Source organism: Gossypium arboreum, chromosome 12 (genome assembly GCF_025698485.1).
Source record: "Gossypium arboreum isolate Shixiya-1 chromosome 12, ASM2569848v2, whole genome shotgun sequence".
Classification (NCBI taxonomy): Eukaryota; Viridiplantae; Streptophyta; class Magnoliopsida; order Malvales; family Malvaceae; genus Gossypium; species Gossypium arboreum.
The window spans coordinates 58,967,268-59,543,983 of NC_069081.1; the positions used below are offsets into that span (position 1 = coordinate 58,967,268).

Genomic DNA, 576,716 nt, shown 5'->3' on the forward strand with positions numbered 1-576,716 from the left:
GTTTACTGGTTCCGAAATCACTATTCTGACTAGCCCCAAAATCGAGTTGTTACATGTTGAGTCTACTGGGTATGTGATTAAAGTCTCGAACCCCTTAGGCAAATATGTTCTAATTGATAAAGTTTGCAAGAATTGTCCTTTAATGGTTTGGGGTCACTGGTTTTCGGCTGACTTAATGCTTTTATCGTTTGATGAGTTCGATGTAATTCTTGGAATGGATTGGTTGACTCTACATGATGTCATAGTGAATTGTAGATGAAAGATTATTGAATTGAAATGTCAAAATAATGAAATTCTTTGGATTGAACCGGATGAGTCGGGTGAGTTGCCTATTGTGATTTCGTCAATGTTGGCTCAATGGTATGTAAGAAAAAGGTTGTGAAGCTTATCTTGTATATGTACTGAATATGAAAGTGTCTGAATTAAAGATCAAATCTGTGCTAGTAGTTTGTGAATACCTGGATGTGTTTCCAAAGGAGTTGCCTGGATTACCACTGATAAGAGAGGTTGAATTTACTATTGATTTGGTACCGAGAACTTCACTGATATCGATAGCTCCATATAGAATGGCTCCGACTAAATAGAAAGAATTAAAGTCTCAGTTGCAAGAGTTAACAGATAAGGGTTTTGCAAGTGTTATTCGTCAAGAAGAAAGACGAATCCATGAGACTTTGTATTGATTATCGACTACTTAACAAGGTTACAATAAAGAGCAAGTATCCCTTACCGAGGGTTGATGATTTGTTAGATCAGTTGAAAGGGGCAACAGTGTTCTCGAAGATAAACTTGAGATCAGGCTATTACTAGTTGAGAGTTAAAGATTCTGATGTGCTGAAGACCGTATTCAGAATGAGGTACAGGCATTATGAATTTCTTGTTATGCCTTTTGGATTAACAAATGCTCTTATAGTTTTTATGGACTTGATGAATCAAATCCTTAGACCGTATTTAGATAAATTATTGGTTTTTTTTATTGATAACATCCTGATTTATTCCTGAAATGATTCTGAGCATACCGAACATTTCAGAATCGTATTGTAGACTTTGAGAGATGAGAAATTATTTGCTAAATTCAGAAAAAGTGAGTTTTAGCACCGAAAAGTCAGATTTTTGGGACACATTGTTTTAGCGGAAGGTATACGGGTTGATCCGTGTAAGATTTCGGCAGTTGTTGATTGGAAACCACCAAGGAATGTATTCGAGGTTAGAAGCTTTTTGGGTTTGGCCGACTATTATCAACGTTTTGTTAAAGGATTTTCGATGATTACTGCACCTATGACCAAATTGTTACGAAAGGATGTGAAATTCGAGTGGTCTGAGAAATGTCAATAGAGTTTTGAACAGTTGAAAGCGTTGTTGACTGAAGCACCGGTGTTAGTGCAACCTGAGTTAGGGAAAGAGATTGTGATTTTCAGTGACGCTTCATTGAACAGTCTTGTAACACCCCTAACTCGTGACCGACGCCGGTGTCGGACACGAGGGGTTAACGGCCAAATCCTCTCTAGATACCAACCAATTTGACATTACCAGTCAGGCTGAAAAACTGCATCACCATCGCCTTAAAAATCATATCTCGAGTTTCAAAACTCGGAAACTGGTTTCATAAATTTCCCTGAATTTAGACTCATATACCCATCCATGGATTTATTTTTAGAATTTTTGGTTGGGCCAATTGGTACAGTTTATTAGTTAAAGTCACCCATTTTATAGGCATCGACTGCTCTGACCTTCGCGTGTTACAACTTGGATATCTCTCTGTACAGGGCTTTAATACTGGTTCCGTTTGTTTCATATGAAACTAGACTCAAAATGGAATCTGTACATATAAGGCATGACTCCTAATTCTTTCTGTATAATTTATGGTAAATTTTCAAAGTCGCGACAGGGGACCCAGAAACCGTTCTGGCCCTGTCTCACGAGAACTTTAATATTTCTCAGTATACTGCTCATATGGTCATTTCGTTTCATCCATATAACAATAGATTCATCAAGGTTCAGTTCCATAATTTACTCACTATTTAATTCTACTTCTACTATTTTTAGTGATTTTTCAATCTCATCTCACTGCTGCTGTCCGCAACAGTTACTGCGATGAGACTATGCCAATTTCATGAATTTTCCTTGGCCTTAATCATCCATCATACATGACACAAATTATGGCCACCTTATCAAAATTAGAGTTTCTAAGACTCGTGGCTATAGGCTCTAGCATCCCACTCGACGACCACATAGGCCATTTTCGCATGGCTTAAAGTTTACAACCCACAATTCGACAAAATATAATAGCCTATACATGCCAAATGTTCTACAACAACAAAAACAATACCACAAGATTTCAGCCGTTGTGATGACTTCACGACGGTCCCGATCACGCAAACAATACGAGTCCGAGAGACCTAAAATGGGTGACAAGAAAAACACCGAGTGAGTTTACAACTCAAGAAGTCATAAGCATTCATCAATCCACCGATAAAGTTACTACTACATGTACAACAAATGAGGCTAGGTACTCGTCCATATCGAATCTATACCATAATACCTCGGACCTTTCGGTCCAATCTCGCACCAATTCATACATCCACATTTCATATTCTACACAACAAGATAATCAAGCATTTTTACACATTAACTCATTTTCCAAAGACAACCATACACATTTCAATCATCACATAGATTTAAGGCTTACCAATTTCAATCCCCAAGCATGAACGAATTCTCTATTCGTCATGAGCTCGAGGTACTTACCCGATCCGCTGTCCATACTCAATTCAATGGAGACACACCTCCATATATATAGAGTACGCACACACAGTGCTTACTACTCGATTTCGCACACTTAGTGCCACGTAATTTAAGCTCGCACACACATTGCCATACCCTCCGAACTCGCACACCCAAGGTCAGTATTTTTCCAGCTTGCACACTTAGTGCCAAATATTTCCAACACGCACACTTAGTGCCATATATTTCCAGACGCACACTTAGTGCCAATCTCGTCACCATACACACGTATTGCTCTGCACACATAGTGCCGAAAGCAAACTTTCTACACATTCCACTATTTCTTTTACATTCAACAATTATCCTCATTCCATACACATACAATTTCATTTATACATATATATATAGCATTCCATTAAACACAATTGCATAGATTTTCCAATCATTTAAGCAATATCAAACATATGTGCTTAATGACTTACCTTGTCTTTGGGTAAATAATTCCAAGTCGGCTACTCGATGATCTTCGATTTCCCTTGTTGGGCGCCTCTCTTTTAGGATCTTGAGCTTAAACAAATAAATTAACTCATTCAACCGCTTTGGTACATATATTGGTATCCACATTTTAATAATCTTATGACATACGAACGACATGGTAAAATTTTTATCTTCCTACCTTACGTTCTTAGCTATTCGCTAATAGCCTTATGCAATTACCATACTATCAATAATCCAATCATACATACACATATACATATTCGTATATTAGGTAACCACCCTTACTAATTACCCATTTTAGTCAATTTTATACAATCAAGGCAATATCATAAATGGGTATACTTATATAGCCGAATGTGCTAAATTTGATCTAACATCACCTATACACTTGATTGAATGGCCGAATACCTATACTATCAATTATAGTGTCACTTTTATTCTTTCAAGCACATAGTTTCCTCCCATGAACACTTGGCCGAATTTTCTTTTCTCTTCTAGCATAGCTTCACATCTCAAAATTAAGAGTTGCAAATTACAATTAGGTTACAACAATGCCCATAATTGACCGAATGCTTAAGCTCAACTAAGCCAAAATTCATTCAACATCTTTTTAATTTGCCCTTCACTATTTTCTTCAATTCATCAAATACAAAGTGGTTTACATCTAATATTAAACCAAACTTGCTAGCACACAACATTCCTTAACCGAATGTTATAAACCCAAGCTACATATATTGTTCATTAAGACCCTTCGATGGCCACATTCGCACCCCCTTATGAACAAACCAATTTCAACCTTCAAAAGAAAAAAACATATGTACCAAGAGCTTCAACTACTTGGCGAATATCAAACCTCCAAACAACAAAATTTAATCCATGAAATGAGTAGAACTTGAACTAATCACCTCATTTATACCTAAATTTCCAAGGATTTCAAAGTGCTTACCTCTTCCTAAGCATCATCCAAGCCAAATCATGAACCAAAGAATTCCATTCTTCTTCCTCCTTCAAGTCACGGCAATGGAGAAAAGATGAGCATTCTTTTCTTTTCTTTTTTTCTTTTTTCTTCTTTTACTAACATTATTTTATCTCCAATGACCCATTCCTTATTATTAAAATCTAATTAAACATATATATTGCCCATCAATATCCCATCTTGGCCGGCCACCATTAATAAATTGGGCAATTTGACATGCAAGTCCACCTTTGTGTTAACATGCACTAATAAGCCATTCAAAACTAGCCTATCATATTTCACCATGTCTCACATTGATCCCTATTTAATAATTTCTCATACAATTGGTAAAATTAGAGAATGAAACTTCCACATGTGCATGTACACACACAATAAGCATAGAATATAACAATTAATTATTTTTATGACTCGGTTTTGTGGTCCCAAACCACTTTCCGACTAGGGTCAATTTTGGGCTGTCACAACTCTCCCCACTTAAGAAATTTTCGTCCCGAAAATCTTACCGTAAATAGGCTCGGTATCGCTCTTTCATAGAGTCCTCGAGTTCCCAAGTGGCTTCTTCAATTCGTGTTTATGCCACAACACCTTCACTAACGGGATTTTCTTATTGCGCAACTCTTTTACTTCACGCATCATAATGCGAACCGGTTCCTCTTCATAGCTCAAATTAGGTGAATCTCAATCTCGGATGGAGCAAATACGTGCGATGGATCGACCTATATCGTCAAGCATCGAGACATGAAAACATTGTGAATCTTTTCGAGCTCGGGGAAAAATCAAACGATCTGCTGATCGGACCGACTCGTTCGGATATCTCATATGGCCCGATGAACCTCGGGCTCAATTTACCTACGACCAAATCTAAGCACTTTCTTCCGGGTGAGACTTTGAGAAATACCTTGTCTCCAACCCGATATTCAATATCTTTTCTTTTCAAATCCAGATACGACTTTTGGCGATCCGGCGACTTTCAAACTTTCACGAATTACTCGAACTTTTGCTCGGCATCCTTAACCAAATCAACCTCAAGATTTTTCCTTCACTAAGTTCACCAGAATAATGGGTGCGGCATTTACGACCGTATAAAGCCTCGTAAGGCGCCATCTTGATACTTGATTGAAAGCTATTGTTGTGCGAATTCAACCAAAGGTAAATACCGTTCCCATGCACCACTAAACTCAAGGATGCAACATCTCAACATATCCTCGAGTATTTGAATTATCCGTTCGGATTGACCATCGGTTTGGGGGTGAAAAGCATGCTAAAATGCGCTTGGTACCCAAAGCCTCTTGCAATTTCTTCCAAAACCATGACGTAAATCTTGGGTCTCTATCCGACACGATAGAAATAGGTACCCCATGCAATCGAACAATTTGGGAGACGATAATTACGCCAACTTATCGAGCAAAAATCCGTGCGGACGAGGATAAAATGAGCAGACTTGGTCGATCTATCAACAATGACCCAAACCGAGTCTTTCTTATTCGAGTCAATGGTAACCTGGACACAAAGTCCATTGTTACTCGATCCCATTTCCATTCGGGTATCATGATCGGTGAAGTAATCCCGATGGCACTTGATGTTCCGCTTTCACTTGTTGACATATCGACACCTTGAAACAAATTGAAATGTCTCGTTTCATCACCGCCACCAAAACCGACGCGTTTGGTCATTGTACATTTTAGTACTACCCGGGTGGATTGACATTCGACTACAATGGGCTTCATTTAGAATTATCGAAATAAGTTCAATTCTTTGGAACACACGACGACTTCAACCTCAAACAATCGTCATTATCAATTTGAAACTCGATTCCTTGTTCGTAACACACTCACCCGTTTTGCAAGCAACTCCTCATCAACTTTCGAGCTTCCGAATTTGATGAGCCAACAATGGTTTGGCCTTTAATTCGCTACTAACACATTGTCGGGTAGAATAGACAAGTGTACATTCATCGCTAAGCAAACAAGCGGTGATTTCCGACTTAAGGCATCCGCAACCACATTAGCCTTTCCCGTGATAATCAATGACGAGTTCATAATCTTTCAACAACTCGAGCCATCGTCTTTGTCGCAGATTTAAGTCTCTCGAGTCATCAAATATTTGAGACTTTTGTGATCCGAATACACATAGCACTTCTCACCAAATAAGTAATGTCGCCATATCTTCAAGGCGAACACGATGGCGACCAATTCGAGATCATGGGTTGGATAATTTTTCTCATGTGGCTTTAATTGTCTCGACGATAGGCCACAACTCGACCTTCTTGCATCAATACGCAACCTAACCCAAGTAGGGAGGCATCACTATAGATGACAAACTCTTTGCCGATTCGGCCAGTACTAGAACCGGAGCTTTCGTCAAATGGGTTTTCAATTGGTCGAAACTTTTCGACACTTTTCCGTCCATTCAAATTTGACATCTTTCGAAGCGGTTTTGTCATGGGTGTGGCCATCATCGAGAATCCTTTACAAACCGTCGGTAGTAACCAAAGCCCCAAAAGCTCCTAACTTCGGTAACATTCCTTGGAGGTTTCAATTGACTATGGCGAAATTTTGTTCGGGTCCACCACGACACCGTCACGGACACCACGTGCCCCAAAAAGCTAACCTCTTTCAACCAAAATTCACATTTATGAACTTTATGATAATCTGCTTATCTCGTAGGATTTGCAACACTAGCCTTAGGTGTTCGGCATGTTCGGTTTCATCTCGAATAGACCAAAATGTCATCGATAAATACAATTACGAACCGATCCAAGTATGGCCTGAAAATTCTATTCATTAAATCCATAAACACCGAGGGCATTAGTGAGCCCAAACGGCATCACCAAGAATTACGTAGTGACCGTACCTCGTTCTAAAAGCGGTTTTGGGTATGTCCGATTCTCGGACCCTCAACCGATAGTACCCGACCTCAAATCTATCTTTGAAAACACCGAGGCTCCCTTTAATTGGTCAAACAAATCGTCAATTCGTGGCAATGGATATTTATTCTTTATCGTCACTTTATTGAGTTGACGATAGTCGATGCACAACCTCATGGTTCCGTCCTTCTTCTTCACAAACAATACAAAAGTCGCCCCATGGAGAAAAACTCGGTCGAGCGAAACCTCTATCCGTCAATTCTTGCAATTGAACCTTCAATTCCTTTAATTCCGTTAATGCCATACGATACGGGGCTATTGAAATCGGCGTAGTACCCGGTACAACCGATGTCGAATTCCACTTCTCGAACCGGTGGCAATCCGGTAACTCCTCGGAAAAACATCTCGAATACTCACAAACCACTGGTACCGATTCGAGTTTCCTTTCCGTCTCTTTACTTCCAAACACATACGCAAGGTATGTTTCACACCCTTTTCACATATCTCCGGCGGTCATAGAAGATATTATCGCCGCACTCCTTTTAAATCAAGAGACTCGACTCGGACTACCTCGTTATTTGCACTCCTCAAATCAATGGTTTTCCTTTTGCAATCCACCATTGCATCATGTACGGTCACCAATCCATACCAAGAATTACATCGAATTCATCAAATGGTAGAAGCATCAGATTAGTAGGAAAAGCGATTCTCGAATTATTAGGGGCATCTCTTGCACACTTTATCAACTAATGCGTATTGACCCAAAGGGTTTGACACTCGAATTCAAATTCGATGAGACTCAACGGTAGAGTCTTCTTTGGATGCTAAGGTTTCACATACATATGAATGAGTAGAGCCGGGTCAATCAATGCAATCACACTAGTATCAAAGAGAGTAAAAGTACCAAGGATGACGTCGGGGAGGATGCCTCCTCTCGTCGCGGATGGCATATGCTCTAGCAGAGCACGGTCTCTCGGATCGGACAGCCGTATTAGAGGCTCCTCTCGATTACCACTCCTACCTCCAGAGATTCTCGGGGCCTACCTCCACCGTCGTTCCACTAGGTCTTGCACCTTGCGTCTTATTCCTCTCATCTAGCTCCGTGCAATCTCTAATGAGGTGGTCCTTGAACCGCATCCATAACAGCCCTATTAATGACTTACCCCAACATTCACCTAGGTGTCGCCTTCCACATTGGGGGCATTCAGTCTCTCTTGACGATTATTACCCACACTAGCTACTGAAGTAGCTCGGGAGTCCGTCAATGGTCGGGCTCTAATGGAAATTCCCGCAATCGTCCTCGACTTACTGGTGTCCTCCTTGAACCTCTTTACAGCCGAGAACGGAGCTTTACTCATCGATCTTTTACGGTAATCTCTTGCTTCAATTTCAACCTTCTTCTTCTCCTTCCCAAGTTCTTCAGCCTTGCAGGCTCGTTCGACTAGTGTCACGAACTCCTTTATCTCCAAAATTCCCACTAGTAACTTTAACTCTTCATTCAATCCTTCTTCAAATCTTTTGCACATCGCAACCTCATCAGCCACACACTCCCGAGCATACCGACTAAGTCTTACGAACTCATGTTCGTATTCGAATCTGATCATCCGCCTTGCTTGAGTTCCAAGAATTCCTTACGCTTCGATCGATGAACCGTTGACTAATGTATTTCTTTCAAATTGGATTGGAAGAAATCCCAAGTAACTCGTTCATTTGGGACTATGGAAATTAAAGTCCTCCACCAATAGTAAGTCGAGTCTCGCGACAAGGATATAGCACACTTAAGACATTCATCGGTGTGCATGACAGTTCATCTAACACTCTAATGGTGTTATCGAGCGAACTCGGCCTTTTCGGCATCATCAAGAACTATGGCCTTGAACTCCTCGCCCCACGCTTCCTAATCAAGTCCACGGTGGTTTACTCAGCCTCACAGGATCGAGAATCGGAGGCATTACGGGCTCTTGGGGTGGAGTATTTAAATTCGGGAATGGTTGGACAGCCGGGTTGGTTCGGGCATATTGCGCGACCCACTCATTCATCATGGTGAAGAAGGCTTGTTTCGCCCTTCATTTTGATTATTCGCGGATGATCGAGGCTCAACGGCGGTGTCCCTTGCGCAGAGCAGCCGCTACACTTTCAACGTCATCCGCCAAGGGTCTCTCTACCGGGTTCCATTGCTAATCAAAACAAAAATTCCAACCGTCGAAGTCATCACATTATTAAGTGCTAACAATTTGGCATGTATAGCTAGACTCACACGCGCTATGGTAGTCCTAGAACCGACTAAACCATAGCTCGATACCAATAAAATTGTAACACCTAACTCGTGACCGGCGCGCCGTGTCGGACACGAGGGTTAACGGCCAAATCCTCTCTAGATACCAACCAATTTGACATTACCAGTCAGGCTGGAAAACTGCGTCACCGTCGTCTTAAAAATCATATCTCGAGTTTCAAAACTTGGAAACTGGTTTCATAAATTTTCCCTGAATTTAGACTCATATACCCATCCATGGATTTATTTTTAGAATTTTTGGTTGGGCCAATTGGTACAGTTTATTAGTTAAAATCACCCATGTTACAGGGATCGACTGCTCTGACCTTCGCGTGTTACAACTTGGATATCTCTCTGTACAGGGCTTTAATACTGGTTCCGTTTATTTCTAATGAAAGTAGACTCAAAATGGAATCTGTACATGTAAGGTATGATTCCTAATTCTTTCTGGATAATTTATGGTAAATTTTCAAAGTCGCGACAGGGGACCCAGAAACCGTTCTGGCCCTGTCTCACGAGAACTTTAATATTTCTCAGTATACTGCTCATATGGTCGTTTCGTTTCATCCATATAAAATAGATTCATCAAGGTTCAGTTCCATAATTTACTCACTATTTAATTCTACTTATACTATTTTTAGTGATTTTCAATCTCATCTCACTGCTGCTGTCCGCAACAGTTACTGCAGTGACTATGCCAATTTCATGAATTTTCCTTGGCCTTAATCATCCATCATACATGACACAAATTATGGCCACCTTATCAAAATTAGAGTTTCTAAGACTCGTGGCTATAGGCTCTAGCATCCCACTCGACGACCACATAGGCCATTTTCGCATGGCTTAAAGTTTACAACCCACAATTCGACAAAATATAATAGCCTATACATGCCAAATGTTCTACAACAACAAAAACAATACCACAAGATTTCAGCCGTTGTGATGACTTCAGACGGTCCCGATCACGCAAACAATACGAGTCCGAGACACCTAAAATGGGTGACAAGAAAAACACCGAGTGAGTTTACAACTCAGTAAGTCATAAGCATTCATCAATCCACCGATAAAGTTACTACTACATGTACAACAAATGAGGCTAGGTACTCGTCCATATCGAATCTATACCATAATACCTCGGACCTTTCGGTCCAATCTCGCACCAATTCATACATCCACATTTCATATTCTACACAACAAGATAATCAAGCATTTTTACACATTAACTCATTTTCCAGCACAACCATACACATTTCAATCATCACATAGATTTAAGGCTTACCAATTTCAATCCCCAAGCATGAACGAATTCTCTATTCGTCATGAGCTCGAGGTACTTACCGATCCGCTGTCCATACTCAATTCAATGGAGACACACCTCCATATATATAGAGTACGCACACACAGTGCTTACTACTCGATTTCGCACACTTAGTGCCACGTAATTTAAGCTCGCACACACGATGCCATACCCTCCGAACTCGCACACCCAAGGTCAGTATTTTTCCAGCTTGCACACTTAGTGCCAAATATTTCCAGACGCACACTTAGTGCCATATATTTCCAGCACGCACACTTAGTGCCAATCTCGTCACCATACACACGTATTGCCCGACACATAGTGCCGAAAGCAAACTTTCTACACATTCCACTATTTCTTTTACATTCAACAATTATCCTCATTCCATACACATACAATTTCATTTATACATATATATATAGCATTCCATTAAACACAATTGCATAGATTTTCCAATCATTTAAGCAATATCAAACATATGTGCTTAATGACTTACCTTGTCTGGGTAAATAATTCCAAGTTGGCTACTCGATGATCTTGATTTCCCTTGTTGGACGCCTCTCCTTTAGGATCTTGAGCTTAAACAAATAAATTAACTCATTCAACCGCTTTGGTACATATATTGGTATCCACATTTTAATAATCTTATGACATACGAACGACATGGTAAAATTTTTATCTTACTACCTTACGTTTTAGCTATTCGCTAATAGCCTTATGCAATTACCATACTATCAATAATCCAATCATACATACACATATACATATTCGTATATTAGGTAACCACCCTTACTAATTACCCATTTTAGTCAATTTTATACAATCGAAGGCAATATCATAAATGGGTATACTTATATAGCCGAATGTGCTAAATTTGATCTAACATCACCTATACACTTGATTGAATGGCGAATACCTATACTATCAATTATAGTGTCACTTTTATTCTTTCAAGCACATAGTTTCCTCCCATGAACACTTGGCCGAATTTTCTTTTCTCTTCTAGCATAGCTTCACATCTCAAAATTAAGAGTTGCAAATTACAATTAGGTTACAACAATGCCCATAATTGACCGAATGCTTAAGCTCAACTAAGACAAAAATTCATTCAACATCTTTTTAATTTGCCCTTCACTATTTTCTTCAATTCATCAAATACAAAGTGGTTTACATCTAATATTAAACCAAACTTGCTAGCACACAACATTCCTTAACCGAATGTTATAAACCCAAGCTACATATATTGTTCATTAAGACCCTTCGATGGCCACATTCGCACCCCCTTATGAACAAACCAATTTCAACCTTCAAAAGAAAAAAAACATATGTACCAAGAGCTTCAACTACTTGGCGAATATCAAACCTCCAAACAACAAAATTTAATCCATGAAATGAGTAGAACTTGAACTAATCACCTCATTTATACCTAAATTTCCAAGGATTTCAAAGTGCTTACCTCTTCCTAAGCATCATCCAAGCCAAATCATGAACCAAAGAATTCCATTCTTCTTCCTCCTTCAAGTCACGGCAATGGAGAAAAGATGAGCATTCTTTTCTTTTTTTTTTTTTTTCTTCTTTTACTAACATTATTTTATCTCCAATGACCCATTCCTTATTATTAAAATCTAATTAAACATATATATTGCCCATCAATATCCCATCTTGGCCGGCCACCATTAATAAATTGGGCAATTTGACATGCAAGTCCACCTTTGTGTTAACATGCACTAATAAGCCATTTAAAACTAGCCTATCATATTTCACCATGTCTCACATTGATCCCTATTTAATAATTTCTCATACAATTGGTAAAATTAGAGAATGAAACTTCCACATGTGCATGTACACACACAATAAGCATAGAATATAACAATTAATTATTTTTATGACTCGGTTTTGTGGTCTCGAAACCACTTTCCGACTAGGGTCAATTTTGGGCTGTCACAAGTCTTGGCTACGTGTTGATGCAATAGGATAAAGTGATATTGTAACACCCCTTACCCGTATCCAACGCCGGGACAGGATTCAAGGTGCTACCGGACTTAAAAGTACACAATTTCGTAAAATCGAGCCATAAAATTTCATTTAAATTAAAAACATTCATTCACATGCATAATGTCCCTTACGCGAGTTACCGAGGCTCTAAACATGCATTAAAGGTGGTTTGGGACTAAACCGAGAACTTCTGTAAATTTTACAACGCTTGGGAAATTCTCCATGTTTAGAGAGACACCCATGTGGGTTAGGCCATGTAGTCACACACGCCCGTGTAGCTTGGGACACGCCTGTGTCCTCTGCCTGTATAACTCTCTGTTTATGATGTCAGCAATGAAATAGGGTCACACAGCCAAGTCACACGCCCATGTGCTAAGGTTGTGTCCCCCACACGGCTGAGACACACAGCCATGTCTTTGCTTGTGTGGCCAACACTTAGGCTATTTTCCAAGCCTTGGTCAACTGTAAACCCTCACACATTTATACAACATTCATAACATATAACATGACATCCATTTAATGATTAAACATATTCAATTATGCCACAAGCATAGCATTTGCATGTCATGATACATATGTTTTACATACTCTTTTTATACTAAGTTAAACACACTCATTTCACACTCATTTCACACTCATTTAGCCTTGTCTATTATAATATCACTTATACTTTTATACCATGGTTACCATCATACCAAAATATTTCAACTTAATTATCAAACATTCATACTCAAGGCTAACTCATAACTTTATAAAATACCAACATATTTGACATGCATAGAATAACATGCTTGTTTATTACATTGCACACCATAGCAGGTCACATACTCACATCATATGAAATTTTTAAACTTGTGCATGCACATATAATAGGGTTACAACCCATTAATCAGTATAAGCCACATCTCATGGCTATATACAATTGAATCATTATAAGCTAATATATTTGGTCAAATCATGAAACACATATATCAAAAGACTAAGTCTCTATACATGCCACTCACTTGTGTACTCTTAACTTATACATGTTAACAATCCAAAGGGGATGGCTTGATAGTGTGATGCTACCTCCGACGATCTCCAACCCCGAGCTAACCTGTCAACACTAAAGAAATGGAAATGAGGGAGTAAGCTTAAAGCTTAGTAAGTTCATATGAAAATAATAAGCAAATTATCAACATGATTCCATGGAAATATACTCATAATTACACTTTTACTTACTTTCTAGTCATGTTGTTTTCTCAAGCCATAGTTACTAATTTATTTATATCTGAAGCTACAGAACTCCAAATTAAGATTTGTAAATTTTCCCTAAAACTAGACTCATATATCTTCTTACCATAAAATTTTTAGAATTTTTGGTCTAGCCAATAAGTAAAGTTTATTCTTTAAAGTTAAACCTGTTCTACTATTTAATAGCTTTGACCTTTCTTTACTAAAAATTAATTATCTCTTAACACAGGGTTCGGGTAATGTTTCTGTCTGATTCTCTTGAAAATATACTCATTAAGGGCTTATTCATATAAATTTTAACTCAATTTTTTTTTACAATTTCTAGTAATTTTCCAAAGTTGAGACAGGGGAGCCCGAAATCACCCTGACTCTGTCTCACAAAAGTTCAAATATCTCATAGTATAAAACTCTTTTGCTTACGTTGTTTCCTCTATGTGAAACTAGACTCAATAAGATTTAATCTCATATCTTATTCAATTTCTAATTCAGTTTCCACAATTTTAGGTGGATTTTCAAAGTCACATAAGTCCTATTGTCCAACACTGTTATAGTGCAATTTCATAATAACTAACATAAGTTCATTGTCACATTGATCATGGACTCATCATTTGATGGATCCCCTATTCAATTACACAATGTAAGTTAACATGATATTGAAACAAATTTCATAATCATAAGCATAAGGATGGTTCACGATTCAACCCTTTTCACTTGTTTATCATATATATACACGTACATATGCTTCCTCATCACAAGTCATCATTCACCAAAGTATTACTCATGAATTTAGTGTACATACTTGTGCTCATCGTAGTATATCATATAACCATACCTCGTAACATGCCGTTCTCGGGACTTTCATCACATTCATTACATATCAATACCCGTTGAATACTTGGAATACTATTGGATACACGAAACCTTGCACATATAGTAACTGATCTAGGTGTAACTACACGGGCTGCTCACAAAAGCTGATAGGTATCCGACCGCTCAAGGATTACCTAGCCACCGGTAGAACACTCAAGACCGTTGCCCAGAACTCAGTCATAGGTATCGCATCCACAATGAACTCAAACCACTCAACGAGCTCGGATGCGACATATCTCACGAACTTGGACCACTCGACAAGTTCAGAATCTCATACATATCACGAACTCAGACCGCTCAACGAGCTCGGATTGCTTAATTCCTAGTGACATGTCACTTGTATCCTAAACTATTCCTAAGGTTCAAAAAGGATTCTTTCTCACTTGCACATGGCATACTTGTTCGTGATGTCGTATTTAATGGTCATATGCCATTCAGGCTTACAATAGTACCAATTGCACTTTCATAGCATCAACTGCATATTCATGGGATAACTAAAACACATTCCATAATAAAATTTAAGCATTAAACACATGGTACAACATTACATTAATTATGTATACTCACCATAGTAAAAGCTTTCATTTCATTTCACTTTTTCATATTCTAATCAATTCATCACAACTAAATTAACATACCAATTTAGATTTCAGCCATAAATAACAATAACATTAACAACATGCTTATTTTATCATACAAACTTACCTCGAGTTCGAGTACAACTACTTATTCTGAATTAGTCCATAACCTTGTTCAACCTCATTCTAAGCCTGAATCTTAGTTTCCTTGATTATTGAGCTTGGAAGCTTGAAAACCTTAACCATGGCTTCCCCTTGCTACATTCAGCCATGAGGAAGATGGATGAGAAAATTTTTGTTTTGTTTTCCCTTTTTAATTCATTTAATTACTAAATGACTAAAATACCCTTAATGCCTTTCTTTGAAATTTTACCTAACCATGTCCATTTTTGTCCAAATTTTTAGAACTTGGTCAAATTACTCTTTAAGGACCTCTAAGTAATAACTCAATTGAATTTCATACTTGAAGCTTCTAGAACTCAAGTTTTATTTTATTCAATTTAGTCCTTAAAGCCAAATTAAGCACTTTAGACATAAAATTTCCTCATGAAATTTTTACACAAACATATAAACATATCATAGGCTTTATAATAATCATAAAATAATTATTTCCAATTCATATTTTTGGTCTCGAAACCACTATTCTCACTAGGCCCTAATTCGGGATGTTACAGATAATTTATGCCTCCAGATAGTTGAAACCGCACAAAAAGAATTATCTGACGTATGACTTGGAACTAGCTGCTATTGTGTTTGCTTTAAAATTTTGGATACACCACTTATTCGGTGAAAAATGTCATATCTTTACTTATCACAAGAGTTTAAAGTATTTGATGACTCAAAAAGATTTGAATTTGTGACAGCAAAGATGGCTCAAGCTATTGAAAGATTATGAACTAGTTATCGACTATCACTTGGGGAAAGCAAACATAGTCACAGATGCTTTAAGTAGAAAGACTTTATTTGCTTTGAGGGCGATGAATACGTAGTTAACTTTATCTGATAATGGATCGATTCTAGCCGAGTTGAAAGTTAGACCGGTATTTCTTCAGCAATTTTATGAAGCTCATAAAGATGATAATGAGTTGCAAGCTAAAAGAGTTCAATGCGAATCGAATAGTGATTCAAAATATTAGATTGGATCCGATGATTGTTTGAGGTTTCGAGGTAGAATTTTTTATCGAGAAATACTGAACTGATTTAGAAAATTCTTCAAGAGGCACATAATGGTTGTCTATCTGTTCATCCTAGGAGTACCAAGATGTATAATGATTTGAAGGAATTATATTGGTGGTCAAGCATGAAACGAGACATTTCAGAGTTTGTAACAAGATGTTAGATTTGTCAACAAGTGAAAGTCAAACATCAAGTGCCTTCGGGTTTACTTCAGCCTGTGACTATACCCGAGTTGAAATGGGATAGAGTTATGATAGATTTCATAACGGGGTTTCCTCTAACTCTGAAAAAGAAAAATGTTGTATGGGTCGTTGTTGCTAGAATGACGAAACTGGCTCATTTTATTCCAGTACATACCGATTATTCACTTGATAAACTAGTTGAATCGTACATTGCTGAGATTGTTAGATTGCACGGGGTGCCCACTTCTATTATTTCGGATAAAGATCCATGGTTCACGTCGTGATTTTAGAAGAAATTGCAAGAAGCATTAGATACAAAGTTGGATTTTAGCACCGTAATCCATCTGCAAATTGATGGTCAATCTAAGTGAGTGATCCTTGTGTTTTAGAATTCGAAGGTAGTTGGAAGAAATATCTACCATTGGTCGAATTTACTTATAACAATAGTTATCAATCGAGAATAAAGATGGCACCGTATGGAGCATTGTATGGCTGCAAGTGTCGAACTCCGTTGTACTGGACCAAGCTTAGTGAGAAATAGATTCATGGGGTTGATTTGGTCAAAGAAACCGAAGAGAAAGTGAAACTAAATCGTGATTAATTGAAAGCAGCTTCAGATCGACAGAAATCGTATACGGATTTGAAATAGAAGGATATTGAATTTGAAGTTGTTGATAAAGTGTTTCTAAAAGTGTATCTGTGGAAGAAAATTCTTAGATTTGGTTGCAAAGGCAAGTTGAGTCCGCGTTTTATTGGGCCGTATGAGATTATTGAAAGAATAGGGCTAGTGGCATATCGACTAGCTTTATCGTCAGAGTTAGAAAGATCCACAATGTATTTCATGTGTCGATGTGGCGACGATATCGATCAGATTCATCGCATGTAATCTCACCATTAGAAATTAAGATTTGACCCAATATGACATACGGTGAAGAACCGATAAAAGTGTTAGCTCGAGAGGTTAAACAGTTGAGAAATAAAAGTATAGCTCTAGTGAAAGATATGTGGCAACGACATGGGGTCGAAGAGGCTACGTGAGAACCTGAAGAAGCTATGAGAAAACAATACCCTAACCTCTTTTCTGGTAAGATTTTCGGGGACGAAAATCCCTAAAAGGTGGAGAGTTGTAACAGCCCGTTTTTGGGTCAGATCGGAACAGAGGTTTTGGAACCATGAATTTGAAGTAGAAATATTTATTTTATTATTTCTTTAAGGTCTACAACATGATAGAATAATTGTGTGAAAATTTTGTTAAGAAATTTTATCAATTGAGTACCCAATTTGACTAGAAGGACTAAATTGTAATAGGTGTAAAACTTAAATTCTATAAGTTAAAGGTGTCTAATTACTATGAAAATTTAAATTAGAGGTCCTTAAATGGTAATTAGACCATTATATTAGTATGGATAAAAATGGACATGGCTAGGTAAAATTTTAAGGTTATGCATTAAGGGCATTTTAGTAATTTGTCAAATAAAGACAAAATTAACTAAATAAAACATCTCCATCTTCTTCAATTTCATCCCTTATCTCGAAAATTTAAAGAGGAACCATAGCTAGGGTTTGGCCAAGCTTTCAAGCTCGATTGTAAGTTCATTCTTGACTCATTTTTAATGATTTTTATATTTTTGAGATCGTTATAGCTTGATTTAGCTATTTCAATGACTAATTTGAAAGAAAATTAAAGTCTAAAATTTGACCCATGATGAATATGTGTGTATTTTGATGTTTGATGGTAGAAAATGCGTGTTTGCTGTTTGTTAAACAACTTTTGTAAAGTAATTTTCGATAAAAACGTCAAATAGGGACTTATTTGTAAAAGTCTATAAAATGTGTAGAAAAGTGTTAATAAATGAAAAATGTAGGTTGTTATGAGTACAAAAAACAATCGGCTAGGCTTGGGTTGTGATTGAATTGAATGAAATTCATTTTACGACCTAGGGACTAAATTGTAAAATGTTGAAAAGTTAGGGGCAAAAATGGTAAATTTTTCCATAATGTGTTTTTGGGCTTAATTGAATAATGTAACGATTAAATAAGTTAAATGTGGCATTATAGATCAAGAAAAATGAAGTTCGGGTGATGATCGGGGGAAAAACAAAGTAATTGACGAATAGATCCTTTTGGCCTTTTTTGTAACCGAGGTAAGTTCGTATGTTAAATAAGCTTTACTATAATTGTATTTTTAAAGCTTTAATACTGTAAGAATTGTATAAACTCTATGGACCCTTCCGAAAAGGTTTGACAAGCGAGAAATCCCAATCGAACTTTAGGAATAGATTAGGATACAAGTGACATATCACTAGGGTTTTCATTATATGATCTGGGTACTGGTCCTGTATGTCCTATCGGTGACTGAGTATATCGGCATATGTTGCGTTTACTTGACAACTTGTGTGAGTAGCACCGAGTAGCTACGTCTTGACTGATAGCTTGTGTGAGCAGGCCCGTTAATGGCTTGAGAGTGAGCAGATATCTGTTATGAGATAGAGGTAGCAATGGCTACATATGTGGCACCTTGTGTTCAAGGTTTTCTAAAGTATCCGATATTTTTATTCAAAGTGGTTCATTAGGTATAACGACTATGAGATTAAGTATGAAATTATTACGAGATGGTACAAGTATGTACTTAAAGCTTATGATTATTAATTCGTGAAATGACGATTTCAAGGTAAGTTGCGATGGAAGTGAATTATGATCATGAGGTTTTGGTAAACTGCATTATCTTATGCTAAATTACTTGAATGTTAATGTATGGTAAGGTTAGCTTATTTATTTCATACGAGCTTACTAAGCTATATAGCTTACTCCATTTTATTTCCATGTTTTATAATGTCACCAAGCTAGCTCGAATTGGAGATTGTCAGAGATCGCATTACAATATCAACTGTTATTTTGGGTACCGATGATTTTAAACATTTTGAGAATATGGCATATATAGCGACTTGGTCATTTTGTTATATTGGCCAAATGTATTAGCTTGTAATTGTCAAAGGCTTAATGTGCTATTTGGCCAGGTAACTTGGCTCATTTTGGTTGAATTGGAAAGTAAGCTTATATAAATATATATATCTATATATACATGCATGTGCAATTACCTCTTGTGTGATGTGGTTTATAATTGCTTGGTAAATGGTTGAATGTGGCTTAATGGTTTTGGTTATTGAATGGTTAGGATTGGCTCATTAGTATGCTAAGAAATCTAAGTAAAATTATGTATGTTATTGGTAGCCATATTAAAACTTGTAGAATGTGAGTTGGTATGATTTGGTTTAACAAAATATGGTGTTGTAAATATGTTAAGTGTGGATAATGAAATGACATGATTTGGCCTTGTTTTGTGGATGTTTGGTTGCCTAAGTATATCATGATTAATGCTATTGAACTTGTGTGTGTGTAAGTAAATGAGGGTGACAAATGGCTTGGTAAATAGCCTTTATTTTGTCCACACGGGTAGACACACAGGTGTGTGTCTAGGCAGTGTGTGACACAGCTTGCCCCATGAGCATGTGATTCGGCCGTGTGTCCCCTGCTCCTTAATTTTGAGAAACAGAATGTAACAGTCCGGTTTAAACCTTAGTCAAAAAAGTAGTTTCAAGACTACAAATTCGAATCAGAAAAATATTTTAATATTATTTTTCATGTTTACAGTATGTGTTTAAGTATGTGTGAAAGTTTCATGTGTTAATTTTATCAATTGTGTGATTAATTTGATAAAAGGACCTAATCGCTAAAATGTAAAAGTTGATTGCCATATGTTAAGTGTGCCAATTTGTTATGTCTCTTTAAATGAGAGGTCCTTATGTTGTTAATATGCCATTTATATGGTAAGTGGACAATAATGACCATATATGTTAATGTTTTGAATGTTTATTAATGAACGGCAAAATGGTAAATGATGTAATAAACTTTATATGTGTTATAATAAAAGAAAATAAGTTAAGTGATGATTTATTCATCCTTATTAGCCAAAATTATCAAAAGAAAAAGAAGAAAATTCAAGCTTAGGGTTTGGCTAGGAGAATTGGTGATTAAGGTATGTTTTGAACTCAGTTTTTGGTGATTTTTACGTTTTTGATATCGTTGCCTAGTAATCTATAAAACCCATACCCTAATTTTTGAATTGGTTGATGATTTTGAAAGATGCCATTGATGAATTCATGTGTTTTATGATGTTTAATGATGAATTATGAAAGCTTTGTGCTTGATATACATGTTTTGTAATGTGATTTTGAGTAAAAATGCATATTAGGGATTTGATTTAGAAAAGTGTAAATTAAGGGGTTGAATTGTAAAATAAATGAAAGTTTTGGGCTCCTAAAAGTCCTTATGATATTCAACTATGCATGGGTTCATTGAAATTATGTGTATTTTGTGTTTTTGTGAAATAGGGACTAAAATGTTAAAATGTGAAAATGTGAGGGCTAATTTGTAAAATGCCCAAAATATGTATATATGGATTGAATTGAATGATTTGAATGATTTGATGAATAAAAGGGTTAATTTTGAATACATATAGATCAATAAAAGAGGAGTTCGGATTTAGATCAAGGGAAATCGAAGATTATCGAGTAAACGATCCGAATCATCAAATCCGAGTACGAGGTAAGTTCGTACGTGATAAATGATGTTATAGTTATATTTTAATGCTTTGATAATGCATAAATTGTATAAATATTTGATTACGGGTTGAGCATGATGATGATCGATTATGTTCGACACTAAGTGTACGATATCGAGATAGCTCCGGTTTATTGAAATGGCACTAAGTGTGCGAGATTGTTATGGCTTCAGCAAATCACTAATGCACTAAGTGTGCAAATTCTTAAAGCATGGAAAGACTTCCGAATGAATTAATGTAATTCAACAAGAGATGTGAATGAAATGAATAATTACGGGAAAGTTCAGGTATGTTCGATACCTATGTGGTAGATGATACTATGTGTATAAAGCTAGATGAATTCACATGAACATATTAAATGAAATAGAATAGAATTGATGGATGAATTGGGAATTACTAAGTGTTTATTAGTTGACGTTTCGTATATTATAAACTGTTGATTATTCATGGTACGAACTTACTAAGCTTTAAAGCTTACTGTGTCAAATGTTCTTTGTTTTACAATGTTGCAAAGCTAGCTCGGATCTAGGGATCGTCAGCTACATCAATCACACTATCTGACGTCTATTTTGGTACTATTTTGAGAGTTGTATTAATGGTATATGGCATGTATAGGCTAGTGTCATGTTGGTATGTTTTTTGTTGTGAATATTAGCCATGAGATTTGGCTAATTAATGTTAATATGTATGGCCTTTTAAGTTGGCCTGAATGATGTGTGAGATAAGTAAGTTATATGATATATATATATATTGCTTATATAATGGTTTAATTGTAAAATGTTAAGGTGGTAAAATTTTTGGTATGAAATAGGTGATAAGATGATGAGATTATACTTTTGAAACTTATGTAAGTTGTGATGATTTTGGTACATTGGCTAGGTATGTTTTGGTTGAGAAATTGAATGGTGAATTGGATGGTAATTGAATGGTATGAATATATACAAATTGGTTGATTTGGTTGCCTATGAATGTATGCAAATGATGCTAAAATGTTGTGGTTTTCGAGTGCTTGAGATAGGTGGAGATTGTGGCTTAAACCAAGCCTAATTTCACCCCACACTATTGAGCACACAGGCATCTGTCTCAACCATATGTTTGTTGTAATTTAGCTATTCAAGTTAGTCTTGAGCACGGCCTAGACACACGGGCGTGTCTAGTGGCTGTGCGAGGCACACAGCCTTGATACATAGGCGTGTGTGGCCATTTCGAAGGGTACATGGGCTAGACACGCGGACGTGTAGTTGGCCATGTGACCCAAGTCAATTTCGACCACAGCTAAGGCATACGGACATGTCTTGTGGCCATGTGGTGAAGTCAATATGTATGCCCTGTTTTGCCACGATTTAGACACACGGGCGTGTCTAATGTCGTGTGAGGCACACAGCCTGTTCACATGGGCGTGTAACCTTAAAACTTAGAAAAATGTTTAAGTTTTGGAAAAAATTGTAAGTGCTCGGTTTAGTCCCGACCCCTTTCTAATTGTTGACCTAATATAAGGAACTTGATCTTGATGTATAACCATAATGCTATGATGTTTATGAAATGAATGCAAAATGTTTGAATGTGTCCTATAATGCCTCTTTACCCTAGTCCGGCGATGAATACGGGTTAGGGGTGTTACATTTGATTGGTATCAAAGCCAGGTTTAGTCGATTCTAGGACTAACGTAGGATATGTGAGTCTAGTTATACATTCCATATATATGAATTGCGATAGAGTGATGAGTCCTGATAGTTAAAATGTGTTTTTCATATAGCAAATGGATCTTGAACGAGCGATAGCTGATGATGTTGAGAGCAATGCGTCCGCTCCCACTTAAGGGGGAGCGCTGGCCGATTCTAAGTCGACATCTAGTAGTCAGGGAGGAGAGACTAAGGAAGCCTTCTTCCAAATGATGATTGAGTGGTTCACAGAATTCGTACGAACGAATCTAGCTGCTCAATAACACCCCCACCTATTCCTCAACAAGTCCCGATTGTGCCACTAGTAGTAGATTCAATTCGACTGAGTAAGCCACCTGTTGATAAGATTCATAAACACAGGGCTGAAGATTTTCGGGCTGCGGTTGATGATGATACCAAGAGGGCTGAGTTCTGGTTTGAGAACACTATCCGAGTATTCGATGAGTTGTCCTGTACTCCAAACGAATGTATTAAATGCATAGTATCTTTGCTTCGAAATAATGCATATCACTGGTGGAAAACATTGACATCGGTGGTTCCTAGGGAACAAGTTACTTGAGAATTCTTTCAGATCGAGTTCCGAAAGAAGTAAATAAGCCAGAGATTCCTCGATCAGAAAAATAATGAGTTTTTGGAATTAAAACAAGGTCGAATGACTGTTACTGAGTATGAAAGATAATTTGTACATTTAAGCAATATGTCCGGGAATATGTGTCTACAGAAGAGATCATGTGTAAAAGATTTGTTGATGGATTAAATGAAGATATAAAGTTGTTAGTCAGAATACTTGAGCTGAAAGAATTCGTATTACTGGTTGTGAGGGCTTGTAAAGCCGAGGACCTCAGCAAAGAAAAGAGAAAAGTTGCTGCAGAGGCAAGAGATTTGAGGAAGAGATCGAAGAATAAATCTTATCATTCCTCATCGAAGAAATCAAGAGATTACTATAATCAACCGATAGCTTCAATGGGATATCAGAATAGAGATCGTGGGAAGTAATACACTAATCCTAAAGCTCGAGCCACATCGGTATCGAGCATTGGTAACATAAAAGATTTTAAGCCTGAGTGTCGACAATGGGGAAGACGGCATTTTGGAGATTGCTTGGGAAAAAGTAATAACCAAACTTGTTACAGCTGTGGTTCACCAGATCACTTTATAAAAGATTGCCCAGAGTTAGCTGAAAAAGATAATGCTCAGAACATAAGACTGAGTAACACTGCAACTAGAGGTAGACCACTAAGAAACACGGGAAATGTGAGTGGTGGTAGAGGTGTGATGTAAGACACTGCAGCTAGATCTGATGCTAGAGCACTTACACGAGCCCATGCTATTCGAACACGTGAAGAAGTATCATCTCCAGATGTTATTATCGGTACTTTTACTCTCTATGATACTAAAGTTATTGCATTGATAGATCCAAGGTCAACTCATTCATATATATGCATGAATTTAGTATACAGTAAGACTTTGCCTGTAGAGTCTACTGAATTTGTAATTAGAGTATCAAGCCCCTTATGCAAGTGTGTTTTGGTTGATAAAGTGTGCAAGAATTGGCCATTGATGATTCAGGGTAATTGTTTTTCGGCCGATTTGATGTTGTTACCATTTGACGAGTTTGACATAATCCTGAGTATGAACTGGTTAATGTTGCATGATGCTGTTTAAATTACAAACGAAAGATGATTGATTTGAGATGTTAGAGTAATGAGATTATTCGAATTGAATCAAATATTTTGAATGGATTGCCAAGTGTGATTTCAATGATGTTAGCTTAGAAATATGTGAGAAAAGATTGTGAAGCTTATTTAGCTTATGTGCTCCACATGAAATTGACTGAAAAGAAGATTGAATCAATGCCAGTTAATTGTGAATATTCAGATGTATTTCCTAAAGAGTTACCGAGTTTACCACCGATCCGAGAGGTTGAATTTGGTATTGAGTTAGTGCCTAGAACAACTCCGATATCGATAGCTCCATATAGAACGGCACCGACTGAATTAAAAGAGTTGAAAGCTCAGTTGCAAGAATTGACAGATAGAGGCTTTACACGACCGAGTTATTCTTCCTGGGGTGCATCGATTTTGTTTGTGAAAAAGAAAGACGGCGCGATGAGAATGTGCATTGATTATCGTCAGTTGAACAAAGTGACTATCAAGAACAAATATCTTTGCCCTAGATTGATGATTTGTTTGATCAGTTAAAAGGAGCTACTGTGTTTTCAAAGATAGATTTGAGATCGGGATACTATCAGTTGAGAGTAAAAGATTCAGATATTCTGAAAACTGCATTCAGAACGAGGTACAGACAGTATGAGTTTCTAGTTATGCCTTTCGGATTAACAAATGCACCTGCTGTGTTTATGGATTTGATGAACAAAATTTTTAGACCATATTTAGATCGATTTGTTGTCCTATTCATTGATGACATTTTGATTTATTCATATGATGAAATTGAACATGCCGAACATTTGAGAATAGTGTTACAGGCTTTGTGAGATAAGCAATTGTATGCGAAGTTTAGCAAATGTGAATTCTGGTTACGAAAAGTTGGTTTTCTAGGACATGTTGTGTTAGTATCTGGTATCCGAGTTGATCCGAGCAAGATTTCAGCTATTTTGGATTGGAAACCTCCAAGAAATATTTTTGAAGTTTGTAATTTTCTAGAACTTGCCGGCTATTACCACTAGTCCGTAAAAGGCTTTTCTATGATTGCGACTCTGTTGACAAAATTGCTTCAAAAATATGTGAAATTTGAATGGTCTGAAAAGTGTTAGAAAAGTTTTGATCAATTGAAAGCTCTATTAACTGAAGATCCAGTGTTAGTTCAGCCTAAATCGAGTAAAGAATTTGTGATCTATAGTGATGTATCTTTGAATGGTTTACGTTGTGTTTTGATGCAAGAAGGCAAAGTCATAGCTTATGCTTCAAGACAGTTAAAGCCTCACGAAAAGAACTATCCGACCCTTGACCTTAAGCTAGCTGCGATTGTATTCACATTGAAAAGTTGGCGCCACTATCTGTTTGGTGAAAAATGTCATGTATATTCTGATCTAAAGGCTTAAAATATCTTATGACTTAGAAAGATTTAAATCTACGACAGAGAAGATGGCTAGAACTACTAAAAGACTACGAGCTTGTTATCGATTATCATTTGGGAAAAGCAAATGTTGTTGCTGATGCTTTGAGTCGGAAATCATTATTTGCATTACATGCCATGAATTTTCATTTAGTTTTGTCTGATGATGGTTCGTTTTTAGCAGAATTGAAAGCGAGACCTTTGTTCTTACAGCGGATTGTTGATGCTCAAAAGGTTTATAATGAGATAACAGCAAAACGAGCTCAGTGTGATTTGGATTCTGATTCTGAATTCTGAGTTAATAATGATGATTATTTGAGATTCCGAGATCGGATTTGTGTTCCAAGAAATTTAGAGTTAATTCAGACGATTTTGAAAAAAGCTTATAGTAGCCGATTATCTGTACATCTGGGTAGTAGAAAATGTATAATGATCTGAAACAGCATTACTGGTGGTCTGGAATGAAAAGAGATATCTCCGACTTTGTTTTGAAATGTTTGATATGTCAGCAAGTTAAAGCTAAACATCAGGTGCCATCCAGTTTGTTACAACCGATTATGATTCTAAAGTGGAAATGGATAGAATTACGATGGATTTTGTATTGGGTTTACCTCTGCGACCGAGTAAGAAAGATGCAATCTGGGTTGTTGTTGATAGATTGTCTAAATCGTCTTATTTCATTCCGGTTCATATAGATTATTCACTTGATAAGCTTGTTGAGTTGTACATTTCTTAGATTGTGAGATTGCACGGAGTGCCTTTATCTATTGTATCAGATAGAGATCCGAAATTCACATCACGGTTTTAGAAGAAATTGCAATAGGCTTTAGGTACGAAATTGCATTTTAGTACTTCTTTTCACCCGCAGACGGATGGTCAATCCGAGCGAATTATTCAGACACTCCAGGATATGTTGAGATGTTGTATTCTTGAGTTTGAAGGTACATGGGAATGATACTTGCCATTGATTGAATTTGCATATAATAATAGCTTTCAATCGAGTATCAAAATGGCTCCTTATAAAGCTTTATACAGTCAGAAATGTCGAACACTATTGTATTGGACAGAGCTTAGTGAGAATAAGATCCACGGGGTTGATTTGGTTAGAGAAACAGAAGAAAAAGTGAAAGTAATATGAGATAGTCTGAAAGCAGCTGCGAATTGTCAAAAATCGTATGTGGATTTAAAAAGAAAAGATATTGAGTTTCAGATCGGTGACAAAGTATTTTTGAAAGTCTCTCCGTGGAAGAAAGTACTCCGATTCGATAGAAAAGGCAAATTGAGTCTGAGGTTCATCGGGCTGTATGAGATTATCGAGCGTATTGGGCCAGTTGCTTATATATTATTGTTGCCACTAGAATTGGAAAAGATTCACAATGTATTCAATGTATAGATGCTACGAAGATACAGTTCAGATCCTTTGCATGTTATTTCCCCGACTGAGGTTGAAATTCATTCTGATATGTCTTATGATAAAGAATCGATACAGATTTTAGCTCGTGCAATCAAAGAGTTGAGAAATAAGAAAATTGCATTAGTAAAAGTATTGTGGCATCGGCATAGGGTTAAAGAAGCCACTTGGAAACCCGAGGATGCTATGAGAAAACAATATCCAAACCTATTCACTGGTAAGATTTTCGGGGACGAAAATACCTAAGAAGGGGCAGTTGTAACAGCCCGGTTTAGATCCTAGTCGAAATAGTGGTTTCGGGACCATAAATTAGAATCAAAAAAATATTTAGTTATTATTTTTCGTGTTTACAGTATGTGTTTAAGTATGTGTGAAAGTTTCGTGTGTTAATTTTATCAATTGTGTGATTAATTTGATAAAAGGACTTAATCGCGTAAATTGTAAAAGTTGATTGCCATATGTTAAGTGTGCCTATTTGTTATGTCTCTTTAAATGAGAGGTCCTTATGTTGTTAATATGATTTATATGGTAAGTGGACAATAATGACCATATATGTTAATGTTTTGAATGTTTATTAAAGAAAGGCAAAATGGTAAATGATGTAATAACATTAATATGTGTTATAATAAAAGAAAATAGGTTAATGGATAATTTCATCCTTTCTAGCCAAAATTATCAAAAGAAAAAGAAGAAAATTCAAGCTTACGGTTCGGCTAGGAGAATTGGTGATTAAGGTATGTTTTAAACTTGATTTTTGATGATTTTTACGTTTTTTGAGATCATTATTTAGTAATCTATCAAGCCCATGCCCTAATTTTTGAATTGGTTGATGATTTTGAAAGATTTCATTGATGAATTCATGTGTTTTATGATGTTTAATGATGAATTCTGAAAGTTTAGTGCTTGATGTACATGTTTTGTAAAGTGATTTTGAGTAAAAATGCATATTAGGGGTTTAATTTAGAAAAGTGTAAATTGAGGGGTTGAATTATAAAATAAATGAAAGTTTTGGGCTCTTATAAGTCCTTATGATATTCGGCTATGCATGGGTTGTGACAACCCTAATTAGACCTTAGTCGGAATGTGGTTTCGGGACCACAAAACCAAGTCATAAAAATTTAATTTAAATTTAACTACATATATTCTATGTGTAATGGTGTATGTGTGCAGATTTGATGTTTTAATTTAGTCTAAGAAATGTGAATTTTCATGGTAGAACTTAGTTGAGAAACTTAGAAAATTATGATAGGTAAATTGTAAGGATTAAGTAATTACAAAGTGTGAAAGTTTGGGTTTGCATGTCAAATTGCCCAAAATTCAAGTAATGGTCGGCCAAGTAATGATGCTTCTTCTGTGACAGCCCAAAATTGACCCTAGTCGGAATGTGGTTTGGGACCGCAAAACCGAGGCATAAAAATAATTTAATGCTCATTTTGATGCTTATGATATGTGTTAATTGTGTGTGACATTTTTGATGTTTGATTTAGAGTTATAAATGTGAATTTCACTAGAAAGGACCTAGTAGAAAACTTTGAAAGTATGATGGGGAAATGTGTGATGACTAATTAAAGCATGCATGCAAAACAATGGCCTTGCATGTCAAATATCCCTCTTTTATAGGAGGTGGCGGCCATGACAAGGGGTATGGGCTAAACATGTCATGAAACATGTTTTGTTGGTGCATTAGGGAGAAACAATAAACAAATAAGTATGGGTAATAAAGAAAGAAAATAAAATGTGTGTGAGTGAACCCCCCCCCATTTCCATGCATTGAAGAAAAGAAAAGAAAAAATTTTGCTCATCCATTTCATTCTCTCTTGACCGAAAATACCAAAGAGGAAGGAAGGAATTTTTGCTTCATGTTTGGTTTGGAAGGGATTAGGAAGAGATTTGGCTATACTTGCATCAAGATTAAGGTATGTTTGAGGTTGTGCCATGAGATTCATGCATGTTTTAGTTGCTAGCTTGATGTTCTTATTAGCCCATGGTTCAAATCTTTGTTATATCATGGGGATGGTATTTGGCCAAGGTGGATTTTGTGTTAATGCCATTGCATGTTAAATATGAAGCTTGCTAATGGTATATGTGATGGTGGATTGATGGCTCTTGGACTTTCTTCTTAGTATTTTTGAGTAAGACATTAAGTTCTTTGCTTAATCATGACCAAAATTATGGTGTTGTGATGTATTCGGTCATGGTATATCCATAAGTATGATTCATGCAAGTTGCATGGTAGGTAAGATTTGAGCTTTGGATATGTGTTTATATTTGGATATAAACAACTTGAGATTCGGCCCTTGCACCTACATGAATATATGTTTGCACATGATGTATTGGTATGACATATATACTATTTTAAGGTGTATATTTGCTTATGATGTTGTTTGGTTATGAAGTAAATGAGAGATGTGTATTGAGCTACAATATGTAATCGTTAGTTAGTAAAATGTATGCTGTTTTTTTTGTGTAGTATTAAGTGTAAAATTGGCCTCAACATAGACATGCATATTCGGCCAAATGAAGTAGATTGGTGTGCATGTATTCGGTTAGAGGCAACCATATTGAAGCCTTATCTTGGCTTAGATTATTGACTAAATGGGTAATAAGTGAGGATGGTTGCGAATATACAAACATACATATGCATGTGTAATTGAATTATGAATGTTTAGCAAGATGGTTAAACTAGTTGATTTATTGATTAAGCTCAAGGAGTTAAAGAAGGAGAATCAAGCAAGGGAAAGACGAAGGTCATCGAGTAGCCGACTTGGACTATTTTACCCAACACAAGGTAAGTCACTAAGCATATATTTTGTATTGATTTGAATAGACATAATGTCTATGAAATTATGCGAAAGGAATGATGAATTTATATACATGTGTGTATGTGGTGATGGAAGTATTGAATGAAAGGAAAAGAGGTGAGATGTATTGAGTTGTTGATTTGGCACTAAGTGTGCGGGTATAAACATTTGTGATCATGAGAATGGCACTAAGTGTGCGGGTTTAAAACTTGTACAGCACTAAGTGTGCGAGTTTGATCATGTAGCACTAAGTGTGCGAGTTGATTATATAGCACTAAGTGTGCGGACTCACTATATGCTTTTGAATCACTATTGACACTGAGTGTGCGACACTATTGAGTTGATCACGGACAGCGGATCGGGTAAGTACCTTGAGTTCATGGCTAATAGGCACTATGTTTATATTTGGGGTTGAGCTTGGTAAGTTTGAACCTATGTGACAATGTAAATTGAAGTCACGTACATAAGAATTATCGTGGAATGAGTGAAAGGCCATGTAGATGTATGATTGTGACGAAAACAAAATGGTGTATAGAAATGCTTCAAATATCCTATTGATTAGTATATGGAATGTGAATGTGTAACTTGGTATGTGGTTGAATCAAATGGTCTAAGGAACTATGGTATAGTTCGGTTTGAATGGAGTAATTAGCCTCGTTCCATTTTGTTTCCTTTTGCAATAATGTTATTAATGGTTGGTAGTGCATTGCTTATGACTTACTAAGTTATATACTCATTCGGTGTTTGCTTGTCACCTATTTTAGGTTTCTTGGACTCAACTTTTTGCGTATTCGGGACCGTCATCGAAGTCATCACACCGACTAGCGACTTTTTGGTATCTTCTTCTTAGATGGTCTAAGAGAACATTTCGGCATGTATAGGCTATTATGTTTTGTTTGAACTTGGTATGTAAAATTTTGAATAGCCATGCGAAAATGGCTTATAAATGTTTTGAGCATAATGTTATAATCATTTGGTATGTATATGCTCATTAAGAGGCACGGAAATGTTTGGCAATGACCAGCCATTAGAATGGGTCATCATGATTATATTTTGGACTATATATGAAAAAGGGTGGTTGAGTCATAGAAACTATGTGTTAGAGAAAGTCTACCCTAGAAATAGATGCTGGCAGCAACAGTGATGTGGATGTGAAAAATCACTAAAAATAGTAGGAATGGAATTAAATAGTGAATAAATTATGTAAATGAACCTTGATGAATCTATATTCATATGGAAGAAACGAAACGGTCATATGAGTTGTATGTTAAGAGATATTTGGGTTTTCGTGAAACAGGGCCAGAACGGTTTCTGGATTCCCTGTTCCGACTTTGAAAATTCATTATAAATTAACCCGAGACATTTAGAAATCATTCCATATATGTATAGATTCCTTTTTGAGTCTAGTTTCTATAGAAACAAACGTTATCAGTATTGAAGCCCTGCACAAGGAGTTATTCTAGTTGTAACGCATAAAGGTCAGTGTAGTCGACCCCTGTAACATGGGGGACTTTAACTAATAAACTGTACTAATTGGCTCGACCAAAAATTCTAGAAAAAAATATGTAGATGGACATATGAGTCTAGTTTCAGAGAAAAATTACGAAACTTATTTTCGAGTTGTAGAACTCAAGTTATGATTTTGTAAGCGACTAGTACACAGATTGGCAGCTTGTCTGGGAAATTATCAATAAGTGGTTTGAAGTTTGTTAACACCTCGTGTTCGACTCCGGCGACGGTCTCGAGTTAGGGGTGTTACAATTTTATTGGTATCAGAGCTATGGTTTAGTCGGTTCTAGGACTACCATAGCACGTATGAGTCTAGCTATACATGCCTTAATGTTAATGTTTAAATGTGTGGTGACTTCTGACGGTTAAAATTTTTGTTTTGATTAGTAAATGGATCCCGATGTAGAGAGAACCTTGGCGGATGACGTTGAAAGTGTAGCGGCTGCTCCTACACAAGGGACGCCGCCTGTTGAACCTCAGTCATCTGCGAATAATCAAGGTGAGGGGGCTAAACAAGCCTTCTTTACCATGATGAATGAGTGGGTCGCGCAATATGCCCGAACCAATCCGGCTGTCCAACAATTCCGAATTTGAATAATCCACCCCAAGAGCCCGTAATGCCATCGCCATCGACCGTGAGGCTGAGTAAGCCACCTATAGACTTGATTAGGAAGCGGGGCTGAAGAGTTCAGGCCATAGTTACTTGATGATGCCGAAAGGGCCGAAGTTCGCTTGATAACACCATTCGGTGTTTGATGAACTGCATGCACACCGATGAATGTCTAAAGTGTGCTATATCCTTGTTGCGAGACTCACTTACTATTGGTGGAGGACTTTGATTTCCATAGTCCCAAACGAACGAGTTACTTAGGATTTCTTTCAAATAGAATTTCAAAGAAATATATTAGTCGATGGTTCATCGATCAAAAGCGTAAGGAATTCTTGGAGCTCAAGCAAGGCCGTATGACAAGATCTCGAATACTGAACATGAGTTCGTAAGACTCGATCGGTATGCCCGGAGTGTGTGGCTGATGAGGTTGCTATGTGCAAGAGGTTTGAAGAAGGATTGAATGAAGATTTAAAGCTACTAGTGGGTATTTTGGAGATAAAAGAATTCGTAACACTAGTTGAACGAGCCTGCAAGGTAGGGGAACTTGGAAAAGAGAAGAAGAAGGCTGAATTTGAAGCTAGAGACTATTGCAAATGATCGACGGTAAAGCTCCGCTCTCGGCTGTAAAGAAGTTCGTGGAGGACACCAATAAATCGAGGACGATCGGGAATTTCCATAAGAGCACGACCATTGACGGACTCCCGAGCTACTTCGGTAGCTAGTGTGGGCAATAACCGTCAAGAGAAACTGAATACCCCCAATGTGGGAGAAGACACATAGGTGAATGTTGGGGTAAGTCTACCAATAGGGCTTGTTACGGATGCGGTTCGAAGGACCACTTCATTAGAGATTGCACGAAGCTTGATGAGAAGAATAGGATGCAAGGTGCAAGACCTAGTGGAATGACACTAGAGGTAGACCACCAAGAATTTCAGGAGATAGGGTGGTAGTCGAGAGGGGCCATGACACGGCTGTTCGATCCGAGACCAGTACTCTACTAGGGCATATGCCATCCGTGCACGAGAGGAAGCATCCTCCCCTGATGTTATCACTGGTACTTTCACTCTCTTTGATACTAGTGTGATTGCGTTGATTGACCTTGGCTCTACTCATTCATATGTATGTGAAACCTTAGCATCTAGTAAGACTCTACCTGTTGAGTCTACTGAGTTCGTAATTCGAGTGTCAAACCCTTTGGGTCAATACGTGCTTGTCGACAAAGTGTGCAAGAAATGTCCCTAGTAATCCGAGGGTCCCTTTTTAATGGACCGATGCTTTTGCCGCTTGATGAATTTGATGTTATACTCGGTTTAGATTGGTTGACCGTGCATGATGCGGTTGTGAATTGCAAAAGCAAGACTATTGATTTGAGGTGCGCAAATAACGAGATGATTCAATTGAGTCTACGGACTTGAAGGGGTTGCCAACCGTAATATCATCAATGTTGGCCCGAAATATGTAAGAAAAGGGTGCGAAGCATACCTTGTGTATGTACTTGATGATAAGGAGTTAGAAATAAAACCGAATCATGCGGTGGTGGTTTGTGAATACCGGATGTTTTTCCGAAGAATTACGGGTTTACCACCGTTCGGAAGTAGAGTTTGGTATTGAGCTTGTACAGGACTACGCCAATTTCGATAGCTCCGTGTCGTATGGCACCAACCGAGTTGAAGGAGTTGAAAGCTCGGTTGCAAGAGTTGACGGATAGAGGTTTCGCCGACCAAGTTATTCACCTTGGGGTGCACCGTGTTGTTTGTGAAAAGAAGGACGGAACCATGAGGTTGTGCATCGACTATCGTCGACTTAATATAGTGACAATAAAGAACAAATATCATTACATCGTATCGATGATTTGTTCGATCAACTGAAGGAGCCTCGGTGTTCTCAAAAATAGATTTGAGATCGGGCTATTACCGATTCTGGATCCGAGTTTTGGACATACCCAAAACGCCTTGAACGAGATATGGTCACTACGAGTTCTTAGTGATGCCGCTTGGGCTCACTAATGCCCTCACGGTATTTATGGATTTGATGAATCGGATCTTGAGACCATATTTGGATTGGTTCGTAGTTGTGTTCATTGACGACATCCCGGTCTATTCAAGAGATGAGACCGAACATGCGAGCACCGAGATTAGTGTTGCAAATATTACGGATAAGCGGTTATATGCTAAGTTCAAGAAGTGTGAGTTCGGTTAAGAGAGGTTAGCTTCTTGGGTCATGTGGTATCTTCATCGGGTATTCGAGTTGACCCGAGCAAAATTTCAGCCATACTTAATCGGAAGCCTCAGAAACATTACCGAGGTTCGAGCTTTTTGGGACTTGCTTAGGTTACTACCGACGGTTTGTAAAAGGATTCTCGATGATAGCCACACCCATGACGTAAACCGCTTGTAAAGATGTCAAGTTTTAATGGACGGAAAAGTGTCGAAAAGTTTCGATCAATTGAAAACTCAATTGACGGAAGCTCCAAAGATTAGTACATGCGGCCGAATCGGCAAATAGTTTGTCATCTATAGTGATGCCTCCCTACTTGGGTTAGGTTGCGTATTGATGCAAGAAGGTCGAGTTGTGGCCTATGCGTCGAGACAATTACGACCACGTGAGAAAAATTATCCGACCCATGATCTCGAATTGGTCGCCATCGTATTCGCCTTAAAGATATGGCGACATTACTTATTTGGTGAGAAGTGCCATGTGTTCGGATCACAAAAGTCTCAAATATTTGATGACTCAAAGAGACTTAAATCTGCGACAAAGACGTTGGCTCGAGCTGTTAAAAGATTATGAGCTTGTCATTGATTATCACCCGGGAAAGGCTAATGTGGTTGCGGACGCCTTAAGCCGAAAATCACTATTTGCTTTACGAGCTATGAATGTACACTTGTCTATCCTACCCGACAATGTGTTAATAGCCGAATTAAAGGCCAAACCATTATTGACTCATCAAATTCGCGAAACTCAGAAAGTTGACGATGAGTTGGTTGCAAAACGGGCTGAGTGTGTTCCGAACAAGGAATCGGAGTTTCAAATTGATGATGACGATTGTTTGAGGTTTAGAAATCGTTTGTGTGTTCCAAGAAATTTAGAACTCATTTCGATGATTCTGAACGAAGCTCATTGTAGCCGAATGTCAATTCACCCGGGGAGTACGAAGATGTACAACGATTTGAAATGTCAATTTTGGTGGCATGGTATGAAACGAGACATCTCCGACTTTGTTTCGAGATGTTTAATATGTCAACAAGTGAAATCGGAACATTAAGTGCCTTCAGGGTTACTTCAACCGATCATGATACCCGAGTGGAAATGGGATCGAGTCACAATGGACTTTGTGTCTGGACTGCCATTGTCAGCGAGCAAGAAGGATGCGATTTGGGTTGTTGTTGATAGACTGACTAAGTTGGCTCACTTTATCCCCGTGCGTACAGATTTTTCATTGGATAAACTAGTTGAATTGTATGTTTCTCAGATTGTGAGATTACACGGGGTATCGATTTCTGTTGTGTCGGATAGAGATCCGAGATTCACCTCGCGATTTTGGAAGAAATTGCAAGAAGCTTTGGGTACCAAGCTGCATTTTAGCACCGCTTTTCATCCAAAACCCGATGGTCAATCCGAGCGGATAATTTAGATACTTGAGGATATGTTGCGATGTTACGTCCTCGAGTTCAGTGGTTCATGGGAACGGTATTTACCTTTGATTGAATTTGCTTACAACAATAGTTTTCAATCAAGTATTAAGATGGCGCCTTACGAGGCCTTGTACGGGCGTAAATGCCGTACACCATTGTTTTGGACCGAGCTCGGCGAAAGCAAAATTTTCGGAGTGGATTTGATTAATGATGCTGAACAGAAAGTAAAGGTAATCCGTGAAAGTCTGAAGGCGGCCACAGATCGTTAGAAATCGTACGCGGATTTGAAGCGAAAAGACATTGAGTATCAGGTGGGAGATAAAGTGTTTCTTAAAGTTTCGCCTTGGAAAAAGATACTCAGATTTGGCCGTAAAGGCAAATTGAGTCCGAGGTTTATCGGGCCATATGAGATATCTGAACGAGTCGGTCCGGTTGCGTATCGTTTGATTTTGCCCCCTGAACTTGAAAAGATTCACAACGTCTTTCATGTTTCGATGCTTCGACGCTATAGATCTGATCCATCGCACGTAATTAGTCCATCAGAGGTTGAAATTCAAGCCGATATGAGCTATGAAGAAGAATCGATTCGTATCCTAGCTCGTGAAGTGAAGGAGTTGCGAAACAAAAGGGTTCATTGGTGAAAGTGTTATGGCTCAAACACGGATAGAAGAAGCTACTTGGGAACCCGAGAACTCTATGAAAGAGCGATACCCAAATCTATTTACCGGTAAGATTTTCGGGGACAAAAATTTCTTAAGTGGGGGAGAGTTGTACAGCCCAAAATTGACCCTAGTCGGAATGTGGTTTCGGGACCGCAAAACCGAGGCATAAAAATAATTTAATGCTCATTTTGATGCTTATGATATGTGTTAATTCGTGTGTGACATTTTTGATGTTTGATTTAGAGTTATAAATGTGAATTTCACTAGAAAGGACCAAGTAGAAAACTTTGAAAGTATGATGGGGAAATGTGTGATGACTAATTAAAGCATGCATGCAAAACAATGGCCTTGCATGTCAAATATCCCTCTTTTTATAGGAGGTGGCCGGCCATGACAATTGGGTATGGGCTAAACATGTCATGAAACATGTTTTGTTGGTGCATTAGGGAGAAACAATAAACAAATAAGTATGGGTAATAAAGAAAGAAAATAAAAATGTGTGTGAGTGAACCCCCCCATTGCCGTGCATTGAAGAAAAGAAAAGAAAAAAATTTTGCTCATCCATTTCATTCTCTCTTGACCGAAAATACCAAAGAGGAAGGAAGGAATTTTTGCTTCATGTTTGGTTTGGAAGGGGATTAGGAAGAGATTTGGCTATACTTGCATCAAGATTAAGGTATGTTTGAGGTTGTGCCATGAGATTCATGCATGTTTTTAGTTGCTAGCTTGATGTTCTTATTAGCCCATGGTTCAAATCTTTGTTATATCATGGGGATGGTATTTGGCCAAGGTGGATTTTGTGTTAATGCCATTGCATGTTAAATATGAAGCTTGCTAATGGTATATGTGATGGTGGATTGATGGCTCTTGGACTTTCTTCTTAGTATTTTTGAGTAAGACATTAAGTTCTTTGCTTAATCATGACCAAAATTATGGTGTTGTGATGTATTCGGTCATGGTATATCCATAAGTATGATTCATGCAAGTTGCATGGTAGGTAAGATTTGAGCTTTGGATATGTGTTTACATTTGGATATAAACAACTTGAGATTCGGCCCTTGCACCTACATGAATATATGTTTGTACATGATGTATTGGTATGACATATATACTATTTTAAGGTGTATATTTGCTTGTGATGTTGTTTCGGTTATGAAGTAAATGAGAGATGTGTATTGAGCTACAATATGTAATGCGTTAGTTAGTAAAATGTATGCTGTTTTTTTTGTGTGTAGTATTAAGTGTAAAATTGGCCTCAACATAGACATGCATATTCGGCCAAATGAAGTAGATTGGTGTGCATGTATTCGGTTAGAGGCAACCATATTGAAGCCTTATCTTGGCTTAGATTATTGACTAAATGGGTAATAAGTGAGGATGGTTGCCGAATATACAAACATACATATGCATGTGTAATTGAATTATGAATGTTTAGCAAGATGGTTAAACTAGTTGATTTATTGATTAAGCTCAAGGAGTTAAAGAAGGAGAATCAAGCAAGGGAAAGACGAAGGTCATCGAGTAGCCGACTTGGACTATTTTACCCAACACAAGGTAAGTCACTAAGCATATATTTTGTATTGATTTGAATAGACATAATGTCTATGTAATTATGCCGAAAGGAATGATGAATTTATATACATGTGTGTATGTGGTGATGGAAGTATTGAATGAAAGGAAAAGAGGTGAGATGTATTGAGTTGTTGATTTCGGCACTAAGTGTGCGGGTATAAACATTTGTGATCATGAGAATGGCACTAAGTGTGCGGGTTTAAAACTTGTACAGCACTAAGTGTGCGAGTTTGATCATGTAGCACTAAGTGTGCGAGTTGATTATATAGCACTAAGTGTGCGGACTCACTATATGCTTTTGAATCACTATTGACACTGAGTGTGCGACACTATTGAGTTGATCACGGACAGCGGATCGGGTAAGTACCTTGAGTTCATGGCTAATAGGCGCTATGTTTATATTTGGGGTTGAGCTTGGTAAGTTTGAACCTATGTGACAATGTAAATTGAAGTCACGTACATAAGAATTATCATGGAATGAGTGAAAGGTCATGTAGATGTATGATTGTGACGAAAACAAAATGGTGTATAGAAATGCTTCAAATATCCTATTGATTAGTATATGGAATGTGAATGTGTAACTTGGTATGTGGTTGAATCGAATGGTCTAAGGAACTATGGTATAGTTCGGTTTGAATGGAGTAATTAGCCTCGTTCCATTTTGTTTCCTTTTGCAATAATGTTATTAATGGTCGGTAGTGCATTGCTTATGACTTACTAAGTTATATACTCATTCGGTGTTTGCTTGTCACCTATTTTAGGTTTCTTGGACTCGACTTTTTGCGTATTCGGGACCGTCATCGAAGTCATCACACCGACTAGCGACTTTTTGGTATCTTCTTCTTAGATGGTCTAAGAGAACATTTCGGCATGTATAGGCTATTATGTTTTGTTTGAACTTGGTATGTAAAATTTTGAATAGCCATGCGAAAATGGCATATAAATGTTTTGAGCATAATGTTATAATCATTTGGTATGTATATGCTCATTAAGAGGCACGGAAATGTTTGGCAATGACCAGCCATTAGAATGGGTCATCATGATTATATTTTGGACTATATATGAAAAAGGGGTGGTTGAATCATAGAAACTATGTGTTAGAGAAAGTCTACCCTAGAAATAGATGCTGGCAACAACAGTGATGTGGATGTGAAATATCACTAAAAATAGTAGGAATGGAATTAAATAGTGAATAAATTATGTAAATGAACCTTGATGAATCTATATTCATATGGAAGAAACGAAACGGTCATATGAGTTGTATGTTAAGAGATATTTGGGTTTTCGTGAAACAGGGCCAGAACGGTTTCTGGATTCCCTGTTCCGACTTTGAAAATTCATTATAAATTAACCCGAGATATTTAGAAATCATGCCATATATGTATAGATTCCTTTTTAAGTCTAGTTTCTATAGAAACAAACGGCATCAGTATTGAAGCCCTGCACAAGGATTTATTCGAGTTGTGATGCACAAAGGTCAGTGTAGTCGACCCCTGTAACATGGGAGACTTTAACTAATAAACTGTACTAATTGGCTTGACCAAAAATTCTAGAAAAAAGTCTGTAGATGGACATATGAGTCTAGTTTCAGGGAAAAATTACGAAACTGATTTTCGAGTTGTAGAACTCAAGTTGTGATTTTTGAAGCGACTAGTACACAGATTGGCAGCTTGTCTGGGAAATTATCAATAAGTGGTTTGAAGTTTGTTAACACCTCGTGTTCGACTCCGGCGACGGTCTCGGGTTAGGGGTGTTACATCTTCCACTAAGTTGAATTTGTTATAATTTTATATTAGCTAATGGTTAAAATAAATTAAATAAAAGAAATGAATTAATAGGAAAAGATGAATAAAAGAAGAAAGGAGAGAGAGAGTATTCATCTTCTTCCTCTTGCAAATGCCGTAACATAGGGGAAAGAAGGAGGAAATTTTCTAGGACATTCGGCCATCCTAAGGGTTGATTAAGGTAGGGTTCATGTTAATTCTATTAAACTTTATGAAAATCTAGTTAGTAGTCAATGTCTTATTATAACCCATATGTTGATATTCTACTTAAATAGGTGATTAAATGGGCATACGGTTAGATGGAGTAAATGCTAAGAGGATGGTGTTTTTAATGTTATGAATGGAAATAGTAGAAAGGTGAAAGAAAATTTAGCTAGACATATAGATATATGTGGATTTATATGATGATATAAATAGATGTGAGCTATGCTAGTTTAGGAGAATTCGGTCAAAGTGTTCATGAGATGAAGCTATGTGTTTAAATGAAATAAAAATGATATTATAATTGATATTGTATATTCAGCCATCTAATTAAGTACATAGGTGATGTTGAATTTGATCTTGCACATTCAGTTATATAGGTATGCATATTTGTGATATTATCTTTGATTGTATATAATCGATCAAATGAGTGAGGTTGGCTTATAAATTGAGTTTGATTCATGATTATGTATATTTGAATGTAAACATATTTGAGAAAAGGTTATTTTGGAAGGTGATAATGCATTCGGCCTTGAGGCATTAGATGAATATTTGTTGAAGTTTTAATGTCTTGATCAGTTACGGTTATAAAGTGTTGTGAAAATCATTAAACTATATATGTGAGAAATTAGCAAGGGTAGTTGCCGTATATACAAATATATATATATATATATGTGTGTTATATATGTATGTGTAATTGAAATATTGATTTGATTATTGATAGTAATGTGATATTATGTGGTTATTAGCCGAATAGCTCAAAAGAATAAAGTAGAAAAATCAAATTTTACCATGTGTTTCTCATGATATAAAAATCATTTTTTTATTTGGATACAAATAACTAGCAAGACGGTTAAACTAGTTAATTTATTTTGATTAAGCTCAAGAACTTAAAGGAGGGGAATCAAGCAAGGGCAAAGCGAAGAGCATCGTGTAGCCGATTGGAACCGTTTTATCCAACACGAGGTAAGTCTATAAGCAATTAAAGTTGGCTATTCTATACATAATTGGTATATACATATCATAAAGGAATTACTCTCGTTCATGTATTCTTGATTGAAAGATTTGTGGCCAGTTATATTTAGTTAATTAAATCAATCATTTATTTATAATGAACTGACTTTGGTACTAGATATGCGGATTTGAGTGGCACTATGTGTGCGTATTTGTGTGGCACTATGTGTGCGTATATGTATGGCACTATGTATGCGGAATTATTTGGCACTATGTGTGCAGAGTTGAATCGTAGATTCGCGTGTGGATTACTAAGGCACTATGTGTGCAGGTTAACATGGTACTATGGGTGCAAAATTTCTTACTTGAGCACTACGTGTGCGAAATCGGTTATGTAATACTTTGATTTAATAGTAATAGTTGACTAGTATTGAATTAATGGTTTAGGTAATATATGAACCTTTTTAGTTCTATTTTGACGCTCTGAGTCAATTATTGCATTTTATTGCTTACGACTACTGTAACACCCCGTACTCGAGACCGTTTCCGGAGTCGAACACGAGGTGTTAACGGACTTAATTCATTACTTAAATAGCTCATACAATTCATTTTAAAATTTCCAGACAAGCTGGCTAACTGCATTACAGTCGCTTTAAAAATCATATCTCGAGTTCCGAAACTCAAAATCCAATTACGTAAATTTTTCCTGAAACTAGACTCATATATCTATCTACTAATTTTTTTCTAGAATTTTTGGTCAGGCCAATTAGTACAGTTTATTAGTTAAAGTCTCCCCTGTTTCAGGGTTCGACTACTCTGACCTCTGTGTATTACGAATCAGATATCTCCCTGTACAGAGCTTCAATGACTATGACGTTTATCTCTAATAAAACTAGACTCAATAAGGAATCTGTACATATAAAGCATGACGTCTAATTATCTTTGTAAAATTTATGGTGAATTTCCAAAGTCAGAACAGGGGATCCAGAAATCGCTCTGGCCCTATTTCACAAAAATTTAAACATCTCATAAAATATAGCTCATATACCTGTTTTGCTTCTTCCATATGAAAATAGACTCATCAAGCTTCAATTCCATAACTTATTCATTATTTAATTCCATTTCTACTATTTTTAGTGATTTTTCAAATTCATGTTACTAATGCTGTCTGAATCTATTTTATGGTAAATTTTACCTATTTCATGGTTTCCATGGATTAGCTAGCAATTTGACATACATAACACCAAATATGATCATGATTAGCCATTCCAATGGCTAATCATTACCAAGAATTTCCATACCACTCAATAACCATATCATAAGACCATATATACAAAATGATTATAATGCTATACATGCCATACTCAAAATATACAAGCCATTATGCCAATATGGTATACGGATAGTGTGAGCGAGCCTCGACCGCTCCCGATTTCGAAATGGCTTGTCAAAACTACAAGGAATGAAAAGGAGGAGTAAGCATAAATGCTTAATAAGTTCACATGCAAATAGCAAGTAACATAACCATATAAGCAAACATAAAACATCATTTGCATAATCATCACCAAGACATTCATATCACATTTTCATTTATCATCTTACCATATTGTTGTTATATCGAGTTTTCAACCCGAGGGTTAAGTACATACCTGTTCAAAGTATCCATTTCACAACACTTACCAATACGTCCCTTTCATCTTGAGTATTCCTCCATTTGAGTTGAACTTTACCCGTTGAACACATCGAATATAATTGGATACATGGAAAGTTTGCACATAAGTGCCACATATGTAGCCAAGCTACTATGTAACCCGCCCATAAGCAAACTCGGACTCAACTCAACGAGCTCGAGCGTTCGCATCCATGAGTGAACTCGGACTCAACTCAACGAGTTCGGATGCCTAGTTACATCTCACGAACTCGGACTCAACTCAACGAGTTCGGACATTTGCATCCATAAGTGAACTCGGACTCAACTCAACGAGTTCGGATGCTCAACCATCCTAGTGACATGTCACTTGTATCCTAATCCATTCCTAAGGTTCAACGGGACCTTTTTCCCAATCATGTGTCTCAACCATCTTCTACAGAATGCCGATACCGATACTCAGTAGTATTTCACATTTTCCAAGTATATCACATAATTTGACATATTATCAAACAATTGTCACAAGTATGATATTTCATAATAATTATCATATCATTTAAATAACATTAAAACATTTAAAATAATAACTATGTTACCAACATTTACATATGAACTTACCTAGTATGCGAAAATGGCTACTTTTACCATTTCGTCCACAACTTGGTATTTTCCCCATTTTAGCCCAAATTTTAGTTTTCCTTGCTCTATCATTTAAAATATAGTCTAATTAGGACTCACATTATTAAAATTGACCCAAAATCATATTTTGGAAAAATTACAATTTTGCCCCTAAACTTTTGCATATTTATACTTTTGCCCCAAAGCTCGTAAATTAAACTTCAGCCTATTTTCTTATGTTTTATGACATGCTGATCATTTTTCCCTTCTATGGCAACATCAAATTCTCACTATAACATGTACTTATGACTATTAGGTATTTTTACCGATTAAGCCCTTTTGCTCGTTTTCACTTAAAACCGAGTAGCACAAGTTGTCTAACATAATTTAAAACGTCAATTCTATCATAAAACACCAAAATACACAAATTTCACCTATGGGTATTTTTCCAAATATAAACCCTAGGTTAAATTATTGCTAGCATAAGCTTAATGGAGCTACCGGGACTCCAAAAACGTAAAGAACTTGAAAAACGGGGCTAGAATGGACTTAAAATCGAGCTTGGAAGCTTGAAAAACCCTAGCCATGGTTTCTCCTTGCTATATTCGGCCATGGGGTTGAAGATGAGCAAAATTGGCTTTTAAATTTTGTATTTTAATTCATTTTACCCCTAAATGACCAAAATGCCCTTACTACTAAACTTTCCAAAAATTCCATCGATGTCCAATTTTTGTCCATAGACTTAGAAATTGGTAAAATTGCTATTTAAGACCTCCTAATTAATATTTCAAAACAATTTCATACTAGAAACTTCTAGAATACAAGTTTTGCAAATTATTCGATTTAGTCCCTAATTTCAATTTAAGCACTTTATGCATAAAATTTCTTCACGAAATTTTCACACAATCATGAAATCATATCATAGAACTTAAAATAATCATAAAATAATTATTTCTATCTCGGATTTTGTGGTCACTAAACCGCTATTCTGACTAGGCCCAAAATCAGGATATTACAACTACTGAGTTGAAAACTCATTTGGTGTTTTTACTTGTCTCTTATTTAGATTTTCCTTCGATCCATTTTGTGTACTTGGAACCATCGTCGAAGTCATCACACCTACCTGCAACGTTTTGGTACCCTTTTAGTTGATCTTAAGTTAACATTTTGGCATGTATAGGATAGATGAAGCTAAATAAGTGAGTTTTGTATTCTTGAGTAATGTAATTATCTTTTAATGAGCCATAAGAAAATGGCACACAAGCTAGTTTTGTGACCTTAAAATTTTAAACATTTTGATAACTAGCATGCGTAATATGAATGAATGATATCTACTTTTTGTATATAAACATTGTGTTTAAATTATTGGGTATTAGATTCGGTTTCATATGACTTCTTGACGAGATAAAATGAAATTTTAGGTATAATTATAATAGTCATGAAATGTTTACATATTGATGCTTGGAGATGGTTTAAGTTGATGCGGTTATATATGTATAACTTGATATGAGAGAAGATGTATACTTTTGGCCTTGTTTAATGCATGTTTAGGTGTATATAAATATAATATATCTCTATTATGCCATGTGGTTGTTTTAGTTAGAGTAATATGCATAATATGTAATGTACCTAATTATGAAATGGTATGTTTTGGCACATGCATAAGTTTTTGTTAATTGCTAATACCTGTTTGATTAGATCTAAGTTTTAAAAGATAAGTTTTGTCATGAGATTGAGTTACGAAGTACGAAATGTAAGGAATATTATTTTGAGTTGTGATATGTTAGGAAATGCCTCGTAACCCTATTTCGACGACGGATACGGGTTAGGGGTGTTACATGGGTTCATAGAAATTATGTGTATTTTGTGTTTTTGTGAAATAGGGACTAAAATGTTAAAATGTGAAAATGTGAGGGCTAATTTGTAAAATGCCCTAAATATGTATATATGGATTGAATTGAATGATTTGTTGAATAAAAGGGTTAATTTTGAATATATATATAGATCAAGAAAAGAGGAATTCGGATTTAAATCGAGGGAAATCGAATATTATCGAGTAAACGATCTGATTCATCAAATCTGAGTATGATGTAAGTTCGCACGTGATAAATGATGTTATATTTTAATGCTTTGATAATGCATAAATTGTATAAATATTTGATTACGGGTTGAGCATGATGATGATCGACTATGTTCGGCACTAAGTGTGCGAGTTGCAATAGCTTCGGCTATATGAGGCACTAAGTGTGCGATACCGAGATAGCTCCGGTTTATTGAAATGGAACTAAGTGTGCGAGATTGTTATGTCTTTGGAAAATCACTAATGCACTAAGTGTGTGAATTCTTAAAGCATGGAAAGACTTCTGAATGAATTAATGTAATTGAACGAGAGATGTGAATGAAATGAATAATTACGGGAAAGTTTAGGTATGTTCAGTACCTATGTGGTAGATGTGTATGAAGCTTGATGAATTCGCATGAACATATTAAATGAGATAGAATAGAATTGATGGATGAATTGTGAATTACTAAGTGTTTATTAGTTGATGTTTCGTATATTATAAATTGTTGATTATTCATGGTACGAACTTACTAAGCTTTAAAGCTTACTATGTGAAATGTTCTTTGTTTTATAGTGTTGTAAAGCTAGCTCGGATCTAGGGATCGTCAGCGACATCAATCACACTATCAGACATCTATTTTGGTACTATTTTGAGAGTTGTATTAATGTTATATGGCATGTATATACTAGTGTCATTTTGGTATGTTATGTGTTGTGAATATTAGCTATGATATTTGGCTTATAAATGTTAATATGTATAGCCATTTAAGTTGGCCTAATTGATTTGTAAGATAAGTAAGTTATATGATGTATATATATTGCTTATATAATGGTTTAATTGTGAAATGTTGAGGTGGTAAAATTTTTGGTATGAAATAGGTGATAAGATGATGAGATTATACTTTTGAAACTTATATAAGTTGTGATGATTTTGGTACATTGACTAGGTATGTTTTGGTTGAGAAATTAAGTAGTGAATTAGATTGTAATTGAATGGTATGAATATATACAAATTGGTTGATTTGGTTGCCTATTAATGTATACAAATGATGCTAAAATGTTATGGTTTTGGAGTGCTTGAGATAGGTGGAAACTGTGGCTTAAACCAAGCTTAATTTCACCCCACACGGTTGAGCACACGGTGTGTGTCTCTACCGTGTGTCTATTGTAAATTAGCTATTCAAGTTAGTCTTGAGCACGGCCTAGACACACGGGTGTGTCTAGTGGCTGTGCGAGGCACACAGCCTTGGTACATAGGCGTGTATGGCCATTTTGAAGGGTACATGGGCTAGACACACGGGCACGTGGTCGGCCGTGTGACCCAAGTCAGTTTCAACCACAGCCAAGGCACACGAGAGTGTCTTGTGGCCGTGTGGTTAAGTAAGTATGTATGCCCTATTTTGCCACGGTTTAGACACACGGGCATGTCTAATGCCGTGTGAGGCACACAGCCTGTTCACGCGGGCTTGTGACCTTTAAAACTTAGAAAAATGTTTAAGTTTTGGAAAATTTTGTATGTGGTCGGTTTAGTCCCGACTCCTTTCTAAAACATATTTAAGGTCTCGTTGACCTAATATAAGAGACTTGATCTTGATGTATAACCATGATGTTATGATGTTTATGAAATGAATGTGAAATGTTTCGAAGTGTCTGGTAATGCCTCTTTACCCTAGTCTGGCGACGGAGATGAGTTAGGGGTGTTACACAGAATGCTTAGAATTGAGCACACGGGTAGAGACACGGGTGTGTGTCTTCACTGTGTGAGGGACACAGCCTCAGGCACGGGCGTGTGTCCTGACCGTGTAAAGTCTGCACCTATTTTATGAAAATTAAATTAACCACACGACCTAGCACACAGGCGTGTGGCTTGGCCGTTTGACTTCAATTTGTTCATGCTTTACAGAATAGAGAGTTACACGGGTTAGGGACACGAACATGTGTGACCACATGGCCTGACCACAGGGCGTGTCCCAAACCATACGGGCGTGTGACCTTTGTTTATAGCAAAATTTTTCTAAGTTTTGTAAAAATTTTTGAAGTTATCGATTTAGTCCCGAACCACTGCCAAAGCATGTTTTGGGCCTCGTAGGCTCATATTAGGGACTTTATGATTAAATGCAAATGGTTTTAATTTGGTCAAAAATTTATGACTCGAAATTGCATGTTTGCTTGCAATGTAAGTCCGGTAATGCCTTGTATCCTGTTCTTGCATTGAATACGGGTAAGGGGTGTTATAGAATTTCATTTCATAAATAAATTTCTTAAACAGTCCCTATGGGTACAATAACTCGACATTTACTTGTCACTTTATTACTGTGTACACTTGCACATTTCCATCGTTCCAGAAACGTTTAAGCCATTTGACTCAATGACTATCTTGCAACCATTAGAATCCAAAATTTCCAATGAGATGAGATTTTTCTTTAAGTCGAGCACATGTTATTGTTGCATGATTACGTGCAAGTGTACACGGTCGTAAAAGTAATAAGTAGTAAGTAAAAGAGTATCGTCTTCACAGGGATTGTTGTACGGAGTATTTGCAAAGTCAATTTTAATCAATTTGGAAGAAAACAATGAAAAGAGAATAGTTGTTGATGACAGTCATAATTTAAAAGAAAAATGTAATAAGTTGTCAAATACCCACAAAAAAAAAACACCATATCTTGTAGAAATAATCACAACAGGAAATAAACACAATGAATAATATAACATAACATAAATATACAAAAATAGAATATTTCACTTTAACAAAAATTTATTGGTAGTCACAAAAAGAATATCACAAAAGAATCGTGGCAATATGAAAAATTATTAAACCCATTTTGATTAAGGTATAAGCTTCTCCCGAAGTCCTATTATGTTTCTAAGTTAATTAGCATATCCCTATATCAAAAACTAACCTAGAAATCACCCTTCCGAGCATTTGCACAGTTTATGCATACAACAATTATCTTTTGAAATCGACATAATATGCACCATTTAGGTCTTTCGTCAACTAACCATTACCTCTTCCCAAATTAAATGGTTAATTCAGTATGCTACAATTGTTATTCAGTATGCTACAATTGTTGGCCATACATTGACAAGCATAATCATAGATTAAACCTAAATGAATGAAATAATCATTTGCATAGAATACTTAGAAAACAAATATCAATTAATTCAAATCAAGATTCATATCCATTTTGAATAAACAAAATTAAGTCATGACATATTAAACTGAAAACATAAAGACGAAAGGCAATCTTATCTTCCGACATAGAAAAAAGTAATTAACAGTAAAGAAAAACGTAAGAAATAGTAGCTAAGGGCGGCCATCAACGACCATTTCACAATGAGAAGAGTAAACAGCTAAATGCATTAGGCTATCTGCGACTATTCTTTTTTGCTTCCAATGATGACTTTCCTCCTTGTCTTTATGCTAAAATCATCTAGACATCTTCAAGTCAACCTCTTAGCTACTCTCATTTCGGCAAGTGATTGTCTTATTTTGTGGAATTTAATGTTTAGCAAGAGATGAGTAAGTCACGAACACTTAATAATATTTTTCTCTAAAAACTTGATGTGTGAACTCATATGGTGTGTTTTGTGAAAGAGAATAAAGTCCCTATTTATCGTTAAAGATGTAACAGCTCATTTTTCAATGAAGTCAGAACAGTGGTTTCGAGACCACAAATTCGATCTAAAAATAAAGCTTATTTTTATTTTATTTTATGGTCCGTATTATGATAGATATGTCGTATGAAAATTTTGATATAAAAATTTTATCGATTAAGTGTTTAATTACAAGGACTAAATCACCTAAAATGTAAAAATTGAATTCTAGTAGCTATAAGGATTAAATAGCTATGGAATTCAAAACTAGAGGTCCTTATATGGTAATTAGACCATTAAAGAAAAGTATGTAGATTTTTGGGTGACTCATCCATGGAAAAATTAGAAAAGAGTAGGGACTAAATTGAAAATCACAAAAATTAAAAGATGATAATTAATTAAAAAGAAATTATCATCTTATTTTCATGTCTTCTTCCCCAAAATTTCTATGGTAACCCTAGGAGAGAGGAAGAAAACTTTTCAAGCTTAAAAAGGTATGAAATCAAAGTCTCGTTTTTAATAATTTTTATATTTTTGGAATCGAGATAGTCTAATCTATCTATTTGGGGGATTAGTTTGAAAAGTTATCAATGTATGACATTTGGGTCATGGATGAATATGCTGAAAATTTGAAATTTATGGTAGAAAATGAAAGGTTGTTGATAAATAAACAACTTTTACAAAGTGATTGTGATGAAAACATGATTTAGGAACTAAAATGTAAAGTTCTGAAATTTGATGAAAAATTCTGAATTTTTATGAATACATGTCTGTAAATTTTGTAATGGAATTTTGGTTAGGCTTGGAAAAGGGAGTAAATTGCACAAGTTTTATTTTCCGAGCCTAGGGACGAAATTGGAATTTATGGAAAAGTTAGGGGAAATATGGTAATTTTTCCTAGGACTTAAATTAAGTTCAAATGAGTATGAAATGTGAGAAATTGATGATTAAAGCTATTTATATAGATCTGAACAACTCACATTCGAAGTTAGATCGAGGAAAAGAAAATGTTTCAGATTAGTAGATTACTTACGCGAACAAGTGTCGAGGTAAGTTCGTGAAACTTAATCGAACATGTAATTATGTTAAATTAAATGTTGTGATTTTATGAAATGTGATTATCATTTATGTGATTTACTTGGATGTTATAATATGAGAAATTAATACATACTGGAAAATAGAGAAAAAGGGTTATGTCCCGATTGAATATTGAATTCCGATGAACATATGTGCTTTCCCGAAATGAATGAGGTCCTGCATTTGTTACTGACGAGATTTAGCTCAGACAAGTAATCCTATTGACCTCATTATAAAAAAGATTTAGCCCAGACGAGTAATCCTGATATAAACTCTCTCGAGTATATGTTACAATTAGGGTTTAGCCTAGACTGGTAATCCTAATTGAGCTCTTCAGAGATACGTTATATAAAGGATTAACCTGAACTGGTAATCTTGTTATACGTCATGTAGCTCGAAAATGTGTTCCTTGATTAAATGCCCTAATGGGTACTCCTAGAAAAGAAATGACAAGTTATTAAATCGTACACCTTGAGTGTACAATTTGAACATCCATCGGGATTTCAATGATTCAACGGACATAAAACTCTTGACATGGTATGGAATTATAGGGTGAAATGATAATGGTATGAAAGAATATTACATGATGAGCTCATCTATCCTTACTTGATGTATATGTAAATTTTGTGACTAACATGTTTGATTGAATGCATGTGTTTAGGCAATTTTGCCAAATGGATGGAAAACATGATATTGTATGCTTAGATTTAATAAACGGGATTGGTAAGTTCAGTTTCTGTTATACAAACTTAATAAGCATATAATGCTTACTCTGTTTTTTTCCCCCTGTTTTATAGTGCTCAGAAGCTCGTGAAGGTTAGAGATCATTAGAGCATCGTCACAATATCTACTAGCTATTTTGGGTATTTATAGTAGCATCATTTCGGTATAATGGTATGTATAGGACAACTTGGCCTTTAGTGGCTTGATAATGATGTTTGTAATCTAGCAATTGGAATGGCTAGTAATAGTTGTTTTGATATGCTTGTAATGTCATGGTATGGTAGCTATACATATATATATGTTAAGTAGTTGATCAAATCATGTTTAACACGTGAATTGAACCAATGTAAGATTATAAACAAGTACGCATGCAATGATATGCCATGTTGAATGATGAAAATTGCTTAATTTGAATGCTTGAATTGGTTGGAATGTGTTTGGTATGTTTTATTGCAAGAAAATAATAAATTTGGGTGACAAATGAGGCTAGAAAATGACTTTATTTTCTCCACACGAGTAGACACACGGGAATATGTGTTTAGACCGTGTGTGACACACAACCGGGTACATGGAGGTGTAGTTAGGCCATGTGTCCCCTGCACCTTAAATTTGAGAAACAAAATGCTCAAAATTGAGCACACGGGCAGAGACACGGGCGTGTGTCTCAGCCGTGTGTGATACATGGCCTAAAACATGAGCGTGTTTCTTAGCCATATGAAACCTGCACCTAATTTCGAAAAGAATTAATTAACCACACGTCTTAGCACACGAGCGTGTGGCATGGCCGTGTGCACAAGTTAGAGAGTTACACGGGGTCTAACACGGCCTGTAGAACAAGCGTGTTCTAGGGTCACACAGGCGTATCCCTTAGACCATAAAGACCTGTGAGCTTTGCACTTTGGAAAATTTTTGTAATTTCACGAAAATTTCTTAGAGCTTCTAATTAAGTCCCGACTTAATTCTAATGCTCGTATTGGGCTTCGAGGGTCGATTTAAGGGACGTTACGAATAATTTCAGAATGTGAATAGTAACTTGCATAATTTATCTGTAAATGTTTCTGAATGTTCTGGTAATGCTCCATAATCTAGTTTCGGCGACGGATACGGGTTAGGGGTGTTACAGAAGATACCTCAACCTCTTATGCCAAAAATAGTAAATGAATCCCCTTATTATCTTCTTGATTGTATCATCCCTTGTATGGTGGAGGAGTGATTGCTTCCTTGATAAATTTAGTAAGAAAGTTTCCTTGATCCCTCTCCCTTGTGATGTCATCCTTTGGTGCGAGGAAAACTGAGTCTTCCTTACTATTTTTAGCAAGGTTATTGGCTTTGTTCCCTCTATGTATGGCTAGTCAATAGGTAGTCAAAAGGCAATGGTTTTTAATTGCTATTTTTGTAGTAAGGTGGACAGTTAAGGCTTATCTCAAGAAGCAAAATGTGCTAATTTTTATTCAATAAATCTTGGGGGTCAAATCTATTAGATTCGGGAATTCAATCAGTGGTTAGGGACTACTAAGTTTAGTAGTGGATAATTGCCAATTTATTTTCTAATAAAAATTGGTAAGTGGAATTGATTTTGGGTCTCCAATTTAGGCAATTCTAGGCCTCCTTGGAATTCATTCTGGATCAACACCATTTTGAAGTCCATGTAACTGCACTATCAATCTTTCAACCTACACCTATCTAAGACCCAAATACAATCAAAATTCTATCATCCTTTCCCTTTGCCCAATTAATCCCAAAAAATAGTAAAATAACATGCATTTAACATAAAATTTGCTAAATTAACACATTCCCATAAAAGTAATGAAATATCATGAAATTGAGTATAAAACCACAAAAAAGTACTATATATTTATTCGAAATTAGCATAATTTGTAAATAAGATAGTGCTGAAATATTTATATATTTTAAAGTTTACACATACCTGACATTTGATAGTGCTCAAATCATTCTGTTGTGCATCCTAATTTAAATTGTTCCTATGTCAATTATTTTACATGGAGAATTATTCCCCATCAGGACTACTCCACCTTCAACTAAATTGTATGTGTAAAACCAGCCCATATTAGGACACATGTGATAGGAGCACCCTGAATCTAGGATCCATTTAGAAGTAAGCTTGGAGCTTTCACTCGTCGACACTAACAAGAAATCATCACCTCTATCTTCGACTACACTAGCATCAGCAACTTCAGTTTTCTACTTATCGTTCTCATCGTTTTCGGCATCCTTTGTAATCTTATATTGGGTTTTGTAGCATTCCAACATGATGTCGCCCTTCTTCTTGCAGTAGCCACATTCTTTGTCTTGGTTTCTAGATTTAGATCTCGCCCTAGACCTGCTTTGATTTGGCTTTCAGAGTTATTTTTTGCCCCTTGCAACTAGAACTGAGGGTTGCCTGTTTGACCTTTTGTTTGGATCTAACTTGTGGTCGAGTTTATCCTTGCTCAGTAGATTCCTCTTCACGCCCCCAAATGAGGGATGATCTTTCCCATAAATTAGAGTTTCCCTAAAAATTTTATAAGAAAAAGGCAAAGGAAATAACAATAACATAGCTTGATCCTCGTTGCTAATCTCTACTTCGAGATTCTTCAAGTCAATTAAAAGGGTAACAAACTCACTAATATGAGCTCCAATAGACTCACCTTTGGCCATTCTAAATGTGTAGAAACGTTTTAACACTAACCTGTTGGCTAAGGATTTCGTCATATACAATGCTTCCAATTTATTCCATAATGTATATGTTGTTTTCTCCTTCAAACCTTCCTTAACACATTATTTGTTAGATATAATTGAATTGTCGAACCTATCTCATTCTGACCACTCTATGTCCGCGACCTTTTTCTTTGTAACGATTCTCTTAAGATCACTCTGAATCAGTACTATTGACATACGAACTTGCCATAGACTGAAATTTATGTTACTGTCGATATTATCAATACGAAATCTTGATGTTGCCTTCTTGAACGGGTTAAATCTGAAAATTAAACTAGCTATGATACCAATTTCTAAGAAATTAACTCGTGTATACAACGAACAAGAAAAATAACTAGGAGATTGAAAAGATCAACACACAAATTTAACGTGGAAAAACTCCTCAAAAGAGGATAAAAAATCATAAGCAAAAGGAGATTTCACTATAATAATAGAATACTATAAGAAAAGGAGAGAATTAAAACAAAAACCCGAAATCCTAAAAGAAAAGCCCTTCAAAACAAAGAATAAAATTCTTTCAATCTAAATATTTCTATTATATAAAACCTAGAGTAACTAAGGCCTATTTATAAGCTGAAATTCATGCCATTATGACTAGAATATCACTAGGTTAATCAAAGTTTAGATGAGAAACTAAAAACAGAGTTTAACTAAGAGAAGAAATAGAGAAACATGAGGAGTAAGTCGCCACGTCATGATGTGGCGTTTGGTCGTCGTGACAAGGAATGGTCACGTCGTCGGGATGAGGAATGGTCACGTCGTCTGGACGAGGGCTTCATTCTCATCATGACATCATCTACTCATCAAGGCGAAGAGCTTCTTTATGTTGAGGCGTCACACATTGTTTGATCGAAATGCAAGGTATACTTCCACATAATCTTTAAGAGTTGTTAACACTGTTAAAATGATATATTAAATTCACGTCCATTGCAATTTTTTTTTCTCGTTATGGTTATTGTGTGAGTATTTTTTTTTTTAATTTCGAAATGTAACTCCAGTAAATTTAATAGAAGAATTTAATGATATCAACAATTTGACTTAATTTTTTAAAATTGAAAATTAAAGAAACTAAATTTTAAATATATAATAAATATAAAGGTTTGAAATATATTTTAATAGTCAAAATTTACTTTATAATTTAGTAAAAAATATTTAACCTAATGGGAAGCATGTTACCATGATTTCATGGAACCGATTCAAGAAACATATAAAGGGGGTTGGTTCTAAACTCCATTTCTAAGTTCACCACGTGTCTCAGATAGCCAGCCAAACACACTTGTCGTCCAAGCAAAGGAAATAACAGTCTTTTGAAACACCAGTACCTCATTTTTTTTATCAAATTCCTACACTGTCTTAAAGCACGATAACAAGACAAAGCACATTTTCGCACACAAATAAGAACATGTTAGTTGTTTTCCATTTGCAACGGTTATAATTATTTTATTTATTTATTTTTAATCTTTCTCTCCCAGCAATTTTCTCCATCAAAACTGCTGCTTCCCAGCTAATTTCATTCCAATTTTTTATTGTTTCGTACTATATAAAAGAATGATTTTCTCTACTAAATTATAAAAATTATTTATTTCCGACTGTAAAATCCGATAACTAACAATAGAATTATCTAAAATGCATAGAAACTAGAAAGTTATCCCCAATCATTGCCACGGTGATTTTGACATTGTATACTGAAAACATAGGATTAGACATGATGAGGTGGATAAAATAGATTAAATTATATCACATTTTCGAAAATCTTGAAATAATAAATATATTTATAAAAATTAATATAGAAACAAATCAAATTGTAGTTGAGATAATAAATTAAAACAAAAATATCATGATATTTTAAATTCAAATTTTATTAAATGATGGAAAAACCATCATATTAATGTTATTTTAAGTTACTATAATAGTAATGATTGTTATAAAAGAATAAGTTTTAATATTTTTAATTGAATTAAATTTTGATTAATAGGTGACACTAATTCAATAAAAATAGAATTATATAATAAGTATATTTATAAAAAAATTATATACAAATAAATAATGTTGTAGTTAAAAGCTAAAGTAAAGATGTTGAAAACATAATGTTTTAACAATGGCATCCTAAAGATAATATAATTTAATTTGTAAAATAATTATATTTTATTCATTATCTAACTATATTAAAGCTTAATTAACTAGTAATACTAAATTAATAAAATCTCACATAAAATGAAATTTAAACTTGAAACAAAGTAAAATTTAAAATTTTAATTTTATCCTTTTAACCAAAACTTTATTTAATTTTTAGCTATATTACTAATCAACATATTTATTACGTAATCGTAATCTAGTAAGTATAGATGAATTCGAGCCCAAGAAAAATGAATCGTTTCAAGAATTGTTCAAATTAAAAAGTTTGAAAGCGTATACGGTGTATTAAAAAAGTGTTTTAACTTGTAGAGGTAATATTAAAATATAAAAACCCACCCAGGTAGTGCCACGTGTACAAATGAAGTTCTTTGGATCTTGACTTTTTCGCATTAATAAGCAGACCGAAAAAATATTCAAAGGAGGGTATAAATGTAATAATCCGACCATTATTTTAGCGAAGTTGTTGAAAGTTTAACGCGGAGGACAGACCGTGAAGGAAAGAAACGACCAAAAATGGTTTTCTCAAAGTATTTGTCTAACCCCACAAACATTGGTAAGAAAGTGACATTTTACCGACCTTGAGCAACCAATCCATATACGATAATAGGGTAAAAATTCATATATTAATATTGTATTTTGTATTGCTATTTAAGTGATATTATTGTAAATCAATCGTTAACTTTGACATGGATTCCACTAATTATTACATACAAACACTGATTGAAAATTAACATAAATATGTTTTAATTTATTAATTAAGATTTTTATTACCCTAATCGTTGCGCTAAAAACAAATAAAATTGACTCAAATGCACTACAAAGACAAAATCGATGTCCAAATCATAGCCCTTATGGTTGGTAATAGTTTTTGTACACTATCGTTAAAGAAACTTCAAAGAAAAACGGAGGAAACAATGGGAACCCCACAACACATTGCTTAGCTGCTAGCTCATGTTGTGCTTGCATGTATGAATGTAAATTCCATATAAATGTGTTGCATTTTGCATAATTTGATATAATCAAATCCAAAAGAATATTTTTACATTAGTGATTTGATTTGACTAATTTCTTTCTTTTCTCTCCTGTCTGTCTGTCATCTTTCCACTTTCTGCTTCCCTTTTTTTTTTTTATATATATATATATAGTCCCTTCCTTTCTTTTAGTTCCCTCACTCCCAAAATCTCTCAATCTCGACAATTTCTTTCTCATTTCAAAGCTTTTGAGTTTCTTTCCCTTTTTTCATTTGGGAAGATGAGTTCTACAATGTTCAAGGTTTTAATGATCTTGGGTCTTTTGGCCACCTCTTGCATGGCTCAAGCTCCAAGTTCTCCCCCAGCAGCTTCACCTTCAGCTCCTCCAACCTCCTCACCACCGCCGGCGGCGACTCCTACACCTTCCCCAACACCGTCACAAACGCCATCCCCAGCTCCTTCAACTGTTCCTACCCCATCACCGACCACTTCCCCATCGCCTTCACCAACAACTTCTTCACCTTCTCCTTCAATCTCCTCCCCTCCTGCTCCCACCCCAAAAGGCGCATCTACTCCAGCCTCTGAGCCGACAGCTGACCAAGGCCCTCCTCCCTCCGCTGCCTCCACCAACGGTGTCTTCTTTGGTGCAACCGCTCTCGCTGCTACTTTCTTCGCCGCCCTCCTGGCTTAAGAAAGCGAGTTCTTGCTTTCCTGGGCTATTAACGGGCTTTTGGATAATGATTATCGAGGATCTTGTTCATTTGACTTAGGGATATTTTTTTCACTTGTTTTTGTTTTAATTTATTTGTTATGCATTGTCGTTTATTATAATTCTATTAATTTGGGTCTGAATGGGTTGATTATTTCATTGGGTTGATACGTGGTATCATTTGTGAGATCGACGGTTGTAGAGATTCGGCTGGTGTACATCTATAACAGTGGAATAAAACAGTTTGTTATTCTTTTTACATTTTTTTGTTCATTATTTTATCTGTAATTTTTACAATATAATATAAATTCTAAAATGTGTAATTTTCAACAATTAGTCTAAACGAGACAATGAAATGTGAAACAAAATAGAAAAAAAAAAGTTTTCTTTTTAATTAAAAAAACTATTAACGGTTACAAAGCTAAAAATGGAGTGATATCAAGCCATAGAAGGCCGAGAGAAACGGCAACAACCAACCTAAATGAAAAAGGCCACAAATGGTGCACCGGTAAAAAGTCAATAGACAATCAACCAAAAACGACTATAGACGATCTAAGAAAAGAGGCTAAAGTTGACTTGTGACAATTTTAAAGTTTTAACCCCCAAAATGAAGTTTGGTTTTTTCTCATAAATTGGTATGAAATTTTGGTAAATTATACCTAAATTATTAATTTAGTTAGGTAAATATAAACGAGATATATCCATTTATATCAGCATAAAATTAAAATTATTTTATATCTTTTAATATATTTTTGTAATATTTTAACATTTTAAACGTTATACATCAAACATGTTAAATTTGACGTAAATTAAAATTTTCTAACTATTTGTTTTATATAAAAAATTTAATCGTTTAATAGAGATATTGGATTGGTTTGAAAATTTATATGCATGATAAGTACAATTATATTGATAAATTTAATGGTTAGATCATTAAAACATTAATCATATAAAAATATGTGAAAGACTATAAAACAAACTATAAAACAACTTTAGTTTTACATTTGTAACACCCCTAACCCATATCCGTTGCCGGACTAGGGTTAAAAGGCATTACCAGACATATTGAAACATTTCGCATTCATTTCACAAACATCATAGCATCATAGTCAAACATCAACATAAAGTTCCTTTATTAGGTCAACGAGACCTTAAACATACATTAGGAATAGGTCGGGAATAAACTGAACACATATAAAATTTTTCAAAACTAAACAATTTTCTAAGTCACAGAGGTAACATGCCCGTGTGCCTCACACGGCATTAGACACACCCATGTGTCTAGGCCATGGCAAAACAGGGCATACATACTGACTTGTCCACAAGGCCACAAGACACTCCCGTGTGCCAGGCCGTGTGAAAATTAGGGAGGCTACTGACTTGGGTCACACGCCCGTGTGTCTAGCCCGTGCTCAAAACTGACTTGGCCACACGGCCAAGCAGATACCCGTGTGTGTGCAACCGTGTGGTCTGCTTAGGCTCATTTCGAAATGGCCCTCGAGCAACACGGATGAGACACATGCTCGTGTGGGTAAATATAGGTCATTTACAAGGCCAACATGCCATCCATTAAGGGTCCTCCCTACAAGCAACAAATAGATAGCAATAGCATCACAAATTCAACCAATTTCAATCACATAACATACATTCTTTATGTCATATAATCACTAACCAAATTCATGTTTATATCCAAACCAAAACATACCAAATCATAAGCTAAAGTCATACAAAAACATTTGATTCATAATCTCAATTTACTTCATTCATTCACATGCCAAAATCTTACCAAAGTCCAAAATAGGCACATACCACAACTTACCAAAATGACCAATTCCATTAGCCATTCATGAACACATTATATTGACCATATTGCATCACAAAGCTTATACTCAAAAGTCATTTATAAACACAACCAAAACCAAGCCATATCACATGTGTAACACTCCTAACCCGTAACCATTGCCGGAATAGGTTAAGAGGCATTACCAGACCTGTAACTCAATTCGAAAAATTCATTTAACAAATTTCATCTCATTTCAGTAACCATCATTCAGTCACATTCAAAATGTACTTAAATCAATCGTACAAAGTCTTAATCATGCATTTGGGACTAAATTGATAACATATAAAAATTTTAGAAGCTTAGGAAATTCTAAACTTTTCAAGTGACAACACCCGTGTGAACAAGCCTTGTGCCTTACACGGCATTAGACACGCTCGTGTGTCTAAGCCGTGGCAAAACATGACATACATACTGACTAGCCCACACGGCTACAAGACATGCCTGTGTGCCAGGACGTGTGAAAATTAGGGAGGCTACTGACTTGGGTCACATGGCCGACCACACGCCCGTGTGCCACACACGACCGATAGTGTAACACCCCTTACCCGTGTCTGACAATGGGTTAGGATACGAGGTATTACCGGACTTTAACATAAGCATTCAGCCAAAATTAGGCTATATAAAAAAATTTTATTCTATTTAAAACTTTTCGTTCTCATGTGCAACATCCCTCAAACGGGCTTATGAGGCCCAAATCATACGTTGTGGTGGTTCGGGACTAAACCAAAAAACTTTGGAAGCATTTGAGGACCTAGGAAATTTTCATCATGAAACAGGGCCACATGCCCGTGTGGAAGGGCAACATGCCCGTGTTGCCATTCTGACATGGCCGTGCTGAAACACAAGGGCAAAGCACAAGGGAACACGCTCATGCTCTAAAACTGTGTGAAATTAATTCCAAATTTGAACCTACAGAGGTTTTTACACGGTCGAACACATGCCCGTGTCTATAGTCCGTGTCCCTTACACGGCTATGACACACCCGTGTTATATCCTGTGTGTAAAAACCTTGACATTCTGTTTCTGGCGTCATCAACTCTTAAGGGTCACACGGCTGAGGCACAATCCCGTGTGCTAGGTTGTGCCCTTCACACGACTGAGACACATGGCCGTGTCTCCACCCATGTGTTTACTACCATGCATACTGACTTGCAAAACTGAAGTGCAGAGGACACACGGCCGGAATCCACGCCCGTGGGGCAGACTATGTGTCACACATGGTTTAAACACATGCCCGTGTGTCTAACCATGTTGACAAAAATAAGGTTATTTACCAAGCCTCCTTGCCACCCTTACTTACACTAACCTACACAAGATTAACCAAATCAATACAAATGTAACATATATAACAAAATTAGCCAAAATTATTGGAAATTGCATTAAATGCATCTAATAATAATTAATATTAGCCAATATTAATGGCCTATACAAAATGCTATCACATCCATCATAAAAGCTAACACTTGTGGCTAGTCTAACAAGACACTAAACCAAAGATTCGAGTCCCTATACATGCCAAAATTTCAACATTTAAATTAACTATACCGAAAGCTTCAACTGATAGTGTGATCAACGCCTCCGACGTTCTTGATCCCCGATACGAGCTTGACAGCACTATAAGAAAATGGAAAGGAAGAAAGTAAGCATAAAGCTTAGTAAGTACACATATGCAAATAATGTATAAATAGGAATTCATTCATTAATTAATAATTTATTAGACTTGAATGATGTATATCATTTAGACCTCTCTATCTTACTCTTCACTTCATTTGCACATACTTGCTACATCTTGTCACATAATAAGGCCTTATTCATAAGTTTAGTATACATACCTATAATCACCCGTAAAATAACTCAAGTTCATTTTCTCTAATGACATACCTCATTGGAATTATCACAAACTCACTTTTTGAGTTACCAGTTAAACATTCAGAATACAAATGGATACACAGGAAGTTCACACCTAAGTGCCATATAAGTAGTCAGAGCTACCTCATACTATGTAATGCTTGCATTTTGAGCAACTCACGGGCCTTTTTACCAAGTCAGTACTTGGACCCCATAGGACTATCATGTAACACCTGCTCAATAAGCTACTTACGGGTCTGTACACTAAGTTAGCACTCGGACCCATATATCATTATCATGATTTGCTTGCTCAGCGAGTTACTCACGGGTTTAGTCACGAAGCCATTACCTAGACCACATTACATATAACATTCATCTCACGAACTCAGACACAACTCATGAGTTCAGACCACATAGTTTCTCATGACATACTTTGTGTATCCTATACTATTCCTAAGGTTCAACGAGATTTCAATCTAACTCAATGTCATCGCACTAGCTCATAATGTAGGTTACTCTTATATCATATTATTTATATTTTCATGGTAACAAGATTATGATACATAATAACAACAAAACATTTAAATATATATTATCAACACATTTAAAAGTAAGCTACCATGACACATTATTTACATATGTACTTACCTCGGTACAAAATGATGGGAACGAGCTTAATCCTCGTAAACTTTATTTTTTCCCCGATCAAGACCCGAATCTCGTTTCTCTTGATCTAAAATGTCAAAATTTAGCTCATTTAATACTCAATTCATTCAATTCAATTTAAGACTCATACTTTGGTAAAATGACAGTTTTTCCCTTAAACTTCGTAAAAATTACGATTTTACCCTTAGTGTGACAACCCGAATTAGGGCCTAATCGGAATAGTGGTTTCGTGACCACAAATCCGAGATAGAAATAATTGTTTTATAATTATTTTGGGGTTTATGATATGATTGCATGATTGTGTGAAAATTTCGTGATGAAATTCTATGCCTAAAGTGCTTAAATTGAAAGTAGGGACTAAATCGAATAAGTTGCAAAATTTGCATCCCGGAAGTTTTTAGTATGAAATTGTTTTGGAATATTAATTAGGAGGTCTTAAATAGCAATTTGACCAATTTTAAGTTCATGGACAAAATTAGGAATGGAAGGAATTTTTGAAAGTTTAGTAAGGAGGGCATTTTGGTCATTTGGATATTAAATGAAATAAAATGGGAAAAATAACACAAAATTGATCATCCTCCTCCTTAGTTGCTGCCGAATTCTCCTCTCTCCATAGCTAGGGTTTCTTCAATTTTAAGCTCCATAATCAAGAAAGACGCGAATTGATCTCGAACGGGAAGGAAAAAGTTTTGGACTAAATTGCAAAATTTCCACATTTTGCACCAAGGTAAGTTTGTATGTAAATATTACAATACTTTCATGTACATTCTTATATTTCAGCCTATTATATAAATATACTAGCGATGTTAAAATATAAATCGACTATTGGAAGAATGGAAATAAATATAGAGAGAGATCCGGTTGAACATTCGGAGATCGAATGAAATAGAGGGCGTAGCTAGGTCACATGTATGATGCTAAGTGCACATCATGTGTACAAGAAAGCTACGAGACACCTTGTAGTAGCTAGGTCACATGTGTGATACGAGATGTATCCCATGTAGACAAGAGAGCTACGTGAAAGATAAATGTAGCTAGGTCGCATGCGTGATTCCAAGTGAAGGACACCATGTAGACAAGAGAGCTACGAGACAATCGGCTAGGTCGCATGAGTGGTACTAAGTGTTCACCATGTGTACAAGAGAGCCGAACTAAACGAAGTATGATGGTGGGGCTGTGTGCTGAAACCATTAAATATCGAGGATTGATCCGAATTGTTCAACGGGATGGTTTTGTGGTGATATTGTGGTTTGGACCTACACTTATGGTGAATGAAATGTGGTGAAAATGATTTGTGGTATATACATATATAAGATAAAATGAGGTTAGCATAAAGAATGTGTGAAAGAGTGAAATTAGCATTAAAACTGTTTTTAGATGGTAGCAGTGACGTGATTTTGAAAAATCACCAAAAATAGGAGGAATATAATTAGAGGTTGAATGAGATGTGAAATTAAATTTTAATGGGTCTACTTTCATATAAAAGAAACAGAGCAAGCAAAGGAATTCTATATTTTGAGATATTTACAATTGTATGTGACTTGCTCAGGATGAATACGTGATCCCCTGTTCCAACTTTTAAAAATCATTAAAAATTGTACAAAGTAAATTAAGAAATATAGTTTACATGCCTAAATTCCTTATTGAGACTAGTTTTAAATGAAACAGACTTCAGGGTTGTTTGAATTGTGTACTGAGAGAAATTCAATTCGTAGTGAACAGAGGTCAGATTAGTCGAGCTGTGTAACAGGGGAAACTTTAACTAATAAACTGTACTAATCGGCTGAACCAAAAATTATAGAAAAAAATTAGCAAGAAGATTTATGAGTCTAGATTTAGGGAAATTTTACGGATTTGAGTTTCGAGTTTTGTAACTCGAGTTATGATTTATTTAGTGAATATGACGCAGCAGAGACAGCTTAATCAAAGTGGAATGAATAGTGAAGTTAAAGTAGATATACTTGAATTGTTGTGTAAACATGTTAGATTCTTTAATTAGTATTTACATACTTACTTACTAAGCTATAAGCTTACTTTGTTTCTCTCTTTTGTCTTATAGTGTCCTCCGGCTTGCTCAGGAGTTAAGGATCGTGAAGATCTACCCGCACTATCATACTTTAGGGTATTTGAACTAAACGTTTTGAATTATGGCATGTATAGTAGGCTTAATTATTTTGTTACGTGTCATATTTGTCTAGGTTTAAAATATTAGTTACAATACTTGACCAGCTACTTTGTACAAGCCATTAAAGTTGGCTAATATTGTTCAAGACATATGTTATCGATGCACTATCAAATTGGATGACATGTTTATATCTCGGTTATGTTTAATGGTATGTGTTATGTTCGGTAATACCTTGTATCTGTTCCTACGACGATAACGGGTAAGGGTGTTACATTTAGTGGTATCGAGCTATGGTTTAGTCGGTTCTCGACTAATAAAGTGTGTGTAAAAGTCTAGCTATACATGCCATAAAAATATTGTGATAGTGTGGTGACTCTGATTATTCTAAACTGTGTTTTGTTTTAATATAGTAATGGATCCCGAAGGAACTGCTACGGTGATGATCTTTGTAATGTCGCCGGCTCCGCACAAGGGACCACGCTGTGGGAAAGTAGACACGAGACATTGAGACAAGGAGATGAGGCTCGGGATGCCTTTCTCCAAATGATGAACAATTGGTATCTTGAATTTATTCGAGCAAATCCAAATGCTCAACCTCCTCCACTCCCTCCTATACCTCGGGCGATTCTCAGAGTGCTCAAGGTATAAATTTGGTAAGAATGAACAAGCCTCCGGTTGACAAGATTCAAAACAAGGGTCAAGAGTTTAGAGCAAAGGTCGATGATGATCTGAGAAAGCGGAATTTTGGCTTGAAAATTCTACCCGTGTATTTGATGAGCTCTCATGTACACCCGAGGAATGCTTAAAGTGTCTTTGTATCACTTTTGAGAGATTGACTTACCACCGGTGGAAGACTTTGGTTGCAGTGGTGCCAAAAGAAAAAGTTACTTGGGATTTCTTCGGGAAGAATTTAGAAAGAAATACATAAGTCGTGATTTATTGATCAAAAACGGAAGGAGTTCCTTGAATTGAAGCGAGGGAAAATGTCTCATGGCGAGTATGAACGCGAATTTGTAAGACTTAGCAAGTATGCCCAGGAATGTGTGTCCACCGAGGTCATTATGTGTAGAAGATTTGAAGATGGGCTGAATGAGGACATTAAAGTGCTTGTAGGAATTTTGGAGTTGAAAGAATTTGTAGTATTGGTTGATCGAGCTCTTAAAGCCGAAGAATTGAACAAAGAAAGAAGAAAAGCTACTATTGAGGCTCGAGATGTCGAAAAAAGACCGATAAGCAAGCCATTTCAATCTCAACCAAAGAGGTCCAAAGAGACAAACCCTCGAATGACAGTTTCAATTGGGGATTCACAGAGAGATCGTGGTAGAGCATATTCGGGTCTAAAGCTCAAGCTACTTGGTGGCAAGTGTGGGTAATGTCGCGACCTAGAAAGCCCGAGTGTCGACAATGTGGCGAGCAACATTATGGTGAGTGTTGGGGGACGAGCGAGCTTGTTTCAGTCTTGGTCCTCATGAGCATTTTATTAGAGATTGTCCGGAGAAAGTTAAAGAAGAAAGATTTGAGTGCTAGATAGAATACCACCGCTAGTAGAGGTAGACCACCGAGAAATCTTGGAGGTGGGACTAGTAGTAAAGCGTGATGAAAGATTTAACGGCAAGATCGTGAAGCTAGAGCACTGCTAGAGCTTATGCTATACGTGCGAGAAGATGCATCATCTCCGATGCCATTCTTGGTACATTTTCTCTCTATGATACTATTGTTATTGCATTGATTGATCCCGGTCCACTCATTCCTATATTTGCATGAATTTAGTATCCAATAAAAAGTTGCTGTTGAATTTATCGAGTTTACGATTAAAGTGTCGAACCCTTAGGCCAATATGTGCTAGTTGACAAGGTTTGCAAGAATTGCCCATTAATGATTCAAGGTCACTGCTTTTCCGCCAACTTGATGTCTGTTACCATTTGGTGAGTTTGACGTTATCTTGGGAATGGACCGGTTAACATTGTATGATGCTAAGGTAGATTGTAAACAAAAGACACTAGAGTTGAAATGTGAAAATGGAGAAATTCGTGGGTTAAAACAGATGAATCAAATAAATTGCCTATGGTGATTTCGCACATGTCCGCATTGTAAATACATGAGAAAAGGGTGTGAAGCTTATCTAGCTTATGTAATGAATATTGAGTTGCCTCAACTGAAATTTGAATCGATCTGATAGTCTGTGAGTTTCGGATGTATTTCGGAGGAATTGCAGGTTGCCTCCGAACGAGAGAGATAGATTTTGCCATTGATTTGTTGTCGGTCTTGCACCGATCTCGATTGCTCCATATAGAATGGCTCATTGAATTAAAAGAATTGAAGGCTCGATTCAGGGAGTTAACGACAAGGGATTTGTGAGACCGAGTTTCTCTCCTGGGTGCTCCTATATTATTCGTAAAGAAGAAGGATGGTTCAATGAGACTTTGCATTGATTACCGTCGACTTAATAAGGTGACTATAAAGAACAAGTACCCATTGCCGAGGATTGATGATTTATTCGATCGGTTAAAGGGGCCACAGTGTTTTCAAAGATTGATTTGAGGTCCGGTTACTATCACCGAGAGTTAAGGAGTCGATGTGCTTAAACCGCCTTTAGGACAAGGTATGGACATTATGAGTTTCTTGTGATGCCTTCGCTTAACAAATGCTCCAACTATATTTATGGACTTAATGAATCGGATCTTCCTACCATATTTGGATAAGTTTGTAGTAGTGTTTATAGATGACATTTTAATTTATTCTCGAGATGAGTCCGAACATGCGAACACTTGAGAACTATATTGCAGATCTTGAGAGAAAAGAAACTGCTTGCCAAGTTTAGTAAAAGTGAGTTCGCTTCGTGAAGTCGATTTTTGAGGCATATAGTCTCGGTGATGGTATTCGGTGGATCCAAGCAAGATTTCTACGATCGTTGATTGAAACCGCCAAGAATGTAACCGAGGTTAGAAGCTTTTAGGCTTAGCCGGGTTGTTGAAGGATTTTCGATGATTGCCTCTCCTATGACTAAGTTGTTGCAAAAGAATGTTAAGTTTGAATGGACTGATAAATGTCAACAAAGTTTTGAAAAGTTGAAAGCACAATTGATCAAGCACCAATTTTAGTACAATTTCGAGTCGGAAAGGAGTTCAGTAATTTATAGTGATGCATCATTGATGTGCCTTGGATGTGTGTTGATGCAAGAGGGTAAAGTGGTAGCTTATGCTTGAGACAGTTAAAACCGCATGAGAAGAACTATCCTACACATGATTTGGGCGGCATTGTTGTTTTTGCCTTGAAGATTTGGCGACATTATTTGTACGGCGAAAAATGCCGAATTTTACTTGATCACAAAAGTTTGAAGTACTTGATGAATCAAAAGGATCTGAATCTGCGACAATGAAGATGGCTTGAATTATTAAAGGATTATGATCTAGTGATTGATTATCATCCGGAAAAGCAAATGTAGTTCTTGGCGCCTTGAGCGTAAAATTTCTTTTTACTTTGAGAGCCATGAACACGGGTTAGCATTGTCGATGATGGGTCAATCTTAGCGAGATGAGAGCTAAACCGTTATTTCTCCGATTGATTTGTGATGCTCAAAAGAATGATAGTGAGTTGCGGATCAAGAGAACTCAATGCGAATCGAAGTTACGACTCGATTTTCGAGTTGGACCGGATGACTGCTTGATGTTTGAGATAGGATATGTGTCTTGAAAAACGATAAATTGATTCGAAAATATTACATGAGGCGCACAATGGTCATTTATCGTTCATCCTAGTAGCACAAAAATGTATAATGATTTAAAGAAGCTATATTGGTGGCCATGTATGAAAAGGACATTTCAATTTGTAACCAAGTGTTTGATCTGTCAACAAGTAAAAGTTTGAACATCAAGTGCCTTCGAGATTACTTCAACCGTAATGGTGCACGAGTGGAAATGGGACAAGATTAACATGGATTTTGTAACGGTTTGCCTTTAACTCCTAAAAAGAAGGATGTTGTTTGGGTAGTGGTTGATAGATTAACAAAGTCACCCACTTTATACCAAGACGTCACGATTATTCACTTGATAAATTAGCGAATTATATATTCTTTGAAATTGTGAAGTTGCACGAGTACCTATGTCTATAATATCGATAGAGATCCAAGATTTACCTCGAGATTTTGGAAAAAGTTACAAGAAGCTTTGGGTACAAAATTGAACTTTAGTACCGCATTTCATCCACAAACAGATGGTCAAGCGGAAAGAGTAATCCGTACTTGAAGATATGCTTAGATCTTGTGTTTTAGAATTTGGAGGTAGTTGGGAGAAATATCTATCTTTGATTGAGTTTGCCTACAATAACAGATTACCAATCAAGTATACAAATGGCACCGTCTGAAGCCTTGTATGGTCGTAAGTGTCGGACTCCTTTATATTGGACCGAGCTTAGTGAGAAAGCAGATTCACGAGTTGATCTAGTTAAAGAAACCGAAGAGAAAATAAAAGTAATTCGGGATTGCTTGAAAGTCGCTTCAGATCGACAAAAGTCATATGCGATTTAAAAGAAAAGAGATTGAATTTCGTGGGTGATAAAGTGTTCTTGAAGGTGTCACCATGGAAAAAGATTACGAGATTTAGTCGAAAAGGCAAGTTGAGTCCGCGTTTTATTGGGCCGTATGAGATTATTGAGAGAATTGGACCAAGGCATATCGGTTGGCCTTACCGGCAGAGTTAGAAAGAATTCATAACGTGTTTCATGTATCAATGTTGCGACGTTATCGTTCGATCCTTCACATGTGATTTCCCAACGAAATTGAGATTCGATCGGATATGACCTATGAGGAGGAACCAATAAAGATTTTGGCTCGAGAAGTTAAGCAGTTAAGAAATAAAAGTATAGCCTTAGTGAAAGTATTGTGGCACGGACATGGGATAGAAGAGGCTACGTGGGAACTGAGGAAGCTATGAGGAAACAGTACCCAAACCTCTTTCTGGTAAGATTTTCGGGACGAAAATCTCAAAAGGGGGAGAATTGTGACAACCCGAATTAGGGCCTAATCGAATAGTGGTTTCGTGACCACAAATCCGAGATAGAAATAATTGTTTTATAATTATTTTGGGGTTTATGATATGATTGCATGATTGTGTGAAAATTTCGTGATGAAATTCTATGCCTAAAGTGCTTAAATTGAAAGTAGGGACTAAATCGAATAAGTTGCAAAATTTGCATCCCGGAAGTTTTTAGTATGAAATTGTTTTGGAATATTAATTAGGAGGTCTTAAATAGTAATTTGACCAATTTTAAGTTCATGGACAAAATTAGGACATGGAAGGAATTTTTGAAAGTTTAGTAAGGAGGGCATTTTGGTCATTTGGATATTAAATGAAATAAAATGGGAAAAATAACACAAAATTGATCATCATCCTCCTTAGTTGCTGCCGAATTCTCCCTCTCTCCATAGCTAGGGTTTCTTCAATTTTCAAGCTCCATAATCAAGAAAGACGCGAATTGATCTCGAGCGGGGAAGGAAAAGTTTTGGACTAAATTGCAAAATTTCCACATTTTGCACCAAGGTAAGTTGTATGTAAATATTACAATACTTTCATGTACATTCTTATATTTCAGCCTATTATATAAATATACTAGTGATGTTAAAATATAAATCGACTATTGGAAGAATGGAAATAAATATAGAGAGATCCGGTTGAACATTGGAGAGATCAAATGAAATAGAGGGCGTAGCTAGGTCACATGTATGATGCTGAGTGCACATCATGTGTACAAGAAAGCTACTGAGACACCTTGTAGTAGCTAGGTCACATGTGTGATACGAGATGTATCCCATGTAGACAAGAGAGCTACGTGAAAGATAAATGTAGCTAGGTCGCATGCGTGATTCCAAGTGAAGGACACCATGTAGACAAGAGAGCTACGAGACAAATCGGCTAGGTCGCATGAGTGGTACTAAGTGTTCACCATGTGTACAAGAGAGCCGAACTAAGCGAAGTATGATGGTGGGGCGTGTCTTTGAAACCATTAAATATCGAGGATTGATCCGAATTGTTCAACGGGATGGTTTTGTGGTGATATTGTGGTTTGGACCTACACTTATGGTGAATGAAATGTGGTGAAAATGATTTGTGGTATATACATATATAAGATAAAATGAGGTTAGCATAAAGAATGTGTGAAAGAGTGAAATTAGCATTAAAACTGTTTTTAGATGGTAGCAGTGACGTGATTTTGAAAAATCACCAAAAATAGGAGGAATATAATTAGAGGTTGAATGAGATGTGAAATTAAAGTTTAATGGGTCTACTTTCATATAAAAGAAACAGAGCAAGCAAAGGAATTCTATATTTTGAGATATTTACAATTGTATGTGACTTGCTCAGGATGAATACGTGATCCCCTGTTCCAACTTTTAAAAATCATTAAAAATTGTACAAAGCAAATTAAGAAATATAGTTTACATGCCTAAATTCCTTATTGAGACTAGTTTTAAATGAAACAGACTTCAGGGTTGTTTGAATTGTGTACTGAGAGAAATTCAATTCGTAGTGAACAGAGGTTAGATTAGTCGAGCTGTGTAACAGGGGAAACTTTAACTAATAAACTGTACTAATCGGCTGAACCAAAAATTATAGAAAAAAATTAGCAAGAAGATTTATGAGTCTAGATTCAGGTAAATTTTACGGATTTGAGTTTCAAGTTTTGTAACTCGAGTTATGATTTATTTAGTGAATATGACGCAGCAGAGACAGCTTAATCAAAGTGGAATGAATAGTGAAGTTAAAGTAGATATACTTGAATTGTTGTGTAAACATGTTAGATTCTTTAATTAGTATTTACATACTTACTTACTAAGCTATAAGCTTACTTTGTTTCTCTCTTTTGTCTTATAGTGTCCTCCGGCTTGCTCAGGAGTTAAGGATCGTGAAGATCTACCCGCACTATCATACTTTAGGGTATTTAAACTAAACGTTTTGAATTATGGCATGTATAGTAGGCTTAATTATTTTGTTACGTGTCATATTTGTCTAGGTTTAAAATATTAGTTACAGTACTTGACCAGCTACTTTGTACAAGCCATTAAAGTTGGCTAATATTGTTCAAGACATATGTTATACGATGCACTATCAAATTGGATGACATATTTATATCTCGGTTATGTTTAATGGTATGTGTTATGTTCTGGTAATACCTTGTATCCTGTTCCGGCGACGGTAACGGGTAAGGGGTGTTACACTTAGGCTCGTAAATCAATTTTTATTGGATTTCTTTAAGTCTTAAGCCTAGCTGAACCCTTCTTACTCTTATAAAAACCCAAAATTCCCATTATTTTGACAACATTACTATCTATTTTACAAACTTTGCAAACTGGTCCTTTTAGTTATTTTCCATGAAAATTACTTTGCAAAAATTGTTTATTTCACAACCACAACTCATATTCTTCCATAAAATTTCAGTTAACATCACATATGCTTTAATGGAAAAACCCTAGACTCCCAACCATTTTGCAAATAGTCCCCTCAATAGCTAGATTAAGCTTTAGGGGTTCCAAAAATACAAAAATTATCAAGTAAGGCTATCTAAATTACTTTACTTTTAAATATGGAGAGTGGCTGCAAATTTCAAGCTTCCAAAACCCTTAATTTGCTGGTATTTTTGGTGGAGAAGGAAATGAGAAGAAGATGATATCTCTTTTTCTTTCTTTTATTTTTATTTTATTCAATTAAGTCACCAAACACACCTAACATTTGACCTTTGACCTTTCTTGTCCCCTATGGCCGGTCACTCTCCTAAAAAGGGTCTATTTGCACTTTAAATACCCCCAATTAAGGTTCCTTAGCAATTTAACACCTTTGGCTAGTAAAACAAAACTTTTCCCTTTTATGCGATTTAATCCTTTTTCACAATTAATCTCATAAACGCCAAAATTAGTTCACCAAAATTTTCATGTACTCAATTAATCATGCTATGACACTAAAATAATAATAAAAATAATTTCTCAACCTCGAATTTGTGGTCCCAAAACTACTATTCTGACTAAACCCAAAATCAGGCTGTTACAGATAGACATGCCCATGTGTTTAAGTCGTGTCAAAACTGTAGAGTATACTGACTTTAATTCATAGGGTACCCCAGGGAACATACGGTCGTGTAACATGACCGTGTGTCGCACACGACTGAGACACACGCCAATGTCCCTACCCGTGTAGACAAAAATAGGCCATTTGAAAAGCCAAATTTGCCACCCTAAAACATAAGCATTTACATTCATAATTGACCACATTAAAGCAACTTAATTGGAAACTAAATTTACCAATTCAATACATATTATAAGCCACATCCAAACTTACCATTTACATATCCAATTACTTATATAACCACATATACAACTCATTCATCTAAAATCTATATATATCAGGTCTTCTTTGCATAATTTCATTCAAATATTAACATACCAAAACATACCATCAATAAGCACATATATGCAATCCAAAAATGATACCAAAATAAGCCAAATCACATGGCTTAACTTATATACAAATTCATTCTCAAGCTATAATACCAACACATAACTATTACCATCAAACTAGCCTATACACGCCATATTTACATAAGTTCAAAATACCAATCGAAAATTGGATAGTGTGACGTGCAACTCTGACTTGCCCGAAACAAGCGAGCTAACGAACCCTATAAGACATAGAAAACGAAAAAGAGTAAGCTTATAGCTTAGTAAGTCCGTATAATTCAGAATTAAACTTACCACTTAAATATAATCAAAGCAATAATAAAATGCCAACAATTCAATTTAACCATCATCTAATCACACATAATCATCACATCTTAGTCATTTAACTAATACATAAACTATTTTCTAAAATAATACTTCATATCTTTCTAAACTCATACATTATATATAACTTTAGTAACATTTATAAACCGTAATTTGTTTGTCTAACATTATTTAGGCCCGTTGAACCTATTAGAACTTCAAAGGATAATAGAGTGAACAATGTCAGTAATCTGTCAATTCATCATCATACATGCTCTTTGTAGTCATGGTTGGTAAGCTCTTACTTAGTTGATAAATAGTAAGCTCTATTGAGCTGAAAACGGTAAGCTCTATTGAGCTGAACAGTAAGCTTCCAGTAACATGTCACTCGTATCCAATGAATTCAAATAGTTCAAACGGGGCTCTGTAACACATACAATATAACAATAAGACATTTATACTTTAAATATCTCAATTATAAACATTCTATTCAATAATCACAAGTATAGAAAAGCTCAATTCTAATTATACGAACTTAGCTTGTATTTGCTCGTATTACCGTCGTCTACTCGTCTATCTTTCGTTTCCCTCGATCTAATTCCAGTATTTGCTTATCTTGATCTATATGATATCAAATTAACTCATTCAAACTTTCATTCAATTCAATTTAGCATAAAACATTCATTTTGGCTAAATTACAAATTTACCCCTAAACTTTTGACTACTTTGCAATTTAGTCCTTACCACATAAAAATGCAAAATTGCACAATTAAACCCTAACCCAAGGTATCCCAATTTCAATGGGATTCATATTAGCCCATATTTTTATTTTATTTTATTTACATTTTCAACCACAACATTTCTATATTTCACAATTTAATCCCTAATTCTCATTTTTTTCAAAAATCACTGTATAAAACTTGTATAACTATTAACAACCATTAATAATCTAACAAGAAACTTTAAAATACTCAAGTATTCAATAATGAAATATCTCAAAATCCATAACAGTTTCAAAAATGAAAGTACAGGCTAGCTAGATTAAGTTGGGACGAGCTCAAAAACGTAAAAATTATTAAAAATTGAGCTAAAATGAACTTACATGCTCAAGGTGAAGTGACCGAATGTTTGAAGCTTTAAAAATGGCTATTCCTTGCTCTTAATTTGGTGAAGAAGATGGATGAAGAAATAAAATCTATTTTGTTTTATTAACTGATAAGGGTTTCACAACATATTTCAAAAAAACATCCGCAAAAAACAATGTTTTAATAAGGTAACTACTATTTAATTTGATTAAAAATTTTGCTAAGCAACTTAGGTTTTAACACTGAACAAGACGACCTAAATACTAGCTAAGATTACAAAGAGGTTTATTACGGAATGGGGTTTTTCAACGAAATTTTATTCTACGAAAAACACTTTCATGTGATATTGCCAAATTCGGCCATAACGTTTAGGCCGAGTTTGGGGTGTTACATTAGTGGTATCAGAGCCAGGTTACAAAACTCGGCTGTGGATTTGGGTTTTCTCTAAGACCTTGAAATTTTCAAAAGAACTATTTCACATGACTGGAGGGTATTTTGAAATGATTTTACTGAATGTGTAGTCACAGAGTCTCCAGCGCCAATTCTGTAAGTCCTCTAAAACTACTGTCTATTTAAACTGAAATACTGAGACTACTGTAGGTAGTAAACTGTATTGAAATACGAAAACGAAAACTAAAATAGTAAAGCTGTTTTTCATAAAATATCTTGTAATAAACAATGAAACTATAAACTAATGCATAAAATTGTTAATACAGATAAAAGCATAAATCAATAATGAGCACTAGAGGTACTCGTGGAAGAGGCCGCAATAGAAGCCGTGGAGGTGCTCGGGCTGGGTCTTCGTCATCGGGCCACATGCCTAACGTTGAAGCTAGAGAGGCACCGCCTTCACCTGAGACTGAGACTGGGTCTCATAATCGAGCGGCTAGGGACGACACACTATCCTAAGCATGTTGAAAATTCTAGAGAGGGTCGCTAGGTCCAATATTGGTATTATAGGCTGTGGGTCAGTTACGGAACGACTTCGATCCAATGGGGCTGAGATTTTTAGGGGTATCGCTGGAGGTGCCCCTAATGTGGTTGAATATTGGATTGAGGCCATGGAGAGGATAATGGATGACCTTGACTGCACCCCTGAGCAGAAATTAAAAGGTGCGGTGTCACTACTACGAGATGAAACTTATCAGTGGTAGCTTACAGGTAAAGAGGGTACTCAGCACTACCGGTTGACTTGAGAATTTTCCAAGACTACTTTCCAGGGAAAATATGTGCGTGTTAGTTATGTGGATGCCCAGAGGAGAGAGTTTCTGAATTTGATTCAAGGGGATAAATTTGTGGCTGAATACGAGGTTTAATTTTTGCGACTTAGTCGTTATGGGTGTGGGATAGTGGCTATTGAATATGAGCATTGTGTTCGATTCGAGGACGGCCTCAGGGATGATTTAAGGGTTTTGATAGCTCCATAGAGGGAGCGAGATTTTGTTGTATTAGTGGAAAAGGCAAAGATTGCCGAGAATGTGAATCGTGTTGAGCACCAGAACCATGAGAAGGACAGAGATAGGAACAAGAGGGTTTGGGAGCCCTCAAGTTCAGTTATGAAGCCTAAGAAAAAGGCCAGAGTTGATGGGTCGGTCAAAGTTGGGGCCCTTGTTGTTGCTACTAGACCGCAGCCCTGTACTGGATGTGGGAGACGCCATCAAGGCGAGTGCTGGATAAGGATCAGGGCATGCTTTAGGTGCGGATCTTTGGAGCACCATGTCAAAGATTGTCCACAGAGCCTGAGCAGATGCAAGCTACTGGTTTGGGTAATGTACAGCTGCCTAGGGGTGTTTAGCAACCACCGAGAGGTCGTGGCTAGGCCAGAGGTGGTAATGGTATAGGTCATGGTTAGAGGGCACTGGGCAGAGGTGCCAATCGTACTGAGGCAAGGCAACCAACTCTGGTTTATGCTGCACGTTTTTGGGAGGACGAAGATGCCCCAGATGTTATTACGAGTACGTTCTTTATTCATAATGTACCTTATACTGCACTGGTTGATGTTGGGTCTACGCATTCCTATATAGCATGTACTATATTTGAGACTTTGGGTATAATGGTTGAAAGTATCGCGAGTGAGGTTACTGTGTTGAGTCCATTAGGGTAGTCTATGAGGGTAAATAAATTGTTTAAAGATGTGCCTTTGGAAGTTCAAGGAACTATCTTTTTAGCGGATTTAATGGAACTCCCTTTCGAGAATTTGATTTAATATTGGGAATGGACTGGTTAGTTAAACATCAGGTGAACTTGGACTGTGCTACCAAATGGATGGTACTGAAAACTGTAGAAGGTGACGAGGTAGTGGTAATTGGGGAGCTTTGGAATTATCAGTCGAATGTGATTTCTGCACTAAAGGCCGAGAAGTTGGTTCGTAAGGGTTGTGAGGCGTATCTAGCCTACATCGGTATTTCTAATTCTGAGGTTTCTTCTGTTAAATATATCAGAACAATTAAGGACTTTCTGGACGTGTTTCTTAATGAGCTACCGAGGTTACCTCCAAATCGAGAAGTTTAGTTTAGGATTGAGCTTCTGCCGGGTACAGCTCTGGTGTCCATCGCCCCTTGTAGAATGGCACCAAGGAACTAGTGGAGCTTAAGGCTCAGATTCAAGAATTACTAGATCGAGGGTTCATCTGCCCTAGTGTGTCTCAATGGGTAGCACCGGTCTTATTTGTGAAAAAGAAGAATGGATCCATGCGTACGTGCATCGATTACCGGCAACTAAATAAACTAACTGTTAAGAATAAGTATCCTCTATCGAAGATTGATGATCTATTCTACCAGTTCCATAGTGCTTCGATTTTCTCTAAGATAAATCTTCGATCTGGGTACCATCAACTTAGAGTCAAAGAGGCTGATGTTTATAAGACAACATTTAAGACTCGTTATGGTCATTATGAGTTCCTAGTGATGCCGTTTGGACTGACGAATGCACCAGCAGCTTTTATGGATTTGATGAACCGAGTATTCTAGCCCTATTTAGATCGGTTCGTAGTGGTGCTTATAGATGATATTCTGGTGTATTCGAAAACTGAAGATGAACACGATGCACATCTCTGAATTGTTCTGCAGATTCTGAGGGAGAAATAATTATATGCCAAGTTCAGTAAGTGCGAGTTTTAGTTACGAGAGGTAACATTTTTGGTCCATGTGGTATCTGATGAAGGGATTAGGGTTGACCTTTGAAAAATTTAAGCTATTTTGGATTGGAAGCCGCCTAAGACGGTACTTGAGATTCAAATTTTTCTAGGTCTGGCAGGGTATTATAGACGGTTTTGTTAAGGGGTTTTCATTGATTGCTGCACCTCTGACTAAGTTGTTGCGTAAGGGTATGTCATTTAACTGGACTGATGCTCAATAAGAAAGTTTTGAGAAACTTAGGAAAGTTCTGACTAAGGCCCCTATCTTAATACAACCTGAGTCTGGGAAAGAATTTACAGTCTACAGCGATGCATCACACGTTGGTTTGGGTTGCGTGTTGATGTAAGAGGGTAAGGTGGTGGCATATGCGTTCTGCTAGCTTAAGAATCATGAGGCGAATTATCCGACACATGACTTGGAGTTGGATGCAGTGGTATTCGCTCTAAAAATTTGGAGGCATTACCTGTATGGTGAGAAATGTATCATCTACACGGATCACAAAAGCCTCAAGTATCTCCTCACTCAGAAGGAGCTAAATCTTATGCAGCGTAGATGGATTGAGCTGCTTAAGGATTATGACTGTTTGATTGAATACCATCTTGGTAAGGCCAATATGGTGGCTGACGCATTGAGCCGTAGGGCTATGATGGATCTGAGGGCAATGTTTGCTCGTCTCAGCTTATTTGATGATGGTAGTCTATTGGCTGAACTTTAGGTTAAATCGACATGGATTGAGTAGATTAAGGGTAAACAGTTGGAGGATAAGTCACTGGGTCCTCGATTCTGACAAATTGAGAGTGGGGAAACCTCAGATTTTGGACTGACTAGCGAAAGGGTATTATGTTTCCGTGGGAGAGTTTGTGTACCGAGGGATATTGATTTTAGGCAGTCTATACTGTGAGAAGCGCATAGTAGTCCTGATGCTATGCATCCCGGTGGGAATAAGATGTACCGAGACCTTCAAGAGTTATATTGGTAGCCTGGTCTTAAGCGTGAAGTTACCAACTTTGTGAGTAAATGTTTGACTTGCCAATAGGTTAAGGCTGAACATCAGTTACCTTCAGGATTGCTTCAGCCAGTTAAGATTCCACTTTGGAGGTGGGAGAGAGTAACTATGGATTTCGTAAGTGGGCTACCCTTAACGCCTACTAAGAAGGATTCAGTATGGGTTATCGTGGATCGATTGACCAAATTTTCCCATTTCATACTTGTTCGTACTGATTACTCTTTGCAGAAGCTGGCTAATTTGTATGTGTCTGAGATAGTATGATTGCTTGGGGTATCAATTTCTATAATATTTGATAGAGATCCTCACTTTACGTCTCGGTTCTAGAAGAAGCTGCATGAAGCATTGGGTACAAGGTTGGACTTTAGTACTGCATTCCATCTTCAGACAGATGGTCAGTGATAAAACCGTAATTTATACATATTTCTATCCCATACTTAGCACATTTTATGGATGATTTTTCCTTAAAATTGGTGAATTCGATGCTCCTAATGCCTTAATTTCATGTTTTATACTTAGGTGAGCATAGGAGAATAAAAAGAGTGAAAGCCTGATTTACACGAGTAGATCACACACCTGTGCCCATTTAATAGTCTTGACCACGGCCTTAAGCAATCGCACACGGGCGTGTCCCTGTCGAGCCCAAGTTTAGTCCAATTCAAAAAAGGCCAATTTTGAGGGCTCTTAGGCATTCCAAAGCCTATTTAAACACCAGAGGAGGCACTTAGACGAGGACGCACAGGAGGAAGCAAGGAATTGCTCAAGGAAAGCCGATCGATCCATCTCAGAAGCTAGATTCACCATCAAGACTGAAGATCTCCCTTCAAATTCCCTCAAGAGTTTTAGGTTTTCTTATGTTTTGTTATTTTTATTCTTTTGAGATGTGTTCTTTCATTAGTATGAACTAAAACCTCTAAATACCTAAGGGGAATGAAACCTAAGACGGATCTTGTTATTATTATCTGAATTTTATGATAAATATTTGACTTGTTCTTAATTATGTGTTCTCAATTCTTGTTTTGATATTCCAGGATATTGATTCAAGTTAAGCTCTTATTCAGAGGAGGAATAGACCCTGTCTAAGAGTAAATTTGTCATAATTAAGCGGAGTTGGTTACGCGCCTAGAGATAGGGTGACAAGATTTTGCCAGATTAGGGTGAAACCTAATAAAGGGATCCATAGATAGAGTTAATGCAACCTTAGGGTGTTAATTAGAAAGATATTTCAATTATTCAATCTAAGGTTAGACGTTCATAGTCTCGAGAGAGAAAATAATATAACTTAAGGATCTCTACGGAACAAGTTGAATGAATAAATCATCTAATTCAGAGTCAAATAACAAGTGAAGTCTAGGTGGATTTTTTCTTAAGTATTGTCTTAATCAATCGAGTTTTCCAAAAAGTATTTTCCCCAAATTTCTTTTCTGTGATTTCTTAGTTTAGTTAATAAGCTAGATTGCTGTTAAAGTTGAGAAAATAGCACGAGCATTCGCCACGCCCGTGTCTACAACCCGTGGTCGAACCTGTCAAATTAATACGGGTGTGGGAGAAGTGAACGAAGACAGACACGGGCGTGGGTCAAATGTCAGACGCGCCCAAATTAAAAATTCGCGAATTACATGGGCAAAAATTGGGGAACACGGGCGTGTCCCCTAGCCATGTGTCTCAAAATCTATAAATAAACTTCACTATTCATCATCTCCCTCACCCAAAATCCCTAACTCTAGCCGCTGGAAATTCACACGGTCTCCTGCCACACCTGTGCGCCGCCTTCAACCACATTTTTGATGCCTAATCTCCTCCCTCTTGTGTTTGTTTACTCTTTTATCTCAATCTTCTTCAATTATTTTGCTTCTTTCATGATTTCTATGCTCCATTTGACTATTTTACGTGCACATTCATATTTAGAATAGTAGATAAATTTATGTTTTTAAGTTTTGTTTTGGTAATTTCTTATTTTTTATTTTTTTCTTTTCTTTTTTTCTTAGTCAGTATATTAGGCTACATTCATTCATTTTTTCTATGAGTTTTATGCTATTAACCCCACACAAATACATTTTTTAGATATCTTCATTACTTATTCTCATAGGGTTATTTGGCACATTTATTTTGGTTGTTATAGTATAGGTTAATATGTAAGTCCCATGGAAAGTATTCACATTCCACTCCAATTTCTATTACAGGTACATTATGTCTACCTCACGTGGCAAGAAGATTACCGTCCCCGTTCTGAAAAAACGGAAAGGGGCGTCATCCTCGGGACCTACTGCAGAAATTTACCATCCCTTCCTCCAATTTCCATCAGGCAATCAGGAGGAACTATTTCAGATTCCATGGGCCCGACCCTTGGAACTGGGCCACTGTATAGACTGGACCTCGCTAGAACAAGTCCAACTTGCTGATGCAATTAGGGCTGTCCTCACCATCGATCCTTAGGGACTTTTCTTTGAGATTGTCGAGCCGACGTATCTCGAGCTCACAATGAAATTTTGCTCAATATCTTATCTTCAGACCGTGATGACTCGTTTTGATGATCCGGGAATGGTCCAATTTTGCCTCGGTAGTTTAGTCCACTAGTTGAGTGTCCCAGAGTTTGGTACCACACTGGGCCTTTACACGAAAGAGTTCATGGAGGAGAATGAGCTCCACACTCTCAATCACCACATCCATCATTCTCCTTCACAGTGCTGGAATGCCTTCGCCCCTGGCTCTGCCTCCTACAATCCTATCCACTCCAAGGAATTGGCTCTCCCTCCATCTCTAAGGTACCTATACGCCATTTTAGCTCACATGTTAACAGGAAGACGAAAAGCAATGGCGTCGTCAACACTCACGACGCCTACTTTCTATGGTGTATGTTGCACGGGTACGTCTTTGACCTTGCCTATTTCATGGCCCTCGCCATTCAACATCAGACGGAGCGGCATAGGAAGGGGGTCATCTCTATTGGGCCTTATGTGACGCAGTTAGCTCGGCACTTCGGGCTCCTCAACGCATCAGCCCAATCATCCTCCCTCACTCTCATGGGCCAGATGTCCCCACAGGGCATCTCGAGCATGCTTAGTATGAGGATGATCGAGAAGCACCGAGGAACCCACCCTTCTCAGTATCGCCTAGCCCAATCCACCGAGGAGGAGGATCTTGAGGACATTACTGATGATGTCCCTCTACGTAATGAGGACCTACCGTCTCAGCTACCACCACCCTCTCGTCTAGTTCATGCGATAGCTTCATACGCTAACATCTCTGAGCGCCTTACCCGATTCGAGCAACAGTGTTTTCAGCACTTCGATAACATTGATGCTACTCTACAGCAGATTTTTCAGCACTTCCACATCTCATCGCTACCCCCACCTCGCGAACCATCTAGTGATGAAGATGTTTAAAATTTTATTTATTCATTATTTTATGTTTTTACTTTTATTTTATTTTAAGACTACTTTTTATTTTTCTTTCACCTTATTTTTATTAGGTTTTATAAGTATTATTTTACAATTTTTAATTTCAGCTAATTCATTATAAGTACTTAGTCTCCGTTATATGTTTCCTAAAAGAGTTCCTAATTCTATCACAGTTACAAAGAGCTCCAAAGCTCCATTGGGAAAGGTTCTCCACGACTAGCATGTCCTGCTCGACCACGACCATAGCCAACTTGAGATGTAATATTCTTTTGGTGCAGCATTTGTGGAACCCAACCTCTACCACCACCGAAGTATCCTCCTCCACTCTCACGCCGATTATTCTCCAAAACACCAATTCAAGGAGTACATTCATCATTCAGGAAGTTTCACTTCTCTCCCTATCTTATGATTCTAAATCTATCTTTTTCAATATATCTACCTTTGTACATTGAGGGCAATGTACATCTTAAGTGTGAGGGGTCTTTTATATCATTATTAGGAATCCCTGAATTTTGTCTTATTCTCATGTGATCTTCTCATGCCATGATTAGAATGGATTTTGATTAATTTATGATTTTTATTGATATGTATTGAATTAAAACATAGGCATTTATGCATTGATTGTTTAAACTTTAAAACATTAGGGAATCAAGCATGATAAGTATATTTTTGAAGAATTAAAAACTTTTAGGTTGTTTCCCTAAGTTTAGGTATTAGTTTGAGTTGGAATTCACAAGTTTAAACATCAAAAAGCCATAATTTTTGTGAGATCTTGAGCCTTTAGAGCATCTATTATTTCTTTCATGCTCACTTTCATTATGAGTGCATCAGTATTGAATTGTTATTTTAGAACTTGCTTGATTATGCATGTCAAGACCACACCATTTGATTTGATATGTCAAAATGATAAAGGCACTTAGGTTTAACCTACTCACTCCATAAAAGCCTACCTTCACAATTAACCCTTAGTGAATCGCCCTTGAGCCTAGCAACTCATTCATTAATTTACCCTCAATATTAGCCCATAACTCATTATTGTCGAAATCCCCAAAATTAATTTAATCCCTATTTTTGTCGAGATTTGAGTTGGAATAGTTGCTTAGCTATGTTTTATTCTATTTTGTAATTTGACTTGTTCTTAAAAAAAATAAAAATAAAAAATAAAAAAATAAAAAAATAAAAAAATAATACCTGTATACATACTAGTAGTAGTGATCTTCTGTGTCAAATAAGTTAAATTCCATATTCTGAGAAAAAGCTCTGTTGTACGAATTGATGTTTAATTACTTTTTCTAGTTAGGCAGTTTTTCAATTCAATCTCGATTCTAACCTTTTCTTTCAGCTTGTGACCACACCCCCTAACCAAAGCTACGTTACAACCCTTTAAAGACCTTTTGATTGATGTTCATTTCAATATATAGTGGTGGAGATTTGATTTTCATGCAAGCCTATGGTAATGACTTTTCATTATTGACTATTGAGTGCTTCATGTATTATCCTTAAACACCTTGAGTGATTTGAGTGAATCTTTAGTGAGGATGTGAAACTCTGTGATACTTTGAGTCGAAGGTAATTACTTAGATGAGGGGAGGCACCTATGCTTTCGTGATAAAATAATCAACTTGGAATGTTTTGGAACTTTGATGTTCTTTCAGTCAAATTCTCAATGTATGATTACCTATGGATTATTTTGAGATATTATCGATAGAAATTATAAGTTGAGAAGAATTTATTTTGATTATGAGTTAAGGATTTTGCTTGAGGACAAGCAAATGCTTAAGTGTGGGGGTATTTGATAAACTGTAATTTATACATACTTCTATCCCATACTTAGCACATTTTATGGATGATTTTTCCTTAAAATTGGTGAATTTGATGCTCTTAATGCCTTAATTTCATGTTTTATACTTAGGTGAGCATAGGAGAATAAAAAGAGCGAGAAACGGGCCGAAAATGGAGAAAATGGACCCACATGTGAAAACAACACGGCCTGGACTTCCTCACACGGGCGTGTCACACGGCTGTGTCCCTTTGGCAAGGTCAAAGCATGATTTACATGGGTAGATCACACGCCCGTGCCTATTTAACAGCCTTGACCACGGCCTTAAGCAATCGCACACGGGCATGTCACTGCCGAGCCCAAGTTTAGTCCAATTCGAAAAAAGCCAATTTTGAGGGCTTTTAGGCATTCCAAAGCCTATTTAAACACTGAATGAGGCACTTAGATGGGGACGCACAGGAGGAAGCAAGGAATTGCTCAAGGAAATCCAATCGATCCATCTCAGAAGCCGGATTCACTATCAAGACTGAAGATCTCCCTTCAAATTCCCCCAGGAGTTTTGGGTTTTCTTATGTTTTGTTATTTTTATTCTTTTGAGATGTGTTCTTTCATTAGTATGAACCAAAACCCCTAAATACCTAAGGGGAATGAAACCTAAGACGGATCTTGTTATTATTATCTGAATTGTATGATAAATATTTGACTTGTTCTTAACTATGTGTTCTTAATTCTTATTTTGATATTCCAGGATAATGATTCAAGTTAAGCTCTTATTTAGAGGAGGAATAGACCCTGTCTAAGAGTAAATTTGTCATAATTAAGCGGAGTTGGTTGCGTGCCTAGAGATAGGGTGATAAGATTTTGCCGGATTAAGGTGAAACCTAATAAGGGGATCCATAGATCGAGTTAATAAGGGGATCCTAGGGCGTTAATTAGAAAGAGATTTCAATTATTCAATCTAGGGTTAGATGTTGTTAGTCTAGAGAGAGATAATAATATGACTTAGGGATTTCTACGGAAGAAGTTGAATGAATAAATCGTCTGATTCAAAGTCAAATAATAAGTGAAGTCTAGGTGGATTTTTCCTTAGGTATTGTCTTAATCAATCGAGTTTTCCAAAAAGTATTTTCCCCAAATTTCTTTTCTGTGATTTCTTAGTTTAGTTAATAAGTTAGATAAATAAAACCTTTTTTTTAGGCTAGATAATAAAAAAAAAGTTGATACTAGTACTTTTAGTTCCTTTGGGTTCGATAATCCGATCTTGCTAAATCTATACTACTGTTCGATAGGTACACTTGCCTTCATCATGATAATAGTTAGTTTCAAGAACGATTCATTATAAATATTTAAAACCTGTCATGAATATCACGTATCAGTCAATCAGAGAGGGTGATTCAGGTACTGGAGGACATGTTAAGAAGTTGTGTGATAGAGTTCCGAGGCAGTTGGGAGGATTATTTGCTATTAGCAAAGTTTGCGTATAACAATAGCTACCAGTCTAGCATAAAGATGGCACCTTACGGGGCATTATATGGTCGCAGGTGTCGTACTCCTTCGTGTAGGAGAGAGTTGGGCGAGCGGCGTGTTTTGGGCCCTGAGTTGGTTTCTGATACTGAGGATAAAGTTAGACTAATTCGGGATCGACTGAAGGCGGCATCAGATAGACAGAAGTTGTATACGGATCTGAAACATAAGGAGATTGAGTACTATATAGGGGACTTAGTATTTCTGAAGGTCTCGCCATGGAAGAAGGTATTGAGTTTGGACGGAAGGGCAAGCTGAACCCTAGGTTCATTGGGCCTTACCTCATACTGAAACGTGTGGGACCGGTTGCCTACTAGCTTGAGTTACCTCCAAAGTTAGACCTGATTCATGATGTGTTCCACGTCTCTATGTTGAGGCACCACCGCTCTGATCCCACGTATGTTATCTCAATTCAGGAGATTGAGGTTAGACCAGATCTGACCTTTGAAGAAGAGCCGGTTTAGATCCTAGACCGTGAGGCTAAGGTCTTGATGAAAAAGTCTATTCCACTGGTTAAGGTACTTTGGCGTAATCAGAGTTTTGAGGAGGCCACGTGGGAACCTGAGGAGGCAATGCGACAATAATACCCTTATCTGTTTTAACCAGGTAAATTTCGAGGTCGAAATTTTCTTTTAGGGGGTAAAGTTGTAATGCCCCAAAATTTAGATATTTATTTACGTATGTTGTGTTGCATAAATATATGCTTGCTTCAGTGGTTAAGTGTCTTGGGAAGTAGAGAAATCTTGGGTTCAAGCCTAGGCATTTGGAAAATTTTTTGCTTTTAAGAAATAAACCTTTGCCTTTAGCTAGTAGGCTTTTAAATTAATGTGAGTAAAACATGACAAAAAATCTCCTGGTAGCCTAGTGGTAAAGGGAGTGTGGAGTGTGCCTTAGGGTCTAAGGTTCGAGGCTCGGCGATGTAGAAAGAGTATTTTATTTTGCTACAAGTGCTGTGGAAGTGTCTTAGGTTGACCGAAATTGAGGTGTTTGAATAGTGTTTGAATGGGTGGTTGAGGAGATAATGTTAGAGTGATTTTAGGAGGATTTTGTGGGATCTGAAAGTGGAGGAGTTGTAGCCGAATAGGTACTCTAACCACTAAAGGATTTCAGCTGGGGGGTAAGTTTTCTTTGCTCTTCTCTTTTTTGGCTTCTAACAAGTGGTTTCGGGTTCTTGTCACTCTTTTTCTGGGTAGCTGAATTCTGCTAAGGGCTTTTTATGGGTACTTTTCATTTTGTTTATTTTCGGTTTTGCTCCTCAAGTCCAGTGCCCTACTGACCATTTGTGCTTTTCTTTCCTACCTCTTAGCAATCACATTTTCTTTTTCTTTTTGCCTAGTTGTTAGCTGAACACATCCCTTCCCTTTCTCAACTCTTTCGTCTTTGCTAGCCGATTCTCTTCTTCTTTTTCTCTTATAGATTGATTGTTCTCCTTCTTTGTCTCTTTCAATCCCTTCCCTTTTCACTAGTGTGGTGGCTGAATATTGATTGATAACTACCTGTTTTGTCTCTGCTCTTTCGGCTTTCCTCTTTTTTTTTTTTTTTCTGAATGCTGATTCTCATCTTTTTCTGTTGGTTATAGTGTTCGTTCTGGTTTTAGTACTTCTCGTGGAGTGAAGGAGTTGTCTAGTGCTACAGAAAAGATCGGAACCTTTCTCTCATCTCTCGATCGAAGGTAACGCTATTCGTTGATATTGTATTGAACCGAGGTATTTTGGCTTAGATTATTTGGTAGTGGTCGAATACTTCTTTCCCTTATTTTTTTTGGGTTTGCATTTTCTATAGGTTGGTATACGTTGATTCAACCCATATGTTTAAGCAAACATGAGTAATAGATCCGCTTATTATGTAGATAAGCATCAAGGAGTTTATTATCAACCTTCATCAGCGGTTTAAGCGGGCTAAAACCACACTCGTTCAATCAAGGCAAGTATCAATATGATTTTGAGATGAGTACTAGAAAGAAGGTGTTTAACCTTGTTTGTAACGCCCCAATTTTCGAGAATTCTGTGAGAGTTGGAAAATTTTAAATTTTGGTGTTCTGTCTGCTTGGCGTAGATTTAATAAGGTTAGTGGGTCTCTAGAAGGCCCAAGTTTAAGTTAAAATCCGGTAATTATAGTTAATTTTAATTCTATAGAAAAAGGGGTTCTGGTTAGCTGGGCTTTAAGGTATTAATTGGGTAAAATAAAACACAAGGAAGCCCGTGGTAAGTTGGCTTGTGGCGTCACTTGGTGGTTTGAGAGGTGGCGTGTGGATGACCAAGGAGAGCTAAGGTTCGAGTCGCAAGGTAAGCAAACTAGTGATATTAATTTTTATGTGCAGAAATGGTAAGTAATGGAACCTAAGTGAAAGACTGTTAGGAGGAGTTTAAATTGCTCAAGGGATTGAGTAAGGAGGGGATAAGGAAGAGGATTTAGGAGTTGATTGGGGATAGTAGTGATGGCCGAATAGTGGACTCTTGAGGAGCAAGAGTTGGCCGGCCAAGGGTTTCTTTTCGGTGGGCAAAATTCGGCTAGGATAAGTGCCATTATAAATTCGACATTAGGGGGAAAGTTGTGCCGTTTGCTGACCATTCTCCTCTTCTCTTCAACTTTTTCTTTTTCTTCTTTTCCTCCATAGCCGAATCTCTCTAACCACCTGTGCATCTCCATCTTTTGCTTCAAACGTTTCTAAAACCTTCATAGCCATTGCCATAAAAAGCCGAAATCCCGAAACCCATACTTTCTTCTGTGCCGATTTCTCCTAGCCAATTTTTTTATCTTTTCCATCATTCTTGATCGACTCTCTAGTTCTCTAAACCTCAAGGTTCTGTCGACAAGACCATAGCAAAACCCTCCTATTTCATGTTTCTTTACACAGCTTCAACAAAAATCGAAAACCCTACTCTCTTAGGGACTTGGCCGAATAGTGAGATCACTGAAGGCTCGACTTTTGTTATCATTTGAAGGCTTAGATCGGCATCAGAATTGAGTAGAAATTAATTGGGATCATTGACCGAAGGAACCGTTGGTAAGTCTTTTCAATCTAGTCTTTATTTCGTATTTTAGAAAAACCGAAACCCCTAAAGGTTAGGAAGGCTGTCGACTTGGACTTGTAGCCCTCAGGGGTTGTGATAACTATTTTGTCTTGATAATAATATGATCTAGAGGCTGCTGATCAAGGGCTTGGACAAGTGGAGCAACGGGATATAAGTCTAGTTGCAAACTTCGGCAAAGGTAGGATTGCTAGTGCCTAAGGTGTTATGGCCAAATAAGGTAAGAAGTTATTATGTAGTTCGTTTCGGTAGTAGATTAACGAGGTAGTAATATAATTGTAGGTAGTTCGAGCATGGATCTTGTCAACGAATCGTCATAAAACAGGTGTGTAACTGACACCCTTTCTTAGTCTAGATCGGCAAAAGCCGAAAAGCTAAAATGTCAAAAACCGGTATTTTGTAGATTTACGAGTGTGCGAATGCTCGTGAGGTAAATCGATTAATGTTTTTGGTAAGCTGCAATGTTTGGACTGCAAAGTGCATGATTTCTGTGCCCTCGATATTTTTGGGCTTATTGGGCCAAAATTGGAATAAAGGGCCAACAGGCCCAATTCGGTAACAACCCTCGGTAAGTGATTCTGTTACTACGTGAAAGGTAGGAGTATGCATGAAAAACCCTAGAATAGATAAATTACTGAAATACCTTTAAAAGTGGAAAATTTACAGTTTTACCCCTAGGAGATAAATTACCGAAATACCCCTAGGGTTAAATTGACCTAAATGCATGTTTGACTCTTGTTATTTACTGCATACCATGTTGTTATTATCTGATGCATGGGACTGGGATATTGATGGAGGAGGTACTGAAAGTGGCCTGTCCACGTACTGGAGGCTTTGCCTCAATTTACTGTTAACTGCAAAGCTGCAACTATGGAGTGTAGGGCTAGGTGGGTTGAGCTACTCCCCACATAGAGTGTAGGGCTGGTACGGATGGAGTGTAGCGGTTGGTGGGTTGAGTAGACTCCCCAAATAGGCTTGCATATGTTTATTGATGTTGCATGTATTTTGAAATGGGCCTATGGGCCATACTGTTATCTGAATAAGTGGCTAAGGCGCAGTTTAATGTAATCTAAAAAGGGCTTTGGCCCAGTATCACTGTTATCTGAATGGGCTTAGGCCCAATGGGCTTGAGCTGACTTGGGCTTTGGATGGGCTTCCTTACACACTAGGTTTCCAAACTCACCCCTTCTTTAACCTTGCAGGTGGGCCTTGATGTGGGTGTCTTGGAGCCGGAGGGGATTCAGAGTGGCCATGGTGAACGCTTTTGGGTTTGAAAAAGAGACTGGTTTTCTTAAGCTATTTTTAATTACTATTTAATTTTTGGGTTGTAATAAGGCCATTGTAACTTTATTTTCTTCTTTGATTTTCTGGGATTATATTATTTTAAGTAACTTTAAATTGATGGATAATAATTCAAATGGGCTAGACTTAGGCTGCGATTTCAAAATGATGCTTGTTTTAAAATAACACGACGTCACGAATATTCGATTTACTAAAGATAACCACTCAAAGAAATTTCAATTTGTTATAACCAAGTGTGGCAATAGATGTGGGCATGTCTAGGATTGGATCCAATCAAAGAGCTTGGTACTTAAGCAGCCTTTATGGCTTACCTCCTCTGTTACGGATACCTACCTAGTGCCCAGTTTCCATTCACTTGGTTAGCTTAACAAAAGTCGACTTTTAAAACATTAAAAAGGGAACATGGGTTTTTAACTTCAATGTGGCATGTCGGATTCGGCCATAAGGTCTGGGCTGGGTTTGGGGTGCTACATTTAGTGGTATTAGAGCACAGTTGCAACAAATTTCGGTGTGGATCGGGTCCAAAAGGGTTTTCAAAACTTTATGCCAAAAAGGGTATTTTTGGAAAAACCTGACTTTTGAAAATAAATTTTACATTTAGAGGAGATAATCTCCTAACTTGTTTTTAAATCAAATGTTTGAAAATGGATTTCAAAAAGCCTAAATCTTTTGAGTTTATCTGAAAGATGAGGTGGCATACTGAGTCCCCAGCACCAAAGGCTGTAAGTACCTTTCTATTTTACATACTGAACTGTACTGTAGTTAGTACTAGAACTTAGAGATAGTACTATGGATAATGGAGCGTAAAGGTTACGAAACTGAGACTGTAGGGTAAACTAAGCCCTAGGAAACCGAGATAGTAGCTAAACTGTGGTTACGCGAGAACAACTCTGAAACCTTATCTGTTCATAAGATATGCTGTAATAAGCAGTGGAAATAGTAAACTAACTGCATAAAATTTGTAATCAGATAAATCGATATGAGTACGAGAGCTACTCGGGGAAAAAGTCGTGGTCGAGGCCGAGGTAGTACTTAAGCTGGATCTTCGTCTTTTGAACACATACCCGCTAGGGTAGCATGATCACCACTGGTGGATGAGAACGGGTCGTATGATCGGGCCGCGGGGGATTACGCTCTGTCCTAGGCCATGTTAAGAGATTTGGAAAGCGTGGCCGGAGCTAATATCGGGCCCATCAATAGGGGGTCCATTTCTGAGCGACTCCGGGCCAACGGAGTGGAGGTCTTTAGGGGTATATCTAGAGTAGCCCCAAATGTGGCTGAGTACTGGCTGAAAGCCACGGAGCGGATTATGGATGACCTGGACTGCACAGTGGACTAAAAGATGCAAGGGTCGGTGTCCTTGCTGCGCGACAAGGCAAATCAGTGGTGGATCACTGTGAGAGAGGGTACCCCAGCTGAGAGGGTAACTTGGGAGTTGTTTAAGCAGTCCTTCAAGGCGAAGTATGTCAGAGCTAGCTATGTGGATGCACTGGTGGATGAGAACGGGTCGTATGATCGGGCCGCGGGGGATTATACTCTGTCCTAGGCCATGTTAAGAGATTTGGAAAGGGTGGCCGGAGCTAATATCGGGCCCATCAATAGGGGGTCCATTTCTGAGCGACTCCGGGCCAACGGAGCGGAGGTCTTTAGGGGTATATCTAGAGTAGCCCCAAATGTGGCTGAGTACTGGCTGGAAGCCACGGAGCGGATTATGGATGACCTGGACTGCATAGTGGAGTAAAAGATGCAAGGGTCGGTGTCCTTGTTGCGCGACAAGGCAAATCAGTGGTGGATCACTGTGAGAGAGGGTACCCCAGCTGAGAGGTTAACTTGGGAGTTGTTTAAGCAGTCCTTCAAGGCGAAGTATGTCAGAGCTAGCTATGTGGGTGCACGGAGAAAGGAATTCCTGAACCTGACTCAGGGTGGTAAGACCGTTGCTGAATATGAGGCAGAGTTTCTGCGATTAAGACGGTATGCTAGTGGTATTGTCTCTACCGAATACGAGCGCAATGTTCGCTTTGAGGATGGCCTCAGGGATGAGTTAAGGGTGCTCATTGCTCCATAGAGAGAGCGCGATTCTGCTGCACTGGTAGAAAAGGCTAAGATAGCTGAAGAGGTGAAGTAAGCTGAACGAAGGAACCGCGATAGGGATCGAAACCGGTTAAGGAGAGATCTTTGGACCAACTGTCTTTAAACCGAAATGTTAAGAGAGTTAGGATGGAGGAACGATTCGGCGGTTCCGGTGAACATCATTAGACCACAAGCTTGTGGAGATTGTGGTAGAATGCATCTGGGGGAATGTTGGAAATGTTCTGAGGCTTGTCTTCGTTGTGGATCAAAGGAACATAAGATCAGGGATTGCCCTAGGAGGCCAGCTCAGGCTCATGTGGTTGAAGAAAGGGCTGTGCAACCCGTCCAACCAGCGCGAGGTGGACTGCCACCATTGAGGGGTCGTGGCCAAGGTCGCGGTGGCAATGGCCATGGACGTGGGCCACCTGGCAGAGGTATTGTTAACATTGAAGCTCGTCGACCGACTTTGGTATATCTTTGCTCATCGCCATGAGGAGGGTGGCCTTTTGATGTTATAAGCTGCACGTTTTTATCTCGGCGTACCTATCTTGCTCTAATAGATGTGGGGTCAACTCATTCATATGTAGCATGTGATATTTCTGGGGCATTGGGTGTTCACTTTGAGGAGATTGTGTGCGGGGTAACTGTGATAAGTCCGTTAGGTTACTCAGTTAAAGTAGAGAAACTCTTTAGGGAGGTGCCTTTAGAGATTCAAGGTAGGATTTTCTGTGGAGACTTAATGGAGTTACCGTTTGGAGAATTCGATTTGATTTTAGGGATGGATTGGCTGACTAGGCATAGGGCAACACCGTATTGTGCAGCTAAGAGGATGGTGTTAAGGACAATTGAGGATACGGAGGTAATGATTATTGGGGAACGAAGAGATACTTGTCCAATGTGGTATCGACTTTAAGAAATTTGAAAACCGATGCGTAAGGGATGCGAGGCGTACTTGGCTTTTGTAAATCAAGCTGAAGCTGGGGATCTGACTGTGGATACCGTCAGGACTGTTAGGGAATTCCGAGATGTTTTCCCAGAGGAGCTTCCTGGATTGTCTCCGAATCGGGAAGTGGAGTTTGGAATCGATTTGTTGCTTGGAATAGCTCCAGTATCCATTGCACCCTATAGAATGGCACCGAAGGAGTTAGTGGAACTGAAAGCTTAAATCCAAGAGTTGTTAGATAGAGGCTTCATTAGACCTAGTGTGTCTCCATAGGGAGCACCGGTCCTGTTTGTGAAGAAAAAGGATGGGACAATGTGCATGTGCATCGATTACTGCCAGTTGAACAAACTGATGATAAAGAAAAGATACCCACTACCAAGGATTGATGATTTATTCGACCAACTTAGAGGAGATTTGGTATTTTCCAAGATTGACCTTCGATCTGAATACCATCAGTTAAGGGTAAAGGAAGTGGATATTCATAAGACAGCATTCAGGACTTGATATGGTCATTACGAGTTCCTAGTTATGCCGTTTGGGTTGACGAACGCACCTACCGCTTTCAGGTACACTCGTAGCAGTTTTCATCGATGATATTCTGGTACACTCGAAAACAGAAGAGAAACATGAGGAGCATCTACGTATTGTGGTGCAAGTGCTGAGAGAGAAGCAACTGTATGCAAAGTTTAGTAAGTGTGAATTTTGGTTGTGAGAAGTGGCTTTTTTAGGTCATGTGGTTTCTGCTGAAGGAGTTAGAGTGGATCCTCGAAAAGTTGAGGCAATTCTAGGATGGAAGCCACCAAAATCAGTATCGAAAATCCGGAGTTTTCTGGGTTTGGCAGGCTACTACTGAAGGTTCGTAGAAGGATTTTCTCTTATTGCTGCACCATTGACGAAACTGTTAAGGAAATGGGTAACATTTGTCTGGACTGAGAATTAGCAAAAAGCTTTTGACCATTTAAAAAAGGTATTGATTGAAACACCAGTGTTGTTTCAACTGGAGTCTGGGAAGGACTTCACTGTGTACAGCGATGCGACGCATGTGGGGTTAGGATGTGTACTGATGCAAGAGGGTAAGGTGGTTGCTTATGCTTCGTGACAGCTTAAGCCTCATGAAGCAAACTACCCTACGCATGATTTAGGGCTAGTAGCAGTGATCTTCGCGTTGAAAATTTGGAGACATTACTTATATGGAGAAAAGTGTATCATATACACAGACGATAAGAGCCTAAAGTATCTGTTAACTCAGAAGGAGTTAAACCTTGAAACGAAGATGGGTAGAGTTGCTTAAGGATTACGATGATCGATTGAGTACCACCCAGGTAAGGCTAACGTGGTGGCTGATGCGTTGAGTCGAAGGGTTGTTTCTGATTTGAGAGCCTTGTTTGCACGTTTGAATCTGTTTGACGATGGAAGTTTGTTAGCAGAACTGCAAGTGAGGCCTACTTGGACTGAGCAGATTAAAGAAAAATAGTTGAAGGATGATTCGTTGGTTGTTCAGTTTCAGCAAGTTGAGAAGGGTGAGAATGAGGATTTTGGACTTAATACTGAAGGAGTTTTATGCTTCCGAGGAAGAATTTGTGTTCGAAGGACTCTAACTTGAGATAGTCAATATTGAAGGAAGCTCATGGGGGACTTTGTGCCATGCATCCTGGAGAGAATAAGTTGTATGACGACTTGAGAGAACTGTACTGGTGGCCTGAGTTTAAACGAGATGTAACGGAATACGTGGGGAAATGTCTGACATGCCAGCAAGTGAAAGCTGAGCATCAATTTCCTTCTGGATTACTACAACCGGTGAAAATTCCTTTGTGGAAGTTGGAGAGAATCATTATGGACTTTGTGAGTGGGCTACCTTTGACACCCACCAAGAAAGATTCTGTGTGGGTAGTGGTGGATAGGTTAACAAAATCTGCCCATTTCATACCAGTTCGTACTGATTACTCCTTGGAAAAGTTGGCTAGGTTGTATGTGGCAGAGATAACATGGAGTGCCAGTGTCGATTATTTCCGACCGAGACCCTAGGTTTACATCTTGGTTCTGGAAGAAGTTGCAGGAGGCATTGGGTACCCGCTTGGATTTGATCTTGCCTTTCACCCACGCATGGATGGGCAGGTTGGAGAGGGTTTATCAGATTTTGGAGGATATGTTAAGGGGTTGTATCATCGATTTTCGTGGGAGTTTGGAAGACTATTTGCCATTGGCGGAGTTTGCATACAATAACAACTACCAAGCAAGTATTCAGATGGCTCCATATGAGGCACTTTATGGACAGAGATTTCATACGCCTACGTGTTGGACAGAGTTGGGTGAACAACAAGTGCTTGGACCGACGTTGGTGGCAGATACCGAGAGTAAGGTTAAGTTGATAAGAGATCGATTAAAAAAGGCATCTGATAGACATAAATCGTATGCGAATCTAAAGCACAAAGAGATAGAGTTCGCTGTTAGGGATATTGTTTTCTTAAAGGTTTCACCTTGGAAGAAGATTTAAATTGAATCCGTGGTTTATAGGGCCTTATCGGGTTCTTAAGTGGGTAGGGCCAGTAGCGTATCAGTTAGAGTTACCACCAGAGTTGGACAGAATCCATGACATCTTTCATGTGTCTATGTTAAGACGATATCGATCGGATCCCTCGCATGTTGTGCCAGTAGAGGAGATTGAAGTAAGGACTGATTTGACATCTGAGGAAGAGCCCATACAAATTTTAGATCGAGAAGTTAAAGTTCTTAGAAGGAAGTCGATTCCGTTGGTAAAAGTACTGTGGCGTAATCATGGAAGGGAAGAAGCTACTTGGGAATCATAAGAGACTATGCGTCAACAATACCCTTAACTATTTGGATCAGGTAAATTTCGAGGCTGAAATTTTTTTAAGGGGGTTAGAGTTGTAACGCCTCAATTTTTGGGAATTCTGTGAGAGTTGGTAAATTTTAAATTTTGGTGTTCTGTCTGCTTGGCGTAGATTTAATCAGGTTAGTGGGTCTCTAGAAGGCCCAAGTTTAAGTTAAAATCCCGTAATTATAGTTAAATTTAATTCTATAGAAAAAGAGGTTCTGGTTAGCTGGTCTTTAAGGTATTAATTGGGTAAAATAAAGCACAAGAAAGCCCGTGGTAAGTTGGCTTGTGGCGTCACTTGGGGGTTTGAGAGGTGGCGTGTGGATGACCAAGGAGAGCTAAGGTTCGAGTCGCAAGGTAAGCAAACTAGTGATATTAATTTTTATGTACAGAAAAGGTAAGTAATGGAACCTAAGTGAAAGACTGTCAGGAGGAGTTTAAATTGCTCAAGGGATTGAGTAAGGTGAGGATAAGAGAGAGGATTTAGGTGCTGATTTGAGAGAGTAGTGATGGCCGAATAGTGGACTCTTGAGGAGCAAGAGTTGGCCGGCCAAGGGTTTCTTTTCGGGGGCAAAATTCGGCTAGGATAAGTGCCAGTATAAACTCGGCATTAGGGGGAAAGTTGTGCCGTTTGCTGACCATTCTCCTCTTCTTTCTTTTCTCCTCTTCTCTTCAACATTTTCTTTTTCTTCTTTTAATCCATAGTCTAATCTCTCTAACCACCTGTGCATCTCCATCTTTTGCTTCAAACGTTTCTAAAACCTTCATAGCCATTGCAATAAAAAGCCGAAATCCCGAAACCCATACTTTCTTCTGTACCGATTTCTCCTAGCCAAATTTATTATCTTTTCCATCATTCTTGACCGATTCTCTAGTTCTCTAAACCTCAAGGTTCTGTTGACAAGACCATAGCAAAACCCTCCTATTTCATCTTTCTTTACACAGCTTTAACAAAATCCGAAAACCCCACTCTCTTAGGGACTTGGCCGAATAGTGAAATCACTGAAGGCTCGACTTTTTTAATCATTTGAGGGCTTAGATCGCCATCAGAATTGAGTAGAAATTAATTGGGATCATTGACCGAAAGAACCGTTGGTAAGTCTTTTCAATCTAGTCTTTATTTCGTATTTTAGAAAAACCGAAACCCCTAAAGGTTAGGAAGGCTGTCGACTTGGACTTGTAGCCCTCAGGGGTTGTGATAACTATTTTGTCTTGATAATAATATGATCTAGAGGCTGCTGATCAAGGGCTTGGACAAGTGGAGCAACGGGATATAAGTCTAGTTGCAAACTTCGGCAAAGGTAGGATTGCTAGTGCCTAAGGTGTTATGGCCAAATAAGGTAAGAAGTTATTATGTAGTTCGTTTCGGTAGTAGATTAACGAGGTAGTAATATAATTGTAGGTAGTTCGAGCATGGATCTTGTCAACGAATCGTCATAAAACAGGTGTGTAACTGACACCCTTTCTTAGTCTAGATCGGCAAAAGCCGAAAAGCTAAAATGCCAAAAACCGGTATTTTGTAGATTTACGAGTGTGCGAATGCTCGTGAGGTAAATCGATTAATGTTTTTGGTAAGCTGCAATATTTGGACTGCAAAGTGCATGATTTCTGTGCCCTCCATATTTTTGGGCTTATTGGGCCAAAATTGGAATAAAGGGCCAGCGGACCCAATTCGGTAAGAACCCTCGGTAAGTGATTCTGTTAGTACGTGAAAGGTAGGAATATGCATGAAAAACCCTAGAATAGATAAATTACTGAAATACCTTTAAAAGTGGAAAATTTATAGTTTTACCCTTAGGAGATAAATTACCGAAATACCCCTAGGGTTAAATTGACCTAAATGAATGTTTGACTGTTGATATTTACTGCATACCATGTTGTTATTATCGATGCATGGGGCGGGATATTGATGGAGGAAGTCTGAAAGTGGCTCGTCCACGTCTTTGGAGGCTTTGCCTCAATTCTTTGATAATGAGCGACAAGGTTGCAAGCTGTGGAGTGTAGGGTGGGTGGGTTGAGCTATTCCCACATGGAGTGTAGAAATGATGCGGGTGGAGTGTAGCGGTTGGTGGGTTGAGTAGACTCCCAAATAGGCTTGCATATGTTTATTGATGTTGTATGTATTTTGAAATGGGCCTATGGGCCATACTGTTATCTGAATAAGGGGCTATGGCCGAGTTTAATGTAATCTGAAAAGGGCTCTGGCCCAGTATCACTGTTATCTGAATGGGCTTAGGCCCAATGGGCTTGAGCTGACTTGGGCTTTGGATGGGTTTCCTTACACACTGAGTTCCCAAACTCACCCCTTCTTTAACCTTGCAGGTGGGCCTTGATGTGGGTGTCTTGGAGCCGGAGGGGATTCAAAGTGGGCATGGTAAACGCTTTTGGGTTTGAAAAAGAGACTGGTTTTCTTAAGCTATTTTTAATTACTATTTAATTTTTAGGTTGTAATAAGGCCATTTTAACTTTATTTTCTTCTTTGATTTTCTGGGATTATATTATTTTAAATAACTTTAAATTGATGGATAATAATTCAAATGGGCTAGACTTATGGCGCGATTTCAAAATGATGCTTGTTTTAAAATAACACGACGTCACGAATATTCGATTTACCAAAGTAACCACTCAAAGAAATTTCAATTTGTTATAACCAAGTGTGGCAATAGATGTGGGCATGTCTAGGATTGGATCTAATCGAAGAGCTTCGTACTTAAGCAGCCTTCATGGCTCACCTCCTTGGTTACGGATACCTACCTGGTGCCCAGCTTCCATTCACTTGGTTAGCTTAACAAAAGTCGACTTTTAAAACACTAAAAAGGGAACATAGGTTTTTAACGTCAATGTGGCATGTCGGATTCGGCCATAACATCTGGGCCAAGTTTGGGGTGCTACATTTAGTGGTTTCAGAGCTTGGTTGCAACAACTCGGCTGTGGATCGGGTCCAAAAAGTGGTTTTCAAAACTTTATGCCAAAAAGGGTATTTTTGGAAAAACCTGACTTTTGAAAATAAATTTTCTGTTTAGAGGAGATAATCTCCGAACTTGTTTTTTTAAATCAAATGTTTGAAAAATGGATTTCAAAAAGCCTAAATCTTTTGAGTTTATCTGAAATTCGATGCGGTGGCATACGGAATCCCCGGCACCAAAGTTTGTAAGTACCTTTACATTTTACATCTTGAATCGTATCAGTAGTTAGTACTAGACCGTAGAGATAGTACTATGGATAATGTAGCGTAAAGGCTATGAAACTGAGACTGTAGGGTAAACTAAGCCCTAGGAAACCGAGACAGTAGCTAAACTGTGGTTATGCGAGAACAACTCTGAAACCTTATCTGTTCATAAGATATCTTGTAATAAGCACCGGAAACGATAAACTAAGCGCATAAAATTAAGTGTCGAGATAAATCGATATGAGTACGAGAGATACTCGGGGAAGAGGCCGTGGTCGAGGCCTTGGTAGTACTCAAGCTGGATCTTCGTCTTCTAAACACATACCCGCTGGGGTAGCACGATCACCACCGGTGGATGAGAACGGGCCGTATGATCGGGCCGCGGGGGATGACGCTCTGTCCTAGGCCATGTTAAGAGTTTTGAAAAGGGTGGCCGGAGCTAATATCGGGCCCATGAATAGGGGGTCCATTTCTGAGCGATTCTGGGCCAATGGAGCGGAGGTCTTTAGGCGTATATCTGGAGTAGCCCCAAATGTGGCTGAGTACTGGCTGGAAGCCATGGAGCGGATTATGGATGACCTGGACTAGACAGTGGAGCAAAAGTTAAAAGGGGCGGTGTCCTTGCTACGGGACGAAGCATATCAGTGGTGGATCACTGTGAGAGAGGGTACCCCAGCTGAGAGGGTAACTTGGGAGGTGTTTAAGCAGTCCTTCAAGGCGAAGTATGTCAGAGCTAGCTATATGGATGCACGAAGAAAGGAATTCCTGAACCTGACTCAGGGTGGTAAGACTGTTACTGAATATGAGGCAGAGTTTCTACGATTGAGCCGGTATGCTAGTGGTATTGTCTCTACCGAATACGAGTGCAGTGTTCGCTTTGAGGATGGCCTCAGGGATGAGCTAAGGGCGCTCATAGCTCCAAAGAGAGAGCGCGATTTTGCTGCACTGGTAGAAAAGGCTAAAATAGCCGAAGAGGTGAAGCAAGCTGAACGAAGGAACCGTGACAGGGATCAAAACCGGTTCAGGAGAGATGCTGGACCAATTGGTACTGCAAACCGGAATGATAAGAGAGCTAGGATGGAGGAACTAGTTCGAGCGGTTCCGGTGAACACTGTTAGACCACAAGCTTGTGGAGATTGTGGTAGAATGCATCTGGGGGAATGTTGGAAACATTCTGGGGCTTGTCTTCATTGTGGATCAAAGGAACATAAGATCAGGGATTGCCCTAGGAGGCCAACTCAGGCTCATGTGGTTGAACAAAGGCTGTGGAACCCGTCCAACCAGCGCGAGGTGGACCGCTGCCGTCGAGGGGTCGTGGCCAAGGTCGCGATGGCAATGGCCATGGACGTGGGGCACCTGGCAGGGGTATTGTTAACACTAAGGCTTGTCAGCTAGCTTTGGTATATGTTGCTCGTCATGCCATGAGGAGGGTGGCCTTTTGATGTCATAAGCTGATGCGTTTTGATCTCGGCGTACCCTATTCTGCTCTGATAGATGTGGGGCCAGCTCATTCATATGTAGCATGTGATATTTCTGGGGCATTGGGTGTTCACTTTGAGGAGATTGTGTGTGGGGTAACTGTGATAAGTCCGTTAGGTCACTCAGTTAAAGTAGAGAAACTCTTTAGGGAGGTGCCTTTAGAGACTTAAGGTAGGATTTTCTGTGGAGACTTAATGGAGTTACCGTTTAGAGAATTCAATTTGATTTTAGGGATGGATTGGCTAGCCAGGCATAGGGCAACACTGGATTGTGCAGCTAAGAGGATGGTGTTAAGGTCTATTGAGGATAAGGAGGTAATGATTATTGGCGAACGAAGAGATTACTTGTCTAATGTGGTATCAGCTTTAAGGGCTGAGAAACTAATGTGTAAAGGATGCGAGGCATACTTGGCTTTTGTAAATCAAGTTGAAACTGGGGATCTGACTGTGGATACCGTCAGGACTGTTAGGGAATTCTAAGATGTTTTCCCAGAGGAGCTTTCTGGATTGCCTCTAAATCGGGAAGTGGAGTTTGGAATCGATTTGTTGCCTTGAATAGCTCCAGTATCCATTGCACCCTATAGAATGGCACCGAAGGAGTTAGTGGAACTGAAAGCTCAAATCCAAGAGTTGTTAGATAGAGGCTTCATTAGACCTAGTGTCTTTCCATGGGGAGCACTGGTCCTGTTTGTGAAGAAAAAGGATGGGACAATGCGCATGTGCATCAATTACTGCCAGTTGAACAAACTGACGATAAAGAACAAATACCCACTGCAAAGGATTGATGATTTATTCAAGCAACTTAGAGGAGCTTCAGTATTTTCCAAGATTGACCTTTGATCTGGATACCATCAGTTAAGGGTAAAGGAAGTGGATATTCATAAGATAGCATTCAAGACTCGATATGGTTAGTACGAGTTCCTGGTTATGCCGTTTACGTTGACGAACGCACCTACCGCTTTCATGGATCTGATGAATCGAGTGTTCCAACCTTACTTGGACCGATTCGGTGTAGTTTTCATTGATGATATTCTGGTATACTCAAAAACCAAAGAGAAACATGAGGAGCATCTATGTATTGTGCTGCAAGTGCTGAGAGAGAAGCAACTGTATGCAAAGTTTAGTAAGTGTGAATTTTGGTTGCGAGAAGTGGTTTTTCTAGGTCATGTGGTTTCTGCTGAAGGAATTAGAGTGGATTCTTGAAAAGTTGAGGCAGTTCTGGGATGGAAGCCACCAAAATCAGTATCGGAAATCTGGAGTTTTTTGGGTTTGGCAGGCTACTACCGATGGTTCGTAGAAGGATTTTCTCCGATTGCTGCACCATTGACGAAACTGTTAAGGAAAGGGGTAACATTTGTTTGGACTAAGAATCAGCAAAAAGCTTTTGACCATTTGAAAAAGGTTTTGACTGAAACACCAGTGTTGATTCAACCGAAGTCTAGGAAGGACTTCACTATGTACAGTGATGCGTCGCATGTGGGGTTAGGATGTGTACTGATGCAAGAGGGTAAGGTGGTCGCTTATGCTTCGCGACAGCTTAAGCCTCATGAAGCAAACTACCCTACGCACGATTTAGAGTTAGCAGCAGTGATCTTCGCGTTGAAAATCTGGAGACATTACTTATATGGAGAAAAGTGTATCATATACACAGATGATAAGAGCCTAAAGTATCTGTTAACTCAAAAGGAGTTAAACCTTAGGCAACAAAGATGGGTAGAGTTGCTTAAGGATTATGACTGTTCGATTGAGTACCACCCAGGTAAGGCTAACGTGGTGGCTGATGCGTTGATTCGAAAGGTTGTTTCCGATTTGAGAGCCTTGTTTGCACGTTTGAATCTATTTGACGATGGAAGTCTGTTAGCAGAATTGCAAGTGAGGCCTACTTGGACTGAGCAGATTAAAGAAAAATAGTTGAAGGATGATTCGTTGGTTGTTCAGTTTCAGCAAGTTGAGAAGGGTGAGAATGAGGATTTTGGACTTAATACTGAAGGAGTTTTATGCTTCTGAGGAAAAATTTGTGTTCCGAATGACTCTGACTTGAGATAGTCAATATTGAAGGAAGCTCATAGGGGACTTTGTGCCATGCATCCTGAATGGAATAAGTTGTATCACGACTTGCGAGAACTATACTGGTGGCCTGGGCTTAAACGAGAAGTAACGAATTCGTGGAGAAATGTCTGACATGCCGCAAGTGAAAGCTGAGCAACAATTTCCTTATGGATTACTACAACCAGTGAAAATTCCATTGTGGAAGTGGGAGAGAGTCACTATGGACTTTGTGAGTAGGCTACCTTTGACACCCACCAAGAAAGAATCTGTGTGGGTAATGGTGGATAGGTTAACAAAATCTGCCCATTTCATACCAGTTCGTACTGATTACTCCCTGCAAAAGTTGGCTAGGTTGTATGTGGCAGAGAAAGTGCGACTACATGGAGTGCCAGTATCGATTATTTCCGACCGAGACCCTAGGTTTACATCTCGGTTCGGAAGAAGTTGCAGGAGGCATTGGGTACCGCTTGGATTTGATCTTGCCTTTCACCCAGCGATGATGGACGATCGGAGAGGTTATTGATTTTAGAGGATATGTTAAGGGGTTTTATCATCGATTTTCGTGGGAGTTGGGAGGACTATTTGCCATTGGCGGAGTTTGCATACAATAACAACTACCAAGCAAGTATTCAGATGGCTCTATATGAGGCACTTTATGGGCAGAGATTCCATACGCCTACGTGTTGGACAGAGTTGGGTGAACGACAAGTGCTTGGACCGGAGTTGGTGGCAGATACCGAGAGTAAGGTTAAGTTGATAAGAGATCAATTAAATGAGGCATCTGATAGACAGAAATCATATGCGGATCTAAAGCACAAAGAGATAGAGTTCACTGTTGGAGATATGGTTTTCTTAAAGGTTTCACCTTGGAAAAAGATTTTGAGATTCGGCAAGAAAGGCAAATTGAGTCCGCGTTTATAGGGCCTTATCGGGTTCTTAAGCGGGTAGGGCCAGTAGCGTATCAGTTAGAGTTACCACCGGAGTTAGACAGAATCCATGACATCTTTCATGTGTCTATGTTAAGACGATATCGATCGGATCCCTCACATGTTGTGCAAATGGAGGAGATTGAATAAGGATTGATTTGACCTCTGAGGAAGATCCCATAAAAATTTTAGATCGAGAAGTTAAAGTTCTCAGAAGGAAGTCGGTTCCGTTGGTAAAAGTACTGTGGCGTAAGCATGGAAGGGAAGAATCTACTTGGGAATCAGAAGAGACTATCGTCAACAATACCCTCAACTATTTGGATCGAGTAAATTCGAGGCGAAATTTTTTAAGGGGTAGAGTTATAACGGCCCAATTTTCGAGAATTCGTGAGAGTTGGCAAATTTTAAATTTTGGTGTTACATGCATGGCGTGAGATTTAATCAAGTTAGTGGGTCTCTAGAAGGCCCAAGTTTAAGTTAAAATCCAGTAATTATAGTTAATTTTAATTCTATAGAAAAAGGGGTTCTGGTTAGCTGGGCTTTAAGGTATTAATTGGGTAAAATAAAACACAAGGAAGCCCGTGGTAAGTTGGCTTGTAGCGTCACTTGGGGGTTTGAGAGGTGGCGTGTGGATGACCAAGGAGAGCTAAGGTTCGAGTCGCAAGATAAGCGAACTAGTGATATTAATTTTTATGTGCAGAAAAGGTAAGTAATGGAACCCAAGTGAAAGACTGTCAGGAGGAGTTTAAATTGCTCAAGGGATTGAGTAAGGAGGGGATAAGCGAGAGGATTTAGGAGCTGATTGGGAAGAGTAGTGATGGCCGAATAGTGGACTCTTGAGGAGCAAGAGTTGGCCGGCCAAGGGTTTCTTTTGGGTGGGCAAAATTCGGCTAGGATAAGTGCCAGTATAAACTCGACATTAGGGGGAAAGTTGTGCCGTTTGCTGACCATTCTCCTCTTCTTTCTTTTCTCCTATTCTCTTCAACGATTTCTTTTTATTCTTTTCCTCCGTAGCTGAATCTCTCTAACCACCTGTGCATCTCCATCTTTTGCTTCAAACGTTTCTAAAACCTTTATAGCCATTGCAATAAAAAGCCGAAATCCCGAAACCCATACTTTCTTCTGTGCCGATTTCTCCTAGCCAAATTTATTATCTTTTCCATCATTCTTAACCAATTCTCTAGTTCTCTAAACCTCAAGGTTCTGTCGAAAAGGCCATAGAAAAACCCTCCTATTTAATCTTTCTTTACACAGCTTCAACAAAAGTCGAAAACCCCACTCTCTTAGGGACTTGGCCGAATAGTGAGATCACTGAAGGCTCGACTTTTATTATCATTTGAGGGCTTAGATCGGCATCAGAATTGAGTAGAAATTAATTGGGATCATTGACCGAAGGAGTCAGTGGTAAGTCTTTTCAATCTAGTCTTTATTTCGTATTTTAGAAAAACTGAAACCCCTAAAGGTTAGGGAGGCTGTCGACTTGGACTTGTAGCCCTAAGGGGTTGTGATAATTGTTTTGTCTTGATAATAATATGATCTAGAGGCTACTGATCAAGGTCTTGGACAAGTGGAGCAACGGGATCTAACTCTAGTTCAAACTTCGGCAAAGGTAGGATTGCTAGTGCCTAAGGTGTTATGACCGAATAAGGTAAGGAGTTATTATGTAGTTCGTTTCGGTAGTAGATTAACATGGTAGTAATATAATTGTAGGTAGTTCGAGCGTGGATCTCGTCAACAAATCGTCATAAAATAGGTGTGTAACTGACACCCTTTCTTAGTCTAGATCGGCAAAAGCCGAAAAGTCGAAATGCCGAAAACTGGTATTTTGTAGATTTGCGAGTGTGCGAATGCTCGTGAGGTAAATCGATTAATGTTTTTGGTAAGCTGCAATGTTTGGACTGCAAAGTGCATGATTTACGTGCCCTCGATATTTTTGGGCTTATTGGGCCAAAATTGGGAAAAGACCAGCAGGCCCAATTCGTAAGAATCCTCGATGGCGATTACATTAGTGCGTGAAAGGTAGGAGTATGCATGAAAAACCCTAGAATAGATAAATTCTTGAAATACCTTTAAAAGTGGAAAATTTACAATTTTACCCTAAGAGATAAATTACCAAATACCCCAGGGTTAAATTGACCTAAATGCATGTTTGATTGTTGTTATTTCTTGCATACCATGTTGTTATTATCGATGCATGGAATGGGATATTGATGGAGGAAATCTTGAAAGTGGCTCATCCACGTCTTGGAGGCTTTGCCTCAATTCTTTGATAACGAGCAAAGAAGGCGCAAGCTGTGGAGTGTAGAAATTTGGGTGGGTTGAGCTATTCCCCACATGGAGTGTAGAAATTTGATGCGGGTGGAGTGTAGCGGTTGGTGGGTTGAGTAGACTCCCAAATAGGCTTGCATATGTTTATTGATGTTGCATGTATTTTGAAATGGGCCTATGGGCCATACTGTTATCTGAATAAGTGGCTAAGGCCCAGTTTAATGTAATCTAAAAAGGGCTCTGGCCCAGTATCACTGTTATCTGAATGGGCTTAGGCCCAATGGGCTTGAGCTGACTTGGGCTTTGGATGGGTTTCCTTACACACTGAGTTTCCAAACTCACCCCTTCTTTAACCTTGCAAGTGGGCCTTGATGTGGGTGTCTTGGAGCCGGAGGGGATTCAGAGTGGCCATGGTGAACGCTTTTGGGTTGAAAAAGAGACTGGTTTTCTTAAGCTATTTTTAATTACTATTTAATTTTTGAGTTGTAATAAGGCCATTTTAACTTTATTTTCTTCTTTGATTTTTTGGGATTATATTATTTTAAATAACTTTAAATTGATGGATAATAATTCAAATGGGCTAGACTTAGGGCGCGATTTCAAAACGATGCTTGTTTTAAAATAACACAACGTCACGAATATTCGATTTACCAAAGATAACCACTCAAAGAAATTTCAATTTGTTATAACCAAGTGTGGCAATGGATGTGGGCATGTCTAGGATTGGATCCAATAGAAGAGCTTGGTACTTAAGGAGCCTTCATGGCTCACTTCCTCTGTTACGGATAACTACCTAGTGCCCAACTTCCATTCACTTGGTTAGCTTAACAAAAGTCGAATTTTAAAACACTAAAAAGGGAACATGGGTTTGTAACTTCAATGTGGCATGTCGGATTCAGCCATAACATCTGAACCGGGTTTGGGGTGCTACATTGTTGATTAAGGACTTAAAGAGTGTCTTGATTGAATGTAGGGTTGGTGCTCGTGGGTTTCTACGTCGTTTTGCAACAAGGTGTGTAATCACATTGCTATAATCGTAACTCGACAAAAGCCAGAATAGGTGATCGTCGACCCTACACGAGCGTGCAGTCGCTCGTGTGGTAATCCGAACGTATAAACATGGGTGTTTGATCGTAGAGGCCACCATGAGCGATTTCATAGTTTTAGGCTACTTTGGGCCACGTTGGGCTGAACTGGCTTGTATAGGCCCTACGAGCTCATGGGCCCCACATGGGTAAACCACATGAACGTGTGGAGATTATTGGGCCAGGCTATGAAACTCACACAGCCAAGGCCATTTTTGGGCTTAATGGGCCCTACGGGCATGTAGGCCCATGTGGGTTGCATTATGGGCCTTGGGCCCATTTTCACTATTTTTCTGATAAGGTTGTACAAGTTGCCTGAGATGACTGTAGACCTACTATTGGGTCGATAAGTATACCTCGACCCTAAAATTTATAAATGTTTGTTATGCCCCTATGAGGTAAAATGACTATTATGCCCTTTTGAGATGTACGATTGTATTGAGCATGCCATTTTATACATGTTGCATACATGCATGATATTATGATATGTTGCATGGGGATGGGTTATTATGATTGGAGGAAGTGTACTGTACTAGTAGCTCTGCTGCAATTTCTGTTTAGTGCCGCCACTGGTGCTATTTTTGGTGTGTAGGGATGAGTGTCTTGATTTTATCCCCACATGGTGTGTAAGGTTGGATGGAGTGGTGTGAGAGGCTGGTGGGGTAGGATTTTTGATTTCATATCTGTATTATGACCGCTACTGAATTTGGCTAAAGCCCACACTGATTCTGATACTGTAATGGGCTAAGGCCCTAACTGAAATTAAACTGTTACTGAATCGGGCTTAGGCCCAGACTATAAATGCCTACTGTATGACTGACTGTTTTTAAGGGATTAAAACTGAGTTTTCGTAAACTCACCCTACTATTTAACTGGGTAGATAATCCCCAGTTTTAGGCAGGTTGATGCTGCGAGGGACTCAAAGGTGGCCACATAGTTGCATCGACTTTTTATTAAATTTTATTTTATAATTTAATTTGGGTATTTGGTTATGTAATAAGGCCTCTTTAATTTGTAAATTTTAATTTGGGATTTGTTTATTATGTTTCATATCTGTGAGTAGTAGGACACAGGTTTTCAAAAAGATAAATGCTTTTCAAAACATTACAAGTACGCAACATATTTCAAAAAACTTCCGCAACAAACAATGTTTTAATAAGGTAACTACGATTTAATTTGATTAAACATTTTGCTAAGAAAATTGGGCTTTAACACTGAACAAGACGGCCTAAATACTAGCTAAGATTACAAAAAGGTTTAATATAGAATGGGGTTTTTCAACTAAATTTTATTCTACGAAAAACACTTTCATGTGACACCGCCAGATTCGACCATAACGTCTAGGCTGGGTTTGGGGTGTGACAATATGTGATATAAGTATGAGAAATTATGCTACATGTGCAATGATTTGGGAATATATGAAAGGTATATGAACTATGTGGTTTGTGATAGTATTTGGTTATGGAGTATGTGTATTTTATGATGCTTATATGTTTAACATGATAAGTTTATTTGTATATGGTTTACTAAGCTTTAGAAAAATTACTTTGTGTGTTTTTCATCTATTTTATAGATATCGAAGCTATCGAGAGCTCAGTGATCGTCAAGGATCATCACCACACTATCAAACTTATCTTTGGTACCTTTTGAAAGTGTAAAAATTAAAGTATGGCATGTATAGTCTAGATAAATTGAGATATGTTTTTGAGTTATGAATATTTAGCCATGTGATATGGCTTGGTTTTGGTTGTGATTATGAATGACTTTTGAGTATAAATCATGAAATGCAATATTGCTAATATAATGTGTTCATGATTGGCTAAGAGAAAATGGTCAATTTGGTAGGATTTTGATATGACATTGATTGAAGTAAATTGAACTTATGAAACATATGTTTTGGTATGACTTTGGCTTATGATTTGGTATGATTTGGTATGGATTATAAGCATGAAATACGTTGATAATAATATAACATGAATGGTGTATGTTTTGGAAATGAAATTGGAAAAAATCATGGTGCTTTTGATGTTTATTTGGTGCTTGTAGGGAGGACCCAAAGTGGGTGGCATATTGGCCTTATAAATGCCTATTTTTGCCCACACGAGCTGGTGTAACACCCCTTACCCGTATCCACCGTCGGGACGGGTACAGGGCATTACTAGTGTAACAGCCCGATTTTGGGTCTAGTCGGAACAGTGGTTCTAGGACCACTAATCCAAAGTTAGAGAAATTATTTTATTATTAATTTTAAGTTATAACATGTTTATATTAGTGCATGAAAGTTTTGGTGAAGTAATTTTAGTGATTGCATGCTTAATTGTTAAAAAAGGACTAAATCGAATAAAGTGCAAAAGTCCTATTTTGATAGCTAAGAGTGTCAAATAGCTAGAGAACCTAAATTGGAGGTCTTTAAAGGGCAATTAGACCCTTTAGAATAGCATGGCTGGCCATAGGAGACAAAGGTGGTCAAAAGTAAAAAATTTGGTGAAATTAGGTGTTGAAATTGAATAAAATAAAACAAATAGTGAAAGTTGTCATTTTTTTTTCATCCCTCTCTTTCTTCTCCACCGATTTTCTCCAAGAAAATGACCATGGAAGCTTGAAAAATTTTCAGCAACTTAAATCCTTTGCAAGTAAGTGATTTGAGGGTTTTTCTTGAATATTTTTGTATTTTTGAGGTCCTTGTAGCATGAGCTTTCTAACAAGGGGACTATTTTGCAAAATGATTGAAAGTCTAAGGTTTTTCCATGATAGTAGAAATGTTGATTTCTGAAATTTTATGGAAGAATATGAGTTATAATTGTGAAATAAACAACTTTTGTGAAGTAGTTTTCATGGAAACCCTAACTAAGGACCAGTTTGTATAAGTTGTAAAATAGGTGATAAATGTGTGAAATAATGAGAATTGTAGGTTGCTCCTAGCTTGAAAAGTATTCGGCCAGGCTTGGTTGATGAGAAAATAGGATAAAAATCGATTTTCAGGTTTAGGGATAAAATGGTCATTTTGTGAAAGTCTAGGAGTAAAATGGTCATTTTGCCCAATTATGAATTATTGAGTACCTAGATCGGTAAAATGATTAAACTTGTGAATTTTTATCATTTCAGATCAAGAATTACACAATCCGGGCTTAGATCGGGGAAAAACAAAGCTAGCGGACAAAAATCGACTAGTCACCTATATTTTGATTACCGAGGTAAGTTGTATGTTAATAATGCAACTATTAAAGATGTGCAATTGTAATGATATGGCATAAAATGCTTTGGATTTGAGTATGAGAATACATGTTGAAAAATTAACATAGTAAGGACTTTAGTTGAACATTTTGAATAAACTTGGATATTGATACCTTGATATTGGAAGATATGTGAGCTAGTGTAAGACATGTGTGGGACATGCATCAGCCATGATATGAGAGCCAGTGTAAGAAATGTCTGGGACATGCATTGGCCTCGATTAAGCCAGTGTAAGACATGTTTGGGACATGCATCGACCTCAAGATAGACAAGCTAGTGTAAGACCTGTCTAGGACATGGCGTCAGCTTGTTGTGTGTCTGTATAAGACCTATCCGGGACATGACATCGACACCGATAGATGCGAGCCAGTGTAAGACCATGTCTGTGACATGGAGTCGGCATCTTAAATGTAACACCCCGTACCCGAGTCCGCTGCCGGAATCGGACACGAGGGGTTAACGGCTTAAACCATTCACTTTCACAGTCCATTTTAAAAATTTCCCAGGCAGTTAGCTAACTGCGTCACTATCACTTTAAAAATCATATCTTGAGTTCCAAAACTCGAAAACCAGTTTTGTAATTTTTCCCTGAAACTAGACTCATATATACATCTACAAATATTTTTATAGAATTATTGGTCAGGCCAATTAGTACAGTTTATTAGTTAAAGTCTCCCCTGTTGCAGGGATCGACTACACTGACCTTCGAGCGTTACGATTTGGATATCTCCCTGTACAGGGCTTCAATACTGATGTCATTTGTTTCTATAGAAACTAGACTCAAAGAGGAATCTATAAATATATTGAATGACTCCTAATTATCTCTGGTTAATTTACAATGAATTTCCAAAGTCGGAACAGGGAATCCAGAAACCATTCTGGCCCTGTCTCACGAAAACTTAAATATCTCTTAACATACTGTTCATATGATCGTTTCGTTACTTTCCTACGAAAATAGATTCATCAAGGTTCGACTACATAATTTATTCACTATTTAATTCCCTTTCTACTATTTTTAGTGATTTTTTACATTCACATCACTGCTGCTACCAGCATCTATTTTTAAGGTAAACTTTACCTATTTCATGATCCTCCATGGATCAACTAGAGTTTGTCATACATATACCAAAAGTGATCATGAATGACCATTCCCATGGCTAACCGTTACCAAAATTTCCATACCTCTTGACAACCAACATACAACGATTATAATGCTGTGATCAAAGTATATCTAAGCCATTTTCGCATGGCTATCCGAATTTACACAAAACCGAAGGGTACATGACCTACACCAAAAGGGTAGTCCTATACATTAACCAAGATATCCTCTCACTACTAGTCTATTCTATACATGCCATAAGATATTCCAAAATATAGCAGTACCAAGCAGTGGATAGTGATAGTGTGACTAGTTCTTGACGATCCCCGAGCACAGTAGCTTCCAAATGAGATCTATAAAACAGAGGAAACAAAGTACACGGAGTAAGCATTACAATGCTTAGTAAGTTTCAAGCAGTGTCAGCAGATAACAATCAAGTTATAACATAGTTGTTCGTATTTTATTTCACTCTTCCTTCAGACATACCACCCTTTATCCAAATATGCACATCTCATCATAATCATAGGAATAGTCTCATAGATTGGTCTCGTATACATCACATAACTACCTTATGGTTTAGTTTAAATCAAGCTCACATATAAGCTTGGAGTACATACCTGTTTAACCTTTCGCATTGCGTAATTTTATAAGCAATTCTTATAAAAGAAGTCTTACCCGGACATAATCTCCACACGTAGTCATCGGGTCTTACCCGGTCATAATCTCCACACGTAGTCATCGGGTCTCACCCGTAACATATTCCAAATTTCATGTACATTTAATTACATGTTACAACATTCACATTAGCCATTCGGCTTTACCACATATGCATGTCACACATATATTTTACATTAGCCATTAGGCCTTATCACATATACATACACTTTCACATTCACCACATCGGCCATTAGGCCTTATCACATATACATACACTTTCACATTCACCACATCGGCCATTAGGCCTCATCACATATACATACACTTTCACATTCACCACATCGGCCATTAGGCCTTATCACATATACATACACTTTCACATTCACCACATCGGCCATTAGGCCTCATCACATATACATACACTTTCACATTCATCACATCGGCCATTAGGCCTCATCACATATACATCCACTTTCACATTCATCGCATTGGCCATTCGGCCTTATCACACATATATGTATATCATACATATTTCATATTTTTCTTGTACATCAATTTCAGCAATAGCTTATAAGCAACTCAAATAGTTTCATCAAAGTTTACAACAAAATCACATATTCGCTACAAGCAGTTTTTCTGACCAACAGTCACTAAGTTGTTTATAACTGGAGCTACAAAACTCAAAATCAATTGCCGTTAATTTTCCCCAAATGTAGACTCATGTATCTTCCACCCATAAAATTTTAAGAATTTTAGGTTTGGCCAATCAATACCAGATTTTTCTTAAAGTTTCCCCTGTTTCACTGTTTGACTAATCTGACCACTCTTCACTACGAATCAAATTTTTCATTGTACAGAATTCATAATGTGTTATATTTGACTCCATTTGAAACTAGACTCATTAAGGAGTCTAAGCATATAAATCTTATCTCATAACCATTTTTGTATGAATTATAATGATTTTCCAAAAACAGAACAGGGGATTTCGGAGTCATTCTGACACTGTCCCGCACAACATTAAATATCTCTTTATAGGAAATTTCTTTGCTTCCACGGTCTCTTTTATAAGAAACTAGACCAACTAAGCTTTGATTACATATTTTATTCAGCCTATAATTCCACACCAACAATTTATAGTGATTTTCTAAAATCACCTTACTGCTGCTGTCCAAGCAATTTATTACAATTTGCTCTTAAATTTCCAAGTCCAAACACTTATGAACTTACCATTTGGGTTTAAGACATATCATGGCCACATCATATCTTATCAAATCAACTCATTATGCCCTATTATGATTGAATTTACTCAACGATTTATCGATTAAAACTTACCTCGAAAGTGGTCGACGACTAGATATCCACGGGTATTCGTTTACTTCCTCTTTTCCCTTATCCGACTTTGATCCTCTAGGCTCTTGAGCTAAATCAAACAATTTACTTCCCAATCAAACACCATCACACGGCATCCATATACATTTTAGAACCATTCTTAACATATTTACTACTCAAGCATGTAACTTAACAACTTAACCATTAGTTGCGAACCACAAACAAAACATATTCATACGTCGATATCTCAAACCTTACCATAACAACCAATATGCAAGATATCACATATACATAACTTAGCCTATGAGAACATATGTATTACATCATAAACACATCTTTTACCAATTACCTCACTTAAGCCAAATTTTTATAATCAATCACAAAGAAAATATACCACAATCACACTTCCAAAATGAGCTACTTCCATGGCGATTATACTTCATCATTGACATATCTCATTTTGAATCATATAATCAACATTTGTTCAAGACATCAAACCTCTTTAATTTAGGCTATTACTAATATAAACATTCACAAATATTTTCTTAGGAAGACCGATTTCTTTCCATAACACATTCATCATCAATACACCATCACATGCACCATTACAAAGCTTCACTTTTAGCATGCAAATGATATCAACACAATCTTACCTTAGCGAATATCATCTCCATGACATAGTAAGGATTGGAACCATGGCTAGTTAGAACTCAAGCTAACTACTAAAATATACATGAATCTCATGGCAAAACATCAAACTTACCTTAATAGTGACCTAGGATAGCCGAATGCTTCACTCCCTTTTTCCTTTTTCCTTCAAATTTTCGGCCAAAAGATGAATCAAAGGATGAACATTTTTTTTCTTTGTTTTCTTTCTTCCATTCACGGCAAGGGAGGGGGAGCATGGATGAGACCATTTTTTTTCTTTCTTTGCCCATGCTCTTTAATTTATTTTTCCACCCATGATGCACCAACAAAACATGTCTATGACATGTTTTGCCCATCATCCTTGTCATGGCCAGCCACTAGCAATTAAAAGGGGAATTTGACATGCAAGTCCTCCTTTTTGTTTACATGCACTATTAGATCCTTGTAGATTAGCCTATCACATTTCAAAAGTGTCACACAAGTCCTTTTGACTAAATTCACATGCAATTTACTAAATCGAAGCTTAAGATTTTCGCACATTCATATTCACATATTTTAGACCATAAATATCACATCCAAATAATTTGGTGACTCGGTTTAGCGGTCCCGAAACCGCTTTCCGACTAGGGTCACTTTAGGGCTGTCACATTAAACCATGTTAGGGTTATCGAGTGTCTGGTAGTATTCCAAATGGTTCAACAAAAGAGTCATGATTTATATTGAAATGAGAAAAGTTATGATTATGTGATGAGTGGTATAGGTACCTAATTGAAATGTATGAGATATGGGCTCAGTGTATGCTATATGAGCTGTGTCGGATGGTGATGAGTAAGTTGTACTTACGTTTATTTATGGTATTCATGAATTCACTATGAAAGATTGTGAGCATATTGCTTTATGATAAGTAGTTGTTGTTTATATTCATGCAACTTACTAAGCTTTGTGCTTACCCTATTTCCTTTCCATTTTCTTATAGTGCTACCAAAGTAGCTCGAGGATCATCGCTTACATCAGAGAAGCCAGTCACACTATCATTCAAAGCACTTAGTATAGTTAGATCTTTTATTTTGATTATGGCATGTATAGGACCTTGACTTTTGAGTTTTGTGTCATTGTTATTTGGCCAAATGTGTTGGCTTACTTTATCATTTGATTCACTATGTATAAGGCCATGGAAAATGGCTAATATGGAAAGTTTATATATGAATGCAAGGTAGTCTTTCATGAATATGAAATTGTTGGCATGGTTGAATATAAGAAATGTATGTAGGCCTTACCGATAGTTGTTTGGTTGAGAAATCATATTTAGTTAGACCTTGATATGTTGGTTGGCATTAAATTGTGTTTTGGGGTGGCAAAAAGGCTTGGTAAATAGCCTTATATAGTCCACACGGGTAGACACATGGGCATGTGTCTAGGCCGTGTGTGACACATGGTCATCCCCATGGGCGTGTTGTCCGATCGTGTGTCCCTTGCACGTAAAATTTGTAAGTCAGAATGCATGGTAGTAAACACACGAGCAGAGACACGGCCGTGTGGCTCAGCCGTGTGAAGGACATGGCCTCTGGCCATGGGCGTGTGCCTCAATTTGGATGTTGACATCAGAAATAGAATGTCAAGGTTTTTAGACACGGGCTAGGACACGGGCGTGTCATGGCCATGTGAGGGACACGGACCATAGACATGGACGTGTGTCAAGCCGTGTGAAAATGCTGTAGGTTTGAATTTGGAATTTAATTCAAACGGGTACTGGACACGGGCGTGTCCCTAGATGCTTAGCCCGTGTGTGTTATACGGACCATCAGCACAACCATGTGATAAAGACCATACGGGCGTGTTGTCCTTCACACGAGCATGTGCCCTATTTCAAGAGTCAAATTTTTATTATTTTATTAAATGGTTTAAGGACCTGAGTTGGTCCAAAATGGTTTTCAATGAAAGTTTGAGGCCTCGTAGGTCCACATTAAGAAGTTCAAACAAATTTCGGAAAAGCTTTAAATTTGATCAAGTCTTGGTGATTCGGAAATGTTTGATTGTAGATGTTTAAGTTGAGTAACACCTCGTATTCTGTCCCGGCGTAGGGCACGGGTGTGGGGTGTTAATTTAGTGGTATCAGAGCATGGTTTAGTCAGTTCTAGGACTAACCTAGCATGAGTACGAGTCTAGCTATACATGCCATAACTGTATATTGATAGTGTGACGACTCGTGACAATTGCAAATTATATTTTTTTTCATATAGTAAATGGATCCTGACGTAGCTACGGCGGATGATGTGGAGAGTAATGCGCCAGCTCCCGCTGAAGGGACCGTGCCTGTGTAACACTCCTAACCCACATCTATTGCCGGATTAGGGATACGAGGCATTACCGATCAAAAACACAATTTCAAAACATTCATTAATATATATGTAATTAATCAAGTCTGACTCATTTATAAATATAATATAAATCAATTCACATTTCATTACAAGCAACGAATTACACTTGGCATATACAGGTCACAACAAATCTCAACTTATTATTAACAATATATAATGCATTTAATATTACAACATTATCTATTACCAACATGGTTTAACATGCTTCCATTACCACCTATGTTATTATACATACAACCACCAAAATCATACACACATTCTTATAATTTAATAAATCATAATGCACATCTTAAACCACCACATATACGGCTTAAGTAATAATAAATTTTAAATTTGCATGCTTTACACCTTACTACAAATTGAAACAACCACGTGATATATTGTTCATACATTTGTATATAAATAATTTAGAATATTAATTATTAAAGTCTGTACACAACTACTTCAGTAATTAAGTTACGCGCAATTGGCCTTAGTAAATTTTAACCATTTCATGTACAAACCAACAAGAAGTACACTTATTATATATGCAAATTAGTGTGCCTAAAATTTCATATTCAATAATAAAGTAAAAGACAACATTCAGACATCTCAAATTATTGTTCCCTTAATGTCATACATGACTTAACTTTAATAGCAAATTCTTAGTAACCATGTTTAAGTGTACAATCCTGTTACATAATTTAATAAGTAATCACATATGTATATTTAGTACATTATACCATGGCCGAACATGCTAATAATGCACATGTACGTAATACTTAAGAATCATAATATGACATTTTACACATATATTTCTTATGTAGCTGAATACACAATCACACATGTATATACACATAGTTAAAAATCTCTTTAATAAAACTTAAGTTACTCATCTTCAAAGCCGAAATCACATATCATATTCATACATATTCATTATTAAGTTCATACACAACTGGTAACATACATAAATTAGCTTACTTACTTTACTTCCATAGATAACATATTATTACATACCAGATCTTTCAGCTCATATTTCTTATTTATTCACAATTTATCCATGCCCGATGAACTATTCAGAATTGGATAGGACACTCGGATGATCACACATATATGTACAATGCCAACGTCCCAAACGTGGTCATACATGTAATCTCTTATCGATGCCACTATCCCAAATAAGGTCTTACTCGTAAAAACATATCAGAATCACATATCAATGCCATGGTCTTACTTGCACACATATATCGAAATTCTATGTCATGACATATGTATCCTAACTATTCCTAAGGTTCATACAGGGCTTTTGAACGTCATAACTCGGTCGAAAAGAATGCTTGAACAAGTTACCAAGCTTATACACATTTGGAAATTGCATTTATAATATCATATAATTCAATTCAGCATCTATACTTTACATTTAATTAAAATTAAGTACATCTATTTACTTATAAACTTACCTCGGACAACAAAAAATCGGTACGGATCAACTAGTCGACAACTTTCGTTTTCCCCCGATCCAAATCCGATTTCTTTGGTTCTTGCTCTAAACATATTCAAATTAAGCTTATTCAAACATATTTTCATTCAATTTAGTCCAAAAACACATTAATGGAAAAATTACCATTTTACCCTTAACATTTACAATTTTTACAATTTAGTCCCATTGCACAAAACACAAAATACAAAAACTTTCAAAGTACCCATGTTGGGCCGAATGGTACCCATATCTATACAAGCCCGTATATTTTATTTATTTCACATTTTAGTCCTTCAAATTATTATTTTTGCAATTTAGTCCTAATTACTCAAAATTATTAAAAACTCTAATATAAAACATGTTAATCTAAAACATATCTTTCATATTTCATCATAAAAAAAATCACAAGTTATCAATAATGGCACAACTCAAAATATTCATCAAAATAAAAAATTAAAGCTTGGGTCTTGAAGATTACTAAGCAACGATCTCAAAAGTGTAGAAATTATCAAAAACCGAACAAAAACGAACCTTGATTAATCTTGAATATATGTCGAAGCCTAGCTTGGTTTTCTTTCTTTTTCTTTTGTTTATATTCGGCAAGAACAATGAAGAAATAACATATATGTTAACTTTATTTTATGTTTTATTATGTATAATATAACATATTATAAATTAAAACTTAATTTACTAATATAACCTTAATGAATTTATAATAAAACTTTATATTGTAAGCCTAATACCGTCCAACTAACATGAAAGTGGGTTATTTACAACATAGAGGTTCCCACTTAAAAAAGCCAATAACAAATAGGTCCCTTTTAGAAATAACCACCAAATTTTCATTTTACACGATTAAGTCCTTTTATTAAATCGGATACCTAATCGACAAAATTAAATCACAAAAATTTCACAGATATAAATTCACACAAAATAAACACAGAAAATAATTTTTAAATATTTTTTAGACTCAGATTAGTGGTCCCAAAACCACCGTTTCAATTAGGGTCTAAATCAGGCTGTACAGCCTATGGATAGTGGGCCTGTGACACTGAGTCAGGGAGGAGAAGTTAGAGAAGCTTACCATCACGTGATGGATGTTTGGTACACAGAGTTTGTTAGTGCGAATCTGAACACTCCACTTGTAACACCCCTAACCCGTATCCAACACCGGGACAGGGATCGAGGCATTATCGGAACTTTACACTTTTAGTATACTAACTCGAGTCACAAAATTTCATTTGAATTTAAAACTTTTCAATCATGAACACCTCGTCCCTTGTATAGGCCTTCGAGACCTATAACGTATCGAAAGGCAATGCGGGACGAATACGGGCACCTTCGATTAACCTTGGGCTCCTCAGAAAATTTTCCTTAACATAAAGGGACACACGCCCGTGTATCTTGGGGCACGCCCATACCCTTCAACCGTGGGCAATACTGACTTATCAAGACGGCCATGGAACACGCTCGTTCTGCCTGCCCATGGACGAAACTGTCATTTTAACACGGCCATGGTGCACGCCCGTGTGGCCTACCCATGTACAACTTTGAGCTAAAATTTTAAGTGCAGGGGACATACGCCCATGAGAGGGAACCGTATGTCACACACGGCCTTGACACACGGCCGTGTGTCCAACCATGTGGACTTTATTAGGCTATTTTCCAAGCCTTTAGTCACCCCTTTCTACTACTAGTGCCTAGTGGTTACCAAGTTTTAAAGAAAAACATAATTTTACGCTTGTAAATAATCTTAATGAAAATAGATGTATGGAAACCTCATATCATTGGTTTCATACATAAATGGTTATTCCCTATTTAGTTTCATGGGTTCCCATATTACATTAATCTATCTGAAATTGGCTCATTCATGTGATTCATTGCCAATTGATAGCAACCCATCATTTGTAATTAAAACCATGCATAAAATCGTAGGTCATAGCCTACTTAAATTAAGCTAATTTTCATGGCCATATACAAAGTGATAAACATATTTTTACATGCCTTTACCAGGCAAATCAAATGACACATATAAAAAAATACTCAAAAATACTATACATGCAATTGAGCAAAATAATCAGAGTCTTTATACCAAAGCTTGTTTAGTTGATAGTGTGTTGACTCTCTAATTGTCCTCCAATCCTTGTGAGTCCTTGAGCTCTGTAAAACAGGGAAAAGAGAGGGGTAAGCATTTTCATGCTTAGAAAGCTCGAATAACCGAAGAGTAAACTTACCGAGTAATTAGCATACATCCATGCTTAAATCATGAAATCATCCAATATGAAATGATTTCCTATCACATGCACTCAATCAATGAGTTAGTCACATAATCATGTATCATGTAATTTAACTAGATGAGCTCATCATTCAACATTTCATTCATACATGTATCCTATGTTAATCTCGTTGAATTTCGAGGAAATCTCGATGGAATACCAATTATCCGTCAATTCATTCAAATGATCTTTCCATATATGTAGTCCCGCGAACCTCACATCATATGCGGGATTACCAGTCCAGGCTAAATCCCCTATTATATGAACTCATAAGGTGTTGTCGGGATTGCCAGTCCAGGCTAAATCCCTTATAACGACAAGCTCCCTTAATGAGCTCGGATCTGAGTTACCAGTCCAGGCTAAATTCAGATCCTAATTAGATTACCCATCCGGGCTAAATCCACAATGCACTCATATTCTTCAGGAGGCTTGATCATTCAAGGAACACCCGTCCGGGTTAGATTCCTTTCCATACTCGAGATCATGGATTACCCGTCTGGGCTAAATCCTTACTGCAATACATGTATGATCTCCTTTCACATGTAAAACATGGTTTATCCATCGAATTCCCTTTTAACCTCAACCGAGATGGTTATCAACAAGTCATTATCAAAGATGCATTTCATGCATTTTCATGCCATTAATAATGCAATCATTATGCATTCATAAATCATACAATCATGCATATTATGGGTTTACTTTAAGTTATCCGAATTTACCTGGTAACAGTTTCAGAGTTATGTTTCGGTTATTCTGAAACCTTGCGTTTACCTTGATCGGCCTCCGGAATTTGTTCCTTGGGGTCTATAACAAAAAAATTAGCTCATTCATACCCCATATTATACATTTCAAGTTTAATATCTACCCCCGGTCCAAATGACCGTTTTGCCCCTAACATTTGACATTTTTACGATTTAGTCCCTAGGCTCATATAATGAAACACATGCAATTTCTATCTTACCCAAGCTTAACCGAACATTTTTCTCTCTTATGGAAACCAACATTTTTCATTATTTTTGTCATTTCTACCGTACATTTACATCTTTTGCAAAATAGTCCCTATAAGGGTTTCTCATGAAAACCAACTTGGAAAAGATGTTTAACACACATTTATCTTTCATATTCCTCCATAATCCATCAAAATACCAATAACTCATGCATGTTTAATTTTTGAACATGAACCTTAGCATGAAATATGGGTAGAAATGGAGAGAGTAAGCCACCAGGATTTCAAAAATGCAAAGAACATGAAAAACGAGGCTTGGGAGCACTTACTATTGAGCTTGAAAATTGAAGAAACCCTAGCTATGGTGTCCTCAAAATTTCGGTAGCTATGGGAAGAAGATGAGCATATTTTTGCTCCATTTTCCCTTTTTATTTCATTAAAATGACAAATGACCAAAATGCCCTTATGCCCTTTCTTTAAAATTTTATCCATACAAGCCTATTTTTGTCCAAAAATTTACAATTTGGGCAAATTAATCTCCAAGACCTTCTAATTCATAATCTATAGAAATTTCATACAAATTGCTTCTAGAATCCAAGTTTTGCAATTTATTCAATTTAGTCCCTAATTTCCAATTAGACACCCTATACTTAGAATTTCTTCATAAAACTTTAACACATGCATATACTCATATTCTAGGCCACATAATAATCATAAAATAAATATTATTGATGTCAAATTTATGGCCCCGAAACCACTATTCTGACTAGGCCCTATTTCGGGATGTTACACCACTTCTCCCACCTCCTCCGATTCCTCAGTATGCCCCTGTGGCTCTGCAAGGAGTGGACTTAGTTAGGAGAGGAGAAACCTCCAATAGATAAGATAAGAAAGCAAGAGGCCGAGGAATTTCAAGCTAAGCTTGATGATGACCCAGAGAGAGCAGAGTTTTGGCTGGAAAATACCATTAGGGTATTTGACGAACTATCGTGCAAACCAGAGGAGTGTGTGAAGTGCGTAGTGTCGCTCTTACGTGACTCGGCCCACTAGTGGTGGAACACCCTTATGTCGGTTGTACCAAGGGAAAGGATTACATGGGAATTCTTCCTGAAAGAATTTTGAAAGAAGTACATTAGCCAGAGGTTTATAGACTAGAAAAGGAAAGAATTTCTAGAATTAAAGCAAGGTCGTAGGATGGTGACGGAGTACGAGCGTGAGTTTTTGAGACTCAACAAATATGCATGGAAGTGCGTATCTACAGAAGCCATCATGTGCAAAAGGTTTGAAGATGGTCTAAATGAAGATATCTGTCTATTAGTTAGCATTTTAGAATTGGGGGAATTTGTGGTGCTCGTAGAGAGAGCATGTAAGGTCGAGGAATTGGCCAAGGAGAAGAGAAAAGCTGACATCGAGTCTCGAGACTCGAGGAAAAGACAGATAGGAAAACCACAGCAGACCTCATCTAAGAGATCGAGAGAGTTTCCTACCTGATCAAACGCATCAGTGGGGTTCTCAAATAAGAGCAAGAACAAGCAGAATACGGCTTCTAAAGCTCAAGCCACTTCTATTGCGAGTGTTGTTAGCGCTCGGCCAAATATGCCGTAATGTTCGTAGTGTGGTAGGCAACATTTCAGTGAGTGCCGAAGAAATGAGAGAGGGTGTTTCAAATGTGGGTCACTAGACCACTTCATCCGAGACTGCCTTGAATTAGATGGGAAAGAGGATGAGTAAGAAGTGAGGGTGAGTAGTGCTCCTACGAGAGGTAGGCCACAGAAGAACCCGGGCAGTGGGGCTAGTAGTAGAGGTGCCTCTAGAGATTCAACTGTGAGGTCCGAGGGCCGTGCGCTTGTAAGGACATATGCCATTCGCGCTTGCGAAGAGACATCTTCACCAGATGTAATTGCGGGTACTTTTTCTCTTCACGATATTTCTATTATTACTTTGATTGATCCAGAGTCTACTCATTCCTATGTATGCATGAAATTAGTACCCACTATGAATATGTCTGTTGAGTCTACTGAATTTGTGATAAAAGTGTCAAACCCGTTAGACAGGCATATGATAGTGGATAAGGTGTGTAGAGGTTGTCCTTTGATGATTAGAGGTCATTGTTTTCCAGCTAACCTCATGCTACTACCATTTGATGAATTTGATCTAATTCTTAGCATGGATTGGTTGACTGGTCATAATGTGATAGTTAATTGTGGTAGCAAGTTCATTGAAATGAAAAGTGAGAATTGGGATATTATTCGAGTTGAGTCAAGTGAACCGGATAACTCACCAGTGTTGATCTCATCTTTGACTGCCGAGAAATATTTGAGAAAAGGGTGTGCGTCCTACCTAGCATTTGCGTTGAACACCAAAGAGTCTGAAGTGAAAATTGAGGTAGTGCCTGTAGTATGTGAATATCTGGAGGTGTTTCCGAAAGAGTTGCCCAGATTGCCTCCAACCAAAGAAGTTGAGTTTGGTATCGAGTTGGTTTCCAGTACAACACCCATCTCGATTGCTTCGTATAGGATGGCACCAATAGAGTTAAAAGATATGAAGATACAGTTGTAAGAATTAACTGACAAGGGTTTTGCAAGACCGAGCTATTCATCGTGAGGTGCTCTGATACTTTTTATGAAAAAGAAAGACGGGTCGATGAGGTTTTGCATGGACTACCGACATCTCAATAAGGTGACCGTGAAGAACAAGTATCCCTTGCCAAGGATCGATGATTTATTTGATCAGTTCAAGGGAGATACCGTGTTTTCTAAGATAGCCTTAAGGTCAGGCTACTATCAGTTAATGGTTAAGGAGCAAGATGTACCGAAAATTGCGTTTAGGATGAGGTATGGGCACTATGAGTTTCTTGTTATGCCCATCGATTTAACAAATGCTCCTGTGGCGTTTATGGACTTGATGAATCACATTTTTCAGTCATATTTGGATCAGTTCGTAGTGATCTTTATTAACGACATACTGATTTATTCACGTGATGAGAGTGATCATGTGGAGCATCTGAGAACTGTTTTACAAACCCTAAGAGATAAGCAATTATATGCCAAGTTCAGTAAGAGTGGATTTTGGCTTAAAAAGGTTGGATTCCTAGGACACATCGTGTTAGGAGATGGGATCAAAGTTGACCCAAGCAATATCTCGGCTATTGTTGAGTGAAAACTGCTAAGGAATGTCACAGAGGTACGAAGATTTTTTGGGTTTAGCTAGGTACTATAGAAGATTCGTAAATGGATTCTTTATGATAGCTACTCCAATGACTAGGTTGTTGCAAAAGGATGTCAAGTTCAAATGGACAGAGAGGTGTCAATAGAGTTTTGAGAAACTAAAAGCTTTGCTGACCAAAGTCCCAGTTTTAGTGCAACCAAAACCGGGAAAGAAGTTTGTGGTGTATAGTGATGCATCCTTGAAAGGGTTAGGAGGTGTGCTCATGCAAGACGACAAGGTTATAGCCTCTGCCTCGAGACAACTAAAGCCACATGAGAGAAATTACCTGACACATGATTTAGAGTTGGCTGCCATTGTGTTCACGCTGAAAATTTGGAGGCATCATTTGTATGGCGAGAAATGTCAAGTATTCATTGACCATAAGAGTCTAAAGTATTTGATGACTCAAAAGGAATTGAATTTACGGCAACGAAGATGGTTAGAGTTGATAAAAGACTACGAGTTGGTGATTGACTACCTCCCCAGAAAGGCTAATGTAGTAGCCGATGCATTGAGTAGGAAATCATTGTTTGCCTTGAGGGCTATGAATGCTCAATTGTTAGTGACTAATGATGGTTCAGTTCTGGCAGAGTTGAAAGCTAGACCGATGTTTCTCCAAGAAATTTGTGAAGCTTAGAATAACTATGATGAATTAAAAGCCAAAAGAACTCAGTGTGAGTCGGGTGTTGAATCAAACTTTCAGATTAGTACCAACGGATGCTTGATGTACCAACACAAAGTTTGTGTACCAAGGAAAATGAACTCATTCAGAAGATTTTACGAGAAGCACATAGTGGTTGTTTATCTATCCACTCGGGTAGTGTGAAAATGTACAATGACTTGAAGAAAATGTACTGGTGGTCGGGGATGAAAAGAGACATTTTTGAGTTTTTCTAAGTGTCTAGTTTGTCAACAAGTAAAGGAAAAACACCAAGTACCATCGGGTTTACTTCAGCCTGTGATAGTTCCCAAGTGGAAATGGGACCAAGTAATCATGGATTTTGTGTCAGGGTTGCCTTTGACACCTCGAAAAAAGGATTCTGTTTGGGTCATTGTTTATAGGCTTACAAAGTCGACACATTTTATACCAGTGCGTACCGACTACTCCCTTGAGAAATTGGCCGAATTGTATGTTTTAGAGATTGTAAGACTTCACAGAGTGCCCATGTCGATTATTTCAGATAGAGATCCGAGGTTTACCTCGCGGTTTTGGAGAAAGTTGCAGGGGACATTGGGAACGAAATTGAATTTTAGCATGGCTTTTCACCCGCAAACCGACACTCAGTCAGAAAGAGTGATTCAGATATTAGAAGACATGTTATAGTGTTGTGTTCTCGAGTTCCAAGGAAGTTGGGAAAAATATTTACCGCTAGTCAAATTCACCTACAACAATAATTATCAGTCAAGTCTAAGAATGGCGCCTTATGAGGCTTTGTATGGGCGTAAGTGTCGAACACCCTTGTGTTGGACTGAGCTGAGAGAAAATCAGATACACGGGGTCGACTGAGTCAGAGAAACTGAAGAAAAGGTTAAAATGATTCGAGTTTGTATAAAGGTTGCATCGGATAGATAGAAATTCTACGTAGATTTGAAATGGAGAGAGATCAAGTTTCAAGTCAGGGATAAAGTGTTTTTGAAAGTATCCCTGTGGAAGAAAGTCCTTAGATTCAGTAGAAAAGGCAAGTTGAGTCCATGGTTTATTGGACCTTATGAGGTGACCGAGAGAATTGGCCCGGTAGCATACCGTTTAGCCTTGCCTAGTGAGCTAGAGAAAATTCATGATGTATTCCATGTATTGATGTTGCGCCGCTACCGATCTGACCCTTCACACGTGATTTCACTAGAAGAAATTGAAATAAGCCTGGGTATGACCTATGGTGAACAACCGATTAAGATTTTAGATCGAGAGGTCAAATAGTTGAGGAATAAAAATGTAGCACCTGTAAAGGTTTTATGGCGGAGACATGGAGTCGAGGAAGCCATGTTGGAACCTGAAGAGACTATCAGAGATCAATACTTGAACTTATTCACTGGTAAGATTTTTGGAGACGAAAATCCCTAAGTGGGAGAATTGTAACAGCCAGATTTTGGGCCTTGTCAGAACAGTTGTTTCAGGACCACTAATCCAAAGTCAGAGAAAGTATTTTATTATTAATTTTAAGTTATAACATGTTTGTATTAGTGCATGAAAAATTTGGTGAAGTAATTTTAGTGATTGCATGCTTAATTGTGAAAAAGGACTAAATGGCATAAAGTGCAAAAGTCCTATTTTGATAGCTAAGGGTGTCAAATAGCTAGAGAACCTAAATTTGAGGTCTTTAAAGGGCAATTAGACCCTTTAGAATAGCATGGTCGACCATAGGAGACAAAGGTGGTCAAAAGTAAAAAAAAATTGGTGAAATTAGGTGTTGAAATTGAATAAAATAAAATAAATAGTAAAAGTTGTCATTTTTTTCATCTTTCTCTTTCTTCTCCACTGATTTTTCTCCAAGAAAATAGGCATGGAAGCTTGAAAAATTTTCAGCAACTTAAAGCCTTTGCAAGTAAGTGATTTGAGGGTTTTTCTTGAATATTTTTGTACTTTTGAGGTCCTTGTAGCATGAGCTTTCTAACATGGGGACTATTTTGCAAAATGGTTGAAAGTCTAGGGTTTTTCCATGATAGTAGACATGTTGATTTCTGAAATTTTATGGAAGAATATGAGTTATAGCTGTGAAATAAACAACTTTTCTAAAGTAGCTTTCAGGAAACCTTAACTAATGACCATTTTGCATAAGTTGTAAAATAAGTGATAAATGTGTGAAATAATGAGAATTGTAGGCTGCTCCTAGCATGAAAAGTATTCAGCTAGGCTTGGTTGATGAGAAAATGGGATAAAAATTGATTTTTTGGTTTAGGGATAAAATGGTCATTTTGTGAAAGTATAGGGACAAAATGGTCATTTTGCCCAATTATGAATTGTTAAGTACCTAGATCGATAAAATGATTAAAATTGTGAATTTTTATCATTTTAGATCAAGAATTACACAATCCAGGCCTCGACCAGTGAAAAGCAAAACTAGCGAACTAAAACCGACTAGTCACCTACATTTTAATTACCGAGGTAAGTTGTATGTTAATAATGCAACTATATCTTTATGATCTGCAATTTTACTGATATGACATAAATTGCTTTGGATTTGATTATCAGAATACATGTTTTCATTGAACATTTGGAATAAACTTGGATATTGGTACCTTGATATTGGGAGATATGTATGCTAGTGTAAGACATGTCTGGGACATGCATCGGCCACAATATGAGAGCCAGTGTAAGATATGTCTGGGACATACATCGGCCTCGAGATATTTAAGCCAGTGTAAGACATGTCTGGGACATGGATTTGCCTCGAGATAGACAAGCTAGTGTAAGACCTATCTAGGACATAGCGTCAGCTTGTTGTGTGTCCGTGTAAGACCTGTCTGGGACATGGCATCGACACCGATAGAGGACAGCTAGTGTAAGACCATGTCTAGGACATGGCGTTGGCATCTTAAACCATGTTAGGGTTATCGAGTGTCTAGTAGTATTCCAAATGGTTCAACAAAAGAGTCATGATTTATATCGAAATGAAAAAAGTTATGATTATGTGATGAGTGGTACAAGTACCTAACTAAAATGTATGAGTTATGGGCTTAGTGTATGCTATATGAGTTGTATGGGATGGTGATGAGTAAGTTGTACTTACATTTATTTTTGGTATTTATGAATTCACTATGAAAGATTGTGAGCATATTGCTTTATGATAAGTAGTTGTTGTTTATATTCATGCAACTTACTAAGCTTTGTGCTTACCCTATTTCATTTCCATTTTCTTATAGTGCCGCCAAAGTAGCTCGAGGATCATCGCTTACGTCGGAGAAGCCAGTCATACTATCATCCGAAGCACTTGGTATAGTTAGATCTTTTATTTTGATAATGGCATGTATAGGACCTTGACTTTTGAGTTTTGTGTCATTGTTATTTGGCCAAATGTGTTGGCTTACTTTAGCATTTGATTCACTATGTATAAGGCCATGAAAAATGGCTACTATTGAAAGTTTATATATGAATGCAAGGTAGTCTTTCATGAATGTGAAATTGTTGGCATGGTTGAATATAGGAAATGTATGTAGGCCTTACCGATGGTTGTTTGGTTGAGAAATCATATTTAGTTAGACCTTGATATGTTGGTTGGCATTAAATTGTGTTTCATGGTGGCAAAAAGGCTTGGTAAATAGCCTTATATAGTCCACATGGGTAGACACACAAAATTTGGGCATGTATGTAGGAAATGTATGTAGGCCTTACCCATGGGCATGTTGTCAAGCCGTGTGTCCCCCACACGCAAAATTTGGAAGTTAGAACGCATAGTAGTAAACACACGGGCAGAGACACGGCCGTGTGTCTCAGCCGTGTGGTGGACACTGTAATATCCTGATTTTGGGCCTAGTCGGAATAGTGGTTTCGTGACCACAAAATTCGAGATAGAAATAATTATTTTATGATTATTTTAAGGTCTATGATATGATTGCATGATTGTGTGAAAATTTCGTGAAGAAATTTTATGCATAAAGTGCTTAAATTGAAATTAGGGACTAAATCGAATAATTTGCAAAACTTGCATTCTAGAAGTTTCTAGTATGAAACTGTTTTGAAATATTAATTAGGAGGTCTTAAATATAAATTTTACCAATTTCTAAGTCTATGGACAAAAATTGGACATGGATGGAATTTTTGGAAAGTTTAGTAGTAAGGGCATTTTGGTCATTTAGGGGTAAAATGAATTAAAATACAAAATTAAAAGCCAATTTTGCTCATCTTCAACCCCATGGCTGAATATAGCAAGGAGAAACCATGGCTAGGGTTTTTCAAGCTTCCAAGCTCGATTGTAAGTCCGTTCTAGCCTCGTTTTTAATGATTTTTACGTTTTTGGAGTCCCGGTAGCTTGATTTAGCTTATGCTAGCAATAATTTAACCTAAGGTTTATATTTGGACAAATACCCATAGGTGAAATTTGTGTATTTTGGTGTTTTATGATAGAATATGAGGTTTTAAATTATGTTAGACAACTTGTGCTACTCGGTTTTAAGTGAAAACGAGCGAAAGGGCTTAATCGGTAAAAATACCTAATAGTCATAAGTACATGTTAGAGTGAGAATTTGATGTTGCCATAGAAGGGAAAAATGATCAGCATGTCATAAAACATAAGAAAATAGGCTGAAGTTTAATTTACGAGCTTTGGGGCAAAAGTGTAAATATGCAAAAGTTTAGGGGCAAAATTGTAATTTTTCCAAAATAGGATTTTGGGTCAATTTGAATAATGTGAGTCCTAATTAGACTATATTTTAAATGATAGAGCAAGGAAAACTAAAATTCGGGCTACAATAGGGAAAATACCAAGTTGTGGACGAAATGGTAAAAGTAGCCATTTTCGCATACGAGGTAAGTTCATGTGTAAATATAGTAACATAATTGTCATTTTAAGCAATTTAATGTTGTTTATATGATATGATGCTGATTATTATCATGAAATATTATGCTTTGTGGTTATTGTTGAATAATATGTAATTATGTGAATTACTTGATGAGTATGAACTATCACCGAAGTATCAATTTCGATATTCCGTGGAAGATGGCAAAGATGTGTGATCGAGGAAAACGCCCGTTTTAACCTTAGGAATAGATTAGGATACAAGTGACATGTTACTAGGATGTTTAGGCATCCGAACTCGTTGAGTTGAGTCCGAGTTCACTTATGGATGCGAATGTCCGAACTCGTTGAGTTGAGTCAGAGTTCGTGAGATGTAACTAGGCATCCGAACTCGTTGAGTTGAGTTCGAGTTCACTCATAGATGCGAACGCCCGAGCTCGTTGAATTGAGTCCGAGTTCGCTTATGGGCGGGTTACATAGTAGCTTGGCTACATATGTGGCACTTATGTGCAAACTTTTCATGTATCCGAATTATATTCCGATGTGTTCAACGGGTAAAGTTCTACTCAAATGGAGGAATACTCAATATGAAAGGGACGTATTGGTAAGTGTTGTGAAATGAATACTTTGAACAGGTATGTACTTAACCCTCGGGTTGAAAACTTGATATAACAACAATATGGTAAGATGATAAATGAAAATGTGATATGAATGTCTTGGTGATGATTATGCAAATGATGTTTTATGTTTGCTTATATGGTTATGTTACTTGTTATTTGCATGTGAACTTACTAAGCATTTATGCTTACTCCTTCCTTTTCATTCCTTGTAGTGTTGACAAGCCAGCTCGGAAATCGGGAACGGTCGGAGGCATGCTCACACTATATCCGTATACCATCTTGGCATAATGGCTTGCATATTTTGAGTATGGCATGTATAGCATTATAATAATTTTGTATATATGGTCTTATGATATTGTTATTGAGTGGTATGGAAATGCTTGGTAATGATTAGCCATTGGAATGGCTAATCATGATCATATTGGTGTTATGTATGCTAAATTACTAGCTAATCCATGGAAAACATGAAATAGGTAAAATTTACCATAAAATAGATTCAAACAGCAGCAGTGATGTGAGTTTGAAAAATCATTAAAAATAGTAGAGATACAATTAGATAGTGAATAAAATATGGAAGTGAAGAATTATGAGTCTATTTTCATATGGATGGAACAAAACATGTATATGAGTTATATTTTATGAGATGTTTAAATTTTTGTGAAACAGGGCCAGAGCGATTTCTGGATCCCCTGTTATGACTTTGGAAATTTACCATATATTTTTCAAAGATAATTAGATGTCATGATTTATATGTACTGTAACACCCCGTACCCGAGTCCATTACCGGAATCGAACACAAGGTGCACACAAACTTAGTTTAACTATCTCCACAGTCCATTTAGAAATTTCCAGACAAGCTGGTTACTGCATCAGTGTCACCTTAAAAATCATATCTTGAGTTTCAAAGCTCAAAAATTTGTTTCGTAATTTTTCCCTGAAACAAGACTCATATTTCCATCTACATATTTTTTTCTAGAATTTTTCGTTGATCCAATTAGTACAGTTTATTAGTTAAAGTCTCCCCTGTTGCAGGGATCGACTACACTGACCTTTGTGCGTTACGAATTGGATATCTCCCTGTACAGGGCTTCAATACTGATTCTGTTTATTTCTATAGAAAATAGACTCAGAGAGGAATCTATAAATATATGGCATGACTCCTAATTATCTCTGGTTAATTTACAATGAATTTCTAAAGTCGGAATAGGGGATCCAGAAACCGTTCTAGCCCTATTTCACGAGAACTTTAATATCTCTTAACATATAATCTATATGACCATTTCGTTTCTTCCATATGAAAGTAGATTAATCAAGGTTCATTAAAATAATTTATTCACTATTTAATTCCATTCCTACAATTTTTAGTGATTTTTCAAATCTACACCACTGCTGCTGTCAGCATCTGTTTTTCAGGTAAACCTTACCTCTTTCGTGGTTTCTATGGACCAACTAAAGTTTTATCATACATAGGTCCACATATAATCATTTTTAGCCATTCCAATGGCTGATCATTTGCTCACACTTCCATTCAGTCCGTAGTCACATCATAAAACCATACATATATACATAAGCACAAATGGTCTAATGCCATACTCCACTTTTACGAGCCATTTTCGCATGGTCGTACACACATACATCACAAAAGTACTTAAAACGCAACAAAAGGGTAGTCCTATACATGCCATTTCAAAATCCAACCAAAATATATACCGAAAGGGACTTTGATAGTGTGGGAGACTTTGACTTCCAGAAATCCCGAGTTCGATAGCTGACGAGCCAAAATCTATAGACAGAGAAACAGAGAAACGGAGTAAGCAATTTATGCTTAGTATGTTAGAGCAAGGGATTCCAGCACAACAAAAGCATAACATTCATATAGCTAACGGATAATTTCATATGCACAAATTCTCAATATCATACTTATTTCACATTCCAACCCCTATATTCATACATAAGGGGTTCATCTTAGCCAAATGCCGAAAGCCCATTTCTCGATTGAGCGAATATTATTCGATGGGAATCAACTATTCCAAAGCACATACGAACATACCTCGTTGCTGAAATTTTCAAGCGTATTAGCTGAAATTTTACAGCGAGTTCATTCATTCTTGAATCACGTATCTTGAGTTTAACCAGATATGGCTACACATTCAAATGCCTTGGGACATAGCCGATTCTGATAACTTCGCACGAATGCCTTCGGACTTAACCCGGATTTAGTAGCTCGCTCGAAAGCCTTCAGATCTTAGTCCGATTTAGTAACTTCGCACGTATGCCGTCGGATCTTATTCAATTTAGTCACTTAGCACAAAGCCTTCGGGACTTAGCCTGGATATCATTCAATAACCATGTAAATTTATCAATAAATCATAACACATTCATATTTCGTTTTCATTAGCAAAATTCAAACACAAGTCACTTATCACATTTGCAATTTCGCTCAATAGCCACACACAAAGAGCATGATTTTAATTTGCTTTAAACATGATCTAATCAATTCGAATTTAAGCTCTATTACTCAAGAACTTACATAGGATGTCGTCGAACGATTTCAATGGCTAATCGACCACTTTTTCCTTCCCTTTGTCGAATCTAGTTCCCCTTTGCTCTTGAGCTTAATTTAACAAATAAATCGGTTTAATCATTTGAGCATCGATAGAGGAATACAAGGTACTTAGCCAATATATATACTCGTTAGGCATCAATATGCTTGCCTCTAACCGAATGCATGCACACCAATTTCCCCTCATGTGGCCGAATATGCATGTCCATGTTGAGGCCAATCATACACTTAATACCACACAAAAACAGCATACATTTTACTAACTAACGTATTACATATCGTAGCTTAATACACATCTCTCATTTATTTCATAACCGAAACATCATCATATGCAAAATATATACCTTGAGATAGTATATATGTCATACCAATACATCATGTGCAACATATATGCATGTAGGTGCAAGGGCCGAATCTCAAATTGATTATAACTATCCCATATATTTTCATCATGGCCGAATGTTCCTTCCACACCATTTATCATCACAAAGCATGGATTTCATCATCCAACTTACAAGCTTACAATGTCATGAAGTTTAATCTCATAGTATCTATCAAACTCTCACTCAAAAGTGTTAAAAAGAATATTCAAAATCATCAATCCACCATCACATGCACCATTACAAAGTTTCACTTTTAGCATGCAAATGTCATCAACACAATCTCACCTTAGCCAAATATCATCTCCATGACATAGTGAGGATTTGAACCATGGCTAGTTAGAACTCAAGCTAACTACTAAAATATACATGAATCTCATGGCAAAACATCAAACTTACCTTAATCTCAACACAAGTATGGCCAAACCTCCTCCTAATCCCCCCTCCAAACCAAGCATGAAGCAAGACCCCTTCCTTCTTCCTTAGAATTTCAGCTCAAAGAAAGTGAAAAAAAAGATGAACAACAATTTTTTTTCTTCTCTTTCCTCTACTCACGGCAATGGGGGAGAAGCCTTCACACACATTTTTTTTCTTTCTTTATCACCCATACTTATTTGTTTATTGTTTCTCCCTAATGCACCAACAAAACATGTTTCATGACATGTTTAGCCCATACACCCTTGTCATGGCCGGCCATTAGCTAATAAATGGGGAAGTTGACATGCAAACCCCTCATTTTTGCATGCATGATCAACTAGTCATTACACATTTCCCCCCTCATACTTTTCGAGTTTACTACTAGGTCCTTTCTAGTGAAATTCACATTTAGAACTCTAAATTAAAGCATCAAAAATGTCACACATCAGTTAACACATATTATAGGCATCAAAATAAATATCAAATTATTTTTATGCCTCGGTTTTGTGGTCCTGAAACCACATTTCGACTAGGGTTGTTTTAAGGCTGTCACAACTCTCCCCCACTTAAGAAATTTTCGTCCCCGAAAATCTTACCGGTAAATAGGTTTGGGTAACGCTCTTTCATAGAGCTCTCGGGTTCCCAAGTAGCTTCTTCCATCCCGTGTTTGAGCCATAACACTTTTACTAATGGAACCCTTTTGTTTCGCAACTCCTTCACTTCACGAGCTAGGATACGAATCGGTTCTTCTTCATAACTCATATCGGATTGAATTTCAACCTCTGATGGACTAATTACGTGCGACGGATCAGATCTATAGCGCCGAAGCATCGAAACATGAAAGACGTCGTGAATCTTTTCAAGTTCAGGGGGCAAAATCAAACGATACGCAACTGGACCGACTCGTTCGGATATCTCATATGGCCCGATGAACCTCGGGCTCAATTTGCCTTTACGGCCAAATCTGAGTATCTTTTTCCAAGGCGAAACTTTAAGAAACACTTTATCTCCCACTTGATACTCAATGTCTTTTCGTTTCAGATCCGCGTACGACTTCTGATGATCGGAGGCTATCTTCAGATTTTCACGGATTACTTTTACTTTTTGTTCAGCATCTTTAATCAAATCCACTCCAAAAATTTTGTTCCCATCGAGCTCGGTCCAAAACAATGGTGTACGGCATCTACGCCCGTACAAGGCCTCGTAAGGCGCCATCTTAATACTTGATTGAAAACTATTGTTGTAAGCGAATTCAATCAAAGGTAAGTACCGTTCCCATGAACCACTGAACTCGAGGATGCAACATCTCAACATATCCTCAAGTATCTGAATTATCCGCTCGGATTGACCATCGGTTTGGGGGTGAAAGGAGGTGCTGAAATGCAACTTGGTACCCAAAGCTTCTTGCAATTTCTTCCAAAATCGCGAGGTGAATCTCGGATCTCTATCCGACCAACAGAAATCGGTACCCCGTGTAATCTCACAATCTGAGAAACGTATAATTCAGCTAGTTTATCCCATGAAAAATCCGTACGCACAGGGATAAAGTGAGCCGACTTAATCAGTCTATCAACAACAACCCAAATCACGTCCTTCTTACTTGCTGACAATGGCAGTCCGGACACAAAGTCCATTGTGACTCTATCCCATTTCCACTCGGGTATCGTAATCGGCTGAAGTAATCCTGAAGGCACTTGATGTTCCGCTTTCACTTGTTGACATATTAAACATCTCGAAACAAAGTCGGAGATGTCTCGTTTCATACCATGCCTCCAAAATCGACGTTTCAAATCGTTGTACATCTTCGTACTCCCCGGGTGGATTGCCATTCGGCTACAATAGGCTTTGTTTAGAATTATCGAAATAAGTTCCGAATTCTTTGGAACACACAGACGACTTCTGAACCTCAAACAATCGTCATCATCAATTTGAAACTCCGATTCCTTGTTCGGATCACACTCAGCCCGTTTTGCAAGCAACTCATCATCATCTTTCTGAGCTTCACGAATTTGATGAGTCAACAATGGTTTGGCCTTTAATTCGCTACTAACACATTGTCGGGTAGGATAGACAAGTGTACATTCATCGTCAGAAGCTTAACGAGCAGTGATTTCCGACTTAAGGCGTCCGCAACCACATTAGCCTTTCCCGGGTGATAATCAATGACGAGCTCATAATCTTTTAACAACTCGAGCCAACGTCTTTGTCGCAGATTTAAGTCTCTTTGAGTCATCAAATATTTGAGACTTTTATGATCCGAATACACATGGCACTTCTCACCAAATAAGTAATGTCGCCATATCTTTAAGGCGAATACGATGGCAGCCAATTCGAGATCATGGGTCGGATAATTTTTCTCATGTGGCTTTAATTGTCTCGACGCGTAGGCCACAACTCGACCTTCTTGCATCAATACGCAACCTAACCCAAGTAGGGAGGCGTCACTATAAATGACAAACTCTTTGCCAGATTCGGGCTGCACTAAAACTGGAGCTTCTGTCAAATGAGTTTTCAATTGATCGAAACTTTTCTGACACTTTTCCGTCCATTCAAACTTGACATCCTTCTGAAGCAGTTTCGTCATGGGTGTGGCTATCATCGAGAATCCTTTTACAAACCGTCGGTAGTAACCGGCAAGTCCCAAAAAGCTCCGAACCTCAGTAATATTTCTTGGAGGTTTCCAGTTAAGTATGGCTGTAATTTTGCTCGGGTCGACTCGAATACCCGATGCAGATACCACATGACCCAAGAAGCTAACCTCTCTTAACCAAAACTCACACTTGCTAAACTCAACAGATAACCGCTTATCCCGTAAAATTTGCAACACTAATCTCGGTGTTCAAGATGTTCGGTCTCATCTCTTGAATAGACCAAGATGTCATCGATGAACACAACTACGAACCGGTCCAAATACTGTCTAAAGATCTGATTCATCAAATCCATAAATACCGCAGGGGCATTAGTGAGCCCGAACGGCATCACCAAGAACTCATAGTGACCATACCTCGTTCTGAAAGCAGTTTTGGGTACGTCCGAATCTCGAATCCGCAAATGGTAATACCCCGATCTCAAACCTATCTTTGAAAACACTGAGGCTCCCTTTAGCTGATCGAACAAGTCATCAATATGCGGTAACGGATATTTATTCTTTATCGTCACTTTATTCAACTGACGATAGTCAATGCACAACCTCATGGTTCCGTCCTTCTTTTTCACGAACAATACTGGTGCACCCCAAGGTGAGAAACTGGGTCGAGTGAAACCTCTATCCGTCAATTCTTGCAACTGAGCTTTCAACTCTTTTAACTCGGTTGGTGCCATACGATACGGAGCTATCGAAATCGGCGTAGTCCCAGGTACAAGCTCAATACCAAACTCTACTTCCCGAACAGGTGGTAGACCCGGTAATTCTTCGGGAAAAACATCCGGGTATTTACAAACCACCGGCACAGATTCGGGTTTCTTTTCCAATTCCTTGTCATCAAGTACATATGCAAGGTATGCTTCGCACCCCTTTCTCACATATTTCTGGGCCAACATTGCTGATATTATAGCTGGCAACCCCTTTAAGTCCGTAGACTCAACTCGGATTATCTCATTATTTGCGCATCTCAAATCAATAGTCTTGCCTTTGCAATTCACAACCGTATCATGCACGGTCAACCAATCTAAACCGAGGATAACATCAAATTCGTCGAACGGCAAAAGCATCAAGTCCGCCGGAAAACAAGATCCTCGAATTACTAGGGGGCATTTCTTACACACTTTGTCAACAAGCACGTACGACCCAAGGGATTTGACACCCGAATTACGAACTCAGTAGACTCAATAGGTAAAGTCTTCTTTGGATGCTAAGGTTTCGCATATATAAGAATGAGTGGAACCGGGGTCAATCACAAGAATCACATTAGTATCAAAGAGAGTGAAAGTACCGTAATAACATCCGGCGATGAAGCATCCTCGCGACGCACGATAGCATAAGCTCTAGCAGAGCGCGAGCCTCGATCTGGTCGTAGCATCTCTAGATCCTGTCTAACCACCACTAGCATTGCCCATATTTCTAGATGGTCTACCTCAAGGCGTTGGTAGCGCCGGTTTCCCAATCGATCTACATTCTGCTCGCATAACCTCGGGCAATCTTTAATGAAGTGGTCAACCGATCCGCACTTGTAACAGAGGCGGTCACGGAATCTACAACTTCCGAATGCCATTTGCCACAATGTCGACACTCTGTTCTATCTCGACGTTCATTCCCAACACTGGCAACCGAAGTGCCTCGTGTACCCATAGGGGGTCGATCACGATCTCGCCTAAAAGGCCCGGTGCCTCTAGACTGGCCCACATCATCTCGAAATTTCTTCGATGCCTGTTGAAGAGACTTTCCCGAGGATCTTTTACGAAACTCTCCAGTTCCCACGTCAACTTTTTGTTTTTCTTTTCTAAGCTCCTCGGCTTTACAAGCTCGCTCGACAAGTACTACGAACTCTCGTATTTCAAGAATGCCAACGAACATTTTTATATCTTCATTCAGCCCATCCTCAAAGCGTTTACACATGATAGCCTCGGACGAAACACATTCCCGAGCGTATCTACTAAGTCTAACAAATTTTCGTCAGAGTCGAATCGACATAGAACCTTGCTTAAGCTCAAGAAATTTCTTCCATTTTTGATCAACAAATCTCTGACTGATATACTTCTTCCGAAACTCAGTTTGGAAAAACTCCCAAGTTACTTGCTCTCGGGACACAACAGAAGTCAGAGTGCTCCACTAATGGTAGGCAGAATCGCGTAGCAAGGAGATAGTACACTTTAGGCATTCATCAGGTGTACAAGATAGCTCATCGAGTACCCGGATAGTGTTGTCCAACCAAAATTCAGCTTGCTCGGCGTCGTCGCTATCCGTAGCCTTAAATTCAGTAGCCCGTGTTTCGGATTCTATCAATGGGGCTTACTTGACCTTATTTGGTCGATTCACGAGGCATTGTAGGTGCGGGGTTGTATTTGTTGGGAATGGAGGTTGTGGAACAGCCGTATTTGTTCGAATGTATTGGTTAAACCAATCATTCATCACGCTATAGAAAGCTTGTCTAGCTTCATCATTTGGATTACTAGCATTAGGTTGAGAGTCCGCGGGCTGTCCCTTGTCTTGAGCAGGCGCTACACTCTCAAGATCATCAGCTACCGCTCGGTCGGGATCGGGATCCATTACTATAAATAAACACATTTCAATTGTCAGAAATCACCACACTATCAAATAATCACATAAAATGGCATGTATAGCTAGACCCAACACATTACGGTAGTCCTAGAATCGACTAAACCGTAGCTCTGATACCAATAAAATTGTAACACCCACTGAGTCCGTTACCGGAATCGAACACAAGGTGCACACAAACTTAGTTTAACTATCTTCACAGTCCATTTAGAAATTTCCAGACAAGCTGGTTACTGTGTCAGTGTCGCCTTAAAAATCATATCTTGAGTTTCAAAGCTCGAAAATTTGTTTCGTAATTTTTCCCTGAAACAAGACTCATATTTCCATCTACAGATTTTTTTCTAGAATTTTTGGTCAAGCCAATTAGTACAGTTTATTAGTTAAAGTCTCCCCTGTTGCAATGATCGACTACACTGACCTTTGTACATTACGAATTGGATATCTCCCTGTACAGGGATTAAATACTGATTCCGTTTATTTATATAGAAACTAGACTCAGAGAGGAATCTATACATATATGGAATGACTCCTAATTATCTCTAGTTAATTTACAATGAATTTCTAAAGTCGGAACAGGGGATCCAGAAACCGTTCTGGCCCTATTTCACGAGAACTTTAATATCCCTTAACATATAATCCATATGACCGTTTCGTTTCTTCCATATGAAAGTATATTCATCAAGGTTCATTCACATAATTTATTCACTATTTAATTCCATTCCTACAATTTTTAGTGATTTTTCAAATCCACACCACTGCTGCTGTCAGCATCTGTTTTTCAGGTAAACCTTACCTATTTCGTGGTTTCTATGGACCAACTAAAGTTTTGTCATACATAGGTCCACATATAATCATTTTTAGCCATTCCAATGGCTGATCATTTGCTCACACTTCCATTCAGTCCGTAGTCACATCATAAAACCATACATATATACATAAGCACAAATGGTCTAATGCCATACTCCACTTTTACGAGCCATTTTCTCATGGTCGTACACACATACATCACAAAAGTACTTAAAACGCAACAAAAGGGTAGTCCTATACATGTCATTTCAAAATCCAACCAAAATATATACCGAAAGGGAATTTGATAGTGTGGGAGACTTTGACTTCCAGAAATCCCGAGTCCGATAGCTGACGAGCCAAAATCTATAGACAGAGAAACAGAGAAACGGAGTAAGCAATTTATGCTTAGTAAGTTAGAGCAAGGGATTCCAGCACAACAAAAGCATAACATTCATATAGCTAACGGATAATTTCATATGCACAAATTCTCAATATCATACTTATTTCACATTCCAACCCCTATATTCATACATAAGGGGTTCATCTTAGCCAAATGCTGAAAGCTCATTTCTCGATTGAGCGAATATTATTCGATGGGAATCAACTATTCCAAAGCACATACGAACATACCTCGTTGCTGGAATTTTCAAGCGTATTAGCTGAAATTTTACAGCAGGTTCATTCATTCTTGAATCACGTATCTTCGGAGTTTAACCGGATATGGCTACACATTCAAATGCCTTCGGGACATAGCCCGGTTACAGTAACTCGCACGAATGCCTTCGGGACTTAACCCGGATTTAGTAGCTCGCTCGAAAGCCTTCAGATCTTAGTCCGGATTTAGTAACTCGCACGTATGCCGTCGGATCTTATTCCGGATTTAGTCACTTAGCACAAAGCCTTCGGGACTTAGCCCGGATATCATTCGAATAACCATGTAAATTTATCAATAAATCATAACACATTCATATTTCGTTTTCATTAGCAAAATTCAAACACAAGTCACTTATCACATTTGCAATTTCGGCTCAATAGCCACACACAAAGAGCATGATTTTAATTTGCTTTAAACATGATTTAATCAATTCAGAATTTAAGCTCTATTACTCAAGAACTTACATAGGATGTCGTCGAACGATTTCAATGGCTAATCGACCACTTTTTCCTTCCCTTTGTCGGATCTAGTTCCCCTTTGCTCTTGAGCTTAATTTAACAAATAAATCGGTTTAATCATTTGAGCATCGAAAGAGGAATACAAGGTACTTAGCCAATATATATACTCGTTAGGCATCAATATGCTTGCCTCTAACCGAATGCATGCACACCAATTTCCCCTCATGTGGCGAATATGCATGTCCATGTTGAGGCCAATCATACACTTAATACCACACAAAACAGCATACATTTTACTAACTAACGATACATATCTAGCTCAATACACATCTCTCATTTATTTCATAACCAAACATCATCATGTGCAAAATATATACCTTGAGATAGTATATATGTCATACCAATACATCATGTGCAACATATATGCATGTAGGTGCAAGGGCGAATCTCAAATTGATTATAACTATCCCATATATTTTCATCATGGCGAATGTTCCTTCCACACCATTTACCATCACAAAGCATGGATTTCATCATCCAACTTACAAGCTTACAATGTCATGAAGCTTAATCTCATAGTATCTATCAAACTCTCACTCAAAAGTGTTAAAAGAATATTCAAAATCATCAATCCACCATCACATGCACCATTACAAAGTTTCACTTTTAGCATGCAAATGATGTCAACACAATCTCACCTTAGCCAAATATCATCTCCATGACATAGTGAGGATTTGAACCATGGCTAGTTAGAACTCAAGCTAACTACTAAAATATACATGAATCTCATGGCAAAACATCAAAATTACCTTAATCTCAACACAAGTATGGCCAAACCTCCTCCTAATCCCCCCTCCAAACCAAGCATGAAGCAAGACCCCTTCCTTCTTCCTTAGAATTTCAGCTCAAAGAAAGTGAAAAAAGATGAACAACAATTTTTTTTTCTCTCTTTCCTCTACTCACGGCAATGGGGGAGAAGCCTTCACACACATTTTTTTTCTTTCTTTATCACCCATACTTATTTGTTTCTTGTTTCTCCCTAATGCACCAACAAAACATGTTTCATGACATGTTTAGCCCATACACCCTTGTCATGGCCGACCATTAGCTAATAAATGGGGAAGTTGACATGCAAACCCCTCATTTTGCATGCATGATCAACTAGTCATTACACATTTCCCCTCATACTTTTAGAGTTTACTACTAGGTCCTTTCTAGTGAAATTCACATTTATAACTCTAAATTAAAGCATCAAAATGTCACACATGAGTTAACACATATTATAGGCATCAAAATAAATATCAAATTATTTTTATGCCTCGGTTTTGTGGTCCCGAAACCACATTCCGACTAGGGTCGTTTTAAGGCTGTCACATGTACAGATTCCTTATTGAGTCTAGTTTTATTAGAAATAAACGGCATAGTCATTGAATCTCATGCGAGGGAGATATCGATTAAGTAATACAAATAGGTCGAGCGGTCAAACCACAAAGCAGGGAGACTTTAACTAATAAACTGTACTAATTGGCTTGACCAAAAGTTATAGAAAAAAATTTGTAAATAGATATATGAGTCTAGTTTCAGGGAAAATTTACGGAATTGGATTTCAAGTTTTGTAACTCTAGATATGAATTTTTAATCGACTATGATGCAGATTGTTAGCTTGACTGAAAATTTTAAAAATAAATTGTTTGAGCTGTTTAAGTAATGAATTAAGTCTGTTAACACCTCGTGTTCGACTCCGGCGACGGTCTCAGGTACGGGGCATTACATTTGGTGATATCAGAGCAGGTTTAGTCAGTTCTCGGACTAACCTAGCATGTGTAAAAGTTTAGCTATACATGCCAGCGATGCGTGATAGTGTGATGTCTTCCGACGCGTATGAGTCTTGTCTTATTTAGGCAGGTACTCTCCAACCGAAATGTGCCGACCATGTTCAATGTTATGTGAAGGTATTTGAGTAAAATTATGATTATGATAAATCTCGGTTCAGAAAAGTATGAATAAAAGTTTATGATACATATGTGATAAATATCCATATTTGCTTAATGCTCATACAATGTAGTGTATGTGGCTTACTTGATAAGATGAACGGAATAAATAGAAAGTAGTAGAGGTATGAATAAAGGTCATAATATCATGATACGAATGAAAATGTCCTTTTCTTGATTGGACGTTGAATGTTGATGAATGTTAATGATATACAATTTTATGAGATAAAGGATTATAATGAAATGAACTTATCTATGTTAAATTGTTGGGTGAATTATATGATTGTAATGATATGTACATGATGATGCACGAAATGAAAGTTGTGATTGTGATGCAAATATCTATGTTTGTTTGGCCTTATATGATGTCATGAGCATGAATTAAATTAATTAAATGAATGGATAAGTAAAACTATCTAGAAAACATAGAATGTATGCATAAGTATATTGTCTAAATAGGACAATAGGAAAATTGGTGTAAGCCAACATGAATGAATGACATGATTTTGATGATGTTGCTATGATGATGGGAGTTGTGTCATATGTGTATGTATAAGAAAGTCGAGTCGAGGTCCTACAACCCTCCCCTTACCAAAGTGGTACTTATAATGGAATTTCATGAGATTTGTATTGAATAAGTTTTGGTTGAGAACCCAAAGAGTTCGGTGATAGAATAATCATAAGTATGATCGAGAGATTGAAAATGAGCTGATAAGTAAAGTCGAGCCGATAAAGTATCGGATTGACGTAAAGATTATTGGAGTTATGCACTGTCTCAGTTAGAAAAGAAATTCTCCTCGGTAAACCGAATTACTCAGGTGCAAGGTCGAGAAAGGTGTAAATCGAAATTTATTCAGAACCGACCTTCTTTAGTGAATGGTTTAATATGAAATTTGTGACAGCGAAACTAGTTGGGGAAATGTTAATTGAAATGTGAACTATCTGAGTGTGATGATTATGATCGACAGATTTAGCGATCTCTTTTGAGGCGTTCTATGTGTTTACCCGCTCGAAATATTTCTATGGCTATTGATCTTCTGAAGAAATTCTTGTTATATGGGAATGTCTTTTAATCCTGGTGTTGGATGAAAGCATTGGTAGTCTGACTGGTTTATAATTTATATTGCTCTATTTCATCGGGTATTCTATTTCATTTCGTCTGATAAGAATTGATGAGAGAATACGTAAGATATTATGTTTCTGTTTCTTCTACTTGATGCTTCATCTGATATATATGTATGGGAAGATATATTGTTCTTGTTATATTTGATTCTAGTGGGATTAAATGATGTTTTCTTTTGGACTTTCTTTCTTTGAAGAATTATCGGGGTATTCTGTATTTTCTCTATGAGTTTGGTTTTCGATTCTCCGGCATAGTATCATATCTTGGGTTTCTTTATCCTGAATCTCTTTATTCTGGAATTCTTTATTCTGGATTTCTCTATCTTGGATTTCTTTATTCGGTTTCCTTGTTATCTTTATTCCATAATTTGTCAATTATGACTCGTGTTCGAAGTGCGTTCTGCAGCTCGTGATAATCATGTCAAATATGACCATACTTCTAATTTGATCTTGGTAATGTGGTGATTTTAGTATTGGGGTTTTTTCTAATTTACGTGTAAGGATTTGACATCGATAAAGGCATAAGTGATAAAAGCGCAAGTTTCATCGGTATGGTGAATTATCTATTTGAAAGATTTCATGTGACAATTATTTCGGATTATTTTCCCAAGTCGATAATAGAATTTCATTTTGTACGAATAAAAGAGTAAATAGTCCGAGCGAGAAGTGTATATTTATTAGAAAGAGTTTGATATTAGTTAAAGTCACTACGAATGATAAGGTTTTCGTCTTGTGAAAGCTAAAAGTTTATTACATGTTGACGAGTTCGGATAGATGAGAATATTGGTAATCAAGCGTCCCGAACTAGACTAGTCTACATTGAGTAAAGACTTCGACTTTCGAGAATGTCTTGTTGTATGAATTGTGATGTGTTTCAAGACGGTGAGGTAATGTGATAGTTTAGAGCATTCGATGTTACATAAAATCGGAGTTGTTAAAGGGGTTAAAGCGAGCATTGGGATCTATCAAAATTATCCTTGTCGGTGTTGATATTGGGGTGGAAATAAGAAGGATTATTCTTGAGGCCATATCGAATTATTTCCATGGCGAAAAGAGGAAAATGTGATGTATCCTATTGTTAAATGTTTGGCGAGATCTATAAATCATATATGTATTGAATGAATTCCTACTCATCAGATTCATGGAATTTCAGGTCTCTTTGATTGTTAGATTTCTTGAAATTCTGGTCTCCATTAATCAAGTTAAGATCTGGGTTTTATGTCATGATATCATGGGAAACTGAGAAGGGTTGAAAATTTAAGAACAGTTGAGAGTTGAAGCGTAAGCTTTCAAATCATATGAGAAATTAAAGAGATGTATTGGAGGTGCAGTCTAAGTGAAAGTTCTTGACACCGAATATGAGATTAAAAGTGAAGACCACTTTTACGGTAAGATTTTCGGGACGAAAATCCCTAAAGGGGAGAGTTGTAATATCCGATTTTGGGCCTAGTCGGAATAGTGGTTTCGTGACCACAAAATCCGAGATAGAAATAATTATTTTATGATTATTTTAAGGTCTATGATATGATTGCATGATTGTATGAAAATTTTGTGAAGAAATTTTATGCATAAAGTGCTTAAATTGAAATTAGAGACTAAATCGAATAATTTGCAAAACTTGCATTCTAGAAGTTTCTAGTATGAAATTGTTTTGAAATATTAATTAGGAGGTCTTAAATAGAAATTTTACCAATTTCTAAGTCTATGGACAAAATTTGGATATGGATGGAATTTTTGGAAAGTTTAGTAGTAAGGGCATTTTGGTCATTTAGGGGTAAAATGAATTAAAATACAAAATTAAAAGCCAATTTTGCTCATCTTCAACCCCATGGCCGAATATAGCAAGGAGAAACCATGGCTAGGGTTTTTCAAGCTTCCAAGCTCGATTGTAAGTCCGTTCTAGCCTCGTTTTTAATGATTTTTACGTTTTTGGAGTCCCGGTAGCTCGATTTAGCTTATGCTAGCAATAATTTAACCTAGGGTTTATATTTGGAAAAATACCCATAGGTGAAATTTGTGTATTTTGGTGTTTTATGATAGAATATGAGGTTTTAAATTATGTTAGAGAACTTGTGCTACTCGGCTTTAAGTGAAAACGAGCAAAAGGGCTTAATCGATAAAAATACCTAATAGTCATAAGTACATGTTAGAGTGAGAATTTGATGTTTCCATAGAAGGGAAAAATGATCAGCATGTCATAAAACATAAGAAAATAGGCTGAAGTTTAATTTACGAGCTTTGGGGCAAAAGTGTAAATATGCAAAAGTTTAAGGGAAAAATTGTAATTTTTCCAAAATAGGATTTTGGGTCAATTTGAATAATGTGAGTCCTAATTAGACTATATTTTAAATGATAGAGCAAGGAAAACTAAAATTCGGGCTAAAATAGGAAAATACCAAGTTGTGGACGAAATGGTAAAAGTAGCCATTTTACATGCGAGGTAAGTTCATGTGTAAATGTAGTAACATAATTGTCATTTTAAGCAATTTAATGTTGTTTATATGATATGATGCTGATTATTATCATGAAATATTATGCTTTGTGGTTATTGTTGAATAATATGTAATTATGTGAATTACTTGATGAGTATGAACTATCACCAAAGTATCAATTTCGATATTCCGTGGAAGATGGCAAAGATGTGTGATCGAGGAAAACGCCCGTTTGAACCTTAGGAATAGATTAGGATACAAGTGACATGTTACTAGGATGTTTGGGCATCCGAACTCGTTGAGTTGTGTAACACCCCATACCCGATACCGTTGCCAGAGTCGAACACGAGGTGTTAACGGACTTAATTCATTAATTAAACAGCTCATACAATTCATTTTAAAATTTCCAGACAAGCTGGCTAACTGCATCACAGTCGCTTTAAAAATCATATCTCGAGTTACAAAACTCGAAATCCAATTCCGTAAATTTTTCCTGAAACTAGACTCATATATATATCTACTAATTTTTTTCTAGAATTTTTGGTTGGGCCAATTAGTACAGTTTATTAGTTAAAGTCTCCCCTGTTTCAGGGTTCAACTACTCTGACCTCTGTGTATTACGTATCAGATATCTCCCTGTACAGAGCTTCAATGACTATGGCGTTTGTCTCTAATAAAACTAGACTCAATAAGGAATCTGTACATATAAAGCGTGATTTCTAATTATCTTTGTAAAATTTATGGTGAATTTCCAAAATCAGAACAGGGGATCCAGAAATCGCTCTGGCCCTGTTTCACAAAAATTTAAACATCTCATAAAATACAGCTCATATACCTGTTTCGCTTATTCCATATGAAAATAGACTCATCAAGCTTCGATTCCATAACTTATTCATTATTTAATTCCATTTCTACTATTTTTAGTGATTTTTCAAACTCACGTCACTGCTGTTGTCTGAATCTATTTTATGGTAAATTTTACCTATTTCATGGTTTCCATGGATTAGCTAGCAATTTGACAGACATAATACCAAATATGATCATGATTAGCCATTCCAATGGCTAATCATTACCAAGCATTTCTATTTCCATACCACTCAATAACCATATCATAAGACCATATATACAAAATGATTATAATGCTATACATGCCATACTCAAAATATACAAGCCATTATGCCAAGATGGTATACGGATAGTGTGGCGTGCCTCCGACCGTTTCCAATTTCCGAGCTGGCTTGTCAACACTACAAGGAATGAAAAGGAGGGAGTAAGCATAAATTCTTAGTAAGCTCACATACAAATAGCAAGTAACATAACCATATAAGCAAACATAAAACATCATTTGCATAATCATCACCAAGACATTCATATCACCTTTTCATTTATCATCTTACCATATTGTTGTTATATCGAGTTTTCAACCCGAGGATTAAGTACATACCTGTTCAAAGTATCCATTTCACAACACTTACCAATCGTCCCTTTCATCTTGAGTATTCCTCCATTTGAGTAGAACTTTACCCGTTGAACACATCGAATATAATTTGGATACATGGATAACTTGCACATAAGTGCCACATATGTAGCCAAGCTACCATGTAACCCGCCCATAAGTGAACTCGGACTCAACTCAACGAGCTCGGGCGTTCGCATCCATAAGTGAACTCGGACTCAACTCAACGAGTTCGGATGCCTAGTTACATCTCACGAACTCGGACTCAACTCAACGAGTTCGACGTCGCATCCATAAGTGAACTCGGACTCAACTCAACGAGTTCGGATGCCCAAATATCCCAGTGACATGTCACTTGTATCCTAATCCATTCCTAAGGTTCAACGGGACCTTTTCCCAATCATGTGTCTCAACCATCTTCTACGGAATGCCGATACTGATACTCGGTAGTATTTCACATTTTCCAAGTATATCACATAATTTGACATATTATCAAACAATTATCACAAGTATAATATTTCATAATAATTATCATATCATTTAAAAACATTAAAAATTTAAAATAATAACTATGTTACCAACATTTACATATGAACTTACCTCGTATGCTAAAATGGCTATTTTACCATTTCGTCCACAACTTGGTATTTTCCCCATTTTAGCCCGAATTTCAGTTTTCCTTGCTCTATCATTTAAAATATAGTCTAATTAGGACTCACATTATTCAAATTGACCCAAAATCATATTTTGGAAAAATTACAATTTTGCCCCTAAACTTTTGCATATTTACACTTTTGCCCCAAAGCTCGTAAATTAAAATTCAGCCTATTTTCTTATGTTTTATGACATGCTGATCATTTTTCCCTTCTATGGCAACATCAAATTCTCACTCTAACATGTACTTATGACTATTAGGTATTTTTACCGATTAAGCCCTTTTGCTCGTTTTCACTTAAAACCGAGTAGCACAAGTTGTCTAACATAATTTAAAACCTCATATTCTATCATAAAACACCAAAATACACAAATTTCACCTATGGGTATTTTTCCAAATATAAACCCTAGGTTAAATTATTGCTAGCATAAGCTAAATCGAGCTACCAGGACTCCAAAAACGTAAAAATCATTAAAAACGAGGCTAGAACGGACTTACAATCGAGCTTGGAAGCTTGAAAAACCCTAGCCATGGTTTCTCCTTGCTATATTCGGCCATGGGGTTGAAGATGAGCAAAATTGGCTTTTAATTTTGTATTTTAATTCATTTTACCCCTAAATGACCAAAATGCCCTTACTACTAAACTTTCCAAAATTCCATCCATGTCCAATTTTTGTCCATAGACTTAGAAATTGGTAAAATTACTCTTTAAGGACCTCTAATTAATAATCTAATTCAATTTTATGCAAAATACTTCTAGAACACAAGTTTTGCAATTTATTCAATTTAGTCCCAAATTTCAAATTAAGCACTTTATGCATAAAATTTCTTCACGAAATTTTCACACAATCATGCAATCATATCATAGACCTTAAAATAATCATAAAATAATTATTTCTATCTCGGATTTTGTGGTCACGAAACCACTATTCCGACTAGGCCCAAAATCAAGATATTACAACTCTCCCCCCCTTCAGGGATTTTCGTCCCCGAAAATCTTACCAGAAAAGTGGTCTTCACTTTTAATCTCATATTTGGTGCGAAGAACTTGCACTTAGACTGTACCTCCAATACATCTCTTCAATTTCTCATATGATCTAAAAGCTACGGTCTCAACTCTCAACTGTTCTTAAATTTTCAACCCTTCTCAATTTCCCATGATATCATGACATAAAACCCGGATCTCAACTTGATTTAATGGAGACCGGAATTCCAAGAAATCCAACAATCAAAGACACCTGAAATTCCATGAATCTGATGAGTAGGAATTCATTCAATACAAATGTGATTTATAGATCTTGCCAAACATTTAACAATAGGATACATCACATTTTCCTCTTTCCGCCATAAAAATAATTCTGATATGGCCTCAAGAATAATCCTTCTCATTTCCATCCCAATATCAACATTGACAAGGATAATTTTGATAGATCCCAATGCTCGGCTTTAACCCCTTTAACAACTCCGATTTTATGTAACATCGGATGCTCTAAACTATCACATTACCTCACTGTCTTGAACACATCACAATTCATACAACAATACATTCTTGAAAGTCGAAGTCATTGCTCAATGTAGACTAGTCTAGTTCGACGCCTTGGTTACCAATATTCTCATCTATCCGAACTCGTCAACATGTAATAAACTTTTCAACTTTCACAAGATGGAAACCTTATCATTCGTAGTGACTTAAACTAATATTCAACTCTTTCTATTAAATATACACTTCTCGTTCAAACTATTTACTCTTTTATCCGTACAAAATGAAATTCTATTATCGACTTGGGAAAATAATCCTGACATAATTGTCACATGAAATCTTTCAAATAAATAATTTACCATACCGACTAAAACTCGCGCTTTTATCACCTATGCTGATGTCAAATCCTTACACAGAAATTAGAAAAAATCCCAATACTAAAATCACCACATTACCAAGATCAAATTAGAAGTATAGTCATATTTGACATGATTATCACGAGCTGAAGAACGTACTTCGAACATGAGTCATAATTGACAAATTATGGAACAAAGATAACAAGAAAACCGAATAAAGAAATCCAAGATAGAGAAACCCAGAATAAAGAAACCCAGAATAAAGAAATCCAGAATAAAGAGATCCAGGATAAAGAAACCCAAGATACGATACTATGCCGGAGAATCGAAAACCAAATTCATAGAGAAAATACGAATACCACGATAATTCTTCAAAGAAAGAAAGTCCAAAAGAAAACATCATTTAATCCCAATGAAATCAAATATAACAAGATCAATATATCTTCCCATACATATATATCAGATGAAGCATCAAGTAGAAGAAATAGAATCATAATATCATATGAATTCTCTCATCAATTCTTATCGATTTAAATGAAATAAAATACCCGATGAAATAGAGCAATATAAATTATAAACCAGTCAAACTACCAATGCTTTCATCCAACACCAAATTAGAAGACATTCCCATATAACAAGAATTTCTTCAAGATCAATAGCCATAGAAATATTTACGAGAACGGGTGAACACATAGAACATCTCAAAAGAGATCGCTAAATCTGTCCGGTCATAAGCATCACACTCGGATAATTCACATTTGAAATATCATTTCCCCAACTAGTTCTGCCGTCACAAATTTCATATTAAATCATTCACTAAAGAATGTCAGTTCTGAATAAATTTCGATTTACACTTTTCTCGACCTTGCACTTGAGTAATTCGATTTACCAAAGAGAATTCCTTCTCTAACTGGGACAGTGCATAATTCCAATAATCTTTATATCAATCCGATACTTTCTGGCTCTGACTTTACTTATCAGCTCATTTTCAATCTCGGATCATACTTATAATTATTCTATCACTGAACTCTTTGGGTTCTCAACCGAAAACTTATTCAATACAAATCTCATGAAATTCCATTATAAGTACCACTTTGGTAAGGGGGAGGGGTTGTAGGACCTCTGACTCGACTTTCTTATACATACACATATGACACAACTTCCATCATCATCGTAACGTCATCAAAATCATGTCATTCATTCATGTTGGCTTACACCAATTTTCCTATTGTCCCATTTAGACAATATACTTATGCATACATTCTATGTTTTCTAGACAGCTTTACTTATCCATTCATTTAATTAAATTAATTCATGCTCATGGCATTATATAAGGCCAAACAAACATAGATATTTGCATCACAATCACAACTTTCATTTCGTGCATCATCATGTACATATCATCACAATCATACAATTCAGTCCAACAATTTAACATAGATAAGTTCATTTCATTATAATCCTTTATCTCATAAAAATTTGTATATCATTAACATTCATCAACATTCAACGTCCAATCAAGACAAGGACATTTTCATTCAGATTATGATATTATGACCTTTATTCATACCTCTACTACTTTTATTTATTCCGTTCATCTTATCAAGTAAGCTACATACACTACATCGTATGAGCATTAAGCAAATATAGATATTTATCACAACATGAACTTTCATCTCACATATTATCACATATGTATCATAAACTTTTATTCATACTTTTTGAACCGAGACTTATCATAATCATAATTTTACTCAAATATCTTCACATAACATTGAACATGGTCGGCACAAATTTCGGTTGGAGAGTACCTGTCTAAATAAGACGGTACTTATACGCGTCGGAAGACATCACACTATCACGCATCGCTGGCATGTATAGCTAAACTTTTACACATGCTAGGTTAGTCCGAGAACCGACTAAACCTGCTCGATACCACTAAATGTAACACCCCATACCCGATACCGTTGCGAGTCGAACACGAGGTGTTAACGGACTTAATTCATTAATTAAACAGCTCATACAATTCATTTTAAAATTTCCAGACAAGCTGGCTAACTGCATCACAGTCGCTTTAAAATCATATCTCGAGTTACAAAACTCGAAATCCAATTCCGTAAATTTTTCCTGAAACTAGACTCATATATATATCTAATAATTTTTTCTAGAATTTTGGTTGGGCCAATTAGTACAGTTTATTAGTTAAAGTCTCCCTGTTTCAGGGTTCAACTACTCTGACCTCTGTGTATTACGAATCAGATATCTCCTGTACAGAGCTTCAATGACTATGGCGTTTGTCTCTAATAAAACTAGACTCAATAAGGAATCTGTACATATAAAGCGTGATTTCTAATTATCTTTGTAAAATTTATGGTGAATTTCCAAAATCAGAACAGGGATCCAGAAATCGCTCTGGCCCTGTTTCACAAAAATTTAAACATCTCATAAAATATAGCTCATATACCTGTTTCGCTTATTCCATATGAAAATAGACTCATCAAGCTTCGATTCCATAACTTATTCATTATTTAATTCCATTTCTACTATTTTTAGTGATTTTCAAACTCACATCACTGCTGTTGTCTGAATCTATTTTATGGTAAATTTTACCTATTTCATGGTTTCCATGGATTAGCTAGCAATTTGACATACATAATACCAAATATGATCATGATTAGCCATTCCAATGGCTAATCATTACCAAGCATTTCTATTTCCATACCACTCAATAACCATATCATAAGACCATATATACAAAATGATTATAATGCTATACATGCCATACTCAAAATATACAAGCCATTATGCCAAGATGGTATACGGATAGTGTGGCGTGCCTCAACCGTTTCCAATTTCCGAGCTGGCTTGTCAACACTACAAGGAATGAAAAGGAGGGAGTAAGCATAAATGCGTAGTAAGCTCACATACAAATAGCAAGTAACATAACCATATAAGCAAACATAAAACATCATTTGCATAATCATCACCAAGACATTCATATCACCTTTTCATTTATCATCTTACCATATTGTTGTTATATCGAGTTTTCAACCCGAGGGTTAAGTACATACCTGTTCAAAGTATCCATTTCACAACACTTACCAATACGTCCCTTTCATCTTGAGTATTCCTCCATTTGAGTAGAACTTTACCCGTTGAACACATCGGAATATAATTGGATACATGGATAACTTGCACATAAGTGCCACATATGTAGCCAAGCTACCATGTAACCCGCCCATAAGTGAACTCGGACTCAACTCAACGAGCTCGAGGCGTTCGCATCCATAAGTGAACTCGGACTCAACTCAACGAGTTCGGATGCCTAGTTACATCTCACGAACTCGGACTCAACTCAACGAGTTCGGACGCTCGCATCCATAAGTGAACTCGGACTCAACTCAACGAGTTCGGATGCCCAAATATCCCAGTGACATGTCACTTGTATCCTAATCCATTCCTAAGGTTCAACGGACCTTTTTCCCAATCATGTGTCTCAACCATCTTCTACGGATGCCGATATCGATACTCGGTAGTATTTCACATTTTCCAAGTATATCACATAATTTGACATATTATCAAACAATTATCACAAGTATAATATATCATAATAATTATCATATCATTTAAAAACATTAAAAATTTAAAATAATAACTATGTTACCAACATTTACATATGAACTTACCTCGTATGCTAAAATGGCTATTTTACCATTTCGTCCACAACTTGGTATTTTCCCCATTTTAGCCCGAATTTCAGTTTTCCTTGCTCTATCATTTAAAATATAGTCTAATTAGGACTCACATTATTCAAATTGACCCAAAATCATATTTTGGAAAAATTACAATTTTGCCCCTAAACTTTTGCATATTTACACTTTTGCCCCAAAGCTCGTAAATTAAAATTCAGCCTATTTTCTTATGTTTTATGACATGCTGATCATTTTTCCTTCTATGGCAACATCAAATTCTCACTCTAACATGTACTTATGACTATTAGGTATTTTTACCGATTAAGCCCTTTTGCTCGTTTTCACTTAAAACCGAGTAGCACAAGTTGTCTAACATAATTTAAAACCTCATATTCTATCATAAAACACCAAAATACACAAATTTCACCTATGGGTATTTTTCCAAATATAAACCCTAGGTTAAATTATTGCTAGCATAAGCTAAATCGAGCTAAGGGACTCCAAAAACGTAAAAATCATTAAAAGCGAGGCTAGAACGGACTTACAATCGAGCTTGGAAGCTTGAAAACCCTAGCCATGGTTTCTCCTTGCTATATTCGGCCATGGGGTTGAAGATGAGCAAAATTGGCTTTAATTTTGTATTTTAATTCATTTTACCCTTAAATGACCAAAATGCCCTTACTACTAAACTTTCCAAAATTCCATCCATGTCCAATTTTGTCCATAGACTTAGAAATTGGTAAAATTACTCTTTAAGGACCTCTAATTAATAATCTAATTCAATTTTATGCAAAATACTTCTAGAACACAAGTTTTGCAATTTATTCAATTTAGTCCCAAATTTCAAATTAAGCACTTTATGCATAAAATTTCTTCACGAAATTTTCACACAATCATGCAATCATATCATAGACCTTAAAATAATCATAAAATAATTATTTCTATCTCGGATTTTGTGGTCACGAAACCACTATTCCGACTAGGCCCAAAATCAGGATATTACAAGTTGAGTCCGAGTTCACTTATGGATGCGAATGTCCGAACTCGTTGAGTTGAGTCCGAGTTCGTGAGATGTAACTAGGCATCCGAACTCGTTGAGTTGAGTCTGAGTTCACTCATGGATGCGAACGCCCGAGCTCGTTGAGTTGAGTCCGAGTTCGCTTATGGGAGGGTTACATAGTAGCTTGGCTACATATGTGGCACTTATGTGCAAACTTTCCATGTATCTGAATTATATTCCGATGTGTTCAACGGGTAAAGTTCTACTCAAATGGAGGAATACTCAATATGAAAGGGACGTATTGGTAAGTGTTGTGAAATGAATACTTTGAACAGGTATGTACTTAACCCTCGGGTTGAAAACTTGATATAACAACAATATGGTAAGATGATAAATGAAAATGTGATATGAATGTCTTGGTGATGATTATGCAAATGATGTTTTATGTTTGCTTATATGGTTATGTTACTTGCTTTTTTCATGTGAACTTACTAAGCATTTATGCTTACTCCTCCTTTTCATTCCTTGTAGTGTTGACAAGCCAGCTTCGAAATCGGGAGCGATTCGGAGGCATGCTTACACTATATCCAGTATACCATCTTGGCATAATGGCTTGCATATTTTGAGTATGGCATGTATAGCATTATAATCATTTTGTATATATGGTCTTATGATATTGTTATTGAGTGGTATGGAAATGCTTGGTAATGATTAGCCATTGGAATGGCTAATCATGATCATATTTGGTGTTATGTATGCTAAATTACTAGCCAATCCATGGAAAACATGAAATAGGTAAAATTTACCATAAAATAGATTCAGACAGCAGCAGTGACGTGAGTTTGAAAAATCATTAAAAATAATAGAGATACAATTAGATGGTGAATAAAATATGGAATTGAAGAATTATGAGTCTATTTTCATATGGATGGAACAAAACAGGTATATGAGTTATATTTTATAAGATGTTTAAATTTTTGTGAAACAGGGCCAGAGCGATTTCTGGATCAACTGTTCTGACTTTGGAAATTCACCATAAATTTGTCAAAGATAATTAGAAGTCATGATTTATATTTACAGATTCCTTATTGAGTCTAGTTTTATTAGAAACAAACGACATAGTCATTGAATCTCTGTACAGGGAGATATCTGATTCATAATACACAGAGGTCAGAGCAGTCGAACCCTGAAACAGGGGAGACTTTAACTAATAAACTGTACTAATTGGCTTGAAAAAAAATTATAGAAAAAAATTTGTAACTAGATATATGAGTCTAGTTTCAGGGAAAATTTACGGAATTGGATTTCAAGTTTTGTAACTCTAGATATGAATTTTTAATCGACTATGACGCAGATTGTTAGCTTGACTGAAAATTTTAAAAATAAATTGTTTGAGCTGTTTAAGTAATGAATTAAGTCTGTTAACCCCTCGTGTTCGACTCCGGCGACGGTCTCGGGTACGGGGCGTTACAGACATGGCCTTTGGCCATGGGCGTGTGCCTTGGCCGTGTACCTCAATTTGGATGTTGATGTCAGAAACATAATGTCAAGATTTTTAGACAAGGGCTAGGAAACGGGCTTGTCATGGCCGTGTGAGGGACACGAGCCATAGACACAGGCGTGTGTCAGGCTGTGTGAGAACCCTTGTAGGTTCGGATTTGGAATTTAATTCACACGGGTATGGGACATGGGCATGTCCCTAGATTCTTAGGCTGTGTGTGCCACACGGACCATCAGGATGACCATGTTATAAGGACCACAAGGGCGTGTTGCCCTTCCAAACGGGCGTGTGCCCTGTTTCAAGAGTCATTTTTTTATTATTTTATTAAATCGGTTTAAGACACTGACTTAGTTCCAAATGGTTTTCAATGAAATTTTGAGGCCTCATAGGTCCACATTAAGGAATTTAAACAAAGTTTAGAAAAGCTTTAAAGTTGATCAAGTCTTGGTGATTTGGAAATGTTTTATTGCTGATGTTTTAAGTTGAGTAACGCCTTGTATTTCGTCCCGGCGTAGGGCACGAGTTGGGGTGTTACAACTGGGCTAAAATGTAAACATACATATAGAACCAAGTCATAAAATTTCTTTTGAATACAAAACTGTACATACACATGCACATCATCCCTAGTACGGGCCTACAAGGCCCAAAGCATACATCGGGGGTGATTTGGGATTAAACTATGAAATTTAGGAAATTTTTCGTAAAACAGGGTCACACGCCCGTGTGGACACAAGGACACACCTGTGTGCCCTTGACACGCCCGTGTCCTCAGGCTGTGTAACTCTCTGTTTATGACGTTAGCATAAATTTAAGATCACACGGCCAAGTCACATGCCCGTGTGCTAGGCCGTGTGGCGAATTTAATTTTTGCATTTAAGGTGCAGACTTTATACGGCCTGGGTACACGCCCATGTTCTAAGGCTGGGTCCTCCACACGGCTAAGACACACGGCCGTGTCTCTGCCCGTGTGTTTACTACCATGCATACTAACTTGTAAAATTAGGGTGCAGGGGACACACGGCCAGACTACACGCCCATGGGGCTGACTGTGTGTCACACACGGCCTAGACACATGCCCGTGTGTCTACCCGGGTGGACAACTTTGAGGCTATTTTCCAAGCCCTCTTGTCAACCTTAACAACGCCAACACACACTCACATGCCAATGGTGGTTGTCATGGCATAAAAGGGTTATTTAGACATCCATAACTTTAACACATGCATGATAAATTCATATCAAATATACCTAATTGGGACACCTTGACTTGTTAAGTTCATTCAATACATTTCTTTACCTTTATTAATATAGTGACCATGCCAATTGACATCATTTATCCATCAAGCATAAATTCCACATTTTATCAACCATTTGGCACACACCAAAAAAGTAATAACACATCTCATGTGTAACAGTCCGGTTTAGACCCTAGTAAGAACAGTGGTTTCGGGACCATGAATCTGAGTCAGCAAAATATTTTAATATTATTTTCTATGTTTAAAGAATGTGAATTGATATGTGTGAAATTTTCGTATGAAAATTTTATCGTTGTATGCTTAATTTAATAAAAAGGACTAAATCGCGTAAAACGTAAAAGTTGCATGCTATTAGTTAAAGGTGTCAATTGGCCTTGGATTCTTAATATGATGGCCTTAAATGGTAAATAGCCCATTTATAAGATAGTGGATGATATTTGGTTTGGCATTTGTGTAAATATGAATTTATTTTAATGGTAAAATGGTAATATGTTAAAAAAAAGTTTAATTAAATAAATCAAAAGCCATGTTTTTTGTCTTTTTATGCTATCATCTTTCTCCATAGCCGAATGTGAAAAGAAAAAGATGAGTTTGGAAGCTTTGAATATTTGGCACCTTTGGAAGCTTAATTCGGGTATGTGTTTTACTCGGTTTTTGATAATTTTTATGTTTTTAAGATCGTTGCTTCGAGTACTAGTAAACCCATGCCTTAATTTTTGGATTTAATGAAGAATTTGAGATTTTCCATTGTTTATTATGTGATGAAATTGTTGTTTGATGATGAATAATAAATCTTTGATGTTTGATTTTCATGTTTAATTAAGTGATTTTTGATGAAAATGTGTATTAAGGACTAAATTTAGAAATTTGTAAATTGAGGGGTCAAAACGTGAAATAAATAAAAGAAATGGGTTGCTAGAGACCTAAGATAAATTCGGCCTAACATTGGTTTGATGAAATTCTGAGTAATTTGTGTTATTTTGAAATAGGGACTAAATTGTGAAAATGTGAAATGTTAGGGGATAAAATGCAGAATGCCCAGATTATGTGTCCTTAGATAAAATTTAATGAAATGTTGAATAAGTGAGTTAATTTTGATATTAATTAGATTGGCAAAAGTGGAATTCGGATTTGGATCGGGGGGAAAATCAAAATGGTCGATTAGTCTTCTCGTTTCGATTACCGTTGTCCGAGGTAAGTCTATAAGCAATAAACGTTTTAAAATTTGAATGTATATGATCTTTATATGTTGAATTTAATTGTGTGAATTTTTATTAGTTATAGCGGAATGTATAAATGTTTATGAGATTTGGGAACAAGTTCAATTCAATTGAGATATGATGTTTGAAAAGCTTAATATGAACATTAATAAATAATTAGGATTTCCGAAATATCAATTATGTGTAAGACCGACTTTGTATCAGTGATATTCGGGCTTTATTGCCTTGCAGGCTTTGTGCCGGTGTATTATATCAGGCTTATTGCCTAGCAGGCTTTGTGCCGGTGTATTATATCAGGCTTATTGCCTAGCAGGCTTTATATGCCGGTGTATTATATCAGGCTTATTGCCTAGCAGGCTCTGTGCCGGTGTATTATACTAGGCTTTATGCCTAGCAAATTTTATGTGAACAATGGTAAAAGTAATCAAATGTGTTAAATGAGCTAAAGTGATCAGGTATGTGAATGTGGTTTACTTATTTGAAATGAAGGTAAATTGGCTGAAAGATATGTGATAAAAATGTTATGTAATGCAATTTTTTGACGCATGAAAAATCGATTTAAAAGGCTCAGGTATGTTTTCATACTAAATTATGAAATTATGGAAAGTGGAATGTTCGAATAAATGATATAAATGTTACATGTTAATGTGAATTATATGTATGCATATGTGAAAGTATACATTCGGTTTACTTATGTATTCATGACATAAATGAGAGTATATATGTATAGGAAAATCTATAATTGGCCAAATGAAAAGTATAGATGATTTTGTAAATGAAATGTATGTGTTTTCATATTTGGGCAATTGTAAAATATATATTCGACCACATATTATGTATATATATGTGTTATTATGGTTTGATTTATGAAGATATGTATATAAGAGTTTAAATATTCTGGTTATATATACATTGATAATATGGCTTTGAAAGGGTATGTTATTTTGATAATAGATACATGTATATTCGGTCAAGGTAAAATTTGTACATAGAAGTATATGTTATATATGAAATTGTGAGCTTGAAAATAAATGTGATCATGATAGTATAAATTAGTTTGATTAAACTAAGTTGATATTAATATTGAGTTATTTATTTGCTTATGACTTACTAAGCTCTCGAAGCTTACTCTGTGTGTTTTTCCTATGTCTTTAGAGTTTCAGTGAATTGCTCGGGTTGGAAGTTGTTGGAGACATCATCACACTATCCGGTTATCATTTCGGTAACTAATGCTTTGAGATTTGGTTATGTGGCATGTATAGGCTTGTTTTGATATATTTGGTTTTGAAGTTTGTATATTTATATATATAGCCATACGAAAATGGCTTGATTATAATGTTAAAGTTAGTGTGTATGTGGCTATGACTTAAACTTATTTTTGAAGTATCAAATGTGGTATAATGTGTGCTGGATGATTGTATAATATGGCTTGGTGATGAGGTAAAATGAAGGATATGTATTTGGTTGTAAATTGGCTTTATAGGTTCGGATCCAAATGGCTAGAAATAATGTTTATGATTATATAGATTTGATCATGATATATGTTCATGTGGGGAATTAGGTTTCATGGTACTTATATGAGGTGTGTTTGATATATGAATCAATTTGGAAACTGTTTATAAACTGTTGTGTATTCGGTTATGTGATGAAATTATATATGATGATTATAATCAACTTTGTGATTTGGCAATGATAGTTTAAATCATTTAGTCAAGTGTTTAGTAAAATGTTAATGTTAAATTTGTTGTATTGGTCTTATTATAAAGATTATTTATGTGTAAAATATATGTGTTTACTATGCCGTGGAAATAGTTTAATTTAGATTATTTTGTTAACCGAATAATTCATGAGGTGAATAAAATATATATATATGAATTGGCTTGATTATTAAATTTGTAAATTGATTATACTTTGATTAGTAGTATGTGTTTTAAAATGGTTTATATTAATTAGGTAAAATGAGTACATGACGTTGATGTTTAAAAATTTATACTTGATCATTTGGTGAGGTTGATTATACCGAATGTGTTTTGGTTTATTTGCCATGTGATATTGCATATTAAGTATAATATGCGCATGTATTGGAATAAAATACAATGCATGATTATATTTGGTTAAACATAGTTAAAAAAAAAATTTATTGTAAAGGAGTTAATATTACTATGTGCATGATTGAATTGTATGACTGTATTGAGTGGTAATTTGATCGGTAATGCCTCGTAACCCTAATCTGGCGACGGATACGGGTTAGGGGTGTTACATCATGCATGTAACAATATTTAGGGATTTCAACCCAATAATCAATATGAGCCATATTTCATGGTCATATACAAAATGGAATAATATACCAAAAGGACCCATCACTTTGGCTAACAAATATGACACATATAACAAAATGCTAGGCCCCTATACATGCCATACTTAAATGTAGTAAACTAATTATACCCCAAAAGATTTGTTGATAGTGTGACTCGAGCTTTGACATACACGATCCCCGAGCTAGCTTGACGATGCTATAAGAAAGAGGAAAAGAGAGAGAGGTAAGCATATAGCTTAGTAAGTCGAGTGCAAATAAAACATAAGTCATGAAATTCATGGATTAAACATGCTATCAATTTCCAACACGTCATCATATTACACATATTGAACACATTGAGAATTGAAAATAAATGCCTTTGAACATCATGCTTATCTTACTCTTTCATAACCATACTAGATTTCCCAACATGAATCGAGTCCAATATTCATGAAGTATACGTACATACCTGTACCATACATTCTTACTCATTCTACCCCACTTCTTAACCATAATCTTAAACGGTCCGTTTAATCACCCAGAATACTAAAGGACGTTTGGAATCATCATGCACCATATAGAATTCCAAAGCCATGTCCCAGACATGGCCTTACATGGGTCTACATATCGATGCTATATCCCAAATATGGTCTTATACGAAATCTCACGTCAGTGCCAATGCCATGTCCTGTAATGCCCCAAAAATCCTGAAATCCAAAACTTTCTTTGTTTTTGGTTTTGATGAAAATTATGTTTTATGTTCCTAGCCATGTGATAATTATAGTAGGTCTTAATTAAGGTTTGAGTTCGAACCTAGGAATAAATGAAATTATAGTTTAATTATTAAAAGAATCAGGGTTGGCAAGTAGTTGAGCTTTTAAATAAAAATAGGGGAAAAATAGCATTAGAAAGCATTGTGGAGGAGTGGCTAAGTGACGCCACTTAGGGAGTAGGGAGGTGGCGTTAATAGCTATCAAGGAGATCCAAGGTTTGAATCCTAGCTTAGTATTTTTATAAGTTTAATTTTGGCCTTCTAGAAGGATGGAAGTGGCGTGAAGATGGACTCAAAGGGGAGTGTTCAGAAGAGAAAATTAAGGAAAAGATCAAGGGGTTATCAGGGAGAAAAACAAGGAGATGAGAAGGGAGAAGTGATGGAGCTGAATTGGGAATTAGGCATGGAAAATTCAGCTATAAGGGCTATAAATAGGGGCCGAATACAGGGTTGTCAGGCTACTGTCGAAATTCTTCTTCACCTTGTTGCCATATACCCCTTTCTCCAAAAGCCGAAAACCCTTTTCTTTTCAAGATCCAAAAAGCTGAAAACCCTTTTGTTTTTCACTCTTTTCTTCCTGCCGATTTCTATTCTTCTCTACACAATTTTCTTTGTTTCACTTAGCCGATTTCTTCTTCTACTCTTCTTCTTTAATTTGTACCAAATAAACCTTATTCACCATACTAAGTTTGAAAAGCCGAAAAGCCAAAAAGCCGAATCTCCCAAGGGCTGAATACTTTTTGACCGAATCTAGTGTAAGTGTTGCTCTTCCAATCGGTTTTCTTTTCTAGGTATCAATTATTGTCCCTCACTCTTTCGATTAACTTTGGTAGGGAATTAATATCGGATCTCGGATCTTAGCTCTCTGCCGAATTACTTTTTAGGTGTTTCCAGTTTTGGTAAGTATTCCTCATCCATTGGCTAAGGTTGGCCGAATAGCCATAGTAAGGTAAGGGGACTTGTGTTGGATACGAGTCACCTATTATTCTGGTTTTAATAGTTACGATTGGTGCAGATCTAGGAGTTGATCGTGGTTAGTGAAGGGGTTGTTATACTTATCGCACAAGGTAAGGTTAAGGTGTGATTCTGGCTTTTGGTAAAGTATTCGATAAGTATGTAAGATTAATCTTTGAGTGATATCGATTGTAGGTTTGGGCTAAGGAGATCGCATCACGCTTGCTTACCAAGTGTGTACATAAACTGCACACACATTATGTATCGGCAAAAGCCGAAATGCTGAAAAGCCGAAAAGCTGAAATGTCGAAAAGCCAAAAGTTTGGCTACAGTAGTCTTGCGAGTGCGTGAACACTTGTGAGGGGGAGACCGATAGGCTGCCTAAGGCCCATGAGCGATTCCGTGGACTTGGGTTGTGATTTAGCCATATGGGCCGGAATGGGCTAAATGGGCCCAATAGGCTGTTGGGCCCATAATAGGTAAAAACTGAATGTTGATGCTATGTGATAGGAACTGGTATGTGAGCATGAATATGAATGTGACTGGGCCTAACGGGTCATATAAATGTGATTTGGGCCTAATGGGCCATATGAATATGATTGGGCTTAATGGGCCAGATACAGGTATGTGAAATTGTTTGGGCTTTGTAAGGGGTTTTGGGCCTAGTATATGATATCCACATAAGACTTAATTAATATATTACGACTGTCGACAAGTCAAAAGGTTAAGGTGTGGCAACGGGTATATGCATGTCTAGGATTGGATCTAGGGAGAGTTTGGTAGTTAAGCGGTCTTAATGGCTCACCTCTTCTTCTCGGAATCTTACCTGGTGCATAGTGTTCGTTCATCTTAGCTCACTGGACTCGTTAACGGGCCAAGGTAAGGGAAAATTATCGAAATGCCCCTAAGGTCGAAAATAACCAAAATACCCCTAGGTGTTGAATGTAAGTTTTATGGATGTGACATGCATACATATGATGCTCTGCTTAGGTTGCATATGGTGTGGAAACTATGGAACGAAGGAAGTATATGAGGATCGCATGGTTGCCTGACAATCGTGGATCCACCGACGGCTTTTAAAGCCTAATATAAAGTCCGCAACTGGGCTACCATTGGTGTGTGGGCTGGGTGGGTCGATATTTATATCCCTACATGGTGTGACGGGGGACGGAGCTGGTGTGTAGCAGATGGATAATTTGGATGGGATTGCATTGTATGTTTGATAATTTCTCTTTGAATGCTTGTTTTTCATTGAGGGTTGTACACACTGAGTTTTCGAAAACTCACCCCTCTTTTATTTTATTTTTAGGTGATGCTCAGTAGAAGGTTCGATGTTTGAAGGGACTCTGGGTGGCTGGCTAGCAAGATAATTTGGACTTGGTTTTTTTTTCTAAGCATTTAAGTTTTTATTTCTTTTTAAGTGTGTTTAGATCAGATTGTAATAATTTTTCATTATGTTATTATTACTTGAATTATTATTATTATTTTCATTGTAATTATAAGAAGTTGAACATGGTTTCTTAAGCTATACTATGTCTTTTCTACGTTTCCGCAACTAAATTTTTAAGTGACATGTTTTCATCAAATCTTATGTTTCAAACAAGTGATAGAAAGGAGTTTAGTTTTAAGATGTTCTTTTATTTTAAGAAAGGTTTTCAATGAAAACACGATTTTTGCTAAAACACTTCAATGTGACACACCGGATACAGCCATAACGTCTGGGCCAGGTTTGGGGTGTTACATGTCCCAGGCATGCTCTTACATGGGACCTCACATCAACGCCGTGTCCCAGACATGGTCTTATATGAAATCTCATATCAATGGAATTTCCCAGATATGGTCTTATACGAAATCACATAACGAGATTAACACCATATCCCGATATGGTCTTACAATGACACACATATCCATGCCGATGCCATGTCCCAGACATGGTCTTACACTGGCTATCATATCAACGCTAATGTCATGTCCCAGGCATGGTCTTACACTGGCTCTAATTAATCGTGGTGTCATGATATCCAAATCCTAAGCACTCCTCAGGGTCACCGAGACTTCCGAGATATAAGGCTATCACCAAACTTTCAGTAAATTGTCACAAGCAAATTTCATTAGATCATTCAAATATGTATTATAGAACATCAATTATTAAACTCATGATAATGGAATTGTTAAATTACTTACACCCAGCTTACCTCGGTTCAAAATATGACAATTTGCGATTTAGTCCACAACCTTGCCTTTTCCTCGGTCAAGGTCTATCCCTCGTCCCTCTTGATCTATAATAGCACATTTAGTTTATTTAATACACGCACTATTCAATTCAGTCCAAAAATCACAATATGGCAAAATTACAATTTTGCCCCTAAAATTTCACAAAGTTACGAAATTGCCCCTAGGCTCGTTAAATGAAAAGTATCCATTTTTCCCATTATTCAAGCTTAGCCGAATCATTTTCTCTTCTATACCAACTCACATTTTTCATTTATTCATACATTTACACATAGTTTCTACAACTTTTACTATTAGGTCCTTTTTATCAATTTCACCAAAAACCACCTAGTAAAAGTTGTTCATCACACCTCAAGCTTTCATATTCTTCCATTAGACATCAAAGCACAAGCATATCATTCATGGGTATATTTTTTTACATGAACCCTAGCTCAAATTAAGGGTAGAAATAACTAAATCGAGCTTCGAGGACTTCAAAAATATAAAGAACATTAAAAACGAGGCTAGGATGCACTTAATTTGAGCTTGAAAGATGAAAGAAACCCTAGTTATGGCTTCTTGTGAAATAAGAAGAATGAAGATGGACATAAATTTTGACTATTTTCCCTTTTAATTACCAATGGACCAAAATGCCCTTCCATTAAAACTTTGATATTTTATCCCTCCTATGTCCACTTTTGTCCATAATAACATATAATGGTCTAATTGCCAAATAAGGACTTCAAATTTCAAATCTCATCACAATTAATCCCTTAAATAAACTAGAACACATGTTTTTCACTTATTGCAATTTATTCCTAATAACTCAATTCGACACCTTATCGATAAAATTTCTCATCGATATTTCACACAGGAATGCATATATATAATGAACCTTGTAAAATTCATAAAATAATTAGTTCTATCTCAGATTTGTGGTTTCAAGACCACTGTTCCGACTAGGCCCTAATTTGGGATGTTGCAGCAAGGACACAGGCGTGTGTCTCTGCCATGTTACTCGAGGGCCATTTCAAAATGAGCCTACGTAGACCACACGATCGCATACATGGACATGTGCCAAGCCATGTGGCCAAGTCAGTTTCAAGCACAGGCTAGACACACAGGTGTGTGACTGGCCGTGTGACCCAAGTCAGTAGCCTCCTTAGTTTTCACATGGCCTGGCACATGGGCGTGTCATATGGCCGTGTGGATAAGTCAATATGTATGCTCTGTTTCACCACAGCCTAGTTACACGGGCTTGTCTAATGCCGTGTGAGGCATACAGCTTGTTCACACGGGCATGTGACTTTTGTAATTTAGAAAATTGTTAAGTTTCAGAAAAATTTTGTATGTGTTCAGTTTAGTCCCGACCTCTTCCTAATGCATATTTAGGGTCTCATTGACCTAATAAAGAGACTTTATAATGATATTTGAATTTGATATGATAATGTATAACTTTTGATTTTGAAATATTCCGATATGTCCGGTAATGCCTCTTAACCCTAATCCGGCGATGGATACAGGTTAGGGGTGTTACATTTGGTTGGTATCAGAGTTACGATTTTGTCGATTCTAGGACTAACATAGTGTTTGTGAGTCTAGCTATACATGACATATATACGAACTACGATAGTGCGATGATTCTTGACAATGAAAATGTATTTTTATATAGTAAATGGATCCCAAAAGAGTTGTAGTTGACGATGTTGAAAGTAATGCGCCTGCTCCCGCTCAAGGGACAGCGCCATCTGATTCTAGACCTGCTACTAGTAGCCACGAGGAAGAGGCTAAGCAAGCCTTTTACCAAATGATGAATGATTGGTTCACTCAGTATATTAGAACCAATCCAATTATGCCACAACCTTCACCCCCACTAAATCCTCCACAAGTTCCTGTCATACCACAAGGTAATCCGATTTAATTGAATAAGACTCCTGTTGATAAAATTAGTTCCGTGCTACTACTAATGATAATGCTGAGAGAGCTAAATTTTGGTTAGAGAATACGATACGAGTGCTCGATGAATTGTCATGTACTCCCGATGAATGCCTTAAATGTGTTGTTTCACTTCTGAGAAATACAACATATCATTGGTGGAAGACGTTGATATCAGTGGTTTCGAGAGAACAAGTCACCTGAGATTTCTTTCAAGCTAAATTCTGAATGAAATGCATCAGTTAGAGATTCATTGATCACAAACATAAAGAGTTTCTTGAATTGAAATAGGGCCGTATGTCTGTTACGAAATACGAGCGAGAATTTGTGAGATTGAGCCAGTATGCACGAGAATATGTCTCGAATGAAGTAATTATGTACAAAAGATTCAAGGATGGTTTGAATGAAGATATCAGCTTATTTTTCAGAATTTTGGAGATAAAAGAGTTTGTTGTGCTTGTTGAACGAGCATGTAAAGCTGAAAAAGTTGGGAAAGCGAAAAGAAAAGACAATTTAAAAGCTAGAGAAGTGCGAAAAAGATCATCAAGCAAGTTATTTCATTCAGCATCAAAGAAGTTTCGAGATGATTTTAGTCATTTAAAGGCTAATGTGGGACATTCGAGTAGAGATTGTATTAGATCGTATTCGAGTTGCAGAGCTCCAGTTACTTCTATTACAAGTGTTGGAAATGTCAGATCCGATCCACCCGAGTGTAGATATTGTGTTAAAAGACATCCTGGAAGTTGTAGATTAAATGACTGAGCTTTCTTTAGATGTGGATCCTTAGATCATTTTATCTGTGAATGTCCTGAGTCTGTAGAGCAAGAGATTGTGCAAAATTCGAGGCCTAGTGGCAATACAGCTCGAGTTAGACTACCTAGAAATACAAGTAATATGAGTGGCAACCAGAGGGGAACTAAAGATACGACTGTTAGATCTGAGGCTCGTGCACCTGCTAGAGCCTATGCTAGAGCCAGATGTTATTATTGGTACTTTCACTTTTTATGATACTTCTGTGATTGCATTAATAGATTCGAGATCAACACATTCTTATATATGCATGAACTTATTAAGTAGTAAGACTTTGCCTGTAAAGTCTGCTGAATTTATAATTAGAGTATTGAACCCCTTAGGTCGGTGTGTTTTGGTTGACAAAGTGTGTAAGAATTTTCCGTTGATGATTCGAGATTCATGTTTTTCACCGGATTTGATGTTATTACCATTCGACAAATTTGATATAATTCTGGGTATGGATTGGTTAACTTTGCACGATGCTATTGTAAACTACAAATGGAAGACTACTGATTTGAGATGTTAGAATGATGAGATTATTCGGATTGAGTCTAATGATCTTAATGGTTTATTGGTAGTGATTTCTTCAATGTTAGCTCAGAAATATGTGAGAAAGGGTTGTGAAGCTTACTTTGCTTATGTGATTGATTCGAAAATGACAGAAAAGCAAATTGAATTAGTGCCTGTTGTCTATGAATTCCCTGATGTGTTTCCTGAAGAACTTCTAGGATTATCTCTGATTCGAGAAGTTGAGTTTGGCATTGAATTTGTGTCAGAGACTACTCCGATTTCAATAACTCCATATAGAATGACTCCGACCAAATTAAAAGAATTAAAGTCTTATTTGCAAGAATTGACTGATAGAGGATTTGCACGGCCAAGTTTTTCTCCCTGGGGTGCTCCTATTCTGTTTGTAAAAAAGAAAGATGGTACGGATGAGAATGTGCATTGATTATCGTCAGTTGAATAATGTGACTATCAAGAATAAATATCCTCTGCCACGTATTGATGATCTGTTTGATAAGTTGAAAGGGGTTACAGTGTTTTCAAACATAGATCTGAGATCGGGTTATTATCAGTTGTGGGTAAAGGATTTAGGCATTCTGAAAACTGCTTTTCGAACGAGGTATGGACACTATGAATTTTTAGTTAATGCACCTGCTGTTTTTATGGATTTGATGAACAAAATTTTTAGATCTTATTTAGATCGATTTGTTACCGTATTCATTGATGACATTTTGATATATTCTTGCAATGAATCTGAGCATGTCGAACATCTGAGAATATAGTGTTACAGACTTTGCGTGATAAGCAGTTGTATGCGAAGTTTAGCAAATGTGAATTCTGGTCACGAGATGTAACAGCCCGATTTAGGGCCTAATTGGAATAGTGGTCTCGAGACCAAAAATCTGGAGCCGAATAAATTATTTTATAATTATTTTGATGTTCTAGCATGATTATATGAATGCACGGAAAATTTGGTCAGTTAATTTTGATGTTCGTGAGCTCAATTGAGAAAAAGGACTAAATCACATAAAATGCAAAAGTCCTATTTTGATAGCTAAAAGTGCCAAATAGCTAGAGAACCTAAACTGGGGGTCTTTAAAGGGAAATTAGACCCTAAGATTGTTCATGGCCGACCAAAGTAGGTAATTTGGTAAAAAAGTCCAAGTTTGGTGGGTTTGGTGGCTAATTTGACTAAAATAGAAATAAAATAAAAGAAAGATGATATCATCCTATTTCCCATTTCTTCTCCACCAACTTTTCAGCCATTTTTTTGGGTTTTGAAAGCTTAAAAATTTCAGCAAACTTTAAGCCTTCACAAGTAAGTGATTTTCTAACCCTTTGTTGAATATTTTTGTAGTTTTGAAACCCTTGAAGCATGAGCTTTCAAATGAGGGTACTATTTTGCAAAATGATTAGGAGTGTAGGGTTTTGACATGAAAGGGTTTGAAATTTTTTCTGGGTTTTTATGGAAGAAAATAAGTCTTGGGTGTATTATGAGCAATTTTTGTGAAAGGTGTCAACATGGAAACACCTAAGATGACTATATTGCATAAGTTGTAAACTAGATGTTAAGTATGTGAAATAGTGGGAATTCGAAGTTGCTATATGAGTAAAAAGGGTTCGGCTAGGCTTAAGATATGAAGAAATTTGATAAAAATTAATTTTCGGGCCTAGGAGTAAAATGGTCAATTTGTCAAAGTCTAGGGATAAAATGGTCATTTTACCAAAAATATGAATTTTTGATTGCGTAATTTTATTTAGTGACTAAATAAGTGCATTTTACTATTATAGATCAAGAAATATCGAATCCGAACCTAGACCAGGGGAAAGCCAAGCAAATCGACTAAATCGACTAGTCGCCACATTTTATAATCCGAGGTAAGTTGTATGTAAATAGTACAGCTACAATATTAATGTATGACTTGAATTGTACTTGAACTTAATATAGCATGAATTGCTTGATTGTGGAATTGAGAAAGCAAGATGATAATAGAGGTAGTAGAGTTCCCGTTTGAACCTAGGAAATAAATCGGATATTCATGCCATAGCATATGGGCTATTGTGAGCTAGTGTAAGACATGTCTGGGACTTGCATCGGCTACATTTTGAGAGCCAGTGTAAGACCATGTCTAGGACATGGCATTGGCATTGAGACGAGTGCTAGTGTAAGACATGTCTAGGACATGCATCGGTCTCGAGACGTAAGTCAGTGTAAGACATGTCTGGGACATGCATCGGCTATTTGATGTGTCAGTGTAAGACCATGTATGGGACATGGCATTGGGACAAATATGCTAGATCTTGTGTAAGACCATGTCTGGGACATTGCATCGGCTCTTTACCCCATGTTTGAGGCTTAATGAATATCCGATAATGTTTCAAATGGTTCAACAGTGAAGGTTACGATTTCAAGTTAATGAAGAAAGTATAACTGAGTTGTGAGTGGTATAGGTATCCTGTTTGGTATATATATAAAATATGAGCCCAATTTTTATGATATACAATGTGTACTGAATATTGATGAGTAAGTTTTGCTTGTGCCCAATCGTATGTTATGAGCTTGTTGATAAATGGAAAAGTTATGTTGTATAATTATTTATGTGCAAATTACTAAGCTTTACGCTTACTCCCTCTCATTTTGAATTTTCTTATAGTGCCGCCTATCTAGCTTAATGATTAATTGAAGTCAGAGATATCGATCACACTATCAGTCAAAGGATTCAGTATAGTTTGATTTATATTTTTGAATATGGCATGTATAGGGCTTATACTTTACTATTTTTGTGTCATTGAGAACTGACCAAATGTGTTGGCTTGGGTTGAGAACCCTTCATTTTGTATTAAGCCTTGAATGGTGGAAAATATTCATTTTGATTTATATGCAAAGATGTATTTTCATAGACGAATAAAATGCATTATTTGAATGTTATCTATTATGGCTGATTGGTTTAAATAAGTTATCCTTGTATTGGTTCGATTGTCTTTGTGTAGGTTGTATAAGTAAGGGTGGCAAATAGACTTGGTAAATAGCCTTATATTGTCCACACGGATAGACAAACAGGCGTGTGTCTAGGCCGTGTGTGGCACACGGTCTGCCCTACAGGCGTATGGTCTAGCCGTGTGTCCCCTGCACGTAAAAATTTCAAGTCAGTATGCATGATAGTAAACACATGGGCAGAGACACGGCCGTGTGATGGACACGACCTAGCACACGTGTAACAGCCCAAAATAGGGCCTAAACAAAATAGTGGTTGCGAAACCATGAATTCGAGATAGAAAAGTTTATTCCACTTAATTTTTATAATTTATTGAGTGATTAGATGCATGTGTTAGAGTATCGATGAAACATTTTATAGATAGCATGCTTAATTTTCCTACTAGTGTCACGGACTTAAGATTCTTGCCTCAGAATCCGTGCGGCCTTAGGCAGTTTCTTACTCCAAAAACGCCTAAGTCAGCCTAACTTCCACAAAAGAAGGATTCAACAGAATTCCTCCCAAAACACAACTCAAGCGAAAGCAACTCAAAGCCAACAAGATGAAAGAAGAATGAGATAAGAACAAGCCAGGGAAAATAAGAACACAAGAGAGAAAAGTTTGAGTGAATGCTCTCAAGGATTCTTCTTACTCAAAACTCAAGTGATTTACAATGAGGAAGAGGTCTCTTATTTATAGTTGAGCCTCTCCAAATCCAACGGTACAAAATTAAGCACATCAATGGCTAAGATTAAAAGGCACCTACCACCAAATATAAAATCATATCTTCTAAGATTACATATCTTATCTAAGATATGTAATCTTATAAAATAATATCTTGTAAAATCATGTTTCCATATTTGTCTAACTTGTAGATGGGCCTTCAATCTCTTCAAGCAACGGGCCAGTCCGATTGGTCCAAATGACCTCCTTCCTTCTTGATAGTTCACACAGATGTGTCATGGTTATGGGCTCCCATGCAACCCATGACATTCTCCCCACCAAATCTAGCGGCGCCTCGTCGCGTCCTCTGCATGGTATCGATCTATCTTGTCTTGGAATTGCCACAGGGCTTTAGCAGGTTCCCAACTCGTCTCACTATCCAGGAATCCTTTCCATCGGACTAAGTATTCGCGCCGCGGTCGGTAGTACTTACGTCTGACCACACGATCCGCTTCAATGTTCTCGACCTCTCGATCATAGGCGACTTTTACCCCCATTGGTGCTCGTTCAGACTTGCTTCGATTTGGGTCTTCTCCATCTTCATGGAATGGCTTAAGCATACTCACATGGAATACTGGATGGACTTTAAACTTTTCAGGCAACTCAAGCTTGTAGGCCACCTTGCCTACCTTCTTCACAATTCGAAATGGCCCCTCATACCGCCGAACGAGTCCTTTGTGTAACCCATCATGTCGCAAAATCAGGTGTAGTTTGGCAAGAACTGGGTCACCAACTTGAAATTGGAAGTTCCTTCGATTTCGATCCGGCCATTTCTTGTTGCGCTTACTTGCCTTATGTAGACAAGCTCTAGCTAGATCGTTTTGCTCTTGCCAATCCCTCGCAAATCGATAAGCTGCTGGATTCGGTCCCGCATAACGAGTTGCAACTGCATTGGGTGTAAGCAGCTGTTGCCCCGTCACTATCTCAAACGGACTCTAGTTCGTTGCCCCACTTCGTTGTAAGTTATACGAAAACTGGACCACATCCAACAACTTTGGCCAATCCTTTTGTGTTGCACTTACATAGTGCCGAAGATACGTCTCCAACAATGCATTCACTCGTTCGGTTTGCCCATCAGTTTGGGGATGCATGCTAGTGGAAAAGTTTAAGTCTGAGCCCATTAATTTGAACAACTCTGTCCAAAATCGACCCGTGAATCGCCCATCTCGATCACTGATGACAGACTGGGGTACCCCCCAATACTTCACCACATGCTTAAGGAATAAGCGAGCTGCCTCCTCAGCGGGGCACTCCTTGGTTGCGGGGATGAAAGTTGCATACTTTGAAAACCTATCCACCACAACAAAAATACTCGCGAATCCATCGGATTTAGGCAAACCTGTGATAAAGTCCATGGACAAACTCTCCCATGGGCGCTCCGAAATGGGCAACGGTTGTAACAAACCAGCAGGGGCTTTCAACTCAACCTTATCTTGTTGGCATATTAAATAAGTTTTCACATAGGTCTCCACATCATCACCCATGTGAGGCCAATAAAATCGATCCTCCAACAGAGCCAAGGTGCGGTGTACTCCGGGATGGCCAGCCCATTTTGAATCATGACATTCCTTCATGACTTCTCTTCGTAAATTCCCATGTTGAGGCACATATAGACGTCGCCCATGAGTGTATAGCAATTCTCCCTCGAGCCAAAATCGCCTTGTCTTTCGATCTCTAGCAAGCTCCATCAGATTTTTGGCCGTGGGATCATGGGACAGTCCTTTTTGAATGCGCTCTAATAAGGGACTCTTGGGTTGGTTTATCGTTGCAAATTCCATTTTTCGGCTAAGTGCATCGGCCACAATGTTGGCACTCCCCGGCTTGTATTCCATGCTAAAATCAAACTCTGCTAGGAAAACCTGCCAACGAGCGTGCTTGGGGGACAACTTTTTCTGGGTTAAGAAATAGCTATTTGCAACATTATCAGTGAATACCACAAACCTGGAACCCAGCAAATAGTGTCTCCATGTGCGTAAACAATGCACCACTGCCGTCATCTCTTTTTCTTGGACCATGTATCTCCGTTCTGTCTGGTTAAGCTTTCGACTCTCGAAAGTAATCGGATGCCCATCTTGCATCAACACCCCTCCAATCGCATACTCTGAAGCATCTGTGCGCACCTCATACGCCTTTGAAAAATTTGGCAATGCGAGTACAGGCTCACTCGTCATCGCTTGCTTCACTTGGTTGAAGGCTTTCTTACACTGAGGGTCCCAATCCCACACTTTGCCCTTTTTCAACAGGTCCGTCAAGGGTGCAGTGATCTTGGAATAGCCTTCAATGAAGCGACGGTAGTAATTTGCTAATCCAAGGAAAGACCGCAACTCCGTCACCTTGGTTGGTGGCTCCTAATCGGCAATTGCTCGAACTTTATTTTCATCCATTCGAATCGTGCCACCTCCCACAATATGGCCTAGAAATGGCACTTCTCGTTGGGCAAAGGAGCATTTCTCCTTTTTGACATATAGCTCATTTTCTCGTAGAGTTTGGAACACCTCCCCCAAGTGTCCCACATGCTCTTCGAGCGTTTTACTATACACCACAATATCGTCAAGATAAACAACCACAAAACGATCCAAGAAAGGTTGTAATACCTTATTCATTAGGGACAGAATATGGCCGGAGCATTTGTCAACCCGAACGGCATCACCAAGAACTCAAAGGACCCATACCTAGTTACACAAGCTGTCTTGGGCTCATCCCCTTCGGCTATTCTCACTTGGTGGTACCCCGATCGCAAATCCAACTTAGTAAACCATCTCGCGCTACCAAGTTGATCGAACAAATCTGCAATAAGAGGAATGGGATACCTATTTTTTATAGTGATTTTGTTTAAGGCCCTGTAGTCGATGCACATTCTCAAAGATCCATCATGCTTCTTTTGAAATAACACAGGTGCACCGAATGGGGCTTTAGATGGTCTAATGAACCCGGCATCTAAAAGCTCTATCAACTGCTTCTGCAATTCCTCTAGTTCCGATGAAGCCATCCGATATGGCGCCCTTGCTGGCGGTTCAGTATTGGGCAATAGCTCAATCTTGTGGTCCACCTCCCTCTTTGGTGGCAATCTTTTGGGCAACTCCATGGGCATTACATCTTGAAATGACTTTAGCAACCGTTCCACTTCCTTTGGAATTTCCCCCTCAAATTTATCATCCATATTGTCTCTCAAGGTAGCTAGGTACGAGACTTCATTTCGACGGACTCCTTTGGCAAATTGAATTGCCGACAAGATTTTTCCCTCCATGCTTCCCTTCCTTTTCATTCTCACCATATATCGTTGGTTTGCATCGGAGATTGTCATGTAATTCTCGGAAGGGTGAATATCCGCATTAAGCTTGTCAAGTAAACTTAATCCAACTACAAAATCGTAATTATCAAGTGGGATTACCTTAATGGTCGCTTTGCCCGCCCATTTGCCAAGTTTGAGTTCTACCCCTTTTGCCACTCCTGTTATGGGAATGCTTTCTGAATTCACCGTTTTGATTCGTCCCGAATCTTCCTCAATTCTAAGGCCAAGTTCCTTTGCCATTTCTTTGGACATGAATAAATCAGATGCACCAGTATCAACAAGTGCATTCAATCTTCTGCCAGCTACGATGATGTCCACAAACATCAACCCATGGCTTAACTTCTCTTCGACACCTCCTAATATCGAATTAAGGCTTTTGGTGTCATCTTCGGCTTCCTCGCGTGCCTCTATGGCATTAAAAGCGACTCTCTTTGGACAGACACTTATTCTATGTAGGCCTTGGCAAAGAAAGCACTTCATTGGTCCTTTTCTATCCCAAGGTTTACCTTGACTAGACTTTGGGCCTTCGTCATTCTTTTCCCCTTGATCCTTGTCTCCCCCACCATTGCCTTCGGGTCTCGACTTGGGTTTGAAAGAATCATTATTATCAAACTTTCTACCCCCAACATCATAGAAATTTTCTGCCTTCGCCATAGCTTCGGTCAATTCGGTGATATCTAGGCGATGCAACTCTTGCTTGGCCCACATTTTTAAACCATCCTCAAACCAATAGAATGCTTCTTTCTCATTCAAGTCTCGAGATCCAAGCATCAACTCTGAATTCGAACATAATCTCGAGCGATTGCCTTGTTGCGTAGTTTACGCAACTTAGCACGAGCCTCCTTTTCGGCATGTTGTGGATAAACCGCTTCTTCAACTCTCTTTGGAACTCCTCCCAAGTTCCAATGGTCGTTCCTCCACGTTTCTCATCCGTGGACCTCGTCTCCACCACAAGAGAGCAACATCAGAAAAGTAAATTGAAGCGGTGTTTACCTTGGTGGCATCATCCTCAATGCCAATTGCTTGAAAATATTGCTCCAATTCCCACAGGAAGTTGTCCACTTCTCTTGCGGACCTAATCCCCTTGAACTTCTCGGGTTTTGGAACATCCACATGACGTTGCTTCGGTCCCGAAGCCAACATCCCACTTCCCAGGGCAGCCTTACAGATTCTCGAGCTCCCCTTAAGCTCAAGAATCTCTTCCTTCATGGCGCCGCCAGGCCTCAAGAGCTTCGTCCCTCCCTGTCAATTTGTCCGAAGTGGATCTGAGGGAGTCCAACACAAACTCCTTGCTATCTTCCCTCAGTTCCTCCATACGGGTTAGGACCACTTCGAGTGTCTCCTTCATGTCACCAACGGACTCCTCGAGATTAACCACTCGAATTTCCAAGCTCGACAACATATCCCTCGATCGACTAGCCTTTCTAGCCCTCCCACGGGTCTCCATTGGCTCATTCTGATCAACAACTTCTTTCGACATATCTCAAAAGTGCTTTCGAACTGGCTCTGATACCAACTGTCACGGACTTAAGATTCTTGCCTCAAAATCCGTGCGGCCTTAGGCGCTTTACTCCAAAACGCCTAAGTCAGCCTAACTTCCACAAAAGAAGGATTCAACAGAATTCCTCCCAAAACACAACTCAAGCGAAAGCAACTCAAAGCCAACAAGATGAAAGAAGAATGAGATAAGAACAAGCCAGGGAAAATAAGAACACAAGAGAGTAAAGTTTGAGTGAATGCTCTCAAGGATTCTTCTTACTCAAAACTCAAGTGATTTACAATGAGGGAAGAGGTCTCTTATTTATAGTTGAGCCTCTCCAAATCCAACGGTACAAAATTAAGCACATCAATGGCTAAGATTAAAAGGCACCTACCACCAAATATAAAATCATATCTTCTAAGATTACATATCTTATCTAAGATATGTAATCTTATAAAATAATATCTTGTAAGATCATGTTTCCATATTTGTCTAACTTGTAGATGGGCCTTCAATCTCTTCAAGCAACGGGCCAGTCCGATTGGGCCAAATGACCTCCTTCCTTCTTGATAGTTCACACAGATGTGTCATGGTTGCGGGCTCCCATGCGCAACCCATGACACTATGGCTTAATTGCAAAGTTTATAAACATGAGTTTTAGATGCTAAAGGATTAAATTAAAGAGTATAATTGAAGTAGAGGTCCTTAAATGGTAATTAGACCATTAGGATTTGATGGAAAAAAATGAACATACATAGATAAAAATAACTAATGTTTTAATGAAGGGTATTTTAGTCATTTGGTAATTAAAAGATTAAAAAAGGGAAAAAGATGGCAAAATATGCCCATCTTCTTCATTAGGCAGAAATTCAAGGGTTTTTCATAGCTAGGGTTTTGTTAATATTTCAAGCTTCATAGTAAGTGATTCCAAGCTTCGTTTTTAATGCTCTTTACGTTTTTGATGTCCTAGTAACTTGATTTAGCTTATTCTAGCAATAATTTAACCTAGGGTTCATATGTGGAAAAATACCCATAGGTGAAATGTGTTTATTTTGATGTTTTATGGTAGAATATGAAGCTTGAAATTATGTTAAACAACTTGAGCTAAGCGATTTTAATCGAACACTAGTAAAACGACATAATCGGTAAAAATACCTAATGGTAATAAGTACATGTTAGAGTGGGAATTTGATGTTTCTATAGGTAAATAAATGATTAGCATGTCATAGAACATAAGAATTAGGGATAAAGTTTCATTTCCGAGCATTGGGGAAAAGTGTAAATATGCAAAAGTTTAGGGGCAAAATTGTAATTTTTCCAAAGTTAGAGTTAAGGACTGTTTTGATAAATGTGAATATTAAATAAGTTAAATTTGGTATTATAGATCAAGAAGAACGAAATTTGGGGTTAGACCGAGGAAAGAAAAAGGTTGAGGACTAAATTAAAATATTTGATCATATTTTGTATCGAGGTAAGTTTGCGGTAAATAAATGCAATGTTGTATTATTTATAATTAATGATGTTATTTTTCAGCATCTATATATTTATTTTGTAAATTTATTCCTTGATGATTCAAGTAAGAATTGACAGAGAAATGATACTTAAAAGTCCCGGTTGAACCTTAGGAATGTGTAGGATATGTAACACCCCGAACCCGAGACCATCGCCGGTGTCAGACACGAGGGGTTAACAAGCCAAATCCACATATTGCACCCACCAATTTGACATTTCCAGACAGGCTGGAAATCTGCGTCACTATCGCCTTAAAAATCATATCTCGAGTTTCGAAACTCGGAAACTGATTCCGTAAATTTTCCCTGAATTTAGACTCATATATCCATCCATGGATTTATTTTTAGAATTTTTGGTTGGGCCAATTGGTACAGTTTATTAGTAAAAGTCACCCATGTTACAGGGATCGACTGCTCTGACCTTCGCGCGTTACAACTTGAATATCTCCCTGTATAGGGCTTTAATACTGCTGCCGTTTGTTTCTAATGAAACTAGACTAAAAATGGAATCTCCAAATATAAGGCATGACTTCTAATTCTTTCTGGATAATTTATAGTAAATTTTTAAAGTCGCGACAGGGGACCCAGAAACCGTTCTGGTCCTGTCTCACAATAGCTTTAATATCTCTTAACATGTAACTCCTATGACCGTTTCGTTTCTTCCATATGAAAGTAGACTCATAAAGGTTCATTTACATAACTTATTCACTATTTAATACCATTCCTAAAAATTTTGGTGATTTTTCAAAACCACACAACTGCTGCTGCCAGCATCTGTTTTCAAGGTAACCATTACCTATTTCATGATTTCCACGATTCAATTGGCCCTTTTTGCATACATAGCACAAAGTGTGATCACGATTAACCATTCCAATGGCTAATCTTTTCAAACAATTCCATACCCCATAATGATCATCATACAAACGATTATAGAATCATACTAAAACGATATAAGCCATTTTCGCATGGCTATCCAAGCTTACACAAAACCGAAAGGTACATGACCTTCAACAATAGGGTAGTCCTATACATGCCATTTCAGAGTTCAACCAAAATTATACCAAAATGGAGGCTTTGATAGTGTAGATGACTTCGGCTTTAATGATCCCGAATCCGATCGCTAACGAGCAAAATCTATAAAACAGAGATCCAAAGCAACGGGGTAAGCATTTTTTTATGCTTAGTAAGTCTCAAGCAATAAATCCAGCTTTAACTAAAGCATTACATTCACATAGCCAAATGAATCATTTCATTAATACACATTCACATAATCATATTTACTTCACACTTCATCATTATACACTTTCACAAGATATCAACCAATTCAATAGCTGAAAACTCGTTAGTCGATTGAGCGAATGTTACTCAAACATATCGACTTTTCCAATGCACATATAAACATACCTTATTCTTTGGGCTTTTCGAGCGTACTAATTAAATTTATTACAGCAACCAACGCTCACCTCCAGCCCAAGCTTCTTCGGAATACAACCGGATATAACCACATGCACGAATGCCTTCGGGTCTTAGCCCGGATAGAACGACTTGCACAAATGCCTTCGGGTATTAGCCCGGATTTAACAACTTGCACGAATGCCTTGGTCTTAGCCGGATGTAGTCACTAGCACAATTGCCTTGGTCTTAACCGGATATAATTACTAGCATAAATGTCTTGGGACTTAGCCCGATATCATTCAATTGCTCATGCACACATATACATCAATAATCATTACACATCCATATTTCATTTTCGTTACTAAGGCTCAAACACAAACATATCACTAGCATAATCGCCTTGGGACTTAGCCCGGTATCATTCAAATACTCATACACACATAAATCAATAATCATTACACATCCATATTTCATTTCACATAATTCGAGTAGGGTCATTTCTTGAGGACTTACCTCGGATGTCGTCAGACGGCTTCAACGGCTATTCGACCACTTTTTCCTTCCCTTTATCGGATTTAGCTCCCTTTGCTCTTGAGCTTAACGAATACAAGTAGAAGTATTCAATATTTTTATCAATAATGTTTACTTGTCAATCACATTCGCATCTCATATCATCTCGCTTTATTATAATTTATCATTCAACCTTTAAACCAAAACGCCATTATATGACCACATATACATACATCCATATATTTAAGCTCAAGAATTTTAATATAACATCAAGTGCTCAAATTACTCATGTGGCCGATTATACATGGTCATAATACACAAAATCAAAAATAAATTCCAAGACTTTCACATCATATATGTACTAAGCTGAATACGTTGGCCAAGTTCACATACATTCTTCAACAATTCCTTCTTTAAACAAACACATCTAAGCCTTCCTTTCATATTATCAACTCCAACCATATACATTATTCAAGTATAACATTTTCATATTCGCAATAGTGTTACACATAATAGCCGATTCTTCTTACTTTGTATTTATGCATCTACTTGATCATTCGCTTAGTTCAAGCACCCATACACCAAGATTCATCAAGTTTAGCATGAAACATAACCTTAATCCTCAATAACCATTATGGCCGAAAGTTCTAGTCACCCCAAAATCACAATTTCTAACATGGGTCACCTAAAAAAACTTGGTAACTAGCTCAATTTCATCTAAAATTTCAAGGATTCATATGAATTTCTCACCTTATTTATGGCTTAGAAACCAAATGGTTGCTCTCTTTTCTCCCTTAGAATCGCCAAGAAGAATCAAGAACAAAGACTTGTTTCTTTCACCCATTTCTAATTATTCCTTAAATCATAAAGGCAACAACCATTTCCCTAAACATCTTCCATGGCGAACACTTGTATTACTATCACCTTCAAAATTTTTGACATGGGCAAGTAAAGGACTTAGTAACTAGCTTCATATATGCAAAGATTTCAAAGACTAACATGGATTCCATACCTTAGTTCAAGCTCAAGTGACCGAATGCTAACTCTTCCCTTTTCTTCTTGAAGGATCGGCTAAGCTAGGAGGAAGATGAACCAAACTTTTTTTTTCTTTGCTCAATACACGGCAATGGGGAGGGGGCAACCACACATACCCATTTTTTTTTTCTTTTCTTCCTACTAACACCAATATAATAACCATTCTAACATCAACCATTAGCAAAACATGTTGGAAACATGTTCCTTTGCCCATAATTTGTCATGGCCGCCACTAACCTTAGGAAATGGGATAATTGACATGCAACTCCATTTATTTCACTTCATGCATTATTAGGCCACTTAAAATTCACCTATCACATTTTCAAGTCCTAACACATGGGTCCTTTCTTATAAATTAGCACCTAATTAATAAAAATCAAGACACGAAATATTTACGCATACAAATTCCACATACAATAAGCACGAAATATAACACCTAATTATTCTTGTGACTCGGTTTTGTGGTCCCGAAACCACTCTCCGACTAGGGTCACATTAGGGTGTCACAACTCTCCCCACTTAAGAGATTTTCGTCCCGAAAATCTTACCGTAAATAGGTTTGGGTATCGTTCTTTCATAGAGTTCTCGGGTTCCCAAGTAGATTCTTCTATCCGTGTTTGAGCCATAACACTTTTACTAACGGAACCCTTTTGTTTCTCAACTCCTTCACTTCACGAGCTAGGATACGAATCGGTTCTTCTTCATAACTCATATCGGCTTGAATTTCAACCTCGATGGACTAATCACGTGCGATGGATCGATCTATAGAGTCGAAGCATCGAAACATGAAAGACATCGTGAATCTTTTCGAGTTCGGGGGCAAAATCGACGATATGCCACCGGACCGACTCGCCGGATATCTCATATGGCCCAATGAACCTCGGGCTCAACTTGCCTTTACTACCGAATCGAGTATCTTTTTCCAAGGTGAAACCTTGAGAAACACTTTATCTCCCACGATGCTCGATGTCTTTACGCTTGAGATCCGCGTGCACGACTTTTGACGATCGGAGGCTATCTTCGACTTTCACGAATTACTTTCACTTTCTGCTCAAATCTCTAATCAAATCCACCCGAAAATTTTGCTTTCACCGAGCTCGGTCAAAACAATGGTGTACGGCATTTACGACCGTACAAAGCCTCGTAGGTGCCATCTTAATACTTGATTGAAAGTCTGTTGTTGTAAGCGAATTCAATCAACGGCAAATACCGCTCCCATGAACCATCGAACTCGAGGATGCAACATCTCAACATATCCTCAAGTATCTGAATTATCCGCTCGGATTGACCATCGGTTTGGGGTGAAAGGCGGTGCTGAAATGCAACTTGGTACCCAAAGCTTCTTGCAACTTTTTCCAAAATCGCGAGGTAAATCTCGGATCTCTATCCGACACGATGGAAATAGGCACCCGTGCAATCTCACAATCGAGAAAGCGTACATTCGGCTAGTTTGTCCATTGAAAAGTCCGTGCGTCGGGGACAAAGTGAGCCGACTTAGTCAATCTATCTACAACGACCCAAATCGTATCCTTCTTACTCACCGACAATGGCGGTCCGGATCTGAAGTCCATTGTGACTCGATCCCATTTCCACTCGGGTATCGTGATCGGTGAAGTAATCTCAAGGCACTTGATGTTCCGCTTTCACTTGTTGACATATTAAACACCTCGAAACAAAGTCGGAGATGTCTCGTTTCATACCATGCCACCAAAACCGACGTTTCAAATCGTTGTACATCTTCAGACTCCTCGGTGGATCGCCATTCGGCTACAATGGGCTTCGCTCAAGATATCGAAATAAGTTCAATTCTTTGGAACACACAGACGACTCTGAACCTCAAACAATCGTCATCATTGATCCGAAACTCCGATTCCTTGTTCGAACACACTCGCCCGCTTTGCAACCAACTCATCGTCGACCTTCTGAGCTTCACAAATTTGATGCATCAATAATGGTTTGGCTTTCAATTCAGCTACTAACACGTTGTCGGATCGAACGGACATGTGCACATTCATCGCTCGTAAAGCGAATAATGATTTACGACTCAAGGCATCCGCAACCACATTCGCCTTTCCCGGGTGATAGTCAATAACCAGCTCAAAATCCTTTAACAACTCGAGCCAACGTCTTTGTCGCAGATTTAAGTCTCTTTGGGTCATCAAATATTTGAGACTTTTGTGATCCGAATACACATGGCACTTCTCACCAAATAAGTAATGTCGCCATATCTTTAAGGCGAATACGATGGCAGCCAATTCGAGATCATGGGTCGGATAATTTTTCTCATGTGGCTTTAATTGTCTCGACGCATAGGCCACAACTCGCCTCTTCTTGCATCAATACGCAACCCAACCCAAGTAGGGATGCGCCATCAAATGACAAACTCTTTGCCCGATTCGGGTTGCACTAGAATTGGGGCTTCACCAAATAAGTTTTCAGTTGATCGAAACCTTTCGACATTTCTCCGTCCATTCGAACTTAACATCCTTTTGGAGTAAGCCGTCATTGGCGTGGCTATCGTTGAGAAACCTTTACAAATCGTCGGTAATAACCTAAAGCCCCAAAAGCTCGAACCTCGAAATATTTCTGAGGCTTCCAATTAAGTATGGCTGAAATTTTGTTCGGTCGACTTGAATACCCGATCAGATACCACATACCCCAAGAAGCTAACCTCTCTTATCCGAACTCACACTTGTTTGAACTTAGCATATAACCGCTTATCCCGTAAAATTTGCAGCACTAACCTCGGTGTTCAAAGATGTTCGGTCTTATTTCTTGAATAGACCAAGATGTCATCAATGAATACGACTACGAACCGATCCAAATATGGTCTGAAGATCCGATTCATCAAATCCATAAATACCGCAGGGGCATTAGTAAGCCCAAACGGCATCACTAGGAACTCGTAGTGACCATATCTCGTTCTGAAGGCAGTCTTGGGTACGTCTCAATCTCGAATTCGCAATTGATAATAGCCCGATCTCAAATCTATTTTCGAGAACACCGAGGCTCCTTCAGTTGATCGAACAAATCGTCGATCTGTGTAACGGATATTTGTTCTTTATCGCGCTTTATTAAGTCGACGATAGTAGATGCACACCTCATGGTTCCATCCTTCTTTTCACAAACAACACCGGCGCACCCAAAGGCGAAAAACTCGGGCGAGCAAAACCTCATCCACCAATTCTTGCAACCGAGCTTTCAACTCCTTTAATTACATTGGTGCCATACGATACGGAGCTATCGAAATTGGAGTGGTACCGGTACCAATTCGATGCCAAACTCTATTTCCGAACAGTGGTAAACCCGCAATTCTTGAGGAAAACATCCGGTATTCACAAACCATCGGCATCGATTCGGGTTTCTTTTCGACTCCTTGTCATCGAGCACATACGCAAGGTACGCTTTGCACCCTTTTCTTACATATTTCCGCCAACATGGCTGATATTACACCGGCAACCCTTTAAGTCCGTAGACTCAACCCGAATTATCTCGTTATTCGCACCCTCAAATCGATAGTCTTGCTTTTGCAATTTACAATCGCATCGTGCATGGTCAACCAATCCAAACCAAGAATAACGTCGAATTCATCGAACGGCAAAAGCATCAAGTCCATTGAAAAACAAGAACCTCGGAATACTAGGGACTTTTCTTGCACACTTTGTTGACAAGCACGTAATGACCCAAGGGTTTGACACCAATTACAAACTCAAGAGACTCAATAGGCAAAGTCTTTACGGATGCTAAGGTTTCACATATATAAGAATGAGTAGAACCAGGTCAATCAAAGCAATCACATTAGTATGGAAAAGAGTGAAAGTACCGTAATAACATCGGTGAGGCAAAGATCCTCGCGTCTGGCGTATGGCATAAGTCCTAGCAGAGCACGAGCCTCGAGATCTAATGGTAGTATCTCTAGATCCTCTCTGACCGCCACTAACATTTCCCATATTTCTAGGTGGCCTACTTCGAGCAGTGGTAGCACCCGGGTTTCCACTTTGACTTATATTTTGTTCGAGCAACCTCGGGCAATCCTTGATAAAGTGGTCGGCCGATCCACACTTATAACAGGAGCGATCACGGAACCTACAGCTCCCCGAATGTCATTTGCCACAATGCAGACACTCCGCTCTCTCTCGGCGATCATTTCCACCACTGGCGATCGAAGTGACTCGTGTGGTCACAGGGGGTCGATCGCGATCTCGTCTAGAAAAGCCCGAAGCGCCTCTAGACCGGCTCACATCATCTCGAAATCTCTTCGATGCCTGTTGAAGAGACTTTCCCGAGGACCTTTTTCGGAATTCTCCAGTTCCCACATCAACTTTTTCTTTCTCCTTTCTAAGCTCTTCGGCTTTACAAGCTTGCTCAACAAGTACTATGAACTCTCGTATTTCGAGAATGCCAACGAACATCCTTATATCATCATTCAGCCCATCCTCGGCGTTTACACATAATAGCTTGGACGAAATGTATTCTCGCTGCATGGCTAAGCCTCACAAATTTTCGTTCGTGATCGATGGCGACATAGAGCCTTGCTTAAGATCAAGAAATTCCTTCGCTTTTGGTCGATGAATCTCGATGATATACTTTTTTCTAACTCGGTTTGAAAGAATTCCCAAGTCACTTGCTCTCTAGGCACCACAAGTCGAGTACTCCACTAATAGTAGGCGGAATCGCGTAGCAAGGAGATGGTACACTTTAAGCACTCATCGGGTGTACAAGATAGCTCATCGAGCACCCGGATAGTGTTGTCCAACCAAAATTCAGCTTGCTCGGCATCGTCGCTATCCGTGGCCTTGAATTCAGTGGCCCCATGTTTACGAATTCTGTCGACTGGGGGCTTACTTGACCTTATTTGGTTAGTTACCGGAGGTATTGTAGGTGCGGGGGTTACATTAGTCGGGAATGGAGGTTGTGGAACAGCCGTGTTAGTTCGAATGTATTGGTTGAACCAATCATTCATCACACTATAAAAGGCTTGCCTAGCCTCATCATTCGGATTGCTGGCCATAGGTTGAGAGTCCGCCGGCGCTGTCCCTTGCGCGGGAGTAGGCGCCACACTCTCCACATCATCAGCTATTGCTCGGTTGGGATCGGGATCCATTGCTATAAACAAACACAAATTCAGATTGTCAGAAATCACCACACTATCAATTTATCACTATATGGCATGTATAGCTAGACCCCAAACATATCACGATAGTCCTAGAATCGACTAAACCGTAGCTCTGATACCAATAAAATTGTAACACCCCGAACCCGAGACCATCGCCGGTGTCGGACACGAGGGGTTAACAAGCCAAATCCACATATTGCACCCACCAATTTGACATTTCCAGACAGGCTGGAAATCTGCGTCACTGTCGCCTTAAAAATCATATCTCGAGTTTAAAAACTCGGAAACTGATTCCGTAAATTTTCCCTGAATTTAGACTCATATATCCATCCATGGATTTATTTTTAGAATTTTTGGTTGGGCCAATTGGTACAGTTTATTAGTAAAAGTCACCCATGTTACAGGGATCGACTGCTCTGACCTTCGCGCGTTACAACTTGAATATCTCCCTGTATAGGGCTTTAATACTGCTGCCGTTTGTTTCTAATGAAACTAGACTAAAAATGGAATCTCCAAATATAAGGCATGACTTCTAATTCTTTCTGGATAATTTATAGTAAATTTTTAAAGTCGCGACAGGGGACCCAGAAACCGTTCTGGTCCTGTCTCACAATAGCTTTAATATCTCTTAACATGTAACTCCTATGACCGTTTCGTTTCTTCCATATGAAAGTAGACTCATAAAGGTTCATTTACATAACTTATTCAATATTTAATACCATTCCTAAAAATTTTGGTGATTTTTCAAAACTACACAACTGCTGCTGCCAGCATCTGTTTTCAAGGTAACCATTACCTATTTCATGATTTCCACGATTCAATTGGCCCTTTTTGCATACATAGCACAAAGTGTGATCACGATTAACCATTCCAATGGCTAATCTTTTCAAACAATTCCATACCCCATAATGATCATCATACAAACGATTATAGAATCATACTAAAACGATATAAGCCATTTTGCATGGCTATCCAAGCTTACACAAAATCGAAAGGTACATGACCTTCAACAATAGGGTAGTCCTATACATGCCATTTCAAAGTTCAACCGAAATTATACCAAAATGGAGGCTTTGATAGTGAAGATGACTTCGACTTTAATGATCCTGAATCCGATCGCTAACGAGCAAAATCTATAAAACAGAGAGCCAAAGCAACGGGGTAAGCATTTTTTTATGCTTAGTAAGTCTCAAGCAATAAAATCAGCTTTAACTAAAGCATTACATTCACATAGCCAAATGAATCATTTCATTAATACACATTCACATAATCATACTTACTTCACACTTCATCATTATACACTTTCACAAGATATCAACCAATTCAATAGCTGAAAACTCGTTAGTCGATTGAGCGAATGTTACTCAAACATATCGACTTTTCCAATGCACATATAAACATACCTTATTCTTTGGGCTTTTCGAGAGTACTAATTAAATTTATTACAGCAACCAACGCTCACCTCCAGCCCAAGCTTCTTCGGAATACAACCGGATATAACCACATGCACGAATGCCTTCGGGTCTTAGCCCGGATAGAACGACTTGCACAAATGCCTTGAGTATTAGCCAGATTTAACAACTTGCACGAATGCCTTGGTCTTAGCCCGGATGTAGTCACTAGCACAATTGCCTTGGTCTTAACCGGATATAATTACTAGCATAAATGTCTTGAGACTTAGCCGGATATCATTCAATTGCTCATGCACACATATACATCAATAATCATTACACATCCATATTTCATTTTCACATACTAAGGCTCAAACACAAACATATCACTAGCATAATCGCCTTCGGGACTTAGCCCGGTATCATTCAAATACTCATACACACATAAATCAATAATCATTACACATCCATATTTCATTTCACATAATTCGAGTAGGGTCATTTCTTGAGGACTTACCTCGGATGTCGCCGGACGGCTTCAATGGCTATTCGACCACTTTTTCCTTCCCTTTATCGGATTTAGCTCCCTTTGCTCTTGAGCTTAACGAATACAAGTAGAAGTATTCAATATTTTTATCAATAATGTTTACTTGTCAATCACATTCGGCATCTCATATCATCTCGCTTTATTATAATTTATCATTCAACCTTTAAACCAAAACGCCATTATATGACCACATATACATACATCCATATATTTAAGCTCAAGAATTTTAATATAACATCAAGTGCTCAAATTACTCATGTGGCCGATTATACATGGTCATAATACACAAAATCAAAAATAAATTCCAAGACTTTCACATCATATATGTACTAAGTCGAATCGTTGGCCAAGTTCACATACATTCTTCAACAATTCCTTCTTTAAACAAACACATCTAAGCCTTCCTTTCATATTATCAACTCCAACCATATACATTATTCAAGTATAACATTTTCATATTCGCAATAGTGTTACACATAATAGCCGGTTCTTCTTACTTTGTATTTATGCATCTACTTGATCATTCGCTTAGTTCAAGCACCCATACACCAAGATTCATCAAGTTTAGCATGAAACATAACCTTAATCCTCAATAACCATTATGGCCGAAAGTTCTAGTCACCCCAAAATCACAATTTCTAACATGGGTCACCTAAAAAAAATACTTGGTAACTAGCTCAATTTCATCTAAAATTTCAAGGATTCATATGAATTTCTCACCTTATTTATGGCTTAGAAACCAAATGGTTGCTCTCTTTTCTCCCTTAGAATCGGCCAAGAAGAATCAAGAACAAAGACTTGTTTCTTTCACCCATTTCTAATTATTCCTTAAATCATAAAGGCAACAACCATTTCCCCTAAACATCTTCCATGGCCGAACACTTGTATTACTATCACCTTCAAAATTTTTGACATGGGCAAGTAAAGGACTTAGTAACTAGCTTCATATATGCAAAGATTTCAAAGACTAACATGGATTCCATACCTTAGTTCAAGCTCAAGTGACCGAATGCTAACTCTTCCCTTTTCTTCTTGAAGGATCGGCTAAGCTAGGAGGAAGATGAACCAAACTTTTTTTTTTCTTTGCTCAATACACGGCAATGGGGAGGGGGCAACCACACATACCCATTTTTTTTCTTTTCTTCCTACTAACACCAATATAATAACCATTCTAACATCAACCATTAGCAAAACATGTTGGAAACATGTTCCCTTTGCCCATAATTTGTCATGGCCGGCCACTAACCTTAGGAAATGGGATAATTGACATGCAACTCCAGTTATTTCACTTCATGCATTATTAGGCCTCTTAAAAATTCACCTATCACATTTTCAAGTCCTAACACATGGGTCCTTTCTTATAAATTAGCACCTAATTAATAAAAATCAAGACACGAAATATTTACGCATACAAATTCCACATACAATAAGCACAGAATATAACACCTAATTATTCTTGTGACTCGGTTTTGTGGTCCCGAAACCACTCTCCGACTAGGGTCACATTAGGGGTGTCACAGGATACAAATGTCATGACATTAGGGTTTAAGGATACCAAGTAAGACCATGCCAAGGCATGGCATTGGTAAGTTTTACAAGGCAAGGAAATCATGTAAAACCATGTCAAGACATGGCATTGATAAACTACTATAAGGCAAAGATCCCATGTAAGACCATGCCAAGGCATGGCAATGGTGAGTTCATAAGGCAAGGATACCACGTAAGACCATTCTAAGACATGGAAATGGTAAGTTTAAAAAGGAAAGGTACTCGTGTATCCTTAGTATTCAAAATGGTTCAACGGAAAATTCAATGAGTGTACAAAAGGAAGGTAAGATAAGCCCATGTCCGAGAGGTTCAGATTATCTTGATAATTCATTTAGAATGTTGTTATTTATTTACATGCAAACTTACTAAGTTTTATGCTTAGTCCCTTTCTTTTCTCTATTTTTTATAGTATCGCAAAGCCAACTTGGAAAATCGTAAGGACGTCGAAGATCGCCTCACACTATCAACGAGTTATCTCGGTATTTTGTGACTAGAAATACTTTAAGTTATGGCATGTATAGGGACTTGGCTATTTTGTGTGTATGTCCTTATGATACGTTTAAAGAATGGCATGTGAATACTTGGTAATGATTAGGTTATGATATAGCTAATTAAGAACGTGTTTCGGTACTATGTATGCCTAAATGAGGTTTGATGCAAAGAAACTATGAAAGAGGAAGAGTTGGCCATGGAACAGTTAGGAAACAACAGTAGTAACGTGGTTTTGAAAAATAACTAAAAATTTTAGAAATGGAATTAAATGGTGAATGAGATATAGAATTAAAGCTTTTTGAGTCTATTTTATAGGAAGGACACAGAGCATGCAAAGAAAGTCTATATTCTGAGATATGTAAATTTCTGTAAGACTGGTTCAGAGTGACTTCGTGATCCCCTTTTCCAAATTCAAAAAATAACTAAAAATTGTAAAAAAAATAATTATAAGTGAAATTTCATATTTTTAGATTCTTTAGTGAGTCTATTTTCATTAGAAACAAACAAAAATGTTATCCAATTTCTATATAATGAGATAATAGATCTTAAGTGAAGAGAGGTCAGGTTTGTGAACTGCAAAATAGGGGAACATTTAATGAATAAACTATTCTAATTTGCCAAACCAAAAATTCTGGAAACATTATGGTAAGAAGATATATGAGTCTAGTTTCAGTAAATATTTACAGATTTAAATTTTGAGTTTCGTAACTCAAGTTATAATTAATTTAGTGACTGTTACGCAGATGGATAGTTTTATTATGAATAGTGAAATAAATTGTTTTGATTTGTGTAAGTAGTCGGAAAATTTTTAATGTTCCCGATTTGGTCCCGAACCGTTCCAATTACACATTTTAGGGCCTCGAGGGCCATTTTTAGGGATTTATTGGATGAATTTGAGCGAATTAATTGTTTTTCAAAGTAAATTTTTTTATTCCCCGAACAAGTAAGATAAGTCCGATAACACCTCGTGCTCGACTTCAACGACGGTCTCGGGTAAGGGGTGTTACATTTATTGCTATCAGAGCAAGAATTTTGTTGGTTCTTAGAATATTCAGTATGAGTAAGAGTCTAGCTATACATGCCATACTTATATTTTAATAGTGTGTCGACTCTTGACGATTTTAAAATGTTTTTCTTTTATAGTTACGGATCCCGAACGAGTCGGTGCAGATGATGTAGAAAGTAACGCGCCCGCTCCTGTAGAAGGAACGGTGCCACCAGATAGTAGTGAAAGGCCCCTTACAGTTTGTCAAGGAGGAGGGGCTCGAGAAGCCTTCTTTCAAGCTATGAATGAATGGTTTGCCGAGTTCGTTTGGACGAATTCAGCCGTTAGACCTCCACCCCCTCATGATCCTCAGACTATCCATGTAGCTTCTCTAGTCACAGGTACAGTTAGAAGAGAGAAGCCACCAGTTGATAAAATTAGAAAACAAGGGGCCGAAGAGTTTCGGGCTACAAAAGATAACGATGCAGAAAAAGCTAAATTTGGCCTCGAGAATATTATCAGGGTCTTTGATGAGTTATCCTGCACACCTGAAGAGTGCATGAAGTGTGTTGTATCACTTTTACGAGACTCAGCCTACCATTGGTGGAAGACACTTGTGTCAGTAGTACCGAAAGAGAAGGTTACTTGGGATTTCTTTTAGGAGGAGTTCCGTAAGAAATACATTAGTCAGAGGTTCATTGACCAGAAAAGAAAAGAATTCCTTGAACTAAAGCAGGGTAAGATGACAGTGACAGAATATAAACGTGAATTTGTCAGACTCAGTAATTATGCTCGAGAGTGTGTGTCTACTGAAGCTATTATGTGCAAGAGATTTCAAGATAGGCTCAATGATGATATTTGACTGTCAGTCAGTGCTTTAGAAATAAAAGAGTTCGTCATTTTAGTTGGAAGAGCTTGTAAGGCAGAGGAGTTACTGAAAGGAAAGGGTAAAACTGAAATTGAGATGCAAGAGACAAAGAAAAGACATATGAGCAAGTCGTTTCAGTCTACATCCAAGAGGCCTATAGAGTTCTCTATGAGATCTAATTTTTTAGAAGGGTATTCTAGCCTAAACAGAGATAGAAGATTTATGGCTCAGAAAGCTCAAACCACTTCAATTGCGAGTGTTGGCAGTATTTAGCCTGATAGACCTGAGTTTCCTCAATGTGGTCGACGTCATCCAGGTCAATATCGGGCAACTGAGACTGGTTGTTTCTGATGTGGTGCATTGGATCATTTCATTCGGGAGTGTCTTGAGATGGCTAAAAGAGAAGTAATACCGAGTGTATGATCAGGTAATGCCCCTGTTAGAAGCAGACCTCAGAGAAGTCCAGGAATAGGGGCAGATAGAGGTGCATCTAGAGATTCAGCAGTGAGACCAGATGTTAGAGCACCTGCAAGAACCTGTGCTATCTGTGCTCGTGAAGAGGCATCCTCCCCTGATGTAATTACGGGTACATTTTCTCTTCATGATGTTAATGTTATTTCTTTGATTGATCTGGGTTCGACCCGTTCCTATGTTTGCATGAAATTGATGCCTAGTATGAACATGTCCATAGAGTCTACGGGGTTTGTGATTAAAGTATCGAATCCATTGGGTCATTATGTATTAGTAGACAAAGTATGCAAAAATTGCCCTTTGATGATTAAAGGTTACTATTTTCCAGTCGATCTCATGCAATTGCCATTTGATGAGTTTGATGTGATTTTTGGTATGGATTGGTTGATTGCACATGACGTGATAGTGAATTGTGGAAAGAAATTCATTGAGTTGAAATACGAAAATGGTGAAATTCTTTGGGTTAATTCAGATGAGTCAGATAGTTCAATTGCCATGATTTTGTTATGTCTGCTCAGAAATGCTTGAAAAAATGATGTGAAGCTTATCTTGCTTTTGTGTTGAATACTAAAGAACCAGAGTTGAAAATTGAATTAGTACTTGTGGTATGTGAGTTTCCTGATGTGTTTCTGGAAGAATTACCAGGTTTGCCTCCTATCAGAGTTGAGTTTGGTATTGAATTAGTTCCGGGTACAACACCCATTTCTATTGCTCCTTATAGAATGGCTCTAATGGAATTGAGAGAATTGAAAGTTCAGTTGCAGGAACTAACAGAGAAAGGCTTTGCAAGACCTAGTTGTTCACCATGGGGTGCACCAGTGCTCTTTGTGAAAAAGAAAGATGGTTTGATGAGATTGTGCATAGATTATCGATAGCTTAACAAGGTGACTATTAAGAATAAGTATCCACTGCCTAGAATTGACGTTTTGTTTGATCAATTGAGGGGAGCTACTGTGTTCTCCAAGATAGATTTGAGATCTTGATATTATCAGTTACGAGTTAAAGATCAGATGTTCCGAAGACTGCTTTCCGGACTAGGTATGGCCATTATGAGTTCCTTGTGATGCCATTTAGCTTGACTAATGCTCCTGCCATTTTCATGGACTTAATGAATCAAATTTTCAGACCTTAATTGGATAAATTTGTAGTTGTGATCATTGATGATATCTTGATTTATTCTCATGATAAGACTGAGCTTTCAGAGCATTTGAGAATAGTTTTACATACCTTGAGAGATAATCAGCTTTATGCCAAGTTTATCAAAAGTGAGTTCTGGTTACGGGAAGTTAGTTTTCTTGGACATATAGTCTTAGGTGAAGGTATTAGAGTTGATCCGAGCAAGATTTCAGCCATTGTTGATTGGAAGCCTCCAAGGAATGTATCAGAGGTCAGAAGTTTTCTTGGTCTCGCTGGTACAGAAAGATGTCAAGTTTGAATGGACTGAAAAATGTCAGCAGCGTTTTGACAAGTTAAAGGCATTATTGACTGAAGCTCCTGTCTTACTACAACTAGAACTGGGTAAAGCGTTTGTGATTTACAGTGATGCGTCCTTGAATGGACTAGGCTGTGTACTTATGCAGGAAGGAAAGGTAATTGCTTATGCCTCTAGACAGCTAAAGCCACATGAGAAAAATTATCCGATATATGATTTAAAACTAGCTGCCATTGTATTTGCATTGAAAATCTAGAGACATCACTTGTATGGTGAGAAGTGTCGAATATTTACTGATCATAAAAGTTTGAAATACTTGATGACTCAAAAAGATTTGAACTTGAGGCAAAGAAGATGGCTAAAGTTGATTAAAGATTATGAACTAGTGATTGATTATTACCTCGGTAAGGCAAGCATAGTTGCTGATGCTTTGAGTAGAAAATCTTTATTTGCATTAAGAGCTTTGAACACTAGTTTAACCTTATCGGATGATGGTTCTATCTTAGCCGAATTAAGAGCTAAGCCAATGTTTCTTGAAAAAATTTGTGAAGTTTAGATAGATGATAGTGAGTTGCAAGCCAAAAGAGCTCAGTATGAGTCGGGTATAGAGTCAGATTTTCAGATCAGTTCTGACGGTTGTTTAATGTTCAAAAATTGGATATGTGTACCAAAGAATGTTGAGCTTATTCGAAAGATTTTAGAGGAAGCACATAGCAGTACTTTATCTATTCATCCAGGTAGTACAAAGATGTATAATGATTTGAAGAAAATGTATTAGTGGGTAGGAATGAAGAGAGATATCTCAGAGTTTGTTTCTAAATACTTGATCTGTCAGCAGGTAAAAACTGAACATCAGGTACCTTCAGGTTTATTGTAGCCTATGTTAGTTCCTGAGTGGAAATGGGACCAAGTTTCCATGGATTTTGTGAAAGGATTGCCATTGACACCGAGAAAGAAAGATGCAGTATGGGTTGTAATTGATGGGCTAACAAAGTCGGCTCATTTTATTCCAGTTCGTATGGATTATTCACTTGACAAGTTGGCCGAGTTATGTATTTCATAGTCAGACTACATAGAGTACTGTTGTTGATTATTTCAGATAGAGACCCGAGGTTCAGTTCGTGGTTTTGGAAGAAGTTATAGGAAGCTTTGGGTACAAAGTTGAGTTTTAGTACAACTATCCATCCTCAGACCGACGGTCAGTCAGAGAGAGTTATTTAGATTCTGGAGGATATGCTCAGATGTTGTGTCTTAGAATTTCAAGGTAGTTGGGAGAAATATTTGTCGTTGGTAGAGTTTTCTTACAATAATAGTTACCAGTCAAGTTTGAAAATGGCACCTTATGAAGTTTATATGGACGTAAATGTCGCACACCTTTTTATTAGACGGAGGTTAAAGAAAATCAGATTTATAGGGTTGATTTAGTTAAAGAAACTGAAGAGAAAGTGAAAGTTATCAGAGATTGCTTGAAAGTAGCTTCAGATAGATAGAAGTCTTATGCAAACTTGAAAAGAAAAGAGATTGAGTATCAAGTTGGTGACAAAGTGTTCTTGAAAGTATCCCCGTGGAAGAAAGTCTTTAGATTTGGCAAGAAAGGCAAACTAAGTCCACGTTTTATTGGACCGTTTGAGGTGACTGAAAGAGTTGGACCATTAGCATATTGGTTAGCTTTGCCGTCAGAGTTAGAGAAGATTCATGATGTGTTCCATGTGCCCATGTTACGTCGTTGCCATTCTGATCCTTGACATGTGATTTCACAGACAAAGGTTGAGATTTAGCAAGTTATGACTTATGGTGAAGAACCAATAAAGATTTTAGCTCAAGAGGTCAAGCAACTAAGGAACAAAAGTATTGCACTTGTGAAAGTATTATGGAATAGGTATGGGGTAGGCGAGGCTACATGGGAGCTTGAAGAGGTTATACGAAAATAGTATCCAAATCTTTTCACAGGTAAGATTTTCGAGGACGAAAATCCTTGAAGGGGGAGAAATGTAACATCCAAAATAGGGCCTGAACGGAACAGTGGTTGTGAAACCATGAATTCGAGATAGAAAAGTTTATTCCGATTAATTTTTATAATTTACCGAGTGATTAGATGCATGTTTTAGAGTATCGATGAAAAATTTTATAGATAGCATGCTTAATTTGCCTACTAGGGCTTAATTGCAAAAGTTGATAAACATGAGTTTTAGATGCTAAAGGATTAAATTGAAGAGTATAATTGAAGTAGAGGTTCTTAAATGGTAATTAGACCATTAGGTTTTCATAGACAAAAATGGACATAGATAGATAAAAATAACTAAAGTTTTAATGAAGGGTATTTTAGTCATTTGGTAATTAAAAGATTAAAAAAGGGAAAAAGGTGGAAAAATGTGCCCATCTTCTTCATTAGGCTGAAATTTCAAGGGTTCTTCATAGCGAGGGTTTTGTCAAGCTTTCAAGCTTCATAGTAAGTGATTCCAAGCCCCGTTTTTAATGTTCTTTACGTTTTTGAAGTCTCTGTAACTTGATTTAGCTTAATCTAGAAATAATTTAAACTAGGGTTCATATTTGGAAAAATACCCATAGGTGAAATGTGTTTGTTTTGATGTTTTATGATAGAATATGAAGCTTGAAATTATGTTAAACGACTTGAGCTAAACGATTTTAAGCAAAAACGAGTAAAACGACATAATCGGTAAAAATACCTAATGGTCATAAGTACATGTTAGAGTGGGAATTTGATGTTGCCATAGGTAAAAGAAATGATTAGCATGTCATAAAACATAAGAATTAGGGATAAATATTAATTTTCGAGCAATGGAGAAAAAGTGTAAATATGCAAAAGTTTAAGGGCAAAATCATAATTTTGCCAATGTTAGAGTTAAGGATTGATTTGATAAATGTGAATATTAAATAAGTTAAATTTGCTATTATAGATCAAGAAGAATGAAATTTGGGGTTAGACCGAGGAAAGAAAAAGGTTGAGGACTAAATCACAATATTTGATCGTATTTTGTATCGAGGTAAGTTTGCGGTAAATAAATGCAATGTTTTATTATTTATAATTAATGATGTTATTTTTCAGCATCTATATATTTATTTTGTAAATTTATTCTGTAAATTTATTCCTTGATGATTCAGTAGGAATTGACAGAGAAATGATACTTAAAAGTCCCGGTTGAACCTTAGGATTGTGTAGGATACAAATGTCATGACATTAGGGTTTAAGGATACCAAGTAAGACCATGCCAAGGCATGAAATTTGTAAGTTTTACAAGGCAAGGAAATCATGTAAGACCATGTCAAGACATGGCATTGATAAACTACTATAAGGCAAAGATCCCATGTAAGACCATGCCAAGGCGTGGGAATGGTGAGTTCATAAGGCAAGGATACCACGTAAGATCATGTCAAGACATGGCAATGGTAAGTTTAAAAAGGAAAGGTACCCGTGTATCCTTAGTATTCCAAATGGTTCAACGGAAAATTTAAAGATTGTACCAAAGGGAAGGTAAGATAAGTCCATGTTCGAAAGGTTCGAGTTATCTTGATAATTCATTTAGAATGTTGTTATTTATTTACATGCAAACTTACTAAGCTTTATGCTTACTCCCTTTCTATTCTCTCTATTTTATAGTATCACAAAGCCAACTCAAAAAATCGTATGGATGTCGGAGATCGCCTCACACTATCAACGAGTTATCTCGGTATTTTGCGACTAGAAATACTTTAAGTTATGGCATGTATAAGGACTTGGCTATTTTGTGTGTATGTGCTTATGATATGATTAAAGAATGGCATGTGAATACTTGGTAATGATTAGGTTATGATATAGCTAATTAAGAACATGTTTCGGTATTATGTATGCCTAAATGAGGTTTGATGCAAAGAAACTATGAAAGAGTAAGAGTTGGCCATGGAACAGTTAGGAAATAGCAGCAATGATGTGGTTCTGAAAAATCACTAAAAATTTTAGAAATGGAATTAAATGGTGAATGAGATATAGAATTAAATCTGATTGAGTCTATTTTTATAAGAAAGAAACAGAGCAAGCAAAGGGAGTCTATATTCTGAGATATTTAAATTTCTGTAAGATCTGTTTAGAGTGACTTCGTGATCCCCTGTTCCAACTTTGGAAAATCACTAGAAATTTTTAAAATGGAATTACAAGTCAAAATTTATATTTTTAGATTCCTTAGTTAGTCTATTTTCATTAGAAACAAACAAAAACATTATCCAACTTCTATATAATGAGATAATAGATTTGTAGTGAAGAGAGGTCAGGTCTGCTAAACTGCAAAAAAAGGGAACATTTAATGAATAAACTGTACTAATTGACCAAACCAAAAATTCTGGAAACATTATGGTAAGAAGATATATGAGTCTAGTTTCAGGAAATATTTACGGATTTAAATTTCGAGTTTTGTAACTTGAGTTATAATTAATTTAGTGACTGTTACGCAGATGGACAGTTTTATTATGAATAGTGAAATAAATTGTTTTGATTTGTGTAAGTAATCAAAAGTTTTTTAATGTTTCCGGTTTAGTCCCGAACCGTTCCAATTGCAAGTTTTAGGGCCTCGAGGGCCCTTTTTAGGGATTTATTGGATGAATGTGAGCGAATTATTTTTTTTTAAAAATAAATCTTTTTATACCCCGAACAAGTAAGATAAGTTTGGTAATGCCTCGTGCTGGACTCCGGCGACAGTCTCGGGTAAGGGGTGTTAAAATATGGGTGTGTGCATTGGCTGTATGATATTTTAGGGATGCTGAGCTCAGAAATAGAGTGTCCTTGTATTTGCACACGGGCTAGGACACGGGCGTGTCATGGCCGTGTGAAGGACACGGGCCAGGGACACTGGCGTGTGCTAGGCCGTGTAAAAACCCCTGTAGGTGTTCATTTAGAATTATTTTCTCACAGATGGAGGACACAGGCGTGTCCCTATATTACCTAGGCTATGTGAGCCACACGAGCCATTAACACGACCATGTTGAAATGGCCACACGGGCGTGTTGTCCTTCTACACTTGCGTGTGCCTTGTTTCAAAGTCAAATTTTCTATAGATGGTTGAAGGCTCAGGTTGATCCCAAATAGTTCCCAATGATTGATTAGGGGCTCACAGGCCCATAAAAAGAGGTTTAAAGTAGAAATTGAAAAAGTTTTAAATTGGATTGAGTCTGGGTGACTTGTGAACATTTGTGTTCATGAGATCGAGTTAGGTAATGCCTCGTATTCCGTTCTGGTGTGGGTTATGGATATGCGGTGTTACATTTAGTGGTATCGGAGCTATTATTTAGTTGGTTCTAGGACTAACCTAGTGAGAGTATGGGTCAGCTATACATGCCATTATTGTATATTGATAGTGTGAATACTTCTGACGATTATAAATTGTATTTTTATATAGTAAATGGATCTTGATAGAGCCACGGTGGATGACGTAGAGAGTAACGTGCCGACTCCCGCCGAGAGGACAGCGCCGTTGAGAGTGAGCCCGTGACTATGGGCCAAGACGAAGGGGCTAGTGAAGCCTATCTCTGAATAATGGATGCTTGGTACACGGAGTTTGTTCGTGTGAATCCGAACACTCCACCTCCCCCACCTCCTTCGATTCCTCAGTATGCCCCGGTAGCTCCGCAAGGTACAGACATGATTAGGAGAGAGAAACCTCCAGTGGATAAGATTCGAAAGCAAGGGGCCGAGGAATTTCGGGCTAGTATAGATGATGACCCAGAGAGGGTAGAGTTTTGGTTGGAGAATACCATTAGAGTATTCAACGAACTATCGTGCACACCTGAAGAGTGTATGAAGTGTGCAGTGTCACTCCTACGAGATTCGACTTATTAGTGGTGGAATACTCTCATGTCTATTGTACTGAGAGAGAGGATAACTTGGGAATTCTTTTAAGAAGAATTCCGAAAAAATTATATTAGCTAAAGGTTCATAGATCAAAAAGGGTAGGAATTTCTAGAACTAAAGCAAGGTCGAATGTCGATGACAGAATATGAACATAAATTTGTGAGGCTTTGTATGTATGCACGGGAGTGTGTGTCTACAGAAGCCACCATGTGTAAAAGGTTTGAGGATGGTCTAAATGACGATATTTGAGTATTTGTTGGCATTTTAGAGCTAAGGGAATTTATGGTGCTCGTTGAGAGAGCATACAAGGTAGAGGAGCTGGTAAAAGAGAGGAGGAAAGTGGCTTTTGAGTCACGACATTTAAAGAAGAGACAGATGGGGAAATCACATCACTCCTCATCTAAGAGATCGAAGGAATTCAGTACCTGATTGAATGCTTCGGTGGGGTTTTCGAATAGAAGCAAGAACCGGTAGAGCACAACTTCTAGAGCCCAGACCACTTCTGTCGCGAACATCAGTAGTGCTCAGTCAAATAGGCCAGAATGTTCACAATGTGGTAGGTGTCACTTCGATGAGTGCCGAGGAAATGAAAGAGGATGCTTCAAATGTGGATTTCTGGACCATTTCATCTGAGACTGTCCCGAGCTAGATGACAAGGAGAAAAAGCACGATGTGAGAGCAAGTAGTTCTCCTTCGAGGGGTAGACCACAAAAGTGCCCTGGAAGTGGGGCTACCAGTAGAGGTGTGTCAAACGATACTACAGTGAGGTCCGAGGGTAGAGCACCTGCAAGGACTTGCGCTATTCATGCTTGTGAAGAGGTAGAGTCTCCCGACGTGATCACGGGTACCTTTTCTATCCATGAAATATCTGTTGTTGCTTTAATTGACTCGGGGTCTACCCACTCTTATATTTTTATGGAATTAGTACCTCGTATGAGCATGATAGTAGAGTCCACTGAGTTTGTGGTAAAAGTATCCAACCCTTTTGCCAGACATGTGCTAGTAGACCAAGTGTGTAGAAATTGTCCTTTGGCAATTAGGGGTCATTGTTTTCTGGCTAACTTGATGTTATTGCCATTTAATGAATTTGATGTAATCCTTGGGATGGATTGGTTGACTTCTCATAGTGTTGTAATGGACTGTGGGAGAAAAGTTATTGAGATGAAATGAGAAGACGAGAATATTCTTCAGGTTGGACTAGATGAGTCGGATAATTTACCCTTGATAATATCGTCTTTGACTACTGAGAAATGTTTAAGGAATGGATATGAGTCATATTTCAATTTTGTGCTTAATACTCAAGTGTCTGAATTGAAGATAGAATTAGTACCAGTGGTTTATGAGTTTGTGGATGTATTTCCGGAGGAATTACCCGGATTACCTCCAGTGAGGGAAGTTGAGTTTGGAATCAAGTTGGTCCCCAGTACGACACCCATCTCTATTGCTCCGTATAGGATGACTCCTACTGAGTTAAAGGAGTTGAAAGTTTAACTACAAGAGTTAACTGACAAGGGCTTTGTGAGACCGAGCTTTTCCCCGTAGGGTGCTCGGGTGCTCCAGTGCTCTTTGTGAAAAAGAAAGATAGGTTGATGAGGTTATGTATCGACTATAGATAGCTCAATAAAGTAACAGTGAAGAACAAGTATCCTTTTTTAAGAATCAATGACTTGTTTGATTAGTTAAAGGGAGCCACTGTATTTTCTAAGATTGACTTGAGGTCAGGATACTACCAGCTAAGGGTAAAAGAGCAAGATGTATCGAAGACCGCATTTTAAACAAAATATAAGCATTATGAGTTCCTTGTCATGCCCTTTGGTTTGACTAATGCTCCGGCAGTATTTATAGATTTGATGAACCGCATTTTTAGCCCATAGTTGTGGGGGCCTTTATCGACGACATATTGATTTATTCGTGTGATGAAAGTGAGCACGCGAGGCATTTCAGATATGTATTACAAACCCTGAGAGACAAACAATTGTACGCCAAGTTCAGTAAGAACAAGTTTTGGTTTTAGGAGGTTGGATTTATAGGACACATTGTGTCGGGTGATGAGATTAGAGTTAACCCAAATAAAATCTCGGCTATTGTTGAATGGAACCGCCAAAGAATGTGACAGAGGTCCGAAGCTTTTTGGGTTTGGCCAGATATTATAGGCGGTTTGTAAATGGATTTTCTATGATAGCTACCCTGATGACACGATTGCTGCAAAAAGATGTCAAGTTCGAATCGACAAAAAAGTGCCAATAAAGTTTCAAGAAATTAAAGACTTTAATGACTGAGACCCCAGTGTTAGTGGAACTAGAGTCGGGCAAGGAGTTTTTTATATATAGCGATGCCTCCTTGAATGGTTTGGGGTGCATGCTTATGCAAGAAGGTAAGGTCATAGCTTATGCTTAGACACAACTAAAGCCTCATGAGAAAAACTACCCGAAGCATGATTTAGAGTTGGCCACCATCGTGTTCGCGCTGAAGATTTGGAGACATCATTTGTATGGAGAGAAATACCGAGTATTCACTGATCACAAAAGTCTTAAGTACTTGATGACTCAAAAGGAGTTAAATTTATGTAAACCATGATGGTTAGAACTAATAAAGGATTATGAGATGATTACCGACTACCATCTGGGAAAGGTGAATGTAGTCGCTGACGCTCTGAGTCGAAAGTCATTATTTGCCTTGAGAGCCATGAATACTAAGTTGCCTATGTCTAGCGATGGTTCGGTCCTAGCAGAGTTGAGAGCTAGACCGACATTTCTACAAGAGATCCATGAAGCTCAGAAAGGTGATAAAGAGTTGCTAGCTAAGATAGCTCAATGTGAGACGGAGAGTAAATTTGAGTTTCGTGTTGGTGTCGATGGGTGTTTGATGTTCAAAGATAGAGTTTGTGTACCCAAGAACAAAGAATTGACCTAGAAGATTTTAGATAAGGCACTAGAGTTTGTGTACCCAAGAACAAAGAATTGACCTGGAAGATTTTAGATGAGGCACATATTGGGTGTTTGTCTGTCCACCCGGGTAGTGTGAAAATGTATAATAACTTGAAGAAAATGTATTGGTGGTTGGGGATGAAAAGAGATATTTCAAAGTTCGTTTCTAAGGGCCTTGTGTGTCAGCAAGTGAAGGCTGAACACCAAGTACCTTCGGGTCTACTTTAGCCTATCATGGTCCCCAAATGGAAGTAGGATCGGATCACTATGGATTTTGTGACGGGTTTCCTAGTAACCTCGAAGAAAAAAGATGTTGTTTGGGTTGTTGTGGATAGGCTAACAAAGTCGACACATTTTATACCAGTGCGTATCGACTACTTCCTTGAGAGATTAGCTAAATTGTACGTTTTCGAAATTGTGAGACTACACGGGGTGCCTTTGTAGATTGTTTAATATAGGGACCTGAGATTTACCTCGAGGTTTTGGGAAAAAGTTACAAGAGGCATTGGGAATAAAGTTGAGTTTTAGCATGGCATTTCACTCGCAAATAGACAGCCAGTCGGAAAGAGTAATTCAAATTTTAGAAGACATGTTTCGATGTTGTGTTCTCAAGTTTAAAGGCAGTTGGGAAAGGTACTTGCCATTGGTTGAATTCACCTCCAATAATAGTTATGAGACAAGTCTGAAAATGGTGCCTTATGAGGCTTTGTATGGGCAAAGGTGTTGAACGCCCTTATATTGGACTGAGCTCAAAGAGAGCTAGATTCACGGGGTTGATTTAATCAAAGAGACTGAAGAGAAAGTTAAAGTGATTCATGACTGCTTGAAGGCTGCCTTGGATAGACTGTAATCCTACGTGGATCTGAAGTGAAAGGGAATTGAGTTTCAAGTCAACAATAAGGTATTTTTAAAAGTATCCCTGTGGAGTAAAGTCCTTAGATTTGGTAGGAAAGGGAAGTTGAGTCCACATTTCATAGAACCTTATGAGGTTATCGACAAAGCAGGACCAGTTTCCTATCGATTGGCTTTGCCACTAGAATTGGAAAAGATTCACGACGTATTTCATGTGTCCATGCTATGCCGATATAGATCAGACCCTTCGCACGTGATTGTGCCGACAGAGGTTGAGATTCATCCAGACATGACTTATAGCGAAAAGCCAGTCAAGATATTGGCTTAGGAAGTCAAACAGTTAAGAAATAAGAGTATTGCACTTGTGAAAGTTTTGTGGCATAGACATGGAGTCGAGGAAGCCACATGGAACCCAAGGAGACTATGAGAGATCAGTACCCGAACTTATTCGCTGGTAAGATTTTCAAGGACGAAAATCCCTAAGAGGGGAAGAAATGTAACAATCCGATTTAGGGCCTAGTAAAAATAGTGGTATTGAACCAAAAATCCAGAGTCAAATAAATTATTTTATAATTATTTTGATGTTATAGCATGATTATATGAATGCATGGAAAATTTGGTAAGTTAATTTTAACATTCGTGAGCTTAATTGAGAAAAAGGACTAAATCGCATAAAATGCAAAAGTCCTATTTTGATAGCTAAAAGTGCCAAATAGCTAGAGAACCTAAATTGGGGGTTTTTAAAGGGCAATTAGACCTTAAGATTGGGCATGGCCGGCCATAGGAAGTAATTTGGTCAAAAAGTCCAAGTTTGGTGGGTTTGGTGGCTAATTTGACTAAAATAGAAATAAAATAAAAGAAAGATGATATCATCCTATTTCCTATTTCTTCTCCACTGATTTTTAAACCATTTTTTGGGGTTTTGAAAGCTTAAAAATCTCAGCAAACTTTAAGCCTTCACAAGTAAGTGATTTTCCAACCCTTTGTTGAATATTTTTGTACTTTTGAAACCCTTGAAACATGAGCTTTCAAATGAGGATACTATTTTGCAAAATGAATAGGAGTGTAAGGTTTTTCCATGAAAGGGTTTGAAATGTTTACTGATTTTGTATGGAAGAAAATAAGTCTTGGGTGTATTATGAACAATTTTTGTGAAAGGTGTTAACATGAAAACACCTAAACGGACTATATTGCATAAGTTGTAAAATAGATGTTAAGCATGTGAAATAGTGGGAATTTGGAGTTTCCATATGAGTAAAAAGGGTTCGTCTAGGCTTAATATGTGAGGAAATTCGATAAAAATCATTTTTCGAGCCTAGGGGTAAAAGGGTCATTTTGTCAAAGTCTAGGGCAAAATGGTCATTTTACCAAAAATATGAATTTTCTATTGCTTAATTTTATTTAGTGACTAAATAAGTGTATTTTTCTATTATAGATCAAGAAATATCGAATCTGAACCTAGATCGGAGGAAAGCCAAACAAATCGATCAAATCGACTAGTCGCCACATTTTGTAATCCGAGGTAAGTTGTATGTAAATAGTACAACTACAATATTAATGTAAGAGTTGAATTGTACTTGAACTTAATATAGCATGAATTGCTTAATTGTGGAATTGAGAAAGCAAGATGATAATAGAGGTAGTAGAGCTCCCGTTTGAACCTAGGAAATCAATCGGATATTCATGCCATAGCATATGGGCTATTGTGAGCTAGTGTAAGATAGGTCTAGGACATGCATCGGCCACATTATGAGAGCCAATGTAAGACCATGCCTGGGACATGGCATTGGAATTGAGACAAGTGCTAGTGTAAGACATGTCTGAGACATGCATCGGTCTCGAGACATGAGTCAATGTAAGACATGTCTAGGACATGCATCGACTACGAGATGTGTCAGTGTAAGACCATGTCTAGGACATGGAATCGGTACTGACATGCTAGATCCTGTGTAAGACCATGTCTGGGACATGACATCGGTACCTTACCCCATGTTTTAGGCTTAATGAATATCCGATAGTGTTCCAAATGGTTCAATGGTAAAGGTTACGATTTCAAGTTAACGAAGAAAGTATAACTGAGTTGTGAGTGGTACAGGTATCCTCTTTGGTATATATATAGAATATGAGCCCAAATTTTATGATATACGATGTATACTGAATATTGATGAGTAAGTTTTGCTTATGCCCAATCGTATGTTATGAGCCTGTTGATAAATGGTAAAGTTATGTTGTATAATTATTTATGTGCAACTTACTAAGCTTTATGCTTACTCCCTTTCATTTTCCAGTTTCTTATAGTGCCGCCTATCTAGCTCAAGGATTAACTGAATTCAGAGATATCGATCACACTATCAATTGAAGCATTCGATATAGTTTGATTTATATTTTTGAATATGGCATGTATAGGGCTTATACTTTACTATTTTTGTGTCATTGAGAACTGGCCAAATGTGTTGGCTTGGGTTGGGAACCCTTCATTTTGTATTAAGCCTTAAATGGTGGAAAATATTCATTTTGATTTATATGCAAAGATGTATTTTCCTAGATGAATAAAATGCATTATTGGAATATTATCTATTATGGCTGATTAGTTTAAATAAGTTATCCTTGTATTGGTTTGGTTGTCTTTGTGTAGGTTGTGTAAGTAAGGGTGGCAAATAGGCTTGGTAAATAGCCTTATATTGTCCACACGAGTAGACAAATGGGCGTATGTCTAGGTCGTGTTTGGCACAAGGTCTGCCCTACGGGCGTGTGGTCAGGCCGTGTGTCCCCTGCACGTAAAAATTTCAAGTCAATATGCATGATACTAAACACACGGGTAGAGACACGACCATGTGTCTTAGCCGTGTGATGGATACGGCCTAGCACATAGGTGTGTGCATTGGCCGTGTGATATTTTAGGGATGCTGATGTCAGAAACAGAATGTCCATGTATTTGCACATGGGCTAGGACCCCAGTGTGTCATGGCCGTGTGAAGGACACGGGCTTATGCCAGGCCATTTGAAAACCCCTGTAAGTGTGCATTTAGAATTATTTCCACAGGGGTGGAGGACACAGGCGTGTCCCTATATTACCTAGGCCTTGTGAGCCATACAGGCCATTAACACGACCATGTTGAAATTGCCACATTGGCGTGTTGTCCTTCTTCAAGGGCGTGTTCCTTGTTTCAAAGTCAAATTTTCTATAGATGGTTTAAAGGCCCGGTTGATCCCGAATAGTTCCCAATGATCGATTAGGGGCTTTAGGCCCATAACAAGATGTTTAAAGTAGAAATTGAAAAAGTTTTAAATTAGACCGAGTCTGGGTGACTTGTGATCGTTTGTATGCATGAGATCGAGTTAGGTAATGCCTCATATACTGCTTTGGCATGGGTTACGGATATGGGGTGTTTCACGGTAAGTTAGTTTTTTGGGACATACTGTGTCAGTATCTGGTATCCGAGTTGATCTGAGCAAAATTTCAACTATATTGGCTTGGAAGCCTCCGACAAATGTTTCTGAAGTCTGCAGTTTTCTGGGACTTGCTGGTTATTATAGATGATTTGTGAAAGGCTTTTCTATGATTGCTACTCTGTTGAAGAAATTACTTCAGAAAGATGTGAAATTTGAATGGTCTGAAAAGTGTCAGAAAAACTTTGATCAGTTGAAAGCGTTATTGATAGAAGCTCCGGTGTTAGTACAACCACAATCTGGTAAAGAATTTTTAATATATAGTGATGCATCGTTGAATGGTCTGGGTCGCGTTTTGATGCAGGAAGGCAAAGTTATAGCTTATGCCTCGAGACAGTTAAAGTCGGACAAAAAGAATTATCTGACACACGATCTGGAATTGGAGGCTATTGTGTTTGCTTTAAAGGTTTGGCACCACTATCTGTTTGGTGAGAAATGTCATGCTTATTCTTATCATAAAAGTTTAAAATATCTGATGACTCAGAAAGAGTTGAACCTACGACAAAGATGATGGTTAGAACTGCTAAAAGATTATGATCTTATTATCGATTATCATTTAGGAAAAGCAAATGTTGTTGCTGATGCTTTGAGTCAAAAATCAATGTTTGCACTGTGTGCGATGAATACTCATTTAGTTTTGTCCAATGATGGTTCAATTTTAGCCGAATTGAAAGCAAGACCTTTGTTTTTACAATAGATATTGATGCTTAGAATATTGATAATGAGATTATAGTAAAACGAGTTCAGTGTGACTTGGATTCTGATTCTGAATATCAAATTGATAGTGACGATTGTTTGAAATTTCGAAGTCAAATTTGTGTTCCGAGAAATTTACAGTTGATTCAGATGATTTTGAACGAAGCTCACAATAGTTGTTTATCTGTACATCCGGGTAGTACAAAAATGTATAATGATTTGAACCATCATTACTTGTGGTTTGGAATGAAAAGAAATATCTCCGACTTTGTTTCAAAATGTTTGATCTGTCAAGAAGTTAAAGGTGAACATCAGGTGCCATCTGGTTTGTTACAACCGATTATGATTCCAGAGTAGAAATGGGATAGAATAACGATTGATTTAGTTTTGGGTTTGCCCTTGTCTTCAAGAAAGAAAGATGTAATTTGGGTTGTGGTTGACCGATTGACGAAATCAGCTCATTTTATTCTGGTACAATCTAATTACTCGCTTGATAAATTAGCTGAGTTATACATTTTAGATATTGTAAGATTGCATGGGGTGCCATTGTCTATTGTGTTAGATAGAGATCTGAGATTCACCTCGCAATTTTGGAAGAAACTACAAGAGGCTTTAGGTATGAAATTACACTTCAGTACTACTTTTCACCTATAGACGGATGCTCAATCTAAGTGAATTATTCAGATTCTTGAGGATATTTTAAGATGCTACATTCTTGAATTTGAAAGTACATGGGAATAGTATTTGCATTGAATGAATTTGCTTATAATAATAGTTTTCAATCGAACTTTAAAATGGCATTGTACAAAGCCTTATATGGTAGAAAATGTCTTACACCATTGTATTAGTCAGAGCTTAGTGAGAATAAGATTCACGGGGTTGATTTGATAAAAAAGACTGAACAGAAAGTAAAAATAATCTGCGATAGTCTGAAAGCAGCTTCTGATCGTTAGAAATCATATGCGGATTTGAAATGAAAAGATACTGAATTTGAGATCGGCGACAAAGTATTTCTGAAAGTGTCTCTGTGGAATAAAGTACTTCGATTTGGCTTTAAAGAAAAATTGAGTCTGAGGTTCATCAGGCCGTACGAGATTATAGAACGTACTGGACTAGTTGCATATAGATTGTTATTGCTACCTGAGTTAGAAAGGATTCATAATGTATTTCATGTATCGATGCTTCGACGATACAGATCAGATCATTCGCATGTGATTTCTCCATCTAAGATAGAAATTTAGTTCGATATGACCCATGAAGAAGAACCGATCTGTATCTTGGCTCGCAAGGTTAATTAATTAAGAAATAAGAAAATTCCATTAGTAAAAGTAATGTGGCATCGACACGGTGTTGAAGAGGCTACGTGGGAGCCCGAATATGCTATGAGACAGCAATATCCGAATCTGTTCAATGGTAAGATTTTCGGGGACGAAAATCCCTAAGGGGGGAGAGTTGTAACAACTTGGTTTAGGCCCTAGTCAGAATAGTGATTTTGGGACCACTAATCTGAGTCAAAAATTATTTTAATATTATTTTTTGTGGTTATAATATGTGAATTGATATCTGTGAAAATTTCGTGTGAAAATTTTATCGTTTGTGCGCCCAATTTGATAAAAAAGACTTAATCGTGTAAAATGTAAAAGTGGCTAGCTATTTGTTAAAAGTACTTAAGTGATATGTCTTATTAATTGAGAGGTCCTTATGTTGTTAATAAACCATTTGAATAATGGATTGACAAAAATGCCTATAGTTAATGGAATTTTAATTTATTTCATTAAGGGCATAATATTAAATTTTGTATAATGATATAATAAATAAAAGAAAACATGAAATTAGTGCTTCATTCATCCTTGTTTAGCCGAAATTGAAGAAGAAAAGATAGGGTTTATGTGTTTGAAGCATTCAGCCAACATCTAGCTTTATTAAAGGTCCACTTCGATTCGGTTTTTAGTAATTTCTATGTTTTTGTGATTGTTGCTTAGTAATCTTTCAAGCCCATGTCTCAATTTCTGAATTTGATTATGATTTTGAGTTGTGCCATTGTTGATAATTTGAGTTTTATGAAGTTAGATGATAGAAAAGGAAAGATATGTGTTAGATTACTATGTTTTGTATTGGAATTTTTGATGAATTTGAGTATTTTGGACTAAATTGTGAAAATGAGAAATTGAGGGGATAAAATGTGAAATAAATGAAATATATGGACTTATTTGGGCTAGAGGAAAATTCGGCTAGGCATGTATGAAAGGAAATTATGCATATTCTGTGATTTTATGAAATAGGGACTAAAATGTTAAAATGTGAAAATGTGAGGGCTAAGTTGTATAATGCCCTAAATATGTGTTTATGGATTGAATTGAATGATTTTTTGAATAAAAGAGTTAAATTTGAATTTATATAGATCAAGAACCAAAGAAAATGGAATTAGATTGAGAAAAATCGAAAGTCGTTGATTAGCCGTTCATTTCCGTTCATTTCTGTACGAGGTAAGTCGATATACAAATAAATGTGTTTGAATTGAATTGTTATTGCTTATATGTTAATGAAATATGGTGAATGACTATTTGAGTTGAATATGAGAAATTTGAGAAAGTTTCGATAATGTGACGACATCAGAAAGCCCCATACGAACCATAGGAATAGTTAGGATACATATGTCATGACATAGGATTTCAGATATTCGATTTTGTGTAAGACCATGTCTGGAAAATTGGCATCATATTTGATTTCATGTAAGACCCTATCTGGGACAGTGGTATTGATATTTGATTACATGTAAGACCATGTGTGGGACGTTGGCATTGTACGAGCTTTCCGAGCTATCCGCGTATACTATTAAATTCCATACGATTTGACGGGCATTCTGAAAATATGTGATTGAATAAATAAATAACTGATTCAGGTACGTAGAGAAGTGTTTAACATTTTTTAATGAGAAGTAAGTATATGTGTAAGTGATGATATGTGATATAAGTATGAGAAATTATGTTATACGTGCAATGATTTGGGAATATATGAAAGGTATATGAACTATGTGGTTTGTGATAGTATTTGGTTATGGAGTATGTGTATTTTGTGAAGATTATATGTTTAAAATGATAAGTTTATTTGTATACGGCTTACTAAGCTTTTGAAAGCTTACTTTATGTGTTCTTCATTTGTTTTATAGATATCGAAGCTACCGAGAGCTCAGGGATCGTCAAGGATCATCACCACACTATCAAATTTATCTTTGGTACCTTTTGAAAGTGTAAATATTAAAGTATGGCATATATAGTCTAGATAAATTGAGATATGTTTTTTGAGTTATGAATATTTAGCCATGTGATATGGCTTGGTTTTGGTTTTGATTATGAATGACTTTTGAGTATAAATCATGTGATGCAATATTACTAATATAATGTGTTAATGGTTGGCCAAGAGAAAATAGTCAATTTGGTAGGATTTTGATATGAGATTGATTGAAGTAAATTGAAGTTATGAAACAAATGTTTTGGTATGGCTTTGGGTTATGATTTGGTATGATTTGGTATGGATTATAAGCATGAAATAGGTTGATAATTATATGACATGAATGGTGTATGTTTTGGAAATGAAATTGGTTGAAATCATGGTGCTTTTAATGTTTATTTGTTGCCTGTAGGGAGGACCCAAAGTGGGTGGCATATTGGCCTTGTAAATGGCCTATTTTTGCCCACATGGCCAAGGACACGGGCGTGTGTCTCTCCTGTGTTTCTCGAGGGCTATTTCGAAATGAGCCTAGGTAGATACACAGTTGTACACTCGGGCATGTGCCAAGCCATATAGCCAAGTCAGTTTCGAGCACGGGCTAGACACACGGGTGTGTCACTGGCCGTGCGACCCAAGTCAGTAGCCTCCCTAATTTTCACATGGTCTAGCACAGGAGTGTGCCATGTGGCTGTGTGGGCAAGTCAATATGTATGCTCTATTTTGGCATGGCCTAGACATACGGGTGTGTCTAATGCCGTGTGAGGCACACGGCCTGTTCACACGGGCGTGTGACCTTTGTAACTTAGAAAATTGTTAAGTTTCGAAAAAATTTTGTATGTGTTCAGTTTAGTCTCGACCTCTTCCTAATGCATATTTAGGGTCTCGTTGACCTAGAAAAGGGACCTTATGATGATATTTAACTTTGATATGATAATGTATAACTTTTGATTGTGAAATGTTCCGATATGTCTGGTAATGCCTCTTAACCTTAGTTCGGCGACGGATACGAGTTAGGGGTGTTACATTCCCCGGATGGTAATCAATAACGAGATCATAATCTTTCAATAATTACAACCACTTATGTTGTTTCAAATTTAGTTCTTTTTGTGTCATTAAATACTTCAGACTTTTGTGATATTTAAAGATGTGACATTTTTCACTAAAAAGATAATGCCGCCATATTTTCAATGCAAACACAATAGCTGCTAATTCAATATCAAGTACTGGGTAATTTCTTTCATGTTAGCTACCTAGATGCATAAGCCACTACCTTACCATCTTGCATCAATACACATCCCAAACCATTCAATAAGGCATCGCCGTAGACTATAAATTCTCACCCAATTCAGGTTGGACTAATACGAGTGCTTCCGTCAATAAAACTTTCAATCTATTAAAACTCTGCTAGCACTTATCTGTCCACTCGAATATCACTTCTTTTTGCAACAATTGAGTCATCGAAGAAGCTATCATTGAAAACCCTTTAACAAATATTTGATAATATCCTGCTAGTCCCAGAAAACTTTTGACTTCTGAAACAATCTTCGGTGACTTCCAACTTACAATAGCTAAAATTTTATTCAGATCCACCCAAATACCCTCTACAGATGCAACATGTCCAAGGAAACTAACTTCCCGTAGCCAGAATTCACATTTACTAAATTTAGCATACAGCTGTTTCTCACGCAGACTTTGTAATACAATTCTCAAATGCTCAGCATGTCCATTCACATCCTGAGTAAACTAAAATATCATCAATAAAAACAACCACGAACCTGTCTAGGTATGGTCTAAAAATTCTATTCATTAAATCCATAAATACCGTTGGGGCATTTGTTAATCCAAATGGCATCACCAAAAACTCATAATACCCATATCTAGTTCTAAAAGCTATCTTTAGCACATCTGAATCTTTTACTCGTAGCTGATAATAACCAGATCGTAGGTCAATTTTCGAAAATACAATGGCACCTTTTAATTGATCAAACAAGTCATCTATACGAGGCAATATGTACTTATTCTTTACTATGACTTTACTAAGCTGGGTCTGGCAAATCGTCGTCCCTGGCAGAAGGTCTATGGAAATTTTCACCTCTCTAGCTAGAGGTAAACCAGGTAGTTCTTCTGGAAATAACTCAAGAAACTCACAAACAATCGGCACCGACTGGATTTTCAACTCTAATACTTTGGTATCTAGTACAATAGCAAGATAATCCTCATACCCCTTTTTAATATATCTCTGTGCTGATATTGCTAAAATCACATTAGATAACCCATACAGTTTCTCAGATTTAACTCGGAGTAACTCACCATTCTGACACTTCAATACAATGTATTTATGCTTACAATTTACCATTGCATCATGTTGGGTTAACCAATCCATTCCCAATATTACATCAAATTCATCAAAGGCTAACAACATCAAATTAGCAGGAAAATAGTAACCCTCTATCATCAATGGGAAATTTTTACAAAATTTTTCCATCATAACATGCTGACCCAAGGGGTTTGAAACTTTATCCACAAATTCGGTGAATCCAATAATCATATTTTTAACAGACACAAATTTTGTGCATATATATGAATGCGTGGAACCAGGATCAATCAAAGTAATAATGTCAGTATCAAGTAGAGAGAATGTACTAGTGATAACATCTGGTGTTGAAGCATCTTCCCTTGCACGTATTGCATATGTTCTTGCCGGAGCCTGAGCCTTGGATTTAGCTGTTGAATATTTTGCAGCACTACGACTACTACTGACATTTTCGAAATACCGTGGTGTTCTACCCCTCGAGACAGGATTACTCGGCTTCGAGGTCTGTTCAATGTCTTTCTCAACTCTATCTGGGCAATCTTTAAAAATTGGTTGAGAGAACCACACTTAATGCAGGCCCTACTTTTCGTCCAGGATTCTCCAAAATGCAATTTATTATAGACATTGCATTGCGGTTTGGGGTTTACAACACTCCTAACACTGGTTTTTAAGGGAGACGAAGACATCGTGTTGGTGCATTTAGAACTTCGTTACTTTCCTGAATACTCCTTTGATGTAGCAAAACACTCATGATAATTCTTTGATTTCTTTGAAGCAGATGATTGCGTCTTGTTCATAAATCTTTTGCTTGTAACTCGAGCTTTCCTTTCCACTTGCCTCTTTTCTTTGCTTAATTTCTTGGCCTTGTGTGCTCGTGCAGCCAACACCACGAATTCTCTTAATTCAAGAATTCCAATCAACAGCTTGATATCTTCATTTAGCCATTCTTCAAATCGTTTGCACATTTTGACTTCAGTCTGAACCCATTCACTAGCATACTTGCTCAATCTAACAAATTCTCATTCATACTCAGACACTACCATATTTCCCTGTTTGAGCTCTAGAAATTCCTTCTTTTTCTAGTCCAGGAATCTTTGACTAATATACTTATGTTTGAACTCTATTTAAAAAAAATCCCACGTAATATTTTCCCTTGGCACCAATGGTAGGCTGTGTCTTTCAACAAAGATACCGCACATTTCAAACATTCGGTTAGTGTACATGATAACTCATCTAAAACCTAAATAGTATTTTCCAGCCAAAATTCATCCCTCTCTGAATCATCATTAGCCATACATGTTTTTTGATTTTATCTACTGGAGCCTTACCAATTCAAACAAGTCTAACATCCTGTGGCATTTCACCATGTTGTGAAGCAGGTGGGGGAGGTCATTGAACAGCAGGATTTGTTCTCATATATTTACTAAGCCATTCATCCATCAATTCAAAAAAGGCTACTTTTGCCGCCTCACTTCAGTCCTCAGATATAGGCCTTCTACTACCAGTAGATGCAGCTTGTTGCATGGAAGCTTGAGTAGCACTCTCAGCTTTCTCAGTCTCGACTCTAGCTTGTTTGAAAGACATTACTATATGAAAATACATTTAAAAGTGGTCAAGAGTTATCACACTATCATAATTTATATAATGGCATATATAACTAAACTCGTACTTGCTACATTGGTCTGAGAATCGGCTAAATCGTAGCTCTCATACCACTAAATGTAACTCCCCTAACCCGTATCCGTCACTGGGACAAGGTTACGGAGTATTATTGGAGTTTACAGAATCATCCTAGATAAATCAAGTAAAAGTACTATTCATATCTGAAAACAATCAATCATCCCTTAAATGGACCCACGAGGCCCAATACGAACATTAGAAACAAATAGGAACTCAATTGGGATCTCATAAATTTTTTCTCAAAATTTTAAAAGTTTGCTTATGAACAGTACCCACACGCCCGTGTGGTCGGGCTGTGTGACTACACACGCCCGTGTCCCTAACCCATCTAACTCTCTGACTTATAAGGCATGAAGAAATTTAAGTCACAAGCCCAAGTCACACGCCCGTGTGCTACGCCGTGTGGAAAATTTTATTTTTGAAATTTAGGTGCAGTTTTCACACAGTCGTGTAACACGCCTGTGTTCAAGGCCGTGTCTTCCACATGACCAAGACCACACCCATGTGCCTAGTTCTGAGCATTCTATTTCTCATTTTTAAGATGCAAGGGACACACGACCGGACCACATGCCTATGGGACGAGCTGTGGGTCACACACAGCTAAGACACATGCCCGTGTGTCTATCCGTGTGGACAAAATGAAGCCATTTCCTAGCCTCATTTGTCACCCATAACCTACCATTTTTCTGCACCAAAACTCACAAGCATATATCCATCAATCCAACATCATATTCACATAAAATTAGTCATCAATCATGTGGTATTATCTCATGCATCTATGGATGTAAACTTATATGCTAACATAATTCCATCAAACCAACACATAATAAGCATTTGTGTAATTACCAAAACAAAACTTTTAAGATAACCAAGTTAGATCATCACTAGCCATTCCAATGGCTAGTTTACAAAACAACAACTACAAGCTATCATTGGCCAAATAAGCTTATACATGTCATTATACCAAAATGAGATATCTATTTATACCAAAATGAGATAGTGGATAGTATGATGATTGCTCTAATTCACTTCCAAACTTCAAGAGCTTTTGAGCACTATAAAACAGGGAAAATTAAACGGACTAAGCATTTTATGCTTAGTAAGTTTGTTTAACAAAAAATAAACTTGTAACACCTCATATCCGTATCCTACGCCGGGATAGAATATGCGGAGTTACCTAACTTAAACTCGTGCTTTACGACCAATTCTGAGTCTCCAAGACTTGGAAAAATTTATAATTTCTCAAGCTTATCAACATGCCCTTAATATGGGCCTACGATGCCCAAAACACACATCAAAAACCATTTAGAACCAACTCAGGTTCTTTAGTCAAATTTAGAAAGGTGGCACTTGACGCAGGGGCACACGCCTGCGTGGGAAGGGCAACACGCCCATGTGACCAAATTGACATGGTCGTGCAGTTGGATCGTGTGACTCATACAACCTAAGTAATACTGGGACATGCCCATGTCCCTCACGCATGTGGAATTAATTCTAAATTCACACCTACAGAGGTTTTCACACAGCCTGGCACACGCCCGTGTCCTAGCCTGTGTGCAAAAACCTGGACATTCTGTTTCTGAAGTCAGCAATTCTTAAGGGTCACACGGCTATGGTACACGCCCGTGTGCTAGGCTATGCCCTTCACACGGCTGAGACACACGACCGTGTCTCTGCCCATGTGTTTACTATCATGTATACTGACTTGCAAAATTTACGTGTAGGGAACACACGGCCAGACAACATGGCCATGGGGCTGGCCCTTGTGCCTTCCCGTGTGGACAAAATAAGGCTATTTACCAAGCCTCTTTGCCACCCTTACTTACATAACCTGCATATGATCACTCTATACCAATACAAGGGCACATCATATGGTCAAATCAACCATAATAGACAACATTTCAGTTGTGCAAATTTACTCATCCATAAAAAGTAACATCTACTACACAATATCAAAATGAATATTGACAATTACCTATGACCTAATACAAAATGAAAGGATTTAACCCAAGCCACACATTTGGCTAATTTCTCAAGGACACAAAACAATAAAGTCTAAGCCATATACATGCCATACTCAAAAACAAGAAGTCTAATTATACTGAGTGGTTCGGATGATAGTGTGATCGTAGCCTCCGGCGTCTGTTGAATCCTCGAGCTATTTCAGTGTTACTTTAAGAAAATGGGAAAAGAGAGGGAGTAGCATAAACCTTAGTAAGTTGCACATAAATAAATATACGATAAAAATTTTACCATTCATCAACATGCTCATCACACAAAAGTGGGCATAAGCATAACTTACTCATCACTATCCATATATATCTCATAGCATATATCGAGCTCATATCTCAAGCATGTCAAATAAGTACTTGTGCCACTCACAACACGATTATACCTTACTCGTTGCTTAAAATGCATCTCTCACTATTGATCCATTCAGAAATTTACTGGATATTTGATAAGCCTCAAACATGGGGTAGGGTGCCGATGCCATATCCCAGACATGGTCTTACACTGACTATCATTTCGTAGCCGATGCATGTCCCAGACATGTCTTACACTGGCTAATGTCTCGAGGCCGTGCATGTCCCAGACATGTCATACACTAGCACTCGTCTCGATGCCGATGCCATATCCCAGACATTGTCTTATATAGGCTCTCATAATGTGGCCGATGCATGTCCTAAACATGTCTTACACTAGCCCACAATAACCCATATGTCATGGCATGGATATCCGATTTATTTCCTAGGTTTTAACGGGAACTCTACTATCTCTATTATCATCATACTTTCTCAACTCCACAATCAAGCAATTCATGCTATATTAATTCAAATACAAATCAACACATATATTAGCAATGTAGTTGCATTATTTACATACAACTTTACCTCGGATTACAAAATGTGGCGACTAGTCAATTTGCTTGGCTTTCCCTTGATCTAGGTTCAGATTCGGTATTTCTTGATTTATAATAGAAAAATGTATTTATTTAGTCACTAAATAAAATTTGGCAATCGAAAATTCACATCTTCGGTAAAATAACCATTTTGCCCCTAGACGCAAAAATCGATTTTTATCGAATTTCTTCATATCTTAAGCCTAGTAAAACTCCTTTTTCTCTTATAGTAACCCCAAATTCTCACTATTTCACACATATATCATCTATTTTACAACTTATACAAAATAGTCCTTTTAAGTGTTTTCATGCTAACACCTTTTTCAAAAGTTGTTTATAACACACCCAAGACTCATTTTCTTTCATAAAAACTCAACAAATATTACAAATCATTTCATGGAAAAACCCTAAACTCTTAATCATTTTGCAAAATAGTACCCTCATTTGAAAGCTCATGCTTCAAGGGTCTCAAAAGTAAAATAATATTCAAGAAAAGCCATTAAAATCACTTACTTGCAAGAGGAATGAGTTGCTAAAATTTTTGAAGCTCAAAACTCCTAACAATGGCTGAAAAATCGGTGGAAATGAAGAAAGAATGAAAGAAAAAGATGATAGCTAGGCTTAGGGCATTATTATATCATACATTATGTCATCAAATTACCTAATGTTGACTTTTCAACATTTTTATCTCCTATGGCCGGCCAGCTAAGATTTAAGGGTCCTTTTTCCCTTTAGAGACTGCCAAATTAAGGTTCATAACAATTTAATACCCTTAGCTATCAATTTAAGACTTTTGCACTTTATGCAATTTAGTCCTTTTTCAAAATTAAGCAAGCAAACGCTAAAGTTATTTCACCAAATTCTTGATGCACTAATATAAACTTATTATAAGTCTAAAAAATTAATAAAATATTTTCTCTGACTTCGGATTGGTGGTCCCGAAACCACAGTTCCGACTAGGCCTAAAATCGGGCTGTTACAATTCTCCCCCTTAGGGATTTTCGTCTCTAAAAATCTTACCGGTGAATATGTTTGGGTATTGATCTCTCATGGTTTCCTCAGGTTCCCATTTGGCTTCCTCGACTCCATGTCTATACCACAAAACTTTCACAAGTGCTATACTCTTACTTCTCAATTGTTTGACTTCTCGAGCCAAAATCTTGACCGGCTCTTCGCCATAAGTCATGTCCGGACGAATCTCAACCTCTGTCGGTGCAATCACATGTGAAGGGTCTGATCTATATCGACACAATGTGGACACATGAAGCACGTCGTGAATCTTTTCCAATTTTGATGGTAAAGCTAATCGACAGGCCACAGGCCCTACTTCTTGATAACCTCATTAGGTCCTGTGAAACGAGGACTCAACTTACTTCTTCTACCAAATCTGAGAACTTTTCTCCATGGGGATACTTTAAAAAACACTCGATAACCAACTTGAAATTCGATCTCTTTCTGTTTCAAATCCGTGTAGGATTTTTGCCTATCCGAGGTGGCCTTCAAACAATCATGAATCACTTTAACTTTCTCTTCAGTCTCCTTGATTGAATCGACCCCGTGAATTTGACTCTCCTTGAGCTCACTCCAATATAAGGGCGTTCGTCAATTTTGCCCATATAAAGCCTCATAAGGCGCTATCTTCATGCTTAACTGATAAATATTGTTGTAGGTGAATCCAACCAATGGTAAGTACCTTTTCCAACTACCTTGAAACTCAAGAACACAAGACCGCAACATGTCTTCTAAAATCTGAATCACTCTTTCTGACTGACCATAGGTTTGCGAGTGAAATGCCGTGCTAAAGCTCAACTTTGTCCCCAATGCTTCTTGTAACTTTTTCCAAAACCTTAAGGTAAATATTGGGTCCTTATCCGAAATAATCGAGACACAAGGCACTTGTAAACGAAGTCTGAAATGTCTCTTTTCATTCTCGACCACCAGTACATTTTCTTTAGGTCGTTGTACATTTTTACATTACCCGGGTGGATAGACAAGCAACCACTATATGCCTCTCGTAGAATTTTTTGAATAAGCTTATTGTCCTTGGGTACACAAACTCTATCTCTGAACATAATACACCCCTCGGTACTAATACGAAAGTCAGATTCTTTTCCCATCTCGCACTGAGCCATATTAGCTTGCAACTCTTTATCACCTTTCTAAGCTTCACGGATCTCTTGTAGAAATGTCGGTCTAGCTCTCAACTCTGCTAGAGTCGAACCATCATTAAACACATTCAACTGAGTATTCATGGCTCTCAAGGCAAATAATGACTTTCTACTCAAAGCGTCGGCAACTACATTCGCCTTTCCCGGGTGATAGTCAATTATCAACTTATAGTCCTTTATTAGCTCTAACCATTGTCGTTGTCGTAGGTTCAACTCCTTCTGAGTCATCAAATATTTGAGACTTTTATCATCGATAAATACTCGGCATTTCTCGCCATACAAATGATGTCTCCAAATTTTCAACGTGAACACAATGGCAGGCAACTCTAAATCGTACGTCGGGTAGTTTTTCTTGTAACGCCCCTTACCCGTGTTCCACATTGAAACAGGGTACGAGGTATTATCAAATCATAATATATATCATTAAACGAAACCGAAATAGAAATATGTCATCCAAATAGATAATGTATCATTATAACATATGTCTTGAACAATATTAGCCAACTTCAATGGCTTATATAAAATAATTTGGTTAAATAATGTAACCAATATTTTTAAACCTAGGCAATTATGACACGTAACAAAATAACGAAGCCTACTATACATGCCATAATTCAAAAGAAATGTTTAGTTCAAATACCCAAAAGTATTGATAGTGTGGCAGATCTTCAACGATTCTTAACTCCCGAGCAATGCCGGACGACACTATAAGACAAAAGAGAGAAAAGAAAGTAAGCTTATATAGCTTAGTAAGTTAGTATATAAATAATAATTAAAGAATCTAATATGTTTACACATTAACTCAAGTGTATTTACTTTTAATTTCAATATTTACTCCACTTTGATTGAGCTGTCTCTCCTGCATCATGTTCACTAAATAAATCATAACTCGAGTTACAAAACTCGAAATAAATCATCATGTTCACTAATTTTTTTCTAGAATTTTTGGTCTAGCCAATTAGTACAGTTTATTAGTTAAAGTTTCCCCTGTTATACAGCTCGACTGATATGACCTCTGTTCACTACAAGTTGAATTTATCCCAGTACACAATTCAAATAGCCATGAAACATGTTTCATTTAAAACTAGACTCAATAAGGAATTTATAAATATAAACTATATTTCTTAATTATTTTTGTACAATTTTTAATGATTTATCAAAGTTGGAACAGGGGATCACATAGTCAATCTGAACAAGTCACACACAAATATAAATATCTCAAAATATGGAGTTCATTTGCTTCCTCTGTTTCTTTTATATGACAATAGACTCATTGAGCTTTAATTTCATATCTCATTCAGCCTCTAATTAAATTTATACTATGTTTGGTGATTTTTCAAAGTCACGTCACTGCTACTGTCCAAAACAGTATTATTGCAAATTCAGTCTTTCACACTTTCCTTGTATTAACCTCACTTAGCATACATATCACAATTCATTTTCACCACATTTTATACATCACAAGTATAAGTCCATGATTACAATGCCACCGTAAAATTATCCCGTTGAACAATTCGGATCAATCCTCGATACTTGATGGTTTCAACACACTACCCCACTATCATATTTCATATAATTCGGCTCTCTTGTACACATGGTGAACACTTAGTACCACCCATGTGACCTAGCCAATTTATCTCCTAGCTCTCTTGTCTACATGGTGTCCTTCACTTGGAATCACACATGCGACCTAGCTACATTTATCTCTCCCGTAGCTCTCTTGTCTACATGGGATACATCCCGTATCACACATGTGACCTAGCTACTACATAGTATCTCGTAGCTTTCTTGTACACATGATGTGCACTCAACACCATACATGTGACCTAGCTACACTCCATCTATATTATTCAATCTTTCCGAATGTTCAACCGGGATTTCTCTCTCTATTACTTATTTCCATTCCTCCAATAGTCGATTTATGCTTCAAAATTAGCTAAAATACATATAATAGGCTGAAATATAAAAATGTAAATGAAGTTAATGTATTATTTACATACAAACTTACCTCGGTGCAAAATATATAAATTTTGCAATTTAGTCCAAAACATTTTCCTTCCCCTGTTTGAGATCGATTCCACGCCTTTCTTGATCTATAACAACACATTTAGCTCATTTAACACTCATACTATTCATTTCAATCCAAAAATCACATTATGGAAAAATTACATTTTTGCCCCCTAACTTTTACAAAGTTACGATTTTTCCCCTAGGCTCGGAAATTTAATTTCAGCCCTTATTATTATGTTTTATGACATGCTGATCATTTTTCCCTTCTATGACAACATCAAATTCTCACTCTAACACATAGTTATGAACAATAGGTATTTTTACTGATTATGTCGTTTTGCTCGTTTTCGCTAAAAATCGTTTAGAAAAGATCATTCTCCTAACTTCAAACATTCATATTCTACCATCAAACATCAAAATACATGCATATCATTCATGGGTAAAATTTAAAACATAAACCCTAACTCGAAATAATGGTAGAAATAGGTAGACCGAGCTACAAGGATTTCAAAAATGTAAAGAACATTAAAAACGGGGCTTGAATGCACTTACTATTGAGCTTGAAAGCTTGGGAAAAACCCTAGCTATGGAGAACATGTAAGTTTCGGCCAAGATTGAATGAAGATGAACACATATTTGTGTTATTTTTCCCATTTTATTTCATTTAATATACAAATGACCAAAATGCCCTTACTACTAAACTTTCTTAAGATTCCATCCATGTCCTAATTTTTGTCCATATAAACTATAATGGTCTAATTACCATTTAAGGACCTCTACTTAAAACCCCCATTTCAATCAAGTACTTTATGAACTAGAACACACATTTTTTTACCTATTTCAATTTAGTCCTAAATATCAAATTAAACACCCAATCGATAAAATTTCGCAACGAAATTTTCACACAATTATGAAATCATAATATAAACACTAAAACTTAATCAAAATAATTTCTTTCAACCTCGGATTCGTAGTTTTGAAACCACTATTCCATTTTGGCCCTAAATCGAGCTGTTACATTTCTCATGAGGCTTCAGCTGTCTCTAAGCGTAAGCTATAACCTAACCTTCTTGCGTAAGCACGCACCCCAAACCATTCAATGAGGGTCTCCATATATCACAAATTCCTTGCCCGACTCCGGTTGCACTAACACTAGGGCTTCAGTCAACAAGGCCTTTAATTTCTCGAAACTCCTCTGGCACTTTTTTGTCCATTTGAACTTGACATCTTTTTGCAGCAGCCTTGTCATCAGAGGAGCTATCGTAGAGAATCTGTTTACAAACTGTTTATAGTATCCTGCCAAGCCCAAAAAGCTTCAAACCTCTGTCACATTCCTCTACGGTTTCCACTCAACAATAGCCGAGATCTTGCTTGGCTCAAGTCTAATCCCATCTCCTAACACGATTTGTCTTAAGAACCCAAACTCTCTATGCCAAAATTCACTCCTACTGAATTTGGTGTATATCTGCTTATCTCTCAAAGTTTGTAAAACCATCCTCAGATGCTCTGCATGTTCACCCTTATTACGCGAGTAAATCAGTATGTTGTCGATAAAGACCACTACAAACTTATCCAAATATGACTGAAAAATGCGGTTCATCAAATCTATAAACACCACCAGGGCATTAGTCAATCCAAAGGGCATGATGAGGAACTTATAATGCCCGTACCTCATCTGAAATGCAGTCTTCGATACATCTTGCTCCTTAACTCTTAACTGCTAGTAGCCAGACCTCAAATCAATCTTAGAAAACATGGTGGCTCCCTTCAACTAATCGAACAAATCATTGATCCTTGGCAAAGGATACTTGTTCTTCACAGTCACCTTGTTGAGCTGTCTATAGTCGATACATAACCTCATCGATCCATCTTTCTTTTTCACAAAAAGTACCGGAGCACCCCACGGTGAATAGCTCGGTCTCGCAAAGCCTTTATCTGTTAACTCTTGCAATTGTACCTTCAACTCTTTCAATTCTATTGGAGCCATCCTATACAGAGCGATCAAGATAGGTGCCGCACCAGGGACCAACTCGATACCAAACTCAACTTCCCTAGTTGGAGGTAATCCGGGTAACTCCTCCCGAAACACAGCTATAACCTCACAAACCACTGGAACCGATTTAATTTTCAACTCAGACACTTGAGTATTTAACACAAAAGCGGGATATGCCTCATATCCTTTTCTCAAATATTTTTCAGTAGTCAAAGATGACATCATTATAGACAATTAATCCGATTCATCTGGTCCAACCCGAAGAACATTCCCATCTTCACATTTCAACTTAATAACTTTCCTTCCATAGTCCACTACAACACTATGAGAGGTCAACCAATCCATCCCAAGGATTACATCAAATTCATTAAAAGGCAATAACATCAAGTTAGTCGGAAAACAATGACATCTACTTGTCAAAGGACAATTTCTACACACTTGGTCAACAAGCACATGTCTGCCTAAAGGGTTGGACACTTTTATCACAATTTCAGTGGACTCTAATAGCATGTTCATACGGGATATCAATTCCATACAAATATAAGAGTGGGTAGACCCCGGTTCAATTAAAGCAAGACATATCATGGATAGAGAAGGTACCCGTGATCACGTCGAGAGACTCTACCTCTTTACGGACACGAATAGAGTAAGTCATTGCAAGCGCTCTGCCCTCGGACCTTACTACAACATTTATTGATGCACCTCTACTGGTAGCCCCGCTTCCAAGGTTCTTTTGTGGTCTACCCTTCAAAGGAACACTAGTTGCTCTCACTTCTTGCTTTTCTCTTTGTCATCTAGCTCGAGACAGTCTCGGATGAAGTGATCCAGTGACCCACATTTGAAGCACCCTCTTTCTTTACCTGAGCACTCTCCGAAATGGTGCCTACCACATTGCGAACATTCTAGCCTATTTGGCCGAGCACTGACGACACTCGCGACAGAAGCATTTGATCGGGTAGTGAATTCCTTAGATTTCTTAGATGAATATTGATGTGATTTCCTCATTTGTCTTTTCCTTGAATCACGCGACTCAATAACCGCCTTCCTCCTCTCTTTAATCAACTCTTCTGCTTTGTATGCTCTCTCATCGAGTACCACGAATTCCCTTAACTCTAAAATTCCAACAAATAATCAGATATTATCATTAAGACCAACCTCAAACCTCTTACACATGGTGGCTTCTGAGGACACGTACTCCCCCACATACTTGCTGAGTCTCACAAACTCACATTCATATTCCGTCACTGTCTTACTGCCTTTCTTGAACTCTAAAAATTTCTTCCTTTTTTGGTCTCTAAATCTCTAGCTAATGTACTTCTTTCGAAACTCTTCCTGGAAGAATTCCCAAGTTACTCTCTCTTGGTACAACAGACACGAGAGTATTCCACCATTGGTAGTCTGAGTCTCGTAAGAGTGGCACTGTACACTTCACGCACTCTTCAGGCGTACACAACAGTTCATCAAATACTCTGACAATATTCTCTAGCCAAAACTCTACTCTCTCCGGGTTGTCATCTATTTTGGCCCGAAATTCCTCAGCCCCTTACTTTCGAATCTTATCTACCGGAGGCTTATCCCTCCTAAACAAGTTCGCTCTTTGTGGAGCTGTAGGGGCATACTGAGGAATCGGAGGAGGTGGGGGAGATGGAGTGTTCAGATTCGCACGAACAATCTCCGTATACCAAGTATCCATCATTCAGAGATAGGCTTCCCTAGCCCCTTCGCCTTGGCCCATAGTCACGGGCTCACTCTCAACTGGTGCGGTCCCTTCAGCGGGAGCCGGTGTGTTACTCTCCACGTCGCCCGCGGTAGCTCTATCAGGATCCATTTACTATATGAAGATATAATTTATAATAGTTAGGAGTCATCACACTATCAACATACAGTTATAGCATGTACAACCAGATCCGTACAAATGCTAGTTTAGTACTAGAACCGACAAAACTATAGCTCTGATACAATTAACTGTAACACCCCATACTCGTATCCTATGCTAAAACGGAATATGAGGTGTCACCTAACTTTAACTTGTGCTTACAACCAATTCTAAGTCTCAAAGACTTGGACAAATTTAAAACTTTCTCAAGCTTATCAACACGTCTTTAATATGGGCCTATGAGGCCCAAAACATTCATCGAAAATCATTCGGAACCAACTCGGGTTCTTTAGTCAACTCTAGAAAGATGACACTTAACACAGGGGCACACACCCGTGTGACCAAATCAACATGGTCGTGCTGTTGGCTCATGTGACTCACACGGCCTAAGCAATATAGGGCCAATGTCCCTCACCCGTGTGGAATTAATTCTAAATTCACACCTACAGTGGTTTTCACATAGCCTGGTACATGCCCGTGTCCCTGGCCTGTGTCTTTCACACAGCCATGACATGCCCGTGTCCTAGCCCGTGTGCAAAAACCTGGACATTCTGTTTCTGACGTCAGCAATTCTTAAGAGTCAAACGGCCAAGGCACACGCTCGTGTGCTAGGCCGTGCCCTTCATACGGCTGAGACACACGACTGTGTCTCTGCCCGTGTGTTTACTATCATGCATACTGACTTGCAAACTTTACATGCAGGGAAAACACACGGCCGGACAACACGCCCATGGGGTTGGCCGTTTGTCACCCACGACCTAGTCACAAGCTTGTGTGTTTACCCGTGTGGACAAAATAAGGCTATTTGCCAAGCCTCTTTGCCACCCTTACTTACATAATCTGCATATGATCACTTTATACCAATACAAGGGCACATCATATGGTCAAATCAACCACAATAGACAATATTTCAATTGTGCAAATTTACTCATCCATAAAAAGTAACATCTACTACATAATATCAAAATGAATATTGACCATTACCCATGGGCTTATACAAAATGAAAGTATTTAACCCAAGCTACACATTCGGCTAATTTCTCGAGGACAAAAAACAATAAAGTCTAAGCCATATACATGCCATACTCAAAAACAAGAATTCTAACTACACCGAGTGCTTCGGATGATAGTGTGATCATGCCTCCGACATCCGTTGAATCCTTGAGCTATTTCAGTGTCACTATAAGAAAATGGGAAAAGAGAGGGAGTAGTATAAAGCTTGTAAGTTACACATAAATAAATATACGACAATAATTTTACCATTTATCAACATGCTCATCACACAAAAATGGTCATAAGCACAACTTACTCAACACTATCCATATAAATCTCATAGAATATATCGAGCTCATATCTCATGCATGTCAAAAAATTACCTGTACCACTCACAACACGGTTATACCTTACTTGTTAGCGTAAACTGCGTCTCTCACAGTTGAATTGTTCAGAACTTTATCGGATATTCGATAAGCCTCTGTGACAGCCCAAAATAGACCCTAGCCGGAATGTGGTTTCGGGACCACAAAACCGAGGCATAACAATAATTTAAAATTTATTTCGATGCCTATAATATGTGAGTATTCATGTATGACATTTTTTGATGATTGATTTAGTGTTATAAAGGTGAATTTCACTAGAAAGGACTTGTGTGAGAAAATTTAGAATTGAGATAGGCAAATGTGGAAGTGGCCTATTGATGCACACTAGGAAATGTTGTCCTTGCATGTCAAATTCCCCAAATTTGACTATAGTGGCCGACCATGGTGATGAATATGGGCAAAAGAAAACATGTCTTAAACATGTTTTGCTAGTGGTGCATGTTAGAAATAATAAAATAAGAGTATGGAAAAAAAAGGAAAAAAAGTGTTCATCTTTCACCACTTCTTGGCGAATGTCCTAAGGAAAGAAAAGAAAATTTTGCTCATCCATTTTCACTTCTTGGCGAATGTCCTAAGGAAAGAAAAGAAAAATTTTGCTCATCCATTTTCACTTCTTGGCGAAAATACTAAGGAAAAGGGGAGGATTTTTGCTTCATGCTTGGTTTGGAAGAGATCTAGAAGGAGATTTGGCTAAGTTTGCATCAAGATTAAGGTATGTATGAGGTTGTGTTAGGAGTTTCATGCATGTCTTGGTTGCTAACTTGATGTGCATGTTAGCCATGGCTCAAATCTTTGTTATGCCATGGAAATGGTATTTGGCCAAAGTTGTTATGGTGATAAAGCCATTGCATGCTAAGTGTGAAGCTTGATGATGATGCATGCAATGATGGATTTTCTACTCATGAGTAAGATTTTGAGTTTTCTCTTTGTTTTATCATGATTGAAGTTGAAAAGGAGCATGATTGTCATATTCGCCATGATGCATTCTTGAGCATGATTCATGCTTCTTGCATGTTAGTTAAAATTTGTGTTTTGGATGGCTATGGACACCTTGAAAATTCGCCATGCTCATATATGCATATATATGATTGCACATTATGTTTTGGTTATGAACTAAGTGATGAATATATTGGTTTAAAGAAGAAGATGTGGAAGAATGCTTGTGAAATTGCAAGCACAATTCGCCTAGCACACATGTAGGTGCTTGATGCTATATTATAAGTTTTAATACAATGTGCAAAGCATTAATTAGTAAATTGCATGCTGTTTTTGTGAGGTATTAAGTGCAAAATTGACCTCAACATGTACATGAATATTCGGCCTTGGGTAGCCTATTGAAGGCCTTAGCATTTCCTTGATGCTCGAATAAATTGTATTGAATTGCTTGATGTAGTATAAAATGTGCATGACCATTGTGTATTCAAGCTAAAGGGTGGCCATATGACCATTTAAACTCCTTGTCATATTCGCCAAAAGCTAGCACAATGAGGTTTTAATAAATTGAATTTGTTTGAATTAGCTCAAGAGCTTAGAGGGCCACAATTGGACAAGGGAAGGAGAAAGTGATCGAATAGCCGAAAAAGCCGTTCGACAACATCCGAGGTAAGTCCTCAAGAAGTGACCCTACTTGAATTGTGTGAAATAAAGTATGGATGTGTATTGATTATTGATTATGTATGCATGAGTATTTGAATTCTACCCGGCTAAGTCCCAAGGCGAATATGCTTGCGACTATAATTGCGTTTGAGCCTTAGTAACGAAAATGAATTATGTATGTCCAATGATAATTGATGTATGTGTTCATGGAAATTGAATGATATCCGGGCTAAATCAAGACAATTATGCTGGAAATTATATCCGGTTAAGACCAAGGCAATTGTGCTAGTGGCTACATCCGGCTAAGACCGAAGGCATTCGTGCGAGACATTCTATCCGGCTAAGACCAAGGCATTTGTGCTCGTGATTATATCCGGTTATATTCGAAGAATCTTGGGCTGGAGGTGAGTGTTGGTTGCTGTAATGAATTCAATTAGTACACTCGAAAAGCCCAAAGGATAAGGTACGTTATATGTGCATTGGAAAGTCGACATGTATGAGCAACATTCGCTCAATCGACTAATGAATTTCAGTTATTGAATTGATTGATATTTTGTGAAATCATATAATGATGAAGTGTGAATTAAGAATGTGTATTAATGAAATGATGTATTTGGCTATGTGAATGTATTGCTGTAATTAGAGTTGATTATATTCCTTGAGACTTACTAAGCATAAAAATGCTTACCCCGTTGCTTTGGCTCTCAGTTTTTTTTTTAGATTTCGCTCGAAGCAATTGGATTTGGGATCGTTGAAGTCGAAGTCATTCACACTATCAAGCCTCCATTTTGGTATAAATTTTTTATTGAACTTGAGATGGCATGTATAGGACTACCTCTTGTTTATTAAATATGTTGTAATGTAAGTATGTACGGCCATGCGAAAATGGCTCGAAAAGGGAAGCATGAACTTAGACTAATTGTGGGTTGTATGTATATATTTGGTGTCATGATGTGGCTATGGCTTGGAAATGGGAATGTTGGTCATATGATCAGCCATTTGCATGGTTAAAATGATCATATATGAACCTATGTATGGCAAGACTAGTTGATTCGTGGAGACTACCAAATAGGTAAGTCCTACCTTAAAAACAGATGCTGCCAGCTGCAGTGGCATGAATGTGAAAAATCACCAAAATTCATAGGAATGGAATTAAATAGTGAATAAGCTATGTAAATGAACCTTGATGAGTCTATTTTCATATGGAAGAAACGAAATGGTCATAGGAGTTACAGGTTAAGAGATATTAAAGCTATTGTGAGACAGGGCCAGGACGGTTTCTGGGTCCCCTGTCGCGACTTTGAAAATTTACTATAAATTATCCAGAAGTAATTAGAAGTCATGGCTTATATGTACAGATTCCATTTTGAGTCTAGTTTCATTAGAAACAAACGGGACCAGTATTAAAGCCCTGTACAGAGAGATATTCAAGTTATACCACGCGAAGGTCAGAGCAGTCGATCCCTGTAACATGGGTAACTTTAACTAATAAACTGTACCAATTGGGCCGACCAAAAATCCTAGAAATAAATCCATGGATGGATATATGAGTCTAAATTCAGGGAAAATTTACGAAACCAGTTTCCGAGTTTTGATACTCGAGATATGATTTTTAAGGCGACAGTGACGCAGTATTCCAGCCTGACTAGAAATGTCAAATTGGTGGGCAAAACATGTGAACTTGGTTTGTTAACCCCTCGGGTCCGACACCGGCGATGGTCTCGGGTTTGGGGTGTTACAGCCTCAAACATGGGGTAGGGTGCCGATGCCATATCCCAGACATGGTCTTACACTGACTATCATCTCGTAGCCGATGCATGTCCCAGACATGTCTTACATTGGCTTACGTTTTGAGGCCGATGCATGTCCCGGACATGTCTTACACTAGCACTCGTCCCGATGCCGATGCCATATCCCGGACATGGTCTTACACAAGCTTTCATAATGTGGCCGATGCATGTCCCACACATGTCTTTCACTAGCCCATAATAACCCATATGTCATGGCATGGATATCCGATTTATTTCCTAGGTTCAAATGGGAACTCTACTATCTCTATTATCATCATACTTTATCAATTCCACAATCAAGCAATTCATGCTATATTAATTCAAATACAAATCAACACACATATTAGCAATGTAGTTGTATTATTTACATACAACTTAACTCGGATTACAAAATATGGCGACTAGTCGATTTAGTTGATTTGCTTGGCTTTCCCCCGATCTAGGTTCAAATTCAGTATTTCTTGATCTATAATAGCAAAATGTATTTATTTAGTCACTAAATAAAATTTGGCAATCGAAAATTCACATTTTCAGTAAAATGACCATTTTGCCTCTAGACCCAAAAATTAATTTTTATCGAATTTCTTCATATCTTAAGCCTAGCCGAACTCCTTTTTCTCTTATACTAACCCCAAATTCTCACTATTTCACACATATATCATCTATTTTACAACTTATACAAAATAGTCCTTTCAGGTATTTTCATAACAAAATAGTCATTTTAGGTATTTTCATGCTAACACCTTTTTCAAAGTTGTTTATAACACACCCAAGACTCATTTTCTTTCATAAAAACTCAGCAAAAATTACAAATCCTTTCATGGAAAAACCCTAAACTCTTAATCATTTTGCAAAATAGTACCCTCATTTGAAAGCTCATGCTTCAAGGGTCTCAAAAGTACAATAATATTCAAGAAAAGCCATTAAAATCACTTACTTGCAAGATGAATGAGTTGCTGAAATTTTTGAAGCTCAAAAACCTTAACAATGGCTGAAAAATTGGTGGAAATGAAGAAAGAATGAAAGAAAAAGATGATAGCTAGGCTTAGGGCATTATTATATCATACATTATGTCATCAAATTACCTAATGTTGACTTTTCAACATTTTATCTCCCATGGCCAGCCAGCTAAGATTTAAGGGTCTTTTTTCCCTTTAGAGACCCCCAAATTAAGGTTCATAACAATTTAACACCCTTAGCTATCAATTTAAGACTTTTGTACTTTATAAAATTTAGTCCTTTTTCGAAATTAAGCAAGCAAATGCTAAAATTTTTTCACCAAATTTTCCATGCACTAATATAAACTTATTATAACTCTAAAATATTAATAAAATATTTTCTCTGACCTCAGATTGGTGGTTCCAAAACCACTGTTCCGACTAGTCCCAAAATTGGGCTGTTACAAAACTTACCAATCATATTTATCAATACAAGCATACATAGTCATACTTCCCATAAACTTTGGTGAGTTTACCTAAACACAAACACTTAATCAAACAAGTTAATCACATAACCTCATATAAGAATCAAGTAAACATAGATGAGTTCATCACATTACCAGCATCCATTAATTTTACCTTTCCACACTTCAATAGTCTTTTCCGTCGAACTATTGAAATTTCGATGGATGTTCGGGTAATATACTCATGTACAAAAGTACCCATTAGGGTACATTGTAAAAAGGCACACTCTTAAGCCACACATTTTATAGTAGGATTACCAGTCCAGGCTAAATCCAATCCGTAGCGTATGCTCTAGAGAGATTAATTTGGATTACCCGTCCTAGATAAATCCAATTTATAACCTAAGCTCAAGAGGTCTTCCATTAGAATTACCCGTCCAGGCTAAATTCTATCTGTAACATGTGCAATATTATTCTTATTTAAGAAATCACCTTAATCCATCGAAATTCAACATTCAACCGAAACATGATAATTTGTCTATATTTCACAACTTATGACTATTTCATTATGTATATCATCTCATACATATCAACACAATCATACAATTCAATTCAAGCATATTAACACACATATATAAGTTACACGAACTTACCTTGATAATGGTTCGTATTTGAATTTCAACTAATCCGAAACCTTTTGCTTTCCTTGTTCTAGTTCCGTAGTTGGTCTTTCCAGATCTATATGGGTAAATTTAACTATTAATCTATCACATTTCATATGCATTTGCATCCCATTACATCCTAGGAAAAATTATCATTTTGACCCTATCTTTTTCAAAAATTTTGATTTCGTCCCTAGGCATGGAAAATGAAACTCATGAAATTTAACCTTCTTTCCAAGCCTAGTCGAAATTTATATACTACATTTATAGCACATACATTGTAACACCCCTCACTCGTATGAGGCAATTTTGTGCAGAGTTTTATTACTATTAATGGGTGGCTACACGATTTCTTATGGGCACAAGCATCCTAGGTAATTCAGTCTTATGGTTCTTCATTATCTGCATATGGCCTTCTTTTCTTTGGTTCTCATTTTGTATGGGCTTTTAGTTTAATGTTTCTATTCAGCGGACGTGGTTATTGGCAAGAGCTTATTGAATCCATCATTTGGTCTCATAATAAAAGTTGCTCCTGCTTCTCATCTTAGAGCCTTGAGCATTGTACAAGGGCGTGCTTTAGAGGTAGCCCATTACCTTCTGGGTGGAATTGCCACAACATGCGAATTCTTCTTAGCAAGAATTATTGCAATATACTAATTCCATGTAACCCTCCATAACATTTAGTCTAAATCACCAATAATTGGTTCACATACTCGATCATTAAGGGGTATCATAAATGCAAAATAGGGACACATACATGCAGTCAGGGGCACTGAAGTGCAAACAGGGGCACAGATATGCAAACAGGGGCACCATAGTGCAAACAGGACTATCAAAGTACAAGCAGGGGAACTAATGTGCATTCATGAGCACTTTTTTCATTTCTGTATACATACTTAAATTCCTTTCATTCCCATATAAATTTAGTACAATTCCAAGAAAAGCACTACTAATAATCTCTTATCAATTTCATAAATACATAAAAATACTTGTAACGCTTATTGTTATATAAATAACCAAAATAATTTCACATATATATATAAATCCATTAACTAGAAAACAACGATATAAATCACAGAAAATTACATTTACATATTGAAATACTATGAACTTACCTACTAACACTTTCGAGTAAAACATAAGGACCTATTCCGCAATTTTTCCCTTTCCTAGGTTAATGTCTTTTTAGCCTAGTTCTTGATCTATATAATAATTAAATTCAATCGATTAAAATTCACATTCAATTTAATACATATGACTTTTAAGTTTTCATTAATAACACTTTTCCTTAAACTTTTTCATTTTTCACAATTTAGTCCCTAAATCTCAAAATTCCAATTTATCGAAATATTAAACTACCATAACTAGCCAAATTTTCACCTTAACATATTCAGCCCACATATATTAAAATTTCACATAATTCTTTATTATTTCTATCATTTAATCAATATAGTCCTTTAACCAAAACTAACAAAAGATACTTTATAATTTCATTATAACCAATAACCAACACCTTAAATCAAAGTTTTAACATCACAACAAGAAGGGTTTATTAATGGAAACATTAAAAAGCTTTGGTAGTTTCAAAAGAAAAGGTACAAGTTAGATGAACCTAGTTGCAACGACCTCAAAAACATAAAAATTACAAAAATTAAGCTCAATTTGAACATTCATGAAAAGAGTACCTTGATCGAACCTTGCTAGCACAACAATAGAGAATTTTATTTTCTATTTTCGATGGGGGAAATTCCTTAAGATGATACTCATTTTGTTTTAATTTTACTTAAGTCATAATACTTTATTTATTAAAATACCCTTTTAATATATCACTCAATTAAGCCAAATGTAACAGTCTATTTTTAGTGAAATCGGAACAGTGGTTTTGGGACCACAAATCTGAAGTGAAAATAATTATTTTAATATTATTTTAAGGTCTACAGCGTGATAGTATGATTGTATAAATATTTCATTAAGAAATTTTAACGTTTGCATGCTTAATTTGATAAAAATGACTAAATCGCATAAAGTGTAAAAGTTGTGTTCTAATAGCTAAAGGTGTCTAATAGCTATAGAACTTTAAAGTAAAGGTCCTTATATGGTAATTAGCCCATTTATGTTGATAGTGAAAGATGTTGGCTTGGTATAAATGAAATTTATAATGTTTTAAAATGTTAGAAAGATAAATTAGTAAATAATGCAAAAAATTAATTAAAACAAAGGTATCATCTTCTTCATTTTCGTCTAGTTCAACCGAAAATCAACATTGGAGGAGAGTTAAGGTTCGGTCAAGCTATTCACTTGCATGTAAGTGCAATTTTGCCCTATTTTTAATGATTTCTATGTTTTTGGAGTCGTTGTAGCTTAATCTAGCTAGCTCAAGAACTAATTTGTGAAATTGTTAAAGTATTAGAGTTTTACCTATAACACCCCCTTACCCGAGACCGTCGCCGGAGTCGAGCACTGTAACACCCCAAACCTGACCCAAATGCTATGGCCGAATCTAGTGTGTCACGTTGAAGTGTTTTAGTGAAAACTGTGTTTTCATCGAAAACCTTTCTTAAAATAAAAGAAACCATAATTAACTAAAAAAACCCTTTCAATTATGAAAGCCTTGTTTAAAACATTTTATTTTTTTTAAAAAACTTAGTTGCGGAAACGTAGAAAACATACTATAATTTAAGAAATCCAGGTTCAACTTCTCATAATTACAATGACAATAATAATAATTCAAATAATACTAACATAATGAAAACCTTATTACAATCTGATCTGAACACACTTAAAAAGAAATAAAAACCTAGAAGCCTAGAAGAAAACCAAGTCCGAATTATCTTACTAGCCGGCCACCCAGAGTCCCTCCAAACATCGAACCTTCTACTAAGCATCACTTGAAAATAAAATAAAAGAGGGGCTGAGTTTTCGCAAACTCAGTGTGTACAACCCTCGATGAAAAACAAGAATTCAAAGAGAAATCATCAAACATGCAATGCAATCCCATTCAAATTATCCATCCGCTACACACCAGCTCCGTCCCCCGTCACACCATGTGGGGATATAAATATCGACCCACCCGACCCACATACCAATGGTAGCCCGGTTGCGGAACTACCTTCATTTACATATTGGGCTTTAAAAGCCGTCGGTGGATCCACGATTGTCAGGCAACCATGCGATCCTCATAGACTTCCTCCGTTCCATAGTTCCCACCCCATATTCAACCTAAGCAGAACATCATATGTAAGCATGTCACATCCATAAAACTTACATTCAACTCCTAGGGGTATTTTGGTCATTTTCGCCCTTAAGGGTGTTTTGATAATTTTCCCTTAATTATGGTTTCCACTTAACTTGACCCATTAACAAGTCCCACGAGCTAAGGTGAACGAATACTATGCACCAGGTAGGATTCTAGAGAAGAGGAGGTGGGTCATTAAGACCGCTTAAGTACCAAGCTCTCCCTAGATCCAATCCTAGACATGCATATACCCGATGCCACACCTTAACCCTTTGACTTGTCCACGATCATAATATATTAATTAAGTCTTATGTAGTTATCATATACTAGGCCCAAAACCCCTTGGGCGTCCCAAACAAATTCACATACCTGTATCTGGCCCCGTTAAGCCCAATTATATTCATTTGGCCGATTAGGCCCAAATCACTTGAATATGGCCCATTAGGCCTAAATCACATTTATATGGCCCGTTAGGCCCAGTCACATTCATATTCATGCCCACATACAAATTCCTATCACATAGCATCAATATTCAGTTTTTGCCTATTATGGGCTTAACAGCCCATCGGGCCCATTTAGCCCATTCTGACCCGTATGGCCAAATCACAACCCAAGTCCACGGAATCGCCCCTGGGTCTCAGGAAACCTATTGGTCTCCCCCTTACGAGTGCTCACAAGACTAAGACTACCGTAGCCAAACTTTTAGCTTTTTGGCATTTCGGCTTTTGCCGATCCGTAGTGTGTGTGCAGTGTATGTACACACCTGGTAAGCAAGGTGATGCAATCTCCTTAGCCCTAAACCTACAATCGATATCACCCTTCAATTAATTGCATGTTTAATACATAACTTTTCTAAAAACCAAAACCTCACCTTAAGTGTGATAAGTATAATAGCCCCTTCTTAAATCCCTAACCACGATCAACTCCTAGATCAAAATCGGAAACACCTAAAGAGAAATTTCGACAAAGAGCTAAGATCTGAGATCTGGTACTAATTCCACTAGATTCGGTCAAAGAGTATTCAGCCCTTGGAAGATTCGGCTTTTCAGCTTTCAAACTTAGTATGGTGAATAAGGTTTATTTGGTACAAATTAAAGAAGAAAACTAGAAGAAGAAATTGGCTACGTGAAATAAAGAAAATTATGTAGAAAAAGAATAGAAATCGGTACAAATAAAAGAGTGTAAAAAAAAGGGTTTTTGACTTTTAGGGAAAAGGGTTTCCAGTAACAGGGTGAAGGAAATTTGACACTAGCCTAGCAATCCTGTATTCGGCAGTTATTTATAGCCACCATAGCCGAATTGCCTGGCCCTCAGTTCCCCATTCGGCTCCATCACTTTCCCCTTCTCATCTCCTCGTTTTTCTCCCTGATAACTCCTTGATTCTTTCCTTAATTTTCCCTTCTAAACATTCCCCTTAGAGTCCATCTTCACGCCACTTCCAACCTTCTAGAAGGCCAAAATTAAACTTCCAAAAATACTAAGCTAAGATTCAAACCTTGGATCTCCTTGCTAGCTACTTAACGCCACCTCCCCACACCCTAAGTGGCGTCACTTATCCACTCCACCACAAGGCTTTTTGATGCCATTTTCCCTTATCTTTATTTATAAGCCCAACTACTTGCCAACAAGGTCCTTTTAATTATTAAACTATAATTTCTTCGACCCCTAGATTCAAACTCAAACCTTGACCAAGACCTACCAATACGTAATTAACACTTAACCGAAATTGCTAAGCACAAAAAGAAAAAAATTCAAGATTTCAGGATTTTTGGGGCGTTACAAGCACAAGGCGTTAACAGACTTAAATTATCACTTAAACAATTTCAAACAATTTATTTCACCTTTCATAATAAACTACCCATCTGCATCCCAGTCGCTAAAAAAATCATATCTCGAGTTACGAAACTCAAAATTAAAATCTGTAAATTTTCCTTGAAACTAGACTCATATATCTATTTAATAATTTTTTTCTAGAATTTTTGGTCAGGATAATTAGTATAATTTTTTAGTTAAAGTTTCCCCTATTTCAGTGTTTGACTGCTCTGACCTCAGTTCACTACGAATCACTTTTCTCTCTGTACAGAATTTAGATGACTATACCGTTTGTTTCTATTAAAGTAGACTCAATAAGGAATATATACATTAAATTATGACTCCTAATTATTTTTTTAAAATTTTTAGTGAATTTCTAAAGTCAAAACAGGGGATTCAGAAATCGATCTGACCCTGTTCCACCAAAACTCAAATTTCTCATAAAATACAACTCATTTACCAATTTTGTTTCTCCATATGAAAATAGTCTCAATAAGCTTCAATTTCATATTTAATCATCATCTAATTCCGTCTCTACTATTTTAGTGATTTTTCAAACTCACATCATTGTTGTTGTATGATACTGTTTTATAGCAAATTTCACCTTTTTATGAATTTCCATGGATTAGATAGCACATTAAGTATACATAACACCAAATATGATCTTGATTAGCCATTCCAATGGCTAATCATTACCAAACATTTCCTTACTACCCAATAGCCATATCATAAGATCATATACACAAAATGATTATAATACTATACATGCCATACTCAAAATATACAAGCCACTATACCAAAATGGTCTACGAATAGTGTGAGCGAGCCTCCGACGGTTCCCAATTTTTGAGCTGGCTTGTCAAAACTACAAAGAATGGAAAGGAGGGAGTAAGCTTAAATTCTTAGTAAGTTCACATGTATATAGCAAGTAACATAATCATGCAATCCAACATAAAACATCATTTGTATAAATATCACCAAGACATTCATGTTACATTTGCATTTACTATCTTACCACGATTACATCATACCACGATTAACATCACACTTGCCATCACAGGGAATCAAACCCAGGCTTTCCTCCTACCACTTACACGCCACCTTTTTAGCTCCTTAGTGGCGTCACTTAGCCACTTTACCAGAGGCTCTCTTGTGATACATTTTACCCACAATTTTTAATAAGACCACCTATCCAAAGCCCCTAACTTCTTAAATCCAAAATTCAAAAATTCTACCGGGTTTTGGCCATCACATGGGCCTTCCATAAGCCCATTTACACACTCCAATTATGAATTTCACAACCATATACCAAATTTTAAAAATTTACCAAAATCTCGCGAATCAAAGAAAAACCCGAAAATCAGGATGTTACAATGATTTTTGACTCAAAGCATCAACAACCACAATTGCTTTTCCCGGGTGATAATCAATCACAAGTTCGTAGTCTTTTAGTAGTTCTAACCATCTTCTATGTCGTAAATTCAAATCTTTTTGCGTCATCAAATACTTCAGAATTTTATGATTAGAAAACACGTGACATTTCTCACCAAACAAATAGTGACACCAGATCTTCAAAGCAAATACAATGGCAGCTAATTCAAGGTCGTGTGTTGGATAGTTCTTCTCATTCGGCTTTAATTGTCTCGAAGCATAAGCAAAACTTTTCCTTCTTGCATTAAAACACAACCAAGTCCATTCAACGAAGCATCGCTGTAAACAATAAATTCTTTACCTAACTCAGGTTGTACCAATACCGGAGCTTCAGTTAACAGAGCTTTTAACCGATCAAAACTTTTATGACATTTCACAGACCATTCAAATTTCATATCTTTCTGAAGTAATTTTGTCAACAGAGTTGCTAACATAGAGAAATCTTTTACAAATCATCTGCAGTAACCAGCAAGTCCCAGAAAATTGCGGACTTCAGAAACATTCCTTGGAGGTTTCCAATCCAGAATAGCTGAAATTTTGCTAGGATCAACTCGGATTTCGGAGGCTGATACAATATGGCCCAGAAAGCCAACTTCTCGCAACTAGAATTCACATTTACTGAATTTTGCATACAATTGTTTATCTTGCAGAGTTTGTAGCACTATTCTCAAATGCTTGGCATGTTTAAATTCTTCACGTGAATAAATCAATATGTCATCAATGAATACTACAACAAATTGATCTAAATACGGTCTGAATATTCAATTCATCAAATCCATAAAGATAACAGGTGCATTCGTTAATCCAAAAGGCATAACTAAAAATTCATAATGCCTGTACCTCGTTCAAAAAGTAGTTTTTGGAATATCAGAATCCTTTACTCGCAACTGGTAGTAACCCGATCTCAGATCTATCTTAGAAAATACAGTACCACATTTCAACTGATCGAATAAGTCATCAATTCTAGCAAAGGGTGTTTGTTCTTTACATTCACTTTATTAAGTTGATGGTAATCAATACACATTCTTATTGTGCCATCTTTCTTTTTCACAAACAGAACAGGAGCACCCCATGGTGAATAGCTCAGTCTAGAAAATCCTCGATCGATCAATTCTTACAACTGAGATTTCAATCCCTTTAATTCTGTTGGAGCCATTTTATACGGAGCTATCGATATCAGAGTAGTACCAGGTACTAATTCAATGCCAAACTCAACTTCTCGAATCAGAGGCAAACCAGGTAGTTCTTCAGGAAACACATCATAGAATTCACAGACAACAGGCACTAATTCAACTTTCTTATCATTCACTTTTGAATCTAAAACTTAAGCTAAGTAGGCTTCACAACCTTTCTTCACATATTTCATATTTTCATTACAGATATCACAGCTGGTAGTCCACTCAAATCACTAGACTCAATCAGATTATCTCATCATTCATACACCTTAAATTAATGACTTTTCGTTTGCAATTCATAATAGCATCGTGCAAAGTCAACCAGTCCATTCCCAGAATTATGTCAAATTCATCGAAAGGTAAAAGCATCAGATCAGCAGGAAAACAGATATTTCGTATCATTAATGGGCAATTCTTGCAAGCTTTATCAACCAAGACACTTTTTCCTAAGGGGTTCGATACTCTAATTATGAATTCATTAGACTCTACAGGTAAAGTTTTACTATGTACTGAATTCATACAGATATAAGAATACGTTGATCCAGGATCTATCAATGCAATCACAGAAGTATCATAGAGAGTAAAAGCACCAGTAATCACATCTAGAGACGAGGCTTCCTCACGAGCTCGGATAGCATAGGCTCTGGCAGGTGCTTTGGCCTCAGATCTAAAAACAGTATCTCCAGTAGCTCTTTGACCATTGTATTTCTTATATTTCTGGAAGGTCTACCTCTAGCTGAGGTGTTAATCGGTCTCAGGTTCTGTACATTCTCTTGCTCAGTAGGTTCGGAATAATCTTTTACAAAATGATCCAGAGATCCACATCGAAAACAGGTTCGATCATTCAATCTACAATTTCCCGGATGTATTTTACCACAGTGTTTACATTCAGGTTTCTCAGATCGAACATTTCCAACACTTGCAACAGAAGTAACAGAAGCTCTGGAATTCGAGTGCAACCTAGCTCGATCTCAGTTCGAGTATCTTACATCAGTCTTTGAATAGTTTCGATCATCTCGAAATTTCTTTGACTCAGATTGAAATGCTCTACCCAAAGATCTCTTTCTAACATCTCTAGCTTCAAAATCAGCTTTTCTTTTTTCTTTACTTAATTCTTCGGCTTTACAAGCTCGCTCAATGAGTACTACCATTTCTTTAATCTCCAAAATCCCCAATAACAGACGGATATCTTCATTTAGTCCATCTTCAAACCTTTTTGCACATTATTGCTTCATTCGATACACATTCTCGAGCATACTGGCTCAATCTCACAAACTCCCGTTCGTATTCAGTAACAGACATACGACCTTGTTTAAGCTCGAGAAACTCTTTACGTTTCTGATCAATGAATCTCTGACTAATGTATTTCTTCTGAAATTCAGCTTGGAAGAAATCCCAAGTGACTCGTTCACTCGAAACCACAGACAGTAAAGTTTTCCACCAATGGTAAGCTGTATCTCTCAGGAGGGAAACAACACATTTTACACACTCCTCAGGATTCAGAGACATTTCATCAAACACTCGTGTTGTATTCTCTAACTAGAATTCGGCTTTTTCAGCATCATCGTTCGTTGTAGCTCGGAACTCTTCAGCCCCATACTTTCTAATCTTATCAACCGATGGTCTACTCAACTGTACCAGATTCACTCGTGGCATAACACTATCACAGATTCAGATAAATGGCATGTATAGCTAGACTCACATACGCTATGGTAGTCCTAGAACCGACTAAACCATAGCTCTAATACCAATAAAATGTAACACCCCTAACTCGTAACTGACATCAGATTAGGGTTATGAGGCATTACCAAACAGACAAAACATTTCAGACCAATTTAGAATCACAGATATTATTTAATATCATTCCATAAGCAATCATCTCATAAGATGGTCTACGAGACTTAAAACATATGTTTAAGAACGGTTAGAGCTAAACCAAACACATTCATAAAATTCAGAACACAGAAAATTTTACAATTTTGTTGAGGTCACATGTCAGTGTAACCAGGCCGTGTGCCTCACACGGGCATCAGACAAACCTATGTGAACCAGCCCTGCCAAAACAAGGTAACCATACTGACTTTCACCCACGGCCAATAGGCACGCCCGTGTGCTATGGCCGTGTGATAGTTGGCTAGCTACTGTCTTTAGCCCACGGCCACATGACACGTCCGTGTCCCTTGACCGTGTGGCACCATGCAGGCTTGATTTAAACCAATTTGCCTCCCCTTTTTGGGTCCAATCCTACAAGAAATAATATAAAACATTCATACCAAAATTTCCTACCAGATCCATGCTTAAGAATGACCAAAACATATTAGAACTGTAAAACATGAACACTTTCAAATATGTACACTTTCAAAAGTACCAAAATGAGATCGATAGTGTGGTGACGATCCTCGACTATTCCCGAGCCTTCAGTAGCTACGATAACTGTAAAACAGGCAGTAAACACACAAAGTAAGCTATAAAGAGCTTAGAAAGCCAAATACAATTAGTCTAACTACTAAAGCATATAAGTACAATTCAACCATAAAAATTTATAGCCATTTCATAGATTAATTCATAAGCTTAACCGTGCTCCTTTGTTTGCATTTATGCCATGCTTCATTTCCAAATTCCATACATATTTCCCAGAGAGAGAGCCTTTCATATTCAGAATTTTAGTACAATTCATTCGTACCTGTACAAGTTATACATTTCATACTCTATCATTAGACGGTTCAAAAATGAAACAGATACTCGTAAACAAGTACAAGGCCGACGTCCTGGACGTGGTCTTACATGTAATTCAATATCTATGCCTCTGTCTCTGACAAGGTCTTACACGAAATCAAATACGATGTTGATGTCCCAGACATGGTCTTATACATAAATCTCAATCGAGGCCTGTGTCCCAGACACGGTCTTACACGATATCTCAAATAGATGTCAATATTCCTTTAGAAGTATACAGAGGTTTTAGGATACTAACAAATTATCAGACTTTAGTCGAAAGATATTCATCAGGCTCTAAAGGCCATCCAATACAGGTTACAATTTATATATGTGGAAATTAGTAAATTTAACACGTAATTGTAATTTGACTTACCTCATACGGATTTCAAACGGACACGAGTCGACTATTCAACTACTTTGGACTTCCCTCGATCTAAGTTCAATTTTCTTTGTTCTTGATCTAATACAATGCAAATTACACCATTCAATTATTCATTTCATTCAATTTAATCCATATACACATTTAAGGCACTATGCATTTTAGCGCTTACATTTTCACACTTTGACAATTTAGTCCATTTTCCACAAAATCATAAATATGCAAAATTCACCAAGACTTTAGCTTAGCCGAATATACATGGCTTCCATACAAGTCCAAATAACACATTTAATTTACAAATTAGTCCCTCAGAACTCATTTTTACAATTTAGCCCAAATAGCTCATTTCATCAAAAATTCATGAACAAAACACGATAATCTCACATATATCTTTCATAATCCATATAAGAACACTACAAAGCTCATATAATCATCAACGACACATTTTATAATCTTCAACAAAAATAGAAATTTAGACATGGGTTTTGAAGAACACAAAGCAATGATCATCGAAACGTAGAAATTATCAAAAACTAAGCAAAATAAGCTCACATATTAAGGCATGCACTAGCTGAACATCAAAATGCTTCAATGGCTTCTTCTTTCTCTAATTTTTGAAAGGTGAAAATGCATGGCCATTTTATGTTTATTTTATTTTATTACACATTAAAAGCCATATACCAACTTTACCCTTATTATTTACATGTAAAAATTCACCTACTAATGTCCATATTTGTCCACAATTAAAAAAAAATGGTAAATTTGACATGCAAAGGCCTTTATTTTAAAAGCCAAGCCAATTAGGTGCTTTAACATTTAGCGCTCAACTTTTACACTTTACGCGATTTAATCCTTTTTCATAATTAAGCACAGAAACAGACAAATTTAATCACAGAAATTTCACAGACATAAATTCACATATCACAGACACAAAAAATAATATTAAAATATTTTTTGAACTCAGATTTGTGGTCCCGAAACCACTGTTCTGACTAGGGTCAAAACTAGACTATTACACAAATAGCTAGAGAATAAAAATTGGGGGTCTTTAAAGGGCAATTAGACCAATTGTGATAGATTGGCCGGCCATGAGAGATGAAAGTGTGGTAAAGTCAACATCAGGTAATGTTGATGACATAAGGTGTGTTATAATAATACCAAAAAGCCTAGCTATCATGTTCTTTTCTCTATCCTTTCTTTTGACCAAAATTTTCAGCAAAGAAATTGGGTTTTAAGAGCTTGGAACTTTAGCAACTTTAAGCCTTCACAAGTGATTTTAATGGCTTTTCTTGATATTTTTGTACTTTTGAGACCTTTGAAGCATGAGCTTTCAAATGAGGGTACTATTTTGCAAAATGATCAAGAGTGTAGGATTTTGCCATGAAAGGATTTGTAATGTTTGTTGAGTTTTTATGGAAGAAAATGAGTCTTGGGTGTCTTATAAACAACTTTTGTGAAATGTGTTAGCATGAAAAGACCTAAAAGGACTATCTTGCATAAGTTGTAAAATAGATGATAAATGTGTGATATAGTGGGAATTTGGAGTTACTATATGAGTAGAAAGGATTCGACTAGGCTTAAGATGTGATGAAATTCGATAAAAATTGATTTTCGGGCTTAAGGGTAAAATGGTCATTTTGCAAAAGTCTAGAGGTAAATTGGTTATTTTGCCCAACTATGAATTGTTGAGTGTCTATGTTGATAAAGTGATTAAATAAGTGCATTTTGTTATTATAGATCAAGAAATACAAAATTCGAGGAAAGTTGTATGTAAATAGTACAACTACATAAATAATATATGTATTTGAATTGTATTGAAATTATTATAGCAAAAATTGCTTGATTGTGGAAATGAGAAAATGTAATGAGAATAGAGATAGTAAAATTCCCGATTGAACCTTAGGAAATAAATCGGATATTCATGGCATGACGTTTGGGTTACTTGTGTGAGCCAGTGTGTGACATGTCTGGGACATACATCAGCACATTTTGAGAGCCAATGTAAGACCATGTTTAGGACATGCATTAGCCACATTTTGAGAGCCAGTGTAAGACCATGTCTGGGACATGGCATCGGCATTGAGACGAGTGCTAGTGTAAGACATGTTTGGGACATGCTTCGGCCTCGAGACATAAGCCAGTGTAAGACATGTTTGGGACATGCATCAGCTACGAGATGTGTCAGTGTAAGACCATTTCTAGGACATAGAAAACGGAACAAATATGCTAGAACTTGTGCAAGATCATGTCTAGGACTGGCATCGGCACTTGACCCCATGTTTGAGGATAAATGATTGTCCGATAATGTTCCAAATGGTTCAACGGTGAAAGTATGATTTCATGTTAACAAGCAAAGTATAACCGTGTTGTGAGTGGTATAGGTACCTATATGGTATGTATGAAATGTGAGCTCGATATATGTTATATGAGGTGTATTGAATATTGATGAGTAAGTTTTGCTTATGCCACTTCTGTATTATCATACTTGTTGACGAATGGTAAAGTTATGTTTGTATTTATTTATTTGCAACTTACTAAGCTTTATGCTTACTCCCCACCTTTTTCATTTTTTTTATAGTGCCGCCTATCTAGCTTAAGGACCAAAGGAAGTCAGAGATATTGGTTACACTATCAATCGAAGCATTCAGTATAATTTGGTTTATATTTTTGAATATGGCATGTATAAGGCTTAGAATTTACTATTTTTGTGTCATTGAGAACTGAACAAATGTGTTGGCTTGTAACACCCCGAACCCGAGACCATCGCCGGTGTCGGACACGAGGGGTTAACAAGCCAAGTTCACATGTTTTGCCACCAATTTGACATTTCGAGTTAGGCTGGAAAACTGCGTCACCGTCGCCTTAAAAATCATATCTCGAGTTTCAAAACTCGGAAACTGGTTTTGTAAATTTTCCCTGAATTTAGACTCATATATCCATCCATGGATTTATTTCTAGAATTTTTGGTTGGGCCAATTGGTACAGTTTATTAGTTAAAGTCGCCCATGTTACAGGGATCGACTGCTCTGACCTTCGCGCGCTATAACTTGAATATCTCTCTGTACAGGGCTTTAATACTGGTGTAGTTTGTTTCTAATGAAACTAGACTCAAAATGGAATCTTTAAATATAAGGCATGACTCCTAATTCTTTCTGGATAATTTATAGTAAATTTTTAAAGTTGCGACAGGGCACCCAGAAACCGTTCTGGCCCTGTCTCACAATAGCTTTCATATCTCTTAACCTGTAACTCCTATGACCATTTCGTTTCTTCCATATGAAAATAGACTCATCAAGGTTAATTTACATAGCTTATTCACTATTTAATACCATTCCTACAAATTTTGGTGATTTTTCACATTCACGTCACTGCAGCTGGCAGCTTCTGTTTTAAGGTAGGTCTTACCTATTTTGTAGTCTCCATGAACCAACTAGTCTTGCCATACATAGGTTCATATATGATCATTTTAACCATACCAATGGCTGATCATGTGACCAACATTCCCATTTCCAATCCATAATCACATCATGACACCATATATATACATACAAACCAAAAATAGTCTAAGTTCATGCTTCCTTTTACGAGCCATTTTAGCATGGCCGTATACATATACATCACCACATTTTTAAACCAACAAGGGTAGTCCTATACATGCCATTTCAAAGTTCAAACAAAATTTATACCAAAATAGAGGCGTTGATAGTGTGGATGACTTGACTTTATTGATCCCGAATCCGATTGCTATCGAGCGAAATCTATAAAGCAGAGAGCCAAAGCAACGGGTAAGCATTTTATGCTTAGTAAGCCTCAAGGAATATAATCAGCTTTAATTAAAGCAATACATTCACATAGCCAAATGCATCATTCCATTAATACACATTCACATAGTCATTCTTACTTCACACTTCATCATTATATACTTTCACAAAGTATCGATCAATTCAATAGCTGAAATTGTTAGACGATTGAGCGAATGTTGCTCAAACATGTCGACTTTCCAATGCACATATAAACGTACCTTATTCTTTGGGCTTTTCGAGCGTACTAATTGAATTCATTACAGCAACCAACACTCACCTCCAGCCCAAGATTCTTCGAATATAACCGGATATAACCACGTGCACAAATGCCTTGGTCTTAGCCGGATAGAATGACTTCATACGAATGCCTTGGTCTTAGCCGGATGTAGCCACTAGCACAATTGCCTTCGGTCTTAACCGGATATAATTTCCAGCATTAACGTCTTCGGGCTTAGCCGGATATCATTCAATTTCTCATGCGCATACATCAATAATCATTGGACATACATATTTCATTTTCGTTACTAAGGCTCAAACACAATTATGATCACTAGCATAATCGCCTTGGGACTTAGCCCGGTATCATTCAAATACTCATGCACACATAATCAATAATCAATACACATCCATACATCATTTCACATAATTCAAGTAGGGTCACTTCTTGAGGACTTACCTCGGATGTTGTCGAACGGCTTTTACGGCTATTCGATCACTTTCTCCTTCCCTTGTCCAATTGTGGCCCTCTAAGCTCTTGAGCTAATTCAAACAAATTCAATTTATTAAAACCTCATTGTGCTAGCTTATGGCGAATATGACAAGGAGTTTAAATGGTCATATGGCCACCCTTTAGCTTGAATACACAATGGTCATGCACATTTTATACTACATCAAGCAATTCAATACAATTTATTCGAGCATCAAGGAAAAGCTAAGGCCTTCAATAGGCTACCCAAGGCCGAATATTCATGTACATGTTGAGGCCAATTATGCACTTAATACCTCACAAAAACAGCATGCATTTTACTAGTTAATGCTTTGCATATTGTAGCTCAAAACTTATAATATAGCATCAAGCACTCATATGTGTGCTAGGCCGAATGTGCTTGCAATTTCACAATTATTCTTCAACATCTTCTTCTTTAAACAAACATATTCATCACTTCCTTCATAACCAAAACATCATGTGCAAACATATATATACATATATGAGCATGGCCGAATTTCAAGGTGTCCATAGCCATCCAAAACACAAATTTTAACTAACATGCAAGAAGCATGAATCATGCTCATGAATGCATCATGGCCGAATATGACAATCATGCCCCTTTTTTAACTTCAATCATGGTTGAACAAAAAGAAAACTCAAAATCTTACTCAAGAGTAGACAATCCATCATTGCATCATCATCATCAAGCTTCACACTTAGCATGCAATGGCTTTATCACCATAACAACTTTGGCCAAATACCATTTCCATGGCATAACAAATATTTGAGCCATGGCTAACATGCACATCAAGTTAGCAACCAAAACATGCATGAAACTCCCAACACAACCTCATACATACCTTAATCTTGATACAATTTAGCCAAATCTCCTTCTAGATCTCTTCTAAACCAAGCATGAAGCAAAAATCCTCCCCTTTTCCTTAGTATTTTCGGCCAAGAAGTGAAAATGGATGGACAAAATTTCTCCTCTCTTTTCCTCTACTCACGGCAACAAGGGCATCCAAGCTCATCTTTCTCTTTTTTTTCATTTTTTATGCTTATTTTTATTATAATACTTCCTACATAACTCACTAGCCAAACATGCTGGAAACATGTTTTCCCTTGCCCATAATTTGTCATGGCCGGCCATCCACCTTAGGAAATGGGATAATTGACATGCAACTCCATTTATTTCACTTCATGCATTATTAGGCCACTTAAAAATACACCTATCACATTTTCAAGTCCTAGCACATGGGTCCTTTCTTATAAATTTGCACCTAATTAATAAAAATCAAGACACGAAATATTTACGCATACAAATTCCACATACAATAAGCACAGAATATAACACCTAATTATTCTTGTGACTCGGTTTCGTGGTCTCGAAACCACTCTCCGACTAGGGTCACATTAGGGGTGTCACATGGCTTGGGTTGGAAACCCTTCATTTTGTATTAAGCCTCGAATGATGGCTATTATTCATTTTGATTTATATGAAAAGATGTTATTTTCATAGATGAATAAAATGCACAAATGGAATGTTGTCTATTGTGGCTAATTTGGTTGCATGAGATAGTCTTATCTTGATTGTGGTTGCTATTATGTAGGTTGTGTAAGTAAGGGTGGCAAATAGGCTTGGTAAATAGCCTTATATTGTCCACACGGGTAGACACACAGGCTTGTGTCTAGGCTGTGTGTGATGCACGGTCTGCCCTATAGGCATGTGGCCCTATCGTGTGTCCCCTACACGTAAAAATTTCAAGTCAATATGCATGATAGTAAACACACAGACAGAGACATGGCCGTGCGTCTCAGCCATGTGATGGACATGGCCTAGCACATGGGCATGTGCCTTGGCTATGTGACATTTTGGGGATGCTGACATCAGAAACAGAATGTCCATGTTTTTGTACACGAGCTAGGACACGGGCATTTCATGGCCCTGTGAAGGACACAGGCCAAGGACACAGACGTGTGCTAGGCCATGTGAAAACTCCTGCAAGTGTGCATTTAGAATTAATTCCACATGGGTGGAGGACACGGGCGTGTCCCTGTATTGCTTAGGCCGTGTGAGTCACACGGGCCAATAGCTTGACCATGTCGAATTGGTCACATGGGTGTGTTGCCCTTCCACACCGGTGTGTACCTTGTTTCAAAGTCAAATTTTCCATAGATGGTTTAAAGACCCGGGTTGATCCCAAATAGTATCCAATGGTCGATTTAGGACTCGTAGGTCTATGATAAGGAGTTTAAAATAGAAATTGAAAAATTTTTAAATTGAGTCGAGTTTGGTGACTCGGAAATGTATGGAAGTTCGACTTTAGAGTTAAGTAATGCCTCGTATCTCATCCCGGAAAAGGGTACAGGTGTGGGGTGTTACAAGTGAAATTAACAAAAATGGATTAAAAAAAACTCGATTAGTTGGATGACCAATTTAAAAAAGTTCATAGTTGGGAAACCATAAAAGAAACAAATCCATAATTGGGCGACCAATTTTAAAAAAAAATCATAATTTTTAAAATATTTATATTTAGTTTAAAGATTTTTTTAATTTTTTAGAATTATTGTTAAGAATTTTTAAAAAAATAAAAATTATATTTTAGCTACATTTCAGGGACGAAATTAGTAATTAACCATTTAAATTAACACTCCACGTCATTTAACAGATAAAGTTTAACGGATGGGTTAAGTTGCACATTTCAAAATATATAAGAGTTAATTTACCTACTTTTCAGGAAAAGAAACTAAATGCAATTTTCCCATGTTACAGCTAAAAAAAAAAAAGCTTATATAAGAATGAAATGGAATGGTAGCACTTTTGTGGTTGGTTATGTTAGAGGTGGATAAAATCTCGAAATAACAGTCTTCCAACTTTTTTTCAAAGTACTTTTTGCAAAAAATCTTGTGGGCTAAAACCTTCTCCACCCTTGGATTAACATCATGTAAGAAAACATCATTCACAATATAAGGAAATCAACTTTCAAGTTTATGTATGCTAAAATATTGGATTACAATTAAGAGGTTAAAATATGCTTTGAAATTCTTATGTTTCTTCTTCTTCTTCTTTTTCATTTGGAATTAGTTATTTTGTTTTTGGCATAATAATAAATTTAGCATTTAACGTTTACATCTTTAATCAATTTGGACCTTATTCTTTTTTTTAGCTAAATTTGATCATCAACTTTTTAAAAGGAGTTTTATTTCACCCTCAACCTTTCAAAAAGAGTTGAATTGTGATTTATTTAACGAAAATGATGACTCAAACATTAAATTCTCAAACATGATAGCCCACATGACAATCTACGTGTACTTCATGTAATTATTTTAATTTTTATGAATTTTATAATATCTTTTGAATTTTGAACATTTTGAATTTTGATTTTTATTGAATCTTTTATAAATTTTAATTTATTTGTCGACGTGGCAAATAAGACAAAATGACATATCAAGATGAAATATATATGGATTGCCACATGAGTTGCCACACTAAAATTGTTAAAAATAAATGTTTTAGCCAATATTTTTGTTAAAATGATTTGACTTTTTTTAAAGTTGGTTAAATTTAGCTAAATGAAAGAATAATGGTAAAATTGACAAAATATGTAATTGTAGATAGCTAAATTTATCATTATGTTTTTTTTAAGTAAACTCTCTTATTTATATTTTTGTTTTTTTTTTGGTCAAACAAAATAAAATTACAACCAATTAAACAAAACCAACAAAAGGGCTTTCTGCAAATAACTCTAAACCTTCCTCTCTATCAAACCCCATTTTAGCTATTTGATCTGTTTCTTTATTTTCTTCTCTAGGAAAATGCTTTAATCACCTATTCCTTACACTATCCAAAAGCTATCGAATATGCCTGATTAAGGCTGAATAAGAAGACTATGAATTTGGGTCCTGAATAGCTTTAACAACCTCCAAGCTATCTATTTGTATCAACACTATTTCACATTGTTTTCATTGAAATAGAGGCAACCTGTCTAAACTACCCCATAGCTTAGCATTAAAAATAAAGCATATCCCCAAATGCCTGTTGAAACCAAAAAGCCATTCCCCTCAATCATCTCTCAAGACTCCCCTTGCAGCAGCCTATCCAAATTCTATCTTAACTAGCTTGTAGTCTTACTAATTATAACCACAAACAAACTCATCTCTCCTTAAATTCTTCACGTCAACAATGCCCTTATGCCTAGATGTATATTACTTAGCCCAACTATGAGCAGTTTTAAGGATTTCTTGTGAATTCTATATCACTCCTTGAAAGACTAGGAGGTTCTTGTTTTAAAATATTCTCCAAATAAAATGTCCAAAAATATCATCCAATCAATCCTCCCAATTGTGAGCTTTTGACTATTTTTAAAATTAGAGAGTAGCCACTCTTGGAAATTTCCAGAGAAGAAATGAATGTGTCTCTCAACTGGGATAATTTGAGCCCAAACATCTTTAGCTACACTACAATCTCGTAAGACATGAATGATGTCCTCTGGTTCAAGCCCACACACTGGGCAATGATCATTATGCTTAACATATATCCTTTGCCTTTCCACTTGCGTTAACAGATGTTTCTTGAGAACCAAACAGATAAAAAATCGTACCCTTTGAGGCCACTGGTATTTCCATACAGATTTTCACATTTCATCCATCTAACACCACGAATCCTCCTTAAGCATCCTATAAGCACTCTTGATAGAGAAGCAGCCTAAAGAGGTACCTGCCTAAGCAACCATGTCAGAACCTGAAGAAGAGTGGGGGAAAGGAATACTTACAACGCACTCAATGATCTCCTCAAGTAGCCAAATCTAAAAGAGGTCAAGGTTCCATAATCCTTCCTCCATAATCATTTCTTTGAGAAAGTAGTAAACATCAATATTATTTTGAGTTATAATAAAGTTTATAAGGGGTCTAATACCGGGAATCTAAATGTCCTTCCAACATCTTATGCTGGATCCATCTCTAAATAACCAGAGTACGTTCTCACAAAGAAGGGACCAAAGCTTAGAAATGGCTCTCCACAGAAAGGAGCAGTTACCTTGGTTGATATTATCAGGAATGCCTTCCTCTAGTTGGTATTTTGAGTGAAGTGCATGAACCCATAGTGCCTCAGTGTTAGACAAGACATTGTACCCTGACTTTAGCATGAAAGATGTATTTTAATCCTTGAATTGTCTTAGTCCTAGTTTTGGGTTGACAATTTGACAAAAGCTATCTTCTTGTTTCCTCTAAAACTTCCCCAAATAAATTGTCTAGCTATTCGTTCTATCTCCTCACAAACTCCTTGAGGGATCTTCATGGACTGTATAAAATAGTTAGGAATTGTGAGGAGAAGTGACTGTGCTAACATAAATCTGCTAGTTGTAGAAAGTTGTCTCGCATTCCCACCACTACAGTTTAGCCTTGACTTTATCCATCGCAAATCTCAATGAACTGACAGTGATCCTTTAATGAAAAAGTGGAACACTCAGATATGTACCAAGATTGTGGACCTTACGAAACCTTAGAATCCCACATAATCACATCCCAAAATCTTCGTCAACCCATTCATCTTATGAGCATTAATCTAATGGCCAGAGAAAGCACATAATTTATCTAAAATAAATTTGATATGTTTGGCCTATTCCAAATCAGATTTACCAAAAATCACCATATCATCTACAAAAAAACAAATGGGTAAGAGGTAATCCTATTCTGGACAAGAAATTATGAGCCCATTGACTAGAGATAATAGAAGAATGAATGATATGCTCCAGCCATTCCATGCATAGGACTAAGGGATAAGGGGGCAAAGGGCACCCTTGTCTTGTACCCTTTACCAGATTAAACGTCTAAATCGGAACCTTATTCCATAGTACTTGCATAATTACATGTAACACCCCAAACCCGGCCCAGACGCTATGGCCGAATCTGGTGTGTCACATTGAAGTGTTTTAGCGAAAATTGTGTTTTCATTGAAAACCCTTTCTTAAAATAAAAGAACATCTTAAAAAAGAAACACCTTTCAATCACTTGTTTGAAACAAGAGATTTGATGAAAACATGTCACTTAAAAATTTAGTTGCGGAAACGTAGAAAACATACTATAATTTAAGATATCCATGTTCAACTTCTTGTAATTACAATGAAAATAATAATAATAATAATTCGAGTAATAATAACATAATGAAAACCTTATTACAATCTGATCTGAACACACTTAAAAAGAAATAAAAACTTAAATGCTTAAAAAAAACCAAGTCTGAATTATCTTTCTAGTCGGCCACCCAGAGTCCCTCCAAACATCGAACCTTCTACTGAGCATCACTTGAAAATAAAATAAAATAGGGGGTGAGTTTTCGCAAACTCAGTGTGTACAGCCCTCGAAGAAAAACAAGCATTCAAAGAGAAATCATCAAACACGCAATGCAGTCCCATCCAAATTATCCATCCGCTATACACCAGCTCCGTCCCCCATCACACCATGTGGGGATATAAATATCGACCCACCCAACCTACACACCAATGGTAGCCCGGTTGGGTAACTACCTTCATTTACATATTGGGCTTTAAAAGCCGTCGGTGGATCCAAGATTGTCAAGCAACCATACAATCCTCATATACTTCCTTCGTTCCATAGCTCCCACCCCATATGCAACCTAAGCAGAACATCGTATGTATGCATGTCACATCCATAAAACTTACATTCAACACCTAGGGGTATTTTGGTCATTTTCGCCCTTAAGGGCATTTCGATAATTTTCCCTTAATTATGGTTTTCACTTACCTTGACCCGTTAACAAGTCCTGCGAGCTAAGATGAACGAATACTATGCACCAGGTAGGATTACAGAGAAGAGGAGCTAGGTCATTAAGACCGCTTAAGTACCAAGCTCTCCATAGATCCAGTCCTAGACATGCATATACCCGTTGCCACACCTTAACCCTTTGACTCGTCCATGGTCGCAATATATTAATTAAGTCTTATGTAGTTATCATATACTAGGCCCAAAACCCCTTACAACACCCAAACAAATTCACATACATGTATCTGGCCCATTAAGCCCAATTATATTCATATGGCCCATTAGGCCCAAATCACCTAAATATGGCCTATTAGGCCCAAATCACATTTATATGGCCCGTTAGGCCCAGTCACATGCATATTCATGCTCACATACAAATTTCTATCACATAGCATCAATATTCAATTTTTTCCTCTTATGGGCCCAACAGCCCATTGGGCCCATTTAGCCCATTCTAGCCCGTATGGCCAAATCAGAACCCAAGTCCACGGAATCGCCTGTAGGTCTCAGAAAACCTATTGGTCTCCCCCTTATGAATGTTTGCGCACTCGCAAGACTACCGTAGCCAAACTTTCAGATTTTCGGCATTTCGACTTTTGCCGATTCATATGTGTGTGCAGTGTATGTACACACCCGGTAAGCAAGCGTGCCGCAATTCCTTTAGTTACCAACCTTGAACACCAATCCCTAATAGCTTTTCCTTGATCATGTACTCCCTAGATCAAAACTGCAAAATACTTATGTGACACCCCTAATGTGACCCTAGTCGGAGAGTGGTTTCGGGACCACGAAACCGAGTCACAAGAATAATTAGGTGTTATATTCCGTGCTTATTGTATGTGGAATTTGTATGCGTAAATATTTCGTGTCTCGATTTTTATTAATTAGGTGCAAATTTATAAGAAAGGACCCATGTGCTAGGACTTGAAAATGTGATAGGTGTATTTTTAAGTGGCCTAATAATGCATGAAGTGAAATAAATGGAGTTGCATGTCAATTATCCCATTTCCTAAGGTGGATGGCTGGCCATGACAAATTATGGGCAAGGGGAAACATGTTCCCAACATGTTTTACTAATGGATAATGTTAGAAATAATAAAATAGGAGTATGGAAAAAAAATTAGTGTTAGTAGGATGAGAAACAAAAAAAAAAAAGTGTTCATCTTTCTCCATAGGCTTGGCCAAATATCCTAAAGAAAGAAAAGAAAAAATTTGTTCATCCTTTCTCATCTTCTTGGCGAAAATACTAAGGGAAAAGGGGAGGATTTTTGCTTCATGCTTGGGTTGGAAGAGATCTAGAAGGAGATTTGGCTAAGTTTGCATCAAGATTAAGGTATGTATGAGGTTGTGTTGGGAGTTTCATGCATGTTTTGGTTGCTAACTTGATGTGCATGTTAGCCATGGCTCAAATCTTTGTTATGTCATGGAAATGGTATTTGGCCAAAGTTGTTATGGTGATAAAGCCATTGCATGCTAAGTGTGAAGCTTGATGATGATGCATGCAATGATGGATTGTCTACTCTTGAGTAAGATTTTGAGTTTTCTTTTGTTTAATCATGATTGAAGTTGAAAAGGGCATGATTGTCATATTCGCCATGATGCATTCATGAGCATGGTTCATGCTTCTTGCATGTTAGTTAAAATTTGTATTTTGGATGGCTATGGACACCTTGAAATTGCCATGCTCATATATGTATATATATGATTGCACATTATGTTTTGGCTATGAAGTAAGTGATGAATATGTTTGTTTAAAGAAGAAGATGTTGAAGAATGCTTGTGAAATTGCAAGCACATTCGGCCTAGCACACATATGAGTGCTTGATGTTATATTATAAGTTTTGAGCTACAATATGCAAAGCATTAACTAGTAAATGCATGCTGTTTTTGTGAGGTATTAAGTGCCTAATTGGCCTCAACATGTACATGAATATTCGGCCTTGGGAAGCCTATTGAAGGCCTTAGCATTTCCTTGATGCTCGAATAAATTGTATTGAATTGCTTGATGTAGAATAAAATGTGCATGACCATTGTGTATTCAAGCTAAAGGGTGGCCATATGACCATTTAAACTCCTTGTCATATTCGCCATAAGCTAGCACAATGAGGTTTTAATAAATTGAATTTGTTTGAATTAGCTCAAGAGCTTAGAGGGCCACAATTGGACAAGGGAAGGAGAAAGTGATCGAATAGCCGAAAAAGCCGTTCGACAACATCCGAGGTAAGTCCTCAAGAAGTGACCCTACTTGAATTATGTGAAATGAAGTATGGATGTGCATTGATTATTGATTATGTGTGTATGAGTATTTGAATTCTACCCGGCTAAGTCCCAAGGCGAATATGCTTGTGAATATATTTGCGTTTGAGCCTTAATAACTAAAATGAAATATGTATGTCCAATGATAATTGATGTATGTGTTCATGGGAAATTGAATGATACCGGGCTAAATCCAAGACAATTATGCTGGAAATTATATCCGGTTAAGACCAAGGCAATTGTGCTAGTGGCTACATCCGGCTAAGACCAAGGCATTCGTGCGAGACATTCTATCCGGCTAAGACCAAAGGCATTTGTGCACATGGTTATATCCGGTTATATTCAAGAATCTTGGGCTGGAGGTGAGTGTTGGTTGCTGTAATAAATTCAATGAGTACACTCGAAAAGCCCAAAGAATGAGGTACGTTTATATGTGCATTGGAAAGTCGACATGTTTGAGCAACATTCGCTCAATCGACTAATGAATTTCAGTTATTGAATTGATTGATACTTTGTGAAAGTATATAATGATGAAGTGTGAAGTAAGAATGTGTATTAATGAAATGATGCATTTGGCTATATGAATGTATTGCTGTAATTAGAGTTGATTATATTCCTTGAGACTTACTAAGCATAAAAATGCTTACCCCGTTGCTTTGGCTCTCAGTTTTCTAGATTTCGCTCGATAGCAATCGGATTTGGGATCGTTGAAGTCGAAGTCATCCACACTATCAAGCCTCCATTTTGGTATAAATTTTTGGTTGAACTTGAAATGGCATGTATAGGACTACCCCTTGTTGGTTAAATATGTTGTGATGTATATATGTACGGCCATGCGAAAATGGCTCGTAAAAGGAAGCATGAACTTAGACTATTTGTGGTTTGTATGTATATATTTGGTGTCATGATGTGGCTATGGATTGGAAATGGGAATGTTGGTCACATGATCAGCCATTGGCATGGTTAAAATGATCATATATGAACCTATGTATGGCAAGACTAGTTGGTTCATGGAGACTACCAAATAGGTAAGACCTACCTTAAAAACAGATGCTGCCAGCTGCAGTGACGTGAATGTGAAAAATCACCAAAATTTGTAGGAATGGTATTAAATAGTGAATAAGCCATGTAAATGAACCTTGATGAGTCTATTTTCATATGGAAGAAACGAAATGGTCATAGGAGTTACATGTTAAGAGATATTAAGGCTATTGTGAGACAGGGCCAGAACGGTTTCTGGGTGCCCTGTCGCAACTTTAAAAATTTTCTATAAATTATACAGAAATAATTAGGAGTCATGCCTTATATGTACAGATTCCATTTTGAGTCTAGTTTCATTAGAAACAAACGTCACCAGAATTAAAGTCCTGTACAGTGAGATATTCAAGTTGTAACGCGCGAAGGTCAGAGCAGTCGATCCCTGTAACATGGGTAACTTTAACTAATAAACTGTACCAATTGGCCCGACCAAAAATTCTAGAAATAAATCCATGGATGGATATATGAGTCTAAATTCAGGGAAAATTTACGAAACCAGTTTCCGAGTTTTGAAACTCGAGATATGATTTTTAAGGCGACGGTGACGCAGTTTTCCAGCCTGACTGGAAATGTCAAATTGGTGGGCAAAACATGTGAACTTGGCTTGTTAACCCCTCGTGTCCGACACCAACGATGGTCTCGGGTTCGGGGTGTTACAACTTAAGGAGCAATTCGGCAGAGAGCTAAAATCTGAGATCTGATACTAATTCCACTAGATTCGGTCGAAGAGTATTTGGCCCTTGGAAGATTTGAATGTCAACAATTGCTTATTTGGCACCAAAAGAGAGAGGAAGAAGAATTGGCTAAACCCAAAAGTGAAACAAAGAAATCAGCACAAGGAAAATAAAAAGAAGAACAAGGGTTTTTGGCTTTTGGAGAAATCAACAGAAAGAAAAGGAAGAAAACAAAATGGTTTTTGGCTTTTAGGGAAAAGGGTTTCTGGCAACAAGGTGAGAAAAAGATTTCCGCATTAGCCTCATACCCTTACATTCGGCACCTATTTATAACCCTTATGGCCGAACTCCTCAAGCCCAAGTTCCCATTTCGGCTCTACTTGCTCCTCGCTTCTTATCTCGTTTTTCTCCCTGATAACCCCTTGATCTTTTCCTCAGATTTCTCTCCTGAACACTTCCCTTGGAGTCCATTTCCATGCCACTTCCAACCTTCTAGAAGGCCAAAATTAAACTTCTAAAAACACTAAGCTAGGATTCAAACCTTGGACCTCCTTGCTAGCTTTTAACTCCACCTCCCTACACACTAAGTAGCATCACTTAGCTACTCCCCCACAAGGATTTTCGATGCTATTTTCCCCTATTTTTATTTAAAAGCCAAACTATTCCCAACCCTAGTTCTTTTAATAATGAAATTAAAATTCCTCCACCTCAAAACTCGAACCCAGAACTTCTCCAATATACCTAGACACTCCAAATTCCGTAAACCCTTATAGCCAACATGGCATTTGTCATTTTCTTGCTCACTTAAAAATTTTATAAGACCCAAAGCCCAAGGACCAATTCATCTAAGCCGAAAATTCGGGGCATTACAACTCTACCCCTGTAACACCCCAAACCCAGCCTGGAAGTTTGGCTCGAATCTGGCGTGTCACATTGAAATGTTTTTCGAAAACCATGTTTCCATTAAAAACCCTTCTTAATAATTAAAAACTTATACCCTTTTTAAACCTTGTTAGAAAACCTCAGCTGAATAACATTCTTAACAACTTTGTAAAAATCTAGGTAGTTGCGGAAGCTTAATTTAAAAACAATTGCGGATACGTGATGTTTTGAACAACAGTAGTTGCTTTGGAAAACCGTGTTCTAATACTAGCAATTATAACAACAATAAATAAAATTCCCAATTTGAAATCCATAAAATTACAACGGCTTTACTACAACTCACATAAAAACATTTAAAAGTAATAATCAAAACTGTAACATAAACAGTGTGTGCGACTTCCTCCGAGCCCCTCACAGCTCCGATCCGTCTAAGGCTGGAAATTACCTGAAAGGTTAATAAACGAGGTGAGTTTACGAAAACTCAGTGCAAAATCCCCTACTATATAAAAGGAATAGTCAGTCATATAAAAGAATTAAAAGTCTAGCCCCAGCCTGTAATAGCCCAAAATTGGGTCTAGTTGGAACAAAGGTTTCGAGACCACAAAATCCAAGATATAAATAATTATTTTATGATTATTTTGAGGTCTATGATATGATTACATGATTGTGTGAAAATTTCGTGAAGAAATTCTATGCATAAAGTGCTCAATTTGAAGTTAGGGACTAAATTGAATAAGTTGCAAAACTTGCATTCTAGAAGTTTCTAGTATGAAATTGCTTTGAAATATTAATTAGGAGGTCTTAAATAGAAATTTGACCAATTTCTAAGTGATAGACAAAAATTGGACATAGATGGAATTTTTGAAAGTTTAGTAAGGAAGGGTATTTTGGTCATTTGGTAATTAAAAGAAATAAAAAGGGAAAATAAAGCCAAAATTGACTCATCTTTCTCATGGAGGCCGAAATTAGCATGGGGGAAGCCATGGCTAGGGTTTTTTCAAGCTTTCCAAGCTCAATAGTAAGTCCGTTATAACCCGCTTTTCAAGTTTTTTACGTTTTGGAATCCTTAATTTGATTAAGCTTATTCTAGCAATAATTTAAGCTAGGGTTCATATTTGGAAAAATACCCATAGGTGAAATGTGTTTATTTTGCTGTTTTATAATAGAATATGAGGTTTTAAATATTTAGCCAACTTGTGCTACTCGGTTTTGAGTGAAAACGAGTAAAAGGGCTTAATCGGTAAAAATACCTAAGAGTCATAAGTATATGTTAGAGTGAGAATTTGATGTTTCCATAGAAGGGAAAAGTGATCAGCATGTCATAAAACATAAGAATAAGGGATGAAGTTTAATTCCTGAGCCTAGGGGCAAAAGTGTAATTATGCAAAAGTTTAGGGGCAAAATTATAATTTTTCAAAAGTTTGAGTTAAGGACTGTTTTGAATGGTACATTAATTAAATAACTAAAATATGATGTTTTAGATCCCGAAAAACTAGATTTGAACCTAGAATGAAAGAAAAATCAAAAATTGGGAAAGTTGGTAAAATGGCCGTTTTAGTATCGAGGTAAGTTCATATGTATAATAAGCATTAATTTATGCATGTTTCAATGTAAAATTGATATATTCATTATGATTTCGAGGTGTTGAAAGTATGTAAGTTGGTATGATAATAATACAACAATAATCTCAGTAATTTATATTTGAAAGTTAAATTTAGTGAATTAATTGAATTATATTAAATTAAATGATTATGGTGCCAAGTTTATGAATTGATTTAAAAATATGTCTATGTTACACAAAGTGCATTGAATTATCATACATAAATGTGATTTCTATGATTATGGATATTATGGGAAATTGTAAGTTCATATGATTTTTAATAAGGCAAAGTGTAATTTAATGTTATTGCCTTGATATTAAATGAGATGTAAGTTTATATGTAAGTAATACATCAATATTACTTGTATTATGATATTTTATAATAATATTGGAAATATGTTTGTGGATAATTACTTGATTGGTGAAATTGTTGGAAAAGAGAGAAATCCGGTTGAACCTTGGAAAGATTGGATGATCTGATAGTATGTAGCTAGGTCACATGTATGGTACTGAGTGCACATCATGTGTACAAGAGAGCTACAAGACATTATGATGTAGCTAGGTCACATGGGTGATACTATGTGTACACCATGTAGACAAGAGAGCTACGGGATATATGTAGCTAGGTCGCATGCATGGTTCCAGGTGAAGGACACCATGTAGACAAGAGAGCTACGAGATAAATTGGCTAGGTCACATGGGTGGTACTGAGTGTTCACCATGTATACAAGAGAGCCGAACTATATGATGGGTGGAGCTATGTGCTGAAACCACCAAGTATCGAGGATTGATCTGAAGTGTTCAACGGGAGACTCTCTATGTATTGCTTTGTGAGTTTTGTGATGAATAAGTGCAGGAACTTGATTATGTGAATGATGTGTTCATTAAGTGACCAGGATGTGGTGAGGTTATAATACATGAGGATGATTTTATGGTGACCTTGTGATCATGGGCCTATACTTGTGATGTATGAAATGTGGTGAAAATGATTTGTGATATGTATGTTAAAATGAGGTTAATAAAAAGAGAGTGTGAAAGAGTGAATTAGCAATAAAACTGTTTTGGACAGTATCAGTGACGTGATTTTGAAAAATCACCAAAAATATTAGAAATTGAATTAGAGATTGAAGGAGATATCAAATTAAAGCTTAATAAGTATATTTTCATATAAAAGAAACTGAACAAGAAAATGAGTTCTATATTTTGTGAAATTTATGTTTTTGTGAGACTGGTTCAGAATGATTATGTGATCCCCTATTCTGACTTTGGAAAATCACAAAATTTTGGATAAAAATAATTAGAGGCTTAAACTTATATTTTTAAAATCCCTAATGAGTCTATTTTCAAGATAAATCAACAAGAACATTATCTCGAGTTCATCTTGTGAGATAACTAATTTTTAGTGAAGAGAGGTCGAACTGTCGGAAAAAGTGAAACAGGGAAAATTTAATGAATAAACTGTACTAATTGGCTAAACAAAAAATTATGAAAATTTTATGGTGGAAATATATTTGAGTCTAGTTTTAGGGGAAATTTACGGATCTTAATTTCGAGCTCTTTAGCTCGAATTATAAATAAGTAAGTGACTATGACTCGTGTGGACAGTTTGATGTGAGCATTTATTAGTAAATTGTGAAATCATACTTACAAGAATGCTATATACATTAAGGATATGGAATGGAGAGGAGGAGGAGGAAAATAAATATATGTGGAATACATGGAAACTATGGTATGTGAAATATTGATATAATGAAATAAATGATATGTGTTTATAAGAAAACAGAAAGAGAATGATATGTATCATGACATGTATATATATATATATATATTACTAGTCTCAATGTAATGCTTGTTGGGTATGGAGTTGAATTGAAATGTTTTAGGAAAACATGTTATTTTATGATCTGAATTGTGGTATTTTATAAAGATATGATCTAGTTTTAAATATGAATGCTTGATGATTAAGTGAAGATATTTTGTAAGATGATAATCTTGGTATAAATGTATAAGTGGTACTATAATAAACAAGGTAAAATGAGTATGAGAGACACATGTATGATGACATACAAATGCTATGTTTGTGGTTTAATTGAGAATATTTAATCATTAAATGAATACCATGTTATATGCTTTTGATTTTGTATAAGTGTGTAAGAGATTAAGGTTGACCAAAGCTTGGAAAAGAGCTTAGGTATATTCCACACAGGCAGAGACACGACCATGTGTCTCAGCTGTGTATGGAACACGACTTTGGGACTCAGGCGTGTGGAGCCTTAAAGCATAAAATTTCCAAGATTTTTGTAAGTTCTCGGTTTAGTCCCGAACCTTTTCTAAAGTATGTTTTGGGCTTCGTAGACTCAAATAAGGGACTATGTGTAAGTGAATGAACTTTTTGAAATATGAATGAAATTTTATGGCCCGTATTTTAGTTTAATGTTTGTATGTTTGTTCGATAACACCTCGTACCTTATCCCAGCCTCAGGTACGGGTAAGGGGTGTTACACAACCCTACTTACAGTTTCAGTATCAATTGGGCCTTAGCCCATTATAACAGACAGCACCAGATGGGCCTTAGCCCATTACAGAATAAGAAGCATTATCAGAACTAGAATCAAAATGAGAATCGAAATCAAAATCGGTGATGAATCGAAATCGAATCGAATCGAATCGAATCGTAATTAGTCGATGTAATCGTAATCGATGTCGAAATGTAATTAGAATAAGAATCGAATCGAATTAGGTGACGAATCATAATCGAGATCGGTGGCCAATCGAATCGAATGTGAATGCAATCCCAACCCAATCCAACCGTATACACCACCCGACCAGCCCATTACACCATGTGGGGAATAACTCAACCCACCCATCCGCTACGCACCGCAGAATTTGCAGCATGGCTGCCAGAACAGATATTGTGGCAAAGCCACCAGAACAGATATTTGTGGCATAGCCACCAGAAACAGATAATGTGGCAAAGCCACTTAACAGAAAACGTGGCACAAAGCCATCGATAACTGCATTATGTTAGGCACATAGCCATCAACTAGATTAACATAACCAGCACACAGCCCTAGGTAAATGTGATCGACACAGAGTCGTCAATAACCATATATTGGCACATAGCCTTAGGCAAATACGTTTGGTACACAGCTATAATCAAGTTGGCACAGAGCCATATGTAGGTTGGCACAAAGCCATAATCAGAATAATTGGCTTTAAGCCATTGGTAGTTGTATCACGTTAAGCACATAGCCATCAGCGACGGTAATATAGTCAACACACAACCTTGAGTAAATATGATCGAAACAGAGTCGTCAATAATCATATATTCGCACATAGCCTTAGGCAAATACGTTTGGCACACAGCCTTCGGTATCATGATCGGCACTCAGTCATCGACCGGTCCACAGTCGTCTTGGGTGACCCGTGAGACCTTATCAAATCAATACGAATAAACGGCTCTTAAGCCTCCAGTGGATCCACAGTCATCAAGCAACCATGCGATCCTAATAGATCAGATCTTCCTCCGTACAAAATCCCAACCCATGCAACATGTCATGTATGCAGAATGTCATGCCCATATTTGAATCAAACAATCACAGTCAAGTCATTCATATCACCAACATATATTCACAATCAAATCCGTCAACTACACAATCCAAGTCAGTCACTTGGCCACAAGGGCAAAACAGTCATTTAACACCTTAGAGGCAAAATGGTAATTTTACCCCACAAGGGTATCTCGGTAATTCTACCCTACAGGGGTATTTCGATATTTCTACCCTACAAGGGTATTTCAGTAATTCTACCCTAAAGGGGTATTTCAATAATTTTGTAAATCGAGGGTAAAACGGTAGTTCTGTAAATCGGGGTACTTTGGTAATTTTACAAGTCGAGGATATTTTAGTAATTTCACAAATCAAGGGTATTTTGGTAATCTTACAAACTAGGGGTATTTTGGTAATTTTACAAACCAGGGGTATTTTTGTAATTTTACAAACCAGGGGTATTTTTGTAATTTTACAATCCAGGGGTATTTTGGTAATTTTACAAACCAGGGATATTTTCGTAATTTTGCTAATCGAGGGTATTTTGGTAATTTTGCTAATCGAGGGTATTCAATAATTTTTTAAACCAAGGGTATTTCAATAATTTGGTAAACTAAAGTATTCTAAACAGGGATAACCATACGAATGGGCCTAAAGCCCTTCTTAGCCCAAATGGGCCCACACGCTCATGTGGCCCTTTTAGCCCAAATCTAGCCACAGATATGAGATTCACCTAGCCTAGTCCAATATTTACTACACTATCAAACAACTTATCCAATTGGGCCCGTAGGCCCATTGGGCCCACATGGCCCCTTTCTGCCCATCACAGCCCGAAGTAGCCATCCTACAGCTAGAGTAGTGAGAAATACACACCCGATAGGAGACTGGAGTTAATCCGCGGTCCGAGCACTCTCAGCCGAAGCCCAACCCAAACAAGCACGCCATAAAGCGAAAGGGATCAGCCAAGAAAGGTACCTTTACTCTCCTCATGGTTCTCTCTATTTAAAGCCAGCTTCGTATCCACTCTTATGTTAGCTTCCCGATGGGGGATCCCTCCATCATCAGAGTTTAAATTCAATACCAACTCTTGCCGCCCCCTGTTAGCAAAATAAATGCTTTTTGATTGCCATGAGTTTCGAACCTTGGACCTCCTTGCCAACTCTATGACGCCATCTTCCTGCCTCTTATGTGGCACTACTTTGCCACTAGACCACAAGGCTTTTTGTGGCACAATTTCTCCAACAATATTCTTAAGGCCTACCTACTACACCCAGGGTTTGATTCACCTTAAACCAATTTTTTTACTAGAGTCCAGGTTGGAACCCAGGACTTCTCCAACATTTCTCAGCACACTTAACCACTAAAACAAGCCTTCATTAACGAAATTTACATGCACAACAAAATATTATAAGCTGCCTTCAACCGCTCCCATGCTCAAGGCCCAAAACTTCTAGGCCCAAATTCAGGGTGTTACAACCCCCTAAAAGAAATTTCATCCTCGAAATTTCCAATTATTAGTACAACTGCATAACATAGACTACCACACCACGCTCCCGCTGCGCACTCTAATTCCAAACTAAGTAAATAGCACATTATGTATAAAGTACGTACCAATATCCACCTCTGGAGCTTCTCTGTCCTCTCGATGACGTGCTGCATAGACCAACACTGGCTGTCTCACTTCAGCATGACCAGCAACTTTTCCCGGTGCTCCACGGCCCAAATTGTTTCCACCCCTGGCCTGACCATGGCCTCTGGGCGGCTACTGACCACCCCTCGGTGGCTGAGCACCACCTTAACCCACTACTGGCACTCAACCCAGTATTCTAGGGCAATCTCTGATCCTATGCTCCAGATACCCACAAGCTAAACAAGCTCCCATCCTCTTCCAACACTTGCCTCCATGGCTTCTCCCACAATCAGCACAATGTGGCACCCCTGAATTAATAGCAGGGGGCCCTGCTCTAACTGGCCCATTATCTCTGGCCCTGGCCCTAGGCTTTTGTCCAACACCAAAAGTCTCAGCCTCCCTTTTATTCTTACCCCTTTCTTTTTCCTGATGCAGGCGCTCCGTGCGCTTTACCTCCTCCGCTACCTTTGCCTTCTCCACCAACTTCGAGAAAACTCGCTCCCTTTGTGAACCTATCAGTACCCTGAGGCTATCTCTAAGTCCATCCTCAAACCTAACGCAATGCTCACAGTCTGTTGCCACCATTACACTTGCATACCTACTAAGGTGTAGAAACTCTACTTCATACTCTGCCACCGATTTGTTTCCTTGGGTCAAGTTCAAGAACTCCTTCCTTCTTGCATCCACATAGCTTGCACCCACATACTTTCCTTTGAATGTAGCCTTGAAAAACTCCCAAGTGACCTGCTCAGGTTGAGTGCCCTCTTTCACTGTCAGCCACCACTGGTAAGCTTCTTCCTTTAGCAGTGACACTGCCCCTTTTAGCTTTTGTTCAGGTGAACAGTCCAGATCCTCCATTATCCTTTTTGTGGCCTTCAACCAATATTCAACCACGTTAGGAGCCACACTCCACGTCCTTAAAGACTTAGCCCCATTCGATCGAAGTCACTTCGGAATGGACCCACGATTTTCAGTGCCATTATTCGGCCCAGCGACCCTCTCCAAAATTCTCAGCATTACCTGCGACTATGCATCTTCTCTTGCAGCCCGATCATACGGTCCATTCCCAGCCACAGGTGAGGCCGGAGCCTTTTCTACTCCAACAGCAGGCATATGGCTCGATGCCGACGATTCAGCCCTAACACTTCCGCAGCCTCGGCAACGGTCCCTTGCACCTCTTCTGGCACTCATCGTCGATTCGCGTATTATCTGTATTAGAAATTTTATGAAGTTTTAGTTAGTTTAATAATTAAACCGATGTTTTATGAAAATATTTAAAGAGGAGATTGTTTTCGAAAATCCTCTACAGTTTCAAGATCTTACGGGCTTCAGTTCCACTCTACAGCATTATCTAAAGTAGCCCTCTAACTATCTACTGTATAACAATTTAAACAAGCTTAGGAACAGAAGTACTTACTTGGCTCGACGTCGAAGATTCGGTGTGTCGCTAAGCAAGATTTTTTCCAAAATAATTTGATCAAAGATTTTTTTTTAAAACACAAAAACAAAGTAATAAGGCCCACTTCACAGCCTGAGTTTTACAACTTGGCTCTGATACCACTAAATGTAACGCCCCAAACCTGGCCCAAACGCTATGGCCAAATCTGGTGTGTCACATTGAAGTGTTTTATCAAAAATCGTTTTTCATTAAAAACCCTTCATAAAATAAAAGAACGTCTTAAAAAATAAACACCTTTCAATCACTTGTTTGAAACATAAGATTTGATGAACACATGTCACTTAAAAATTTAGTTGCGGAAACGTAGAAAACATACTATAATTTAAGAAATTCAAGTTCAACTTCTCGTAATTACAATGAAAATAATAATAATAATTCGAGTAATAATAACATAATGAAAACCTTATTACAATTTGATCTGAACACACTTAAAAAGAAATAAAAACTTAAATGCTTAAAAAAACCAAGTTCGAATTATCTTGCTAGTCGGTCACCCAGAGTCCCTCTAAACATCGAAGCTTCTACTAAGCATCACCTAAAAATAAAATAAAAGAGGAGGTGATTTTTTGCAAACTCAGTGTGTACAACTCTCGAAGAAAAATAAGCATTCAAAGAGAAATCATCAAACATGCAATGCAATCCCATCCAAATTATCCATCCGCTACACACCAGCTCCGTCCCCCGTCACACCATGTGGAGATATAAATATCGACCCACCCAGCCCACACACCAATGGTAGCCCTATTTCGGAACTACCTTCATTTATATATTAGGCTTTAAAAGCCGTCGATGGATCCACGATTGTCAGGCAACCATGCAATCCTTATATACTTCCTCCGTTCCTCCGTTCCATAGTTCCCACCCCATATGCAACCTAAGCAGAACATTATATGTATGCATGTCACATCCATAAAACTTACATTCAACACCTACGGGAATTTTGGTCATTTTCGCCCTTAGGGGCATTTCGGTAATTTTCCCTTAATTATAGTTTTCACTTAACTTGACCTGTTAACAAGTCCCGCGAGCTAAGATGAACGAATACTATGCACCAGGTAGGATTACAGAGAAGAGGAGCTAGGTTATTATAACCGCCTTAAGTACCAAGCTCTCCCTAGATCCAGTCCTAGACATGCATATACCCGTTGCCACACCTTAACCCTTTGACTCGTCCACGGTCGCAATATATTAATTAAGTCTTATGTAGTTATCATATTCTAGGCCCAAAACCCCTTACAACACCTAAACAAATTCACATACCTGTATCCGGCCCATTAAGCCCAATCATATTCATATGGCCCATTAGGCCCAAATCATCTGTATATGGTCCATTAAGCCCAAATCACATTTATATGGCCCGTTAGGCCCAATCACATTCATATTCATGCTTACATACAAATTTCTATCATATAGCATCAATATTCAGTTTTTGCCTATTATGGGCCCAACAGCCCATCGGGCCCATTTAGCCTATTTTGGCCCGTATGGCCAAATCACAACCTAAGTCCACGAAATCGCCTGTGGGTCTCAAGGAACCTATTTGTTTCCCCCTTACGAGTGTTCGCGCACTCGCAAGACTACCATAGCCTAACTTTCGACTTTTCGACATTTCGATTTTTCGGCATTTCGGCATTTTGGCTTTTGCCAATTCATAGTGTTTGTGCAGTGTATGTACACACCTGGTAAGCGAGCGTGCCATGATTCCCTTAGTCACCAACCTTGAACATCAATCCCTAATAGCTTTTCCTTGATCACGTACTCCATAGATCAAAAATGCAAAACACCTAAGGAGTAATTCTGCAGAGAGCTAAAATCCGAGATTCGATACTAATTTCACTTTATTCGGTCAAAGAGTGTTTAGCCCTTGAAATATTTGAATGGAAACAATTGCTTATTCGACACCAAAGGAGAGAGGAAGAAGAATTAGATAAACCCAAAAGTGAAACAAAGAAATCGGCACAAGGGAAATAAAAAGGAGAACAAGGGTTTTCGGCTTTTGGAGAAATCAACAGAAAGAAAAGGAAGAAAACAAAAGGGTTTTCGACTTTTAGGAAAGAGGGTTTCTAGAAACAAGGTGAGAAAAGGATTTTCGCGTTAGGCTCATACCCTTGCATTCGGCACCTATTTATAACCCTTATGGCCGAACTCTTCAAGCCCAAGTTCCTGTAACACCCTGAATTTGGGCCTAGAAGTTTTGGGCCTTGAGCATGGGAGCGGTTGAAGGCAGCTTATAATATTTCTTTGTGTATGTAAATTTCGTTAATGAAGGCTTGTTTTAGTGGTTAAGTGTGTTGAGAAGTGTTGGAGAAGTCCTAGGTTCAAATCTGGACTCTAGCAAAAATTTTGGTTTAAGGTGAATCAAACCCTGGGTGTAGTAGGTAGGCCTTAAGAATATTGTTGGGGAAATTGTGCCACAAAAAAGGAGTGTGGTGTAGTGGCAAGGTGGCGCCACTTAGGGGACAAGGAAGTGAAGCCATAGAGGAAGCAAGGGGTCCAAGGTTCAAGTCTTGGCTCTAGCAATATATTTTGGTTTTTCTTTTCAATAAATCTGGAAGCAAGTAGGTGCGCTTTAAAGTTTAATGTGTTGGACTTATGACACAAATGAGTTGATGGCCTAGTGGTGGTGGCGTGAGTTGGCATGTGAGAGGACTTTGGTTGAATCCTTGCACGCAAAGGTTGATTATTTTGCTATGTTGGGACGGCAAGAGTTGGTATTGGTTTTAAACTCGGTGGCGGAGGATCCCACATCGGGAAGCTAACATAAGAGTAGATAGAGAGCTGGCTTTAAATAGAGCAAACCATGAGGAGAGTAGGCATACCCTTTTTGGCTGATCCCTTTCGCTTTGTGACGTGCTCGTTTGGGTTGGACGTTGGCTAAGAGTGCTCGGAGCGCAGATTAACTCCAGTCTCCTATCGTGTGTATTTCTCACTACTCGGGTCAGGGATGGCTACTTCGGTCGCGATGGGCCGAAAGGGGCCATGTGGGCCTAATGGGCCTACGAGCCCAATTGGATAAGTTGTTTGATTGTGTAGTAAATATTGGACTAGGCTAGGTGAATCTCATATCTGTGGCTAGATTTGGGCTAAAAGGGCCACACGAGCGTGTGGGCCCATTTGGGCCGAGAATGGGCTTTAGGTCCATTCGTATTGTTATCCCTGTTTAGAATACTTTAGTTTTACCAAATTACTGAAATACCCTCGACTTGTAAAATTACCAAAGTACCCTCGGTTTACAAAATTACCGTTTTACCATCGATTTACAGAATTACTATTTTACCCTCGATTTATAGAATTACTGTTTTACCCTCGATTTATAGAATTATTGTTTTACCCTCGATTTACAAAATTATCGTTTTACCCTCGATTTATAGAATTACTGTTTTACTCTCGATTTACAGAATTACCGTTTTACCCTCGATTTACAGAATTATTATTTTACCCTCGATTTATAAAATTATCGTTTTACCCTCGATTTACAAAATTACTATTTTACCCTTGATTTCCAGATTTACCATTTTACCCTCGATTTACAGAATTACTGTTTTACCCTCTATTTATAGAATTATTGTTTTACAGAATTACTATTTTACCCTCAATTTACAAAATTACCATTTTACCCTCGATTTACAAAATTACTGTTTTACCCTCGATTTACAGAATTACCAGTTTACCCTCGATTTACAAAATTACTGTTTTACCCTTGATTTACAGAATTACCGTTTTACCCTCGATTTATAAAATTACCATTTTACCCCTAGGGTGTTAAATGATTGTTTTGCCCTTGTGGGCAAGTGACCGACTTGGACCGTGTGGTTGTTGATTTGATTGTGAATATATGTTGGTGATATGAATGACTTGATGTGGACTGCTTGATTCAAATATGGGCGGATATTACGATTACGTATGTTGTATGCCATGACATGTATATTTGTTGCATGGGATACGGGTTATATTGATGGGGGAAGCGTTCTGGCAGCCTCGCTGCAATCTGGTGGCTTCTCCACACATACACACACACACACACACACACATATATATATATATATATATATATGTTCTGGTGGCCTAGCCATAATATCTGTATCTAGTGACTTCATCACAATATCTGGCAGCCTCACTGCAATTTCTGTGGTGTGTAGCGGTTGGGTGGGTCGAGTAGTCTCCCCACATGGTGTAAGGTTGGTACGGGGGTGTATACGGCTGGATTGGGTTGGGATTGCATTCACATTCCAATTTTGATTCTGTTACCTGATACTTATTCTGATTCTAATTTTGTCACCTAATTCTGATTCTGATTCTATCACCTGATTTTGATTCTGATTCTCATTTTGGTTCTAGTTTTGATAATGTCTCTTATTCTGTAATGGGCTAAGGTCCATCTGGTACTGTCTGTTGTAATGGGCTAAGGCCCGATTGGTACTGAAATTGTAAGTAAGGTCAAATGCGGACTTTTAATTCTTTTAGATGACCGATTGTTCCTTTTATAGTAGGGATTTCACATCGAGTTTTCGTAAACTCACCCCGCTTATTAACCTTTCGTAATTTCTAGCCTTAGACGGATCGGAGCTGCGAGGGGCTCGGAGGAAGCCACACACACTGTTTATGTTACAGTTTCGATTATTACTTTTAAATGTTTTTATGTGGGTTGTAGTAAAGCCGTTGTAATTTTCTGGATTTCAAAATTGGAATTTTATTTATTGTTCTTATAATTGCTAGTATTAGAACACGGTTTTCCAAAGCAACTACTGTTGTTCAAAACATCACGTATCCGCAATTGTTTTTAAATTAAGCTTCCGCAACTACTAAGATTTTTATAAAGTTGTTAAGAATGTTATTCAGCTGAGGTTTTCTAACAAGGTTTAAAAAGGGTATAAGTTTTTAATTATTAAGAAGGGTTTTTAATGGAAACATGGTTTTCGAAAAACACTTCAATGTGACACGCCAGATTCGAGCCAAACTTCTAGGCCGGATTTGGGGTGTTACAGTTCCCATTTCAGCTCCACTTGCTCCTCACTTCTTATCTCCTCGTTTTTCTCCCTGATAACCCCTTGATCTTTTCCTCAGATTTCTCTCCTGAACACTTCCATTGGAGTCCATTTCCACGCCACTTCCAACCTTCTAGAAGGCCAAAATTAAACTTCTAAAAACACTAAGCTAGGATTCGAACCTTGGACCTCCTTGCTAGCTTTTAACACCACCTCCCTACACTCTAAGTGGTGTCACTTAGCCACACAAGGCTTTTTGATGCTGTTTTCCCCTATTTTTAATTAAAAGCCCAACTACTCCCGACCTTGGTTCTTTTAATAATTAAATTAAAATTCCTCCACCTCAAAACTCGAACCCAGAACTTCTCCAACATACCTAGACACTCCAAATTCCTCAAACCCTTATAGCCAACATGTCATTTGTCATTTTCTTGCTCACTTAAAAATTTTATGAGACCCAAAGCCCAAAGCCCAATTCATCTAGGCCCAAAATTTGGGGCGTTACATTACTTCTGTGATTACCGACATAACAACCCTTCGAAGAAACTTTGACATACCTGCCACTTGGAGAGATGTTTCAATAAAGTACCACCGCACCTTGTCGTACAGTTTTTCCAAATCTATTACAATAGCCATCTATTTCTTATTCTTGCTTTTACTCCTCATAGAATAGATCACCTCCTGTGCTAAGATAGTGTTGCTTGTAATACTTCTCCAAGCAATGAAACCTGTCTATTTTGGGCCAATAATCCTAGGAAAGACCACCTTGAAACGATTAGAGATATCCTTCATGATCAGCTTATAAAGAATAAAACATAGGCTAATTGGACAGAACTAGGAGAAACCTTGGGATTGGAGACCTTCGAGGTAAGAACAATCAGTGTATTATTTAGTTTATTTTCTATAGTTTTTCTAGTAAAGACCTTTTGAACCCATGCACATATGGCCCCACCAATCTTATCCCACTAATTCTGAAAGAAAAGAGCATGAAAGCCATCACTCCCTAGAGATTTCAATAGAACCATGTTAAAAAGTGCAGTTTTGATCTCTTCCTTAGGCACCTCTTTATTTAAGAAAAGAACACCACTACGATCGAGATTAGAGAAAGAGCTAGGAGGTAATTCCATCATTTGATTTAGTTGTTCACCATACATATTTTGGAAAAAATTAACCGCCTCTGATTTAAGTTCCCTTTTATCAAAGATCTAATCACCTTCTTCGTTTTTCAAACTAGTAATGTGATTGTGTTTTCTTCTCAGAATAGTGTGAAAATGGAAATTTTTAGTATTCTGATCTCCAAAATATAACCAATCTAATGAGCTTTTTTTTTTCCATAATAACTCCTTGTGATGAAGACCAGTTTCTAATTCCTCCCTTACCTACAACTCTAACTAAAGAGAAGTGATAAAGTTCATTTTTTCCAAGTCTATTTAAACTTTAAACAGTTTCTATAACAAACTTCTTTTACACAAGCCTATATGACCATAGATAAACTTATTCCAATATCTAATGTTCAAGGTCAAATGTTGGAGAGTCTTTTCCATATTATCATTGAAGCACCAATTTTCATCAGCAAATTTAGAAAAATTCAAGTGTTCCACCCAAACTGCCAGAAATATGAACGGACGCCTCCTAAATACATTTTCCACTGTGTTAAGAGAAAAAAGTAATAGCCTATGATCTGACTTGAGCCAGGCAGATGAGAAATGAAATCTCTAGGGAAGGCTTTAATCTAATTATCATTCGCAATCGCACTATCAAGTCTCTCAAATGTTCTGCCCCAATGCCAGGTGAAAGCGGGACCCTAAAAACCCAAACCATGAAGCTTAGGCCTATCAAGAAACTCCTCGAATAAAGTGTAGTTAATACCAATTCGACTGCCTCTTTTCTTGTCATAGGACGAAAGTAACACATTAAAATCCCTGATGGCTGCCCAAGGGGTATCTCTAGAGGATAAAACCAAATAAAGATCACTCCAAAGATTTCTCATTTTCTATTTATCAAGGATTCCATAGAAAACAAAAATATGGATAAGGGAAGAGTGAATCCCCTTAAGAACCCAAACGTAAATGAATTATGGATAGCTACAAATTACCTTAACTGTGACTGAGTTATTCCAACCAACCTAGATATCCCTGGAAAATTTAATAGCCTCCACTATGTGAGAAAATTGGAAACCCAGATTGGCAATGACTTTATCAGCTTTGTCTCCACTAACCCTTGTCTCTTGTAAACTAACAGTATCAGGCTGGTGTTCTTTATATATTCGTAAAAACTTGATGTTGGCACATCCCTGATAACTCCAAGAAAATATAGACAAACTAATAAAATCAAATATATAGAGAGAAGAAAACCAACCTTATTGCTTTTAAGGCTCAGGCTATTTTATTTACATTCCATTTGAAAGCGCCACTCCACTCCCTTCCACATTCCTAAGTTAGGCATTAATTAACTCCACCATGGATTTCATAAAGTCAAAATAGGGATATGCTAGTATTTCTAGCTAATATAAATCGATCCCTACGATCTCTAATAGTTTTGTTGAGCTTTTTTCCAATCTTATTTTTAGAGAAAAAATATTTGACTTCTTTTGTAGAAAAATCAGCCTCACCTGAAACACCATTTTTGTTTAAATCAGTATTTTCCTTGAAAGTCACTACTGAGTGTTTACCCGGGTTCAAATTCGCAACATCCAGATTAACGTTCACACCACTAGTGTCCTCAAAAGTAGGATTGAATGAGTGGTTGTACCAAACCCCAAATCACCAATATGTGATATATTTGAATTATTGGAAAGCGTTAACTCCAAGCTATTGCTAGAAGAGCATGCATGTGGATTCCCTACTGCAACAGATTTAAAGAGAGAGAGGAATTAGAATTAAAATTAAATTTAACATTTGCAATTGAATCTAAATTATTAAAGGTTGAAATAAAGTCTCGCGCAGGCCTCTTCCCTAAGTTTTTAGACGCTAGCGCAACATCATCATGGCTCACTCCCTCCTTGACACCAGTCTTCACCCCCTATCGACATAATACACCCCACTTAGCCATCAATCACCTTTTCAGTGCCTTAGCTTGCCCCAGACTTGTTCTCTAGAAATTTCTTAGAATTTCTTTTAACCTTAGTGCCTGTGATAGTAGCTACCAAAGTTTCCTTTTCTTCAGTCCCTTTGCCCGAAATTAACTCCCCCACTCCACCATAAACGCCTTGTAACAGTCCGGTTTAGACCCTAGTTGGAATAGTGGTTTTGGGACCACAAAACTAAGTCAGAAAAATGTTTAAATATTATTTCCTATGTTTATGATGTGTGAATTAGCATGTGTGAAGATCTCATTTGAAAATTTGAATGTTTGTGTACTTAATTTAATAAAAAGGACCTAATTGCGTAAAATGTAAAAGTTGTGTGCTAGATGTTAAAAGTGCCTATTTTACTTGGCTTTATAATTGAGAGGTCCTTATGTGGTTATTATTCCATTTACATGTATAATGGCCATTTTATAGCCTTAATCAATGTGAATTTATAAAGGTTTAATGAAAGGGAAAAATTGTCATTTAGATTATATGTTAATTAAAATAAAACAAAAGCTTAAAATAAGCTCATTTCATGCTTATGTTGTCGAAATCATCAAAAGAAAAAGAAAAGAAATACAAGCTAGGGTTCGAACTTGATTTTCATTGATTAAGGTATGTGTTTTGATCGGTTTTTGATCATTTCTACATTTTTCCAATCGTTGCTTCGTATACTATCAAACCCATGCCTCAATTTATAATTTTGATGATGATTTTGAACTGTTTCATTGATGAAATTATGAGCTTTGTAAAGATAGTTGTTGATAAATGAAAGTTTGATATTGGGTTTACATGTTTTGTCTTTGGATATTTGATGATTTTGAGTAAAATGGACTAAATTGTGAAAATGAGAAATTGAGAGACTAAAATGTAAAATAAATGAAATGTGTGGACTAGTATGAGTATTGGGAGAATTTGGCTAAGCTTGTGTACAAGCAAATTATGTGTATTTTGTGATTCTGTGATTTACGGACTAAAGTGTCAAAATGTGAAAATGTGATGGTTAGTTTGCAAAATGCCCTAATTGTGTATATGGATTGGTTTGAATGATTTAGTGAATAAAAGGATTAATTTTAAATACATATAGATCAAGGAAAGAGGAATTCAGACTTAGACCGAGGGAAGTCAAAGATTATAGAGTAAATAGTCCGAGTCCACAATTTCGAGTACGAGGTAAGTTCGTACGTAAAACATGATGTTACAAATATATTTTTGATGCTTGGATTATACCTAGATTGTATATATAATTGATTATGGTTGAATACGATGATAAATTAATGGTATTTGGCACTAAATGTGCGATTCAAAATAGCTTCGGCTATCTGAGGCACTAAGTGTGTGATATCGAGATAGCTTCGGTTAATTGAAATAGTACTAAGTGTGTGGAATCATTCTTGTAATATCCTAATTTTGGGCCTAGTCGGAATAGTGGTTTCGTGACCACAAAATCCGAGATAGAAATAATTATTTTATGATTATTTTGAGGTCTATGATATGATTGCGTGATTGTGTGAAAATTTCGTGAAGAAATTTTATGCATAAAGTGCTTAAATTGAAATTAGGGACTAAATCGAATAATTTGTAAAACTTGCATTCTAAAAGTTTCTAGTATGAAATTGTTTTGAAATATTAATTAGGTCTTAAATAGCAATTTTACCAATTTCTAAGTCTATGGACAAAAATTGGACATGGATGTAATTTTTGGAAAGTTTAGTAGTAAGGGCATTTTGGTCATTTAGGGGTAAAATGAATTAAAATCCAAAATTAAAAGCCAATTTTGCTCATCTTCAACCCCATGGCCGAATATAGCAAGGAGAAACCATTGATAGGGCTTTTCAAGCTTCCAAGCTCGATTGTAAGTCCGTTCTAGCCTCGTTTTTAATGATTTTTACATTTTTGGAGTCCCGGTAGCTCGATTTAGCTTATGCTAGCAATAATTTAACCTAGGGTTTATATCTGGAAAAATACCCATAGGTGAAATTTGTGTATTTTGGTGTTTTATGATAGAATATGAGGTTTTAAATTATGTTAGACAACTTGTGCTACTCGATTTTAAGCGAAAACTAGAAAAAGGGCTTAATCGGTAAAAATACCTAATAGTCATAAGTACATGTTAGAGTGAGAATTTGATGTTGCCATAGAAGGGAAAAATGATCAGAATGTCATAAAACATAAGAAAATAGGCTGAAGTTTAATTTACGAGCTTTGGGGCAAAAGTGTAAATATGCAAAAGTTTAGGGGCAAAACTTTAATTTTGCCAAAATATGATTTTGGGTCAATTTGAATAATGTGAGTCCTAATTAGACTATATTTTAAATGATAGAGCAAGGAAAACTAAAATTTGGGCTAAAATGGGGAAAATACCTAGTTGTGGACGAAATGGTAAAAGTAGCCATTTTCGCATACGAGGTAAGTTCATGTGTAAATGTAGTAACATAATTGTCATTTTAAGCAATTTACTGTTGTTTATATGATATGATGCTGATTATTATCATGAAATATTATGCTTTGTGGTTATTGTTGAATAATATGTAATTATGTGAATTACTTGATGAGTATGAACTATCACCGAAGTATCAATTTCGATATTCCGTGGAAGATGGCAAAGATGTGTGATCGAGGAAAATGCCCGTTTGAACCTTAGGAATAGATTAGGATACAAGTGACATGTCACTAGGATGTTTGGGCATCCGAACTCGTTGAGTTGAGTCCGAGTTCACTTATGGATGCGAATGTCCGAACTCGTTGAGTTGAGTCCGAGTTCGAGAGATGTAACTAGGCATCCGAGCTCGTTGAGTTGAGTCCGAGTTCACTTATGGATGCGAACGCCCGAGCTCGTTGAGTTGAGTCCGAGTTCACTTATGGGCGGGTTACATGGTAGCTTGGCTACATATGTGGCACTTATGTGCAAACTTTCCATGTATCCGAATTATATTCCGATGTGTTCAACGGGTAAAATTCTACTCAAATGGAGGAATACTCGAGATGAAAGGGACGTATTGGTAAGCATTGTGAAATGAATACTTTGAACAGGTATGTACTTAACCCTCGGGTTGAAAACTCGATATAACAACAATATGGTAAGATGATAAATGAAAATGTGATATGAATGTCTCGGTGATGATTATGCAAATGATGTTTTATGTTTGCTTATATAGTTGTGTTACTTGCTATTTGCATGTGAGCTTACTAAGCATTTATGCTTACTTCCTCCTTTTCATTCCTTGTAGTGTTGACAAGCTAGCTTGGAAATCGGGAACGGTCGGAGGCATGCTCACACTATATCCGTATACCATCTTGGCATAATGGCTTGCATATTTTGAGTATGGCATGTATAGCATTATAATCATTTTGTATATATGGTCTTATGATATTGTTATTGAGTGGTATGGAAATGCTTGGAAATGATTAGCCATTGGAATGGCTAATCATGATCATATTTGGTGTTATGTATGCTAAATTACTAGCTAATCCATGGAAAACATGAAATAGGTAAAATTTATCATAAAATAGATTCAGACAGCAACAGTGACGTGAGTTTGAAAAATCATTAAAAATAGTATAGTTACAATTAGATGTTGAATAAAATATGGAATTGAAGAATTATGAGTCTATTTTCATATGGATGGAACAAAATAGGTATATGAGTTACATTTTATGAGATGTTTAAATTTTTGTGAAACAGGGCCAGAGCGATTTCTGGATCCCCTGTTCTGACTTTGGAAATTCACCATAAATTTTTCAAAGATAATTAGAAGTCATGATTTATATGTACAGATTCCTTATTGAGTCTAGTTTTATTAGAAACAAACGGCATAGTCATTGAAACTCTGTATAGGGAGATATCTGATTCGAAATACACAGAGGTTAGAGCAGTCAAACCCTGAAAAAGGGGAGACTTTAACTAATAAACTGTACTAATTGGATTGACCAAAAATTCTAGAAAAAAATTAGTAAATAGATATATGAGTATAGTTTCATGGAAAATTTACAGAATTGGATTTCGAGTTTCGTAACACAAGATATGAATTTGTAAGCGACTATGATGCAGATTGTTAGCTTGACTGAAAATTTTAAAAATAAATTGTTTGAGCTGTTTAAGTAATGAATTAAGTCTGTTAACACCTCGTGTTCAACTCCGGCGACAGTCTCAGGTACGGGGCGTTACAATTCTAGCTTCGGCTAACCCTTAAAGCATTAAGTGTGCGGATGTTAAAGCATGAATAATCTCCTGAAAGTGTTAAAATATCTGAATGAGAGATGAGAATGAAAATGAATAAATACGGGAAGGTTCAGGTATGTATGATACCTATGTGATAGATGATGTTATACATATGAATTTCATTGAATTCGTATAAATATATGAATGGTGTTGGTATGGAATTGATAGATTAATTGAGAATTAATAAGTATCCCGGTGTTAATGTTTTACATTTTATAAACTGTTGATGATTTTTGGTACGAGCTTACTAAGCTTTTGAAAGCTTACTCTGTGTATGTTTGCATTGTTCTTATAGATATCGAAGCTACTGTGAGCTCGGGGATCGTCGAGGAACGTCACCACACTATCAAATCTCATTTTGGTACCTTTTGAAAATGTATCTAGAAAAGTATGGCATGTATAGGCTAGAAGTAGTTTGGATAGGTTTTGTAATGTTTATATTTAGCCATGTGATATGGTTTGATATGGTTGTGTTTATGTTTTGGTTTTGGTATATGAAATATGATGCAAAACGATCTATTTGATGTGTTCATGAATGGCTAAGAGAAATGGTAAGTTTGGTAAGTTTTTGTATGAGATTTGGTCATGAGTTTAGAGATTATGAGACCATATGTTTTGATATGATTTGGCCTTATGTTTTGGCACAATTGAGTTGAGTTTATAAGCATGTAAATGGTTGATAATGTTATGTCATGAATGTTGTAAAGTTTGGTATAGAAATTGGCTGAAATTGTTGTATAAATATGCTTGGTTTGGTACTTATAGGTTTGACCCATTTGGGGTGGCAAGTTGACTAGTCAAATGGCTTATTTTTGTCCACACGGGCAGGGACACAGGCGTGTGTCTCAGCTGTGTGCGAAACACGGCTATGTTGCACGGTCGTGTGTCCCCTAGGGTACCCTACAATTATAAGTCAGGCTTGAGCACAGCCAAGGCACATGGGCGTGCGGCTAGCCGTGTGGTCCGAGTCAGATTCTACCATGGCCAAAGCACACGGGCGTGTCTTGTGGCCATGTGAACAAGTCAGTATGTATGCCCTATTTTGATAAGGTCTAGACACACGGGCGTGTCTAAACCCGTGTGAGGCACATGGCCTGTTCACATGGGCGTGTGACCTATACTTGTTTGAAAAATGTTTAAATTTTGGAGAAATTTTGCATGTGTTTGATTTAGTTCCGACCCCTTTTTAATACATGTTTAAGGTTTCAATGACCTATATAAGGGACTCTATATTAGTGATTGATCTTTAATGCTTTGATGCTTATGAAATGAATGTTAATGTTCTGATTTTGTTTGGTAATGCCTTTAACCCATGTTCAAAAACGGGTACAGGTTAGGGGTGTTACAAATTATTGGTATCAGAGCTATGGTTTAGTCAGTTCTAGGGCTACCATAGCGTATGTGAGTCTAGCTATACATGCCATATTTATGAACTGCGATAGTGTGATGAATCTTGACATTGAAATGTGCTTTTATTTAGCAAATGGATCCCAAACGAGCCGTAGCGGACGATGTCAAAAGTAATACGCCTGCTCCACGCAATGGACGATGCCATTCAATTCTAGACCGGCTATGAGTAGCCGTGATGGTGAGGCTAGACAAGTCTTCTATCATATGATGAACGATTGGTTTAGCCAATATATTAGAACCAATCCGGCTGTACAATAACCTCCACCCCAGGTCAATCCTCCACAAGCTCCTGTTATGCCATCCGTGAATTTGGTTCAATTAAGTAAGCCTCCGGTAGATAAGATTAGAAAATATGGGGCCGAAGAGTTCCGAACTACAACGAATGATGATGCTGAAAGAGCCAAGTTCTGGTTAGAGAACACGATAAGAGTATTTGATGAATTATCTTTGAATCCTGAAGAATGCATAAAATGTGTCATTTCACTTTTGAGAGATAAGGCGTACTATTGGTGGAAGACTTTGACATCAGTAGTTCCAAATGAGCGAGTTCCCTAGGATTTCTTCCAAACGAAATCCTGAAAGAAATACATTAGTCAGAGATTTATCGACCAAAAACGTAAAGAGTTTCTTGAACTTAAATAAGGTCGTATGTCTATTACTGAATACAAGCGAGAATTTGTGAGGTTGAGTCAGTATGCTCGTGAATGTGTATCTACTGAGGCAATAATGTGAAAAATATTTGAGGATGGCTTGAACGAAGATATCCATTTGTTAGTCAGGATTCTGGAGATCAAAGAATTTGTTGTGCATGTTGGACGAGCCTGTAAAGTTGAAGATCTCAAGAAAGAGAAAAGAAATGTCGATTTTGAAGCTAGAGATGTACGAAAGAGATCATCGGGCAAGCCATTTCAGTCTGCAGCAAAGAAATATTGAGATGATAATAGCCGTTCAGAGACTAGTGTGGGACATTTGAATAGAGATCGTGCTAGATCGCAATCAAGCTTTAAAGCTCCAGCTATGTCTGTTGCCAGTGTTGGTAATGCAAACAATGAAAAACCTGAGTGTGATCAATGTGGAAGATGAAATTTTGGAGAGTGCTGGGAAAAGAGTAACAACCGAGCTTGTTATAGTTGTGGTTCACGAAATCATTTTATAAAAGATTGCCTAGATTTTGTTGAAAAATATAATGTTCATAATTAGAGGTCAAGTGGCAATGTTTCTCGTGGTAGACCTCCTAGAATTACGAGAAATGTAAGTAGTAGTCAGAGAAGGACAAAAGATACAACTGTTAGATTAGAAGCTTATGTTACTGCCAAAGCCTATGCTATCCGAGCTTGCTAAGAAGCTTCGTCGCCAGATGTGATTAGGGGTACATTCACTCTTTATGATACTTTTGTGATTGCTTTGATAGATCTTGGATCAACACATTCGTATATATGCATGAACTTAGTGAACAGTAAGACTTTGCCTGTAGAGTCTACTAAATTTGTAATTAGAGTTTTGAACCCCTTAGGCAGATATGTTTTGGTTGATAAAGTCTACAAGAATTACTGGTTAATGTTTCAAAAAACTTATTTTCCAGCTGATCTGATGTTGTTACCTTTTGATAAATTTGATATAATTCTGGGTATGGATTGGTTAACTTTGCATGATGCTGTTGTGAACTACAAACCAAAAACTATTGATTTGAGATGCAAAAATGATGAAATAGTCTGAATTGAATATAGTGATTTGAATGGATTGTCTACTGTGATATCTTCAATAAAACCTTTGAGTATTGTGAGACAGGGTTGTGAAACCTACTTTGCTTATGTGATTGATTTGAAAGTGTCAAAAAAGAAAGTTGAATCAGTTCCTATTATATGTGAGTTCCTTGATGTATTTCCTGAAGAACTTCTGGGATTACCTCCGGTTAGAGAAGTTGAATTTGGCATTGAATTGGTACCTGGTACTACTCCGATTTCGATAGCTCCGTATAGAATGGATTTGACTAAACTGAAAGAATTAAAGTTACAGTTGCAAGAATTAACCGATAGAGGATTTGTTAGACGTAATTTTTCACCTTGGGGTGCTCCAGTTCTATTTGTGAAAAGAAAGACGGAACAATGAGAATATGTATAGATTATCGTCAGTTGAACAAAGTAACTATCAAGAATAAGTATCATCTGCCTCGAATTGATGATTTGTTTGATCAGTTGAAAGGAGCTGCTATGTTTTCGAAAATAGATTTGAAATCAGGCTATTATCAGTTTCGAGTGAAAGACTCAGACATTCTGAAAATTACTTTCAGAACGAGGTACGGCCACTATGAATTTTTAGTTATGCCTTTCGAATTGACTAATGCACCTACTATTTTTATGGATTTGATGAATAGAATTTTTAAACCGTATCTAGATCAATTTGTTGTTGTATTCATTGATGACATATTGATTTATTCACGTGATGAATCCAAACATGCCGAGCATTCGAGATTAGTGCTACAGATTTTGCGAGATAAATAGTTGTATGCGAAGTTCAATAAATGTGAATTCTAGTTGCGAGAAGTTGGTTTTCTGGGTCATATTGTAACAGCCTCTGGTATCCGAGTTGGTCCGAGCAAAATTTTAGCTATTTTGGATTAGAAACCTCTGAGAAATGTCTCTAAAGTCCGTAGTTTTCTGGGACTTGTTGGTTATTATAGAATATTCGTAAAAGGTTTTTAAATGATTATGACTTTGTCGACAAAACTGCTTCAAAAAGATGTGAAATTTGTGTGGTCTGAAAAGTGTCAGAACAGCTTCTATCAGTTGAAAATTTTGTTGACTAAAGCTCCGGTATTGGTAAAACCCAAATCGGGTAAAGATTTTGTGATATATAGTGATGCTTCGTGGATCGGTCTGGGATGTGTTTTAATGCAAGAGGGAAAAGTCATTGCTTATGCTTCGAGAGAGTTGAAGCCGTACGAAAAGAACTATCCAACACACGATCTTGAGTTAGCCGTGATTTTGTTTGCTCTAAAAATTTGGCATTACTACCTATTCGGTGAGAAATGTCATGTATATTCTGATCATAAGAGTTTGAAGTATTTGATGACTCAGAAAGATCTGAATCTGTGACAAAAAAGATGGTTAGAATTGCTAAAAGACTACGAACTTGTGATTGATTATCATCCAGGAAAAGCAAATGTTGTTGTTGATGCCTTGAGTCAAAAATCGTTGTTTGCTTTGCGTGTGAGAAATGCTCATTTGGTTCTGCCTGATGATGTTTCAGTTTTAGCTGAATTGAAAGCAAGACCTTTGTTCTTATAGCAGATTATCGAAGCTCAGAAGATTGATAATGAGATTTTAGCAAAAAGAGCTTAGTGTGATTCAGAGTCTGATTTGAATTAAGAGTTGATAAAGATAATTTTCTGAGATTCCGAGATCAAATTTGTGTTCCGAGAAATCTAGAGTTAATTCAGATGATTTTGAGTGAAGCTCATAACAGTTAGTTATCTATGCATCCGGGAAGTACGAAAATGTATAACTATTTGAAACAACATTACTGGTGGTCTGGAATGAAAAAAGATATTTCTGACTTTGTTTCGAAATGTTTGATTTGTCAGCAAGTTAAAGTTGAACATTAGGTTCCATCTAGTTTGTTACAACCGATTATGGTTCTGGAGTGGAAATGGGATCAAGTGACAATGGACTTTGTTTCGTGTTTGCCCCTGTCTCCGAGAAAGAAAGATGCAATCTGGGTTGTAGTTGATCTATTGACGAAATCTGCACATTTTATTCCGGTTCGATCTGATTACTCGCCTGATAAATTAGTTGTGTTATACATTTCTGATATCATGAGATTGCATGGTGTGCCATTGTCTATAGTGTCAAACAGAGATACGAGATTTACATCATAATTCTGGAAGAAATTGCAATATGCTCTAGGTATTAAATTACACTTTAGTACTGCTTTTCATCTGTAAACGGACGGTCAATCCAAGCGAATTATTCAGATACTTGAAGATATGTTGAGATGTTGTATTCTTGAGTTTGAAGGTACATGGCAACAATGTCTACCTTTGATCGAATTCGCTTATAATAATAGTTTTCAGTAGAGCATTAAAATGGCACCCTACGAAGCTTTATATGGTCGCAAATGCCGTACACCGTTGTATTGGACGGAGCTCAGTGAAAATAAAATTCACGGGGTTGATTTGATCAAAGAAACTGAACAGAAAGTGAAAGTGATCCAAGATAGTCTGAAAACAGCTTCTGATCGTCAGAAATCATATGCAGATTTGAAAAGAAATGACATTGAGTTTGAGATCAGCAATAAAATGTTTTTGAAAGTGTCTCCGTGGAAGAAAGTGCTTTGGTTCGGTAGAAAAGGCAAATTGAGTCTGAGGTTCATTGGGCCGTATAAGATTGTTGAGCGCATTGGGCCGATAGCATATAGATTGTTGTTGCCACCAGAGTTAGAAAAGATTCATGATGTGTTTCACGCATTGATGTTTCGACGATACAGATCTGACCCGTCGCATATAATTTCCCCGTCTGAGATTGAAATTCAGTCTGATATGACTTACAAAGAAAATCCGATCTGTATTTTAGCTCGCGAGGTTAAAGAACTGCGAAATAAAAAAAATTTATTAGTAAAAGTGATGTGGCATCGAAACGGTATTGAAGAGGCCACTTGGGAGCCTGAAGATGCTATAAGACGGCAATATCCGAATCTTTTTAACGGTAAGATTTTCTGGGACGAAAATCCTTGAGGGGGAGAATTGTAATAGTTCAGTTAGGACCTAGTCAGAATAGTGGTTTTGAGACCACAAATCCACGTCAGAGAAATGTTTAAATATTATTTCTTGTGTTTATGATGTGTGACTTAGCATGTCTGAAAGTCTCGTATGAAAATTTGAATGTTTGTGTGCTTAATTTAATAAAAAAGACCTAATCGCGTAAAATGTAAAAGCAGTGTGCTAGATGTTAAAAATGCCTATTTGACTTGGCTTTACAATTGAGAGGTCCTTATGTGGTTATTATGCCATTTACATGTATAATGGACATTTATAGCCTTAATATATGTGAATTTATAATGGTTTAATAAAAGGGAAAATTGTCATTTAGATTATATGTTAATTAAAATAAAACAAAAGCTTAAAATAAGCTCATTTCATGCTTATGTTGCTGAAATCATCAAAAGAAAAAGAAAAGAAATTTGATTTTCATTGATTACGGTATGTGTTTTGATCGGTTTTTGATAACTTCTACGTTTTTGTAATCGTTGTTTCATATACTATGAATCCTGTGCCTTAATTTCTAATTTTGATGATGATTTTGAAATGTGTCATTGATGAAATTATGAGCTTTGTAAAGTTAGTTGTTGATAAATGAAAGTTTGATGTTGGGTTTACATGTTTTGTCTTTAGATTTTTTATGATTTTGAGTAAAATGGACAAAATAGTGAAAATGAGAAATTGTGGAACAAAAAGGTGAAATAAATGAAATGTGTGGAATAGTATGAGTACTAGGAGAATTCGACTAAGCTTGTGTACAAGCAAATTATGTGTATTTTGTGATTTTGTGATTTAGGGACTAAAGTGTTGAAATGTGAAAATGTGATGGTTAGTTTGCAAAATGCCCTAATTGTGTGTGTACGGATTGGTTTGAATGATTTAGTGAATAAAAGGATTAATTTTGAATAGATATAGATCAAGAAAAGAGGAATTCAGACTTATACCGAGGGAAGTCGAAGATTATAGAGTAAACAGTCCGAATCGACAATTTTGGGTACGAGGTAAGTTCGTACGTAAAACATGATGTTACAAATATATTTTTGATGCTTGGATTATACCTAGATTGTATATATAATTGATTATGGTTGAATACGATGGTAAATCAATGGTATTTGGCACTAAGTGTGCGATTCAAAATAGCTTCGGCTATCTAAGGCACTAAGTGTGCGATACCGAGACAGCTTCGGTTAATTGAAATGGCATTAACTGTGCGGAATCATTCTAGCTTCGGGTAACCCTTAAAGCACTAATTGTACGGATGTTAAATCATGAATAATCTCTTGAAAGTCTTAAAATATTTGAATGAAAAATGAGAATGTAAATGAATAAATACGGGAAGATTAAGGTATGTATGATACCTATGTGATAAATGATGTTATACATATAAAGTTCATTGAAGTGGTATAAATATATGAATAGTGTTGGTATAGAATTGATAGATTAATTGAGAATTAATAAGTACCCCGGTGTTAATGTTTTACATTTTATAAACTGTTGATGATTTTTGGTACGAGCTTACTAAGCTTTTGAAAGCTTACTCTGTGTATGTTTGCATTGTTCATATAGATATCGAAGCTACTGTGAGCTTGAGGATCGTCAAGGATCGTCACCACACTATCGAATCTCATTTTGGTACCTTTTGAAAATGTATCTAGTAAAGTATGGCATGTATAGGCTAGAAGTAGTTTGGATAGGTTTTGTAATGTTTATATTTAGCCATGTGATATGGTTTGATATGGTTATGTTTATGTTTTGATTTTGGTATATGAAATGTAATGCAAAACGATCTATTTGATGTGTTCATGAATGGCTAAGAGAAATGGTAAGTTTGGTATGTTTTGGTATGAGATTTGGTCATGAGTTTAGAGATTATGAGACCATATGTTTTGATATGATTTAGTCTTATGTTTTGGCACAATTGAGTTGAGTTTATAAGCATGTAAATGGTTGATAATGTTATGTCATGAATGTAGTAAGGTTTGGTATAGAAATTGGCTTAAATTGTTGTGTAAATATGTTTGCTTTGGTACTTATAGGTTTGACCCATTTGGGGTGGCAAGTTGGCTAGTCAAATGGCTTATTTTTGTCCACACGGGCAGGGACGCAGGCGTGTGTCTTAGCCGTGTGCGACACATGGCTATGTTGCATGGTCGTGTGTCCCCTGGGGTACCCTACAATTTTAAGTCAGGCTTGAGCACGGCCAAGGCACACGGGTGTGTGGCTAGCCGTGTGGTCCAAGTCATATTCGACCACGGCCAAAGCACACGGGCGTGTCTTGTAGCTGTGTGAACAAGTCAGTATGTTTGCCCTATTTTGACGCAGTCTAGACACACGGGAGTGTCTAAAGTTGTGTGAGGCACATGGCCTGTTCACACAGGCGTCTGACCTGTACTTGTTTGAAAAATGTTTAAATTTTGGTAGAAATTTTGTATGTGTTTGGTTTAGTCTCGACCCCTTTCTAATACATGTTTAAGGTCTCAATGACCTATATAAGGGACTCTATATTGATGATTGATCTTTAATGCTTCGATGCTTATGAAATGATTGTTAATGTTTTGATTTTTTCTGGTAATGCCTTTAACCCTTGTTCGGCAAGGATACGGGTTAGGGGTGTTACACGCCTGATGTTTCTCCCAAACCATTAAGGGCTGAGAATCTTGAGCCTGTGGATGTCATTCCAATCATCTTATCCTTAGAACATCGTAAATCACTCCTTTCACACTGAAATTTTTTCTCCACTATCATTCATGGCCCGTACACTATTCTAACCTCTCCCACTTCTTTGATTCTGGTCTCTCTTAGCTCACAAGAACTTCCTCTTTTCCCCTTTCACAGATCAAATCAATAGGATGCAAAGGGCAATGCTCTTTAACATGCTCATTCTTACCATAAGAGAAGCATATCATCGAGGTTTATGAATACCGCCATTCTTGCAAAGCGACCTTGAGTTCTACTATCAGTTTTGAAATCAAATTTTGCAACTATGCCTATCAAGGCCCTAAGCGCCTCAAGGATCCCCTTCTTGTACATGAATCCTGGAAGTTCTGATAGCCAAATTGAAGCCATAACCACACTTGGGTATGGTTGCAATGAGGAGAAATATTTGGTCAATGGCTGAATCGTAAGGTACTAGCTATATATAATCCATGGCCCCTGTGTTAAAACTTTCTCATAGTTATAAAAACACTACAACTTAGCCAAGCAGTAGCCATTCAAGTAGTAGTCATTTTCAATATCCATTAGTTGAAATGGTTTTGACAGCTTCCAAAAGTTACTAAGCCTATTGTGAAGAGCACTATATCCAATACTTCGACCCAAGAGTTTTAGAACTACTGTCATCTCCATTTCCTTGTAAAGGATCAGCTTGATTCTATCCGAAAAATCTATTGTCGAAATCCCATTAATGCTAGATCTTATCACATCTCCCTCTCATGAGACTAGATCTACATCATTATTCTCGCTAGTAGCCATATGGTCCTTAGCAGAACCGGCTAATCCAACCCTTAACTCCTTCCAAGACATCACCGAAGATGATTCAAGAACCATACTCATATCAACCTACGCCTCATCTTAGCCTTCCTTAACCTAACTTTCTTAATGTTCCAGTCCTTGGAAAAATGAGAATCACCACCATCGTAATTGCTCAAAGTGTTCGTCATTTTTTTTTGTTTTGCTTTCTCCTCTCTTGTTTTTATTTTAAGGAATTTAGTTTTTTATTTTTTATTTAAAAATGTAAGTCCGATTGTAACGTCATTAATTTTTTTTGTCAAATTTAGGTTCATTGCAACATCATTTTATTTATTACAAGTTTATTAAATAATTTTTATTTTAATATGTCACACCAATGAATATAATAGAAAATTTTAATAATTTAACCTAAAACTTAAAATCTAAAACAACTCAAAGATTAAACTTCTAAATACAAAAGTAAATCATCCAAATTTTACATATAAAAAATATAGAAACTTGTAGTACATTTTATTTTAATTGGATTGAGAAGAGGGATTTGTGTTTCACATTAGGGATTCTTGTAATAGCCCGATTTTGGGTCTAGTCAAAACAGTAGTTTCGAGACCACAAATTCGACATAGAAAAATTTATTTTTCTTATATTTTTATGATCTACAGTTTTATGGAATGATTCTGTGAAATTTTCGTGTAACACCCCTAACTCATATACATTGTCGGAGTAGGGTTACGAGATATTACTGATCAATACACATCATTTAACATATATAACTTGTACATTTATGCATTCATTTTCAAATACCATTCCACACAATCATATTGTCCCTTATTATGGCCTACAAGGCCTTAAACATACTTTAGAAGTGGTTCGAGACTAAACCGATAACATACGAGAATTTTGGAAAACTTAGAAATTTTTCAAACATACAGGGACACACACCCGTCTGAACAGGCTGTATGCCTCACACGGCTAGTAGACACGCCCGTGTCTTAGGTCGTGTGGAAACAGGGCATACATACTGACTTGCATCACACAGTTGAAGACATGCTCGTATGCCAGGCCGTGTGAAAACTGGAGAGTATACTGACTTATGCAACACGGCCAAGTCACATGCCCGTGTGCTAGGCCTGTGCCAATTAGGGGGCATACTGACTTGTACCACACGACCAGTCACATGCCAATGTGTGAGACTATGTGAAGCATACTGACTTCAATTAAATTTCAACAGCAGGGGACACACAGCTGTGTAACATGACCATGTGTCACACACGGTTGAAACACACGCCCGTGTCTCTGCCGATGTGGACAAAAATAGGCTATTTGCAAAGCCATTATGCCACCCTATTTCCACATATAAACACAAGCATTAACATTTTTACAACACAATAAGCAGTCATTTCATAACATTTCATACACATATAATGCCAATTCCACATAATATTCAATTGCTTAACTAATATCATACATTTTCCTTTCATAAGTTTACCTTATAACAAACACATTTGCACATCTTCATTCCATCAACTATTTGTCAAAACATACAAAAATATAACATTAAGTTTAGCCAAATCACATGGCTTAACTTACACAAAATGTACCAAACCATTATCTCAAGTAACCATATTTATCATCTTTAAAACCAGCCCATACATGCTATATTTACAAATATCCACAAGTTCAAAAGTAAAAATCAACAATTGGATAGTGTGACGTATAACTCTGACTTGTCCGGAACGAGCGAGCTATCAAACCTCTATAAAACAAGGAAATGAAACAAAGTAAGCTTTATAGCTTAGTTGTAATAGCCTGATATAGGGCCTAATCAGAATAATGGTTTTGGGACCACGAATTCAAAGTTAGAGAAATTATTTTATTATTATTTTGATGTTATAGCATGTTTTTAGGAGTGCATGAAAAATTTGGTGAAGAAATTTTAGCGTTTGTGAGCTTAATTGTGAAAAAGGACTAAATCGCATAAAATGCAAAAGTCCTAAATGGATAGCTAAAAGTGTCAAATATCTAGAGAACCTAAATTGAGGGTCTTTAAAAGACAATTAGACCCTAATTTCAATCTTGGCCGGCCATGGGAGACAATTTGGTTAAAAAGTCCAAATTTGGTTGGGTTTAGTGGCTAATTTGAGTAAAATAGAAATAAAATAAGAAAAAGATGATATCACATTCTCATCTTCTTCTCTACCATCAATTTTTAGCCATTTTTAGGGGTTTTAAACCCCTAAAAATTTCAGCAACTCATTTCTCTTGCAAGTAAGTGATTTACATACTCTTTCTTGATGATTTTTACATTTTTTAGACCCCTTGAAACATGAGCTTTCAAATGCGGGGACTATCTTGCAAGATGGTTGAGAGTGTAGGGTTTTGCCATGAAACCACATTTGTAGGTTTCTGAAATTTCATGGAAGAAAATGAGTCTTGGGTGTCTTATAAACAACTTTTGTGAAAGGTGTTAGCATGAAAACACCTAAAAGGGTCATTTTGCACAAGTTGCAAAATAGATGATAAATGTGTGAAATAATGGGAATTTTGGATTGCTATAAGAGTAAAAAGTGTTCGGCTAGGCATAAGGCATGAAGAAATTCGATAATAATTGATTTTCAGACCTAGGAGTAAAATGGTAATTTTGTCAAAATCTAGGGGCAAAATGGTCATTTTACCAAAGATGTGAATTGCCGATTGCTAAATTCTATTAAGTGACTAAATAAGTACATTCTGCTATTATAGATCAAGAATTACCAAGTCCGAACCTAGACCAGGGGGAAGCCAAGCAAATCGACTAAACTGTCTAGTCACTACATTCTGAAATCCAAGGTAAGTTGTATGTAAATAATACAACTACATTGATAATATATGTGTTTTAATTGTATCAAATTTATTATAGCATAAATTGCTTGATTTGTGGAAATGAGAAAATGTGATGAGAATAGAGAAAGTAAAATTCTCATTGGAACCCTGGGAAATAAATCGGATATTCATGCCATAACGATTGGGTCATTTGTGTGAGCTAGTGTAAAACATGCCTGGTACATGCATCAACCACATTACGAGAACCAATGTAAGACCATGTCTAGGACATGGCATCGGAATTGAGACGAGTGCTAGTGTAAGACATGTCTGGGACATGCATCGGCCTGGAGACGTAAGCCAGTGTAAGACATGTCTGGGACATGCGTCGACTACAAGATGATAGTTAGTGTAAGACCATGTCTGGGACATGGTTTAAACTTGAGATATGAGCCAATGTAAGACCATGTCTGGGACATGGCATCGGCACCTTACCCATGTTTGAGGCCTAATGGATGTCCGATAGTGTTCCAAATGGTTCAACTGTGAAAGTTATGATTTCTAGTCATTGAGAAAAGTATAACAATGTTGTGGAGCTCAATATATGCTATATGATGGGTATTGAATATTGATGAGTAAGTCTGACTTATGCCCACTTGTGTACTATGAGCTTGTTGATGAACGGTAAAGTTGTGTTGCATATTTATTTATGTGCAACTTACAAAGCTTTATGCTTACTTCCTTTCCTTTTTCATTTTCCTATAGTGCCGCCTATCTAGCTTAAGGATCAACGAAAGTTAGAGATATCGATCACACTATCAATCGAAGCATCCGGTATAGTTTGATTTATATTTTTGAATATGGCATGTATAAGGAACTATACTTGTGTTTTGTGTTGTTATTAATTTGGCCAAATGTGTTGGCTTGGGATAAATTCCTCATTTTGAATTAAGCCTTGAATGATGGCTAATATTCATTTTGATATATGTAAATGGTGTTATGTTCATGGATGAGTAAAATGCACAAATGAAATGTTGTCTATTGTGGTTGATTTTATTGCATTAAATAGTCTTGTACTGGTTTTGGTTGCTTTTGTATAGGTTGTGTAAGTAAGGGTGGCAAAGAGGCTTGGTAAATAGCCTGATTTTGTCCACACGGGTAGACATACAGGCGTGTGTCTAGGCCGTGTATGACATACGACCAGCCCCATGGGCATTTGGTTCAGCCGTGTGTCCCTTGCACATAACAATTTTAAGTTAGTATGCATGATAATAAACACACGGACAGAGACACGACCATGTGTCTTAGCCGTGTGAAGGACACGGCCTAACACACGGGCGTGTGCCTTGGCCATGTGACATTCTGGGGTTGCTAACGTCAGAAATAGAATGTCCAGGTTTTTGCACACGGACGTGTCATGACCGTGTGAAGGACAAGGGCCATAGACACGGGTGTGTGCTAGGCCATGTGAAAACCCCTGTAGGTGTGCATTTAGATTAATTCCACACGGGTAGAGAACACAGGCGTGTCCCTCTATTGCTTAGGCCGTGTGAAACATACGGGCCATCAGCACAACCATGTCAAAATGGTCACACAGGCTGTGCCCCTATGTCAAGTGACATTTTTCTATAGTTGGCAAAAGAACCCGAATTCATTCCGAGTGATTTACGATGTGTGTTTCGGGCCTAGAAGGCCCATATTAAGGATATGTTGATAAGTTTGACAAAGTCTTAAATTTGTTCAGGTCTTGGAGATTCGAAAATGGTTGTAAGCATAAGTTTAAGTGAGGTAACGCCTCGTATTCCATCACGGTGTAGGATACGAGTATGGGGCATTACATTTAGTGGTATCAAAGCTATGGTTTAGTGGGTTCTAGGACTAGCCTCACTTGAGTACGAGTCTAGCTATACATGCCGTAACTGTATATTGATAGTGTGACAACTCTTGACAATTATAAATTATGTTTTCATATAGCAAATGGATCCTAATAGAGATACAGCGGATGACGTGGAGAGTAATGAGCCGGCTCCGGCTGAAGGGACCACGCCAATTGAGAGTGAGCCTGTGACTATGGGCCAAGGCGGAGTGGCTAGAGAAGCCTATCTCTGAATGATGGACGCTTGGTATACGGAGTTCATTCGTATGAATCCAAACACTCCACCTCTTTCACCTCCACCGATTCCTCAGTATACCCCAGTAGATCTGTAAGGTGCGGGCATAATTAGGAGAGAGAAGCCTCTGGTAGACAAGATTCAGAAATAAGGGGCTGAGGAATTTCGGGCTAACATAGATGACGACCCGAAGAAAGCAGAGTTTTGGTTAGAGAATACCATCAGGGTATTTGATGAACTGCCGTGCACGCCTGAGGAATGCATGAAGTGTGTCATATCACTCTTGCGAGATTCAGGCTACCAGTGGTGGAACACACTCATGTCTGTGGTACCGAGAGAGAGAATAACGTGGGAATTTTTCCAAGAAGAGTTCCAAAAGAAGTACATTAGCCAAAGGTTCATAAACCAGAAAATGAAGGAATTTCTAGAGTTGAAACAAGGTAATAGGACTGTGACGGAATATGAACGAGAGTTTGTGAAACTCAACAAATACGCACAAGAGTGCGTGTCCTCAGAAGCTACTATGTGCAAAAGGTTTGAGGATGGTCTAAATGAGGATATCCGACTATTTGTTGCCATTTTAGAGCTAAGAGAATTTGTACTGCTCGTTGGGAAAACATGCAAGGCAGAAGAGTTGGTTAAAGAAAGAAGCAAAGCGGCTATTGAGTCGAGTGACTCAAAGAAGAGACAGATGGGGAAATTACATCAGACCTCATCCAAGATATCGAAGGAATTCACTACCCGATCGAATGCTTCTGTAGGGTTTTCTAATAGGAACAAGAACGGGCAGAATGCAACTTCTAGAGCCCAGACCACTTCTGTCGCGAGCATCGATAGTGCTTCGCCAAATAGGGCAAAATGTTCGTAGTGTTGTAGACGCCATTTCGGTGAGTGTCGAGGAAAAGAAAGAGGGTGTTTTAAATGTGGGTTACTGGACCATTTCATTTGAGACTGTCCCGAATTAGAAGAGGGAGAAAAAAGCAAAAAGTAAAGGCAAGTAGTGCTCCACTGAGGGGTAGACCACAAAAGAACTCAGAAAGTGAGGCTACTAGCAGAAGTACGCCAAGAGATGCTTCAGTGAGGTCCGAGGGCAGAGCGCTTGCAAGGACTTACGCTATTCGTGCTCGTGAAGAGGCAGAGTCTCCCGACGTGATCACGGGTACCTTTTCTATTCATGATATATTTGTTGTTGCTTTAATTGAACCGGGGTCTACCCATTCCTATATTTGTATGGAATTGATACCTCATATGAGCATGATAGTAGAGTCAACTAAATTTGTTATAAAAGTGTCCAACCCCTTAGGGAAACATGTGCTTGTAGACCAAATGTGTAGAAACTGTCCTTTTACAATTAGAGGTCATTGTTTTCTAGCTAACTTGATGTTATTTTTGTTTAATGAATTTGGTAATCCTTGGGATGGATTGGTTGACTTCTCATAGTGTTGTAGTGGACTGTGGGCAGAAAATTATTGAGTTGAAATGTGCAGATAGGAATGTCCTTCGGGTTGGACCAGATGAACCGAACAAATTGCCTAAAGTAATCATCTTTCGTTGGTGAAAAAATTTTTGAGGAAAAGATATGAGGCTTGTCTCGCTTTTATGTTGAATACTCAAGTGTCAGAGTCAAAGATTGAATCGATACCAGTGGATTGTGAGTTTATAGATGTGTTCCCGGAAGAGTTACCTGGATTACCTCCAGCTAGGGAAGTTGAATTTGGTATCGAGTTGGTCCCTGGTACGGTACCTATCTCGATCGTTCCGTATAGAATGGCCCCAACAGAGTTGAAAGTGTTGAAAGTATAGCTACAAGAGTTAACGGATAAAGGTTTTATGAGACCTAGTTATTCACTGTGCGGCGCACCAGTGTTGTTTGTGAAAAAGAAAGACGGGTCGATGAGGTTATGTATCAAATATAGAAAGCTTAACAAGGTAACTGTGAAGAACAAGTATCATTTGCCAAGGATTGATGATTTATTCAATCAGTTGAAGGGAGCCACGGTGTTCTCCAAGATAGACTTGAGGTTTGGTTATTATCAGTTGAAAGTTAAAGAGCAAGATGTACCGAAGACTGCATTTCAGACAATATACGGGTATTATGAGTTCCTCATCATGCCCTTTGGTTTGACTAATGCCTCGGTGGTGTTTATGGATTTGATGAACCATATTTTTTAGCCGTATTTGGATAGGTTCGTAGTGGTCTTTATTGACGACATACTGATTTACTAGCGTGATGAGGGTGAGCACGCGGAGCATTTGAGAACAGTTCTACAGACTTTGAGAGATAAGCAACTTTATGCCAAGTTTAGTAAGAGTAAATTTTGGCTTAAAGAGGTCAGATTTCTAGGACACATTATGTCGGGTGATGGGATTTGAGTTGACCCAAGCAAGATCTCGGCTATTGTTGAGTGGAAACCACCGAGGAATGTGGCTGAGGTTCGAAGCTTTTTGGGTTTGGCTAGATATTATAGACGGTTTGTAAATGGATTCTCTATGATAGCTACGCTGATGAGAAGGTTGTTGCAAAAGGATGTCAAGTTCGAATGGACAAAAAAGTGCCAACAGAGTTTCGAGAAATTAAAGGCTTTGTTGACCGAAGCCCCAATTTTAGTGCAACCGGAGTCAGGCAAGGAGTTTGTGATATATAGCGATGCCTCCTTGAATGGTTTGGGGTGTGTGCTTATGCAAAAAGGCCAGGTTATAGCCTATGCCACAAGAAAACTTAAGTCACACAAGAGAAATTACCCGACCTATAACTTGGAACATGCAAGTCCTCCCTTTTGATTACATGCACTATTAGGTCCTTATAAATTAACCTATCACATTTCAAAAGTGTCACACAAGTCCTATTGACTAAATTCACATGAAATTTACTAAATCGAAACCTGAAATTTTCACACATTCACATATACATATTCTAGACAATAAATATTACGTCCAAACATTTCGGTGACTCGGTTTAGCGGTCCCGAAACCACTTCCCGACTAGGGTCAATTTTGGGCTGTCACAACTCTCCCCCACTTAAGAAATTTTCGTCCCCGAAAATCTTACCGGTAAATAGGTTTGGGTAACGCTCTTTCATAGAGTTCTCAGGTTCCCAAGTAGCTTCTTCCATCCCGTGTTTGAGCCATAACACTTTTACTAACGGAACCCTTTTGTTTCGCAACTCCTTCACTTCACGAGCTAGGATACGAATCAGTTCTTCTTCATAACTCATATCGGCTTGAATTTCAACCTTTGATGGACTAATTACGTGCGACGGATCAGATCTATAGCGTCGAAGCATCGAAACATGAAAGACGTCGTGAATCTTTTCAAGTTCAGGGGGCAAAATCAAACAATACGCAACTGGACCGACTCGTTCGGATATCTCATATGGCCCGATGAACCTCGGGCTCAATTTGCCTTTATGGCCAAATCTGAGTATCTTTTTCCAAGGCGAAACTTTAAGAAACACCTTATCTCCCACCTGATACTCAATGTCTTTTCGTTTCAGATCCGCGTACGACTTCTGACGATCGGAGGTGTGACAGCCTTAAAACGACCCTAGTCGGAATGTGGTTTCGGGACCACAAAACCGAGGCATAAAAATAATTTGATATTTATTTTGATGCCTATAATATGTGTTAAATCATGTGTGACATTTTGATGCTTTAATTTAGAGTTATAAATGTGAATTTCACTAGAAAGGACCTAGTAGTAAACTTTAAAAGTATGAGGGGAAATGTGTAATGACTAGTTGATCATGCATGCAAAATGAGGGGTTTGCATGTCAACTTCCCCATTTATTAGCTAATGTCCGCCATGACAAGGGTGTATGGGCTAAACATGTCATGAAACATGTTTTGTTGGTGCATGAGGGAGAAACAATAAACAAATAAGTATGGGTGATAAAGAAAAAAATGTGTGAAGGCTTCCCCCATTGCTGTGAGTAGAGGAAAAGAGAAGAAAAAAATTGTTGTTCATCTTTTTTTTTTCACTTTCTTTGAGCTGAAATTCTAAGGAAGAAGGAAGGGGTCTTGCTTCATGCTTGGTTTGGAGGGGGGATTAAGAGGAGGTTTGGCCATACTTGTGTTGAGATTAAGGTAAGTTTGATGTTTTGCCATGAGATTCATGTATATTTTAGTAGTTAGCTTAAGTTCTAACTAGCCATGGTTCAAATCCTCATTATGTCATGGAGATGATATTCGGCTAAGGTGAGATTGTGTTGACATCATTTGCATGCTAAAAGTGAAACTTTGTAAGGGTGCATGTGATGGTGGATTGATGATTTTGAATATTCTTTTAACACTTTTGAGTGAGAGTTTGATAGATACTATGAGATTAAACTTCATGACATTGTAAGCTTGTAAGTTGGATGATGAAATCCATGTTTTGTGATGGTAAATGGTGTGGAAGGAACATTCGCCATGATGAAAATATATGGGATAGTTATAATCAATTTGAGATTCGCCCTTGCACCTACATGCATATATGTTGCACATGATGTATTGGTATGACATATATACTATCTCAAGGTATATATTTTGCATATGATGATGTTTCTAGTTATGAAATAAATGAGAGATGTGTATTGAGCTACGATATGTAATACGTTAGTTAGTAAAATGTATGCTGTTTTTGTGTGGTATTAAGTGTATGGTTGGCCTCAACATAGACATGCATATTCGCCACATGAGGGAAATTGGTGTGCATGCATTCGGTTAGAGGCAAGCATATTGATGCCTAACGAGTATATATATTGGCTAAGTACCTTGTATTCCTCTTTCGATGCTCAAATGATTAAACCGATTTATTTGTTAAATTAAGCTCAAGAGCAAAGGGAACTAGATCCGACAAAGGGAAGGAAAAAGTGGTCGATTAGCCATTGAAATCGCTCGACGACATCCTATGTAAGTTCTTGAGTAATAGAGCTTAAATTCTGAATTGATTAGATCATGTTTAAAGCAAATTAAAATCATGCTCTTTGTGTGTGGCTATTGAGCCGAAATTGCAAATGTGATAAGTGACTTGTGTTTGAATTTTGCTAATGAAAACGAAATATGAATGTGTTATGATTTATTGATAAATGTACATGGTTATTCGAATGATATCCGGCTAAGTCCCAAGGCTTTGTGCTAAGTGACTAAATCCGAATAAGATCCGACGGCATACGTCGAAGTTACTAAATCCGACTAAGATCCGAAGGCTTTTGAGCGAGCTACTAAATCCGGGTTAAGTCCCGAAGGTATTCGTATGAAGTTATCAGAATCGGCTATGTCCCAAGGCATTTGAATGTGTAGCCATATCCGGTTAAACTCAAGATACGTGATTCAAGAATGAATGAACCAGCTGTAAAATTTCAGCTAATACGCTTGAAAATTCCAGCAACGAGGTATGTTCGTATGTGCTTTGGAATAGTTGATTCCCTTCGAATAATATTCGCTCAATCGAGAAATGAGTTTTCGGCATTTGGCTAAGTTGAACCCCTTATGTATGAATATAGGGGTTGGAATGTGAGATAAGTATGATATTGAGAATTTGTGCATATGAAATTATCCGTTAGCTATATGAATGTTATGCTTTTGTTGTGCTGGAATCCCTTGCTCTAACTTACTAAGCATAAATTGCTTACTCCGCTTTCTCTGCTTTCTCGTCTATAGATTTTGGCTCGTCACCATCGACTCGGGATTTCGGAAGTCAAGTCTCCCACACTATCAAAGTCCCTTTCGGTATATATTTTGGTTGGATTTTGAAATGGCATGTATAGGACTACCCTTTTGTTGCGTTTTAAGTACTTTTGTGATGTATGTGTACGACCATGCGAAAATGGCTCGTAAAAGTGGAGTATGGCATTAGACCATTTGTGCTTATGTATATATGTATGGTTTTATGATGTGACTACGGACTGAATGGAAGTGTGAGCAAATGATCAGCCACTGGAATGGCTAAAAAAAATGATTATATGTGGACCTATGTATGACAAAACTTTAGTTGGTCCATAGAAACCACGAAATAGGTAAGGTTTACCTGAAAAACAGATGCTGACAGCAGCAGTGGTGTGGATTTGAAAAATCACTAAAAATTGTAGGAATGGAATTAAATAGTGAATAAATTATGTAAATGAACCTTGATGAATCTAATTTCATATGAAAGAAACAAAACGGTCATATGAATTATATGTTAAGAGATATTAAAGTTCTCGTGAAACAGGGCCAGAATGGTTTCTGGATCCCCTGTTCCGACTTTAGAAATTCATTTTAAATTAACCAGAGATAATTATGAGTCATGCCATATATTTATAGATTCCTCCCTGAGTCTAGTTTCTACAGAAATAGACGGTATCAGTATTGAAGCCCTGTACAGGGAGATATCCAATTCGTAACGCACGAAGGTCAGTGTAGTCGATCCCTGCAACAGGGGAGACTTTAACTAATAAACTGTACTAATTGACTTGACCAAAAATTCTAGAAAAAAATATGTAGAAGGAAATATGAGTCTTGTTTCAGGGAAAAATTACGAAACAAATTTTCGAGCTTTGAAACTCAAGATATGATTTTTAAGGCGACACTGATGCAGTAACCAGCTTGTCTGGAAATTTCTAAATGGACTGTGAAGATAGTTAAACTAAGTTTGTGTGCACCTTGTATTCGATTCCGGTAACGGACTCGGGTACGGGGTGTTACAATTTTATTGGTATCAGAGCTACGGTTTAGTCGATTCTAGGACTACCGTAATGTGTTGGGTCTAGCTATACATGCCATTTTATGTGATTATTTGATAGTGTGGTGATTTCTGACAATTGAAATGTGTTTATTTATAGTAATGGATCCCGATCCCGACCGAGCGGTAGCTGATGATCTTGAGAGTGTAGCGCCTGCTCCCGCACAAGGGACAGCTCCGGCGGACTCTCAACCTAATGCTACTAATCCAAATGATTAAGCTAGACAAGCTTTCTATAGCGTGATGAATGATTGGTTTAACCAATACATTCGAACAAATACGGCTGTTCCACAACCTCCATTCCCAACAAATACAACCCCAACCTACAATGCCTCCGGTAACTGACCAAATAAGGTCAAGTAAGCCCCAGCTTGATAGAATCCGAAACACGGGCTACTAAATTTAAGGCTACGGATAGCGACGACGCCAAGCAAGCTGAATTTTGGTTGGACAACACTATCCGCACTCGATGAGCTATCTTGTACACCGATGAATGCCTAAAGTGTACTATCTCCTTGCTACGTGATTCTCGCCTACTATTGGTGGAGTACTCGACTTCACAGTGTCGAGAGCAAGTAACTTGGGAGTTTTTCCAAACCGAGTTTCAAAGAAGTATATCATCGAGATTTGTTGATCAAAACGGAAGGAATTTCTTGAGCTTAAGCAAGGTTCTATGTCGCCATCGACTACGACCAAAAATTTGTTAGACTTAGTAGATACGCCGGGAATGTGTTTCGTCCGAGGCTATCATGTAAACGCTTCGAGGATGGGCTGAATGAAGATATAAAATGTTCATTGGCATTCTTGAAATACGAGAGTTCGTAGTACTTGTCGAGCGAGCTTGTAAAGCCGAGGAGCTTAGAAAAGAAAAACAAAAGTTGATGTGGGAACCGGAGAGTTTCGTAAAAGATCCTCGGAAAGTCTCTTCAACAGCATCAAGAAATTTCGAGATGATGTGGGCGGTCTAGAGGCACTTCGGCCTTTTAGACGAGATCGTGATCGACCCCTGTGGGTACACGAGGCACTTCGGTTGCCGTGTTGGGAATGAACGTCGAGATAGAACGGAGTGTCAGCATTGTGGCAAATGGCATTCTGAAAGTTGCTCCTGTTACAAGTGTGGATCAGTTGACCACTTCATTAAAGATTGCCCGAGGTTGTCTGAACAGAATGTAGATCAGAGTGGCAAACCGGGCGCTACCACTGCCCGAGGTAGACCATCTAGAAATATGGGCAATGCTAGTGGTGGTCAGAGAGGATCTAGAGATGCTACGACCAGATCCGAGGCTCGCGCTCCTGCTAGAGCTTATGCTATACGTGCCCGTGAGGATGCTTTATCGCCAGATGTTATTACGGGTACTTTCACTCTCTTTGATACTAATGTGATTGCTTTGATTGACCCTGGTTCCACTCATTCTTATATATGCGAAACCGTAGCATCCAGTAAGACTTTACCTATTGAGTCTACTGAGTTCGTAATTCGGGTGTCAAATCCCTTGGGTCGTTACGTGCTTGTTGACAAAGTGTGTAAGAAATGCCCCCTAGTAATTCGAGGATCCTGTTTTCTGGCAGACTTGATGCTTTTTCCGTTCGACGAATTTGATGTTATCCTCGATTTAGATTGGTTGACCGTGCATGATGCGGTTGTGAATTGCAAAGGCAAGACTATTGATTTGAGATGCGCAAATAATGAGATAATCCGAGTTGAGTCTACAGACTTAAAGGGGTTGCCACCGTAATATCGCAATGTTGGCCCGTAAATATGTGAGAAAGGGTGCGAAGCATACCTTGCATATGTACTTGATGACAAGGAATTGGAAAAGAAACCGAATCGCTTTGGTTTGTGAATACCGGATGTTTTTCCCAAGAATTACCGGGTCTACCACCTGCTCGGAAGTAGAGTTTGGTATTGAGCTTGTACCGGACTACGCCGATTTCGATAGCTCCGATCGTATGGCACCAACCGAGTTAAAAGAGTTGAAAGCTCGGTTGCAAGAATTGATGATAGAGGTTTCGCCGACCCGCTTTCTCACCTTGGGGTGCACCAAGATTGTTCGTGAAAAGAAGGACGGAACCATGAGGTTGTGCATTGACTATCGCCGCTTGAATAAAGTGACGATAAAGAATAAATATCCGCTTACCGCGTATTGATGAGTTGTTCGATCAGCTAAAGGGAGCCTCGGTGTTTTCAAAGATAGATTTGAGATCGTGGTATTACCAGCCAGGATTCGAGATTCGGACATACCCAAAACCGCTTTAACGAGGTATGGTCACTACGAGTTCTTGGTGATGCCGTTCGGGCTCACTAATGCCCTACGGTATTTATGGATTTGATGAATCGGATCTTTAGAAGATTTGGACCGGTTCGTAGTTGTGTTCATCGATGACATCTTGGTCTATTCAAGAGATGAGACCGAACATGCTAAACACCGAGATTAGTGTTGCAAATTTTACGGATAAGCGCTTATACGCTAAGTTCAGCAAGTGTGAGTTTTGGTTAAGAGAGGTTAGCTTGGGTCATGTGGTATCTCGTGACGGTATTCGAGTCGACCGAGCAAAATTACAGCCATACTTAATCGGAAACCTCCAAGAAATATTACCGAGGTTCGAGCTTTTTGGGACTTGCTTTACTACCGACGGTTTGTAAAAGGATTCTCGATGATAGCCACACCCATGACGAAACCGCTTGTAAGGATGTCAAGTTTGAATGGGTGGAAAAGTGTCGAAAAGTTTCGATCAATTGAAAACTCATTTGATGAAGCTCCAGCTTTAGTGCAGCCGAATCGCAAAGAGTTTGTCATTTATAGTGACGCCTCCCTACTTGGGTTAGGTTGCGTATTGATGCAAGAAGGTCGAGTTGTGGCCTACGCGTCGAGACAATTAAAGCCACATGAGAAAAATTATCCGACCCATGATCTCGAATTGGTCGCCATCGTATTCGCCTTTAAAGATATGGCGACATTACTTATATGGTGAGAAGTGCCATGTGTATTCGGATCACAAAGTCTCAAATATTTGATGACTCAAAGAGACTTAAATCTGCGACAAAGACGTTGGCTCGAGTTGTTAAAAGATTATGAGCTCGTCATTGATTATCACCCGGGAAAGGCTAATGTGGTTGCGGACGCCTTAAGCCGGAAATCACTGTTCGCTTTACGAGCGATGAATGTACACTTGTCTATCCTACCCGACAATGTGTTAGTAGCCGAATTAAAGGCCAAACCACTGTTGACTCATCAAATTCGTGAAGCTCAGAAAGATGATGATGAGTTGCTTGCAAAACGGGCTGAGTGTGATCCGAACAAGGAATCGAAGTTTCAAATTGATGATGACGATTGTTTGAGGTTCAGAAGTCGTCTGTGTGTTCCAAAGAATTCGGAACTTATTTCGATAATTCTGAACGAAGCCCATTGTAGCCGAATGGCAATCCACCCGGGGAGTACGAAGATGTACAACGATTTGAAACGTCGATTTTGGTGGCATGGTATGAAACGAGACATCTCCGACTTTGTTTCGAGATGTTTAATATGTCAACAAGTGAAAGCGGAACATCAAGTGCCTTCAGGGTTACTTCAGCCAATTACGATACCCGAGTGGAAATGGGATCGAGTCACAATGGACTTTGTGTCCGGAATGCCATTGTCAGCAAGTAAGAAGGACACGATTTGGGTTGTTGTTGATAGACTGACTAAGTCGGCTCACTTTATCCCTATGCGTACGGATTTTTCATTGGATAAACTAGCTGAATTATACGCTTTCTCGATTGTGAGATTACACGGGTACCGATTTACAGTGTGTGGATAAAGATCCGAGATTCACCTCGCTATTTTGGAAGAAATTGCAAGAAGCTTTGGGTACCAAGTTGCATTTCAGCACCGCCTTTCACCCCCAAACCGATGGTCAATCCGAGCGGATAATTCAGATACTTGAGGATATGTTGAGATGTTGCATCCTCGAGTTCAGTGGTTCATGGGAACGGTACTTACCTTTGATTGAATTCGCTTACAACAATAGTTTTCAATCAAGTATTAAGATGGTGCCTTACGAGGCCTTGTACGGGCGTAGATGCCGTACACCATTGTTTTGGACCGAGCTCGGTGAGAACAAAATTTTTGGAGTGGATTTGATTAAAGATGCTGAACAGAAAGTAAAAGTAATCCATGAAAATCTGAAGATAGCCTCCGATCGTCGTAAGTCGTGACGCGGATCTCAAACGAAAAGACATTGAGTATCAAGTGGGAGATAAAGTGTTTCTTAAAGTTTCGCCTTGGAAAAAGATACTCGATTTGGTCAGAAGGCAAATTGAGCCCGAGGTTCATCGGGCCATATGAGATATCCGAACGAGTCGGTCCAGTTGCGTATCGTTTGATTTTGCCCCCTGAACTTGAAAAGATTCATGACGTCTTTCATGTTTCGATGCTTCGGCACTATAGATCTGATCCGTCGCACGTAATTAGTCCATCAAAGGTTGAAATTCAATCCGATATGAGTTATGAAGAAGAACCGATTCGTATCCTAGTTCGTGAAGTGAAGGAGTTGCGAAACAAAAGGGTTCCGTTAGTAAAAGTGTTATGGCTCAAACACGGGATGGAAGAAGCTACTTGGGAACTCGAGAGCTCTATGAAAGAGCGTTACCCAAACCTATTTACCGGTAAGATTTTCGGGGACGAAAATTTCTTAAGTGGGGGAGAGTTGTGACAGCCTTAAAACGACCCTAGTCGGAATGTGGTTTCGGGACTACAAAACCGAGGCATAAAAATAATTTGATATTTATTTTGATGCCTATAATATGTGTTAACTCATGTGTGACATTTTGATGCTTTAATTTAGAGTTATAAATGTGAATTTCACTAGAAAGGACCTAGTAGTAAACTTTAAAAGTATGAGGGGAAATGTGTAATGACTAGTTGATCATGCATGCAAAATGAGGGTTTGCATGTCAACTTCCTATTTATTAGCTAATGGCCGCCATGACAAGGGTGTATGGGCTAAACATGTCATGAAACATGTTTTGTTGGTGCATGAGGGAGAAACAATAAACAAATAAGTATGGGTGATAAAGAAAGAAAAAAAAAATGTGTGTGAAGGCTTCCCCCATTGTCAGTGAGTAGAGGAAAAGAGAAGAAAAAATTGTTGTTCATCTTTTTTTTTCACTTTCTTTGAGCTGAAATTCTAAGGAAGAAGGAAGGGGTCTTACTTCATGCTTGGTTTGGAGGGGGGATTAGGAGGAGGTTTGGCCATACTTGTGTTGAGATTAAGGTAAGTTTGATGTTTTGCCATGAGATTCATGTATATTTTAGTAGTTAGCTTGAGTTCTAACTTGCCATGGTTCAAATCCTCACTATGTCATGGAGATGATATTCGCTAAGGTGAGATTGTGTTGACATCATTTGCATGCTAAAAGTGAAACTTTGTAAGGGTGCATGTGATGGTGGATTGATGATTTTGAATATTCTTTTAACACTTTTGAGTGAGAGTTTGATAGATACTATGAGATTAAACTTCATGACATTGTAAGCTTGTAAGTTGGATGATGAAATCCATGTTTTGTGATGGTAAATGGTGTGGAAGGAACATTCGGCCATGATGAAAATATATGGGATAGTTATAATCAATTTGAGATTCGGCCCTTGCACCTACATGCATATATGTTGCACATGATGTATTGGTATGACATATATACTATCTCAAGGTATATATTTTGCATATGATGATGTTTCGGTTATGAAATAAATGAGAGATGTGTATTGAGCTACGATATGTAATACGTTAGTTAGTAAAATGTATGTTGTTTTTGTGTGGTATTAAGTGTATGATTGGCCTCAACATGGACATGCATATTCGGCCACATGAGGGGAAATTGGTGTGCATGCATTCAGTTAGAGGCAAGCATATTGATGCCTAACGAGTATATATATTGGCTAAGTACCTTGTATTCCTCTTTCGATGCTCAAATGATTAAACCGATTTATTTGTTAAATTAAGCTCAAGAGCAAAGGGGAACTAGATCCAACAAAGGGAAGGAAAAAGTGGTCGATTAGCCATTGAAATCGTTCGACGACATCCTATGTAAGTTCTTGAGTAATAGAGCTTAAATTCGAATTGATTAGATCATGTTTAAAGAAAATTAAAATCATGCTCTTTGTGTGTGGCTATTGAGCCGAAATTGCAAATGTGATAAGTGACTTGTGTTTGAATTTTGCTAATGAAAACGAAATATGAATGTGTTATGATTTATTGATAAATGTACATGGTTATTCGAATGATATCCGGCTAAGTCCCAAGGCTTTGTGCTAAGTGACTAAATCCGAATAAGATCCGACGGCATACGTATGAAGTTACTAAATCCGACTAAGATCCGAAGGCTTTCGAGTGAGCTACTAAATCCGGGTTAAGTCCCAAGGCATTCGTGCGAAGTTATCAGAATCGGGCTATGTCCCAAGGCATTTGAATGTGTAGCCATATCCGGTTAAACTCAAGATACGTGATTCAAGAATGAATGAACCAGCTGTAAAATTTCAGCTAATACGCTTGAAAATTCCAGCAACAAGGTATGTTCGTATGTGCTTTGGAATAGTTGATTCCTTCAATAATATTCGCTCAATCGAGAAATGAGTTTTCGCATTTGGCTAAGATGAACCCTTATGTATGAATATAGGGGTTGGAATGTGAGATAAGTATGATATTGAGAATTTGTGCATATGAAATTATCCGTTAGCTATATGAATGTTATGCTTTTGCTGTGGCTGGAATCCTTGCTCTAACTTACTAAGCATAAATTGCTTACTCCGCTTTCTCTGCTTCTCTGTCTATAGATTTTGGCTCGTCACCATCGACTCAGATTTCGGAAGTCAAGTCTCCCACACTATCAAAGTCCCTTTCGTATATATTTTGGTTGGATTTTGAAATGGCATGTATAGGACTACCCTTTTGTTGCGTTTTAAGTACTTTTGTGATGTATGTGTGTACGACCATGCGAAAATGGCTCGTAAAAGTGGAGTATGGCATTAGACCATTTGTGCTTATGTATATATGTATGGTTTTATGATGTGACTACGGACTGAATGGAAGTGTGAGCAAATGATCAGCCATTGGAATGGCTAAAAAAAATGATTATATGTGGACCTATGTATGACAAAACTTTAGTTGGTCCATAGAAACCACGAAATAGGTAAGGTTTACCTGAAAAACAGATGCTGACAGCAGCAGTGGTGTGGATTTGAAAAATCACTAAAAATTATAGGAATGGAATTAAATAGTGAATAAATTATGTAAATGAACCTTGATGAATCTAATTTCATATGGAAGAAACAAAACGGTCATATGAATTATATGTTAAGAGATATTAAAGTTCTCGTGAAACAGGGCCAGAACGGTTTCTGGATCCCCTGTTCCGACTTTAGAAATTCATTGTAAATTAACCAGAGATAATTAGGAGTCATGCCATATATTTATAGATTCCTCTCTGAGTCTAGTTTCTATAGAAACAGACGGCATCAGTATTGAAGCCCTGTACAGGGAGATATCCAATTCGTAACGCAGGAAGGTTAGTGTAGTTGATCCCTGCAACAGGGGAGACTTTAACTAATAAACTGTACTAATTGGCTCGACCAAAAATTCTAGAAAAAAATCTGTAGAAGGAAATATAAGTCTTGTTTCAGGGAAAAATTACAAAACAAATTTTCGAGCTTTGAAACTCAAGATATGATTGTTAAGGCGACACTGACGCAGTAACCAGCGTGTCTGGAAATTTCTAAATGGACTGTGAAGATAGTTAAACTAAGTTTGTGTGCACCTTGTATTCGATTCCGGTAATGGACTCGGGTACGGGGTGTTACAGGAGGCTATCTTCAGATTTTCACGGATTACTTTTACTTTCTGTTCAGCATCTTTGATCAAATCCACTCCAAAAATTTTGCTCTCACCGATCTCGGTCCAAAACAATGGTGTACGGCATTTACGCCCGTACAAGGCCTCGTAAGGCGCCATCTTAATACTTGATTGAAAACTATTGTTGTAAGCAAATTCAATCAAAGGTAAATACCGTTCCCATGAACCACTGAACTCGAGGATGCAACATCTCACCATATCCTCAAGTATCTGAATTATCCGCTCGGATTGACCATCGGTTTGGGGGTGAAAAGCGGTGCTGAAATGCAACTTGGTGCCCAAAGCTTCTTGCAATTTCTTCCAAAATCGCGAGGTGAATCTCGGATCTCTATCCGACACAATGTAAATCGGTACCCGTGTAATCTCACAACTGAGAAACGCACAATTCAGCTAGTTTATCCAATGAAAAATCCGACGCGACGGGATAAAGTGAGCCGACTTAGTCGGCCTATCAACAACAACCCAAATCGCATCCTTCTTACTTCATCGACAACGGCAATCCGGACACAAAGTCCATTGTGACTCGATCCCATTTCCACTCGGGTATCGTAATTGGTCGGAGTAATCCTCAAGGCACTTGATGTTCCGCTTTCACTTGTTGACATATTAAACATCTCAAACAAAGTTGGAGATGTCTCGCTTCATACCATGCCACCAAAACCGACGCTTCAAATCGTTGTACATCTTCGTACTCCCGGTGGATTGCCATTCGGCTACAATGGGCTTCGCTCGAATTATCGAAATAAGTTCAATTCTTTGGAACACACAGACGACTTCTGAACCTCAAACAATCGTCATCATCAATTTGAAACTCCGAGTGGAAATGGGATCGAGTCACAATGGACTTTGTGTCCGGACTGCCGTTGTCAGCAAGTAAGAAGGATGCGATTTTGTTGGTATCAGAGCTACGGTTTAGTCGATTCTAGGACTACCGTAATACGTTTGGGTCTAGCTATACATGCCATTTTGTGATAAACTGATAGTGTGGTGATTTCTGACATTTGAATTTGTGTTTATTTATAGTAATGGATCCCGATCCCAACCGAAGCGATAGTGATGATGTGGAGAGTGTGACGCCTTTGCTCAAGACAAGGGACAAATACGCATGACTCTCAACCTTTGCTAGCAATCCGAATGATGAGGCTAGGCAAGCCTTTTATAGCGTGATGAATGATTGGTTCAACCAATACATTCGAACTAATACGGCTGTTCCACAACCTCCATTCCCAACAAACACAAACCCGCACCTACAATGCCTCCAAAGAATCGACCAAATAAGGTCAAATAAGCCCCAGCTGATGTAATCCGAAAATATGGGGCTATCAATTTAAAGCTACGGATAGCGACGATGCCGAGCAAGCTGAATTTTGGTTGGACAACACTATCCGCACTCGATGAGCTATCTTGTACACCCGATGAATGCCTAAAGTGTGCTATCTCCTTGCTACGTGATTACGCTTACTATTGGTGGAGCACTCGACTTCACAGTGCCGAGAGCAAGCAACTTGGGAGTTTTTCCAAACGGAGTTTTGGAAAAGTATATCTGTCGAGATTTGTTGATCAAAACGGAAGGAATTTCTTGAGCTTAAGTAAGGTTCTATGTCGCCATCGATTACGAGCGAAAATTTGTTAGACTTAGTAGATACGCCGGAATGTGTTTCGTCCGAGGCTATTATGTGCAAACGCTTCGAGGATGGGCTGAATGAAGACATAAAATGTTCGCTGGCATTCTCGACATACGAGAGTTCAGAGTACTTGTCAAGCGAGCTTGTAAAGTCAAGAGCTTAGAAAAGAAAAACAAAAAGTTGATGTGGGAACCGGAGAGTTTCGTAAAAGATCCTCGGAAAGTCTCTTCAACATGCATCAAGAAATTTAGAGATGATGTGGGCGGTCTAGAGGCACTTCGGCCTTTTTAGACGAGATCGTGATCGACCCCACAATGGTACACGAGGCACTTGGCCGCCAAAGTTGGGAATGAACGTTGAGACGAACGAGAGTGTCGACATTGTGGCAAATGGCATTCTAGAAGTCTGAGGTTCCGTGACCGCCTCTGTTACAAGTGCGGATCGGTCGACCACTTTATTAAAGATTGCCCGAGGTTGCCCGAATGTAATACAAATCGAGTGGAAAACCGGTGCTACCACCGCCGAGGTAAACCATCCGGAAATACGGGCAATGCTAGTGGTGGTCGAGAGGATCTAGAGATGCTACAACTAGATCCGAGGCTCGCGCTCCGCTAGGGCTTATGCTATACGCAAGACGCGAGGATGCTTCCTCGCCGATGTTATTACCGGTACTTTCACTCTCTTTGATACTAATGTGATTGCTTTAATTGACCTGGTTCTACTCACTCTTATATATGCGAAACCTTAGCATCCAAAGAAGACTTTACCTATTGAGTCTCGAGTTCGTAATTCGGTGTCAAATCCCTTGGGTCGTTACGTGCTTTGGTCGACAAAGTGTGTAAGAAATGTCCCCTAGTAATTCGAGGTTCCTGCTTTTCCGCGGACTTGATGCTTTTGCCGTTCGATGAATTTAATGTTATTCTTGGGTTGGATTGGTTGACCGTGCATGATGCGGTTGTGAATTGCAAAAGCAAGACTATTGATTTGAGGTGCGCAAATAACGAGATGATCCGAGTTGAGTCTACGGACTTAAAGGGGTTGCCAGCTGTAATATCATCAATGTTGGCCCCAAAATATGTAAGAAAGGGGTACGAAGCATACCTTGCGTATGTACTTGATGATAAGGAGTTAGAAATAAAACCCGAATCTGTGCCGGTGGTTTGTGAGTACCCGGATGTTTTTCCCGAAGAATTACCGGGTTTGCCACCTGTTCGGGAGATAGAGTTTGGTATTGAGCTTGTACCTGGGACCACACCGATTTTGATAGCTCCGTATCGTATGGCACCAACGGAATTAAAGGAGTTGAAAGCTCGCTTGTAAGAGTTGGTGGATAGAGGTTTTGCTCGCCTGAGTTTTTCACCTTAGGGTGCACCAAAGTTGTTTGTGAAAAGAAGGACGGAACCATGAGGTTGTGCATCGACTATTGTCGACTTAATAAAGTGACAATAAAGAACAAATATCCGCTATCACAGATCGATGATTTGTTCGATCAACTCAAGGGAGCCTCGGTGTTCTCAAAAATAGATTTGAGATCGGGCTATTATCGCCATAATCCGAGATTCGGATATACCCAAACCGCCTTCGAACGAGATATGGTCACTACGAGTTCTTAGTAATGCCGTTTGGGCTCACTAATGCCCCTGCGGTATTTATGGATTTGATGAATCGGATCTTCAGACCGTATTTGGATCGGTTCGTAGTTATGTTCATTGACGACATCTTGGTCTATTCAAGAGATGAGACCGAACATGCGGAGCACTTGAGATTAGTGTTGCAAATCTTACGGGATAAGCAGTTATACGCTAAGTTCAGCAAGTGTGAGTTCTAGTTAAGAGAGGTTAGCTTCTTGGGTCATGTGATATCTGCATCGGGTATTCGAGTCGACCCGAGTAAAATTTCAGCCATACTTAACTGGAAGCCTCCGAGAAATATTACTGAGGTTCGGAGCTTTTTGGGACTTGCCGGTTACTACCCACGGTTTGTAAAAGGATTCTCGATGATAGCCACACCCATGACGAAACTGCTTCAGAAAGATGTCAAGTTTGAATGGACGAAAAAGTGTCAGAAAAGTTTTGATCAATTGAAAACTCATTTGACGGAAGCTCTAGTATTAGTGCAGCCCGAATCTGGCAAAGAGTTTGTCATCTATAGTGACACTTCCCTAATTGGGTTAGGTTGCGTATTGATGCAAGAAGGTCGAGTTGTGGCCTATGTGTCGAGACAATTAAAGCCACACGAGAAAAATTATCCGACCCATGATCTCGAATTGGCTGCCATCGTATTCGCCTTAAAGATATGACGACATTACTTATTTGGTAAGAAGTGCCATGTGTATTCGGATCACAAAAGTCTCAAATATTTGATGACTCAAAGAGACTTAAATCTGCGACAAAGACGTTGGCTCGAGCTGTTAAAAGATTATGAGCTTGTCATTGATTATCACCCGGGAAAGGCTAATGTGGTTGCGACGCCTTAAGCGAAAATCACTGCTTGCTTTTACGAGCTATGAATGTACACTTGTCTATTCTACTCGACAATGTGTTAATAGCCGAATTAAAGGCCAAACCATTATTGACTCATCAAATTCGTGAAGCTTAGAAACTTGACGATGAGCTGGTTGCAAAACGGGCTGAGTGTGTTCCGAGCAAGGAATCGGAGTTTCAAATTGATGATGACGATTGTTTGAGGTTCAGAAGTCGTCTGTGTGTTCCAAAGAATTCGGAACTTATTTCGATAATTCTGAACGAAGCCCATTGTAGCCGAATGGCAATCCACCCGGGGAGTACGAAGATGTACAACGATTTGAAACGTCGGTTTTGGTGGCATGGTATGAAACGAGACATCTCGACTTTGTTTCAGATGTTTAATATGTCAACAAGTGAAAACGGAACATCAAGTGCCTTCAGGATTACTCCAGCCGATTACGATACCCGAGTGGAAATGGGATCGAGTCACAATGGACTTTGTGTTCGGACTGCCGTTGTCAGCAAGTAAGAAGGATGCGATTTGGGTTGTTGTTGATAGACTGACTAAGTCGGCTCACTTTATCCCCGTGCGTACGGATTTTTCATTGGATAAACTAGCTGAATTGTACGTTTCTCAGATTGTGAGATTACACGGGGTACCGATTTCTGTTGTGTCGGATAGAGATTCGAGATTCACCTCGCGATTTTGGAAGAAATTGCAAGAAGCTTTGGGCACCAAGTTGCATTTCAGCACCGCTTTTCACCCCCAAACCGATGGTCAATCCGAGCGGATAATTCGGATACTTGAGGATATGTTGAGATGCTGCATCCTCGAGTTCGATGGTTCATGGGAACGGTATTTACCTTTGATTGAATTCGCACAACAATAGTTTTCAATCAAGTATTAAGATGGCGCCTTACGAGGCCTTGTACGGCGTAAATGCCGTACACCATTGTTTTGGACCAAGCTCGGTGAGAGCAAAATTTTTGGAGTGGATTTGATTAAAGATGCTGAAATGTAAAGTAAAAGTAATCCGTGAAAATCAAGATAGCCTCCGATCGTCGAAGTCGACGCGGATCTCAAACGAAAAGACATTGAGTATCGTGGGAGATAAGGTGTTTCTTAAAGTTTCGCTTTGGAAAATATACTCGATTTGGCCGTAAGGCAAATTGAGCCCGAGGTTCATCGGGCCATATGAGATATCCGAACGAGTCGGTCCAGCTTATGTATCGCTTGATTTTGCCCCGAACTTGAAAAGATTCACGACGCCTTTCATGTTTCGATGCTTCGACGCTATAGATCCGATCCGTCGCACGTAATTAGTCCATCGAGGTTTAAATTCAAGCCGATATGAGTTATGAAGAAGAACCGATTCGTATCCTAGCTCGTGAAGTGAAGGAGTTGCGAAACAAAAGGGTTCCGTTAGTAAAAGTGTTATGGCTCAAACACGGGATGGAAGAAGCTACTTGGGAACCCGAGAACTTTATGAAAGAGCGTTACCCAAACCTATTTACCGGTAAGATTTTCGGGGATGAAAATTTCTTAAGTGGGGGAGAGTTGTGACAGCCCAAAATTGACCCTAGTCGGAAGTGGTTTCGGGACCGCTAAACCGAGTCACCAAATGTTTGGACGTAATATTTATTGTCTAGAATATGTATATGTGAATGTGTGAAAATTTCAAGTTTCGATTTAGTAAATTTCATGTGAATTTAGTCAATAGGACTTGTGTGACACTTTTGAAATGTGATAGGCTAATTTATAAGGACCTAATAGTGCATGTAATCAAAAGGGAGGACTTGCATGTCAAATTTCCCCCCCTAATTGCTAGTGGCCGGCCATGACAAGGGAGTATGGGCAAAACATGTCATGAAACATGTTTTGTTGGTGGATTATGGAGAAACATTATACTAAGGTGCATGGGTAATAAAAAAATGAAAAAAAAAAAATTGTGTGTGAAGGCTTCTCTCCCTCCCCTTTGCCGTGAGTGGAAGAAAAGAGAAGAAAAAAAAAATTTGCTCATCCTTTTTTTCATTCTTTTTGCTGAAACTTAGAGGAAGAAAGGGAGATAGCATTCGGTTGTCTTAAGCTCAAAAAAAAGGTTAGTAATTCATGTTAGATTTTGGAATTTTAGCTTAATTTAAGTTGATTACTAAGTTCTTTAATAGCCTATGTTAAAATTTTGGACTTGGGTGGTGAATGAAGCATTCGGCCATGGTTGTTAAGGAAGAAATTTGATTACCTTCTTCATGTTTTAATGAGTAAATGTGATATGGGTGTTAAGCCGGAATGATGTTTAAGTACGAATGTGTTTGGAGGGATGTGCTTATGAGTATGACTTGAGATAAAATGGTGGTAATGTTGTATATACTTGATAAGTGTGTTAGATGGTTTGAGATTTGAACTAGTTATCTAGTTCTTTAGGTAGCCCATGCTAGGAATTTTGATTTTGGCATGACTAGGACTTTTGGCCATGGTAGCTATTGAGGGTCTAGGTTTGTGATTCATGTTAAATGGGATGAATCTTGGTGTAAGGGTGTTTGAACTAAGCTAATGATCAAATAGGTGCATAGATACAAAATGGAAGGAATCGGCCTAAGTGTTTTAGTCATTGACATATATATATATGTGTGCCGAAAGTGTTCAAATGCAACTTACCAAGTGCATAAATATGATAATGCTATGATGGTAGACTCAATTGAAATTCGGCATTTTAAGGGATGCCTTGGGCTCTTATGATGGTTAGGGACAAAATGTGTGTTGTGAGGAATGAAATGATGTCTATGAATTCTAAAATGCAAGGTATTAAACTAGTCCTATTATCCGTGGCGCATGAGTAGAGCACATGTATAATGCTTGAGTAACTAGTCAATAAAGCTATTCGCTACCTAATTGTATAATATAAATGTATGTAATCGGATTGTTCAATTGATAAATTATTAATAAGCTCTATTTGTTTGAAAAAGCTCAAGAGCTTAGAGGACCAAAGTTGGATAAGGGAAGGAAAAGTGACCGAATAGCCGTCGAAATCGCTCGACAACATCCGAGGTAAGTCTTGAGTAATGACCCTACTTGAATTATATTGAGATCATGCTCCTTGTGTGTGGCTATTGAGCCGAAATTGTAAAGGTTTGATAAATATTTTGTGTTTGAGCCTTAGTAACGAAAATGAAATATGAATGTGTCGTGATTATTGATATATGTGTACATGAGCATTTGAATGATACCCGGCTAAGTCCCAAGGCATTTATGCTAGTGATTATATCCGGCTAAGACCAAGGCATTCGTATGAAGTTGTTATATCCTGCTAAGACCAAGGCAATTGTGCAAGTTACCAAATCCGAGTTAAGACCAAGGCAATTGTGCTTGTGGTTATATCCGGTTAAACTCAAGGTACGTGATTCGAAATGAGCAATCTTGCTGTAAAATTTCAGTTAATACGCTTGAAAAATTCCAGCAATGAGGTATGTTCGTGTGTGCTTGAAATTAGTTGATTCCTTCAATGATATTCGCCAATCGAGTAATGAGCTTCCGTATTTGGCTAAGATGATCCCTTATGTATGAATATAGGGGTTGGAATGTGAAATAAGTATGACATTGAGAATTTGTGCATACGAAATTATCCGTTAGCTATATGAATGCTATGCTTTTGTTGTGCTGAATCCCTTGCTCAAACTTACTAAGCATAAATTGCTTACTCCGCTTTCTGTTTCTCTGCTTTATAGATTTTGCTCGTTAGCTATCGGATTCGGGATCATCGAATTCAAGTCATCCACACTATCAAAGCCCCCATTTTGGTACAATTTTGGTTGAACTTTGAAATGGCATGTATAGGACTACCCTTTTGTTGTAGGTCATGTACCTTTCGGTTTTGTGTAAACTTGGATAGCCATGCGAAAATGGCTTATATACGCTTTTAGCATAGTACTATAATCGTTTGTATGTTGATCATTATGAGGTATGGAATTGTTTTGAAACGATTAGCCATTAGAATGGTTAATCATGATCACACTTTGTGCTATGTATGCAAAAAGGGCCAATTGAATCATGGAAATCATGAAATAGGTAAGGTTTACCTTGAAAATGATGTCGACAAAGAAGTGTGGTGTGGATTTGAAAAATCACTAAAAATTGTAGGAATGGAATTAAATAGTGAATAAATTATGTAAATTAACCTTGATGAATCTACTTTCATATGGAAGAAATGAAACGGTCATATGGAAGAAACGAAACGGTCATATGAGTTATATGTTAAGAAATATTAAAGTTCTCGTGAAACAGGGCCAGAACGGTTTCTGGATTCCCTGTTCCGACTTTGAAAATTCATTGTAAATTAACCAGAGATAATTAGGAGTCATGCTATATATGTATAGATTCCTCTCTGAGTCTAGTTTCTATAGAAACAAACAGCATCAGTATTGAAGCCCTGTGCAGGGAGATATCCAATTCGTAATGCGTGAAGGTCAGTGTAGTCGAACCCTGGATTAGGGGAGACTTTAACTAATAAACTGTATTAATTGGCCTGACCAAAAATTCTAGAAAAAAAAATGTTGATGGACTTATGAGTCTAGTTTCAGGGAAAAATTACGAAACTGATTTTCGAGCTTTAAAACTCAAGATATGATTTTTAAGGCGACAGTGATGCAGTAACCAGTTAGTCTGGAAAAATTTTTTTTGGACTGTGAAAACAATTAAGTCAAGTCTGTGTGCACCTTGTGTTCGACTCCTGTAACGGACTCGGGTACGGGGTGTTACAATAATAACAAATTCACATACATCATGTACGTCATTTGTAACATTTTACTTTCAATCGTATAAATAGTAATTCATTCGTATCAATAGTACTTTACCATATCACAAAATTTATGCCTGTTGAACCTATTAGAATCTCGAAGGATACTCAGGTGATATACAATACATATAAATTAGTAATCCATCAATTCCTTATCATTTTCCGTTCTTTCGAGCTATGAACGATAAGCTCTTCCTGAGCTGATGAACAGTAAGCTCTATTGAGCAGAAACGGTAAGCTCTAACGAGCTGAACAGTAAGTTCATACGAGCTAAGAACAGTAAGCTCTTACGAGCTGACATATCAATAAGCTCATACGAGCTGCGGTGAGTTCGCAACACATGCAAGATCTCAACCGAAACAGTAACCCTAGTGACATGTCACTTGTATCCTAAGAATTCATACGGTTCAAATGGGGCTCTGTAACAAATAAACTATATCGATAAGGCATTCACATTCCAAATAAATAAACTACTCAATTATACATATTCATTATAATTATTTCAAGTATTTAAAAGTTTAATTCTAATTATACGAACTTACCTCGTATCGCTCGGATAACAACTATCGGCTATTCGTCAATCTTTCCTTTTCCCCAATCTAAACTCGATCTTGGCTTATCTTGATCTATATATTATCAAAATTAGCTTATTTAATCAACTATTTATGCAATTTATTCCAAAACACATATTAAGGCTATCTTACACATTTTCCCCTAAACTTTCACCTTTTTGCAATTTAGTCCTTTTCACATAAAATTGCAAATTCATGCACTTTAGTACAATTACATGCTAGCCAAATTTCATAGGAACTCCTAGCAGTCCATATCTTTCATTATTTCACACTTTTAACCACCACATTTTACTTTTTTACAACTTAACCCTATTTTGCATTTTTGTCAAAAACCACTTTACAAAACTAGTTTAACTATTAACAAATATTCAAAGTCCATCATCAAACATCCAATTACTCAAACATTCAACAATTTCAACATGTTAAATCTTCAACAATTACAAAATCTAGGGTACGGGCTAGCTAGAATACGAAGCAATGATCTCAAAAATGTAAAAACATTAAAAATCGAGCTATAAAATAGACTTACATGATCAGGACACCATAGTCGAATGTTCAAGCTCTCAAATGGTGTTTTTCAAGCCCTAATTTTCAGTGGTAATGTTTTAGGAAGATGAAGACTAATTGTTTTTATCATTTTAACTTAATTTATTATATAATTACCATAATAACCTTTAATAAAACCTTAATAAAACACATAAGTCATGGACATAAATGGCCACTAACCTTAATCATCGTATAATTTCAACATAAGGACTCCCACAATTTAATTTCATAGCTATCTAATACTTTTAACTACTAGAACTCAAGTTTTACGCTTTATGCGATGTAGTCCTTTTTATCGAATTAAGCATTCAAACAATAAAATTTCTTTACGAAACTTTCACACAAAAATCCTAGCAAACTTAAATAAAATAATAATATAAATATTTTGACTTCAAATTTGTGGTCCCAAAATCACTGTTCCAATTTGACTTAAAAATGGGCTGTTACATTTCACTCGAAAATTTTATCAATTGGGCACTTGATTTAGTAAAAAAGAGTAAATTGCAATATGTGCAAAATGTGTGTTCTAGAAGCTAGAGGTGTCTAATTTCCATGAAATTTAAAATCCAAGGTCCTTAGATGGTAATTAGACCATTTGTTAAGTTAGTTGACAAAAATGAACATGAAGTAAGAACATTTTTATGCTTTAAGTTAGGGCATTTTGGTTATTTGGTTAATAAACGAATTAATAAGAAAAATAAAGCCAAAATCTTGTCCAACTTATTCTCCCATGGTCGAATATCTCTAAGGAAGAAATAGCTAGGGTTTGTTCATCTTTCAAGCTCAATTGCAAGTACGTTATTGCCATGTTTTCAATGTTATTTACATTTTTGAAGTAGTTGTTACCCAATCTAGCTATTTCTACCACTAATTTAAGAAATAATCAAAGCCTAAATTTTTACCCATGATAGATAATTATGTATTTTGATGCCTAATGATAGAAAATGTATGTTAGATGCAAGATAAACAACTTTTGCGAGGTGATTTTTTGTGGAAATGTTAAAAAGGGCCTATTTGTAAAAGTTACAAAAATGAGTAGTAAAAGTGTGATTAAATGAAAAATGTGGGCAGGTATGAGTATGAAAACGGTTCAGCTAGGCTTGGGTTTTGAAGAAATTGAATACATTTCTTTTTACGAGCCTAGGGACTAAATTGTAAAAATGTAAAACATTAGGCCAAAAATGTAATTTTGTCATAAAATGATTTTGGACTGAATTTAATAATGTCAATACTAAATGAGTTAAATTTTTCATTATAGATCAAGAAAAACGAGGTTCGGACCTAGTCCGGGGAAATAATAAAATGTTTGACGATTAGGTCAAATTCTACTATTTTTGTACCGAGGTAAGTTCGTATGTAAATAATACATTGTTATATTTATGTTTTAAATGATTTAATATTGTATGAATTGTGATTAACTTTTTGGACGTATTCAACAAAGTTTCGACAAGCGAGAATTCCCGGTTGAGCCTTAGGAATAGAATAGGATATGAGTGACATGTCACTAGGAACCCATGCGTATATGTATTTATGTAATCCGGGTGCTGGTCTCATACGTCCTACCAGGGGCTGGGCAGTCTGGCATGTGTTGCGGATACTTGATAGCTTGTGTGAACAGCACTGTGTAGCTACATCCCGACTGACAGCTTGTGTGAGTAGGCCCGTGAATAGTTTGAAAACGAGCATATATGTATTATGAGATGTAAGGTAGCTTTGGCTACATATATAGTGTGACAGCCCTAAATTGACCCTAGTCGGAAAGTGTTTTCGGGACCACAAAACCAAGTCATAAAAATAATTAACCGTTATATTTGATGCTTATTATATGTATATAGGCATGTGTGAAAATTTCATGTTTGAATTTTGTTAATTGTAAGTGAATTTTGCTAAATAGGACTTGTGTGAGAAAATTTAGAAATGTGCTAGGCAAATGTTAAAGTGGCCTATTGATGCATGTTAGAAAATGTTTGTCCTTGCATGTCAAATTACCCAAAACTTAGGATGGTGGCCGGCCATGCTATGGGTTAAAATCTATTATAAACATTTTATGTTAGTGTTTTATGTTAGGAATAATAAAATAAAGAACATGGGTAATAAAATAATAGTGGTTAGTAGGAGGAGAAACAAAAAAAATTAGCTAGGTTGCTCCTCCATTGCCGTAAATTGAAGGAAGAAAACAAAGAAAAAAAAATGTTCATCTTTTAACATTCTTGGCCGAAAATGCTAAGAAGAAGGAGGAAGGGGAAGTAAAATATTCGGCCACTCCTTCTAGTCTTGAATAAGGTATGTAATTCATGGTAGCTTTTGGAATTGTTGAATGTATTAAGCTAGTTACTAAGTCCCTTAGTTAGCCCATGTTCAAATTTTGAATCTTGTTGGTAACATGAGCAATCGGTCATGAGAAAATGTTCAAGAAATGGTTGTTGTTCATGTTATTTGGATGAGAAATGGTGAGTTTTGTTGTTTCATGTTAAAGTTAGGTGAATGATGATAGATGAGTATTTGAACTATAAAAAGAATCATAGGTGAGCATTAGATACTAAGGGAAAAGAATCGGCTACCTTGTTATGAGCTAGGGCCGAATGTGAGTTTGGTTGTGTTTGAATATTACATGCTCGGTAGAATGGTGGATGAAAGTGCCGAATGTGGTCTTTGGTTTGGGCATAAGGAATAATAGTATGCATAGGTTTCGGCTTTGGTAGTATCTATGTAATTATAATTAGTTTATTTGATGGTTTGGCATGAGGTGATAAGTAAAAGTTTAAAGGTAGCTTAAGTTAATTGATTATATGTGTGTATGCTATTAGAAATTCAAGGAATTCTCGGCAAAAAAAAAAATGTGGTTAGGGGTTAAGTCATGGGAACTTGGAGGTATTCATATGTGGACCTTAAGATTTTGTACACTATGACTATGTGAGTTAGGTGTTAAATAACTTAATCATGTGTATGCATGACCAAGTATAATCGGCCACATGAGTAAAGAAATGGGTTAATTGATATGTGGTAAATGTTAAGTGTTAAACGAAATGGAAATGATATCATATTGGAATATGTATACTCGACCACATGAATGCATACATAGATTGGTGTTGCATGTATTCGCTATAGGTAAGCATATTGATGATTCTATCTTGACTTAGATAATCGGCTAAAGGAGAATATTAGCTAATATGTTGAATTTGATTCATGATTTCATGCATATGACTCTAATGTCCAATATATATATGGACTAAGTACCTTGAATTTCTCTCGATGTTCAAGATGATTAAATCAATTTATTTGTTAAATTAAGCTCAAGAACAAAGGGAACTAAATCCGATAAAGGGAAGGAAAAGTAATTGAATAGCCATTGAAGTCGCTCGACAAAGATCCGAGGTAAGTTTTCGAGTAATGGAACTTAGTTTATGATTTGATTAAGTCATGACATATAGCATAACAAATAAACGGAGATATAATGATTCAACTTGAATTATATATTGAGGTGACTAGTTTATACTTGTGACGGGTAGCCGAATGTGCATGGAGATCATGTTATAAGCAAATCAAAATCATGCTCGTTGTATTTGGCTATTGAGCCGAAAATGGTAATGCTTGATAAGTGACTTGTGTTTGAATTCTAGTTATGAAAATGAAATATAGATGCGTCATGATTTATTGATATGTGCATGAATATTCGGATGATAACCGGGCTAAGTCCCGAAGGTATTTGTGCTAGTGACTAATTCCGGGCTAAGTCCCGAAGGCATTTGTGCGAGTTACTATATCTGGGCTAGGTCCTGAAGGCATTTGTTCGAGTTACTATATCTGGGCTAGGTCCCGAAGGCATTTGTGCGAGTTACTATAACCGGGCTAAGTCCCGAAGGCATTTGAGCGAGTAGCTATATCCGGCTAAATCCCGAAGGTACTTGGTTTGGGAATGAGCGATCTTGCTGTAAAAATTTCAATTAATACGCTCGTAAAATCCCAACGATGAGGTATGTTTTGTATATGCATTGGAATAATTGATTCCTTTTAAATAGTATTCACTCAATCGATTAACAAGCTTCCGGCCTTTAGTCAAGTTAATACCTTATGTATGAATATAAGGGTTGGAAATGTGAAGTAGGTATGATTTTGAGAATATGTGTATATGAAACTATTCGTTTAGTCATATGAATGATGTACTTCAGTTGTGCATGATTTCATTACTCAAAACTTACTAAGCATTAAATGCTTATTCCGTTTCTTTGATTCTCTGTTTTATAGATTTTGGTTCGTCAGCTATCGGCCTCGGGAGTGTCAAAGTCGAAGTCATCCACACTATCAAAGCCCTTTTGGTACTCTTTTAGTTGAACTCTGAAAATGGCATGTGTAGGACTGCCCTTTTGTTGTTAGTCAAGTACCTTCGGTAATGTATATATTTGGATAGCCATGCGAAAATGGCTTATATATATTTTAAGCAGAGCGTTATAATCATTTTGTATGTTGTTCATTGAGTGGTATGGAAATGTTGGTAACGATTAGCCATTGGAATGGTTAATCACGATCATTTTGGTGCTATGTATGACAAAACTCTAGTTGATCCATGGAAAATCATGAAATAGGTATAGTCTACCTTAAAAACAGATGCTGACAGCAGCAGTAATGTGAATTTGAAAAATCACTAAAAATAGTAGGAATGGAATTAAATAGTGAATAAATTATGTAATCGAACCTTGATGAGTTTATTTTCATATGGAAGAAACGATACGATCATATGAGCCGTATTTTAAGGGATGTTTAAGTTTTCGTGAAACAGGGCCAGAGCGATTTCTGGATCCCCTATTCTGACTTTGGAAATTCACTATAAATTAACCAGAGATAATTAGAAGTCATGCCCTATATGTAAAGATTCCTTTTCAAGTCTAGTTTCTTTAGAAACAAACTGTAACACCCCGAACCCGAGACCGTCGCCGGAGTCGAACGCGAGGTGTTAACAGACTTCAACCCACTTATTGACAATTTTCAGACAAGCTGCCAATCTGAGTACTAGTCGCTCCAAAATTCATAACTTGAGTTTTACAACTCGAAAATCAGTTCCGTAAATTTTTCCTGAAACTAGACTCATATGTCCATCTACATATTGTTTTCTAGAATTTTTGGTCGAGCCAATTAGTACAGTTTATTAGTTAAAGTCTCGCCTGTTGTAGGGATCGACTACACTGACCTTTGTGCGTTACGAATTGGATATCTCCCTGTACAGGGCTTCAATACTAATACCGTTTGTTTCTATAGAAACTAGACTCAGAGAGGAATCTACACATATATGGAATGACTCCTAATTATCTCTGGTTAATTTACAATGATTTTCCAAAGTTGGAACAGGGGATCCAGAAACCGTTCTGGCCCTATTTCACAAGAACTTTAAAATCTGTTAACTTATAACTCATATGACCATTTCGTTTCTTCCATATGAAAGTAGATTCATCAAGGTACACTTACATAATTTATTTGCTATTTAATACCATTCCTACTATTTTTAGTGATTTTTCACATCCACGTCACTGCTGCTGTCAGCATCTGCCTTTAGTAGGCTTTACCTATTTCATACTTTCCATGATTCAATTGGCCCTTTTACATACATAGCACAAAGCGTGATCATGATTAACCATTCCAATGGCTAACCGTTTCAAAATAATTCCATACCTCATAAGGGTCAACATACAAACGATTATAGTTCTATGCTAAAACGATATAAGCCATTTTCGCATGGCTATCCAAGTTTACACAAACCGGAAGGTACATGACCTTCAACAAAGGATGGTCCTATACATGCCATTTCAAAGTTCAACCAAAATTTGTACCAAAATGGGGCTTCGATAGTGTGGATGACTACGACTTCTTTGATCCCGAATCCGATAGCTAACGAGCGAAACCTATAAAACAGAGAGCCAAAGCAACGGGTAAGCATTTTAATGCTTAGTAAGTCTCAAGCAATGAAATCAGCTTTGACTAAGGTATTTTATTCACATGGCTAATTAAACCACTTTACTAATTCACATTCCCATACTCATACTTATTTCACATCACCGACCCTTATGTTCATACACAAAAGAACAACTTAGCCCAAGGCCGGTAGCTCGTTTATCAACTTAGCGCATACTTACTTGTAAGAATTCAATTAGTACAAGCACATACAAACATACCTCATTGCTGGAATTTTCACAAGTGTATAAGCTGAAATTTTCACAGCAAGATTGCTCACTTCCGAATCACATACTTTCGGGATTTAACCGGATATAGCGACTAAGACGATTGCCTTGGTCATAACCCGGATTTGGTGACTTGCACAAAGGCCTTGGGTCTTAGCCCGGATATATCAACTCGCACGAATGCCTTCGGGTCTTAGCCCGGATATATCAACTCGCACGAATGCCTTCGGGTCTTAGCCCGGATATATCAACTCGCACGAATGCCTTCGGGTCTTAGCCCGGATATATTTCCAATGTTCACTTACATATATATCAATATTCAAGACACGTCCATAGTTCATTTTCGTTACTAAAGCTCTAACACAAAATATCTATCAACCTTTACTATTTCGGCTCAATGGCCACACAAACAAGGAGCATAATTTTGATATAATTCAAGTAGGGTCATCACTCGAAGACTTACCTTGGATGTTGTCGAGCGATTTCGACGGCTATTCAACTACTTTTTCCTTCCCTTTATCGGATTTAGCTCCCCTTTGCTCTTGAGCTAATTTACACAAATTTAACTTATTAAAATCTCATCATGATAGCTTATGGCCGAATATGACAAGGAGTGTAAATGGTCATATGGCCATCCTTTAGCTCAAATACACAATGGTCATGCACATTTTTACATCACAACAAGCAATTCAATACATTCAAACATCAACGTGAAGTTCAAAGTACTTGGCCCTTATATACATTAGGCATCAAAGTTGTATATGTACGAAATCATAAATCGAACTCAACACATTAGTTAATATTCCTCTTAGCCGAATTTTCTAAGCCAAGAATAGGCATCAATATGCTTGCCTCAAACCGAATGCATGCACACTAATTACCCCTCATGTGGCCGAATATACACTTAATACCACACACAAAAAAAAACAGCATACATTTTACTACTAACACATTACATATCGTAATTCATTGCACATCTCTTATTTACTTCATAATCAACACATCATCACAAGCAAATATACACTTTGAATTAGTATATATGTCATACCAATCCATCATGTGCAAACATATATTCATGTAGGTGCAAGGGCGAATTCTCAAGTGGCTTATATCCAAATATATACACATTTCCAAAGCTTAAATCTTACTTACCATGCAACATGCATGAATTATACTTATGGATATATCATGGCGAATACCACAACACCACACCATTTCAATTTGGTCATGGTGAAACAAAGAACTTAGTATCTCATTCAAAAAAATGCTAAAAGAAAATCTAAGAATCTTCAATCCTCCATCACATGTATCACTTTCAAGCTTGTTATTTAACATGCAATGGCATTAACACCACATTCACTTTGGCGAATTTCATTCCCATGACATAACAAGGATTTGAACCATGGGCTAACAAGAACATTAAGCTAGCAACTAAAACATGCATGAACCTCAAACATACCTTAATCTTGATGCAAGTTTAGCCAACCTCTTCCTAATCCTCTTCCAAACCAAGTATGAAGCAAAACTCCTTCCTTAACCTTAGTATTTTCGCCAACAAGAGAGTGAAAAGAGATGAACGAAATTTTTCTTTCTTCCTTTAGGACATTCGCCAAGCTATGGAGGAAGATGGACACTTTTTTTTTGTTTCTCATCTACTAACATTAATTGTTTATTCCATACCCTTATTTTATTCTTTCCATCATAACCCATTTACCAAACATGTTTCATGACATGATTTTTGCCCATAAATCCTTGTCATGGCCGGCCACTAGCTATGGGGAAATTTGACATGCAAGTCCATTGTTTTGCATGCATCCTTTAATTAGTCATCACACATTTCCCTCATACTTTCAAAGTTTATTACTAGGTCCTTTCTAGTGAAATTCACATCTATAATTCTAAATCAAAGCATAAAAATATCACACATGAGTTAACACACATTATAGGCAATAAAATAAATATTAAATTATTTTTATGCCTTGGTTTTGTGGTCCCGAAACCACATTTCGACTAGGGTCGTTTTAAGGTGTCACAACTCTCCCCACTTTAGAAATTTTCGTCCCGAAAATTTTACCGATAAATAGGTTTGGATATTGCTCTTTCATAGAGTTCTCGTGTTCCCAAGTAGCTTCTTCTATCCCGTGTTTGAGCCATAACACTTTCACTAGCGGAACCCTTTTGTTTCGCAACTCTTTCATTTCACGAGCTAGGATACGAATCGGTTCTTCTTCATAACTCATATCGGCTTGAATTTCAACCTCGATGGACTAATTACGTGCGACGGATCGATCTATAGCGTCAAGCATTGAAACATGGAAGACGTTGTGAATCTTTTCAAGTTCGGGGGCAAGATCAAACGATACGCAATCGGGCCAACTCGTTCGGAGATTTCGATGCGGCCCAATGAATCTCGGCTCAACTTGCCCTTACGGTACCGAATCTGAGTATCTTTTCCACGGCGAAACTTTAAGAAACACTTTATCTCCCACCGATACTCAATGTCCTTTCGTTTCAAATCCGCATACGATTTACGACGATCGGAGGCTATCTTGATTTTCACGGATTACTTTTACTTTCTCAAAGATCTTTAATCAAATCCACTCCAAAAATTTTGTTCTCACCGAGCTCGGTCCAAAACAATGGTGTACGGCATTTACGCCCGTACAAAGCCTCGTAAGGCGCCATCTTAATACTTGATTGAAAACTATTGTTGTAAGCGAATTCAATCAAAGGTAGGTACCGTTCCCACGAACCAATCGAACTCGAGGATGCAACATCTCAACATATCCTCAAGTATCCGAATTATACGCCAGATTGACCATCGGTTTGGGGTGAAAGGCGGTCTTTGAAATGCAACTTGGTGCCCAATGCTTCTTGTAATTTCTTCCAAAATCGCGAGGTGAACCTCGGATCTCTATCCGACACAATGTAAATCGGTACCCGTGTAATCTCACAATCTGAGAAACGTACAATTCAGCTAGTTTATCCAATGAAAATCCATACGCATGTGGATAAAGTGAGCCGACTTAGTCGATCTATCAATAATAACCCAAATTGCATCCTTCTTACTTGTCGACAACGGCGGTCCGGACACAAAGTCCATTGTGACTCGATCCCATTTCCACTCGGGTATCGTGATCGGTCAAGTAACCTCAAGGCACTTGATTTTCCGCTTTCACTTGTTGACATATTAAACATCTTGCAACAAAGTCGGAGATGTCTCGTTTCATACCATGCCACCAAAACCGACGTTTCAACTCATTGTACATCTTCGTACTCCGGGTGGATTGCCATTCGGCTACAATGAGCTTCGCTCGAATTATCGAAATAAGTTCAATTCTTTGGAACACACAAACGACTTCGAACCTCAAACAATCGTCATCATCAATTTGAAACTCCGATTCCTTGTTCGTAACACACTCGGCCCGTTTTGCACGCAACTCCTCATCAACTTTACGAGCTTCACGAATGTGATGAGTCAACAATGGTTTGGTGTTAATTCGGCTACTAACACATTGTCGGGTAGGATAGACAAGTGTACATTCATCGTCAGAAAGCAAACGGTGATTTCCGGCTTAAGGCATCCGCAACCACATTAGCCTTTCCCGGTGATAGTCAATGACCAGCTCATAATCCTTTAACACTCGAGCCAACGTCTTTGTCGCAGATTTAAGTCTCTTTGAGTCATCAAATATTTGAGACTTTTGTGATCCGAATACACATGGCACTTCTCACCAAATAAGTAATGTCGCCATATCTTTAAAAGCGAATACGATGGCGACCAATTCGAGATCATGGGTCGGATAATTTTTCTCATGTGGCTTTAATTGTCTCGACGCATAGGCCACAACTCGACCTTCTTGCATCAATACGCAACCTAACCCAAGTAGGAGGCGTCACTATAGATGACAAACTCTTTGCCGATTCGGGCAGCATTACTAATCTTGGAGCTTCCGTCAAATGAGTTTTCAATTGGTCAAAACTTTTCGACACTTTTCCGTCCATTCAAACTTGACATCTTTACAAGCGGTTTAGTCATGGGTGTGGCTATCATCGAGAATCCTTTTACAAACCGTCGGTAATAACCGCAAGTCCCAAAAGCTCGAACCTCGGTAATATTTCTTGGAGGTTTCAGCTAAGTATGGCTGAAATTTTGCTTGGGTCGACTCGAATACCCGATCGCATACCACGTGACCCAAGAAGCTAACCTCTCTTAACCGAACTCACACTTGCTAAACTTAGCATATAACCGCTTATCCCGTAAAATTTGCAACACTAATCTCGGGTGCTCGCATGTTCGGTCTCATCTCTTGAATAGACCAAGATGTCGTCGATGAACACAACTACGAACCGATCCAAATATGATCTCAAGATCCGATTCATCAAATCCATAAATACCGTAGGGCATTAGTGAGCCCAAACGGCATCACTAAGAACTCGTAGTGACCATATCTCGCTCAAGGCGGTTTTGGGTATGTCCGAATCTCGGATTCATGGCGATAATAGCCCGATCTCAAATCTATTTTGAGAACACCGAGGCTCCCTCAGTTGATCGAACAAATCATCGATCGTGGTAACGGATACTTGTTCTTTATTGTCACTTTATTAAGTCGACGATAGTCGATGCACAACCTCATGGTTCCGTCCTTCTTTTCACAAACAACACCGTGCACCCCAAGGTGAAAAACTCGGCGAGCAAAACCTCTATCCATCAACTCTTGCAACCGAGCTTTCAACTCCTTTAATTCCGTTGGTGCCATACGATATGGAGCTATCGAAATCGGTGTGGTCCTGGTACAAGCTCAATGCCAAACTCTATCTCCGAACAGTGGCAAACCCGCAATTCTTCTGAAAAAGCGTCTGGTATTCACAAACCACCGCACAGATTTGGGTTCTATTCCTAACTCCTTATCATCAAGTACATACATAAGGTATGCTTCACACCTTTTCTTACATATTTACGGGCCAACATTGATGATATTACAACCGGGCAACCCTTCAAGTTCGTAGACTCAACTCGGATCATCTCGTTGTTTGCGCATCTCAAATCAATAGTCTTGCTTTTGCAATTCACAACCGCATCATGCACGGTCAACCAATCCAACCCAAGAATAACATCAAATTCATCGAACGGCAAAAGCATCAAGTCCGCCGGAAAACAGTACCTCGAATTACTAGGGGCATTTCTTACACACTTTGTCGACCAAACATAACGACCCAAAGGATTTGACACCGAATTACGAACTCGAGAGACTCAATAGGCAAAGTCTTCTTTGGATGCTAAGGTTTCGCATATATAAGAATGAGTAGAACCGGGGTCAATCAAAGCAATCACATTAGTATCAAAGAGAGTGAAAGTACCAGTAATAACATCTGGCGAGGAGGCATCCTCGCGTCTTGCCAGATAGCATAAGTCCTAGCTGGAGCGCTTGAGCCTCGGATCTGGTCGCAAAGATCTCTAGATCCTCTCGACCACCACTAGCCTTGCCCGTATTTCCGGATGGTCTACCTCGGCGGTGGTAGTACCGGTTTCCCACTCGATCTACATTCTGCTCGCACAACCTCGGGCAATCTTTAATGAAGTGGTCAACTGATCCACACTTGTAACAGAGCGGTCACGGAACCTCACACTTCAAAATGCCATTTGCCACAATCTGGCACTCCGTCCTCTCTCGTCGATCATTCCCACTCTCGGCGATCGAAGTGATTCGTGTGTCACAGGGGTCGATCGCGATCTCGTCTAGAAAAGCCCGAAGTGTCTCTAGATCGGCCTAAGCCATCTCTAAGTTTCTTTGATGACTGTTGGAAGGGCTTCCCCGAATACCTCTTACGAAACTCCCTTGCTCCCGCTTCAGCTTTCCTTTTCTCCATACTAAACTCCTCGGCTTTGCACGCTCGCTCGACGAGAGTCACAAACTCTCGGATTTCCAAAATGCCAACATACAGCTTTATCTCATCATTCAGTCCATCTTCGAAGCGTTTACACATCACAGCTTCTGAAGAAATGCATTCTCGCGCGTACCGGCTAAGCCTCACGAATTTTCGTTCATAGTCGGTAACCGACATGGAACCTTGTTTAAGTTCGAGAAATTCCTTTCGTTTTGGTCCATAAATCTCGATCGATATACTTTTTCCAAACTCGGTTTGGAAGAACTCCCAAGTTACTTGTTCGCGGGGCACAACAAGTCGAGTACTCCACCAATAGTAGGCGTAATCACGTAGCAAGGAGATGGTACACTTTAGGCATTCATCGGTGTACAAGATAGCTCATCGAGTACGGATCGTGTTGTCCAACCAAAATTGACTTGCTCGGCATCATCACTATCCGTAGCTTTAAATTCAGTAGCCCCATGTTTTCGGATTCTATCAACTGGGGCTTATTCGACCTTATTTGGTCAATTACCGGAGGCATTGTAGGTGCGAAATGTGTGTTTGTTGGGAATGGAGGTTGTGGAACAGTAGTATTAGTTCGAATGTATTGGTTGAACCAATCATTCATCACGCTATAAAAGGCTTGTCTAGCCTCGTCATTCGGATTGCTAGCAACAGGTTGAGAGTCCGCCGGCGCTGTCCCTTGTCGGGAGCAGCGCCACACTCTCCACATCATCGCTATCGCTCGGTTGGGATCGGGATCCATTACTATAAATAAACACAAGTTCAAACGTCGAAATCACCACACTATCATATAATCACATAAAATGGCATGTATAGCTAGACCCCAAACGCATTACGGTAGTCCTAGAATCGACTAAACCTGGCTCGATACCAATAAAATTGTAACACCCGAACCCGAGACCGTCACGAGTCGAACGCGAGGTGTTAACAGACTTCAACCCACTTATTGACAATTTTCAGACAAGCTGCCAATCTGAGTACTAGTCGCTCCAAAATTCATAACTTGAGTTTTACAACTCGAAAATCAGTTCCGTAAATTTTCCTGAAACTAGACTCATATGTCCATCTACATATTTTTTCTAGAATTTTTGGTCGAGCCAATTAGTACAGTTTATTAGTTAAAGTCTCGCCTGTTGTAGGGATCGACTACACTGACCTTTGTGCGTTACGAATTGGATATCTCCCTGTACAGGGCTTCAATACTAATGCCGTTTGTTTCTATAGAAACTAGACTCAGAGAGGAATCTACACATATATGGAATGACTCCTAATTATCTCTGGTTAATTTACAATGATTTTCCAAAGTTGGAACAGGGGATCCAGAAACCGTTCTGGCCCTATTTCACAAGAACTTTAAAATCTGTTAACTTATAACTCATATGACCATTTCGTTTCTTCCATATGAAAGTAGATTCATCAAGGTACACTTACATAATTTATTTGCTATTTAATACCATTCCTACTATTTTTAGTGATTTTCACATCCACGTCACTGCTGCTGTCAGCATCTGCCTTTAGTAGGCTTTACCTATTTCATACTTTCCATGATTCAATTGGCCCTTTTTACATACATAGCACAAAGCGTGATCATGATTAACCATTCCAATGGCTAACCGTTTCAAAATAATTCCATACCTCATAAGGGTCAACATACAAACGATTATAGTTCTATGCTAAAACGATATATAAGCCATTTTCGCATGGCTATCCAAGTTTACACAAACCGGAAGGTACATGACCTTCAACAAAGGATGGTCCTATACATGCCATTTCAAAGTTCAACCAAAATTTGTACCAAAATGGGGCTTCGATAGTGTGGATGACTACGACTTCTTTGATCCCGAATCCGATAGCTAACGAGCGAAACCTATAAAACAGAGAGCCAAAGCAACGGGTAAGCATTTTAATGCTTAGTAAGTCTCAAGCAATGAAATCAGCTTTGACTAAGGTATTTTATTCACATGGCTAATTAAACCACTTTACTAATTCACATTCCCATACTCATACTTATTTCACATCACCGACCCTTATGTTCATACACAAAAGAACAACTTAGCCCAAGGCCGGTAGCTCGTTTATCAACTTAGCGCATACTTACTTGTAAGAATTCAATTAGTACAAGCACATACAAACATACCTCATTGCTGGAATTTTCACAAGTGTATAAGCTGAAATTTTCACAGCAAGATTGCTCACTTCGAATCACATACTTTCGGATTTAACCGGATATAGCGACTCATACGATTGCCTTCTTCGGTCATAACCCGGATTTGGTGACTTGCACAAAGGCCTTGGTCTTAGCCCGGATATATCAACTCGCACGAATGCCTTCGGTCTTAGCCCGGATATATCAACTCGCATACGAATGCCTTCGGTCTTAGCCGGATATATCAACTCATACGAATGCCTTCGGTCTTAGCCCGGATATATTTCCAATGTTCACTTACATATATATCAATATTCAAGACACGTCCATAGTTCATTTTCGTTACTAAAGCTCTAACACAAAATATCTATCAACCTTTACTATTTCGGCTCAATGGCCACACAAACAAGGAGCATAATTTTGATATAATTCAAGTAGGGTCATCACTCGAAGACTTACCTTGGATGTTGTCGAAGCGATTTCGACGGCTATTCAACTACTTTTTCCTTCCCTTTATCGGATTTAGCTCCCTTTGCTCTTGAGCTAATTTACACAAATTTAACTTATTAAAATCTCATCATGATAGCTTATGGCGAATATGACAAGGAGTGTAAATGGTCATATGGCCATCCTTTAGCTCAAATACACAATGGTCATGCACATTTTACATCACAACAAGCAATTCAATACATTCAAACATCAACGTGAAGTTCAAAGTACTTGGCCCTTATATACATTAGGCATCAAAGTTGTATATGTACGAAATCATAAATCGAACTCAACACATTAGTTAATATTCCTCTTAGCCAATTTTCTAAGCCAAGAATAGGCATCAATATGCTTGCCTCAAACCGAATGCATGCACACTAATTACCCCTCATGTGGCGAATATACACTTAATACCACACACAAAAAAAAAAGCATACATTTTACTACTAACACATTACATATCGTAATTCATTGCACATCTCTTATTTACTTCATAATCAACACATCATCACAAGCAAATATACACTTTGAATTAGTATATATGTCATACCAATCCATCATGTGCAAACATATATTCATGTAGGTGCAAGGGCGAATTCTCAAGTGGCTTATATCCAAATATATACACATTTCCAAAGCTTAAATCTTACTTACCATGCAACATGCATGAATTATACTTATGGATATATCATGGCGAATACCACAACACCACACCATTTCAATTTGGTCATGGTGAAACAAAGAACTTAGTATCTCATTCAAAAAAATGCTAAAAGAAAATCTAAGAATCTTCAATCCTCCATCACATGTATCACTTTCAAGCTTGTTATTTAACATGCAATGGCATTAACACCACATTCACTTTGGCGAATTTCATTCCCATGACATAACAAGGATTTGAACCATGGGCTAACAAGAACATTAAGCTAGCAACTAAAAACATGCATGAACCTCAAACATACCTTAATCTTGATGCAAGTTTAGCCAACCTCTTCCTAATCCTCTTCCAAACCAAGTATGAAGCAAAACTCCTTCCTTAACCTTAGTATTTTCGCCAACAAGAGAGTGAAAAGAGATGAACGAAATTTTTCTTTCTTCCTTTAGGACATTCGCCAAGCTATGGAGGAAGATGGACACTTTTTTTTTGTTTCTCATCTACTAACATTAATTGTTTATTCCATACCCTTATTTTATTCTTTCCATCATAACCCATTTACCAAACATGTTTCATGACATGATTTTTGCCCATAAATCCTTGTCATGGCCGGCCACTAGCTATGGGGGAAATTTGACATGCAAGTCCATTGTTTTGCATGCATCCTTTAATTAGTCATCACACATTTCCCCTCATACTTTCAAAGTTTATTACTAGGTCCTTTCTAGTGAAATTCACATCTATAATTCTAAATCAAAGCATAAAAAATATCACACATGAGTTAACACACATTATAGGCAATAAAATAAATATTAAATTATTTTTATGCCTTGGTTTTGTGGTCCCGAAACCACATTTCGACTAGGGTCGTTTTAAGGCTGTCACACAAACGGCATAAGTATTGAAGCCCTATACAAGAAGATATCTAAGTCGTAATACATGAAGGTCAGAGTAGTCGAACCCTATAACAGGGGAGACTTTAACTAATAAACTGTACTAATTGGCTTTACCAAAAATTCTAGAAAAAAATTTGTAGATGGACATATGAGTCTAGTTTCAAGAAATATTTACAGAACCAGTTTTCGAGTTTTGGAACTTGAGATATGATTTTTAAGGTGACAATGAAGCAGTTAGCCAGCTTGTCTGGAAATTTTAAAATGGACTGTGCAAATAAGTGAATTAAATCCGTTAACACCTTGTGTCCGACTCCGGCAACGGTCTCGGGTACGGGGTGTTACAATTTTATTGGTATCTGAGCTACGGTTTAGTCGATTCTAGGACTACCGTAATACGTTTTGGTGTGACATCCCTAATTTGACTCTAGTCAGGAAGTGGTTTCGAGACCACAAAACCGAGTCACACCAGTAATTGATTGTTATATTTCATGTCTATATTATGTTACAATTTGTGTGTGAAATTTTGATGCTTTGATTTTGTCAATTGAATGCGAATTTAATCAAAAGGGCTTATGTGAGAAACATTGAAAATGTGTTGGTTAATTTTTAAAATGGCCAAATTATTGCATGGATTAAATATGGGGACTTGCATGTCAAAGTCCCCATTTTTCATGATAGTGACCGCCATGTTATGGATCAAAATATATTATATGTTAATATTTTATATAAAACAAAAGAAATAATGAATAAGGTTGATAAAATACTAGTTAGTGGAAAAAAAAGGGTTAGCCTATGTATTCTCCTCCATTGCCGTAACTAGGAAAGGAGAGGAAGAAAAGTCTTTGGGGAAGAAGGTTCGCTAAGGTGGATAGCTAAAGTAAGGTAAGTTCAATGTCATTCTTGGAAAAACTTATGCACCATTTGGATGATTTGTTTCAATTCTACCTATTTTATGGTTTGAAGATAGGTTTTGTATGAGTTAAGTTTCGGTTATGGTGGATTGATCAATTGGGTTTTACAAGGAAAGTATGCCATGGCCGAATGTGTCTTGAAGAAGATGTCATATGCGCTTATTATAAGTATATGTGTATTCGGCATAAGAGTATAAATGTTAATTAGTTTATATTTGAAGCCTTGAAGAGTAGGTTGTGGAAAATTAAAGTGTTGAAGGTTAAGTCTAAGTAGTTGGGAGTTAAAATGTTGGTGATTTAGGTACGGTCTTGGCATGAAAATATACTTATGGGAATGGTTATTCTACTTTTCTAAAATGTCACTAAGTGCCTTTATGTTAAGGAAATATTCGGCTATGTTACATATATGTAAGTTTAATTTATTCATGGTAACTTGGCATGTGGATTGGATATATGTTAGTTAATACATGCATTTGGAGGTGATGTGTTTAATAATTAGGTATATGGTTTGGTTTCATTATTGAGTATAAGGGTTAAGTGTTCTAAATTGCCTTTGATGTATACGTGGTTATATTGAAATATTAAAGCTATGTTAGCCAATTGAGGATTTCGATCAAAATGTTAAATAAATCCGATTATGCATGGTATTAAGCTAGTATTATGTTCGTCGGTACATAAGTAGAGCATATGTATGATGTTTAACGTCGAGTTAATAACATCAATTGTACTTAATTGTATGGTATGCATGTGTTAAATCGAATAGCTGAATTGATAAGTTATTTAATAAAATCTATTGTTGAATCAAGCTTAAGAGCAAAGAGGATCAAGTCGGATAGGAGAAAAGAGAAAATAAACGAATAGCCGTGGATATCTAGTCGTCGACCACTTCCGAGGTAAGTTTTAAGCGATTAAACGTTGAGTAAATTCAACCATAATAGGACATAATGAGTTGATTTAATAAGATATGATGTGGTCATGATATGTCTTAAACCCAAATGGTAAGTTCATATGTGTTTGGACTTGGAAATTTAAGAGCAAATTGTAATAATTTGCTTGGACAGCAGCAGTAATGTGATTTTAGAAAATCACTATAAATTGTTGGTGTGGAATTATAGGCTGAATAAAATATGTAATCAAAGCTTAGTTGGTCTAGTTTCCTATAAAAGAGACTGTGGAAGCAAAGAAATTTCCTATAAAGAGATATTTAAAGTTGTGTGGGACAGGGTCAGAATGACTCAAATCCCTGTTCTGTTTTAAGAAAACCACTATAATTTGTACAAAAATGGTTACAAGATAAAATTTATATGCTTAGACTCCTTAATGAGTCTAGTTTCAAATGAAATCAAATGGAACATACTTTGAATTCTGTACAATGAGAATTTTGATTCATAGTGAAGACTGGTCAGGTTAGTCAAACAGTGAAACAGGGGAAACTTTAAGAAAAATCTGGTATTGATTGGCCAAACCTAAAATTCTGAAAAATTTATCAATGGAAGATGTACGAGTCTATATTCAGGGAAAATTAACGGCAAGTGATTCAGAGCCTTGTAGCTCTGGTTATAAATAATTTAGTGACAATTGCTCAGGAAAAACAGCTCGTAGTGTATATATGTGATAAGGCCTAATGGCCGATGTGATGAATGTGAAAGTGTATATATGTGGTAAAGCCGAATGGCTAATGTGAAATACATGTGTGATATGTATATGTGGTAAAGCCGAATGGCTAATGTGAAATACATGTGTGATATGTATATGTGGTAAAGCCGAATGGCTAATGTGAAATACATGTGTGATATGTATATGTGGTAAAGCCGAATGGCTAATGTGAAATACATGTGTGATGTGTATATGTGGTAAAGCCGAATGGCTAATGTGAAATATATATGAGATGTGTATATGTCGTAAAGCCGAATGGCGAATGTGAAATGCGTATGAGATATGAATATGTGGTAAAGCCGAATGGCTAATGAGAATGTTGTAACCTGCGATTAAATGTACATGAAACTTGGAAATATATTCCGGGTGAGACCCGATGACTACGTGTGGAGATTATGTCCGGGTAAGACCCGATGACTACGTGTGGAGATTATGTCCGGGTAAGACTTCGTAATAAGAATTGCTTATAAATATATTCAATGCAAAAGGTTAAACAGGTATGTACTCTGAGTTTATATATGATGCATACGAGAGCAATCTATGGGACTATTCCTATGATTATGTGACATCGGATTAGTGTGAGAGGTTATGTGAAATCATACGATATATCTATGTCACATGAGCTCACTTTTATGTGAGAGTTTATCTGCCTATTGTATATGATGAGATGTGCATATTCGGTAAAGGGATGGTATGCCCGAAGGAAGAGTGAAATGAAATTACGAACAACTACGTTATAATTTGATTGTTATCTGTTGACACTGCTTAAAACTTACTAAGCATTGTAATGCTTACTCCGTTTATTCTGTTTCCTTTGTCTTATAGGTCTCATTCTTGAAGCTACGGGCTCGGGGATCGCCAAGACAACTAGTCACACTATCACCATCCACCGTTTGGTACTGCTACGTTTTGGAATATCTTATGGCATGTATAGAATAGACTAGTAGTGAGAGGATATTTTGGTCAATGTATAGGACTACCTTTTGTTGTAGGTCATGTACCTTTCGGTTTTGTGTAAATTTGGATAGCCATGCGAAAATGGCTTAAGTATACCTTGATCGTAGCATTATAATCATTTGGTAAGTTGCCCGTCGAGAGGCATGGAAATGTTAGTAACGGTTAGCCATGGGAATGGTTATGCATGATCACTTTTGGTATATGTATGATAAACCTTAGTTGATCCATGGAGGATCATGGAATAGGTAAAGTTTACCCTTAAAATAGATGCTGGCAGCAGCAGTGATGTGGATGTGAAAATCACTAAAAATAGTAGGAATGGAATAAAATAGTGAATAAATTATGTAATTGAACATTGATGAACCTACTTTCATATGGAAGAAACGAAACAGCCATATGAATCGGATTTTGTTGAGATATTCAAGTTCTCGAAACAGGGCCAGAACGGTTTCTGGATCCCCTGTTCCGACTTTGAAAATTCACTATAAATTAACCAGAGAGAATTAGAATTTATGCTCTATATTTACAGATTCCCTTGTGAGTCTAGTTTCTTTAGAAACAAACGGCATAAGTGTTGGAGCCCTGTACAGGAAGATATCCAAGTCGTAATTCGCAAAGGTCAGTGTAGTCGAACCCTGAAACAGGGGTGACTTTAACTAATAAACTGTACTAATTGGCTTGACCAAAAATTCTAGAAAAAAATCTGTAGATGGAATTATGAGTCTAGTTTCATGAAAAATTTACGGAACTGGTTTCTGAGTTCTGGAACTCAAGATATGATTTTTAAGGTGACAGTGACGCAGTTAGGCAGCTTGTCTGGGAATGTTAAAATGGACTGTGAAAGTTAATCGGTAAATGCTCAATCAGTGAATTTAGTCTGTGAACCCTTCGTGTCCGACTCCGGCAACGGTCTCGGGTACGGGGTGTTACATTTGGTCTAGCTATACATGCCATTATGTGTTTATTTGATAGTGTGGTGATTTCTGACAGTTAAAATGTGTTTCCTTATAGAAATGGATCCCGATCCCAACCGAACGGTAGCTGATGATCTTGAGAGTGTAGCGCCTGCTCCCGCACAAGGGAGAGCGCCGGCGGACTCTCCACCTATTGCTAGTAATCAGAATGATGAAGCTAGACAAGCTTTTTATAGTGTGATGAATGATTGGTTCAACCAATACATTCGAACTAATACGGCTGTTCCACAACCTCCATTCCCGACTAATACAACCCCCGCACCTACAATACCTCCGGTAACTGACCAAATAAGGTCAAATAAGCCCCCAGTTGACAGAATCCGAAAACACGAGGCTACTGAATTTAAAGCTACGGACAGCGATGATGCCGAGCAAGCTGAATTTTGGTTGGACAACACTATTCGGGTACTCGATGAGCTATCTTGCACACCCGATGAGTGCCTAAAGTGTACTATCTCCTTGCTACGTGATTCTGCCTACTATTGGTGGAATACGTTGATTTCTGTTGTGCCCAGAGAGCAAGTAACTTGGGAGTTTTTCCAAACGAGTTTGGAAAAAGTATATCGATCGAGATTCATTGATAAAAAACGGAAGGAATTTCTTGAACTTAAACAAGGTTCCATGTCAGTTACTGATTATGAACGAAAGTTTGTAAGACTTAGCCGGTACGCTCGAGCATGCATTTCTTTAGAAGCTGTGATGTGTAAACGTTTCGAGGATGGACTGAACGATGATATAAAGCTGTATGTTGGCATTTTAGAAATCCGAGAATTTGTGGTACTTGTCGAGCGAGCTTGCAAAGCCGAGGAGCTCAGTAAGGAGAAAAGAAAAGCTGATATAGGAGCAAAGGAGTTTCATAAGAGATCTTCGGGAAAGCCCTTTCAACAGTCATCGAAGAAATTTAGAGATGATTTAGGCCGATCTAGAGACACTTCGGGCCTTTCTAGACGAGATCGTGATCGACCCCCTGTGGGTACACGAGTCACTTCGGTCGCCAAGTGTTGGAAATGAACGTCGAGATGAGCAGTGCCGATATTGTGGTAAATGGCATTCGGGAGTTTTAGATTCCATGACCGCTCCTGTTACAAGTGCGGATCAGCTGACCACTTTATTAAAGATTGCCCGAGATTGTCTGAACAGAATGTAAATCAAAGTGGGAAACCGGGTGCTACCACTGCTCGAGGTAGACCATCTAGAAACACGGGAAATCCTAGTGTTGGTCAGAGAAGATCTAGAGACGCTACAACCAGATCTGAGGCTCGTGCTCCTGCTAGGGCTTATGCTATACGCGCACGCGAGGATGCTTCCTCGCTAGATGTTATTACCGGTACTTTTACTCTCTTTGATACTAATGTGATTGCTTTGATTGACCCTGGTTCTACTCATTCTTATATATGTGAAACCTTAGCATCCAGTAAGACTTTACTTGTTGAGTCTACTGAGTTCGAAATTCGAGTGTCGAATCCCTTGGGTCATTATGTACTTGTTGACAAAGTGGTAAGAAATGTCCCCTAGTAATCCGAGGTTCCTGTTTTCCGGCTGATTTGATGCTTTTACTGTTTGATGAATTTGATGTTATCCTCGGTATGGATTGGTTGATCGTACATGATGCAATTGTAAATTGCAAAAGAAAACCATTGATTTGAGGTGTGTAAATAACGAGATAATCCGAGTTGAGTCTACGGACTTGAATGGGTTGCCGCTATAATATCCTCAATGTTGGCTCGAAAATATGTAAGAAAGGGTGTGAAGCATACCTTGCGTATGTACTTGATGACAAAGAGTTAGAAAAGAAACTCGAATCTGTGCGGTGGTTTGTGAATACCGGATGTTTTCCCGAACAATTACTGGGTTTACCACTGCTCGGAAGGTAGAGTTTGGTATTGAGCTTGTACAGGACTACACCGATTTCGATAGCTCCGTATCGTATGGCACCAACCGAGTTAAAAGAGTTGAAAGCTCGGTTGCAAGAGTTGACGGATAGAGGTTTCGCTCGACCAAGTTTCTCACCTTGGGGTGCACCAAGATTGTTTGTGAAAAGAAGGACGAAACCATGAGGTTGTGCATCGACTATCGTCACCGAATAAAGTGACAATAAAGAATAAATATCCGTTACAGCGTATTGATGATTTTTGATCAACTAAAAGGAGCCTCGGTGTTTTCAAAGATAGATTTGAGATCGGGTTATTATCGATTCATGAATTCGAGATTCGGACATACCCAAAACCGCTTTCGAGCGAGATACGGTCACTATGAATTCTTAGTGATGCCGTTTGGGCTCACTAATGCCCCCGTGGTATTTATGGATCTGATGAATCGGATCTTCAGACCGTATTTAGATCAGTCTGTAGTTGTGTTTATCGATGATATTTTGGTCTATTCGAGAAACGAAACCGATCTTCTTGAACACACAGGATTAGTGTTGCAAATTTTACGGGATAAGCGGTTGTATGCTAAGTTCATGAAGTGTGAGTTCGGTTAAGAGGTTAGCTTCTTGGGACATGTGGTATCTGCACGGTATTCGAGTTGATCCGAGCAAAATTTCAGTCATACTTAACTGGAAGCCTCCTAGAAATATTACTGAAGTTCGAAGCTTTTTGGGGCTTGCCGGTTACTACAGACGCTTTGTAAAGGGTTTCTTGATGATAGCCACACCAATAACGAAACTACTTCAAAAAGATGTTAAGTTTGAATGGACAGAAAAGTGTTAGAAAAGTTTCGATCAACTAAAAACTTATTTGACTGAAGCTCCAGTACTAGTGCAGCCCGAATCAGGCAAAGAGTTTGTCATTTATAGTGATGCATCCCTACTTGGGTTGGGTTGCGTATTGATGCAAGAGGGTCGAGTTGTAGCTTATGCGTCGAGACAACTGAAGCCACATGAGAAAAATTATCCGACCCATGATCTCGAACTAGCTGCCATCGTGTTCACTTTGAAAATATGGCGACATTACTTCTTTGGTGAAAAGTGCCATGTATATTCGGATCACAAAAGTCTCAAATATTTGATGACTCAAAGAGACTTGAATCTGAGACAAAGACGTTGGCTCGAGTTGTTAAAAGATTATGAGCTTGTCATTGACTATCACCCGGGAAAGGCTAATGTGGTTGCGGATGCTTTAAGTCATAAATCACTATTTGCTTTATGAGCGATGAATGTACACTTGTCTATTCTATCCGACAATATGTTAGTAGCAGAATTAAAGGCCAAACCATTGTTGATTCATTAAATTCGTGAAGCTCAGAAAGTCGGTGATGAATTGGTCGCAAGACGGGCTGAATGTGTTTCGAATATGGAATCAGAGTTTCAAATTGATGATGACGATTGTTTGAGGTTCAGAAGTCGTTTGTGTGTTCCAAGAAATTCAGAACTTATTTCGATGATTCTCGAGCGAAGCTCATTGTAGCCGAATGTCAATTCACAGGGAGTACGAAAATGTACAACGATCCGAGACGTCGCTTTTGGTGGCATGGTATGAAGCGAGACATTTCGATTTTGTTTGAAGTGTTTAATATGTCGCAAGTGAAGGCGGAACATCAAGTGCCTACGGGTTTACTTGACCGATCATGATACACGAATGGAAATGGGATCGAGTCACGATGGATTTTGTATCCGGGTTGCCGATATCGGCAAGTAAGAAAGATGCGATTTGGGTTGTTATTGATAGATCGACTAAGTCGGCTCACTTTATCCCCGTCGTCACGGATTTTCATTGGATAAACTAGCTGAATTGTATGTTTCTCGATTGTGAGATTACATGGGGTACCTATTTCTATTGTGTCGACGAGATCCGAGATTCACCTCGCGATTTTGGAACAAATTGCAAGAAGCTTTGGGTACCAAGTGCATTTTAGCACGCTTTTATCCCCAAACCGATGGTCAATCCGAGCGGATAATTCGGATACTCGAGGATATGTTGAGATGTTGCATCCTTGAGTTTAGTGGTTCATGGGAACGGTATTTAACTTTGATTGAATTTGCTTACAACAATAGTTTTCAATCAAGTATTAAGATGGCACCTTACGAGGCTTTGTACGGTCGTAAATGCCGTACACCATTGTTTTGGACCGAGCTCTGTGAAAGTAAAATTTTCGGAGTTGATTTGATTAAAGATGCTGAGTAGAAGGTAAAAATAATTCGTGAAAGTCTGAAGGCAGCATCCGATCGTCAGAAGTCGTACGCGGATTTAAAACGAAGAGATATTGAGTATCAGGTGGGAGACAAAGTGTTTCTTAAGGTTTCACCTTGGAAAAAGATACTCAAATTTGGCCGTAAGGGCAAACTGAGTCCGAGATTCATTGGGCCGTATGAAATCTCTGAACTAGTTGGTCCAGTTGCATATAGGTTGCTTTTACCCCCGAACTTGAAAGGATTCTAACGTTTTCATGTTTCGATGCTTGACGTTCTGATCGATCCTTCGCACATAATTAGTCCATCAGAGGTTGAAATTCAATCTGACTTGAGTTATGAAGAAGAACCGATTCATATCCTAGCTCGTGAAGTGTAAGAGTTGCGAAACAAAAGGGTTCCGTTAGTAAAGGTGTTATGGCTCAAACACGGAATCGAAGAAGCTACTTGGGAAACCGAGAACTCTATGAAAGAACGATACCCAAACCTATTTACCGGTAAGATTTTCGGGGACGAAAATTTCTTAAGTGGGAGAGAGTTGTGACAGCCCTAAATTGACCCTAGTCGGAAAGTGGTTTCGGGACCATAAAACCGAGTCCTAAAAATAATTAACCGTTATATTTGATGCTTATTATATGTATATAGGCATGTGTGAAAATTTCATGTTTGAATTTTGTTAATTGTAAGTGAATTTTGCTAAATAGGACTTGTGTGAGAAAATTTAGAAATGTGCTAGGCAAATGTTAAAGTGGCCTATTGATGCATGTTAGAAAAAGTTTGTCCTTGCATGTCAAATTACCCAAAACTTAGGATGGTGGTCGGCCATGCTATGGGTTAAAATGTATTATAAACATTTTATGTTAGTGTTTTATGTTAGGAATAATAAAATAGAGAACATGGGTAATAAAATAATAGTGGTTAGTAGGAGGAGAAACAAAAAAAATTAGCTAGGTTGCTCCTCCATTGCCGTGAATTGAAGGAAGAAAACAAAGAAAAAAAAATGTTCATCTTTTAACATCCTTGGCCGAAAATGCTAAGAAGAAGGAGGAAGGGGAAGTAAAATATTCGGCCACTCCTTCTAGTCTTTAATAAGGTATGTAATTCATGGTAGCTTTTGGAATTGTTGAATGTATTAAGCTAGTTACTAAGTCCCTTAGTTAGCCCATGTTCAAATTTTGAATCTTGTTGGTAACATGAGCAATCGGTCATGAGAAAATGTTCAAGAAATGGTTGTTGTTCATGTTATTTGGATGAGAAATGGTGAGTTTTGTTGTTTCATGTTAAAGTTAGATGAATGATGATAGATGAGTATTTGAACTATAAAAAGAATCATAGGTGAGCATTAGATACTAAGGGAAAAGAATCGGCTACCTTGTTATGAGCTAAGGCCGAATGTGAGTTTGGTTGTGTTTGAATATTACATGCTCGATAGAATGGTGGATGAAAGTGCCGAATGTGGTCTTTGGTTTGGGCATAAGGAATAATAGTATGCATAGGTTTCGGCTTTGGTAGTATCTATGTAATTATAATTAGTTCATTTGATGGTTTGGCATGAGGTGATAAGTAAAAGTTTAAAGGTAGCTTAAGTTAATTGATTATATGTGTGTATGCTATTAGAAATTCAAGGAATTCTCGGCAAAAAAAAATGTGGTTAGGGGTTAAGTCATGGGAACTTGGGGGTATTCATATGTGGACCTTAAGATTTTGTACACTATGACTATGTGAGTTAGGTGTTAAATAACTTAATCATGTGTATGCATGACCAAGTATAATCGGCCACATGAGTAAAGAAATGGGTTAATTGATATGTGGTAAATGTTAAGTGTTAAACGAAATGGAAATGATATCATATTGGAATGTGTATACTCGACCACATGAATGCATACATAGATTGGTGTTGCATGTATTCGGCTATAGGTAAGCATATTGATGATTCTATCTTGACTTAGATAATCGGCTAAAGGAGAATATTAGCTAATATGTTGAATTTGATTCATGATTTCATGCATATGACTCTAATGTCCAATATATATATGGACTAAGTACTTTGAATTTCTCTCGATGTTCAAGATGATTAAATCAATTTATTTGTTAAATTAAGCTCAAAAGCAAAGGGGAACTAAATCCGATAAAGGGAAGGAAAAAGTAATTGAATAGCCGTTGAAGTCGTTCGACAGCATCCGAGGTAAGTTTTCGAGTAATGGAACTTAGTTTATGATTTGATTAAGTCATGACATATAGCATAACAATTAAATGGAGATATAATGATTCAACTTGAATTATATATTGAGGTGACTAGTTCATACTTGTGACGGGTAGCCGAATGTGCATGGAGATCATGTTATAAGCAAATCAAAATCATTCTCGTTGTATGTGGCTATTGAACCGAAAATGGTAATGCTTGATAAGTGACTTGTGTTTGAATTCTAGTTATGAAAATGAAATATAGATGCGTCATGATTTATTGATATGTGCATGAATATTCGGATGATAACCGGGCTAAGTCCCGAAGGCATTTGTGCTAGTGACTAATTCCGGGCTAAGTCCCGAAGGCATTTGTGCGAGTTACTATATCCGGGCTAGGTCCCGAAGGCATTTGTGCGAGTTACTATATCCGGGATAGGTCCCGAAGGCATTTGTGAAAGTTACTATAACCGGGCTAAGTCCCGATGGCATTTGAGCTAGTAGCTATATCCGGCTAAATCCCGAAGGTACTTGGTTTAGGAATGAGCGATCTTGCTGTAAAAATTTCAATTAATACGCTCGTAAAATCCCAACGATGAGGTATGTTTTGTATATGCATTGGAATAATTGATTCCTTTTAAATAATATTCGCTCAATCGATTAACAAGCTTCCGACCTTTAGTCAAGTTAATACCTTATGTATGAATATAAGGGTTGGAAATGTGAAGTAGGTATGATTTTGAGAATATGTGTATATGAAACAATTCGTTTAGTCATATGAATGCTATACTTCAGTTGTGCATGATTTCATTACTCAAAACTTACTAAGCATTAAATGCTTATTCCGTTTCTTTGATTCTCTGTTTTATAGATTTTGGTTTGTCAGCTATCGGACTCGGGAGTGTTAAAGTCGAAGTCATCCACACTATCAAAGCCCTTTTGGTACTCTTTTAGTTGAACTCTGAAAATGGCATGTATAGGACTGCCCTTTTGTTGTTAGTCAAGTACCTTCGGTAATGTATATATTTGGATAGCAATGCGAAAATGGCTTATATATATTTTGAGCATAGCGTTATAATCATTTTGTATGTTGTTCATTGAGTGGTATGGAAATGCTGGTAACTATTAGCCATTGGAATGGTTAATCACGATCATTTTGGTGCTATGTATGACAAAACTCTAGTTGATCCATGGAAAATCATGAAATAGGTGTAGTCTACCTTAAAAACAGATGCTGACAGCAGCAGTAATGTTAATTTGAAAAATCACTAAAAATAGTAGGAAAGGAATTAAATAGCGAATAAAGTATGTAATTGAACCTTGATGAGTTTATTTTCATATGGAAGAAACGAAATGATCATATGAGCCGTATTTTAAGGGATGTTTAAGTTTTTGTGAAACAGGGCCAGAGCGATTTCTGGATCCCCTGTTTTGACTTTGGAAATTCACTATAAATTAACCAGAGATAATTAGAAGTCATTCCCTATATGTACAGATTCCTTTTCGAGTCTAGTTTCTTTAGAAACAAACAGAATAAGTATTGAAGCCCTGTACAGGAATATATCTAAGTCGTAATACATGAAGGTCAGAGTAGTCGAACCCTGTAACAGGGGAGACTTTAACTAATAAACTGTACTAATTGGCTTTACCAAAAATTCTAGAAAAAAATTTGTAGATGGACATATGAGTCTAGTTTCAGGAAAAATTTACGAAACCGGTTTTCGAGTTTTGGAACTTGAGATATGACTTATAAGGTGACAGTGACGCAGTTAGCCAGCTTGTCTGGAAATTTTAAAATGGACTGTGCAAATAAGTGAATTAAGTCCGTTAACACCTCGTGTCCGACTCCGGCAACGGTCTCGGGTACGGGGTGTTACATATAGCACTTATGTGCAAAATTTCTGAGTATCCATTAATACTCTGAGTGTTCAATAGGAATGTCAAAGTTGTGAAAGGATATGGTTATGTTGCGAGTTGGCATAGATATGTACGTAAAACTCATAAGTAATGCGCTCGTTATGTGATGAACTCTTGGTAGGACTATGATTGCGTAATTTATGATTTTAGGATTTTAATAACATCCATGCCAATTTTCATCATGTTAATTGCATGTTAAATGTGTAGTTATGATGCTTATTATTTGCATACGAACTTACTAAGCTATATAGCTTATCCCCTTCCTTTACCTTGTCTTATAGTGTCACCAAGCTAGAACGGGGTTTGGAGATTGTCAGAGATCCACTCACACTATCAACAATTATTTTGGTATCAATGAATTCAACGTTTTGAGTTATGGCATGTATAGGGGACTTGGTGTGACATCCCGAATTAGGGCCTAGTCAGAATAGTGGTTTTGAGACCACAAATCTGAGATAGAAATAATTATTTTATGATCCTTATAAGGTCTATGATATGAATGCATACTTGTGTGACAGTTTCGTGAAGAAATTCTATGCATAAAATGTCTAATTTAATTTTAGGGACCAAATTGAATAAAATGAAAAACTTTCATTAAGCATGAAATTGCTTTAGATAATGAATAGAGGGTCCTAATTAACAATTTGACGAATTTCTATAATTTTGGACAAAAATAGACGTCCATAGGAAAAATTTGAAAGAAAAACCTTAAGGGTATTTTTGTCATTTGGTAATTAAATGAAATAAAAAAGGAAAAATCAAGTGAAAATGTTGTCCATCTTCCTCCTTAGCTGCCAAAATTGTTGGAGAACCATAGCTAGGGTTTTCAAACTTTTCAAGCTTGGGGGTAAGTACGTTCTAGCCCCGTTTTTAATGTTCTTTGCATTTTTGAAATCCTCATAACATGATGTACCTGTTTCTAACCATATTTTAAGCTAGGTTTCATGTTGGAATTTTTACCCATGCATGAGAAGTTTATATTTTGATGTTTAATGGAAAAATATGATAGTTTGATATGTGCTCGACATCTTTTACTAGGTGATTTTCCATGAAAACACCTTAAAGGGACCATTTTGTAAATTATGTAAAATAAATGATAAAAATCTGATTTTGATGAAAATATGGGTTGTTATGAGTACAAGGAAAATTCAGCTAGGCTTGGGTAACAAAGAAAATGCATGCATTTCATTTTACGAGCCTAGGGACTAAATAGTAAATAAGTGAAAAGTTAGGGGTAAAAAGGTAATTTTACCAAAGCATGGATTATGGATTGATTTCAATAATGCGATTAATAAGCAAGTTAAATTTGGCATTATAGATCAAGAAAAATGTGAACCGAGTCTTGATCGAGGAAAGAATAAAGTATACGACGATTAGACTCGATTACCATCAATTTGTACCGAGGTAAGTGCATATGCAAATAATATGGTGTGTAGCATGTTTTTAATGTTTTGATATTATGTGATAAAGGTTTTCTTGTTATTATGAGTTATATACTTATTAGTTGTTATGAAAGCATAGATGATAATTGGTCGTTACATATGACATCACGAGCAAGTACGACAAAGTATGCCTTGTGCAAGTGAGGAAAATCTCGTTTGAACCTTGGGAATAGTCTAGGATACAAATGACATGTCACTAGGAATTTAGAAATTCGAACTCATTAAATTGGTCCGGGTTCATGATATGTATGAGGCATCGGAGCTCGTTGAGTTGGTCCGAGTTCATTATGGATGCGAGCATCCGAGCTCGTTGAGTTGGTCCGAGTTCATTATGGATATGATACATGTACTTGGGTTCCGAGTAATGGTCCTGTGTATTCTACCGGTGGCTAAGTAATCCTTGAGTTGGTTAGATACTTGACAGCTTGTGTGAGCAAGCTCGTGAGTAGCTCCTTTGCGAGCGTTACATGTTATGAGGTAGCTTTGGCTACTTATGTATATGTGGCATTTATGTGCAAATTTTTTGTGTATCCAATAGTATTTCGAGTGTTCAACGGGAAATGCAATGGATGTGATGAAAGTTCCGAGGAGGGCACGTTAAAGAGGTATGATTATATGATATGCTACGATGAGTACAGGTATGTACGTTAAACCTATGAATAATGCCTTGGTAAAGAATGATTTGTGATGAGAGAGTATATGTGTACGTTGATAAGTAAGTCAAAAGGTTTAAGTGATGAATAATCTTTATATATATGTTACTATGTCCTTGCATGTTGACTGCTTACTTCCATTGCATATTATTTACATGTGGACTTACTAAGCTTTAATGCTTACCCCATTTCCTTTCCATCCTTTGTAGTTCCACCAAGCTAGCTCAGGGATCGGAAGCTGTCGGAGTGTTTGATCACACTATCAAAAGATTATTGGGTAAAATTGTTATTTTGAGTATGGTATGTATAGGGGACTTGGTTATTTTGTAATATGTGTCATGCTATTTGACCAAATTGTAAAGGCCTATGATGTTGATGATTCATTGTGTAGACACATGGGTATGTGTTTAGACCTTGTGTGATACACAGTCTGCCTCACAGGCATTTTGAATGGCTGTGTGTCCCTTGCACCCTAATTTTGCAAGTCAGTATGCTCAATAGTAAACACACGGGCTAAGACACAAGCATGTGTCTTGGCCATGTGAGGGACATGGCCTACCCACATGGGCGTGTACTTTGGCTGTGTGAAGTCTGCACCTTTTTATGAAAAATTCATTTAATTTTTAATTAACCATACGATCTAGCCACGGGGCCGTGTGATATGGCCATGTGACCCTAAATTGATGCTGACGTCGTAGTTAGAGAGTTATACGGCTGGCGGACACAGACGTGTCTAGAGCACACGGCCGTGTCCCCTGTCTTACACGAGTGTGTCACTTGTCTTACACAGGCGTGTGGCTCTGTATTAGGGAAAATTTCCCAAACTTTTCTAAAGTCTTTGATTTAGTCCCGAATCCCTTCCGATAGTTGTTTTGGGGCTCGTAGGCCCATATCAGGGACAAATTGTGTATGTATGAATGAAGTTGTTTTAAAGAAAAATTTTATAGCCCGATTTTTGCATGAATTGTAACACCCCGTACCCGAGACCGTTGCCGGAGTCGGACACGAGGTGTTAATGGACTTAATTCACTTATTTGCACAGTCCATTTTAAAATTTCCAGACAAGCTGGCTAACTGCATCACTGTCACCTTAAAAATCATATCTCAAGTTCCAAAACTCGAAAACCGGTTCTGTAAATTTTTCCTGAAACTAGACTCATATTTCCATCTACAAAAGTTTTTCTAGAATTTTTGGTCAAGAAAATTAGTACATTTTATTAGTTAAAGTATCCCCTGTTACAGGGTTTGACTACTCTGACCTTAATTTATTACAACTTAGATATCTTCCTGTACAGGGCTTCAATACTTATGCCGTTTGTTTCTAAAGAAACTAGACACGAAAAGGAATCTGTACATATAGGGAATGACTTCTAATTATCTCTGGTTAATTTATAGTGAATTTCCAAATTCAGAATAGGGGATCCAGAAATCTCTCTAGTCCTATTTCACGAAAACTTAAACATCCCTTAAAATACGGCTCATATGATCGTTTCGTTTCTTCCATATGAAAATAGACTCATCAAGGTTCGATTAAATAATTTATTCGCTATTTAATTCCATTCCTACTATTTTTAGTGATTTTTCAAATTCACATTACTGCTGCTGTCAGCATCTGTTTTTAAGGTAGACTATACCTATTTCATGATTTTCCATGGATCAACTAGAGTTTTGTCATACATAGTGTGACAACCCGAATTAGGGCCTAATCGGAATAGTGGTTTCGTGACCACAAATTCGAGATAGAAATAATTGTTTTATAATTATTTTGGGGTTTATGATATGATTGCATGATTGTGTGAAAATTTCGTGATGAAATTCTATGCCTAAAGTGCTTAAATTGAAAGTAGGGACTAAATCGAATAAGTTGCAAAATTTGCATCCCGGAAGTTTTTAGTATGAAATTGCTTTGGAATATTAATTAGGAGGTCTTAAATAGCAATTTGACCAATTTTAAGTTCATGGACAAAATTAGGACATGGAAGGAATTTTTGAAAGTTTAGTAAGGAGGGCATTTTGGTCATTTGGATATTAAATGAAATAAAATGGGAAAAATAACACAAAATTGATCATCATCCTCCTTAGTTGCTGCGAATTCTCCTCTCTCCATAGCTAGGGTTTCTTCAATTTTCAAGCTCCATAGTAAGTGATTCCAAGCCCGTTTTAATGTTCTTTACGTTTTTGGAATCCGGAAGCTCGATTAAGCTTATGCTAGTAATAATTTAACCTAGGGTTCATATTTGGAAAAAAACCCATAGGTGAAATTTGTGTATTTTGATGTTTTATGATAGAATATGAGGTTTTAAATTATGTTAAATAACTTGTGCTACTCGGTTTTAAGTGAAAACGAGTAAAAGCAGCATAATCGGTAAAATACCTATTGTTCATAACTATATGATAGAGTGAGAATTTGATGTTGTTGTAGAAGAGAAAATGTTCAGCATATCATAAAACATAAGAATAAGGGCTGAAATTAAATTCCGAGCCTAGGGAAAAATTGTAATTTTGTAAAGTTAGGGGCAAAATGTAATTTTTCCATGATGTGATTTTGGATTGAAATAAATAGTATAAGTATTAAATGAGCTAAATGTGTTATTATAGATCAAGAAAGACGCGAATTGATCTCGAGCAGGGGAAGGAAAAAGTTTTGGACTAAATTGCAAAATTTCCACATTTTGCACCAAGGTAAGTTTGTATGTAAATATTACAATAATTTCATGTATATTCTTATATTTCAGCCTATTATATAAATATACTAGCTGATGTTAAAATATAAATCGACTATTGGAAGAATGGAAATAAATATAAAGAGAGATCCTGGTTGAACATTCTGAGAGATCGAATGAAATAGAGGGCGTAGCTAGGTCACATGTATGATGCCGAGTGCACATCATGTGTACAAGAAAGCTACGAGACACCCTATAGTAGCTAGGTCACATGTGTGATACGAGATGTATCCCATGTAGACAAGAGAGCTACGTGAAAGATAAATGTAGCTAGGTCGCATGCGTGATTCCAAGTGAAGGACACCATGTAGACAAGAGAGCTACGAGACAAATCGGCTAGGTCGCATGAGTGGTACTAAGTGTTCACCATGTGTACAAGAGAGCCGAACTAAACGAAGTATGATGGTGGGGCTGTGTGCTGAAACCATTAAATATCGAGGATTGATCCGAATTGTTCAACGGGATGGTTTTGTGGTGATATTTTGGTTTGGACCTACACTTATGGTGAATGAAATATGGTGAAAATGATTTGTGGTATATATATATATATAAAATAAAATGAGGTTAGCATAAAGAATGTGTGAAAGAGTGAAATTAGCATTAAAACTGTTTTTAGATGGTAGCAGTGACGTGATTTTGAAAAATCACCAAAAATAGGAGAAATATAATTAGAGGTTGAATGAGATGTGAAATTAAAGTTTAATGAGTCTACTTTCATATAAAAGAAACAGAGCAAGCAAAGGAATTCTATATTTTGAGATATTTACAATTGTATGTGACTTGCTCAGGATGAATACGTGATCCCCTGTTCCAACTTTTAAAAATCATTAAAAATTGTACAAAGCAAATTAAGAAATATAGTTTACATGCATAAATTCCTTATTGAGACTATTTTTAAATGAAACAGACTTCAGGGTTGTTTGAATTTTGTACTGAGAGAAATTCAATTTGTAGTGAACAGAGGTCAGATCAGTCGAGCTGTGTAACAGGGGAAAATTTAACTAATAAACTGTACTAATCGACTGAACCAAAAATTATAGAAAAAAATTAGCAAAAATATTTATGAGTCTAGATTCAGGGAAATTTTACGGATTTGAATTTCAAGTTTTGTAACTCGAGTTATGATTTATTTAGTGAATATGACGCAGCAGAGACAGCTTAATCAAAGTGGAATGAATAGTGAAGTTAAAGTAGATATACTTGAATTGTTGTGTAAATATGTTAAATTCTTTAATTAGTATTTACATACTTACTTAATAAGCTATAAGCTTACTTTGTTTCTCTCTTTTGTCTTATAGTGTCCTCCGGCTTGCTCAGGAGTTAAGGATCGTGAAGATCTACCCGCACTATCATACTTTAGGGTATTTGAACTAAACGTTTTGAATTATGGCATGTATAGTAGGCTTAATTATTTTGTTACGTGTCATATTTGTCTAGGTTTAAAATATTAGTTACAGTACTCGACCAGCTACTTTGTACAAGCCATTAAAGTTGGCTAATATTGTTCAAGACATATGTTATACGATGCACTATCAAATTGGATGACATATTTATATCTCGGTTATGTTTAATGGTATGTGTTATGTTCTGGTAATACCTTGTATCCTGTTCCGGCGACGGTAACGGGTAAGGGGTGTTACACATAGCACCAAAATGATCGTGATTAACCATTCCAATGGCTAATCATTACCAACATTTCCATACCACTCAATGAACAACATACAAAATGATTATAACGCTATGCTCAAAATATATATAAGCCATTTTCGCATGGCTATCCAAATATATACATTATCGAAGGTACTTGACTAACAACAAAAGGGCAGTCCTATACATGCCATTTTCGAGTTCAACTAAAAGAGTACCAAAAGGGCTTTGATAGTGTGGATGACTTGACTTTGACACTCCAGTCCGATGGTGATGAACCAAAATCTATAAAGCAGAGAATCAAAGAAATGAATAAGCATTTAATGCTTAGTAAGTTTTGAGTAATGAAATCATGCACAACTCAAGTACAACATTCATATGACTAAACGAATAGTTTCATATACACATATTCTCAAAATCATACCTACTTCACATTTCCAACCCTTATATTCATACATAAGGTATTAACTTGACTAAAGGCCTAAGCTTGTTAATCGATTGAGCGAATACTATTTAAAAGGAATCAATTATTCCAATGCATATACAAAACATACCTCATCTTTGGGATTTTACGAGCGTATTAATTGAAATTTTTACAGCAAGATCGCTCATTCCCAAACCAAGTACCTTCGGGATTTAGCCGGATATAGCTACTCGCTCAAATGCCTTCGGGACTTAGCCCAGTTATAGTAACTCGCACAAATGCCTTCGGGACCTAGCCCGGCTATAGTAACTCGCACAAATGCCTCCGGGACCTAGCCCGGATATAGTAACTCGCACAAATGCCTTCGGGACTTAGCCCTGAATTAGTCACTAGCACAAATGCCTTGGGACTTAGCCCGGTTATCATCCGAATATTCATGCACATATCAATAAATCATGACACATCTATATTTCATTTTCATAACTAGAATTCAAACACAAGTCACTTATCAAGCATTACCATTTTCGGCTCAATAGCCACATACAACGAGCATGATTTTGATTTGCTTATAACATGATCTCCATGCACATTCGGCTACCCGTCACAAGTATAAACTAGTCACCTCAATATATAATTCAAGTTGAATCATTATATCTCTGTTTATTTGTTATGCTATATGTCATGACTTAATCAAATCATAAACTAAGTTCCATTACTCGAAAACTTACCTCGGATGCTGTCGAACGACTTCAACGGCTATTCAATTACTTTTTCCTTCCCTTTATCGGATTTAGTTCCCCTTTGCTCTTGAGATTAATTTAACAAATAAATTGATTTAATCATCTTGAACATCGAGAGAAATTCAAGGTACTTAGTCCATATATATATTGGACATTAGAGTCATATGCATGAAATCATGAATCAAATTCAACATATTAGCTAATATTCTCCTTCAGCCGATTATCTAAGTCAAGATAGAATCATCAATATGCTTACCTATAGCTGAATACATGCAACACCAATCTATGTATGCATTCATGTGGTCGAGTATACATATTCCAATATGATATCATTTCCATTTCGTTTAACACTTAACATTTACCACATATCAATTAACCCATTTCTTTACTCATGTAGCTGATTATACTTGGTCATGCATACACATGATTAAGTTATTTAACACCTAACTCACATAGTCATAGTGTACAAAATCTTAAGGTCCACATATGAATACCCCCAAGTTCCTATGACTTAACCCCTAACCACATTTTTTTTTGCCGAGAATTCCTTGAATTTCTAATAGCATACACACATATAATCAATTAACTTAAGCTACCTTTAAACTTTTACTTATCACCTCATGCCAAACCATCAAATGAACTAATTATAATTACATAGGTACTACCAAAGCCGAAACCTATGCATACTATTATTCCTTATGCCCAAACCAAAGACCACATTCGGCACTTTCATCCACCATTCTACCGAGCATGTAATATTCAAACACAACCAAACTCACATTCGGCCCTAGCTCATAACAAGGTAGCCGATTCTTTTCCCTTAGTATCTAATGCTCACCTATGATTCTTTTTATAGTTCAAATACTCATCTATCATCATTCACCTAACTTTAACATGAAACAACAAAACTCACCATTTCTCATCCAAATAACATGAACAACAACCATTTCTTGAACATTTTCTCATGACCGATTGCTCATGTTACCAACAAGATTCAAAATTTGAACATGGGCTAACTAAGGGACTTAGTAACTAGCTTAATACATTCAACAATTCCAAAAGCTACCATGAATTACATACCTTATTCAAGACTAGAAGGAGTGGTCAATATTTTACTTCCCTTCCCCTTCTTCTTAGCATTTTCGCTAAGGATGTTAAAAGATGAACATTTTTTTCTTTGTTTTCTTCCTTCAATTCACGGCAATGGAGGAGCAACCTAGCTAATTTTTTTGTTTCTCCTCCTACTAACCACTATTATTTTATTACCCATGTTCTTTATTTTATTATTCCTAACATAAAACACTAACATAAAATGTTTATAATACATTTTAACCCATAGCGTGGCCGGCCACCATCCTAAGTTTTGGGTAATTTGACATGCAAGGACAAACATTTTCTAACATGCATCAATAGGCCACTTTAACATTTGCCTAGCACATTTCTAAATTTTCTCACACAAGTCTTATTTAGCAAAATTCACTTACAATTAACAAAATTCAAACATGAAATTTTTACACATGCCTAAATACATATAATAAGCATCAAATATAACGGTTAATTATTTTTATAACTCGGTTTTGTGGTCCCGAAACCACTTTCCGACTAGGGTCAATTTAGGGCTGTCACAACTCTCCCCACTTAAGAAATTTTCGTCCCCGAAAATCTTACCGGTAAATAGGTTTGGGTATCGTTCTTTCATAGAGTTCTCGGTTTCCCAAGTAGCTTCTTCGATTCCGTGTTTGAGCCATAACACCTTTACTAACGGAACCCTTTTGTTTTGCAACTCTTTCACTTCACGAGCTAAGATACGAATCAGTTCTTCTTCATAACTCAAGTCAGATTGAATTTCAACCTCTGATGGACTAATTATGTGCGAAGGATCGGATCAGAACGTCAAGCATCGAAACATGAAAACGTTGTGAATCCTTTCAAGTTCGGGGTAAAAGCAACCTATATGCAATGGACCAACTCGTTCGGAGATTTCATACGGCCCATGAATCTCGGACTCGGTTTGCCCTTACGGCCAAATCGAGTATCTTTTCCAAGGTGAAACCTTAAGAAACACTTTGTCTCCCACCTGATACTCAATATCTCTTCGTTTTAAATCCGCGTACGACTTCTGACAATCGGATGCTGCCTTCAGACTTTCACGAATTATTTTTACCTTCTACTCAGCATCTTTAATCAAATCAACTCCGAAAATTTTACTTTCACAGAGCTCGGTCCAAAACAATGGTGTACGACATTTACGACCGTACAAAGCCTCGTAAGGTGCCATCTTAATACTTGATTGAAAACTATTGTTGTAAGCGAATTCAATCAAAGGTAAATACCGTTCCCATGAACCACTAAACTCAAGGATGCAACATCTCAACATATCATCGAGTATCCGAATTATCCGCTCGGATTGACCATCGGTTTGGGGATGAAAGAGGCTAAAATGCGACTTGGTACCCAAAGCTTCTTGCAATTTCTTCCAAAATCGCGAGGTGAATCTCGGATCTCTGTCGACACAATAGAAATAGGTACCCGTGTAATCTCACAACTCGAGAAACATACAATTCAGCTAGTTTATCCAATAAAACATCCGTACGTACGGGGATAAAGTGAGCCGACTTAGTCAGTCTATCAACAACAACCCAAATCGCATCTTTCTTACTTTCCGATACTGGCAACCCAGATACAAAATCCATCGTGACTCGATCCCATTTCCATTCAGGTATCATGATCGGCTGAAGTAAACCCGTAGGCACTTGATGTTCCGCCTTTACTTGCTGACATATTAAACACTTCGAAACAAAATCGGAAATGTCTCGTTTCATACCATGCCACCAAAACTGACGTCTCAGATCGTTGTACATTTTCGTACTCCCCTAGTGAATTGACATTCGGCTACAATGAGCTTCATTCAGAATCATCGAAATAAGTTCTGAATTTCTTGGAACACACAAACGACTTCTGAACCTCAAACAATCGTCATCATCAATTTGAAACTCTGATTCCATATTCGAAACACATTCAGCCCGTCTTGTGACCAATTCATCATCGACTTTTTGAGCTTCACTAATTTGATGAATCAACAATGGTTTGGCCTTTAATTCTGCTACTAACACATTGTCGGATAGAATGCATAACAAGCTGTACATTCATCGTCAGTAAAGCAAATAGTGATTTACGACTTAAAGCATCCGCAACCACATTAGCCTTTCCCGGGTGATAGTCAATGACAAGCTCATAATCTTTTAACAACTCGAGCCAACGTCTTTGTCGCAGATTCAAGTCTCTTTGAGTCATCAAATATTTGAGACTTTTGTGATCCGAGTATACATGGCACTTCTCACCAAATAAGTAATGTCACCATATTTTCAAAGCGAACACGATGGCGGCTAGTTCGAGATCATGGGTCGGATAATTTTTCTCATGTGGCTTCAGCTTGTCTCGACGCGCATAAGCTACAACTCGACCCTCTTGCATCAATATGCAACCCAACCCAAGTAGGGATGCATCACTATAAATGACAAACTCTTTGCACGATTCGAAATTTGCACTAATCTTTGAGCTTCATCAAATAAGTTTTCGATTGATCGAAACTTTTCGACACTTTTCATCCATTCAAACTTAACATCTTTACAAGTAGTTTCGTTATTGGTGTGGCTATCATCGAGAAACCCTTTACAAAGCGTCTGTAGTAACCGGTAAGCCCCAAAAAGCTCCGAACTTCAGTAATATTTCTCGGAGGCTTCCAGTTAAGTATGGCTCTAATTTTGCTCGGATCAACCCGAATACCCGATGCAGATACCACATGTCCCAAGAAGCTAACCTCTCTTAACCAAAACTCACACTTACTGAACTTAGCATACAACTGCTTATCCCGTAAAATTTGCAATACTAATCCCAGGTGTTCAGCATGATCGGTTTCGTTTCTCGAATAGACCAAAATATCATCGATAAACACAACTACAAACCGATCTAAATACGGTCTGAAGATTCGATTCATCAGATCCATAAATATCGCGGGGGCATTAGTGAGCCCAAACAGCATCACTAAGAATTCGTAGTGACCGTATCTCGTTCTGAAAGCAGTTTTGGGTATGTCCGAATCTCGAATTCGCAACTGACAATAACCCGATCTCAAATCTATCTTTGAAAACACCGAGGCTCCCTTTAGTTGATCAAACAAATCATCAATACGTGGTAACGGATATTTATTCTTTATTGTCACTTTATTCAGCTGAAGATAGTCGATGCACAACCTCATGGTTCGGTCCTTCTTTTTCACAAACAATACTGGTGCACCCCAAGGTGAGAAACTTAGTCGAGCGAAACCTCTATCCGTCAACTCTTGCAACTGAGCTTTCAACTCTTTTAACTCGGTTGGTGCCATACGATACGAAGCTATTGAAATCGGTGTAGTCCCAGGTACAAGCTAAATACCAAACTCTACCTCCCGAACAGGTGGTAAACCCGGTAATTCTTCGAGAAAAACATCCGGGTTTTCACAAACCACCGGCACAGATTCAGGTTTCTTTTCTACCTCTTTGTCATCAAGTACATACGCAAGGTATGCTTCACACCCCTTTCTTACATATTTTTGAGCCAACATTGAGGATATTACAGCTGGCAACCCATTCAAGTCCGTAGACTCAACTCGGATTATCTCGTTATTTATACACCTCAAACCAATGGTTTTTCTTTTGCAATTTACAATTGCATCATGTACGGTCAACTAATCCATACCGAGGATAACATCAAATTCATCAAACGGTAAAAGCATCAAATCGGCTGGAAAACAGGAACCTCGGATTACTAGGGGACATTTCTTACACACTTTGTCAACAAGTACATAACGACCCAAGGGATTCGACACTTGAATTACGAACTCAGTAGACTCAACAAGTATAGTCTTACTGAATGCTAAGGTTTCACATATATAAGAATGAGTAGAACCAGGGTCAATCAAAGCAATCACATTAGTATCAAAGAGAGTAAAAGTACCGGTAATAACATCTAGCGAGGAAGCATCCTCGTGTGCGCGTATAGCATAAGCCTTAGCAGGAGCACGAGCCTCAGATCTGGTTGTAGCGTCTCTAGATCCTCTCTGACCACCACTAGGATTTCCCGTGTTTCTAGATGGTCTACCTCGAGCAGTGGTAGCACTCGGTTTCCCACTTTGATTTACATTCTGTTCAGACAATCTCGGGCAATCTTTAATAAAGTGGTCAGCTGATCCGCACTTGTAACAGGAGCGGTCATGGAATCTACAACTCCCCGAATGCCATTTACCACAATACTGGCACTCTGTTCTGTCTCGACATTCATTTCTAACACTGGCGACCGAAGTGACTCGTGTACCCACAGGGGGTCGATCACAATCTCGTCTAGAAAAGCCCGAAGTGTCTCTAGATCGGCCTAAATCATCTTTAAATTTCTTCGATGACTGTTGAAAGGGCTTTCCCGAAGATCTCTTACGAAACTCCTTTGCTCCCATATCAGCTTTTCTTTTCTCCTTACTGAGCTCCTCGGCTTTGCAAGCTCGCTCGACAAGTACCACAAATTCTCGGATTTCTAAAATGCCAACATACAGCTTTATATCATCGTTTAGTCCATCCTCGAAACGTTTACACATCACAGCTTCTGAAGAAATACATTCTTGAGCGTACCGGCTAAGTCTTACAAACTTTCGTTCATAATCAGTAACCGACATGGAACCTTGTTTAAGTTCAAGAAATTCCTTCCGTTTTTGATCAATGAATATCTGACTGATATACTTTTTCTGAAACTCGGTTTGGAAAAACTCCCAAGTTACTTGCTCTCTGGCACAATGTAAATCAACGTATTCCACCAATAGTAGGCGTTATCACGTAGCAAGGAGATAGTACACTTTAGGCACTCATCGAGTGTGCAAGATAGCTCATCGAGTACCCGAATAGTGTTGTCCAACCAAAATTCAGCTTGCTCGGCATCATCGCTGTCCGTAGCTTTAAATTCAGTAGCCCGTGTTTTGGATTCTATCAACTGGGGCTTATTTGACCTTATTTGGTCGATTCTTTGGAGGTATTGTAGGTGCGGGGTTGTATTAGTCGGGAATGGAGGTTGTGGAACAGCCGTATTAGTTCGAATGTATTGGTTGAACCAATCATTCATCACGCTATAAAAAGCTTGTCTAGCTTCATCATTCTGATTACAAGCAATAGGTGGAGAGTCCGCCGATGCTGTCCCTTGTACGGGAGCAGGCGCTACACTCTCAAGATCATCAGCTACCGTTCGGTTGGGATCGGGATCCATTTCTATAAGGAAACACATTTTAACTGTCAGAAATCACCACACTATCAAATAAACACATAATGGCATGTATAGCTAGACCCAAACGTACTATAGTAGTCCTAGAATCGACTAAACCGTAGCTCTGATACCAATAAAATTGTAACACCCCATACCCGAGACCGTTGCCGGAGTCAGACATGATGTGTTAACGGACTTAATTCACTTATTTGCACAGTCCATTTTAAAATTTCCAGACAAGCTGGCTAACTGCGTCACTGTCACCTTAAAAATCATATCTCAAGTTCCAAAACTAGAAAACCGGTTCCGTAAATTTTTCCTGAAACTAGACTCATATTTCCATCTACAAATTGTTTTCTAGAATTTTTAGTCAAGCCAATTAGTACAGTTTATTAGTTAAAGTCTCCCCTGTTACAGGGTTTGACTACTCTGACCTTCATGTATTACGACTTAGATATCTTCCTGTACAGGGCTTAAATACTTATGCCGTTTGTTTATAAAGAAACTAGACTCGAAAAGGAATCTGTACATGTAGGGCATGGCATCTAATTATCTCTGGTTAATTTATAGTGAATTTCCAAAGTCAGAAGAGGGGATCCAGAAATCGCTCTGGCCCTGTTTCACGAAAACTTAAACATCCCTTAAAATACGGCTCATATGATCGTTTCATTTCTTTCATATGAAAATAGACTCATCAAGTTTCGATTACATAATTTATTCGCTATTTAATTCCATTCCTACTATTTTTAGTGATTTTTTAAATTCACATTACTACTGCTGTCAGCATCTGTTTTTAAGGTAGACTATACCTATTTCATGATTTTCCATGGATCAACTAGAGTTTTGTCATACATAGCACCAAAATGATCGTGATTAACCATCCAATGGCTAATCGTTACCAACATTTCCATACCACTCAATGAACAACATACAAAATGATTATAACGCTCTGCTCAAAATATATATAAGCCATTTTCGCATGGCTATCCAAATATATACATTACCGAAGGCACTTGACTAACAACAAAAGGGCAGTCCTATACATGCCATTTTCAGAGTTCAACTAAAAGAGTACCAAAAGGGCTTTGATAGTGTAGATGACTTCGACTTTGACACTCCCGAGTCCGATAGCTGACGAACCAAAATCTATAAAACAGAGAATCAAAGAAACGGAATAAGCATTTAATGCTTAGTAAGTTTTGAGTAATGAAATCATGCACAACTGAAGTATAGCATTCATATGACTAAACGAATAGTTTCATATACACATATTCTCAAAATTATACCTACTTCACATTTCCAACCCTTATATTCATACATAAGGTATTAACTTGACTAAAGGCCGGAAGCTTGTTAATCGATTGAGCGAATACTATTTAAAAGGAATCAATTATTCCAATGCATATACAAAACATACCTCATCATTGGGATTTTACGAGCGTATTAATTGAAATTTTTACAGCAAGATCGCTCATTCAAAAACCAAGTACCTTCAGGATTTAGCCGGATATAGCTACTCGCTCAAATGCCTTCGGGACTTAGCCCGGTTATAGTAACTCGCACAAATGCCTTCGGGACCTAGCCCGGATATAGTAACTCACACAAATGCCTTTGGGACCTAGCCCGGATATAGTAACTCGCACAAATGCCTTCGGGACTTAGCCCGAAATTAGTCACTAGCACAAATGCCTTCGGGACTTAGCCCGGTTATCATCCGAATATTCATGCATATATCAATAAATCATGACGCATCTATATTTCATTTTCATAACTAGAATTCAAACACAAGTCACTTATCAAGCATTACCATTTTCGGCTCAATAGCCACATACAACGAGCATGATTTTGATTTGCTTATAACATGATCTCCATGCACAGTCGGCTACCCGTCACAAGTATAAACTAGTCACCTCAATATATAATTCAAGTTGAATCATTATATCTCCGTTTATTTGTTATGCTATATGTCATGACTTAATCAAATCATAAACTAAGTTCCATTACTCGAAAACTTACCTCGGATGCTGTCGAACGACTTCAACGGCTATTCAATTACTTTTTCTGTCCCTTTATCGGATTTAGTTCCCCCTTGCTCTTGAGCTTAATTTAACAAATAAATTAATTTAATCATCTTGAACATCAAGAGAAATTCAAGGTTCTTAGTCCATATATATATTGGACATTAGAGTCATATGCATGAAATCATGAATCAAATTCAACATATTAGCTAATATTCTCCTTTAGCCGATTATCTAAGTCAAGATAGAATCATCAATATGCTTACCTATAGCCGAATACATGCAACACCAATCTATGTATGCATTCATGTGGTCGAGTATACATATTCCAATATGATATCATTTCCATTTCGTTTAACACTTAACATTTACCACATATCAATTAACCCATTTCTTTACTCATGTGGCCGATTATACTTGGTCATGCATACACATGATTAAGTTATTTAACACCTAACTCACATAGTCATAGTGTACAAAATCTTAAGGTCCACATACGAATACCCCCAAGTTCCTATGACTTAACCCCTAACCACATTTTTTTTGCCGAGAATTCCTTGAATTTCTAATAGCATACACACATATAATCAATTAACTTAAGCTACCTTTAAACTTTTACTTATCACCTCATGCCAAACCATCAAATGAACTAATTATAATTACATAGGTACTACCAAAGCCAAAACCTATGCATACTATTATTCCTTATGCCCAAACCAAAGACCACATTCGGCACTTTCATCCACCATTCTACCGAGCATGTAATATTCAAACACAACCAAAATCACATTCGGCCCTAGCTCATAACAAGGTAGCCGATTCTTTTGCCTTAGTATCTAATGCTCACCTATGATTCTTTTTATAGATCAAATACTCATCTATCATCATTCACCTAACTTTAACATGAAACAACAAAACTCACCATTTCTCATCCAAATAATATGAACAACAACCATTTTTTGAACATTTTCTCATGACCGATTGCTCATGTTACCAACAAGATTCAAAATTTGAACATGGGCTAACTAAGGGACTTAGTAACTAGCTTAATACATTCAACAATTCCAAAAGCTACCATGAATTACATACCTTATTCAAGAGTAGAAGGAGTGGCGAATATTTTACTTCCCTTCCCCTTCTTCTTAGCATTTTCGCCAAGGATGTTAAAAGATGAACATTTTTTTCTTTGTTTTCTTCCTTCAATTCACGGCAATGGAGGAGCAACCTAGCTAATTTTTTGTTTCTCCTCCTACTAACCACTATTATTTTATTACCCATGTTCTTTATTTTATTATTCCTAACATAAAACACTAACATAAAATGTTTATAATACATTTTAACCCATAGCATGGCCGGCCACCATCCTAAGTTTTGGGTAATTTGACATGCGAGGACAAACATTTTCTAACATGCATCAATAGGCCACTTTAACATTTGCCTAGCACATTTCTAAATTTTCTCACACAAGTCCTATTTAGCAAAATTCACTTACAATTAACAAAATTCAAACATGAAATTTTCACACATGCCTATATACATAAAATAAGCATCAAATATAACTGTTAATTATTTTTATGACTCGGTTTTGTGGTCCCAAAACCACTTTCCGACTAGGGTCAATTTAGGGCTGTCACATGAATGACTGTGTACGTGCTCGGTAATGCCTCATATCCTATCTCGGCCTCGGGTACGGGTAAGGGGTGTTACACTTGGTCATTTTGTTATGTGTCATAATTAATTTTGCCAAATGTGTAGGCTTATATTGGTTGAAAGTCCATGTTGTATAAGGCCATTTGAAATTGGCTACTATTGGTATAAGTAATTTATATGAGGGCGCCTTTCATGGATGTGGTAATTTACATGATTTGAATTGATGAGTATGTGATGCTTGTGTATGATAGATGGTAGCATGTGAATGATGTGTTGATGTCTTGGTTGGGGCTGATTTGGTTGTATGTAAATGCTTCGATTGGTTCTATGTTATGTTGTGTAGGTGTGTGCATAAAAGGGTGGCAAAAAGGCTTGGTAAATAGCCTTAATTTTGTCCACACGGGTGGACACACGGGCGTGTACCTAAGCCGTGTGTGACACACGGTCTGCCCCATGGGCATGTGTTCAGGCCGTGTGTCTCCTGCACCCTAATTTTTGCAAAACAGAATGCCCAATATTGAGTACATGGGCAGAGACACATCTGTGTGTCTCAGCCGTGTGAGGGCCACGGCCTTGGACACGGGTGTGTGTCCTGGACGTGTGAAGTCTGCACCTATTTAACGAAAAATCATAAATTTTAAATCGACCACATGGCCTAGCACATGAGTATGTGACTTAGCTGTGTATCTTCAACTCGTTCTTGGGTGATAAACAAAAAGTTACACGGGTTAGGGACATGGGCGTGTGTGACCACACTGCCTGCCCATACGGGCGTGTCCCATATACACATGGGCGTCTGACCCCTATTTAGTGAAAAATTTTCTAAGTGTTGCAAAATTTTCTAAAGTTCTCAGTTTAGTCTCGAACCACTTTCAATGCATGTTTTGGGCTTGTAGGCTCGTATTAGGAACTTTATTATGGAATGCAAAAAGTTTTAATTTGGACAAAAATTCATGGCTCAGAATTGTATGTTTGCTTGTGTTTAAGTTAGGTAATGCCTCGCACCCCGTTTTGGCATTGAATACGGGTAAGGGGTGTTACATTTAGTGGCATCAAAGCTACGGTTTAGTAGATTCTTGGACTAACGTAGCGTGTGTAAGAGTCTAACTATACATGCTGTGATAGTATAGTGACTTCTTAGAATTTTAAACTGTGTTTTCATATAGTAAATGGATTCTGACCGAGCAGTAGATGATAATGTAGAAAGTAATACGTCGGCTCCCGCACAGGGGCAGCGTCATCTGAAAATAGACCTCTCACGGTTAGTCAGGAAGGAGGGGCTAGGGAAGCCTTCCTCCACATGATGAACGAGTGATATTCAGAGTTTGTTCGAACAAATTCGAATACTCAACATCCTCCACCCCCTTCTTATCCTCAACCGATTCTCGTAGCTCCTCAAAGTGTGGATTTCACAAGACTGAATAAGCCTCCAGTTGATAACATTCGAAAGCAAGAAGTTGAGGATTTCAGGGCTAATGTAGATGATGACCCCGAGAGAGCCGAGTTCTGGATTGAGATTACTATCAGGGTATTTGATGAGTTATCATGTACACCCGAAGAATGCTTGAAATGTGTTATATCATTATTGAGGGACACAGCATATCACTGGTGGAAGACACTAGTATCTGTGGTACCAAGAGAGGGTTACATGAGAATTCTTTCAAGAGGAATTTTAGAAGAAATATATTAGCCAGCGGTTCATCGATTAGAAACGTAAAAAATTTCTTGAGCTGAAACAGAGTCGAATGTCAGTGGAAGAGTATGAGCGAGAATTTGTTAGGCTCAGCAAGTATGCACGCAAGTGTGTTTCCTCTGAGGCTATTATGTGTAAAAGGTTCGAAAATGGGCTGAATGAGGATAACCGACTGTTAGTTGGAATGTTGGAACTAAAAGAATTTGGTGTATTGGTTGAACGAGCTTGCAAAGCCGAAGAACTAAGCAAAGAGAAGAAAGGTCGAGAGTAAGGCTAGAGATGCAAGAAAAAGGTGGATGAGTAAGTCATTTCAATCTCAGTCAAAGAAATCCAGAGAAATGAATTCTCGGTCGAATGTATTAGATGGGTATTCGCACAGGGACCGCTAGAAGCAATATTCGAGTTTTAAATCTCAAGCTACTTCAATGACAAGTGTAGGTAATGTTAGGCCTAACAGACATGAATGTTAGCATTGTCAAAGAAGACATCTCGGTGAGTGTAGGATGAATGATCGAGCTTGTTACAAGTGTGGTTCCCAAGAGCATTTTATTCGAGATTGCCCTGAGATGACTGAGAAAGAACAATTTTTGAGTGTAAGGCCGAGTAATACTAACAACAGGAGTAGGCCACCGAGAAATACCGGGAATGGAATTACCAGTAAAGGTGTGACGAAAGATACAGCCATAAGATCTAATACCAGAGCACCTGCTAAAGCTTATGCCATTCGTGCTCGTGAGGATGCGTCATCTCCCGATGTGATTACTGGTACATTTTCTCTTTATGATACTAATGTTATTGCATTGATTGATCGTGGATCGACTCACTCTTATGTTTGTTTGAATTTGGTATCTAGTAAGAATTTGCTTGTTGAGTCTACTAATTTTTTATTAAAGTGTCAAACCCCTTAGGAAAATATGTGCTAGCTGATAAAGTTTGCAAGAATTGTCCTTTGATGATTCGAGGTCACTGTTTTTCGTCTGACTTAATGTTGTTTTCATTTGATGAATTCGATGTTATTTTGGGTATGGACTAGTACAGAAAACTATTGAATTGAAATGTGAAAATGGTAAGGTTCTTAGGGTTGAAACCAATGAATCAAGCGAATTGCCTATTGTGATTTCGTCTATGTCTGCTTAGAGGTATGTAAGGAAAGGTAGTGAAGCTTACCTTGCTTATGTGTTGAATTCAAAGATGTTTGAATTGAAAATTGAATCAGTGCCGGTAGTCTGTGAATATCTGGATATGTTTCCAGTGGAGTTACCTGGATTACCTTAGGTCACAGAAGTAGGGTTTGCTATTGATTTAGTACTCAAGACTTCACTGATATCGGTCGCTCTGTACAGGATGGCTCCGACTGAATTGAAAGAATTTAAAGTTCAATTGCAAGAGTTGACAGATAAGGGTTTTGTGAGACCGGCTTATTCTCCCTGGGGTGCTCCAATGTTCTTTGTAAAAAAGAAAGACGGATCTATGAGACTTTGTATCAATTACCGACAGCTCAACAGGTTGACTATAAAGAACAAGTATCCTTTGCCGAGGATTGATGACTTGTTTGATCAATTAAAAGGAGCAATGGTATTTTTGAAGATTGATTTGAGATTTGGCTACTATCAGTTGAGAGTTAAAGAGTTAGATGTACCGAATACTACTTTCAGGACAAGGTATGGACAAGATTTCGGCAATTGTTGATTGGAAACTGCCAAGGAATTTATCTGAAGTTAGAAGCTTTTTAGGCTTAACTGGTTATTATCGACACTTTGTCAAGGGATTTTCGATGATTGTTACTCCTATGACCAAGTTTTTACAAAAAGATGTTAAATTTGAATGGTTTGAAAAATGTCAGTAAAGTTTTGAAAAATTGAAAGCATTATTGACTGAGGCACCAGTTTTAGTCCAACCTAAATCAGGAAAAGAATTTGTAATTTATAGTGATGCTTCATTGAATGGTTTGGATTGTGTGTTGATGCAAGAGGGCAAAGTGGTAGCTTACGCCTCGAGACATTTGAAACTACATGAGAAGAATTATCTGACACACGACTCAGAATTGGCCGCCATTATTTTTGCTTTGAAAATTTGGCAACATCATTTGTACGGCGAGAAATGTCATATTTTTACAGATCATAAGAGTTTAAAATACTTGATGACTTAAAAAGATTTGAACTTGCGACAACGGCGATGGCTTGAGTTACTAAAGGATTATGAACTAGTGATTGACTATCATCTGGGAAAGGCGAACGTAGTCGCAGATGCTTTGAGCTGAAAGTCCTTGTTTTCTTTGAGAGTTATGAATACGAGATTGACTTTGTCTAATGATGGTTCAATTTTAGCCGAGTCGAGAGCTAGACTGGTATTTATTCAGAAAATTTGTGAAGCTCAGAAAAATGATAGTGAATAGAGCTCAATGTGAATGGGGTAGTGATATAGACTTTCGGATTGGTTCAGATGATTGTTTAATGTTCAAGGACAGAGTATGTGTACTAAAAAATAATGAACTTATTCAGAAAAATTTACACCAGGCACACAGTGGTTATTTATCGGTTCATCCAGGTAGTATGAAAATGTATAATGATTTGAAGAAATTGTATTGGTGGTCAGGTATGAAAAGAGATATTTCTGAATTCATATCGAGATGTTTGATTTGTCAACAAAAAAAAGTCGAACACCAAGTGCCTTCAGGTTTACTTCAACCAGTGATGGCACCCAGGTGGAAATGGGATAGGATTACGATGGACTACGTAACGGGTTTGCCTTTGACTTCAAAAAAGAAAGATGCCATTTGGGTTGTTGTTGATAGATTTACGAAATTTGCTGATTTTATTCTGATACGTACTGACTACTCACTTGATAAGTTAGCTGAACTGTACATTTCCGAGATTGTTAGATTGCACAGGGTGTCTATTTCTATTATTTCGAATAGAGATTCGTGATTTACTTCGAGATTTTGGAAGAAATTACAAGAATCTCTGGGTTCGAAGTTAAATTTCAGTACCGCATTCATCCACAAACCAATTGTCAATCCGAAAGAGTAATTCAGATTCTTGAAGATGTGCTCCAATGTTATGTTCTAGAATTCGAAGATAGTTGGGAGAAATATCTACCATTGGTCGAATTTACTTATAACAACAGTTTTCAGTTGAGTATAAAGATGGCACCGTATGAGGCATTGTATGGCCGCAAGTGTCGAACTCTATTGTATTGGACAGAGCTTAGTGAGAAACAAATTCATGGGGTTGACTTGGTTATAGAAACCGAAGAAAAAGTGAAGGTAATCCATGATTGCTTGAAAGCAGCTTTAGATTGACAAAAGTCGTAAGCAGATTTGAAAAGAAAAGAGACTGGATTTCAGATTGGTGATAAAGTATTTCTGAAAGTATCTCCATGGAAGAAGATTCTGGGATTTGGCCGTAAAGGTAAGTTGAGTCCACGTTTCATTGGGCCATATGAGATTACTTAAAGAATAGGGCCAATGGCATATTGGTTAGCTTTATTGACAGAGTTATAAAGGATTCATAATGTGTTTCATGTGTCAATGTTACGACGATACCGTTCTGATCCCTCACATGTGATTTCTCCTACAGAGATTGAGATTCGACCTAATATGACTTATGATGAGGAACCAATCAAGATTTTAGCTCAAGAAGTTAAATAGTTGAGAAATAAGAGTATAGCCCTAGTGAAATTTTTGTGGCAAAGACATGAAGTCGAAGAGGCTACGTGGGAACCTGAGAAAGCTATGAGAAAATAGTACCCAAACCTCTTTTCCGGAAAGATTTCGAGGACGAAAATCCCTAAAGGAGGGGAGAGTTGTAACAACCCGATTTTGGGTCTAGTCGGAACAGTGATTTTCGGACCACAAATCTGATGCATAAAAATTTATTTTTCTTATATTTTTATAGTCCACAGTTTTATGGAATGATTTTGTGAAAATTTCGCTCGAAAACTTTATCGATTGGGCACTTGATTTAGTAAAAATGATTAAATTGCAATAGGTGCAAAATGTACGTTCTATAAGCTAGAGGTGTCTAATTGCCATGAAATTTTAAATTAAAGGTCCTTAGATGGTAATTATACCAATTATTAAGTTAGTGGACAAAAATGGACATGAAGTAAGAGAATTTTTATGTTTTAAGTTAGGGGCATTTTGGTCATTTGGTTAATAAATGAATTAATAAGAAAAATAAAGCAAAAATCTTGTCCATCTTCTTCTCCCATGGTCGAATATCTCTAAGGAAGACATAGCTAGGGTTTGTTCATCTTTCAAACTCGATTGTAAGTTTGTTCTTGCCCTGTTTTTAATGCTATTTACATTTTTGAAGTCATTGTAACCCAATCTATCTATTTCTACCACAAATTTAAGAAATAATCAAAGTCTAAATTTTTACCCATGATAGATAATTGTGTATTTTTATGTCTAATGGTAGAAAGTGCATGTTAGATGCAAGATAAACAACTTTTGCTAGGTGATTTTTTATGGAAATGTCAAAAAGGACCTATTTGTAAAAGTTACAAAAATGAGTATTAAAAGTGTGATTAAATGAAAAACGTGGGCTGGTATGAGTATGAAAATGGTTCGGCTAGGCTTGGGTTTTGAAGAAATTGAATACATTTCCTTTTACGAGCCTAGGGACTAAATTGTAAAAATGTGAAACATTAGGGGCAAAAATGTAATTTTTTCATAATATGATTTTTGGACTGAATTGAATAGTGTGAATATTAAATGGGTTAAATTTGTCATTATAGATAAAAAAACAAGGTTCGGACCTAGATCGGGGGAAAAATAAAGTGTTTGACGATTAGATCAAATTCTACTATTTTTGTACCGAGGTAAGTTCGTATGTAAATAAGGCATTGTTATATTTATGTTTTAAATGCTTTAATATTATATGAATTGTGATTGAATCTTTGGACGTATTCGAAAAAGTTTCGGAAAGTGAGAATTCCAGATTGAGCCTTAGGAATAGAATAGGATACAAGTGACGTGTCACTAGGAACCCATGCGTATATGTGTTTATGTAATCCGGGTGCTGGTCTCGTACGTCCTACTAGTGGCTAGGTAGTCCGGCATGTGTTGCGGATACCTAACAGCTTGTGTGAGTAGCACTGTGTAGCTGCATCCCGATTGACAGCTTGTGTGAGCAGGCCCGTGAATAGCTCGAAAACGAGTATATATGTATTATGAGATGTAAGGTAGCTTTGGTTACATATATAGTGTAACATCCTGATTTTGGGCCTAGTCGGAACAGTGGTTTCAGGACCACAAATCTGATGAGAAAATTTTCATTTTTATTATATTTTATGGTCTACGATTTCACAGAATGATTTCGTGAAAATTTCGACGTTTGGGCACTCAATTTGGTCAAAAGGACTAAATTGTAAAAAGTGCAAAAGTTGAGTTCTACATGTTAGAAGTGTCCAATGGTTATGAGTTTTTAAATTAAAGGCCCTTAAATGGAAATTAGACCATTTTGAAGTTTGTGGACAAAAATGGACATGGTATGATAGGTTTTTAAAAGTTTTTCATTAAGGGCATTTTAGTAAATTGGTAATTAAATGAATTAAAAAGCCAAAAATAAGCCAAGTTTGCTCATCTTCTTCCTCATGGCCGAATGTCTCATGAAAAACACCATGGATAGGGTTTTCAAGCTTTCCAAGCTCATTTGTAAGTGATCCCGAGCCCCATTTTTAAAGTTCTTTACATTTTTGAAATCCCGGTAATATGATTTACTCATTTCTACCATTATTTTGAGCTAGGGTTTATGTTTAAAAATTTACCCATGAGTAATATGCATGCATTTTGATGTCTAATGGTAGAAAATGAATGTTGGTGTTAGATAAACAACTTTTGCTAAACGATTTTACGTGAAAATAAGTAAAATGACATAATCGGTAAAAATACCTAATGTTCATAAGTACATGTTAGAGTGAGAATTTGATGTTTCCATAGAAGGGGAAAAATGATCAGCATGTGATAAAACATAAGAAAATAGGATGAAGTTTAAATTTCGAGCCTTAGGGCAAAAGTACAAATATTGAAAAGTTTAGGGGTCAAAATGAAAATTTGTAAAAATATGTTTTTTGGACCCGTATGAATAATGTGACTAATTATTAGGCTAAATGTGATATTATAGATCAAGAAAATTGAGATTCGGGCTTAAATCGAGAAAATACAAGGTTATAGACTAAAATGGTAAATTGCCGTTTCTGGATCGAGGTAAGTTCGTGTGTTAATAATAATGCAATACCATGCATGAATTGTAATTCTCTATTGATATGACATAAATTGTATGATTTAATATGTTTAAGAGAAGTTGAAGGATGGTGTGAATGATTGTGACAGCCCAAAATTGACCCTAGTCGGAATGTGGTTTCGGGACCACAAAACCGAAGCATAAAAATAATTAAAAATTTATTTTGATACCTATAATGTGCGTGCTCATGTATGACATTTTATGATGATTGATTTAGTGTTATAAAGGTGAATTTCACTAGAAAGGACTTGTGTGAGAAAACTTAGAAATGAGATACATAAATGTTGAAGAGGCCTATTGATGCACACTAGGAAAATGTTGTCCTTGCATGTCAAATTCCCCAAATTTGACTATAATGGCCGCCAAGGTGGGCATGATGGGCAAGGAAAACATGTTTCCAACATGTTTGGCTAGTGAGTCATGTAGGAAGTATTATAATAAAATAAGCATAAAAAATGAAAAAAAAAAGAAAGATGAGCTTGGATGCCCCTTGCGTGAGTTGAGAAAGAAGGAAGAAAAATTTTTGTTGTGTTCATCCATTTTCACTTCTTGGCGAAAATACTAAGGAAAAAGGGGGAGGACTTTTGCTTCATGCTTGGGTTGGAAGAGATCTAGAAGGAGATTTGGCTAAGTTTGCATCAAGATTAAGGTATGTATGAGGTTGTGTTAGGAGTTTCATGCATGTTTTGGTTGCTAACTTGATGTGCATGTTAGCCATGGCTCAAATCCTTGTTATGCCATGGAAATGGTATTTGGCCAAAGTTGTTATGGTGATAAAGCCATTGCATGCTAAGTGTAAAGCTTGATGATGATGCATGCAATGATGGATTGTCTACTCTTGAGTAAGATTTTGAGTTTTCTTTTGTTTAATCATGATTGAAGTTGAAAAGGAGTATGATTGTCATATTCGCCATGATGCATTCATAAGCATGGTTCATGCTTCTTGCATGTTAGTTAAAATTTGTGTTTTGGATGGCTATGGACACCTTGAAATTGCCATGCTCATATATGTATATATATGTTTGCACATGATGTTTGGTTATGAACTAAGTGATGAATATGTTTGTTTAAAGAAGAAGATGTTGAAGAATGAATGTGAAATTGCAAGCACATTCGCCTAGCACACATATGAGTGCTCGATGCTATATTATAAGTTTTGAGCAACAATATGCAAAGCATTAACTAGTAAAATGCATGCTGTTTTTGTGAGGTATTAAGTGCATAATTGGCCTCAACATGTACATGAATATTCGCCTTGGGTAGCCTATTGAAGGCCTTAGCTTTTCCTTGATGCTCGAATAAATTGTATTGAATTGCTTGATGTAGTATAAAATGTGCATGACCATTGTGTATTCAAGCTAAAGAGTGGCCATATGACCATTTAAACTCCTTGTCATATTCGCCATAAGCTAGCACAATGAGGTTTTAATAGATTGAATTTGTTTGAATTAGCTCAAGAGCTAAGAGGGCCACAATTGGACAAGGGAAGGAAAAAGTGATCGAATAGCCGTAAAAGCCGTTCGACAACATCCGAGGTAAGTCCTCAAGAAGTGACCTTAATTGAATTATGTGGAATGAAATATGGATGTATTGATTATTGATTTATGTGTGTATGAGTATTGAATTCTACCGGGCTAAGTCCCGGCGATTATGCTAATGATTATAATTGTGTTTGAGCCTTAGTAACGAAAATGAAATATGTATGTCCAATGATTATTGATGTATGTGTGCATGAGAAATTGAATGATATCCGGGCTAAGCCCCGAAGACAATTATGCTGGAAATTATATCCGGTTAAGACCCGAAGGCAATTGTGCTAGCGGCTATATCCGGGCTAAGACCCGAAGGCATTCGTGCGAGTCATTCTATCCGGGCTAAGACCCGAAGGCATTTGTGCACATGCTTATATCCGGTTGTATTCCGAAGAATCTTGGGCTGGAGGTGAGTGTTGGTTGCTGTAATAAATTCAATTAGTACACTCGAGAAGCCCAAAGAATAAGGTACGTTTATATGTGCATTGGAAAGTCGACATGTTTGAGCAACATTCGCTCAATCGACTAATGAATTTCAGTTATTGAATTGATTGATACTTTGTGAAAGTATATAATGATGAAGTGTGAAGTAAGAATGTGTATTAATGAAATGACGCATTTGGCTATGTGAATGTATTGCTGTAATTAGAGTTGATTATATTCCTTGAGACTTACTAAGCATAAAATGCTTACCCGTTACTTTGGCTCTCTGTTTTATAGATTTAGCTCGATAGCAATCGGATTCGGGATCAATAAAGTCAAGTCATCCACACTATCAACGTCTCTATTTTGGTATAAATTTTGGTTGAACTTTGAAATGGCATGTATAGGACTACCCTTGTTGGTTAAATATGTTGTGATGTATTTGTGTACGGCCATGCGAAAATGGCTCGTAAAAGTGAAGTATCGACTTAGACTATTTGCGGTTTGTATATGTATATATTTGGTGTCATGATGTGACCATGGATTGGAAATGGGAATGTTGGTCACATGATCAGCCATTGGCATGGTTAAAATGATCATATATGAACCTATGTATGGCAAGACTAGTTGGTTCATGGAGACTACCAAATAGGTAAGACCTACCTTAAAACAGATGCTGCCAGCTGCAGTGACGTGAATGTGAAAAATCACCAAAATTTGTAGGAATGGTATTAAATAGTGAATAAGCTATGTAAATGAACCTTGATGAGTCTATTTTCATATGGAAGAAACGAAATGGTCATAGGAGTTACATGTTAAGAGATATTAAAGCTATTGTGAGACAGGGCCAGAACGGTTTCTGGGTCCCCTGTCGCAACTTTAAAAATTTGCTATAAATTATCCAGAAAGAATTAGGAGTCATGCCTTATATGTACAGATTCCACTTTGAGTCTAGTTTCATTAGAAACAAACGGTACCAGTATTAAAGTTCTGTACAGTGAGATATTCAAGTTGTAACGCGCGAAGGTCAGAGCAGTCGATCCCTGTAACATGGGTGACTTTAACTAATAAACTGTACCAATTGGCCCGACCAAAAATTCTAGAAATAAATCCATGGATGGATACATGAGTCTAAATTCAGGGAAAATTTACGAAACCAGTTTCCGAGTTTTGAAACTCGAGATATGATTTTTAAGGCGACGGTGACGCAGTTTTCCAGCCTGACTGGAAATGTCAAATTGGTGGGCAAAACAAGTGAACTTGGTTTGTTAACCCCTCGTGTCCGACACCGGCGATGGTCTCGGGTTCGGGGTGTTACAATGATATGGAAAAATGTAATGCTTGTTGTGTCATGTGAAATTGAATGGCAAATTATTGTTACATGAATTGAGTGTTAAATTACTATTACCTGGGTCGTATGAATTGCTACACGGTTGTACTTGACGAGGTTTTGACAAGTAAGTTCAGATAACTTAAAGTAAACTCCTAACATGCCTAATTGTATGATTTATGAGTGTGTGATAAGTGCATTTATTGATGGCATGAAATTACATGAAATGCATCCTTGATAATGATTTGTTGAAAAATGTCTAAGTTGAGGTTAAAAAGGGAATTCAATGGATAAATCATGATTTACATGTGACTTGAGATCCTGCATGTGTTACAGAAAGGATTTAGCCTGGACGGGTAATCCGTAGATCTCAAATATAGAAAGGATCTAGCCCGGACGAGTGTTCCTTGAATGATCGAGCCTCCCGAAGAATATATGTGCATTAAGGATTTAGCCCGGACGGGTAATCCGATTAGGGTCTAAATTTAGCCTAGATGGGTAATTCAGATCCTAACTCACTAAGGGTGATTGTCGCTATAAGGGATTTAGCCTGGACTAGTAATCCCGACATCACCTTATGAGTTTATATTACGGGGGATTTAGTCTGGACTGGTAATCCCGCCGTAAGATGTGAGGTTCACAATAGTGCATACATGAAATGATCATTCTTATGAATTGACGGTAAATGGATAATCCATCGGAATTTCCTAGAAACTGAACGGGATTAATATGATGTATATCAATGAAATGATAAATGATGAGTTCTTCTGGGACAAATATACATGGTGCATTGTCATGAGACTAATTTGATGATTGAGTGGATGTGATAGAGAATTATCATATACTTGGAATGTATGACTAAGTGTGCCCATGAGAAATAATAACTTTTATATTTAGCTCCATTGTGAAAAATGAGTCAGGGATCCATTAAATGGTAAGTTCATGATAGTTGGAAATGATCTTATGCTAGTGATCATTATATTGTACCAAAAACAGATCTAGATAGCAGCATTGGTCCGAATTTGAAAATCCACTAAAAATAGTGGAAATTGAGTTAGAAGCTTAATAAGATATGAAATTAAAGTTTAATGAGTCTAGTTTCACATAAAGGAAACGGTGAAATCAAAAGAATTTTGTATCATGATATATTTGAATTCTTGTGAGACAGAGTCAGAGTGATCCCAAACTTCCCTATCTCAAATTTGGAAAATCACTATAAATTGTAAAAAAAATAATTATGTGTTAACTTTTATATGAACGAAATACTTAATGAGTATACTTTCAGGAGAAAGAGACAGAAACATTATCCGAGTCTCGTACTAGGAGATAAATAAATTTTAGTAAAGAAAGGTTGAAGCTTTCAAATAGTGAAACAGGGGAGACTTTGAATAATAAACTGTACTTATTGGCTGGACCAAAAATTCTAATTTTTTTATGGTAAGAAGAGATATAAGTCTAGTTTATGGGATAATTAACAGATCTTAATTTAGAGTTTCGTAGCTCTGGATATAAATAATTTAATTACTGTGACTCGAGAAAATAACTAAGCTAGAATTTGAGTAATATAAAGAATATGAAAATAGCATGTTATCGCATTGCTTATTATTTTCATGCGAGCTTACTAAGCATAAATCTTACTCCCTTCTTTTCCATTTCTTTTAGTTTTGTCAGGTCAGCTTGGGGTTGGAGATCGTCGAAGGCAACATCACACTATCAAGCCATTATCCTTGGAGTACTGGCATGTGTACGTGTAATGTTTTATGCAAATGGCATGTATAGGGATTTAATTTTCTATGATGACTATTGTTGTGATTAGCCAAACGTATTGGCTTATATTGATTTGTTGTTTATAGCCATGAGATGTGGCTTATAATGATTTTGGCTTGTAAGCCTATTTATTCATGATATGTGTTAATGTCTTGTGATGTGATTATGTGATTGCGCTTGTTCACTATGTATGAGAAGTATATGGCATATGTACATGATGAATACCATTGAAATCGTGTATGAGTGTGTATGTAACGATGACAAAAAGGCTTGGAAATTAGTCTAAGTCTTGACCATACGAGTAGAGACACAGCTGTGTGTCTTAGTCGTGTAGAGGACATGGCCTCTGGCCACGGGCATGTGCCTTGGTCGTGTGCCCTTAAACGATCGTTAACATCGTAAACAGAAAGTTACACGGGTTGAGGACACGGGAGTGTCCCAAGCCACACGGACGTGTGACTCTCCAAAGTAAGAAAATTGGCTAAGTTGCCCAAAGATTTTCAAAGTTCTCGATTTAGTCCTAAACCACCCCGATGTATGTTGTAGGCTTCGAAGGCCTGTATAAGGGATGATATGCATGAGTTTGAAAAATTTTAATTTTAGGCGAAATTTGGTAACCTGGTTTTGTATGTTTGTGAATGTTTAAGTCCGGTAACGTCTCAAACCATATCCCGGAATTGGATACAGGTGGGGGTGTTACATTTAGCACTTATGTGCAAAATTTTTGAGTATCTGTTAATATTCCGAGTGTTCAACGGGAATGTCAAAGTTATGAAAGGATATGGTTACGTTGTGAGTTGGCACAGGTATGTACGTAAAACTCATAAGTAATGAGCTCGATATGTGATGAACTCTTGGTAGGACCATGATTGAGTAAGTTATGGTTTTGGGATTTTAATAACATTCGTGCCAATTTTCATCATCTTAATTGCATGTTAAATGTGTAGTTATGATGCTTATTATTCGCATAGGAACTTACTAAGCTATATAGCTTACCCCCTTCCTTTACTTTGTCTTATAGTGTCACCAAGCTAGCTGGGGGATCGAAGATCGTCGGAGATCCACTCACACTATCAACAATTATTTTGGTATCAATGAATTCAATGTTTTGAGTTATGGCATGTATAGGGGACTTGGTCATTTTGTTATGTGTCATAATTGATTTGGCAATGTGTTGGCTTATATTGGTTGAAAGTTCATTCTGTATAAGGCCATTTGAAATTGGCTACTATTGGTATAAGTAATTTATATGAGGACGCCTTTCATGGATATGGGAATTTACATGATTTGAATTGATGAGTATGTGATGTTTGTGTATGATAGATGGTAGCATGTGAATGATGTGCTGATGTCTTGGTTGTGGCTGATTTGGTTGTATGTATATGCTTGGATTAGTTGTAACACCCCTAACTCGTGACCATCACCGGTGTCGGACACGAGGGGTTAACGGCCAAATCCTCTCAAGGTACCAACCAATTTGACATTACCAGTCAGGCTGGAAAACTGCATCACCGTCGCCTTAAAAATCATATCTCGAGTTTCAAAACTCAGAAACTGGTTTCGTAAATTTTACCTGAATTTAGACTCACATACCCATCCATGGATTTATTTCTAGAATTTTTGGTCGGGCCAATTGGTACATTTTATTAGTTAAAGTCACCCATGTTACAGGGATCGACTGCTCTGACCTTCGCACGTTACAACTTGAATATCTCTTTGTACAGGGATTTAATACTGGTGCCGTTTGTTTCTAATGAAACTAGACTCAAAATGGAATCTGTACATATAAGGCATGACCCCTAATTCTTTCTGGATAATTTATGGTAAATTTTCAAAGTCGCAACAGGGGACCCAGAAACCGTTCTGGCCCTGTCTCACGAGAACTTTAATATTTCTCAGTATACTGCTCATATGGTCGTTTCGTTTCATCCATATAAAAATAGATTCATCAAGGTTCAATTTCATAATTTACTCACTATTTAATTCTACTTCTACTATTTTTAGTGATTTTTCAATCTCATCTCACTGCTGCTGTCCGCAACAGTTACTGCATGAACTATGCCAATTTCATGAATCTTTCCTTGGCCTTAATCATCCATCATACATGACACAAATTATGGCCACCTTATCAAAATTAGAGTTTCTAAGACTCGTGGCTATAGGTTCTAGCATCCCACTCGGCGACCACATAGGCCATTTTACATGGCTTAAAGTTTACAACCCACAATTCGACAAAATATAATAGCCTATACATGCCAAATGTTCTTCAACAACGAAAACAATACTACAAGATTTCAGCGGTGTGATGACTTCAACGACGGTCCCGATCACGCAAAACAATACGAGTCCGAGAGACCTAAAATGGGTGACAAGAAAAACACCGAGTGAGTTTACAACTCGATAAGTCATAAGCATTCATCAATCCACCGATAAAGTTACTACAACATGTACAACAAACGAGGCTAGGTACTCATCCATATCGAATCTATACCATAGTACCTCGGACCTTCGGTCCAATCTCGTACCAAGTCATACATCCACATTTCATATTCTACACAACAAGATAATCGAAGCATTTTTACGCATTAACTCATTTTCCAGCACAACCATACAATTTCAATCATCACATAGATTTAAGGCTTACCAAATTCAACCCCAAGCATGAACGTATTCTCTATTCGTCATGAGCTCGAGGTACTTACCGATCCGCTGTCCATACTCAATTCAATGGAGACACACCCTCCATATATATAGAGTACGCACACACAGTGCTTACCACTCGATTCGCACACTTAGTGCCACGCAATTTAAGCCCGCACACGATTGCCATACCCTTCGAGCTCGCACACCCAAGTCAGTATTTTTCCAGCTTGCACACATAGTGTCATATTTTTCCAGCATGCACACTTAGTGCCTTATATTTCCAGCACGCACACTTAGTGCCATATATTTCCAACACGCACACTTAGTGCCAATCTCGTCACCATACACACGTATTGCCCACACATAGTGCCGAAAGCAAACTTTCTCGCATTCCACTATTTCTTTTACATTCAACAATTATCCTCACTCCATACACATACAATTTCATTTATGCATATATAGCATTCCATTAAACACAATTGCATAGATTTTCCAATCATTTAAGCAATATCAAACATATGTGCTTAATGACTTACTTTGTTTGGGGTAGAAACGGTTCCAAATCGGCTACTCGTTTGCTTTCTCCTTTCCTTTGTCCAATCTAGTTCCCTTTGCTCTTGAGCTAAATCAAACAATTTACCTCTCCATCAAACACAAACATCGGCATTCACATGCATTATTATGGTTATTGGCGAATACTTAACACAACTAAGCTGAAAATTTACTCAATCTCATCTTAATTTATTGCTACTTATTTATCAAAATTTCCAATACAAAGTATTTAACACCTATGCCCATTTATACCCCATATGGCGAATGCTTCATTCCTTACCCAATTAACCATCCAACAATTTTTCAGCCTCATTACCACCCTTTTCATGTCTAATTGTTTAAATACTCTCAAGCTCATTCACAAGTACTATTATACATCTCATTAAGCATTAATCATTTTGCAACATAAATTCTATAGCATGGCGAATACTCATGCACACACACATAACAACAAGAACTCAATGGCACAAAATTTCCTTTTGTTAAACATTCGAACTCACTCATCTCCATGCTTTCATCACAACAACATCAAAACACTCACCAAGGAAAACAACATGCATGGCGAAATTTAACTCACCTAACAACTTAGTTTCGATTTGAGATTCAAGGAAAATTTTGAACCAATCCTCCAAATCATGCATGCATTTTCAAGAGTGGCATAAAACATACCTTCTTGTATCAAAACACCTTAGTCTAGTAAGCTCCATGGCTGATTTTCTCAAGCTTTTCCCCCTTTCTTCTTAGTATATTCGCCAAGCAAGGAGAAAATGAGAGAATGAACACTTTTTTTTCTTTTGTTTTCATCATATCCTATTTCAATTTCATTTCTTTATTCTTTCAAGCATAATCCATTAGCTAAACATGTTTGAAACATGTTTTCCCTTGCCCATCACTCTTGACATGGCGGCCACTACCCTTAGGAATGGGCTATTTGACATGCAAGTCCATTTATTTTACTTCATCCTTTTATTAATCTCCTAAAATTAGCCACATCTATTTAAATCCTTTCACATGAGTCCTTTTCTTTCAATTCACAATCAAATTAACTAAATCAAAGAATTCAAAATTCACACATGCATTTTCACATATTCTAGACAATAAATATTACGTTCGAACATGTCGGTGACTCGGTTTAGCGGTCCCGAAACCACTTCCCGACTATGGTCAATTTTGGGATGTCACATTAGTGCTATGTTATGTTGTGTAGGTGTGTGCATAAAAGGGTGGCAAAAAAGCTTGGTAAATAGCCTTATTTTTGTCCACACGGGTAGACACACGGGCGTGTGTCTAGGCCGTGTGTAACACACAGTCTGCCCCATGGGCATGTGTTCAGGACGTGTGTCCCCTGCACCTTAATTTTTGCAAAACAGAATGCCCAATATTGAGTAAACGGGCAAAAACACAGTCGTGTGTCTCAACTGTGCGAGGGTCACGGCCTTGGACATGAGCATGTGTCCCGGGTGTGTGAAGTCTGCACCTATTTAATGAAAAATCATAAATTTTAAATCGACCACACCGCCTAGCACATGGGCGTGTGACCTGGCCGTGTATCTTTAATTCGTTATTGGGTGACAAACAGAGAGTTACACGGGTTAGAGACATGGGCGTGTGTGACCATACGACCTACCCACACGGGCGTGTCCTATATACACATGGGCGTGTGACCCCTGTTTAGTGAAAATTTTTCTAAGTGTTGCAAAATTTTCTAAAGTTCTTGGGTTAGTCCCGAACCACTTCCAATGCATGTTTTGGGTCTCGTAGGCTCGTATTAGGCATTTTATTATGGAATGCAAAAAGTTTTAATTTGGACAAAAATTCATGGCTCAAAAATATATGTTTGCTTGTGTTTAAGTTCGGTAATGTCTCGTACCCTGTTCCGACATCAAATACGGGTAAGGGGTGTTACAATTCTAATATTGAATTGGAGAATTTAGAGATTGAGTAGTGGAGTTGTTTTGACATTTACAAATGGTTTATTAACTTTTACACTTAATTGCATTAGACATTTTCTTGAAATTTATTTTAAATTTATTGTTAAACTTTAAAAGGTTGTAATTATATTTTTGAATTATTGATATTATATCAATTAAGTTTTTAATTATTAAAATTAGTAAATGACATGTCAAATTTTATATGATATAATTTAAAATAAAATTTAAAGAAAAATTAAAATTGTCGCGTAATTTTTAAAAGTAAAATTAAAAAGAAAGTAAAAAAAAAAAAAGGTGAGTGGTAAAGTTTTTGAAAGTTTTGAAAGCCTCAAAACTAATATTTTTATAGTATCCATTTTCACAATATTTATTTTTGTAAACTCTTCATTTTAAACTATATCACATATTTGACATATCATTTAACAGTTAAATTAATAATTTTTATAATAAAAGACCTTATTAATATAAAAATAAAAATTTAAACATGTAATTAAAATTTTTAAAATTTTAAAGATTAATTTAAAATAAAACTTGTAATTTGAAAATGTATGGTACAATTAACTCAAATTTTTTTGGTCAAAGTATTAAGCGATAAATATATAATATTTTGTTGTAATCACACACTAGTTTTCTTTCCTCGTAATACATATTAATAAATTAAGGATAATTAATTAAAGGTTAATTATTGGTACAATAGCAATATAATTTCTTTTTATTTCACAAATAATTTTAAAAAATTATCATCTCTTTGTTTTTATATTTATTTTTAATATTTTAAAAACTCTACTAATATTGTATGAAATATCTTCTCATTAATTAATATATTTATGATGGGAGTTTTAAAATATTTTTATCAATATTAGAGGAGAGAATAGGGATAACACAGTTCGAATCCGTGTCAACAGTATATAACAATAGTTTTAAACATCGCTCCATGCAAGTAAAAAAAATTAAATATATTAAATGGTATTTAAAATTTTTAAAATTAAATAAATGAAACACATAGAATTAGAAAAATTAAATTGAAGTAAAAAGGACTAAATTCACACTAAATATATAGCACATAGGTTACTTACAGAATTTGACCTTATATTTCTTTAATAGTTCCCCATTCCAATTCCAAATTTGAATCGAGAAACAATCAAGGTGACGATCTACCACTAATATATATTTATGAATATCACTATCCCTAAAATACAGTCCTATAACTACAAATTTACAATTAGATGGAAGGCCGAGGCGAGGAACCTTTTTCACCTAGCTCAGCTTTCAAGTTGAGACAATATAGCTTCTCTTCAACGGACGTTAATCCTCTCCATGAATGGGACCCATCGTCCCAATCTCCACCGCCACCTTTCGGAGACTTAAGCGGACCCGTCTTCGAAACAAACGGCGGTGTCCTTGAAAACACCCAACGGTCTATGTTACTTTTCCCCCTCCTACTTCCTTCTCCTCCCTTCTTCCAACTACCTTCCCTTTCCAATACGACGTCGTAACTACTTGCCCGCTTCAACCCCCCTTTTCGCAATTTGCTTCCTGAATTCCTCCGCAAACCTTAACGGAAACCTTTCCGTGTTCTCCCCAGGTTGAATCATTGAGTGACCCGTCGAGTGAGAACGTGTAAACTTCCCCGTTATTTTCTCTCTCGGTCTCGTTTCCTCGTCGACATGAATGACCAACTCATTTTGCTGCTCAATTCGTTGTCTTGTCGGATGACTCGACTCGGTGTTGTTGTTGTCCGACTCAGTGGTGTCGGAGCCTAACTCTACCGGTAGAGCTATGTCATCGGAATCGGGGCTGAGCTTAGCTCGACAAACAGGACAGGTCACGTGGTAAGCCAACCAAGCGTCGATACAATCAAGATGAAACACGTGACAGCATTTCGGAATTACACGCAGCGCTTCATCGTCTTCGAACTCACTCAAACAAACCGCGCATTCCAGCGCCCGTTTACCAATTTTAAGGTTCTTAACATGGGAATATAAAAAAACGGGGAAATTCTCGATCACCTCCGGATAAAGACCGCTTGGCCGGAACCTTTGAGCAGAGGAAGCTGCAGCGGCGGGGGCGATCGGGTAAGATTCGTCGTAATGACGGATGTAAATGGAGAGGATCCAGACGAAGAAGAAAGCGCCGACGAGGACCATAACGACGATGGCCATCGTGGGGTCGAAATGACTGTAAAGACGGTACGAGTCTCCCCTTGGTGGTGGAGCTGTCGACTGTGCCGTCACTACGACGACGGTTAGTAAGTACAAGAAAATCGAACGGCTGAGATTAAACATCAGGGACAGTGGAATCAAAATTTTTAGAGAAGGTAATAGAAACGTTAGTCACTTGAAACACATTATTTATTTATTTGTCTGAAATTTCGGGTTTGAGCTAAAAATATAAAGAAACAAAACAAAGATTAAAGAAGGAACAATAAAACTAAGGTTAAAGATAAGGAATTTCCCAATTGCAGTGGGCGGAAGTAAAGATACCGGGGGAGGCTGACGTCATTTAATGGCATTGGCTCGATTTCTATCACTTTGTTCCACAAAAAAGAAAAGCTAAAACCCAGGTTAGCATACTTTTAATTAGTTTTTGGTTTATAATACATTTTTAAAATTTTCAATTTACTCGCTCACTGAGTTCTACTACTAAAAAAATCCGAGAAATTCTCATTGTTATAATAACATGAAAACAAAGGTTGAAAATGACTACATGAAATGAATATGAAAAAGGATGAAGGGTAGGATAAAATTTATTATTATTTTTTTAAACTCTAGTTAGTTGTTCAATTTTTAAGGGATTTTATTTTAACCACTCAAGCGTTAAATTTTAATGTCGATTAATTATACATAACATATTATGATTATATTTTTATTTTAGTCATCTAACATTTGGGTCGTTTTCATTTTGATCACTTAAAATAGATTTTTTTGTTCAAGTAACAAATTAGGTGACACTATCAAGGGATTAAAATTTTCAATAATTTATTTAATTGATTTTAATGTTTTAAAATTTAAATTTTAATATTAAAAAATTAAGATTTTCAAAAATAAGATGAATAAATACAATTTGACAATTTTTATATATTATTTTAATTTTATCACTTTTTATTTTAATTTTAATTTTTTACCTAATTAATACTTAAAAGATAATATATTTTAAATGATTAAAAAAAAACTTAAGAATTAAGTAACCAAAATATAATAATTTCATTTTAAATAACCAAAATAAAAACATCTTAAAATTATTTCCAAAACTAACTAGTTCACAATTTTTTTCTGTGAAAGGACAATTTATTAATAAGATGAAAGTGAGTTTTTTTATTTTATTTTTTGTTATGATGTATTGGTTCTAAAATGTAAATTGCATTTTTTCTTTTTTGGCTTTTCCTAATTGATGTGACATTAGAATTTATTCCAAAATTTTATGATTATCGTTTAATTTCAGTTAAGAAGTCAAAATTGGGGTTTTAGATCATGGTATAAACGCACTTGGGTTAACTTAGTGTTTAGATTACAAGTTTTGAAGATGCCTTTGTTTTTCAACCGAATAAATCCATTGTTTATGGAATAAGTCAAATCTGGTTTCTTTTTTCTTAAACAAACAAAGTGGCGTATGATTGTTACCAAAAAAAAAAAAAAAAATTGGCGGCTTATGATTCCTTTGGTTTCTTTGATATTTTTTTTAACCGAAAGCCAAAAAGGCAAAATACAAATTAATAGCACTTGAAAATTAACAAAAAAAAAAAAGTTCTAATTTATGGTTTTTTCGTCATTATAAGGATATTTTTGTTTGGTAGTGCTTTGAAATGATGTAATGGTTCCATGGAAATGTACTCCGAATGTTGAGGATGACAAGTTAAACAGATATGTCGGATTAACTTTTAAATTCATTTTTAATATTTAAAATTTCACCAACTATATATAAAAATCTAAAAAAAAGAAAAATATGCCTTGTATATGATAAAAGTACAGAAAATGCTATAACTGAGGCTTAAATAAAAAAAGTTACTCATCATCTCCAGCAACGGTTAATGGAAATTAATGCCATTGCCAGGAATGGCAGCTATATGAGCTTTCGTCATTTGCGTGGTGCTGGTCTGGAGGAGTTAAGTGGTGCCTGGAGGTGGTGGGGCGATGAGAGCTTGGTGTGAGAACAGCTGTGAGGGTGGGCAGTTACGAGGGGGAAGAAGGCGATGAAACGTCGGAGAGGAGATAGAGGGGGGAAAATATTTAGTTTATTTTATTTCTATTAATATTGAATTTATATTTTTATTTAAATAAAACTGTTAGAGGCCACACTGAATGATTTAGAGAGCTTTTAAGGAACTAACGATTTGAACCAAAATTAGTACAACAATTAAAATTTAGGTACTATTTTTCACTAAAATTATTATAACAAAACAATCTTAGGACAGACACTTTTGGGGCGACACTTTCTTAAATGTTGGGATACACTTGCTGACATATGCTTTGGCCAACTTTTTGTATAAAGGTTGGGATATGCATGCCTAAGGCAACGCTTAAATAAGGGTTGGCTTTGTCCGACACTTTTGGGCCGACACTTTCCTAAGTGTTGGGATAGACTTGCCAATATACGCTTTGGCCAACCATTTGTATAAGGGTTGGGATATGCATACCTAGGGCAACACTTAAATAAGAGTCAGCTTTTTCCAACACTATGCCGACACTTTTGGGCCGACACTTTTGGGCCGACACTTTCTTAAGTGTTGGGATAGATTTACCGAAATACGCTTTGGCAAACTCTTTGTTGAAGGGTTGAGATATGCATTGTAACACCCCGTACCCGAGACCATTACCGGAGTCAAACACGAGGTGCTAACCGACTAATTCATTTACTCTCGCAATCCAATTAAAAATTTTTCCAGACGACTGGCTAACTGCGTCACTGTCACCTTAAAAATCATAACTTGAGTTCCACAACTCGAAAATCAGATTCGTAATTTTTCCCTGAAACTAGACTCATATGTCCATCTACATATTTTTTCTTAGAATTTTTGGTCGGGCCAATTAGTACAGTTTATTAGTTAAAGTCTCCCCTATTTTAGGGTTCGACTACACTGACCTTCATGCATTACGAATGGGATATCTCCATGTACAGGGCTTAAATACTGATGCCGTTTGTTTCTATACAAACTACACTCAAAGAGGAATCTATACATATATGGCATGACTCCTAATTATCTCTGGTTAATTTGCAATGAATTTCCAAAGTCGGAACAGGGATTCCAGAAACCGTTCTGACCCTGTTTCATAAAAACCTAAATATCTCTTAACATACAACTCATATGACCGTTTCGTTTCTTCCATATGAAAGTAGATTCATCAAGGCTTATTTACATAATTTATTCACTAATTAATTCCATCTCTACTATTTTTAGTGGTTTTTCACATCCACATCACTGCTGCTGCCAGCATTTATTTTTAGGGTAGACTTTATCTAACACATAGTTTCTATGACTCAACTAACCCTCTTGCATATATAGTCCAAAATATAATCAAAATGAACCATTCTAATGGCTGATCGTTGCCAAACATTTCCATGCCTCTTAATGAGCATATACATATCGAATGATTATAACATTATGCTCAAAACATTTATAAGCCATTTTCGCATGGCTATCTAAAATTATACAAATCCAAAGGGTCCATGACCCACAACAAAAGGGTAGTCCTATACATTGACCAAAATATCCTCTCACTACTAGTCTATTCCATACATGCCATAAGATATTCCAAAACGTAGCAGTACCAAGCGGTGGGTAGTGATAGTGTGACTAGTTCTTGACGATCCTCGAGCTGTAGCTTCCAATGAGATCTATAAAAGCGGAGGAAACAAAGTAAGCAGAGTAAGCATTACAATGCTTAGTAAGTTTTAAGCAGTGTCAACAGATAACAACCAAATCATAACATAGTTGTTCGTATTTTTATTTCACTCTTCCTTCGGGCATACTATCCCTTTTCGAATATGCACATCTCATCATATACAATAGGCGGATAAACTCTCACATAAAAGTGAGCTCATGTGACATAGATATATCGTATGATTTCACATAACCTCTCACACTAAACCGATGTCACATAATCATAGGAATAGTCCCATAGATTGCTCTCGTGTGCATCATATATAAACTTGGAGTACATACTGTTTAACCTTTCGCATTGCGTATATTTATAAGCAATTCTTATTACGAAGTCTTACCGGACATAATCTCCACACGTAGTCATCGGGTCTTACCCGGACATAATCTCCACACGTAGTCATTGGGTCTCACCCGGAACATATTTCCAAGTTTCATGTACATTTAATCACATGTTACAACATTCACATTAGCCATTCGGCTTTACCACACATACATATCACACATATATTTCACATTAGCCATTCGGCTTTACCACATATACATATCACACATATGTTTCACATTAGCCCTTCGGCTTTACCACATATACATATCACACATATATTTCACATTAGCCATTCGGCTTTACCACATATACATATCACACATATGTTTCACATTCATCACATCGGCCATTAGGCCTTATCACATATATATACACCTTCACATTCATCACATCGGCCATTAGGCCTTATCACATATATACTCTTTCACATTCATCACATTGGCCATTAGGCCTTAGCACATGTATATACACTTTCACATTCATCGCATTGGCCATTAGGCCTTATCACATGTATATACACTTTCACATTCATCACATTGGCCATTAGGCCGTATCACATATATACATCTCATACATATTTCATATTTTTCTTGTACATCAATTTCAGCAATAGCTCATAAGCAACTCAAATAATTCCATCAAAGTTTACAACAAAATCACCTATTCACTACAAGCAGTTTTCTTTTCCTGAGCAACAGTCACTAAATTGTTTATAACTGGAACTACAAAACTCAAAATCAATTGCCGTTAATTTTCCCCGAATGTAGACTCATGTATCTTTCATCCATAAAATTTTCAGAATTTTAGGTTTGGCCAATCAATACCAGATTTTTCTTAAAGTTTCCCCTGTTTCACTGTTTGACCAATCTGACCACTGTTCACTACAAATCAAATTTTTCATTGTACAGAATTCATAATGTGTTTTATTTGATTCCATTTGAAACTAGACTCATTAAGGAGTCTAAGCATATAAATCTTATCTCATAACCATTTTTGTACAAATTATAATGATTTTCCAAATACAGAACAGGGGATTTCGGAGTCATTCCGACACTGTCCCGCACAACTTTAAATATCTCTTTATAGGAAATTCCTTTGCTTCCACGGTCTCTTTTATAAGAAACTAGACCAACTAAGCTTTGATTACATGTTTTATTCAGCCTATAATTCCACACCAACAATTTATAGTGATTTTCTAAAATCACATTACTGCTGCTGTCCAAGCAATTTATTACAATTTGCTCTTAACTTTCCAAGTCCAAACACTTATGAACTTACCATTTGGGCTTAAGACATATCATGGCCACATCATATCTTATCAAATCAACTCATTATGTCCTATTATGATTGAATTTACTCAACGATTAATCGCTTAAAACTTACCTCGGATGTGGTCGAGCGATTTCGCGGCTATTCGATCACTTCTTCCTTCCCTTATCCAACTTGATCCTCTAGGCTCTTGAGCTTAATTAAACAAACAAATTGACTTAATCATTTGAGCATCGAAAAGAGGAATACAAGGCACTTAGCCCATATTTATACATTAGACATTAAAGTCACATACATGTGAAATCATGCATCAACTCAACATATTAACTCACATCCCTTTTAGTCGATTTTCGTAACCAAGATAAAGGCATCAATATGCTTGCCTCTAACAAAGCATGCAACACTAATCTTCTCATGTGGCCGAGTATGCATGTATATGTTGAGGCCAATTATGCTCAATACTTCCTACAAGTATGGTTACTCGTATTGATTATATCTCGTTTCATTTCAAATTCAAAACTCGGCTAATATGAATTTATACACTAGAAAGCAAATACTAACATTTTGCATTTCATCTTACTACCATGGCCGAATGCTCCTTCCACACCATTTACCTTCACAAAGCATAAATTTCATCATCCAAATTACAAGCTTACAACCTCATGAAGTTTAACCTCATAGTATCTATCAAACTCTCACTCATTAGCTTCTATCATAATCTCCAACAACACCAAATAAACATATACTTCGTGGGTCTATGGTAGAACCAAGAAAGGAACTCATAGATATTAAGATGTAAGCAACTACCATTATTTTGGTCATGATTAAACAAAGAACTCAATGTCTTACTCAAAAATACTAAAAGAAAGTCCAAGAGCCATCAATCCACCATTACATATATCATTAGCAAGCTTCATATTTAACATGCAATGGCATTAACACAAAATCCACCTTGGCCAAATACCATCCCCATGATATAACAAAGGTTTGAACCATGGGCTAACAAGAGCATCAAGCTATCCACTAAAAACATGCATGAATCTCATGGCACAACCTCAAACATACCTTAATCTTGATGCAAGTATAGCCAAACCTCTTCCTAATCCTCTTCCAAACCAAGCATGAAGCAAAATTCCTCCCTTCCCCTCTAGTATTTTCGGTCAAGAGAGAATGAAAAATGGATGAACAATTTTTTCTTTTCTCTTCCTCAATGCACAACAATGGCGGGGGGTTCACTCACACACATTTTTTTCTTTCTTTATTACCCATACTTATTTGTTTATTGTTTCTCCCTAATGCACCAACAAAACATGTTTCATGACATGTTTAGCCCATACTCCTTGTCATGGCCGCCACCTCCTATAAAAAGTGGGATATTTGACATGCAAGGCCATTGTTTTGCATGCATGCTTTAATTAGTCATCACACATTTCCCCATCATACTTTGAAAGTTTTCTACTAGGTCCTTTCTAGTGAAATTCACATTTATAACTCTAAATCAAACATCAAAAATGTCACACAAATTAACACATATCATAAGCATCAAAATGAGCATTAAATTATTTTTATGCCTTGGTTTTGTGGTCCCAAAACCACATTCCGACTAGGGTCAATTTTGGGCTGTCACAACTCTCCCCACTTAAGAAATTTTAGTCCCGAAAATCTTACCGACGCATGGTTTAGGATAACGTCCTCTTATTGAATTACATCCATATGAACATTTCCTCATCGATAGCAATTGTAATTCATTCTTGATTTCGCATCGATCAAAAAAATCTTTTCTTATCTTAAAACAAACACATGAACATTTCTACAAGTATGCACATATATCTCATTCTCTTGATTTCATAAGCAATAATCACTTAATTTAATTCAGAAATGCATTTCAAACACATATCAATCACATACTAACATGTATAATTCACATCATCAACCCACATATTTGTAACCCACATTTTCATCCATGTATAAGCTGTAACCTGGCCGAAATTACACATATACTCAAACATCCCAATAAATATCCTTTATAACTCCATCATATCTCAATATTCAACTTCCACACACTGAACATTTAATTCATTCAGCACATCTGAACATACCTCATTGCTGGAATTTTTGCAAGCGTATTAACTGAAATTTTACAGCAAGATTGCTCATCTCGAATCACGTACCTTGAGTTTAACGGATATAGCGACTCGCTCGATTGTCTTGGGACATAGTCCGGTTATAGTGATTCGCACAATTGCCTTCGAATTAGCCGGATTTAGTCACTTAGCACAAAAGCCTTGGGACTTAGCAGGATACCATTCGAATAACCAAGCACATATATCAACAAATCAATACACATTCTTATTACATTCTCATTACCAAAGCTCAAACACAAGACACTTATCATATTTACAATTTCGCTCAATAGCCACACACCAAGAGCATGATTTGATTTGCTTAAAACATGATCTAATCAAATCATAATTTAAGCTCTATTTACTCAAAACTTACTTCACATTACCAACCCTTATGTTCATACACAAAAGATCAACTTAGCCAAGGGCGGTAGGTCTCGTTTATCAACTGACGACTACTTACTTATAAGGGCTCAACTAATTCAAGCACATATAGCTCTTACAATGCCATATCCTAGATATGGTCTTACATATTCTCATATATCGAGCCGATGCCATGTCCCGGACATGGTCTTACACATATCTCAAATCAATGCCTTCGTCCGGACGAGGTCTTACATAATTCCACTTCACACTTAGTGCCCATTGACCGATCTACATGATAGTGCTCGGTTAAAGGATTTACACACACACAGTGCCTCTAATCATTCACACACATAGTGCTCTTATTCATTCGTTATTACACATTGAAATGACTTACCCAAGTCTATAAACATCACGTATGTACACTTTTAAACATATCGTCTCATATAAATTTGAATTAGTATAGTAATGAACACTTAAACTTTGCTCAATTTACCGGCACGAAGCCTACTAGGCACGAAGGCGAATACGTCACCAGCATGATTGCTCTTGGGACCTAGCCGGATATATCACTAGCACGAATGCTCTTGAACTTAGTCGGATACATCACTAGCACGAATGCTCTTGAAATTTAGCCGGATACATCACTAGCACGAATGCTCTTGAATTTAGCCGGATATATCATTAGCATGAATGCTCTTGAATTTAGCGGATATAACCACAAGCACAATTGCCTTGGTCTTAACCCGGTATAACAACTCACACAAATGCCTTGGTCTTAGCAGGATATATTCACTAGCATAAATGCCTTGGGACTTAGCCGGGTATCATTCAAATGCTCATGTACACATATATCAACAATCACGTCACATCCATATTTCATTCTCAATTCTCATGTACATATACACATATAGCAATACACATTAGTATATCATTTACATTACTTGAATACAAACACAACATGCTTATCGACCATTCAACTTCCGACTCCATAGCCACATACAAAAATCACATATACCCTTAATTCAATCCGAATCGAAATTCAAATACGAGTACATGATCGTGCACTGATCAACTTAATAGTTTAGGCATATCTAAGTGAAGTTATATCGCAAATTCTCATAGTCGAAGCTTGCTACCGCTCGATCGGGATCAAGATTCATTACAATCTGACAACCACCGTTTACTAGTCAAAAATCATCACACTATCATTTTATCACTTTATGGCATGTATAAATAGACTCGGTAGCGCTCGTTAGCCCTAGAATCGACTAAACCGTAGCTCGATACCAATAAAATTGTAACACCCATTACACGAGACCGTTCGAGTCGAACACGAGGTGCTAACAAACTAATTCATTTACTCTCATGATCAATTAAAAATTTTTCCAAGCGACTGGCTAACTGCGTCACTGTCACCTTAAAAATCATAACTTGAGTTCCACAACTCGAAAATCAGATTCGTAATTTTTCCTGAAACTAGACTCATATGTCCATCTACATATTTTTCTTAGAATTTTGGTTGGGCCAATTAGTACAGTTTATTAGTTAAAGTCTCCCCTATTCCAGGGTTTGACTACACTGACCTTCATGCATTACGAATGGGATATCTCCATGTACAGGGCTTAAATACTGATGCCGTTTGTTTCTATACAAACCACACTCAAAGAGGAATCTATACATATATGGCATGACTCCTAATTATCTCTGGTTAATTTACAATGAATTTCCAAAGTCAGAACAGGGATTCCAAAAACTGTTCTGGCCCTGTTTCACAAAAACCTAAATATCTATTAACATACAACTCATATGACCGTTTCGTTTCTTCCATATGAAAGTAGATTCATCAAGGCTCATTTACATAATTTATTCACTAATTAATTCCATCTCTACTATTTTTAGTGATTTTTCACATACACATCACTGCTGCTGCCAGCATCTATTTTTAGGGTAGACTTTATCTAACACATAGTTTCTATGACTCAACTAACCCTCTTGCATATATAGTCCAAAATATAATCAAAATGAACCATTCTAATGGCTGATCGTTGCCAAACATTTCCATGCCTCTTAATGAGCATATACATATCGAATGATTATAACATTATGCTCAAAACATTTATAAGCCATTTTCGCATGGCTATCTAAAATTATACAAATCCAAAGGGTCCATGACCCACAACAAAAGGGTAGTCCTATACATTGACCAAAATATCCTCTCACTACTAGTCTATTCCATACATGCCATAAGATATTCCAAAACGTAGCAGTACCAAGCGGTGGGTAGTGATAGTATGACTAGTTCTTGACGATCCCAGAGCTGTAGCTTCCAATGAGATCTATAAAACAAAGGAAACAAAGTAAGCAGAGTAAGCATTACAATGCTTAGTAAGTTTTAAGCAGTGTCAGCAGATAACAACCAAATCATAACATAGTTGTTCGTATTTTTATTTAACTCTTCCTTCGGGCATACTATCCCCTTTTCCGAATATGCACATCTCATCATATACAATAGGCAGATAAACTCTCACATAAAAGTGAGCTCATGTGACATAGATATATCGTATGATTTCACATAACCTCTCACACTAAACCGATGTCACATAATCATAGGAATAGTCCCATAGATTGCTCTCGTGTGCATCATATATAAACTTGGAGTACATACCTGTTTAACCTTTCGCATTGCGTATATTTATAAGCAATTCTTACTACGAAGTCTTACCGGACATAATCTCCACACGTAGTCATCGGGTCTTACGGACATAATCTCCACACGTAGTCATCGGGTCTCACCGGAACATATTTCAAGTTTCATGTACATTTAATCACATGTTACAACATTCACATTAGCCATTCGGCTTTACCACACATACATATCACACATATATTTCACATTAGCCATTCGGCTTTACCACATATACATATCACACATATGTTTCACATTAGCCCTTCGGCTTTACCACATATACATATCACACATATATTTCACATTAGCCATTCGGCTTTACCACATATACATATCACACATATGTTTCACATTCATCACATCGGCCATTAGGCCTTATCACATATATATACACCTTCACATTCATCACATCGGCCATTAGGCCTTATCACATATATACTCTTTCACATTCATCACATTGGCCATTAGGCCTTATCACATATATATACACTTTCACATTCATCACATTGGCCATTAGGCCGTATCACATATTTACATCTCATACATATTTCATATTTTTCTTGTACATCAATTTCAGCAATAGCTCATAAGCAACTCAAATAATTTCATCAAAGTTTACAACAAAATCACCTATTCACTACAAGCAGTTTTCTTTTCCGGAGCAACAGTCACTAAATTGTTTATAACTGGAGCTACAAAACTCAAAATCAATTGCCGTTAATTTTCCCCGAATGTAGACTCATGTATCTTTCATCCATAAAATTTTAAGAATTTTAGGTTTGGCCAATCAATACCAGATTTTTCTTAAAGTTTCCACTGTTTCACTATTTGACCAATCTGACCACTCTTCACTACGAATCAAATTTTTCATTGTACAGAATTCATAATGTGTTTTATTTGATTCCATTTGAAACTAGACTCATTAAGGAGTCTAAGCATATAAATCTTATCTCATAACCATTTTTGTACAAATTATAATGATTTTTCAAAAACAGAACAGGGGATTTCGGAGTCATTCCAACACTGTCCCACACAACTTTAAATATCTCTTTATAGGAAATTCCTTTGCTTCCACGGTCTCTTTTATAAGAAACTAGACCAACTAAGCTTTGATTACATGTTTTATTCAGCCTATAATTCCACACCAACAATTTATAGTGATTTTCTAAAATCACATTACTGCTGCTGTCCAAGCAATTTATTACAATTTGCTCTTAACTTTCCAAGTCCAAACACTTATGAACTTACCATTTGGGCTTAAGACATATCATGGCCACATCATATCTTATCAAATCAACTCATTATGTCCTATTATGATTGAATTTACTCAACGATTAATCGCTTAAAACTTACCTCGGATGTGGTCGAGCGATTTGGTGGCTATTCGATCACTTCTTCCTTCTCTTATCCAACTTGATCCTCTAGGCTCTTGAGCTTAATTAAACAAACAAATTGACTTAATCATTTGAGCATCGAAAAGAGGAATACAAGGCACTTAGCCCATATTTATACATTAGACATTAAAGTCACATACATGTGAAATCATGCATCAACTCAACATATTAACTCACATCCCTTTTAGTCGATTTTCGTAACCAAGATAAAGGCATCAATATGCTTGCCTCTAACCGAAAGCATGCAACACTAATCTTCTCATGTGGCCGAGTATGCATGTATATGTTGAGGCCAATTATGCTCAATACTTCCTACAAGTATGGTTACTCGTATTGATTATATCTTGTTTCATTTCAAATTCAAAACTCGGCTAATATGAATTTATACACTAGAAAGCAAATACTAACATTTTGCATTTCATCTTACTACCATGGCCGAATGCTCCTTCCACACCATTTACCTTCACAAAGCATAAATTTCATCATCCAAATTACAAGCTTACAACCTCATGAAGTTTAACCTCATAGTATCTATCAAACTCTCACTCATTAGCTTCTATCATAATCTCCAACAACACCAAATAAACATATACTTCATTGGGTCTATGGTAGAACCAAGAAAGGAACTCATAGATATTAAGATGTAAGCAACTACCATTATTTTGGTCATGATTAAACAAAGAACTCAATGTCTTACTCAAAAATACTAAAAAGAAAGTCCAAGAGCCATCAATCCACCATCACATATATCATTAGCAAGCTTCATAATTAACATGCAATGGCATTAACACAAAATCCACCTTGGCCAAATACCATCCCCATGATATAACAAAGGTTTGAACCATGGGCTAACAAGAGCATCAAGCTATCCACTAAAACATGCATGAATCTCATGGCACAACCTCAAACATACCTTAATCTTGATGCAAGTATAGCCAAACCTCTTCCTAATCCTCTTCCAAACCAAGCATGAAGCAAAATTCCTCCCTTCCCTCTAGTATTTTCGGTCAGAGAGAATGAAAATGGATGAACAATTTTTTTCTTTTCTCTTCCTCAATGCTGCACAATGGGGGGTTCACTCACACACATTTTTTTTTTTTCTTTATTACCCATACTTATTTGTTTATTGTTTCTCCTAATGCACCAACAAAACATGTTTCATGACATGTTTAGCCCATACTCCCTTGTCATGGCCGGCCACCTCCTATAAAAGAGGATATTTGACATGCAAGGCCATTGTTTTGCATGCATGCTTTAATTAGTCATCACACATTTCCCCATCATACTTTCAAAGTTTTCTACTAGGTCCTTTCTAGTGAAATTCACATTTATAACTCTAAATCAAACATCAAAAATGTCACACACGAATTAACACATATCATAAGCATCCAAATGAGCATTAAATTATTTTTATGCCTCGGTTTTGTGGTCCCGAAACCACATTCCGACTAGGGTCAATTTTGGGCTGTCACATGCATGCCTAAGGCAATGCTTAAATAATGTTAGAATTAAATGACCCGAATCCTTATTTAAATAAAATACAGTGGTAAAATAAAATGAAAGTAAAATTCATATAGAACTACACTTCTTTTATTTTATTTTAGAATAAGGTTTTTTAAACCTTATAAACTCCATCTATTTTATATTGATTAAAATAAGATGTTTCAATCTTACTAGAATATGGCTTTACAAGCCTATAAATAGACATAGTCTATTCCTCTTGTAATTATTCAACATAGTGAATTTTCTTCTCCTCTACCCGTGGTTTTTTTCTCGAAAGGGTTTCCACGTAAAATCTGTGTTCTTTATTTTATTTTATTTTATTTTATTTCCACAAATTGGTACCAGAGCTTTCGGGTAGTTCATCTCGATCACGATAATAGTGTCCTTGAAGTATGAAATTTCGTTGTTGGATAGCAACACCAGATTTGTGTTGTTGCAGATTAAGATGCAAGCAGTTCTTGTGCAGATGAATCTGGAGGATACCCTGCTAGGGATAGATAAGATTCCTTCGACATTAACAGATGAAGAGAAGAAGCGTAACAATCGAAAGGCGTTAACACAATTACATCTACATTTGTCCAACGAAATTTTACAGGATGTGATGAAGGAGAAGACCACCGCTACATTATGGAAGAGCCTGGAACAAATATGTATGTTGAAAACTCTAACAAGCAAGTTACATATGAAGCAGCGTCTTTATGCTCATCGTTTGGAGGAAGGTGCGTCTGTACACTAACATCTAACAGTGTTTAAAGAAATTCTCTCAAACTTGAAGGCCATGGAGGTTCAATATGATAAGGAAGATCTAGGGTTGATTCTACTTCATTCGTTGCCTCCGTCTTATTCAACCTTTAAAGACACGATTTTATATAGCCACGAGTCTCTCACAGTTGATGAGGTTTATGATTCTTTGACCTCGTATGATAAGATGAAACATCTTGTGGTTAAACTCGACTCTCAGGGAGAGGGTCTCATTGTTAGTGGGAGACAAGATCGGAATGCTGATGATAATCGTGGAAGGACACAGGAACAGAATCCTCGCAGTAAATCTAAGGGTAGATCGAAATATTCAAATAGAGGTAAAACTTGTAACTTCTACAACAAGAAAGGACACATTAAATCTGAGTGCTATAAGCTACAGAACAAGATTAAAAGGGAGGCTGTGAATCAAAAAGGAAAACAACCAGAAAATTTCGATGAAGCTGATGTTGTAGAAGACTACATTGATAGTGAACTTCTAGTCGCTTTTTTCAACAATTTTAAAGTGAGCGAGGAGTGGATACTTGATTCAGGCTGCACCTTCCACATGAGTCCCAATCGGAATTGGTTTATAACTTACGAAACAGTGTCTGAAGGTGTTGTTTTGATGAGAAATAATGCTTCATGTAAAATTGCAGGTGTTGGAAGAATTAAAGTTAAGATGTTTGATGGATTTGTCAGAACACTTAGTGACATACGACATGTTCCAAAATTGAAGAGAAATTTAATTTTGTTGAGTACTCTTGATTCAAAAGGGTACAGATACACAGCTGAAAGTGGAGTTTTATAGATTTCCAAAGGTTCCCTTGTTGTGATGAAAGGGTAGAGAAAGACTACCAAATTATATGTTTTGCAAGGTTCTACTATTACTGGTGATGCAGTTGTCGCTTTCTCTTCCTTGTCAGATGATGATATTACTAAACTTACTAAACTTTGGCATATGTGCCTAGGGCATATGAGTGAGAATAGCATGGCAGAATTGAGCAAAAGAGCTTTTTGATGGGCAAGGAATTTGCAAACTGAAGTTCTGTGAGCATTGTGTTTTTGGGAAACAAAAGAGAGTTTGATTCACCAGAGGAATCCATAACACGAAGGGAATGTTGGAGTATATTCATTCTGATCTGTGGGGGCCATCCAGAGTGCCTTTAAGAGGTGGAGCTGATTATATGCTAACTTTTATTGATGATTTTTCCAGAAAAGTCATGGAAATTATGATTAAAAAACAGACGGGAAAACAAATAAAATACCTTTGCATAGACAATGGCTTAAAGTTCTGTTTTGATGAGTTTAATAGACTGTGCAAGTCAGAAGGGATCATGAGACACTTGACAGTTCGTCATACTCCACAGCAAAACGGTGTTGCAGAACAAATGAACAGAACAATCATGGAGAAGGTTTGATGTATGTTGTCAAATGCCAACTTACCAAAGTCGTTTTAGGCAGAAGCAACATCTACTGCATGTTTTTTGATCAACCGATTTCCATTCGTTGCCATTGAGAAAAAGACTCCACAAGAGGTATAGTCTGGTAATCCTGCTAATTATTCTAACTTAAAGATCTTTGGGTGTCCTGTGTATACTCATGTTTATAATGGAAAATTGAAACCGAGATCCATTAAATGTGTTTTTCTTGGTTATAAAGTCGGTGTAAAAGGGTATAAGTTATGGTGTCCTTAAAATAGAAAATTTGTGATTAGCAGAGATGTTATTTTTGATGAAACTGCTATGCAACCTAACTTATCTCTTAAAAAGTATTCCAATAAAGAAAATCAAAAACAGGTGGGGCATCAGATTAATACAGAGTCAACTCCTCAAGCTAGTACAAAAATTGAGAATAGAGTTGCTTCTTCACCACAATACTCTATTGCCAAAAATAGAACTAGAAGAGAAATTAAATCTCCAAAGAAGTATGCCGAGGTTGATCTAGTTGCTTATGCTTTAAATGTGGTTGAAGATATAGATGCAAACTGAGAGCCATCTAATTATTCTGTGACAATTAGCTGTGAAGACTCAGAAAAGTGGATGTTTGCTATGTAAGAGGAGATAGAATCACTTCACAAAAATAGAACATGGGATCTTGTGAAACTTCCTAAAGGTAAAAAGGCTGTTCATTATAAATGGGTGTTTAAAAAGAAAGAAGGAACTCCAGGAGTTGAAGAACCCATATATAAAGCAAGGCTTGTTGCAAAGGGTTATAGTCAAATTCTAGGAGTGGACTTCACAGATGTGTTCTCCCCAGTTGTAAAGCATAGTTCGATTTGAGCTTTGCTTGGTATTGTGGCCATACATGATTTAAAGCTTGAGCAGCTAGATGTAAAAACTGCATTTTTGCATGGAGAACTTGAGAATGACATTTACATGCAACAACCAAAGGGTTTTACAGTCTTAGAAAAAGAGGACTATGTTTGCTTGTTGAAAAAGTTCCTTTATGGTTTGAAACAGTCACCAAGACAGTGGTACAAGAGGTTTGATTCCTTTATGACTTCTCATGATTTTAAAAGAAGTAGTTTTGACAGTTGTGTTTACTTTAAGAAAATAGTGATGGTTCTTTCGTGTATCTACTTCTTTATGTTGATGACATGTTGATAGCAACAAAAGATAAAGGAGAGATAAAAAAGGTCAAAGCCCAACTAAGTGAAGAATTTGAGATGAAAGATTTGGGACCAGTAAAGAAGATACTTGGTATGGAGATTCTCAGAGATAGAAAAGCAAGTAAATTGTACCTAAGTCAGAAGGGGTACATTGAGAAAGTTCTTTACAGGTTCAATATGCAGAATTCTAAGCCTATTAGTACTCCATTAGTAGCCCACTTCAGATTTTCATCAGCTTTGTCTCCACAATCAAATGATGAGATTGAGTATATGTCACCTGTTCCATACTCTAGTGCAGTGGGATCTCTGATGTATGCTATGGTTTCTTCACATCTAGATTTATCATATACAGCCAGTACAGTTAGCAGATATATGTTGAATCCTCATAAAGAACACTAGAAAGCAGTTCAGTGGATTTTAAGATACTTACGAGGTACTACTGATGTCTGCTTACAGTTTGGAAGAACTATAGATGGAGTTATTAGGTATGTTGATGTTGATTTTGCTGGAGACCTTGATAGAAGAAGATCTCTCATAGGTTGTCTTTACAATGGAGGTTGTGCAATCAGTTGGAAAGCCACTTTGCAAACTACAGTCGCTTTGTCTACTACTGAAGCTGAGTACATGGCGATTACTGAGGCTTTTAAAGAAGCTATTTGGTTGAAGGGACTCTTTAGTGAACTTAAAGTAGACCTTCAAATCAGTACATTATTTTGTGACAGTCAGAGTGCAATCTTCCTTACGAAAGATCAAATGTTTCATGAGAGAACAAAACATACTGATGTTCGGTATCATTTTGTTCGTGATATTATTGTGAGCAAAATTAGTACTCATGAAAATCTTGCAGATATGATGACTAAGTCACTTCCTATAACCAAGTTTGAGCATTGCTTAGACTTGGTTGCTGTTCATTGTTGAAGTTAAACCCTTAAGGGGTTTTATGGAAGAGGTGGAGAGCTTGTTCGTTGAGAGTTCGTAATGAAGAACTTGTTCATTGAGAATTTGTGTCAAGGTGGAGATTGTTAGAATTAAATGACCCGAATTCTTATTTAAATAAAATATAGTGGTAAAATAAAATACTTTTATGTTATTTTAGAAAAAGGTTTTTTAAACCTTATTAAACTCCATTTGTTTTATATTGATTAGAATAAGGTGTTTCAATCTTACTAGAACAAATAAGAGTCGCTTTTGTCCAACACTATGTTGAGACTTTCCCAAGTGTTGGGATAGACTTGTCGACATACGCTTTGGCCAACTCTTTGTATAAGGGTTGGGATTACCTAAGGCAATGCTTAAATAAGAGTCGCCTTTGTCCATACAACTTAGGCATTATGCATACAACTTATTTATGAAAGCAAACATAATTCTATTTTAATTAAGAAAAGTATAAACTAAGTTTCATATGTTGTCAAAGAGTTGAACAATGGATTTTTCGTGTTGTCAATGAGTTGAACAATGAAAATAGATGGCGAGTGCCTGATCGAATTGATCGGGTCATGTAGGAACAAGGTTCAAGTCTACCGGTCTGTTTAGATGCCTCAGCTGCATACATCACTGCACTTCCACTTGACACCTATCGTAATAATAAACGGCTCGTCTCGCCGTGACCTTCTCTTGAATTCTCAAAACTTCTGTCACTCGATCCTAGCTACTAGTTTCATATTAAGCCTTTATGTCTAAGGAAACAATTTTTATTTTTTAACAGTTTTTAACAATATTTTTTTAACATTTTATTTTTATAACAGTTTATTGATTTCACCTTTAAGCCTTTATGTCTAACGAAATAGTTTTATACAACATAATAGCAAGGTTTATGTCTTAAAAAATAAAAAAAAAATGTTATTTATGAATGCAAACAGATTTTTATTTTTTTAACAGTTAGTTTCACACAAGCTACTAGTTTCATATTAAGCCTTTATGTCACCCAAAGGAGCTTGATTCCAATTTCCTATTTGAATAGTTTATTGGGATATGAAGGGCTTGAAGTTGTTAATCCAAAGGAACTTGATAATCTTCTAAAGGAAGAGGTATGCTGTTTCATTTTATTTGCTACTTCCTATCTAGTTCACCATTAAATTTGTTATATTTTACTATAACAGTTTGAGGTTCAATGAGGTCTGCAATTGGCTTAAAACAAGGTAGGGGCTTGAGGGATAATGTAACACCCCGTACCCGAGACCGTTGCCGGAGTCGAACACGAGGTGCTAACCGACTTAATTCATTTACTTTCACAGTCCATTTTAAAAATTTCCAGGCAGTTGGCTAACTGCATCACTGTCACCTTAAAAATCATATCTTGAGCTCCAAAACTCGAAAATCAGTTTTGTAATTTTTCCCTGCAACTAGACTCATATGTACATCTACAGATTGTTTTCTAGAATTTTTGGTCGGGCTAATTAGTACAGTTTATTAGTTAAAGTCTCCCCTGTTACAGGGTGCGACTACACTGATCTTCATGCATTACGATTTGGATATCTCCCTGTACAGGGCTTCAATACTGATTCCGTTTGTTTCTATAGAAACTAGACTCAAAAAGGAATCTATACATATATGGCATGACTTCTAAATGTCTCTGGTTAATTTATAATGAATTTCCAAAGTCAGATCAGGGGATCCAGAAACCGTTCTGGCCCTGTCTCACCAAAACTTTAACATCTCATAATATACTGTTCATATGAACGTTTCGTTACTTTCCTATGAAAATAAATTCATCAAGGTTCGATTACATAATTTATTCACTATTTAATTACATTCCTACTATTTTTAGTGATTTTTCACATCCACATCACTACTGCTGCCAGCATCTATTTTTAAGGTAAACTTTACCTATTTCATGATCCTGGATCAACTAGAGTTTGTCATACATATACCAAAAGTGATCATGAATAACCATTCCCATGGCTAACCGTTACCAACATTTCTATACCTCTCGACGGACAACATACAAAACGATTATAATGCTATGATCAAAGTATATTTAAGCCATTTTCGCATGGCTATCCAAATTTACACAAAACCGAAGGGTACATGACCAACAACAAAAGGGTAGTCCTATACATGCCATTTCAAAGTTCAACCAAAAGTATACCAAAAGGAGCTTTGATAGTGTGGGCGACTTCGACTTCAAAAAAATCCCGAGTCCGATAGCTGAAGAACCAAAATCTATAAAACAGTGAATTAAATAAACGGAGTAATCATTAAATGCTTAGTAAGTTTTGAGCAAGGAATTTAAGCACAACTGAAGTATAACATTCATATAACTAAACGGATAATTCCATATATACATATTCTCAAATCATTCCTACTTCACATTCCAACCCCTATATTCATACATAAGGGATCATCTTAGCCAAATACTGGAAGCTCATTACTCGATTGGCGAATATTATTCAAGGAATCAACTATTCCAATGCACATCTGAAACATACCTCATTGTTGGGATTTTGCAAGCGTATTAACTGAAATTTTTACAGCAAGATCGCTCATTCCCGAATCATGTACCTTCGGAATTTAACCGGATATAGCTACTCGTTCAAATGCCTTGGGACATAGCCCGGTTATAGTAACTCGCACAAATGCCTTCGGGACTTAACCCGGATTTAGTAACTTCGCACCAATGCCTTGAGCTTAGCCCTAATTAGTAACTTGCACAAATGCCTTCGGATCTTAGTCCGGATATAGTCACTTAGCACAAAGCCTTCGGGACTTAGCCCGGACATCATTCGAATAACCATGCACATTTATCAATAAATAATGACACATCCGTATTTCATTTTCATTTCCAAAGCTCAAACACAAGACACTTATCACACTTGCAATTTCGGCTCAATAGCCACATACAAAGAGCATGATCTAATCAAATCATAATCTAAGTTCCATTACTCGAAAACTTACCTCGGATGTGGTCGAACAATTTCGGCGGCTATTCGATAACTTTTTCCTTTCCCTTATCCAACTGTGGTCCTCTAAGCTCTTAAGCTAATTCAAACAAATTTAACTTATTAAAGTCTCATTATGCTAGCTTATGGCCGAATATGACAAGGAGTTTAATAGGTCATATGGCCACCCTTTAGCTCAAATACACAATGGTCATGCGCATTTTTAATCACATTAAGCAATTTAACACAATTCATTTGAACATCAAAAGAAAACCTCAAGGTACTTAGCCCATATATACATTAGGCATTAGAGTCACATATATATGGAATCATGAATCAAACTCAACATTTTAGCCCACACTCTCTTTTAGCCGATTATCTAAGCCAAGATAAAAGCATCAATATGCTTGCCTCTAACCGAACACATACAACACAAATCTATTTCATGTGGCCGAATATACATGTCTAGGTTGAGGCCGATTATATGCTTAATACTTCCTAAAAATATGGTTGCTTGTATTGACTACATACCATTTTGTTTCAAATTCAAAACTCGGCTAATACACATATACACACTAGTAAATCAAACATTAACATTTACTCTTCACCTTACTACCATTTCTCATCCAAATAACGTGAATAACAACCATATTTCTCCTCTACTTTCTACCATGGCCGAATGCATCACAACACCATACCATTTCAATTTTGGTCATGGTTAAACAAAGAACTTAATATCTCACTCAAAAATGCTAAAAAGAAGATTCAAGAGTCATCAATCCACCATCACATGCATCATTACAAAGCTTCATTTTTAGCATGTAAATGACATCAACACCAATCCACCTTAGCCAAATACCATCTCCATGACATAGCAAAGATTTGAACCATGGGCTAGCTAGAACTCAAGCTAACAACTAAAACATGCATGAATCTCATGGCACAACATCAAACATACCTTAGCCTAGTTACATGCATGGCCGAACCTCTTGACCTTTCTTCTTCCTTTCTCCTTAAAATTTTCGGCCAAAGATGTTCAAGGATGAACACTTTTTTTGTTTTCTTTCCTTCAACTCACGGCAATGGGGGAACAATCACACACATTCTTTTTTTTTCTCATCCTACTAACACTAATACTTTATTGCCCATGCTCTTTATTTTATTATTCCTTACATAATGCATTAACCTAACATGTCTATGACATGTTTTTTATCATAACATTTTGTCCACCCATGCTCATGGCGGCCACTACATATTGGGGGGAAAATTGACATGCAAGTCCTCCCTTTTGATTACATGCACTATTAGATCCTTGTAGATTAGCCTATCACATTTCAAAAGTGTCACACAAGTCCTATGTACTACATTCACATGCAATTAACTAAATCGAAGCTTAAAATTTTCGCACATTCATATTCACATATTTTAGACCATAAATATCACATTCAAATAATTTGGTGACTTGGTTTAGCGGTCCCAAAATCGCTTTCTGACTAGGGTCACTTTAGGGCTGTCACAACTCTCCCCCATTTAAGAAATTTTCGTCCCCGAAAATCGTACCGGTAAATAGGTTTGGGTATCGTTCTTTCATAGAGTTCTCGGTTTCTCAAGTAGCTTCTTTGATTCCGTGTTTGAGCCATAATACTTTTACTAACGGAACCCTTTTGTTTCGCAACTCTTTCACTTCACGAGCTAGGATACGAATCGGTTCTTCTTCATAGCTCAAGTCGGATTGAATTTCAACTTCTGATGGATTAATCACGTGTGACGAATCAGATCTATAAACGTCGAAGCATCGAAACATGAAGGACGTCGTGAATCTTTTCAAGTTCAGGGGCAAAATCAATCTATCATAAGCTCGGACCAACTCGTTCGGAGATTTCAATGCGGCCCAATGAATCTCGGACTCAACTTGCCCTTACGGCCAAATCGAGTATCTTTTCCAAGGTGAGACCTTAAGAAACACTTTGTCTCCCACGATACTCAATATCTCTTCGTTTAAATCCGCATACGACTTGACGATCGATCTTGCCTTCGGACTTTCACAAATTATTCTTACTTTACATTCAGCATCTTTAATCAAATCCACTCCGAAAATTTTACTTTCACCGAGCTCGGTCCAAAACAATAGGGTACGGCATTTACACCCGTACAAGGCCTCGTAAGGTGCCATCTTAATACTTGATTGAAAAATATTGTTGTAAGAGAATTCAATCAAAGGTAAATACCGCTCCCACGAACCACTGAACTCGAGGATGCAACATCTCAATATATCCTCAAGTATCTGAATTATCCGCTCAGATTGACCATCGGTTTGTGGATGAAAAGCGGTGCTAAAATGCAGCTTGGTACCCAAAGCTTCTTGCAATTTCTTCCAAAATCGCGAGGTGAATCTCGGATCTCTATCCAACACAATAGAAATCGGTACCCCGTGTAATCTCACAATCTGAGAAACATACAATTCAGCTAGTTTATCCAATGAAAAATCCGTGCGTACGGGAATAAAGTGAGCCGACTTAGTCAGTCTATCCACAACAACCCAAATCGCATCCTTCTTACCTCATCGATCATCGGCAACCCGATCGAAATCCATCGTGACTCGATCCCATTTCCATTCGGTATCATGATCGGTTGAAGTAAAGCGGTAGGCACTTGATGTTCGCCTTCACTTGCGACATACTAAGCACTTGAGACAAAATCGAAATGTCTAGTTTCATACCATGCCACCAAAGCGGCATCTCGGATCATTATACATTTTGTACTCCCGGGTGAATTGACATTCGGCTACAATGAGCTTCGTTCGAATCATCGAAATGAGTTCGAATTTCTTAGAACACAACCGACTTCGAACCTCAAACAATCGTCATCATCAATTTGAAATTGAATTCCATATTCGGAACACATTCAGCCCGTTTTGCAACCAATTCATCGTCGACTTTCTAAGCTTCACAAATTTGATGAATCAATAATGGTTTGGCCTTTAATTCAGCTACTAACACATTGTCGGGTAGAACAGACAAGTGTACGTTCATCGCTCGTAAAGCAAATAGTGATTTTTGGCTTAAGGCGTCTGCAACCACATTAGCCTTTCCCGGGTGATAATCAATGACAAGCTCATAATCTTTCAACAACTCAAGCCAACGCCTTTGTTGCAGATTAAATCTCTTTGAGTCATCAAATATTTGAGACTTTTGTGATCCGAAAATACATGGCACTTCTCACCAAATAAGTAATGTCGCCATATTTTCAAGGCGAATAGGATGGCAGCTAATTCGAGATCATGGGTCAGATAATTTTTCTCATGTGGCTTTAATTTTCTCGACGCGCATAGGCCACAACTCGACCTTCTTGCATCAATCGCAACCTAACCCAAGTAGGGGGCGTCACTATAGATGACAAACTCTTTGCTTGATTAGGGTTGCACTAAAATTGAGCTTCGATCAAATAAGTTTTCAGTTGATCAAAACTTTTCGACATTTTCCGTCCATTCGAACTTAACATCTTTTTGAAGTAACCGTCATGGGTGTGGCTATCATCGAGAAACCTTTTACAAACCATCGGTAGTAACCAAAGTCCCAAAAAGCTCGAACCTCGATAATATTTCTCGGAGGCTTCCGATTAAGTATGGCTGAAATTTTGCTCGGGTCAACTCGAATACCGTCTGAATACCACATGGCCCAAGAAGCTAACCTCTCTTAACGAACTCACACTTCTTGAACTTAGCATATAACCGCTTATCCCTTAAAATTTGCAACACTAATCTCGGTGCTCGGTATGTTCGGTCTCATCTCTTGAATAGACCAAGATGTCGTCAATGAACACAACTACTGAACCGGTCCAAATCTTGTCGAAGATCCGATTCATCAAATCCATAAATACCGCGAGGGCATTAGTGAGCCCAAACGGCATCACTAAGAACTCGTAGTGGTCGTATCTCGATTACGAAAGTAGTTTTGGGTATATCCGAATCTCGAATTACATGGCTGGTAATAACCCGATCTTAAATCTATCTTTGAAAACACTGAGGCTCCCTTTAGTTGATCAAACAAATCATCAATACGTGGTAACGGATATTTATTCTTTATCGTCACTTTATTCAGCTGACGATAGTCAATGCACAACCTCATGGTTCCGTCATTCTTTTTCACAAACAATACTAGTGCACCCCAAGGTGAGAAACTTGGTCGAGTGAAACCTCTATCCGTCAACTCTTGCAATTGAGCTTTCAACTCTTTTAACTCGGTTGGTGCATACGATACGGAGCTATCGAAATTGGCGTAGTCCCAGGTACAAGCTCAATACTAAACTCTACCTCCCGAACAGGTGGTAAACCCGGTAATTCTTCGGGAAAAACATCCGGGTATTCACAAACCACCGGCACAGATTCGGGTTTCTTTTCTAATTCTTTGTCATCAAGTACATACGCAAGGTATGCTTCGCACCCCTTTCTTACATATTTCTGGGCCAACATTGATGATATTACAGCTAGCAACCCCTTTAAGTCCGTAGACTCAACTCAAATTATCTCGTTATTTGCACACCTCAAATCAATAGTCTTGCTTTTGTAATTCACGACTGCATCATGCACAGTCAACCAATCTAAACCGAGGATAACATCAAATTCATCAAATGGGAAAAGCATCAAGTCCGCCGGAAAACAGGAACCTCGAATTACTAGGGGACATTTCTTACACACTTTGTCGACAAGCACGTAACGACCCAAGGGATTTGACACCCGAATTACGAACTCAGTAGACTCAATAGGTAAAGTCTTACTGGATGCTAAGGTTTCACATATATAAGAATGAGTAGAACCAGGGTCAATCAAAGCAATCACATTAGTATCAAGGAGAGTAAAAGTACCGGTAATAACAAGCATCCTCGCGTGCGCGTATAGCATAAGCCCTAGTAGGAGCACGAGCCTCAGATCTGGTCGTAGCATCTCTAGATCTTCTCTGACCACCACTAACATTGCCCGTATTTCTAGATGGTCTCCCTCGAGCAGTGGTAGCAACTGGTTTCCCACTCTGATTTGCATTCTGTTCAGACAACCTCGGGCAATCTTTAATGAAGTGGTCAACTGACCCGCACTTGTAACAGGAGCGGTCATGGAATCTAGAACTCCCCGAATGCCATTTACCACAATACTGGCACTCCGCTTTGTCTCGACGATCAGTTCCAACACTGGCGACCGAAGTGACTCGTGCACTCACAGAGGGTCGATCGCGATCTTGTCTAGAAAAGCCCGAAGTGTTTCTAGATCGGCCTAAATCATCTCTAAATTTCTTCGATGGTGTGGAAAGGGCTTCCCGAAGACCTCTTCTGAAACTCCTTTGCTCCCATATCGCCTTTTCTTTTCTCCATCTTGAGCTCCTCGGCTTTGCAAGCTCGCTCGACAAGTGCCACAAATTCTCGATTTCCAAAATGCCAACATACGACTTTATATCATCATTCAGCCCATCCTCAAACGTTTACATCACGGCTTCGAAGAAATGCATTCTCGCGTCTGGCTAAGCCTTACAAATTTTCGTTCATAGTCGAATAGCAGACATGGAACCTTGTTTAAGTTCAAGAAATTCCTTCCGTTTTTGATCAATGAATCTCTGACTGATATACTTCTTTCGAAACTCGGTTTGGAAAAACTCCCAAGTTACTTGCTCTCTGGGCACGACAGAAGTCAACGTATTCCACCAATAGTAGGCAGAATCACGTAGCAAGGAGATAGTACACTTTAGGCACTCATCGGGTGTGCAAGATAGCTCATCGAGTACCCGGATAGTGTTGTCCAACCAAAATTCAGCTTGCTCGGCATCATCGCTATCCGTAGCTTTAAATTTAGTAGCCCTGTGTTTTCGGATTACATCAACTGGGGCTTATTTAACCTTATTTGGTCACTCTAGGAGGTATCGTAGAGTCTTGAGGTGGTATTTGTCGAGAATGGAGGTTGTGGAACAGCCGTATTAGTTCGAATGTATTGGTTGAACCTATCATTCATCACGCTATAGAAAGCTTGTCTAGCTTCATCATTCGGATTACTAGCATTAGGTTGAGAGTCCGTCGGCGCTGTCCCTTGTGCGGGAGCAGGCGCTACACTCTCAAGATCATCAGCTACCGCTCGGTCGGGATCGGGATCCATTACTATAAATAAACACATTTGCAAATGTCAGAAATCACCACACTATCAAATAATCACATAAAATGACATGTATAGCTAGACCCAAACGCATTACGGTAGTCCTAGAATCGACTAAACCGTAGCTCTGATACCAATTTAGTTGTAACACCCCGTACCCGAGACCGTTACCGGAGTCGAACACGAGGTGCTAACCGACTTAATTCATTTACTTTCATAGTCCATTTTAAAAATTTCCAGGCAGTTGGCTAACTGCATCACTGTCACCTTAAAAATCATATCTTGAGTTCCAAAACTCGAAAATCAGTTTCGTAATTTTTCCCTGAAACTAGACTCATATGTCCATCTACATATTTTTTTCTAGAATTTTTTGTCAGGCCAATTAGTACAGTTTATTAGTTAAAGTTTCCCCTATTACAGGGTGCGACTACACTGACCTTCATGCATTACGATTTGGATATCTCCCTGTACAGGGCTTCAATACTGATGCCGTTTATTTCTATAGAAACTAGACTCAAAAAGGAATCTATAAATATATGGAATGACTTCTAAATGTCTCTGGTTAATTTATAATGAATTTCCAAAGTCAGATCAGGGGATCCAGAAACTGTTCTAGCCCTGTCTCATGAAAACTTTAACATCTCATAATATACTGTTCATATGAACATTTCGTTACTTTCCTATGAAAATATATTCATCAAGGTTCGATTACATAATTTATTCACTATTTAATTCCATTCCTACTATTTTTAGTGATTTTTCACATCCACATCACTGCTGCTGCCAGCATCTATTTTTAAGGTAAACTTTACCTATTTCACGATCCTCCATGGATCAACTAGAGTTTGTCATACATATACCAAAAGTGATCATGAATAACCATTCCCATGGCTAACCGTTACCAACATTTCCATACCTCTCGACGGACAACATACAAAACGATTATAATGCTATGATCAAAGTATATTTAAGCCATTTTTCGCATGGCTATCCAAATTTACACAAAACCGAAGGGTACATGACCAACAACAAAAGGGTAGTCCTATACATGCCATTTCAAAGTTCAACCAAAAGTATACCAAAAGGAGCTTTGATAGTGTGGGCGACTTCGACTTCAAAAAAATCCCGAGTCCGATAGCTGAAGAACCAAAATCTATAAAACAGTGAATTAAATAAACGGAGTAAGCATTAAATGGTTAGTAAGTTTTGAGCAAGGAATTTAAGCACAACTGAAGTATAGCATTCATATAACTAAACGGATAATTCCATATATACATATTCTCAAATCATTCCTACTTCACATTCCAACCCCTATATTCATACATAAGGGATCATCTTAGCCAAATCTGGGAAGCTCATTACTCGATTGGCGAATATTATTCAAGGAATCAACTATTCCAATGCACATCTGAAACATACCTCATTGTTGGGATTTTACAAGCGTATTAACTGAAATTTTACAGCAAGATCGCTCATTCCCGAATCACGTACCTTCGAATTTAACGGATATAGCTACTCGTTCAAATGCCTTGGGACATAGCCCGGTTATAGTAACTCGCACAAATGCCTTCGGGACTTAACCCGGTTTAGTAACTCGCACCAATGCCTTGGGCTTAGCCCGAATTAGTAACTCGCACAAATGCCTTGGATCTTAGTCCGGATATAGTCACTTAGCACAAAGCCTTCGGGACTTAGCAGGACATCATTCAATAACCATGCACATTTATCAATAAATCATGACACATCCGTATTTCACTTTCATTACCAAAGCTCAAACACAAGACACTTATCACACTTGCAATTTCGGCTCAATAGCCACATACAAAGAGCATGATCTAATCAAATCATAATCTAAGTTCCATTACTCGACAACTTACCTCGGATGTGGTCGAATGATTTCGGCGGCTATTCGATAACTTTTTCCTTTCCCTTATCCAACTGTGGTCCTCTAAGCTCTTGAGCTAATTCAAACAAATTTAACTTATTAAAGTCACATTATGCTAGCTTATGGCCGAATATGACAAGGAGTTTAATAGGTCATATGGCCACCCTTTAGCTCAAATACACAATGGTCATGCGCATTTTTAATCACATTAAGCAATTTAACACAAATCATTTGAACATCAAAAGAGAACCTCAAGGTACTTAGCCCATATATACATTAGGCATTAGAGTCACATATATATGGAATCATGAATCAAACTCAACATTTTAGCCCACACTCTCTTTTAGCCGATTATCTAAGCCAAGATAAAAGCATCAATATGCTTGCCTCTAACCGAACACATACAACACAAATCTATTTCATGTGGCCGAATATACATGTCTAGGTTGAGGCCGATTATATGCTTAATACTTCCTACAAATATGGTTGCTTGTATTGACTACATACCATTTTGTTTCAAATTCAAAACTCGGCTAATACACATATACACTGTAACACCCCAAACCCGTGACCGTCACTGGATTTGAACACGTGGTGTTACCGGCTTACTTCCTTATTTCTCTCTTTGTAATATCGATTCTTTGTTCGAGCAAAGCTAGCTAATCTACACATCGTCAGCCTTAAAAATCATATCTCGAGTTTCAAAACTCGGAAACTGATTCCGTAAATTTTCCCTGAATTTAGACTCATATATCTATCCATGGATTTATTTCTAGAATTTTTGGTCGGGCCAATTGCTACAGTTTATTAGTAAAATTTTCACAACATGAAACAATAAACGAGGCTAGGTACTTCATCCATATCGGAACTATACCATAATTCCTCGGACCTTTCGGTTCAATCTCATTCCAAGTCATACATCCACATTTTATATTCTATACAATAAGATAATTGAGGCATTTTTACACACCAACTCATTCACACCACAATCATACAATTGCAATCATCACATAGATTTAAAGCTTACCACGCTCAACCCCGAGCAAGAACGTATTGCCTATTCGTCATGAGCTCAAGGTACTTACCCGATCCGCTGTCCATGCTCAACTCGATGGAGACACACCTCTATATAATTGTTCGATCGGAGATATATATATATATAAATGCGCACACACAAGGCTTAATACTCGATTTCGCACACTTAGTGCCATGCGATTTAAGCCCGCACACACAGTGCCATACCCTTGAGCTCGTACACTTAGTGCCATATATTTCCAGCATGCACACTCGATTGCCATATATTTCCAGCATGCACACTTAGTGCCATATATTTCCAGCATGCACACTTAGTGCCAATCTCGTCACCGCTTTTCGTATTGCCCGACACTTAGTGCCGAAAGCGACTTTCTACACATTTCACTATTTCTTTTACATTCAACAAATGTCATCATTCCATACACATACATTTTCATTTGTAAATATATATATCATCCCATTAAACACAATTGCATAAATTTTACAATCATTTAAGCAATATCAAATACGTGCTTAATGACTTACGTTCCAAATCGGCTACTCGTTTGCTTTCTCCTTTCCTTTGTCCAATTTAGTTCCCCTTTGCTCTTGAGCTAAATCAAACAATTTACCTCTCCATCAAACACAAACATACGGCATTCACATGTATTATTATGATTATTGCTTAATACTTAACACAACTAAGCTGAAAATTTACTCAATCTCATCTTAATTTATTGCTACTTATTTATCAAAATTTCCAATACAAGGTATTTAACACCTATGCCCATTTATACCCCATATGGCGAATGCTTCATTCATTACCCAATTAACCATTCAACAATTTTCAACCTCATTACCACCCTTTTTATGTCTAATTGTTTAAATACCCTCAAGCTCATTCACAAGTACTATTATACATCTCATTAAGCATTAATCATTTTGCAACATAAATTCTATAGCATGGCGAATACTCATGCACACACATACATAACAACAAGAACTCAATGGCACAAAATTTCCTTTTTGTTAAACATTCGAACTCACTCATCTCCATGCTTTCATCACAACAACATCAAAACACTCACCAAGGGAGACAACATCATGGCCGAAATTTAACTCACCTAACAACCTAGTTTCGATTCAAGATTCAAGGAAAATTTTGAACCAATCCTCCAAATCATGCATGCATTTTTAAGAGTGGCATAAAACATACCTTCTTGTATCAAAACACCTTAGTCTAGTAAGCTCCATGGCTGATTTTCTCAAGCTTTTTCCCCTTTCTTCTTAGTATATTCGCCAAGCAAGAAAAAGATGAGAGGATGGACACTTTTTTTCTCTTTTGTTTTCATCATATCCCTTTTTTTTCAATTTCATTTCTTTATTCTTTCAAGCATAATCCATTAACTAAACATGTTTGAAACATGTTTTCCCTTGCCCATCACTCTTGACATGGCCGGCCACTAACCTTAGGAATGGGCTATTTGACATGCAAGTCCATTTATTTTACTTCATCCTTTTATTAATCTCTTAAAATTAGCCACATATATTTAAATCCTTTCACATGAGTCCTTTTTCCTTCAATTCACAATCAAATTAACTAAATCAAAGAATTCAAAATTCACACATGCATTTTCACATATTCTAGACAATAAATATTACGTTCGAACATGTCGGTGACTCGGTTTAGCGGTCCCGAAACCACTCCCCGACTATGGTCAATTTTGGGATGTCACAACTCTCCCCCACTTAAGAAATTTTCGTCCCCGAAAATCTTACCGGTAAATAGGCTCGGGTATCGCTCTTTCATAGAGTCCTCAAGTTCCCAAGTGGCTTCTTCCATTCCGTGTTTATGCCACAACACCTTCACTAACGGGATTTTCCTATTGCGCAACTCTTTTACTTCACGCCTCATAATGCGAACCGGTTCCTCTTCATAGCTCAAATTAGGTGAATCTCAATCTCGATGGAGCGATTACGTGCGATGGATCGACCTATATCGTCAAGCATCGAGACATGAAAAACGTTGTGAATCTTTTCGAGCTCGGGGCAAAATTAATCGATATCGATCGCCCAACTCGTTCGGATACTTCATATGGCCCGATGAACCTCGGACTCAATTTGCCCTTACGACCAAATCTAAGCACCTTCTTCCAAGGTGAAACTTTGAGAAAGACCTTGTCTCCAACACGATATTCAATATCTTTTCTTTTCAAATCCGCATACGACTTTTGGCGATCCGAGCGACTTTCAAACTTTCACGAATTACTCGAACTTTTGCTCGGCATCCTTAACCAAATCAACCCCGAAGAATTTACCTTCACAAAGTTCAGTCCAGAATAATGGGGTACGACATTTACGACCGTATAAAGCCTCGTAAGGCGCCATCTTAATACTTGATTGAAAGTTATTGTTGTAAGCGAATTCAATCAAAGGCAAATACCGTTCCCATGAACCACTAAACTCAAAGATGCAACATCTCAACATATCATCGAGTATTTGAATTATCCGTTCGGATTGACCATCGGTTTGGGGGTGAAAGGCGGTGCTGAAATGCAACTTGGTACCCAAAGCTTCTTGCAACTTCTTCCAAAATCGTGAGGTAAATCTCGGATCTCTATCCGACACGATGGAAATAGGCACCCCGTGTAGTCTCACAATCTGAGAAACGTACAATTCGGCTACAATGGGCTTCGTTCAGAATTATCGAAATAAGTTCTGAATTCTTTGGAACAGACAGACGACTTCTGAACCTCAAACAATCGTCATCATCAATTTGAAACTCCGATTCCTTGTTCGAACACACTCACCCGTTTGCAAGCAACTCCTCATCAACTTTCGAGCTTCCGAATTTGATGAGCCAACAATGGTTTGGCCTTTAATTCGACTACTAACACATTGTCGGGTAGGATAGACAAGTGTACATTCATCACTCGTAAAGTAAATGTGATGATTTCGCTTAAGGCATCCGCAACCACATTAGCCTTTCCGGGTGATAATCAATGATGAGCTCATAATCTTTTAACAACTCGAGCCATCGCCTTTGTCGCAGATTTAAGTCTTTTGGGTCATCAAATATTTGAGACTTTTGTGATCCGAATACACATGGCACTTCTCACCAAATAAGTAATGTCGCCATATCTTTAAAGGCGAATACGATGGCGACCAATTCGAGATCATGGGTCGGATAATTTTTCTCATGTGGCTTTAATTGTCTCGACGCATAGGCCATAACTCGCCCTTCTTGCATCAATCGCAACCCAACCCAAGTAGGGATGCGTCACTATAAATGACAAACTCTTTGCCCGATTCGGGTTGCACTAGGATTGGGGCTTGATCAAATAAGTTTTCATTGATCGAAACTCTTCCGACATTTCTCCGTCCATTCGAACTTAACATCCTTTTGGAGTAAGCCGTCATTGGCGTGGCTATCGTTGAGAAACCTTTACAAATTGTCGATAATAACCAAGCCCCAAAAAGCTCTCGAACCTCAAGAATATTTCTGAGGCTTCCAATTAAGTATGGCTGAAATTTTATTCGGTCAACTCGAATACCCGTCTGAGATATCACATGACCCAAGAAGCTAACCTCCTCAACCGAACTCACACTTGCTGAACTTAGCATATAACCGCTTATCCCGTAAAATTCGCAACACTATCCTCGGTGTTCAAATGTTTGGTCTCATTTTGCGAATAGACCAAAATGTCATCAATGAAGACAACTACGAACCGATCCAAATATGGTCTCAAGATCCGATTCATCAAATCCATAAATACCGCAGGGCATTAGTAAGCCCAAACGGCATCACTAGGAACTCGTAGTGACCATATCTCGCTCAAGGCGGTCTTGGGTACGTCTCAATCTCGAATTATCGATAATAGCCCGATCTCGGATCTATTTTCGAAAACACCGAGGCTCCTTCAGTTGATCGAACAAATCATCGATCTGTGATAGCGGATATTTGTTCTTTATCGTCACTTTATTAAGTCGACGATAGTCGATGCAACCTCATGGTTCCATCCTTCTTTTCACAAACAACACCGGCGCACCCAAGGCGAAAAACTCGGGCGAGCAAAACCTCTATCCACCAATTCTTGCAATCGAGCTTTCAACTCCTTTAATTCCGTTGGTGCCATACGATACGGAGCTATCGAAATTGGAGTGGTACCAGGTACCAATTCGATGCCAAACTCTATTTCCCGAACAGGTGGCAAACTCGGCAATTCTTCAGGGAAAACATCCGGTATTCACAAACCAGCGCACAGATTCGGGTTTCTTTTCTAACTCCTTGTCATCAAGCACACGCAAGGTACGCTTCGCACCCTTTTCTTACATATTTACGGGCCAACATTGCGATATTACGGTGGCAACCCCTTTAAGTCCGTAGACTCAACCCGAATTATCTCGTTATTCGCGCACCTCGGATCGATAGTCTTGCTTTTGCAATTTACAACCGCATCGTGCATGGTCAACCAATCCAAACCAAGAATAACGTCGAATTAAATCGAACGGCAAAAGCATCAAGTCCGCCGGAAAATAAGAACCTCGAAACACTAGGGACTTTTCTTACACACTTTGTTGACAAGCACGTAATGACCCAAGGGTTTGACACCGAATTACAAACTCGATGAGACTCAATAGGCAAAGTCTTCTTTGGATGCTAAGGTTTCGCATATATAAGAATGAGTAGAACCGGGGTCAATCAAAGCAATCACATTAGTATCGAAAAGAGTGAAAGTACCGGTGATAACGTCGGGGAGGATGCCTCCTCTCGTCGCGGATGGCATATGCTCTAGCAGAGTGCAGCCTCGGATCGAACAGTAGTGTCGAGGCTCCTCTCGATTGCCACCCCTACCTCCGAGAAATTCTCGGGGCCTACCTCTAGCCATTGTTCCACTAGGTCTTGCACCTTGCATCTTATTCTTCTCGTCTAGCTCAGTGCAATCTCTAATGAAGTGGTCCTTGAACCGCATCCATAATAGGCCCTATTAATAGACTTACCCCAACATTCACCTAGGTGTCGTCTCCCACATTGGGGGCATTCAAGTCTCTCTTGACGATTGTTGCCCACACTAGCTACCAAGTAGCTCGGAGTCCGTCGACGATCGGGCACTAATGGAAATTCCGTAGTCGCCTCGACTTCTTCGGTGTCCTCCTGAACCGCTTCTGACCGATAACGGAGCTTTACTTGTTGATCTTTTACGGTAATCTCTTGCTTCAAATTCAGCCTTTTTCTTCTCCTTCCCAAGTTCTTCCGCCTTGCAGGCTCGCTTGACTAGTGTCACGAACTCCTTTATCTCCAAAATTCCCACTAGTAACTTTAACTCTTCATTCAATCCTTCTTCAAATCTTTTGCACATAGCAACCTCATCACCACACACTCCGGGCATACTGACTAAGTCTTACGAACTCATGTTCGTATTCGAATCTGGACATCCGGCCTTGCTTGAGTTCCAAGAATTCCTTACGCTTCGATCGATGAACAGTTGACTAATGTATTTCTTTGAAATTGGATTGAAAGAAATCCCAAGTAACTCGTTCATTTGGGACTATGGAAATTAAAGTCCTCCACCAATAGTAAGTCGAGTCTCGCAACAAGGATATAGCACACTTAAGACATTCATCGGTGTGCATGACAGTTCATCTAACACCCGAATGGTGTTATCGAGCCAGAATTCGGCTCTTTCAGCATCATCAGTGACTATGGCCTTGAACTCCTCGGCCCCGCACTTCCTAATCAAGTCTACAGGTGGTTTGCTTAGCCTCACGGGATCGAATCGGAGGCATTGCGGACTCTTAGGGCGGAGTATTTAAATTCGGGAATGGTTGGACAGTAGGGTTGGTTCGGGCATATTATGCGACCCACTCATTCATCACGATGAAGAAGGCTTGTTTCGCCCCTTCATTTTGATTATTCGCGGATGATGAGGCTCAGCAGGCGGTGTCCCTTGCGGGAGCAGCCGCTACACTTTCAACGTCATCCGCCAAGGGTCTCTCTATCCCGGGCTCCATTGCTAATCAAAACAAAAATTTCAACCGTCAGAAGTCATCACATTATTAAGCACTAACAATTTGGCATGTATAGCTAGACTCACACGCTTTATGGTAGTCCTAGAACCGACTAAACCATAGCTCTGATACCAATAAAATGTAACACCCCAAACCCGTGACCGTCACCGGATTTGAACATGTGGTGTTACCGGACTTTCCCTTATTTCTCTCTTTGTAATATCGATTCTTTGTTCGAGCGGGCTAGCTAATGCGTCACATCGTCGCTTTAAAAATCATATCTCGAGTTTCAAAACTCGAAACCGATTCCGTAAATTTTCCACAATTTAGACTCATATATCTATCCATGGATTTATTTCTAGAATTTTTGGTCGGGCCAATTGGTACAGTTTATTAGTAAATTTTTCACAACATGAAACAGTAAACGAGGCTAGGTACTTCATCCATATCGGAACTATACCATAATTCCTCGGACCTTTCGGTTCAATCTCATTCCAAGTCATACATCCACGTTTTATATTCTATACAATAAGATAATTGAGGCATTTTTACACACCAACTCATTCACACCATAATCATACAATTGCAATCATCACATAGATTTAAAGCTTACCACGCTCAACCCCGAGCAAGAACGTATTGCCTATTCGTCATGAGCTCAAGGTACTTACGATCCATTGTCCATACTCAACTCGATGGAGACACACCCTCCATATAATTGTTCGATCGGAGATATATATATATATATAGAGTACGCACACACGATGCTTAATACTCCATTTCGCACACTTAGTGCCATGCGATTTAAGCCCACACACACAATGCCATACCCTTGAGCTCGCACACTTAGTGCCATATATTTCCAGCATGCACACTCGGTGCCATATTTTTCCAGCATGCACACTTAGTGCCATATATTTCCAGCATGCACACTTAGTGCCAATCTCATCACCGTACACTCGTGTTGCACTTTACTTAGTGCCGAAAGCGACTTTCTACACATTTCACTATTTCTTTTACATTCAACAAATGTCATCATTCCATACACATACATTTTCATTTGTAAATATATATATCATCCCATTAAACACAATTGCATAAATTTTACAATCATTTAAGCAATATCAAATACGTGCTTAATGACTTACCTTGTTTGGGGTAGAACGGTTCCAAATCGGCTACTCGTTTGCTTTCTCCTTTCCTTTGTCCAATTTAGTTCCCTTTGCTCTTGAGCTAAATCAAACAATTTACCTCTCCATCAAACACAAACATCGACATTCACATGCATTATTATGATTATTGCGAATACTTAACACAACTAAGCTGAAAATTTACTCAATCTCATCTTAATTTATTGCTACTTATTTATCAAAATTTCCATTACAAGGTATTTAACACCTATGCCCATTTATACCCCATATGGCAATGCTTCATTCATTACCCAATTAACCATTCAACAATTTTCAACCTCATTACCACCCTTTTATGTCTAATTGTTTAAATACCCTCAAGCTCATTCACAAGTACTATTATACATCTCATTAAGCATTAATCATTTTGCAACATAAATTCTATAGCATGGCCGAATACTCATGCACACACACACATAACAACAAGAACTCAATGGCACAAAATTTCCTTTTTGTTAAGCGTTCGAACTCACTCATCTCCATGCTTTCATCACAACAACATCAAAACACTCACCAAGGAGACAACATTCATGGCGAAATTTAACTCACCTAACAACCTAGTTTGATTCAAGATTCAAGGAAAATTTTGAACCAATCCTCCAAATCATGCATGCATTTTTAAGAGTGGCATAAAACATACCTTCTTGTATCAAAACACCTTAGTCTAGTAAGCTCCCATGGCTGATTTTCTCAAGCTTTTCCCCCTTTCTTCTTAGTATATTCGCCAAGCAAGAAAAAGATGAGAGGATGGACACTTTTTTTCTCTTTTGTTTTCATCATATCCCTTTTTTTTTCAATTTCATTTCTTTATTCTTTCAAGCATAATCCATTAACTAAACATGTTTGAAACATGTTTTCCTTGCCCATCACTCTTGACATGGCGGCCACTAACCTTAGGAATGGGCTATTTGACATGCAAGTCCATTTATTTTACTTCATCCTTTTATTAATCTCTTAAAATTAGCCACATATATTTAAATCCTTTCACATGAGTCCTTTTTCCTTCAATTCACAATCAAATTAACTAAATCAAAGAATTCAAAATTCACACATGCATTTTCACATATTCTAGACAATAAATATTACGTTCGAACATGTCGGTGACTCGGTTTAGCGGTCCCGAAACCACTTCCCGACTATGGTCAATTTTGGGATGTCACATACACACTAGTAAATCAAACATTAACATTTGCTCTTCACCTTACTACCATTTCTCATCCAAATAACGTGAATAACAACCATATTTCTCCTCTACTTTCTACCATGGCCGAATGCATCACAACACCATACCATTTCAATTTTGGTCATGGTTAAACAAAGAACTTAATATCTCACTCAAAAATGCTAAAAAGAAGATTCAAGAGTCATCAATCCACCATCACATGCATCATTACAAAGCTTCATTTTTAGCATGTAAATAACATCAACACCAATCCACCTTAGCCAAATACCATCTCCATGACATAGCAAAGATTTGAACCATGGGCTAGCTAGAACTCAAGCTAACAACTAAAACATGCATGAATCTCATGGCACAACATCAAACATACCTTAGCCTAGTTACATGCATGGCCGAACCTCTTCAACCTTTCTTCTTCCTTTCTCCTTAAATGTAAACTTGTGAAATTTGATGAAAAATTTTGAATTTTTATGAATACAAGTGCTGTAAAATTTGTAATGGGATTTTGGTTAGGCTTGAAATAGGGAGTAAAGTGCACAAGTTTCATTTTCAGAGCCTAGGAACGAAATCAGAATTTATGGAAAAATTAGGGACAAAATGGTAATTTTGCCTAAGACGTAAATTGAGTCCATTTAAATATGAAATGGGTAAATTGATGGTTAAATTCATTTATATAGATCTAAAAAATAGTAATTTGAGGTTAGATCGAGGAAAAGAAAATATTTTGGATTAGTAGATCTCTAACGCGAACAAGTGTCGAGGTAAGGTCGTGTAACTTAATCGGACATGTAAATATGTTTAATTGAATGTTGTGTTTGAATAGAATGTGAATTATATTGATGTACTTTATTCGAATGTTATAATGAAAAATATAATACATGCTTGATATAGTGAAAAAGGGTTAAGTCCCGATTGAATATTGAATTTCGATTAATATATGCACTTTCCCAAAACGAATAAGGTCCTGCATTTGTTTCGGATGAGATTTCGCTCGGATGAGTAATCCTATTGATCTTATTATAGAAAGGATTTAGCCTAGACGGGTAATCTTGATATAATACCTCTTGAGTATACGTTACGATTAAGGTTTAGCCTGGACTGGTAACACTAATTGAACTCTTTGAGCATACATTATATAAAGGATTTAGCCTAGACTAGTAATCCTGTTATACGATATGTGGCTCGAGAGTGTGTTCCTTGATTAAGTGCCCTAATGGGTACCATTGAATAAGAATTGGCGGATTATGGAATCGCACACCTCGAGTGTACTACTTGAGCATCCATTAGAATTTCAATGATTCAATGGACTTGTAACTGTAGACATGGCATGAGAATTATGAGATGAAATGATAATGTTTTGAAAGAGTATTGCATGATGAGATCATCTATTCTTACTTGATGTATATGTAAACTTTGTGACTAACATGTTTGATTGTATGCATGTGTTTAGGCAATTTCGCCAAATGGATGGAAAACTTGTTATTGTATGATTAGATTTAATAAATGGGATTGGTAAGTTTAGCTTCCGTTAGACGAACTTACTAAGCATGTAATGCTTACTCCATTTATTTTTCCCCTATTTTATAGTGTTCAGAAGCTCGTGAGGGTTGGAGATCACTGGAGCATCGTCACATTATCAACTAGTCATTTTGGGTATACTTATTGATATAATGGCATGTATAGGACAACTTGACCAATAGTGGCTTGAAATTGATGTTTTGTAACCTAGCCATTGGAATGGCTAGTAATGGTTTAAGTAAGTTATGATGATATATTCATATGATATATGCTATATATATGTGATCAAACGATGCTAGTGCCTAAGTTAATTCAAGGTAAGTTCATAAACATATTTGTATGTAATGATATGTCTTGTTGAATGATGAAGTTTGCTAAATTGAATGCTTGAAACGGTTGGTATTGGTTGTGTGTTTTACGTGCAAGTATTGGGTGGAATTTTGGGTGAGAAATGATGCTAGAAATGGATTTATTTTGTCCATATGGGCAGACACATGGGCATGTGTCTTGTAACACCCCTCACCAATATTCACCGTCAGAATAGAGTTATGAGGTTTTACCAATCAATCAATATCATTTAAAATACGTAATTCATACATTTATGCATACATACTCAAATTTCATTCAATCATATACACATTGTCCTTTATAAGGGCCTACAAGGCCTTAATCAAAGTTTAGAAGTGGTTCAGGACTAAACCGATAACATACAAAAATTTTAGAAACTTATAAAAATTTCAAACATATAAGGGTGACACGCCCGTGTCCTAGACTGTGTGAAAACAGTGCATACATACTGACTTGGATCACACGACCGACCACATGCCCGTGTGTCTAGCCCGTGTGCCTTTCAAGTGGTCACACACACCAGTGTATCAGGCCGTGTACTAGACCATGCCAAACCTGTAGGGTATACTGACTTATGCAACATGGCCAAGTCACACGCCCGTGTGTGAGGCCGTGTGGAGCATTCAGACTTCAATTTAATTTAAACACCAGGGGACACACGGCCTTGTAACCTAATCGTGTGTCGTACATGGTTGAGACACACGCCCGCGTCTCTACCTGTGTGGAGAAAAATAGGCTATTTGCAAAGCCAATTTGCTACCCTTTTTACACATACCTACACAAGTTCATATAGTAACATTTTAAGTCACAAATATGCAGCCAAAGTTTACCAACCAACACATAATCATACATGATCCATTTCAACTAAATTCAATAACCAATTCTATACCATTTACTCAATCAAATACCAAACAACTTAACTTACTTTACTAAGCATAATTCACATATATATTTCATTTAACTAAACCAATTCAACATACATAACCACTTTTATTCAACATAGGGCTATTACTAAACATTAAGAGTGGAACTATTTGCATATTCATAAATATAATCAAGTTCATCAACTTATGCCAACACAATTGGCCAAATACATGTTCATCAAACATGCCCAAAATGACTCAAGCCTATACATGCCATACATAACTTCAAAAGTACCAAAATAGATGTTCGATAGTGCGATGAAGTCTTTGATGATTCCCGAATCCAAACTAGCTTCGTAGAACTATAAAACATTGACAAATAACACAAAGTAAGCTTCATAGCTTAGTAAGTTCGTATATGAACATGAAATAATTTCAACATTCAATAACAACTCAATTTGGACAATATCATTATCATTTAAAGCATCGATTCATGAATTAACATAAAACTTATACATATCTCAATTCATAAGTTCACAACTTTATCAACTCGATACTTGAATAGTTGTTCGTACATACCTGTACCGATACATTTCTATTTCTCATCAATACTCTTATCAAATCACTCAGGTTTATAAATGCTCACGATACAATTTCATCAAATTTCTGATGTCATAGTCTAACTATGGTCTTACACACATACTTTGCCAAGGCCTTGCCGTGGTCTTTCATTCGTATGCCATAACCCGATTATGGTCTTATTATTCGATTGCCATAGCTCGGCTATGGTCTTATACGATAACTTGCCTGTCTCAATTCATACTTTTCATTTAATATCTCAACATTTATTTAATAGAATAATTAAAATCTCAATTTCATCCATAAAAAAAAAATAGGTACACATTTAAGTTCAATTATACGAACTTACCTAAGTATGAAAATGGTGAAATGAGTCAATTACTCGATAATCTTACCTTTCCCCGATCTAATTCTAGATTCCTCTTTTCTTGACCTAAATACATTCAAAATTAACTCATTTAATCTCCTACTCATTCAATTTAGTCCAAAAATACACATTTGGGCATTTTTGCATATTAGCCCCTAAATTTTTACATTTTATCAATTTAGTGCCTATTTCACAAATACACAAAATTCACATAATTCAATTTAAATCATGCTTTTCTGAATTACCTATAGGTCCCTAGTGGCCCATAACTTTCATTTATTTCACATTTAAACCCCTCAATTTGCACATTTCACAATTTAATCCCTATTTGACATTTTTGTCAAAAATCACTTTACAAAACATTAAAATCTATCATCAAGCTTTCTTATTTCATCTTAAAACATTAAATAACTCATAGATTCAACAATGAAAACTCTTAAAATCTTTAAAATTTTCAAAATTTAAGGTACGGGCTAACTAGAATACGAAGCAAAAATCTCAAAAACATAGAAATCATAAAAAACGGATCAAAACCGTACCTTAATTGTTTGAATTTTCTTGGCCGAATGAAGAACCCTAGTTATTCTTGTTCTTCCTTTAAAATTCGGCTAACAAGATGATAATGAAGCCTAACTTTTATTTTTGTTTTATTAATATAACATTTAATAACTAAATACCAATTTTAACCTTAATAAACATTAATAATAACATCAAATGCCATGCCATTATCATCCATTAATTATCAAATGGTTTAATATCATCATGAGGACCTTTGGTTTAATAAATCATAGCAATTAAACACCTTTTTAACAAATAAAATGCAACTTTTGCATTTTACGCAATTAAGTCTTTTTTTTTTCAAATTGAGCTATTAAACGATAAAATTAACTCACAAAATTTTCACACATATATACTATCATGCTGTAAACACCCAAAATAATATTAAAATAATATTTTGACATCGGATTTTTGGTTCCAAAACCACTGTTCTGATTTAGCTAAAATTGGGCTGTTACATGTCTAGACCATGTGTGACACACGGCCTGGTAACATGGGCATGTGGTTAGGCCGTGTGTCCCCTGCACCTTAATTTTGAGAAATAGAATGCTCAGAATTGGGCACATAGGTAGATACATGGGCGTGTGTCTCAGCCATGTGAAAACTGCACCTAAATTTTGAAAATTAAATTCGCCACACAGCCTAGCACATGGGCTTGCGACTTGGACTGTGACTTCAATTCTTTCATGCTTTAAAAGTCAAAGAGTTACACAGGTTAGAACACGAGTTTGTGTAGTACACAGCCTGACTACACGGGCGTGTCTCTAGACCACACAGGCGTGTGAGCCCTGCTACTTGGAAAATTTTTGAAATGTCACGAAAAATTCTTAGAGGTTCCGATTAAGTCCCGACTTGACTCTAATACTCGTAATGGACCTTGAGGGTCCAGTTAAAGGACGTTTTGAATAATCTCGATAAATCAATAGTAACTTATATGAATTATTTGTAAAATGTTCTGGAAGTTTTGGTAATGCTCTGAAACCCTATTTCGACGACAGATACGTGTTAGGGGTGTTACACTCATACGGTGCCATTTTAATGCTAGACTGATAACTATTATTGTATGCAACTTCAACTAAAGGAAAATATTTTTCCCAGTTTCCTTCAAATTTCACAATACAACACTGAAGCATATCTTTGAAAATCTGTATAACACGTTTGGATTGACCATCGGTCTGAGGATGAAATGCAGTACTAAAATGTAACTATGTACCTAGAGCTTTTTGCAATTTTCTCCAAAATCGAAATGTAAACCGGGGACCTTTGTTTGAAATAAGGGAAACTGGCACTTCGTTTAGTCTAACAATCTCGGAAATATATAATTCAGCCAATCTATCGAAGGAGAAATTCATACGTACCAGAATAGAATGTGCGGAATTTGTTAAACAGTCACCTATTACCTAGATGACATCTTTCTTTTTCAGAGATAAGGGTAATCTCGATACAAAATCCATAGTAACTCTCTCCTACTTCCACTTTGGTATAATAATTAGCTGTAATAATCCTGAAGGCAACTGATGTTCAGCTTTTACTTGCTGACATATCAAACATTTAGCTACATATTTAGAAATATCCCGTTTCATTCCTAACCACCAATACATCTTTTTCATATCATTGTACATTTTGTTACTTTTCGGATGAATAGACATAGTACTGTTATGAGCTTCATTCAAAATCTTCTGTACAAGTTCTAAATTCTTCGGTACACATATCCTACCTCTGGATAACAGACAACCATAAGACCCAATTTGAATTTCTGAATTAGAATCCAACTTACATTGTACCTATTTAGCTTGTAATTTATCATCATCTTTCTGAGCTTTAAAGATTTGCTGTAGAAATGTAGATTTAGCTTTTAATTCAGCCTTGATTGAACCATCTTCTGATGATGATAATCGGGTATTCATTGTTTGTAAAGGAAACAATGATTTTCTACTTAAAGCATCAATAACCACATTGGCTTTTCCTGGATAATAGTCAATAACTAGGTCATAATCTTTTAATAACTCAAGTCATCTACGCTGTCTCAGATTCAAGTCTTTCTACATTATCAGATACTTCAAGCTCTCATGATCCATAAATATGTGACATTTTTCACCAAACAAGTAATGCCGCTAGATTTTCAATGCAGACACAATAGCTGCTAACTCCAAATCATGTATCGGGTAATTTCTTTCATTTCGTTTTAGCTGTCTAGAAGCATAGGCTGTTTGTAACACCCCTATCCCGTAACCATCGCCGGAATAGGACGAGGCGTTACCAGAAAATTTGGAAGCAGATCAAAACAGTAAAATTTTGAACATTTTTTTTTCGTGAATAAAGATTATTCATTTAATTAAATTTCTAAACACAAACAAAGATCAAACTTATAACTTATAAAAGTAGACTTCCAAAGGATGCCATATTCGCATGGCTTATAAACAATAGTTATGATGTCATTCTAGTATAATCTATCCTATACATGCCATAAGCTAAATCCAAATCACAAGGTTTCCATAATAGTAGATAGTGTGATGAAGTGCTGACGATCCCCGAGTTGGTAATCAGAGTCCACAATCTATAAAACAAAGACAAAAGACAAACGGAGTAAGCTTACATAAGCTTAGTAAGTCTTAAGTAAAATGATAATTTTGCATAATCAAATTCAATTATCATTTATCACTCGATTCTTTCTAATCAATGAAGTCACTCTAGAGCTCCATAACGAACTATAATTTCAATAACCACATCATTTAGTTACCACAAATTATTTCATGATAATGACCAAAATGGTCAAATATTCGTATGCTCACAAGGCACACTTAGCTCATAATTACACTCCAATCTAAATGCCTCTATTATAGTTTAATCGAATACATTCTTATGGCATAACACATTGGCCAAATGTATCATAGTCACATGGACTGTGGTCACATTTGCATTCATACACTTATTCACATATGCATCGCTTTGTATACTTTTGACCTAATCCGAATTGAAAATCACATACAAGTACCTGATACATACCTGGCCAACTTAATGTACTGAACATCTTTAACTGTCATTTCATTACTAAGCCTCATCGTCTTTGTGACAGCCCGAAAGTGACCCTAGTCGGAAAGCGGTTTCGGGACAGCTAAACCGAGTCACTAAATTATTTGAGTATGATAGTTACTGTCTAAATATGTGAATATGCATGTGTGAAAATTTCTTAATTGAATTTTTTTGCTTAATTATAGGTGAATTTTAGTGATTAGGACTTATGTGAGAAAATTTAGAAATGTGCTAGGCAAATGTAAGGTGGCCTATTAATACATGTGGGGAAATGGTTGTCCTTGCATGTCAAATAACCCCTTTCCTAAGGTGAGTGGCCGGCCATGACAAGGTGATGGGCAAGGAAAACATGTCCTAGACATGTTGGCCTAGTGCATGATGTAAGGGAGAATAAAGAAATGAAATTGGAAAAAAAAAAAGGGAATATGATGAAAACAAAAGAAAAAAAAAGTGTCCATTCTCTCATTTTTCTTTGCATGGCGAATGTACTAAGAAGAAAGGGGAAAGCTTGAGAAAATCAGCCATGGGAGCTTACTAGACTAAGGTGTTTTGATACAAGAAGGTATGTTTTATGCCACTCTTGAAAATGCATGCATAGTTTGGAGGATTGGTTCAAATTTTTCCTTGAATCTTGGATCGAAACTAAGTTGTTAGGTGAGTTAAATTTGACCAAGAATGTTGTATTTCCTAATTAGTGTTTTGATGTTGTTGTGATGAAAGCATGGAGATGAGTGAGTTCGAATGTTTAACAAAAGGAGATTTTTGTGCCATTGAGTTCTTGTTGTTATGTGTGTATGTGCATGAGTATTCGCCATGCTATAAAATTTATGTTGCAAAATGATTTAATGCTTAATGTGATATATAATAGTACTTGTGAATGAGCTTGAGAGCACCTAAATTATTAGTTGGAAGTGCGAATGTAGTCTTGGATGAATTTTAAGGAACAAAGAAATTTTGGGTGACTAGAGGTCAAGGACATTCGCCAAAGGCTTGTGTGCTAGCAAAATTTGGCCTAGATGGGGTAAATGTTAAGTGTTAAATGCAATGGAAATGCTAGATTAATGTTGCACATTCGGCTATAGTTAGGCATGTTTATGATCTTATTTAGACGATTAGACATAAAAAGGGTGGTAATGAGGTTGAAAATTGTTGAATGGCTAGTTGGGTAATGAATGTAGCATTCGCCATATGGGGTAAAAATGGGTCAAATGTTCGTGAAATAAAACTTTGTGAATTGATGAATCAATGATGATAGTATTGTTGATGTCATGTATATATGTATAAATATTTGGCAAGACGGTTAAACTAGTTAATTTATTGATTAGCTCAAGAAGCTAGAGGGGGAGAATCAAGCAAAAGCAAAGGAAAGAACATCGAATAGCCGAGTTGGAACCATTTTTCCCAACACAAGGTAAGTCATTAAGCATATATTTGGTATTGATTTAAATGATCATAATATATATGCAATTGTGTTTAATGAATTGATGTGTAAATGGAAATGTATGTGTATGGAATGATGCCATCGTTGAATGTATAAAGGTGGTAAATTGCATAAAGTATTGGTCTCGGCACTAAGTGTGCGGGTATAAATGGACACGGTGACAAGATTGGCACTACGTGTGCGGGTTTAAAATTTGTACAGCACTAAGTGTGCGAATTTGATTATATAGCACTATGTGTGCGAGCTGATTTTATAGCACTAAGTGTGCGGATTCACTATATGCTCTTGCATTACGATTGGCACTGAGTGTGCGACATTATCGAGTTAATCCCGGACAGCGGATCGGGTAAGTACCTTGAGCTCATGACGAATAGGCAATATGTTCATGCTCGGGGTTGAGCTTGGTAAGCTTTAAATCTATGTGATGATTGCAATTGTATGATTGTGGTGAAAATGAGTTGGTGTGTGAAAATGCCTCAAATATCTTATTGTATAGAATATGAAATGTGGATGTATGACTTGGTATGAGATTGAACCGAAAGGTCCGAGGAATTATGGTATAGTTTTGATATGGATGGAGTACCTAGCCTCGTTTATCGTTTCATGTTGTGATAATTTTATTGATGGATGGTTGATGAATGCTTATGACTTACTGAGTTATAAACTCACTCGGTGTTTTCTTGTCACCCATTTTAGGTCTCTTGGACTTGTATCGTTTGCGTGCTCGGAACCGTCGTTGAAGTCATCACACCGGCTGTAAATCTTTTGGTATTGTCTTCGTAGTTGAACTAGGAGAACATTTGGCATGTATAGGCTATTTTGTTTTGTTGAATTGTGGGTTGTAAACTTTAAGCCATGCGAAAATGGCCTATGTGGTCGGTTGAGTGTGATTCTAAAACCTATGGTCACGAGCCTTAGATACCTTAATTTTGATAAGGTGGCCATAGTTGCATTATGTGTGATGAAATAGTTGGCCATGGAAGAATTATGAAATAGTCATTGTTTGCTTTAGTAACAGATGCTGCCAGCAGCAGTGAGGTGAGATGGAAAAATCACTAAAAATAGTAGAAGTAGAATTAAATAGTGAATAAATAATTAAATTGAACCTTGATGAATATATTTTCATATGGACAAAACGAAACGACCATATGAGCCGTATTTTAAGAGATATTCTAGATTTTGTGAGACAGGGCCAGAACGGTTTCTGGATCCTCTGTTTCGACTTTGAAAATTTACCATAAATTATCCAGAAACAATTAGGAGTCATACCTTATATCCATAGATTCCCCTTTGAGTCTAGTTTCATTAGAAACAAATGACATGAGCATTGGAGCTCTGTACGAGATGATATCCAGGTTGTAATGCGAAAAGGTCAGTGTAGTCGAACTCTGAAACAGGGGTGACTTTAACTAATAAACTGTACTAATTGGCTTGACCAAAAATTCTAGAAAAAAAATTTTTAGATGGAATTATGAGTCTAGTTTCAGGGAAAATTGACGGAACTTATTTTCGAGTTCTGGAACTCGAGATATGACTTTTAAGGTGACAGTGACGCAGTTAGCTAGCCTGCCTGGAACAAAAATTAAACATTTCAAAGAGAGGAATAAGGGAAGTAAGCCCGGTAACACCACGTGGTCAAATCCGGTGACGGTCACGGGTTTGGGGCGTTACAGTCTTAGACCTTGTAGAAACCCCGTTTAACAATATCAAGAGATCTCACCATTCCGTCACATAGTTCAAACCTCATGCACGCATATATAGTTTATCTATTTCTTCCAAATTTGGTTCACATAGTCTTTCGCATCTAGAAACCTCATATCTACTTCTAATTCAATCAATCAAACTAAAACATAATACTTTTACCACGTTTAGTTTCCATATTTAGAAGCACATAGTAATATCATAATCTATCATGAATAGATTCATAGAGTCACTACTCATTTAGCATAACATATACTCTTTCAATAATCATAATCACTTGCTCAAACGTACTCGTTTCATGCACATACATGAATATATATATATATATATATATATATATATTTATATAAACTTAATTCCTTATTTCATAATCGCATCAAAACTTTCGAGTATTTCAACATGGCATGTATTGAATTACAGTATGGGTACGCAAAGAACCAAACATGAACCTTATCACATATACGTAGGTTGACAAAATACAATCCTTCCCTTGCATTTGTACATCTAGCCAAATACAATTTATTCTCAATTTATAAGGCCTTTTTGGCCGAATATGCACAATTACATATATAAATCTCAGCACATACTTTTCTTTACTTAAAGCTCATACGATAAATTTAAATCAAATACTTTTTCATACTAACAACCATTGACTGAATAGATTATTCCCTTATTCAAAGATATAATAATCATTCCCACATATGTATCGTTCTTTAATACTAATAATTCACCGAATATTTGGCCGAATGTACACGAGTACATACATGAAAGCTTAGTATATACTACATTATACAAGCATTCCAAGACTGATTAGGTCATCCTCATTTTCGCAATATAATAATCAATCACATATACATTTTTTCTTGAATGGTAGTGATTCACTTTGAGGTAAACTTACAAATGAGGAGGTAATATGTATCTGAACATCTTAAATGTATAGTACTTACTTGATGGTAGCTCACTGCGAACATTCAAGATCATAATCTTACTTAATTCACCAGCATTAAGCCTGCGGGACTTTAAACCCGGATACAATCCCAGCATGAAGCCAGCGGGTCTCTAACCCGGATACAATCTCAGCACAATTCATTTAATATATATTTATATTTTTACTAACTTTGGCCTTATTAAATATCTAATATTGCACACTTTTCACAATTGGTCATTCGGCCTTATCACATATTCAATTACACATATATCACATTAACCATTCGGCCTTATCTCATGTATGCACTTTCACATTCATCACATTGGCCATTCGGCCTTATCACATATACACACTTTCACATTCATCACATTGGCCATTCGATCTTAAGCTAGATATTATGCCTTGTCATTTTATTTCGTCTTAGGTACAAAATCACATTAGTAAATTGATTCAAATACGTAAAATTTTCCATTCGGCCTTAGAACATATCATGGCCACATCATATTTTTCAATTTAGCCATTTCTATAATAGTATCCATTAATCAAAACTCAAAATAGGTTTAATTACTTAGAGACTTACCTCGAATGTCATCGAACGACTACGGATCGATTATTTGGTTAGTTTAGCTTTTCCCCTATCCGAATTAGGCTCCTTAAGCTCTTGAGCTTAATCTAAAACAAATTTAACTTATTAAAATCCCATTTGAGCTTAATCTAAAACAAATTTAACTTATTAAAATCCCATTGTGCTTACTTATGGTCGAATACAACAAGAAATTTAATAGGCCATATAACTACTTTTAGCTCAATATAAAATAATCGTACACATCTTTAATCACCTTAAACAAATTACTAAGTATTATAGAAAATCAAAGCATACTCATCGTTAGCCTTATTCGGCCATCTCAATACGTTCTAAGTGACCATATGTATATACATCTATACTAAAATGCTTTACATTAATAACACCATATCAACAATGTATAATGCCGACCCCTTTAAACCAATTATCCATACAAATATTATTTGTACACATTTCTTTACCTAAATTTCACATTCGGCAACCACTTAATCAACTTAACAAATTTTCTATACTTCAAAACCACAAGTAAATATCATAATTTGTATCATTACATCGATTAAACTAAATCATGCATTAGCTTTTAGCACATTCGGCCATTAAAGAGACAACCCAATTAACATTCAAACCTTTTTAAGCTTAGATTTCCCAAGGCCGAATATCACATAAAAACCTTTAATACACATGCAAAGTTTACACTTTGCCGAATATCACATAAAAACCTTTAATACACATGCAAAGTTTACACTTTAACTAATTATACATATACTAATAAACCGAATATTATTTAAACAACCATTTGAATAATTCTTTATCACATGTTCACAATCGGCATAACCATGTTACAAATTCAATACATAAAAATCTTCTTATCCAAGGCTATATTTGACCTATATGTATTTTCTTTACAACCATTCATCAACAATTAAACACATGTTTAATGGCCGAATGCACTTACCTCTTACTCATCCTTAACAGAATTTTTTTTTATCAAGCTTCCATTTCCACTTAACTACGAACCATTTAAAACAATCAATATTTTACACATTGCCGAATGCATATATATATATATATATATTCATCCAAACTCATAATTTCACAAGCTTAGCCTCATTTAATGACTACTTGTTCATCAAGACATTAAACACATCATGCATAACATACAAAGCATCCTTAGCCAAAAAAAAAAATACTATCACAAAACTTCCTTGGCGAATGTCATCTTTTTCCATTAACTAGATTTTGCCATGGGCTTGCTTCAATACTTGAGACCACTCAAATAAATATTCAAACTTAATCCTTCATTTCATTTCTCATTTTAGCACATATTCGGCTAATATATAAATATATGCTATCAATTTAATTACAATTATAAATTTTCAACTCAAACTCATTCTTTACCTCGTCTTTCACCTTAATTCAAATTCGGCAAGTATATAAACATATATTAGCAATTTAATTATAGCATTCCACAATTAAGCACAAGTTTCATACTTCACTTTAATTGCCGCATACAATTTGCTCATTTTAATCACCTATAACCTCACTTAACAAAATTCCTAAAACCACATGCACTCATTTAACCACCTTTTTATTCATCAAGGCAATTAACACTCAATTTATAACATATTGCAAATTCACGGCGAATGCATCAATATTTTAATAAACAATAATTTAGTTCAACTCCCCATTCAATTCCTCATTCGGCATCCGTATAATTACAATCTAACATTTAAAATATAATTTCCAAGAACTTGGCACAACCTTACTTTGCACTTTAATAACCGAATGAAATTTTACTCAAACTTGCCCCTCATAGCAAATTTAATTAGTCTATCCTCATCCATAAACACTTATCATCAAAACATCCACAATTTAATCCTTGAAGCCATGACCAAATGCTTTATGAAATAAATTCACAAAAATTAACATATGGGTCATGTTGTGAGCTTCAAAACTAACAACATTTCGCAAAAATTAAAAATAAAATACATGAAATCTCACCTTAATTCCCAACACCAAGTGACCGAGTGCCTTTGGTGTTCTTTCCTTTCTTTCTTGCTTAGTTACGGCAATAAGAGAAAACAAAGAGAAAAGTTTCTTTGTTTTTATCACCATTCTTTTTTATTTAATTCATGTTTTCAAATTATAAACTATTAAATATTATTTACTGAATATAATATACACATAATGCCAAAATCATAACATCATTATCATCCACTAATGTTAAAAGTGGGCCATTTGACATGCAAGTCCACAACTTTAGTAATTTAACATTTTTATCACTTGGACATTTGCCTATCATATTTTTAAAGTTTCTAAAATATGTCCTGTAACACCCCGATCCCGAGACCATCACCGGTGTCGGACACGAGGGGTTAACAAGCCAAGTCCACATATTTTGCCCACCAATTTGACATTTCCAGTCGGGCTGGAAAACTGCGTCACTGTCGCCTTAAAAATCATATCTCGAGTTTCAAAACTCGGAAACTGGTTTCGTAAATTTTCCCTGAATTTAGACTCATATATCCATCCATGGATTTATTTCTAGAATTTTGGTCGGGCCAATTGGTACAGTTTATTAGTTAAAGTCACCCATGTTACAGGGATCGACTGCTCTGACCTTCGCGCGTTATAACTTGAATATCTCTCTGTACAGGGCTTTAACACTGGTGCCGTTTGCTTCTAATGAAACTAGACTCAAAATGGAATCTGTACATATAAGGCATGACTCCTAATTCTTTCTGGATAATTTATAGTAAATTTTTAAAGTTGCGACAGGGGACCCAGAAACCGTTCTGGCCCTGTCTCACAATAGCCTTAATATCTCTTAACATGTAACTCCTATGACCATTTCGTTTCTTCCATATGAAAATAGACTCATCAAGGTTCATTTACATAGCTTATTAACTATTTAATACCATTCCTACAAATTTTGGTGATTTTTCACATTCACGTCACTGCAGCTGGCAGCATCTGTTTTAAGGTAGGTCTTACCTATTTGGTAGTCTCCATGAACCAACTAGTCTTGCCATACATAGGTTCATATATGATCATTTTAACCATGCCAATGGCTGATCATGTGACCAACATTCCCATTTCCAATCCATAGCCACATCATGACACCAAATATATACATACAAACCACAAATAGTCTAAGTTCATGCTTCCTTTTTGAGCCATTTTCGCATGGCCATACATATATACATCACAACATATTTAACCAACAAGGGTAGTCCTATACATACCATCTCAAGTTCAACCAAAATTTATACCAAAATGGAGGCTTGATAGTGTGGATGACTTGACTTCAACGATCCCAAATCCGATTGCTTGAGCGAAATCTAGAAAACGAGAGCCAAAGCAGCGGGTAAGCATTTTATGCTTAGTAAGTCTCAAGGAATATAATCAACTCTAATTACAGCAATACATCCACATAGCCAAATGCATCATTTCATTAATACACATTCTTACTTCACACTTCATCATTATATAATTTCACAAAGTATCAATCAATTCAATAACTGAAATTCATTAGTCGATTGAGCGAATGTTGCTCAAACATGTCGACTTTCCAATGCACATATAAACGTACCTCATTCTTTGGGCTTTTTGAGTGTACTCATTGAATTTATTACAGCAACCAACACTCACCTCCAGCCCAAGATTCTTGAATATAACCGGATATAACCATGTGCACAAATGCCTTGGTCTTAGCCGGATAGAATGTCTCGCACGAATGCCTTGGTCTTAGCCGGATGTAGCCACTAGCACAATTGCCTTGGTCTTAACCGGATATAATTTCCAGCATAATTGTCTTGAGTTTAGCCGGATATCATTCAATTTCCATGAACACATACATCAATTATCATTGGACATACATATTTCATTTTCAGTTACTAAGGCTCAAACGCAATTATAGTCACAAGCATATTCGCCTTGGGACTTAGCCGGGTAGAATTCAAATACTCATGCACACATAATCAATAATCAATACACATCCATACTTTATTTCACATAATTCAAGTAGGGTCACTTCTTGAGGACTTACCTCGGATGTTGTCGAGCGGCTTTTTCGGCTATTCGATCACTTTCTCCTTCCCTTGTCCAATTGTGGCCCTCTAAGCTCTTGAGCTAATTCAAACAAATTCAATTTATTAAAACCTCATTGTGCTAGCTTATGGCGAATATGACAAGGAGTTTAAATGGTCATATGGCCACCCTTTAGCTTGAATACACAATGGTCATGCACATTTTATACTACATCAAGCAATTCAATACAATTTATTCGAGCATCAAGGAAATGCTAAGGCCTTCAATAGGCTACCCAAGGCGAATATTCATGTACATGTTGAGGCCAATTATATACCTCACAAAACAGCATGCATTTTACTAGTTAATGCTTTGCATATTGTGGCTCAAAACTTATAATATAGCATCAAGCACTTATATGTGTGCTAGGCGAATTGTGCTTGCAAATTTCACAATTATTCTTCAACATCTTCTTCTTTAAACAAACTTATTCATCACTTCCTTCATAACCAAAACATCATGTGCAAACATATATATACATATATGAGCATGGCGAATTTCAAGGTGTCCATAGCCATCCAAAACACAAATTTTAACTAACATGCAAGAAGCATGAACCATGCTCATGAATGCATCATGGCGAATATGACAATCATGCTCCTTTTCAACTTCAATCATGATAAAACAAAAGAAAGCTCAAAATCTTACTCAAGAGTAGACAATCCATCATTGCATGCATCATCATCAAGCTTCACACTTAGCATGCAATGGCTTTATCACCATAACAACTTTGGCCAAATACCATTTCCATGGCATAACAAAGATTTGAGCCATGGCTAACATGCACATCAAGTTAGCAACCAAAACATGCATGAAACTCCTAACACAACCTCATACATACCTTAATCTTGATGCAAACTTAGCCAAATCTCCTTCTAGATCTCTTCCAAACCAAGCATGAAGCAAAAATCCTCCTTCTTCCTTAGTTTTGGCTCAAAGAAAGGATGAACAAAAATTTTTTCTTTCCTTCTCTACAACTCACGGCAATGGGGGAATACCTCACTCACACACATTTTTTTTCATTCTTTTCTTACCCATACACCTTTGTTTATTATTTCTCCCTAATGCACCAACAAAACATGTTTCATGACATGTTTTGCCCATCCTCTCTTGCCATGGCGGCCACTTCATGTTGGGGGAAATTTGACATGCAAATCCCTTATTTTTGCATGCATGAGCAACTAGTCATCACACATTTCCCCATCATCTTGTCAAAGTTCACTACTAGGTCCTTTCTAGTGAAATTAGCATTTATAACACTAAATCGAAACATCAAAAATGTCACACACAAATTAACACATATCATAGGCATCAAAATAAATTTTAAATTATTTTTATGCCTCGGTTTTGTAGTCCCGAAACCACATCCCGACTAGGGTCAATTTTGGGCTGTCACAACTCTCCCCCACTTAAGAAATTTTCGTCCCCGAAAATCTTACCGGTAAATAGGTTTGGATATCGCTCTTTCATAGAGTTCTCGGTCTCCCAAGTAGCTTCTTCCATCCCGTGCTTGAGCCATAACACTTTCACCAGCGGAACCCGCTTGTTTCGCAACTCTTTCACTTCTCGTGATAGGATACGAATCGGTTCTTCCTCATAACTCATATTAGCTTAAATTTCAATTTCTGATGGACTAATCACGTGCGATGGATCGGATCTATAGCGTCGAAGCATCGAAGCGTGAAAGACATCGTGAACCTTTTGAGTTCGGGGGCAAAATCAAACGATATGCCACTTGGACCGACTCGCTCGGATATCTCATATGGCCCAATGAACCTCGGGCTCAACTTGCCCTTACGGTAGAACACGAGTATCTTTTTCCAAGGCGATACCTTGAGAAACACTTTATCGCCCACGATACTCGATATCCTTACGCTTCGGATCCGCGTCGACTTACGGCGATCGGAGGCTATCTTCGACTTTCACGGATTACTTTCACTTTCTGTTCAGCATCCCTAATCAAATCCACCCCGAAAATCTTGCTTTCACCGAGCTCAGTCCAAAACAATGGTGTACGGCATTTACGACCGTATAAGGCCTCGTAGGGTGCCATCTTAATACTTGATTGAAAGCTATTGTTATAAGCGAATTCAATCAACGGCAAATACCGTTCCCATGAACCACTAAACTCGAGGACGCAACATCTTAACATATCCTCAAGTATCTGAATTATCCGCTCGGATTGACCATCGGTTTGGGGGTGAAAGGCGGTGCTGAAATGCAACTTGGTACCCAAAGCTTCTTGCAACTTTTTCCAAAATCGTGAGGTAAATCTCGGATCTCTATCCGACACGATGGAAATAGGCACCCCGTGTAATCTCACAATCGAGAAGCGTACAATTGGCTAATTTGTCCATTGAAAAATCCGTACGTACCGGGGACAAAGTGAGCCGACTTAGTCAATCTATCAACCACGACCCAAACCGCATCCTTCTTACTTGCTGACAATGGCAGTCCGGATACAAAGTCCATTGTGACTCGATCCCATTTCCACTCGGGTATCGTGATTGGCTGAAGTAATCTGAAGGCACTGATGTTCCGCTTTCACTTGTTGACATATTAAACATCTCGAAACAAAGTCGGAGATGTCTCGCTTCATACCATGCCACCAAAACCGACGTTTCAAATCATTGTACATCTTCGTACTCCCCGGGTGGATTGCCATTCGGCTACAATGGGCTTCATTCGAATTATCGAAATGAGTTCGAATTCTTTGGAACACACAGACGACTTTTGAACCTCAAACAATTGTCATCGTCGATTTGAAATTCGAGTCCTTGTTCGAACACACTCAAATCGTTTTGCAGCCAACTCGTCGTCGACTTTACGAGCTTCTCGAATTTGATGTATCAATAGTGGTTTGGCTTTCAATTCAGCTACTAACACACTATCGGATTGGACGGACAAGTGCACGTTCATCGCTCGTAAGCGAATAATGATTTACGACTCAAGGCATCCGCAACCACATTCGCCTTTCCCGGTGATAGTCAATGATCACTCATAATCCTTTAACAGCTCGAGCCAACGTCTTTGTCGCAGATTTAAGTCTCTTTGGGTCATCAGATATTTGAGACTCTTGTGATCCGAGTACACATGGCACCTTTCACCAAATAAGTAATGTCGCCATATCTTTAAGGCGAACACGATGGCGGCCAATTCGAGATCATGGGTCGGATAATTTTTTTCTCGTGTGGCTTCAATTGCCTCGACGCATAGGCCACAACTCGACCTTCTTGCATCAATACGCAACCTAACCCAAGGAGGGAGGCGTCACTATAGATGACAAACTCTTTGCCAGATTCGGGTTGCACTAGAATTGGGGCTTCATCAAACAAGTCTTGATTGATCGAAACTTTTTGGCATTTCTCCGTCCATTCGAACTTAACATCCTTTTGGAGTAGCCGTCATCGGCGTGGCTATCGTTGAGAATCCTTTACAAATCGTCGGTAATAACCTAAGAAGCCCCAAAAAGCTCGAACCTCGGTAATATTTCTGGAGGCTTCCAATTAAGTATGGCTGAAATTTTATTGGTCGACTCGAATACTCGATCACGATACCACATGACCCAAGAAGCTAACCTCTCTTAATCGAACTCACCCTTGTTGAACTTAGCATATAATTGCTTATCCCGTAAAATTTGCAGCACTAACCGCAGGTGTTCAGCATGTTCGATCTCATTTCTTGAATAGACCAAGATGTCATCAATGAACACAACTACGAATCGATCCAAATATGGTCTAAAGATCCGATTCATCAAATCCATAAATACCGCAGGGGCATTAGTGAGCCCAAACGGCATCACTAGGAACTCATAGTGACCATATCTCGTTCTGAAGGCAGTCTTGGGCACGTCCAAATCTCGGATTCGCAATTGATAATAGCCCGATCTCAAATCTATTTTCGAGAACACCGAGGCTCCCTTCAGTTGATCGAACAAGTCATCAATACGTGGCAACGGATAGTTGTTCTTTATCGTCGCTTTATTAAGCTGGCGATAGTCGATGCACAGCCGCATGGTTCCATCCTTCTTCTTCACGAACAACACTGGCGCACCCCAAGGCGAAAAACTCGGGCGAGCAAAACCTCTATCCACCAATTCTTGCAACTGAGCTTTCAACTCCTTTAATTCCGTTGGTGCCATACGATCACGGAGCTATCGAAATTGAGTGGTACCGGTACCAATTCGATGCCAAATTCTATTTCCGAATAGGTGGTAAACCCGCAATTCTTGGGAAAACATCCGGTATTCACAAACCACGGAGCACAGATTCGGGCTTCTTTTACGATTCCTTGTCATCGAACACGTCGCAAGGTACGCCGCACCCTTTTCTTACATATTTACGGGCCAACATCGGCGATATTACGGTGGCAACCCTTTAAGTCCGTAGACTCAACCCGAATTATTTCATTATTCGCGCACCTCAAATCGATAGTCTTGCTCTTGCAATTTACAACCGCATCGTGCATGGTCAACCAATCCAAACCAAGAATAACGTCGAACTCATCGAGCGGCAAAAGCATCAAGTCCGCGAGAAAACAAGAACCTCGGAACACTAGGGGACTTTTCTTGCACACTTTGTTGACAAGCACGTAATGACCCAAGGGTTTGACACCGAATTACAAACTCGATGAGACTCAATAGGCAAAGTCTTCTTTGGATGCTAAGGTTTCACATATATATGAATGAGTAGAACCGGGTCAATCAAAGCAATCACATTTGTATTAAAAAGAGTTAAAGTACCGGTAATGACATCCGGAGAGCGGCATCCTCACGTGCGGCGTATGGCATAAGTCCTTGCAGAGCACGAGCCTCGGATCTGATGGTAGCATCTCTAGATCCTCTCGACCACCACCGACATTCCCCATATTTCTAGGTGGCCTACCTCGGCGATGGTAGCACCTGTGTTTCCACTCGACTCACATTCTGCTCAAGCATCCTCGGGCAATCCTTCATAAAGTGGTCGGTGATCCACACTTATAACAGAGCGATCACGAAACCAACAGCTCCCGAATGCCATTTGCCACAATGTGGACACTCCGCCCTCTCTCGGCGATCATTTCCACCATCGGCGATCGAAGTGACTCGTGTGGTCACAGGGGTCGATCGCGTCCTCGTCTAGAAAAGCCCAAACGCCTCTAGACCGGCTCGCATCATCTCGAAATCTCTTGATGCTTGTTGAAGAGACTTTCCGAGGACCTCTTCGAATTCTCCGGTTCCCACATCAGCTTTTTGTTTCTCCTTTCTAAGCTCTTGACTTTACAAGCTCGCTCAACAAGTACTACGAACTCTCGTATCTCGAGAATGCCAACAAACATCCTTATATCATCATTCAGCCCATCCTCGAAGCGTTTACACATAATAGCTTGGACGAAATGCATTCTCAGCGTCTGGCTAAGCCTCACAAACTTTCGTTCGTAGTCGACAGCGGACATAGAACCTTGCTTAAGATCAAGAAATTCCCTCCGCTTTTGGTCGATGAATCTCTGATGATATACTTTTTGAACTCGGTTTGAAAGAATTCCCAAGTCACTTGCTCTCTAGGCACCACAAGTCGAGTACTCCACCAATAGTAGGCGGACTCACGTAGCAAGGAGATGGTACACTTTAAGCACTCATCGGTGTACAAGATAGCTCATCGAGCACCGGATAGTGTTGTCCAACCAAAATTCAGCTCGTTCGGCATCATCATCATCCGTAGCTTTAAATTCAGTGGCCCCATGTTTTGAATCCTATCGATTGGGGCTTACTTGACCTTATTTGGTCGATTCTGGGAGGTATTGTAGGTCTTGGGGTTGCATTTGTCGGGAATGGAGGTTGTGGAACAGTAGTGTTAGTTCGAATGTATTGGTTAAACCATTCGTTCATCACACTATAAAAGGCTTGCCTAGCCTCATCATTCGGATTGCTGGCCATAGGTTGAGAGTCCGGCGCTGTCCCTTGTCGGAGCAGGCGCCACACTCTCCACATCATCAGCTATTGCTCGGTTGGGATCGGGATCCATTGCTATAAACAAACTCAAAGTCAAATTGTCGAAATCACCACACTATCGATTCATCATTTAATGGCATGTATAGCTAGACCCCAAACACCTCACGGTAGTCCTAGAATCGACTAAACCGTGGCTCTGATACCAATAAAATTGTAACACCCCGATCCCGAGACCATCATCGGTGTCGGACACGAGGGGTTAACAAGCCAAGTCCACATATTTTGCCCACCAATTTGACATTTCCAGTCGGGCTGGAAAACTGCGTCACTGTCACCTTAAAAATCATATCTCAAGTTTCAAAACTCGGAAACTGGTTTCGTAAATTTTTCCTGAATTTAGACTCATATATCCATCCATGGATTTATTTCTAGAATTTTTGGTTGGGCCAATTGGTACAGTTTATTAGTTAAAGTCACCCATGTTACAGGGATTGACTGCTCTGACCTTCGCGCGTTATAACTTGAATATCTCTCTGTACAGGGCTTTAACACTGGTGAAGTTTGTTTCTAATGAAACTAGACTCAAAATGAAATCTGTACATATAAGGCATGACTCCTAATTCTTTCTGGATAATTTATAGTAAATTTTTAAAGTTGCGACAGGGGACCCAGAAACCGTTCTGGCCCTGTCTCACAATAGCCGTAATATCTCTTAACATGTAACTCCTATGACCATTTCGTTTCTTCCATATGAAAATAGACTCATCAAGGTTCATTTACATAGCTTATTAACTATTTAATACCATTCCTACAAATTTTGGTGATTTTTCACATTCACGTCACTGCAGCTGGCAGCATCTGTTTTTAAGGTAGGTCTTACCTATTTGGTAGTCTCCATGAACCAACTAGTCTTGCCATACATAGGTTCATATATGATCATTTTAACCATGCCAATGGCTGATCATGTGACCAACATTCCCATTTCAATCCATAGCCACATCATGACACCAAATATATACATACAAACCACAAATAGTCTAAGTTCATGCTTCCTTTTTCGAGCCATTTTCGCATGGCCATACATATATACATCACAACATATTTAACCAACAAGGGGTAGTCCTATACATACCATCTCAAGTTCAACCAAAAATTTATACCAAAATGGAGGCATGATAGTGTGGATTACTTCGACTTCAACGATCCCAAATCCGATTGCTTCGAGCGAAATCTAGAAAACTGAAAGCCAAAGCAACGGGGTAAGCATTTTTATGCTTAGTAAGTCTCAAGGAATATAATCAACTCTAATTACAGCAATACATCCACATAGCCAAATGCATCATTTCATTAATACACATTCTTACTTCACACTTCATCATTATATAATTTCACAAAGTATCAATCAATTCAATAACTGAAATTCATTAGTCGATTGAGCGAATGTTGCTCAAACATGTCGACTTTCCAATGCACATATAAACGTACCTCATTCTTTGGGCTTTTTGAGTGTACTCATTGAATTTATTACAGCAACCAACACTCACCTCCAGCCCAAGATTCTTCGGAATATAACCGGATATAACCATGTGCACAAATGCCTTGGTCTTAGCCGGATAGAATGTCTCGCATACGAATGCCTTGGTCTTAGCCGGATGTAGCCACTAGCACAATTGCCTTGGTCTTAACCGGATATAATTTCCAGCATAATTGTCTTGAGATTTAGCCGGATATCATTCAATTTCCCATGAACACATACATCAATTATCATTGGACATACATATTTCATTTTCAGTTACTAAGGCTCAAACGCAATTATAGTCACAAGCATATTCGCCTTGGGACTTAGCCCGGGTAGAATTCAAATACTCATGCACACATAATCAATAATCAATACACATCCATACTTTATTTCACATAATTCAAGTAGGGTCACTTCTTGAGGACTTACCTCGGATGTTGTCGAACGGCTTTTTCGGCTATTCGATCACTTTCTCCTTCCCTTGTCCAATTGTGGCCCTCTAAGCTCTTGAGCTAATTCAAACAAATTCAATTTATTAAAACCTCATTGTGCTAGCTTATGGCGAATATGACAAGGAGTTTAAATGGTCATATGGCCACCCTTTAGCTTGAATACACAATGGTCATGCACATTTTATACTACATCAAGCGTTCAATACAATTTATTCGAGCATCAAGGAAATGCTAAGGCCTTCAATAGGCTACCCAAGGCGAATATTCATGTACATGTTGAGGCCAATTATATACCTCACAAAAACAGCATGCATTTTACTAGTTAATGCTTTGCATATTGTGGCTCAAAACTTATAATATAGCATCAAGCACTTATATGTGTGCTAGGCAATTGTGCTTGCAAATTTCACAATTATTCTTCAACATCTTCTTCTTTAAACAAACTTATTCATCACTTCCTTCATAACCAAAACATCATGTGCAAACATATATATACATATATGAGCATGGCGAATTTCAAGGTGTCCATAGCCATCCAAAACACAAATTTTAACTAACATGCAAGAAGCATGAACCATGCTCATGAATGCATCATGGCGAATATGACAATCATGCTCCTTTTCAACTTCAATCATGATAAAACAAAAGAAAGCTCAAAATCTTACTCAAGAGTAGACAATCCATCATTGCATGCATCATCATCAAGCTTCACACTTAGCATGCAATGGCTTTATCACCATAACAACTTTGGCCAAATACCATTTCCATGGCATAACAAAGATTTGAGCCATGGCTAACATGCACATTAAGTTAGCAACCAAAACATGCATGAAACTCCTAACACAACCTCATACATACCTTAATCTTGATGCAAACTTAGCCAAATCTCCTTCTAGATCTCTTCCAAACCAAGCATGAAGCAAAATCCTCCTTCTTCCTTAGTTTTGGCTCAAAGAAAGGATGAACAAAAATTTTTTCTTTCCTTCTCTACAACTCACGGCAATGGGGGGAATACCTCACTCACACACATTTTTTTCATTCTTTTCTTACCCATACACCTTTGTTTATTATTTCTCCCTAATGCACCAACAAAACATGTTTCATGACATGTTTTGCCCATCCTCTCTTGCCATGGCGGCCACTTCATGTTGGGGGAAATTTGACATGCAAATCCCTTATTTTTGCATGCATGAGCAACTAGTCATCACACATTTCCCCATCATACTTTCAAAGTTCACTACTAGGTCCTTTCTAGTGAAATTCGCATTTATAACACTAAATCGAAACATCAAAAATGTCACACACAAATTAACACATATCATAGGCATCAAAATAAATTTTAAATTATTTTTATGCCTCGGTTTTGTGGTCCCGAAACCACATCCCGACTAGGGTCAATTTTGGGCTGTCACATGTCCTTTTTAGCTAATTTCACATCCAGATGACAAAATTAAAACATGAAATTTTTACACATACTTATTCACAAATAATAAACATAGAATATAACAATTAATTATTTTTGTGACTCGATTTTGTGTCCCGAAACCACTTTCCGACTAGGGTCAAATTAGGGGTGTCACACTGTTACTTTAACTTCTTGCATCAATACACAGCCTAACCCATTCAACGATGTGTCATTGTAAATTAAAAATTCTTTACTTGATTCAGGTTGAACTAACACAGGTGCTTCAATCAATAAGGCTTTTAATCTATCAAAGTTTTGCTGACATTTTTAGACCACTCGAATTTCACATCTTTTTATAACAGACGAGTCATTAGAGAAGCTATCATTGAGAACCCTTTTACAAACCTCTGATAATAATCGGCTAAACCCAGAAAAATTCTGACTTCAAACACATTTTTTGGTGGTTTCTAGACAATAATAGCTAAAATTTTATGCGAGTCCACTCTGATACCTTCAGCAGATACTATATGTCCAAGGAAACTAACTTCCTGAAGCCAAAATTTGCATTTACTGAATTTGGCATATAATTGTTTCTTACGCAGAGTTTGCAACACAATTCTCAGATGATCAATATGTTCATTTTCATCTCAGGAATATACTAGAATATCATTAATAAATACCACCAAAAATCTATCTAAATATGGTTTGAAAATTATATTCATCAAATCCATAAATACCGCAGGTGTATTCGTTAAACCAAATGGCATCACAAGGAATTCATAGTGTTCATACTTGGTTCTGAAAGCTATCTTCAGTTCGTCTGAGTCTTTCACTCGCAACTGATAGTATCCAGAACGGAGATCTATTTTTGAGAACACAGTGGCACCTTTCAGCTGATCAAATAGATCATCAATTCGAAGCAATGGATACTTATTCTTTATTGTGACTTTGTTGAGCTGTCTGTAATCAATAAATAACCTCAAAGATCCATATTTATTCTTTACAAATAGAACCGGTGCACCCTAAGGTGAATGACTAGGTCAAGCAAAGCCCCTGTCAGTAAGTTCTTGCAACTGTGCTTTCAACTCTTTTAATTTTGTTGGGGCCATTCTATAAGGTGCTATTGATATTGGAGTTGTTCTAGGAACAAGATCTGTAACATCTCGATTTAGGGCTTAGTTAGAATAGTGGTTTTGAGATCACATATCTGAAATAGAAATAAATATTTCATGATTATTTTGAGGTCTAGGATGAGAATGTATGTTTGAGTAGAAATTTCATGGAGAAATTCTATGCCTAAGATGCTTAATGTGACATTAGGGACCAAATTGCAAAATATGTAAAACTTGGGTTCTAGAAGATTTTAGCATAAAATTGAGTTGGATTATAAATTAAAGGTTTTAAATAGTAATTTAACCAAGTTCTAAAAATTTGGACAAAAATGGACATGCATGGGTAAAATTTTAAAGAAAGGCCTTAGGGGCATTTTGGTCATTTGGTTAATTAAAGAATAAAAAGGGAAAAATAAAGCAAAAAATGTTGTCCATCTTCTACATCGTGTGCCAAAAATTTAAGGGGCTCCATAGCTAGGGTTTTGAACATTTCAAGCTTGAATGTAAGTGCTCTCTAGCCCCATTTTTTATGTTCTTTATATTTTTGAGATTCTCGAAGCATGTTCTAGCCATTTCTACCCTTATTTTAAGCTAGGGTTCATATTCAAAAACTTACCCATGTGTGAAAAATTTGTATTTTGGTGTTTAATGAAGGAATATTAAAGTTTGATGTATGATAAACATCTTTTGTCAAGTGGGTTTCCATGAAAACACCTAAAAAGGACCAAGTTGCAAAAGATGTAAAAGTGAGTAATAGAAAAGTGAAATAAAGGAAAATGTGGGCTGTTATAAGGTAGGATATAATTCGGCTAGACTTGGGAAATCAAGGGAATGCATGTATTGCATTATACGAGCCTAGGGACTAAAATGTAAAAATGTGCAAAGTTAAGGGTAAATAGGTAATTTTGCCATAGGTAATTTTGGTTATATGTGTCATTATGGCTCATGATGGTTGATGAATTATTTTGTATATGGCCATGAAATATGACTCATATTTTACTATTGGGTTGTAACCCTTATTAATCATGCATGCATGCAATGTGTTCATGTTGATATGGTTGCTTGGAAATGATGGACGTAAGGTATGGCATATTTATTTGGTGAATGGCCCATGATCAATGAGTATAACCAAAACAATGTTATAAATGTGTAAATTTGGAAAGAAGAATATAAAAACCTAGAGGTCATGATTAGTATGAAAAGATTAGAAAATGCATGTAAAAATTGAGATAGTGCATGGTGGCATTAGGGACATAATTTAATCATGGATTTGGATATTGGTGTAACAACTCGATTTTGGGCTTAGTCAGAACAGTGGTTTTAGGACCACTATTCCGAGGCTGGAGAAATTTATTTTGATGTTATTTTATGAGTTATAGCATGATTATTTAAGTACATGAAAATTTTGGTGAATTAATTTTAGCGTTTGAGGGCTTAATTTCGGAAAAGGACTTAATCGCCTAAAAGGTAAAAGTTATATTTCAGTACCTAAATGTGTCTAATAGCTAGATAGCTAAAACTGAAGGCCTTTAAAGGGAAATATACCCTTTTTAATAGAGGTGGCCGGCCAAGGGAGACAAAATTGTCAAAAAAGCCAAAATTTATGGCTTTTAGGTGACTAAATTGACTAAAAATAGAATAAAATAAAGAGAAGAAAAATCTCATCTTTTCTTCATCTTCTCTCCACTGAAAATGGTAGCAAAGAAAGGGTTTAGAATCTGGAAAATTTTAGCAAAGAAACTCCCATGCTAGTGAGTGATTTTTAATGTCTTTCTTGATGATTTTTTACATTTTTGAAACCCCTAAAGCATGAGCTTTCAAATGAGGGGACTATTTTGCAAAATGATTAAGAGTATAGGGTTTTTCCATGAAAGCATATGTGTTGTTTTCTGAGTTTTTATGGAAGAATATGAGCCTTGGTAGTGTTATAAACAACTTTTATGAAAGAAATTTGCATATGAGCTATTTTGTAAAGTTGTAAAATAAGTGTAAATGTGTGAAATAATTGAATTTGTGAGTTGCTATAGCTATGAAAATGGTTTGTCTAGGCTTAATGAGTAAGAAAATGTGATAAAAAGCATTTTACGAGCCTAGGGGAAATTTGGTAATTATGGCAAAGTATAGGGGCAAAATAAAAAATTTTGCCAAAATGTGTCATTGGACTAATTTGATTAGTATATTGTTTTAATAAGTTAAATGTGCTGTTATAGATGATGAAAAAAGAGATTCGGGCTTAGAAAGAGGAAAAACGAGAAATTGATGTTTAGGCCTCTTTTACCATTTTGGTGTCGAGGTAAGTTGTATGAAAACAATGCAACGTGCTGTTATTATTATATGTCTAATGTTTAAATATGTACATGTATTTTTCTTTATGGAATGGATTCACGATGTCTCGATGACATTCGATAAATTTTTCAATATGAGATCCCATGTAAGACCATGTCTGGGATATGGCATTGGCATCGATATTTGTGATCCCATGTAAGACCATGTCTAGGCCATGGCATTGGCATCGATATGTGTGAATCTATGTAAGACCATATCTGGGAATGACATTGACATCTTATTATGTGTACGAATTTCCCCGAGTATCCTTTAGTACTCCAACTAGTTCAACGGGAAATTCAAAAATTATAACAAAGCTGTGATAAGGAATGATTATGTCATAAAGTAGTATAGGTATGTATGCAAAACTTGTGAGAAATGATTCGGTCTATAATGCACCTTTGGTAAGGATGCAAATAAGTAAGTCATGTTTATGAGAATGATTGTGTAATGACCTTATTATTATGGGTCTATGTTCATGATGTATATAGTAATTGGTGAATACTAGGAAAATGACATGATTTGCAATAAGTCTTTGATACTTGATGACATTGAGATTATAGGTCCATGCTTATGATGCATAGCTATGTGTTCTTACCATGATAGATGATATGATGTTGTATTAATTTGGTGAATAACAATTGTGAATGAGCAAATTAGCCTGGATAGTTTTAGGCTACTGCAGTGGTGTAAATTTGAAAATACACTAAAAATAGTGGAAAATAAGTTAGGGGTTGAATTAAATATGGGATTAAATCTTATTGAGTTTAGTTTTTTATAAAAGAAGCCGTGTAAGCAAAAGAATTTCCTATAATGAGATATTTGAAGTTGTGTGAGATAGAGTAAGAATGACTTCAAAATCCCCTATTCTAATTTGAGAAATCATTATAAATTATAAAAAAATGGTTATGAGTTATAATTTATATTTTTAGTATCTTTAATGAGTCTATTTTCAAGAGAAATAGGCGAGAACATTATTTGAGTCCTGTGCTATGAGATAATTGAACTTTAGTACAGAAGGGTCAGAACTGTCAAACAGTGAATTAGGGGTAAATTTGAGGAATAAACTGTACTATTTGACTAAACAAAAAATTCTTGAATATTTATGGTAGAAAGGTAAATGAGTCTAGTTTCAAGGAAAATTAACGAAACTTAATTTGGAGTTTTGTATCTCCAGATATAAATATTTTATCGACTGTTGTACAAGAAGACAGCTTATTATGAACTTGAGAATATGTTGGGAACATTGACAAAAGCATGTTAATGAGTTGCTTATTGTTTTCATATGAACTTAATAAGCGTAAAGCTTACCCCCTTTCTTTCCCATGTTCTTTAGTGTTACCAGGTTAGCTCAGGTTGGAGTTCGTCGGAGATATTATCACACTGTCAAGCTATCGCTATTGGTGTAAGTAATTTCATGTATTTTGAGTGTATGACATGTATAGGAGTTTAAATATTTGAGTGTGTGATATTTGTTTTAGCCAAACATATCGGCTTACATTAGCTATTAAGGTTGTAAACTTATTTATATATGCATGCATGTGCTATGGTCTTATGTGATGTGTTTAAAATGATTATGGCATGAATGTGGTAAAGATGTGAGTAAAATCTATGATATCTATTACATGAGAAATTGACATGATCATAACATGTTTATGGATGTTTAAGTGCCCATGTAGCTTTTTTGTATGCTATTGTATAAGTGTGTGTGCGTATGTTGTGAGGGTGACAAAATGGCTTGGAAAATAGCCTTGCATTTGTCCACGTGGGTAGCCACACGGGCGTGTGCCATGGCCGTGTGACATTTTAGGATGCTGACGTGGCAGGGAGATTGGACTGTGGCAGAGTACGAACGAGAGTTTGCCCGACTGAGCCTGTATGCTCAAGAGTGGGTTCAGACTGAAGCAGAAATGTGCAAGCATTTTGAAGAAATATTAAATAAGGACGTTAAACTATTGATTGGAATCCTTGAGATAAGAGAGTTTGCAGTGTTGGCCGACAGAGCCAAGAAAGCTAAAGAGCTAAGTAATGAAAACAAACAAGCAGAGAGGAAAGCTCGAGTTCTGAATAAGAGATGCATAGGCAAGACATATACATCTCCCACAAAGAAATTGAGAAGCCACTAGGAACGCTCCAATTCATCAGTGGGATATTCGGGTAAGACAAGAACCTCTAAGAGCCCTAATCCGCTGTCTTCATCTCCCATGGACACTAGTGTGAGAAGTGTGGGAAACCAAAAACTGCAGTGTAACAGTTGTAACAAGTTTCACTTTGGAGAGTGCCAGTTGAGGAGCGGGGCATGCTATAGGTGTGGTTCTCTTGACCACTTTCTTAAGGATTGCCCAGAATGAGATAACAAAGAGGTTGGGCCAAACCCAAAACCGAATGCGCTTATCTCTCGAGGTAGACCTCCAAGATACCCCAAAAGTGCCAGTGGAGGTCGTAGTGCTGCAAAGGATACTACTGCCAAATCAGAAGCTCGAGCCCCAATAAGAACTTATGTTATAGGTGCTAGAGAGGAATTCTTAGCTCCTGATGTCATTATGGGTACATTTTCTCTTTATGATATTCCTGTTGTTGCCTTAATTGACCCGGAGTCAACCCATTTATATGTCTGCATAAAATTGGTGTCTAGTAAAGAATTACATGTAAAATTTAGAGAATATGTGATTAAGGTGTTGAATCCGTTAGGCAAACATGTACTAGTTGACAAGTATACAAGAAATGCCCTTTAATGATCAAAGGCCATTATTTTCCGGCCGATTTAATGTTATTGCCATTTGATGAGTTCGATGTTATTTTGGGTATGGATTGGCTGACACTACATGAGGCTATAGTAAATTGCAGACAGAAGGTCATTGAATTGAGGCGTGAAAATAGTGAAACTCTCTGGTTTGAACCAGATGAGTCATAGGTACCATCCGTTGTAATTTCCTCTATGTCGGCTCAAAAATGATTAAGAAAGGGATGTGAAGCCTACTTGGCTTATATGTTGAATACTAAGGAATTTGAATTGAAAGTTGAATCAGTGCTAGTAGTATGCGAGTACCCAGATGTGTTTCCGGAGGAGTTACCAAGATTACCTCTTGTTAGAGAAGTTGAATTTAGCATTGACCTAGTACCAGGAATAGCACCTATTTCGATTGCTCCGTATCAAATGGCTCCGACAAAATTAAAAGAGTTAAAGTCTCAGTTACAAGAATTGACGGATAAGGGTTTTGTAAGGCCTAGTTTCTCTCCTTGGGGTGCATTGGTATTATTTTTGAAAAAGAAGGATGGTTCTATGAGACTATGCATCGATTATCATCAACTCAACAAGGTTACAATCAAGAAAAAATACCTGTTGCCGAAGATTGATGATTTATTTGACCAACTGAAGGGAACAACATTATTTTAAAAGATGGACTTAAAGTCTGACTATTAACAATTGCGAGTGAAAGAATTGGATGTGCCCTGTAACACCCCAAACTTGGGCTGGACATTATGGCTGAATCTGGCGATGTCACATTAAAGTGTTTTTCGTATAGTGCGAAATTGTTAAAAACCCATTCTCTATTAAACATTTTTGAATGACCTTGAAGATGATTTCAAGACTTGTCATTTATTTTCAAATGCAAGTTGTTTGTTTAAAACGTTATTTCTTGCGGACACTCTTAAAACAGTTACGTTTCCATGGTATTTTTGAAAAACATTTATCCTTTTGAAAACTCGCGTCTTTTCCCTACTGCTAGCAGAATTAAAGCAAAAGAAATATAAATCCCTAAATTAAAAATAAGATCCAGAAAGACCTTATTACATAAATATACCCAATTTAAACTACTTATAAATAAAAGGCAAATATGGAAGCATGTGCGATTGTGTGGCCACCTTCGAGTCCCTCGCAGCACCAATCCGCCTAAGGATTACTCAGAGATAAGCGAGAATGGTGAGTTCTGAAAACTCAATGTGTAATCCTTAATAAACAAACAATCAAACATACAAGTGAGCAAATACGATGCGGGCCTAAGCCCATATCGATGCTGATGACAATATCAGTTTGAGCTTTAGCCCATTTCAATACAGAAACAGTCATGTGTTTGGGCCTTGGCCCATTGTAGTAACAGTAAACTGTACAGTAACAGTAAGCAGTATGCAAGTCCTACCCATCCAGCCTCTACACTCCATCTTCGTCCAACCTTACACTCCATGTGGGGATATAATCAACCCACCCATCCCTACACTCCAGAATTAGCACCGGTTGTGGCATTAAACAGTATTTGCGGAGAGCTACCAATATAATAGGCTTAGAGCCATCAGTGATTTGCAACAGAGCTGCCAGTATAAAACACTTCCCCCAATCATAATAAACCCATCCCCATGCAATGCATCATACAATCATGTCATGTCATATCATAGAATCATACATGTATCCATTACAGTTTAAATAGAATGCTAAAATACGATCATACATGTACGTATAAACATATACACATCACATCGGGAAAAACAGTCACCTTACCATATAACGACAAAACAGTCATTTTACCACATAAGGGCAAAACAGTCATTTTACAATATAAGGGGTCTAGGTAAACTTATTGACCCATTAATAGGTCCACAGTTGTCTCGGGCAACCCGTGCCACCTTAATGGTCAAAAAGATTGAATGGGTCCAAAGCCCATTATGCGGGCCTATGTAGGCCCACACACCTGTGTGGCCCACATAGCCCAAAAATGGCCTTGGCCATGTGAACTACACAGCTTGACCCAATATTCTCCACACGTCCGTGTGGTTTACCCATGTGGGGCCCACAAGCCCGTGGGGCCCACACGGCCTATTTCGGCCCAAAATGGCCCAAAACAGCCTAAGCCCATGAGCTCGATCATGGTGGCCTATACGATCAAACGCCTATATTTTATGCGTTCGGATTACAACACGAGCGAGTGTTCGCCCATGTGGCATCAAAGATTACATTTTCTGGCTTTTTGTCGTTCTATAGTTTGGGCAGTGCTTTACACACCTGGCCTACGCGAGCACCCTAGCTACCTAATATTTGATCAAAAAGCCATTCCATTAGTCACCACACAGGCAAGCTAATCTTAGCCTAAAACAAGTTATCCAACTCCCAATTGGACTATTCATACCATTAACCTAATAATAGAGAAACAACTCCTCTCCTCTAACGCATCAACGACGGTCTTCAGTCCCTTGGTCGACTCTTGATCAAATAATTCACCATCATGCTAAAAACTAATCTTCAAATAACCTAGCAGTGAAGGAATGAATACTTACCGAAAATCAATGAGAGGCTAAAAAAAACAGTAGTTCTACAGGAAGATGATAATTCGACACTAGAAGAAAAGTATAGGGAGTCCAAAAATTCAGTAAATAGGGAGTCCAAAATTCGGCTAAACAAAGAGTGAGGGAGAAAGGGGAGAGGTAAACTATAACGACAGATTGGGAAAAACAAAGTCAGAGAAGAAAAATGGAAAAACTAGCACAAAACCTCAGCAACATTCAGCCCTTCAGAAAGAAAAGATAACAATCGCCCCAAAGAAACAAGTGGTAGAGAGAGGAGTAGAAAACAAGAAATCGGCAGCAATGGGAGACAATATTCAACAAAAATAATCCATGAAAACGAAAGAGTTGGGGAAGGGAATAGTCGACAGAAAAACAAAACAAAATGGAGAGAAAAACCACTCAAAACTGAACTCTTGAGGAACCAGAGTTCAAGTTCAGCACTAACACTTCCATATCCTCAAATTCCCTTATTTTTCTCCCCAAAGCACTCCCCAAATCCCCAAAAACCAAAATTTTCTTAATAATCCATTAAAATTCGGCCACAACCATCCCCCTACAACTCAACCACTTAGAAGTTCGGTCAAACACAACTCTTCTATGACCAATCAATAAAAATAGATCCAATGTTTGCGCAGGCACTCGAACTCCAGACCTCCTGGTCATTAACACTCATTTTAACCACCAGACCAGTAGGCCCATTCTGTCATGTTTTACCCACATTTATCTATAAGCTTACTGACTAGGGACATTGCTTATTCCTTTAAAAAACAAACTTTTTTTGCACCTGCCAAGGCTTGAACCCAAGACTTCTCAGACACTTCCCAGTACACTTAACCACTAAAGCATACATGCATTTGTGTCACTTTCTTACACCCCTGAATATTTATGAGTAGCTTCTTAATTGTTCCCATACTTAAGACCTAATACTTTTAGGCCCAAAATTTGGGGCGTTACATGCCCAAAACTACTTTGGTCACTATGAATTTCTTATGTCGTTTGGGCTAACGAATGCTCCCACAATATTCATGAACTTGATGAATCAAATTTTTCGACCATACTTGGATAAATTTGTTGTAGTGTTTATTGATGACATACTAATTTTCTCTTATAATGAATCCGAGCATGCTGAACACTTGAGGACAGTTTTGCAAACTTTGAGAGATAAGCAATTATATGCTAAGTTCAGCAAAAGTGAATTTTGGCTTAAAGAAGTTGGGTTTTTGGGACATATTGTTTCGGGTGATGGCATCAGAGTTGACTTGAGTAAGATTGTGGCCATCGTCGAATGGAAATCACCAAGTAATGTGACAGAAGTTAAAAGCTTTTTAGGCTTGGCTGGCTACTACAGACGTTTGTTAAAGGATTTTCTATGTTTCCCACTCCGATGACTAGGTTGCTTCAAAAAGATTTTAAGTTTGAGTGGTCAAAAAAGTGACAGCAATGTTTTGAAAAACTAAAAGTGCTACAGATCGAAGCACCAGTTTTGGTACAACCCAAATCGGGTAAAGAGTTCGTGATTTATAGTGATGCATCTTTGCATGGTTTGGGATGTGTACTCATGCAAGAGGGTAAGGTGGGTAGCCTACACTTCAAGGCAATTAAAGCCTCACGAGAAGAACTACCTGACACATGAATTGGAATTGGCTGTCATTGTTTTTGTGTTAAAGATTTGGAGACACTATCTATATGGTGAGAAGTGTCGGATGTTCACCGATCATAAAAGTTTACAATATTTGATGACTTAAAAGGATTTGAATCGAAGGCAACGTAGATGACTCGAATTACTCAAAAATTACGAGCTTATGATTGATTACCATCTGGGTGAGGCGAATGTAGTCGCTGACTCTTTGAGTAGAAAATCATTGTTTACCTTGAGGGCTATATGTATGTGGCTGGCTTTGTCTAAAGATGGCTCGATCCTAGTAGAGTTGAGAGTTAGACTAATCCTTTTTCAACAGATTTGTGATGGCCAGAAAGTCGATAAAGAGTTACAAGCTTAAAGAGCTCAATTCGAGTCTAGTAGCGAAACCGATTTTTAGATCGACTCTAATGATTTCTTGAGATTCCATGGTAGGAGTTCTGAAAGACACTGAGTTGATTCAAAATATTTTACATGAGGCATATAGCAGTTGTTTATCAGTCCACCCGGGTAGTACAAAGATGTATAGTGATTTGAAGAAATTGTATTGGTGGGATGGTATAAAAAGGAATATCTCTGAGTTTGTGTCGAAATGTCTGATTTGCCAACAAGTAAAGGTCGAACATCAAGTGCCTTCAGGGTTACTACAACCTATCATGATTCTCGAATGGAAATGGGACCATATTACTGTGGACTTTGTGACAGGATTGCCTTTGTCTCCAAAGAAGAAAGATGCCGTCTGGATCGTAGTTGGCAGGTTAACTAAATCGGCTCATTTTATACCGGTATGAACTGTTTCTCACTTGATAGGTTAGCCGAGCTGTACATTACTGAAATTGTGAGACTTCACGGTGTACCATTGTTGATTATTTCGGATAGAGATCCAAGGTTCACTTCTCGATTTTGGAAGAAATTACAAGAAGCTTTGGGTACAAAGCTAAACTTTAGTACCACTTTTCATCCACAGATTGATGGACAATCTAAGAGAGTAATTCAGACACTTGAAGATATGCTCACATGTTGTGTTCTTGAATTCCAAGGTAGTTGGAAAAGGTACTTACCTTTGGTTGAATTTGCTTACAACAATAGTTATCGGTCGAGCTTAAAGATGGCGCCTTATGAGACACTGTATGGACGTAAATGTCATACATAGTTGTATTGGACTGAACTTAAGAAGAATAAGATTCATGGAATTGATTTAATTAAGGAAACCGTAGAAAAGCAGAAAGTAATTCGTGATTGTTTGAAAGTGGCATCGAATAGGCAAAAGTCGTATGCGAATTTGAAAAGAAAGGAAATTGAGTATCAGGTCGGTGATAAAGTATTCTTGAAAGTGTCTCCATGGAAAAGGGTCCTGAGATTTGGAAAGAAAGACAAATTAAGTCCTCGATTTATAGGATCGTATGAGATTACTGAAAGGATCGGGCCTGTTGCTTATCGATTGACTTTTCCGACTGAATTAGAAAAGATTCATGATGTATTTCATTTATCTATGTTGTGCCGATATTGATCCAACCCTTCTCATGTGATTGCATCGATAGAGGTTGAAATTAGGCCGGATATGACTTATGGTGAGGAACCAATTAAGATCTTGGCTCGGGAAGTCAAGCAATTGAGAAATAAAAGTGTTTCTCTTGTGAAAGTTTTATGGCAAAGACATGGGGTTGAAGAGGCTACATCGGAGCCTGAGGAGACTATGAGGAAACAGTATCCAAACCTTTTCACTGGTAAGATTTTCGGGGACGAAAATCCCTAAAGAGGGGGAGAGTTGTAACATCCCGATTTAGGGCCTAGTCGAAATAGTGGTTTCGAGACCACATATCTGAAATAGAAATAAATATTTCATGATTATTATGAGGTCTAGGATGAGAATGTATGCTTGAGTAGAAATTTTATGGAGAAATTCTATGCCTAAGATGCTTAATTTGACATTAGGGACCAAATTGCAAAATATGTAAAACTTGAGTTTTAGAAGCTTTTAGCATGAAATTGAGTTAGATTATAAATTAGAGGTGTTCAAATAGCAATTTGACCAAGTTCTAAAAATTTGGACAAAAATGGGCATGCATGGGTAAAATTTTAAAGAAAGGCCTTAGGGGAATTTTGGTAATTTGGTTAATTAAAGAATAAAAGGGGAAAAATCAAGCAAAAATGTTGTCCATCTTCTACATGGTGTGCCAAAAATTCAATGGGCTCCATAGTTAGGGTTTTCAACATTGCAAGCTTGATTGTAAGTTCTCCCTAGCCCTGTTTTTGATGTTCTTTATATTTTTGAGATCCTCAAAGCATGTTCTAGCCATTTCTACCCTTATTTTAAGCTAGGGTTGTAACACCCCGAATTTGGGCCTAGAAGTATTGGACCTTGAGTGTGGGTCCGTAAGGAGGTTTTATATAGGTATTTAATTGTGCAATGAAATGACACAATTAAATGTCCGCTTTGGTGGTTAATGGCTCTGAGAAGTGTTAGAGAAATCTTGGGTTCAAACTTGGGCTTTAGCAAAAATTTTGGTATTAAGTGAAAAAAAACCTAGATGCTTGGATGAGGGTTTTTAAATTATTGTGTTAAATAAATGATACAAGGAAGCTTGTAGTCTAGTGGTTGTGGCGTCATTAAGGTTGTATGGGAGCCTGGGTTCAAGCCTTGGCTCTTGCAATTTATTTTGGGTTTTTTAAAGGAAACCTGGACTTTGGCCTTTAGACCTTATAATTAATTGGGGATAAAATATGACACAAAGAGCCTTGTGGTTTAGTGGCAAGTAGCATGTGGAGCATCTGAGGGGAGGCATGGGTTCGAATCCCATGGCAAGCAAGGAGCATTTATTTTGCTAACAGGGGGCGGCAAGAGTTGGTGTTGAATTTAAACTCTAATGTTGGAGGGATCCCACATCGGGAAGCTAACATAAGAGTGGATGCGAAGCTGGCTTTAAATAGAGAGAACCATGAGGAGAGTAGAGGTACCTTTCTTGGCTGATCCCTTTCGCTGTATGGCGTGCTCGTTTGGGTTGGGCGTCGGCTAAGAGTGCTCGGAGTGTGGATTAACTCCAGTCTCCTATCAGGTGTGTATTTCTTACTACTCTAGCTATAGGATGGCTACTTCGGGCCGCGATGGGCCAAAAGGGGTCATGTGGGCCTAATGGGCCTACAGGCCCAATTGGATAAGTTGTTTGATTGTGTAGTAAATATTGGGCTAGGCTAGGTGAACCTAATATTTGTGGCTAGATTTGGGCTAAAAGGGCCACACGAGCGTGTGAGCCCATTTAGGCCGAGAATGGGCTTTAGAGCCATTAGTATTGTTATCCATGTTTAGAATACTTTAGTTTACCAATTATTGAAATACCCTCGACTTGTAAAATTACCAAAGTACCCCTGATTTACATAATTATCGTTTTACCCTCGATTTACAGAATTACCATTTTACCCTCGATTTATAGAATTACTATTTTACCCTTGATTTACAGAATTGTTGTTTTACCCTTGATTTACAAAATTACTAAATACCCTTGGTTTACAAAATTACCAAAATACCCTAGTTTGTAAAATTACCAAAATACCACTGGTTTGTAAAATTACCAAAATACCACTGGTTTGTGAAATTACCGAAATACCCTCAATTTGTAAAATTACCAAAATACCACTGATTTACAAAATTACATAAATACCCTTAACTTTCTAAAAATTATAGAAATACCATTGGTTTACAAAATTACTGAAATACCCTTGGTTTGTAGATTTACCAAAGCTACCTTGTAGGATGAAATGACTAAAATACCCCTAATAGGTAAAAAGACCGTAAAGCCCCAGTAGGGTAAAGTGACCGTAATACCCTTGTATGGTAAAATGACGAATATGCCCTTATGTTCCGTATGACTGATGTGCTTAGGATTTACGTATATTGATATTGGAATAGTTAAGTTTGAGTGACAGGTGGTGGTTATCGTAGGTGATTGATTATGGAAACGTTTCAACTTCAACCCGTAACAGGTGTGTACTAACCCTCGTAATAGCTTAGATTAATATTTGCTGAAAAGTTGAAAGCTTCATATTTTAGTGATTCAGGAATTAATATTTAGATCTATTTTCTACGCACGTTTAAGTTGGATTCACAACGGATGTGGGGTAGGAAGGTATTTGGAACGTTCTTCAACGAGTAGATCTCTTGGTAAGTATTCGAACCTTCTTTCTATTTGTATCTTGTGGTTTAAGAAAAGCTGAAAACCCCTCTGTCGACTAAGCTAAAAGGGTTTTTAGTGTTATTTGGTTTGTTGGTGCTAGTGAGGATTAAAAGCTACCGATCGAGGAGTGTGTGAAAAGCTTGGAGCATCGGAGTAACTAAATCTAGTCATCAACTTCGGCAAAGGTATGAACCCAAGGGCCATTGTGGATGGTGGCCGAATGTATAAGTGATGATAATAGGTAGTTTTCGATTTGGTTTAATATTAACATGGTCTAATCTATTAACGGTTGATTATAGGAGAAATCACATAGGAGATCTCGACGAGGAATATCGCAAACAGGTGTGTAACGAACCCTTTTTCACAGCTTAAAACGATAAATGCCGAAAAGCCGAAATGCCAAAACTCTGGCATTTCGAGGACTTGTGAGCAAGCAAACGGTCATTAGTTAGTTAGATTCGTTGAGATGATGATCGGGAAGGTTGGAAAAGGTAAGAGCGTGATTTTTGGCATTCACGGTAAGTTGGGCCTCGAGGGGCTGAAACAGGGCCCAATGGGCATTCGGGCCCATTTGAGAAAAATTGGTAGAATATGGAAACTTGTTAAATTGCGCATAGAGACTAATAAAACTGTTATGGAATATAGGTTGAATAGGCCTAGATGACAAAATCGGCTAAGTAGGGCCATTAGGGGTTTTTAGGCCCAATAACTCGATTTCGCTAAAAATGGGCCGGAATCACTGTTTGCACCCATTAATTGTTAGTAACCATTAATGAACATGGAAACCCTAATTTTCAATAAAAATTATAGAATTACCCTTATAATATGAAAATGACCATTTTGCCCCTAGGTAAAAATGACCATTATACCCCTAGGGTTTATGTATGATTTTAATACATGGGATTTTGATAAACATGGTATGTATGATATGCACATGACATGTATGATATGCACATGATATGTATGATATGCACATGATGTAATCATAAATGCATTGGGTTGGGTGTTTATATGAATGGAGGAAGTGAAAAAGGGCTTATGCCCTAGTTATTAAAGGGCTTATGCCCTAATTATCAAAAGGGCTTATGCCCCAGTTATCAAAAGTGCTTACGCCCCAGTTATTAAAGGGCTTATACCCCAGTTATAAAAAGGGCTTTTGCCCCACTTATTAAAAGAGGCTAGGCCTCTAGTTATATGATAAAGCAGCTGGAGAGTTATGGCGGGGTGGGTCAAGTTAATCCCCACATGGTGTGTTGGTTGGTACGGGTGGAGAGTAGCGGATGGTGGGTTGAGTAGTCTCCCCAATTGGGCTTGCATTCTTTCATTGACATTATATGTGATATTGAAATGGGCCTATGGGCCATACCGTTTACAGTTAAAGGCTTCGGCCCAATAATATGAAATATGAAAAGGCTTCGGCTCAGTGTTATGAAAAATGAAATATGAAAAGGGCTACGGCCCAGTACATGTTGAGATTGGATTTGGGCTTAGGCCCAACAGGCTGTTATTGTTTTGGGCTTTGAAAGGGGCTTGTTGCATACTGAGTTGCCAAACTCACCCCTTTTCCTTAACCTTGCAGGTGAGCCTTGATGTGGGGACTTGGGCCGGAGGGGATTCAGAGTGGCCACGGTGATCGCCTTTGGACCTTTAAATAAGCGTTGGTTTTAATTTAATTTCCTTTAATTATTATTTATTTTTGGGTTGTAATAAGGCCATTTTTAATTTTTCTTTTATTTCTTTTCGGGATTATTTTATTTTTAATAACTTCAAACCTAGTTGATAATTGTTCAAATGGGCTAGACTTAGGACGTGTTTTCAAAAACGATACTTGTTTTCAAAATATCTCAACACCACGATTAATTGATTTATCAAAGACGTCCACTTAAACAAATTTAAACTCGATGTAACAAAGTGTGGCTATGGTTGTGGGCATGTCTAGGATTGGATCCAAACAAAGAGCTTGGTACTTAAGCAGCCTTCATGACTCACCTCCTCTGTCTCGGATAAATACCTGGTGCCCAGCTTCCATACACTTTGTTAACTCAACAAAATGTATGGTTTTTAAAATACTAAAACGGAACGTGGGTTTTCAACTCCAATATGGCATGTCAGATTCGGCCGTAACGTCTGGGCCGGGTTTGGGGTGTTACAAGGGTTCGTGTTCAAAAACTTACCCATGTGTGCCATGTTTGTATTTTGGTGTTTAATGAAGGAACATGAAAGTTTGATGGTTGATAAACATCTTTTGTCAAGTGGTTTTCCATGAAAACACCTAAAAAGGACCAAGTTGTAGAAGATGTAAAAGTGAGTAATAGAAAAGTGAAATAAAGGAAAATGTGGGTTGTTATAAGGTAGGATATAATTCGGCTAGACTTGGGAAATCAAGAGAATGCATGTATTGCATTATACGAGCCTAGGGACTAAAATGTAAAAATGTGCAAAGTTAGGGGTAAATAGGTAATTTTTCCATAGAGTAAGTTTCTGGGCTAAAATTGAAGAATGTGATGAATTAATAATTTAATCTGTTTATATAGACTCAAAACGACCAATTTCGGAAGTAGATCGTGGAAAACAAAAGGTTTTGGAATAGTCAAAATCCAAACCCGTAACATCATTCAGGTAAGTTTGTGTAACCTAATTGGATGTTTATGCATGTTGGCTTTAATTATTGTATCAAATTGAATGTGAAATGCATAAATCACGAATTGTATGAAAATGTCTATAAATTTGAAATTGATTGAAAAATGGGTTAGAATCCATTTGAATATGGAATTCCGATGGATAGGTCACTTTTCATGAAAAAATGGGATCCTGCATGTGTTGCAGAAAGGATTTAGCCCAGACGGGTAATCCATTGATCTCATTATAGAAAGGATTTAGCTCGGACGAGTAATCTTGAAACGAGCCTATTGAGCATACGTTTCAATTAGGATTTAGCCTGGACTGGTAATCTTAATGACCGGATTTAGCCTGGACTGGTAATCCAGATTAGTCTGTAGGGTATTCTTTGTCATGAAAAGTATTTAGCCTAGACTGGTAATCCGAGAACACCCTTAGAGTACATGGAACAGCTAGAATTTAGCCTGGACTGGTAATTCTACTGTAAGAGATGTGGCTCGAGAGTGTATCGGATAGTGTACTACAAGGTAAGAATTGATGGTTAATAAAATAGTACACATGGAGCATACTAAGTGATGAAATTGTAAGAGCATGCCCAAAGATCAATAATGAGATGGTTGTAATAACATACTTGATTTACCATGTTTATTAATATAAGGCGTTGCCATTATTATTTCAGTTTCTTTTCTGTGTGTATGAATAAACTGTTTTATAATAATGTCCTGAGAATAATATGATTATTCTTAAAATGTCCTTAGTCAAGTATTATTGTTGACTAGGACAACAATAATGCATTAAGACTAACATGTAGTTGATTGATGATAAAGAGTTGTCATTGATATGGAGTGTCAGAATCAATGCATGAATATGTGTGTTAGAGAACAACATATTGGACTGACCCGCTTTGAGTATGTTTCTTGGATTATTATGTAATTGGCACAACATTACTCATAGTGATTAATATGTATATGATCCTCAAACTTGAGATCATCATTATCCCAACATCATGAGCTGTATATTTTGATATAGTCAAACGTACACTGTAGCTGGTTGTTTTATAAAGGCTGATGTTGGATATACCACAATCTATGTAGAGGGATATGGTTGATCACTATAGGATAAGTCCCTTATACATAATGGGAGTAATATCTTAGGCCACTTGATTGAGTGAGACTAAAAATGCATGGCCATGCTCAAATAAGTTGATATGAGATGTCATACTTATTTGTGTATCATAGTCTACTCAAGGTATCAAGAAACATGGGATGGACTATGCAAGTGTGACTATTACATGACTTGTGTCCATTCCGGAGATAAAGGACTTAAGGATTAATGCATGAAAGGTTAATCACAAAAGGTTATGTCGAATCATGACTTCTTGTAACTTAGGTAGCAATGATGCATTGCTAGATGCCACTCATTGTTTGTAACATTAGAATCGTTCTAGTATTACTACTAACGTTACAAGAACCTACAGGGTCACACCCTATGGTTGAAATGAATGGAATAAAACATAGTTGGTATTGTGTTTGGTTGTCACATGAATTAAATTAATTATAGAATTAATTTAATTGGGCAATCAAATATCGAACATATTATATGTACAAGGATGTTGTACACATAAGGAGAACATAATTCTATTAATTTATGAATTTGGCTTGTATATAAATTTAAATAAATATAGTTTATCAAAATCTTTATTATAATTAATGTAATTATAATTTTCGGTTAAAACATTATTATATTTATTTATTTTAATTATGATTATTATGCTCAATTAAAATTTAATAAATTAAGAATTCGTTATATACATACCAATTATAAGGAGAGTTATATATAGAAAGGGAGAAAAACCCTAAAAAGAAAAGATATATACAAACCCGAAGCTTTGCTACTAGGTCTAGCAGCCGTCAAGCAAAATATCTCTGAAAATAGTTTTGGGGATTTCTTCTGTTCATTGTCAAATGGGTGGATTACGTAGAGGTCGGGATCATAAAGATTGCGGCTTGGATTCGAAAGCAAAATAGTATTCTCATTGCCGAGGTTTCACTGTCTACTCAGATCGATGTTTGGGTAATTTCGAAACCTTTTTCACCTTAATTCGTTCCTCGCACATGGATCCATGGTTTAGATCGCCAGAATATTTTTTTCACTGTGCCATGGGGGTACCGGCATTCCAACAGAAATATCTATCGGGGGTTCAAGGATTCACTGGATAAAATATTTGTACATGACAAGAGGAATACGGACTTGAATATGTATATGATGTGATGAGCTCATCTATGGATCTTGAAAATTTATGTGACTAACTTGTTCATTGAGTGCATGTGTTTAGGGAAAATTTTAATAATTGATGGATAACATGGCTTATTGTGATTATGTATTAAAACTGACCGGTAAGTTTACTTTTTGTTATACGAACTTACTAAGCATTTAATGCTTACCCCCTTTTTACTTTTCCCTATCTTATAGAGCTCTTGGACTCGTGAAGGTTAGAGGACGGTGGGAGTTTGATCACACTATCGGCATTCTCATTTTGGGTATAAAAGAACTATTCATTTTGATATAATGACATGTATAGGGTAACTTATCTTTTGGTTATATGTGTCATTTAAATTAGCCAAGTGTAATGGCTCATGATGGTTGATGAATTATTTTGTATATGGCCATGAAATATGACTCATATTTTACTATTGGGTTGTAACCCTTATTAATCATGCATGCATGCAATGTGTCCATGTTGATGTGGTTGCTTGGAAATGATAGACGTAAGGTATGGCATATTTATTTGGTGAATGGCCCATGATCAATGAGTATGGCCACAACAATGTTATAAATGTGGAAAGTTGGAAAGAAGGATATAAAAAACCTAGAGGTAATGATTGGTATGAAAAGATTAGGAAATGAATGTAAAAATTGAGATAGTGCATGGAGGCATTAGGGACATAATTTAATCATGGATTTGGATATTGGAGTAGTTCAAATGTGAATGGTTGAATGCTAAGAACATGTACAAATGAATGAGTCCTTAAAGGGTGGCAAAAAGGCTTGGAGAATAGCCTTGAAATTGTCCACACGGTCTATCCCATTGGTGTGTGATCCAGCCGTGTGTCCCCTGCACCTTAATTTTATAAGTCAGAATGCCCAATAGTAAACGCACGGGCTAAGACACGGGTGTATGTCTTAGCCATGTGAGAGACACGGCCTAACAACATGGGCATGTGCTCTGGTCGTGTGAAGTCTGCACCATTTTTATGAAAAATCATTTAATTTAATTCGACCACACGACTTGACCACACGGGCATGTGACACAGCCATGTGACCTTATTTTGGTGCTAACGTCATAGTCAGAGAGTTACACGGCCTGTGGATACGAGCGTGTCAAAAGCACATGGGCATGTCCCTATTTCACACGGGCGTATGACTCTGTATTTAAGAAAATTTCCCAAGTTTCCCTAAGGTTTCCAGTTGGGTCCCGAACTACTTTCAATGTATGGTTTGGACCTCATAAGTCCATACAAGGGATGTCGCACATATGTTTGAATGACTTTTGATTAGAAAGGGATATTATAGCCTGATTTTGCTTGAACAATTGTATATATGTCCGGTAATGCTTCATACCCTGTCCCAGGCTCGGATACGGGTAAGGGGTGTTACAAGATCTCTAGAAAATTCCACCTCTTTGACAGGAGTTAATCCAGGTAATTCTTTCAAGAACACATCAAGAAGCTCACAAAAAAACCAGCGCTGACTTAATCTTCGACTCAAATACTTTAGTATCCAACACATATGCAGGATAAGCATCATACCCTTTTCTGATATATTTCTTTGCTGATATAGTTGAGTTTACAGTAGATAACCCATCCGGTTTATCAGATTCAACATGAAGTAATTCACCATTCAGACATTTCAACACAATGTATTCCTGTTTACAATTTACTACTGCATCATGTTAAGTTAGCCAATCCATTCCCAAAATCAAATCAAACTCATCAAATGACAGCAACATCAAATCAGCTGAGAAATAATAAACCTTTATCATCAACAGACAGTTTTTACAAACTTTATCCACCATAACATACTGGTCTAGGGGGTTCGAATCTTTAACCACGAATTCTGTGGACTCAACAGGTAAATTTTTAATAGACACTAAATTCATGCATATGTATAAATGTGTTGAACTAGGATCAATTAAAGCAGTAATATCAGTATTAAGAAGAGAAAATGTACCAGTAATAACATCAGGTGTAGAAGCATCCTCTCGTGCACATATAGCATATGTTTTTGCTGATGCTCGTGCTTCAAATTTAACTGTTGAATCTTTTGTCACACCTCGGCTGCCACGGACATTACTGGGGTGACGAGGTGGTCTGCCCCTCGAAGCGGGCTTGTTCAACCTAGAGGTTTGAACGTTATCTTTTATAGGCTTTTCCGGGTAGTCTCTGAGATAGTGGTAAAAAGAATCACATCTAAAGCAAGCTTTGCTTCTTATGCAGCATTCACCAAAATGTAATTTATTGCAATGTTTGCATCTTGGTTTAGGACTTCCAACACTTCCTACACTTGTAATGGATGGAGATGGAGATTTCAGATTAGAATGTTGAAAGCCTCGTTCATTTCCAGAATACCCCGTAAATGTGGTAAAACGATCATGGTGTTTCTTTGGTTTTTTTGAAGCAGATGCATGTGACTTCCCCATATATCTGTTACTAGAAATCCGAGCTTCTCTCTCTGCTTGTCTCTTCTCTTTACTTAATTCCTCAGCTTTGTGTGCCTAATCAGCCAGTATTACGAATCTCCTAAATTCTAGAATTCCTATCAATAACTTGATGTCTTCATTTAGTCCTTCAAAACGTTTACACATATTAGCCTTAGTCGGAACCCATTCTCTGGCATACTTGCTTAACCGAACGAATTCCCACTCGTATTCAGATTCTGTCATATTTCCTTGTTTAAGCTCTAGAAATTCTTTCTTTTTCTGATCTAGAAATCTATAACACCCTTTACTTGTATTCAACTTCAGAATAGGGTTAAGGAGCATTATCGAACTTACTACACAAATAACATACATTCCACATACATTTTTGAATTTGAAATAAACATCATTCAAATCATTCACATTGTCCCTTATACGAGCCTACGAGGCTCTAAACAAGCATTCGGGGTGATTTGGGACTAAACCGATAACTTATGAAATCTCTGGAAAGCTTATAAAATTTTACAAAATACAGGGGACACATGCCCTTGTGGCCCAATCGTGTGTCTCACACGGCCAAAGACACGCCCATGTCACATGCCGTGTGGACATTCAAAATGGGATCACATGGTCGTGTCCCAGCTCATGTCCGACCCTATGTAACTCTCTGACTTGGGTCACACAGCTATTCACACACCCGTGCGACCAGCTTGTGTGCCCTTCGAAATGGCGACACACGCCCTTGTGCCAGGCCGTGTGCTAGGCCGTGTCAAACCTGTCGGGTATACTAACTTATGCCATATAGTCAAGTCAGATGCCCGTGTGCTAGGCTGTGTGGAGCATACTGACTTGATTTTTAATTCAACACCAGGGGACACACAGCCATGTAACTTGACAGTGTGACACACACGGCCATGTAACCTGACCGTGTCACACACACGGCTGGGACACATGCCTGCGTCTCTGCCTGTGTGGACAAAAATAGGCTATTTACCAAACCATTTTACCACCCAATTTGCATACATCTACACCAAACCCAAATGGCACCAAACATGACATAATTAGGCATTTATTCAACCTAAACCAAGCATAAATTATACCATTTCAATACCAACAACAACAAGGGGCATATGTACCACAAAATACCATTCAATTCATGTCAATATCACATTCTTTTAAGCATCATCTTATCTAAAATCACATACATACCAATCTCAATTTATCAAACTTATAATACACAAAATACCAATTCACAAACTACCTTTCATCAAAAGCATTTAAAAGGCAATTACTGTAACACCCCTAACCCGTATGCGTCACCAGAATGGGGTTACGGAGCATTACTGGAGATCTCCGAACAATTACAGATAATTGTGCTATTTACTATTCATAACAAAACTATCCACTTGAGTCATAGTCACTAAATTATTTATATCTAGAGCTATAGAACTCAAAATTAAGATCCGCTAATTTTTCTAGAAACTAGACTCTCATACATTCTTACCATAAAAGTTTCAGAATTTTTGGTTTAGCCAATAACTACAGTTTATTCTTTAAATTAACCCCTATTTCGCTATCTGATAGTTCCGACCCTTCTTCACTTAAAATTAATTATCTCCTCATACGGGATTCAGATGATGTTTCTATTTATTTGTTTTGAAACTAGACTCATTAAAGATTTTAATGATTAAATTATAACCCATAGTTACTTTCTTAAAGTTTTTTAATGATTTTACCAAATTAGAACAGGGGATTCCAAAATCATTCTGACTCTATCCCATAAAAATTTAAATATCTCATAATATGAAATTCTTTTGTTTACATCTTTCCCTTTATATGAAAATAGACTCAATAAGCTTTAATTTCATATTTTATTAAACCTCTAATTCGATTTCCATAATTTTTTGTGATTTTTCAAAGTTATACTATTGTTTCTGTCCAAAACTAGTTTAATGCTAATTTATTTTTTTACTCTCTCATGATTTCTTTGTGTTAACTACATGTACATGCTCATATCATCATACTTTATCAAGTCCACACATACCCAATCACATTCAACATAACAACTTCGCACATGTATCATCTAGTCTAATTTCATTAACATACCATTATAAACCACATCACATAATAACATTGACTTAGGCATTTGAGTAATTAATATATGCTTGCGACCCATTAGCCAATATAAGCCAATTTATATGGCTACATACGAAATAAAATACTTAATCATTACAAGCCAATACATTTGGCCATACCATAGTGACACATACACAAAATGACCAAGTCCCTACACATGCCATAGACTCAGAGGTTTGCGTTCATTTACCTAACATGATAAATTGATAATGTGATAGGATCTCTGGCGATCTCTGACCCGAGTTAGCTTAATAACCCTATAAGACATGGGAAAGGAAAGGGTTAAGCTATATTATATAACTTAGTAAGTCCATATGAAAATAATGAATAACTCATGCTAGTCATATACCATGCTTGACAATATAAGCACAAGTTAATATAAAATGACTATAAATCTCAAGGTTGTAATATAACCTATGCACATGTTTAATCTCTTTTGATTTATCAACATAATTTAACATTACTTAACTTTAATCTAGCAGCCATAATCTCTCCGTTGTAATATGTTTCATGATTGGCAAATCATTTCAAACATCTTAGTAAAAGTATACATTACTTATGTATATTCATGTTTTCATGAATATAGCTCAACATATTTCAAATTGTCTAAACTCTTTATTTCCATACTTTCTTAACCATTTTAATAGGCAATTAGGCCAAAATTTCCTTTCACTCATAATCGATAAATCACAATTCAGATGAACCACATTGATACAATCCGGCTTGGGGTGAGTCGAGTCGTATGTGAGTTTGCCTGATCGTCTATGAAGAAGTATCGTTCAGTTTGTTCAAAGGATGTTTTAAGTAAATAATGGCAGAAGTTATGTAAAAAAAAAAGGTTCAAAGATGGGTTAATGGATATGAAGTTTTTGTAGGTTCGGTTATAGAAAAAAATAAAAGATGGAGATAAATATAGTAATTGGATAACAAATAATGAATGTGAAGTGAATTGATGGTTTGATTATGATGGAACGAAAGGATGGAATGGAATGGAATGAAAATGATCTAAAAAACAAACACGAACCAATATTAGAAAATATTGACCCAAATGTTTATAAGTTTTCAAGGTGGTCGGATGGAGAATATGAGAACCTCGACCCGCTACTTAGCAAAGTAGGAACCTTGGTATGTTTGAACGCCACACTATGAGTAGTGATAAGTTCAGTTTTTGACAAAGAAAGCGAATGACACAACTAGAACACTAGGTAGCCAACGAATCCTTGAACGAAAATAGAGAAAAGTTTGCCTCACAAATTTGGCAGCATAACATTAACAAAATGTCTAAAAAATTTCTCTCTTCAAAAGGCTGATTTAAATAACTCCACTATTTAATTCACTTCAATTAAGCTACATAATTGACCTTGAATGCTTGAAAAGTGACTCTTGAAGTGTCCTTTGGTTAGCTGAATAGTCGCCAGCTTCTTTGATGGAGAATTGAATGCATGTAGTGATTACTCATGAAGCAAACGGTTATGGAAGATGAAACAAAGATGCTGCCCAATTTAAAGAAGAATAATACTCTCCTTTAATTGATTAAACAACTTCTTAATGATGTAATAAAACATCTCTGTAACAGCCCCCTCTTTTGTAACTGAAATCTCTTAAAAAGTCACCTTATTGAATGCATAACAGCCCTTAAATGTAATGGATGTGAGCTGGAAAGTCACCTACAATTAACACATGTAACCGACACATTTATTCAATTATTAAGTTTAAAAACTAATTAACAACTATCTTAAATAAATTAACTATCACTTATGCATCATTTATTCCATCAACTAGTTTAATTAAAAGAAGCATTATTAAATGAACTTTAACTCATGCATCAATAAATATTCCTAGGAACTAGATTAATTAAGAGCAACACTTATTAAATAAAGTTCAACAAAAACACTTATTAATTAAACTAAGATGAGTTGAATAAATGTCCAGCAACTCATTTATTAAATTAAGATGCTTAAATGCATGGTTTAAAATGCAAACTAAATGAACAAATGAGTTAGATAATGCAAGACTTAATTTAATGAAGCTGACTTAAACTAACGTGAGAGTCACATAATGCATGACTTTATTAAATGCAGAACACATAATGCATGTCATAATTAAAATATGTATTTAATAAACAAGACATAATTAAAGACTAAAGTAACTAAAATAAACCAAGTCCTTATTCCAACAGCATAAATGAATTTAAAGGTCTCATTTTGCATTTGGGCCCCTCGAGTTTAGGTCAATCTCGATGTTGTCGAGATGTACTGAAACATGATGCGACCAGGATCGCATCATGCCCCCCTCTTGAAGACGATTTATCCTCAAATCGGGCCATTTGCTCGAAAAAAATTTCTCAGGATCACAAATCAGCTCTCCCTTTTTAAGAGGGTAGCACCTCACATTGTCACCTACAAAAGAATAAAACAAGTTAGTGATACAATGAAGGTTAAACCAGGAGGAACTTTCCAAGATTTTATTCACAGCTTGACACAAGAAAATATTGTCATCGTCATAAAGACAATGAGTAATAAAATGATGAATCAAGAATGAACAATTCCTTTTCGAAGTCTTGGTGCATACTTAAGCACTTGATCGATTGCCGAATTCAAAATAATTGACAAGTTTTACCTTTGCAAGTTGGATATCCAAATTCGGTAATAGGGCATGCATATAAATAAAACACTCATACATCACAAGTTTTATGTGCAGAGCCTTGTTTAAACATGTGGTTTTTCCATAGATCAAAGAAAGCACATCAACGACACAACTTTAGTTAGTAATGTTCTCATCATTTTCAATCCATCCATTACTAATAAAAAAAGAATAATAAACCTCATCAAGGTACGAATGTGTTTCAGAAACCAAAACATCAATTATTTTTCCATCAACGATCAAAGGGGGTGGTTAAATCTTAAAAGATTCAGAAAACTCACCTTGTTTTCCCATATGAATGGATGAATGTGGATCGGGTTGAGCAGTACCTTTTTCAATCAACGTAAACCTCCTCTCTTTAGAGAGATAGTAAAGTCGTAGCTCTTTACTCGAACTAACCTGAAATGTAGGAGAAATACAAGGACAAGTTGCGTTTCTCAAAGTATCACCATCAGGAAAAGTAAAGGGGTTAGTGACACTATAGATGTTGAACTTTAAGGGACATGCTGAATCGATGGCAGGATAAAAAATATGAGTTGGCCTTACCTTTTTAAAATGACACAAGAAATTTATGGATAGCCAAATAAAATGATCAACGAACGATTTTATATTGTAATCAGAATTTTTAAATTTCACTTCCTTCGTCAAAAGCCAAGCATCAATCAAACAAAAATTGGTCGCACAAAATTTGGAATGCTTGAATTTTCCACATATCGAACCAAAATAGCAAATTCCAGGTTTAAACACATAAGTTTGTTCACTTGCTAGAAAATGCAACAAAGGTTTCATGCGTGCCATGATTTCAAACATGCTGATCCAAAAGAATTTGTGAATATATGAAAACAAATAATCAAAATTCCTTACATTCATCAGGACAGATGGGCATAAATTTAAAGATTTTGCACAAGGCAGTAGTTGATTCACATAATCACCACAATCAAACAACTTAAATGTCTTTCGTGAAGAACCGTTACCATGTAAGATGATATTATGTGCTTGTCAATTTAATCGGACATCATCAACAAGTTTTTCACCACTAAACAAGTCAAGAGAACACCGCCTCATACTTCCACTTAGAATGGACTTATCAACCACAAACAATGAATAAGGGCTAATTAAATCAAAATGAGGGGATCTTTTATAAATTAAGCCATCAAAAATTTTACCGACAACTTTCAAACCTGTTTGCCATGGCTCAATTTCTAAAGATTCCTTATCTTTGAATACTTGCGGTTGGATTTTATCTTCAACCTTTCCTTTTCTGATCATACGAAAGCATCTTTCATCGGGAAAGTATTGAAGTTAAAGTTCGTCACCCGGATTGTTAGGAACCTGAAAAGAAGAGGTAAGACAAGAAGAACTCACAGATTGGTTAGTGGAAACAACACTCTCTTTTTCTTGCTCTCTATCAACTTTTTCTTTCATTTCTTTTTCTTCAAGAACAATCGTTTCTTCCACACTTTCTTTTTGCTCACTCTCTTTCTCAACTTTACTTTCTTGCACACAATCTTTTTCTTTTTCGACTTCTTTTTCGCTTCTCTCGATTTCTTTTAGAATCCACTTGTTTTCTTTCATGATCATCTTTGTCCTCTCTTTTCTTTCACTCTCTTTTTGTTCTTTTTCTTTTTCAACGGCTTTTTCAATGGCTTTCTCGATCTCTTTCAAGAATCTCTCATCTTCTTTCTTACTCGCCTCTTGCCTCTCTTTTATTTCTTTTTCTCTCATTTTTTCTTTACAACTTGAAGATAATACAAGTGAATCAGCATGATAAGTATTTTGTTCGAGAGATGTGAAATCATTTAGATAGAGTTCACGATCAATTTTTCGTGAATGAGTCTTCGTGGATGCATACGAAGAGTTACTTGCGCTCCCTTATTTGTTATCTCGAAAGACCTTAGACTCGAAGCTTTCTTTCTTTCTACTTGAATTTCTTGTCGAATAGGTATCACGATAGAAATCTCTTCTCGAGTAGTCATCAGATGTGTGTTTCCGTGATGTTCTTGACTTTGTTTTCTGACTTGGTGAATTTTGCTTTCGTTGAGCTCTTGCTTGATGGTCTAGCTTTTCTTGGATAGTCTTGATTTTTCGATCGAGCATGCACTCCATCTCTTTCAGGAAATATTGAAATTCAAAGGCTGAAAACTCTTCTCGAGACATGATTAATAGATGAAAAGAAAAGTGAATAAAACAAAACAAAAAATGAATACCTCACCACAAACCTCACTAGTCACTCACAAGAAAATTTTATTGGCACTCACACTCGTGTTTTACGCTCGAGAATAGGCTTTTATCTCCACTCTATTGCGCTCACAACTCTCATGCCTTTTACCTCTCTTTACCTTTCTCGTGATTTCGTAAGTAGATTCGCCAAGGCTTAACCTTAGTCTAGGTGGTCGGTTTCAAATGGGTAACAAGGGATGATGTGATTTAATACAGGGTAGGCTTACAAGAAAGAAAATAATTCGTGAAAAGTGTGGCGAAAAGGTCAAAGATGTAAGTGGATGAGAGAGTAAGAGTTTCAGGATTGAAAACTGGAGAAGAAGTAATAACAATGTTCTAATTTCAATTTTTTCCGAATTTTTTTCCAATTTTTTTTTGAATTTTGAACTTTTTTTTATTTTTTTAAAAACCTTTTTTTTCACTTACTTGATAAGTCACGGACTATCCCAAGAACGCTCGTACTCCTCATTTTTGTAGCTCTGATACCAAATGATACGATCCGCCTCGGGGTGAGTCAAGTCGTATGTGAGTTTGCCCGATCGTCTACGAAGAAGTATCGTTCAGTTTGTTCAAAGGATGTTTTAAGTAAATAATGGCGAAAGTTATGTAAAAAAAAAGGTTCAAAGATGGGTTTATGGATATGAAGTTTTTGTAGGTTCGGTTATTGAAAAAATAAAAGATGGAGATAAATATAGTAATTGGATAACAAACAATGAATGTGAAGTGAATTGATGGTTCGATTATGATGAAACGAAAGGATGGAACAAAAGGATGGAACTGAATGGAATGAAAATGATCTCAAAAACAAACACGAACCAATATTAGAGAATATTGACCCAAATGTTTATAAGTTTTCAAGGTGGTCGGATGGAGAATATGAGAACCTTGACCCGCTACTTAGCAAAGTAGGAACCTTGGTATGTTTGAGCATACACTATGAGTAGTGATAAGTTCGGTTTTAAACAAAAGCGGATGACACAACTAGAACACTAGGTAGCCAATGAATCCTTGAACGAAAATAGAGAAAAGTTTTCCTCACAAATTTGGCAGCATAACATTAACAAAATGTCCAAAAAGTTCTCTCTTCAAAAGGCTGATTACACACATATTTATAAGGCTAGGGAAAGGTTAGCTGAATGGTCACATCATAAAAGCTGAAATAAAGCTCAAGTCTCTTGGAATTCTTGAACTAAATAACTCCACCATTTAATTCACTTCAATTCAGCTACATAATTGTCCTTGAATGCTTGAAAAGTGACTCTTGAAGTGTCCTTTGGTTAGCTGAAAAGTCACCAGCATCTTTGTTTCATCTTCCATAACCGTTTGCTTCATGAGTAATCACTACACCCATTCAATTCTCCATCAAAGAAGCTGGTGACTATTCAGCTAACCAAAGGACACTTCAAGAGTCACTTTTCAAGCATTCAAGGTCAATTATGTAGTTGAATTGAAGTGAATTAAATGGTGGAGTTATTTAGTTCAAGATTTCCAAGAGACTTGAGCTTTATTTCAGCTTTTAAGATGTGACCATTCATCTAACCTTTTCCTAGCCTTATAAATATGTGTGTAATCAGCCTTTTGAAGAGAGAACTTTTTGGACATTTTGTTAATGTTATGCCGCCAAATTTGTGAGGCAAACTTTTCTCTATTTTCGTTCAAGGATTCGTTGGCTACCTAGTGTTCTAGTTGTGTCATCCACTTTCTTTGTTGAAAATCGAACTTATCACTACTCATAGTGTGGCGTTCAAACATACCAAGGTTCCTACTTTGCTAAGTAGCGGGTCGAGGTTCTCACATTCTCCATCCGACCACCTTGAAAACTTATAAACATTTAGGTCAATATTTTCTAATATTGGTTCGTATTTTTTTTTTAGATCATTTTCATTCCATTCCATTCCATCCTTTCGTTTCATCATAATCGAACCATCAATTCACTTCACATTCATTGTTTGTTATCCAATTACTATATTTATCTCCATCTTTTATTTTTTTCTATAATCGAACCTACAAAAACTTCATATCTATAAACCCATCTTTGGACCTTTTTTTTTTTCATAACTTCCGCCATTATTTACTTAAAACATCCTTTGAAAAAACTGAACGATACTTCTTCGTAGATGATCGGGCAAACTCACATACGACTCGACTCACCCTGAGGCGGATCATATCACTTATTTACTCTCTTACCAATCAATTGGGCTCCCAAAGCCTAACATATAGTCATTAACTGTGTTTCCATACATTTATACATCATGACCATAAATCAATGATCATAGGGCTATCACAAAGTCACTTTCATAGTGATCATAAACTCACAATATCATGAAGTCATTACTTAAAGTCTTTACGTACACACCTATACCATCTCGTAACATAACCACTTACTTTCTCATCTTTGGCTTACCCGTTGAACACTTAGAATAATAAATGGATACACGGAAAGTCTTTGCACATAAGTGCCATATGTAGCTAAAGCTACCTCATATCTCATATCACATAAATGCTCGCTCTCGAGCTAATCATAGGCCTACTCACACAAGCAGACGGTCAAGACGTAACTACGTAGTGCTGCTCACACAAGCTGTTAGGTATCCGCAACACATCCCAGACTACCTAGCCACTGGTAGATGTACGAGACCAGCACCCAAATCACATAATCACATATATAACACATTGGTCCCTAGTGACATGTCATTCGTATCCTATTCTACTCCTAAGGTTCAAACGGGATATTTTTTTTCACACTTATCAGAACTTGTCAATTGTATCCATATAATTAATCATTCATTCCACATATTAACGAAGCATTTAAAATATTTAAAATACAAACATAATAATGCATTATTCACATATGAACTTACCTCGATACCAAAAATGGTGAAAAAGACCTAACCGTCAATTTCTCGTTTTTACCCCGTTTTAGGTCTGAACCTTATTTTCTTTGATCTATAATATCACATTTAATTTATTTATTAGTCACATTATTAAATGTGACCCAAAAATCATATTATGGAAAAATTATGTTTTTGCCCCTAAAGTTTGGTATATTTAGAATTTTTCCCTTAGGCTCGTAAAATGAAATGTGTTCAATTTCTTTACTACCCATGCATAGCAAAATCATTTTCATGCTTATAGCAGCCCACATTTTCCATTAAATCAGATTTTTAACACATATTTTATAACTTTTAAAATTAGTTCTTTTAGGCATTTTTACCGAAAATCACGTAGTAAAAGTCGTTTCTCTAACCATAAACATGAATTTCTACTATTAAAAATCAAAATAAACACATTCATCATGGTTCAAAACCCTAGACTTTAACCATATCTCAAATTAGTGGTAGAAACAGGTAGATCTTGTTACGAGGATTTTAAAAACGTAAAAATCATTAAAAACGGGGCTAGAACGGACTTACAATCGAGCTTGGAAGCTTGAAAAACCCTATCCATGGTTTCTCCATGCAAGTTTAGGCCATGGGTTGAAGATGGACAAAATATTTGGCTTTTATTTTGTCTATTATGTCATTTAATCACTAAATGACCAAAACGCCCCTAACTTAAAAATATTCTATTTCACCTATTTCATATCCATTTTTGTCCAAAAAATTATCCAATGATCTAATTACCATTTATACCTCCAATTTAAAATTTTATAACAATTGGACACCTCTAACATGTAGAACTCAAGTTTTGCACTTTTTACAATTCAGTCCTTTTGACTAAATTGAGTGCCCAAACGTCAAAATTTTCGAACAAAATTCTCACGTAATCATTCCGTGAAATTGTAGACCATAAAAATATAATAAAAATAAATTTTCTTGAGTTGAATTTGTGGTCCCGAAACCACTGTTCCGACTAGGCCTAAAATCAGGCTGTTACAACTCTACCCCTTTAGGGATTTTCGTCCCCGAAAATCTTACCAGAAGAAGTTTCTTTCAACTCTCATGAAACACTTTCACTAATCTTCTAAGAATTACAAATTAATTTTTTTCCTCGTATATATCTTTCCAATAACCTTTGAACTTCAGAATACAATGTTAGAACATATTGTCAAAATTCTGAATTACTCCCTCAGGAACACATAGCTCAGTTGATCTGTCAAATAAGAACTTTGTACATACTAAAACAATCACGCAGATTTTTGCCAAACAATCAAACATAATCCAATTAACATCTCCCTTTTCGGAGAAAATGACAATCCTGATACGAAATCTATAGTAACTCTATCTCATTATTACGCTCACATAATCACTGACTGTATTAGTCTTGAATACACTTGATTTTCGACTTTTATCTGTTAACATATCATTATCTTAATACGGATTCTAAAATATCATGTAACATATGCAATCAGTAGCAAATCTACTTTATATAACTGCATATTCTGTTACTCTTGGATGAACAGACGAGCTACCACTGAGCCTCACACGATAACTTCTGCATAAAACTCTGGATTCATCTGTTCACAACTTTCTATCTTAGAACAATGATAATAACAGGATTTAGGTCCGACTTGAAATTCAACATCAGAAGTAAACTCACTCTGAACTTATTTAGATTACTACTCACTATCACATTTCTGAGCTTCTCAGCTTCTCAAAGAAAACTTCGCTTTAGCATTTAATTTAGATAGGATTAGACCAGCATCAAATGAGATTAATCATGTATCCAACCCTCACAAAACAAAAAAAAAATTCAATTCAAGCATCTATAATCATACTTGCTTTCCAAAAGGTAAATCGATAATTACTCACAGTCTTTTAACATCTCAAAACATTCACGTTGTCTTAAATTTAGATCTTTCTGTGACATTAGATACTTTAACCCACTAGGATTAGGAAGCATAAGACATTTTTCATCAAACATACGAAATCATCATATTCACAACAAAGACAAAGAAGTAACTGTCTGTAAGTCACCAGTCAAACGATTCTCTTTTAACATGACTTTAACCGTCCAAAAGTACAAACTACCTCTTTACATTCTTGTATTTAGAACTCAACTTTTGCACTTTTAACAATTTAGTTCTTTTGACTAAATTGAGTGCCCAAACGTCAAAATTTTCGAAATAAATTTTCACGAAATCATTCCGTGAAATTGTAGACGATAAAAATATAATAAAAATAAATTTTCTTACATCGGATTTGTGGTCCCGAAACCACTGTTTCGACTAGTCCCAAAATTGAGCTGTTACAATTCGTGAAATTATAGACCATAAAAATATAATAAAAATAAATTTTCTTGCATCGGATTTGTGGTCCTGAAACCACTGTTCCAACTAGGCCCGATATCGAGCTGTTACAATTACCATAAGCATAATAAGGGCCATTTGCATTTATATATATATACACACAACCAAATCAACCAAAGTAAGCCAACTCTTATGGCTATTAACACAACCAAACACACAACATTTACAAGCCAATTTATATGACTAAATTCATTACTAAACCATAACCAGAATGACCATACTTCCTATACATGCCATTTACAAAATACATAGATTCAAAAGTACCAAAGTGATAGCTTGATAGTGTAATGAGATCTCCAATGATTCCGAATCTGAGCTACCTTTGATTTCACTATAAAACATAGAAAAATAAACGATGTAAGCTATAAAGCTTAGTAAGCTCGTATGCAAAATAAGTAAAACTTACCAACCAACAATTCAATAACATAAACATATGTAACCAATCTCAAGAATAAGCACATTTCCATCAACTTCTTCGATTCAGAGATCATATAGTTCATGTACATACCTGTACAAGCTCGTAAGATCTCATGACTAAAGCTATAAAACTAAGCTTAATCGACCACTAGCAGGCTTTGTACTTTCATTTTCTTTCTTCACCGTTTCCTTCCCCACAATTGGTCAGTTTGGTTTCCTCCAAATCCTCTAGCCATCATCAAACTATCAGTTGGCTTTGTTATTCGTTTTCTCTTATCTTTCTTTTATATTATTCTTCCTTTGTGGACATAATATAAATATGTTAGCTTTGGTTATATCTGTTAGGTATCAATCCTCATATTCCTAAGGTTTATTTTAGTTCTTATTTTATAGTTTTTGTGTTATTCGTTGAATCTTTATGGGTTCTTTTTCAGTGTTTTCTTTAGGAATTCTTTTTAAGTGTTCCATTTTGAGTTTAAATTGTTAATGCTCTTCAAAAAGCTCATAACAATCTCATACTCATTTGTATCTTTGATATACCTATTGAACCATTCGGAATACTACCGGATACCCGAGAACTCTCACCCTAAGTGCCACATATATATAGCTGAAGCTATGTCAATCTCATATCACATATAATGCTCACTCTCAAGCTATCAACGAGTTTGCTCAGACAAGCTGATAGTCATGATGAATCTACATTGTGCTACTCACACAAGCTAACGAGAATCCACAACACATGCTGGATAACTCAGCCACTGGTAAGACTTACGGACCAGCACCTGATCACATAACCCCTAATGACATGTCATTCGTATCCTAATCTATTCCTAAGGTTCAACCGGGATTTCTCATAGCCGAATCGTCGTCGAACATATCTACAAAGTCATATTCAAAAATAATTCAATAGTAAAGCATTTAAAACACAATTATACAAATGCTTATTAACATACGAACTTACCTTGGATGCAAAAACAATGAAACGAGTCGATTAGTCCAAAACCTTATTCTTTCCCCGATCTAAATCCGTATTACCCTTTTCTTAATCTAAATGTAATTGAAAATACAAATTCATGTAATTCAACCTAAACCCATGCTAACCGAATTTCAATTAGGTCCCTAGAAACCCACATTTTTCATTTATTTCACAAATTAACGATGAATTTTACACATTTCACAATTTAATCCTTATTTGGACATTTTACTAAAAAACACTTAACAAATGTTATTTATCTATCAACAAGCATGAATTTTCTACTATTAAAGATCAAAACACATGCTCATTCATCAATAGAAAAACCTTAAACCTTTAACAGTTTTTCAAATTAGTCCTTGGCCTAGCTAGATTGAGCTGCAACGATCTTAAAAACATAGAAATCATTAAAAACCAAGTCAAAATACATACCATGCTCTCCAAGCAACCATGGCCAAACTTAACAAGGTTTTATGGCTTTTCTTTATTTGTAAAATCGGTGGAAGAAGATGGAGAAAGATGACAACCATGTTGTTTTTATTTAATTTGTCTTTATTAACTAAATTACCAATTTAACCTCTGTTAATATTCATTAAAATTCATTTAATCACTTCCATGAATGTCCACTTACTTTATAATTGGGCTAATTACCACATAAGGACCTCTACTTTAATGTTCTATAGCTATTAGACACCTTTAGCTAATAGACCTCAAATTTTACAGTTTACGCGATTTAGTCCTTTTTATCAAATTGAACATTCAAAAGATAAAATTTCTTAACGAAATTTTCACACATTCATACTATCATGCTATATACCTCAAAATAACAGTAAAATAATTATTTTGACCTCGGATTTTTTGTTCCAAAACCACTATTCCAATTCGACTAAAAACGGGCTGTTACAACTCTCCCACTCTTAACAATTTTTGTCCTCGAAAATCTTACCAGAAAAGAGGTTAGGGTACTGTTTTGTCATAGCTTCCTCGGGTTCCCACGTAGCGTTTTCGACCCCGTGACACTGCCACAAAAATTTCACCAACGCTATTCTCTTATTTCTTAATTCTTTAACCTCTCAAACTAAAATTTGATCGGTTCTTCGTTATATGTCATATCATGTTGAATTTCTATCTCTGTCGGAGAAATGACATGTGATGGATCTGATCGATACCGTCATAGCATCGACACATGAAATACATTGTGGATCTTTTTGATTGTGACGGTAAAGCTAGCTGATATGCCGCTGGCCCTTTTTGTTCAATAATCTCATACGACTCGATAAATCGCAAACTTAATTTGCCTTTGCGATCAAATCAAAGGATTTTCTTCCATAGAGATACTTTCAAAAATACTCTGTCACATATCTGAAATTCAATATCTTTACGTTTCAAATCCGCGTACGATTTCTATCGATCTGAAGCTGCTTTCAAACTGTCGTGAATTATTTTTGTAACACCCCGTTCCCGATACCGTCGCCGGAGTCGGACACGAGGGGTTCTCAGACCAACTCTCATGTGTCACACAGACTATTTTTCACATTTCCAGACCAGCTGGCAAACTGCGTCCCTGTCACCTTAAAAATCATATCTCGAGTTCCAGAACTCGAAAACCAGTTTCGTAAATTTTCCCCGAATTTAGACTCATATATCCATCTGTGGATTTATTTCTAAAATTTTTGGTCGGGCCAATTGGTACAGTTTATTAGTTAAAATCACCCCTTTTTCGGGGTTCGACTACACTGACCTTTGCGCATTACGACCTGGATATCATCTCGTACAGAGGTCCAATGCTCATGCCATTTGTTTCTAATGAAACTAGACTCAAAGGGGAATCTATGAATATAAGGCATGACTTCAAATTGTTTCTGGATAATTTATGGTAAATTTTCAAAGTCGAAACATAGAATCCAGAAACCGTTCTGGATCTGTCTCACGAAATCTTGAATATCTCTTACAATACAGCTCATATGGTCGTTTCGTTTCATCCATATGAAAATAGACCCATCAAGCTTCGAGTACGTAATTTTTTTAGCAATTAATTCCACTTCTACTATTTTTAGTGATTTTTCGATCTCATATCACTGCTGCTGTCCGCAACAGTTACTGCAGTAGACTATGCTAATTTCATGAATCCTTCCTTAGCCTTACTAATCATCCATCATTCATGACACAAATTATGGCCACCTTATCAAAATTAAGGTTTCTAAGACCCGTGGCTATAGATTCTAGCATCCCACTCAAACGACCACATAGGCCATTTTCACATGGCTTAAAGTTTACGACCCAAAATTTAACAAAACAAAATAGCCCATACATGCCAAATGTTCTCCTAAGTTGACTAAGAAGACAATACCAAAATTGCTCGCCGGTGTGATGACTTCGTTGACGGTTCCGAGCACCCAAAAGGAGACGAGTCCAAGAAACCTAAAATGGGTGACAAGAAAACACCGAGTGAGTTTATAACTCAAGAAGTCATAAGCATTCCACAACCATCCATTAGTAAAATTATCATAAAATGAAATAATGAAACAAGGCCAAGTGTTCCAACCATACCGAACTATACCATAGTTCCTTAGACCTTCGGATCAATCTCATACCAAGTCATACATTTACATTTCATATACTATTCAATAGGATATTTGAAGCAATTTCCATACATCATTTCATTTCCGCAACAATCATGCAATCAAATGAACTTTCATCTATTCCACGATACCTTATTTACGGAATGCAATTGAAATCATCACATAGATTTAAATCTTACCAACTCCACCCGAGCATGAACATAGCATCTATTAGCCATGAACTCAAGATACTTACTCTTTCCGCTGTCCATACTCATCTCGATAAAGTCACACCTCCATATAAATATTCAATTGGAGATATGTGTAGAGTTCGCACACATAGTGCTTAATACTCAATCACGCACACTTAGTGCCATGTGATTCAAGCCCGCACACATAGTGCCATATAGTCCAAACTCGCACACTTAGTGCCATACATTACAAGCTCGCACACTCAGTGCTAATCTCGTCACCGTACACATCTATTTCTCGCACACTTAGTGCCGAAGCAAACTTCCTACACATTTCACTATCTCTTTTACGTTCAACAATATCATCTTTTCATACACATACATTTGTATATATTTCATCTCATTAAACACAATTGCATAGATATTACAATCATTTAAGCAATATCAAATATATGCTTAATGACTTACCTTGTATTGGGTAAAATGGTTCCAACTCGGCTACTCGATGTTCTTTCCTTTGCCTTTGCTTGATTCTCCACCTCTAGCTTCTTGAGCTTAATCAATAAATTAACTAGTTTAACCGTCTTGCCACATATTTATACATGACATCAACTATACTATCATCATTAATTCATCAAATCACAAAATTTTATCTCATGAACATTTAACACTTAACATTTACCCCATCTAGGCCGACTTTGCTAGCACACAAGCCTTTGGCCGAATGTCCTTGGCCGAATGTCCTTGACCTATAGTCACCCAAAATTTCTTTGTTCTTTAAAATTCATCCATGACCACATTCGGCACCTCCAACTAATAATTTAGATACTCTCAAGCTCATTCACAAGTACTATTATATATCACATTAAGCATTAATTATTTTGCAACATGAATTCTATAGCATGGCCGAATACTCATGCATACACATATAACAACAAGAACTCAATGGCACAAAAATCTCCTTTTATTAAACATTCATCTCACTTCTCTTCATGCTTCGTCACAACAACATTAAAATACCAACCAAGAAAGACAACCTCCATGGCCGAACTTCATCTCCATCAAATAGCAAAGAAATCTAAGCCATGGGCTAGGTAGGTTTCAAACTAACAACTAAAACATGCATGAATCTTAAGGAATGACATCAAACATACCTCAATCTAGTTGCAAGTATGGCCAAGCTTCTCCAAACCCCCCCTCTCCCTCACTCACGGTAATACAAAAATTTGAGAAAGGATGAGCACTTTTTTTTGTTTTTCTTGTTCAATTCACGGCAAATGGGGGCATCCATGCTCATCATTTTTTCAATTCTTTAATGCTAGCTTTTATTTTTGGCTTCCTACATACACCACTAACCTAACATGTTGGAAACATGTTCCTTTGCCCATAATCTTGTCATGGCGGCCACTATCCTTAGGAAATGGACTATTTGACATGCAACTCCATCTATTTTACTTCATTCTTTTACTAACCTCTTAAAATTAGCCATATATATTTAAATCCTTTCACATGAGTCCGTTTTCTTTCAATTCACGTTCAATTTAACTAAATCAAAGAATTAAAAATTCACACATGCATTTTCACATATATTTGGCATGGAATAAGGTATTTAAATTTTTTTGTGACCCAGTTTTGTGGTCCCGAAACCACTTCCCGACTAGGGTTAAATTAGGGATGTCACAATTTTCACTTTATCTTCTGTCTCTCTAATCAAATCAACCCCATGAATCTTTTTCTCACTAAGCTCAGTCCAATATAATAGAGTTCGGCATTTGCGACCATACAAAGCTTCATACGATGCCATCTTTATGCTCAATTGAAAACTGTTGTTATATGCAAATTCAACCAATGGCAAATATTTCTCCTAATTACCTTCAAATTCCAAAACACAGTAATGAAGCATATCTTTGAGAATCTAAATTACTCTCTTAGACTAACCATCAGTTTGCGGGTGAAAAGCAGTACTAAATTGCAATCGTGTACCCCAAGCTTCCTCCAATTTCTTCCCAAGTTGCAATGTAAACCTCGGATCTCTATCTGATATAATAGAAACTAGCACCCCATGCAATCTAACGATCTTAGAGATGTACAACTTAGCTAATTTATCAAGAAAGAAGTCTATACGTACTAGAATGAAATGTGCAGACTTCATCAGTCGATCAACAACAACCCAAATGACATCTTTCTTTTTTGGAGATAGGGGTAATCCCAATATGAAATCCATTGTAACTTTATCCCATTTCCACTCTGGTATCATCATAGGCTGTAGTAGTCCCGAAGGCATTTGATGTTCGACTTTAACTTGTTGACACACTAAACACCTTGACACAAACTCTAAAATGTCTCATTTCATGCCCGACCTCCAATACAATTGTTTCAAATCATTATACATTTTAGTACTCCTTGGGTGAACAGATAAACAATCACTATGTGCTTCGTGTAGAATTTTCTAAATAAGATTAAAATTCTTTGGTACACGTATTCTATCTCGAAACATTAAGCAATCATCGGATCTGATTTGATAGTTTGAACCACTAGTTGACTCGTATTGCACTCTTTTAGCTTGCAATTCATTATCACACTTCCAAGCTTCACAAATTTACTGAAGAAATAACGATTTAGCTTTTAATTCAACCAAAATTGAACCATCATCAGACAAGGTTAATTGCGTATTCATCGCTTGCAAGGAAAATAAAGATTTTCTACTCAAAGCATCCACGACTACGTTCGTTTTCCCCGAATGATAATCAATCACCAATTCATAGTCTTTCAACAGTTCGAGCCATCTTCGTTGTCGCAAATTGAAATCTTTCTGAGTCATAATATACGTCAAGCTCCTGTGATCGGTAAAGATGTGGCACTTTTCACCGTATAAATGATGTTACCATATTTTTAATGCAAATACAATAGCACCAACTTTAAATTGTGCATCGAATAATTCTTTTCATGTGGTTTTAATTGTCTGGAAGCATAAGCTATCATTTTACCCTCTTGCATCAAAACACAGCCCAAACCGTTCAATGAAGCGTCGCTGAAAATTACAAACTCTTTACCCGACTCAGGTTGAACCAAAATTGGTGCCTCAATTAATAATACTTTTTTCAAAACTCTACTGACATTTCTCAGACCACTTGAATTTCATATCTTTCTGTAGCAATCTAGTCATCAGTGTAGCAATCGTCGAGAATGTTTTTACAAAACACCGATAATAGCCAGCTAATCCCAGAAAACTTCTGACTTCAGATACGTTTCTTGGCGATTTCCAATCAACAACTATGAAAATCTTACTTGAATTAACTTGGATACCTTTTGCTGAAACAATATGCCCCCAAAATCTAACCTCTTAGAGCCAAAATTCACATTTACTGAATTTAGCAAACAATTGCTTGTCTTATAATGTTTGTAGCACAATTCTCAATTGTATGCTCAGACTCATCTCGAGAATAGATTAGATTGTCATCAATTAATACAACAACAAATCTGTTTAAATATGGTCTAAAAATCCGATTCATCAAATCCATAAAAATTGTAGGAGCATTAGTTAATCCGAAAGGCATAACAAGAAATTCATAATGCCCATACCTTTCTGAACACTATTTTCGGCACGTCTTGATATTTAACTCACAACTGATAATAGCCAGATCTCAAATCAATCTTTGAAAACACTGTTGCTTCTTTCAACTGATTAAACAAATCATCAATTCTCGGTAAAGGATACTTATTCTTAATCGTAACCTTATTGAGCGAACTATAATCAATACACAACCTCATCGATCCGTCTTTATTTTTTACAAACAACACTGGTGCACCCCAGGTCGAAAAGCTAGGTCGTGCAAAACCTCTATCTGTTAACTCTTGCAACTGAGCTTACAATTCTTTCAATTCTGTCAGAGCCATTCTATAAGAAGTTATTGATATCAGTGATGTTCCCGGCACTAGTTCAATGGCAAATTTGCCCTCTCTGATCGGTGGCAATCCAGGCAACTCCTTTGGAAACACATTCGGATATTCACAAACTACTAGCACTGACTCAATCTTTGATTTAGACACTTTTTTATCTAGTACATAAGCAATATAAGCTTTGTAATCTTCTTTCACACATTTCTGAGCTAACATTGACGATATCACAACATGTAATCCACTCGATTTATCAGATTCAATACAAAGAGTTCTATTATTTTGACATTTCAATTCAATAGTCTTTTGTCTACAATTCACAACAGCATCATGCAGAGTCAACCAATCCATATCCAGGATCACATCGAATTCATCAAACGTAATAGTATCAAATTTTCCAGAAAATAGTAACCCTGAGTTATCAAAGGACAGTTCTCCCAAATCTTATCAACTAGAACATACTTGCCTAAGGGGTTCGATACTTTAATCACAAACTCAGTAGACTCAATAGGAAAAATTTTACTAGACATTAAATTCATATAGATATACGAATGAGTCGATCTAGGATCAATTAAGGAAATTACATTAGTTTCATAGAGAGAAAATGTACCGGTGATAACATCTGGTGATGACGCATCTTCGCAAGCACAAATAGCATAAGCTCTGGCAGGTGCTCTAGCCTCGGATCTCACAACAAACTCCTTTGTCATTCCTTTGTACTAGTCATATTACCCACATTTCTAGGTGGTGTTCCTCTAGCAGTTGTGTTACTCGATCTTACATTCTAAAATTTATGTTTCTCAGCTAGATCAGGACAATCTCTAATAAAGTGATCTAACGAACCACATTTGAAACAAGCTTTATTATTCATCCAGCAGTTTCCAAAATGTCATCCTCCACACTGTTGACACTAGAGTTTATTGTTTCTCACACCACCCACATTCGACACTGAAGTAGGTTGAGCTTTAGGACTTGTATATTGCTTTCCACGATCCCTATTAGAATACCCCGTCGAAGTTGTTGAACGATTATATGAATCCTGTGATTTCTTTGAAGAGGATTGATAGGGTTTATTCATCAATATTTTTCTCGAATCTAGCCTCGAAATCAACTTTTCTCTTTTCATTGCCAAGTTCTTCAGCTTTGCAAGCTCGGCCAACTAGCACAAAAAATTCTATCAACTCTAGAATTCCAACTAACAATATGATATCTTCTTTCAATCCATCTTGAAATCATTTACACATAATTGCCTCAATTGAAATACAATCCTGAGCATATTTATTGAGTCTCTCAAACTCTCTTTCATACTCAACCACAGACATATGACCCTGTTTCAACTCTAGAAACTCTTTGCGTTTTTTGTCAATAAACCTCTGGCTGAAGTATTTCTTTCTGAACTCAGCTTTGAAGAATTCCCAGGTGACTCATTCTCTTGGTACTACAGATACCAAAATATTCCACCATTGATACACTCTGTCTCTCAAAAGTGATAGGACACATTTAACAAATTCAGTAGGTGTGCAAGATAATTCATCGAATACTCTGATCGTATTCTCAAGCCAAAACTAAGCTCTCTCAGGATCATCATCAATTGTAGCTCTGAACTCTTTAGCCCCGTACTTTCAGATTTTATCAATAGGTGGCTTGTTCAATCATAAAGGTTTTACACCTTGAGGAGTTACAGGAACTAGTCGAGGAATAGGTGGAGGTGGATGTTGCTGACCAGCCAGATTTGTTCGAACAAACTTCGTAAACCACTCATTAATCATCTGGAAGAAAGCTTCTTTGGACTCTCCTCCTTACTACCCGATACGGGTCTCGACTCCGATTGCACTACTCCATGAATAGAGGCTAGCACAATACTTTCAACATCATCAGCTATAGCTCGATTGAGATGCATTTACTATATAAAAACACATTTTAAACTGTTAGGAGATATCACACTATCATAGGTTATAAATGGCATGTATAGCTAGACTCTCACATATGCTACGTTAGTCTTAGAATCGACTAAATCGTAGCTCTGATACTAATAAATGTAACACCCTTTACCCATATTCAATTTCGGAATAGGGTTAATGAGCATTATCAAACTTATTACACAAATAACATACATTTCACATACATTTTTGAATTTCAAATAAACATCATTCAAATCATTCACATTGTCCCTTATACAAGCCTATGAGGCCCTAAACAAGCATTCGGGGTGATTTGGGACTAAACTGATAACTTATGAAATCTCTGGAAAACTTATAAAATTTTACAAAATACAGGGGACACACGCTCGTGTTGTCCAGCCATGTGTCTCACACGGCCAAAGACACGCCCGTGTCACAAGCCTTATGGGCATTCAAAATGGGATCACATGGCCGTGTCCGATCCCATGTTCAACCTCATGTATTTCTTTAACTTGGGTTACACGGCTATTCACACGCCCGTATGACCAGCCAGTGTGCCCATCAAAATGGCCACACACGCTCGTGTGCCAAGCCATATGCTAGGCCATGCCAAACCTGTAGGGTATACTGACTTATGCAACACGGTCAAGTCAGACGCTCGTGTGCTATGCCGTGTGGAGCATACTGGCTTGATTTTTAATTCAACACCAGGGGGCACACGGCTGTGTAACCTAACCGTGTGACACACAAGGCTGAGACACACACCTATGTCTCTACCCGTATGGATAAAAATAGGCAATTTACCAAGCCATTGTACCACCTAATTTGCATACATCTACACCAAACCCAAATGGCACCAAACATGACATAATTAGGCATTTATTCAACCTCAACCAAGCATAAATCATACCATTTCAAAACCAACAACAACAATGTACATATGTACCATAAAATACCATTCAATTTATGCCAATATCACATTCTTTTAAGCATCATCTTATCTAAAATCACATACATATCAATCTCAATTTATCAAACTTATAATACACAAACTACCTTTCATCACAAGCATTTATAATACAATTACCATAAGCATAATAAAAGGTGATTTACATATATATATATATACACAACCAAATCAACCAAAGTAAGCCAACTCTTATGGCTATTAACTCAACGAAACACACAACATTTACAAGCCAAATTATATGACTAAATTCATTACTAAACCATAAACAAAATGACCATACTTCCTATACATGCCATATACCAAATACATAGATTCAAAAGTACCAAAGTGATAGCTTGATAGTTTGATAAGATCTTCGATGATTCCCAAATCTGAGCTAGCTTTAAACAATGTAAGCTTATATGCAAAATAAGTACAACTTACCAACCAACAATTCAATAATAAACATAGAAAAATAAACGATGTATGTTATAAAGCTTAGTAAGCCCATATGCAAAATAAGTAAAACTTACCAACCAATAATTCAATAACATAAACATTATATAATGTAATTCAAGTTGAAAACATAACTTAACATACATAACAAATCCAAAGATTATGCATAATTTCCATCAACTTCTTCGATTCAATGATCATATAGTTCATATACATGCCTGTATAAGCTCGTATTGATCTTACAGTCATCCGTATCTTTGATATACCCGTTGAACCATTCGAAATACTATCAATAGGAACTCGCCCCTTAAGTGCCACATATATATAGCTGAAGCTATCTCAATCTCATATCACATATAATGCTCACTCTCGAGCTATCAACGGGTTTGCTCACACAAGCTGACAGTCATGATGAATCTAAACGGTGCTGCTTACACAAGTTGATGAGAATCCACAACACATGCCAGATAACTCAACCACCAGTAGGACTTACGGACCAGCACCCAATCATATAAACCCTAATGACATGTCATTTGTATCCTAATCTATTCCTAAGGTTCAACCAGGATTTCTTATAGCCGAAGCATCGTTGAACATATCCACAAAGCCGTATTCACAAATAATTCAATACTAAAGCATTTAAAACACAATTATACAAATGCTTATTAACATACGAACTTACCTCGAATGCAAAAACGATGAAATGAGTCGATTAGTCCAAAACCTTGTTCTTTCCCCGATGTAAATCCGTATTTCACTTTTCCTAATCTAAATGTAATCAAAATTAACTTATTTAATTATCAATCTATTCAATTTAGTCCAAAATACACATTAAGACAACTTTACATTTTTGCCCCTAATATTTCAACATTTTTACAATTTAGTCCTTATCTCATAAAAATACAAATTCATGTAATTCAACCTAAACCCATGCTAACCGAATTTCAATTAGGTCCATAGAAGCTCAATTTTTTCATTTATTTCACAAATTAACCATGAATTTTACACATTTCACAATTTAATCCCTATTTGGACATTTTACTAAAAATCACTTAACAAATGTTATTTATCTATCAACAAGCATGAATTTTCTACTATTAAACATCAAAACACATGCTCATTCATCAATGGCAAAACCCTAAACCTTTAATAGTTTTGCAAATTAGTCCCTGCGCTAGCTAGATTGAGCTGCAACGATCTCAAAAATATATAAATCATTAAAAACTTAGTCAAAATACATAACATGCACTCCAAGCAACCATGGCCGAACTTAACAAGGTTTTAGGCTTTTATTTCTTTGTAAAATCACTGGAAGAAGATGGAGAAAGATCATAGCCATGCTATTTTTATTTAATTTGTCTTTATTAACTAAATTACCAATTTTAACCTTTGTTAATATTCATTAAAATTCTTTTATTCATGTCTAAGAATGTCCAATTACTTTATAAATGGGCCAATTACCACATATGGACCTCCACTCTAATGTTCTATAGCTATTAGACACCTTTAGCTAATAGAACTCAAATTTTATACTTTACACGATTTAGTCCTTTTTATCAAATTGAACATTCAAAGGATAAAATTTCTTAACAAAATTTTCACACATTCGTACTATCATTCTATAGACCTCAAAATAATAATAAAATAATTATTTTGACCACGAATTTTTGGTTCTGAAACCACTGTTCCAATTCGACTAAAAACAAAATCTCTGACTAATATACTTCTTTTTGAATTCTGTTTGAAAAAATTCCCATGTAACATTTTCCCTCGGTACAAAAAAAATGATGGTATTCCACCACTGGTAGGCTGAGTCTTTTAGCAGTGATACAACACATTTCAGGCATTTTTTAGATGTACAAGACAATCCATCCAAAACCCTGATTGTATTTTCTAACCAAAATTCAGCCCTTTCCAGATCCTCATTAGCTGTTGCGCTGAATTCTTCTGCCCCATATTTTCAAATTTTATCTTCCGGAGGCTTACCAGTTCTAACAAGTTTTGTACCTTGTGGCATATTGGGAACCAGTTGAGGAGCAGGAGGGGGAGGTTGTTGTACAACAAGATTTATTCTCAAAAATTCTGTAAACCACTCATTCATCATTTGGAAAAAAGGCTTCTTTTGCCTCCTCACCTCGGCCCTCAGATTTAGGCCTTCTACAACTAGATGCAACTCTTTGAACTAAAGTTGGAACATTGCTCTTAGCTTCCTCGAATTCAGCTCTAGCTTGGTTGGACGGCATTACTATATGAAAAACACATTTAAAATGGTCAGGAGATATCACACTATCACAAATTATATAATGGCATGTATAACTAAACTCGTACTTACTACGTTAGTCCGAGAATCGGATAAACCATAGCTCTGATGCCAATAATTGTAACACCCTTAACCCATATCCATTGCCAAAATTGGATTACAGAGCATTACTGAAGTTTACAGAATAATTACAGATAACTCATGTCATTTACTAATCATGTCCGAAACTAATCATATTCAATCATATTATCCTTTAATTGGACCTTCGAGGTCCAAATTATACATTATAAAAAAGTTAGGACTAAATTGGGGACTTAGAGAATTTTTTGCAAAATCTCAAAATTTTTCCTAGGTGTAGAGGTCACACACCCGTGTGAGTAGGCCTTGTGCTCACATAACCTGTAACACCCCAAACCCAGCCTAGACGTTACGACTGAATCTGCCGTGTCACATTGAAGTGTTATTAGAGAAGTCATGTTTTATCTAAAATCTTTCTTAGTGGTTAAAGAACATTTTTGTTTTAAATTAAAGTGAATGGAAGCTGCACACCAGGTAGGATTCAAGAAAAGAGGAGATGAGTCAATTAGACTACTTAAGTACCTAGCTCTTCCATGATCCAATCCTAGACATGTACACATCCATTGCCACACTTTAAGCTTATTACTTGTCCACGAACAACAAATTAAGTTTAAGTCTATTTAAAATATTTATTTCCTTTGAAAACATTTATGTTGCGGAAGATTTGCTCGGTTATCGTGATATTTTGAAAATAAGTAACTTTTATAAAACGCGCCCTAGAGCTAACCAATTTAAAAACCCAAAATAAAAAATAATAGAGCGGCCTTATTACAACTTTAACCAAAATAGAAATAATCAAAAATAAATGCGAAATTTAAAAGGAAGCTAATTGAAACTTATTTAAAAAAAAACAAAAATTTAATCTTCGTGGCCACTCTGAATCCCGTCTAGCTCCAAGTCCACCAACTAGGGCTCACCTGCAAGGATGGAAGAGAAAGGGGGTGAGTTGGGAAAATTCAATGTGTATGGAAAACCTATCCAAAGCCCAAGTCAGCTCAAACCCATTGGGCCTAAGCCTTATTCAGATAACAACATGAGCATCGGGTCAAACCCTTTTCGTATCACATAGAACTAGGCCTTAGCCTCTTTTCAGATAACAAGATGGCCCATAGGCCCATTCCGTAACGTAAACAGCATATATTCGTATGTATGCCCGACCCACCTATAACCAACTGCTATACTCCACCCGTACCAGCCCTACACTCCATGTGCGAATAGCTCAACCCACCCAAATTTCTACACTCTACGGCCCAAAGATTGTCGCTCAGATATCGATAAGTTGAGGCAAAGCCTCCAAGACGTGGTCAAGCCACTTTCAGTACTTCCTCCATCAATAACCCAGTCCCATGCATCAGATAATAATAACATGGCATGTAGTAAATAGTAACAGTCAAACATGCATCCAAGTCAACCTTATCAGATAATAATAACACGGCATGTAGTAAATAGTAACAGTCAAACATGCATTCAGGTCAACCATAACCCTAGAGGTATATCAGTAATTTTGCTCCTAGGGGTAAATCTGTAAATTTTCCACCTATAAAGGTATTTCAGTAATTTTATCAGTTTTAAGGTTTCTCACGAATGTTACTGTCCTTTCTAGCCCATTTGTCATCGCAATAATTTATTTATCTCAATTTCACAATTTTAGCCATTGGGCCCTAAAACCCCTAATGGGCCTTACAATGTCCACTAGCAATTTAAGCCCATTTAATTGAAGTTTTATGACCAGCTTACCTGTTTAAGTAGTTTCGATTCCACAGTCTAACAGAACATACTTATTGCCTATTTTTTTATTATCTTTTTTTCTCGTATGGGCCCGTAAGCCCATTAGGCCCAATTTTAGCCTATCGAGGCCCAATTACCGAAGTGCACTAAATTTCACACACGACTAACTTACCACTTTGCGATTTTAGATCTAATGATTTCTAAACGTCTTGTAAGCACTCGCACACTCACAAGCCCATGAAATGCTGGATTTTTGATATTTCGGCTTTTGCCGATTTGAACTATGAGAGGGTGTTCGATACACACCTGTTTCGCGACGACTGCTACTGAGATCCCCTACGATGTCCTACAATTGATTACCACAATTCTTAGATTGCAAACCACAACAACCAATCCCAATATTCACCTTCCCATATTCGAACCATGCCCCATAAGCCTTTAGAATCTTACCTTTTTGCCGAAAACCGATGACTAGATCTAAGTCTAGTTGTTCCAAAGATCCAAGCCTTTGATCAAACCTCTAGAAGACACTAATCACCAAAATAAATCGTTGGTTAAAGACCCTTAAAGCCCTATGCCCAAATCAACAGCCTCCCTAGATTTTAGGGATTTCGGCTTTTCTAAATTGTAAAATAAGACTAGATCTGAGGTGATGAGCACTTACCACTTATTCCTTTTTGATTTCTACGTAGATCTGATGCAGATCTATCCTCTAAATGATAGTAGAATTCGAATCCAGGAGATCTGAAGTTTCGGCTATAAGTCCCTAAATCTATGGTATTTTGGCTTTTTAAGTGATGAAGAAGATGACGGTTTGAGGCTATAACTTTGAAGTAATGTTGTCGACAGATACTAAGGGTTTAGAGAAGATGAAACTTGATCAAAAGAACAAAAATAATTGAAGGATTTTGGCTTGGAGAAATAGGCACAAGAAGTGAGTTTTCAGGATTTCTGCTTTTATGGCAATCGGCTATGGAGGTTTTGTGGAGGATGGGATTGACAGAGGAGGTGAGTAAGGTTATCAGAAGGTTTCAGCTAGAGGAAAAAGCAAAAAGGAAGAAAGAAAATGAAGGAAAAAGAGGGGAAGAAGAAATCGGCACTAAGGAGAAGGAATTTGCGTTTTCGGCTTTTGTGAGAACTCAGAGAGGATGAATGACAGTGAAAGCTTTCAGGTGGCAGACCCTAATTCTCCAAGATAGAAAAAGAAAAGAACCTAACCCTAATATCAACTAAAACAATCAGGCCAACCTCCCTAAAGCCCTTGCCAAAATTCACTTAAGTGATCACATGCCCGGCACATGCCTAAAATTAAAAAGTAAAAATATGCCTATCTTGCAACTTGAACCCTGAACCTTTAATTCCTTCCCAGGCGCCATTTTTTTTAGGAACTTAGTGGCGCCACCTTGCCACTTTACCAAGGCCTTATTTGTGTCCTATTTTACCACCTCAACTTTAAAAGCCCATATTGCCAGAACCCTCTCTCCCAAAATTAAAATTCAGGAATTGCCTCGAATTAAATTTACTCTTGGGCCTTTTTTTCTCACACCATAAACCCTTCGTAATTTATTTAATTACTAAACTAAACATATGAAATAATATTAACATCCAAATTATTCGAGCCATTTTCCACCCGAACCTAGACTCAAGGCCCAATACTTCCAGGCCCAAAAATCGGGGCGTTACATGACCAACGACACGCCTGTGTCTTAAGCTGTGTCCCTGCCCGTGTCTATACCTGTGTAACTCTCTAACTTAGGTCACACGACTAGCCACACGTCCGTGTGCTAGGCCATGTGGACAATTTAATTTTTGAAAATTAGTTGCAGGTTTCACACGGCCAAGACACATGCCCGTGTGCTAGGCCATGTATCTCACACGGCTAAGACACACGCCCGTGTCTCTACCTATGTGATCAATTCTGAGTATTCTATTTCTAAATTTTAAGGATGCAGGGGACACACAGCCAAACCACATGCCTGTATACATTGCCGTGTGTAACACATAGCTAATACACACGCCCGTTGAGATGGTTGTGGATCTTTCACTGAAGCCGTCTGTGTCGTGGAAAGATAGGTTGTTGAGGAAAGGTTCTACTGGTCCTAATGAGTCTTATGCATGTTTAGACAATGGCAGCGAAGAGGAGTTTCCTTTTATGGAGGGAGATTTTAAGATATCTACCGTCAATGGAATCCCAATGATTGACTTTTCAGAGTGGATTCAGCAGCTCATTCTTATTGAAGGATATGGCATCCATAGTGGTTGTGAAACTCCTTGGGAGAAACATAGGGTATTCTACCCTTCATAATTTGATTTTTAGTTTGTGGAAGCCCTTTTTTCCATTTCAACTGATGGATATTAAAAACAACTATTTCTTGGTCAAATTCCAGAGTATGCCAGATTATGAGAAAGTTCTTACCCAAGGTTCTTGGATAGTCTTCGGGCAGTATCTTACGGTCTAATCATGGACCTTAGATTTCGACCCTCTGTAGCCTTTTCCTCATGTAGTGATGACATTGACCTAGATGCCTGGTTTTTCAAGATTCTTGTTTAAACGGAAGATATTGGAGGAGAATGGAGCCTAGTTGGTAGGGTAGCCAAGCTACATTTGAAAATAGATAGTAGCTTAAGGGGCTAGTTTGCTCAGATGGTTTTCTATATTAGCCTTGACAAACCATTAGTTTAACAAAACTTGGTTAGCGAAACACCACAGAAGGTGGAGTATGAGTCACTGTTGACCATATGTTTCTATTGCGGTCGCTATTAGGAGTGTAAATGAACCGAGCTCAAACGAACAAGGCTATGTTCTTGTTCGTTTGTTTAGTTTTGAAGTTGTTCATGTTCGGTCCGTGTTTGTTTAAATTTTAATATCATGTAGAAACTTGATTCGTTTATTATTTGGTGTGTTTGAGCTCGATTTGTTTAGCGTTCGAAAACATGTCTGTTTGATGTTCATGAATGTTAACTATACAAACAAACAAAAAAATAAAATAAAACAAAACTATCTAAATAAAACTTACATTTCAACATGAGAATTGTTGAGTTCTAAAGTTGAAGGAGGCATTTGTAATATCATAAAAAACTAAGTTGTGAACAAGTAGTTTGATCGATTCAAAACAAAACATATTACAAAAGAAGCCATTCAAAAAGATTACACCAAAAATGCTGCAACAAAAACTAACTAGAAAAGTTAACAACATAAATAGCACATTCCCTTACAACGAATCTAATAATACGACATCCTGAAAACACCAAATCAAAAAATTTATGAGTTTTGCCCATCAAATTCAACAAGGAAACAACATAAAAACTTGAAAGTTACTAGATTAAGTATATTTGAAATTCTTCAAAATTCTACCTTCAAAGTAAAGAAATCTCTTTAATTTACACTTTTCTCTACATAAAAATTAAAATTAGATGACCAAATTAAATAATATTTAAATATTAAATAAATAGAACAAATACTTGAAAATTACTCACTTTGGCTTTCTTTTTCAACCCATAAAAGTTCCAATACCAATTAGAACCATAAAGTAACATTTGCATCATATTAGTTCCTAAAGATGAACGGTACGCGTCAATCACTCTACCACCAGCACTAAAAGCATATTCTGAAGCCACTGTGCTAATGGGAATAGACAAGATTTCACAAGATAAAATTCAAAACTTGAGATTATTAACCTTCCACCACTCTAAGGCATCAAAATCACTATAGTTTTCCTTAAAAATGAACACTCCTTCCAAGTAAATAACTAGTTCAATTTGTCAACACTCCTAATATATCTCTCAAACTTAGACCTCCTAGTCATAACTTTTCCCCTGCCTATTCTACTAATGGTAGAAGCATTGTTGGCACCACATTCTTGCACATCATTTTCCATTGATGTACCAACATTAGCTATTGCATATTCATCACGTATTCCTTATAAATCTCATATAGACTATCACGAACAATGTGAATTTATCTAGAAGCTTCCTCTTCAGAATAAATAACACAAAAGCTGAAGTAAATCAATTTCATCTTATTACTAGGATCTAGTATAGCAGCAATGGAAATCAGCAAACTACATTCAACCCAATATTTATCAAATTTTATTTGCATTTTATCGACCATTTGTCTCATCCAAAGTTCCTCACTCAAAGATTTCTCCATCAATAACTCTTTGATACTCCAAAGTTTAGGAAGAAACAAATTTGAAGTTGGACATTCAGAACCTAATATTTATAAAGGAAATACCATGTATTAAATTAAATAACATAAATGAAAATTAAGAAATAATGAAATAAAACTAGATATATTTAAATTGATTACCTGAGATAATGTTGTTAACTTCATTAAAAAGTGCCAAGAAAGAACAAACTTCCTGAACCTTTACCCAATCTTCATCACTTGGAAAATACTTATAACTTGCATCTCGTTGAGCATACCACAGAAATACATCTTTAAACTCTAATACACATGACAACATAGCATATGTTGCATTCCACCGTGTACAACAATCTAAAATCAATCTCTTATTTGGCAATTGAAGTTGCTTAACAATGTCACTGGACATAGTCAAAGGCATAGTGGATGTTGTGATGTACTTCACACCAACATAGCATATGCTGCATTCCACCATGTACAACAATCTAAAATCAACCTCTTATTTGGTAACTGAAGTTGTTTAACAATATCACTGAACATAGTCAAAGGCACAGTAGATGCTGTAATGTACTTCACACTTTCCCTTACATTATCAATTACATCTTCAATTTTAGAAAGACCATCATGCACTAATAGGTTCAAGATGTGTGCACAACAATGGACATGAAACAATTTCCCATTCAAAGGAAGCCTTTTATGAAATGAAAGGCTATCTTTCAACATCCTTACAACTGCATCATTGTAAGAAGCACTTCCTACAAAAATTAAGCACACTTTTCCTTTAATACCCCAGTTTTGTAAGCATTTCTACAATGCATCATAGACAACACCTCCAATATGCAGAGGAGGCATATCAATAAAGTTCAAGACTCTTTTTTGTAAATTCCAATCCGAGTCCACAAAATGAGCTGTCAAGACCATGTATTGAATCTTTTGACCCAACTTCCACATATTAGTTGTATTGTTAATCTTATCTATTATCTTCAATAACCTATTTAACCTCTTCTTCTCAACCTCATAACTTTTCTAACAATTAGCTTTGGCTATTGCATGAGAAATTCTTACATGGTGAGGACTTGCAATTTTCATCAACAAAGTGAATAACTCATACTCAGTAAATGCAAAAGGCAACTCATGAACCATTATCATGTGAGAAACAACTTCCCTGATATTTGCTTGGTCGTATTTCCAAGTCTGGATACCATTGGCACTGTCAGATCTAGGTGCTTGCGGTGGTAGAAAAAGATTGCTTTGTCCCTTTAAAGATACCTGATGTTTCACGAAACCATCTAAATGTCTTTTATATTGTGTAGTTGTACCATCCTTGTTCTTGGCAAGTTTAATCTTACAGTGATAACACTACACTTTTTTGGTCCCATCAGTAAGCTTAACTACGGTCAGTTCTTGCTAAACAATTGATATCTTCTTTCTATTTATCCTCGTATAAGTGGTAACTTCAATATCATCCAAACACTTAGCCTCCTCAAGGGTTGGTCTTTCATGAGTAGTATCGTGAGCATTGAAAATTTCATTTCCTTTAATGACAGCCATCGGTGATGAATAACCAATACATGAATAGAAATAATGGCATTGTTTCAAGTTATAAGACATACTTAAAAATTAAAACTTAAATCATTACTAATGGATAACACCAAATCTATTAAACAAGATCTATAAATCCAATAATACACATAGACTAAACAAGTAATAGATCATTGATAAACTGTAAATTATACATTTTTTACCCCATGTTTAATGCATTTTTATGGATGATTTCTCATTAGAATTGGTGAATTTGATGCTCCTAATGCTTTAATTTCATGTTTTATACTTAGGAGAGCATAGGAGAGTGAAAGGAGCCAAAAACGAGCAAAAAAAGGACAAAATGGACCAAATCGAGAAGATGACACGGCCTAAGCCGTGCCACACGGGCAACTCACACGCTCGTGTCTTTCGAGGGTATTGACCAAGGCTTTCACGATTCACACAGCCTGGCTATTGACCAACAAGGCCGTGTGCAATTTAACGAATCGAACACAGCCTGGCAATCACGTCACACAGCCGTGTCACACGGGCGTGTCCCTGCCAAGCCCAAGTTAAGTCCAATTCGAAAAAGGCCATTTTTAAGGGCTTCTAGGCATTCCAAAGCCTATAAATACACCCTAGAAGAGGAGAAAAAGGAGAGACGGAGAAAGAGGGTAAGGAATTACCCCAAGAAAGCCGATTGATCCATCTCAAAAGTCGGATTCATCATCAAGACTAAAGATCTCCCCTCAATTTCCCTTCAGGAGTTTTGGGTTTTCTTTATGTTTTGTATTCTATATTCTTCTAAGATGTTTTCTTATTTAGTTATGAACTAAATCCCCTAAATACCTAAGAGGAATGAAACCTAAGACAAATCTTGTTATTATTTTCTGAATTGTATGATAAATATTTAACTTGTTCTTAATTATGTGTTCTTAATTCTTGTTTTGGTATCCTAGGATACTAATTCAAGACATACTCTTATTCAGAGGCGGAATAGACCCTGTCTAAGAGTACTTTTGTCATAATTAAGTGGAGTTGTTTGCGCGCCTAGAAATAGGTTGACAAGATTTTTTCGGATTAGGGTGAAACCTAATAAGGAGATCCATAGATCGAGTTAATGCAACACTAGAGTGTTAATTAGAGAATAGTCTCGATTATTCAATCTAGGGATTAGACGTTATTAGTCTTGAATAGGGATAATAACATAAGTTAGGGATCTCTACGGAACAAGTTGAATGAATAAATCGTCTGAATCGGAGCCAGAATAACAAGTAAAGTCTAGGTGGATTTTTCCTAAGGTATTGTCTCAAGTCAATCGATTTTCCCAAAAGCAATTCCCCAACTCTTTTCTTTGTGTGTTCTTAGTTTAGATAATTAGTTAATTAAAACAAAACCCCATTATTCTTAGGCTAGATAATAAAAAGACAGTCATTACTAGTACTTTTGTTTCCCTTAGGTACGATATCCCAGTCTTGCCATTACTATACTATTGTTCGATAGGTGCGCTTTCCTTTTCGTCATGATAATAGTTAGTATAGGTTTGATCTTCATTATAAATATTTATTACTTGTTACGAATCACGCGATCAACCACCATTTCAAATAATTTTCTTTTGCTATTAATAATACTAAATATATTTAAAAATCATCAAAGTATGAACAACAACAATGTGCATTAGGTTTAAAGCAATATCTCATAAAGCTAAGAAATTAATAGCAAAATAATAGTTACGAAATTATAATTCCAACTTAAAAGGTCTCAACATTAATTTATACTAAAATAAATTGATTAAACAAGATAAAAGAGAATGGTAGACCACAAATAAAGATCTAAAAATGTCTTCCCTAAACTCTTCGCAACCTCCTTGAACATCATTTTTGGAGAGACTATTAGAAAGAGTCAAATCTTAGGAGGATATGCATATTGCTAATATATGAAACAAAAAAAAAAAGGAAAACAAAAATCTTTTGCATACCATTGGAAAATAAAAGTCGAGTATTTGTGATGACTGATGAAGTTGGACGATGAAATCTATCAAGAGATGCAACAAATTCTTAATATAAATACCTTATCAATGATTAATATATTGAATTTTGGAAAAGTAGCAAATTGTAATCAAGAGATAGGAAAAAAGATCCAACCAAGCAAGACTTAAGGGAGTAAGCCTAAGACACAGGTTAAAACATCAACAGGCGACAAGAATATTATTAAAAAAGTGATCATATCAAGTTGAGAAACCATAACCTTCACTGAATTTACTATGGTTTTTTTGGTTAAGAATTTCAAAGATTACAATATCATTTTCTATTAAAATTATGAAAAGTTTCCTACTCTGATCATGTCATAATAATCATGCATAATAATCATGCATAAATGTAAAAACTCTGACCATTGAAACATTTGTAAGAAGAAAATTCTAGACAATTTTTCTTGGCAAACACTTATATAAAGAAAAACATCACTAATTAATGAATAATCCATAATCAAAATGGATCAAACATCAATTTTTTATGCATCTCTTTCATTTATCTTTCTCTTACTTTGTTTTAACTTACTGTTTCAATCCCAAAACCTCCCTCCATCCCCACCTTCACTCCCTTTAATCAGCCACCTCCACCTCCTCGAGCCCATTCACTGTTCCACCTTCACTCCAATTTGCTTGACTCTATATGCAGCTTGAAAGTTGTTCTTAAGCTTTAACTGCTCATTTATATCTTTAATATATCAAGATATAAAGTTTAGATTCATACTTAGAGAAGCAAAAGCCGTTGGCCATGGACTGGCTCTGGAAGGAAAGAGGTTTGAAATAACCAAATACTAGATAGAAGAAGCCTCGATGAGAGTAGAACTGGTAACAGAGGACTGAAGGCAAATTTAAAAGAGAGGAAATGGTAGAATTATAGAGTAAAGATGGGATAAAACAAGAAGTTACAAAAAGCCCGGGGAGTGTTAGAACAGAAATAGAAAAAATATTAAGACCAAAAGGTAACCATCAGAGTGGAAGGTTGCAAAAGTTGAAGGTTGCTAGAAATAACCACTAATTGAATCGATTGTAGGAAGAAATGAGATCTGTTCAGCTACCTTTTGCTGAATACTTAGGTGTTTTGTTATTTTTATTTTAAGTCTTCTTTTATTATTTGTTTGATTTAACTCGTGTGGCTGTTAGCTTTTTCAATTAGGGTGAGCAAATTAGGTGGTTTGCATTTATTTTTTTGACAGAAGGTGTAAAGAAAAGTTTCCTTTATAAATGAATCAATGGATTTTTCTGTTCAAAAAAAGAGTTTTATATTATAGTAAAGAAAAGTTTCCTTATTAATGAATCAATGGATTATCAATAGTGATTGCAAATATAATATATGTATTTCTTAAATTAATGAGTTGAAATTGAAATATTAAAATAAAGGGAGATATTATTTTAATATTTTTATAAGAAAATATCATTAGTAAATAAACGAGTCATAAACAAGTCAATAAATGAGCTTATAAACGAGCTTGTTCGTGAACATAAACTAATCGAACACACCTCTATTCGTGTTCATTCGTTTATTAAACGAACATAAAAAAATTTCATACTCAATTATTTATCTTAATAAACGAACAGTTTATGAACAGTTCATCGAACGTTCTGTTCATTTACGCCCTTAGTCACTATGGACACTTGAAATATCTATGCCCTAAATCTTTTACTAGTTCGGGTCTCATTAGAGGAAAATAGGTGGAGTCTGAATCTTTGCCAATGGGAAGGCATTCAGGAGAGGAAGGAGGACCATTTGGCCCGTGAATGATTGTCAAGTGAAAAAATAGGCACAGTTCAAAGGATAACCGCAGTCAGATGGAAAAAATAAGGGCAAAGCACTGTCAGGCTCCAAATTCGCCACTTTGTCTATGAAAAAAATGCAAAAGGGGATTTGGGCAGATCACAAGCAGATTTGTCTATTGTGAGATTTCAGAAGAGTGACTTTCTTAAAAAGAAGTCGTTGGCTATTCTAAATTGGAGCTTCTCTTTCGCCAATGGGCGTATTTGGGAGAAGGAAAAGGTGTTGGGTGTAGTGGGCCAGCAAAGGACAAACGACCCTAGGGTATAAAGTGAGGCTACGAATATAGAAGAAAGTGGGCCTGGTTTGGATTTGGGTAAAAGCCTACTTGGGGTCTATGATAATCAGCTAGATCTATTTTATGGGTTGGTTTTAAAGAGCGTGGACCTAGTTTTTGCAACCCAAATTTGTGCCACTGGTGGTATTCCTTTTAAAGACGCTAGCCCTTTGTGTCAACATAGTGTAGGGATCTAATATCATGCCTTGGTTATTGATGAGAGATGTTCAAATAATGCTTTATTTTCAATCCAAGAGAATGTGCAAGTTGGGTAGGTGGGTGTGACCAAGGCATTTTTGAAGAAACTAGTTTTGATGTCATTTCATCACATTTTAACCCAATGTTTGAAGGGTTAATTGAGGTTGAGGTGACAGTGAATGAGGGAGTCCATGATCCAACGAGACATACAACAATAGTTTTCAAAGAAAAGAAGGCGTTACCGAACAAATCGGTACATTTTGCCAATAATTCAATAACATCATCCACAACATAGTCAAACATCATTATAAAGTCCCTTATATAGGTTATCGAGACCTTAATCATGCTTTAGAAAGGGGTTGGGACTAAACCGAGCTCATCCAAAATTTTCAAAATTTAAACATTTTTCAAAGTTGTACAGGTCACACGCCCATTTGAACAAGCCGTATGCCTCACACGGCTTTAGACACGCCCGTGTGTCTAGGCTATGTCAAAATAAGACATACTTACTGACTTGTCCACACGGCCATAAGACACGCCCATGTGCCAGGCTATGTGAAAATTAGGGAGGCTACTGACTTGGGTCACAAGGCCAGTCACACGCTTGTGTGTCTAGCCCGTGGTCAAAACTGACTTGTGGCCTAGCACACGCCCGTGTGTGTGACACTGTGGTCTACCCAGGCTCATTTCGAAATGGTCCTTCAGCAACACGACTGAGACACACGCCTATGTCCTGTCCCATGTAGGCAAAAATAGGCCATTTGCAAGGCCAAATTGCCACCCATTAAGGGTCCTCCCTACAAACATCAAAACCACATCATTTTATACCTAATTCTTAACCATTTTACAACCAAAACATACATCATTTATACCAATTCATTATCAACATATTTCATGCTTGAAATACATATGAAATCATAGCATTCCATAAACCAAAAACATACCAAATTATATGATTTATGATCTTGATATTCACATTCAATTTCACACCACATTCTTACCAATTCCACAATTAAGCACATACCAAAACTTACCAAACTTATCATTTCTCTTGACTATTCATGAACACATCAAACATACCACAATTGCATGACATATCATATACCAAAATCAAACCATAAGTTCAAACATAATCTAGCCATATCTCATGGCATGATATACAAATTATAAAACATGCCTCAAAGTACTTTTAGCCTATACATGCCATACTTTAATATATACATTTTCAAAAGGTACCAAATTAAGGTTTGATAGTGTGGTGACAATCCTCAATGATCCCCGAGCTCTCGATAGCTATGATATCTATAAAACAATGCAAACACACACAAAGTATGCTTTCAAAAGCTTAGTAAGCCATATACAAATAAACTTATAATTTAAATCATACAATCATCATCAATTTGCATATAATATATAACCAAATACTATCACAAACCTCAATGTTCATATACATTTCATATATTCCACATTCTTTAGCAGATATAGCATATTTTCTCATGCTTTTATCACATATCATCAATTGATAACTAAAGTACATATACTTACCTTTTTACATCAAATATGATACTCATTCCAAATGTACCTGAATCGGATACATGTTCACATCATAATTCATTTTCTCAGAATGCCTGTTGAACCATTTGGAATAATAAGGATACGCAGATAGCTTGAAAAGCTTGTACAATGCCAACGTCCCAGACGTGGTCTTACATGTAATCAAATATCGATGTCACTATCCCAAACAGGGTCTTACATGAAATCAAATATGATGCCAATGTCTTATACGTGGTCTTACACGTAAATCATAAGTCGATGCCAATGTCCCAAATGTGGTCTTACACAATAACACATATTGGATCCTATTTCATGACATATGTATCCTAACTATTCCTCAGGTTCGTACGGGGCTTTTCAGACGTCGGAACTTTGTCGATACTTTATCGGATATCTCATATTTAACTCTCATATTATCATTCATCATAATACAATGAAAAATATGCATGAATAAATCAATTCAAACACATTTATTTGTATATTGACTTACCTCGTACGGTTTCGGATAGACGGAATCAACTACTCGACGATTTTCGACTTTCCCCGATCTAATTCCATTTTGTTTAGTTCTTGATCTATATGAATTAAAATTTAACTCTTTTATTCACCAAATCACTCAAATCAATCCACAAACACACATTTAAGGCATTTTACAAATTAGCCCTGATATTTTCGTATTTTTGCATTTTAGTCCCTAATCACTAAAATCACAAAATTTACAAAATTTCCAAATACTTATGTTAGGCAAAATGTTCATAGCACTCATACAAATCCACACATTTCATTTATTTCACATTTTAGTCCTTCAATTTACAAATTTCACAATTTCGCCCAAATTACTCAAATTCATCAAAAATTGAAATACAAAATATGTTAACCTAAAACATATCTTTCATTTACTAACATCAAACTTCATAAAACTCATAGTTTCATCAATGAATCAACTCAAAATCATTAATAGAATCAGAAATTAGGGCATGGGCTTGATAGAATACAGTGCAACGATCACAAAAAAGTAGAAATTATCAAAAACAGATCAAAAACCATACCTTAATCATCAATTTGTTTGGTCGACCCTTAGAAAGTTTATTTTCTTTCTTTTTCTTTGAATTTTTAGCAAGATGAACATAAAATGACCTAATTTTTATGTTTTGTTTTAATTATATTAACATAATGTACTAATTACCATAATAACCTTAATAATAAAACATAAAACTTATTTAATTCATGCCCATAATAGTCCAATAAAGTTAATAATTGCCTATTCACAACATAAGGACCTCACATTTAATAAGATACATCAATTAAGCACTTTCACAAACAGCAAGCAACTTTTACATTTTACGTGATTAGGTCTCTTTATCAAATTGAGCACACAAACGATCAAATTTTCGTACGAAATTTTCACACATACTAATTCACATATAATAAGCACAAAAAATAATATTTAAATATTTTTTGACTCGAATTTGTGGTCCTGAAACCACTATTTTGACTAGGGTCAAAACCGAACTATTACATTCAGGGAACGAAGCCATTCATTTGAGTAGGTTTGGAGTTGATGGAAGGGCTTCGGGCAACAGGAAAGGTATGAGGCTCAAAGAGACCATTCAGGATTAGGGGAATATTTTCAAGAATTTAGGTAACTCTCAAGTTCCTTTGTCAAATTTAGTTAATACAATGGTTTATTTAATCTCTGTTCAACATGAACTGGAGGCCAACAAGAGAGAGGCGGTTGATAATGTTATGGTGTCAGGCGTCAGTACAGGCAGTGAGTATTGGTTGGTTTTTCTTTTGTCTATGGATTTGAATTTTTCAATTTTTGTGTGGAATTTTCAAAGTTGTGTTAGAGCTAAATTTCCTTGTATTTTTTAGGAATATAATGTGGAGTTTCAACTTGATATTATTAGTTTATTGAAACTAAGGGTCAATGGAGAAAAAGCTGATGTTGTTATTGTGACATCCCGAATTAGGGCCTAGTCAAAATAGTGGTTTTGAGACCTCAAATCCAAGATAGAAATAATTATTTTATGATCCTTATGAGGTTTATGATATGAATGCGTGTTTGTGTGAAATTTTCGTGAAGAAATTCTATGCATAAAATGTCTAGTTTAATTTTAGGGACCAAATTGAATAAAATGCAAAACTTGCATTCTAGAAGCTTTAAGCATGAAATTGCTTTAGATTATGAATTAGAGGGTCCTAATTAGAAATTTGACCAATTTCTATAATTTTGGACAAAAATGGACATGCATGGGAAAAATTTGAAAGAAAAACCCTAAGGGCATTTTGGTCATTTGGTAATTAAATGAAATAAAAAGGGAAAAATCAAGTGAAAATGTTTTCCATCTTCCTCCTTAGCTGTTGAAATTTGTGGAGAACCATAGCTAGGGTTTTCAAACTTTTCAAGCTTGGGGGTAAGTCCGTTCTAGCCCCGTTTTTAATGTTCTTTACATTTTTGGAATCCTCGTAACATGATGTACTCGTTTCTAACCATATTTTTGAGTTAGGGTTCATGTTAGAATATTTACCCTTGCATGAGAAGTTTGTGTTTTGATGTTTAATGGAAGAATATGATAGTTTGATATGTCTTCAACATCTTTTACTAAGTGATTTTGTATGAAAATACCTTAAAGGGACCATTTTGTGAAAGATGTAAAATAAGTGATAAAAATTTGATTTTGATGAAAATATGGGCTGTTATGAGTACAAGGAAAATTTGGCTAGGCTTGGGTAACAAAGAAAATGCATGCATTTCATTTTACGAGCCTAGGGACTAAATCATAAATAAGTGAAAAGTTAAGGGTAAAAAAGATAATTTTGCCAAAGCATGAAAACTTAGGGCAAGGAAATCATGTAAGACCATGTCAAGACATGGCATTGATAAACTACTATAAGGCAAAGATCCCATGTAAGACCATGCCAAGGCATGGCAATGGTGAGTTCATAAGGCAAGGATACCACGTAAGACCATGTCAAGACATGGCAATGGTAAGTTTAAAAAGGAAAGGTACCTGTGTATCCTTAGTACTCCAAATGGTTCAATGGAAAATTCAAAGAGTGTACCAAAGGGAAGGTAAGATAAGTCCATGTTCGAAAGGTTCAGGTTATCTTGATAATTCATTTAGAATGTTGTTCTTTATTTACATGCAAACTTACTAAGCTTTATGCTTACTCCCTTTCTTTTCTCTCTTTTTTTTATAGTATCGCAAAGCCAACTCAGAAATTGTAAGGACGTCAGAGATCACCTCACACTATCAACGAGTTATCTCGGTATTTTGTGACTGGAAATACTTTAAGTTATGACATGTATAGAGACTTGGCTATTTTGTGTGTATGTCCTTATGATATGATTAAAGAATGGCATGTGAATACTTGGTAATGATTAGCTTATGATATAGCTAAATAAGAACATGTTTTGGTATTATGTATGCCTAAATGAGGTTTGATGCAAAGAAATTATGGAGTAAGAGTTGGCTATGGAATAGTTAGGAAACAACAGCAGTGCCGTGGATTTGAAAAATCACTAAAAATTGTAGAAATGGAATTAAATAATGAATGAGATATATAATTAAATCGTATTGAGTCTATTTTCATAGGAAAGAAATATAGCAAACAACGGACGTCTATATTCTGAGATATTTAAAGTTTTGTAAGACTAGTTCAGAGTGACTTCCTGATCCTGTTCCAACTTTGGAAAAATCACTAGAAATTGTAAAAAAAGAATTATAAGTCATATTGTATATGTATAGATTCCTTAGTGAGTATATTTTCATTAGAAGCAAATGGAAACATTATCCAAATTTTGTATAATGAGATAATAGATTTTTAGTGAAGAAAGGTCAGGTCCGCTGAACTGCAAAATAGGGGAAGCTTTAATGAATAAACTGTACTAATTGGCCAAACCAAAAATTCTAGAAAAATTATGGTAAGAAAATATATGAGTATAGTTTCGTGGAAAATTTACAGATTTAAATTTGAGTTTCGTAACTCAATTTATAATTAATTTAGTGACTATTACACAGATGGACAATTTTATTATGAATAGTGAAATAAATTGTTTTGATTTGTGTAAGTAATTGGAAAATTTTTAATGTTCCCAGTTTGGTCCCGAACCGTTCCAATTGCACATTTTAGGGCCTCGAAAGCCCTTTTTAGGGATTTATTGGATGAATGCGAGAAAATTAAGTTTTTTTTAAAAAATTTATGCCCTGAACAAGTAAGATAAGTCTGGTAACGCCTCGTGCTCGACTCCAACGACTGTCTCGGGTAAGGGGTGTTACATGAAGTTACAGTTGCAAGAGTTGACTGAAAAAGGTTTTACGAGACCAAACTTTTCACTGTGGGGTGCTCCCGTGCAATTCGTGAAAAAGAAGGACGATTTTATGAAACTATGCATTGACTACCGGCAACTCAATAAGGTGACAATCAAAAATAAATATCCTCTTCCAAGGATTGATGACTTGTTTGACCAGCTGAAAGGAGCGCGATCGTTCTTTAAGATAGACTTGAGGTTTAGATATTACCAATTACGAGTCTGATGTGCCTAAGACTGCCTTTAGAATATGGTATGGCCACTACGAATTTCTTGTTATGTCATTTGGATTAACGAATGCTCCTGCCGTGTTTATGGATTTAGTGAATTGAATTTTTTGGTCATATTTGGATAAGCTTGTTGTGGTGTTTATCGATGATATTTTGATTTATTCTAGAGATGAGGTAGAGCATGGCAAACACTTGAGAACTATTTTGCAGACTTTGAGGGATAAACAGTTATATGCCAAGTTTAGTAAAATCAAGTTTTGGCTTCGAGAAATGTATGAATGATTGAGGGTGACAATTGGCTTGGAAAATAACCTTTAAATGGTCCACACGGGTAGACACATGGGCATATGTCTAGACTGTGTGTGACACACGGTCTGCCTCACTGGTGTGTTGAATGGTCGTGAGTCCCTTGCACCCTAATTTTCGCAAGTCAGTATGCTCAGTAGTAAACACACAGGCGTGAGTCTTGGCCGTGTGAGAGACACGGCCTACCCACATGAGCGTGTACTCTGGCCATGTGAAGTCTGTACCTTTTTACGAAAAATTCATTTAATTTTAATTGACCACATAGTCTGGCCACATGGGCATGTGATACGGTCGTGTGACCCTAAATTGATGCTGACGTCATGGTCAGAGAGTTACACGGTTGGAGGATATGGGTGTGTCAAAGGCACACGGGCGTGTACCTTGTCTCACATGGGCGTGCAGCTCTGTATTAGGGAAAATTTCCCAAACATTTCTAAAGGTCTTTGATTGAGTCCCAAATCCCTTCAGATGGTTGTTTTGGGCCTCGCAGGCCCACATTAGGGACAAATTGTGTATGTATGAATGAAAAATTTTATAGCCCAGTTTTTATATGAATGACTGTGTTCTGTTAGGTAATGCCTCGTATCGTATTCCAGCCTCAGGTACGGGTAAGGGTGTTACATTTAGTGGTATCAGAGTTATGGTTTAGTCGATTCTTGGACTAACCTAGCGTATTTGAGTCTAGCTATACATGCCATACATATATATATAATGATAGTGTGATGACTCTTGACAATATTAAAATGTGTTTTCATAAAGCAAATGGATCCCGACAGAGCAATGGCAGATAATGTAGAAAGTAACACACCTGGTCCAACTGAAGGAGTGGTGCCATCCGAGAGTAGACCCAAAACTGTCAGCAGAGGAGAAGGAGGCAGAGAGGCCTTTCTCCACATGATGAATGCATAGTATACGGAGTTCGTTCGAACGAACCTGAATGCTCAACCTCCCCTACCTCCCTTAAATTCTCAACCCGCACCTGTGATGCCTCAACGTATCGATTTCATGAGATTTGCTAGAACACCTGTTGATAAAATTCAGAAACAAAGTGCTGAGGAATTTAGGGAAAATGCCAATGATGACCCTGAGAAAGTAGAGTCCTGGTTAGAGAACTCGATATGGGTATTTGATGAACTATCTTGTACACCTGAGAGTGCCTAAAATGTGCAATGTCTTTGTTAAGAGATGCGGCGTATCACTGGTGGAGAACATTGATATCTGTGGTACCACCGGAGAGGGTTACTTGGGAATTCTTTCAAGAGGAATTCTAGAAGAAATACATTAGCGAACAATTCATTGATTAGAAGCGTAAGGAATTTCTGGATTTGAAACAGGGTCGTATGACAATTAGTGAATATGAGATAGAATTCATCAAACTCAGTAAGTACACTCGGGAGGTGTATCCTCCGAAGCTAAGATGTGTAGAAGATTTGAAGATGGACTTAATGAGGATATCAAGACATTAGTGGGTATTCTTAAGTTGAAAGAATTTTTGGTACTCGTTGACTGGGCTTGTAAAGCCAAGGAGTTGATCAAAGAAAAGAGGAAAGCCGAGTCTAAGGCAAGAGATACAAGAAAGAGATATATGAGTAAGTCATTGCCATCTTAGTCTAAGAAATCTAGAGAGATGTACTCTTGTTCACATGTATCAGTTGGACGTTCTTACAGGAACGGTAAAAAGCAGAATTCGGGTTTTAGATCTTAGGCTAATTCGTGGCAAATGTGGGTAACACTAAACCTTCTAAGCCTGAGTGCCAACAATGTGGTAGATGTCATTTTGGCACCTATCGGGTGAGTGAGGGATCTTGTTGCACATGTGGTTCTCAAGACCACTATATTAATGACTGCCTTGAGATGGTAAAAAAAGAAAGATTTCAGAACTCGAGCCCGAGTTGCATAGCTTCTAGGGAAGACCCTCGAGAAATGCCAGGAATGGGTCTGGTAGTAAGAATGTGACATGAGATATAGCTGTGAGATCTGAAGCTAGGGCTCCGGCTAGAGCCTATGCCATACGCTCACGTGAAGATGCAACTTCTCCTGATGTGATCACTGGTAATTTTTCTCTTTATGATACTAATGTTATTGTTTTGATAGACCCAGGCTCTACTCATTCGTATGTGTGTATGAAATTGGAATCTAGTATGAATATACCTGTCGAGTCTATAGAATTTATGATTAAGGTGTCAAACCCGTTAGGAAAGCATGTGATAGTTGATAAAGTATGTAAGAGATGCCCTTTGATGATTAGAGGTTATTGTTTCCCGGCCGACTTAATATTGTTACCGTTTGATGAATTTGATGTCATACTAGGTATGGATTGGTTGACACTACATGATGCTATAGTGAATTGTAGACAGGAAGTTATTTGAAATGTGAAAATGGTGATGTTCTTCGAGTTGAATTAGATGACACGGATAAGTCGCCAAATGTAATTTCTTCGATGACTGCTCAGAAATGTATGAGAAAAGGGTATGAAATTTATTTGGCACACATATTGAATACAAAGGAATCTGAGTTGAAAATCGAATCAGTGCCGGTTGTATGTGAATATGCGGATGTATTCTTGGAGGAATTGCCTGGTGTCCCTCCAAATAGTGAAGTTGAATTTGGTATTGAGCTAATGCCAGGGACAACACCCCCCGAATGAGCTGAAAGAATTGAAGTTACAGTTACAAGAGTTAACTGACAAAGGTTTTGCGAGAGCAAGCTTTTCACCGTGGGGTGCTCCCGTACTATTCGTAAAAAAGAAGGACGATTCTATGAGATTATGCATTGACTACCGACAACTCAATAAGGTGACAATAAAAAATAAGTATCCTTTTCCAAGGACTGATGACTTGTTTGACTAGTCGAAAGGAGCGACATGGTTCTCTAAGATACACTTGAGGTCTAGATATTACCAGTTACGAGTTAAAGAGTCTGATGTGCCTAAGACTGCTTTTAGAATAAGGTATGGCCACTACGAGTTTATTGTTATGCCATTTGGATTAACGAATGCTCCTGCCATTTTTATGGATTTAGTGAACTGAATTTTTCGGCGATATTTGGATAAGTTTGTTGTGGTGTTTATCGATGATATTTTGATTTATTCTAGAGATGAGGCAGATCATGCCAAACACTTGAGAACTGTTTTGCAGACTTTGAGGAACAAACATTTATATGCCAAGTTTAGTAAAAGTGAGTTTTGGCTTCGAGAGGTTGGATTTTAGGGCCACATTGTTTCAGGAGATGGTATACAAGTTGATCCTAGTAAGATTTCTACTATTGTTTAGTGGAAGCCACCAAGGAATGTAAATGAAGTTAGAAGCTTTTTGGGTTTGCCTAGATATTACAGGTGATTTGTGAAAGGATTTTCGACGATTTCCACTCTAATGACGAGGTTGTTACGAAAGGATGTTTAGTTCGAATGGACAGAGAAGTGCCAATAGAGTTTTGAGAAACTGAAAGCATTATTAACCGAGGCACCAGTGTTAGTGCAACCGAAATCAGGGAAAGAATTTGTGATTTATAGTGATGCATCCTTGAGTGGACTAGGTTGTGTGCTTATGCAAGAAGGCAAGGTAGTAGCTTATGCTTTGAGGCAATTGAAGCCCTATGAGAAAAACTATCCCAATCATGATCTAGAACCAGCTGCCATTGTATTTGCTTTGAAGATTTGGCGACATTACCTATTTGGGGAGAAATGCCATGTCTATACAGACCATAAAAGTCTTAAGTATCAGATGACCCAAAAGGACTTGAATATGAGGCAACGAAGATGGCTTGAATTGTTAAAAGACTATGAGCTTGTGATTGATTATCACCCCCGTAAGGCAAATGTGGTTGTCGATGCCTTGAGCAGAAATTCTTTACTTGTTTTGAGAGCTATGAACGCATGACTAACCCTATCTCATGATGGTGCAATTCTAGCAGAGTTAAGAGCTAGAACGACTTTTCTTCAACAGATTTGTGATGCTTAGGAAGCTGATAAAGAGTTACAAGCTAAGAAAGCTCAGTGTGAGTCAAGCAGTGAATCAGATTTTCAGAGAGATTCTGATGGTTGTCTAAGGTTCCGTGGAAGGATTTGTGTCCAGAAGAATGTTGAGTTGATTCAGAATATTTTGGATGAGGCTCATAACGGAGGTATGTTAGTTCACCCGGGTAGCACGAAAATGTACAATGATTTAAAAAAAATGTATTGGTGGAATGGCATGAAAAGAGATATATTCGAGTTTGTGTCGAGGTGCTTGATTTGTCAGCAAGTAAAGGCCGAACACCAAGTACCTTAAGGTTTACTCCAACCCATTTTAGTTCCCGAATGGAAATAGGACCGAATACTATGGACTTTGTGACAGGCTTACCATTGACACCGAGAAAGAATAATGCCATATGGGTTGTGGTTGATAGATTAACTAAATCAGCTGATTTTATATCGGTACGCATTGATTATTCACTTGATAAGTTAGCTGAATTGTATATTTCTGAGATTTTGAGACTTCATGGAGTACCTTTATTGATTATTTCGGATAGAAATCTGAGGTTCACTTCGTGATTTTTGAAAAAGTTACAAGAAGATTTGGGTACAAAGCTAAATTTTAGTACCACTTTTCATCCATAGACTGATGGACAATCCGAGAGAGTAATTCAGATACTTGAAGAGATGCTCAGATGTTGTGCTCTTGAATTCCAAGGTAGTTGGGAAAAGTACTTACCTTTGGCTGAATTTGCCTATAACAACAGTTATAAGATGAGTTTGAAAGTGGCACCTTATGAAGCATTGTATGGATGTAAATGTCGTACACCTTTGTGCTGGACTGAACTTAAGGAGAATAAGATACATAGAGTTGATTTGGATAAAGAAACAAAAGAAAAAGTGAAGGTAATTCGTGATTGTCTAAAAACAGCATCGGATAGACAAAAATCGTACATGGACTCGAAAAGAAAGGAAATTGAGTATCAAGTCAGTGATAAATTATTCTTGAAAGTGTATCCATGTAAAAAGGTTTTGAGATTCGAAAGAAAAGTCAAGTTGAGTCCTCGTTTTATAGGACCGTATGAGATTACCGAAAGGATAGAGCCTATTGCTTATCGATTGGCCTTGCCAACTGAGTTAGAAAAGATTCACAATGTGTTTTATGTATCCATTTTGTGCCGATATAGATCCGATCCTTCTCATGTGATTGTACCAACAGAGGTTAAAATCAGATCGGGTATGACTTATAGTAGGAACCGATTAAGATCTTGGCTCGGGAAGTCAAGTAATTGAGGAACAAAAGTGTTGCTCTTGTGAGAGTTTTATGGCAATGATATGGGGTTGAAGAGGCTACAAGGGAGCCCAAGGAGGCTATGAGGAAACAAAACCCAAATCTTTTTACCGGTAAGATTTTTAGGGACGAAAATCCCTAAAGGGGGGAGAGTTGTGACATCTCGAATTAGGGCCTAGTCAGAATAGTGGTTTTGAGACCACAAATTCGAGATAGAAATAATTATTTTATGATCCTCATGAGGTCTATGATATGAATGCGTGCTTGTGTGAAAGTTTCGTGAAGAAATTCTATGCATAAAATGTCTAATTTAATTTTAGGGACCAAATTGAATAAAATGCAAAACTTGCATTCTAGAAGCTTTAAGCATGAAATTACTTTAGATTATGAATTAGAGGGTCCTAATTAGCAATTTGACTAATTTTTATAATTTTGGACAAAAATGGACATGAATAGGAAAATTTTGAAAGAAAAACCCTAAGGGCATTTTGGTCATTTAGTAATTAAATGAAATAAAAAAGGAAAAATCAAGTGAAAATGTTGTCCATCTTCCTCCATAGCTGCCGAAATTTGTGGAGAACCATAGCTAGGGTTTTCAAACTTTTCAAGCATGGGGGTAAGTCCGTTCTAGCCATGTTTTTAATGTTCTTTACATTTTTGAAATACTCGTAACATGATGTTCCCGTTTCTAACCATATTTTAAGCTAGGGTTCATGTTGGAACTTTGACCCATGCATGAGAAGTTTGTGTTTTGATGTTTAATGGAAGAATATGATAGTTTGATATGTGTTCAACATCTTTTACTATGTGATTTTACATGAAAACACCTTAAAGGGGCCATTTTGTAAAAGATGTAAGATAAGTGATAAAAATATGATTTTGATGAAAATATGGGCTGTTATGAGTACAAGGAAAATTCGGCTAGGCTTAGGTAACAAAGAAAATGAATGCATTTCATTTTACGAGCTTATGGACTAAATCGTAAATAAGTAAAAAGTTAGGGGTAAAAAGGTAATTTTACCAAAGCATGAATTATGGATTGATTTGAATAATGTGATTAATAAACAAGTTAAATTTGGCATTATAGATCAAGAAAAACATGAACCGGGTCTTGATCGAGGAAAGAATAAAGTATACGACGATTAGGCTCAATTACCATCATTTTGTACTGAGGTAAGTGCATATGTAAATAATGTGGTGTTGTAGCATGTTTTTAATGTTTTGATATTATGTGATAAATGTTTTCTTGTTATTATGAGTTATATGTTTTTAATGTTTTGATATTATGTGATAAATGTTTTCTTATTATTATGAGTTATATACTTATTGGTTGTTATGAAAGCATAGATGATAATTGGCCGTTACATACGACATCACGAGCAAGTACGACAAAGTATTCCATGTGCAAGTGAGGAAAATCCCATTTGAACCTTAGGAATAGTCTAGGATACAAGTGACATGTCACTAGGATACAAGTGGGCTATCCGAGCTCGTAGAGTTGGTTCAAGTTCATTATGGATGCGATACATGTAATTGGGTTCCAGGTAATGGTCTTGTGTGTCCTACCGGTGGCTAGGTAATCCTTGAATTGGTCAGATACCTGACAGCTTGTGTGAGCAGCCCTGTAGCTACACCTTAACCGATAGCTTTTATGAGCAAGCCCGTGAGTAGCTCCATTGCGAGCGTTACATGTTATGAGGTAGCTTTGGCTACGTATGTATATGTAGCACTTATGTGCAAGTTTTTCGCTTATCCAATAGTATTTCGAGTGTTCAACGAGTAATGCAATGGATGTGATGAAAGTCTCGAAGAGGGCATGTTAAAGAGGTATGGTTATATGATATGCTACGATGAGTACAGGTATGCACACTAAACCTATGAATAATGCCTTGGTAAAGAATGATTTGTGATGAGAGAGTATATATGTACATATGATAAATAGGTAAAAAGGTTTAAGTGATGAATAATCTTTATGAATATGTTACTATGTCCTTGCATGTCGATTGCTTTGCATGTGGACTTACTAAGCTTTAATTCTTACCACATTTCCTTTCCATCCTTTGTAGTTTTGCCAAGCTAGCTCGGGAATCGGAAGCTGTCGGAGTGTTCGATCACACTATCAAAAGATTATTGGGTATAGTGAAATTTTTATTTTGAGTATGGCATGTATAGGGGACTTGGTTATTTTGTGATATGTTTAATGCTATTTGGCCAAATTGTTAAGGATTATGATGTTGATGAATCATTTTGTAATGGCCATGTGATATGGCTTATATTTGATCATTGGGTTGTAATCTAATTTCCCATGCATACATGTGTTAATGCCTTACTGAATGTATGATAAAGTATGGATTAGATGCTAAAAGATAAGGGATGACTTAATGGTTTAAAATAATTTGAAATTATGGTAATAAGTTTGATAGTGCATGAAATTGCTGTGGAATGCTTCTAAATGGTGTAACAAAATGAATGTGCTATAGTATGACATTATGAGGATGTGAGTGTACCATGGTGTTGAATATTTGAGTGTCTAAATATATCATGTTGCATGCTATGAAATATGTTTGAATGTATGAATGATTGAGGGTGACAATTGGCTTGGAAAATAGCCTTTAAATGGGCCACACGGGTAGACCGTGTGTGACACACGGTCTGCATCACGGGCGTGTTGAATGGCCGTGTGTCCCCTGCACCTTAATTTTTGCAAGTCAGCATGCTCAGTAATAAACACATGGGTTAAGAGACAGGCATGTGTCTTGGCTGTGTGAGAGACACGGCCTACCCACATGGGCGTGTACTCTGGTCGTGTGATGTCTGCACCTTTTTATGAAAAATTCATTTAATTTTAATTGACCACATGATTTGGCCAAATGGGGGTGTGATACGACCGTGTGACCCTAAATCGATCCTGACGTCATAATTAGAGAGTTACATGGCTGGAGGACATGGACGTATCGAAGGCACACGGGTGTGTACCTTGTCTCACACGGGCGTATGGCTCTGTATTAGGGAAAATTTCCCAAACTTTTCTAAAGCGTTTGATTTAGTCCGGAATCTCTTCCGGTGGTTATTTTGGGCCTCGCAGGCCCACATTAGGGAAAAATTGTGCTTGTATGAATGAAGTTGTTTTAAAGAAAAAATTTATAGCCCGGGTTTTGCATGAATAACTGTGTATGTGTTCGGTAATGCCTCGTATCCTATCCCGACCTTGGGTACGGGTAAGGGGTGTTACAGTTTTGCCAAGTTGGGGGTTTTGTTTTCTTATTAGTTGGAAGTGATTGGACTTTTTGGGGGTATATGGGTTGGGCGAAAGGATTCACTTCAGGTGCAAGTTGTCAAGAACCATCCTCAGTTTATTTTGACTCATATTCGTTGCATTAGTTCTTTTATGGGGTTTTTGTTACCTTTTTTTATGGTAGCCCGAATAAAGAAAAATGTATGAAGTTATAGGAAGGTCTAAAATTTTCAATCCCTTCAGTTCAGGTTCTATGGGTGGGTATTGGAGATTTTAATGCTCTTCTATCTGATAGTGATAAAAAGAGTGGTAGTTTCAAGGGTAAGAGGTGACCCATCTTTGGTGGTTTTGTTGAGACAGCTAGTTTGTAGGATTTGGGATTTAGGGGACCTTTTTTTACCCAGTAGAGAGGTCAGACTCTTGAGAGACTTCATCATGCTATCGGTAATGATGCTTGGGTATCTACTTTCCCTAACTGTATGGTGTCATATTTTTCAAGGATTAAATCTAATCACCAGCCCCTACAGCTCCTTCTTAGATCAGACTTCAGTATGCGTAGGGTCGCACTTTCCAATTCTTGGTTGGGTGGACTGAGCATCTGAATTTTATAAATCTTGTAAATGTGGAGTAGAGGTTTGGTGGCTATATGTCGGATACTCTTTTTTTTTCTTTTTATGGAGGTTGAGAAGTGGAATAGAGTTGTGTATGGTCACATAAGGAAAAGGCATATTGTTAATAGAGTGGCTGACATTCAGAAGGTGATGGAAAGGTCTATTTCTAATTGCTTGGTTAGGCTTGAGATAGTACTTAGAGATGAGCTAGACTCAGTTTTGCATTATGAGGAACTTTTTTGGAAATGAAAGTCTAGATGTGATTGGCTCAAATTGGGTGATAGGAACATTAGATTCTTCCGTAGTCGAATGCTTCGACAGAGGAAGTTTAATTGCATCTCTACTTTGTAAAGCTAGAATAGTGATTGGTGTTATGATCTAGATGTTCTTCAGTTTGAAGCAGTAAGCTTTTTTCATAATATCTATGGGGAAGTTCCAGTTCCTTTTGGGTCTTTATCGCCTAACACCTTTCCAAGCCTTGATTTTGGTGATATTAAATTTCTGGGGAAGGTAATTTCGGATGAGGAAATTAAGAAAAAATTGTTCGACATGGCCCTTTTGAAAGCACCCAGGAGTGATCTCTTTCATGCTCTATTCTTCCAGAATTAGTGGTAGTTGTGGAGAGTGTTGTTTGGGAGTAGACCAAAAAGGTGCTTAATGGTGAGTCAATTGAACTAGAGTTGAACAACACCCTTATTGTCCCCATTCCTAAGGTTGCACATCTAGAGAACTTTCAAAAGTTTAAGCCTATCAACTTGTGTAACATCCCAGAATAGGGCTTACGAGTTTAAGGCTTGGCGATCTGGGGTTCGCCAGTAGGCCTGACGAGTTAGGGTTCTCTAGAAGGCTTGGCAAGTTGGGGTTCCTTAGAGGGCCTGGCAAGCTGGTGTTTTCCAGTGGGCCTAGAAAGTTGAGGTTTCCAATGGGCTTGGTGAGTTGCAATCATTGGTTTGGGCTTACTAAACTAAGATCGCTAGTGGGCTTGGCAATCTATGATCGATGTTTTGGGTCAAAAGTCTAAAGTAGGAGTAGAAAAATGGAAATTATACAAAAGTTAGAAAGTCAACTTATTTTCCTCTTCACAACACCATTCATGCTTGTAATTATTTCTTACTTCTACTGCTACTAGTGCGTCCTAAGAACTTCAAAACACTTATTGCTTATAAATTAAGCTTTTTTCATTAAAAATTTTGTAACAGCCCATTTTTCAGTGAAATCGAAACAGAATTTTTAGGACCACAAATCCGACCCAAAAATAAGATTGATTTTAATTTTATTATAAGGTCCTTAATATGGTAGATATTTCGTGTGAAAATTTTGATATAAAAATTTTATCGATTTAGTGCTTAATTACGGGAAGGACTAAATCGTATAAAATGCGAAAGTTGAATTCTAGTAGCTATAACGATCAAATAGGTATGAAATTCAAAACTTAAGGTCCTTATATGGTAATTAGACCATTAAGAAAAGTAAGTAGATTTTTCTTGGTGACTCATCCATGGAATTATAGAAAAAGGGCAAGGACTAATTTGGAAATACCAAAATACTTAATTAATTGAAAGGTGAAAAGAAATATATCATCTTATTTTCATCATCTTCAACCTAAAATTTTATGGAAACCCTAGGAGAGAAAGGGGAAACTTTCAAGGCTTAATTGGGTAAGTTCTCTTGTCCCGTTTTTAGTATTTTTTATATTTTTTAAACCGGGATAGCTTAATCTCTCTATTTGAGAGATTAATTTGAAAACTTATCAAGGTATGAAAATGGATCATGGATGTATTATGCTGGAAATTAGAAATTTATGGTAGAAAATGAAAGATTATTGATAGATAAACAACTTTTACAAAGTGATTTTTGATGAAAACATGATTTAGGGAATAAAATGAAAAGTTGTAAAATTTGATGAAAAATTTTGAAATTTTATGGATACATGTGCTGGAAATTTTGTAATGGGCCTTTAGTTAGGCTTGGAATAGGGAGTAATTTGCACAAGTTTCATTTTCCGGGCCTAGGGACAAAATCAAAATTTATGGAAAAGTTAGGGGCAAAATGGTAATTTTGCCTAGGACGTAAATTGAGTCCATATAAATATGAAATGTATGAAATTGATGGTTAAATTCATTTCTATAGATCTGGACAACACTAATTTGAGGTTAGATCGAGGAAAAGAAAAGATTTTGGATTAGTAGACTTTTACGCGAACAAGTGTCGAGGTAAGTTCGTGTAACTTAATCCAGCATATAAATATGTTTAATTGAATGTTGTATTGTATGGAATGTGATCTATATTGATGTACATTACCTGAAAGTTATAATGAGAAACTTAATACATGCTTGAAATGGTGATAAAGGGTTAAGTCCCGATTGAATGTTGAATTCTGATAATTGTATGCGCTTTCTTGAAAGAAATAGGGTCCTACATTTGTTGAAGATTGGATTTAGCTCAAATGAGTAAGCCCAATGACCTTGTCATAGAAAGGATTTAGCCCAGACGGGTAATCTCGATACATTACCTCTCGAGCATATGTTATGATTAGGGTTTATCCTGGACTGGTAACCCTAATTAAGCTCTTTTGAGCATACGCTATATAAAGGATTTAGCCTGGACTGGTAATCCTATTATATGAAATGTTACTTGAGTGTGTTCCTTGGTTAAGTACCCTAGAGGATAACTTCGATAAAATTGATGGATTAATTTATCATACACTTAGAGTGTACTATTGAGCCTTCATCGGAATTTCAATGATTCAACGGACATAAAACTCTCGACATGGCATGAAAATCTTGATATGTTATGATAATGACTTAAAGGAATATTGCTTGATGAGCTCCTCCATGTTACGTGATTGATATGGATATTGGTGACTAACATGTTTGATTAAATGTATGTGATTAGGTAATTAGCCAAATGGATGGAAACATAACACTGTATGCCTAGATTTAATAAACAATATTGGTAAGTTTAGTTTCCATTATACGAACTTACTAAGCATGTAATGCTTACCCCCATTTTATTTTCCCCTATTTTTTAGTGCTCGGAAGCTCGTGAAGGTTGGAAGATCATTGGAGCATCATCACACTATCAACTAGCATTTTGGGTATACTTAGTAAAATCATTTTGGTATAATGGCATGTATAGGACAACTTGGTCAATAGAGGCTTAAAATGTTATTTTGTAACTTAGCCATTGGAATGGCTAGTAATGGTTAATCTTGGTATTTCAAAGTAGGCTATTATGATATATATATATATATATATATATATATATACACATGTGTTAAGTTGAGTACATGTGATCAAATGTTGTTATTGCCTAAGTTAAATCAAGGTAACTTTATAAACACTTGTGCTTGTAATGATATGTCATGTTAAATGATGAAATTGCCTATTTTGAATGCTTGGAATGGTTAGCGTTGGTTGTGTGTTTCAGGTGTAGGTCTTGGGTGAAATTTTGGGTGAACTGAAGCTAGAAATGGCTTCATTTTGTCCATACGGACAGATACACGGTCTTGTGTCTAGATCGTGTGTAACACACAGGTTGGTAAAATAGGCATGTGGTTAGACCGTGTGTCCCCTGCACCTTAATTTTGAGAAAAAAAATGTTTAGAATTGGGCACACGGGCAGAGACATGGGCGTGTGTCTCAGTCGTGTGTTCCACACGGCCTAGAACACGGGCATGTGTCTTGGCCGTGTGAAACCTGCACCTAATTTTGAATTGAATTAATTAACCACACGGCCTAGCACACGGGCGTGTGGCATGGTCATGTGTGCAAGTCAGAGAGTTACATGGGATCGAACACGATCTCCAACACGGGAGTGTCCTAGGGTCACACGGGTGTGTCCCTTAGACCACACGGACGTGTGAGCCCTGCACCTTAGAAAAATTTTAAAAAGTCGCGAAAAATTCTTAGAGGTCCCGATTAAGTCCCAGCTCGATTCTAATGCTCATATTGGGCCTTGAGGGCCTAATCAAGGGACTTTATGGTTGATCTTGGAAAATGAATAGTAATTTACATAAATTAATGGAAAAATGTTCTAAATGTTTTGGGAATGCTTCAAAACTCTATTCAGGCAACGGTACGGGTTAGGGGTGTTAAAAATTATAACAGTCCGATTTTGGGTATAGTTGGAATAGTGGTTTCGGGGCCACAAATCCTACGTAAGGAAATGTATTTTTATTATTTTTTTATGGTCTACAATTTCACAGAATGATTTCATGAAAATTTTGTTCGAAAATTTCGACGTTTGGGCACTCAATTTAGTCAAAAGGACTAGATTGTAAAAAGTGCAAAACTAGGTGTCAAACTGCAATGAAATTTTAAATTAGAGGTCCTTAAATGGTAATTAGACCATTGGTTAAGTTGGTGGACAAAAATGGACATGGTTTGGTATATTTCTAAAGTTTTTTATTAAGGGTAATTTGGTTATTTGGTAATTAAAATGAATTAAAAACAAAATTAAAAGCCAATTTTTGTCCATCTTCAATCCCTTGGTCGAATTTCACATGAGGAAGGCATAGCTAGGGTTTTTCAAGCTTTCAAGCTCGATTTTTAGTCCGTTTTAGCCCTGTTTTTAATGTTCTTTACATTTTTTAGATCCTCGTAGCTTGGTTTAGCTATTTCCACCATTATTTTGAGCTAGGGTTTATGTTAAAAATTTACCCATGGATGAAATGCATCTATTTTGATGTTTTATGGAAGAATATGAAAGTTTGGGGTGTGATAAACAACTTTTACCAAGTGATTTTTGATGAAATTGCATAAAGGGACCTATTTTTAAAGTTGTAAAATTATGTGTAGAAAATGTGATTTAGTGAAAAATGTGAGCTGCGATAAGAGGGAATATGAATCGGGTAGGTTTAGGATCTGAGAAAAATAAGTGATTTTCATCTTACGAGTCAAGAGGCAAAACTGTAAATATGTGAAACTTTAGGGGCAAAAATGTAATTTTTCCATAGTGTGATTTTTGGACTAAATTGAATAATGTGAGTATTAAATGAGTTAGATATGTTATTATAGATCAAAGAAAGACGATGAATTGACCTTGATCGGGGAAAAGAAAAGGTTGTGGACTAAATTGCAAATTCATCATATTTTGCACCAAGGTAAGTTTGTATGTAAATATTGCATCGTTTTTACTTATGTTATCACATTTAATTATGTTTTATGAAATGTGGCTGAATGTTGAATGAAATTGACAAGTATTGGAAAGTGAGAAATTTCCAGTTGAACATTAGGAGCAGAATAGGATACAAGTGACATGTTACTAGTAACTCAAGTGTGGTACTATGTGAAGGCCACCTTGAGAAGAGATAGCTTGGTCACAAGTGTGGTACTATAGGAAGGCCACTTTTTGAAGAAAGATAGCTTTGGTCACAAGTGTAGTACTATGTGAAGGCCACTTTGTGAAGAAGGTTGCTTTGACTACAAGGGTGGTACTATGTGAAAGCCACCGAGTATCCGTTATTATTCTGATGTGTTCAATGGGAAATGACTAGGCGTAATTGAATATGACTATGTGATTAATAAGTACAGGTACGTGTGTGTAAAATTATGAGCAATTTGCTCGATACGTGATCGAACTTTGGTAAGATTGATATGGAGTAAGTGTCACAATGAAAGTTACTATAAAGAAAACATGAAAAAGTGAAATTTAGTAATAAAATAGTTTTCGACAGTAGCAGTTGTGTGACTTTGAAAAATCACCAAAAATGGTAGAAATCGAATTAGAGGTTGAATAAGATATGAAATTAAATCTTATCGAGTCTATTTTCATATAAAGGAAACCATGTAAGCAAAAGAATTTCATATTATTAGATATTTGAATTTTTCTAAGACAAAGTCAGAATGATTTCAGAATCCTCTACTTTGATTTGGGAAAATCATCAAAAATGGTACAAAAATAATTATGGGATAGAATTTATATACAAAAGAAACAAACAGGAACATCATCTGGATCCCGTATGAAGAGATAATTAATTTTTAGTGAAGAGGGGTCGGCAGGAGTGATTTTAAAGAATAAACTGTACTTATTGGCTAAACCAAAAATTCTAAAAATTTGTGGTAAAAATATATGTGAGTCTAGGTTCTGGAAAAATTAGTGGATCTTAATTTAGAGTTCCATATCTCTAGATATAAATAATTTAATGACTGTGACTCGAATAGACAGCTTGTTTTAAACTTGAGTAAATAGTGGATCTATGTGTAGTTTTGATTTTATTACTTTGAAAACATTTTTTGAGGATTTATAAAAGCATGTTAATAATTTATTTATTATTTACATACCTACTTACTAAGCTATATGCTTACTCCCCTCTCTTTTCCTTTGTTTTATAGTGTCACCAAGCTAGCTCGGGGTATAGAGGTCGTTGGAGATCCATCCATACTATCAACACTCTTTTGGTATTTTGAAAGAAATATTTTGAATTATGCCATTGTATAGAGGACTTGGTTATTCTGTTATGTGTCATAGTTGATTTGGCCTAAAATGTTGGCCTATGTTATTTGATAGTTCATTTTGTATAAGGCCATTGATGTTGGCTATTATTGGTTAAGTTGTATGCTTATGATAATGCCATGTTGTGTGTTGATAAATCTAGTATGAGTGTGTAAATGTTTTGGATGGAAAAAGGCTTGGAAAATAGCCTAAGTTTCATCCACATGGTTGGCCACACGGCCATGTGCTCAGGACGTGTGCCTTTGTTTTTCAAAAAAAATTTCAAAGTTTTCAAAAGTTCTCGGTTTGGTCCCGAACCACTTTCAAAGTATGTATTGGGCCTCGTAAGCCCATATTAGGGACTTTATAATGAAACATGAAAATTTTAATTTGGATGAAATTTTATTACTCGGTTTTGTATGATTGGTTATGTTTATATCTGGTAATGCCTCATACCCTGTCCCGGCATTAGACACGGGTAAGGGGGTGTTACATAAATTCCATATTCCTTTGATTGACAAAACTCTCTCAAATTTCTTCATCAATTATCTTGTTGTCAAGTTTCTACGAAAACAAGAACCCAAAACTTAGCTCTTAGGACTTAAGGTAAGACCTTGATGCTCTATTGGGTTAGACCTATAGAAGTAACTAAGAAAGTTCACAACAAAGGAAACTAGGTTTGCCAAAAGACAAGAATGTACAAACCTAGGTTTGCTTGTGTTTATGAATGAGTTTTAACTTGCTTTGACTATTAATGACTTTTGTATGTTTGTAAAATTGCGAACCTAACAAAACCGTCTACAAGCAAACCATAATGTTAATCAGGAGTTTAGGGTTTTATCCTAAGTTCTGAGAGTAAGTCATCTCTATATTAATGTTTTGTGATTGTAATTATACATGTGCTTTTATGAACAGTGTTTTGTAAGCTCCTTATGACCTATGAGCTCTTTGTTTAGGTAAATGTTTTGGCACTATAATATTCTGAAACTGTTGAAAATGGCTTGACATAGGATTATGAGTACTGACCTTTATGCTTTGTGATTTGGGCAAGAGGCCTTGGGACAGGTTTGGAGAGATAAGGAAAAGTCAAGCTAAGCTCCATTCAATGGGATATGTTGGTATGTTTGGAGAGTGCTTAGCTTTATGAGACACTTATGGGACATGTTAAGACTCTTTGAGTCAAAGTGAGAAGTTATAAGGAGATCTCCTTATCCAACAAAAAAAAAAAACATGTGGATAAGATTTTGTTTTCCAAAATACTATGTTTATTGTTTTAGGCTAAATAATAGTAGGTAATTGTGAACCAGGTTTCACGTAAATATGGCGAACCCAGTTCGTAGAATAGTAAATTTGTTAAAACTCTTGTTTAACCTATGTTTTTGTGCATCCTATGTGATTTTCTTGTAAATTCATTGAGTTCGCAAGAGCTCACAGACTCATTTCTAAACACAGTAGATAGTTAGATCACACGATATGTAGCAGCGATGTGAGTGATCTTGGCGACCAATAAACACTGAATAGGTGATACAATCGAACTCTAGACTTAAAGGCAATATGGGATTCTACTTTAGATTAAAAATATTCTCATTATATATGTTGACTTCACCAATTGTTGTATGACTTAGTTTTTTTTATTTTTTTCTTTATATTCTTAAAATACCTCTTACGAGCTGATAAAACTATATATATGTAAACTTGAATTTCAAGTATATAAACATAGTCCAAGTCTAGTTTGGTGTTTTCTTAATCTACAAGTTCAAAGTTAAGTATTAAATTTCTAACAGAGTGTTTTCCATAAGTGAAAATGATACGTGATATTCGTGACACGTTCTAAATATTTATAATGAATCGTTCTTGAAACTAACTATTATCACGATGAAGGCAAGTATACCTATCAAACAGTAGTATAGCTTTAGCAAGATCGGATTTTCGAACCCAAAGGAACTAAAAGTACTAGTATTAACTTTCTTTTTATTATCTAGCCTAAAAATTAAAAGGGTTTTGTTTATCTAACTAATTAACTAAACTAAGAAATCACAGAAAATAAAATAGGGGAATTACTTTTGGAAAAACGATTGAATTAAGACAATACCTAAGGAAAAATCCACCTAGACTTCACTTGTAATTTGACTCTGAATCGGATGATTTATTCATTTGACTTGATCCGTAGAAATCCCTAAGTTATATTATTATCCCTCTCGAGACTAACAACGTCTAACCCTAGGTTGAATAATTGAAATCTCTTTCTAATTAACTCCCTAGGGTTGCATTAACTAGATCTATGCATCCCCTTATTAGGTTTCACCCTAATCCGGCAAAATCTTGTCACCCTATCTCTAGGCGCGCAATCAACTTAGCTTAATTATGACAAATGTACTCTTAGACACGGTCTATTCCTCCTCTGAATAAGAGCTTAACTTGAATCAATATCCTGGAATATCAAGACAAGAATTAAGAACACATAATTAAGAACAAGTCAAATATTTATCATACAATTCAAATAATAATAACAAGGTCTGTCTTAGGTTTCATTCCCCTTAGGTATTTAGGGGTTTTAGTTCATAACTAAAGTGGTAAACATCTCAGAAGAATAATGAATACAAAACATAAAGAAAAACCCAAAACTCTTGAAGGGAAATTGAGGGGAGATCTTCAGTCTTGATGATGAATCTGGCTTCTGAGATGGATCAATCGAATTTCCTTGAGTAGTTCCCTGCTTCCTTCTCTATGGTTCTTTTCCTCCTCCTCTAGGGTGTATTTATAGGCTTTAGAATGCCTAAGAACCCTCAAAATTAGCCTTTTCTGAATTAGACTCAATTTGGGCTCGACAGGGACATGCCCGTGTGCGATTACTTCAGGCCATGGTCAAGCCTGTTAAATAGGCACGAGCGTGTGGTCCACCCATGTGAGTTGTGCTTCGATTCTTCCAAATTGACACGGTCTTGTGGTTTCCCGTGTGAGGAGGTTCAGGCCGTGTTGATTTCTTACATTGGTCCATTTTCTCCATTTTTGGCCCGTTTCTCGTTCCTTTCACTCTCCTATGCTCACCTAAGTATAAAATATGAAATTAAGGCATTAGGAGCATCAAATTCACCAATTTTAAGGGAAAATAATCCATAAAATGTGCTAAGCATGGGATAGAAATATGTATAAATTACGGTTTATCAAATACCCCCACACTTAAGCATTTGCTTGTCCTCAAGCAAAATCCTCAACTTATAATTTCTATCGATAATATCTCAAAATAATCCATAGGTAATCATACATTGAAAATTCAACTGAAAGAACATCAAAGTTTCAAACAATCTAAGTTGAGCATTTTATTATGAAAACATAGGTGTGTCCCCTCGTCTGAGTAATTACCTTTGATTCAAAATATCACAGAGTTTCACATCCTTACTAAAGATTCACTCAAATCACTCGAGGTGTTTAAGGACTATAAATGAAGCACTCAATAGTCAATAACGAAGAGTCATTACCATAGGCTTAAATGAAAATCAGATCTCCACCACTATAAATTGAGATGAAACATCAATCAAAAGGTCTTTAGAGGGTTGTAATGTGGCTTTGGTTAGAGGGTGTGGTCACAAACTGAAAGAAAGGGTTAGAACCGAGATTAAATTAAAAAATTGCCTAACTAGAAAAATGACTAGTCATTAATTGCGTATAATAGAGTTTTTTTCTTAGAATATGGAATTTAACTTCTTTAGCTCAAAAGATCACTACTACTAATATGTATACAAAATAAAATAAAACGTAGCTAAACAACTATTCCAACTCAAATCTCGACAAATATAGGGATCAAATTAATTTAGGGGATTTCAACAATAATGAGTTATGGGTTAATATTGAGAGTAAATCAATAAATGGGTTGTTAGGCTCAAGGGGTTTCACTAAGGGTTAATTGTGAAGGTAGGCTTTTATGGAGTGAGTGGGTAAACCTAAGTGCCTTTATAATTTTGACATATCAAATCAAATGGTGCGGTCCTGACATGAATAATCAAGCAAGTTCTAGAATAACAATTCAATACTGATGCACTCATAATGAAAGTGAGCATGAAAGAAATAATAGATGCTCTAAAGGCTCAAGATCTCACAAAAATTATGGCTTTTTGATGTTTAAACTTGTGAATTCCAACTCAAAATAATACCTAAACTTGGGAAAACAACCTAAAAGTTTTTAATTATTCAAAAATCAACTTGTAATGCTTGATTCCCTAATGTCTTAAAGTTTAAACAATCAATGTATAAATGCCTATGTTTTAATTCAAGATATATCAATAAACATTATAGACTAATCAGAATTCATTCTAATAATGATATGAGAAGATCGAATGAGAATAAAACAAAATTCAGGGATTTTTATGATATAAAAGACCCCCCACACTTAAAATGTACATTGCCCTCAATGTACAAAGGTAGATATATTGAAAAAGATAGATTTATAATCATAAGATAGGGAGAGAAGTGAAACTTCCTGAATGATGACTGAATTCCTTGAACTGGAGTTTTGGAGAATAATCAGTGTGAGGGTGGAGGAGGATAATCCGGTGGTGGTAGAGGTTCATTATTCCATAAGTCATGTGCCAAAAGAATATTATATCTGGTGGTAGCTCTGGTCGTGGTCGAGCAGGACTTGGCAGTCGTGGAGAACGTTTCCCGGTGGAGTTGTTAGTTCCTATGCGATGCTGAGCTTAGGAGCTCTTTAGGAAATATAAGGAAGCATAATTACTCGGTATGAAATAGCCGAAAGTGAAAATTGTTAAATAAAAATTATAAAACTTAATAAAAATAAGCTTAAATAAAAATAAAAAGTAGTTTTAAAATAAAAGTCAAAACATAAAAAGAAATAATAAATAAAAGTTTTTAAACATCTTCATCGCTAGATGGTTCGCGAGGTGGGGGTGGCGATGAGATTGGACGTGCTGAAAAATCTGCTGTAGAGTAGCATCAATGTTATCGAAGCGCTGAAAACACTATTGCTTGAATCGAGTAAGGCGCTCAGAGATGTCAGTGTATGAAGCCACCGCATGAACTGGACGAGAAGGAGGTGGTGGCTGAGACGGTGGGTCCTCGTGACATGGAGGGACATCATTAGTAATGTCCTCGGGGGCCTTCTCCTCGGTGGATTGGGTGAGACGGTACTAAGGAGGGAAGGTGCCACATCGTTTCTCGATCATCCTCATACTTAGCATGCTCAAGATGCCCTGTGGGGACATCTAGCCCATGAGAGTGAGGGAGGATGATTGGGCTCTGTGTTGAGGAGCCCGAAGTGCCGAGCCAACCACGTCACATAAGGCCCAATGGAGATGACCCATTTCCTATGCTGCTCCGCCTGATGTTAAATGGTGAGGGCAATGAAATAAGCAAGGTCTATGACGTGCCCATGTGACATACACCATAGAAAGTAGGCGTCGTGAGTGTTGACGACGCCAGTGCTCTCTTGCCTTCCTATTAACGTGTGAGCCAAAATGGCATGTAAGTACCTCAGAGATAGAGGGAGAGTCGATTCCATGGAGCGGCTAGGTTTGTAAGAGGCAGCGCCGGGGGTGAGGGCATTCCAACACCGTGAAGGAGAGTGATGGATGTGGCGATTGAGAGCGTGTAGTTCTTTCTCCTCAATAAACTCCTCAGTATAAAGGCCTAGTGCGGTTCCAAACTCTGGGACGTTCAATTGGCGGACTAGACTGCCGAGGTGAAATTGGATAGTTCCCGGGTCATCAAAGCGGGCTATCACGGTCTAAAGATGGAACGTTGAGCAGAGTTCCATCGTGAGTTCGAGATATGTCAGCTCGACATTCTCAAAGAAAAGCCCCTAAGGATCGGTGGTGAGGAGGGCCCAAATTGCATCCGCGAGTTGGACCTGTTCTAGAGCGGCCCAGTCTATATAGCTGCCCACTTCCAAGGGTCGGGCCCGTAGAATTTGGAAAAGTTCTTCTTGGGGCCCAATGGGGAACTGCAGAAAAGGGTGACGAATTTTTGCGGTAGGACCCAAGGAAGATGACGATCCCTTCCTTTTCTTCGAAGCAGGGACGGCGGCTTTCTTTCCTCATGAAGACGACATGGTATACCTGCAAGCAAAACCATTATTTCATCGTGATGATTGTTCAAGGTAAGATGAAAACAAATTTAAAAAAGAAAAAGTCCTGAATTAAAACTAATAATCTCAGTCACAACTACTAGCAAACTTAATCAAAAACAATTAATTTTATGGTGTATCATTAGCATGATAATAGTATGAGTTTCATAAAAAATGGCAAATAATTCTATGTAGCATATTTTATAGATGGAAAATGTCAACCTGATCGCGATTTTCGTGACTTTATAATTAATCGTTCTTGAAACTAACTATTATCATGATGTAGGCAAGTGTACCTATCGAACAGTAGTATAGTTTTAGCAAGACTAGATTGTCGAACCTAAAGGAACTAAAAGTACTAGTAATGACTGTCTTTTTATTATCTAGCCTAAGAATAAGGGGGTTTTGTTTTAATTAACTAATTATCTAAACTAAGAATCCAGAGAAGATAGAATTAGGGAATTACTTTTGGAAAACGATTGAATTAAGACAATACCTAAGGAAAACTCCACCTAGACTTCACTTGTTATTCTGACTCCGAATCGGACGATTTATTCATTTAACTTGTTCTATAGAGATCCTTAAGTTATGTTATTATCCCTATTCAAGACTAATAACGTCTACTCCCTAGATTGAATAATTGAGACTTTTCTCTAATTAACACCCTAGGGTTGCATTAACTCATTCTATGGATCCCCTTAATAGGTTTCACCCTAATCTGGAAAAATCTTGTCACTCTATCTCTAGGCGCGCAATCAACTCCGCTTAATTATGGCAAATGTACTATTAGACAGGGTCTATTCCTCCTCTGAATAAGAGCTTATCTTGAATCAGTATCCTGGGATATCAAAACAAGAATTAAGAACACATAATTAAGAACAAGTTAAATATTTATCATACAATTCAGAAAATAATAACAAGATTCATCTTAGGTTTCATTCCCCTTAGGTATTTAGGGGTTTTAGTTCATAACTAAAAAGGAAAACATCTCAAAAGAATAATGAATACAAAATATAAAGAAAACCCAAAACTCCTGAAGGGGAATTGAGGGGAGATCTTCAGTCTTGATGATGAATCTGGCTTCTGAGATGGATCAATCGGCTTTCTTTGAGTAATTCCTTTCTCCTTCTCTGTGCCTCCCCTTTTCTTCCTCCTATAGGGTGTATTTATAAGCTTTGGAATGCCTAAGAACCCTCGAAATTAGCCTTTTCCGAATTGGACTCAACTTGGGCTCGGCAGGGACACGCCCATGTGAGTCGTGCTTCAAATCTGCCAAATTGACACGCTCGTGTGTTCTGCCCGTGTAAGGAAGTGCAGGCCGTGTTAATTTCGTACTTTGGCCCATTTTCTCTATTTTTGGCCCGTTTTTCGTTCCTTTCACTCTCCTATGCTCTTCTAAGTATAAAACATGAAATTAAGGAATTAGGAGCATTGAATTCACCAATTCTAAGGAAAAATCATCCATAACATGTGTTAAGCATGGGGTAAAAATATGTATAAATTACGGTTTATCACAACCCTAACCATAAATATTCACTTTAAACTAGTCAAATGGAGCCAATAGATCATGCAATGAGTAAGAACTTCAACATGAAAAAGATGATAACTTCTCTAAATACGAAATTTGAGTGATAGAAAGATGAAAATAACATGAAAAATACAGATAACTATGATAAATAGCATTAGAAATTAGTAAAATAAAAGATAAAAGAATAAACAAATGCTAAAAAGAGGAGAATGAGTGTCAAAAATGGGGTTGGAAGCTGCGCACGGGCGTGGTAAGGAGGCCGTGTGGATTTGCAGTGGTTAGGGTTATGGATTTTGGGTGAAGAAGATGATGAATGGTGAAAGGTATTTATAGATTTTGGGACACACGGCCAAGGGACACGCTCGTGTTCCCCAATTTCAGCCCGTGTGTTTCCCATTTTTTTGAATTTCGGTGCGTCTGACAATTTCCCTAAGACCGTGTACCTTGGGCGTGTTGGTGCACACGACCGTGTCGCACGGCCGTGTCTATCTTTTTTTGCTTCTCCCACGCCCGTGTATGAAGGTCCATGCCCGTGTTGTTTTGGCAGGTTCGCCTACGGTTGCTTGGCAAGGGCGTGTCGCACGCCCTTGTTTATTTGACAAGTTTGACCATGGTTTCAAGGCACGGGCGTGTCGCACGCCCGTGTTGTTTTGGCAGGTTCTCCCATGGCCATGTCGCACGGTCGTGGCGATTTATCATAGCCCGTGTTGGGGAAAATCTTTTCCCTATTTCCACATGATCCTAAGCACGCCCCTGTCCTTGGCTGTGTCTATGTGGTAAACATGTATTCAAGAGCTCCGTTAGTAAGTTAGGTGTTAAAAAGTAAATTTAAAAAAGTTAATACAGTTAGTGCTCGGGTTGCCTCCCAAGAAGCGCTTATTTATAGTCTAAGCTCGACTTACCTCTCCATTGAATGGTCATGGTGGTTCGAAAAGTTTATACTCCTTATTCCTGTTGTGAATCTCATCAAAATAAGGTTTTTGGCGGGCATTGTTTACCTTAAAAGTGCCAATTTTGGGATGACTTACCTCGACTGTACCGAATGGGAAAATGCTAAGTTCCGTAAGAGGAATTTCTTCATTCGGTTTGGCAGTGACAATGTGAGGATTTGCGGCATCTAATAAAACTTTATCTCCAACCTTAAGTTGATTTGGAAAGGTATTGAGCTTGTTCTGACGTAATTTTAGTTTATCGTGTGTTCTTGGTTTATGTGTCTGCCATTCATCTAGCTCCTCAATTTGTAGCCTTCTTTTTTCATGAATAGGTCCTCTACTATTGTTGGAAAATGGCTCATGTACTTCCTTCAAACTCATTTCCTGCAAAGTAGGTTGCACCATATTGTCAGTTTTAATAGAATGGTTTAGACAATCACCTTCAATTTTCGATGTGTTGCCGGAATTGCGAGCTTTAAGGGTGATTGTCTCGTCTCCCACACGAAGTGTGAGCTCACTTGTGCCAACATCAATAATCGTTCTAGCAATTGCCAAAATATCCTCCCACTACTAGTCTATTCTATACATGCCATAAGATAATCCAAAACATAGCAGTACCAAACAGTGGATAGTGATAGTGTGACTAGTTGCTGACGATCCCCGAGCCTGTAGCTTCCAAATGAGATCTATAAAACAGAGGAAACAAAGTAAACGGAGTAAGCATTACAATTCTTAGTAAGTTTTAAGCAGTGTCAACAGATAACAATCAAATTATAACATAGTTGTTCGTATTTTTATTTCACTCTTCCTTCGGGCATACCATCTCTTTACCAAATATGCACATCTCATCATATATAATAGGCAGATAAATTCTCACTTGATAGTGATCTCATACATATTTCACACTAGCCATTCGGCTTTACCACATATACATATCTCATATATATTTCACATTAGCCATTCGGCTTTACCACATATATATATCTCATACATATTTCATATTAGCCATTCGGCTTTACCACATATACATATCTCATACATATTTCACACTAGCCATTCGGCTTTACCACATATACATATCTCATACATATATCACACTAGCCATTCGGCTTTACCACACATATATATATTTATCTTGTACATCAATTTCAGCAATAGCTTATAAGCAACTCAAATAGTTTCATCAATGTTTACAACAAAATCACATATTCACTACAAGCTATTTTCCTGAGCAATAGTCACTAAATTATTTATAACTGGAGCTACAAAACTAAAAATCAATTGCCGTTAATTTTACCTGAATATAGACTCATATATCTTCCGTCCATAAAATTTTCAGAATTTTAGGTTTGGCCAATCAATACCAGATTTTTCTTAAAGTTTCCCCTGTTTCACTGTTTGACTAATCTGACCAGTCTTCACTACGAATCAAATTTCTTATTGTACAGAATTCAAAATATGTTCTACTTGATTTCATTTGAAACTAGACTCATTAAGGAGTCTAAGCATATAAATTTTATCTTATAACCAGTTTTGTACAAATTATAATGATTTTCTAAAAACAGGACAGGGGATTTCGGAGTCATTCTGACATTGTCTCACACAACTTTACATATCTCTTTATAGGAAATTTCTTTGCTTACACGGTCTCTTTTATAAGAAACTAGACTAATTAAGCTTTGATTACATATTTTTTTCAGCCTATAATTCCACACCAACAATTTATAGTGATTTTCTAAAATCACGTTACTGCTGCTGTCCTAAGCAAATTATTACAATTTGCTCTTAAATTTCCAAGTCTAAACACTTATGAACTTACCATTTGAGTTTAAGACATATCATGGCCACATCATATCTTATTAAATCAACTCATTATGTCCTATTATGATTGAATTTACTCAACGTTTAATCACTTAAAACTTACCTCGGAAGTGGTCGACGACTAGATATCCACGGCTATTCGTTTACTTTCTCTTTTCCCCTATCCGACTTTGATCCTCTTTGCTCTTAAGCTTAAGTAAAACAATAGATTTGCTTAAGTACTTAACTAATATTATTCACTTAACAATCACATTTGGCAATCACATATCATTTAATCTATATCTAAAACATTAGATTTCAATATGTATCATATTTAATAAAACATGCCATGACTCGATTTCATGCTTCTTTAATTTATATCTAATTCACATTCACAAGCAAGGAGTCACTTAATTTATCATGCTTCCTTATACATGAATTTAATCATATTGCCGAATGTCCTTATGTGTACATGGTACATACATAAGGCATAAATATATATACCTATATATGACCATTACAATTTAAACATTTAATCATAATCGGCAAGCTTTATTTCAACTATTTAAGGTGCAAACATCAATTAACAAACAAACATTATCAACCCATTTTTATTACAAGTTTTCCCCAACTTAACACCCCCAAATTATCAAACTTTAACAAGTTTAAAACTCATCTAATGACCATTTATAAACTAAGGCATCAACCATTCAAATTCAACTCATCACAACATGGCCGAATACACATTTCTCCTACTTCCATTCTAAATAAAAGTTTATCAAGCTTCCATCTTCATTTAACTATGTACCATTTAGAACTATCAATACTTTACACCCTTTAACAAATTATAATCAATTGCCAAATGCATCTTTGACAATTTAAACCACGCAACTCAAATTCTTACAATTTAAGCTTAGAAATTTCTATTCATGTAAATTTTAGCAACATGGAGTCCATTAAACACTCCAAAATTCCATTTGAACAACAATTGTTCAACCTTCTAGCATAATTTCAATCTGGACAGCAAGCATTATTTAACATTCAGGCTGTTTTATTAGACCATCCGAATAGCTTAATTAACACCACTTTATAGCCCCTTGAACAATGAATTAAACCCATTCGATTCGCAACAAAAACTAATATTTAACAACCATTGTTTTCTTTTATTTCAAACATGCAGCAGACCAATTCCTCCACATATTACAGCACATTCAAATCAGCATTTACATCTGGAACAATTTGTTTTCAAGTCGTAGTTTCAGTGATCATTTATGCATTTAATTGTCAAATTGTTACGTCACTACTAACAACTGAAACTTAGTAAGAATAACATAATATTTTATCTATTAAACTCAATTTATCAACCCCTAATCGGCATGAAAATAGAACCATTAATTTGTTCAAATTTTGGACAGCATAACGAAGGCACAAAATTGGACAAGAGTAATTTTACAACTAATCAAAGAGCTTTTCTTTTCTACAACCCGCATTCATGCCTTCCAACCACAATCCATCATCATTTTTCTTTACAACAAAGTTAAAGATAGAGGGGAGCTTAGAAAGCTTACCAACTTAGGATACAACTCTCAAACAAGCTAAATCCTTAGTTTTCTTCAACATGCAAACTGTCTCCATTTTTCTTTTTGTTGCAGCCCTCTTCTTCTTCTTCGATGGATTACCGAGTTACTTGAAATTTCAGCTACCTAACTAGCTAAAATCATAGTTTTTCCTCCTTCTAGCCATCTTCTAAGCCAAAAATTAAAGCAACCCAACTTTCTTCTTCCTCCCTCAAGTCACGGCAATAGAGGAGCAAGGGTGAGACAACTTTGGTTTCTCCTCCCATTAACTAGTATTTTATTATTTCTCTCACAACATTTTAACACAAAATGTTTATAATATGTTTTAACCCATAGCATGGCCGGCCGCTACCTAACATTTTGGGTAATTTGACATGCAAGTACAAGCATTTCCTAACATGCATTAATAGATCCTTATAGATTAACCTATCACATTTCAAAAGTGTCACACATAAGTCCTATTTAATAAAATTCACTTTCAATTAACAAAATTCAAACATGCAATTTTCACACATGCATATATACATATAATAAGCATTAAGTATGACGGTTAATTATTTTTATGACTCAGTTTTGTGGTCCCGAAACCACTTTCCGACTAGGGTCACATTAGGGGTGTCACAATTTCTGGCCTTGGTTTTGCAACTAACCCTTCCTCATCTTGAATGGCAATCACGTTGAGTTGCTCCCTTGGGTAAGATTCAGTGTTGCTTGGCAGGCTACCTTGTGGTCGTTCAGAAATTAACTTAGCAAGCTGTCCAATCTGAGTTTCGAGCCCCTAGATTGATGCTTGTTGATTTTTGAATGCTGTCTCAGTATTCTAAAAATGAGTTTCTGACACCGAGATGAATTCGGTTAGCATCTCCTCAAGGTTCAGCTTCTTTTCTTGCTGGTAAGGTGGTTGTTGAAAACCCGGATGATGTTCTGGCCTTTGATTTCCTTGACCGCCCCACGAGAAATTGGGATGGTTCCTCAAACCTGAATTATAAGTGTTACTATATGGGTTATTTTGGGATCTAGAGTTATTGTTACCCACATATTGGACTTGTTCCTCCTCGATGCTAGGGTTGAAGGGTTGATATTTTGTGCATGCTTCTCCTCCATTCGAATCGTACCTCATCATTGAATGTACCTGAGTAGAACTACACAAATCGTCAATCTTTTTATGTAAAAGTTCTACTTGGTTAGATAACATAGTAACCGCGTCAAGGTTGAAACACCGGCTGCTTTCGTCGGTTTTGTTCTCATAAATTTCCACTAATAGTTATTCAGCGACATCTCCTCAATAAATTCGTAAGCTGCCTCAGGTTTCTTATTATTGATAGTTCCTCCAGCAGCTGCATCAATAATCTACCGAGTCGAAGGATTCAGGCCATTATAGAACGTTTGATCCTGTAGCCAAAGCGGTAACCCATGGTGAGGGCACCTTCTTAAAAGGTCTTTGTATCTCTTCCATGCACCGTAGAGTGTTTCTAAATCCATCTGCACAAAAGAAGAGATATCATTACATAATTTGGCTGTTTTAGCCGGTGAAAAATATTTTAATAAAAATTTTTCGGTCATTTGTTCCCAAGTAGTGATTAACCATCGTGGTAACGAGTTCAACCATTGTTTAGCCTTATTCCTTAACAAAAAGGGAAACAACCGAAGGCGAATGGCTTCATCAGAAACACCATTAATTTTAAAAGTATCACAAAATTCTAGGAAATTTGCCAAGTAAGCATTGGGATCTTCGTCCTGCAAACCATCAAACTGAACAAACTATTTTATCATTTGAATTGTGTTAGGTTTCAGTTCAAAATTATTTGCAGCAATAGTAGGTCTAACTATACTTGACTCAGTTCCTATTAAATTAGGTTTAGCATAATCATATATAGTGCGCGGAGCAGAATTTTGGTTAAGAGCAATTGCAGGAGGTAGAAGATTTTCTTGGTTTTCAGCCATCTCCTCGGTTGTGGTTTGAATATTGTCCTCTTGCTCGTTCTCTGTGTATCTTAAGCTTTGCCATATTTCTCTTTGGTTTCTGCGAATTGTGCGATCGATCTCACTGTCCTGATGGGTTACTTCTAGTCATAAACTACAAGAACCTACCAGAAAAAAGGAAAAAAGAAAAATTAGTAATAAAAATTAGAATAAAATTTAAATTGCAGTAAAAGTAAATGACTAAAGTAATAAAAATCGAGTGTTCCTAATATCTTAGTTCCCCGACAACGGTGCCAAAAACTTGATACGTGATATTTGTGACAGGTTTTAAATATTTATAATGAATCGTTCTTGAAACTAACTATTATCACAATGAAGGCAAGTATACCTATCGAACATTAGTATAGCTTTAGCAAGACCAGATTATCGAACCTAAAGGAACTAAAAGTACTAGCATTAACTTTCTCTTTATTATCTAGTGTAAAATATAAAAGGGTTTTGTTTATCTAACTAATTAACTAAACTAATAAATCACAAAAAAATAGAATTGGGGTTTTACTTTTAGAAAAATGATTGAATTAAGACAATACCTAAGGAAAAATCCACCTAGACTTCACTTGTTATTTGACTCTGAATCAAACGATTTATTAATTTGACTTGATCCGTAGAAATCCCTAAGTTATATTATTATCCCTCTCGATACTAACAATGTCTAACCCTAGGTTGAATAATTGAAATCTCTTTCTAATTAACTCCCTAGGGTTGCATCAACTCGATCTATGGATCCCCTTAATAGGTTTCACCCTAATCCAGAAAAATCTTGTCACCCTATCTCTAGGCGGGCAATCAACTCCGCTTAATTATGATAAATGTACTCTTAGACGGGGTCTATTCCTCCTCTGAATAAGATCTTAACTTGAATTAATATCCTGGAATATCAAGACAAGAATTAAGAACACATAATTAAGAACAAGTCAAAAATTTATCATACAATTCAGATAATAATAACAAGATCTGTCTTCGGTTTCATTCCCCTTAGGTATTTAGGGGTTTTAGTTCATAACTAAAATGGTAAACATCTCAGAAGAATAATGAATACAAAACATAAAGAAAAACCAAAAAATCCTGAAAGGAAATTGAGGGGAGATCTTCAGTCTTGATGATGAATCCGGCTTTTAAGATGGATCAATTGCCTTTCCTTGAGCAGTTCCCTGCTTCATTCTCTATGTCCCTTTTCCTCCTCCTCTAGGGTGTATTTATAGGCTTTAGAATGCCTAAGAATCCTCAAAATTGGCCTTTTTCGAATTGGACTGAATTTGGGCTTGACAGGGACACGCTCGTGTGCAATTTCTTTAAGCCACAGTCAAGCCTGTTAAATAGGCACGGGGTTGTGGTCCACCCGTGTGAGTCGTGCTTCGATTCTGCCAAATTGACATGACCGTGTGATCTACCTATGTAATATCCTGATTTTGGGCCTAGTCGGAATAGTGGTTTCGTGACCACAAAATCCGAGATAGAAATAATTATTTTATGATTATTTTAAGGTCTATGATATGATTGCATGATTGTGTGAAAATTTCGTGAAGAAATTTTATGCATAAAGTGCTTAATTTGAAATTTGGGACTAAATTGAATAAATTGCAAAACTTGTGTTCTAGAAGTATTTTGCATAAAATTGAATTAGATTATTAATTAGAGGTCCTTAAAGAGTAATTTTACCAATTTCTAAGTCTATGGACAAAAATTGGACATGGATGGAATTTTGGAAAGTTTAGTAGTAAGGGCATTTTGGTCATTTGGGGTAAAATGAATTAAAATACAAAATTAAAGCCAATTTTGCTCATCTTCAACCCCATGGCCGAATATAGCAAGGAGAAACCATGGCTAGGGTTTTCAAGCTTCCAAGCTCGATTGTAAGTTCGTTCTAGCCTCGCTTTTAATGATTTTTACGTTTTTGGAGTCCGGTTGCTCGATTTAGCTTATGCTAGCAATAATTTAACCTAGGGTTTATATTTGGAAAAATACCCATAGGTGAAATTTGTGTATTTTGGTGTTTTATGATAGAATATGAGGTTTTAAATTATGTTAGACAACTTGTGCTACTCGGTTTTAAGTGAAAACGAGCAAAAGGGCTTAATCGGTAAAAATACCTAATAGTCATAAGTACATGTTAGAGTGAGAATTTGATGTTGCCATAGAAGGAAAAATGATCAGCATGTCATAAAACATAAGAAAATAGGCTGAATTTTAATTTACGAGCTTTGGGGCAAAAGTGTAAATATGCAAAAGTTTAGGGGCAAAATTGTAATTTTTCCAAAATATGATTTTGGGTCAATTTGAATAATGTGAGTCCTAATTAGACTATATTTTAAATGATAGAGCAAGGAAAACTGAAATTCGGGCTAAAATGGGGAAAATACCAAGTGGTGGACGAAATGGTAAAATAGCCATTTTAGCATACGAGGTAAGTTCATGTGTAAATAATGTAGCATAATTGTTATTTTTAAGTTATTGATATTAATTATATGTTATGCTGAATTTTATTATGAAATGTATGCTTTGTGGTTAATTTCAAATAATATGTAAATTATGTGAGCTACTTGTTAAATATAATTGTTACTGAGTATTGATTTGGCATTCTACGGAAGACGGCAAGGATAAGTGTTCGAGGAAAAGCCCGTTTGAACCTTAGGAATAGATTAGGATACAAGTGACATGTCACTAGGATGGTTGAGCATCCGAACTCGTTGAGTTGAGTCCGAGTTCACTTATGGATGCAAATGTCCGAACTCGTTGAGTTGAGTCCGAGTTCGTGAGATGTAACTAGGCATCCGAACTTGTTGAGTTGAGTCCGAGTTCACTTATGGATGCGAACGCCTGAGCTCGTTGAGTTGAGTCCGAGTTCGCTTATGGGCGGGTTACATGATTGCTTGATTGGATATGTGGCACTTATGTGCAAGTTATCCATGTATCCGAATTATATTCCGATGTGTTCAACGGGTAAAGTTCTACTCAAATGGAGGAATACTCAAGATGAAAGGGACGTATTGTGTTGACAAGCCAGCTCGGAAATCGGAAACGGTCGGAGGCACGCTTACACTATCCGTATACCATCTTGGCATAATGGCTTGTATATTTTGAGTATGGCATGTATAGCATTATAATCATTTTATATGTATGGTCTTATGATATGGTTATTGAGTGGTATGGAAATAGAAATGCTTGGTAATGATTAGCCATTGGAATGGCTAATCATGATCATATTTGGTATTATGTATGTCAAATTGCTAGCTAATCCATGGAAACCATGAAATAGGTAAAATTTACCATAAAATAGATTCAGACAGCAGCAGTGACGTGAGTTTGAAAAATCACTAAAAATAGTAGAAATGGAATTAAATAATGAATAAGTTATGGATTCGAAGCTTGATGAGCCTATTTTCATATGGAATAAGCAAAACAGGTATATGAGCTATATTTTATGAGATGTTTAAATTTTTGTGAAACAGGGCCAGAGCGATTTCTGGATCCCTGTTCTAACTTTGGAAATTCACCATAAATTTTACAAAGATAATTAGAAGTCACACTTTATATGTACAGATTCCTTATTGAGTCTAGTTTTATTAGAGACAAACGGCATAGTCATTGAAGCTCTGTACAGGGAGATATCTGATTCGTAATACACAGAGGTCAGAGTAGTTGAACCCTGAAACAGGGGAGACTTTAACTAATAAACTGTACTAATTGGCCCAACCAAAAATTCTAGAAAAAAATTAGTAGATATATATATTAGTCTCGTTTCATGAAAAATTTACGGAATTGGATTTCGAGTTTCGTAACTCGAGATATGATTTTTAAAGCAACTGTGATGCAGTTAGCCAGCTTGTCTGGAAATTTTAAAATGAATTGTATGAGCTGTTTAATTAATGAATTAAGTCCGTTAACACCTCGTGTTCGACTCCGGCAACGGTATCGGGTATGGGGTGTTACATTTAGTGGTATCAGAGCAGGTTTAGTCGGTTCTCGGACTAACCTAGCATGTGTAAAAGTTTAGCTATACATGCCACTGATCTGTGATAGTGTGATGTCTTCCGACGCGTATAAGTACCGTCTTATTTAGACAGGGTACTCTCCAACCGAGCTGCGCCAACCATGTTCAATGTTAAGTAAAGGTATTTGAGTAAAATTATGATTATGATAAGTCTCGGTTCAGAAAAGTATGAATAAAGGTTTATGATACATATGTGATAATATGTGAGATGAAAGTTCATGTTGTGATAAATATTCATATTTGCTTAATGCTCATATGATGTAGTGTATGTGGCTTACTTGATAAGATGAACGGAATAAATAAAAAGTAGTAGAGGTATGAATAAAGGTCATAATATCATAATACGAATGAAAATGTCCTTGTCTTGATTGGACGTTGAATGTTGATGAATGTTAATGATATACAATTTTTTTATGAGGTAAAGGATTGTAATGAAATGAACTTATCTATGTTAAATTGTTGGACTGAATTGTATGATTGTAATGATATGTACATGATGATGCACGAAATGAAAGTTGTGATTGTGATGCAAATATTTATGTTTGTTTGGCCTTATATAATGTCATGAGCATGAATTAATTTAATTAAAAAATGGATAAGTAAAGTGTCTAGAAAACATAGAATGTATGTATAAGTATATTGTCTAAATGGGACAATAGGAAAATTGGTGTAAGCCAACATGAATGAATGACATGATTTTGATGATGTTACTATGATGATGGAAGTTGTGTCATATGTGTATGTATAAGAAAGTCGAGTCGAGGTCCTACAACCCTCCCCTTACCAAAGTGGTACTTATAATGGAATTTCATGAGATTTGTATTGAATAAGTTTCTGTTGAAAACCCAAAGAGTTCAAAGTGATAGAATAATTATAAGTATGATCCGAGATTGAAAATGAGCTGATAAGTAAAGTCGAGCGAAAGTATCGATTGATATAAAGATTATTGGAATTATGCCTTTGTCCCGTTAGAGAAGGAATTCTCTTTGGTAAATCAAAATTTATTCGAACTGACATTCTTTAGTGAATGATTTAATATGAAATTTGTGACGGCAGAACTAGTTGGGAAATGATATTTCAAATGTGAATTATCTGAGTGTGACAATTATGACCGGACAGATTTAGCAGTCTCTTTTGAGATGTTCTATGTGTTCACCCGTTCTCAGAAATATTTCTATGGCTATTGATCTTCTGAAGAAATTCTTGTTATATGGGAATGTCTTCTAATTTGGTGTTGGATGAAAGCATTGGTAGTCTGATTGGTTTATAATTTATATTGCTCTATTTCATCGGGTATTCTATTTCATTTCGTCTGATAAGAATTGATGAGAGAATTCATATGATATTATGATTCTGTTTCTTCTACTTGATGCTTCATCTGATATATATGTATGGGAAGATATATTGATCTTGTTATATTTGATTTCAGTGGGATTAAATAATGTTTTCTTTTGGACTTTCTTTCTTTGAAGAATTATCGTGGTATTCGTATTTTCTCTATGAATTTGGTTTTCGATTCTCGGCATAGTATCGTATCTTGGGTTTCTTTATCCGGATCTCTTTATTCGGATTTCTTTATTCGAGTTTCTCTATCTTGGATTTCTTTATTCGGTTTTCTTGTTATCTTTGTTCCATAATTTGTCAATTCGACTCATGTTTGAAGTCGTTCTTCACTCGTGATAATCATGTCAAATATGACTATACTTCTAATTTGATCTTGGTAATGTGGTGATTTTAGTATTGGGATTTTTCTAATTTACGTGTAAGGATTTGACATCGATAAAGGCATAGGTGATAAAAGCGCGAGTTTTAGTCGGTATGGTAAATTATTTATTTGAAAGATTTCATGTGACAATTATGTCGGATTATTTTCCCAAGTCGATAATAGAATTTCATTTTGTACGGATAAAAGAGTAAATAGTTTGAACGAGAAGTGTATATTTAATAGAAAGAGTTGAGTATTAGTTTAAGTCACTACGAATGATAAGGTTTCCATCTTGTGAAAGCTGAAAAGTTTATTACATGTTGACGAGTTCGGATAGATGAGAATATTGGTAACCAAGCGCGTCGAACTAGACTAGTCTACATTGAGCAAAGACTTCGACTTTCAGTAATGTATTGTTGTATGAATTGTGATGTGTTTCAAGACAGTGAGGTAATGTGATAGTTTAGAGCATCCGATGTTACATAAAATCGGAGTTGTTAAAAGGGTTAAAGCCGAGCATTGGGATCTATCAAAATTATCCTTGTCAATGTTGATATTGGGATGGAAATGAGAAGGATTATTCTTGAGGCCATATCAGAATTATTTCTATGGCGGAAAGAGGAAAATGGGATGTATCCTATTGTTAAATGTTTGGCGAGATCTATAAATCACATCTGTATTGAATGAATTCCTACTCATCGATTCATGGAATTTCGGTCTCTTTGATTGTCGGATTTCTTGGAATTCGGTCTCCATTAAATCAAGTTGAGATCTGGGTTTTATGTCATGATATCATGGGAAATTGAGAAGGGTTGAAAATTTAAGAACAGTTGAGAGTTGAGACTGTAAGCTTTTAGATCATATGAGAAATTGAAGAGATGTATTGGAGGTACAGTCTAAGTGCAAGTTCTTGGCACCAAATATGAGATTAAAAGTGAAGACCACTTTTACGGTAAGATTTTGGGGACGAAAATCCTCGAAGGGGGAGAGTTGTAATATCCCGATTTTGGGCCTAGTCGAATAGTGGTTTCGTGACCACAAAATCCGAGATAGAAATAATTATTTTATGATTATTTTAAGGTCTATGATATGATTGCATGATTGTGTGAAAATTTCGTGAAGAAATTTTATGCATAAAGTGCTTAATTTGAAATTTGGGACTAAATTGAATAAATTGCAAAACTTGTGTTCTAGAAGTATTTTGCATAAAATTGAATTAGATTATTAATTAGAGGTCCTTAAAGAGTAATTTTACCAATTTCTAAGTCTATGGACAAAATTGGACATGGATGGAATTTTGGAAAGTTTAGTAGTAAGGGCATTTTGGTCATTTGGGGTAAAATGAATTAAAATACAAAATTAAAGCCAATTTTGCTCATCTTCAACCCCATGGCCGAATATAGCAAGGAGAAACCATGGCTAGGGTTTTCAAGCTTCCAAGCTCGATTGTAAGTTCGTTCTAGCCTCGTTTTAATGATTTTTACGTTTTTGGAGTCCCTGTTGTTCGATTTAGCTTATGCTAGCAATAATTTAACCTAGGGTTTATATTTGGAAAAATACCCATAGGTGAAATTTGTGTATTTTGGTGTTTTATGATAGAATATGAGGTTTTAAATTATGTTAGACAACTTGTGCTACTCGGTTTTAAGTGAAAACGAGCAAAAGGGCTTAATCGGTAAAAATACCTAATAGTCATAAGTACATGTTAGAGTGAGAATTTGATGTTGCCATAGAAGGAAAAATGATCAGCATGTCATAAAACATAAGAAAATAGGCTGAATTTTAATTTACGAGCTTTGGGGCAAAAGTGTAAATATGCAAAAGTTTAGGGGCAAAATTGTAATTTTTCCAAAATATGATTTTGGGTCAATTTGAATAATGTGAGTCCTAATTAGACTATATTTTAAATGATAGAGCAAGGAAAACTGAAATTCGGGCTAAAATGGGGAAAATACCAAGTGGTGGACGAAATGGTAAAATAGCCATTTTAGCATACGAGGTAAGTTCATGTGTAAATAATGTAGCATAATTGTTATTTTTAAGTTATTGATATTAATTATATGTTATGCTGAATTTTATTATGAAATGTATGCTTTGTGGTTAATTTCAAATAATATGTAAATTATGTGAGCTACTTGTTAAATATAATTGTTACCGAGTATTGATTTCGGCATTCTACGGAAGACGGCAAGGATAAGGGTTCGAGGAAAAAGCCCGTTTGAACCTTAGGAATAGATTAGGATACAAGTGACATGTCACTAGGATGGTTGAGCATCCGAACTCGTTGAGTTGAGTCCGAGTTCACTTATGGATGCAAATGTCCAAACTCGTTGAGTTGAGTCCGAGTTCGTGAGATGTAACTAGGCATCCGAACTCGTTGAGTTGAGTCCGAGTTTACTTATGGATGCGAACGCCCGAGCTCGTTGAGTTGAGTCCGAGTTCGCTTATGGGCGGGTTACATGATTGCTTGATTGGATATGTGGCACTTATGTGCAAGTTATCCATGTATCCTAATTATATTCCGATGTGTTCAACGGGTAAAGTTCTACTCAAATGGAGGAATACTCAAGATGAAAGGGACGTATTGTGTTGACAAGCCAGCTCGGAAATCGGAAACGGTCGGAGGCACGCTTACACTATCCGTATACCATCTTGGCATAATGGCTTGTATATTTTGAGTATGGCATGTATAGCATTATAATCATTTTATATGTATGGTCTTATGATATGGTTATTGAGTGGTATGGAAATAGAAATGCTTGGTAATGATTAGCCATTGGAATGGCTAATCATGATCATATTTGGTATTATGTATGTCAAATTGCTAGCTAATCCATGGAAACCATGAAATAGGTAAAATTTACCATAAAATAGATTCAGACAGCAGCAGTGACGTGAGTTTGAAAAATCACTAAAAATAGTAGAAATGGAATTAAATAATGAATAAGTTATGGATTCGAAGCTTGATGAGCCTATTTTCATATGGAATAAGCAAAACAGGTATATGAGCTATATTTTATGAGATGTTTAAATTGTTGTGAAACAGGGCCAGAGCGATTTCTGGATCCCCTGTTCTAACTTTGGAAATTCACCATAAATTTTACAAAGATAATTAGAAGTCACACTTTATATGTACAGATTGCTTATTGAGTCTAGTTTTATTAGAGACAAACGGCATAGTCATTGAAGCTCTGTACAGGGAGATATCTGATTCGTAATACACAGAGGTCAGAGTAGTTGAACCCTGAAACAGGGGAGACTTTAACTAATAAACTGTACTAATTGGCCCAACCAAAAATTCTAGAAAAAAATTAGTAGATATATATATTAGTCTCGTTTCATGAAAAATTTACGGAATTGGATTTCGAGTTTCGTAACTCGAGATATGATTTTTAAAGCAACTGTGATGCAGTTAGCCAGCTTGTCTGGAAATTTTAAAATGAATTGTATGAGCTGTTTAATTAATGAATTAAGTCCGTTAACACCTCGTGTTCGACTCCGGCAACGGTATCGGGTATGGGGTGTTACATTTAGTGGTATCAGAGCAGGTTTAGTCGGTTCTCGGACTAACCTAGCATGTGTAAAAGTTTAGCTATACATGCCAGCGATCCGTGATAGTGTGATGTCTTCCGACGCGTATAAGTACCGTCTTATTTAGACAGGTACTCTCCAACCGAGCTCGCCAACCATGTTCAATGTTAAGTAAAGGTATTTGAGTAAAATTATGATTATGATAAGTCTCGGTTCAGAAAAGTATGAATAAAGGTTTATGATACATATGTGATAATATGTGAGATGAAAGTTCATGTTGTGATAAATATTCATATTTGCTTAATGCTCATATGATGTAGTGTATGTGGCTTACTTGATAAGATGAACGGAATAAATAAAAAGTAGTAGAGGTATGAATAAAGGTCATAATATCATAATACTGAATGAAAATGTCCTTGTCTTGATTGGACGTTGAATGTTGATGAATGTTAATGATATACAATTTTTTATGAGGTAAAGGATTGTAATGAAATGAACTTATCTATGTTAAATTGTTGGACCGAATTGTATGATTGTAATGATATGTACATGATGATGCACGAAATGAAAGTTGTGATTGTGATGCAAATATTTATGTTTGTTTGGCCTTATATAATGTCATGAGCATGAATTAATTTAATTAAAAGAATGGATAAGTAAAGCTGTCTAGAAAACATAGAATGTATGTATAAGTATATTGTCTAAATGGGACAATAGGAAAATTGGTGTAAGCCAACATGAATGAATGACATGATTTTGATGATGTTACTATGATGATGGAAGTTGTGTCATATGTGTATGTATAAGAAAGTCGAGTCAGAGGTCCTACAACCCCTCCCCCTTACCAAAGTGGTACTTATAATGGAATTTCATGAGATTTGTATTGAATAAGTTTCCTGTTGAAAACCCAAAGAGTTCAGTGATAGAATAATTATAAGTATGATCCGAGATTGAAAATGAGCTGATAAGTAAAGTCGAGCCGAAAAGTATCGATTGATATAAAGATTATTGGAATTATGCCTTGTCCCGATTAGAGAAGGAATTCTCTTTGGTAAATCAAAATTTATTCGAATGACATTCTTTAGTGAATGATTTAATATGAAATTTGTGACGGCAGAACTAGTTGGGGAAATGATATTTCAAATGTGAATTATCTGAGTGTGACAATTATGACCGGACAGATTTAGCAGTCTCTTTTGAGATGTTCTATGTGTTCACCCGTTCTCAGAAATATTTCTATGGCTATTGATCTTCTGAAGAAATTCTTGTTATATGGGAATGTCTTCTAATTTGGTGTTGGATGAAAGCATTGGTAGTCTGACTGGTTTATAATTTATATTGCTCTATTTCATCGGGTATTCTATTTCATTTCGTCTGATAAGAATTGATGAGAGAATTCATATGATATTATGATTCTGCTTTCTTCTACTTGATGCTTCATCGATATATATGTATGGGAAGATATATTGATCTTGTTATATTTGATTTCGTGGGATTAAATAATGTTTTCTTTTGGACTTTCTTTCTTTGAAGAATTATCGAGGTATTCTGTATTTTCTCTATGAATTTGGTTTTCGATTCTCGGCATAGTATCGTATCTTGGGTTTCTTTATCCCGGATCTCTTTATTCGGATTTCTTTATTCGAGTTTCTCTATCTTGGATTTCTTTATTCGGTTTTCTTGTTATCTTTGTTCCATAATTTGTCAATTCGACTCATGTTTGAAGTCGTTCTTCATTCGTGATAATCATGTCAAATATGACTATACTTCTAATTTGATCTTGGTAATGTGGTGATTTTAGTATTGGGATTTTTCTAATTTACGTGTAAGGATTTGACATCGATAAAGGCATAGGTGATAAAAGCGCGAGTTTTAGTCGGTATGGTAAATTATTTATTTGAAAGATTTCATGTGACAATTATGTCGGATTATTTTTCCCAAGTCGATAATAGAATTTCATTTTGTACGGATAAAAGAGTAAATAGTTTGAACGAGAAGTGTATATTTAATAGAAAGAGTTGAGTATTAGTTTAAGTCACTACGAATGATAAGGTTTCCATCTTGTGAAAGCTGAAAAGTTTATTACATGTTGACAGAGTTCGGATAGATGAGAATATTGGTAACCGAAGCGTCTGAACTAGACTAGTCTACATTGAGCAAAGACTTCCTGACTTTCAGTAATGTATTGTTGTATGAATTGTGATGTGTTTCAAGACAGTGAGGTAATGTGATAGTTTAGAGCATCCGATGTTACATAAAATCGGAGTTGTTAAAAGGGTTAAAGCCGAGCATTGGGATCTATCAAAATTATCCTTGTCAATGTTGATATTGGGATGGAAATGAGAAGGATTATTCTTGAGGCCATATCGAATTATTTCTATGGCGGAAGAGGAAAATGGGATGTATCCTATTGTTAAATGTTTGGCGAGATCTATAAATCACATCTCAGTATTGAATGAATTCCTACTCATCGATTCATGGAATTTCGTGTCTCTTTGATTGTCGGATTTCTTGGAATTCGGTCTCCATTAAATCAAGTTGAGATCTGGGTTTTATGTCATGATATCATGGGAAATTGAGAAGGGTTGAAAATTTAAGAACGGTTGAGAGTTGAGGCTGTAAGCTTTTAGATCATATGAGAAATTGAAGAGATGTATTGGAGGTGCAGTCTAAGTGCAAGTTCTTGACACCAAATATGAGATTAAAAGTGAAGACCACTTTTACGGTAAGATTTTCGGGGCGAAAATCACGAAGGGGGAGAGTTGTAATATCCTGATTTTGGGCCTAGTCGGAATAGTGGTTTCGTGACCACAAAATCCGAGATAGAAATAATTATTTTATGATTATTTTAAGGTCTATGATATGATTGCATGATTGTGTGAAAATTTCGTGAAGAAATTTTATGCATAAAGTGCTTAATTTGAAATTTGGGACTAAATTGAATAAATTGCAAAACTTGTGTTCTAGAAGTATTTTGCATAAAATTGAATTAGATTATTAATTAGAGGTCCTTAAAGAGTAATTTTACCAATTTCTAAGTCTATGGACAAAATTGGACATGGATGGAATTTTGGAAAGTTTAGTAGTAAGGGCATTTTGGTCATTTGGGGTAAAATGAATTAAAATACAAAATTAAAAGCCAATTTTGCTCATCTTCAACCCCATGGCCGAATATAGCAAGGAGAAACCATGGCTAGGGTTTTTCAAGCTTCCAAGCTCGATTGTAAGTTCGTTCTAGCCTCGTTTTTAATGATTTTTACGTTTTTGGAGTCCCGGTTGCTCGATTTAGCTTATGCTAGCAATAATTTAACCTAGGGTTTATATTTGGAAAAATACCCATAGGTGAAATTTGTGTATTTTGGTGTTTTATGATAGAATATGAGGTTTTAAATTATGTTAGACAACTTGTGCTACTCGGTTTTAAGTGAAAACGAGCAAAAGGGCTTAATCGGTAAAAATACCTAATAGTCATAAGTACATGTTAGAGTGAGAATTTGATGCTGCCATAGAAGGAAAAATGATCAGCATGTCATAAAACATAAGAAAATAGGCTGAATTTTAATTTACGAGCTTTGGGGCAAAAGTGTAAATATGCAAAAGTTTAGGGCAAAATTGTAATTTTTCCAAAATATGATTTTGGGTCAATTTGAATAATGTGAGTCCTAATTAGACTATATTTTAAATGATAGAGCAAGGAAAACTGAAATTGGGCTAAAATGGGAAAATACCAAGTGGTGGACGAAATGGTAAAATAGCCATTTTAGCATACGAGGTAAGTTCATGTGTAAATAATGTAGCATAATTGTTATTTTAAGTTATTGATATTAATTATATGTTATGCTGAATTTTATTATGAAATGTATGCTTTGTGGTTAATTTCAAATAATATGTAAATTATGTGAGCTACTTGTTAAATATAATTGTTACCGAGTATTGATTTGGCATTCTACGGAAGACGGCAAGGATAAGTGTTCGAGGAAAAAGCCCGTTTGAACCTTAGGAATAGATTAGGATACAAGTGACATGTCACTAGGATGGTTGAGCATCCGAACTCGTTGAGTTGAGTCCGAGTTCACTTATGGATGCAAATGTCCGAACTCGTTGAGTTGAGTCCGAGTTCGTGAGATGTAACTAGGCATCCGAACTCGTTGAGTTGAGTCCGAGTTCACTTATGGATGCGAACGCCCGAGCTCGTTGAGTTGAGTCCGAGTTCGCTTATGGGCGGGTTACATGATTGCTTGATTGGATATGTGGCACTTATGTGCAAGTTATCCATGTATCCGAATTATATTCGATGTGTTCAACGGTAAAGTTCTACTCAAATGGAGGAATACTCAAGATGAAAGGGACGTATTGTGTTGACAAGCCAGCTCGGAAATTGGAAACGGTCGGAGGCACGCTTACACTATCCGTATACCATCTTGGCATAATGGCTTGTATATTTTGAGTATGGCATGTATAGCATTATAATCATTTTATATGTATGGTCTTATGATATGGTTATTGAGTGGTATGGAAATAGAAATGCTTGGTAATGATTAGCCATTGGAATGGCTAATCATGATCATATTTGGTATTATGTATGTCAAATTGCTAGCTAATCCATGGAAACCATGAAATAGGTAAAATTTACCATAAAATAGATTCAGACAGCAGCAGTGACGTGAGTTTGAAAAATCACTAAAAATAGTAGAAATGGAATTAAATAATGAATAAGTTATGGATTCGAAGCTTGATGAGCCTATTTTCATATGGAATAAGCAAAACAGGTATATGAGCTATATTTTATGAGATGTTTAAATTTTTGTGAAACAGGGCCAGAGCGATTTCTGGATCCCCTGTTCTAACTTTGGAAATTCACCATAAATTTTACAAAGATAATTAGAAGTCACACTTTATATGTACAGATTCCTTATTGAGTCTAGTTTTATTAGAGACAAACGGCATAGTCATTGAAGCTCTGTACAGGAGATATCTGATTCGTAATACACAGAGGTCAGAGTAGTTGAACCCTGAAACAGGGAGACTTTAACTAATAAACTGTACTAATTGGCCCAACCAAAAATTCTAGAAAAAAATTAGTAGATATATATATTAGTCTCGTTTCATGAAAAATTTACGGAATTGGATTTCGAGTTTCGTAACTCGAGATATGATTTTTAAAGCAACTGTGATGCAGTTAGCCAGCTTGTCTGGAAATTTTAAAATGAATTGTATGAGCTGTTTAATTAATGAATTAAGTCCGTTAACACCTCGTGTTCGACTCCGGCAACGGTATCGGGTATGGGGTGTTACAACCTATGTGAGGAGGTCTAGGCTGTGTTGATTTCGTACATTGGCCCATTTTCTCCGTTTTTGCCCCGATGGCCCATTTTCTTCGTTTTTGCCCCGTTTCTTATTCCTTTCACTCTCCTATGCTCACCTAAGTATAAAATATGAAATTAAGGCATTAGGAGCATCGAATTGACCAATTTTAAGGAAAAATCATCCATAAAATGTGCTAAGCATGGGATAGAAATATGTATAAATTACGGTTGATCAGAAAACATGAAATAATCCAAACTGACAAACTTATATAGAGTTTGCCAAAGTTGCTACAAAGTGAAAAGGTTATCTAACTGTGCAAAGTGTGAACCCTTAATAATTTTAGATACATGGACTAGGAGAGACCCTGTGAAACGTGTTTGTAGTAGGGGTTGTTTGTGAAAGATACCCTGTTTAAGGAGACGTACTCTGCAAAGAAGACTTAGAGCACGAATCCCAATGCCTAATAGCTGAATTATTGTGTTCCATAGGTGTATTATTTTACATGTTCTTAATTCTTTTTATCAAATAGTTATGTCTTTAGGGAATGAGAAGTTAATTTTTTGCAAGAGATGTAGGTTCACATGTTAATACATTGCGTAAAATAAAGCAAGCGATATGAGTTTGTGAGTTTGTGCTTTTTTAAACCTAAACATATTTTGTGCGGTGTATTGGAGGCTCAGTTGATGTTCGACCAGAAAGTCACTTAGGTGGCTAATGTGACAATCCATAGCTCAGATTTTATGATCGGACCTGGTATGGGGTGTTATAGCTTGTGTTCTTTTTTGTACAAACTAGTCATTAAAATCATTGCTAATCAATTTAGGTATGTTTTCCCTAATATAATTGCTTAAGAACAGGTGAGTTTTATTGTAGGGAGAAACATTATGGATAACATCCTCATTGCACAAGAAGTAATTCTTTCCATGAGAGGTAAAAATAACAAGATGTCTTGGCTGGTTGTTAAAATTGATTTGAGAATGCTTATGATCGACTGCAGTGATATTTTATCGATGCTTCGCTTAGAGCTGCTAACATTCTGACTTTTCTAAGTAACGTTATTATAGATGCAATATCGGGTTCTACCTTGCAAGTTATATGGAATGGGGTTCCAACATAGAAATTCAAACCAACTAGAGGGGTTCGTTAGGGCTGTCCTTTATTCCCATATTTGTTTGTTCTACTTATGAAATGGCTTGGGAATAGTTTCCATTCAACAATTTCAAATGGTTACTCACATGCAATTAGACTGTCTATAACAGGGTGGATTTGTTGCATCTCTTCTTTGATGATGACCTAGTAATTTTCAGTAGAGTAGATTTGAGGTTTGCATAGCTTCTCAAGGAGATTTTACAACATTTGTGTGAACTTTTTGATCATTGTGTTAATGCATGGAATATCAATATTTTCTTCTCAAAAGGGGTTGATGAGGCTATGGGAAGTGGAATTAGTAGTGTGCTTGGATTCCAAAGAGTGGATAATCTAGGCTCGTATCTGAGTGTTCGTATTTTTCATGAAAGGGTCACCAACAGTACCCTTAGGTTTGTGGTGGATAAGGTTTGTAGCATGTTGCACAACTGGGACATTTGGCTACTCCTTGAGTTTGGGTATTTTAGAACTTCAAGTGTGACATGTAATAATCATAACCTCTTCAGGCACTAATGCTCATGGGACCACATACATCGGTGTGCACAAGTTCTACAAGTAGGTTGGCCCTTGTAACTTTTGCATTAAAAGACCTAGAGTTATTTTACCTTCCAAGAAAGATTCACATTATGGAATACTAACTTCCTTAAACATACTTAAGGGACTATCTTTCACGATTCTAATGATTCTTTCTTGGTTAATATAATCAAGTCTTAAGTGCCATAGGTACCCTCATTAGAGTGAACATTTTTCAGCTTTTTATTTACTATTTTAGTTTGAAGCATTGAGTAGTTCTTTAGTTTGATAAAATAGGGATTGATTTTCGTCCATCCATTACAGATCAAAGAAATATTTCTATGAATAACAGTCCCTTTATTGAATGTCAGAGAATAATCGTCATTAAGTAAACATGTTACAGAAATTTAGTTCCTCTTAAAATGAGGTACATAAAACACATCCTTTAAAAAAATCTTCCTAAAATTATCAAAATATAAAATAAATTCTCCTACTGCTTCAACTGAAACATAGCCCCCATCTTAAGTTGACAACAAGAGGCTTCTATCATGCAGATTTCTCGTTTTGTTGAACCCTTGTAAGGAAGCATGCATGGCTAGTGGCTCCAAAATCAATAACCCTATAGTCAATTGAGTTTTCCACTAAGCAATTTTCAACCACAAAGAGTTCCATACCATTTCCCTTTTAAACTAGGTAATCTAAATACTCATTGTAGTTTGATCTGAAGTGCCCTTTCCTATTGTAAAAGAAATATTTGATCTTTTTTAGGATCTTTTGACTTCTTAGTCTTCTTCATACCCACACGAACCAAAGACTTAGTCAATTTCTTCTTTCCCTTAGCTTTCTGCTTCCCTTTAGGTTTGTCCTAAATTGACTTACCACCATTCAGCATAAACTCATAGGATTGTAATTCCTTTGTGAGTTGAGTCAAGGTAAGCGTATTGTTCACCAAGTTGTAAGCGACCTTAAATCCAACAAACTCATTGCTCAAACATTTAAGCATTATTTCAATATGGTGTCCACGTCTAGTTTAACCCATTGTCCTCCACTTCTGCGAAGAATCCCATAAGCTTAAGCATACGTTCTTTGATCAGAGTGCCAAGTTTCTATTGGAAGTTTATCAATTTTGTAATAGTGGGTTGTCAAGCCATTACGACTTGACCTTTAAGCAAATCCTCCAAAATTTTCATGATCTCTTTAGCAGTACGAAAATTCTCATGTTACTTTTGTAGCACACTACTCATGCTAGCTAAGATATAACAACAAGCAATTAGAGACATAGACGGCTGCCACTAATACGTATGGTTTCCAAATAAGGGTGGAAATGGACCCATAAAGTCTATTCCCCATACATCAAACAACTTAACCTCTAGAATGTTTTACAATGGCATTCCGTGTCGTTTTGAAACATTACTAGTTCTTTGACATCGATCACATGTTTTATAAAAGCTATGGGCATCCTTGAATAGACTTGGCCAATAAATTCTTGACTAAAGTACTTTTGCAGTGGTACTCATTCCTCTAAAGTGTCTTCCATAAGGAGCTGAGTGGCAATATTGCAAAATGTTGTGTATCTTACAATCATGGACACACTTCCTAATTATCTTTTCAGCACACTGCTTGAATAGGAAGGGTTCATTCTAATAATAGTAACTTGCATCATGAAGGAATTTCCTTTTTGTTTGGCTATTAAGATTAGGTGGAACCAGACCGCTTACTAAGAAGTTTGGCATACCAAGGTAATATTGCGGTAGCCAATAGTTGCTTGTCTGGGAAATCTTCCTTAATAAGTTGGACATTGCCATCCTTATTTCAATCTTCTAACTTGGTTAGATGCTCTGCTACTAATTCTCTGTTTCTTTTTTATCTTAAATTTTTAAACCAAATTCTCGTAGCAGAAGAATCCACCTGATCAGTCTCGACTTTGCATCTTTCTTAGCTACTAAGAATTTAATTGTAGAGTGATTGGTATACACGATGACCCTAGCGCCTACTAGATATGATCTAAACTTATCAAATACAAGCACAATAGCCAATAATTCCTTATCAGTGGTAGTGTAATTTAGTTGTGCTTCTGTTAGAGTGTGGTTGGCATAGTAAATAGTGTGAAAAATCTTACATGTCAGTTGCCCAAGAAATTCTCCAAGAACAAAATCACTCACATCGCACATAAGCTCAAATGGCAGTGACCAATCTGAGGCCACTACTATTAGAGCAACCACCAGCCGCTTCTTCAACTCCTCAAAAGTGAATAGGAAAGCATCATAAAAAAATGAAAGGTTTATTTTGTTCAAACAAGGTACACAAGGGCTTAGAGATCTTAGAGTAGTCCTTGATAAATCTCTTATAGAATCCAGCATGCCTTAAGAAACCCCTAATTCCCTTAACACTTGTTGGAGATGGCAACTTCTCAATCACTTCGATTTTTGTCTTGTCAACTTTTATTCCTTTATGAGAGACCTTATGCCTTAGGACAATGCCTTCTCGTACCATGAAATGACATTCTCCCAATTTAAAATAAGGTTAGCCTTCTCATAGTGTTGAAGTACCAACTCTAAATTATGCAAACAACCTTCGAAATCACTCCCAATTATAGAGAAATCATCCATAAACACTTCGAGGAACTTCTCAACCATATCTGAGAATATTGACATCATGTACAGTTGAAATGTTGTTGGTGCATTACAAAGACCGAAAGGCATTCTTCTAAAGGAAAATGTACCATATGAACAGGTGAATGTTATTTTTTTATCCTCTAGGGCAAATTGCAATATGATTGTACCCAGAATATACATCTAAGAAGTAGTAGAAATCCTTACCAGCTAATCGATCTAACATTTGATCAATTAAGGGTAGTGGAAAATGGTCTTTCCTTGTGGCTTTGTTCAGCTTGCGATAGTCCATACGGACTTGCCATCCCATGATAATTCGTATAGGAATAAGCTCATTATTATCATTATTGATCATGGTGACACCTCCGTTCTTTAGATGTAATGCCCCAAAATCTAAGCATTTAAATATGTATGTTATGTTGCGTTCATGCTTGCTTGCTTTAGTGTTTAAGTGCCTGAGAAGTGTGGGAAGTCCTAGGTTCAAACCTGGGCTTTAGCAAAAATTTTTATTAAATTTGAATAAAACCCTGGGTTCTAGATAGTGGGTTTTTAAATAAGTGTGGGGATATCAAGTCATAACAAGCTTGCTGGTCCAAGGGATAATGGCGTGTTACTAATGCTAAGAGACTTGAGTTTGAGTCCTACTGCCTGCAAGGAATGTCTTTTTACTGCTGTGCCGTGCAAGAAGTTGTATGACAGTGGGATTCTGATGCTCATGGGCGGTTGGAGGGTTTGAGGGGAATGTGGAGTGTGCAGCTGAATTCTAGGCGGATATTATGGAGACATTTGAGGAGAGGATTAGGGGGAGTTGGTTTGGGGAAAATTCAGCCTTAGGTGAGTTTGGAGTGTGCAGCTGAATTTTCCCCAAACCAAGTTCCTTTTTGTGCCGTTTCTGGTCTACCCTCTGTCGGCTTTGGTAGTAATGCAACTACGCGGTTTTGCTCTTCCTCTCTCTTTCTTCCTCTTTGTCTTTTAGTCTTACACTTATCATCTTCTTCTGCTGTCGATTTCTAATAGGGGGTAGTTGTGCCATTGTTGCCTATGTCAAAGTAAGTGCTTCTAGTTTTCGTGTTGGGTGTATGCCGACTACTCTTTTCTTCGAATTGGTTCTGCATTTTTCAGTAGGTCCCTACTTGGTTTCTGCTCTTTTGGCTTGCTCTTACTTTCACTCTCTACTGTGTTAATCCGGTAGCTAACACCTCCTTTTACTGTTGATTTGCTTGGAGTGTTGGGTGATCAATCTTATTCAGCAGTTTAAGTGGGTTAAACCACTTTTGTTCATTCAAGGCAAGTATCTAATGTTTTGGGATTAAGTATTAAAAAGGAGGGTGGTTTGCCTTATTGTCAATCGGCTAATTGAATGCCTTGAATGAATGTAGGATTGGTGCTCGTGGACTTCTAGCACTTTTTGCAAACAAGTGTGCAATCACACTACAATAACTGTTAATCTGCCAAAGCTAGAAAATATGTCTATTGACGCTACATGAGTGTGTGCTCACTTGTGTGATGATCCAAATGCATAAAGCGTGGGCGATTGATCGTAGAGGCCACCATGAGCGATTTCATGGGCTTAGGCCATTTTGGGCCACATTGGGCCAAAATGGGTCGTGTGGGCCCTACACGGGTAAACCACATGGACGTGTGGAAGTTATTGGGCTAGGCTGTGTAGTTTACATGGGAAAGGTCACTTTTGGGCTTTATGTGCCAGACAGGCGTGTGGGCCCACATGGGCCGCATTATGGGCTGCCCATTATCACTGTTTGATTGTTAAGGTTGCACGAGTCGCTCGAGATGAATGTGGACCTACTATTGGGTCGGCAAGTATATAATGTGGACCTGCTATTGGGTCAGTAAGTATACCTAGACCCCAATTTGATGAAATGACCGTTATACCCCTATGAGGTAAATGACTAATATACCCCTTTTGATATGTATGACTGTAATCGAGAATGACATGATTTGCATTCACGTATGATATTATGACATGACATATTGCATGGGATTGGGTTATTGTATTTGGAGGAAGTTTACTGTACTGGCAGCTCTGCTACAACCTCTATTTAGTGTCGCAACTAGTGCTATATTTTGGAGTGTAGGGATGGGTGGGTCAATTTTATCCCCACATGGAGTGTAAGGCTGGACGGAGTGGAGTGTAGAGGATGGATGGGTAGGATTTCTGATTGCATTACTATTACTATTACTGTAATGGGCTAAGGCCTACACTGATACTGATACTGTAATGGGCTATGGCCCTAACTAATACTAGACTGTCAGTAAAATAGGCTTAGGCCCGAACTTTATTTGCCTACTATTTGACTGACTATTGTTAAGGGATTATGCACATAGTTTACTTAAACTTACCTTTCTACTTTTCTGTGCAGGTAATCCTTAGACGGATCGGTGTTGCGAGAGACTCGATGGTGGCCACACAACTATTTTTGCTTCCTTTAATCTTTTAATTTATAAGTAATTTGATTTGGGATTTTGTTTTGTAATAAGGCCTTTTAAAGTTTTTATTTTGGGATTTATTTACTTTGAATCATATTCACTAGAAGTAGGCCGTGGTTTTTCAAAATGATAAATGCATTTCAAAACACCACGTTATTGCAACACATTTCAAAAATCTTCCGCAACAATAATAGTTTTTTTTAAAAGTGCAGTAACAATCTAATATAATTAACACTGTGCTTAACCAACTAGAGTTTAACAATGAGCAAGTTATTCTAAATTTTTCATAATGATCACGACAAGGTTTTTAGTATAGATTTATGTTTTTCAAAATTCACTTCAATGTGACATCGCAGATTCGATCATAACATCTAGGTCGGGTTTGGGGTGTTACATTAGCACACATTGAACTGGACTTACCCATGAGTTGTTTAAGATTGGGTAAATAATACGAACATCCAACGATTTGATTATCTCCTTTTTACCACCTCCTTTATAACGGGGTTTAACCTCCTTTCCCTCTCAATAGAACTACCATGGCAATTTTACAACAAATTTTTGTGTATGTAGATTGTGGGGCTAATTCCTTTAAAATCTATGATTGCCCATCCTATTGTTTTTCTAAATTTCCTAACTATAGCTAACAATTGAACCTCTTGCTCATAAGTTAGCTCAGCAGATACAACCACAAACAGTGTATTATCCTTCCCCAAATAAGCGTACTTTAACTGTGCAGGTACAGGTTTCAACTCTAACATGGGTGGTTCTTCTATGGACAGTTTAGAAGGGCTGAAGGTTTGAACAGATAAATCTAATGTGTCAAACCTCTTTCCAAGTCTATCGATAATTAGTTTGGCTATCAACAACTACTTGTGGTGTCCTAATTGCTCTTCATCATCAATATCAGTTGAATCCAATTCACTATGCTCTTGGTCATGGTATTTTTTTTTAAATTTCTCTTCCACAACAGAGCCAACAAATTGATAGCATAACACTCTTCTATATCATCAACACATTTCAAAACCTGGAAAACATTAAAAGTGATTTGTTGGCCATTCACCCTCATAGTTAACTCACCCTTTTGAACATCAATCACAGACCGACTTGTTAGAAGAAAAGGTCTACCTAGAATAATAGGTACATCTTTTTCAGCTTCACAGTCTAATACAATAAAATCAGTAAGGAAAATGAATTTATCTACCCTTACTAGGACATCTTCGATTTTACCTTCTGAGTGTGCATATGATCGATCTGCCAATTGTAAGGTCATAGTGGTAGGTCTTGTTTCACCAATTCCTAGGTTTTTGAATGCAGACATAGGCATAAGGTTTATGCTCTCTTCTAAATCACACAAATCCTTCCCAACATACTGGTTACCAATTGAGCATGGTATTGTGAAGGTTCTCGGGTCCTTCAACTTTGGAGGCAATTTATTTGTCAGTATAGTAGTGCACCATTTAGTGAGTATGACTGTTTTAAATTCTTCCAATCGTCTCTTCCTTGAAGGTATGTCTTTCATAAACTTGACATAGTTGAGAATTTGCTCTAAAGCTTCCACCAAAGGTATATTGATGTGAAGTAGCTTAAAGACATCCAAGAATCACTTGAATTGTTGGTCTTTTATGTGATTCTAAAATCGTTGGGCATATGGTAGGGGTGGACGAACTTCAGGTTGCAATGATTGTTTTTCTATGGCATTGTGTTCAGTGGTGTTATCTGAGTTTTCTTTGGCATTACTTGGTCCAGTTTTCTCATTTATGGTGCTCTTCTTATGTTGTTCAAGAGCTTTGCTCTAGTCAGATTCTGAATTCGCTATTTTGGCAACAACACTTTTGTCAACTCTGTCTAGTCATGTGCCACTTTTAAGAGTGATTGCTTTACATTGTTCTTTCTCATGCGATCTCACATTTTCGGTATCACTAGGCAAAGTTCCTTATATTCTTGAGTTCAAAGCATTAGTTATCTGTCCTCCTTGGTTCTTTAAAGCTCGTAAAGATGGCGCTTGGCTATGGACTACAGCATCATTCTTGGCCATATACTCTTACAATAAAGATTCAATATATAGGGAAGAAGATGATGTCTGCCCTTGTTGAACTCGTTGTTGAGGCGATATAGACAAATGGAAACCAGGTGGGGCATTCATTGTATTGGGTTTGACAACTGTGTTCGAATTTCCAGCTCATTGATTGTTCTACATAAAATTTGGTTGTTACTTCCAACCAGGGTTATACATGTTGGAATAAGGGTTGTTGTTCATATTGAAGTTACCCATATAGTAGACAGATGTTAGGTTCAAGGGACACTCTTCAAACACATGATCCTCGCCACAGTAAACACAGGATAACCCAGCTGTTTTCAACTCTTTCACTTGACTAGGTTTCTGCATGGTCTTTATCATGTTGGCTAAAGAAGATACCTAAGCAATAAGTTATGTAATCACATCTAGTTCAAATGATCTGGCTACTCTCTTATAGTTCTAGTTCTTGTTGTGGGGTATTGATAATCGTTATTGGCAATTCTCTCCAAAATCTTGTATACTTCATTATAGGAATTGTCCAACAGAGTTCCATTAGCTGAGGCATCAACCACCATCCGTGTCAGTGCATTCAAACCATTATAGAACATCTCCATTTGTGTCAAATGTTGAAATCCATGGATAGAACATTTCCTAAGCAGATTTTTGAACCTTCCCCATGCTTCATACAGTGTTTTATCCTCTAGTTGCCTGAAGGATGTTATGTCATTTCTCAATTTAACATTCATGTTAGGTGGATTATATCGTAGCAAGATATTTGAAAATATCATTCCATGATTCTACTATTCCAGATGGCAAAGTGTTGAGCCATGTTCTAGCACGATATCTTAAAGAATATGGGAACAACTTGAGTTTTAAGGCATCTTCAAGGACACCTTGCTGTCTGAAGGAATCATAGATCTCCAAGAAGAGCCTCAAGTGCAATCTAGGATCTTCAGCTAGCAAACCAACAAACTATCCAATTGATTACAGCTTATAGGTTTCAACTCAAAGTCGGGGGCTTGAATTTGTGGCCTGACTGTTCCAAGGCTCAGATAATCTAAGATAGGAACTACATGATCTCAAATTGGCCTATCCCGATTATCAAACATTTGAACAACCTTAGGATTACCATTGTCAGCTCTCAGATTAAGTAGCTCATTCAATCCAAGTTGATTATTACCACCTTGACTCATTGCTCTCTGTTATCTTCTCCTTCTTTGCAAGGTTTTTTCAATTTCTAGATCTAAAGGATATAGTTCTTCAATAGGAATGTCTCTATGCATACAACTAGTAACAGACCTATTGTGATCAAGAAAAAAAAGCAAGTTAACAACTAAAAAAAATTGCAATAATAAAAACTAAAGTTGTCAATCACCAATCCCCGGAAATGGCACGAAAAACTTGTCGCGCGTGAATATGATGGGCGAATTATGCAAGTATACACATCAAATCAGGAAATAAATTGATTAGTGAGTATCATTCCCACAAGGATAAAATTAGTTTTCTTTGTCAAAATTATTGCAAGAAGAAGAGATAAATTAATCGAATGATATTTTAAGAAATGACAATGCAACTAATATACTAAAAATGAAAGTAACGAAATGTACTATTGTAGATTGTAAATAAAAGCACTCGAGATTCTAACAAGATTATAATATTGATTGTAAAGGCTGGGACTACAGATGAATTAGTTATAACTCATAAACAATGCCATGGAAAAAATATGGTAACCTACTGCTTGATTGGGTACTAATGTGGTCTAGCTCTATCGAAAGCAAGACCTAAAGTTGCTTACTCCTAAGGCACTATACATCTATAGGCTGAGAATTAGCAACCATGACTAAAGCACAATCCTCTAAATCGTATAAGGTAAATCTCTATGTCTAGAGTTTGCACGAGCATTTCACTCAACTCTCTCTTATATTATTCAAGTTGGTCCAAGCAACCTAATTCTGTCAATATCAAAATTACTTTCAAACTTATCAAGCATTTATCAATACCCTATTAAGTATATAAACAGAAATAAACCTTAGGTAAAGCAGTAAATTGAATCATATTCATCCATAAACATTCATCAGAGTTAAAATATCATCAAAATATCACCAAATTCAAGTATTTTAATATCATCAACATCCCAAAATAACAGTTTAAATTAACAGATTTAGAACAAATTACAGAGGAAAAAATTTGGGTTCACAACACAAAATCCCCCAACTTGGTGACTGGTGCGCGTCTTCACCCAAGCTCCAGTAGCTCAAATTACCTTCATTGACACAAAGAGGCCTCTCTCAAAGCTCTGTATTTGCAATCAGCTATACCTTCCGCTCTCCCTTTGGCAGACCTCCCTTATTTTTCTTTTATACTTAGGTCCTCTTTTAGAGTAAAAGCTATTAGCCAATGATTGCTTTTTCCCAAATTTTGAGGTGGATATTTTCCATTACACGTGCATGTAGGGGGCCAATTGTTGAATGCTCTAATTGATGACTGGGTATTTATCATTTTTCTTCTCAACATTGCCATAGAAACCTCTCATAATGCCTCAAAAAATCTCCATCCTTTGATATTTCTCTTCCTCAAGCTTGTGATTCAACCACCACAAAGCCTTTCCACCAACAATTAGAAGTCCATATGCACTAAAGTAATCACCAGCACAAGTCTTTACATGCAAGGCTCGATTAACTAAAAATAATCATGCAATTACCTAAACTGAAACTAATTTTACTTAAGTACAAGCAGTTAACTAAGTCTAAAAGTATGACTTATAACTTATATCAAGAGTTATCACATGGAAAAGAATGATGCCTTAATCCAAAGCTAAGCAACAACACTAAAAAATTTGGAGAACCAAATGGGTTAGTTAGCTATAAAGCTTCGCAATCAACCATAAGGAACCTTGGCAAGCGAGATAGAAAATATAAGAAATTTGGGTAAGGAACATTGCAAAGTAGTGGCCTTATGAAGTGGTAAGGCTTTGGATCCCAAGATGGTTGTGATTGAAGATGAACCTACTAAGGAGGAAAGTCAACCATTAGTTGAAACTCCTACAACAGCAGAGCCAAAACTTACAAAATCTGATGAGGTAAAATCTAACCCAGTAAATTCTGATAAGTTAACATTTTCTCTAGATGCAGATTTATCTCTTCAGAAAAGTTGTCTAATTCAACCCAAAGTTGCAACCAAATAAGAAGAAATATGAGGTGCAATTCAAGAAATTTGTGGACATCCTAAAGCAACTTCACATCAATATCCCATTGGTGGAGGCTTTAGAGCAAATGCCCAATTATGTCATGTTCATGAAGGACATCCTATCTAAAAAGAAAAGACTTAGTGAGTATGAGACTGTCGCTTTAATGAAGGAGTGCAGTATGTTCTTGTAAAACAAGCTTCCTCTGAAACTAAAGGAACCTGGAACCTTTACTATACCCTGTAATATCAGAGAATCTTACTATGGTAAAGCTTTGCGCAACTTAGGAGCAGGCATCAACTTGATGCCTAAGTGTATTTTCGAACTATTGGGAATAGGTGAAGTAAGAACCACGACTGTGACACTTCAACTGACGAATCGATCTTTAGCATACCCCAAAGGAAAGATCGAGGATGTTTTAGTAAGAGTCGATAAATTCATTTTTTATGTTGATTTCATTATCTTATATTTTGAAGTAGATAAGGAAGTGTCGATCATCCGAGGGAGACCTTTCCTAGCCACAGGAAGAATATTGATAGATGTAAAAAAAGGAGAATTCACGATGAGAGTTCAAGACGATAAGGTAACATTTAATGTTCTTAAAGTAATGAAATTTCTCGATCTAGCGGAGCAATGTTCAGTGATGGAAAGGCTAGAAACCTAGTTTCTATGGAATGAGAGAATAATTTTGAAGACTCATTGGAGAACACTTTAGGGTCTAAACAGTTAGAAGATGAACAAAGGTAATGAAAACATGGCTTTGATGGAAGCCAATTCGAGGGATTATGTTCAACCAACACGGTTTGAACTACTAGTATTAGAAGTTTGGGAGTTTGTGCAACTGAAGTTGTCAATTGGGGAATCACCCAAACTCAAACTTAAGGTACTTCTTTCCTATTTAAAATATGTTTATTTAGATAATTATTCTACTTTTCCTATGATTTTTTTAGTAGAATAAAAACAACAAGAGGATCAACTAATTGTTGTTTTAAAGAAATTTAAAAAGGTGATTAGTTGGACATAGCTGATGTGACACCCCTAATGTGACCCTAGTCGGAGAGTGGTTTCGGGACCACGAAACCGAGTCACAAGAATAATTAAGTGTTATATTCCGTGCTTATTGTATGAGGAATTGGTATGCGTAAATATTTCGTGTCTCGATTTTTATTAATTAGGTGCTAATTTATAAGAAAGGACCCATGTGCTAGGACTTGAAAATGTGATAGGTGTATTTTTAAGTGGCCTAATAATGCATAAAGTGAAATAAATGGAGTTGCATGTCAATTATCCCTTTCCCTAAGGTGGATGGCGGCCATGACAAATTATGGGCAAGGAAAACATGTTCCCAACATGTTTTACTAATGGATGATGTTAGAAATGATAAAATAAGAGTATGAAAAAAAGAGAAAAAAAATGTTCATTCTTCTCCATAGGCTTGGCCGAATGTCCTAAGGAAAGAAAAGAAAAATTGTTCATCCTTTCTCATCTTCTTGGCGAAAATACTAAGGGAAAAGGGGAGGATTTTTGCTTCATGCTTGGGTTGGAAGAGACCTAGAAGGAGATTTGGCTAAGTTTACATCAAGATTAAGGTATGTATGAGGTTGTGTTGGGAGTTTCATGCATGGTTTGGTTGCTAATTTGATGTGCATGTTAGCCATGGCTCAAATCTTTGTTATGCCATGGAAATGGCATTTGGCCAAAGTTGTTATGGTGATAAAGCCATTGCATGCTAAGTGTGAAACTTGATGATGATGCATGCAATGATGGATTGTCTACTCATGAGTAAGATTTTGAGCTTTCTTTTGTTTTATCATGATTGAAGTTGAAAAGAAGCATGATTGTCATATTCGCCATGATGCATTCTTGAGCATGATTCATGCTTCTTGCATGTTAGTTAAAATTTGTGTTTTGGATGGCTATGGACACCTTGAAATTGCCATGCTCATATATGCATATATATGATTGCATATTATGTTTTGGTTATGAACTAAGTGATGAATATATTGGTTTAAAGAAGAAGATGTGGAAGAATGCTTGTGAAATTGCAAGCACAATTCGCCTAGCACACATGTAGGTGCTTGATGCTATATTATAAGTTTTGGGCCACAATGTGCAAAGCATTAATTAGTAAATTGCATGCTGTTTTGTGAGGTATTAAGTGCAAAATTGACCTCAACATGTACATGAATATTCGGCCTTGGGTAGCCTATTGAAGGCCTTAGCATTTCCTTGATGCTCAAATAAATTGTATTGAATTGCTTGATGTAGTATAAAATGTGCATGACCATTGTGTATTCAAGCTAAAGAGTGGCCATATGACCATTTAAAATCCTTGTCATATTCGCCATAAGCAAGCACAATGAGGTTTTAATAAATTGAATTTGTTTGAATTAGCTCAAGAGCTAAGAGGGCCACAATTGGACAAGGGAAGGAAAAGGTGATCGGATAGCCGAAAAAGCCGTTCGACAACATCCGAGGTAAGTCCTCAAGAAGTGACCTTACTTGAATTATGTGAGATGAAATATGGATGTGTATGATTATTGATTATGTGTGTATGAGCATTTGAATTCCACCCGGCTAAGTCCCGGCGAATATGCTAATGATTATAATTGTGTTTGAGCCTTAGTAACGAAAATGAAATATGTATGTCCAATGATTATTGATGTATGTGTGCATGAGAAATTGAATGATATCGGGCTAAGCCCAAGACAATTATGCTGAAATTATATCCGGTTAAGACCAAGGCAAATGTGCTAGTGGCTATATCCGGCTAAGACCAAGGCATTCGTGCGAGTTATTCTATCCTGCTAAGACCAAGGCATTTGTGCACGTGATTATATCCGGTTATATTCAAGAATCTTGGGCTGGACGTGAGTGTTGGTTGCTGTAATGAATTCAATTAGTACACTCGGAAAGCCCAAAGGATAAGGTACGTTATATGTGCATTGGAAAGTCGACATGTTTGAGCAACATTCGCTCAATCGACTAATGAATTTCAGTTATTGAATTGATTGATGCTTTGTGAACTTATATGATGATGAAGTATGAAGTAAGAATGTGTATTAATGAAATGATGCATTTGGCTATGTGAATGTATTGCTGTAATTAGAGTTGATTATATTCCTTGAGACTTACTAAGCATAAAATGCTTACCCCGTTGCTTTGGCTCTCGGTTTTCTAGATTTCGCTCAAGCAATCGGATTTGGGATCGTTGAAGTCGAAGTCATCCACACTATCAAGCCTCCATTTTGGTATAAATTTTGGTTGAACTTGAGATGGCATGTATAGGACTACCCTTGTTTGTTAAATATGTTGTAATGTAAGTATGTACGGCCATGCGAAAATGGCTCAAAAGGGAAGCATGAACTTAGACTAATTGTGGGTTGTATGTATATATTTTGTGTCATGATGTGGCTATGGCTTGAAATGGGAATGTTGGTCATATGATCAGCCATTGGCATGGTTAAAATGATCATATATGAACCTATGTATGGCAAGACTAGTTGAATCATGGAGACTACCAAATAGGTAAGTCCTACCTTAAAAACAGATGCTGCCAGCTGCAGTGGCGTGAATGTGAAAAATCACCAAAATTCATAGGAATGGAATTAAATAGTGAATAAGCTATGTAAATGAAGCTTGATGAGTCTATTTTCATATGGAAGAAACGAAATGGTCGTAGGAGTTACAGGTTAAGAGATATTAAAGCTATTGTGAGACAGGGCCCGAATGGTTTCTGGGTTCCCTGTCGCAACATTAAAAATTCACTATAAATTATCCAAAAAGAATTAGGAGACATACCTTATATGTACAGATTCCACTTTGAGTCTAGTTTCATTAGAAACAAACGACACCAGCATTAAATCCCTGTACAGAGAGATATTCAAGTTATACCGCGCGAAGGTCAGAGCAGTCGATCCCTGTAACATGGGTAACTTTAACTAATAAACTGTACCAATTGGCCCGACCAAAAATACTCGAAATAAATCCATGGATTGATATATGAGTCTAAATTCAGGGAAAATTTACGAAACCAGTTTCCGAGTTTTGAAACTCGAGATATGATTTTAAAGCGACAGTGACGCAGTTTTCCAGCCTGACTGGAAATGTCAAATTGGTGGGCAAAAACATGTGAACTTGGCTTGTTAACCCCTCGGGTCCGACAACCCGGCGATGGTCTCGGGTTTGGGGTGTTACAATTTTATTGGTATCGAGCCATGGTTTAGTCGATTCTAGGACTACCGTGATGTGTTTGGGGTCTAGCTATACATGCCATTAAATGATGAATCGATAGTGTGGTGATTTCGACAATTTGACTTTGTGTTTGTTTATAGCAATGGATCCCGATCCCAACCGAAGCGATAGCTGATGATGTTGAGAGTGTGGCGCCTGCTCCGCGCAAGGGACAGCGCCATGGACTCTCAACCTATGGCCAGCAATCCTAATGACGAGGCTAAGCAAGCCTTTTATAGTGTGATGAACGAATGGTTTAATCAATACATTCGAACCAACACTACTGCTCCACAACCTCCATTCCCGACAAATGCAACCCCAGACCTACAATACCTCCGGTGATCGACCAAATAAGGTCAAGTAAGCCCCAATCGATAGGATTCGAAAACATGGGGCCACTGAATTTAAGGCCACGGATGATGATGATGCTTGAGCGCTGAATTTTGGTTAGATAACACTATCCGGTGCTTGATGAGCTATCCTGTACACCCGATGAGTGCTTAAAGTGTACCATCTCCTTGCTACGAGTCCGCCTACTATTGGTGGAGTACTCGACTTCGTGGTGCCTAGAGAGCAAGTGACTTGGGAATTCTTTCAAACCGAGTTCAAAAAGGTATATCATCGAGATTCATCGACCAAAAGCGGAGGGAATTTCTTGATCTTAAGCAAGGTTCTATGTCCGCTATGACTACGAACGAAAGTTTGTGAGGCTTAGCCAGACGCGCAAGAATGCATTTCGTCCGGCTATTATGTGTAAACGCTTCGAGGATGGGCTGAATGATGATATAAGGATGTTTGTTGGCATTCTCGAGATACGAGAGTTCGTAGTACTTGTTGAGCGAGCTTGTAAAGTCAAGAGCTTAGAAAGGAGAAACAAAAGCTGATGTGGGAACCGGAGAATTCGAAAGAGGTCCTCGGAAAGTCTCTTCAACAAGCATCAAGAGATTTCGAGATGATGCGAGCCGGTCTAGAGGCGTTTGGGCTTTCCTAGACGAGGACGCGATCGACCCCGTGACCACACGAGTCACCTCGATCGCCGGTGGCGGAAATGATCGCCGAGAGAGGCGAGTGTCCACATTGTGGCAAATGGCATTCATGAGCTGTTGGTTTCGTGATCGCTCTCGCTATAAGTGTGGATCGGCCGACCACTTTATGAAGGATTGCCCGAGGATGCATGAATGAATGTAAGTCGAGTGCAAACCCGGTGCTACCATCGCCGAGGTAGGCCACCTAGAAATATGGGCAATGTCGATTGGCGGTCGAGAGGATCTAGAGATGCTACCATCAGATCCGAGGCTCGTGCTCTGCTAGGACTTATGCCATCACGCGCACGCCGAGGATGCCGCCTCTCGGATGTTATTACCGGTACTTTCACTCTTTTCAATACAAATGTAATTGCTTTGATTGACCCCGGTTCTACTCATTCATATATATGTGAAACCTTAGCATCCAAAGAAGACTTTGCCCATTGAGTCTCTCGAGTTTGTAATTTGGGTGTCAAACCCTTGGGTCATTACGTGCTTGTTAACAAAGTGTGCAAGAAAAGTCCCCTAGTGTTCCGAGGTTCTTGTTTTCCGGCGGACTTAATGCTTTTTCCATTCGATGAGTTCGATGTTATTCTTGGCTTGGATTGGTTGACCATGCACGATGCGGTTGTAAATTGCAAGAGCAAGACTATCGATTTGAGGTGCGCGAATAATGAAATAATTCGGGTTGAGTCCACGGACTTAAAGGGGTTGCCACCGTAATATCGCCGATGTTGGCCCGTAAATATGTAAGAAAAGGGTGCGGCGTACCTTGCGTCGTACTCGATGACAAGGAATCGAGAAGAAACCCGAATCTGCGCCGTGGTTTGTGAATACCGGATGTTTTCCCAAGAATTGCCGGGTTTACCACTGCTCGGAAATAGAATTTGGCATCGAATTGGTACTGGTACCACTCCAATTTCGATAGCTCCATATCGTATGGCACCAACGGAATTAAAGGAGTTGAAAGCTCGGTTGCAAGAATTGGTGGATAGAGGTTTTGCTCGCCTGAGTTTTTCGCCTTGGGTGCGCCGGTGTTGTTCGTGAAGAAGAAGGATGGAACCATGCGATCGTGCATCGACTATCGTCAACTTAATAAAGCGACGATAAAGAACAAATATCCGCTGCCACGTATTGATGACTTGTTCGATCAATCAAGGGAGCCTCGGTGTTCTCGAAAATAGATTTGAGATCGGGCTACTATCAATTGCGAATCCGAGATTCGAGACGTGCCCAAGACCGCCTTGAACGAGATATGGTCACTATGAGTTCCTAGTGATGCCGTTTGGGCTCACTAATGCC

The 576,716-nt window shown here is 37.1% G+C and overlaps 2 protein-coding genes, 1 long non-coding RNA gene and 1 other non-coding gene across 4 annotated transcripts; 3 read left to right on the forward strand and 1 right to left on the reverse strand.

Annotated features, from left to right (window-relative positions):
• The first annotated feature begins 56,583 nt into the window (after positions 1–56,583).
• LOC108466547 (classical arabinogalactan protein 7-like) lies at positions 56,584–57,698 on the forward strand. Its single transcript, XM_017766914.2, has one exon. The coding sequence runs from the start codon at positions 57,012–57,014 to the stop codon at positions 57,420–57,422; it is 411 nt and encodes a 136-aa protein (XP_017622403.1). The 5' UTR covers positions 56,584–57,011; the 3' UTR covers positions 57,423–57,698.
• A 326,441-nt stretch (positions 57,699–384,139) lies between these two features.
• Positions 384,140–385,477, reverse strand: LOC108465390 (E3 ubiquitin-protein ligase ATL6-like). Its single transcript, XM_053022914.1, has 2 exons — positions 384,418–385,477; positions 384,140–384,317 (listed from the first exon to the last, which is right to left on the reverse strand). Exons 1-2 carry the CDS (start codon positions 385,200–385,202, stop codon positions 384,140–384,142), a joined length of 963 nt encoding a protein of 320 aa, XP_052878874.1. The 5' UTR covers positions 385,203–385,477.
• Positions 385,478–461,711: 76,234 nt separating this feature from the next.
• On the forward strand, positions 461,712–464,650 carry LOC128285161 (uncharacterized). The gene is made up of 4 exons (XR_008275587.1): positions 461,712–461,824; positions 462,709–462,749; positions 462,863–462,927; positions 464,520–464,650. It is a non-coding gene; the product is annotated as an uncharacterized LOC128285161 (long non-coding RNA).
• Positions 464,651–543,127: 78,477 nt separating this feature from the next.
• On the forward strand, positions 543,128–543,234 carry LOC128285835 (small nucleolar RNA R71). Its single transcript, XR_008276383.1, has one exon. It is a non-coding gene; the product is annotated as a small nucleolar RNA R71 (small nucleolar RNA).
• The last annotated feature ends 33,482 nt before the right edge of the window (positions 543,235–576,716 follow it).

What these genes read in the sequence shown, in the direction of transcription:
- LOC108465390 (XM_053022914.1), bottom strand. Translation starts at nt 385,202, where the DNA reads ATGTTTAATCTCAGCCGTTCGATTTTCTTGTACTTACTAACCGTCGTC. An exon ending in AGGGGGGTTGAAGCGGGCAA is followed by an intron (nt 384,318 to 384,417) that starts GTAGTTACGACG and finishes GGTGTTTTCAAG; the next exon opens with GACACCGCCGTTTGTTTCGA.
- LOC108466547 (XM_017766914.2), top strand. Translation starts at nt 57,012, where the DNA reads ATGAGTTCTACAATGTTCAAGGTTTTAATGATCTTGGGTCTTTTGGCC.